Source organism: Chiloscyllium plagiosum, unplaced genomic scaffold, assembly GCF_037043375.1.
Source record: "Chiloscyllium plagiosum isolate Xiang-an unplaced genomic scaffold, Cpla_swu_hap1 HiC_scaffold_7, whole genome shotgun sequence".
Taxonomy (NCBI): domain Eukaryota; kingdom Metazoa; phylum Chordata; class Chondrichthyes; order Orectolobiformes; family Hemiscylliidae; genus Chiloscyllium; species Chiloscyllium plagiosum.
The window spans coordinates 1080968-1657683 of record NW_028270145.1 but is presented as its reverse complement, the minus strand read 5'-3'; the positions used below and the strand labels follow the sequence as shown (position 1 = coordinate 1657683).

The 576716-nt window shown below is 41.2% G+C and overlaps 2 protein-coding genes across 3 annotated transcripts in view; one reads left to right on the top strand and one right to left on the bottom strand.

The window, feature by feature from the left end:
* The first annotated feature begins 112049 nt into the window (after positions 1 to 112049).
* On the top strand, positions 112050 to 372815 carry LOC122551236 (uncharacterized). Of its 2 annotated transcripts, XR_015757572.1 has the most exons (55): positions 112050 to 112248; positions 226153 to 226362; positions 229166 to 229182; positions 230405 to 230437; positions 230672 to 230704; positions 233275 to 233328; positions 239525 to 239626; positions 239864 to 239941; positions 242672 to 242716; positions 254337 to 254390; positions 254565 to 254618; positions 255348 to 255401; positions 261348 to 261401; positions 261617 to 261670; positions 262276 to 262320; positions 264228 to 264281; positions 269167 to 269211; positions 272661 to 272714; positions 279809 to 279907; positions 280001 to 280045; positions 288692 to 288790; positions 291586 to 291639; positions 294265 to 294372; positions 295601 to 295654; positions 295789 to 295887; positions 300413 to 300466; positions 307367 to 307465; positions 307910 to 307963; positions 308080 to 308133; positions 309466 to 309519; positions 310228 to 310281; positions 315517 to 315561; positions 315650 to 315748; positions 316488 to 316595; positions 316692 to 316745; positions 317627 to 317680; positions 317864 to 317917; positions 321532 to 321585; positions 323571 to 323678; positions 323787 to 323840; positions 328615 to 328668; positions 329505 to 329666; positions 332926 to 333033; positions 340098 to 340205; positions 343360 to 343413; positions 346252 to 346359; positions 350780 to 350833; positions 355439 to 355546; positions 355834 to 355887; positions 357294 to 357401; positions 358316 to 358598; positions 360269 to 360459; positions 366526 to 366768; positions 370349 to 372381; positions 372592 to 372815. XR_015757572.1 is itself a non-coding variant. In XM_087988654.1 (54 exons), exons 1-54 carry the CDS (start codon positions 112152 to 112154, stop codon positions 370493 to 370495), a joined length of 4476 nt encoding a protein of 1491 aa, XP_087844780.1. In that variant the 5' UTR covers positions 112050 to 112151; the 3' UTR covers positions 370496 to 372815. The 2 variants fall into 2 exon arrangements, 1 of the variants encoding a protein (XP_087844780.1); XM_087988654.1 differs by having other exon boundaries at positions 370349 to 372815.
* A 184703-nt stretch (positions 372816 to 557518) lies between these two features.
* Positions 557519 to 576716, bottom strand: part of LOC122556849 (uncharacterized) — a 184233-nt gene continuing 165035 nt past the window's right edge. Inside the window, exons 47-51 of the mRNA XM_043704102.2 lie at positions 574700 to 574807; positions 571625 to 571919; positions 566271 to 566461; positions 565301 to 565543; positions 557519 to 558599 (exon numbers count right to left, since the gene is read on the bottom strand). Of these exons, the coding sequence (XP_043560037.2) occupies positions 558453 to 558599; positions 565301 to 565543; positions 566271 to 566461; positions 571625 to 571919; positions 574700 to 574807 (984 nt within the window). The 3' untranslated portion in view covers positions 557519 to 558452. The remainder of the gene's footprint in view (positions 558600 to 565300; positions 565544 to 566270; positions 566462 to 571624; positions 571920 to 574699; positions 574808 to 576716) is intronic.

Sequence of the window (576716 nt, the reverse complement as noted above, 5' to 3'; positions counted from 1 at the left end):
ACTATTGTGAATAATTATAGACAATCTCCAAGGCTGACACAATACTGGCCTTCCAACTGAAGAAATCCATATGGTGGTTTATACTTTTAGGGGAAAGAAGAGAAGTGGAGTGGGAGTGTGGGGCTTGGTGGCAGCAGTGGCAATGGAAATTTGTTGAAATGGTGTATCCATAGAGTTTTGTTTTATTCTTGAGGTAAGGACTTTACCTTAAGGAAAAACAGAAATTGCTGGAAAACATGAGCAAGTCAGGCAGCATCTGTGGAAAGAAAGCAGAGTTAACATTTTGGGTCTAGCAACTCTTCTTCAGAACTGTTGCAAGGGGACAAAATGGTAGATATGCTGACGATGGGTTGGGGGAGGGGGCCAGGAGTAAACGATAGCTGGAGATGAGCCCAGAGAGAGAACAGCAGAAAGAAATGGGTAAAGGTCAGCCTGGGGAAATCAACAGCGACCAATGGTGACCATTAGTAACTGACAATGGGTTGATTGTGGTAGTAGCCCATGAGCTGACAGTTTCTGGTATGTGGGGGTTGGGGTATAGACACGGGAGAAGTGCTCAGGCACTAAAAATATTCAACTTGATCTTGAGACCAGAAGCATGCAGGGTCCCAAGTAGAGGATGGGATGCCATTCTTCCAGCTTGCGCTGAGCTTCACTGGAGCACTGCAGCAAGCCTGAGGCAGAGATGTTGACTGAGGAGCATGGTGATGTGTTGAAATGGCAGGCAACAAGAAGGTCAGGATCATTTATCTGGACAGAGACATTACCTCATTCTGAGGTAAAACATTTGTCTATAATAAATGGCATCCTAATATATTAGAGAGTTAAGACAATATACAAATGTCAGCACAAACATAATGCAACCAACTTAATAAAAATGTTAGGTGGAAAATCAAGCCAAATTTAATGCTCTTAAAACTCAAGTCTTTTTGTTTTTGATCTGTTGAGGAGAAAGTCAAAGAGTCATTGAGTCACAGAGGTGTACAGCATAGATATAGACACTTCAGTCCAACTTGTCCATGCTGACTAGATATCCTAAATTAATCTAATCCCATTTGTCAGCATTTGGTCCATCTCTCTCTAAACCCTCTGTGTTCATACACCCATCCAGATGCCTTTTAAATGTTGTAATTGTACCAGCCTCCACCACTTCTTCTGGCAGCTCACTCAATACATACACCACCCTCTGTGTGAAAAAAGTTGCTCCTTAGGTTCCTTTTAAACCTTTTCCCTCTCACCCTAACTCTATGCCCTCTACCTTTAGACTTTGCTACTCTGGGGAAAAGATCTTGGCTATTCACCCTATGTATGCCTCTCATGATTTTATAGACTTCAATAAGGTCGCCCTCAGTCTCTCATGCTCTATGAAAAATATCCCTAGCCTGTTCAGTCTCTCCCTATAGCTCAAATCCTCCAATGCTGGCATCATCTTTGTAAATCTTCTCTGAACCCTTTCAAGTTTCACAACATCCTTCCTACATCAGGGAGACCAGAATTGCAAGCAGTATTCCAAAGGTGGCCTAACCAAAGTCCTGTACAGCTGCAACATGACCACCAACTCCTATACTTAATACACTGATCAATAAAGACAAGCATACCAAATGCCTTCTTCACTATCTTATCTACCTGCGACTCTACTTTCAAGGAACTATGAATCTGCACTTTAAGGTCTCTTTGTTCAGCAACACTCCCCAGGATCTTTGTATTAAGTATGTAAGTTCTGCCCTGATTTTCCTTTCCAAAATGCAGCACCTCGCATTTATTTAAATTAAACTCCTTCTGCCACTAATCGGCCCTTTGGCCCATCTGATCAAGACCCCTTTGTACTCTGAGGTAACCTTCTTGGCTATCTATTACACCTCCAATATTGGCGTCATCTGCAAACAAACTAACTATACCTCTTATGTTCACATCCAAATCATTTATTTAAATTATGAAAAGCAATAGACCCAGCACTGACCCTTGTGGCACTCCACTGGCCACAGGCCTCCTGTCTGAAAAGCAACCCTCCATCACCACCCTCTGCATTCTGCCTTTGAGCCAGCTCTGTTTCCAATTGCTAGTTCTCCCTGTATTCTATGTGATCTAACCCTGTTACCCAGTTTACCATGCTGAATGTAAATTCTCCCTGGCTTCCTCCCTTTGTCATTCATTATTTCTTTTGCATGGCTCTCCTTGAATCTGGAAATGCCAGATATTCCACATTAATATTTTCCAGGATAATTGGTTTGGGTTCACAACCTCCTCTGCTACTTGTACATATGCTAAAGTAATTTTCAGTAGGAAGCCAGAAGAAATAAATTTTATATAAATCTGAATTTAAACATCTTAGGATCTTGATCCAGTTTAGTCATTGCCAAATAAGAAACATCCTTTAATGCATCACTTCAGAATGGTACACTAGCTGTCAGATAACAAATACACCAAGTTGGCTTTGCTGTCCCCACATCATTTTTAATAATGTATGGAGGTTTTGCAACCTGGAGAATTATATACAAGTTGCTTATGGTCTTATGAAATTACTAAGCATTTAAAAGGTTCTGGTCCAACTGAACTACTAAGAGTATTTAATATTTATTTTCACAGGTTAGTTGAAAATTTTACAATACATACTGTCCTCCATTCAATGGCTCAGTACATTAAAATTAATTTTTCAGATTTTATATCCCTTTACTCGGTCGTGTGAATCTTTGGAATAAAAAGCTAATAATCGTGAGAATCTTTACTTGACCTTTTATAAACAACTTTTCAAATCGACTAAGTGCTGAAACTGTATTGTTACACACACTTTAACCACAATGAAATCTACAAGACCTCCATGCATAATCTCACTTTTTGCATTCAAAATTAATCTTAAAAAGAGGGTAGTCAGATTTTAAAAGCATTTAACTGATTTCTTCATTTCACTTACTAGTTTCAGTTACTTTCAAGAGATTGGGAAGAATAGGGAAAAATTTTAAATGATCGAGATTGCGAGTTGTTGTTTGGAAGGGATATCTTAAATGACAGAAGGTTGGAAAGTATAGATATGCAAAGTGGCCTAGCTGTCAGTGTTAATAGTCATTGCAAGAAGATTTGAGTTCAGGAATAGTGACATCTTGCTTCAATTCTACAGAAGCTTGGTTTGATCTGCAGGGAAAATAAATACTCAAAGGGATAGACAGAGTAGATACAGGTAAGATATTTCCCAGGTTGTGGAGTCTAGAACCAAGAAGCACAATTTAGAAGTAAGCGGATACCATTTTGGATCAAAATGAAAGGGATTGTTTTTACTCAGAGGGTGGTGAATCTTCAGAATTCCCTATTCCAGAGGGTTATGGAAGCTTAGTCTTTGAGTTTACTTAAACTATAGGTCGATGCATTTCCATGATCAAAGGCATAAAGGGTTATGCGGACAGTATGAGTAAAAATATTCGATTAGCCGTGATTCTTTTCAATAGGCTGAATAGCCTACTTCTGTCCCTACATTCCTAGCATACCGATAGTGGAGGAGTTAATGATGGTAGCATAATAGTCACATTGTTGGAGGACATGGCCATAGCTTGACATTCATGTGGCATGAATGCCACTTCTTAGTACAAGAGTGTGGTGTTGGAAAAGCACAGCCTGTCAGGCAGCATCCGAGGAGCAGGAAAATTGACGTTTTGGGCAAAAGCCCTTCATCAGGAATGAGGCTGGGAGCTTTGGGGTGGAGGGATAAATGGGAGGGGGGTGGGACGGGGGGGAAGGTAGCAGAGAGTGCAATAGGTGGACGGAGGTGGTGGTAAAGGTAATAGGTCGGAGGGGAGGGTGGAGCGGATGGGTGGGAAGGAAGATGGACAAATGGGACAGATCATGAGGACAGTGCTGAGCTGGAAGGTTGGAACAGGGGTAAGGTGGGGGGAGGGGAAATGAGCAAACTGGTAAAATCCACATTGATGCCATGGGGTTGGAGGTTCCCAAGGCAGAAGATAAGGCGCTCTTCCTCCAGGCGTCGAATGGTAAGGGATTGGCAATGGAGGAGGTCCAGGACCTGCATGTCCTCAGCAGAATGGGATGGGGAGTTAAAGTGTTCAGCCATGGGTCAGTGGAGTTGATTTGTGTGGGTGTCCCGGAGCGCTCTGAACCTCGTCAGGTCCACACCTCCTAACAACCCACCCTCCCCTCCCGGCACCTTCCCCTGCCACCGCAGGAATTGCAAAACCTGCGCCCACACCTCCCCCCTCACCTCCGTCCAAGGCCCCAAAGAAGCCTTCCACATCCATCAAAGTTTCACCTGCACTTCCACACGTCATTTACTGTATCCATTGCTTCTGATGTGGTCTCCTCTACATTGGGGAGACAGGTTGCCTACTCGCAGAGCGCTTCAGGGAATATCTTCAGGACACCCGCACCAAACAGCCCCACCGGCCCCTGTCCGACACTTTAACTCCCACCCTCACTCCACCGAGGACATGCAGGTCCTGGACCTCCTCCATTGCCACTCCCTTATCACCCGGCGCCTGCAGGAAGAATGCCTCATCTTCTGCCTTGGGACCCTCCAACTGCTTGACATCAATGTGGATTTCACCAGTTTCCTCATTTCCTCATTTCCCCTCCCGCAGTTCCAACCTTCCAGCTCGGCACCCCATCCTCATGACCTGTCCCATTTGTTCATCTTCCTTCCCACCTATCCGCTCCATCCTCCCCTCTGACCTATCACCTTTACCGCCAGCTCCATCCACCTATTGCATTCTCAGCTATCTTGCCCCCAGCGCCACGCCCCCTCCCATTAATCTCTCCACCACCGAGGCTCAAAGCCTCGTTCCTGATGAAGGGATTTTGCCTGAAACATCGATTTTCCTGCTCCTCCATTGCGGCCTGACCTGCTGTGCTTTTCTAGCACCACACTCTTGGCTTTAATCTCCAGCATCTGCAGTACTCACTTTTTCACCTACTTTGTAGTACAAGCCTAGATGTTATTCAGATCTTTCTGCATATTGACGTGGACTGCTTCGGTATCTGAGGAGTTTGAATTGTGCTGAACATTGACAGCGGGAGGGTGGTTGTTGAATCAGGTCAGAATGGTTGGGTCTGGGACACTACCTTGACCGGCTTCTGCAGAAATGCTTTCCCTGGGCGTTGGAGACTGAGGGGTGACCTTATGGAGGTTTTTAAGATCATGAGGGGTATGGATAGGATAAATAGACAAAGTCTTTTCCCTGAGGTGGCGGAGTCCAGAACTGGAGGGCATAGGTTTAGGGCGGGAGGGGAAAGATATAAAAGCGACCTAAGGGGCAATTTTTTCACACAGAGAGTGGTAAGTGTATGGAATGAGCTGCAAGAGGAAGTGGTGGAGACTGGTACAATTGCAACATTTAAAAGGCACCTGGATGGGTATATGAATAGGAAGGGTTTGGAGGGATATGGGCCGAATGCTAGCAGAAGGGATTAGATTGGGTTGGAATATTTGGTCGACATGGATGGGTTGGACCGAAGGGTCTGTTTCCGTGCTGTACATCTCTATGACTCTATGATTGGAATGATTGGCCACCAACAGCCACAATCACCTTGCTTTGTGTCAGATATGACTCCAAACAGCAGTGTTTATTCACCGATTTTCATTGGTGCCAGCTTTGCTCAGGTTCCTTGGTGACACACTGTCAAGTAGTGCCTTGCTGTTAAGGCAGTCACTCTCACCTCACCACTGGAATTCAGCTCTTTTGTCCAGGTTTGAAACAAGATTGTAATGGTGTCAGGATATGAGTGGCCCTGGTGAAAGCCAAATCTAGTGATCAGTGACCAGGCTATTGCTTGCAATTACCACTTGCTAGCACTGTCAACAAACCCCTCTTATCACTTTGCTGATGAAGGAGAGTAGACAGATAGGGCAGTAATAGACTGGGTTGGATTTGTCTTGTTTGTTGTGGCGAGGACTTGGGAAGTTTACTACATTGCGGGTCGATGCCAGTGTTATAACTGAACTTGGACAACTTGGCTAAAGGCATAGCTTGCTCTGGAGGACAAAACTTCAAAGCTATTGCTTGAATGTTGTCAAGACCCAATACCTGAGCAGTATCCAGTGCCTTCAACCATTTTGTGACAACACTTAAAGTAAATCAAATTGGATGAATTCTACCAACTGTGCTCCTGTGAATCTCAGAAAGAAGTGGAGATGGATCACCCATTCAACATTTCTGCCTTAAAATGGATGCAAATGCTTTAGTCTTGTTTTATGCAATGATCTTTTGGGCGTCCTGTTATTAAGAGTGGAATATTTTCAGAGTGTCCTCTTTCTGTTAGTTATTTAATTGTCCATGATCATTCATGATTGGATGTGGCAGCACTGCAATGCTTAGATCTGCTCCGTTGATTTTGGGACTGCTTAGTTTTTTCCATTGCATGCTGCTTCTGGTATTTGGCATGTAAGTACTGCTATGTTTTAGCTTCTACAGGTAGACACTGCGAAGTTTATTAGCAAACCCTAGATTATTACATCATTAGATTTTTATTTACATTTTTCTCATTCATTAGACAAGTTTTGAAAAAGTGCTTTTTTGTAGTCTGTATCCTGAGACATGGCATAATAGTCTAATAAACGTTAGTAGGCACAGTGTGCATCTTCAAAGTGTTTAAGAAAAATAATTGACCTTGCTAAAATTCCCCATCATGTTCCGGGATTTGTAGGTTAGGGGTGTTAGTCAGGACAAATGTAGACTAATTAGGGTATGGGAATGGGTCTGGGTGGGTTACTCTTCGGAGGGTCGGTGTGGACTTGTTGGGCCAAATGGCCTATTTCCACACTGTAGGGATTCTTATGATGATTCTAAGCAATCAAGGGCTAAGGTAAGGTGGAGATTAAGGTTACAATGTCTGTTCTGCTTGTACAGAGATAACTAGACTCCTTAGATGTTCTTAAACTGAGAGCAGAGACCTAACATCCTTAAATACTTTTATCTATAAAAGTGTTTGGAAAGGCTAGCAAGTGGCCCATTGCATCAAGTAAACAAAAAGTGACCTGGCAGCAGGGAGGAAGCATCCATTCTGACACCATGGTTTCCTGTCCTGTATCCATTGGTTTGAAAAGTTTAAGCAACTCATAGCATAATCTACCAGTCCCGAGAAATAAGGTACATTAGTGAATCAGACCCTTCCTTCAAAAGGAGGATGATATATGTTAGGACACAATTGATAGAGAGTCTGACTGAGAAAGCAGGCACCCACAGAGCAAGAAATATTCTCGGAGCTACAGAAGATGAATGGAGATTACAAGGTCAGTTTTGTAAAGAAGTTGATAAAAAAATGAGTATATTGAAAAAATATGGATAAATTGGCCGAGGATACATGTGTATATGGCTTTTACAGCTGAATATAAAGTGAAAGAAGTTAAGGGAACAGATAAATAAGTTGCAAAAGGAGAGTGTGTATTATAAACTTGCTTTACACATAAATAGTTTTGTTGGAATTAGGAGGTGTATGATAGATTGTGTTATATAAAGAAAATCTCTAGACCAAACACTGGGACAAAGTATTTACAGGGGTCAAATGCCAGGCAGAGTTAGATGATGCAAGGTGGGGGCGGGGGAGGTGGGGTGAGTTTCAGAAAGTTAATTTGTCTACAAAATGTTGCCTGCCCTGAAGCAGACCGCATTGCATGTTCAGCTGAAATCGAATAACTTCAGGCACAAATTAGCCACCAGCGAGCGGTGCTGGCTGCTGCCTCTGAAACCAGGAGCATTTTATTTTACCTTTTTGTCTGTGACAAACTTTAAGGAAATCAATTTGTCATAAAAAAACATTACATTTGAAAAAAATAACCTTTTTGGCAGAATGTTTTACCAGGAGGAGTTTCTAAGCGTAATGGGAAAATGTGACATTACTTAAGGGAATAGAGGAATTTTACATATTCCAGTTCGTTGCTGATAGCCTAAATTTTGGTGAATGTTACATCAAGGAGGAAGAATTAATTCCATATGGGATCATTACTTTGGTAATTAAACCCCTCAATGTGCATGAGAAATAAAGTTTAAATTTGAAACTACCTTGAAGTGGCCTGTTTCTGATTCTTTTGGAAATACTCAAGTTTAGCCCAGTTCAGACATGTTACACATGAAATAGTATGTGTATATTAATAATTAAAGATGTAATATGTAAGTGATGATGGTTTCCTATCAGAAACTTTCTGTAAGATAAGCAATATAATTTTTAAAACGTTTCACCTCTGATGTGGGTAAGCATCTGGATTTTCAATGAAAGTAGTTGTTTCAAAATAAGTATTCGACTATCAACAGCTTGCATTTTTAAAATTCATTGTTGTCTGTAGGAAATGAATCTAAGCTTTGATTTTCTGGTAAGTCTGAATCCACTCCTTAGAAGTCTTGAATGCTTCCGAACCTTTAGAATTGAGAGTCAAGCTTTTGAAAAAATTCACCCACCAACATCAATATCTAACCTTGAAACAGTCTCATCTTAAGGTTTCTGGGTGGTCTGAGTGGCGTATCAAAAGGGCAATGGCTGTGGGATATTAGATAGTAACGTTTGATTTTAGCTGACTCTGACAGGGTTCAAATCTAACCCAGACTGGTGTGCCACCTGTTGTTGTCTGGCTGGAAGGTTCCAATTGTGAAACGTGTTTTGGACAACATCAAACCTCCTTTCGATGAATATGGTTTGACAAGATGAAACTGTTCCGAATTAAAGAATATAAAATGCATGATAACTCTCAAAGAATAAATATTGGGGAAAATGGAAAAATACACTCGGGCAAGAGTGATTCTATTGGCGTGGTGGTTATATCAGGGGAGGGGGAGAGGATAGGTATTTAACCTTGTGCTAATCTGTGACGGACAGGCAGGGCTCAGGCCTAATACTTCAAATACTTCCTCTCACTCTCCAAAGCTGCCAAGCTCCCATTCGGCTCTCCACACTTCCAAATACCACCAGCTACTCATCCATGGCAGACACAATATCCAAATTCAATTAATAACCTTTTTTCTTCACTCGTTGCAGGAGAAAATGATCTGTAATAAGAAGGGGTGACAAGAACTAGAGGTAAGGAGACCTGCTGGAGCTGTCTGAAGAGAAGGTAAGTGGTAGTTGATAGGGACCACATTTATTGTTCCCCTTTATACCCCTTCTCATGTGTTGCTCCACACTCATCCTGCTATTTGGCATAAAGGAAGCTGTAGATGGTGCGACCATGCTCCATTTGGTTTCCATTCCACCAGCATGGCGTGGTGGCTCAGTGGTTAGCACTGCTACCTCGCAGTACCATGGACCCCGGCTCGATTCCAGTCTCAGGCGACCTTGTGGAGTTTCCACATTTTCCCTGTGTCTGCGTGGGTTCCTCCCACAATCCAAAGATGTGCTGGTCAGGTGAATTAGCCATGCTAAAATTGCCCACAGTATTCATGGGTGTGTAGGTTAGGTGCAATAGGGAGGGAATGGCTTAATGGTATTATTGCTGAATTGTTAATCCAGAGACCCAGGTAATGTGGTGAGGACCCAGGTTCAAATCTTGCTATAGCAGATGGTGGAATTTGGATTCACTAAAATATCTGAAGTTAAGAGTCTAGTAACTATGAATCAATTTTTAGCAAAAACCTATCTGGTTTAAGCATGTCATTTTTATGGTGGCAGGATCCAAAGATGTACAGGTTAGGTGAATTGGCCATGCTAAATTGCCCATAATGTTGGGTGCATTTGTCAGGGTTAAATATAGGGTAGGGGAGTGTGTCTGGGTTACTCTGTGGAGGGTCGGTGTGAACTTGTTGGGCCAAATGGCCTGTTTCCAAACTGTAGGGAATCTAGTCAGGGGTTAAATGTGGGGGAATGGATCTGGGTGGTCTTGTTGGGCCGAAGGGTCTGTTTCCACACTGTAGGGATTCTATGAGCACTTCCTGCTTTTGGATGCCAAAGACTGGTACTTGGTCAGCCGCTGTAGCCTCTTACGGAGAAGCAAGAGCTATTTCTGAGGAAGGAGCACTGCTAATTGATGTACAGATGCAGCCACCAGTTCAGTGGCTGATATAGTGCATACCAGAGAAAGTAGTCTGGAACCGGAACCTGGATGTGCATAGTCACTGGGCACAAGTGGGCCTCCGGACTGATATACTTAGTGCAGTGGCAGGATTTCCAGACAGCTTCCACTCGCAGTCCAGAAGCATTCAGAAGTTCCTTTCAATATGGCAGAAGGAATCATGCGGAGCCTGGTGTTCATCTTTCCAGCTTTGCACCAGGAGTGACCAACTCCAGAACTGTACTTGTAGACCCAGCCCTGATACAACAACGCTTGGCCCATGTCTCAGTGCCTCCTGCAGCACAGACAGAAGCTGACCAATTTCTCAGTATCTGGTGTCATGAGATGCATATTTGTTACAATGTGGACTCAGACCGCTACCATCATGGATGTGAATCACAGTGCTCAAGGCATCTTGAAGGGGAAGATTGAAGAAGGCCTACAGTCTGTGATCTAGCCGATTCAGTGGGAGTGTTGGGAATGCCTTCAAGAAGAACAAATCTGTTCTCAGGATGACAGGATTCATGCTCCACCACTGCAACATTGCCACTGTCCTTTTTGCTAACTACTTTAGGTGCTGAGATAATGCAGTTTGAATCCATGTCCATAAGATTCAAAACAGCTGAAGGGCATATTGCAAGGTCATCTGCATTCTACCTGAGTGAGAATCAGTAGCCTTCTCCAACTATGCTGCACCCACTGGCATAGTAGGTCACTGGAACATTGGGATGGAAAATGATCTCTGCAAACCAGATGTTAAGGCAATATATGGGGTTGAATGGCCTATTCCTGTTCCTTCTTTGTATGTTCGCATGAATAGTTTGGTACAGTAAGTATTGCTCGATTTAATGATGCTTGGGGCTGTTAAATCAAGTTGTTCAGTTGGTCTCGGCCAAGAGAAAATTATGTTGGGACACAGCAAATAGTTTGAAAAGATGTGATTTGTGGAGTAGTGATGAGGCTAAACTGTGACTTAAAGAAAATGCAATGTCTGTTGCCAATCATGAATGGCCCTTCTGGAGGGAAGGAAACTTGGCTGCCTCCTCCTCACACTTCTCTTCACAAGGTGGCCTTGGGATGCATGACTATACAGCTTAATCCACAGAGAATCATAGAAAGAGGCCATTCAACCCATCGAACCAACACTGACCCTTTGAAGAGCATCCCATCCACACTAAGTCCCCCTATCCTACTCCTGTAACCTGACATGTACTCTGGCCACTCTGTGGAACTCTCTGCCTCAGGGCAGAGTCCTCTATTTTTCCCTATCAGGACACAGAACCTCCCCTCTGAAATCCAACAAGCCACCAATGCTTCCTCAAGAAGATAACACAGTTCTTCCCTGAAAGTTGGATATTTGACACTTGAAATAGTACAAGTGATGTATCACATATTTATTTTATAACCAACATGCTCAGATTTTATTTTATACCTCTGGATCAGGTGTGACTTAAATTCAGGCCTCTTGCCTCAAAGGTAGGGTCACTACCACTGCAGCACAAGAGCCCCAGGAGACCTGTTCTCCTTTATATTTTGTATTTCTTTCGCTGTGGACTAGATATTTTCTGATCATCCTGTTCAGAGATGTCTTTATACAACTCTGGAGGAAAGGGTTACTTGAATCCAGGCCTCTTGGCTCAGAGGTAGGGACACTACCGTTATGCCAAAAGCACACGGCAAGTGCAGGGCGATTTTATTGAACAATATTTCAAATCTTTATCAGGCCATTTTATAATATTATTCGATAATGAGGCAACCTCTGGACAATATTTGAAATGACATCATTTCATGAAAGTCACTTCTAATGCTAATGTTTCCTTATGCTTGCATGTGCTTTTTCAAATAACTTTTTGAGCATTCCAACCCATATGAGACAATTTTCCTAATTTAGTATTTTCACTGTCTGCAGCTGTGTGAGTCCACAACAGAAATGAAATGTAGAAGAACCTTGAAGATACAATTTAATACTTTACCAATTCAATTCCCAGCATCTGGCATGAATGATGCATGTCACAAATCCATTCATTCCACAAATGGTGCTGGCTTGGACCCTTTTTAATCACCAGATAATTCTACTTGTGGGAAATGAATTCTACCCCATATGCATTATTACACCTCCAAATATATTAAAATGAATACATTTACTGTGTTCGTCTCCCAGTTTGTTACATATGCAAAACTGTCTTATAATCTTGGCTTATCTGAGTTGCTGGCAGTGGCTGGCCAGCATATTTTAATCCACAAAGTTTTGTGAAATAGCAATGTAATTCTGCCCTGAGTTTGTATTTGCTGAACAATAATGATATTTTCTGGCCATACAAGATCATAGTTCAAACTCGGTAGAATACCACATCACGATAAATGGTAAGACAATGTATTATCTAACTTATCATGAGTTATGTCACAGTAACTGTGTTCAAAGCCAATGAAAATGTTGTTAGAATACTACTCTGGCTGTATTTGAAGTTTAGTTTGGTTTTGCTTCACAGACTGGAACAAATTCATAACTGCAACTTTTTTAGGGTTTCCAACATCAAAGACATCTAGCAACTTGCAGGCCATGAAATTACAACATCAGATATGGAGCGTGAACAAGAATTTGTTTCTCTGGAATTCCATGCAATTTTAGTTTGAAGTTAATCTCAACTTAATACCTCCCTCTGAAAGAGTAGAAGATGAAGTTTAAAGTGATAGGCTCGCAGAGTAACATCAAGGACAGAAGGGATCAATATTGATGCATTGATATTCTTCAAAATTGAACCTTAGATTACGGTACTAAAATTATTGATTTGCTTTCTGTTGCGATCAAATTTAAACAATGTTCACGGATCTAAATCTGACGTATTGCTAATTAACATAAACAAACTGCATGTGCTTCAACCAGATGCCAGTGTCTGATACTGAAAGTTGACCAGTCATCAATGGAGTGAAGAGGCAGTGCGTTCAGTCAAGGTGGTGCTGCCACACTCAGTCAAAGGGCTCATCTGATTCCAGTCTAAGAGGTTGACCTCAGTCAGTCAGATGCTTAGTCCTACCAGAATCTGGGGAGAACAAAAATCTCTTCATTTCTGTCTTAAAACAGAACCCTCTTATTCTTAAGCTATGCCCCTTAGTTTAATTGTCCTTTCAGCTAGGGGATTGGGTAAGGTCCATCTTGCTGGTCAAGTGCAAGTAGTCTGCAGATTGCAAATGGGTTAGTCATTGAAGTGGGAGATATCAGCCTTGGAGCTGGGCTGTTCTCAGGTAAGAGTGTCCTGCCAAGTTACTCTTTTTGGGCTTTGGTCAGTCCTGCGCATTTGGGCATTAATGGTCAGGAGCCTTAACAGGCAGTAGTCCATGGATTTCTTTGGAAAAGTGGAAAGATCACATCTGGTTTTGGTCACTGAGAGAATGATTACTGTGAAAGAGGATAATTCAAAATAGAAGGTTGGCTGTCATACAAAGAAATGGGAAGCTTTGGTAATATTGAGGATGGGGGGTCATAAGTGAAAACCACTATGGCCTTGACATGAGGAGAAATGTGCAGTAAGTAGCTGAGGAAGTGAAAATGGAAGAGGAGGAATTTGGGGAAGGGAGGCAACCAGCACTTTTGATTTTTTTTAATGAAGATGGCCATGATTGGCTTATTGAACTGTGATATCTATGAATGCAGCCCCGATTCCCCACTCACCAGCAGTCCCATATCTTTTGGTTTCCTTATTTGAAAAGAAATCTAATTTCTTTTGAAAACCTCAACTCACTCCTGGATGAAAAGGTTATCTCATGAAGAAATATTGTGTGGGTCGGTTGTATGTCCTTTGTCGTTTATGAGAGGAAGATGTCAACTTATTGAAACAAAGATGATGTTCAGCAACTAGGCAGGATGGGTGTCTGAAGCATTTTTTCTTCATTTTCCAAAATTAAGATTCACAGTTTAAGAATAAGAACTCTCCCTTTTAACATAGAGACGAAGAGCATTTTTTTTCCCTTAGAAGTCATTATAATGTGGCATTCTTTTCTCCAGTAGGTAGTGGAGACTGGATCTTTAAAGTTATTCAAGGTTGAGCTGCATTGACAAGAGAGTGAAGGGTTATATGTACAGATAGACAAGTGGAGATGAGATCAAAATTGGATTGGGTATTATTTTATTGAATGGTGAAGCAAGTCCAAAGGGCTAAATAGCTTACACTTGCTTTGAAGTCCAATGTTTCTATAGCTGACCAATTAATGACCTGGATATATGGACCCTCCCTGGGATAGGTCACCAATCCCAACATTAATTGATGTGGAGACACTTTCTTGCACCATTTTCAAAGGTCAGCCTTGCCTTGTAGGTTGTGTTTGCCAACCCTTGCCTGCAGAATACATCCCTCTACCTCTGTGCATGAAGTCAGCAGCACAATACTAATTCTAGAGGCTCAACTAAGAAATCAAGAAGCACTAAAAGGCTGCAGCCAATATAACAGAGAGAAGAAAGCAGCTGGCCCCATGGTTTCATGATGCTCCCTCGTAGATTCTCTTTCAGGTTGGCAAGGGAAATATTGGAGCTCCTCTTTCCATTAAAAGGCAGATACTAAAAAGATTCCTGACTACACAAATCCAGCTGGTAGATGAGGTTTCTGAAAATCATCATGGGCATAGATAAGGTGAATAGCAAAGGTAGGAGAGTTCAAAATTAGAGGGCATAGGTTTAGGGTGAGAGGGAAAAGTTTTAGAAGGGATTTGAGGTGCAACTTTTTCACACAGCGAGTGGTGCATGTATGGAACAAGCTGGGATGGAAGTGGTAGAAGCAGGTACAATTACAACATTTAAGACATTTGGACAGGTACACATGAATCGGAAAAATTTAAAGGGATATGGGCCAAAGGCAGGCAAATGGGACTACTTCAGTTTAGGTAACCTGGCCAGCATGGATGAGTTGAATGAAGAATCTCTTTCCATGCTGTATAATTCTATGACTCCATAAGTCAGGCCCAGTATGCTCATTGCCCTGAACCTGGTTGGAGTATTGAAAACCACCAATGACTTTCACTTCACCAGTATAAATTAACCATAAACTCTTTCCTCTCAGGAGCTTGCACATGGCAATAAAACACGTCAGGACCCTGCATCCTGTCAGTGGCAAGAGGTTGAGGCAGCAGCAGATTCTTTTTGGTGCATTGGCAGAATCTTGGATGAGAGTTAGTCATCTGCCTGGGCCCACCCTGACCACATCCCTTGAGAGCAGACTCATTTGAGGAGACATTTAAGAGCCGTGAAATCGGGCAGTAGAAATGGAGAGAATTACTGGGAGCAAACAAAGACTGCTTGACACAAGTCTGATGTTGGAGACAGTGAGGACTGCAGATGCTGGAGAGTCAGAGTGGATAAAGAGTAGAGCTGGAAAAAGCACAGCAGGTCAAGCAGCATCTGAGGAGATAGGGAGTCGAAGTTTCAGGTCAGAACCTTTCATCAGGACTGATGTTGGATAGGAACTTAGGAACATGAGTAGGCCATGTAGTCTCTTGGACCTGCTCTTGTCATTCTTTAAGATCATGGCTGATCTGTGGCCTAACTCCATACACTTGTTTTACGTACATATCCCCTGATAACACCATTTGAGGAAGAGAGTCCCAAACCTCTACGACTCTTTGCTTGTAGCGCTGTTTTCTAACAGATCTTCTGAATAGCCTGGCCTTAACTCTTATACTATACCCCTGGTTCTAAATCTTCAACCAGTGGCAGTAATTTATCTTTATCTATTTTGCCTTTTCCTGTTAATGTCCTGAAGATTTCAATTAAATTCCCTTTAACCCTTTAGATCCCTCTAAATTCTAGAGGATAAAGGCTTAACTTGTCTAATATCTTCTCATAACTTGACTCCTGAAGTCCAGGTATCATCCTTGTACACCTGCATTGAATTTCCTCCAGGGCCAAAACTTCCTTCCTAAGGTATGGTGCCCAGATCTGCTCACCGTACTCTAAATGGGGTCTAACTAGGGTTTTGCATAACTACAGCATAATGTCTAAATCTCTATATGCCAGCCCTTTGGATATAAAGGCCAGCATTCCATTATTGTCTACATTTCTTCTGCACCTGTTCATGGCATTTTAAAGAACTATACACTTGACAACCCAAATCTTGTTGCACTCTACTTGTGCCACTAAAAAAATGCCCTGATCTGTCCTTTCTCGGTCAGAAATAAATTACTTCACACTTGCTTATATTAAATTCAATCTGCCACAACTTTGCCCATTCACATAACCTAACAATAACCTGTTGTAATTTTTGTTGTCACCAAATCTCTGGTACTAGCTGAAGAGGAGGCCCTGGGACTTATTGGCTCAAAGAGTGGCCAAGCAGTTACAGATGGTGAGAAAGGACCGTGTCCCAAGAGAATGAGGTGACAGCAAGTTCATGTACTCACCACACCCAGTTACACTGTCTGTCGTAGGTAGGCCATTTTAGTCTAGCTGTCTGTTTTCACTCCCTTACGAAAACCTCACTGATGTGCTGCTCCTGTTTTTGCTGCTGTGAGGTTGCCAGTACTTGTTCCTCCCTTTCTTTGCATGACTCTTTCTCCTTGAGATGTTCATCAATTCCCTGTTCCTCATTGACGTTCCTGAAGAATGCTGGACAGGCTACATAGACAATGTCCATTACATTCTGTCACAGGGTATCGGTGTAGCCTTCCTGACATTCTTCTTTCACTCTTACAGTGTACAACTATTGTTAGAATAAGAATATTACTATTTTCAGAGGCAGAAGAAGAGCTATATGCTGATCTAGCCGGCAACTCCTAAATCTTTTGAACAAAGATATCATGGGGCTGACGTGGGTGTACCAGTTGCTTGCAACTTGGTCTCGCCCTATCATGCACTACCTATCAACCATATCTGATCCTTCTCCTTGCTACTCCTACCTCAGTCTATGTCAATTCCTCTGTATCTCTTGCAGATCTCACCACCATCCAATGCAGTTCCAATGTTTAGAACTCTCTGTCCACCACCTGGCAGTGGTTCCCCTACTCTTCACATCGACAAGCCCTTTGAAAATAACTGATTTCAAATGACTGGCACTCAGGCATTTTGTCTCTCCTTTCAACCAGTCAGGGATCTGAAGCCCTTTCATACTTATGTGTCTTGCAGTAAATTGAAAAAGACTTGTAAAAAGGACATTCAAAAAAAGGCTCAAGTGCCTCACCAATGATTTTCCCCTCTATCATAATGTCAGAAGTAAGAATGTTCATTGATGATTGCATAATGTTCAGCACCATTCATGACTCCTCAGATACTGAAGCAGTCCATGTCCATATGGACAATATTCAAATTTTTCCAAATAATGACATTTGAAACCACACAAGTGCGAGACAATGATCATCACCAACCAGAGAGAAACTAACGATCAATCCTTGACATTCAATGGCATAACCATTACTGAATCCTCTGATGAAGGGCTCGATTCTCCTGCCCCTCGGATGCTGCCTGGCCTGCTGTGCTTTTCCAGCACCACATTCGCAACTCTGATCTCCAGCATCTGCAGTTCTTTCTCCTAGTTGCACCCTCTAACATCATTGGATCATAGCAACTCAAGGAAGCAGCTTCAGGAGTAGTTATGGGCAGGCAATAAAGGCTGGCCTTGCCAGAGGTATTCACATCCTGTGCAAGAATAAAAAAAACTATGCTTTGTAAGACTTAAAATAACATAATAACTTTTCTTTCAATAAAACTACATAGATTTAGTTTCATATATAGAAGTACCTTTAATGTAGAAAAAACATCCAAGGCCTATTGACAATAAGAGGCTATTTTTATTCACATGGTGCTACCTGAAGTAATGATACTTAGACGTGCACTAATGAGGATGTGGTATGTGCACTAGAAGTATGTGGAGTCGGTAGGCTGTGATGTTCATCAATTCCCTGACAGCAGAGTGTTCCTCATTGATGTTCCTGAAGAATGCTGCACAGGCTACATAGAGACAATGTTAGCAACATTCTGTCACAGGGAATCAATGTGGCTTTACTGACATTCCTCTGTCATTCTTGCAGTGCAGAGCGATTGTTAGAATAAGAATATTAGTATTTTCTGAGGCAGAAGAAGAGCTATATGCTGATCTAGCCAACAACACCTAAATCTTTTGAATAAAGATATCATGGAGCTACCTGCACTAAAACCTGTAGCGTTTGACGTTGTTGAGCACATTCAAAATGAAAGAAAGCAACTGCCTTATGTTCCTGGTCAACTCACAGCCCACATTAAATCTTGATGTGGAGGTGCCAGTGTTAGACTGGGGTCGAAAAGTGTGGTGCTGGTCAGGCAGCATCTGAGGAGTAGGAGAGTCAATGTTTCGAGCATAAGCTCTTCATCAGGAAAGGCGGGGTAGGTAGCTGGGAATACAATAAGTAGATGAAGGTGAGGAGTGATGGTGATAGGTCAGAGAAGAGGGTGGAGTGGATAAATGGGAAAGGAGATAGACAATAGGACAGTTCAAGAGGGCGGTGCCGAGTTAAAGGGTTGGATCTAGGAAAAAGTGGGGACAGGAGAAATGAGGAAGCTGGTGAAATCCACATTAATCCCATGTGGTTGGAGGGTCCCAAGGCAGAAGATGGGGCATTCTTTCTCTAGGTGTCGGGTGGCTGGAGTTTGGTGTGGAAGAGGCCTAGGACTTGCATGTCCTTGGTGGAGTGGGAAGGGGAGTTGAAGTGTTCAGCCACAGGGCAATGGAATTGATTGGTCCACGTGTCCCAGAGATGTTCTCTGAAATGTTCTGCAAGTTGGCATCCTGTCTCCCCAATGGAGAGGAGACCACATCAAGAGCAATAGACACAGTAGATGATGTGTGTGGAAGTACAGGTAAACCTCTGTTGGATGTGGAAGGATCCTTTGGGGCCTTGGATGGAGGTGAGGGGGAACTGTGGATGTAGGTTTACACTTCTTGCGGTGGCAAGGGAAGGTGCCAGGAGTGGAGGCTGGGTTGGTGAGGGTCATAGAACCAGCAAGGGAGTCACAGAGGGAATGCAGAGAAGGGTGGGGAGGGAAATATATCCCTGATGGTGGGCTCTATATGTAGATGGCGGAAATGAAGAAGGATAATGCTTTGTATCCGGAGGTTGGTGGGGTGGAAGGTGAGGACCAGGGAGGTTCTGTCCTTGTTCAGATTGGAGGCATGGAGTTCAAGGGAGGAGGTACGTGAAGTGGAGGAGATGCACTACAGGGCATCGTTGACTGCATGGGATGGGAAATTGCGGTCTTTGAAGAAGGAGGCCATCTGGGATGTTCTGGAGTGGAATTGGCTCTCCTAGGAGCAGAGGTGGAGGAATTAGGAATAACGGAGGCAGTGTGGGAGGAGGTGTAGTCCAGTTATCTGTGGGAGTTGGTGGGTTTGAAGTCCGTGTTGAGTCGCTTGCCAGAAATGGAAATTGAGAGGTCCCGGAAGGGCAGGGAGGTGTCCAAGAAGTCAGACAACACCAGATCCACTTTACCTGATGGGAAGGGGCAACATTACCAAAGTTAGTGATATCAAACAAACCTGTTGGACTATAACTTGCTGTCATCTGATTCTCACCTTAATCTGTTATCTGTGATGATGACCAAGCACCTCTATCTGTGACCTTCTTGATTTCCATCCTTGCCCCACCCCTTTAGACGTTTCTGTTCTCAGACACCCATGAACATGCACCGGTCACCACAGCAAAGAGGAACAGAGAGAAATTGCAAAACACAGCAGTGACATTTGATCTAACACCAGCTCAGATATTGGAATTGCATGTAGCTTAGAAACTAGTACAGAGTTAGGATCTGCATGGGCAATTGAGATTTGTTCAGCTGCTGGAGACATAGAAGATTACTTTGATGATGTGGCACATAGGAGGATGCTGATGTTGAGGTGTACAGAGATATTTTGTGCATTGGCTACTCAGCCAGATGATTTTCTGTCCCTGTCAAACAACCCTCTGTTCTATCATCTTGAAGACCCAGTGGTATTATCAAAGTACTCTCATGCCTATTGTGTAAACAGGTCACCAAATCCTTTCTCATCTGCAGCAAGGTTGCAAACACTCACTTTCACATCCAGGAACTCACCATAACATTTCCACAAAGACTCCACAGCAGTTCTCGAGACTTTTCAATAACAGGGGTTATTCTAAATTTCTTGGCCTTCTTGACCATTTAAACAATTCTAGTACTGAACCCCAGCTGCAGTTGAATGCATGCTTTTTTCATGAGTGGTGTGTGAATACTTTTAATGGACCTGTGTGCTCCAAATCTGCAAATAGATTGTCATATCAACTGAAAAGTGAATTACTTTATGGCATCATCAGGTGGGAAACTTTCAGTATGCACAAAAGATGACCGTATGAGTGTTCTTCCCAGGTTGGACTGCCAAGCAAGCCATGGTAGATGCATCAGGAGGCATTATGTGGCCTTTGAAAGGCCTTTGTTTCCTGTAGGAACCAATACAGGCCATTCTTTCTTGGTTTTATAACACTGCAAAATCACTGGTTTTGTTCGGAATTGAAGAAGTCTAAAATGCCCTTGAGTCAAAATATTTTTATACATCATACTAATTAGCATATATTTCATCCAACTTCCTGTTCAAACTAAAACCTCAAAGGAATCTGGAGTTTAAATCTATGCCAAATGTATATCCATCTATTTATCACTGACTCAAACTGCAGATGGATTTAAGAATTTATCTTGGACAGGAAGTGTGATAATTTCATTCTTTTGGTGCTTTCAATTGGTAGGGAAACAATTGTTGAGTTGAAAATTTTAACTTCAAATTAAAAGGAAATAAAATATATTGTAATTCTTCAAAAGGGAACAATTAATGGAATAAATATGATTGCTAATTTATTTGTAACAAAGACAGCATTTTCCTATTTCTGTATTCAATGATTTCAAATTTTCAAATTTGAACCTAATGCTAAAAACAATGTAATAATTAATCTGAAAATGTATGTGTGTTGTGATTTGGAAAGATTCCAAATGTTTCCTTTCAAGACCTCACCAAAGATGCTCCAAGAGCAAACTCTCACTCTCTGTGAGCCTTATGTATAAAGCATTTGATAATGCAGCACAACTGTTAATAAGAGTTGCCGCTTCAAAGTTCGGTAAAAACAGTTACTTCAGACCCCTCCAGCTGACACACTGTACTGCTAAGTCTACAAATTATGACCCAATTTACTAAAGAAATGAAATTATTTCTTATAAATATAAATTGGAAAGCTATGAAAAAAACAGCTATGACTTACTTCTCTCAAAATATGGCTGAAAATACAAACATTTTCAAACTTCAGTCATCCTTCTAACTTAGAACAAAAGCAAACAATGAATACCCAGTTTCCTGTAATACAGTTGTAATTCTAACACATTAGCTGGCACAATAGTATCAGGAGAAAATCTTATCCAGTAGAACTCAATGATGGGACCGATGATGGTGGTTAATGATGTTGGATCTCTCACTGTGATATATTCAACATTAAACATATTAATCACCAAGATGAACAATCAACACTTGCTCAGAGTTGATTGACTCATCCATCCTTTGAATAGTCATTAATCTAGAGTAAATCAATTACTGAGGAAAACATAACAGTAAAATGATCTCTCAACAGACAGTTATCTTAACAAAATTAAAGCAGTTAAAGCCATTCAGCCCTGGAACTTGCTCCACCATTCAATAGATCATGGCTAATCTGGTTAGATTCTCACTTCCACTATCTATGCCCCACATAACCCCAAATGTAAAGAAACATTCAGAAAATAATTTTCCAGAAATTACAGATTTCTGATCCATTGCGGATGGTTATCAGCAGCACCACTTCTTCAAGGGAGGGACTGGATGTGTTCTTCAAAGATATGGTTCAACAAGGACTGATGAGTCTGTGAAATAATAATGACTGAATGCTTTTGGATAGAACCAGTTTCACAATGTCAAATGGTTTCACTTTTCTCTGAATTATCTGAGAGAATATGAGAAATTATGACATTGATTTCTCCATTTCAGAGCACCCAAAGGAGAAGTCATGTTCCAAAGGAATAGGTCAATCTCAGAGTTATCATGTTGAACTTCTGATTTCATCGTTGACACTCACTAGTGCAGAGTTTCTTATTGGGATCACTCGAGTGCAGGATCCAGACTTCAATAATGTACACTCCGTTTTCTCATAAAAGCAAAATACTGCAGATGCTGGAAATCTGAAATAAAAACAGAAAATGGTGGGAAAGCCCAGCAGGCTCAGCAGGCAGCATCTGTGGAGAGAAAAACAAAATTAACATTTTGAGTCTGATATGACTTTTCAATAATCTCTCCACTTTGACTATCCATTTTTTTTGTGCTGCAGATGGCTATTTGTTTAGGAAAATAACATGTAAAAACACTTCAAAACAAATACTTCCAAGTTCAGCTGCTAGAAGTAAGGATTTTCTGAAAAGACAAACTTTGAATGTGACAAAATATATATCACTGACATTCTGCAAACTATTGATGGGAAACATTTTTTGCTGATTTGCAATAGTTTATGAATAATATCTTTTCCACTACTGATGTAGCTACCAAATGTAACAAATAAAATCAAATTTATTTTTGATTGAAGATATATTTACCCAATCTGATGTACTTGTTATAATCACATACATATTCATTTTTCCCAATTCCAAACGTAGGGAGATGGGAGCTTACCAACTTTCTGAATGAAGGGATATTGATGGATAGATGACTTCACTAGGAAGTAAGACCTTTTTTCAAAGTGTCATCAGCCAATGGCTTGGTTGGTAACATCTCTATTTCTGAGCCTGAAGGTTGTAGTTTCAGTTCCAGACTAGGGATTAAAAATTTTGTGTGGTACCTCAGTGCAGTATTGAGGATGTGAAGTTAAACTGATATTCTTATTTTTCCTTTCAGATAGATGCAAGTATCCCCTGGTGCTGTTTTGAGAAGGCGCAGAGGAGTTGTTCATGCTGTAGTGCCCAGTATTTATCCCTCATATATTGTCACAAATAAAGGGGTGTCACGAATAAAATGTTAGCTGGTCATTATCACACTGTTGTTTATGAGAACTCATGGTAATAATGAACTGCTGCATTTCCTACATTACAAAAGTAACTAACCTTCAAAGGTAGTTCAACAACTATAAAGGCCCTGATGTGATGAAATGAACTACATAAATGCCAGTAAAACAGATATTGCTGGAAAAAACTCAGCAGGTCTGGCAGCATCTGTGGAAAGAAGGCACAGTTAATGTTTCGGGTGGTTTCAGAACCACTGATGAAGAATTGCCAGATTCAAAACATTAACTCTGCTTCTTCCCATAGATGCTGCTGACCTGCTGAGTTTCTCCAGCAATTTCTAGTAGAGTTCTTCATTTTATTTTGTATTACTGCAAGTTTTCCTTTTTAATACGTCATGTTTCCTGTGCATTTACAAACTTGCAGTACCTGGAATATTAGAATCAGAGAATGGTTTCAACACAAAAGAAGGCCATTCGGCCAGTTGTGACTATTCCAGCAATCTACATGGACAACACACCTTGACCCATTCCCTCACCTTGTCCAACAATCCTGCAAATTTGTCCCTGCACACTCCCCAGTGTGGTTTAACCTCCTGATTCTTCCATGTGTATCTTCCAGACCTGAAACATCTCTTATGTCTTGGACATCAAAACTATAAGCAATGTTAAAAGAATGGCCTGGCCAGAAAACTGTAAAATATGATCATTGCATTTGCCAACTCATATTCTACCGTTTTGGTGAAGTAAGTCAACATCTTGGCAGTCATATTGATTGCTGCTGCATTGGTTTGACGTCATTCATATCCAATCTAGTCAGACTGTTAGATATCTATCAGCTTTAACCTTAGATGTTTCAATGCCCAGTACCTTTGTACTACATGTGTACCACTTTCCAGAGTGTGGCATGCTGTACTTTATTGCATTTTATTTATCTGCACTTCTACTGCCCACTTACATACGTGGACCAACTCATTCTTTCATTTTTGGGCTAACTCTCACAAATTTTCCATAATTTGTCATCTCTGTCAGATTTGTAAACCACAGGCTGAATATTACGAGATGTGATGTTATTTCCCTTTCCAACCACCGTCAATTGAAAAGTCATTTGTTAACTTATCCACATTAAAGTTGGCGGTCCCTCAGCTTCTGAACACTGGGAATGGACTTCATGGCTGCACGGTGAAAATTCTGACTCTATCTGAGAGAAGGTCCCACCTTTGAGAGTTGCCAGCCTCTCTGATTGGCTAGCAATCCTGTAGTCCCAGCAGTGCTAAGTTTGGGCAGTGCCCACTGCTGGGACTGCAGACAGCACTGGAGAGGATGATGTGAGACTTCAAGATATGCCTAAGGTTTTGGATTGCCCTGGCTGGCAGTCTCCCTGACTAACTGGAGTCCACCCTCACTAAGTGATCATCTCTTTGACTTTTACACATTGCCAGTTTCTTCAGGCACATTCTGTACATTTGCTAATAAGCTGCTGGCACATGTTGAGGATCTGATGTTAACTTAGCACTATGTCGTACAGCAACATGTCCAGCCCTCTCTGTTTTATAGAGTTACTTCTCAGTGTCCTCTACTAACGCAAGCTGCCCACCACTATTGCTACAATTAAAAAAACATGCTAAACACAGGAGCTGCCTGTTTCCAACTTAGTCTTAATGACCTTGTGTAGTTAAAATGCAGGCTTAGACACAGATGCCTGGTTCCATGTCAGCAAACAAAATTCTGCACAGATATGAAATGTTTGGCTGTCACTCAGTGCCCCACCCCCCATCTTTTCCTCCGCTACATTGATGACTGTATCGGCGCTACCTCGTGCTCCCACGAGGAGGTTGAACAGTTCATCCACTACACTAACACCTTCCACCCCGACCTCAAATTCACCTGGACAGTCTCGGACTCCTCCCTCCCCTTCCTAGACCTTTCTGTTTCTATCTCAGACGACCGAATCAACACGGACATCTACTACAAACTGACCGACTCCCACAGCTACCTGGACTACACCTCCTCCCACCCCGCCCCCTGTAAAAACGCCATCCCATTCTCCCAATTCCATCGTCTCCGCCGCATCTGCTCCCAGGAGGACCAGTTCAAAATACGCATAACACAGACGGCCTCCTTCTTCAAGGACCGCAATTTCCCCCCCCGACGTGATCGACGATGCCCTCCACCGCATCTCCTCCACTTCCCGCTCCTCCGCCCTTGAGCCCCGCCCCTCCAACCGCCACCAGGACAGAACCCCACTGGTCCTCACCTACCACCCCACCAATCTCCATGTACAGCGCATCATCCGCCGTCACTTCCGCCACCTCCAAACGGACCCCACCACCAAGGATATATTTCCCTCCCCTCCTCTATCAGCTTTCCGTAGAGACCACTCCCTCCGCGACTCCCTTGTCAGATCCATACCCCCCACCAACCCAACCTCCACTCCCGGCACCTTCCCTTGCAACCGCAGGTGGTGCAACATTTGCGCCCACACCTCCCCCCTCACTTCTCTCCAAGGCCCCAAAGGAAACTTCCATATCCGCCACAGATTCACCTGCACCTCCACCCACATTATCTACTGCATCCGCTGCAGCCGGTGTGGCCTCCTCTATATTGGGGAGACAGGCCGCCTACTTGCGGAGCGATTCAGAGAGCACCTCTAGGCCACCCGGACGAACCAACCCAATCACCCTGTAGCACAGCATTTCAACTCCCCCTCCCACTCCACCGAGGATATGCAGGTCATTGGACTCATCCACCGCCAAACCACAACAACGCGACAGTCGGAGGAGGAGCGTCTTATCTTCCGACTGGGAACCCTCCAACCGCAGGGGATGAACTTGGACTTCACCAGTTTCTTCATCCCCCCTCCCCCCACCTTGTCTCAGCCGAATCCCTCCAGCCCGGCACCGCCTTCCTGACCTGCAGTCTTCTTCTTGACCTCTCCGCCTCCACCCTACTCCGACCTATCACCCTCACCTTGACCTCTTTCCACCTATCACATTTCCAACGCCCCTCCTCCAAGTCCCTCCTCCCTACCTTTTATCTTCTCCTGCTGAACACTCTCTGCTCATTCCTGAAGAAGGGCATGTGCCCGAAACGTCGAATCTTCTGTTCCCTAGATGCTGCCTGACCTGCTGTGCTGTTCCAGCAATAAAGTTTCAACTCAGTGCAATGTGACCTGCCAGAAGCATGGGATTCTTAGCTATCCATGAGATGCAACCTAGATGATCAAGACCCCGGGTTGGGCTGATAACAAGTGTGGTAATGTTGTGAGATGGTGAGTTCTGTGAACGAAGGGTTCAGGAAGAATATGGTCATTAAACATGGAGGTAACGTGTACAGAAGAAGCAGTTCCAAGTGAAGAGAAGCTAGATAATGATCACAGCCATTCTTCCAGTTGCAATGTCAAGTCACCAGGTATTTGCTTCACTTTATTTGTCAGGTTTTTGCATCTTTAGGACCGCAATTTCCCCCCCGACGTGGTCGACGATGCCCTCCACCGCATCTCTTCCACTTCCCGCTCCTCCGCCCTTGAACCCCGCCCCTCCAACCGCCACCAGGACAGAACCCCACTGGTCCTCACCTACCACCCCACCAATCTCCATGTACAGCGCATCATCCGCCGTCATTTCCGCTACCTCCAAACGGACCCCACCACCAAGGATATATTTCCCTCCCCTCCCCTATCAGCATTCCGTAAAGACCACTCCCTCCGTGACTCCCTCGTCAGATCCACACCCCCCACCAACCCAACCTCCACTCCCGGCACCTTCCCCTGTAACCGCAGGAGGTGCAAGACTTGCGCCCACACCTCCCCCCTCACCTCCCTCCAAGGCCCCAAAGGAAACTTCCATATTCGCCACAGATTCACCTGCACCTCCACACACATCATCTATTGCATCCTCTGCACCCGATGTGGCCTCCTCTATATTGGGGAGACAGGCCGGCTACTTGCGGAGCGTTTCAGAGAACACCTCTGGGACACCCGGACCAACCAACCCAACCACCCTGTAGCTCAACATTTCAATTCCCCCTCCCACTCCACCAAGGATATGCAGGTCTTTGGACTCCTCCATCGTCAGACCACAACAAAACGACGGTTGGAGGAAGAACGCCTCATCTTCCGCCTAGGAACCCTCCAACCACTAGGGATGAACTCGGATTTCACCAGTTTCCTCATTTCCCCTCCCCCCACCCTGTCTCAGTCAAATCCATCAAATTCAGCACCGCCTTCCTAACCTGAGATCTTCTTCCCGACCTCTCCACCCCCACCCCAGTCTGACCTATCACCCTCACCTTGACCTCTTTCCATCTATCACATTTCCGACGCCCCTCCCCCAAGTCCCTCCGCCCTACCTTTTATCTTAGCCTGCTGGACAAACTTTCCCCATTCCTGAAGAAGGGCTTATGCCCGAAACGTCGATTCTCCTGTTCCCTGGATGCTGTCTGACCTGCTGCGCTTTTCCAGCAACACATTTCCAGCTCTGATCTCCAGCATCTGCAGACCTCACTTTCTCCTTTTGCATCTTTAAGTCTCTCAAGTACAGAGAGGAATATTAAACACATAATGCTAATGTGGTGAGTTGGGCTAATATGAGACGTGACTATATGGAAATAAGCTTCTTGCCATCTGATGGTGCAATACTGAACTCATTATCCAAGGCTTCAGAACTTAATTGGACGAGTTTTTTCTAAATGTCGACTGGTTAAGCCATCCCTCACTATTCTTGATACGCTAGGTGGAAATTTCACCCATGAACTTGGTTTAGTTGCACTTAATAAAACCATAATGTAGTGGCAGAAGTAGGCCATTCAGCCCATTGAGCCTGCTCCACCATTCAATGAGATCCTGGCTGATCTGATAATCCTCAAGTTCACTTTGCTGTCTTTTCCCCATAACCCTTGATTCCCTTCCTGATTAAAGATTTGTCTATCTAAACCTTGAAAATACTAAGTAACCCAAACTCAACAGGCCCCTGTGGTAAAGTATTTCCCAGATTCACATCTTCTGAGAGAAGAAATTTCTTTTCATGACTGTCATTAATGTGTAATCTGCCTATTCTGAGATTATGTCACAAGAGAAAACAACGTCTCCTCATCTACTCTGTCAAATTCCCTAAGAATCGTATATGTTTTTAGAATACTATGTAACTTCTGGTCATTATGTTGCAAACTAAAAATACTGGAGACAGTGCGAAAGAAAAACATGGGCTATACCGCAGAGTCACACTGATCAGGATAGGATGATTAAGTTGTACCCTTTTTCTCATGAAAAGACTAGACCTTAATGTGACCTAATAGAGGACTTTAAAACTATGAGCTGAATTTTACTGGAATTTGGCAACAGGTCAATTTTGCTGAGTTTCATGAAGAATTTTTCTGTGTGAGCTCAAGCAAGATTTCTCGCTCTGTCTTCCTGAACTCATACCATTATTAATGCATCATGTGTCTATGGTGCCCTACGCATCGTATCCTTCCTCTCACGAACCGCTGGAAATACTCATTACTGACAGACCCTCCCAAGATTTGTGGAGTCCGTGCAATTTTTAATGCTCAGCCATGCACCAGGTCAGGCACCGTCGGTTCACAGCTGCACTGAAATAGGTATACTGCTTCACAGACAGGAGCCTTGAGGTCCTGGTGGATAGGGTGATACAGAGGATCTTCTCTCAGCAACACCAGAGACTGCCAGCTTTTTCTGAGATTGCTACCTGGATCAGTGCAGTTTCCAGCGTCTATAGAAATTCAAAGATGACCACCCCCCCCCCCCCAATACATCCATTACTCCGAGGGCCACTTCCTTAAGTGCTCTGGATGTAGGTCATATGGCTGTGGGAATTTATCAGCCTTTAATCCCATCAATTTCCACAATAATACTGATTTCCTTTCTCCCACTAGTGCTGCTGTCTCTGTGTCCACCTATATTATTTGTGTCATCCTTTTCTGAAAACAACCAAAATTTGCATTTAATTGGCCTGCCATCTTTTTGTTCCTCATTGTAACTTTCCATGCTTCTGATTGTAAGGAACCTATATTTGTTCTCTTCAACGTTACTGAATTAAATGATATTGCTTTGACTTTCCTCATTGGGCAAGGTCAGGTGTCAAGAATAGGTTCAGATAGTCACACCTATTAAAGTATGCTATTTTATAGATATTGTGGCATCTGTGTTTATTTCAAACTTCACAAATTGAATGTTTGCAGCAGACACAGTAAAATTGAAGAATTGGACCAAATCTGCATCTTGCAGTGATCAAACATGACATTAGATACTTTTCTGGAATGCTGTGAATTTGCTTGACAGGTCTAGCACTATTCTTTCTGTTCAAAATGTATTATATTTTAATTTTGAGCTCTCATAGTCCAGATAGCTTAATAAAATGGATGTATTAGTCTATCATTTTGTTTCAGTCCGTTGTCATATACTATTCAAGCAAAATCCTGCTTTGAGATCAAATAGCTGAGTAAACTCCAATTAATTTCCCATTTTCCTTCAACTTTCTATAATACAGTGAAAACAAAACTGGCAATTATCCATATAGAAAATTTAAATGTAAACTAATATGTCTTTGAACCCAAGTATATTTGTGTGCTGTGTCCAAGTTTCGAAAATTGCAAGACATCGTTTAATGAAGCTATTTAACTTTAACTTTTCTCATATTAGTTTCTAATGTAGTATTTGATTTCAAAAATTGTTGGCAGTTTTTTTATTTAATTAACTTATGTTAGTATGGTTGCTAAATATTACTTCAAATGATGATGACCAATGTCTTTGTGCAGTACGCTCAATTGTGACATTCAAGAAGGCATTCGATGATTATTTAAACAGATACAATGTACAGGGTTGCAGGGCAAAAGCAGGAGATTGGCTGTGATTCAAAATGCTCTGATTTTATGATGCAGCAACGATTGCCAAAAACAGTCCACTTAGGCCAACTAAAAATGTTAAAACATTAAACTAAAATATTGCAATCCTAATGATTAGAATATCAACCCATACAACTGAAAAAAAGGGAAAACAGAATCCAAAATAATAAAATCTACTTTACTCATGGGCATGTATTATTTTATGAATAATTTATCTGAGCAAATTCTATTTTTGCAGTGTCGATAACACTGAAGATTGCAAAACAGTCTCTGATAGCATCACATAATCACCTAAGATAGAAATTGTGAGGTTCAATGTTGTGATCCTTCTGTGTTAAGCAGTTATTGGGAAGTCTTAAAGTGATTCTAACTTCAACTGAAAACTGACCCACAGCAGCAGTGGCTAGCTTCAGTCTCTGTCAGAGACTTTGGGCAGTACTGAACAATAAATCTACAGGGCATGCATATAGAGTGTGGCCACCTGCTCCATAAGTGGAAGTTTAGGGATGATTTAGGGTGCGATTGTGGTCATGAGTCTCAGACCATGGAACTAATCACGCCTCGCGCTAAAAGCTATTGCTGAAGGCACCTCATTTCACTAGTTAACATCTTAGAAGGTAATTGAATGAACAGCCAAATTAAAATTGATTATACATTTTCCTTTCGTACAAAATTATTGACATCCCTCATGTTTTGAGCAGAGGTGATATTTTTAAAATAAAATTTATATTAATACATTGTGCATGTTACAAAATGGAAAATATCACCCACAAATACTTCTTATGAAGACACCAACTTCATAGTAAATACTATGCTCAAGGTGCTATATTTGTGCAGGTGCACAAAAAATCTACAGAACAAGACACAATTTGTATTCAGCTTGCTATTTTTAATCAAAAGTGATTTCTAAATTATTTTATGAAGAAATCTTACCACCCTAACCACTGATGTCCTGAAATGGTCCTTCCATAGTTTTTGGCTTGTTATGTCAATAAATTTTCTCAACTTGGAGTTGTTACAAGTAACTGCAATTTAAGATAATAAAAGCTTTTAAAAATAAATTGTCCTGAATAATTGTTTATGGTGTTACCTGCAGTGTTGTAAATAAAATTGTTCAACTTTCTTTTAATTTCTGTTTTCTCTTCTCTTCAGATTGATGGTTGATATTTTAATATGTGCTGGCACCAAATATCATATTGTAAAGCAAAGGTATTCTTCAAATTTTAAGATTCTGCTTTCAATTTGTAAGTTTAGAGAGGAGAGTGTGGCATTGTATAAATTAGGGCCATATGATCTGTTTGAAGCTGAGTGATCTCCCCACATAATTTGGACAATAAATGATTGATGTATGAGTTTTGGGTGTACTATCACGTGTAACCAGTCTACTATTTTATAAGTGTCTCTATTCTTCATAAATATCTCCAGCTTTAGGCACGGTCACATAATAAATTTACATGCAAGCTAAGGTCAGCCAGCATTACATGTAGCCTTGACTTTTGAATGGACCAGCTCTCTGAAGCAATCTACTGGGACCATTACTAAAGAACAAAATATGTTAAAGCCCTTAAGAGGTAATAACTGCTTGGTTACTTTCGGCAGAATTGAGGGAAAACACCAAAGGCAACTACATCAAAAAGCTTTGAATCTGTTAGTGTGAATGTATGTTAATTTGCCAAATATTATACCAATAGATTAGTTAACCCTTTATTCAGACATAAAAACTACATTGATTTGCCAAACAGAAATCATGCTTGGGATAAACAGAATAAAAAATAATCTCTTTGAGTCAAATTTAGTTTGGTAACATTGGACAGTGCACCTTTTTTTCTGGTCTATAATCTAGTGATTGACTGGTGAACCTGACGTCGGTGGTGGGCAAGTTGTTGGAGGGAATGCTGAGGGACAGGATGTACATGCATTTGGAAAGGCAAGGACTGATTAGGGATAATCAGCATGGCTTTGTGTGGGAAATCATGTCCCCCAAACTTGATTGTGTTTTTTTGAAGAAGTAACAAAGAGGATTGATGAGGGCAGAATGTTAGATATGATCTATATGGACTACAGTAATGCGTTTGACAAAGTTCCCCATGGGAGACTGGTTAGCAAGATTAGATCTCATCACAGGGAGAACTACCCATTTGGATCCGGAACAGGCTCAAAAGTAAAAGACAGAGGTGGTGGAGGGATGTTTTTCAGAATGGAGGCCTGTGACCATTGGAGTGCCACAAGGATCATTGCTAAGTGCACTACTTTTCATCATTTATATAAATGATTTGGACATGAACATAGGAGGTATAGTTAGTAAGTTTCCAGATGACACCAAAATTGGAGGTGAAGTGGACAGCGAAGAAGGTTACCTCAGATTACATTCGGATCTTGATCAAATGGGCCAATGGGCTGAGGAGCGGCAGATGGAGTTTAATTTAGATAAATGAGAGGTGCTGCATTTTGGGAAAGCAAATCAGAGCAGGACTTATACACTTAAGGTCCTAGGGAGTGTTGCTGAACAAAGAGACCTTGGAGTGCAGGATCATAGCTCCTTGAAAGTAGAGTCGCAGGTAGATAGGATAGTGAAGAAGGCATTTGGTATGCTTTCTTTTATTGGTCAGAGTATTGAGTACAGGAGTTGGGAGGTCATGTTGCGGCTGTATAGGATGTTGGTTAGGCCACTGTTGCAATATTGCAAACAATTCTGGTCTCCTTCCTATTGGAAAGTTGTTGTGAAATTTGAAATGGTTCAGAAAAGATTTACAAGGATGTTTCCAGGGTTGGAGGATTTGAACTATAGGGAGAGGTTGAATAGGCTAGTGCTGTTTTCCCTGGAGCATCGAAGGCTAAGGGGTGACCTTATAGAGGTTCGTAAAATCATGAGGGGCATGGATAGGATAAATAGACAAGGTTTTTTCCCTGGGGGAGACCAGAACTAGAGGACATAGGTTTAGGGTGTGAGGGGAAAGGTTTAAAAGAGTCCTAAGGGGCAACCTTTTCACACAGAGGGTGGTACGTGTATGGAATGAGCTGCCAGACGGAGTGGAGGAGACTGGTACAATTGCAACATTTAAAAGGCATCTGGATGGGTATATGAATAGGAAGGGTTTGGAGGGATATGAGCCGGGTGCTGGCAGGTGGGACTAGATTGGGTTGGGATATCTGGTCGGCATGGATGGGTTGGACTGAAGGGTCTATTTTCATGCTGTACATCTCTATGACTCTGTGACTCTAATAATGCGAAAATGGAGAGGAAGGGTTGACTCTAATGTCTATGTCTAAATTGTGTTGATTTGTTCGGAGGGAATTTTGTTGCAAGGCTAAATGGGTTTTTTTGCTGCATCAACCTCATTAACTACTTACTCTACAGCATTTCATCCTTGTGTCCAATTCTGGCCCCAACTTACCACGCAACATTCCTAGAACCAACTTGCCAATCAACAGATATCTCGGCATTCACTGCTATCCCTATCCCGTACCCTTGCTTTAAAAATCATGTGCACCTCAACAAAAATTGTCAATCCAGGGCACACCTTGCACGGTTCTTGCTATTTTGCCTGGACATGGCAGATAGGAAGAAATGAATGCTCTGAGGTTAAGGTAGAGACCTGGAGGCTCTGCTGGATGGGCTGGTAAAGAGTTAGCAGAGGAGACCATGATATCAGATTATGCTAGCCTGCTCTGCGGTTGCCACCTGGATTTAAGCACTCTCTCAGCCATCCTTAAGCACTGTGGAAAGATGTTCAAAGTCGTTCTCAAGTTTGCTAGTGTAACTGTCACTATCTTCTCTCTGATTCCAACACTCACTCTGCCTTTCTGGCTGTACCCACCTCCCACCAAAGCTCGGACTTTACCACTCTTATTGATGCGTGCAAAATCTTCACTCACTCACTGTGACTCACTCCAACCTCAAATATACTGACCCTGCATGCCCTCTGCACTGCTTACTCACTCACTCAGGATGCCTCACAACCTGCACCAAAAGTAATAGCTGTGACACCCACTTCCATCTCCCTTAAAATCTGCCCTTCTCTCTCAATACAGGATGAAAACAATCCTCAGCAGCTCAATAGTTGGGGCTGCCCATTATTAAGCTCCTCATCCCATACATGGAGAGCATTCCAACTCTGATTGCCATGAGTGGCTGACTGAGTCTGTCAAAGGTATACCAGTCTGCCACGGTATTGGAGGCTGCCCTTGAGTTACTATGCTGGGATCCATGAGTGAAGGCAATCCCTCTTGAATTACAAGGGGATTGTTCAGAGCAAATGGCGAGCTTGCTTCACCAGAGATGATTTGGTTTCCATACCACATTTCCTTGATGTCTCACTTGTTTGGTGAGTTTGATTACATTGAAAGCTGAATATCAATGAGGCAGGTTGGGTCATCAACAAGGTGCTTAAAAAGCATTAACTTGCTTTAATTAGCAACTCGCTGATGCCCAGTGATAAAATCACCCTGACACTTGTGAAAAGCTTAAGAGGTAGAGTGCGAGGCTCCTGAAATTGAAATTGGAGTTGTTGGACTTCTGCTGTTAATCTCATCAGAGGTTACATTATTCCGATCCTGTCAAATCCTGCCTGATGAAAAGACTGGGCTGATCAGACAGCATCTGTGGAGAGCACAGATAAATGTAATATTTTTACACTTCAGGTCAACGATCTTTTGGTCAGGACTAAAGACAGACCAATAAACAGTGCTTAAAAGAAAAAAAAAACAACCGGAAGTGGAAGGAAAAGTTCACAAAAATAGCATGACTTGGAATTTTTTTTCCCTTGATTTACTTGGTAAAAGCTATTCATAATTTTGAACACTTCTAACAAATCACATATTAACTCTTTTTTTCCAAAGAAAATTAGTAAGCTGTGCCTTGAAAAATACTATAATTCAAAAGCAACATAACCATAAAGATGCCATTAAAGAGAAAGAATACTTTGCAAACTTCTATTATATGCTGCCAAATTTATGCGTGATTCTGTTTGTGGTGTCGAAATTATAGAATCTGTTTTTAGTTTTTTAAAATTGCATGGAAGTTTGTCAATAACATTGAAGAACATTCTGCATTGAATAACATTGAAGTGCTTTCCCCCTTTGAGAGGAGTTTCTTTATGTTTTGTTTAAAACAGCTACTTTGTTCAGGAGGCAGGTTGTCTTAGCAGAGTTCAAATTGTGAAACCTCCTGATAAGATAATTTAGTAAGCTAAGATTGAATGGTTTGGTGTATTAAAAGGCTGTCTTTTTAACACATGTGGCTTTGATTCAAATCTAACCCAGACCATGCTTTAAAATTCCATTTTTGATGGGTCATAAATAAAATGAGTTGAGATGGTCTCAGCTTACTGCCAAATGGATAAGCGTTTGTAACACCAACCGCCCATAATTCAGCACTATAATTAGCAATAACTTACAAATCTCAGTCAAAGGGGCCCTAAGGATGGGTGGTGAGGGAAGTTGAAATGATTCATGGTATGGAATATGATTTCAGCTTTACCTGTCAAATACACCCACTTATAAAGATCCTATCATGGTAAGGACAATTTTATATAATATTGCTGAAAAGTCATTAGCTTTGTTGCTACATATTAGCAAGTTAACTTTGGGCTAGAATGTTTTGATAAAATAGTGATGGGCAGGATTTTCCCTCTCTGTGAGTGGTGAGACAGGTGGCAAGAAGGGGAAACAATAAGGTGAATTGGAGAGAAACTCACACTTCTTTGTGCTACCACTGGTATTAAGTGCTGGACAAGAAAGTCCATTGAGACCTATCTCAAATTGCCAGCAACTAAAGCCCTTATGTAATCAATTAATGGCCACTTAAGAGCAACAACCTCGCTGATCATTCATCTCCCCACATGGTGAAAAAAGTTTGTTTCCTGACTGGGAAATCAGGGACAGTCACCTGCTTGGTTGTGTGTCAAATTGCTGCAAACTGGGAACGATCAGAGGTAGTGGCAAGGAGGTGAACGCCACCCTTCAGCCCTGGCCTCCAACTATCCCATTCCCTCAAAGAGAACACCTTGACCAATAGACCTTAGGCCCCAGAGCTGTTATCTTTGATTGGCTAGCAGCTTCTGGTGACCTGAGTCTCTGTGTTGAGACCATGGTAGACCTGCCTCACATGCTGTCCTCTACATGTAAAAATTATGAGAAAATTTCACCCATTGTGTTTATTGTTCTGCTTCATATTAGTCTGTAACACACCACTGTTTGATTGCAATGAAGCCAATGAGATGCGTCATAACATAAAGGACTTTCAGGTCTCACACCATCAGGAACAGAATCAAAGTCAACCATCTTCAATTGAGAGACATACCAACCTTCTAAATGCAAACAGAATGCACTCTGGGAAAATAAGGAAAAATAGCAATTGCAACCATAATATTTAAGAAGGGATGATGGATAACCATAGACTTATAGGGAGTATGTTAGATTTTATTTTATAAGTTATAATAATTGGACATTCAGGAAATAGTGCCAAAATTAGGTAAAATTCCATGGATTTGTGTAAGTGATATCGTATTTGACAAACTCATTTTAGATTTGATTCATCTGGTATTGAAAAATACAAATCAATGGATGTAGTGTATTTCGATTTTAAGAAGGCTCTCGGTAGGTTCCATAAAGGAGGTTAGTAAATAAAATTTGAGTGCATGGGATTGGGGAGAATATTCCAGTATGAATTGGAACTGTTTAACAGATAGAAAGCAGAGAGAAGGAATAAACTTATAATTCTCAAGATGCAGGCTATTACTGGTCGGGTGTCACAGGGATTACTGCCACTCTTCAGATGTAAATGTAGGGGCCAATTATAATATTTCCAAGTTTGCTGATGACACCAGCTAACTGGACGGGAATGAACATTTTGAGGAAGATACAATGAGGCTTCAAGAAGATTTGGAAGACTCAGTGAATGGGCTAGAACATGACAGATGGAATATAACCTGAATAAGTGAGAAATGTATTTTGGTGGAAAAAAATACAAAACGACAATATGTGATCTTAAATTGGAGGGGGTTCAGCAATGCTGGTGTCGAATTGGATCTGAATCACTACAAGTTAGTGTGCAAATGACACAAGCAATTGAGAAGACAAATGATATTTTGGTAAGAGTAAAGATGTTTTCCTGAATTTGTATTGCACCTTGGTGAGAATTTATCTGAACTATTTTGCACAGTTTTGGTCTCCTTATCGAGGAAGGAATGCACCTATTATAAAGTGAGTGCACAGGAGATTCATCAGATTAATCTCTGGAATGGCAGGATTGTTTTATGAGGAAAGATTGATAAGAATTTGTCTGTATTTCCTAGAGTTTCAAAAAATGAGGAATGAGCTCATTGAAATATGTAAACTTCTTACAGGGTGGGTAGAGTCATAGAGTCATACAGCATAGAATCACATCCTTTGGTTTAATCAGTCCATGCTGAACATAATCTCAAACTCATGATAATGCTAAACATAATCTCAAACTAGTCCCACCTGCCTGCTCGTGACCTGTGTCCTTCCAACCTTTCCTATCCGTGTGTTTATTCAAATGTCTTTTAAACTTTGCATTTCTCCTCTGGAAGTTAATTCCACGCTGAAACCAAGCTCTCTGTAAAATAATTGCCCCTCATGTCTTTTGTATATCTCTCTCCTCTCATCTTAAAAATGTGCCTCCTAATCTTGAAATCCCCCTTTCAAGTGAAAAGACCTACCATGAACCCTATCTATGCCCCTCATGATTTTATAAACTTCTATAAACTTTTTATAGACTTTTATAAACTTCTCAACCTCCTACACTCCAGTGAGAAAGGTCTCCACCTATTCAATCTTTCTTTATAACTCAAACCTTCCAAACCTGGCAACATCTTGATCAATCTCTTCTGAATTCTCTTCAGCTTAATAATATCCTTTCTATAACTAAAAACCAGATATTTCTCCTCGGTGGTGAGTCTAACACTAGAGATCATAATCTCAGCATAAGGAGTAGGTTATTTGAGATTGAATGTTTTCACTTAGCGAGTGTTGGGTCTTTGGAATTCTCTGCCCCAGAAGGCTGTGGAGGCTCAATCATTCTCCACATTCAAAACAGAATTGATGCATTTCTGGAGACGAATGACATTGGGGATATAGAGATTTGCCAGGAAAGTGGCAATGAGTAGATAATCAGCCATAGTTTAATTGAATGGGCTCAATGGCCTTCTCCTGTTCCTGGGTAGTGAACCCTGTACATTGCCTGAACCTGTGAAGTCAAAGGAAAAAGTGAGGTCTGCAGATGCTGGAGATCAGAGCTGAAAATGTGTTGCTGGAAAAGCGCAGCAGGTCAGGCAGCATCCAGGGAACAGGAGAATCGACGTTTCGGGCATAAGCCCTTCTTCAGGAATGAGGAAAGTTTGTCCAGCAGACTAAGATAAAAGGTAGGGAGGAGGGACTTGGGGGAGGGGCGTCGGAAATGTGATAGGTGGAAAGAGGTCAAGGTGAGGGTGATAGGTCAGACTGGGGTGGGGGCCACCTCCAAACGGACCCCACCACCAAGGATATATTTCCCTCCCCTCCCCTATCAGCATTCCGTAAAGACCACTCCCTCCGTGACTCCCTCGTCAGGTCCACAACCCCCACCAACCCAACCTCCACTCCCGGCACCTTCCCCTGCAACCGCAGGAGGTGCAAGACTTGCGCCCACACCTCCCCCCTCACCTCCCTCCAAGGCCCCAAAGGAATCTTCCATATCCGCCACAGATTCACCTGCACCTCCACACATATCATCTATTGCATCCTCTGCACCCGATGTGGCCTCCTCTATATTGGGGAGACAGGCCGGCTACTTGCGGAGCGTTTCAGAGAACACCTCTGGGACACCCGGACCAACCAACCCAACCACCCTGTGGCTCAACATTTCAATTCCCCCTCCCACTCCACCAAGGATATGCAGGTCTTTGGACTCCTCCATCGTCAGACCACAACAAAACGACCGTTGGAGGAAGAGCACCTCATCTTCCGCCTAAGAACCCTCCAACCACAAGGGATGAACTCGGATTTCACCAGTTTCCTCATTTCCCCTCCCCCCACTTTGTCTCAGTCAAATCCATCAAATTCAGCACCGCCTTCCTAACCTGAGATCTTCTTCCCGACCTCTCCGCCCCCACCCCAGTCTGACCTATCATCCTCACCTTGACCTCTTTCCACCTATCACATTTCTGACGCCCCTCCCCCAAGTCCCTCCTCCCTACCTTTTATCTTAGCCTGCTGGACAAACTTTCCTCATTGCTGAAGAAGGGCTTATGCCCGAAACGTCGATTCTCCTGTTCCCTGGATGCTGCCTGACCTGCTGCGCTTTTCCAGCAACACATTTTCACCTGTGAAGTCAAAGACTTGTAGGGGAAGACAAAGCTGTAGTAAATGTATTTATATGCTTAATGTGAAAGAAAAGTTGAGGAAAATATTTTGTAAGGGTGTAATCATCTGGAAGGGTCATACATAAAACCACCATAAGCACCAAAAGTAGCAATGATGATGTCATATGGACGTGGCGGGAAAACACCTTCGGATTTTGAAGGAGTTAGACCTATCATCCAAACCCTCTGCATAGTCTCTGCAACAGTGTCTATCCTATCAGTGTAACTTATATATTACGGTTTACAGGCACTAACTACATTTCATTAAAGACTAGAGGCTCTTTGCATTTGACCAGCAAGTGGTTTGCCTCTACTACACCAATCCCATCACAATAATGAAGCAGACAACCTCATAAACCATGGTGGCCAGCAGTGAGAATTGCTCATAGAAATGCCACTTCACTGACTACTGCACTACAGCTTGTGAAGCAAGGCACAGTGTAACAGTCTGATGCACATGGCTGGATCTGACTAATGTATTTGATGAAGCTCCAGCATTTGATTTTATAAGTGTGATTGTTTCAAACTTCTGGGAACCGCAAGACTTAACCACTGTCTCGGAAACTATGTTGATTATAGGAACCTAACAAGAAAGAAAGAAATCTTTTCAAGTTCAAGATTTCCATCATCCACAGCATTAAAGTGTTGACTAGTAAATTCTGTAAAAATGGTATTTCAGAAATAATCACAGCATTTTTCTACTGTTTTAAATTCTATTGTGATACTTCTCTTGCCCCAAAAAGGCAATGTTAGGTTTCATTAAATGGTTCATAAGACCACCAATTTGGTCCTGCCTTGGGGCTCATCAGTGTATCTTCCACTGCTGAAAAAATCCTTTATATTTGAATTTGACCTTTGTTTGGCTGTCAACTAGGTGTCAGAATCAATTCTTGAATCCAAAGGTCTCCTGTTTACTGCAACTTAAACCCCCCACACTGCCCACAAAAGCCTGTGGCCTTTGACCAACAGTTTTGCTTCTTGTTAATGCATTTTTCTTTTAACTTAGTTTATGTACAAGCACATGAAGACCAACAGCATAACAGGCACAGTTAGGCTACAAGCTAGGCAGGAATCACCTTCCATTATTGGGAACCTACAACCTCATGACTTTAACATTGAATTCACCAGTTTCTAAATCTACTCACCGCATCACAGATCCGACCCTTTGATTCAGTACCACGCTCTTGACCTGACCTATCTGTCCATCTTCCTTCCCACCTATCCGCTCCGCACTTCCCACTGACCTATCGCAATCATCTCCTAAGTGTACCCATCTATTGCCATCCCACCTAAATTTCTCCTAGTCCCACCCCTACCTCTATTTATTTCTCAGCCCCATACCCCCTCTCCAGTCCTGATGAAGTGATATGCTCGAAATGTCGACTCTCTTGCTCCTCGGATGCTGCCTGACCTGCTGTGCTTTTTCCAGCGCCACATTTTATCGACTCTTACTCTCCAACATCTGCAGTCCTCACTATCTCCTAGGCATCAAATGATGAAAGCAGGTTTCTGCATGGCTGGAATTTGAATGTACCCCAGTGGTGATTGATGACCTTTTGGAACTTCTGAGGACTTAGTGAGTTTATAGTTCCATTTTCTAATGTAAGGAGAAAATAGAGTTACCCAATCATTATCCTTGTCACAATGTCCAACAGCATAATTCCCTAAAATTAACTAGAGTGTAATTCTAGGATATACAGACATTTGCTTTGGTTGCTGCCTAGAGATCAGTTGAAGTAGCTAAATCTGCTTGGTACTTCAACTATATTTTATAGTTTTCAGATATCTATAATTCATGTGGGCTGCATTTTAAAAAAAATAATTGGAATGACAAAAAAGCATGTGATGCAAAACTAAACAAGCATGCGGACACTCCAGTTGGACCTTGAAGCCAGTAAATGATTACATCTTAAACATAACTGAAAGTATTTCAGAATGGAAATGTATAAAGTGTGTGAGAGAGTGACGCCTTACTGGTTAAGAATTCAGAATACTGTCTGACCTTAAAGTTGATTTCAAGGAGAGATCCATTTAGCTGCAAGGAGAGAACATCTCTTATCTTGAATGAGTCAGAAGTATTTGAAAAATGCTTAGACTTAACAGCAGATGCCTAGCAATAGAGAAACACTAGTGCAAAGAGGAAGTATGGATATGAAAGTACAGCACACCACATGAATGTAGGTCACTGATAAGTAGAATACTTTGATGTTGAAAGGGAAACTAGATCCCATCTTTTATTTAATATTAAAGTAGATGTCTAATATCTTCCAGGAGCAATTCATTTGCATTGTAATTTCCAAAGTATTTGAACTTCGTTGTATGAATGGGTTTGTTCAAGCCTGAAATGATATAATGTTCTAATTAGAGAGTTGTGTCAAGTAAACAATACAAACTTATATTGTTTTACTGCAACTATTTACAGATTACATGAACATGACCTACATTACAAACAGACTCTTAGGAGCTAACGAGCCCCAGGTCTGTCTCATGTAAGCTCCTTCTTTACTCTGATCAAATCCCTGTGGCATTATCCCAGGGGGTGATGCTTACCACACTCAAACAAGTATTAATACTTTCAGACCCTTTCAGATGAATATTCAACAAACCCATTTTAGGAAAATGACATTACAGAAACTGTACATAAAAAACTAAATCATACGCAAAATTAGTTTGCACTCAAACTTAAGAGAAACTGGTTTGCCGACATACAAAAATTTTCTATTGCAATTTGCAAAGAAATCTATCTCTTGCGTGTACTATATTGTCCTCCAGATGTGGAGAGCGAGCTGGTGTTGGGCTGGGGTAGACAAAGTTAAAAATCACACAACACCAGGTTATAGTCTAACAGGTTTATTTGGAACTTAAGGTTTTATGAAAAAAAGGTGACATCTCAGTTCAGACAATGCATTAAAGGTGTGAGGTTAGAGTCTGTCTGTATCCCAATCAGACTGGTTCCATTTCCAAAGTAGGAATTTATACAATGTTACATGGATTGACTGCCTGCAGATTATGTGCTTTTCTAACAAAGTAGAATGTATCTGTAAATATAATTCTGCAAATGCAAATTCACCTGATAGACTTGTATGTGTGTGTGCGTGCATGAGTGTGTGAGTGTGCACGTGAGTGTGTGCATGTGAGTGTGAGTGCTTGTGAGAGAGTGTTTTTATGGGGTGAATTTGTATTTGCATTTATGTTTTCAACTTCAGAAATATAACCAGTCTGAGCTGAGATGTCACTTTTTTTTATAAAACTTTAAGTTATCTCAAGAATGTGACTTAAAAGAAGTTCTGGGATTTACATATTAATGAACCAAGAACTGTAACCCATTCTAAAAGATGAAAAACTTAACAGCAATCTAGGTTTGTTCAATATATCATTTCAGTTCATGACACTGTGATCTTTTGCTGTACATTCTGTGTCTTATGATCCTGCTCCACAGCTACCTGATAAATGAGCAGTGCTCCGAATGCTAGTGCTTCCAAATAGACCTGTTGGACTAAAACCTGGTATTGTGTGATTTTTAACTATGTTGTTCCAACTTTCCTTAGGAATTGTATGTTCATGTTTATGTATAAAATATTCTAGTTCAATGCTCATTTTTAAATTGTTGGATTGTAATTAGCTGTCAAATCAGGATAAAGTCAGTATATTAACTAAAGTAGAGATTTCAGAAAGAAACATGCCTTGTTGGAAGCATTTACAAAATTCCTGGGAAAATGTTCATTTCCAGCACCTTTCACTGCAAAATGGAACACACAACAATAGTATAAAAAATGATGGTAGCAGCATTTCGAGAAAAATGGTAAGGGGTGCAAGTGTCAATTTGAAAGAATACAATAACTAAACCTGGTGATAATAGAAACACTTATGACGGACAAGAGAAAGATGAATCATTGAATGCCTGTAGAATGGCCAACAAGTTGGGGAGGTGATGGCATGGTGGTATTATCATGAGTCAAGTAAATTGGGGTTCAGCCAGGTAAAGTTCTAATTCTGACCAGGGTTCAAAACATTAACTCCACTTTTCTCTCTGCCAGACAGACTGAGGTTCTGCAGCACTTCCTGTTAATGCTCTGGGGACCTGGCTTTGAAACCAAGCAGGGCAGATGGTGAATCATAGAATGTCTACAGTGTGGAAGCAGGCCATTCAGCTCAAGAGTCCACACTGACCCTCCAAACAGCATTTCATCCAGACTCAAACCTCCAATCATGTCCCTGTAATTCTGCATTTTCCATGATTAACCCATTTGGCTTGCATATCCCTGAACACTATGGGGCAATTTAGCACAGCCAATCTACTTAACTTGCATTTCTTTGGACTATGGAAGGAACTGAAGCACCAGGAGGAAGCCATGAAGACACGGGGAGAATGTGCAAACTCCACACACACAGTTGCCTGAGGGTGGAATCAAACATGGGTCTTTGGTGCTGTCAGGCAGCAGTGGAATCTGAATTCAATAAATATCTCATCTAATGATGACCAAGAAACACTATTGTTTGTTAAAAATACCCTCCTGACCTCTAATGTCCTTTAAGGAAGGGAACTTGTTTGCATGACTCCAGACTCACAGCAATATGGTTGACTATTAACTTTTCCCTTGAAACTGCAATTCAGTTTTATCAATTTTCAGAAAGTCTCAAAAAAGAATGGAAATGGTCAGACCGACTGGTGTTGACCTAGGCATTGGCAACAAACATACCCATGTTAATCCTGCAAAACCTTCCTTACTAACAGCTGGGGGATGGTGCCAAAATTGGAAGAATAGTCTCACAGACTAGTCAAACAACAGCCTGACACAGTCATACCCATAGAAGTATATCTTACAGACAATATCCCAGACACTGCCATCACTGGTTATTTCTATCCTACCAACAGAGGTGATGGCACAGTGGTATACAGTCAGGATGGAACTTCCTTGGGAATCCTCAACATTGACGCCAGACCCTATGAACTTTAATGGCATCAGGTTAAACATGGGCTAGGAAACCTCCTGCTGATCACCATATACTGTCCACAGTCGGCCGATGAATCAGTACTCTTCCACATTGGACACCACTAGGAGGAAGCACTGAGGGTGACAAAGATACAGAATGTAGTCTGGGTGGGAGGCTTCATTGTCCACTACCTAAGTGCATTGGCAAGACTACTGCTGATTGGGTTGGTCGTGTCCTAAAAGACATTCTGCAAGACTGTATCTGTGGCAAGTGGTGATGAAGCTAACAAGAGGGGAAAAAAGCTTAACCTCATCCTCACAAGTCTCTCTGCACCAGACGTATCTGTCCATGTCTGTATTTGTCAGAGTGAACACTGCATAGTTCTTGTGGGGACAAGATCCTGCCTTCACATTGAAAAAGCCCTCCATTGTGTTGTGTGGCACTGTCTCTGTGCTAAATAGGACAGACTTCAAACAGGACCAGCAACTCAAACCTGGACATCTATGAGGTGTTGTGGGTCATCAACAGCAGCAGAATTATACTCCAGCACAATCTGCAGTCTCAAGGCCTTGCATATCTTCCCTCTCAATCATTACTTCAAACAAGAGGATTAACACTCATTCAATGGCTAGTGCAGGAGGGCATACTAGATGCAACACCAGACATACCAGAAAATCAGGTGTCAACCTAGTGAAGATATACTTGCATGCCAAACAACATGAGCAGCAAACAATAGAGAGAGCTAAGTGATTCCTCAACCAATGGATCAGATCTAAGCTTTGCAGTGCTGCCACATCCAGTCATAAATGGCAGTAGATGATTGAACAACTCAGTTGAGGAGGAGGTTCCACAAATATCCCCATCCTTAATTGTTATGGACCAGACCAGACACTCAATATATTTTAAGACAATAGCCTAGACCCTAACTTGTTCTTATTTTAAAGCTAGATGTGAGGTGTTGTGTTCCAGATGCAATGCAACTGGTCAAATTACTCAATGTAAACCAAAACACAATTTATTTAAACATTACAGTTAAAATTCAAACAAAAGAAAGAGGAATTTAGAATAGCTTAACGATTGGAAAACTTAACCAAATGATAGATACAGTAATATTCCTAGTTAATTGTTCCAGTATAGTAACATTCCATAAACATGATCCTTAGCAAAAGGACATATTCAGACATAGATTCTCACATGTAGTTCTCCAATCCAGGAGGTTAAAAAAATCATCAAAAGAAGATTCAGAGAAAGTTGCAGCTGGGGGCCTTTTTGAGACCTCAAATGCTTCTGCTTAAGGTTAAACCTAGAAACAACAACAAAAAATCAGAAAGCCTCATCTGTGAGAGCTGGCTGCGCCCAGCTGCTACCACTGTTCCAACTTGTAAAAGAAAACCCAATGCCTCACAAAATGTTTACTTTCTTAGAGATAGCTCTTCACCCTTGCCTTACACCATCTCTTCAAAAAAAAGGACAAAATAATCTCTTAAAGTGACAGCATGGTCACACAATGTTGGAAGAGCCTAGCAGGTCAGTGAAGCATTTGCAGCAATCTTCAGCCAGAAGTGCCGAGTGGATGATCCATCTTGGCCTCCTCCTGTGGTCCCCAACATCACAGATACCAGTCTTCAGCCAACTCAATTCACTCTGTGTGATATCAAGAAACAGTTGGAGACACTGGATATTGCAAAGGCTATGGGCCCTGCCAACATTCTGACAAATGTGATGAAAACTTGTGTTCTAGAACTTGCCACTTCCCCTAGCCAAGCTGTTCTGCTACAGCTACAACACTGGTTTCTACCCAATAACCTGGACAGTTGGCCAAGTATGTCCTGTATACAAACAAAAACCTAGCACAGCCAATCACTGCCTTATCAGTCTGTTCTTGATCTTCACTAAAGACATGGAAAATGTAATCAATTGTGTCATCAAGCAGCACTTGCTTAGCAAACATCTGCTCATTGATGCCCAGTATGAGTTCTGCCAGAATTACTCAGCTCCGGACCTTAATACAGCCTTGGATCAATAAGAAGCCTCAGACAAAGAGCTGAATTCCAGAGGTGAGTTGAGAGTGACTGCCCTTGACATCCAAGCCACACTCGACAGGGTTTACCATCAAGGAAACCCAAAAAGTTGGAGTTAAAGTGAGTTAGAGGAAAACACTCCACTGAATGGAACCATGCCTGGCCCAAAAGCACATAATTGTCGTTATTATAGGTCAGGCATCTCATCTCCAAAACATCTGTGTAAATGTTCCTTAGGTTAGTGTGCTTGGCGCAACTATTTTCAGCTGCTTAATCAATGACCTTCCCACCACATTAAAGTCAGGAATGGGCTAAGTTTACCAATGATTACACAATATTGAGCATAATTCAGAAATCATGCAAAACTGAAGAACATGTATATGGAAAGGCGAGGACTGATTAGGGATAGTCAACATGGCTTTATGCATGGGAAATCATGTCTCACAAACTTGATTGAGTTTTTTGAAGTAGTAACAAAGAGGATACATGAGGGCAGAGCGGTTGATGTGAACTAAATGGACCTCAGTAAGGCATTCGGCAAGGTGCCCCATGGGAGACTGATGAGCAAGGTTAGATCTCATGGAATACAGGGAGAACTTGCCATTTGGATACAGAACAGGCTCAAAGGTAGAAGACAGAGGATGGTACTGGAGGGTTGTTTTTCAGACTGGAGGCCCGTGACCAGTGGAGTGCCACAAGGGTTGTTGCTGGGTCCACTACTTTTCATCATTTATATAATGATTTGGATGTGAGCATAAGAAGTACAGTTAGTAAGTTTGCTGATGACACCAAAATTGGAGGTGTAGTGGACAGTGAAGAAGTTTACCTCAGATTAATACAGAATCTAGATCAGGTGGGCCAATGGGCTGAGAAGTTGCAGATGGTGTTTAATTTAGATAAATGCGAGGTGTTGCATTTTGGGAAAGCAAATCTTAGCAGGACTTATACAATTAATGATAAGGTCCTAGTGAGTGTTGCTGAACAAACAGATCTTGGAGTGCAGGTTCATAGCTCCTTGAAAGTGGAGTCGCAGGTAGATAGGATAGTGAAGAAGGTGTTTGGTATGCTTTCCTTTATTGGTCAGGGTATTGAGTACAGGAGTTGGGAGGTCATGTTGCAGCTGTACAGGACATTGGTTAGGCCACTGTCAGAATACTGCATACAATTCTGGTCTCTTTCCTATCAGAAAAATGTTGTGAAACTTGAAATGGTTCAGAAAAGATTTATAAGGATGTTGCCAGGGTTGGAGGATTTGAGCTATAGGGAGAGGTTGAATAGGCTAGGGCTGTTTTCCCTGGACCGTTGAAGGCTGAGGGGTGACCTTAAGAGGTTTGTAAAATCATGAGGGGCATGGATAGGATAAATAGACAAGGTCTTTTCCCTGGAGTTGGGGAGTCCAAAACTAGGGGGCATAAGTTTAGGGTGAGAGGGGAAAGATATAAAAGAGACCTACAGGGCAACTTTTTCACGCGGAGGGTGGTACGTGCTTGGAATGACCTGCCAGAGGAAGTGGTGGAGGCTAGTGCAATTGCAACATTCAAAAGGCATCTAGATGGGTATATGAATAGGAACAGCATGGAGGTACGGGGCTGGTGCTGGCAGGTAGGACTAGATTGGGTTGGGATATCTGGTCGGCATGGACGAGTTGGACCGAAAGGTCTGTTTCCATGCTGTACATCTCTATGACCCTATAAGCCCAAGCCTAAATATGGCAAGACCTGGACAGTGTCCAGACCTGGGCGATAAATGGCAAGTAACAATCGCACAGCAGAAATGCCAGAAAAAAAAATCTCTAACAAGAAAAAAGCCAACCATCATCCCTTGACACTTGCTGGCATTACCATCACTGAATCCCCACTACAAACATTTTTCAAGTTACTATTGACCAGAAACTGAAGTGGACTAACCATAAAAATACAGCAATTACAAAAGCAGGTCAGAGGCTAGGAATCTAGTAGGAATCTAGAGCCTGTCCACTATCTACAAGGCATAAATCAGGACTGTGATGGAATACACCCCACTTGCCTGGATGGGTACAGTTTCAAAAAAACTCAAGAAGCTTGACACCATCTAGGACAAAGCAGCTGCTTTGGCAGCATATCTACAAACATTCTGTCCATCCATCACTGATGTTCAGTAGCAACGGTATGCACCACCTACAAAATGCACTGCAGACATTTAGACTCTTTAGACAGCACCTTTCAAACACACGATCACTTCCATTTTGAAGTGCAAGGGTTGTATACATACAGAAAGACTGCCAGCTGCAAATTCCTCAATAAGCCACTCCACATCCATAGAATCAAAGAGTCATAGAACCCTACAGTGTGGAAACAGGCCATTTGGCTCAACAAGTCCACACCAACCCTCTGAAGAGTAACCCACCCAGATCCATTCCCCTATCCTATTACTCTACATTTACCACTGACTAATGCACCTAACCTACATATCCCTGAACGCTATGGCAATTTAGCATGGCCAATTCACCTAACCTGCACATATTTGGATTATGGAAGGATATCGGAGCACCCAGAGCACCCACGCAGACATGGGAAAATGTGTAATCCTCACACAGACAGTCATCTGAGACTGGAATTGAAGTTGGTTCTGTGATGCTGAGAGGCAGAAATGCTAACAACATTCAAGACCTGCTGCCCTCAGACTTAGAAATATGCTGCCTTTCTTTCAATGTCACTGGAGCAAAATCCTGGAAGTCTCATTGTGTGTGTACCTTCACCACATGGAATGTAGCGTTTCCAGAAGATAGCTCACCACCACCTCCTCAAGGCCCACTATGGTTGAATGCAACTGCAGTCCCAGTCAGAGACACCCACATCTACCCCCGAGTGATAAAGAAAGTATTTTGGATGTGACTATAAAATAGCATTTAGCAATGTGCTGTCCTAAACATAATATCAAGATTTTCCAAATGGTGCACCCCACAGAGGTTTCAGAAGCACAATATGATGATACTGATTATTCTGAAGGAATTGTGCTGGTCACAAATGAATGCTATCGCCACAGATGCCTTCAATTGTACATGTCCAGAGTATGTGCTGTAGATTAGTTAAATGTTATTTAAATTCTCTCACTAATAAGGTCCAAAGTGTTGTTAAGGATTTTAAGTGTTCTCTATGCTTCAGGAGTGCTTTGGAGGTAACAATACACTGGAGAAATAAAATAACTGTTTTATTTCCATGTAAAACAGCCAAGAGTAAACAGACAGATTGTAGCAAATACAGGGCAGATTGAATATGAACATAATGGAAGGTTATTTTTCTTGAAGTCAACTGCCAAAAGTTGGCACAGATACATTGGTGAGTGAAATGCTTTTTTGTCAACAATTAATTTAAATATATGTGTGAAAAATTGTAGTAATGTACATGACAGCAAAAAATCTCTTTAATAATGGAGTTTGTAGAAAAACTAATGCAACAATGGATTTGATGTTTTATAAAATCTAAGTAGACCACCTAAATTGCAAATTAACATCTGCTCATGAATGGGCAGACCATGTGAAGAACTTGTTGCATATGGTGTGGGCCACAGCCTATAAAGAAATGCTTTTTGGGAGAAATCCAAATTCCTTTGATAAAAAGTGAATGCTTCCCAGTTTATGAAGGGATTACAATCAGCTTCACCTTTTCCAAGCACCTGAATCCTGGGCATGTTGGTTAAAGAACATTCATTCAGACTGAGATTTCAGAGAAAATTCAGCAAGCCTTAAGATCATCAGAAATAAATTTTATGCCAGGTGTCACAGTACATTACAAACAAGAAGGGCAGAGTGAATAGAAAAATCTGGATAGGTTGAGGGCAGTGATAAGAAAAAACTACAATTTTACAAAATGATTATCAAATTGTTAGATTGTATTCCTTGACTTTAATTGGCACTGATTTTACAGTTAAGGAATCAGTTAACATAACAGAAACCTCTACGTTATCATACATTTTGCATACACATATGTTCGACAATTATGAAGGACAGATTGTAGCAAATACAGGGCAGATTGAATATGAACATAATGGAAGGTTATTTTTCCTGAAGTCAACTGCCAAAAGTTGGCACAAGAGTCACATATATTCCAAGAGGGACTAGTTAATGAAAGGATGCCACCATTAAGGGACAATGGGGGAAACCACTATCCAACACAAACATTGGCAAAACATGCAAATCATGGAGGGAAGGTAAGATCCATGGATTGTCAAAATTAAGATGTAGAAAACCAGAGAACATAGTATGAGTTCTGAAAGTGGACATAGAAGTAAGCTCGATCCAAAAAAAATCACAGATTGTTTAAAGAAACTTCGATTGTAGGTTAGGGAGATCGTGTAATAGTAGTTCAGAACAAGGTAGGAAGGTGCATTGATACAGACCAGACGAAAACCCCGTCAAAATATTTGGAAGATAGTCTCCACCTTAACTTTTATTTTAAAGGTAAATGTAAAGTGTTACATTTCAAATGCAATCTGGTTTGTCTAGCCACTGGATTTAAAGCAATCACACTCTTAACTCCTTATTCATCCAATAGTTAAAATACAACAAAAAAGAAGGAATTGGAATAATTTAACAGAATAATAGATACAGTAATTATTACTAATTAACTATTCCAATATAGCAACATCCCATAAATGCACCCTTGCAAAAGACAAATTCAGAAAATAGATTTTCTCACATGCAATTCCAATATCAGGTAGAAAATCCACAGCTTTGGCTACAATTGTGAGAGGGGAAAAATAGTTTCCACTTCTTCAAGACCCCAACAGCATTTGCTGAAAACTAAAAACTAAAAATCCAGGTTCTTTGAGAGCTTGATCACACCCATTCAGGCTACTTCTATTGTTCCAACATAAGTCCTCACAAGCTGTTCATTCTACTGGCTCTGGTAGACAGTTCATTACCCTGCTTTAAAACGTCTCTTCAAAGAAAACCAGGTCAAAATGCACCTCTTAAAGCCACAGTATCATTACACAATTTACAGGCACTATCATCTCAGGTGTGCACATTGGTCTTGGGTAAAGCACAGCACATACACACCAGAAAAATTACTCGTGTATGAAGAGTTAACTCACGTGGAAAGATTATACATTTGACTCTTGAGATGAATAGATCAAGAGAGAATCGAATTGACAGGCACAAAATAGTTCACAAAATTCTTATGTTGGGGAGTACATCACATAGATAGGCCATTTGGCAGTGATACCAGGAGTAATCTTTCATGCAAAAGGGCAGGAAAATCTGGAACTCTTTTGTTGGACCAAATGAATTGATCAACACAGAGACTGATTTGGTTAATAGACAATAGACAATAGGTGCAGGAGTAGGCCATTCAGCCCGTCGAGCCTGCACCGCCATTCAATATAATCATGGCTGATCATTCCTAATCAGTATCCTGTTCCTGCCTTATCTCCATAACCCTTGATTCCACTATCTTTGAGAGCTCTATCCTTCTTAAATGAATCCAGAGAGTGGGCCTCCACTGCCCCCTGTGGCAGAGCATTCCACACAGCCACCACTCTCTGGGTGAAGAAGTTTCTCCTGAGCTCTGTCCTAAATGGTCTACCCCGTATTTTTAAGCTGTGTCCTCTGGTTCGGCACTCACCCATCAGTGGAAATATGTTTCCTACTGCCAGAGTGTCCAATCCTTTCATAATCTTATACGTCTCAATCAGATCCCCTCTCAATCTTCGAAACTCAAGGGTATACAAGCCCAGTCGCTTCAGTCTTTCAGTGTAAGGTAATCCTGCCATTCCAGGAATTGACCTCGTGAACCTACGCTGCACTCCCTCAATAGCCAGAATGTCTTTTCTCAAATTTGGAGACCAGAACTGCACACAGTACTCCAGGTGTGGTCTCACCAGGGCCCTGTACAGCTGCAGAAGCACCTCTTTGCTTCTATACTCAATTCCTCTTGTTATGAAGGCCAGCATGCTATTAGCCTTCTTCACTACCTGCTGTACCTGCATGCTTGCCTTCATTGACTGGTGTACAAGAACACCCAGATCTCTCTGTACTGCCCCTTTACATAAATTGATTCCATTGAGGTAGTAGTCTGCCTTCCTGTTCTTGCTACCAAAGTGGATAACCTTACATTTATCCACATTAAACTGCATCTGCCATGCATCTGCCCACTCACCTAACTTGTCCAGGTCAACTTGTAATCTCCTAACATCCTCATCACTTTTCACCCTGCCACCCAGCTTTGTATCATCAGCAAATTTGCTAATGTTATTGCTGATACCATCTTCTATATCATTAACATATATTGTAAAAAGCTGTGGTCCCAGCACGGATCCCTGCGGTACCCCACTGGTCACTGCCTGCCATTCCGAAATGGAGCCATTTATCACTAGCCTTTGTTTCCTATTAGCCAACCAATTTTCAATCCAATCTAGTACTTTACCCCCAATACCATGCACCCTAATTTTACTCACTAACCTCCTGTGTGGGACTTTATCAAAAGCTTTCTGAAAGTCCAGGTTGCTTTTCGCAACAGAGAGCGGCGGGAGCTGGGCGGAAGTTCAGACGGAGTGCAAAACCGGTCGGGAAGGTAAGTGATTACTATTAGAGTGGGTGTGTTCTAAACCCCAGGTCCTACAAAGTAGGGTCTCCCTCCCTCCCTCCTCCTCTAACCTTAATTAAGAGTCCACAGACGTGCCACAAAAAGAGGGTCTAAGGAAGTTTAGATCGAAGAGTGAGGCTTCAGCTCAGGACTCTTTGACAAGGAGGTTGAGTGAAGTGATTATACCACAGTTGAAGAGGGAGAAGACATGACTGCCCAGCTTGTTCAGTGCGCTACGTGCTTGATGTGGGAGGTCAACGACTCTGGTGTGTCTGGCTCGTATTTGTGTGGAAAGTGTGTGCACATTCAGCAATTGACCGAGCATATTGCAGCGCTGATGAAAGAACTCGAAGACCTTAGGCTCATCCGAGAGAACGAGATCTTTCTGGACAAGACCTTCAGCGATGTTATTACACCAATCATGCCAGAAGAGAGCAGACGATGAGGAAGGCGGAGAGGAGACAGGTGCAAGAGACCCTGGGAGAAGTACCTGTTAGGGACAAGTTGAAGCTTTTGGAAGCAGAGACTGATGACACTGCCAGTTCGCAAGGCGGCCAAGTTTGTCAATCAAAAGTTGCCGCAGAGGCAGAGCGGAAGAGTCGGACATCGCACAGAGCCGTGGTAATAGGGGACTCCATCGTGAGAGGAACTGACCGGGGTTTTTGTGGCAGCAGACGGGATTTAAGGATGGTGTGTTGCTTTCCTGGTGCTAGAGTGAAAGACATCGTGGACAGAGTGCAGGAAATCCTCAAGGATGAGGGTGAAGAGCCAGAGGTGGTGGTACATGTCGGCACAAATGATATCGGGAAGAAGAGGAGGAACATACTACAGCGAGACTTCGGCGAACTAGGAAGAAGGCTGAAAAGCAGGACGTCCAAGGTGGTTATCTCCGGTTTGCTTCCAGTTCCTTGGGCTAGTGTGGCCAGAAACAGGGAGATAATGGACTTGAACGTGTGGTTGGGGAACTGGTGCAGGAAGCAAGGATTCAAGTTCTTGGATCACTGGGGTATATTTTGTGGTAAACATAAATTCTACAAGAGAGACGGCTTGCACCTTAATAGGTTAGGGACCAGTATTCTGGCAGGCAGGGTTTCTACTGCAACACCGCTACATTTAAACTAAGTAGTGGGGGGGAGGGGACAAGCTGGATGTTTAAAAAGGAAATTGAAGGGAAAGTTAGAACAAGAGAAGTCAAGAAAGACAACTGTATTAATGAGGCAGAAAACTCGGAAAGGCATCATGCTGTAAGGTTGAGTGAAATAAGGGTTGATGGGAAGGGTGAGAGCAGTAACAAATTAAAAATACTATACATGAATGCACGAAGCATTAGACATAAGATGGATGAGCTTGAGGCTCTTTTGGAAATTGGCAGATACGATATTATTGTATAATGTGTGATACAACATATATTACTATGGTTCAAATTCTTGTAGAGCCATAGTCATAGAATCATAGAGATGTACAGCATGGAAACAGACTCTTTGGTCCAACTTGTCCATGCCGACCAGATATCCTAACCTCATCTAGTCCCATTTGTCAGCACTTGCCTCACATCCTTCTAAATTCTTCCTATTCATATACCCATACGGATGCATTTTAAATGCTGTAATTGTACTAGCCTACACCATTTCCTCTGGCAGCTCATTCCATACACACACCACCCTCTGTGTGAAGAAGTTGCCCCTTAGGTCCCTTTTAAACTTGTCCCCTCTCACCCTAAACCTATACCCTCTAGTTCTGGACTCCCTCACTTCAGGGAAAAACTTTGTCTATTTATCCTATCCATACCCCTGATGATTTTATCAACCTACATAAGGTCACCCCTCAACCTCCGATGCTCCAGGGAAAACAACCCCAGTCTATTCAGCCGCTCTCTATAGCTCAGGTTCTACATCCCTGGAAACATCTTTGTAAATCTTTGCTGAACCCTTTCAAGTTTCACAACATTCTTCTGATAGGAGGGAGACCAGAATTATGCACAATATTCCAAAAGTGGCCTAACCAATTTCCTGTACAGCTGCAACATGACCTCCTAACTTCTATCCCCAATGCTCTGACCAATAAAGGAAAGCATACCAAATGCTTTCTTCACTATGATATCTATGTGTGACTCTATTTTCAGGCAACTATGAACATGCACTCCATGCAACACTCCCCAGGGCCTTCTCATTAAGTGTATACACCCTACTCTGATTTGCCTTTCCAAAATGCAGCACCTTGCATTTATCAAAATTAACATCCATCTGCACTCTTCAGCACATTGGCCTTTTTTGCTGTCCACTACACCTCCAATTTTGGTGTCATCTGCAAACTTACTAGCTATACCTCCTATGGTCACATGCAAATCATTTATATAAATGACAAAAAGCAGTGGACTCAGCACCGATCCTTGTGGCACAGGCCTCCAGTCTGAAAATCAATCCTCCACCACCACCCTCTGTCTTCTACCTTCGAGCCAGTTCTGTTTCAAATGGCTGGTTCTCTATGTATTCCATGAGATCTAACCTTGCTAACCAGTCTACCATGAGGAACCTTGTTGAACGCCTTACTGAAGTCCATATAGATCACATCTACCGCTCTGCTCTCTTCAATCTTCTTCAATGGAAATGAGGTTCAGCATGAACCGTGATTTGCATTCCAGACTTAAAGAGCTGAATAGCCTCGTCCTGTTCCTACGTTCCAAAGAAAATCATGCCAAATAGTAAGCATTGATATGCCAGTCGCAATTCTCCAAATATTGTTTCGTCCATTAAATTGAAGACCTAATGTTTAAAAATAAGCTCTTAATGGATAAAAAATTAATTATATGATTAAAACAATTTTTTATAAGAATCGCTTATTTACAGTTTTAGCAGAACAATGGATTATTTAATGCATTTCAATCCTCAAAGCACTGGTAGAAGTACATGTTAATTATTCAAACTCAGTAAATCACTACTCTTGATTTTATCCCCATATCACTAGTAATATCACTATCATTATAAAAATTGAATTCCAGTCTGCAAGTGGATAAAATTGCACAAGATTTATTAATATTTATCTATGTAACTATAGTATGTGAGCACTGTAATTCTTTACAAGTACATGCTGCCAGTGGGTGGTGAAGACATAATATATTTTCCAGAAACTACTCAAAAAACATTTACTTCACTGTCTTAGCAATTTTCTCGCAAGGGTCTTTCAAATTCCATTTGTGAAGATGGTAGTCTCTCTCTCTCGGACTCTTTGTAACCATGATCCTTCAGTACCATGGTAACTATCTCTAAATCTTGTATCCTGCACACCACAGGAAAGATCTCTGGTCTCTGTTGAGAGTGTGGATGACAGCCAGGGCTGTTGTGAGAGCATTACATTTAGCATCAAATTTCATTTTGAACAGTGGAGGAGGAAAACAGGTAGGGTTTTCACACATTTATTGCTGTTCACACATTTATTGATCCCTGCTACAATGCTACATCACTGGATAGGATTAGGCTTAGTTATGATGACTTCTGTAGGAAAATTGCCTTGTAATGCTGTATGAAGAGCTATTATTTGGACAAAGTCTTTTTAGGTCTGCCTCCATTCCCTCCACTATCCCCACTTATTTATGTGTGAAAGTCTAGTTTTGTTAGAAAGGGAGGATAAAGCCGAAATCAGTTTTGGTTTTGTTTGTAATGACTTGTGAACAGCAAACACCAGCAGATTTCCACCTATCAATTAAAACACAGGAACATCTGCAAATCTGACAAGCAGAATCACGAATACTATGACTTCAGATGAGTTTTTTTTATGCTCTCCGGCTTTGATGATAGAAATTAATGGGAGTGTCTGCACCAGTTCCTACTTGAACAAAACTGATCTTGTTCTATCATGAAAAACTCTTTCATTACATTAACATGCTCTTTGATGGATCTTCACTTATATAGTGAGATTCAGTATAGCACCTATGGTTTGTTAACAACATAAACATGGAGATTAAGCCAGTATTTTCCCCTAATAATCTTCAAGGATAGATAAACATTTCAATTTAGTTCAGCGTTAGTACAGAAAGAGGGTGATTATAATATATACAATGCACAACCTATCAAACCTCTAAGTTTGACGCACAATATATTTCACTTTACCATGGACTAGACACCACTGAAAATCTTAGCAAATCATATTGATTAAACTAAACTGGCTTCTATGTTGAGTAGCTGCGAAACATGGTCGAGTTTCACGAACATTGTAGTTGGCTAAATGATGAAGTTCAGGCTGAAATCAGGGCATAACCTGGAAGATTATGAAGGTCATTAACACAAAAATGAGCATTCTGTTCAGGAGAAACTTTGGAACTTTTTTTTTCCAATTTTCTCATTTGACTTGGAAAATCCACAAATTAAAATAATATCACAGGTTAGATTGCTGCAACAAAATGAACATATTGGAATATAAAGGACATTTAATAAATTTACCTCATAGAACATAGAACATAGAACAGTACAGCACAGAACAGGCCCTTCAGCCCACGATGTTGTGCCGACCACTGATCCTCATGTGTGCACCCTCAAATGTCTGTGACCATATGCATGTCCAGCAGTCTCTTAAATGTCCCCAATGACCTTGCTTCCACAACTGCTGCTGGCAACGCATTCCATGCTCTCACAACTCTCTGTGTAAAGAACCCGCCTCTGGCATCCCCTCTATACTTTCCTCCAACCAGCTTAAAACTATGACCCCTCGTGTTAGCCATTTCTGCCCTGGGAAATACTCTCTGGCTATCGACTCCATCTATGCCTCTCATTATCTTGTATACCTCAATTAGGTCCCCCCTCCTCTTCCTTTTCTCCAATCAACAAAGTCCGAGCTCAGTCAACCTCTCTTCGTAAGATAAGCCCTCCAGTCCAGGCAGCATCCTGGTAAACCTCCTCTGAACCCTCTCCAAAGCATCCACATCTTTCCTATAATAGGGCGACCAGAACTGGATGCAGTATTCCAAGTGCGGTCTAACCAAAGTTTTATAGAACTGCAACAAGATCTCACGACTCTTAAACTCAATCCCCCTATTAATGAAAGCCAAAACACCATATGCTTTCTTAACAACCCTGTCCACTTGGGTGGCCATTTTAAGGGATCTATGTACCTGCACACCAAGATCCCTCTGTTCCTCCACACTGCCAAGAATCCTATCCTTAATCCTGTACTCAGCTTACAAATTCAACCTTCCAAAATGCATCACCTCGCATTTATCCAGGTTGAACTCCATCTGCCACCTCTCAGCCCATCTCTGCATCCTGTCAATGTCCCACTGCAGCCTACAACAGCCCTCTATACTGTCAATGACACCTCCAACCTTTGTGTCATCTGCAAACTTGCTGACCCCTCCTTCAATCCCCTCATCCAAGTCATTAATAAAAATTACAAACAGTAGAGGCCCAAGGACAGAGTCCTGTGGAACACCACTCACCACTGACTTCCAGGCAGAATATTTTCCTTCTACTACCACTCGCTGTCTTCTGTTGGCCAGCCAATTCTGTATCCAGACAGCTAAGTTCCCCTGTATCCCATTCCTCCTGACCTTCTGAATGAGCCTACCATGGAGAACCTTATCAAATGCCTTGCTGAAGTCCATATACACCACATCCACAGCTCGACCCTCATCAACTTTTCTAGTCACATCCTCAAAGAACTCGATAAAGTTTGTGAAGCATGACCTGCCCCTCACAAAGCCCGTGTTTACTGCACTTTATCAAGCCATGCTCTTCCAGATGGTCATAAATCCTATAACTCGTAATTTATTTTCCTCATACTAATTGGCTTCAAATATATTGAACTCCCTCGGTACAGAAAATGTTGCCTTTTTGAGTAATGATACAAGTAGAAGCAAAACCTACAATTATGCACCTTTAGGTATAAAACAAATTGATCTTAAAGTCTTAATTCACAGGTAAAAATATGTTAAAAATCACACAAGACCAGGCTATAGTCGAACAGGTTTATTTGAAAGCATTAGTTTTCGGAGCACTGCTCCTTCATCAAGTCGTCACCACCTGACGAGGGAACGGCATTCCAAAAGCTTGTGCTTCCAAATAAACCTCTTCAACTATAACCTGGTCTTGTGTGATTTTTAATTTCATCCAGCCCGGTCCAACGCTGGCACCTCCAAGTCATAAAAAACTATGAATACTTTGCTTAATTTTAAGATCATCAGATGTTCAAAACTGACTTTTTACCTTATTATTATAAACTATTTTTGTCAGATAAAACATATTTATTTGCCGGGAGTTTCTTCTTCTGATTGACCATTATTCGCTGTAAAAAGTATTGAAGTTCTGGTGGGTGATCGACAGACCCTCTGAGGAATTCCAGTGAATAGCTCTGAAACTACCGAGTTAGAGGGACTGGATGTTGGTCTCTGTGACTGCAATTTGGCTCAGACTCTGCTGTTTGCTAAAAAACGTGCCAAATTACTGATGTCTGGCAACTTTCTGCACAGGGTAAAGAAGCACCATCTCTCTCATTGGCAGATATACATATATTATGGAACTAGGTTTGACATCTGACCTTTGTTGTGTGACAGGCACCTCCTCATATACTAATTTGTTGTATGTCACTAGGCAGCAGGTGCAGTTAGCCTGACCTGCTTTTCAATGTGGCTTAAAGGGAACTGCTCAGGGTGGAATTCTTAGTCTAAATGGTCATAGATTCATAGAGTCAGAGAGATGTACAGCACGGAAACAAACCCTTCAGTCCAACCTGTCCATGCCGACCAGATATCCCAACCCAATCTAGTCCCACCTGCCAGCACCCAGCCCATATCTCTCCAAACCCTTCCTATTCATATACCCATCCAAATGCCTCTTAAATGTTGCAATTGTACCAGCCTCCACCACTTCTGCTGGCAGCTCATTCCATACATGTACCACCCTCTGCGTGAAAAAGTTGCCCCTTAGGTCTCTTTTATATCTTTCCCCTCTCACCCTAAACCTATGCCCTCTAGTTCTGCACTCCCCGATCTCAGGGAAAAGACTTTGCCTATTTACCCTATCCATGCCCCTCATAACTTTGTAGACCTCTATAAGGTCACCCTTCAGCCTCCAACGCTCCAAGGAAAACAGCCCCAGCCTGTTCAACCTCTCCCTATAGCTCAGATCCTCCAATCCTGGCAACATCTTTGTAAATCTTTTCTGAACCCTTTGATGATTTAATGTAAATATTTGTAAAAAGCGTGTCAGAGTCTTAGAACTGCTCTTGTGAGACAGAGATGTGACCATTAGTGGTTTAACCCAAGGGTCATCATGCCTCAGGTGAGGGGGGAGGTTGAGAAGGAGAATCTTTCATGGTAACCTCTGCTGGTACAAGAATTGAGTGTACACTGTTGGCATCACTCTGCGTCGCAAACCAGCTGTTCGGCCAAATGAGCTAACCAACCCTAAAAGTTGTATACTGACAACCATTTGGTTGCATTCTCCATAACCTTTGTAAACACTTGCCCTCCTGAGAAATTAAGAATTAAATATCTGAAGGCTCCAAAGTGGGCTTTCCAAAGAGAATTTTGGTGGAAAAGAAATATATAAAGGGCAGGGCATTTTAAAGGAAGAAATAGCTATTAATTTGCACTAGAGGAGAACCAAACCATTCAGAATACAGATTCTACAGGGAATTTCAACACGGTAACTGTCCAGGATCTTTCTGTGTAGTTGTTTAGCGGGAAGATACACTTATAGAAACATAGAGATTTACAGCACAGAGGGAAGCCATTTGGCTCATTGTTTCTTTGCCGAGTTCATAAAATTATAGAATCATATAGTACAGAAGAGGTCCCTCAGCCCATCAAGTCTGCAATGACAACAAACTACTCTTAATCTACACTACTTCCACAAGTTATCCAGTCTTTTTCAGCTCTTGGTCCATAGTTTTAAAGGCTATGGCAGCTCAAATGCATATTCAGTTGTTGGATTTGTTTTTTTCAAGTGAGATAACAATTTCTTAGTATTTGTTAGTCAGTGAATTTCAGGCTCCAAAATCATTCCTCAACTTCCCTCTTTCACAATTGACTTTTTAAAGCTATGCTTTCATAGAATAAAGTCAATGTTAGCAAAGCCAGCATGTATTGCCCATCCCTAATTGTTCTGGAACTAGGAACTTGCCATCTCAGAGTGCAATTAATAATTCAACACATATGAATCTGGAGTCACATGCAGGCCAAGCCAGTTAAAAATTGTAGACTTCCACTCCCTGAGGACAATTCGTGAACCTGATGAGTTTTTGTAAAAATTGATGTTAGTTTCATGCCACCACAACTCAAACACTGTTCACCATGCACAAGTCCGAGTTGGGAGCATGGAATAAATACAACTCACAGCTCCATATCCCTGACTGGAAAGTGCCCCTGGACTGTGGGAGTTTTGGATAGGGTGTGGGGCACTGTTGCTGCTGGCAGGAGTTGGACCTGGGCCCCTGAAAAGAGTTTGTAGGCCGCAGGAGTAGTTGGCCACTACCATCCAGCTCTTTGACCCAGCTGCAAAAATAAATCAACTTAAACAGCACCTTTGGCTCTCACTTCTCACAATCCTCACATTCTATCAACCTGTATACGTTCCCCCCACCCCCCCACCCTAACCCACTCCATACGAGCACTGATTTTGATTTAATTTGTAGACAGTTCTTTCAAAACATGAAAGATTAAGAGATTATAAAGCCTTGACATCTTAACAGTTCCCTTGACAGTTAAATTGACAGCTTAATGGTTCCAATTTACTTGAAAGTTCCGATGGCTTTATTCACTTTCTATATGCATTTATGTTTACTTTTAACAATCACAGGGGGCACTTGAACTTGCGTACTCCTGCTCCTTGTTTGTATGTATTTGTTAATCTGCTTTATCCCCAGTCACCTTTTTTTGTCTAGCATTACATGTGAGTCATTCAATCTTGGATTCAATCCCACTCCAGGACTTAAGAACAAATGTCAAGACCGGCACTCAAGAACAATACTCGGGAATATTGTTGGAGATGACACTTCCAAAAGAGATATTAACCTGAGCTTTTTGCTCTCGATGGTGGGAAATTCCTCACTGGAGATTATTCACTCACAGAACCTGCAATGTCTATTTACTCATCGCTGAACTCAGATTTGAGTTCACTCCCACAGGTCACTGCCTCTAAATGTTGTCTTTATCTGCTTTGGAATTATTCATTCTTCTTCTCCAGTGAGTTGTCAACTTATCAATCGGTGAGCATCTCTTACCATCTCTGAAATGTTTTATTGTATTCTACAGCATTCTTACTGGCTGAGGTAAGTTGCTTCTATAGGGTTCTTAATATGTCAGGCCTTCTTTGCTGCTGACTGTGCTGTATGAGCAGGCAACTTACAGATAAATGTGAAGACCTCATATCACTGTTCACCATGTGTTCATGAGCATCAGTTCAAATCCACACCACTGCCTGCTATGTTATATGCACATGTATATTTACTATACATGGTAGGCACCATGTTGATCATGTGAGCGCCACCATCCTATTTAAGTACAGGGTCTGTTTGGTCGAGTGTGGTAGAGGAAAACCACTTTCTGGTCGAAATAGAAGAATCATGCGTGATTACGAAGATATATTTTAATGCATATTTGCAGTTAATCATTGGTTATGTTGACATAGTACATATTGTTACAGAGACTTTCAGGAGGTCCAGATGTTATGTGTCACTCCTCTGAGATCCATTCTTATGACAAAATTATAGTGCTTACGGCATTCCTCAGTTATAACCCTTTCAGATCCAAACAGAGCAATAGACACTTTATTGTAACGAGGTTAGCCAGGTAGACCTAATCAAATATGAGTTCCCTAATCGGGGCTGTTAATCTGGTCCAATCAGAGAACCCTAGTTGACAGATAAGAACAGGAATGTTAGAGGTTCTGCTCACTCTGAGGGAGCTGGATCAGTGTCAAGGACTCTCCACATGTAAATAAAGGATGACTTGATGACAGGATCCTTGCCTCCATGGGGTTGTTTCACGTTAGAAAAGCAAGTATTTTCCCCACTGTGATCGAGTCATAGAGTCATAGGAATGTACAGTACAGAAACAGACCCTTCAGTCCAACTTGTCCATACCGACTGGATATCCTAACTTAATCTTGTTCAATTTGCCAGCACTTGGCTCATCTCCCACTAAACTCTTCTTATTTGTATACCCATTCAGATGCCTTTTAAATGTTGTAATGGTACCAGCCTCTACTACTTCCTCTAGCAGCTCATTCGACACACGCACCACCCTCTGTGTGAAAAGGTTGCCCATTAGATCCCTTTTACATCTTTCCTTTCTCACCCTAAACCTATGCCCTCTAGTTCTGGACTCCCCATCCCCAGAGAAAACACCTTGTCCATTTATCCTATCCATGTCCCTCATGATTTATTAAACCTCTATAACGTCACCCCTCAGCCTCCAACACTCCACTGCCCCAGCCTATTCAGCCTCTCCCTATAGCTCAAATTCTACATCCCTGGCAACATCCTTGTAAATCTTTTCTGAACCCTTTCAAGTTTCACAACATTCTTCCAATTGGAAAGAGACCAGAAATGCACACAATATTCCAAAACTGGCTAACCAATGTTCGGTACAGCCATAACATGACCTCCCAAATCCTATACTCAATGCTGTCACCAATAAAGGAAAGCATGCCAAACACCTTTGTCACTATCCTATCCACCTGCAACTCTACTTGCAAGGAACTATGAACCTGCAGTCCAATGTCTTTTTGTTCAACAATACTCCCGAGGATCTTACCATTAAGTGTATAAGTCCTGCCCTGATTTACTTTTCCAAAATACAGCACCTCGCATTTATCTAAATTAAACTCCATCTGCCACTCCTCAGCCCACTGGCCCATCTATCAAGATCCTATTGTACTCTGAGGTAGCCTTCTTCACTGTCCACTACACCTACAATTTTGGCGTCATCTACAAACTTATGAACTATATCTGCTATGTTCAAATCCAAATAATTTAAATAAATAATGAAAAACAGTGGACCTAGAACCGATCCTTGTGGCACTCCACTGGTCACAGGCCTCCAGTCTGAAAAACAACCCTCACCACCATCCTCTGTCTTCTACCTTCGAGCCAGTTCTGTATCCAAATAGCTAGTTCTGCCTGTATTCATGAGATCTAACCTTGCTAACCAACCTCACATGAGGAACTGTGTCGAACGCCTTACTGTAGTCCATATAGCTCACACCTGCCATTCTGCCCTCATCAATCCTTTTTGTTACTTAATGATGTTTTCAAACTTATTCTCATCCCTTTCAAAGGAACAAATCCTTCTGATCATAATGTTTTGTGCTTACTCTGCCCTCTTTGTCAATGTATTTGAGCTACTACTAGTAAGACTTACAGACATGTTGCACCCAATGGTAAGGAAATTTGCTGACTCCTAGGTTTCTGACAGGGTCAACATCCATGAATATCAGTGAATGAAAGTCCTTCCTCACTGTACTTTGTTTAGTGCATCAGGGGCCCAGGAATTTCAGGGCCACTGCATAACTCTCCATTTTATTTCCCTCTTATAAAAATACTGAAGATCTACTGCTGTCAAGCAATCCTTTTATCAAGAGTCCTGTAAATGTAACAGCCTATAATTCCTTTTCCTGTCATGTGATAGCTACAGAAACATTTATATGGCAGCCACAAAGTTTCCACAAATAATGATAAAAGAGATAGCACATTGGTTAACATATGTATAGACATTAATGCCCAAACATGAAAAATGTGTGGCTGGTAATTTTATAGTTATAAAGCAACTTTACTTATGAGTGAAGATCTCTGCTACATTTGCTGAGTCAAATGTATCATGTCACAGAAAGATCCAGTGAAACATATATACCGTGTTAAGGCAAAAGGAAACAGCTGTGTTATTTGCTTTTTCTGAAGCACCAGGTGATTTACTTGCCAGCCCACTCCGTGGAGACACTAATTCAGTGGGTGGAAAAGTATTTATGTTCTTGAAACGGTGCCATTAAAAGTAAATGGCGGGGCATTCAGCCAGTGCAAACATGTCTGTAGTTAACATCACGACTCGCAGTTTCACTTCAGTTCATGGGAAGGAAATAGCAATCTGCTACATCTCTGACTGCATCAAATCTGCCAAGGGTCCTGTTATGTGAGATTGTGACCATCTGTAGGTCCACTGTAGCTGATGCAGATAAAACGGTGAATCATGCTTGACTCACTGATTGTTCTTATTGATTATTTTTGAATTGTTTGAGACCAATTTTGTATTTCATTGTATCGAATATTGTACTTGCCATGAAGAGAGATTGCCCAACTGACAGAAAGTAGGTGAATAGACTTGTGCACCAATGTTGATACCTGGAATGTTTGTTTGCAAAAGAGTAAAACTCATGTATTGTAATTGAAAAAATCCGAACGTATTCATTATCTGACGGTCTGTGGCACTTGGATATTTTAGAAGCAAGACGACATTTTTTTCTACTTCCAGTTGGCTAATTAAATCATTGGTCTTTGCCGTTTAGAATCACATTTTTTTTTCTTTACCTGCTGGGAAATATCAATGTAATTTTATGTAACGTACTCATGGGTGCTATATCATGTCATCTTCACAGTCATCTCACTTTTTCAGAAGATTTGATGAAAAATAAAAGCTGGATTTGGCTTTGTTTTTTACATTTGCATGGGACTATAAACAGTTTGTCAGTATTTTCGCAATAAGTTCCAGTTAACAAATGAGTCAAAAATATTCAGTGCTATCTACCTGTGTGAATAAGCAGAGCTACTGTGTATCAACTTAATCTCTCAGATTAAACAATCCTTAAGGAGCAGATCAGAATCAGAACCAGTAATTGTTAATTAAATGCCAAATCAGTCTGGGCAGTGACATAAAGAGGGGGTACAAAGTTTAGTTTTAGTGAATAAGGATTTACAGTAAGAAGGGGAAGACAGGACCTGATGTGAGTGTGATTACCTTTCGAAATGGATACTAACCTCACCATACCACCAGCAGGGTACAGCTGTCAAACCAAAAAGACATTCTGCCTGTCACACAAAAGAGTAATGTATACAAATTTCAATGCTGGTGTGACACACGCATAGAAGCTATATGTGCCAAAAATTGGTGGATCTTATGAAATTGGGATGACTGTACTCAATCAGCCCATGCTTGTAAAAGCTGCCACACAGAGTTAACATTAGGTGCAAATCTGCAGTTGGAGAACATTTTCTGGATAACCCTTAGTAAATGAAGAATTACACTGTTAACCAATATAGGATTGGCAGTTAGTCTCGCTGAGTCGTGCACTTGCTTATAGTGGAAGCTCCATGTATGGATCTCTGTTGTTGCAGACAGAAAGAACATGTATATGCACTGCAACAGTTTCAACTCACAAAACAGGTGACAGTCAATTGCTAGTTCATTTCTCAGGGCATTGGGCCACAAGAATCCTCCTTTGAGGTTTCTTTAATGGTCTCCAGGTGTGAGATTTTTGCCTTAATTTTATTAGCAATGACCATCACCAATAGGAGTCAATCTAACCATTGGCCCTTGACATTTAATGGTGTTTCCATCACTGAATCTCCCACTGTTAACATCCTGGCGATTACCATTTAACATTTACCAGAAACTCAACTGGAGGTCACAAAAATATAGTGGCTGCAAGAGCAGATTAGAGACTAGAAATATTGTGGCAAGTAACTCACTTCCTGACTCCTCAAAGCCTGATCACTATCTGCAAGGCACAAGTCAAGAGTGTGATGGAATACTTCCCACATACCTGGATGGGTGCAGCTCCAACAATACTCAAGGAGCTTAACACCATCCAAGGCAAAGTAGCCCACTTGATTGGCACCACAAACATCCACTCCCTCCACCACTGTTGCTTAGTAGCAGCAGTGTATACTATCTACAAGATGCACTGCAGAAATTCAACAAAGACAGCACTTTCCAATCTCATGACCACTTCCATCTAGAAGGACAAGGGCAATAGATATCTGGGAACACTATCACCTGCAAGTTTCCCTCCAAGCCACTCACCATTCCGACTTGGAAATATATTACCATTCCTTCACTGTTGCTCTGTCAAAATCCTGGATTGCAGCAGTTCAGGAAGGCAGTTCATCACCACCTTCCCAAGGGCAGCTAAGGATGGGCAATAAATCTGCGCAGCCAGCAATGCCCACATCCCACAAGCGAATGTTTATAAAATGGCTTGAACATTCAGATTCAATCTGCCTGGTTCTGGCAATGAACTATTATTTATGTATTATCGGATGCAACACTTTTACTGATCAGAGTCCAATTGCCAACCAATCAGCATTCTTCTCCCATACAATATAAATTATGGTCTTTGTCTCAAACTGATATTCTTGTGAATTGTCATGGGATCATAAAGAGAAACTGTAATGCATCGCTTCCATTAAACAATAAATGAATAGAAACCTGGATTTATTGCACTGAAGAAGAGGAAGTAGACAGTCAGGAGAAGAGCCCTCACACTGATAGAACATTCCAGAGCTCAGAAAATCAGACCCAGATCAGGCAGACTGGGTAAAGCATCACGAAGGTTAGTCTGTTGAAGTCTGAGATTTCATGGGGAATTGCATAGAATATGAAAATGGTGGGGTTAATGGACTTGGGGGAGATTGTGAGCAATGGGATTAACATCAGAAATAGACATGATGATGGAATAATGATGTCAGAGTCACATGATTAAGTATTGTGAGCTGCAAGGGATCTGATGCTCTAGCCTTGTGTGTCGATAACACATGTGCAGACCCAACTTTAAATAAGGAAGTCCTCCAAAATGCACCATGAATACAAGTAGTTTACCTCTGAGAGGTCTAAACAGTGCTAGACCCTCAAGTTAAACAGTGTAGACTGCTGACCATTCATTGGCTGAAGGTGTGGACTGAGGCAGAGGCTGTATTGTTAGCTGGCAGAAGTGATATGTGAGTGCCATGATCATAGGCTCACCAGTACTGGTATACTGCCTCCAGCTACTTTGTTGCAACCTGAGAGCTTTCAGCCCATCAGCTGTATTTTATATCTGGATCATCAGCCTCCTCATCTTCCTCCTTACCCGAGGAGGCCTTGTGCCCCACCATATTCTCAGCCACGAGGACCTCCTTCCTCTTTGGTGTCATGTTATGCAAATGGAAGCTGCCTGGTACTATCTGGGAGATCTTTGCTGAGGCATATGAAAGTATTCTACCAGAATGATGCAGATGCCTAAATCTCACCTACAGGAGACAAATGGAAAATGTCATCAACAGGAAAAGAATGGTCCACCTGATGATGACTCAAATCACTACCCATGGCTCACCTTCTTCATTAGTTTGCCTCAGTCCAGCATTGTAGGGTTCACAGGGTATCACAGAATCTCAGAACTGTTACAGCACAGAAGCAAACTATTCAGCCCTACATGCCTGCTTTGGTTTGATGATCGAGTACCAATCTGCTGCCTTTTCCCTGTATCTTTGCACACTATTTCAATCCAAATAATCATCCAATCCTCTCTCCAATGCCTCAATTACACCTGCCTCCACTACATTTCCAGGCAATGCATTCCATATCCTAAACCACTGTGAGGAAAAGGTTTTGTTCTTACATCACTCTTGTTTTGTTTGCACATCACTTTAAATCTATGCTCTCAATTTTTGCTTTCTTTTATGAAAGAGAACAGCTTCTCCCTAACTGCTCAGCCCACTCATGGATTTGAACACTGCTAGTGAATTTCCTCTCAGCCTTCTTCTCTCCAAGGAAAGCAGTTCCAAGTTCTTCAATCTATTCTAATAGCTGAAGTTTCTCAGTCCTGGAACCATTCTTGTAAATTGTTTGTGCACTGTCTCCAGTGCATTCCTATCTTTCCTCTGATGAGGCTCTTTTGCCTGCAATGTAATGTGCACAAATGTGCAGGACAGGCTGGTGGCAGGCACAGAGCAGTTGCCATTCTGTTGGAGTGGAACCCCTTCCTGTTAATAAAGGCTGGTCTGTGGGAGCCATCATGGCCATCTGCATGCAGTCAATCAGATATTGCACCTCAGTGAATCCAGTGATGACTCTGAGTCTTCTGATTTTCTTGGTCTGACTGGCAGCATCAGTTCAGTAACGATGCATTGGCTGTTTCTCTGAAGGAAGACGTGTATCACTAGCTTGCTGCAGCAATGGGTGGCTGATTGACAGTTGCTTGTCCATCTCTGGCGAGTCTCTGGAATAATTTGATTTGATTTATTATTGTCACGTATAGCTAGGTACAGTGAAAAGTTTTGTTTTGCATGCAGTACAGGCAGATCATACTATACAAAGTGCATTAGGGTGGTAGATTAGAGCAACGAGTACAATGTTATGGCTGCAGAGAATGTGCACAGAGAGCGAGATCAACGTTGAATTTAAAATTTGAGAGGTCCATTCAGAAATGTAATAACAGCGGGGAAGTAGCTGTTCTTGAATCCATTTATACTTTGATGACTTCTGCTCATTGGAAGAGGGTGGAAGAGAGTGTAACCGGGGTGGAAGCAGTCTTTGATTATGCTAGTTGCTTCTTCTGAGACAGTGGGAAGTATGGATGGAGCTGGATACATAGAAACTTAGGGCATTTAGAGACATGAAAATCTGGGACCTTGGTAGCCACTAACATCATATGACTACCAGTGCAAACAAGGCTCACTCTCACTATCATTATGATGAAAAGATTGAAGATGGCTTTTTCAGATAGACAGAGTCTTGGGTGACACTCTAACATCTGTAAACATCTCATCCTGTTTATATATACCCTAGACACAGGATGCCATCTTCTCCACATTGTTGTCTGCTTGTGTATCCCCAAGCCAAATCTGCCCTTTTAGGTGAGTGTGAGCTTGCCCTTGCCTTGATCTGTGTGCCTGCTGCTACCCCTCTCGGGTTCTCCTCCTTGCTCTACCCTTAATGCACAGTGCCTGCCAATGCTGGCCTGTCAGTTGATCCTGCAACATTGTCCAAACCACGCCTCCCGCTAGGCTCCTCTCAAATGAGCTTTGTTCTGGGAGCCTAATGGCATATTTGGAGCACAATTCCAGATCACTGGCTCTTCAGCTCCCTCTTCCTCTTTGCCAAATGCTGCCCTGATTTTCCTATACATACATTTGGCCTAACCCCATGGATGCTGAATGTAGCTAAGACTTCAGCTGCGTCTCCATTGCCAACTTGACAAGTGTGCTCTGCAAATCCATGGTTCTAAGAATTCCTCAGTACATTTGGAAGAGGCCTATTAAACAACTTTGTATTTAATAGTATATGTACAGATGTGAAGTTTAGTATCCAATTTACAGAAAAATAATAGTGAACATTGTTAATGCCACCATTTTTGTTAAGTAAAATTTGGTCTGACTTATAATAAAAGTACTTTCACCTGTTTTGTGATGATTTCACACCCCCACCCCCCACTCAATGTGATAGTAAGAATACACTCATAATGAGGCAGAACCATTCCTGGGTTTTTTAATTTATTTACTTCCATGACGACAATACCTTTGCCATCTAATCTCAGAATGCTTTGGAATTCAGATTCATCAGAATGCCTGGATTCATCTAATTTCAATCCTCATACCAATTTCAAAAGACATTTATCTTGCTCAGAACACATTAGCAAAGATGCACATGCCATCCAATGAGAGTAAATGTTGAAATATAAATAACATGGTGTTCATGTTGGAGATCTACAATGAAAAAGAAATGTGCTGCAGAAACATAGCAAGTCTGGCAGGATCTGTAGAGAAAGAAACAGTGTTAATGTTTTGAGTTCAGTTTGACTTTTCTTGAGTCCTGGCCTGCTGAAATTTTCCAGTACTTTCTGTCTACATCCAAATGAGAAGAGACTACCTTGTTTTTTTTTGGAAGGTCAGAATCCTTTACCCTAGGTGCTTGTAGCAAGGAAAGCTTGCAAAATGAATTACAATGTGATCTGACATGATTTGGAGATGCCGGTGTTGGACTGGGGTGTACAAAGTTAACAATAACACAGCACCAGGTTATAGTCCAATGTAATGCACCAGTAATGATGTTTAACTGTTTGGCTGTCCTTTTACTTTTTAAATGTCATTGCTGCAACTGAGCACTTTATCAAAGTTCATCAATCAGCAATTTTTTTCCTTCCTTTCTCTCATAATGGAAATTCATGGTATTCTGGAAGTAGTAAAAAATACACATATTTATTTCAATCAAAGGTCATAAAATATAACAAAATGATTGTACAATTAATACCAGATCTTCCTTGAAGAATGTAACTGTGTCCAGGAATATGGCATGTTAACCACAGTGTCTCCGAGCATGGTCTGCTATACTCTTTCCACATCGCATTGGAAATTGGACTTCCCCAATCAATTTAATCTAGGCACTGGATTCATATCCCAGTATTAGTGCAGCAGTTACTTAAGTTGAACATTTCAAAAATGCCATCCACTTAATTTAAATTAATGTTCATGTCAGTTATATTTTTCCATGCAGAATTATTTGATGTTGTAACATCCTCCAGACTGCCAAGTGCATTCATAATAAAAGAATGTTTAGGTTTCCTGTCTATGAAGTAGGATTGTGTGACTCAGTTCTCGGCTGTCTAGTCATGGTCATCATTCACAAAACACTGTTTTCCCTGATGTAAAAACCTCCCATACATGATGGAAAAGACAGTTAAGTAATTGACATTTGTTATTGTAATTGTGGACTATGTACATATGAAAATAATACATTTATACAGTCCTCCAAGTTATATATTTTTTAAGGTGGAGGTGACCCAGCGTGTCAATAGATTAATGCAGCAAAGCACCACAGACTTACAGAATATATATTTAACTGTTTCAGAGGTTGCAATGATTTTTGGGATCATGCCGAATGGAATAAATGGGAGGAAACTTTAGGGCTAAGAGTAAAATGAAAATTAACAAATGTGAAGTGTATACATTTCACTACCTTTTCTAAATTATGTTGTTGATACAGTTCCCTTACACACTGAATGTATCTGGTTTAACAATTCAATAAATAGGCAATTCTGATGAAGGTCTAATGTTTCATGGGAGGGATTCAACAGATTTGTGGATGATGGGTTGGTTAACCTAATGTTTTGGAATAAGTTTAGGAGAATCATTGGGCTTGATTAATTTGGTTTATTGAATTGGATTAACGATATTCATGAGATTGAATATCTTGTTTAAAACCTAACCTAAAACAGACTCATGAGAAATAAAAATGGCATGCTTCTAGATTACTGAAATAAAGTCAAACAAATACCTAGCAGACCAGTCGGCTACTGTTGAAGTAGTTGGACTCATACTGACATTAAAAACAATCAAGGACCTTTATGGGTGGCACGGTGGCACAGTGGTTAGCACTGCTGCCTTACAGCGCCAGGCACCCAGGTTCAATTCCTGCCTCAGGTGACTGACTGTGTGGAGTTTGCACCTTCTGCGTGGGTTTGCTCTGGTTTCCTCCCACAGTCCAAAAATGTGCAGGTTAGGTGAATCGGCTGTGCTAAATTGCCCGTAGTGTTAGGTAAAGGGGGAATGGGTCTGGCTGGCTTGTGCTTTGGCGGGTCGGTGTGGACTTGTTGGGCTGAAGGGCCTGTTTCCACACTGTAAATAATCTAATCTTTATTTGAGCCACTTCCATCAGGTCAATTCTACGTTGTTCTGTCCTGCACATTGAGGCCATTCCATTGTGTTAGACTGGGCCTCCTCTGAATTTGCTGCATCTTTATCTTTATTGTATCTGTCTGATAGGATATCCAATAAAATCCATTGCTTACATTTTAACCTATACTAATTACATCTCCAGCATTGGCACAGGTAGGTCCTGCATGGAGGGGACAGGCCGGTCATGGGTCATTATGGGTTGAAACACATTGTTGAGGAGGAAACAGTACCTTCCGAGTGCTGAAATGGAAGCAAAAATCAGGATGTGTTGCTGCAATCAAGTTGGAACTGGTGGATAGAATGATCTGCTAACTGTGGAGGCTGAGGGTGCAAAAAAGGAGAACTCTTTCAAAGTTTTGCGAAAGGGCTGTCAGCACCAGTGTAGGAAATGGGACAGAGATGGTCAAGACCCCTGTCATCCACTGGAGAGGGGAAGTCTGAACTGAGAAAAAGGCAGAAGTAGCAAGAATATTACTCTCTTCCCCTGACCCAATACGTGCGTAAAATCTATTACACCTCCTACACTTTGCACAGCTGCTGATGGGTATGTTGATCCTCTATCCTCAAAAGCAACCAAATTTGCTGAGTATTTACCATTTCCTGGTTTTATGGTAAAAACCAACCTGTTGCTTTACTAGGGTAGATTCTGGATGACAAGAAGGAAGAACTTGCTGTTATTTGGTCATCCATAGCCTTAGGACATTCCAAAAAGTTTTACATCCAATTAAATACTTCCAAATTTTGGTGCCGGTTGTATCATAAGAACTTGGCACCCATGTTGTGCTCTGCAAGCTGCCACAAACAAATGCAATAACTATTAACTAAACTATTACTTTTATCTCTTTTCATTGATGGATAAATATTGTCCAAAGTTCTGCAGAGAACTCCCCATGCTTCTTTAAATAATGCTACAAAACCTTTTACGAGTTTCTTAGAAATATGCCTGTGATTTAACATTTCACTGAAAGAAAATTCACTCCCGACAGAGTAGCACTCTTTCAGTGCCAAATTCAGAAGTCAGCTAAGTTTATATGTTAGAGTCTTTGAAACTACATTGCAGTTAAAATACTGTAAGCTTGCTTAGATAGCTGGCCATTCTGTATAATTAACACTGGCTGAGAAATTAGACCAAACATAGACCATTGGTAAAAAAACATCAATTTCATGGTGCACCTTGTGTCTCTGAAATACCAACCAAATATGGGGCTAAAGATTATTCAGAGGTATTTAGGAACCAGCAAAGATGGACATTATGCTACTTATATATACAGTAATGAGGGGTCTAACCTCTTTCAGTACCAATTACAAAGATTGGTTAGTAATGGCCTGACATTCCCCATTGAGATTTTAGTACTATTGGGTTCTAAGCAGTTATAGAGACATAAAGATGTACAGCATGGAAACAGACTCTTCAGTCCAGCTCATCCATGCTGACCAGATATCCTGATTTAATCTAGTCCCATTTGCCAGCATTTGGCCCGTATCCATCTAGACCTTTCCTATCCATCCAAATGCCTTTTAAATGTTGTAACTGTACCAGCCTCCACACTTCGTCTGGCTGTTCATTCCATACATGCACCACCCTCTGGGTGAAAAAAGTTGTCCCCATTAAACCTTTTTCCTCTCATCTTAAAACAATGCTATCTAGATTTGGATTCCCCTATCCGGGGAATAAGACCTTGGCTATTCACCCTATCCAAGCTCCTCATGATTTCCTAAACCTCTACAAGTTCACCCTTCAGCCTCTAATGCTCCGAAAATAGCCCCAGCCTATTCAGTCTTTCCCTATACATCAACCTTCCAACCCTTGCAACATCCTTGTAAATCTTTTCTGAAGTTTACCAACACTTTTCCTATAACAGCTGGACCAGAATTGAATACAGTATTTCAAAACTGGCTTAACCAATGTCTTGTTTGGCTGCGACATGAGATCCCAACTCCTATACTCACTGCACTGACCAATAAAGGCAAATATGCCAAATGATTTCTTCACTATCCTGTCTACCTATGGTTCTACTTTCAAGGAACTATGAACCTGTGCCCCAAGGTCTCTTTGTTTGCCAACACTTCCCAGGACCTTACCTTTAAGAGTATAAGTCCTGCCCTAATTTACTTTATCAAAATGCAACACTTCACATTTATCTAAATTAAACTCCAAATGCCACTCCACGGCCCATCTGATCAAGGTCCTATTGTACTCTGAGATAACCTTCTTCACAGTTCACTGCATCTCCAATTTCGGTGTCATCTGAAAACTTATGAATTATACCTCTTATATTCACATCCAAATCATTTATATAAATGATGAAAAGCTGTGAATACAGCACCGATCCTTGTGACACACCACTGGTCACAGGCCTCCAGTCTGAAAAGCAACCCTTCACAACCACCCTCTGTCTCCTACCCTTAAGCCAATTTTGATAACTAGCTCTCTCTGGATTCCATGTGATCTAACCTTATGCACTTAAAGGTAAGGTCCTAGGGAGTACTGCTGAACAAAGAGACCTTGGAGTGCAGGTTCATAGTTCCTTGAAAGTAGAGTCACAGGTTGATAGGATAGTGAAGAAGGTGTTTGGCATGGTTTCCTTTATTGGTCAGAGTATTAAGTACAGGAGCTGGGAGGTCATGTTGCAGTTGTACAGGACCTTGGTTAGGCCACGTTTGGAATATTGTGTGCAATTCTGGTCTCCTTTCTATCAGAAAGATGTTGTGAAACTTGAAATGATTCAGAAAAGATCTACAAGGATGTTGCTAGGGTTGGAGGATTTGAGCTATAGGGAGAGGTTGAATAGGCTAGGGCTGTTTTCCCTGGAGCATCGGAGGCTGAGGGGTGACCGCATAGTGGTTTATAAAATCATGAGGGGCATGGATAGGATAAATGGACAAAGTCTTTTTCCTGGGATTGGGTAGTCCAGAACTAGAGGGCATATGTTTAGGGTGAGAGGGGAAAGATATAAAAGGGACCTAAGGGGCAATTTTTCACATAGAGGATGGTGCGTGTATGGAATGAACTGTCAGAGGAAGTGGTGGAGGCTGGTACAATTGCAGTATTTAAAAGACATCTGGATGGGTGTATCCATAGGAAGGATTTAGAGGGATCTGGGCCAAATGCAGGGAAATGGGACTAGACTAAGTTGGGATATCTGGTTGGCATGGACTCGTTGGACTGAAGGGTCTGTTTCCATGCTGTACATCTCTATGACTCTATGATTCTAAACCAGTCTACCATGTGGAACCTTGTCAAACATCCTGCTGAAGTCCATATACACAATGTCCACTGTTCTGCCTTCATCAGTCTTCTTTGTCACTTCTTCAAAAAAACTCAATCAAGTTAGTGGGACACGATTTCCCACGCACAAAGCCATATTGACCCTCCCTAATCAGTCCTTGCCTTTCCAAATACATGTAAATCCTATTCCTCAGAATCCCCTCCAACAACTTGTTGTCATTGATGTCATGCTCACCCTTCCATAGTTCCCTGGTTTCTCTGTACCACGTTTTATAAATAAAAGCACCACTAAAAATAAAAGCTATTGACTGCCTCAGCAAGAGGTCCAGCCATCAATTCCCTACTTTTCTACATAGTCCTGGGATATGCCTGATCAGGTCCTGGGGATTTCTCCATCTTTATGCATTTTAAAGTATCCAGCACCTCCTCGTTTGTAATATGGACACATTTCAAGATATCATTATTTATTTCTCCACATTCTCTAGCTTTCATATCTTTCTCAGCAGTAAATATAGATGCAGAATACTTGTTTAGTACTCACCCATCTTCTGCAGTTCCACACTTGATCTTTAAGGGGCTCTATTCACTCCCTGGTTACCCTCTTGTCCTTAATGTGTTTACAGAATCTCTTTGGATTCTGTTTAACCCTATTTGACAAAGCTATTCCTGCCCCCTTTATGCCCTCCTGACTTCCCTCTTGAGTATATTACCCTTGTACTCCCCGAGTGATTCAATCACTCCTGGCTGTCTATCCCTGCTGCATGCCTCCTTCTTTTTCTGGACCAGACCTTCAATTTCTATGGTCGTCCAACATTTCCTACACCTACCAGCCTTGCCTTTCACACAAAGAGAAACATGTTGTCTCTGAACTCTCATTATCTCATTTTTGAAGCTTTTCACTTTCCAAATGTCCCTCTACCTGTGAATAACCACCAATAAACTTTTGAAAATTCTTGCCTAATACCTTAATCATTCTTATAGTGACCTGGTCACCAACTGAAAGATGAGAACCTCACTGTTCTACAGCCCGACTATGGTTTGCTGCCGGCTTGCATTTGACTTTTTCTCCACTGCTAACCCTAGTGCCACAAGTAAAGATCACTGCCAGTAAGACAGCTGGCCCAAATTCGAGTACCATAAAATGTTATTTTGGAACAGTTTTGATGAAGTTCAAAGTTCAATTTTGACCAAGCTTTAGATTAACAGCTTCTGGTATTTTCTGGAAATGCATTGACCATTCCATACTCCAAGATAAACCAAATTAATGTTCAGCCGATACTTGTCCTTGAGTTTGTTCCAGGAATGTGAAAAGTGTGATGGAATAACTTGGCAGCACACTCCGCTTATGCGAAAGGTTTGCACTACAATTATAAACCAAACTATCTTTCTAATTCAAAACATAATCATTGCTACTTATCTACTTTCTTTCCATGAACTATCATCAATGGTTGTTTAAGTACTTCGGGTAATATCACTAAATTGCCTGTGTGAATTAATAGCGGAATGTAGTGCAAAAACAAAAGAAGCTTATTCAAACTGTACTATTAACCTGCACAGGAAGAAAATATCATACATATAAAGTAAAATGTGAAAGTAAAATAAACTGTATTTAGAAGTGTCTATATTGCTCCTCTGTCAGGCTTCGCTCTTACATTAAACTAATAGAAGGTCTCCTGTGGAACACTGATACAAATATCCATGAACTTTGTAGACCAGGAGGTCTACAAGTGTTCAAAAGTAGATTAAAAACAATCCAATTTAGTTTGAAACGCCATACTTTGATGCCAGTTGGAGTTTGGCTGTAGACATTAGAGGCTAGGTTTCCTCTATAATGTTTATGAATATGTAGTGTGTGGTCATGGAACAAGCCTCTATCTAGGCTTCTGGAGGCTATTCAAATGGCACAGAGGAAGGTAAACAAGGGTAGTTCTCTCTTCACAGGTGCTGCCCACACTGTTTGATACCATAAGATAGCCCCCATTTAGTATGTTGTGAATGTCTAGTTCAAGGTTCATGAGTATTAGCATATACTTTTTCTCTACTCTTTTAGAAATAAAAACAAAGCAGTAGGAAATAGGACAATTACAACTGAAGCAAATGGAAGTTTAGTGAATTTGAAAGGTTGGGGTCATGCTACTTCAAGAGTTTAATAGACACAAAAGTATGATCAGAAACAGCAGTTGAGCTTGCTGAGCTAGAAATGTGATGTCTACGCTGCATGTAGTAATGATAATCAGAAGAGCTAGTTTGTTTTGGAAATTCATGCTGTATCAGTTCAAAGCATACAATGAACTCTGAAATGTGGTAAAGCCTATTTATTTCAGAATAAAGTGCATACGAGGAGTATTTTATCCATAAGTCTGTTTAGGATAGGTCAGAGCAGTTGAATTATTGTATCGATATTTAGAGCTTAAGAAGGTTGACTGGTTTTAATCGATCTGGTTGCATGTTTGCCAGGAGAAGTTAGTTGCAGTTTAGAGCTACAAAGAGTGCTGAAGCAGAACGAGCAGCTCTAGGCAACACAAATACTGTCCTCAGCAGACCTCGGGTAGTTAAGACTCAGGAGCTCCAAAGCATGCTGGATCTACTTCATGGAAAACAGTTAGTGATAGTTCAGTAAAGCCGAGAGTAGGGCAAAAGAAGATTTCAAGCAATATTTTCTTGATGGAGCTGAGAAAGATTGGTGCTTAGAGAAATTCAGAAGCAGCTTGCTAAGGCTAGACTTTTGTTAAAATTTAAAGTTAGACCAATAATTAGGAGCTTGGGAGCCTATGAAACTGGGAAAAATCTGTCTTGGGAGAAAAGACTGACTTACCAAGACTTGAACAGTTGTTGAGTCAATATGTGTCGAAAATATGTGAAAGCAATCAAAGCCTAGATCTTTGAAAGTGAAGACTTGAAGTCCTTGCAAAGATGACAGTGCATTAATGTAATTTGGTAGCTTACTAGTATCTGAGTGATATCTGCTTAGATCACACCAACTACTTACAATACAGACTGTGGGTGTTTAATCTTTGTTTGTCCATTAATTCATATTAACCTCATATTATTGAACATTATTGAATATCCTTTATTGTCACTTGTAGTCTGGCACAGAAGTAGAGGAGTACAGTGAAAGGGTTTTACAATGGCTGCCTTTTATTGGCGCCATCTTATGTATAAGTACCTAAGGGTACAAATGTTACAGAGTAAAAAATACAGTGTTGTATACAATCCTGAATACATTTATATATTAATCCTAAATGTTAGAGTTTAACTTGAATATGTAACGTATATAATTTTGACTCACTTTGTTCTCAGTTTAGTGTACTTATCGGTCGGTAGTGTTGATGCTTACTTTGTTCAAATTTGCATAAGAAACATTCTATTTTGGATTGTCAATGTAATATTGGAGTCCAGTCACTTATTTTCTCACCCTTTGTGTTTCCACACAGTTTATTTATTGAGACATGAAGTCAGACTGTAATAAGGTTCTGGTTGCACCAGGGCTTCCCACCCAACAGGTTTCAATTTAATAGTCTTCTTCAAAGACTGCATCCACAAAAATGCAGAATTCTCTCAGCATTACACTGAACTGTTAACCTAGGTTATATATTTAAGGCTGGAATGGATTTAAATTCCACAACCTTCCAATTTTGCAAATAAGAATAGAGAGTTTACTTTATAATTCCTGTATGAAAACTGAGAATGGATGCAGTGCAAAATTGCATGACATTTAAATTCATCTGTCCACTGCATTTCATTAGAATATAGCCAAATTTAAATTGACTCTAAATGGGCATAAATCAGCATAAATTATGGTCAACAATTCATGTCCAAGTGACTGCAAAATCTAAACAGATATCCCTTCTTTGATTCTTAAATATTCATGCATAACCAGTGTAGCTTGCTGTCATGACTGGATGAGAACCTCATAGTACTAACAGCATTTGTAACTTGCAATTCAAAATTGTGTTTATTTGAAAGAGAGCTGAAACAGCCAAAAATAGTTGTCAAAATAAATTAGGTGGAGCAGGAGAGACCATGGAATGTCACACCTAAAGGTGGAATGGGCACTTCAAACAACAAGCTTTTGGGGAGGGGGGGGGGTGTTAGGGGGCAAAACCAAGTCTAAGCAAACTGTCAGTTATCTATTGAGTCTACAAAAATAACGAGGAGATGAAAATCTCCTCCCTAACAGCGAGCCATTACCAGTTGATTATGTCTCAAACTGCAGATAATACTTGTGTTTTTCCCTTTGTACAATATTGAAATACACGAACTAATGTAACGATACTGTCACTTTTTGCCCTTGTTTTGAAGAGAGGTTGTACAAGCAGAGCTGACGAGTTGGCTACCAGGGCACTAGTGTAAACAGCTTAGGAGGTCTTGGCTTTTATTTAAATAGCTTGAATGATTGTGGCCAGCTCTCACAGATCAGGATTTCTGAATAGCATAAGAAGATATTGGAGTCTCAAAAGAGCTGGAAGCTTCAGCGAATGGGTCTTGGCTATTATTCTCTCTGAATCTTTTCTTGTTTTTTTTCGTCCTGAATTGGAGAACTGCATGTGAAAATCTGTGTCTGAATTTGCCTTTTTGCCATAACGTGTGTTTATGGGTTGTTACTATATTGGAACAGTTAATTAGCAATATTACTGTGTTTATTTTATTATGTTTTCTTATGTTAATTATTATTTTATTCTAAATTCCTCTTTCTTTTGTTTGTATTTTACTTCTCGCATTTAAATAAATTGACTTTTGCTTAATGTTGAGTAGTTTGACCACTTGTATCGCATCTGGAAAACAGGACTTCACATCTACCTTTAAAATAAAAAAAAGGTTAGGATCTAGGCTATTGTTTTAAAATATTTTGAGAGGGTCTGGTTTGGACCATAACACTAAAAATCAAGTTTCAACTCTATTGTAGTGTGTTAGTGGGACCAAGGATTTTGTGTGTGCCAGTGTGCTGTGTTGCACTTGTGTGTGAGTCTGGGTTTGAGTGTTAGCATGCTGTGAAGGTCACGGTTGAAGAACCATCCCCTAGACACCCTGATGTTCAGATAAAGGGAATCTCCTATCCTGAGTGATGAAAGTCAGTTAGCTAGAAAACCAGACAAAAGCACTCTCTCTTACCCTGAGTGCTGGTTGAAAGGAATCCGAACAACAGAAAATCAACCAACCTGCAAAACCAAGAGCCTTGAAACTGACTATTCAATTACTGATGTGGAAGCTGCTGGTAACCTTTACTGCAATGGCTGTGATGTTCAACAATCTGTTTTTTTTGGGAACAATTCAGATACTGATTTAAATTTTTTTTAAAAAGTGTTGTCTTTTTTGACTCACCTGTTATTTCTAATCTGTGTGGAAGGGTGTTGTGTTACAAATTCTTCTCGCATTTAGTAATTAATAAGCTCACTCTTTCTTAACTCAAGAAAGTCTGGCTACATTGGCTCCTATTAAAATGCTCTTTTGGGTCTGGGAGAAGCTTTCTACATGAAATTGATTCAGTTGACATTAATCTTGTTGCTAAGGAAATGATGAATAAAGAACGGGAACCATTCCCTCACCCTGGAACTTATTCATATAGGATACACCATCTAGACCCATAACAAATTGTAGAACCTTGGCCAGGGTCTGGCTGCAGTAATGCATAGGAACAAGAAAACGCTTTTTGAATTTCTCATGTGAATTATATGTTTAAAAAGGAACATAAAATACAGAGGAAGTCTCAGTGAGATAAGTTTTTTTAAAAACTCGAAAAACTGTTGTAGAAGACTAGATAAATAGTTTTGTTTCCTGTCATGGTAGAAATGACCACACTGTCACAAGATGCCGAAAACAAGAACCACATTTGAGAGCTGGAGGCATAGCTATTGTTTTCGTGGGAGAGTCATTTGAAGAGAGGGTTTGATGGACTGATTTAGATAGTTATTAAGTTTAAATGTATGGCAGCACACTTATTTCTCACCTCTACCCTAAATTCTGCAATCTTGTAAGTCATATATCTGTTTACACCTAGATTAATTGTGTGTCTGAGTATGGATGCAAAATAAATCTATATCTTGTCTTCAACAGTAATTTTAAAAAAAGGTCATATGTACTATTAAGGGATGTGAGGATCGCTGCCTAGATCAGCCTTTATTGCCTATCCCTAACTTCCTTTCAGGAGGTGGGGAGCCACCTTCTCAAATTGCTTTAGTCCATATCATGTAGGTAGACCACAGCAGTGCTGTTAGGGAGGAACTTTCAGCATTTGGACCCAACAGAAGTGAATGAACCGCGATAAACTTTCAAATTAGGCTGGTATGTGGCTTGGAAAGGAACTTGTAGATGAAGATACTCCCAAACAATTGATGCTTTTATTTTTCTAAGTGGTAGAATTTGCGGGTTCGGAAGGTGCTGTATAAGGAGCAATTGGTGGATAGCCATAATGCATCCTTTAAATGGGGTACACTGCTGCCAATGTACATCAGTGTTGAAGAGAATGACTGTTTAGCTGGTGGATGGAGACTCATTCCAATAGGCTGCTTTGTCCTTGATGATGTCAAGTCTCTTGAGTGTTATTGGAGCTGCGCAATCCTCTAACATAAATTACAGTACATTATTGTACTCATTTTGACACATAAATAACACTTTATGATCAAGATAGACAAGTCAAAGTGAATTCCAAACCATCAAAGCTGGATCAAAATGAGAAAATATGAGTAAATCAAGCTGTTAAAAGAAATAAAATGTCACCAGCTAGTAAATTCATCATAAAAAGAGCAACATTCAATGTTTGGTAAATAATATTTATTAAGTGTTCATTTTTGAAGTATCGGTAATAAATAAATACATTTGGAAAAATGAACAGATCTACTTATGACACAACTGAAAATAAAATTTGTAACACTATAAACTCTCCATCAATCTTATCCACGTGAAAACATGTGGTACAAATCACTCAATAACCCAAGACTTATCCAAAGACTGTTGATGGTTGGAAATTGTTAAATCTTGGCCTAAGAGGAGCTGAAGAGAAACACTGTGCTTTTGGCAGATCAGTACCTCTAACAACACATCCACTCAGAGCTAGTAGCTGGCCAAACAAATGGCTCCCCAGACACTAACTCTGTCCCTATTTCATAATACAGCTCAGATTTCAACAATGAACTTCAGCATTCTGAACCAGAGAGTAACGATATTGCTAATCGTGTGAGTGTATATTTTATGCTAGTGGTTATATCATTAACTATACTTCACTTTGATCACTATGGTGAATCCATCCTGACTTTCTGTTAGCTTAAGGTTATGTAATTAATTACAAAGGCAATATTAGGATGTTACAAAGACCCCATGAAGTGTTATTTTACAGTATGGCTTGGAAAATATCATTCTTGAAATAAGCTTCGTTTAAGGCAATGACTTCTTCAATGTTAATTTCCTCAGTAAAATGAAATGTTGACACTGGAATGGGCAGGAGAATTAATTTTTTCATTTATTGATCAACGGTAAAAAGGATGATTTCATTTTAAAAAATGCTTTGGGTGATATTGACTATGAAAATATCAAGGGAATGTCTTTTCAATATGTATGCCATTGGTCTGCTCAATGCATCATTAGATTAACATTATGGGTCTTTGGATGGAATCTTCCTTGAACCATTAAGGCAGGGTTGAAGGTTGGACTCAGAATAAGATCATAGATAAGGCTCAATCCCAATCTTGACCTATACAAGAAATCCGTTACCGACCTTCATAAGGCTGTCAGAGATCAGGTTATAAGTTTGCTCACTGAGCAGGTAGATTTGTTCTCAGACGTTTTGTCACCATGCGAGGTAACATCATCAGTGAGCCTCCAATGAAGCGTTGGTGTTCTGTCTCGGTTGCTATTTATCTATCTTGGTGTGTTGCGGTGGGTGATATCACTTCCGGTTCTTTTTCTGAAAGGTTGGAAAATGGGGTCCAAATCGATTTTTTTGTTGATGGAGTTCCGGTTTGAATGCCAGGCCTCAAGGAATTCCCGTGTCTGTCTTTGTTTAGGCTGTCCTAGGATGAATGTATTGTCCTAGTCGAACTGGTGTCCCTCTTCGTCTGTGCATGTGCATACTAATGATAGTTGGTCATGTCTTTTGGTGGCTAGTTGGTGCTCATGTATACTGGTGACTATTTTCCTACCCATCTGTCCAATGTAACGTTTGTTGCAGTCCTTGCAGGGTATTTTGTATATGACATTCATTCTGTGAGTTGTTGATCCCAAACAAGAAGACACAAAATGCCCAGAAATTCTAGCCACCTTGCCATACATTAAATACATCGCAGAGATGACAACCAGATTACTCTGGCCCCTAGGCATCATGGTAGGCCACAAGCCTACTGAAACAGCTCCTGATGAATTTAAAGGACCCTGTACCAACAACCAGCAGAATGAACGTCATATACAAAATACCCTGCAAGGACTGCAACAAACATTACATTGGACAGACGGGCAGAAAACTAGCCACCAGGATACAAGAGTACCAACCAGTCACCAAAAGACATGACTAACTATCAGTGGTATTCATACACACGGATGAAGAGGGACACCAGTTCAACCGGGACAATACATCCATCCCAGGATAGACTAAACAAAGATATACATGGGAATTCCTAGAGGCCTAGCATTCAAACTGGAACTCCATAACAAACACATCGATTTGAATCCCATTTACCAACCTCTCAGAAAAAGAACCGGAAATGATATCACCCACCAGAACAGACATAGAACAAAGAACAAATAAAATTTAAAGACCAGAAACAGGCCTTTCAGCCTTCCAAGCCTGAGCTGATCCAAACCTACTGTATAAACCTAAGCATCTGTATCCCTCTGCTCCCCACCCATTCATGCATCTGTCCAGATGCATCTTAAATGAATCTACCATGCTTGCCTCTACTACCTCTGCTAGAAGACAGATAAATAACAAGCGAGACAGAACACTTGATCCACAACCTGAACTACAAATCTTCTCCAAAACCGCAGTCATCAGAGATACCAGGAGGCAATACCACACTAAGGTTAAGAGTCAGACCAATCTCACAGACATCTGTCATTTGTGGCAAGGCTTATATGACATAATGCGCTACAAACAGAAGTTGAACAGAATCGCAGGCAACAATACATCCTTCCCCCGATGGACTCAATGCATTCTATGCTTGCATTGGACAGAAGGTCAGTGAAACAATGACACTTATCTCAATAACCTCGCATGGACCTGTGTCCATGGTCACCGCTGCAGACATCAGATTGGCCTACATGAGAGTGAACACATGGAAAGCAACTGGCCTGGATGGAGGCCTTGGCTGTGCACTTAGATCTTGTGCGCAACAGCTGTCAGGAATATTCACAAACATGTTCAACATCTCCTTACTACAATCTGGAGTCCTTACCTGCTTCAAGAAGCCTACCATCATACCAGTGACAAATGCTGCCCAACTCCATATATAAATTTGCTGACACAGCACCATTGTAGGTCGGACTTCAAACAACGATGAGACAGAATACAGGAAAAAGACTGAGTACTTAGCAGCATGGTGTAAGGACAACAATCTCTCCATCAATGTCAGCAAAATCAAAGAGTTGCTCATTGACCTCAGGAAGTGGAATAGAGGGCACACGGCTGTCTGCATCAGTGGTGCTGAGGTGGAGATGGTTGGGAATGTCACGTTCCTGGGAGTGACTATCTGTCCTGGTCCACCAGTTGGTGCAATGGTCAAGAAAGCAAATCAACATTTCTACTTCCTCAGAAAACTAAGGAAATTCAACATGAGCACCAAGACTGTGACTAATTTTTATAGAGGCATCATAGAAAGTATTCTATTTGGATGCATCACAGCATGGCGTGATGGCAAACACTGTTCTCAATTCTGCAAGAAACTACAGCCCAGTCTATCATGAAAACCAGCCTTCTGTCCACTGAGTCTACCTACTGCTGCCTTGTGAAAGCAATCAACATAATCAAAGAGCACTTCTGCCCTGGTTATACTGTGTCCCACCCTCTTCCATCAGGTAGAAGATGCAAAAGTTTGAAAAGACGTATAAACAGTTTTTTCTCCGCTATTATCTGACTTTTGAACAGACCTCTCAAATGTTAACGTTAATCCCTCTCTCTGCACCTTGTCTGTGTCAGTACGTGTGACAACAATAAATCAAATGCAAACTTATCATCCAAACTGCTCCCTTGCCTGACCACCAACATAAGCACATAGAGGTATACAGTCTCATAATAGAAACAGGCCCTTAGATCTACCATGTCTATGCCAACCAACAAACACCAAACTGTATCAAACTCATTTACCTGTACTTGGTCCATAACCAACTGTGCTCTGGTATTTTAAGTGCTCATCTGGATACTTCTTAAATATTATGAGAGCACCTGCCTCCACCACTCTCTCAGGCAGCAGGTTACATATATCTACCACTCTCTGGGTGAAACAAAATTCTTACTGAGCTACTCTAAGCCACTTGCTCTTCACATTAAACTTAAGCCTTCTGGTCTTAGACACAGTTGAAAATCACACAATACCAGGTTATAGTCCAACAGGTTTACTTCAGTCTAGGTAAATTCTTGCGATTCACACTGTTTGTGCATCTCATAATTTGTATACCTCATTCAGATCCCCTCAGCCTCCACTGAGCCAAGGGAATCAATCCCAGTCTATCCAGTCTGTCCTCATAACTGAGACTTTTCCTCCCAGGCAATATCTTGGTGAATCTCCTCTGGAGCCTTTCCACTGGAATCACATTCTTATGATTGTGTGATGACCAGAATTGCATACAGTATTCCATCAGTGGCCTAATCAATGTTTTAGAAAGTTATAAAAGACTTCCTTAATCCTATATGCTATGCCCCGGCTAATGAAGGCAAGCATCCCGTATGCCTTATTCACCACCCTGTCTACATTTTCCTGACACTTCCAAGTCTTGTAAAGCAAGGACTCTTTGTTCCTTAATACTCCCAAGGATCCTACATTTCTTTGTGCATATCCTTTCCTTTACAGATCTCCCAAAACACATCACCTCACATTTATCGGGATTAAATTCCATCTGCCATTGTCCTTCCAAATTCCTAGCTCATCAATATCAGATTGTAGCCTGAGACCATCCTCCTCATGATCAATAACACAACCAATTTTTATGTCATCTGCAAACTTACGAATTATATTCACATCCAAGTCATTAATGTACATAACAAATAGCAAAGTTCCAGCAGTGAATCCTGTGGTACACCACTGGTCAGGCTTCCAGTTGCAGAAACATCTCTCCACCATCACCCTTTGCCTCTGACTTGCTAGCCAATTTTGTGTAACACAACTTCAGTCCCCTCTAGCCTTTAATGACGTGTATTCAGCCCATCCTGTTCAATACTTTGTTTGAAGGTTGCAGCTGGGAATGCAGTGGCACTATTTATGAGATTGCTTTTCCAGAGAGTTGCCTATGTTTTAATTCACTGGATCAATGATAATGATTCTGAGGTCCAATCTTATCTGCACCTTGAGCCGAGGTAAATAAATTCTGGTATTCTGATTGCTACAGGAATTGAGCACACCAAATATCTTCAATAATGTCAACAAATTTCATTTCTAGTGGTAGATAAAAGATTGCCTAATTAATGGAAGACAGAGAATTGGGATGAGGGGCACTTGCAGAATAAGTGTATATCACAGAGTACACAATTATTTACAACATAGATGAATGACTTGGATGAGGAAAGTGAATATACCAGAGCCAAGTTTGCGAATATCACAAAAAATAGGTCAAAAGACAACTGGTGAGGTTGATACAAAGATTCTGCAGAAGGTTAGAGACAAGTTAAATGAGACGCTTGGCAGATGGACTATAATTTGGAAAACTATAAAGTTATACACTTTGGCAAGAAGAACAGAAGGATCTGAGAGTGCTCAATCATTAATAGAATCCCTACAGTATGGAAACAAGCCCTTTAGCCCAACAAGCTCACACTGACCCTCCAAAGAGTAACCCACCCAGACCCATTCCCCTACATTTATCCTAGAATAATGCACCTAACCTACACAACCCCGAACACTATGGGCAATTTAGCATGGCCTACTCACCTAACTGCCACATCTTTGGATTTTCAGAGGAAACCCATGCAGACACAGGGAGGATATGCAAACTCCACACAGACAGTTGCCCAAGGCAGGAATTGAACTCAAGCCACCATGCCGCATTAATCTCAAGAAGCTAATATACAAGTTCATCGGGAAATAGGGAAGACAAATGAAATATTGGCCATCATTTTGAAGGGAATGGAGTATAAAAGTAGTGAGGCTTTTCCGAACCTATACCAGGCACTAGTCTGACCATAGCTGAAATACTGTAAACAGTTTTGGGTCTTTATCTAAGGAAAGATATACTGACATTGGAAGCAGTCCAAAGGAGGTTAACTAGATTGATGCCAGGTATGGAGGGACTATCTTATGAGGAGATATTGAGTAGGTACAGCATGTACTTATTGAAGTTTAGAGGAATAAGAGGCAACCTTATACAAACATACAAAATTCTTAGAAGACTTGATAGGATAGATGTGGAAAGATTGTTCCCTTTCTGTGAGTGTCTAGTACCAGAGAGCATAATCTTAGAATAAGGCAGAGATGAGGAGGAATTTCTTCTCTCAGTAGGTAGTGAATCTAGAGAATTCTTTTCCACAGAGTACTGCTGAGGCTGGGTCTTAATGGAAAGATAAATTTTTAATCAGCATTGGTATCGAGGGTCATAGGGAAAAGGCAGGAAAGTGGAATTGTGATGATCAGATCATCCATGATCTCATTGGGTCAGCAATGGGATCACCGTGAGCTCAAAACATCTTCTGCTACTTCTGCTCCTGGATTTTATGGATTTATGGCCTATATGACTGTTGACAAAGTAAAATATCTCAAAGCGCTTTGCAAAGGTTTTATCAACAAAATTTGAAATGTTGAAGATGCAGACCAGAATATCAGGCCAGATGATCAAAAGCGTGGTCAGAGATGTTAGTTTTAAATGTGCACCTTAAAGGAAAGACATAGTGGTAGAAATCTGGGGAGGTTTATGGATTGACATCCAAAGCTTTGGGCCTTGATAGAATCACTGCTGGATCAGGTGCCAATGTAGTTCACTGAGCAGAGGGGTAATGGGTGAATGAAACTTGATGTAAATAAAGACATGGACAGCAGGCTTTTGGATGGCCTCAGGCATATGGTGTGTTGAGGCTATTGGAATACATTGTAATTGTAATATTGAATGGAAAGAAAGGCTTGGATGAGCATTTCACACCTAAGGCAATATGAAGTCAGAGATATCAATGCAACTGGGATCCTTTTTATGTTTACAGGAAGATTAATTTAGTAATTTCAGTTTATCACCCGTGTAAAGTTTTAAACAAACACAAAAGTTTAAAATATGATATTTCTACCTTGTACCTGTAGAGGCTGGCATATGAGTTACAAACAACCTTTGTAATGTATGAGTTGTAGGTTGAATCACAAGAGTTCACTGCTATGGAAGGTGAAAACATTGAGAATATTACATTGTAGCTACAATGGAAATTGTACAACTATGTTCTTTCATATGTTCTCAACAAGCTAAAGAGCAACTTCACCACTACAAATGTCTAAAAAATCACTTTTGACAGATTATAAAATCTTGAAGAAAAATATTTTGAGTTAGGTTTGACAAATCACCCTTCACGTGCACTGAAAAATTCACTAAGGAACAGGCCAGCAGAATTTTGATGTTGGGCTGTTTGTCAAATGAGATACAAGTACACTAATGTGTCACTGAAGGACAGCAAGAATTTGTACCTCTGCTATAATACATGGTTCAAGACACTTCTCACACAAGAACTAATGGCGGAGTACAGGGAGCTGGATGATGTTCAGAGTTGGGGAAATAAGTCCCAAGCAGTTGTAGGAAATTTTAACAGTGGAACAATTAATAAAGGTCTGCTTGAAATGTTTCGGAAGAGAGTCCAGAGTTAGTATTAAAACATTTGGAAGAACATCAAACACATAGGTGCATTAAATGTTGGAGTGGAAGTGTTCACAAGACACAGGAGGTCCTGAACTCAGTTGTACAAGATGACATTGATGAGATTGAGTGCAGTGAGAAACTTGTGAATGACAATAAGTTTGGAACACAGTTACTTCTGAAATGCCAATGTTTTTCTTGGCAAATATTGTGGAACATCTTGTGTTTATCTAAAAATCTGTTCCGTAGTTTCAGAACTAATGTACAATTTGTTGTCTTCTCGTTGGCTAGATTCATAAGCAACAACATTGAAGCAGTCATATATACTACTAATTGTTATTGTAACTTTGATCAGAATTCTGCTAAATATATTGTGGGTGGCACAGTGGCACAGTGGTTAGCACTGCTACCTCACAGCACCAGGGAGCCAGGTTCAATTCCTGCCTCAGGTGACTGACTATGTGGAGTTTCCTCCAGGTGCTCTGGTTTCCTCCCACAAGTCCAAAAATGTGCAAGTTAGGTGAATTGCCCATAATGTTAGGTGAAGGGGTAAATGTAGGGGGTGGGTGGGTTGCGGGTCAGTGTGGACTTGTTGGGCCAAAGGGCCTGTATCCACACTGTATCTAATCTAACTGGAGAAGACTTTAAGGACCATTTTTTAAAAGTTTTGTTAGAATCTCAGCAAGATCTGGGCCAATATGTGCCCTATTTTTTTGTTTATGACTCTTATTAATCTTTTTCTCTATTTGGTCCTCAACCAAGTGAAACATGTCTGTTCTGTGCATTGATCTGTGGTTTCATTTATAACAGATGGATATAATGGATTTCAAAGTTCTGTAGAATCCTGTAATTTAAATAAAGTTAAAAAGTGTTCATTATTTTCTTCATAAGCAAACATGACATATTTCTGTGAAGCATTCTCGAAGTCAAATGCATGTGCTCAACAAACATTACAAAGAGCCCTGAGGGGGTTCTGTTTTCTTTCAAAAATACAGTGGATCGACAATTTAGCCATGACAAAAGGCAGATGGTGCTTGCTCTTCATTCACCTTTACCTATGCTGTGAAGGTCCACATGACCAGACATTCTTCTGCATTCCCCTTTCACACGTCCTGTTACACAGACAGAATGCCAGAATGTTACAGAATGTGCTCCTCAAAACCTTGGAATCCTGAATCCTTTTTGGAGTGTTCTTTTTTCAATTACTGTAATTGTTTTTAATTTGTCTACATTTTAGTAACAATGAACCAATGATTTGACTAGAACATAAGAAAAGATTGGAATCTTTAAGATTTACAGGGAAACTTAACTAACATCAGTTGCTACAAAAAAGTAGTACTTTAATAAAACATAATGGAATGCTTTCTGTTTTTTGTCATCATGCTGTAGAATTCTTGAATGCAGACATATCTCTATAACACTCTATTAATCTTTCGGAACATGTACACAAGACCAAAAACGTGCAGGTTAGGTGAATTGCTCATAGTGTTAGGTGAAGGGGTAAATGTAGGAGGGTGAGTTGCGGGTCAGTGTGGACTTGTTGGGCCAAAGGGTACTACAGAGGATAGAGGTCTGAAATACAAACAAAGATTCTTAAGAAGAGTCATTTTGGACTTGAAGTGTTAACTCTGTTTCTCTCTTCATAGATGCTATTGAGTTTCCGCAGTATTTTGTGTTTTTACACCAGCAGTGCTTGCTCTATATAAGAGGTTAGCATTGTTAATGGGCTCTGCCATTTTCAATGCTTGATCCTCACTTTCTTTAAAATGGATTCACCCTCACCAATTCGTGCAGCAGTAATTTGGTTTTGCCTTCATAGAATCGTAGAATCACTGCAGCGTGGAAGTGGGCTGTCTGGCTCATTGATTCCACACTGACCCTGGACCATTCCACCCAGACCCACCCCCTACCCTAACCCTCCAAATCTGCATTTGCCATGGCTAATCCACCCAGCTTGTACATCCCTGGACACAATAGGCAATTTAGCACAGCCAATCCACCTAACCTACACATCTTTGTTCTCAGATTTGTGAAAGAAACCTTCCTGAAGTTAGTTCACCAGTTTACGACTAATCTTTAGAGGAATGTAGACCGGTCTTTGATTACTTTTCCATAAAATATTCCCTTGTATGCTTTTCCTTTAATTAGTTTTGGGGATATTTGGGCTTATTTTACAGCTGTTGTAATATGTGTGGTTGAACTTTGTACCGTTAACCCATTCTTTCCATGAGCTGAATATTGACTATAAACCACACAATTATTTTTTCCCATCTGAATCATCATAAATTAAGAATTCCAGGAAAAATAAAATGAGATGGTTTCAGAGATTTGTGAAACCATTGTACTTGAGATTATCAACATGAAACAGCAGTTATATTTTTAGGAAACTAGTTGCTTGTTGAAAATATAGTATGATCCTGGCAGAAGTGAAAATGGCAGAGCCCATTAACAATGCTAACCTCTTATATAGAGCAAGCAATATTGGTGTAAAAACACAAAATACTGCAGAAACTCAATAGCATCTATGAAGAGAGAAACAGAGTTAACACTTCAAGTCCAAAATGACTCTTCTTAAGAATTCTTTGTTTATATTTCTTCCTCTATCCTCTGTAGTACTTTGTTTTTATATTACCCTACACAGTGTATTCGGCATATATTACAATATACTTGCACAGCATATTTCTATGAAGTTAGACGTATGAGACAGGACCTTATACTGGTTGAAACTTTATTGCTGGAACAGCACAGCAGGTCAGGCAGCATCCAGGGAACAGGAGATTCGACGTTTCGGGCACAGGCCCTTCTTCAGGAATCAAAGAACCTTCAGACCATTCCTGAAGAAGGGCCTGTGCCCGAAACGTCGAATCTCCTGTTCCCTGGATGCTGCCTGACCTGCTGTGCTGTTCCAGCAATAAAGTTTCAACTTTGATCTCCAGCATCTGCAGACCTCACTTTCTCCTCGAGGACCTTATACTGGATTGTTTTTGGTTGCATCAAATACAGCAAAGTTGAAAGAGATGTATACAGTAATTGTAAATAAGTAGTTAAAACTAAGATTGACCAAAATGTAAGGCAAGAAATTTGTTGACTTCCATATTCAGGTTGTAGGAGTTATGAATCGTGATTACCCTATCCCTGACCCCGTTGAGGTAGGCAGCATGCAAGTTTCATTCGGTTTCCTCATGTCCATGATTGCAGTCTTCTGCTGAATGTAACCAGGGCTGCTAGCAAGCAATTGTTCTAACTAGTCTGCACCTTTGTAAAAGGAGACAACTTTTCTAAAAGTAAGTGCCAGAGTTTATAAGGAATAAGTGTCACAGCAAGAATTGGCTGGAAAGTGAAACATGAGCAAGACAGATTCATGCTTTACATTGCCAAAGGTAAAAGCCTTATGGGGATAAACATTTTCACTAGATGAGGCTTCAAATTTGCAGAGCCCACTGGAGCACACATTAATGTGATCTATTACAGTGACCATACTCAAAAGTACCCTTCTTATCTGCAGGATTTGGGGAGAGTAGAGTGTGGCGAGAGTCTGAACTCTCCTCATTGTGGGATCAGGAGTCTTACGCTTTTTCTGCCCTATAGTGGGCTGCGTTTGTATGGAATGGGAGAAAATGAGGGATTGAGTGAGAGGAAAGCGAGTGGCATGGCTCTTTGGGCTGGGTGCAGATGGTTGAAAGGGGGTGAGGTGCCCTGGGCGAGTGACCAGGCAGCAGTGGAGAGGATCAGTGGTATTGGAGGTTTTGTGGAGCTGAAGTGTGGGCAAGCGAAGATATAGCAGGCAATAGTAAGAGTGAACATGAACTTTTGTGGGAGGTGGATGCAGTGGCAGAGATAGAATGAGTGTGAGGTAGCAGAGAAAAGAGTGTGGCAATTACACTGGAGGAGCAATGGACCTCACTGACCTTCTTATGACATGGCTGACTGTTCCTCTGAGTCACGAATTGTGCACTGACTTCGGTGGTGAATACCTACTTGGCTGCCCGGTTCTGTTGGCACACCCTTCTCTGCCTGTCCTCCAGGGACAGAATACACCTCCTTTAGACTATACCACCCATCAGGACCTCAAGGTCCCTGTTGGAGAATCACAGTGCAATCCTTCTCCCTGACTAACATCTTCCGGCAGAAAGTCCATCACTGAGCAGGGCAGTTTCGGAATGTCAGTGCTTGCCCAGGAAGCTTTTTAAAAGTAGCATGTGTGACAGGGATGCCAGTCTTTTGGCAGATATCCAGCACGGAATGGCTTGTTCCGAGAACAACATATGCTAAGGTCAGGCTAGAAACAGCAAAGGGTAAGTAGTTAGGTAGGCAAGTTTGTGGGATATGGTCAGAGATCTCACTGGACCTCGTCGTGAGAAACCATCTGAAACACTTGGCATGACTGGCATACCAAAAAAAAATTGGACTCAGTCCTTAGTTTGGGTTTCGTCATACCCACTCAGTTCCTGACCTCATTGCAACCTTGATCCAAACATGGATAAAGGAGCTGAATAAAGGGGAAATGAAAATGTCTGCCCTTGCCATCAAGTCAGCACTTGACTGAGTCTGAATCAAGGTGTATGCTCAACATCCGAGATAATGGGAATCAGGGGAAAACTTACCGCTGATTGGAATCATAATTATCAGACAGCAAGATGATTCTATCTGTTCCCGGCCAATCAGCTCAGCATCTGATCGCTACAGTGTTTCTCAGGGTTGTGCCCTGGGTCCAGCCAATTTACCAATGAACTACCTCGATCCGAAAATCAGAGGTGTGAATGTTTACAAAATGTTCAGCACCATTTCCATCTCCTCAGTCCATATCCTTATGCAGCTAGACCAGGACAATATCCAGGTTTGAACTGATAAGTGGACCTAACGTTTGTGCCACACAAGACTCAGGCAATGACCATCTCCAACAAAAGAGGATTTAACCATAGGCCCTTTATATTCAATGGCATTCCCATTGCTGAGCTACCAACATTATTGATCAGAAACTGAACCAAACCAGCCAGAAAAATATGGTGGCTACCTGAGGCTGGGCTTTCTGTGGTGAGCAACTTATCTCCTGCTTCCCCGAAGCCTGTCACCATCGACAAGGCACAAATCAGGAGTGTGATGGAATACTCTCCACTTGTCTGAATGAGTGCAGCTCCAACAACACTCAAGATGTTCAACGCCATCGAGGAAAAGGCAGCCCAATTGATTGACACCCATTTAACACCTTCAATGAACAATCTCTCCACCACTGATGCACAGTTACAGCAGTGTATGCACCTATAAGTTGCAATGAGTTAACTCGCCAACCATCCTTGGACAGCACCTTCCAAACCAATGGCTCCACTACCTGTAAGGACAAGGGAAGCATAGAAACACCAGACTTGTACGTTCCTCTCAAGACACACCATACTGACTTGGAACTGCATGACCATGACCATTCCTTCAGTGTCTCCATCCTTAATTACACAATAAGGGACCGAAGCACAAGAAGGATACTTCTGCAAGGCAATCAGGGATGATCAATCAACACTGGCTTAACCTATAATGCCACATCCATAAATGAATAAAAAAATTAAAACCCACAATCTCAAATTTGTAGATCTCTGCACTATCATCAGAACCTTATATCTCATAATAGATTCCCATGGAGAGATCAATCAAGTTGACCTCGACAAAATGACTTATTCTGTATGTTTGTTGTTTAAGATGCTTTTGATTTAAGACAATACATTTTTCAATTGTTTGGTGTTTAATGATTTTTGTCTAGTTTCTCTTATCTGTCTGTGATTAATTAAACCTCAGTGTGGTTGTTGTGAAAGAGGATCTAGATTGAGGCAAACAGTTGAAAACATCAGTGCATTAAACCATTGGATACAACTCTGATCAGACATATGATCTGGAATGCATCACCTCTGTATATCTCAGAGGTATAAAACACACCAGCTGGAGCATTTGTTTTGTGTATAGATTTGAAAGGGTTAATACTGAAGGCAGCCATTAGCACACCCTACTGAGATGATGTTTAACTTAGGATCTTGAACAAGTAAAATCAACATCTGGTTTTCTTTAAAGTCTGCGTAACAATGTCCACATAATTTTTAATGGAACTTCTAAGTAGTTGCTCATATGTTGTAATCTATGTTTTGTTAATTACAAGTGACACTTCTAGTTAGACCAGGAGTGGTTTTCCTCTACCACACAGGATAAACCAAGTCCTGTAGTTTCCTACATTTAAAGAGAATGGATAGAACAACGTTCAACAAGAGCAGCGGTCCTAGTGAGTTGGCATAACCAGGCACCATTCTGCTGAGCCCTCCTGCTTCCTCTGTACAGCCCCTTCGTCTCAGCTCCATTTCTGTGATGTGTTGCAGAAACAGGTGAACTGTAATCACCACCCTATAACCGCGAGCTACAGTTGTGTGGGCAGGTTACAAAACTACACACTATCTTCTCTGTTTGGGTTACTACAACGACACCCCTTCCCAAATCCATTAAGTCACCAGAATTCCTCAAAAGCAGACTTCAGAATATCTATAAACTTTGATAGAGCAACAGTAAGGCAAAAGCAACCCATTTGCAAGTTAGCGATTAGCTCTTTAATTAAATGAACGGGGAAATTCCTAAATGGAGCTGGATTAAATAGGAAAAGTTCAGGAGGATATGAGCCAAGTGCAGGCAAATGGAACCAGTTTTGTTTGGGAAACATGGTCAACATGAATGAGCTGGACTGAAGGGTCTGTTTTCATGCTGTACTATGACGATGACTCGATGAGCTGGGAGTGGTTAACAGAGGGCATTCACTCTTGTGCAGTATCCTAGTCTATAGGGTGTGCATCTAATCAACTTCAGAGTCTTAACTTCAAAGTCTGTTTACACAGTGTACACCCAGGCTGATATCTGACCTAGCATGGTGGGCTGTATGAGGTATGCTAAAACCACATAAAATGGTGCATATGTCATTTAGACAGTCTCTGGATTCTGTAGCAATGGATTTTTAAATCAATTGATAGCCCTAAAGATTGGATTACTTACAGTGTGGAAACAGGCCCTTCAGCCCAACAAGTCCATACCAACCCTCTGAAGAGTAACCCACCCAGGCCCATTTCCCTCTGACTAATGCACCTAACACTATGGGACAATTTAACATGGCCAATTCACCTGACCTGCACATCTTTGGACTGTGGGAGGAAACCAGCACACCCAGAGGCAACCAATGCAGACACAGGGAGAATGTACAAACTCCACACAGACAGTCACCCAAGGCTGAGAATCAAACCTGGCACCCTGCTGCTGTAAGGCATCAGTGCTAACCACAGAGCCACAATGCCACAGTCAAATATGCTGTAATCCATTGCAACACTGGTCTGAGCTTCTCGCAATATTTGAAGATTATTTTTTACATGGTTTAACTAATGTCCAGATGGAAGAGTGATATAGGCAGTTTTCTGTTTGTATTGGCCACAGTCCAGAATTACTTTATTCTTGGTGCAAATTTTAGCATGTTTTATTATTCATGAGCCATGTGAGTATAATTTCATTCTGTGATTAAATGATAAGCACGAGACAGTATATGTAGAAATGCATTGACTTGAGTCTCTTGGTACCTTAGAACCAAACAATGGTTGTGTATGCTTCATCATAAGTCTTGTAGTTTTGGTAGAATTAACATTTGATCCACAATGAAAATAGAACAGAACATAGAACATTACAGCGCAGTACAGGCCCTTCAGCCCTTGATATTGCACTGATCTGTCATACCAATCTGAAGCCCATTTCATCTACACTATTCCATGTACGTCCATATGCTTGTCCAATGATGACTTAAATGTACTTAAAGTTGGTGAATCTACTACCATTGCAGGCAAAGCATTCCATACCCTTACTACTCTCTGAGTAAAGAATACATTTGGTTTTGACTTCTTATAGTTGAAGTAGCACAGTTACTGACATAACGCTGCAGATGTACTTTAGGTCAGACATTACATTGAAGCAATGGTAGACAAAAAGTGGGACTGGATGATAATTTTGCATTTTGAAGCACTCTGCACATGCACACTGTCAAGAGGAGAGGCATGACTCATTCATTGTTTCTGTGTGATGTTTATCTAGACAGAAGGCTCACCAACTCAAACTGAAGAATGGACAAGTAAAACTGAAAAGAATAATGTATTCTGGGTCTGAAAGACAGTACAAAAATATGAAATTGACCCTTTGGACTTGGTGGGTGGATGCTGGGGGATGGGGGGAGCACGGGAATGTGGAAAAAAAAATTGTAAGTAAAGAAACAGAGAGCAGCTGAAAATGTCCATATATAGAAACATAAAACATATAAGGGCCTGGGGCACCGCTTCATGTCCAGGCTTTAGAAATGAGCAAGATAAGCACAAGGTCTCGGAGGTTCGTCAGGGGGAAGAGGAGAGTTCATGAATAACTCTCATTGTTTATTTCTGGGATACATTGAAATGTTCCTGTAGTGTTATGTTATGATTCAAGAATTCAGTCACTGTAGAGGAAAACTAAGGTATCCCTCAACAACCACACTTCCAGTTATTTGTTTGGTGACTTGTGTGATGATTGATGTTTCACTGTCTGCTTCCTCAAGAAGACAATGTTTTGTTTCTAACCAACTGATATCCAATGCCTGCATCTCAGGGACATGTACAGTGTCTGCAGTCTTGAAATATGAATAATAATCACATACAGAGGTTTACATTAAACTCTGTATCCTCTCGCTTCCCCAACCATTCATATTATCATGTCAGAGCTGGGGTGGGGCCAGTGGTGGGTACGCCAACAATGGTATGTTACCCTAATTTACAGATTCCTGTACTTATGGATCCCCTGTAATATACAGCCCCAGATGTCTGGAAATATTTTTGAAGACTTGAGCAACTCACAGGCATTTAGTATAGTACTTTGAGAGCAGCAACATGAAAAATATTGTATTTCAATAAGTAGTGCTGCTTTATAGTGTGGACTACTGTTTTTTAAGCTTCAGGTAAATATTTACATCAGTACTGTTTTCCAGTTTGCACACTTGTGGTCAGCCACTCTGACATCAGATTGCAATCCAGAAAAATTTAAAATCCAGAAATGACTCGGATGAAACCATCCAGTTTTATCCAACAAATGTAAGAAATCTATGTTGGCAATAGTCTGCGTGTTCTTTTCAGAAGAGAGATTTCTTGTTGACCAAGGATTCATTTTGTTGTAATGTTAGTGAAGTCGACTTTTCATTTCATATTCTTGTTAATTTTGCAGTTTTATTCTTGAAACTTTCCAGTATCGGAACAATAGGACCACCCAACGATCTATCTGACTATAGTTTTCATGTGCTCAGTATGTTTGTTGCAGATTGCTATGCAGTCAGGCACATGCATACGTTAAGAGGGACATTGGTTGTGTGCAGCTTGCTTGTTACACTGCATGATATGCTGTGTATTGCTAAGTGGTTCTGCAAATTAGGAGGCATGTGACTCAGCAGAAGCACACTCATCAAAAGGGTCAAAAAGCTTTCAGTCTAAATACAAATCCCAGGCTGTTAGCCCCTGAGAAGTTATTGGGAGCAGAGAGAATACATCCAACGATACCAAGCAAAATAAGGCTGTTAATTGTGGAGGTATTGGCTATCACCTTTACATCTTCTTTAAAGTTAGACAGATTTTAAAGGATTGCAAATGCTAAATGCTTATTTGCAAAAAGATAAACCCAGTAAGTGTGGGTCAGAAAATTTTATCTTGGCAGTGGGTACAGTTTTTAGCAATAATAATTCAGGACAAAATTAACAGTCTCATGGACTTGTGAATTAATTAAAGAGATTCCAAATGGTTAAGTTGTGAAAGATGAATTAAATTTGCACAAGCTGGTTGAATTTACTGATAAGGTAACCAGAAAGGGGTAACACGGCATATAGGGACTTCCAAAATTTGATAAAATGCCATGTTATAGGCTTGCCAACTGTATGGAAGTCCACTGGGGGAGAAAAAAAACAAATGATGGCAGAAGTGACAGGAAACAGAGGGTACCAATGGTTGAACTTCCACTTGAGGAAGGTAAGCAGACCTGCTCCCCAGAGGTCAAGACTGGGACCACTTTGGTGTATATTAAGATATATACTTAGATATGGGTACAGAAAGCTCAATTTTGACTTTTTTGGAGGATGCAAAACTTGGAAGTAGTCTGAACTGTGAAGAGGATTCATGAGAAATAATCAGGATGGTGGAATGGGTGAAAACATGGCAGATAAAATTTAATGAAGAGAATTTGAAGTTGTACATTTTAGTGGAAAGAACAAAGAGAGACAATATAAACTAGAAAATATCATTCTATAGTTGGTACAAGAACAAAGATATCTGAAGCACAGGTTATTAAAAGAGACAAGGCAGTTTGAAAAAAGTGATTTAAAAAAAGGCATTTAGAATCTTGCATTTTGAAAATAGAAAACTATGACAGAATTTTCCACTTTTTAGGACCACTGGGTCAGTATATGTCTTTAAAAACAAGAGACCACTTGACCACTTAAGAGACTTCATTAGTATCAGGTTAGAAAAGTCAACTATTGATGATCCCACCTAAAATGTAATTGCTGATTAAGGTAGCAGGGAGAGAGTGCACCTGATTATTTGCCCCTGCTGCCAACTTCCCTGCCTTGATCAACCTTTCTAAAATACTGGATTGAAAGAAAACATTCTCATTGAAGTTGATTTGAGGACCAAAGAATACAGGTTTGATACAGAAAAGAAAAGCAGTGAGGATTTTTTGTTTTAATGCCAAATGATTATGTTCTAAAAGGTACTGACTGAGAAAACAGTCAAGAAAATGAATTCAGCATCTTCAATGTTGAATTTTCCTTTAAGCAACTTTCAAATTTCACATCAATTTTCTGCACCCACCACTGTTGTCATTCGTGCACTACTACATTTGAATTTCTTAATTGGCATTTCATGAGCCAGGTTAACAATGTTATTAACTTATCATCTTTTTTTTATGTATCAAATCTGTATCCTTTTGGTTCTCGAATCAACATCAATGAGAATCTTTTTTTTTTGGAATGAGCACTCGTTACCTACATTTAAATTCGACTAAGGGTCAGCTTAGTTCAACAGTTGTCATCTTGCCTTTATGTTAGGAGATTGTGAGGCCATGGTTTTCATCAGCATTGAATTGTACAATCCAAAATGACATGTTAGGAAGTACTTTATTGAATCTCTATGTTGCTGAGGATATTGTTAATTGTAAAGATGCTAAACAAAGGTCTTATTCAGATGGATATAAATGGATGTGAATTCTGATAGCTGCCTTTGATATTAAGGAGCCTCCAATATGATCCAAGCTGGAACATTGAACTGGAATATGAGTTTAGTCTGTATTGAACACACAATGCTAACTTGATAAAAGAATTGAAGAGTGTTCTAGGATTAGCTGCTCAGATTCTTGTTCAGGCACTGTATGCTTTTTTTTTAATTGGATAGTGCTTGGTCTGAACCTCTTTCCTAACTGTAACCAGCTGTTGGTATGAAATCAGTCATTTCTGAGGACTATACACACTAATTAAAGGCATACTTAAATTTTAATGATGACTTGCTCTAAGAGGTTTGGAGAGGACTTTAGAAATACAAGAGCAACAATAGACCATGACAACATTTGAGCCTGTTCATTGCTTGAACTCCATTCTCTAGCCTGCCAACAACTATGTGATTGGCTTCCAGATGGCTGAACAATTTGAGGTGTGAATATTTGAACAGAAGCAATTGATCCTTCAGAAGAGCTGAAACTGTTTCTGACCTGCGGTAAAATGCATCTCAAGCCTGAATATAGCCAGTTCACTTCCCCTCATCAGTTGCTATTTGCTATGACTTCTAATTATTAAGCCAGAAAGCTTCATTAAGTGTGAAGAAGTGTGAACGCTTTATAAAGTGTGAAGAAGTCAGTGTGTGCCTCCTGGAAACAAATGAAAACACCCAGACTAGGAAGATGGAGAAACAGCATTCTGATCAGCAAAAGGATCATCTTAGCACACCCTGTGGATAGGGACCACTGTACTGCCTTCCCAGCCTTTTCTTCTACCAGAACACTTCTGTGTTGTCTGTATGTGTGTGCAGAGTGGGAGTTTTAAATGCGGGTTAGAGTTTTAAATAAAGAATTAAATATCCACAGATAATAATTGGTTACTTGTAGCTAGAGTCAATATTTTATGACCCTTAGCAATTCTTGTTAAGTACAGAAACTTGATTTGAGTCAACCTAGTCAAAATGACAGGTAAATTGGGGAATTCTATGCACTTTTAAAAATGTTTGGTTTTTGTGTTGACTCCAAGACTAGCAGGGTTTGATTTCTAGTGCAGTACCCAAATGAGGCATAACAATTTGATGTACTTGCAAGAACTTTTACAATTTGCGCTAATGTTTGTGATTTACTCTTATACCTATTTTTTTTTCCTCATGTTTTATCAACTTCATGGTTGTTTATAAAATAAAACATCCAATCTCAGGCTTTCTATTATTTGCAATATTGTAAGTCTATTTTTGATCAATACTATCCTTACCTTCCTTATGAAGGAAGTTAAGGATGGCTATTTCTCACTGAATTATTTTTGTTGAGCATTTTGAGCTTCTTTAAAAGTTACTTGAAATTAATTTACCACCATTAAGTATGTCTATCCAATCAATCTTACCTGTCTTTCAGCTCATATCTATATAATTGGCTTGTAAAGGATTCTTGTTTATGATTGAAATATGTCACTTTCAAACTTAGCACTGAAATCAATTATATTGTGATTACTATTTCTTACTTGATCTTTCATTAATTATGATATTGCTAATTTCTCTTGCATCATTACTAAACCTACCATAACTTTAACCCTTGTTTTTTCTACAACATTTTATTCTGGGAAGCTATCAAAAAAGTATTCACCAAATTCATCTTTTAGATGACATCTGCCAATTTTATTGATCCAGTTCCTCCAAAATTGCAATGTTGTCTTTGTTGTGGACTCTAATCATGTCCTATTTAATGTTCTTTCTAAAGCTGTAACTACTGTTGGGGATCCTATAAATTATTCCTACGGAAGTATTTTGATCCTTTTCTATTCCTAATTTCCACCACAGGCAAGCACCAGACAGGACCAGTTCCAACACCACCCAGATGAGAGATAATATAGAATGAGAAGTCATGCAGGCTGGGCAGCCAGAACGAATGTACCAGAGACAATATTAATTGAATATCTACAAACAACTGTGCCAAATAGAGACTTGTAAGCACTTGAGGACAGAACAATGACTGAAGCATCTGAGGGAGTCAATACCTTACTGGAGAATATCATACTTTTGCATGAACCTCCAATCATTCAGTTGCCTCAGAAAAAGGCAATGACAAATGGTGTTACTCGTACACTGAAACCATCAGAGATTAAAACTCATGGGCGGCACGGTGGCACAGTGGTTAGCACTGTTGCCTCACAGCGCCAGAGACCCGGGTTCAATTCCCGCCTCAGGCAACTGTCTGTGTGGAGTTTGCACGTTCTCCCTGTGTCTGCGTGGGTTTCCTCCGGGTGCTCCGGTTTCCTCCCACAGTCCAAAGATGTGCAGGTAAGGTGAATTGGCCATGCTAAATTGCCCGTAATGTTAGGTAAGGGGTAAATGTATGGGTGGGTGCGCTTCGGCGGGTCGGTGTGGACTTGTTGGGCCGAAGGGCCTGTTTCCACACTGTAATGTAATCTTAAAAAAAAAGAATAAACAGACACCTGAGGTGCACCGATGCAGGAACTGACATCCTGTGGAACATCTTAACTACTGATGTTGTAATTATGATTGCAAATGTTTTCATTGCAGGAGACTCTGATGTAAAGTGAGAGGAATATTGTGCATATTTAAGTATGTCGAACTATCATTTTAAGAATCTGGTTGTGTGATGTCATGGATTTGGAAGGAAACAGCTCAGTCTTGCCTTGCTGTCTTACAAAGTGAAGACCTCCTTAATAAAAGCTCTTCCTGTGTTGATCACCATAGTGCTTGGTTCTTTTTGGAATATTACAGATACAGAGAACCTCATTCACACCTTCGATGTACAAGGCTACAGACCAACAAGTGGAAACGGGTAGAATCACTTTTTCTTTCTGCTGCCATGGAGAATCAGTGGAATGCTATGCTTCTGAGGTTTAAATTTCTATGACTAGGCCCAAAATTGCATGATAAAGCCACAGCTTCAAAGAAGCTTGTTTGATTGCACAGTGACCATTCAGTGCCTGTTTTTACTCTGAAACAAAAATAATGCTATTATGTTTCCATGACCAAAGATATCCTGACAAACAGTAATGGTATTCTGTCAAAGGTAAGGTGGGCCTCATTTATCCATACTTGGTGGACTTCCACTTTCCTCTACAGTCACTTGAAGGGGCCTCACATTTTCAGTTTTATGAGCAATATGACTAAGGTAAAGTATACCTGAGGACTTCTCCCCATTGCCTTCCTCCTCTCTGCTTAAGTGAAGCACAGATCTTGTTTCCACAGGAGCCTCCATTTGGATGCCATAAGACCATACGACATAGGAGTGGAAGTAAGACCATTTGGCCCATCGAGTCCACTCTGCTATTTAATCATGGCAAATGGACATTTCAAGTTCATTTATCCGCATTCTCCCTGTATCCCTTAATTCCTTGAGAGATCAAGAATGTATCAATCTCTAGTCATAGAGTCATAGAGATGTACAGCATGGAAACAGACCCTTCGGTCCAACTTGTCCATGCCAACCAGATATCCCAATCCAATCTAGTCTCACCTGGCAACACCCAGCCCATATCCCTCCAAACTCTTCCTATTCATATACCCATCCAAATGCTTCTTAAATGTTGCAATTGTACCAGCGTCCACCACATGCTCTGGCAGCTCATTCCAAACATGTACCACCCTCTGCATGAAAACGTTGCACCTTAGGTCTCTTTTATATCTTTCCTCTCTCACCCTAGACCTAGAAGTTCTGGACTTCCCGACCCCAGGGAAAAGACTTTGTCTATTTATCCTATCCATGCTCCTCATAATTTTGTAAACCTCTATAAGGTCACCCCTCAGCCTCCGACGCTCCAGAGAAAACAGCCCCAGCCTGTTCAGCCTCTCCCTATAGCTCAAATCCTCCAACTCTGGCAACATCCTAGTAAATCTTTTCTGAACCCTTTCAAGTTTCACAACATCTGTCCGATAGGAAGGAGACCAGAATTGCACGCAATATTTCAACAGTTGCCTAACCAATGTTTACCTTGAAGACATTTAATATCCCGGCCTCCACTGCGCTCTGTGGCAATGAATTCCACATGCTCACCACTCTGTCGCTGAAGAAATGTCTCCTCATTTCCGTTCAAAAGTGAGCCCCTCTAATTCTAAGGCTGTGTCCACGTCCTAATCTCCCCACCTAAAGGAAATAAATTCCCAGTGTCCACCCTTTCTAGGTCACTCATTATTAGATTAGGTTAGATTAGATTACTTACAGTGTGGAAACAGGCCCTTCGGCCCAACAAGTCCACACCGACCCGCCGAAGCGCAATCCACCCATACCCCTACATTTATCCCTTTAACCTAACACTACGGGCAATTTAGCATGGCCAATTCACCTGACCCGCACATCTTTGGACTGTGGGAGGAAACCGGAGCACCCGGAGGAAACCCACGCAGACACGGGGAGAACTCCACACAGTCAGTCGCCTGAGTCGGGAATTGAACCCGGGTCTCTGGCGCTGTGAGGCAGCAGTGCTAACCACTGTGCCACCATCTCTTGTAAGTTTCTATTAGATCTCCCCTCAAACTTCTAAACTTTAATGAATACAATTATTGTTCCCAAGTTTCTATCTCTTCCACCTTATATCATATAACCCAAAACATGGGACCCTTACTTGAGTCTAGACAATTTGTAAACAGGACATGAACAAAGGTCTCAAATAACTCTGCTACCTTGCTCTGACCAATGTTCATTCCTTAGTCATTCTCAATATAGATTATTTATTTATTTATGTATGTATCTCTTTTCTCTATATGATAAAATATTTACATGTGTTCAATTGACTATGAATGATTTCGGATATCCTGAGGTTAGGAAAAGAAATACATAAATGCAATTTGTTTATTTTTTAACTTGCAACATTAGACAAAATTCAGATTCATTATATTAAAAGATCACAATAATATGTCTTACGTGCATAATTAGTTAGCATAGTATGTTAGATCAATTGCAAACTAGAACATAGAACATAGAAAAGTACAACACAGAACAGGCCCTTTGGCCCACGATGTTGTGCTGAAGATTATTCCTAATCTAAAATAAAGTAACCTAACCTACGCACCCCTCAATTCGCTGCTGTACATGTGTATGTCCAGCTGTCACTTAAATGTCCCTAATGATCTGCCTCCACGACCACTGCTGGCAACACATTCCAAGAATTTACAACACTCTGCATAAAAAACCTAGCTCTCACGTCTGCTCCTCCTAATATCTTAAAAGATATCTTATAACATCCATATACCTTCCTCCTAATATCTTAAAAGGATGACCACCCGGTCAATCCTGCCCTTGGGAAAAGTCTCTGGCTATTGACTGTATACAAGCCTCTCATTACCTTGTACACCTCGATCAGGTCACCTCTCTTCCTCCTTCTCTCCAGAGAGAAAAGTCCGAGTCCAAACTAAAACAGATTTTCAAATGTAGAAAGTAATTGAGGAAAATAAACAGACATTTGAGGTGCGCCACACAAAACTTGATGTCCTCTGGAACATCTTACCTCCTAATGTTTGTGCATTTGACTGTAACTATTGCAAAGGTTTGGATTGCAGGAAAATTTAAACTGAGCGGGTCAATCTTTCAAGATGCATTTTGTCCTATAATGTGGACATTGCAAATAAATGTTATATAACTATGAGAAATATTTACAACTTTTATCAGTAATCGCTAAATGTAAGTATTGATGTGAATTAAAAGGTAAGCTGTCATCAAACTTTTCCCACAGCATCATACACTATATTTTGTTAGAAATAATTATAGAGTCATACAGCATGGAAACAGATCCTTTAGTCCAACTCATCCACGCTGACCAGATGTCCCAATCTGACCTACTCCCATTAGCCAGTATTTGACCCACATGCCTCTAAACCCTTCCTATTCATAGACCCCATCCACATGCCTTTTAAATGTTATAGTTGTATTCACCTCCTCCACTTTCTCTGACAGCTCATTCCATGCACACACCACATGCTGTGCGAAAAAGTTACCCTTCAGGTCGTTTTGATATCTTTCCCCTCTCACTTTAAATCAATGCCCTCTAGTTTTGGACTCCCCCACCCTGAGGGAAAGACTTTGACTATTTTTTTGCATTCATGCCTCTCATGACTTTATAAACCTCTATCAGGTCATCCCTCAGCCTCTGATACACCAGAGAAAATAGCCACAGCCTAGTCAACCTCTCCACATGGCTCAAACTCTCAAGCAAATCTGAAGCCAAAAGAGAAAATGCTGGAAAATCTCAGCAGGTCTGGCAGCATCTGTAAGGAGAGAAAAGAGTTGATGTTTCGAGTCTAACTGACCCTTTGCTTTTATCTCAAGTAAATCTTTTTTGCACCCTCTCAAGTTTTACAAACATCCTTCATATAGAAGGGTGACCAGAACTGTGTGCAGTATTCTAAAATGGACAAACCAATGTCCTGCACAGCGCAGCATGACCTCTCAACTTCTATACTCAATGCACTGACCAATCAAAGAAAACATACCAAATGCCCTTTTCATTATCCTATCTACCTGCGACTCTACTTTCAAGAAACTATGAACCTGCACTCCAAGGTCTCTTTTTTTTTCAGCAACACTCCCCAGGATCCTACCATTAAGTGATTAAGGCCTGCCCTGATTTGCCTTTTGAAAATGCAGCACCTCACATTTAGCTAAATTAAACTCCATCTGTTACTCTTTGCCCATTAGCCCATCTGATCAAGAATACTGGTGGGGACGTCGGGAGAGGAAGAAACTGAGGGCTTGGAAACCCTGGTCGTGGCGGGTGGAGGTGTATAGGGACTGGATGTCCATGGTGAAGATGAAGTGTTGGGGGCCGTGGAAACAGAAGTTCCTATATACCTCCATCTGCCATGAACTGGGCCTCCAAATCCTCCGTTTCTTCCTCTCCTGACGTCCCCACCAGTACCCTTCTACTGACACTCCATTCGTTTGGCTGAACTGGTCCTCACCCTTAACAATTTCTCCTTTGAATCCTCCCACTTCCTCCAGACCAAAGGGGTAGCATGGGCCCCAGCTATGCCTGTCTCTTTGTCGGCTACAGGAACAGTCCATCTTCCATAGTTACACCGGCACCACTCCCCACCTTTTCCTCCACTACATTGATAACTGCATTGGCGCCACCTCATCCTCCCACGAGGAGATTGAACAGTTCATCAACTTCACCAACACATTCCATTCCGACCTTAAATTCACCTGATCCATCTCAGACACCTCTCTTCCCTTCCTGGACCTCTCCAGCTCCACCAACAGTGACCAACTCAACACTGACATTTTCTACAAACCCACCGACTCCCACAGCTACCTGGATTACACCTCCTCCCACCCTGCCTCCTGCAAAAATGCCATCCCGTATTTCCAATTCCTCCGCCTCTGCTGCATCTGTTCCCACGATGACCAGTTCCACCACAGATCACACCAGATGGCCTCCTTCTTTAAAGACTGCAATTTCCCCTCCCACATGGTTGATGATGCCCTCGAGTACATCTCATCCACATCCCGCACCTCCGCCCTTGAATCCCACCCCTCCAACTGCAACAATGACAGAACCCCACTGGTCATCCCCTTCTACCCCACTAACCTCTGTATATATCTTGTCATCCTCTGCCATTTCCGCTACCTACAAATGGACCCCACTACCAGAGATATATTTCCCTCCCCACCCCTACTTGCTTTCCGTAAAGACCGTTCCCTCTGTGACCACTTCATCAGGTCCACGCAGGAATTGCAAAACCTGCACCCACACCTCCCCCCTCACCTCCGTCCAAGACCCCAAAGGAGCCTTCCACATCCATCAAAATTTCACCCTCCACTTCCACACGTCATTTACTTTATCCATTGCTCCCGAAGCAGTCTTCTCTATACTGGGGAGGCAGGATGCCTACTCGCAGAGTGCTTCAGAGAACATCTCTGGGACACCTGCACCAACCAACTCCACTGCCCCATGGACAAACATTTTAACTCCCCTCCCCACTCTGCTGAGGACATGCAGATCCTGGACCTCTTCCACCGCCACTCCCTTACCACCCACGCCTGGAGGAAGAACGCCTCACCTTCTGTCTCGGGACCCTCCAACCCCATGGCATCAATATGAATTTCACCAGTTTCCTCATTTCCCCTCCCTCCACCTTACCCCAGTTTAAACCTTCGAGCTCAGCACCACCTTCATGACCTGTCCCATCTGTCCATCTTCCTTCCCACCTATCCACTCCACCTTCCTCTCTGACTTATCATCTTTACCCCCACCTCCATCTACTTATTGCACTCTCAGTTACCTTCCACACAGCCCCACCCACCTCCCATTTATCTCTCCACCCCAGAGGCTCCCAGCCTGATTCCTGATGAGGTGCTTTTGCCCGTAACATAGATTTTCCTGCTCCTCGGATGCTGCCTGACCTGCTGTGTTTTTCCAGGACCACACTCTCCAGCATCTGCAGTACTCACTTTCGCCCATCTGATCAAGATCCCATTTTACTCTGAGGTAACCTTCTTTGCTGTTCACTACACCTCCAATTTTGGCATCATTGGCAAACTTACTAACCATATCTCCTATTTTCACATCCAAATCATGTATATAAATGATGAAAGCAGTGGACCCAGCACCAATCCTTGTGGCTCACCACCAGTCACAGGTGCCCAGTCTGAAAAGCAATCCTCCAGTACCACCCTCTGTCTTCTACCTTTGAGTCAGTTCTGTATCCAAATGGCTAGGTCTCCCTGTATTCCAAGTGATCTAACCTTGCTAACCAGTCTATCATGTGGAACTTTGTCAAACACCTTGTTGAAGTCCATTTAGATCACGCCTACCTCTCTGCCCTTATCCTCTTTGTTGGTTCTTCAAAAAACTCAATCAAGTTAGTGAGACATGATTTCCCATGCACAAAGTCAAGTTGACTGTCCCTAATCAGTCCTTACCTTTCCAAATACATGTAAATCCTATCCCTCAGGATTCCCTTCAACAACTTTCCCACCACTGATGTCAGCCTCACCGGTCTATAGTTCCTTGGCTTTTCTTTCGTAAACAATGGTACCACATTAATGTGGTTTTGTGTTTGGGAAATCATGCCTCACTAACTTGATTGAGTTTTTTGAAGAAGTGACAAAGAAGTTTGATGAAGGCAGAGTTGTGGACATTGTCTATATGGACATTATAAGATGCTCAATAAGGTTGCACATGGTAGACTGTTAGTAAGTTTAAATCACATGGAATCAGGGAGAACTAGCCAACTGGATACAGAACTGGCTCAAAGGTGGAAGACAGAGGGTGCTGGTGGAGGGTTGCTTTTCAGACTGGAGGACTGTGATGCTGCCAGGATCGGTGCTGGATCCACTGCTTTTCATCATGTATATAAATGATTTGGATGTGAACATAGGAGGTATATTTAGTACGTTTGTAGATGATGCCAAAATTGAAGATGTAGTCGACAGCAAAGAAGGTTGCCTCAGAGTACAATGGCATGTTGATCAGTGGCAGATGGAGTTTAATTTAGATAAATGAGAGGTGCTGCATTTTGCAAAGGCAAATCAGGGCAGGACTGATCCACTTAATGGCCCTGGGAGTGTTGCTGAACAAAGAGACCTTGGAATGCAGGTTCATAGCTTCTTGAAAGTGGAGTCACAGGTAGACAGGATGGTGTAGAAGGGATTTGAAATGATTGCCTTTATTGGTCAGTGAATTGAATCGAGGAGTTGGGAGGTCATGTTGCAGCTGTACAAGACATTGGTTAGGCCATTATTGGAATACTGTGTGCAATTCTGGTCATCCTGCTATATGAAAGATGTTGTGAAATTTGAAAGTGTTCAGAAAAGATTTATAAGAATGTTGCAAGGGTTGGAGGGTTTGAGCGAGAGGAAAAGGTTGAATAGGCTGTGGCTATTTTCCCTGGAGTGTCGGAGGATGGTGGGGTGACTTTTTAAAAGATTATAAAATCATGAGGGGTATGGATAGGGTGAATAGTCAATGTATTTTTCCTAGGGTAAGGGAGTCTAAAACTAGAGGGCATAGATTTAAGGTGAGAGGGGAAAAATTTAAAAAGGACATTGGGGCAAATTTTTCACACAGAGGGTGGTGTGTGTATGGAATGAGCTGCCAGAGGTGGTGGTAGTCAATGATACAAATATCTCAGCAAGGGGCTCATCAATTACTTTCTTAGCTTCCCACAAAGTTCTGGAATTCACCTGATCAGGTTCCGAGGATTTATCCACCTTCATATGTTTAAGACCCCCTCCCCCCCCCACCTTTTCTGTAATATGAACTCTTTTCAAGACATCACTATTACTTCCCGAAGTTCCCTGGGTTCCATGTCTTTCTTTACATTAAGTGCTGAAGCAATATAGTTGTTTAGTATCTCACTCATCTCCTGTGGTTCCATATATAGATGGCCACACTGATCTTCAAGGGGCCCTAATCTCTCCCTAGTTACTCCTTTGCCCTTAATGAACCTATAGCATCTCTTTGGATTCTCCTTCACTCTGCTTGCCAAAGTTATCTCGTGTCCCCTTTTTGTGCTTCTGATTTCCCTCTTAAGTATATTCCTACTGTGTTTACACTTTTCGCAGGATTTACTCAATCCCAGCTGTCTACCTCTGTCATATGTCTCCTTCTTTTTCTTCTTCAATAGTTCAGACTGGCAGACACAATTTTCCAGTTAAATTTAAAGTCTGCTGTTATATTTAATACTAAAAAAGTGCTTACTTGATAAGTTACACTCTTGCTTTTTTTAAAAAATACTTCATATTGACCAATTGGTAAACACATTTTTTTTTAAAATGTGATAATCATGTTATTAATGTCACTTTAGTATTGTTGAAGATTTTACAGATTACAATCTGCAGACAGTTCATTCTTGACAGATAGTGTGAGTTGCCCCAATACGTTTTGTAACCTTCCCCCTCACATAAATGATCTTGCCACTATTTGAGATCCTCAGTTTATTTTCTGAGTAAGATTACATTAAACAATTTTAAAATGTTTTCATTTGATTTCTTTCTGTGGATCTTCTTCAAATCTTACTTGAAATCAAAAATTATAAATGATAAATGCACCAGAAAATGCATTCTATTGGCAAATATATTTGTTAGCTTCTCTCAACAGTGCTTTAAACTTGACCAGTGTCTGCTTTACTTTCTAACAATGTGGGTGTGTTGTTCAGTAAACTGGCTTCAATCAAATTCATGCCTGTACATTAGAGAGCCAATCTGAAGCTCTGGTTTCAGGGAAGAGGCAGGAAAAGGAGAGTTGCCAAAAGTTGTCCCATTTAAAACATTCCCAGCAGAAGGAACATTACAGAGTTTCAGCTGGGCCTGGTGCTGGAAAGGAACAGGAACACATTGGCCTGATGTTCGTGTATTAATACTCCATCACTGATCCATACAGACTCTCATGTCTGATATTTAGACATGGGGAACTTGGTGCATATGGGAACATTGCTGCTCTTTGCCATAACACTGGCACAATTAAGACTGGTAAAAAGTCAGGATTTTGAGACAGAAATTGGTAAGTTGTATGTTTCACAACTACTTTTGTAATTACATTCCTTACAACTGTTTTGTCTTTAATCACAGTATTTTCTTCGATGCATGCTGCTCAGTGTCAGGAAATGATTCTCCGAAACTTAGCAGGTTGTGTTCTGTTTTGTTAAAGAACTAGTTAAATGAAGGCTTCACATTATTGGAAATAGATATAGTTAAAATTCATCTTGCCTATGCAAAAGAAATAAGAGGCACTAAAACAGATTGGAATGAACAAAACACTATCAAGCGTAACAGTAAAATTCCTGTTAGATTCATGAGAAGCCTCACTCTGGCAAAACAAAAATTGAAATCATAAAGAACTGTCAATTGTGGAGCAACAGTAGTGGCATTTGGTAAAAATCCAAGAATTTACTTTAAAAGAAAGTTTATCAAATCTCTACGCTGTGTACATCTGACGTTCACCACCCCAAGGCGGAGCCCTTAACAATTCACTGGTATTTTTTTTTCTCTGATGATCTTACAACAGCCTCTGAGTTGCAATGGGGCTGATTAAGGGCCAGATGGCTTGTTTGCCACGTTGTATAAATGATCATATGAATTAACGTTTGCTTTACATTACACTGACAGCATCTGATTCAGTCCAGAGTCTTATGTTAGATTTTGCCAGTTCCAGTGCTATGTCACCCCTTATTAACTGGTGAAGGAAGTCTGGCATTAAAGTACCTTACTCTGTATGTGCTAGATGTTTTCGCCTTAGAGGGAACTGTTGAGAGTGTTATTTGTGGTTATGCATTAGTGAACTAAATTGGTTTATGTTATGTTTATTGATATTTTGTCTTTGGAATTTATATTTGATATATGAACTTCACGTAAACTCTTCTAAATAGCACTTGAAGTGATTTTAATATGTTTGGTGTGCTGTTACTATTGCCATTATTGGTGAATTGAAAATGTTGAATTCTAGCACTTACATTTCTTTGGTATATGAGGCATCAACAGCAAGGATAAACAGAGAGTTTGGTCATTGGAAACACATTCAAATGTTACTTATAACAATGTTATTTGCTGGTCAAGTTCACTTTGTAATATACAACTTTATGAGGTTAATAATACTGTGAATTGGAACTCTGAATGTGAAAGCATCTTTCATGTTTGACAATTTTTTCACAAGGTTTACGACTGTTATGCAGTGTTTTCCATATCTTTAAGGTAGATCATCATAACACAGCTTCAAAGGCTGAATACATGCACAACATGCACACTTATGAGGTTGATTTTGTGAGGAAGGTGCGATCACTTGGTTCACTGAGCACTGATGATGTTAAAAGTAACATGCTCTTTGTACTGCACAAGTGCTTCTTAACAGTACAAGAAGCTGAAACTACATAAAGACCATCTGCATGTTGCTATGTTCCTGGGGGAAAAGCTTATACAATGATCCAAAATCTGTTTTCTATTCTCTTCCACCAACCAAAGCCACTTAAATGAATTGCCTGATTAATTTATCCCACAATGATATATAGCCATGGGGAAATAGATTACTGATCACGTCATTGCAGACAAACTTGCCAAATAAAATCCACATCAAACGTAATGTTTCCCTTATGCTTTTGGTTGGTTCTAAAGAAAGCTTTAATGAGCAAAGATTAAAAGAAGTCAAAAGTCACAGACCTACTAGAAAGTAGATTCCAAATTGCTGAGGGTGGGCAGAGGTGGACTGATAGATATCCAGATTTTGGTTTAACAATTCATTTTTTTTGTATTTGCATCAAATGTATGTACTCAAATAAATAGTTGCAGAAATATATTTTTGTTTATAAATGAGTTTTCAAACTGATGGCTTTCAATCCCCACATCTTTTTTGTTTTAAGTTTGACACCATATGCTTACAGAATTAAATGCAATTACAATAATAAAATTTGCATCTTGTTGGATGTATGATTTTAAAATCAGTTTCCATACACATCTGGTTACTGCATCTTTCGTGTTTGGTTTTAACGAAGTAGAGATTTTGCAGTCTTGATCTGGTAGTGTCAGTCGAACACTTCTCTGTCAAACTGAATAGCCTCATAAAGACCTGTAACCGAATCATTCTTAGTTCTGACATCAAATCCTGAACCAATGGTTGAAACACATTGTGCCTGTTTCGGGCTAAGAAAGTTCATCCTTTGGGTAACTGTCTTCTGCTTTAATTTTCCAAATATTTTCACTGCGATGAAATCATAAAGAAACTAAAGCAAGAAGTCTGTTACTTATTCGTTAGCCTATAGAACACTGAATAACAGTTTTTTTTGGGGGGGCGGTGGTTCAACCTAATTTTAGGGTGTGTTGTGAGATAGGAGCAATTTACAAAGGACACCATAATTGCAGATGTTTATAGAGCTGTATGTAGCCCCCTAGTGGTGTGATGCACAAATTGAGGAATATACTCAGCATATTAATCTCCAAAGTGATCATGGTTTGGGACTAATTCAGAACCTACAACTTATGTCACTAAAACTGCACAGGCACTTTGCACATGTTCTGTTTTAAAAAGCATATTCTCCCTACTTAAACTGGTTGTTATATTTTTCCCTAAGGTTGAAATGAGCTTGTACCAAGAGATGTCCAATTAATAATTTATTATAGCTTGAATTTAGTATGTATTTGTCACTTGTACTACATTCATGCATTCATGTAGTGCCATAACTACCCTGATAAATTAATATTTAATAGGTTTATACAGATAACTTGACTGCAAAGAATCAAAATGTATCTTTCCTTCCAGAGTGTAGATAAGAGTGCTTAGACTTTATTTTATCATAAGCAAAATAATATTTAATAAAACCAGGAAACATGAATGATTTTGGCAATTGTTCGCCACGTATCACTGAATATAAATTAAAAACATGAAATATTGTAAATGGAAACAGGACAGGCTTTGTTTCAGAGTATACTTGGGATGGTTGCATTGTGCATTTGTGTGGGAATAATACAATATAGTGAGGGGATTCAGCGATGGGAATTCTCTGTACAATTGAACACTGATCAATGCAGAACTAATTTGCTGGAAAATATTATGCTTGGATCAGGGTTCTGCTCAGTGCCAGCTTTCACCCTAATGTTAGAAGTTGGGAGTTGGGAGTGGGACAGTTGTGATTGGATTTGTTATTATTTCATCCAGACACCAGCAGAGGTTGGCTGACATCTGAAGAAAGAAAAGTAATTTAAAATCAGTAATTTAATAACTGAAAACATACTGGTGAAGAGAACTTAGCTATATTGGTCTTCAGGAATGACTGGGCATATACCCGTTTTTAAGCATTAGATTCTTCCAGGGCAAGCCTGTGCATGTTTCATCGGACAAGCCTAGTGAAAATGTGAAGGGGATCGGTGGTGATGGGAAGCAATAGAGTGCTGTGGAGAGACAAAAATCTGCTCTTTGGTTTCTATACAGAAGGAAAATTTAGGGAAACATACCAATGAGACATCATGGTCCAACTCAAATACTTCAAAATGGAGATTGAGGATGACCAGTGAATTAATTTCCAAAGTGTTACCTTTCTTTAACTATTTGTTTTCTTCCTCTGGGTAGCTTGAATGAGCACAATCAGAAATGATGAAAAAGGTAATATTATTTTATCACATTTTACTTTGATCTCTCCTGCCAAGAGTATTCGAGGATAGTCCTGGATCTCAGTCCTTCCCTTTCCTTGCCTTGCCTTGTTTGTTCTTGGTTATGAATCCTACTGCTTTTGCCTGAAGTTCCCTCTAACCTGTGTGCTGCACACAGCTGATTAGCATGTGCACACATTGATTTCTGATTCCTGATGTCACTGTTGCACACTGACCTTAGAGGTCCATGCAATAGCTGGTAAAATTACAGGGAACGCAACTCTTCCCTGCTGACTTGGTTCTGTTTATAGTCTGTTTTTCTCAGCACGCCTGCCCTTTTTAAATCAGACCTGAGTGTTGAAGTATTTTGGCCTTTTTGATTTTCGCATTTATTTATTTAAACTGAATTCAACCTTTCAAAATGCTTTGGTGTATTTTGGATTCATCTTATGCTGTCCAATAAATATTTTCCAAGTGCAGTAAGGTAACCACTATGCACCTTAATCACAAACATGGAATAACAATTCTTGATCTATATGTTCCAGGATCCAATAAATGATGGAGAAAGTTTAATTATTTAATCTTGCACCGTGGATATGTTGAAGAGATTCAGAAAACAACTGTGACATTAATATGTAATTCAAATATAAAGGGAAAAATGGCGCAGATGCTGGAAATCTGAAATAAAGACATAAAATGCTGGAAACCCACAATAGGTCTGATAGAATCCGTGAAGAAATAATTAGATTTTAGCTTTTAGTTTGATGGTTTTTCATCACAACACAATGATGGTTAACTTCCAAAACCTAAGATGAGTCCAGATTGCACTGTTGGGTTTAGAGTTTTTCCTTTCTGCTAGGATCTCAATGATACCCTACTTGGGACAGTCGATCTAGTTTCCTAAGCTTGAACTGATTGCAGAAAAATACTTAGATTTTGTCACAAGTTGACAATATTGTGCAATGAGTATAAGAAAGCTGGTGTAGGAATTGGAAAGAAATGACAACATGGCATGAAGGATGCTTTTCTGAGGTTGTAGCGGCACGGTGGCCCAGTGGTTAGCACTGCTGCCTCACAGCGCCTGTAGACCCGGGTTCAATTCCCGACTCAGGCGACTGACTGTGTGGAGTTTGCACATTCTCCCCGTGTCTGCGTGGGTTTCCTCCGGGTGCTCCGGTTTCCTCCCACAGTCCAAAGATGTGCGGATCAGGTGAATTGGCCATGCTAAATTGCCCGTAGTGTTAGGTTAAAGGGGTAAATGTAGGGGTATGGGTGGGTTGCGCTTCGGCGGGTCGGTGTGGACTTGTTGGGCCGAAGGGCCTGTTTCCACACTGTAAGTAATCTAATCTAATCTAATCTTGGATATGAACAACTCCTGATGCCAATGCTGGTGAGGGCTTGACATGTTTTGTACAATATTCCTCCCTGGGCAATTATCGAACCATTACCACATTTTCAATAAATTCTGCTGTAATTTAAACAGAGGACTGCCCATGTGTGCCTTACATGTTCTTTTTTCTGCAATTATTAGCAACGGTAACCTGTGGTTCATTGTTTTTGAATCTGCAAATGGAATTTTGGCAGTAATTGCTTGTATAAAAGTAGAGATGTCTACAAGACATTAGTAAGACCACACCTGGAGTATCGTTTACAGTTTGGTCCCCTTACTTGAGGAGGGATGTAATTGCAATGGAAGCAGTTCAGAGAAAGTTCACTAGATTGATTCCAGAGATGAAGAGTTTGTCTTATGAAGAGAGATTAGACTTAAACTCTCTCTAGTATAACAAAATGAGCGGAGTTATAATTGAGGTACTGTACATAAAATGCTAAAGGGGATTGACAAAATAGATGTAGAAAAGATGTTTCCTCATGTAAAGCAATCTAGAATGAGAGGTCATTGTTTTAGGATAAGAGAGAGCCGACTTAAAACAGAGATGAGGGAGAAACTACTTCTCTTAAAGGGTCACGAATGTGTAGAATTCATTGCTCCAGTGTGTGGTGGATGCTGGGACAGTGACTAAACTTAAGGAGGAGATAGGCAGATTTTTAATTAGTAATGGATTGAAGGTTTATGAGGTGTTGGCTGGAAAGTGGAATTGAGGCTGAGATGTTTCAGCCATTATGGTATTAAATGGTAGAACAGCTCAAGGGGCTGAATTGCCTAGTCCTGATTCTAATTCTAATGTTTTTATGAAGAGGGAAGGTTCTCTATCTTTGTACCTTGTGATGCCTACTGGAGAGTCTAACGCTGACACTGTTCCACAAAATATTTCCATTCAAGGATTTCCAAACTTTAACAGCTAGGTGTAAAAAACAGTCACAAACTGCAAACGATGACACAATTATGTTAGTCCAGGCACTAAAAGTGAGAGACTGCACAACACACAGAAGAATACAATGCAAGGTCTCATCCATCATCTTCTTTGCTCAAAGTGGGATTATTTCCCTTTAATCTTCCCCTTTCTTCACCGTCCAATTACATTATTTCTGGTAACCTCTCCTCTTTTAGATCACTGTAAAGCTGGAGTGGTTCCTTCGTGTTCAGGAATTTAAACTCTCCTTTTCATTGTAAGCATGAGGAAACACCTGGCTGAGGCACTTTGAGAATATGCAATATCTCCTTCGCATCATCAAAGGTGGAGGACTAGAAAGGGATATTTCCCAACTGTGAAGTTTCAATCAATGAGGGAGTAGCCATTCCAAAGTCTGGGAATGTTAAGCAACATGATGGTATTTATAACAGCTTTTGCACATGAAAAGAATAAACTGTAGTTTTATGGGAGAAATTAAAGAGATTCCACGGCTATATTTAGTCTGGGAGCTGCTGCTTAGACTTCTTAGCCCTTGGATTCGCAACCCTGTATTTAAATAATATAAACAGTTTGGAGCAAAGGAAATACATTTGGGCAGCACAGTGGTTCAGTGGTTAGCACTGCTGCCTCACAGCACCAGGGGCCTGGGTTCAGTTCCAGCCTTAGATGGCTATCTGTATGTGCAGAGTTTACATGTTCTCCCCATGTCTGTGTAGGTTTCCTCTGGGTGCTCTGGTTTCCTCCCACAGTCCAACGATATGCAGGTTAGGTGGATTGGCCATGCTAAATTACCCATAACGTCCAGGCTAAGTGGCTTAGTTCTGGGAAATGCAGGGTTAACAGAATAGGGTGTTGTCGTGGGTCTGGGTAGCATGCTCTTCGGAAGGTTGGTGCAGACTCAATGGGTCGAATGGCCTCTTTCTGTGTACCAGGGATTCTAACACTTCTACACAGAATTTGCATCAAATCACATTAGCATTGTGGGGGTGGGAGAGGGAGATTATGACCACAGAAGTCACATGAGTTTGAGTTACAGAGGAAGTTAAAGTATTAAAAAAATCTCAGGGAACCCAGCAACTACAGGGGAAACATGAACTGCTGGATCCAGGAATTCATGCCTGATCACATTGCTAGATTCAGGAGTTAATCATAGAATCCCTACAGGCCTACTCAGTCCTCACTGACCCTCCAAAGAGCATCCCACCCAGACCCCCCTACCCTGTGACCCTGCATTTCCCATGGCCAATCCACCTAGCCTGCACATCCCTATTCACAATGGGCAATTTAACAAGGCCAATCTACCTAACCATTGGACTTTGGGAAGAAACTGGAACACCCAGAGGACACACGCAGAGGCACAGGAAGAATGTGTAAATTCCACACAGACAGTCACCCAAGGCTGGAACCGAACCCAGGTGCTATGAGACAGCAATAATGGCTAACCACTGAGCCACCTTGCCATCCACTGATAAACATGTAATGTTAAAAAACCTGATTTAACGGCAGCATTTAGGGGGAAAAGTGCTGACCACATATTAATGGAACGCAGGGTTATTTTCCTTTTCAAGCATCCACAGCACTGACCTTCAGGCACCTATGGGGCCTGGTAAGCAAGGAATGATTTGGATGCCCCTGTGGTTGTTGATACCTGATCACATTGCTGCTGAATCTAGGAATTGATTGCTGATCACATTCCATCAAACCAGTGTGAATGAATGGCCAGTCTCCCAAGATCTGCAACGACCATCCCTAATACTACTAAATCCCTTCCAAGATTTCTGATTTCTCCATATGCCTATGTCCCCAACCCTGAGGCCTCAAATTTCTGCTTTCCACCAAAGCCTATTTACAGCCTCCCTCGAGGTTTCTCACTTCCTGAATTAGTTCCAGCCCTTTGTGGATTTACAGCCCACCAAACCATCCATCCATCTGCTTGGACCTCAGCCCCCCAAGCCCGAGTAGGCTTGGGCCTATTTGGTCTGGCCTTTTCTTCAGTACTCCTGACTTGACCGGATGCTACATCTGAAGTTAGGCTAATTCCTGACTAGGATACAAATCACACAAAACCAGGTTATGGTCCAACGGGTTTATTTGGAAGCACTAGCTTTTGGAGCGCTGCTCCTTCATCAGGTGGTTGTGGAGTATAAGACTATACTGATGAAGGAGCAGCGCTCCAAAAGCTAGTGCTTTCAAATAAACCTGTTGGACTATAACCTGGTGTTGTGTAATTTTTAACTTTCTACACCCCAGTCCAACGCTGGCATCTCTAAATCCTGACTAGGAGCCTGTCTGCAATGACTACTGTGAGTAATGGAGTTAAAAACTGCACAGCATGCAGAGAAACATTGACTTTGGGAATTCTGGCAGATTGCAAGTCGTTGGGACTCCTTGCTCTTGGTGGATCAAGAAGTGAAATCCACCCTGATTTGACTGGAGAACTTAACTTGCGTTTTGGTACTTTATTTTACAAGTTTACTGGGTAGTGAAACAACTAATAGCGCTGTTGCTGAAAACAAATCAGCAATTTCTCTATATATGTTGATACCATCAAATCAAAGGAGGCATGATGAAAGTGGATGAAATGCAGGCAAGTTGTCGGGCTTGCTGCAGGGATGTAAGAAGCTCGGAATGAGACACAACAATTCAGCCCATTCAGTTCATTCTTTGCACAGACCATTTATGTTCATTATTTATTGGACTCTTCCCAATTCGCTTAATCTCTAAGAAGACAGAGTCAGCAAGTGTCTCCCTGCAGTCTCTTCACACAACGTTCACTCTATTGTCGACATGATCTATGCTTAAATCCACCCTTGACTCTCCCCTGCCACACAAGCAACCTGAGAACTTGTGGAAATGATGGTTTTATACTTGTTTTTGTTTCTTTGTTGGATTCTGCTCAGAGTGAAGGAGGGCATTGTTTTTGTTTGCTCTAAGGCATGGCCATGAAAATGAGTTTAGGTCAGGATGTTATTATCCATCCCAAATTCCATTATTTCCGCTCAAGGGTTTGTTAATCTGATTGCAGCAGAGAAACAAAGTGACAGCTGAGGGAGCCCAATGTTGGAATCTGAAGGATGAAATAATGTGTTTCATCGAGCTGTTCAAAACTCATTACTTTAGGTTTGACTTGTGCCATTTTCCTTGTTCTTTTGTTTGGAGGCTTCCAGCTTCATTTGGGTCAGGTAATTCTTTTCTCTGACTCTGTTGGAATAGATGGAAGGTGAGAGGTCAGGGCTATAAAGTTACCCACAACAACCCCCAATTCCTCTTGTGGTTACTGAGCGATCAGGTAATTGAAGACCATAGCAGGCTAGGTCATTAAAGTTGACAAATGAGCAAGCTGATATCGTCAAACATTTTCATCAGATTTCTGGGTTTCCTAAGTGATTGGAGTAAAGAATTGCAGACTTCTGCACATGATCTGTAGAGGCAATGCAAGCTAAAAGGACTTTGACTCAGGTCTAAATAAGTAGCAATTTATAAACATCAATTTTCAGTTCGCATGGAGATGCCATAATTCCATTGCTTTCCAATTAAATTTTGGCACTGTCATCACACTGAAAATCTTGTACAAAATCATAAATGACATCCATGTAACTGTGACAAAGATGAATTAGCCCTCCTCATTTTTTCTTGACCTGTCTACAGCCTTTGATATGGTTTACCATGACACCCCCCTCCAAGACATGAATTTGACCAGTTTCGTAGGATTGCTCTCCTTGGGTCTTCTCTTATCTATTTCTGGCCACAGTATTACTTGCAAAGGCTTCTCTAGCTGCAGTTGCACCCTTATCTCTGGTGTCCCCCAAGGGTCAAATATGGACTCCATGTATTTTGCTACAACATGATGCTCTCTTGGCAATACCTTGTGAAACCTGAACGAGTAGTATCAATTTCCATGCATTTGCTGATGACACCCAGCTCTAATCACCCCACCCCTTTAGTCTTTTCCACTAACCTGAATTATCAGACTGTTAATCCAACATCCAGTTCTGGGTGAACAGAAATTACCTCCAGTAAATTATTTCTAAGACTGAGCAATTTTTTTTGGTTGTGGCTCTACTCCATTGTCTAGCTACCAACTTCATCCCTCTGTTGCAATAGTTTGGATGAAACCAATCTGGTCTGGGATGGCATGGTGGAGAAATGCGAGGTGCTGCACTTTGGGAAAGCAAATCTTAGCAGGAATTATATACTTAATGGTAAGGTCCTAGGGAGTGTTGCTGAACAAAGGGACCTTGGAGTGCAGGTTCATATCTCCTTGAAAGTGGAGTCACAGGTAGATAGGATAGTGAAGAAGGCATTTGGTATGCTCTCCCTTATTGGTCAGAGTATTGAGTACAGGAGTTGGGAGGTCATGTTGCAGCTCTACAGGACATTGGTTAGGCCACTGTTGGAATATTGCATGCAATTCTGGTCTCCTTCCTATCGGAAAGATGTTGTGAAACTTGAAAGAGTTCAGAAAAGATTTACAATGATGTTGCCAGGGTTGGAGGATTTCAGCTATAGGCAGAGGCTGAACAGGCTGGGGCTGTTTTCCCTGGAGCATCGGAGGCTGAGGGGTGACCTTATAGAGGTTTACAAAATTATGAGGGGCATGGAGAGGATAAATAGACAAAGCCTTTTCCCTGAGGTCGGGGAGTCCACAACTAGAGGGCATAGGTTAGGATGAGAGGGGAAAAATATAATGAGAGGGGCAACTTTTTCATACAGAGGGTGGTACGTCTATGGAATGAGCTGCCAGAGGAAGTGGTGGAGGCTGGTACAATTGCAACATTTAAAAGGCATTTGGATGGGTATATGGATAGGAAGGGTTTGGAGAGATATGGGCTGGGTGCTGGCAGGTGGGACTAGATTGGGTTGGGATATCTGGTTGGCACGGACGGGATGGACCAAAGGTCTGTTTCCATGCTGTACATCTCTATGACTCTATAACTCTATGACAATGGTTAGCTCTGCTGCCTCACAGTGCCAGGGATCTGGGTTCAATTCCAGCCTTGAGTGATTGTGCAAACTCCACATTCTCCCCATGTCGGTGTGGGTTTCCTTTGGGTGCTCCTGTTTCCTCTCACAATCCAAAGATGTGCAGGTTAGGTAGGTTGGCCATGGTAAATGCAGGATTATGGGGAAAAGGTGGGGGGCTGGATCTGAGTGGTAAGCTCTTTGGAGGGTTAGTGTAGACTCAGTGGGCCAAATGGCCTCCCTCTGCATTGTAGGGAGTCTACAATTCTATCATATGAATGTCAAATCTGACCCTGAGATTCTAACCACATGTTTCTGACATCTCGAAGAATTGTTATTTCCACTTCTGTAACATTGCCTAACTTGGCCTCTGCCACAACTCATCAGCTGTTGAGGCCCTCGTTCAAGCCTTTGCAACCTTGAACATATGACAATTCCAACACGCCTTTTGGATGACTTTGTACATTTTACCCTCTACACACTCCAAGCAATGCAAAACTCTGTTGTGTCTTAACATGTTCTGTGTTTTACATCACATCTTAACTTGCAAACCTATATTGGCTTCAGGCCATACATCATTTTGATTCCAAAATGATCAGCCTTGTTTTCATGATTTGTTTTCATCATCACTCTTTTTCCTAAGCTTGTCTCCTTCGCTCCATTTGTTGCTCAGTGTCAAATGTTGCTTCATTATACACTTGTGAAGTGCCTTTAAGATTTCATTACATTGAAAGTACTAGATAAATTCAAGTTCATGCAAATGATGATATTTCTTTTTATGATAAGTATCAGAATAATTAATGCATTTGCTCACAAATTGGTTAATTTGACAACGCAAAGATAATTTGTGTCGCTATGTTCTGGAATTCTGTGGAGAAAATACTTTTTCAAAGGACAACCATGTATTGCAGGATTCACAAATGATAACATACAATTGTGAAGGGTCAGGATTTGGGAACATAAGAAATGGTGCAGGATTTCTTGTGCCCTTTCCATTCTTCCACAAGAATATTATTGAATTTCTACATTAATTATACTTTCCCAGCTGATCCCAACATCACTTAATACCTCAATGACCAAACACAGGATAGACAATTCCAAAGATTCACAATCCTCTGAGTAAATACATATTTCCTCATTTCAGTCCTGAATAAATGATGATTTATCCTTACATTATGAATCCTAGAGCTCCACAGTCAGGGAAACAGCCTCTCTGCATCTACTCAGCTGTACCTTTCAAGAGTCTTATATATCTCAGAGCGGTCACTTCTATTCTTACTATGTCAAAGAATATATTTCCATTTTACTCACTCTCCATTCGTAAATCAATTCTGTCATCCCAGGAATCAATCTGGTGAGCCTATGTTACATCACCCGTAAGGCAAGTATATCCATCTTTGGATAAGGAGATCAAAACCGTGCACAGTTCATTTTGTTTACTCTCTTATACCCATAAGTTTATCACTGCAGCTTTAGGATTACTATCAGCCTGTAAAGTGTAATCCAGAAGGGGAAAACAAAATAAGACTCGTGAATGACACATACTGGTCCAACTCATTTTCTATATTTCTCAATAGGATCCCTATATGACCAGTGCAAGCATTTTCAAGTATTACTTTTTACGTGAATGACAGCTTGCAGCTGACATACTCATCTTTGAAGCCATTACATTTGTTCCTATGTTGGAAGGGTCAAGACAGATTGCTGGGATGGAGGGTTTATCATATGAACATAAATTGCATCAGCCAGACTTGTATTCACTGGCGTTTAGAAGAATGAGAGGGGATCCTATTGAAACATATAAAATTCTAACAGAGCTAGACATACTGGGGGCGGGGATGGAGATTTCTCAGGCCACCGGATCCAGATAAAGGAGTCATGGTCTCAGGTATGTGGGCTTGGGTTTGGCCATTTCAAACAGGGATGAGAAATTTCTTCACTTGGGCTGTGGAGGCCAAGTCACTGTATGCTGTAAGTGCCAAGGGGAATGGGAAGCAAGAAGGAGGATGGCATTAACCGTGATCACATTGAATGTTGGAATGGTTTCAATAAGCCAAATGGCCCACTTCTTATCCTCTTTTCCATGTTTCTATCGTGAAAGGTTGCTACACAATTCACGCCTCATTTGATTTGATCATGACTGTAGTGTTCTCCTCCCTCCCATTTTCACTATTCCATTCTTCTGATACTTAATTTCAGCACAAGAATAATTATGTAACTCAGCAAAACATTTGTTGTGTATCTCAGCAAGTTCCATTTTGGAGGCATGTCTTCAACTGCAGGCAGGTGTCCTTACCTATACTTAAGAGTAGCCTTGTGTTGGATTTCTGAAATGCTTCCTCCTTTCAGGAATTTTCCAGACTTTCCTGCATAGGACAACAATTTCTGCCAGTTTATTCATCTTTTACCCTCACTCCCAGCAATATTAAAATGAGCCAAACAAACATTCATTGGTAGGGCAAGTGCTGAGGCAATTCAAAAGGCTGAAACCTTGTCCTCTGCACTTCTGAGATAGCACCGATATGTTTAGGTCCGTATTTAAACATTTGAGCCAGAAGTTTCATTCATTCTGAACTAATCATTGTGGTAATCTCTGGTTGGTCCTACAAAGGGGAAGGACATCCAATCTATGGTGCTTATTTAAAAATGTCTTGTAAAATTCATTATGCAGTTATATGGTATATTCAGGGCAAAAGGAAAACAGATATGTAACAGAGAGGGTGAGAGGATAATGACAATGAAAAACAATTGCAGATGTATTAAGTTACTGACAAGCAGAAGATTCTCTAAAGTGCTCTGAATCCCTCTTGTGCTTTTTTTCTCATAACTTCCAGTTTTTTGAAATTCTGTTTCTCCTCATGCAATGCATGGTGGGGTGAATGACATAATTTTCTGCAGCTTGAGTTATGTTATAAAACTTTCCAGTCAATTTTGGCTTGGAAACAAAACATTTACTGTGTTTATAGGATCCAAAATTCTCTGGAAAGTTTTAGAATACATCTGCTGAACATAAATTGGTTACAGTGTATTCCCAGAATGCATTACATGTCGGTTAAATATGCCTTGATTAGTTCTGAGGATGAGAGGAAGTGGGGCAATTGTCTTGAGGTCAGAAATTCCTCTTTGCTGCCTAAGTGAAGAACAGAATCTGATTAACTGCTCCTGTCTCCTTTTCCCAGTCACAGGAAGCAGACTGACATGTGATCAGAATAATCCCCTGGTGTAGGATATTTGATGCTTCAAGGATAAGATCAGAAAGTGAAGGGTAGAAATTAGGGGACATCAAGGAGGAGAGGGGGAAATGATTGGATGGGTCAATAGGAGATTTGAGACTGCAACTGGGCAGCGAGCAAGGAGATAATCGGAAATAGCAGCGGGGAGTGTGAGGGGTGATAGAAATTTAGAGGTGAATCATGGGTTATGAGTGCAATGGAGGTGAGGGGGTAGTGCTGTTGGATGGTGGTAAGGTAAGCAGGAAAGATGGATCCAACAGCTAAGTAGAAAGAAACTAATCAGCTTTAGCAAACAGTCTTCCCATCTCTTTAGCTGCTAGTTTAAGAAATACAGACTGTGAGATGTAAACTTAAAATAGACATTAAATATGAGGTGAGAAACCTCATTGTAACATTTAACTGATTAACCTGCCTGTTGTTTTTGCTGGACATGGATGGGTTAGGACAACTGGAATTCTGGTTTAGGAAATGTAACCTTTATATCCCAAGCCACTTGTTCTGGGGATTTGAGTCACTCAAATTATAACTGTCGTGAACCATTCCTCAATGCAACACAATTTATAAAACTTGGCAAGTATAGTCGTTGCCACTATGCTATTAGTAAAATCACTTTGAAGGAAATAAGCAAGGCAACTGGAACTTGATTTAATGGTCTTGTTGGGGGTTTTGTCGGTTTTGATAAACTACTTTGTACATATACAGATAAACATGATATTTTACAGATGGTTCCTAGTTTAGATTGTAAGTTAGCTTATTGTTTTAATCATAAGAAGGACACTCATATATTTGCAAGGAACCATTCTAGAACTCTATGTGTTTTCTTTTAACTACCGGACATGCTAAGGAATAGGAGAGCAATATGTATGCTTTGTTAACAGGTAAGATTCTCAAAACACTAACAATTTACTAAAATTATTTTTTCTTTGATCTCAACATTCCAACAGAACCCCTTTCTTAACTGTTCAATTGTATCAGTTTCCTCTTAAATAACTTGCTAAAACATACATTTTGTTGAAATGTTTTGTCTTGCACGTATCAGGCCAGTTCACAAAATTTCCAGCAACTGTACACATACTGTATGAGAGGAGAATATTAATTGATTGACAAGTGGAGTCTGCTTGGTAGAAGTATCACCATGGAGAATGCACCAGTTAATGATAATTGACAGTTAACTCAACAGAACTTTGTTTAAATGTAAATCTGGCATATTGTCGCTGGTCAAGGCATTGGGCTGAGATGTGGAGCAGAGAATGGCTATCACCAATTCTGTTGAGTTAGAACAGGCGCAATGTGTGCACATATTCTTTCTGTCTGCTTCAAACAGGTCCCTCTGTATTTTCTAATATACTCAAGTGCTCCACACCACATGTCTGACTGACAATCTTGAATTGATTTTCAGTGCAATTCTTTACGAAAATGATTATTTACAAATCTTGTCTAATTGCAGAATCACATATAATGTCAGACAATGTGATGTGGGTTTTGCAAACACAGTCAGGTTGGGTATGGACACTACATTATATGATGTGAAAACCCAAAGAGATAAGCTGTTTTTCCAATCTTTGGGACATATGACATCTCATTTGCAATGAACATTGAAATTCATAGAAAAATTGTGGGAAATGCAGAACTACATCCTCATTGCTATTTTGCCAACTGTGGTGATAAAAAAAGGACATTTTCTCTCTTGCCCACCATACACTTCCCCACCTTTTGTGGCTGTGGAAGCCAGCTGAGGTCTTTCAGTAGTGATTAATTGGCCACTTTAAATGCCTCAAATAGGCCTAAGGGCAACACCCCTGCTTCAAGTCTTCAGAGACTTGAGGTGCAACATAATATCTCTGAACAGATTGATTAGAAAATATCTAGGCTTACGGATGGGGTAGCTAATGGGTACATTGCTCACCCCTTGTATTTTTGGAACAGGGTAGGTGGTGGACAGCCAGGCAGTCATCTACCCAGCTGTTAAATTTTGCACTTCCCCTTGCTGAAACCATTTCTAATGGGACCGTAAAATCCAGACCAATGTTTATACCAGAATGTAAACTGCATTACTCACCAGCTGGTTTGGCTAATGGTATTTTTTAGTGGTAGAGGTAAGTTTTCTATTTATCATACAAGTTATTTGTCAGTGTCATGAAGCTGCCATAAGTGCAGATTTGAGGTTTCACACTCATGTTCAGCCCATTTCGGAAATGCCTGAGTATGATTTGCTTAATTCAACTGTTGGAATGATATGGTGATTTATAAGATATCTGTTGCTCAGTGTTCACAAATAAATGTACAAGGAATCAGGAAAGGTTGATAATACTGGTGTGATCATTATTATTATAACTGCTTGTTCAGAATAACTTACTGAAGAATAAAACTATCTTGTGATCTCAAAAGTTGGTTTTGAAAACTGAATAAGATGCATGATTTTTTGATCAGACCAATGAATGAGTAAGATCTAATTTAACTTTGCTCATGTTCATCAAACTATATTCTTGCATTCTTTTCTATGAGAGGTAAGGTATAGGATGTTGAACATGAAAATAGAAAGGTATTAATGCTACTAATGTAAAAGCTTTTGAAGATATTTCAGAAATTATATTCTTGGTCACTTTTGAATGTAACTGAGAAAGGCCACAGGTGATAGGAAATTGTGCAGCATTTAGCAAAATCCATCTGCACAGTAATTTATGGCTTGTTTACATTGCAGTCTGGGCTGCGCACTATGCAGTTCAGTTTCAAATGTTTGACAAAGTCAGTGCTGATGGGATTTATCTATACATTCTTCTGTTGACCATGTATGGGTGGAATATAGTGTTAGATTAGATTCCCTACAGCGCGGAAACAGGTCCTTCGGCCCAACATGTCCACACCGACCCTCCAAAGAGTAACCCATCCAGACCCATTTCCCTCTGACTAATGCACCTAACGCTATGGGCAATTTATTTTGGCCAATTCACCTGACCTGCACAACTTTGGACTGTGGGAGGAAACCCACATAGACACAGCGAGAATGTGCAAACTCGACACAGGCAGTTGCCCAAGGCTGGAATCAAACCTGGGACCCTGGTGCTGTGAGGCAGCAGTACTAACCACTGAGCCACCATGCCACTGTACTAATTCCACAGATAAATTGCTTGCAAACTGAGAACACACACATTTGGTGAGGAAATCAAGGATAAACAAATATTTATCAAATGGCATCACTATGTGTACAAAAAGCATGCTTGTATGATATAATTCATTAGATATCTCTACATTGTAAAATGAAACCCATGGCATTAATGTTCAATAATCTTGAACAGCAAGAATATACACAACATCCAAGATGTTATTGATGCTGTAGGAATGTTTTGAACTAAGCACATAAAAATGAAGTGCTATTGTGATGACACAATTATTAATATTAAAAATGCATATTCCATCCTTTCTTTAGTTGGTTTGCCACCTTTCATGAAGCCAATGTTGAATTCCTATTCCCAAACTTCTGCCACCTTGTCAGTGGTTATTATAGGTATATCGAATTGGCTAGAATAATTTTCCCTTTGTTTCCTTTGAGAAAGTAATGAGTCTTTGAACAACAGAAAACAAAATTCCTATTTTTAAGATTTAGAAATGTCTTGATCCTTTACTATATTATGAATCCTGTAGATACAATCGACAAATGGTTTATTGCGAACTGTAATTTCAGCTCAAGTTACTTTGTAATATGGATAAGCATTTTACTTTGCTTAATTTAGTCAATTTGATATCCTCAAATGTTCTGTGGCTATACACAATTCTATATATACCGAGCATCATTTTAGTTTAGAATGTGAACACTCTCTGCAACTAGCTCACAAGTTAACATCATTAGGAACTGTTACAGTGGATTTGCTAAGAATTTTGTGAAGAATTTCAAATTTTGCTTACCTTCATTGGTGTTGTTCCATTGTTGTGTTTCACTACATGGTTGACTTTCAGTCATTACTTTTTAATTTTGAACAAATCAGAAGAGGAGTGATTGATTGTTAAAAGTAGCCATTACGAATCACGTGAACTTTGGCATTTTGAGTTCCAGACAGTCTTGTGTTTCAAGCAAATACCTAATTAAGTATGTACTTTACAACCACCTGCAAACTCACACGTATTGCTGAGGAATGATTCATCAATGAAGAGATGTACATTTTTCCAGCTCAACTTGGAGTGTGTGGGTGTTTCACCATGGACAACATATACATTAAAGCTCAACATATGTCAGATGAATGTGAAAGAATCCTAGCAACCGCTCTTTGTATTATGTCTTTTCTCATCTAAGCTAGCCTGGATATATCCCAAGCTCTTCAACAGAATGTGTTATCCACACACAATCTTTCTTTGAAAAGAGGACTTTGAACTTTTGATGTCACATTATAAAGGACATCACTTTGATTCCTGTTTTTAATATAATAGCAGAAGCTATTTTGAGAAGACAGAATTCCATCAGAATGCCATCAATCATCATAGAGCTATACACCTGCCACAGAGGAGAGACTGTTACAGTTGTAACTGTATTGTTTTATCTTCATCTGTACCTAAACATTGTTTCTGTGATGTGTGTGAGACAATAGCTTGGATTTTCCACTGCTTAGACAGGAACCACATGTGGGGAATTTGCAGAATTCCCATCATTGCAAAGAAATTGCCTGAGAAGTTGAATCTTCAGCTAGGCAATTCCTGTTTGCCTGGAATATTCCAATATCTCAATTTAAATCTGAGATGTCAGAGGATCCTGATAAAATAAGTAAAATAATTACTCTAGAAGTGTTAAGCTAACAATGTGTATAGTTAGTCAGGAGTTAGACTGTTAAACTGACCCCATACCTAACTCATGACCACAACATTGCTTCCTCCAGGTCACTCACACACTCCACTATCCTATTCTGACCCTCACAGGAGCTGACTGGAATCAATCTGAACTGACATTCTTCCATCTCGCTAGTCACCACCAATGGACCTCGGATCCAAACCCAACCTGAAACCTACTCTATTGTTTGCTGGAAGAAATGGTGTGGTTTGCCTTCCTAGGACAGTTCTGCACTAAGAGAGAACTGTGAGAATGGGAATACATTTCTGCTTTTCTCAAGAGGACCTAATTGGGATCTCCTCTCAGAAGTGTGGAACTCTCTTCTTTTGTCACTCCACACCCCTCAGAAAATCAGACCCATTGGGTTCTAATAAATAAACATCTTTATTTTAAAACTCACAAAGAAGCTTGCTGCAGGATTATTTAAATTAGGGAAATCAATATGAAACTAAGAGAATACATGTTTCTAGCATTAAAAAAATCAAGCTGATCACCACAGTAACAAAATGAATAGATTCCACATGAATATATGTATAAAATAATTTCCCTTAGTCTGGAATTTTGTTATATTTCTATACAGAATAGCAAACATCCCACATACTCTCTTGTAAGGATTTATTGCTGTTCACACAAGAGTGTAAGAAGTAAATATATGTAAATGTTAAAGGAGAGCAAGAGTAGGCCTTTCACACTCACCTGCCTGCTTGATCAGTCAAGGGTTGATCTAATGTGGGCATCATTTTACTTTCTGACCTGATCCTTTGTAAACTTTATCTTTCTTGTTGGTCAAAAATCTGTCTAACTCAGTCTTGAATAGATACAATGACCTAGCATGCACTACCAACTGTCGAAGGGAATCCTAAAGATTCTGTGGGGAAAAAAAAATTTCCTCACTTTCATCTTAAATGGGAGACCCTTTATATTGAGGCTATGCCCATGGTTATTCCCACACGAAGAAGCACCACCAAAGTTCCCTGAGTCTTAGATCATTGCTTTCCTTTCGCTTTACTCCCCTCTACCTAAGAATACAGGGAGTGCAGCTGAGATTTCATCAGATTATTCCTGGGCTGGAGGGATTGTTTATGAGGAAAGATTGAGGAAATTGGATCTGTATCCCTAAAGAATGAAGGGCAGCCTCATTGAACCTGTAAAATTCCACCAGGACATGGGGTGTACAGAGACCGGTTGTTTACCCTGTTTGGTGTGGAACCTAGAGTCAGGACCATAATCTCAGGAGAAAGGCTAAATCATTCAAGATTGAGATATGGAGAAATTCATTCACTCAGACGGAGGTGAATGTTGAGAATTCTCTAATACAGAAGGCTGGTGATGCTCACTAATTTATTATCAGTGTCGAATGGATATAGATTTAAACTGCGGCCTATGGTAATTTAAATGTAAAGTAATTTAAATGTAAAGAGAGTGTTCATTTGGTAATTGTTAGAAGTAGAAAAAGGCAAGGAAACAACATTGAATATTAATAAACTTTGCTTTCACTTCAGTAGGTATTTATTTTAATATGATTTATTAGCTAAATATAAGATCTGATGTTGACTTGAGGCACAAATCACCCAAGATAGATTCTAATAATGGATGGAGTTCAACTAAAAAACATGCAACACTTAGCTTAAATCATAGACATATGGCACATAGACATTTTTGTTCATCAAAGCCTATTTTTACTGAGCTAATGTCATAATTTAAACAATAGGGCACTTTTCAGAAATTAGAAATGACTATTTTTAAGGGTCATTTGTCTGAAAAATGGAGCCCCATATTTAGAAATGTTTTAATCAAAGTAGATACATGGTAATGTTCTTCAGTCTTCTGTGACTTTGAGAATACAGTCTTGTTTTGTGTTATTTTCTTATCTAAATTACCAATCATTCATTCACTCTAATCTTACTAATTAGTAAATGTTAATAGCACTGCAGAATCACACGTTGCTCGCTGCACCTGCAAGTACAATTTGAGTAACTCATGAACTTTTTTTTTAGATTAGATTACTTACAGTGTGGAAACAGGCCCTTCGGCCCAACAAGTCCACACCGCCCTGCCGAAGCACAACCCACCCCTACATTTATCCCTTAACTAACACTACGGGCAATTTAGCATGGCCAATTCACCTGACCTGCACATCTTTGGACTGTGGGAGGAAACCGGAGCACCCGGAGGAAACCCACGCAGACACGGGGAGAACATGCAAACTCCACACAGTCAATCGCCTGAGTCGGGAATTGAACCCGGGTCTCTGGCGCTGTGAGGCAGCAGTGCTAACCACTGTGCCACCGTGCCGCCCAGATCAAGGATCATCAAGTTCCTTTGGACACATGCATTTCCGAATCCTCTCATCATTTAAGAAGTAATCTGCCTTTCTCTTTCACCTATGAATATGAATATTTCATACTTATGCACATTAAATTCCATCTGCCATGTCTAGCCCATTCACTTAGATCATTCAAGTCTTCTTGAAATGTCCTTACATTGTCCTTGTAACTTGCATTCTCACCCAGTACGGCATCACTTACAAATTTTGAAATGTTATAGTTGTTCCCCAGATCCAAAAATTTATATAAATGTAGACCTAGTACTGATCCTTGATGTACCCTCTGATGTCAGTCTTTTACTCAGATTGTTTCATTTCTTCTGACTCTGGGTTTTCTGCTAGTTAGCCAATCCCTAATCCACACAAGTATATTTCCCCAGCCAATCCCATGCATGCTAAATTTGTTTACCAACCTGTGTGGAACTGGATCAAAAAAGACTTCTGAAAATCCAAATACACTACATCCATTTGTTCTCCTTTATCAATGAGCCAAGTAGCATCCTTAAAGACTCTGCTTCCACTGCTATTTGAGAAAGAAAGTTACAAAGACTCTTGATTCTTTGTGAGAATTTTGTTTTCCTCATCTGCCTTAGCTGATGGACTCCATATTTTTAAACAGGATCTCTAGTTTTATATTCTCCCACAAGAGGAAATATCTTTCCCATGTGTAACCTGTAAAGATCCCTCAAGATAGTGTATATTTCAATCAAGTCGCCTCTTATTATAAACTCGAGCAGATGAGACAACCCACTCATTCAAGCTATTAGTCTAGCAAATCTTTCTTAACTTCTTCCAACACATTTACAAGTTTTGTTAATTAGCAGTACACAGGTATGGTCTAACCAGTGCCTTGTGTAAACCAAGATAGGTATGAAATTGCATTCAATTCAGTTGTTAACAAGCAATAACATTCTATCAGCTTTCCTAATTACTTCCTGTCTGTGCATACTAATCTTTTGTGATTCATGTACTCTGAAATCTAGATCCCTCTGCATTTCTGAGTTCTGCAACCTTATACCATTTGAATGATATACATTTTTATTCTTTATACCAGGGCGGCCTGGTGGCTTGATGGTTAGCACTGCTGTCACAGAGTGCTAGGGATCTGGGTTTGATTCCATCCTCTGGTGACTGTCTGTGTGAAGTTTGCACATTCTCCCAATGTCTGCATGGGTTTCCTCCAGATTGCATCCACAGCCCAAAGATGTGTAGGTTAGGTGGATTGACAATGCTGAATTGTCTATAGTATCCAGGGATGTGCAGGTTAGATGGATTAGCAATGGGATAGGGGAGGAGAGGGTGGGTCCAGGAGGGATGCTGTTTGGAGGATTGGTGTGGACTCGATGGGTCGAAAGGCCTGTTTCCACACTATGTATCTATGAAAATTAACAATTTCAAATTATCTCACATGACACTCCATTTACCAAATCTTTGCATATTCACTTCATCTATCAATATCCCTTTGTAACCTGCTTAATTTGTCTTCATAACTCAATTTCATACCTACCTTGGTGTCATCTGCTGTACCTTCTGCCCTTTATATGAATTGAGAAAAGGTTGTAAATGGTTCATGTGTTAGCTGGCTAAGTTTCTTTGCCTTTCAATTTTTTTGTGCTTCCGTGAAATCACTAAACTGTGGGGCAGGCTGAATGGGCTAAATGGCCTATCCCTCGTCCTTTGTACAAATGTGGCACCTAATGAGATAATGGTCTAGAAATCCAAGTACAGTATATCCATTGGTTACCCTTTATTCACAGCACATTACTTCCTCAAACAACTCCAATAAATAGGTTAAGTGTGGTATTGACACCACATTGAATTTTTCTGAACACCCTGCTTTAAGGTGTTGAACAGTAACTTGTAATATCTTGCCTCCTTTAATTAATGAAAGAGTCACATTCACAACTTTCCATTCTAATAGAACCTTTCTTGAATCTAGTGACTCTTGGAAGTTTAAATCTAATGTATCATTAGCGATTCCTTTCAGGGTGATGTCCATCAGGACCCCAGACTTGTCACCCCAGAGCTACACCAATTTGCTTATATTTGATTTGATTATATTATATTCGATTATAATTTTCTTGAGTGCCTTTTTCCCTTTGACTTCCTGATTTCCACCAATTCTGGGATGTGATTGTATCCTCCGTAATGAGACTGTTGCAAAATATGTATGCAATTGATGTTTCAACTGCTTCTCTTCCATCATTAACTCCCCAGCCTTGCTTCCTGTAGGAACAGCTTTCACGTAAACTGTTTGGAGCTCTCTGTAGTTCTAACTGAGTGTCATGTTTGCTTGTACATGGTGCTATCTCCCAGTTAAATACTGCTTCCTATTTCCCAAAATTATTGAAAGCTTTTCTAAGGTGTCATGTGTTCTTTTGAGTCTGTGGAGGAAAGAAAAGGCAATTCTCACACCTGCCATTTGTGATGGGCTTATCTTAGCATCAGCTGCAGAAGCTTCTGAAACAGGGCAGCACAATGGCTCAGTGGTTAGCACTTCTGCCTTACAGCACCAGAGACCTGGTTCAATTCCAGCTTCGGGTGACTGTGTGTAGTTTGCATGTTCTCCCCCTGTCTTGGTGGGTTTCCTGTGGGTGCTCCACTTCCCTCCCACAATCCAAAGATGTCCAGGTCAGGTGAATTGGCCATGCTAAATTGCCCATAGTGTTAGGTACATTAGTCAGAGGGAAATGGGTTTGGGTGGGTTACTCTTCAGAGGGTCGGTGTGCACTTGTTGGACCAAATGATCTGATTCCACACTGTAGGGAATCTAATCTAATCATTAAATCTTTTCCTGCTCAACAGGAAATCATTCCATCCACTAGATTCTGTACTCAGGTGATGTCATTTCAGTGCACTACAGCCAAATTGGTGGGAGATTCCCATTAGCAAGAACTGCTGCCAGGTTTAACTAGACTCCTTCCACCTGAAGGCATTGTTCCAAAATCAGCATCATGCCGGTAATGGAAAGTAGACTGACAGCCATGGCCTCATAAAAATGATAGTTTCTTTTTTCTTGAACTGACAGATTATCCAAGACTATTGATGTAATGTATTATGTGTTATTGAAATAAAAGATCAAAGGAGTATGTTGTTAAATTAGCATACTGAGACTGAGGGAAAATGGAAAAATCAAGTCTGGTGCATTGAAATCATCTCTGGGGAAATTTCAACATTTCATTTTTTTAACATGCAATTTAAATGCATAAATCCAGAGGGTATTTATGGGAACAAATGTAGTCAGCGAAAGCAAAGGCCTACAATTTCCAGATGGTAAGGCACTGTAGATCTTCAGCCGTAAAAATATATCGTGTTGCATTTTGGCAACATGAAAGGGGGGAAGGAAAGTCTCTATGTATCATGGATGAAATAATAGAAATGGACAGGGAGAGTGGAAGATAAAAGTGAGCCAAACTTTCTGAGTCAAGAATTGCCAACAGATTAGCATTTGCATTTAATATTGGAATACATGTTTTACAGTACTGTATTGCGTAAACTAGATAAAAGGCCAATTCTTTTTTTAACTGCAGCTTTGCATGATGAATGCCTTGTCTGCAATGGCAGTATGTTTGCATTCATTAGCAATACGTATTGGGTGGGATTCGTCCATTGATGTCAGAATTCCACCTCCAACACATAGGCCGAAAGGCCTCTTTCTAAGTGTTAGCCTTTCGATATGGTTTAGGGTTCTAATCCCAATGTCAGGACTACATAGGAGGACCCAGACCTACAACGTTTAGGAGTGCAACTCTTGGCACACTCATCCACGAGCCAGCTACATTTGCCCTCAGGACAAAGGAGCTAATTAAAAGGTCCACAACCTGAAGCCTCAGTAGCTTCATTAGGAGAGATGGATGCTGTTAATGCAGGTCAGAAACCAATTAAAGTTGGTTATTCAGATTTGCAAGTGGTGAGAAGTGATGTTGAATCAATGCTGAAGCTTTCTTATTCACAATTTAAATAACAAAATTGATCTTGGGAATTGGTGGCAATTTCAAAATGTCAGAGACATTAATAAAGTTGCAGCTGGATTGCAGAAAAAGTTTAAATGGTAAATCAAATTTCACATAGATAAATGTGAACATTACCGTTTGAAAGGCAGAATAAACACGACATACCATAAACAGATGAACAGAGGAATTTAAAGTAAAAATACATAAACACTGAAGGAGCTGCAAAATAATAAGACCATAAAAATGTAGACAATGCCCTGGTGTTCATTTCCAGAAGGATAGCATTGAAAAAGAATCACAGAATTATAGCATCCTCTGAAAGAGGCCATTCAACCCATTGAATCTGCAATGACCCTCTGAAGACCATCTCACCCAGAGGGCAACAGTCCTAACCATTGAACCACCCTGCTGCGCCAAGGAAAGATATAATGTAAACCCCATGTTGAACTATGCTTCTAAAGGAATCTTATAGTAATATAGTCTCTTATAGTAATATGGCCTCTGGCGAGATTTGTGACAGAAATGTGTGACAAATGCAGCAAGGCCCATCTTGACATTCCATCTTTAATGCTTTTTACAAGTGACGTGGCAAGGTTGTTGCTAAACAGCAGTGAGATGCCAATCGATGGTGATTAATGCTTGTTAAATGCCTTGTTGACTGCACCATGCACCTCATTAATATTCAGTATCTCATTCTACTAAACTTGCTTAATAAGCTGGATGTTGGGGAAAACTCCACGGGCCAATGATGCCCACAACTTGTAAATGAATAAAACAAGAGATTCGTTATCGTTTAGTCCCTAACATTTAATTGACATCTTGGACCTTTCATTACCAATCAACTAAATGTAAAAATATATAAAATTTATATTATAATTTAACAAGTCCTTTTCATGCACATATTTTTGCTATACTGTTAATTTATACATTCAGCTATAGGTTCAGGCAATTTTTTTCATAAGATCTGTTTTGTTTTATACAGTTCCCTGAAGTGAGTTACGTTTTGAGCACTAATATTTTGTTAACTGGCAGTTTTTCATATGAGTCTAGATTTTCAATAATGGGCCAACACTTTTATAATAAATGAATCAAAAATAACACCAATCTCCCCATGTCACAGCTAAAACCTTCAGTGGCTGGCAGTATGAGGTGCTGCTGATAGATTGCAGGTGTCTGAGGTGCTTTCCATTCTGAACACGGCTTTCTGGATGTTACCCAAACATTGCTCAAAGCTGTGCTATTTCTGCTCCTCATTAAATCATCTGGTTTCAAATGGAAGAACTTGCTCTGCACATTACTGCTTTCTCAATAGAGCACTGGAAAATTGAGGCCCAGATTTTCACATGTTGGAATGACTGTGGCTCCTTGTAAATATGGTGGACAGCCCAAGATTCCAGGGTTCAATGTGCCAAGATTGCCATGGCATTGTCTCCAGAGGAACCATGCCCCATGCCATCCCCAAGCAACATGTGGTGTGTATTCGGGCACTTTTCACTGAGGGGAATCCTGAACTACCTGCCTTGGTTACTGAAATCTGGCCCTTTGGTTCCTTAATGAAGGAAACAAAATAATATCCCTTCTTCTCATACAGTCATACAGCACAGATACCCTTCGGTCCAACCAGTCCATGCCAACCATATTCCTAAACTGAACTAATCCCGCCTGTCTGCACTTGGCCCATATCCCTCCAAATATTTCTTATTTATTCCACACAAAAACCACTCTGTGTAAAAGGTTACCCCCTCATATCCTTTTTAAATCTTTCACCTCTCACCTTAAAAATACAACCTCTAAATTGAAATTCCTCCATCATAGGGAAATGACACCGGCCATTCGTTTTATCTATGCCTCTCATGATTTTAAGAACATCTATAAGGTCACCCCACAACCTCCTCCACTCCAGTGAGAGAAGTCCCAGCCTATCCAGACTCTCCTCATACCTCAAATCCTTCATTCACAGCAACATCCTGGTAAATCCTTTCTGAACCCTCTCCAGCCCGTACTTGGTTGTCACAGTGTTCCTTAGCCTTGTTTTTGATTATTATGGACAGGAATAAATTTCATGTTGCAACTCATAATGGACTAGACTGTGTCAAAATGATTTCTTTGCACCGTTGTAGACATTTGGCCATCCTGTTTTCAAATTTGATTCCATATATAGTTTAATAATGTGTAATTCAATGTTCAGAGATATACATCAAATCTGGCATTAAATAAGTTATTGTTCAATAGTTTTGGTGAAATGTTATGCAGAAAATGAGGCGTGTTTAAAATGTGAATGGAAAAATAATCCATTTTGAGCATGCTCAATATTGGGCAGGCTCGAACAAAAATAGTGAGCTTCAAGATAATTCTCTTCTTCAATTCAACAATTTTCCTTGATCCCAATCTTAGAAATAAGAGCTTGATGGCTTATCTGAGAGTGTTTTTTTTCCTTATCCTGCGCAAAGTGTTGTAAGAACACGGAATTGCACTGATTCCACAAAGCCATTCCAGCAGCTTCAATTACACTGTTCAAAAAGAAGTGATTACTTGGGAGGTAATGGTATTAGGTCAAAAAGAAAAGGCCCAGGAAGCTGGATTAAAAAGGCAGATGGCTGCCATGGCTTCAAATCAATTATTTTTCATTAGTCTTTCTTTTTTTTTATTCGATAGCATGCTTTTTTAAATACTGAAACTTTAACTGCAAATAAAAGTATGTGTATTAGCAAGATTGTCTTTCTTGTGGACATTATTTCAATATAGTAATATGAAATGCAGAAACCCAGTGTAACCCATAGTCTCACCTCAGTTTATACCTGCCACACTGTTGTATAATTTATTGTTCATGAAAAAGTTAATATTTGTATTATATTGGCTCCACTCATTATGCAGGTATCTCTATCACAAGCTCTGTGACAATGTAGCTTTTGGAGGAGACGGATATGTCTGCATCACCTCCCTAAAATCCTAATAATTATGCCTATGGCCAAAAAAAAATGTTTGAAGGAGATTTTATCAAAGGTATTGATTCTGAAAGGGTTAATACTCACATTACATTGAGCTACATTCTCCTAGTATCTGTCACGGCCTTTGGGTGGGGCTGAATTCCACTCTAGCTTTCACAGGAAGCTGGTATATCAGTACCAGTTCCCTTTGTAACTAAACTTTATCAAATGTATCTGAGTTTATTGCTATCATGCAATAAATTTTCTTGTATAGAAAAACAATGCATCTTCTGTAGATAATTGACAATGGTTTCATTACAAAGGCCCAAAACAAAGCGAAGATAAAGGAAGACTACCTTAAACAAGGCTTCCTCAGGACAGATATTTTCTAATCAACTTGCTCAGAGATATTATGAAGCAGGTGGGTCTTGAACCCACCCCAGTTCATCGGTAGGGACACCACCACAGCACTACAAGAGTCCTAATTCCTCAGGGTAGTGTGCAAGCTCCAACCATCTTCAGCTGCTTTATTAATAACCTTCCCTCCATTATAAAGGTCACAAGTGGGAATGTTTGCACTACATTTAACACTATCTTTGACACCTCAGACCTGAAGCACTCCATGTCCAAATATTGCAAGACCTGCACAACGTCCAGATTTGGGCTGACAAGTGACTGATAATATTGTGTCACACAAGTGCCAGAGAAAGACCATTTCCAACAAGAACGAATCTAACATTACCCCATGACATTCAATGGCATTACCATAAGTGAATCCTCCACTATCCACATCCTGCAGGTTACCAAAACCAGAAACTGAACTTCACTAACCATTTAAATACTGTGGCTACCAGAACAGGTCAGAGACTTGAGAATCCTGCAGTGAGTAACTTACCTCCTGACTCCACAAAGCCTAACTACTATCTACAATGTACAAGTCAGGAGTGTGATGGAACACTTTCCACTTGCCCGGAAGATGCACTACAAGAGGCACTACAAAGAATCACACAGGCTCCTTAGATAATAACTTCCAATCATAGAGTCATAGAGATGTACAGCACGGAAACTAACTCTTTGGTCCAACCTGTCCATGCTGACTAGATATCCCAACCCAATCTAGTCCCACCTGACCCATATCCCTTCAAACCCTTCCTATTCATATACTCATCCAGATACCTTTTAAATGTTCCAATTGTACCAGCCTCCACCACTTTCTCTGGCAGCTCATTCCAAACACGTACCACTCTCTGAGTGAAAAATTTGCCTCTTAGGTCTCTTTTATATCTTTCCCCTCTCACTCTAAACCGATGCCCTCTAGTTCTGGACTCCCCCACCCCAGGGAAAAGACTTTGTCTATTTATCTTATCCATGCCCCTCATGATTTTATAAACCTCTGTAAGGTCACCCCTCAGCTTCCGACACTCCAGGGAAAACAGCCCTAGCCTTTTCAATCTCTCCCTATAGCTCAAATCCTCCAACCTTGGCAACATCCTTGTAAATCTTTTCTGAACCCTTCCAAGTTTCACAACATCTTTCCAATAGGAAGAAGACCAGAATTGCATGTAATATTCCAACAGTGGTCTAACTAATATCCTGTACAGCTGCAACATGACCTCCCAACTCCTGTACTCAACACTCTGACCAATAAAGGAAAGCATACCAAACACCTTCTTCACTTTCTTTTCTACAAGGGACTCAATTTTCAAGGAGCAAAGAACCTGCACTCCCTATTACCTTATCATTAAATGTATAAGTCCTGCTAAGATTTGCTTTCCCAAAATGCAGCACCTCACATTTGTCTGAATTAAACTCCATCTGCCTTTCTCATCCTATTGGCCTATCTGGTCAAGATCCTGTTGTAATCTAAGGTAATCTTCTTCGCTGACCACTACACCTCTAATTTTGGTGTCATCTGCAAACTTACTAACTATACCTCTTATTGCTCCCATCCAAATTATTTATATAAATTATGAAAGTAGAGGACCCAGCACTGATCCTTGTGGCACTCCACAGGTCACAGGTCTCCAGTCTGAAAAACAACCCTCCACCACCACCCTCTGTCTTCTACCTTTGAGCCAGTTCTGTATCCAAATGGCTAGTTCTCCCTGTATTCCTGAGATCTAACCTTGCTAACCAGTCTCCCATGGGGAACCTTGTTAAATGCCTTACTGAAGTCCATATAGATCACATCTACCACTCTGCCCTCATCAATCCTCTTTGTTACTTTTTCAAAAAACTCAATTAAGTTTAAAGGACAAGGGTAACAGAGAGATGGGAACAGCACCACCTGCAATTTGCCGACTGAGCCACTCACCCTCCTGACTTCGAGATATATTACTGCTCCTTCAGTGTCACTGGGCCAAGCTCCTCGAACTCCCTTTCTATCAACAGTGTGCATGTACTTACACCAAATGGGTTACAGTGGTTCGAGAAGGCAGCTTCTCAAGTGCAACTAGGAATAAGGAACAAATGTTACCCAGCCAGTGGCACCCACATGTTAAGAGTGAATAACAAAAATAAATCTTTATCCAGGATCACATACTGGCTGAGGTGCCAAACACGAAAAGGACCAGGAGTGGTCACTTGGGAAGATATAACACATACATCCAATTCAGCGCTTGAAATGGCACCCCCTATGCAGCTGCTTTTTGGAACTCTCTCAAAAACATTTCACTTGGTTACTTCTTTACCTTCCTTCAAATTTGCTTTTTTTCAAAACCTATCCATTTGATGCTACTTTAAAATTTTTAAATTATATCTATAGTCTGTTATAAAGGTCTTCGAGATGCTGGTTTTTGTGAAAGTGTATTACATGTAGCAGTTGCTGCTGCAGTTTTAGGAGTTCAAAAAGCTAAGGTCAAACATAATAGGCCCTTGGTTGCTCTGAACGCACCAGACTGCATTGTCGATGAGTTAGACACCAACTATTTTACTATTTCAGAAATCGCTGGCATTGGTAAGGCAATAATTTGCTACAATTACTACTGACTGCTTTCACAAAATCCTGTCATTTGCTGGTGATTGGGAGAAGCTCCTTGTTTCTGTGACTGTTGCCATGGAGCCGAGACATACCAGCGGCAATTAAGTTATTACAGCCTGTAGAGCCCTTTTGCCTGAAATACTTTTTCTCCTGAAACATTTGCGCAATAGTTTGGGACTTCAGAAATAGAAAGGGGCAGTAAATACTTAAAGACGTATTATGGAACAGATTAATTCAAAGTTGTGACATGTCAGAGTCTCTGCTGGGCTGAACTGCTGATGATGGATACATCTCAATTACTTTTAAAGTATTTTTTTCGTGCTAAGAATTCAAGACAAAGGAAGTCAGCTTGAGTCATATGGAAGTCATCTGGTTAAACAGTAATGAAGTTTCAGTAATATTACAATTCCTCAGTTGTTATACCTGATCTTTGAAGACTCTGGGGTCAAAATCTCAACTGACCACAGAATAAAACTCTAACTCTAGGCTAAGGCAGTAGTGTGAAAGCGTCATTAACTTCACCACCCAGTGTAAGTGAGTGAGAGGGGGTTGGAGAAGAAGTGCAAAAGACCAAAAATAGCCACTTGTTTTTCTAATATTCTTTACTATCATCTTTACTAACATATCATATAGGCCATTAGGAAGTGTGTCCTTTTATAAATGCTGCTTTGCCTGCTGTGATATCTTCCCTGACCTTATCAGTCAAATGTCATGTGATTTTCAAACATTTGACAAGTTGGAGATAGGCCTGAGATGTCCAACAGATGACTCCTAGTTGGTAGTTTGAGACTGGGAGAAATGAGGTGATATGGGTGTCCAGTAGTAAAAATAGATCTGCCTCCAAGTTTAGGAATTGAGACCAGAACCCACCTTTGCTGACCATGACCCAATCAACAGGCAGTTGATTGAGTGGGAAGTTGTGTGTCTCAAGATGGATCTGCACTGATTTACATTAGGTTCTTAAGAACGCTCAATGCACTGCCCTATCTGTCATTTTAACAATAACTTTGAAAGCAGTAGATAAAAGCTTCACTTCAAGTCTGCTCTGGGAGCGTCAGTTTTGGGCTGGAGCCTGACATAACTGGATCTGGCCTAGCTTAGGACAGGTCAGGCAGAATTCTGCTATTGTAACAGGATGCCAATAGAATGGCTGCAAATTATTGGGGCCTTTGTTAGAAGTACCACTCTCAGAAGAAGAGATCTTAGCTGTAAGACTATCATCTTTGTCAATATCAGCTTGGCATTTTACTGCAGCAGGAATTAACTGACAACTATTTAGAATAATTTGATTGGACAATGGTTATGCATGTATGAGTTAATAATTATCAAGTCAATAAAATTGGAGGAAATAGTGAAACACTGCTGAAGGAAGCACCATGTAGACGATTTCAGTACTTTGCAATGCATTCAATTCCTAGTTGCCCATTCACTGGTCTCACAGCTGCATTGCATTATGCATACTGTTTTCCCAATTTTCTTTTGCTTGTTTTACCTGCCATTCTGTGCTTCCTGAGAAAATATTCGACTTTGTTTACACATCTCATAAGGTAATTTAACCAAGTTAGCTGGGATGGAAGCTGAGATGGGGGTGGGTTGTCGGGGGGGTGGGGGGGGTGGGGGGGTGTGATAAAACCAGATTTCTATCTGAACTATTCTATCCCCATTGATTTCAAAACCAGGCACAGCTTAAAACCATCATTTCATCCAATCCTGCTGATTTCCAATTAGGCTGTTCAGAGTAAAATTGCTTCCCTTGGTCTTACTTAGCTTTTATTCTTAATGCAAGTGTAAGCTTCCCTATTTTATTTAGCTGAAGTTAAGTTAGAGTTAGAACATAGAACAGTACAGCGCAGTACAGGCCCTTTGGCCCTCGATGTTGTGCAGCTCTGTGAAACTAATCTCAAGCCCATCTAACCTACACTATTCCATTCTCGTCCATATGCCTATCCAACGACCATTTAAATGTCCATAAAGTTGTCAAGTCTACAACTGTTACAGGCAGTGCATTCAATGCTCCTATAACTCTCTGAGTAAAGAAACTACCTTTGACATCGGTCTTATATATATCATCCCTCAATTTGAAGCTATGCCCCCTTGTGCTATCCATCACCATCCTCAGAAAAAGGCTCTCACTGTCCACTCACTGTCCAACCCTCTGATTATCTTATATGTCTCAATTAAGTCATCATTCAACCTTCTCTTGAATGAAAACAGCCTCAAATCTCTCAACCTTTCCTTGTAAGACTTTCTGTCCATACCAGGCAAAATCCTAGTAACTCTCTTCTGAACCCTTTCCAAAGCTTCTACATCATTCGTATAATGCAGTGACCAGAACTGCATGCAATACTCCAAGTGCGGCTGCACCAGAGTTTTGTACAGCTGCAGCATGACCTCATGGCTCCAAAACTCGATCCCTCTATTAATAAAAGCTAACACACTGTATGCCTTCTTAACAGCCCTGTCAACCTGAGTGCCAACTTTGAGGGATCTATGTACATGGACACCGAGATCTCTCTGCTCATCTACACTACCAAGATTCTTACCATTAGTCCAGTACTCTGCATTCCTGTTACTCCTTCCAAAGTGAATCATCTCATACTTTTCTGCATTAAACTCCATTTGCCACCTCTCAGCCCAGCTCTGCAACTTATCTATGTCCCTCTGTAACTTACAAGATCCTTCAGCACTATCCAACTGTCGTCCACAAATTTACTAACCCATCCGTCTATGCCCTCATCCAGGTCATTTATAAAACTTACAAACAACAGTAGACCCAAAACAGATCCTTGTGGTACACCACTAGTAACTGAATTCCAGGATAAACATTTCCCATCAACCACCATCCTCTGTCTTCTTTCAGCTAGCCAATTTCTGATCCAAATCGTTAAATTGCCCTCAATCCCATGCCTTCGTATTTTGTGCAGTAGCCTACCATGGGCAACTTTATCAAATGCCTTACTGAAATCCATATACATCACATCAATGGCTTTACCCTTATCCAACTGTTTGGTCACCTTCTCAAAGAACTCAATAAGGTTTATGAGGCACAACCTACCCTTCACAAAACTATGCTGATGATCCCTAAACAACTTATTCCGACCGAGATGATTATATATCCTATCTCTTATAACCTTTTCCAACACTTTACCCACAACCGAAGTAAGGCTCACTGGTCTATAATTACCAGGGTTGTCTCTATTCCCCTTCTTGAACAAGGGACAACATTTGCTATGCTCATTTGGGATGGCACGGTGGCTCAGTGGTTAGTACTGCTGCCTCACAGCACCAGGGTCCCAGGTTCAATTCCAGCCTCGGGTGACTGTCTGTGTGGAGTTTGCACATTCTCCCCATGTCTGTGTCGGTTTCTGCTGGGTGCTCCAGTTTCCACCCACAGTCCTAGGTGAATTCGCTATGCTAAATTGCCCATAGAATTCGGTGCATTAGTCAGGGGGAATGGGCCTGGGTGGGTTACTCTTCAGAGGGTCGGTGTGGACTAGTTGGGCCGAAGGGCCTGTTTCCACACTGTAGTCTTCTGGTACTATTCCTGTAGACAAGGATGACATAAAGATCAGCCAAAGGCTCAGCAATCTCCCCCCTGGATTCCCAGAGAATCCTCGGATAAATCCCACCCAGCCCAAAGGATTTACCTATTTTCACACTTTCCAGAATTTCTAACAACTTTTCTTTGTGAACCTCAATCCTGTCTAGTCTAATAGCCTGTATCTCAGTATTCACCGCAACAACATTGTCTTTCTTAATGTTTTTCTTAAAGCCACCTGAAATGACCATCACTTTAAGACAAGAAGGCATTGCAGTATTAAGTAAGCTAACTGAGGAATTTTAAAGTGCTCTTTGGAAAGGCACATCCACTCTGGTTTTGGGACCAGTCTAGCAACTAATGAGTTATTTTTTATTTGTACATTTTCCTTGCTTCTGACAAAATCTTCCCAGTTTTACGGGGGAGGGGATGGATAACCCAGCATCAGCACTAATGTTGTGCATATGGGAAACAGTTAGCCAACAGGAAATGAATTGCTTTGTGTAAAATGCAAGTTGAATTGCTCTTTTGATTTTCACTCCCTTCTCTCTCTTCTCAAATCCTCTGGTTCTCAGAGCTGAGATGCGGAAATATACCCAGTGCTGACTTGAATGGCAAGAACGTACATTTATCCTTTAAATCAAAACACATTTTGCTTTATTTTACATCATCTAACCATCAAAGGGGAGCTGAATGGCTGATTTGCAATGCAGAGAGAAGCCAACAGCGTGGGTTCAATTCTTGCACTAGCTGAGGTAACCATGAATTTCTCTCCTTCTCAATCTCTTCCCTTGCCTGAAGCACGGTGACCTCAGGTTAAACTGCCACCAGTCTTCTGTCTGTCTGTCTGTTTGTCTGTCTGTCTGTGTCTCTCTCTCTCTCTCCCCAAAGAGAGAGCAGCTCTATATTCTGATAAGCGACTTTACCTTCAGCCTCTCTAGGTGTAGTCTTTGGATAAGAACACAGCACCACCAACAACAGCATAGGGCAGCTGAAAGCACAGTTGCCTATGAGAGAGTTCTCAAAATCAAGGATGTGCAAAAGGCTAGAATTGGAGGAATTAACCAGAGAGGAGGAGAGTTGATTGTAGATGGTACTGACTATTAAGATTACTGTGGAGTGGGGAGAAGATCTGCTGCTCCTCCTGACTCACCAACATGTTTGGGTGATATATCTGGTGCTTAGCACAGGCCATTGGAGCAGACCTGATGCCTGTTGCATACTTCAGAGGGTCGGTGTTGTAATTTTCCAAAGTGTCACAACAGATGTTGGTCTGCTCTGCTCTGTATCCAATTAATTTCAGGTCACATGACTTTAGGATATCAAATGTTGGTCCCCAAAATTGCACCTCAATATACTAGTTTTAAACCTTAAAAAGAAGTGTAAACAAGGTTCAGTTTTTATCTCATGCACAGTAATTAGGCATTCTCATGAACATAGCTAATCGCAGGATTGCTTACAGCAGCTTGTTTTATCATTGAGTTCAAGGGAGATGAAGATCAGGTCAAATGCAAACTGGGTTACTAAGTCACTATTGTGGATTTTGCTCCACTGCCCAACAGCAGTTATACCCCCAAGGTCTTCCACTGGATCCTAATATCAGTGGCTAGTATAAGTCAATTAGAAATGTTACTCTGGTGAAACGTATGCCATGAGTTAAATGTAAAATACATGTGCAATTTATTGACATGAATGCTGGAGTCTGTTTTATTTTTGGGCTAACTTTCAAGTTTAAAGATGCCAGTGATTATGTCAACCATGACATAATACCAAAGTTATTAACACCTGGGTTTGTGAAAGGTCTTTTATCTTTCATCTCTCAGATTCTAATGCAGACAAGAGGAAAATTAAGTTTCATTTTCACTTGGCTTTTGTTCAGTGAAAAGGCCAGTATTAATGTCAGTGGAACAGAAACCGAAGTAACTAGGTGAGATTCTGATTGGATTCTAATCTAACCCAGCTGCTAGTCATTTGTGCTACAAATTTACTGAGTCCAATCTTTAGACAAAAGGCTAATCTAATGTATACACTGTCTGTCTCTTCCTAAGTTTGCTTTGATTTTCTAGCTAACATTCATCCTTAACCAGCCTAGTTATGAAATCCATAACCTGGTTATGAAATATTTGAACTCACTGATAAAATGTCCCGCTAAAACTATTTGAAATGATTACTTGGCAGAAAAGAATTAAGTGATTCTGATAAAAAGAGACACAATAAACAAGCAACAAGGCCCAATTTCAACGTCAGCGACAATTTCTAATGCATGATTGATTGTTTGGTAAGGCACTTCTGATTGATTGTCCAGTTATCAGGGACAATGTACCAAAAAACTATTGTTCTCATATTATTATTTCAATTGAAAAAGCACAATGCCTGGGTTTGTTCTTTTATTGCCGAGGACAAGTTTCTGCAGCTCCTCTAGCCAAACTGTTCTGATACAGTTACAACGCTGGCATCTACCTGACAATGTAGGAAATTGCCCAAAAATGTCCTGTACATAAAAAGCACGACGAACCCAACCCAGCCAATTACTGCTCTATCAGTCTACTCTCGATCATCAGTAAAGAGATCCATCAATAATGCCATCGAACAGCACCCGCTCAGTAATAACCTGCTCAGTGACACCCAGTTTGGGTTCTGACAGGGCCACTCAGCTTCTGACCTCATTACAGCTTTGGGTTAAACTTGGACAAAGAGCTGAATTTGAGAGGTGAGGTGAAGAGTGACAGCCCTTGATATCAAGGCTGCATTCGACTGAGTGTGACGTTAAGGAGCCCGAGAAAAACTGGAATCATGGATACTGGGGACAAACTCTCCAGTGGTTAGAGTCATACCTGACACATAGGAAGCTGATTGTGGCTGTTGGAGGTCAGTCATCACAGCTCTAGGACATCCCTGTAGAAGTTCCTCAAGGTATTGTCCTTGATCCAACCATCTTTAGCTGCTTCATCAATGACCTTCTCCCCATCATAATGTCAGAAGTGGGGATGTTCACCGATGATTGTACAATGTTCAGTACTATTTGCGACTCCTCAGATACTGAAACAGTCCATGTTCAAATGAAACAAGATCTGGACAATATCCAGGCTTGGGCTGACCAGTGGCAAGTAACAATTATGCTGCACAAATGCTAGGCTATGACCATCACCAAGAACAGAAAATCTAATGACCGCCATTCAATGGTATTACCATTCCTGAGTCCCCCACTATCAACATCCTGGAGGTTATCATTGACCAGAAACTGAAGTGAACTCACCACATAAACACAGTGGCTACAAGAGCAGGTCAGAGGCGAGGAACACCGTAGTAACTCATCTCCTGACTCCCCAGAGCCTGTCCACCATCTACAAGGCACAAGTCAGGAATGTGATGGAAATCACCCCACTTGCTTGGATGAGTGCAGCCCAACAACACTCAAAAAGCTTGACATCATCCAGGACAAGGCAGCCTGCTTGACTGGTATTACATCCATAACTTTCACTCTCTCCACTGCTGATGCTCAGTAACAGCAGTGTCTACCATCTACAAGATGCACTGCATAAGTTCACCAAAGATCCTCAGAAAGCACCTTCCAAACCCACCATCATTTCCATCTAGAACGACAAGGGCAGCAGATACATGGGAGCACTACCACCTGCAACTTTCCCTCCAAACCACTCACCATCCTGACTTGGAAATATATTGTTGTTCCTTCACTGTTGCTGGCTCAAAATCATGGAATTCCCTCCCTAACGGCATTATGGGTCAACCCACAACAGGTGGATTGCAGTAGTTTAAGAAGGCAGCCCCTTCTCAAAGGCAACTAAGGATGGACAATAAATGCTGGCCCAGCCAACAAAACCTGAATCCAATAAATGAATAAATCAAGAAAAATGAATAAATATATTTTTTAACAAATATATGGGAGCCACTCAAATGAAAGCAAAATGAAATGGATTCTGGAGATGACTTTTCTACATCCATCACCTTCCAGGCTGGAGATATTTGCAATATCTTGCAGCTTGTAGTTCACTATTTTAAAGGTGTCATTGAGACTCTCTACTTAAAGACTGTGAACTATATTCCATTTTCTCTTGAAAATTTCACACAGATTGGTAGGGAGTTTAGGGTTCCCCAGGATCCAGGGTGTCTTACACAACAGGCAAATCACCTTGCAGGTATCAGATGTCAGTTCAGCCCTATTGTGAAATGAAAGATATTCGACTCTCTCAATGTCCAGCTGATGTGTAGCCAAAGGCAGTGAATCATGCAGTTTGATGCTAGGGATCCTGACCATAGTTTAAATGCCCCCCCTTCTATGACAATTCTCTCTGTCAACTGAGTTCAGTCAAAAGCAATGGCTATGGGTGACAAGGGTTATCACAATGACATAGCCAATGACTCTGATGTGCAACGGACATGCACACCCACAGCATACATACAGTAAAAGACATTTTACCACATGAAATGTGCTTGAACAAACCACTGACCTTTTGAAACAATGATCTCGCTATAAGTACTGCTGGAGAGAAGGCTTGCAGTATTTGGTAGGGTAGGTGTCGATCCAGAGTAGGATGTTACACAACCTCACAATCAAGAAGGCGCACTACTCTTGAAAGCAGCTAAACAGTGAGAAGCTGAGCTCAAGAGGCTTGGATAGAGAAGTGAAGAGGTAACTTATTGAATCACTTTCTGACCAGACTGACCATGAGCAATACCAATAAGTGCATCCCAAATTTCCCAATCACAGATCCTACACTGTCACTGTCACTGTCACTCACCGCTGCTGATTCCCTTTGACAATGATGCAAATTTAAAAGCCACTGCAAAATAAATGTTTCAAACCAAATTTATGGATGAAAGCATGCCACATTACATAAAAATGCTAACAACCACTCTATGTATTCTCTTTGAACCTGTCTTCCATATGCCTTTGCCTATCCTAGAGCTGCCCCAGTTGGCAAAAGGCGGCTGACTTTCAGGATGAGCTTAAGCAGCTCTGCATCTATGCAACCTTACTGTAGACTGCATAAGGGGTGGCTGCAGTCTGGGCTGGGTTGCTAATAGGCAACAACAACGCTCTGATGGTGTATTAGGGATGGGAGATCATATGCTGTGGGCTTGAGAGAGGTAACAGTGCTCCTTGGAGCTACAGACAACAAGCAGGAAGACATGTTACTTCGCAGTTTTTCTTGATTCTTATGCAATGCAAGTGCAAAGTTTAGTACATTCATGTTTTGCCATTTTTGTGTGAGTATCCAAAGTACTTTAACAAGAATGAGTATTACATCGATCCATACTTCGTTAGTGTTTCAGGTGAATAATTAGCAAATTACCCATATATTTATAGAGCTCTTACAATGGCGTCTTGCTGAGAATTGACAGACTTGTATATTCATATTTATTTTTGCTAAAGATAGTGGTGTAGTGGTAAAGTAGTGCTCTGGGGTGGCTGCAATTTGAATTCAGTTAACATATTTGGCATTGAAAACTAATTTCTGGTGACAATGTGGAATTAACATTGATTTGTATTAAAATTCCTTTTGGGTGGAAAATGTGCCACTCTTACCAGGTCTGGATAAATGTGACTCCACACTTACTACAATGATTACTGTTAAGTGCCACTCGATTCAAGGACAATTCAAGAAGCAACAAATGTTGGCCTTGCAACAAAGTCTACATCCCATAGCAGAGTAAGAGTAAAACATAATGATATATGTGTGTTTTGGGAGTGGTGATTAATTGCGAGGGGACCTTTTTTGGGAGAAGAACCGAATTTTACTGTTGGAAACCTTGAATGAATTTACATCATCAGCTACTGCAATCACCATTGCTTTCAACTGAATAGAGGAGATTCTCTTTTACTTTCTGACACATTAAAGTAAAAAGCAACCATTGTCTACTACATCATGACACATACTTTATCCAGTCAGTTTTTTTTTATTATAGATGTACAATAAGTTCTTGGCAAGTAGACATACATTCATGCATCAATAATGTTGACATAAGACCATAGACCATAAGACATAGGAGTGGAAGCAAGACCATTCGGCCCATCGAGTCCACTCCACCATTTAATCATGGCGGATAGGTGTTTCAATTCCACTTACCCACACTCTCCCATAGCCCTTAATTCCTTGCGAGATCAAGAATTTATCAATCTCTGCCTTGAAGACACCCAACGTCCCGGCCTCCACTGAGCTCCGTGGCAATGAATTCCACAGGCCCACCACTCTCTATCTGAAGAAATGTCTCCTCATTTTCATTCTGAATTGACCTCCTCTAATTTTAAGGCTACTTTCACAGGTCCTAGTCTCCCCACCTAACGAAACAACTTCCCAGCGTCCACCCTTACTAAGCCATGCGTTATCTTGTAGGTTTCTATTAGATCTCCCCTCAACCTTCTAAACTCTAATGAATATAATCCCAGGATCCTCAGTCGATCATCCTATATTAGGCCCACCATTCCAGGGATCATCCGTGTGAATCTCGGCTGGACAAGCTCCAGTGCCAGAATGTCGTTCCTGAGGTGTGAGGCCCAAAACTGGACACAGTATTCTAAATGGGGCCTAACTAGAGCTTTATAAAGTCTCAGAAGCACATCACTGCTATATATTCTAACCCTCTTGAGATAAATGATAACAGTACATTTGCTTTCTTAATCACAGACTCAACCTGCAAATCAACCTTTAAAGAATCCTGTACTAGTACTCCCAGATCCCTTTGTAGTTTGGCTTTATGAATTTTCTCACCATTTAAAAAATAGTCCTTGCCTGTATTCTTTTTTCAAAAGAGGAAGACCTTGCATTTGCTCATGTTGAATTTCATCAGCCATTTCCTGGACCACTCTCCTAAACTGTCTAAATTTTTCTGCAGCCTCCCCACCTCCTCAGTACTACCTGCCTGTCCACCTAACTTCATATCATCGATGGCCTTCGCCAGAATGCCCAGGTCCCTTCATCCAGATCATTAATATATAAACTGAACAGTTGCGGCCCTAACACTGAACTCTGCTGGACACCACTTGTCACCAGCTGCTATTCCGAAAAAGAAACTTTTATCCCACCTCTCTGCCTTCTGTCAGACAGCCGATACACAATCCATTCCAGTAGTTCACATTGAACACCATGGGCCCTCACCTTACTCAGCAGCCTTCCGCCAGGTACTTTATCAAAGGTCTTTTGGAAGTCTAGATAGATGACATCCACTGGGTTTCCCTGGTGTACCTACTTGTTACCTCTTCAAAGAATTCTAACAGGTTTGTCAGGCACGCCCTCCCCTTACTAAGTCCATGCTGACTTGTTCTAATCTGACCCTGCACTTCCAAGTATTTAGAAATTTCATCCTTAAAGGTGGATTCTAGAATTTTATCTACAATTGAGGTTAGGTTAATCGGCTTATAATTTTCCATTTATAGTCTTGATCCTTTCTTGAACAAAGGGGTTATAACAGTGATTTTCCAATCATCTGGGACTTTCCCTGACTCCAGTGATTTTTGAAAGATCACAGTCAGCACCTCCGCTATTTCCTCAGCCACCTCTCTCAGAACTCTAGGATGTAGCCCATCGGACCAGGAGATTTATTGACTTTTAGACCTTTTAGCTTTCCTGTTTTGTAATGGTTACCATACTCAACTCTGCCCCCTGACTCTCCATAATTGTTGGGATATTACTCATATCTTCCACTGTGAAGACTGACACAACGTACTTCTTATGTTCTTCAGCTATTTTCTTATCTCCCAGCACCAGACTTCCAGCATCAATTTGTAGCGGCCCAATTTCTATTTTTGCCTCTCATTTGTTTCTTATCTATTGAAAGAAATCTTTACTATCATTCTTAATATTACTGCTAGCTTACCTTCATATTTGATCCTCTACTTCCTTATTTCTTTCTTTGTTATCCTCTGTTTGGTTTTGTAGTATTCCCAATCTTCTGATTTCCCATGCTCTTGGCCATTTTGTCAGCTCTCTCTTTTTGTTTGATACATTTCCTGATTTCCTTTGTCAGCCATGGCTGTCTCACCCCTCCCCGGATAATCTTTCTTTTCTTTGAGATAGACCTCTGTACTGTGTCATCAATTACACCCAGAAACTCCTGCCATTGTTGCTCTACTATCTTCCAGTCGATTGTCATCAGTTCCCCTCTCATGCCCCTGTAATTACCTTTATTTAACTGTAACACCATTACATCCAATTTTGCCTTCTCTCTTTCAAACTGCAGACTGAACTATACTATATTATGATCGCTGCCTCCTAAGTGCTCCCTTACTTTAAGATCTTTTATAAAATCTGGCTCATTATATAGAACTAAGTCAAGAATAGCCTGCTCCCTTGTGGGCTCCATCACAAGCTGTTCCAAAAAGCCATCCGTAGGCATTCCATGAATTCCCTTTCTTTGGATCCACCAGCAACATTATTCACCCAGTCTACCTACATATTGAAGTCCCCCCTGATCACCGTGATCTTGCCTTTCTGATGTTCCCTATCTGTTTCCTGTTGCATCTTGTGTCCCTAGTCCTGACCACTGCTGGGAGGTCTGAAAATAACCTCCATTGTGGGTTTTTTTGCCTTTGTGGTTCCTCAACTCCCAGACTCCAACCTCCCAGACTCCACATCATCTGACCCTATGTCATTCAGTGCCCATAGATTTAATCTCATTCTGAACGAACAAGGCAACCCTGCCCCCTCTGCCTATCTCCCTGTCTTTTCGATAAGTTGTAAATTCTTGAATGTTTAAATGACATGGTTCCTAACACAACATGATTATGTGATAATTTCAAAAGCATTTGGTATGGGACAGAGTGATTTTTGAGTAGATGATAGAGAAGGCACTGTAGGTTGTTTTAATTCTGTGTAATGCCAATACGTTGGGATTCCTCATCAACTGAGAGGATGATGTCATTGCAAAAATCACACCCACTGTTACTACCTGTGGCTTGAGAAAATCTTAAACCCACATTTGTTGGAGAAATGAAAAATGAGCTCCTGTTCTAGCAATGTAACTTCAAATTCCTCAGCAACCCTTTCTGAAGAAGGAACGTTGTAGAAATGGCATGATATGGGCTATTTTGGGAATTTATCCAAAACAGAACAGAAAAGTTTTTGGAATTTTAAGGAGCTGAAGGACTGCTGAATGTCTGAGGTGTTCATCCTATTTAGCATTTTACCATATATGGCTTCCTTTACTTTCATAAGAACTGGTGATGATTGCTGATTCTATTATATCAACGTGTCTATTCTGGGATACACACATAAGCAGAGATGCACTTCCCTTAACAGCAATTCATGAAATGGAAGATCTGGAGAGCACTAAATGCAATTTATTCCTTATGCTGCTATTAAGTAAATTACATTCTGTTTAGCTTGAAGAAATGTGGGGAAAGCATAAACTCCAGCAGAAAATAACTATAGTTTCCATGCTGTTTCAGGAAGATAATTCGCACAAGCTTTTCTTGCCATATATAAACAATCATTGTTCATGTTATCAACATAATAACTCAGTAACATATGGAAAATATATTGAAAAGTCTTTGAAGTTCTGCATATTTTTTCGCCAAGCCAAACAATTGCATGGTGCATGTTTTGCATAACTTAAGAAGGCTTTGCAAATCCAGATTTATTAACTCTTTATAGTAAAATGCAGATACTTCAACTTCTACTTTTGAAAATAGCCCTGGGTAGACAGACAAGTTTTGCCTGAAAAATGTTTTCATGCACAAATGAAGAGAGAGTCATGAAGGTCACGAATAGCACAGCAGATGGAACTGTACACATACCACTGGCAGAAAACACATTACACACACTAATGTCTTACAGATGTCTTTTGTAAGTGCAAAGCTTTACTCAATAAAGTGAAAAGCAACCATTGCTTGCTACATCATGGCGCATACTTTTTCCAGTCAGTTTTTTTTTGTTATGGATGTACAATAAGTCCTTGGCAAGTAGACATACATTCATGCATCAATAATGTTGACATGGTTTCTAACACAACATGATTATGTGAAAATTATGATAAGTTAAGCATATATTTGAAAATACTTAGGTTATATTTGATCTTCAGAAGTGTCTAACAAACATAGAAATCTACAGTATACTTCCCAACATCTGTAATATATTAAGCATAGAATTGCATCTCAGTTAAACTAATTACTGCAGAGAAAGCAAATCTGATAAGTGGAGTTGAGTTTACTATTTTTGGTAAATTATGAATTCTTGTGTTCTCATGGTTAAGATTACGTGCCCCAGTGTAAATATGCTTACCTGAATGATATCTGCGCAAATGATATTTTCATTCAGTGTTCTATCTAATATGCTGGAAAACATTAATTCTATGTATAAATAATTATCACTGCATATTGATCCTTTCTTTGACTGTGGTTGTGTTTCTCCCTCTTTCTTTTATGATGTGATTTTACAATTCACCTCTCTGACCAAGATTTAGCTCAATACTCATTTTTTGATTCTAACCTCCACAAAGTACGTTAGGAAACTATTCTCTGTTTACAGGTTCAATCTAAATTTAGGTTGTTACAAGGAATGCTGCCAGATAATGTTTGAGCAGAGCTGGACTGAATTTGTTTAAAGTCCTGTCAAATGTAACTAAAGGAGAATGCTAAAGACAGAATTATGTTGAAGCTGAGAAGGGGAAAGGTGAATGGACTGATCCAAGTAGAAGTATTCCATCTGAAGGGAGAGATTATTTGTAAGAGGCTCCATAGGGAGGCATTAGAAGCTGAAAATATCAACAATGATAAGCAAGAGTTGGAAGGACAATTGGTGAAAAATTAACTGAGGAACTTTGGTTGAGTCCTTATCATTTTGTTTTTAAATTCTGGACCTGGCCAAACAGATCAAAATGGTCTGAAACATCTGGATAATTTAAAACTTTTCTTAAAAATTGCTTGCAGAATGGACTGTTTAGCAAAGCATTCATTTGGCTTTTTCATTTTAAGTTAATCTGCTAAAGGCTACATAGCATTGCAATCTCCTGGAAAAAAAGGACCTGCACTTCTTTAGTGTCTTTCACAACTTCAGTATGTCTCAAAACAATTTACAACCAATAAAGTACTTTTGAAGTGTAGTCACATTCGTAATGTAGCGAACACAATAGCCAATATGTCACAGCAAGCTGCCAAAAACAAGAATAAGACAAGTATTCAGTTTTAATGTGGAAGAGCCAGTGTTGGACTGGGGTGGATAAATTTAAAAAACAGACAACACCACCTGATGAAGGAGCAGTGCTCCGGAAGCTAGTGATTCCAAATAAACCTGTTGGACTATAACCTGGCATTCTGTGGTTTTTAGTTTTATTCAGTTTTAGTGATGTTAATTGAAGAAAAGCATTGGGCTGGCGATAACCCCTCTGCATTCCTTAAATGTATTACAAGGGCAGAAGGGATCTTCTTTTAATCTCATCAAAAAAACTGTAGTTTTGTTCTGACATTGCAACACTAGGTCAGTAAAGACCATCGTGCAACCTGCAGCATTATCTCTTTACTGAAATTCAAAATCATAATTTAAACATATGTTTGGATTTATGATTACTTTAGAGCTGATGTGCTGGGCTCCAGTGTAATTGATAGTAGGAATATTTATCGATCCTCCTCTTGTGCCATTTGTTGAATTGTTTACTAGCATTCATGAGTAGACATAGTAGGACTGTAGAGTGTAGATATAATCCAATGGTGGTGAGATGCCTTATCTTTTGTATGCTGCATTCACTGTAATACATGCAACTTGTCCTATGTTGTAGCTTCACTGGACTGACATATTTTTATGTAGACAAGCAGGAGGCTGGAGGAACACAGCAAGCCAGGCAGCATCAAGAGGTGGAGAAGTCGACGATTCGGGTGTAATCTTTCTTCCTGATGGTCGATTTCTCCATATCCTGATGCTGCCTGGCTTGTTGTGTTCTTCCAGCCTCCTGCTTGCCTATCTTGGATTCCAGCATCTGTATTTTTGTTTGTCTTTAACCATATTTTTATGTAGGCCAGGTGCTGTTGTGATAAATTTCAAATGGACCCTAACTAGAAAATTGCTTTGATTGATTTCTATATATTAACATTCAAACACAATAAAATAAAATGTATTGGAATAGGACAGAACTTCAGCACTAAAGTAATCATGCAGCAAAAAACTGCATATGCTGGAAATGTAAAACAAACACAGCAAATGCCAAAAAACATAGAGTCATAGCAGTCTCAAGTCGTTAATTTGTTCTTCCTCCAAAGATGCTGCCAGATTTGCTGTGTTTCTTCAGCATTCTTCTAATCCTATGTTTCTGCCAACAAGAAGGACAAGGCCAACAGGTAAAAGAGAGTGCCACTATTCACAAGTTCCCTTCCAAACCATATACCATCTTGACTTGGAACTGTATACAATGCCTTCATTTCGCAGGGGAGGTGATGGCCTAATGGTATTATTGCTGGACTATTTAATCCGGAGACACAGGTAATGTTCTAGGGACCTGGGTTAGAATCCCTCCCCAGTAGCTGGTAGAATTTGAATTCAATAAAAACCTGGAATTCAGAATCTAATGATGACTGTGAATTGTCAGTTGTTAGGACAAACCCATCTAGTTCACTAATGTGCTTTAGGGAAGGAAACTGCCATTCTTTCCTGGTCTGGCCTGCACCTGAGTCTAGATCAACAGCAATGTGGTTCACTCTTAACTGCCCTCTGGGAAATTAAGGATGGCTAAAAGCCAGAAATGCACTCATTCTGTGAAATGAATTTTTAAAAAATCTTGGAACTCTTTTCCTAAAAGCATTGTGAATGCACTTACCCCAAAAGCAAACAGTTCAAGAAAGCAGCTCATCCACATCTTCTCTAAGCTGATCAGGGTTGGACAATAAATTCTGGCCCAGCCAGCAATGCCCATATCCTGTCAACAAGTTTAAAAGTATAATTGCTTAGTATTGGAAACTTGAATAGTACTGAAAAGAGAAGCATGTTGCTGAATCTTTTCATCTTGTACTCATTAAGACAAATGCGAACATGCCAAATTTAAACAATCACAACAATTTATATTGCAGAAGAAAGCAGGAACTGACTAGTTAGCAAGTCAAATCTCACAGAGGTGTTGCCTTGGAGAAAGCAAAGCAGACTAAAGACTATTCTGGGTAACTCGAAAGCTGCAAGGGTTGAACATATTCCTTTTAAGTGATAAATGTTTGAAGAGTCTCAAGTTAATTTTAAATTAAATTATCTCAAAAATTTAAACTGCAGCTTTAAGAAAGCACTTTCACATTGCTGGTGTTCAATGCCAAAGCAAAAGTCATTTTCCACCAATGGGATGTTGCAGTGAGTCCAAAAAGACCTCCTGTTGGCCATAAAGTTGTGCATAACACGTATGGATTTCAGTGCTGGTGTGATGCCAGGAACGTAGGCCATATGTCCCTATGGGTGGTTGATTAAATCAACCAATCTCTTTCGCCAGCTGTTTATAATCGGGAGAGTGTAGATCATATTTAACCAGGCCATGATTCCAAATCCCAAAACTTAACATGTTTTTAATGATATGATTCTGTGATTGGGCAGTTCTTGTTAAACAACTATGAGTGTGCTACATAATAAAACTCAGAGAATCAGACAAACTTATAATGTGGTTCATTTACACTTGCAAGAAGTGATCTACATTCTTAGATAGGGACCTATTCTCTGCAAACTAAAGGAGTATGGTCAAACCTGGTGTCTTCTATGAATTAACTGGAAGCATGGGAAGCTTATAATTTCCGATTTCTTTCCCTTCGTCCATGCCCCAGTGAATCAGAGTTGACTTGCCAACAATGAGCACCCCTTTTTTCCAGCTGTACAATTTGTTGTGATCATTTGAAAGTTGGCACACTCTTGCACTTTTCCTGCTAAGTGAGAGAGGAAATGTTTTAGCAGCATGTCTTTGTTTTCACCCATATTCAATTTATATTTAATGCAGATAAGAATATATTAAACCTTTGCTCTTAAATGATATTTTTGGACTAAGGCTGTTATAAAATATATTTCAACTTCATTACATTGGCTGAATGGGAGAATTAGGGAAACAGAGTGAGACAGGAAAAATGTTTCTGGTGACAAAAGGAAGTTTTGTTTTGGTAAGACATTCAGCTATACTGAAATCTCCCTGTAATATTTCTCTCACTGTGTGCTTACCAGGCGAACCAATGACCACCTCCTTCCCTGCTAACTACCACAAATGCTGGGATGGAGGAATACAGCCAGTTTCCTAATCCGTTTTCCTTTTGTACAGCCACTTATTGTCTTTCCATTGAGCAGACTCTTTAAAGGTACTGGTAAGCTTAGGGTAGTTGAAATACTGGCCCTGAATGTTGCAGAACTCCTTCCATTTTGACACAATCTGCAAATCTACTGAAAGGCCTTACAATCAGTAACAATTTGCTTGGTACTTTCAGGGCTGATCTGCCCTTTTCACTCTGTTCTCCTCCCTGTTTGGATGCTATACCCAGTGGTTCATATTGATGGCAAGAGTTGCCTTGTGTGAGAATGACAACTCAGACTGAACCTCACAGTGCCCAAACTTAGCTTTCTGCTCTTCCTTTTCTCTGAACTTCGATAAAAAACGACAAATTTATCTCCAAAGATATTTTCTGTTACATTGAAACATTGTAAGTTTATGCTTCGTACTTCAAATGAGGTGTTCAGAAACTTTTTTCTGTCTGTCCTCAAGCCGTCTCTCTGCTACTCCCAAAATGTATTTCTTTCCTTTTGACATATAAACTGTAAGTGAAAGTCTGAGATATTTATCTTTCGCAATGAATTCCATAGCATTCCAAGTTGCAGCTAGATTTCCTTTTTTGAGTTACTTCATAATTGCTTTTATGTCGTTGACTGACAACTTCTTAAGCAAATTCTAGATGGCAATTAGTTAAATATTCACATTCTTTTTCCAATTCGGGACAATATGGCAAAAACTACTTGTATGCAATTTTTTGCTGCATTTACTGAACATTTCTCATCATGTAAAACTAACTCACTTGAGTGTAGATTTAAATTAATCTCGGAAGATGCAGAAACATTTGCACAATGTTAAGGAAAAAGTGGTGTGTCATAATCAAGAATAAATTACATAAGAGTTCTGCAAGTTAACAAAGGGACTGTGGAATAATCAGTGATCCAGTTCAAAATGGGTGGAACACATAAACAAAAGATGTCAAAGATTACATATTTTCCAAGGCCACGCACCATCTTCTAAGCCCAATCTATGTGTTTATCTTAAAACAATCCAGAGGTGAGGTGAGGGAGATGGCATTTGACTGAGTGTGGCATCATGGAGCACTAGCAAAGCTGGAGTCAATGGAACTCGGAGTGGAAAGCAGGCTGGAAGGGAAGGGAATCTCTCCAGTGACTGGAGTCGTATCTTGCATGTGGGAAGATGGTGATGGTTGTTGGACGTCAGTCACCTCAGCTCCAGGACATCTCTGCATGGGCTTCTCAGGGTAATGGCCTCAGTTCAACCATCTTCAGCTGCTTCACCAATGACCTTCCTTCCATCATAAGGTCAGAAGTGGGGTTGTTCGCATAATGTTCAGGACAATTTGTGACTCCTCAAATACTGAATCAGTCCATGCAGCAGGACCTGGATAATATCCAACTTGGGCTGAAATGTGGCAAGTAAATATCTGAGTCACACAAATGCCAGACAATGACCGATATCAATAAAAGACAATTTAACCACATTCCCATGACATTCTCTGGTATTGTCATCTCTGAATCCCCACTATCCTGAGGCTTACCATTGACCAGAAACTGAACTAGACTACTATATAAATACATTCAGTACAAGAGCAGGTCAGAGGCTAAAAATCCTGAAGTGAGTAACTCCACTGCTCCCCCCTCCCACCCCCCATCCAATCACCCAAATCCTGTCTACTATCTACAAGTCATGAGTCCTGAGCCACACATAGCTAACATATTTGATGCTCTCCACCTACCACAGCTGTCTCCTTTTATCTAAAATACTACTTCAAGCTTTGGAGTGTTTTACCCTTTGACCTTAACTTAGTGAATATTTTTGCCACTGTTACTTTGTCGTCTGTAACTCTCAATCTTTCCATTGCATGTTCTCAGACCTGAGTAGAAATGTTCAATAATAATTAGCCATCATCCAGTTGAGTTTTTACAACAACCCAGAAGCTTTCATGATTATTTTTTGGAAATAGTCCAATAATTATTTGATTTTAATTTCTGAAATTGCTGTGGTAGGATTTTAAATCATGAACTTTTGGTTTCTCACTTTACCTCATAACTATTATGCCAGAAATACATGAATGCTCTTACAATAATAACTCTACCTGCAAAGGGTTACATTGCCACCAAATATATTGTTGTGATAACGGATTAGAACTTTGAAGTACTAGGGATGTTTTGTTAATTTTTAATTCCAAATAGTGTTTCTGAGAGAAGACTGCTACAGATGAAAATAAAAAGATTGTAAATGTAAATTTAGTGCTTTCTGGCAAAATTCCTTGTGGAACCCATGGAATATTGCACCTGGAGAATGTCAGAGGTACCTCAGTCAGAGAGAGAGAGTGAGATCTAGCAGGAGGTGATAATGAGGTGACTGATTACCTCCCCTCTCCCCCTTCTCATCAAAAAGCCCTTTGTGTTTTATGTTTTTCCCTTGCAAGAATATGTTTTAAAAATCAGTTGAAAGCCAACTATATCTCTGGTCCTTGTGAGCTAGTGGAAAGAAAGTATGGTACTGAACTGCGGCACGTGTGTACTAGCCTGAGTTCGAGCATTAAGATCAAAATCAATGAACAATGCATTGCAGATAAATTGACTCTCTCATTGTGCAAGCTTAGAAGTTATCTGTAGGAGCAAATTACTGCAGATGCTGGAATATGTAGTGAAAACAACAAATGCTGGAGATCACAATGAGTCAGCTAGCATCCATGGAGTGAAAGCAAACTAAGATTTCAAGTCTAGTTGACCCTTCATCAGAGCTAAAGGCTCTGACAAGCCATTAAGAAAGAAAGAGAATGAGAAGGGCTCTTTTGCTTTGAATATTGCCAGCTAATCACTATCAAAAGGAAACAGGATAAAATTGTTCTAACTAACTGCAAAGCCAAGAATCCCGAAATTGACTGCTCAGTTATCAAAGTTCCTCTATCTATCCTTTATGAGCCACTCAGACTTACGTATCCATATAGCTTCTACATTTTATCATTTTGTTTGCATTCTGTGTGCGTATATGTTGTGTTATTAATTATTTTTGCATTTAGTAACTAGTAACCTAATTATTTTGTCAACTCAAGAAATGTTAGTTAAATTGAATCTTTGTAAAACATAAATTCATTTAGTTAGAGTGGGAGGCGTCCACAGGAGGTGATCCTTTCTAAATTAATTTGGTTACGGTCAACTGAATGGCGGCAGGTGAATAGAAATGGGGAGCCAGCTTATCTCTTCTCAGTCAAAGGCTTGACAGTTTGGGGCATCCTTCTGGATCAGGATTAATTTGGGGCAGATCACCCAGGGTTGATCATAGCAATATAAATAAAAACAATTGAGATTATTAGGATTACAGGGGAAAATGAAGGTAAAAGAATAAGAGGCAGCAACCACCCTCTTCACCGCCATTAAACCACCTAACTACAGCCAATCTCTAGTCATCTGCTGCTGAATTACACATCTGTGCATTTATTGCACCTTTAAACCTAACTAATTATATATTCTCTTGTATAGCCTCTTAACCTTTACCCACTGAAAATTTGAACTCACCCAAAGCTAATCTAAATACTCCTTGTATTCTAACATTCTCTCTCTCAATCCTGTTCACCCATCAGTTCACTGATCATTCAGTTTAGATTAGCTCCCAGTTCACAGCACAGTGGCTCAGTGGTTAGCACTGCTAACCTCACAGTGCCAGAGACCCAGGTTCAATTCCCACCTCAGGCAACTGTCTGTGTGGAATTTGCACATTCTCCCTGTGTCTGTGTGGGTTTCCTCCCACAGTCCAAAAATGTGCAGGCTAGGTGAATTGGCCATGCTAAATTGCCCGTAGTATTAGGTGTAGGGGAACGGGCCTGGGTGGGTTGCTTTTCAGAGGGTCGGTGTGAACTTGTTGGGCCGAAGAGCCTGTTTCCACATTGTAAGTAATCTAATTTAATCAAAACCTTGATCTTAAAAATTCTTCACCTTGTTGTCAAATCTTTCCATAGTCTGAGTCCTCCCTATCCTGCTATCCCTGCAGCTTTCTGGAGCTATATGTCATTTTGAGATCTCTACAGTACTATAGTGAAAGGAAGAGATGGATAAATGATAAAGAAAAATACAAATTTATGGATGTGGCTGAAAATTCATTGTTCCAGTGACATTCTGATACATTCCACCCTGTCAATGCTATTAACCAAAAAGTCCATTTTCTAGATTTATTGTAAGTTTTTGACAATTCTTACAAAGCATTTTACACATGTTTATGAATAATTATCTTGTTCTTAACCATTCATTATGTTTCATAGGCATTCCCAATCGTACCTAAACTTCAGTTAAATTAGAAAAACCTGAAAGATCACTTGATGTGATTTTATAGTTGGAAATAATAATTATATGAACAAATGTGGCCTGAAGCTTCCACTATAATTGTGCCCAGATATATGTGAAATCTAGGCAAAAATCAAGTCTGCAGCTTAAAAGATTGAAAAATCTAGGGAAGTGAATCATGTGCGTGACTACAACATGGCTGGTGGTCTTGATCTTTTATGCCTGCCATCAAATCCCTATCTGAATAAATATTCACAGTTACAATAACCTAATACTGGCAAATTCTTCTATGCTTCATTCTTGGTTTTCATGCCCCTGGTCAGTAAAGTTTTTTCTCCAGTACACAATTCCTTTATTCTGTTTCTTCTGCTGCAAAATAATAGTTGGAACTGGGCTGATCCCAAACTAAGAGGCTCATGACCCTCTGGAAATTAATTCTAGGATTTCAACTCCAACTTTTGGCATATACCTGTGAAAGAAAATAAACTGAGGAGCACCAATAGTGGTGCTCAAGGAAATTCCAAGAGAAGGCTGAGATTGAATTGAATACAACAGGACAAGGGGGGAGGACTAACCTCACTTCCTTTCATGTTGAGGAGGCAATACTTGACCTCTTGGTTAAATGGGACATTTTGTTTTTGGTTTTGTATTGTTATCTTTCACTAGGAGCCATCAAAACGCTCGATTGGTGCTGAAACTCTAAAACATTTTCATTGGTGATCATGTATTAATTTACAAAGAAAGAGTCCCATGAATTTAGCAATAAGCCCAGTCTGTCTCACAGCTAAATAGATATACTTTTTCTGCGCATTTTATGTATCAGCAGATTAGTGCAACTTTACCAATTTCTACCTATGATGCATAAATGAAACTGCCTAGATACCCAGGAACAAGAAACAGCAGCACGATGGCACGGTGGTTAGCACTGCTGCCTCACAGCACCAGGTTTAATTCCAGCCTCGGGTGACTGTCTGTGGGGTTTGCACGTTCTCCCCATGTCTGTGTAGGTTTCCTCTGAGTGCTCTGGTTTCCTCCCACAGTCCAAAGATGTGCAGGGTCAGGTAAATTGGCCATGCTAAATTGTCTATAGTGTTAGGTGCATTAGTCAGAGGGAAATGGGTCTGGGTGGGCTACTCTTTGGAGAGTCAGTGTGGACTGGTTGGACTGAAGGGCCTGTTTCCACACTGTAGGGAATTTAATCTAACATATGACATTGTCAAATTTGAGCATGTCACTAAATGAAATAGCATGTATAAAATTGTCTTTAAATTAAGTTTTGCAAAGTAATATAATATTTACATAGAAAATGTTTGATTTGTTTCAGTCAAGTCAAACTCCTAATAATTTGCCTTAAAAGTTGGCTTAATCACTGTTGAAAGTGGGGACTGAGAACAATGATAATACATGTGTTAAGTTGTCAGGCACACAGCAAGCATTTTACAGCATTATCACAACTCAAATTGTTCCAGATTTTATTTTCACATTTATTTGTAACTTTCTAATAAAGCCATTCCCTGTAGCAGTAAATATAAAACAAGAGGATTGCTTCTTGGTGCGGCAGATGTATATCTGTGAGAGTGGTAGGAAAACTAATGGTTGTATAAAACAAAAACGTATAAAAATTAGTTATTTCCCAATGTGTGGTTGCAAACAAGCCTGTTTTGATATTATGTTTACAGATAGTCATTTTAATATTAAGCATTATTTGTATGAATCTCGTGATGAAGTGTAAATGTCAACATTGTTTCATGGAACAATGATTAATCAAAGTCAGTTATGGTGAAATACCTTGAGATCTCCCTTTTCCTGTTAAATGTTTTGAGATGTCACATGTTTTAAGCATTCAGTAGAAAATTCTAGAACCCTTTCAGTATTAAATTCTTCTTTGAGATTGATTCTTAAGACCGTGGAGTCTGATTGTCTGTCTGAGCAGAGCCCAGTGGATTTAGCTGCCTGCTTTGGCTACAGTCGTGTGGCTTTTTAGAACCATGCTCAAGTGCTTCTATATGTCAAGTTTTAAAAAGGAAATTATAGTTTGTTGCAAAATGTATAATATTTACAGAAAACACAAAAACTGTTGGTGTAGTGAACAGTGAAGAAGGTTATCTCACAGTACAACGGGACCTTGATCAGATGGAGAATAGGCCGAAGAGTGGCAGTTGGAGCTATATTTAGATAAATGTGAGGTGTTGTGCATTTTGGTAAGGCAAGTCAGGGTCGTGGCAAATTTTGCCGAATGCAGTGACCTAAGGATGCAGGTGTATAGTTTCTTGAAGGTGGAGTTGCAGGTAGACAGGATGGTGAAGAGGGTGTTTGGCACACTAGCCTTCATTGGTCAGAACATTGAGTATAGGATTCAGAATGTCATGTTGCTGCTGCACAGAATATTGGTTAGATTACTTTTAGAATTCTGCATTCAATTTCAGTCTCCCAGCCAAAGGAAAGATGTCGTGAAACTTGAAAGGGTTCGGAAAAGATTGACAAGGGTGTTGTCAGGTTTGTTGTGTTTGAGCTATAGGGAGATGCTGAATAGGCTGAGGTTATTTTCCCAGGAATGTTGGAAGCTGAGGTGTGACCTTAGAGCTACATAAAATCATTAGGGGCATAGATAGGGTGAAGAGCCAAGATCATTTTCCCAACATAGGAGAGTCTAAAACTAGAGGTCATTGGTTTAGGGTGAGGAGGGAAAGATTTAAAAGGGACCTATGGCACAACTTTTTCATGCAGAGGGTGATACATGAATGGTATGAGTTACCAGAGGAAGTGGTGAAAACTGGTACAATCACATTTAATAGGTATCTTGATAGGCAAATGAACAGGACAGGTTTGGATGGATATGGGCCAAATGCCAGAAAATGGGACTAGATTTCGATATCTGGTTGGCATGGATGAGTTGGACCAAAGGTTCAGTTCCTGTGTTGCACAACTCTATGACTCTCTTAGAATGATGTTTGGAACAGTTACTTGATTATTAGTTTATATTCAATTCACCACAATATGAAATTTTACTTCATACAATATGATGGTATATATTCACTCAAATGCTGCTGACATTACATAGCTCATGTAAAGTATAATGAAATAAGCAAGAACATTATAAATTAATTGCCTGAGCTATTACAGGATGAATATAAAAAGATTATAAATAACTTCTCAATACCTTTAAATTAGACATCTTTTAATAATATTTAACATGACGTATTATAACTGGAAATGAGAATTTGCAGGTTTTCCGTAAACAAAAGATTTGGATGAATCATGCCCTTCAGGTAATTTGATCTCATTCTTAAAGATTATCAAATCCAATTATAATTGTGTTACAATATTGTTGCTTATTAAATGAGTCCAAACTTTGTCCTCTGTCGCTATTCCCAGCAAAATGTTCTACCTGTAAGTTCTGTAAGCAGAAATGCTTCTATCTGTCATCAGCAAGCTTTCACTTCACAACCATTGGCATGTTTCTTCTAGTCCTTCTGCCACATTCTTTTTTTATTAAAATTGAAAAATGTGATAACCAGGTGATGAGGAGTGATTGGCTCCTGTCCTTTAAACATCCTCTTAGTTGGTCACAACAGTTTTATTTTGCCTTTTTTTCAGCATGTAGGTATCACACTTGAATTAAAATGCAATTGACTAGATCAAAAAGAAGGAGAAAAAATACGGGGTTTCTTGAATGAAAGAAAGGGTACATCAAGAGAAATATTGAAAAATGTGACATTGACTATGCACATGAACATGGGTAAAAGAAAGGGAAAGTAAAGGCAGAAGCTGCAATTTAAAGGTTGTAATTGGAATTCTTGAGGTGTTACATTTTCAAGCCCAGTTGTGACTTTTTGGCTGTTGTCTTCCTTCTTCAGCAGTGGGACACTTATGGATCTTCAGTCCTCAGTGAGTGACCATTCCAAATGGCTTTTTCACCAGGCACTGAGAATTGAGATCAGAAGTGGGTATGTTTGTTGATGATTACACAATGTTTCACACCATTCATGACTCCTCAGATACTGAAACAATGAATCTTGATATGTGACACAACCAGGATAAGATCCAGGCTCTTGTTGATAAGCAGTAGCATTTGTGCTACAGCGGTGCCAGACCATAACCATCTCCAGCAAGACAGATTCTAATCATAAAACTTGACTTTCATTAGCATTACAATCACTCAACCCTCCACTATCAACATTCTGGTGGTTACCATTGACTAGAAACTAAACTAGACTAGCTGTATAAATACTGTGGCTGCGAGAGTAGATCAGTGGCTAAGAATTCTGTGGAAAGTAACCGATCTTCTGTCTCCCAGTGCTGGTCTCTGATTTACAAGTTACAAATCAGATTTGTGATGGAATACTACCCACTCCAACAACGCTCAAGAACCTTGACACCATCTATGCCAAAGCACTTCCATGGATTAGCACCCCAAACACCACCTTCAATATTCACTCCCTTCAGCACTGATGCACAATGGTAGCAGTATGTACTGTCTACTGAAGCAAAGCACCAAAAGTCCTTCAACAGCATCATCCAAATTCTACCACCCAGGAGGATAAAGTCATCAAATGACTGGACTAACACCACTTGCAGAGACTAATTAATGGACTTCAGTCCTGCAGAAGTGCTTCAGCCCAAAATCTTTCATCTGAATGGTGGGTTTACTACCAACACCTCCAAGCTTGAAGTCATCATCTAACAGATCTCCAATAAAGAAACCATGTCACAAATCATTTTGTCACAATTCCACAGCCTCAATAATTTGCTAACACCTGATCCTTAGTTTGAGCTACTGAAAATGAGATTGGCCAAATATAGGACAATGAATACTGGAATCAGCGATCACTAGTTCTTTTATTGAGTAGTTCATTTGAAAGCAGCAATCATGTACAAACATTCAGATAGTGAGCTACCCCAGTGTCCAGAGTTAGTCATAACAATTTAAGGGGGAGATAGACAGATTTTTAAATCAATAACAGAGTCATAGAGTCATAGAGGTATACAGCACAGAAACAGATGCTTCAATTGAACTCATCCATGCTGACCAGATATCCTATATAAATCCAGTCCCATCTTCCAGCATTTGGCCCATATCGCTCTAAAGCCTTCCAATTCATATACCCATCCACATGCCTTTTAAATGTTGTAAATGTATCAACCTCCACCACTTCTTCTCATGCACCACCCTCTGAATGGAAATATAGCCCCTTAGGTCCCTTTTAAATCTTTCCCCTCTCAACTTAAACCTGCTTCCTCTAGTTTTTGACTCCCCCCACCCTGGGAAAAAGCCTTGGTTCTTCATCCTATCCTATGCCCTTCATAATTTTATAAAACTCTATAAGGTCACCCCTCAGTCTCCAAAACTCCAGGGACAATAGCCGCAGTCTACTCAGCCTCTCCCTATAGCTGAAGCCCTCCAACCCAGGGTGAAGAGTTATGAGAAGCAGGCAGGAAATTGGAGTTGAAGCTAAGAAATAACCAACTATGATCATACTGAGTGGTGAGGCAGGATCATGGAGCTGAATTGCCTATTCCGACTCTTTCTTATGTTCAAACCTCTCTCGAAATGATGATCCACCTTTCTGTGATCTGGTGATTATTAAATAACTAGGACTTGATTTGATACTGTGATAGGAATAGTGTAATTTGGATTTCTGAATGGCAAACAGACTTACGATCTGATGTTGGGATTTTATGTGGCATTGGTAACTGTTTTTTTAAATATTCATTTTGTGGGATGTATGCGTTGCTGGCTGAACAGCACTTATTGCCCAACCATAGTGGCCCTTGAGAATGTGATGGTGGGCCACCTTCTTGAACCGCTGCAGTCCCCCTGTTTCCTGTAGGGGAACCTGTTGCTGGAGAGGTTGAGCGATTGAAGGGTTCGCCACGTGTCCTCCCAACCTAACTCGATCTTGTCCTCAGCTGGGTCAACATGCAGCTGTTTGAACCTCAAGTCAACAGTGTTGGGGAGCAAACACTACCTTTGGTGAATCAAGGTGAAAGTTGGCTGTCACGAATTTTAATCAGGCCGATGATTTAATTTTTACTTGATGACGAGGACCTTCTTCAATGGTAAGGTTTACTGGGTCGTACAGCTTGATTTCATTTTCAACATCTTTGCAGCACCAACTTGTGAAGGTCATTAAGCTCTGAGTACTTTCCCACAAAATCGAGATGTTAAACAGATAGCATGTCATTCTTGTTGGCCACAAATGGTGTATTTAGAAAGTGGTTTGAAGTTACAATAAATCATGGAACCATACAGCTCAGAAGATAACCATTTGGCCTATGTGTGTACAGCCCTTTGAAAGATGATCTGGTTATTCTTACTCTCTCATTTTCTTCTCCAAAATCCTCAAATTAAAATCATCAAAGTCCTAATTTTGTTGATTGTAACCTTTAACAAGTTACTTTTACAGTGATATGGATCACTGATATCGAGAGGTCATAGTTTCAGGATAATGGGTAGCAGATTGAAAACAGAGATGAAGAGAAATTATTTCTTTCAAAGAGCTTTGAATCTCTGGAATTCACTGCCCCGGAGTGAAGTGGATGCTGGCACTTTGAATAAATTTAAGGAGGAAATAGATTTATAATGAGTGATGGTTTGAAGGAAAATGGAAAGTGGGCAGGAAAGTGGAGTTGAGGCCAAGATGGGGTCAGCCATGATTGTCTTGAATAGCAGAGCAAGCTCAAGAGGCTGAATTGCCTGCTCATGCTCTTGTTCTTCTGTTCTTATCATGTAAGTAAAAGGATCAGCATTTCAATAGTTGTCTGTACACGAACAAATTAAACTGAAATCAAGTCACTCCTATCATGGGTGGCTGATTGACAATACCAGCTTTTTATTGAATGGTGAGATTCAAACTGTCACAGTTTGTCTGTGTTTTTGAGCAACATTATCTTGAATTTAGCGAGGAGGAGAAAGTGACCCCAAAAAGGAGCATGATCACTTAAACTTAACCTACCCCTCTGGGATCACCTGCAATGTCTTTTTTATGCCCCACCTGTTTTTTTTTGTCGTGTTAAATTTAATGGAAAGTAATAACATGTAAAACAAAAGGTCTACCCAATCCTATAGGTTTCTACCTGTCACATTCATTTTAAATAGCTGTCTAATTTAATTTAGCTTAAACTTCTTCTCTTTGTTGGGACTGGGATTTGAAATGATCACGAAAAAGAATAAACATTGACTGCATGTGGATTACACCTTGGAGGGCCCTTTGATGGACCCAAGAAGCCGGGTAAGGATGGCTCCTGCTCCCCATCAGAGAAATGGCTGCTTGGTGTGGTTCTCCACTACTACCGGTTAAATGCTGACCCTTAAGTGGGCATCAATTGCCCACTTAATGGCCTGAATTTATCTGTTGGTGGATGGGCCACTTGATGCCATTGCCTGTGCTTGTATAATTACAATGGAGGCAGGGGCTGGTGGGCAAGCTAGCTGCTGGATTCAATGTGCCCTTCCACTTCCAGCTTTGAACCTGTTAGCTCATGAGGGTTTAATCTAGCCCCATGTTGCCAGTTTAGGGCCAGTAAATGCATGTGATTATATGTTGGTAGCAGTACCAGAATTTCTACACATGAATTTACATGAAATCTTTTTTTGTTTCTTGATCATATACCTAAATATCCCCTTTGTCAATCAATGTTGTTTTCCAAAGCAATCCTTGCTTCTTCAGTGAAGACACTCTGGCAGTTAAGACTTTCCCTTGTTGCTGTCAGTGATATTTTCATGTTTGAATGGCAGGACAATGTCATTCTACAGACCACATTGCCATCCCTTTGTCCCCAGGCTGACCTTGGTAATTTACACTGCAAGTTAATTAAATGAAAAACTGCCACGTAATTAAAGAGGATGAGAGAAAATGGAGAGCCAAAGGCAGATTTGCCTAACAGTGTAGGCAAAATAACTCAAAACTATTTTCCTTCTCCAGGGATCATCATCAATTGCTCAAGCATTGCAGAATCATGGCTTAGATTGAAATTTTACTATGGGGCAGGATGAGGAGACAGATAATTGGGTTAGGAATAGATATAAAACTGAAACACACTAGCCTCCTAGCAATTGCATTAACTGCTCCCCCCCCCCCCTCCCCATCCCCACTCTCCACCCTGTCTATCATTAGACCATAAAACATAGTAGCAAACATAGGCCATTCAGCCCCTCGAGCCTGCTCTGCTGTTCAACAGGATCATGGCTGATCTAACATCTCTACTGTCCACTTTCCTGCCTTTTACACATAGCCTTTGATTCCCTGACTGATTAAAAATCTGCCTATCAGCTTTGAATATACTTATTGACCCTGCATCAATAGCCCCCGCAATAAGGAATTCAGTTGATTCATAATCCTTTGCCAACACATTTAGAAAATCATAATATAGTTCAGCAGAATAATGTTTTATGAAAGGCTCAAATCTGTGGAGGTTCTTGAGGAGTTTACTGATAAAATGGATAAGGAGGAAATTGTGGTCTATTTGGATTTTCAAAACATACTTGGTATTATACCACATGAAGGATTATTGCAAAATCTTTGAATAATAAATGGGATTGATGATTATACAATTTTTGGGTCTTCAGTCTATAGCTAGTTGGGTACTGCAAGGATTTAGAGTTAGGCTTCAGCCCAACAATTTAGGTGAGGGAACTCAGAGATATGTATTCAAGTTTGCTGATGATACAAAATTGAATGAGAACATCAGTGATGAGGATGATAAAGAGGCTGCAGACAGACGGAGAGTTTGGGTGAGTGGACAAGACTATAGCAGTTGAAACGGTGTGACAAAAGTGTGCAGTTTTCCACAGATAGAGATCAATTTTTATTTTGTAAATATAAAGTATATTTTGACCGGTGAGAAACTGGGGAATGTTTGCATTTGGAGGAACGTGAATCTTGTACATGAATCCTAAGAAGTTAACATGCAGGTAAAACAAATCATTAGGAAGTTCGATGGTTTGTTAGCTTTTGTTGCAAAGGAATTGGAGAATAAAAGTAACCAAATGTTACTATAATTATATAGAGCATTGACCATGCCACACCTGAAATACTGTAAGTTATTCTTACCTTCTTAACTAAAGGACATCCTCACCATACCAATGGGAGTTTAACCAAGTTTCCTTAGATAGGTTCCTGTGATAAGGGGACCTATTGATTTATGAGAAAAATTGAGTAGACTAGTCATGTATCCACTGGACATTAGAAAAATGAGAGGTCGAACCATATAAAATTCCTATTGAGCTTGGACAGGGTAGCTATTGAGAAAATGTTTCCCCTTGCTGGGATATATAGAACATAAAGTCACAGTTTCAGATTGAGGAGTAATAAGATTATTTTAATCACTAAAAGGATTGTGGATCATTCGAATTTCATATCCAAAAGGGTGTAGATGCTCACCTATTGAGTATATTCAAAACAGAGGTTGATGATTGTTTTACGGCTGAACAGACATGAATATCCAAGTAGCTTAATCTTCTTGCTAAGGAAGAAAACTTGAACAAAAAAGAGGATTCCTTTTAAAGTTAACAGTGCACCAGCCGGCAGGTAGAGAGGAAGGACTGAATAACATTTTAGGCATTTTTTTTAAAGGTTATTGCACTTGGCTCAGATACAGTTTTGGACCTTTTGTCTGAACATGTAACATTTGACTTTTAGAATTGACATGTCACAAGTAAGTAGTTAATTATAACAATTAAATGCACTTAAATTGTTGCCTGTGTAAAACCGCCTGTCTTAATTGTATATTTGTTTTGGGTGTTGAATATAGGTGTCAGCCAAAAAAAACCTTTTGGATTGAAGCTGGTCTGATCTAGGGTGGATCTTTGTCCTAAATCATAATTTTATATTACCATATATGATGTTTCTAAAAACATATACATTGCTCAGAATAAGATGTTAGCAGTGCAGAATACTTAGCATTGGGGTTTCTGGAATCCAGGTTGTCTATATTGAAAGATGTTTATGAATGCATCATACTGGCTGAATTACAGTCATTATAACATAAGTATATTTTAACATTGGTCAGGAAAGGAAATGAAATGAGAGACAAGAAAGCAAAATTCAGAATGAGTTAAAGGCTACAAAAGGAAGGGACCAAAGCAGAAGCTATCTGTTACATTTTTTTGTTCATGACAGCAGGGTGTCACAGGGTGACAGCAGCTTTAAACTGGGTTGTTGCTGGAAAAATATCCACCAAAACAGGTGTCAACATATTCAAGCATTTTGGAGATTCATGATGATTGAGCGATTACTTACAATTGAAAGTCAGTGGATTCCTGGTTGGCGTTGGGATAATAATGATGATGACAACTTTGAAAGGGAGGAGGACAGTAGAATGAAACTTTGGGTCCCAATATCACTTTGGAGCCAATGAAGTGTTTTTGATGTGTGGTTGGTATGTTAGATTAGGCAATGTGGCAGTCAATTTATGCACATGATCCCACAAACAGTAGTACTATAATGACCAGATAATTTGAATTAGTGATATTATTTGAAAGATATATATTGTCCAGGAGCTCTTGTTTGAAGTAGTGCCATGTGATCACTTCCATCTACTGGAGGTTTGACATCTTATCTGAAAGACTGCTCCTCTGACACTCAAGATTTAACTCAGTATTCCACTGAAGTATCAGTCTAAAGGTTGTTTCAATGGTTTATGAGTGGGAGTTGAAATCATAACCTTTTAGTAGAGAGATGAGAATGCTACTGACAAAGCTCCAGTTGACACCAGGGGAGAAGAAAGTAGTGGAATTTATTGTGGGAAAGTGTGACATGACATAATGGGTTGTATTGTGTATGGATTAAAACACAAATAGCATAATTATATAAAGCATTGGTCAGACTCCAGTTGGATTACTGTGCTTAGATTGAGAATATTGGAGAATACAATAGAATGACAGGAACTACATGTAATGGAGTTTCAACAGAGGCTTGAGGTACTGGAGAAATCTTCTGAGACTGCAGAGAAAGTTAAAGAAAATTTTGATTTGAGTTTGTTTTAACTTGTGATGAGTGTGTTCACCCAGTCTTTACTTCTCTTGGTTATTCTGCTTTAGAAATGAGGACCTCCACCTCTGCCTGACTTCCTCCAGCCCTCTTGCACTAGCTACATTCTGGTATGATTCATATCTTTGCATACCTCTCAGTGTGTAAATTAAGTTCAACGCTCTACACGTTACAATGGTTATGGCCTGTTTCTTAAATCTGTTATGGGCCTATAATTCTTGCCGCATTTCACCCTTTCCCAACTATGGAGAAACTATGCTTGGAGGATGATTGAAATGTTCCTCAAGAAATGACTCTGAAGTCAACATGCACAAAGCTGACAATGCTGGGCCAACTTTACTGTAAATTGAATTTGGAAGATTGCAAAATCTATCCTGTTGTATTTTAGCCTGAGTATTTCCTCTCTTTCTCTCTCTCTCTCTCTCTCGAACACTCACACAAAATAATATACACTGGGTCTAAGTTTTAAGGTAAATTCACATGACACGAAATGACACGAAATTGTTGTTAATTCACATTTCATAAATTTGATTGGCATTTTAAACATATGCCCTAACACGCACACAGACACACACGCACACAATAATGTTTGAAATCTGGTCTAATACTTCTAATTCTTTTGTAATTCAGATACACAGCAAAACAGTAAAATTGTTCAAAAACAAAATGCGTGGTCTGATTTCTCATTTTATTGGCATAACATGGCAGGAAGTTTAATTTCCTGTGTTGCATAGGAAAAGGAGCTTTTATTGTCTGCCTCATCCAAGCTGTTCCTGCAATTGGTCACAATCATGTACCTTTCAGCCACATTAAAAGTATCTTTTCTAAAGCAATATAGTATCAACTTGAGTGAAATATTTGCTTACAGAACTCTCACCATTGATTCTTTTATTTTTTTCAAAATTAGAATACAATGAGTTTTTGAAGGGAATGATTCTGAAAGAGTTAATGTTGAAGTAGAGCATTAGCTCCACTTAGTCTGATGTTGGATAGTCTTTGGGTGGAGAAGAAACAGTCTCACATGAGGTGCCAATGAAGGTAGATATCTCATCTTCTGGCTCCTGATTGTGTAATTATGCCTGACGAGTTAATGGTATTTGTACCAATTGATGTCATGCAATACATTAATACCTTTAACATCTTCTTGTTAAGGTGCTAAGTGGTTTATCTTTTATGACCAATAATTTAATAAACCTTAGATACAGCAAGGAAAAGCTGGATTATGGGAGGGGAGATTGTTCATGTGGCACAGTGACCCTGTCTCAAAAGACCAGTGTTCACATCTGACCTGCTTCATAGGTGTGTCATAATATGTTTGAACAGGTTGGTTAAAAAATGTCACGGAAGGAGAATTGGGTATTGTTGCGCAGAAGTGGTGTCTTTACATCTGGGGCCTGAACATCTCAGTTTGAGTCCTACCTGTCCCAGAGGAGTGTCTAAACAGGTTGATTAAATAATTGTGCAGTGTGCAGAGCACAATAAGTTACTACCTACATTTGGGCTGTTACATTAAGCTACTACATTAAGGATTCCAAAGGTAAATATTTGAATCTCACTGTGGTTGAAATTTCAGGTAGTTCACCTTTCGAAGACTTCAAAACATACTTATGCAGCCGATGATAATAGTGATAGAGGCAATACTGCAACCCTTCCCTCTGTGCTAGAAGGGCTGGCTTCAAGTTTCACCTCCCTCAGATATGTGGTGTAACATGCCCAAAAAAGGTTTTGTTTCTTGATTGTTTCTTTTCCCTTGTTGTCAGGCAGTTCTGGAATCCTCAATGTGATATCAAAAGCAAATTGTGAGGATACTTGTCACCACTTCAGGTTTCCAGAATGAGTGCAATACAGCCCATGGCACAATTTCTGTGGCTCCTGTAGCACAGTGGTAATGCTCCTATCTCTTGACCAGAAAGCCTGAGTTCCTATGAACCATCTCAGAAGTGGATCACAGCATATCTGAAAAGGTTGATTTGGCAATTGCCTAACAAAGTGGATGGATTTGGTTTAGACCATGATGTTTTCAGAAGATTGCAAGTTCACATCCTGTCCATGTTTCTCCTATTAGGGGCTGTCTGCCTTGCTTCACATTTATTGAACAGAGTGGAAAGGAGAACTTTCCACCAAGGACTGAGTAACCTGTTACTGCTTACTTAAAAGACGAAAAAGGAAGATTAGTTGCAGTAACTGCCCCAACCACCTGCTAGCAGTGATAGGTAGCCAGAGCACAATAGCGTGCAAGGCATCTTACAATTAGTTAATCTCAGACAAGGCAACAGCAAGTTAATTGACTTGAGTCCTTCTGGGCTAGTAGTGGCATGAAGTAATCAACCAAATAGCTTAGTTACTTGGGATGTCTTTGTCAAGCCAGATTTTATGCTCAACAAAACATCATGCATGCAGACTCACAACCAGGGTTGTGCACTCCCCATTCTTGCCTAGCTGGGATCAGCAAATTCAGCATAGCCCACAAATCGACTCTGGGAACGTCCCATCTGAATACTCAACATTATCTAGTGATTTTAAATGTTCAGTTCCCAAAGTTGCATATGATCAGTAAGAAGCATCAACATGCAAGGTAACAGTGAAGAATTTTGGCCCAAAGTTTCCTTCAAACAGTTCTTAGTCAATATTTTCTAAATATTTTGGATTCCATCAAACTGTTTGAATTCCATCCAAAATAGAAAATGACTCCAAATTCCTTCATTATAACACATGTTCAATCATCTCTTCAAATGGTATTAATTCCCACTAAATAATGATTCCACTGATGATCTGGGTAATGCTACTGCCTTTTTTTAAAAAGGAGGATCAATGATTCCTGAGCTACATTCGTTGTTTCTTCCTTACTCTCCATCACAAACTGTAAGGAGAATTGATTTACTGCGAGAACTTTTTTTAATGGTACGTGGTAAATCATCATGATGTGGAACTGACCCTTGGCCAATTTACTCTTTTGTTTTCTGTACTTTCCTTTGAACAGCTATTTTACCTCTATTCAGTCTTTTGTTGGGATTGCAAAATGAGATCAGCTGGAAATGGGGTTTCCGACCTTCGTTTTTCATCACACATCACATGAATGCACGGCCCCCAGTGCTAGTGGCTGGACGATTAACTATACCTTCCACTTGGTAACAGACTCATTTTACACTAAGTTCTTTACACTGCTAAATGCTAAGTCAACATTATTTCCTTCAAATAACAGAAGTTAACTCTAGAATAAAGCATTGTCCAGGATTTTGACCTAGCACAGTGAAGGTGTAGCAATAAAATTCTAAGTTAAGATGGTATCTAACTTGCATGTGGTGGTGTTTCCAGCTATCTGTTGCTCTTGTCTTTTCAGTTGGTAAAGGTCAGAGGTTTAGAAGGTACTGTTGGAAGAACACTAGTGAATTACTGAAGTGCAACTCATAGATGGTACACATTTCCTTATTCTGTACTGCAAGAAACTAAAATACATCAAGTTTTGCAGGTCATCACAACTGAAAATATATTTCCACATGTGTTAAGAACCATATTTGTACTAAGTGTGAATGTTAGTATTTTTAAGCCAAATCATAGTTCACCGTATGGACTCTTGCTATTGAAAACTAATTTTTTGTTGTATATTATGTGATTGGTTGATAAACTGAGCATTCATATCTGTAGATTTGTGAAAAAAATAAATATCATATTGGGTCTTTTTGATCTTATGCTCCCGCATGCCAAGTATTCTTAGTATAGCCTTCTAACTTGTAAGTAGAGCTCAATACAATTCCTATCAGTTAAAAACAAAATACTCCTTTTGAATATTTACCTTTAATCCTTGAATCAGGATGTCAGATATGACACATTTAAAAAATCAAACCCCCTCGTTATGTTCTGATCTGAAAAAAATGAGGAATTTTCCTAGAGCTTTCCAATAATCTCATTATAAAATCCCTCTTGCTTTTGTACTTTAATCAAAGACTGTGATTGTGAACATTAAAAGTAATATACAGCCTTTTCATTGCCACTTTATTACCTCAATTAAAAAAAAAATTCGCTTGTTCTCTTTCAGTAATAAATAAATCTACATTATAATCTAGCAAAGTCTTCAGTATGGTTGTGGAAAAGTTGTTTAAAATGTAACTTATAAATATTTTTACATACAAATAATCTGTAAGTGAATGTTCTCCAAAGTCCTTAAAATGGTCCTTTTAGATATTGTTTTGAAGAACCCAAATCTCTTTAACATAACTCAACTAGATGTTCAAACTACTGCCATCATTGATAATGCAAAAGGATTGCATAAAATCCAGCAATGTGTTCTCCAGTAGATTGTTGGGATTGTTAAGGAGTCACCCTGGGAATCTGGCAGTGCAGTGTGGAGAACAAACCTGCTGTCCTCTCTGAGGGAGACAGCACTCATCCTTCCATTTTTGCCTGTCAACGAGCCCATTCTGAAGCTGCCCATACTGAAATGATACAATCCACAGCTGGGGCGTCTTGGGCAACAGCTGTTCAAAATCATCCTCCAAGATCACACTCCATTGAGAATGAGCAGATTTCCATCAGTTATGCTGCAGGCACTCATGTAGCACTGTGGAGGAACGCTCAACATTCCTTAAGCTTCATGATTTTACATCTTCAACTAAATTAACCCCATAAATGTAGAATACTTTATCATCATCAGCCTGCTATTATAGAGTCATAGAGTCATACAGCACGAAAACAGACCCTTCGATCCAACCAGTCCATGCCGAACATAATCCCAAGCTAAACTAGACCCACCTGCGTACCCCTGGCCCATATCCCCACAAAGCTTTCCTATTCGTGTGTCTATCCAAATGTTTTTTAAATGTTGTAATTGTACTCAGATCTACCACTTTCTCAGGAAGTGCATTTCACATGCGAACCACCCAATGTAAAAACAAAAATTGGCTCTGATGTCTTTTTTAAGTCTCTTTCCTCTGACCTTAAAAATGTAACCCCTAGTCTTGAAATCCCCCATCTGAGGGAAAAGATCAATCTTATTGTTCTGTGAATTTTTGCAAAGTATAAGTGCAATCTTCAATAATTGTAACAAGTAAGAGTTTGATAAGTGTTTTAAAGGATAATCTTTATAAATTGAACTGCTAGCAAATAATATTAGCAAGAAGATTTTGCACTAACATTGACTTCATTTTTCAAATCATATCAAACCTGTATAGAAATCAAATTATCATTAACTTTGATAGATGATGTTATCTTCAAAAGATGGTCCCTCCCCTAGCTACATGGATGCCCACTGTTTCATCCTATGCAAGTATTGACTCTAAACAAATCTGTCAGGTATAAAGAGTGTCAGATTCTGAGCTGGAAACTGTGAGTGAAATAACTTGCTCAGTAAGAGAAGGGAAGTGTGGCAATGAATTCAGAGCAACATGTTTAGTGATGTGTCTCTTATTGTTAGTGGGGTGCAAAGGCTGTGAGAAGTGTTCTGAGACTTGCAGCAGCACTACATTTGTAAAGATTTGAAAAACATTTGGATATTAGTAACAAGTCTGAGTGATACAGATTATTGGTAGCTGAGCGATAGGTGTTTGTGAATTGGACAATGTTGAAGAATTGTGGCACAACTTGTAGGGTGTGACATTTGAAGTTGCATTCACTGACCTTGACTACTCATGTAAGATTATTCAGACCTGTTTGTTCTCAGGACTTGATTCCTGTCATTGATCTCTGGTTCTCAGGGGCTTTTGCACATATGTCCGGGACCCTCATTATCACTGGGGAATACAGGACATCTTGTTTCATTTCTGCCTTTCTACCAAAGTCTCCAGTGCAGCTTCCAAAAACCTTAAAGCCAGCTCCCATGCATAATTGTGCCATATTCCACTATTTCCTACATGAGATTAATTTTCTGCAAGACTGTTAGCAACTCCTCTATCTATAAAAGAAGTTGAGTAGCTTTGTACAGTGTAGGCTAACTTAAGTGATGTTGACAAGTTATAGTATCAGGCATCTAGCTGATGTGTGCAGCCAATGATAATGTGATAACCCCTTGGAAGTCCATGGGAAATCACTAATTAATCTTCTCGTGGAGCTCCTTATTTCTGAACTCCCCTAGTAACAGGCAATGACCTGCCCAGTTGGAACTCATCACCTGAGCCCATTATACAGCAGACGCAGAAGATTCTTGTGCCGCAGTGATAAAATCCTTATCTTTGGGTTCAAGTGCCATCTGTTACAGATGTGGTCAATAACATCTCTGAACAGGTTGAATAGAAAGTAAATTAAGTAAATTAAGGAAAAGAATAAAGCAGACCCTGAGAGAATTCATATGGTGCAGTTGTAGTGACTCTGTCTCTTTAAATGAAATCTTGGATAATTTTCATTTTTGCTGCCTATTCTTAACCCAAGAAGTCTATTAAATAAAATCAAAATGCCCCAGTTACAGGAGATCTAAGATTGAAAATGAAGTGTTGGAGAAACTTAACAGGAGAAAAACAGAATTAACGTTTCAAGTCGAGTATGATTCTTCTGTGGTTCTGAAGAGTCACTGGGCTTGAAAAGTGAACTCGGTTTTTCTCTCTCTGCAGATGCCTGTAGGTTTTTTCACTTTCCTTAGTATTTTCTGATTTTATTTCAGGGAAGTTTGTTATTTGTTTTATAAGCTGTATAACTTCCATTATTTCTTGCGGAAAAAAATTGCTGGAAATAAATGTTCGTCTAGCTGACAATGCCCAAATCCAATGAATAATTTTTTACAAAAGAGTTGCTACATGATAACTCAGACTGTTGAGTGAGCCCACACAGAAGCAACTCTGACAATGTTGTTTGAAGGAGTTTTGTCTAGTTCTGTTGACTTTCCCATCAAGTCTATAGTCTCTGTTAAAGCCCTATAGTTAGGTTCATGTGCTGAGTTCAGATTGGGTGTTTATTAACAGAAAAACATTATCGAGATCTGACTGTAGGAGGAATACTATTCTGTCATGGCCTTTGTGAGAAATATTTTTCTCTGTGTTAATAAACGTAGGGTTTATTAATTGGGAAATAGAATATAAGAGTATGGAGGTCTGGTTGAATTTGTGTAGCAGACTGGTTCAGCGTCACCCGGAATATTGTTTCCAGTTCTCAATGGAATATTTTAAGAAAGATGTGAAGGCATTGAAGAAAGATCAGAAAAGATTAATGAGAATGGTTCCAGGTAAACAGAGCTTTATGATGCTGGTTTAGAGAGGCTGGGACTGGTTTCCTTGAGAAAAGGAGATTTGAATGAGGTTTTCCAAATTAATGAGGAGTCTGGACACAGTAGCTGGAGAAAATCTTTTCTGTTTGATGGAGGGATCAAGAATTAGAGGGCACAGACTTAAGTTATAAAAAGAAGTGATGGAAGCATGAAGACAAATCTTTTCATGCAGTGAGTGGTTGTGATCTGGAACACCATGCCTGAGAGTGTTCTGGAGGCAGGGTCAATCAAGGCATCCAAGAGGGAATTGATTTCCTATCTTAAAAGGAAGAAGGCATAGGGCCTTAAGGAAAAGTCTTGGGCATAGTGCTAGATATCTTATTCCTTTGGAGAACCAGCACATTAGGGGCCCGTATGTCCTCCTTCTGTACAATAACTGTTCTGAGATTCTGCATGCCCATCTCCTTAGTCATGTCAAAATAAAGCTATCTTTATGTATGGGAAGTGGATGAATATTTGAAGCAGAGATATTACAGAAACTGTTTGTGTATGTAGTTGTGGAGGTCAATACAGGTAATCTGATCCTTCACATCCATGGTTCCACATACATGACTATCCACGTGCAATGTAATAAGACCTGCTGTATGCCATTTTGTGTGTAGTATCTTCCCATTCTGTGGGGAAATGCCTGTGGTGCTGACTGTCTTGGGATGTATAGGCGCCAGTTCCCATAGGCTTTGACAAATATATAGATGAGGTGATGGCCATACAGTACAGTCAGCAATTTTCTCATCATGGGACTAAGTATGGGGCACCATAGGAGTCAACCAACTTCCCTCCCCACTGACAAGAAATCGAGCAACTTGTTAAGAATTGACTGATGAGTCAGGCGAGTATCTTGGCCTATCACAGACCTCAATACTGGCATATTGGGTTGCCAGAGGCCATCAGCTTCTGGGTCCAAAAGACCATTGTTTGAGATCTACTCCTCTGAGAAGATTTAAACATTCATATTCTTCTTATTGCAGAGTCGGGGTCATGAAGAGAGGGGGAGAGAGAGAGAGTCAGGTCAGAGGCAAAGGATGACTTCCAATGCCACCCTCTTACATCCCATCATTGCCTTCGATAGCCCCCAGATTAGAGCAATTGGAAGGCTCCTGAATCTGGACAGTAGGTCATTCTGGTTACTCAGTTAGGAAACCATCCACTTTTCTTACCAGCTAAGAAAACAGTTTATTGGCAAGATGGTGAGTTGATGCACTTAAGTGGTTGTTAATTGACCACAAGGGGCCTAATTAGTGATAGGTTGGTAAAGACAGGGCAGGGTGCAAGTACTTTGCTAAGGCCAACTCGCCCAATTATTTCCCCTCTCATCATCTCTCTCATCACTTTCAGTAGTGGAAATAAGGAGTCGGAGCAATGAAGTAGACAATCATTACACATAGGTAAAAACAATGACTGCAGATGCTGGAAACCAGATTCTGGATCAGTGGTGCTGGAAGAGCACAGCAATTCAGGCAGCATCCGAGGACAGGCAAAATCGACGTTTCGGGCAAAAGCCCTTCATCAGGAATAAAGGCAGAGAGCCTGAAGCGTGGAGAGATAAGCTAGAGGAGGGTGGGGGTGGGGAGAGAGTGGCATAGAGTACAATAGGTCAGTGGGGAAGGAGATGAAGGTGATAGGTCAGGGAGGAGAGGGTGGAGTGGATAGGTGGAAAAGGAGCTGGGCAGGTCGGACAAGTCCGGACAGGTCAGGGGATCGAGTTTCTGGAGGTTAGAAGCTAGGATGAGGTGGGGGAAGGGGAAATGAGGAAACTGTTGAAATCCACATTGATGCCCTGGGGTTGAAGTGTTCCGAGGCGGAAGATGAGGCGTTCTTCCTCCAGGCGTCTGGTGGTGAGGGAGCGGCGGTGGAGGAGGCCCAGCACCTCCATATCCTCGGCAGAGTGGGAGGGGGAGTTGAAATGTTGAGCCACGGGGCGGTGTGGTTGATTGGTGCGGGTGTCTCGGAGATGTTCCCTAAAGCGCTCTGCTAGGAGGCGCCCAGTCTCCCCAATGTAGAGGAGACCGCATCGGGAGCAACGGATACAATAGATGATATTAGTGGATGTGCAGGTAAAACTTTGATGGATGTGGAAAGCTCCTTTCGGGCCTTGGATAGAGGTGAGGGAGGAGGTGTGGGCGCAGGTTTTACAGTTCCTGCGGTGGCAGGGGAAAGTGCCAGGATGGGAGGGTGGGTCGTAGGGGGGCGTGGACCTGACCAGGTAGTCACAGAGGGAACGGTCTTTGCGGAATGCGGAGAGGGGTGGGGAGGGAAATATATCCCTGGTGGTGGGGTCTGTTTGGAGGTGGCGGAAATGTCGGCGGATGATTTGGTTTATGCGAAGGTTGGTAGGGTGGAAGGTGAGCACCAGGGGCGTTCTGTCCTTGTTGCGGTTGGAGGGGTTGGGTCTGAGGGCAGAGGTGCGGGATGTGGATGAGATGCGTTGGAGGGCATCTTTAACCACGTGGGAAGGGAAATTGCGGTCTCTAAAGAAGGAGGCCATCTGGTGTGTTCTATGGTGGAACCGCTCCTCCTGGGAGCAGATACGGCGGAGGCGGAGGAATTGGGAATACGGGATGGCATTTTTGCAAGAGGTAGGGTGGGAAGAGGTGTAATCCAGGTAGCTGTGGGAGTCGGTGGGTTTGTAGAAGATGTCAGTGTCAAGTCGGTCGTCACTGATGGAGATGGAGAGGTCCAGGAAGGGGAGGGAGGTGTCAGAGATGGTCCAGGTAAATTTAAGGTCAGGGTGGAATGTGTTGGTGAAGTTGATGAATTGCTCAACCTCCTCGAGGGAGCACGAGGTGGCGCCAATCCCACCCTACCTCTTGCACAGCTACCTGGATTACACCTCTTCCCACCCTACCTCTTGCACAGCTACCTGGATTACACCTCTTCCCACCCTATCTCTTGCAAGACCTCTCCATCTCCATCAGTGACGACCGACTGACACTGACATCTTCTACAAACCCACCGACTTCCACAGCTACCTGGATTACACCTCTTCCCACCCTACCTCTTGCAAAAATGCCATCCCGTATTCCCAATTCCTCCGCCTCCGCCGTATCTGCTCCCAGGAGGAGCGGTTCCACCATAGAACACACCAGATGGCCTCCTTCTTTAGAGACCGCAATTTCCCTTCCCACGTGGTTAAAGATGCCCTCCAACGCATCTCATCCACATCCCGCACCTCCGCCCTCAGACCCAACCCCTCCAACCGCAACAAGGACAGAACGCCCCTGGTGCTCACCTTCCACCCTACCAACCTTCGCATAAACCAAATCATCCACCGATATTTCTGCCACCTCCAAACAGACCCCACCACCAGGGATATATTTCCCTCCCCACCCCTCTCCGCCTTCCGCAAAGACCGTTCCCTCCGTGACTACCTGGTCAGGTCCACGCCCCCCTACGACCCACCCTCCCATCCTGGCACTTTCCCCTGCCACCGCAGGACCTGCGCCCACACCTCCTCCCTCACCTCTATCCAAGGCCCTAAAGGAGCTTTCCACATCCATCAAAGTTTTACCTGCACATCCACTAATATCATCTATTGTATCCGTTGCTCCCGATGCGGTCTCCTCTACATTGGGGAGACTGGGCGCCTCCTAGCAGAGCGCTTTAGGGAACATCTCCGAGACACCCGCACCAATCAACCACACCGCCCCGTGGCTCAACATTTCAACTCCCCCTCCCACTCTGCCGAGGATATGGAGGTGCTGGGCCTCCTCCACCGCCGCTCCCTCACCACCAGACGCCTGGAGGAAGAACGCCTCATCTTCCGCCTCGGAACACTTCAACCCCAGGGCATCAATGTGGATTTCAACAGTTTCCTCATTTCCCCTTCCCCCACCTCATCCTAGCTTCTAACCTCCAGAAACTCGATCCCCTGACCTGTCCGGACTTGTCCGACCTGCCCAGCTCCTTTTCCACCTATCCACTCCACCCTCTCCTCCCTGACCTATCACCTTCATCTCCTTCCCCACTGACCTATTGTACTCTATGCCACTCTCTCCCCACCCCCACCCTCCTCTAGCTTATCTCTCCACGCTTCAGGCTCTCTGCCTTTATTCCTGATGAAGGGCTTTTGCCCGAAACGTCGATTTTGCCTGTCCTCGGATGCTGCCTGAATTGCTGTGCTCTTCCAGCACCACTAATCCAGAATCATTACACATACGCAAGGGGCACGAGTGATATAATTCAAGTCAGGTCATATTTTCTGGAGTGGAGTTCAGTTAGTCATTGTATTTTAATCCAGAAATGTTTCTGCTTCTCAGTACTTTTCTAGCGGTGCGGTGGCTCAGTGGTTAGCACTGCTGCCTCACAGCACCAGGGGCCCAGGTTCAATTCCAGCCTCGGTCAACTGTCTGTGTGGAATTTTTATGTTCTCCCTGTGTATAGAACATAGAACATAGAAGAATACAGCGCAGTACAGGCCCTTCGGCCCTCGATGTTGCGCCGATCCAAGCCCACCTAACCTACACTAGCCCACTATCCTCCATATGCCTATCCAATGCCCGCTTAAATGCCCATAATGAGGGAGAGTCCACCACTACTACTGGCAGGGCATTCCATGAATTCACGACTCGCTGAGTAAAGAACCTACCCCTAACATCTGTCCTATACCTACCCCCCCTTAATTTAAAGCTATGCCCCCTTGTAATAGCTGACTCCATACGTGGAAAAAGATTCTCACTGTCGACCCTATCTAAACCCCTAATCATCTTGTACACCTCTATCAAGTCACCCCTAAACCTTCTTTTCTCCAATGAAAACTACCCCAAGTGCCTCAGCCTTTCCTCATACGATCTTTCTACCATACCAGGCAACATCCTGGTAAACCTCCTCTGCACCCGTTCCAGTGCCTCCACATCCTTCCTATAGTATGGCGACCAAAACTGCACACAATACTCCAGATGCGGCCGCTCCAGAGTCTTATACAACTGCAACATGACTTCAGGGCTCCGGAACTCAATTCCTCTACCAATAAAAGCTGTGTTATTTTTCTTTACTTGGTGTGTAAATTACATGCTACCACCATCAGATGTACAGTCATTCCTCTGGTAATTATAAGACTGACATGGTCTATTTTGCATATTTTAAGTGACCTAATATGTGCAAATTGGCATCCAGGCAGAACATTTCTCTCCATTTCTCCCTCGCAGAGCAACATTCTAAACCCTGCTCCTGTATCTCCAAGCAGCCTTCCCAAATTTGGGCAGATGCTTGTAGTAGCAGTAGAGGCAATGTTATCAAATGTGGTTCATGCAGAAATGGGAGGAGATTGAGTTGTATGGATTCCAGACAATTGCCTGCTGCTGCCCTCCCAGTACTACTGGAGAATTGACAGAAAGAGAAAGGAAAATCTGGCTTTATAGGCCCCATGGTAATACTTGAAGCAAACCAGATGTTCTGATGTTCCAGCCAATATTTATTGGTCACGGAATGAACTAACACAGAAAAATAGATTGCCTGGCCATTCATCTTGGGGCTGTTGCATTTGCCGATACCAGAAAAAGTCACAATCCTTGAAAAAAAAAGTAATTCAGGCTTTGACTTCCCACTTGATTACATCTAGATATGAGATTTATCTGTGCAGAATCAAACCAGATATTATGTGTGATTGAAATCAACCAATCATTTCTTTACATCGAACTACCCCTGACCTTTTAAACTTGTTCAACAGGCTCACTCAACCAAACCAGCTTTCAAGCATGAAACTGCCCCCAAACCAGGTAGAAAAAGGCAAGTTTCAGATGACTGTAGAAATTCTAGGTTGTGGGATCAAGTTTGGAGATGGAGTGTTGGGAGTTTGCTGAGCACTGGGAAGGATCTGCACATTCTGCTTAGATTCTCGGGTACATACCCACCTGATCACATAAATCTGGTGTCACTCAACTAACCAGGAATGACCAAAGCTCTGCCCTTGTAGAAACCTTAATCAATAATCAAATTACTGTGTGAGATTTGTGAAGGTTTGAGTATAGAAAGAAAACTGATGCTTGCCTTGATGGTGAATCTGACATCGGTGGTGGGCAAGTTGTTGGAGGAAATCCTGAGGGATAGGATGTACATGTATTTGGAAAGACAAGGACTGATTAGGGATAGTCAGCATGACTTTGTGCATGAGAAATCATGTCTCATCAACTTGATTGAGTTTTTTGAAAAATTTAAAAAGAGGATTGATGAGGGCAGAGCAGTAGGCGCGATCTATATGGACTTCAGTAATCCATTCGACAAAGTTGCTCATGAGAGGCAGCTTAGCAAGATTTGGTCTCATGGAATACAGGGAGAACTAGCCATTTAGATACAGAACTGGCTCGAAGGTAGAAGACAGGGTCGTGGTGAATGGTTGCTTTTCAGACTGGAGGCCTGAGACCAGTGGTGTGCTTCAAGGATCAGTGCTGGGTCCACGGCTTTCCATCATTTATATAAATGACTTTAATGTGAACATAGGAAGTATAGATCGTAAATTTGCAGATGACACCAATATTGGAAGTGTAGTGGACAGCGAAGCAGGTTACCTCAGAGTACAACGGGATCTGGATCAGATGGGCTGAGAAGTGGCAGGTGAAGGTTAATTTAGATAAATGCAAGGTGCTGCATTTTGGAAAAGCAAATCAGAGCAGGACTTACACACTTAATGGTCTGGTCTTGGGGAGTGTTGCTGAACAAAGAGACCTTGGAGTGCAAGTTCATAGCTCCTTGAAGGCAGAGTTGCAGGTCGATAGGTCGATTACGCTTGGTATGCTTCTCTTTATTGGTCAGAGCTTTTAGTATAGGAGTTAGTAGGTCATGTTGCAGCTGTACAGGACATTTGTTAAGCCACTTTTGGAATATTGTGTGAAATTCTGGTCTCTTTCCTATCAGAAGGATGTTGTGAAACTTGAAAAGGTTCAGAAAAGATTTGCAAGGATGTTGCCAGGGTTGGAGGATTTGAGCTATAGGGAGAAAGTTGAATAGGCTAGGGCTGTTTCCCTGGAGTGACGGAGGCTGAGGAGTGACCTTATAGAGGTTTATAAAATCGTGAGGGGCATGGATAGGATGAATAGACAAGGTCTTTTCTCTGGGTGGGGGAGTCCAGAACTAGAGGGCATAGGTTTAGGGTAAGAGGGGAAAGATATAAAAGGGACCTAACGGGCAACATTTTCATACAGAAGGTTGTGCATGTATGGAATAAGTTGCCAGCGGAAGTGGTGGAGGCTGGTACAATTACAAATTTAAATGGCATCTGGATGGGTATATGAATAGGAAGTGTTTGAAGGGATATGGTCCAAATGCTGGCAAATGGGATTTGATTAGGTTAGGATATGTGGTTGGCATGGACATGTTTGGTCTGTTTCCGTGCTGTACATGATTAGATTAGATTCCCTACAGTGTGGGAACAGTCCACACCAACCCTCCGAAGATCCATTCTCCCTAGCTAATTCACCTAACTCTACGGGCAATTTAGCATGACAAATTTACCTAACCTGTACATCTTTGGACTCTGGGAGGAAACCCACACAGACAGTCACCCGAGGCTGGAATCCAACCAGGTCACTGGTGCTGTGAGGCAGCAGTGCTAACCACTGAGCCACCATGCTGCCCATTTCTATGACTCTACGTTTTCAACATCACTTTGGGTTTTATATTGCCTTGCATTTGATTCCTCAGCACCTTTTCTCCTTCTAGCCCTAAAGACACTCTACCAGTAAATGGTCAATTACATTCAATGGCACTGTTTAATATTTAATTCCACTGAATAATGGAAGAGATTTTAGCTTGTATATATGCTAATTAGATTAGTTACAGTGTGGAAACAGGCCCTTTGGCCCAACAAGTCCACACTGACCCACAGAAGCGCAACCCACCCAGATCCATTCCCCTACATTTACCCCTTCACCTAACACTACGGGCAATTTAGCATGGCCAATTCACCTAACCTGCACATCTTTGGACTGTGGGAGGAAACTGGAGCACCCGAAGGAAACCCACACAGACGCGGGGAGAATGTGCAAACTACACACCGTCAGTCGCTTGAGGCGGGAATTGAAGCCGGGTCTCTGGCGCTGTGAGGCAACAGTGCTAACCACTGTGCCACCGTGTCGCAACAAGATGGAAATTCCTCTTGAAAAAGCATGCAACGTTGGGCACCTTTTGGGCTAAATTTGCTGATTTGGATGCAAGAGGAAATTCGTTTGACGTACAAAGTATTATTACAAGTTAGAGGGAAGTAATATTGTCGGAGCTTGAATTCTTGACATTACCAAATTATACTGAGCTCTGAGAAAGTGGTGAGAGAAAACATGCCATACAAGATTCTCAGTGCATATTATTTTAACTTTAAAGGTCAGTTCTTAAAATTACTTCCATTTCCTTTCATACAATCTGAACAAGTTATCACAAGGTTCATCAGAATGACCAGTTCTTCAACACAACTCAGTTCTCTCGGGATATTTAATTGCATTTTATCTGTGAGGGCTGTGTTGAATAAACAAATGAAAGTGATTAGTTTTCTATTCTCTCACCCTCACCCAGAATACAGTACACCCCTTCCACTCTAAGGCAAGCTAGGATTTCTTTCCCCAAAGGTGACAATCCATAGCACAGCCTTTTCAAAACAGGAAATTCCAAATCCCTATAACGTTCCAGTCAATATTATGGCCTGTCCTTGTGGTAGCCCTTAACAGAGCCTGTCCATACACTGGCAGCCCATTATCTTTCCTTGCCAGAGAAAAGTGAGGATGTGTAGTCATCTCTTCCTTACTAGTCTTATTTACTCATTTCTAACTTCAATTTCAGCTTAGATTCTCAATGGTTCTATCTGTAAAAACAAGATATTAGAGTCTGATTTTGGCTGTCAAGTTGGGAAATTTCCTGACTTGCCAAATCCCCTTCACTGTGAAGTACCATGCGTCACGTGATTTTCTCTACTGTGGACATGGCATATGGAGGTGGTTACAGACGAGGTCAGGCAAATGTGAGCAGGACATGAGAGTGGGTGAGGGCAACAGGTTCGAAGACCCCCTGAGTTCTCTGGAATTTGTCTGAGTTATTTTTGATTATCTTGGGCCCTCTTGCTCTCAATTGCAATACACCCTTGCTCCTCGCCTAATCTCTTATGGCGCCTTATACCTTTCTTCAAGCCAAGACAATACCAACTCACCTGGTTTTCATCATAGACAAAAGTCAGAAATCACATGGAGCTTGAAATAAAGTTAACCTATAAAAAACACACAGCTCTTGCTATACAGAATGGATTGTGAAAAAAATATACACAGAATTGATTGTGAAAAAGTCTTCTATTCATGAAATAATTGAAACTTTTAACCTTGCCCACAGAGAGAATCTCTTAAAACCAAACAAGCAAACTCTAATACTAGCTTTTTAAATCTGTCAATCAAATTGTGAACTAAGAATCCTTTTAAAACTTGGTCAAGTATTTATAGTGAATATCCTTGGGGAAATGTCAACAAATAACATTTTTAAAACTTCACAAACAGATGCCACACTAGCTGATCAAAAACCATCAGAGTTCTTATTAATAATCACTGACAATTACACCCAGTTTTTTAAAATAGTTTATGGAATTGTTGATTTTTTAAAAAACCTTCAGATTGTGACAAGGTACAGATTGGAATTGCCTTTCAAAGGTGTTGATAGCTAATCTAGCACTCATTATGGTTTAAGACCCTTGCAATAGCAAAAATGGCTTTGTTTGAGCACAAATGGCCCTATTGAATTTGGTTTTCCTCCTGCGTGAGTTATGATCCACTTACTTTCTCCTTCCACCTCGAATGATATCTATCAGAAAAGGGAGCAGACCCTGCACATCCACATCTCACCCACCATTTTAAAACTACATTGACTTTTCCCAATTCTGCAGAAATCCAACCCTTAATGTTTTATTATCTGAGAATTTTCCTAAACATCTAAATGAAAATAATATGACCACTTTCCTGTTTTTATTTCAATTTGGAGAGAGTTCCTTGGAGAATAGCAACACTACAAGTGAGGCCCTAACATTAATTAGAAACAATTATTGAAGCTGGAGATCATATTGTACAAAGATTGATCTTTATTTTAGTTCTGAAAACGTATATAGAACATAGAACAGTACAGCACTGTACAGCCCTCGATGTTGTGCCGGCCTTTTATCCTACTGTAAGATCAGACTAACCTATATATCCTTCATTGTACTAACTTCCATATGCCTATCCAAGACCTCCTACAATGTCCCTAATGTATCTGACTCCACTACCACTACTGGCGGTGCATTCCACGCACCCACCACTCTCTGTGTAAAGAATCTACTTCTGACATCTCCCCTAAACCTTCCTCTAATTACCTTAAAATGATGCCCCCTCATGATAGATATTTTGGCAATGGAAAGAGCCTCTGGTTATCCACTCCACCTATGCCTCTCAACATCTTGTACACCTCTATCAAGTCACCTCTCACTCTTCTTTGCTCCAATGAGAAAAGCCTTAGCTCCCTCAATCTTTCTTCATAAGATATGCCCTCCAGTTCAGACAATATCCTGGTAAACCTTCTCTGCACCTGCTCTAAAGCCTCCACACCCTTCCTATATGAGGTGACCAGAACTGAACACAATATTCCAAGTATAGTCTAACCAGGACTCTACAGAGCTGCAGCATAGTCCTGCGGCTGTTAAACTCAACCTCCATGTTAATGAAAGCGAACACATTATACACCTACCTCCACTGATTCCAGGTGCAAGTTCCTGCCACTATCCCTGATCAGCTTTACCCTCACTCTGGCCATCCTTGTTTTTCACATAAGTGTACAATGCCTTAGGGTTTTCCTTAATCCTAAAGCTAAAGCTTTTTCATGTCACCTTCTAGCTCTCCTAAATCCATTCTTCAGTTCTTTCCTGGCTACCTTGTAACTCTCTCGAGCCCTGTCTGATCCTTGCCTCCTCAACCTAAGTCAGCTTACTTTTTCCTATTGACTAGATGTTCCACAAGTTCAACTTCTTTCTAATTCAAGTTTAATATCGAAGTTCAAAGATAATTGAGCAAATCATCCATAAGGTTAAGGCTATGAAAATATAAAAGCTTTCAAAAACTAAATGGAAGAACATTCAACTAATGTGGGAAATATCTAATTTTCTTCATGATTACTTGCTAGAAATGGTCTGACTACCAAGCCTTTGAAAACTTACAACTATTTTTGGTGCAGTGCACACAAGTATGGTTTTCCATCTGTGTAGCCAGATATGCACCTGTAAATTATAATTATTTCCCATTATAAAAATAAAAGTGTTGTTATCTGATTTTCTGTTGTTGACATAGGCATAGAATACATGTTAATAATCCGATTAAAGATTCACAATTCATCAGTGTTATTTTCAAAGCAAACAATTTACATGCATATCCAGAATTTCAGTAGTTATAATCTGACTAAATTAAATATATGCAATAAGATATTGTACAATTTATGATTTGGAGATGCCGGTGTTGGACTGGGGTGTACAAAGTTAAAAATCACGCAACACCAGGTTATAGTCCAACAGGTTTATTTGGAAGCACTAGCTTTCAGAGCGCTGCTCCTTCATCACCTGATTTTTAACTTTGTACTACTTATTTATTCAATAAGTTCATTCACTTGGTACTTTGCAGCAGTTTACTAATCGATTAAAATTGTATCACATTCTTTGAAAAATCAGTAGTAATCAGTTAACTCTAAGTTCTCCTAATTCCACTTTATTCATGCTCAGGTCATTCTGTTTCCCAGCTGTTTAAAAGAGATGGGCTAAATCCGCTGAGGCTAAATTCAAATAACTTTAATCTTAGTGCGCTCTTCACTATAAATTGTAAAATTTTTAAAAATGCTTTTGAGCCTTCGTTTAGAAAGTCTGATTAAGAATCCACAGTGAAATACGATTATGGTAAATGTGCTTGAACCCTTTTGATACATCTTAAAAGATAAGTCCAGTCCTGGAAAGAGCTGTTAATGATGTGTCAGGGCAAAGCTATTTGGTTTTGCTTTAGAGAAGAGTGGATTGGCACTTTGATCATGCAGTGGCAGAAGTTCCAGTCTTTGGGGTGGATTGATCTCTTTGTGCAATTTTAATTCGGTAGTAGGATCCTTATCTGCAAATCAGATGTTTAGAGGTTATTCCAGAGACTTGAGCATGTGAATTTGCCTGACATTCCTCTGCAACATTTCTCTACATTGCAACAGTAATGACATTTCAAATTTATTTCATTCACTGTAAAATGATTGAAACATCCTCACTATCCCAAAAATGAAACATGATTGTATAAATTCACATCATTCTTTCATTTAGCTTTATGTTTAGAATTATTTATTAATATGTGTGGTCAATGACATTACATTTGATAACTCTAATTACATATATGAGAAATTAATTCCTGGAAAAGTTCCATGTGGATTCCATGTAATTCTTGCTGTTCCCCAGTGTCAGGAGAGATCAGAGATGGCTGTGTGTCTACCCTTTTCTAAGAAATATGAAATGGAAAATTGATTCTGTGATATAACACATTGTCTGAACTTGTCTGGAACCACATTCAGATATTTACTACAGCCCTCATTTAAGCGCAGCGTTAGATTGCTTGTTGCTGTAGTATGATAAATATACTGCAATGTGAATACCTGCTCATATTGTGGTAAGGAGCCTTTTGTGGGCATATCATGAAGTATCTACATTATTTTATAGATAGCACCCTCAACAAAAGACTAGACTGTGAGATTAACTGCTTATTTTGCTTGAGTTGTGAGTTTAGGCCCGATTATTATTTGCAGTTCTAATATTGTGGTGAATAGTCCATTGTAAGTGACAGTGATTTTTTAAAAAAAGGCTGATAAACTTTAGGTGTAGGTGTTCTCCAGAAGTTTTGGAGTGTAAATTTCTGGTTGCTTTGTGAGTTTTAAATCATGAAGCTACTGAAGTAGTACAGGAAACCTGATGGCCAGATCCAGGTGCAAGCATCTGGGGCTCAGACAGACAAATCTGGAGAGAACTATGCTGCTTGAGCACTGCTGCTCCTCTTCCTCATCTGAAATTCAAAGCTCCTTTGCTACTGTGAGAGCTGAGAACTAAGAAATGCAGATCAAGTGGAAAAGATTTGCAAGGTAGCAGGAGCTCCAATCTATTGTTTATCTCCAACCAAGTTAAAAAAAATCACACAACACCAGGTTGTAGCTGAACAGGTTTATTTGGAAACATTAGCTTTCGGAGTGTCATTCCTTCACTGGCTAGGGACAACTAACCCGATGTAGGCACAGCACTCCAAAAGCTAGTGCTTCCATAGAAACCTGTTGGATTATAACCTGGTGTTGTGTGATTTTTAACTTTGTCCACCCCAGTCCAACACCGGCACCTCCAGGTCATCTCCAACCAAAGCAGTGGAAGCACCTTCTCGGAAGAACGTAAAAGTCTTTCACATAGTCCAGAAACCAGGTGTGAGATCTCAATTGGTAAAGTTTTTCTAGTCTGTCAGTTACTCAGCTCAGTCAATTTCCACTGCCCTCTTGGCTCATTTTAACTGGTAGGTGTCAGGAAAGCAGGGAAACCATGTTCATGGATTAAATGGTTTCAGTCAAAGTCCGAGGTTAAAACAGCAGTTAATGAGCATTGACCACGTTTTCTGGTTAACACACTTGCCCCCAGGGAAGCCATGTGCACAAGAATTCATATGGATTTAAGGCAGATGTTGGCAGATTCTTATTGGTTTACTGATGTATTTACAGCTTCAGTCTAAATTGAAATCCATGCACTTTCCTGGTTAAAATTCTTCCTCATATCTTTGGCAGCACTTTCTTCCCCAAAGCCTCTTCTCAGTTATTTACATTAACATATTATTGTACCACCCACAGTAGACTTGCTTGTGAATTATTCCTTTCTTCTTTGCCAAAAATATTTTATGTTTCATTTGTGAGAACTATGTAAAGAGCAACAGATTGGTGAGAATTGGTGTAGGTCCCTTACAGTCAGAAATAGGAGAATTTCTAATGGGGAATAAAAATATAGCTGATTAACTAAATTCATAATTCTTTCACAATGGAGGACGCAGATAATGTACAAAAAATAATGAGGAACACAGGGTTTGATGACAGGAAGGAACTGAGATAAAGCTGTATTAGCAGAGAAATAGTTTAGGAAAAATTGATGGGATTGAAGGATGATAAACCCCTAGGGCCTGATAATCGACATCCCAGAATACTTAAAGCAGTGGCTGTAAAACCAATGGTCATCTTCCAAGATTCTTTAGACTCTGGAACATGAACTACAAATTGAAGGATAGCTAATGTAAGCCCACTATATAAAAAGGAAGGTCGAGAGAACTCAGGGAATTATAGACCAGTGAGTCTGATATCAGTAGTGGGGAGATGTTCGAGTCCACTTTCAAGGATTTTATAGCATGGCACTTAAAAAACACTGATAACATCAGCCACCATCATGCTTGAAAATCTACTGGAATTCTTTGAGAATGTAACATATAGAGTTGATCCAGGGAGCCACTAGATGTGGTTTATTTAGGCTTTTGACAAAGTCCCACGGAAGAGATTAATGTAAAAAGGTGAAGTGCATAGTAGTGCATTGAGGTGGATAGAAAATTAGTTAGCAGATAGGAAACGAACAGTAGGAATAAATGAGTCTTTTTCTAAATGTCAGATAGTGACGAGTGGGGTATCACAGGGATCAGTTCTAGAATCTGATTATTCTCAATACCTGTTAATGATTTAGATGAGGAAGCTACATGTAATATCTCAAATTTTGCAGACAATACAAAGCTAGGTGGAAGAGTAAAATGTGAAGAGGACGTGGAAGAAATTGCAGGATGAATTGGATGGGCTGAGTGGCCAAATGCATGGCAGGTGCAGTATATTGTGGATAAATGTGAATTATCCACATTGGTAGCTAAAATAGGAAAGTAGGTTATTATTTAAATGGTGGTAAATCAAGAGATGGGAATGTTCAATGAGACCTGGATGTACACCGCTCGTAGATAGAAAGCCTGTGGTGCAGCATGCATAAAGAATGCAAACTGTATTTAGGCCTTTATAATGAGAGGATTCCATGTACAGGAACAAGGATGTCTTGATGCAATTATACAGGGCATTGGTGAGGCCACACCTATAATATTGTTATAGTTTTGGTCTCCTTATCTGAGGAAGAATGTTCTTGCTACAGAAGAGGTAAACTGAGGTTTACCTAATTGTTTTTGGAGTTGACAGGACTGGCATATAGGAGAGATTGAGTTGGTTAGGATTGTATGCATCAGAATTTAAAAGAATGATGGGAATCTCATGGAAACCTATAAAATTCTAACAGGGTAGACTCAGGAAGGATGGGGAGTCCAGAACCAAGCATTATAGTTTAAGGAAAAGGGGTAAACCTTTTAGGACTGAAATGAGGAGAAATGTTTTCACACAGATAGTGGTGAGCCTGTGGAATTCAGTACCAGAGAAAAGGTTTGAGGTCAAAACATTGTCTGTTTTCAGTTAGGGGGTAGATATAGCACTTCTGGTAAAAGGGATCAAGGGATATTGGAGGAGAGTAGGATTAGCCATTGGATAGTGAGCAGGGAGGAGGTGAAGGGACTAGAATTGCACCTTCTGTCGTTACATGGGAAAGGGTGTTGGTGTTAGTGGTCGATGAATGAACTAGGGAACAAACCCTACAAAATGCAGGTGGGGATTCCAGCATCTGCAGTAATTTGTTCCTCCCTGGTTTACTTGTAGTTCTTGTAGCAATAATTGTTTTGTCTAACACAATCCAGCTAGGATTTCCCACTGCTAAATGTGCGTTGAGCAATTCATAAACAGATTCGTTTTCCCCATAGTCTCAGCCTGACTGATTGACCATGCTTCTCAGTGCAGTGATATAGGACAACACCCGTTCAGGAAAAGCTCAGGGAATTTGCTGCCAGACTGTGCTAGTCCAACTCTGAATAATCCTAAATAACCAGAAATTTACTGAAAATGATTTCTTCACCCAATCACCTGTCTAATATAATCTAAAAGAACAGCAGCAAATCCATCACCCTTGATTGTATCAGCACTCTCTCCCAGAAGGAAATCACATTATCTCCTGAAGGTACCATATTTATTCAGGTTTTTTAAAAAAAAAATAAATGAAGATAGGCAGTTATTTAATTCTTATATGTTTTTCCCCCAATTTGTGTGACACCATCTTTGATCTGACACTTTTAAGTAGATTAATAGTGACAGGTAAATGTCATTTGAATCAAAATTATGATAACAGCAGGTAGATGTAGACCTGAAATATAATAAATTGAGTTTATCCAGAGACTGCTGTTATGCTATTGCTACACTTTGGATAGCACAGTTTGGAGGATTTTAGAAATCAAGAACACAGCAAATCTTGAAATGGCATTATAAATACAGTGTATCAGGAAGTAAATTTTGATGAATTTAATTGTATTATTTTAATTGCTCACTGTCATTGCAACATTATCCAACATCACATTTTTGAAATAATATATAATTTAGAGAAGGAAGAGATTTATTCTTATTGGTGTCTTTTTTTTGCCAACCATAATAACTCTAAATTATATGTGGATATTATAATCTAATCATATAAGATAATGAAGTAGGAATTACCCTGCAATTGGGAAGCCAAATTATAAGGTGCTGAGATCATAATGTGTATTTCAAATTAAATTATTTGATATTGTTTCTTGAAATCTTCAGAGAATCATAGATAGTATAGAAAGACACTGAGAAATAAACATCTCTTTCAACATCTTCTGTCAGGCAGAAGATACAAAAGGCATAAACATACGTACCAACAAGTTCGAGAACAACTTTTTCCCCGCTGTTATTGGACTTCTGAATGGATCTCTAAAATTTCAAATCTAATGTTGATCTTGCTTTTACTGCATCTTCTTTGCAGCCATAATTTTGTATTCCTCACTCTATTCAATCACCCTGTGTTCTTTGTGTGTTATGATCTACATGTACCTGCACACAAAACAAAACTTTTCACTATACTTAGACAAATGTGACAATAATAAATCAAATAAATCAAATCAAACTTGTGTGCTTTCATTTTGGTGCAGCATGGTAATGGACGAACATGCCACACATTCGAATTTCCAAGGACACTTCAGGGAAATGATTTGCCATTACTTTCACGGGAACAGTTTGGCAAAATTCCACTATTTCGACAAAGAATTATACAATATTTTGTGGGTATAAAAGTTAACTAAATAAGTTACAATATATTTGTTACAAAAGTATACAGTCCTAATGACAATCAAAGCTTTTAAGCGAAGAGGGAGACGGCATGGGGCAGGATGACACTAGGCACACGGACAGACAAGATGGCAGCTGAGCCATACGTTGGCCAACTTGACACACACGATGGCCACCAGATCACAATATGGAGAGAAACAGCAGAGCAGATACAGACACTGCCTGGTGCCACCAGAATCTAGTGCAATGCACTCACAACCCAGTTGATGAGTTTAAGACAGGTGGGGAGAGAATACACATGAGTAACGAACACTGCCCCCCCGAAGTGTCCAACCAACACCTTTGATAGGAATCCCATCAGCTTGATACAGACTCAATACAAAATGCTAATTGCCAGGGCTGCAGTAATCATCCTTCTCAGGAAGAGTGATTAGTGCCCATTACTACAGCAATGGATTTCTGCGCAGACACTGAAGCAGACAATGTCTACACCGAAACTGACAATGACCACTCGAAAATTAACAAATGCTGCACTGGAACTGACAAAGACTGTATCAAAACAATCAACGATTCTGGAATGATTGCCATAAACAAACCATGTTACGAAGACAATAATCTCATCACTGACTTATTGTATCACAAGATGTAAAGAAGTTTCTTGGCATGTGCTCTGGGTTGAGAGAAGAATCACCGCTGACCACTGTGCTGTTGGTGTCTTTCTCTCCCCAGAGCTCTGGTATTTCCTTGTTCAATAAACTCTGTCATTGAATCCCGAGTCTGACTCCAAGACTGGTGTTTTTCCCCACAACATAAGCGCAACCTAAAATTGGACTAATGGGTTTTCAATTGGGAATATAAATGACTAAATTAAATGAAAAATAGCAGATGCTTATAATTGTAGATTATGCATTAATTGGACACCTGCCAAATCTGTTTCAAGATTGCACAGATTTTATTGTGCTTTGCACATTCCACTCAGTTACATGGATAAACAGCTGGTTCAGTAACAGCAGTCATCTTACTATGTAGTAATGCACCACATGCTGCCATCTAAGTGTCACTACACTAGTGCTTGTTTTAGCCTGAAGTTTCCTGAACTTTATTTGGTGAAGTTGCTACTTTCTGTAGATGTAATGCACGAAGGATTTATGAAAAGATGATCATGTTTGACAATCTTGTTGGAGTTTTAAGAATATTACTTGTAGCATGTATAATGGGGTAATATACTAGTATGGAGCAAGAATCAGTTAACAAACAGAAAACAAAGAGTAGGAATAAACGGTTCATTCTCAGGATGGTAGAGTGTTACTATGGCACTGCAAGATCAGTGCTGGGGCCACAGCTCCTTACAGTTAACATAAATGATTTGGATTTTGGGAGCAGTTGCAATGTTTCCAAGTTTGCTTACGGGAAAGAACTCGTTTGGAATGCAGTGTGTGAGGAAGATACAAGGAAGATACGAGGACAGGTTAAGTGAATGGGCAAGAACGGGCAGATAGAACATAACGTGAATGTGGGAAATTGTTTACTTTGGGAGAAATGAACAGGCAAAATATTTATTAAATGTGAGTTTGGAAAGTTTTGCCATCCGAAGGGACCCAGGAATCCTTGTCCATGAGTCACTAAAAGGTAGCATTCAAGTGCAAAAAAAAGGCAAATGGTAAATTGGTTTTCTTCTCAAAGGGATTTGAGTACACAATTAAAGATGACTTGCTGTGATTGTACCTGGTGCCTTGATGAAACTATACCTAGAACATTGTGTACAGCTTTGACCTCTATCTATGGAAGGAAATGCTTGCCGTAAAGGGAGTGCAACAATGGTTCACTGGATTAATCTCCGGCATTGTGGGACGGTCTTATAAGGAGAGACTGAGATAACTGAGCCTATATTCTCTAGAGTTTTAAAGAATAAAATTTAATCTCATTGAAACTTACAAAATTTAAGAGGGTATGACAGGATAATGTAGACAGGATGCTTCCCATGTTGTTGAGTCTAGTATCACTAACTATAAAAACCAAAAGAACTGTGGACGCTGTAAATCAGAAACCAAACAGAAGTTGCTGGAAAAACTCAGCAGGTCTGGTGGCAGTTGTGCAGAGAAATCAGAGTTAATGTTTTGAGTCTGGTGACCCTTCCTCAGACCTGGGTTAACTCAGTTAACTCTGATTCCTCTTCACAGATGCTGCCAGACCTGCTGAGCTTTTCCATCAATAGATATAACTCAGAATAAGGGGTAAGTCATTTTGTACTGACATGAGAAAGATTGTCTTCACTCAGAGGGTGGTGAATTAATGGAAATTACTACCCAAAAGGGCTGTGGAAGCTCAATCATCGGATGTGGTTAAGACAAAAATTGATAAATTTCTGGAAACAATGACATCAGAGGATATGGGGACAGTGGGAAAGTACCATTAAAAAATGATCATCCATGATCCATTTCAATGGTGGAGCAAGCTGAATGGCCTCCACCTATTCCCAGATTTCCTAAAATAATGGTGACTGGCAGTCCATTGTTTCTTATTAGAAAACAAATATGCAAATAGACACCCTATATCGGCAATCTGAGACTAGTAAGGAGGCTTACCATACCAGTGGAATCTCCTTACTTGAATTCATTATGTGCTATAAAAAGATACATACTGTACAACTGCTGCAATTGCTACCATTTTGATTCCATGTTCAATGTGGTATGTTATAATTAGAAATGTATAAAAACACAGGGGTAAAACTGGCAGATTAAATGGCTAGATATATGCTGCAAGTTGACCAAATTTCTCCTACAAGAAAAGCTTGCCATTTGTGAATGGCAAAATTATATTCTTTTAGTGCAATTTCCTTTTGTTGCCTGATTTTCTAGACAGCAACAATAAGTAAGCTGTTTAAAAAAAGACAATTGTTTAGATGTTTGTACTAAGTTGGTTTCAACATGATGGCAATTAGTTAAAATGAGGACTAACTCAAATATAAATTATATACATATGATTGTTTTTGATGATATGCAATTGTCAGATCCATTTTACTTCTACGTTGTCAGGTCCTTCTAACTGTTTTGGGAATTTCTATTGAAACTGGTCAGTTTGAAATTTCTGAAGAAGAAAACCCCAGTTTGAAACAAGTTAGTTTGATAAAGACTCCTATATTTATTAGACCATGTAAGAAAGTCAATAAGTGCAGCTTTTAAAAAGTCACAAATAATTTAGCTGATCCTTAGATTTGTAATTGTTTTTATTTTGTCCCATTTACTATAACTGTATAGAATTTTATTATCTGACTTAATTTAATAAATTATTCTTGTTTGTTTAGCAATTGAGTTGTTGTCAATTTTTGCACAGGCCGGTAAATTAAAGAAGTCATTCTAACCTCCAATTAAAAGCTGGTTGGAAGAATCAGCAAGATTTGAGATTTTTGAGACTTTTACTGTCAATCCTCGAAACAGAATATTCCTCCTTTTCTTCTGGCACAACTGAAAGTGTATTTCAGAGAGATAACTTATGCTGTTCTTTAAACTGACATTCAACTCTCTCAGAACAAGTTTAAAAGAATTTACTTCCAACTCATTCCTTTTCCAGTCTGGAAGTTTTTACCTAAAACTGTCTTATACCATTTTCTCTCAAGCTAAAGATAGGCAAATAATCCAGCCTGGTCTAAACTGGCAATGTTTTTTTCCAATCGGAACATGAGGTCTTGCTCATAATAATGGAATAAACAAAGAGACTTTGGCCCTTAGCTGCTTTCACACTCCATCCTAGACTTTGAAAGACTAACCTTGTCTGTGATGTGAGGAATATATTAAACCTTTTCCCTTTCAAAACCAATCTCCATGGCAAGATGAATCACACAGGCCTTATATCTCAGTAAAAATGCTGATCAGGTATCCCTGAGAAGCCAGATCTCTTTTAACTTGGAAGCAACTGGAAAGTTTAAAGGATAACTGTTTACTGTGTGAAATTCACAACACTTTTCTGAGACTTTTAAGTTTCATTGTATATCCGTTTGCTTAGTTCTTCCCACAAACAGCCTTTTTCTCCTTATAGCAGAGCTTGTTTTGTGATGTTACATAAGACCAGGACAGACTGAAGCAGGAGTAGAGCATTTGGCTCACTGAGTCTGCTCCATCATTCTGTAAGATCAGAGCTAACCTGATAATCCATAACCTCACTTCTTTTCCCCCATAGTCATTGATTCCCTTACTGATTAAAAATCTCAGTCTTGAACATACTCAGCGTCCCTGTTTCTACAGGTTTCTGCAGTAAAGAATTCCACAGATTTGCTACCCTCAGAGAGAAATATATGCTTCTAATTTCTGTCTAAATTGGATGATTTCTTACTCTTAGATTACATCATCTGGGCTTAGACCCTCCCACAAGAGGGAACAATCTCTGCATCTACCCTGTCAAGCCCCTAAGAATCTTACACGTTTCAAGAAGGTCTTCACTCCAATGAGTACAGGCCCAAGCAACTTAACCACTCATAAGAAAATCCCTTCATAACTGAAATCAATCTAGGGAGCCTTTTCTAAATTGTCTCCAATGCCACTACAGCTTTCCTCAGACAATGTAAATAAAACTATTCACAGTGTTCCAGCTGTGGTCTGACTACTGCCTTGTAGAGTCTTAGCAACACTTCTCTATTTTTACACACCATTCCCTTTAAAATAAAAGCCAACAGTTCATTTGCCTTCCCCATAACAAACTGGACCCATATGTGAAGACCCCCAAATCTCTCCGTGCTGTAACATTTTGCAGTCTTTCCCCATTTAAATAATATTCTGCTATTCTTCCTGCCAAGTGTCATTCATTTTCCCATATTATATTCTATCTGCCTTCTCAGGTACTAACTATCTTCTTCTTTACCATTCCAATAAGAATGCAATAATAAAATTTTTCAATATAATCAGGCTACAAAATAAAGACATGTTCTCTCATACGTGTGAACACAAACAAAGCTGAGTGAACAGTTTTCACTAAAATCAGCAATGACACAACTATGGTAGTTTGAAACCCCTTGTAGTATTTTAGGTCATTTCGGTATTATTTAAATGAACAGGAAACACAATAATGCTTCACCGTTTACCCAAAATTTTGAACCACCCTTCGAAGAAACAGAGAAAAATAAAGAGAAATAGAAGCCACTTGTTCCATTGTGTTTGTGCCAGCAGAGAGGAAACTAACCAGCCTTAGACCACCTCCAAATATCAATCCATCACTTTCTAGGATGCAGCAACTGAATATCTGAGGTTTTTAAACAGTGACAGTTCCTGTATTTATCTCCTTTTCCCTGGTGTATGAGACCTTTATACCCCGAGAGAAACAAAGGTTTACCTAACTCAATCTAGATTGGAAACTCACTTTACACTACAGAATGGGCTATCAGAAACAGTGAAAATGTAAAATACTTAGTGGAAACGTTTCGGTGGGACGTTACTATAAGTACACTTCTGCCTCAGTTTTGTAATTATCTACTTTTTTTAAGATCAAAACTAGTACCCCTATGCTACAATGCAGTGATGATACCATATTAGAAGTTATATTGACATACTGACAATGAGGAATTACAACAGAAAAAATTAGAGTTCAGGTGTCTCAAATTATTTGGGGTTAAGTTTCTGACCCCAAAATGAATATCGCGTCCCTGAGTCCTTTCCCATACCAGCTCTTCCAATTCCACCAATACTCATGTTCTCCCATCTCTTGCCTGTTTAAATGTATTCCTCATTGGCACACTAAGTGTTGCATTGTTTTTAATGTTATCAGAACTTCTGAGGTAATTGTGACAGCGGGAGGTGCATGCATTCTCTAAGCGGGGGGCATTTAGGGAATTTTCTTTTGTCAGCACTAACCAATAAGTAAGATTGTGGATGAATGCAGAGCAGAACTAGCAGCCAGAGGATCAGCACTCTTGCTGATAGTACACACAGAATGTACTACCTGAGGGATCATTGTCTGTTAAGTGGTTACATGCACATTTCCTGATAAAAACTTTATGAATTCCAGATGTAACAATAACTAATATTTTATAATTGTCTTTCAAGATGATAGTTAGAAGTAACATTTTTACGAAGTATCTGGATAAAAATGTTTCAACTCAGGGTTTACCAGCAAGGCAAGTTATTTCTGATTTGAATTCCTGTTTTAAATTAAACTGAGTTCTGACATTTGGATGCCAAAAGTTCAATCAAGCTTTATCTTGGAGCCAAGATGTTCAAACTGCCAAATAGTGTTTAAAACATGACCAATATTAAGCCAAACTCAGCAAGATTTGATACTTATTAAGAATAATTCTGCTTCTAGTGTTGCAGTATTTGAACATTTCTTTTCGCAGTGACAAAACAAGTATGAGATACGATGATGCATTTTAAGCTGACTCATATTCATTTGTAACTGGGTCTGACCGAAGTTTTCAAAGCAGCCTTTTAATGTCAATTGTATACTTTAATCAGGTTCATAAAACATAAAAAGTGAAAGCTTAACATCAAAATAGGATGCCTATTGAATTTATTGTCGCGTGTACCGAGACACAGTAGAAGCTTTGTCTTGTGAGCAATACAGGCAGATCACAGAGTTAAGTAGCATAGATAAGTAAATAACAGGTAAACAGCAGCAGAAACAAAAACACGGGTACAGGCGAATGTTCAGAGTTTGTGAGACCATTCAGTATTCTAACAACAGTAGGGTAGAAACTGTTGTGAAACTGGCCAGTGCATGTGTTCAGGCTTCTTACCTTCTCCCCGATGGTAGAGGTTGTAGAAAAACATTGCCAGGGTGGGATGGATCTTTGAGAATGCTGGCGGCCTTTCCTTGACAGCGGGGCTGGTAGATGGATTCGATAGATGGGAGGTTGGCCTTTGTGATTGTCCGGGCCAAGTTCACCACTCTTTGTAACCATCTCCGATCTTGAATGGTACAGTTGCCATACCAGGTAGTGATACATCCAGGCAGAATGTTCTCGATGGCGCACCTATAAAAGTTGGCAAAGGGTATTCGCTGTCATGCCAAATTTCGTCGGCTGCCTGAGGAAGAAGAGACGTTGTTGGGCCTTTGTAACCAGTGCATCCAGATGAAGAGTCCAGGAAAGCTTGTTGTGGATGACCACCTCCCAGGAGCTTGACACTCTCCACTCGTTCCACCTCTGTGCTGTTAATGTGTAGGGGGGCATGAGTAATATCCTGCTGAAAGTCAATAATGTGTTCCTTGGTTTTGCCGGCATTGAGAGCTAGATTGTTCTCAGTGCACCATTTTTCCAGGTCTTCTACCTCCTGTCTGTACTGTGTTTCGTCGCCAACTGAGATTCGACTGACTATGGTGGTGTCATCAGCGAACTTGTAAATGGCATTAATCTGGTATTTGGCGACGCAGTCATGGGTATACAGTGAGTACAGTAGTGGGCTGAGGATTCCAGTATCGAGTGTTAGTGATGATGAAATATTGTCCCCAATTTTCACTGATTGTGGCCTGTGGGTCAGGAAACTGAGGATCCAGTTGCAGAGAGTAGGGCTTAGTCTGAGATCACTAAGTTTAGTAAGCAGTCTCGAGGGGATAAGTAGTGTTGAAGGCTGAACTGTAGTCAATGAGTAGGATTCTTCCGTAGCTGTTCTTGGTGTCAAGATGTTCTAGGGAGGAGGGAAGGGCCAGTGTCATGGCATCTGACATGGATCTGTTGATCCGGTAGGCAAATTGGAGTCAAGAGTAGTGGGGAGGCTGGAGTTGATTAATGCCATGGCCAGCCTTTCAAAACACTTCATGACCTCCGAAGTTAGGGCCACTGGGGCGGTAGTCATTGAGACATGCTGCATGCGCCTTCTTAGGCACAGGGATGATTTTGGCCCTCTTGAAACAGGCAGGGACAGTGGCCTGCTACAGGGAGATGTTGAAGATATCGAGAAGACCTCTGCCAGTTTATCTGTGCATGCTCTGTGTGCACGGCCTGGTACTCCATCTGCTCCCATCACTTTCCTTGGATTCACACAAAGGAAAACTGATCTGACCTCTGATGCAGTGACTGTTGGGATAGGTTCGTCAGGAATTGTCAGAATAGATGTTACCTCTCCGCTGAAACTCTGCCCAAAGCAAACAGAGAAGGTGTTGAGACAATGTCGGAGGGATATGTCATTGTCTACTTTCTTGCACTGTCTCTTTTTAGAACCTGTGATATCTTTCAGTCCTTGCCATAATTGCCAGGTGCCTGTCTGGGTCTCTAGTTTGGAGTGGTATTGGTCCTTGGCTGCCTTATTGGCTCTGCAAAGGTCATACTTAGATTCCTTATATTCGAGTGGGTCTCCTGATCTGAAGGCCTCATGCCTGGTTTTTAGCAGGTTCTGTATGTCCTGATTCATCCAGGATTTCCTGTTGGGGAACACCCGGATTGACTTCCTCAGTATGCAGTCCTCCACACACTTGCTGATAAAGTCTGTGACGGTAGTGATGTACTCGTCCAAGGTACCTGCGGACTGTTTGAACATGGCCCAATCAGCTGATTCCAGACAGCACCGGAGTTGATCCTCTGCCTCCACCGACCAGTACTGGACCTGTATCCACGAGGGCGTCTCCTGCTTGAGCTTTTGCCTGTACGCCAGGAGAAGAAACATGGCATTGTGGTCAGAGTTCCCGAAATATGGGTGGGGGATGGAGCAGTAGGCATCTTTCACAGTGGGTGTAACAGTGATCTAAAATGTTCGGGCCCCTAGTGGGGCAGGTAATGTTCTGGTGGTACTTGGGCAACATTTTCCTTAGATTGGCTTGATTGAAGTCACCAGTCACAATAAACAGGGCCTTGGGTGTTCCATCTCCAGGGTGTTAATGGTGGAGAACAGCACATCCAGAGCTTCCTCAACCTTTGCTTGTGGTGTGACACACATAAGAACATCACTTTTCAAATTTGTCTGAATTATAATGATGTTAAATCACACTTGGCACTTTGACTATCTTGTCTTCAATAAGACTGAGGTGATGGGTGTATACTCTTAATTTTTAATACTGTTGACATACTGAAACTAAAACTCCCCTGTACTATATGATGGAACCTGCTAATTCCCAGAATTTGAACAGATGACTGTGAATTTTAGTTAAAGTGATGAAGATATATTTGCTTTACAAATAGACCTCTCAATCATAGATGTAAAATGTTACTTTCTGCACTTCCCCCTTCAGTTTATTTTTGTTTTGAAGTGGGAGCTAACATATTTTTGGGGGATGGAGCACTTACAATATGGTTAGGATTAGAGTTAAAGATATTGTCACTAAGGAACTGAGCACTCTTTATATTGATTATTAAGTATCAGGAGAGGGATGGAGTTGCTAGCAATGGAAAGCTGTTTGGAATGTGGATCAAAAGTAATGGCTTCAAGCTTCCCTAAAATTAGTTGGAAGAAATTAATGTTTATCCAGACGTGGTCCTCAGAGAAGCAGTTTGATCATTTAGGAACAGTGGAAGAGTTGAGAGAAATGATGTTGAGCTCGAACTGGATGTTGTCAGCAGAGATGTGAAAACTAATTCTGTGCTTTGGATGATGCCACTGAAGGTCAGCATGTAGATGAGAAGCAGAAAGGTCAAGGATAAACTCTTTCTAAGACACTAGAGACAACATTGCAAAAACAGAGATAGAAATAGTGATAGTCTAGTTACAGTTAGGTAGATAAAAATCATGCCAGCAGATGAGAAGTAATCGCATCTAGCTGGACTGCAGTGAAGTGGCATTGGAGAAGGATGGTGTGGTCAGTCATGGAATGCTCCTCCTTTGTCACAATCAAATTGGCTGTCTTTTGTGACTTTGATAAAAGTCTTTGTGGTACTGTGGAACAGACAGAATCCTGATAGAAGATATTCAAATATTGAGTTCTGGGAAAGGTGGGCATGGATTTGGGAGGTGAGGATATATGAAGAAAAGTGGAGAGTGAAAATCGGATGGAGATGGAGTAGTACTTGACAAGGATGCTGGGAACAAAGGCTTATTATTTAGGAGAAAGATGATGACAGAAGATTTAAAGGAGAGAGTGACAATAATTGAAGAGAGACAGTTAACAATATCAACTAAACTGGAAACCAGGAGAGGATGTTGTTTTGTGGAAATCAAGGAAGCAGGAGGTAGGTCTCATAGACAAGAAGAACTCAAAATGTACATGAGATGTAATGGAGAACAAGTTATGAGTTTAAGGGAAGGAAGCTGGAAACCTGAGGGAATTTGGTCTGATGAACTAGTTAAAAGGAGTACTGTGACAGATGCAGCCAATCAGATGGTCCAGATGTTTATGAAAAGAAATCCAACTCTCGTTGTTGCAGGTGGCAAAGTCAAGTTGGAAAGGTTTAAGAAAGCAATTTTCCATAGGGAAAGGAAGACAGGGGTTGTGTCTATATTCTAGGTACCTCCAGAAGCAGACAGTGTTTTAATGTATTGAAATAAGACTCAGTAGTACACAACAGTACAGCTGGCGTGGATTATGGATGACCATACCCGTTCAAGTCTACATCCCTTTGACTTAAGGGAGTGGATCAAAGAAAATTACTAGAGCAATGGCCGTTATAAGAAAGAATAATAATCGCAAAGAGGAGTAAAGCATTTGATGTTGACATAATTACAATTGAATAGATCAGTAGCAATGGTAATGTTGGTGCAAAAAGAGGAATTTGAATATGCTATTGTAATTGAATTGGTGAACAGTTTTTTTCAGTGTTGTGAAAGAAGTCTGAAATAATGGTTATTCAATGATTTGAATACACTAAAAAAGTATGCTCCTCTTCCCTTTGTACATTCACATGCACTTGTTCTCAAAATTGATATAAGAAACTGTCTTCTAATGGTTTGCCCAGGATTGTTGGGCAGGAGAAGGTAAATGTAAAATTATGTGTGGGAATTTTGTGGAGATGCAGTATGGACAAAACAAAATAGTTATTCTGCGTTCCATAAACTAACATAATGGACTAGTTTAAGTAATAGTAACAAGTAACTGGAGTTTATGTAATGTTGTAGAAGGTTTACAATGCAGCCATATCTCTTCTATCCTGTAGAGCTGGGTAAGTCTCATCAAATTAACTGTTCTGTTATCTTTCCACTTGACTATTTCACTGTCCTACTAGTCAGCATCTCACTTAAACCTTTGTTGGCTGTATTTTGTTTCAGACATCAATCATTCCCATTCCTGTATGTGTGCTTCCAATTCCTCAAAGGTTACAAAATCTCCCAGTGATCATTTCAAATTTCATTGCAGGGCGCAAAAGGAATGATAGCAAACTTGATCTCCACTGTAGCTTTCTTTGTTACGGTCTGCTATGAAGATTACAATAAGTTGCCATTGAATAGATAGGATTTTAATAAACATGAAACAGTTGAGAATAAAAAGTTCTGAGATTTCTTGAGGACTCTTACTCTTCTTCCAGATTCTTGGTCAAGCTTTAATGCATATTTGTCTCAGCATGGGTCAGATCTGAATGCTTCACCATAATCTACTCCAAACAGAACAATGTCACTTTATGATTAGATGACCTACAGTGTGGAAACAGGCCCTTCAGCCCAACCAGTCCACATCGATCCTCCGAAGAGTAACCCACCCAGACCCATTTCCCTCTGACTAATGCACCCAACACTATGGGCAATTTAGCATGGCCAATTCACCTGGCCTGCACATTTTTGGACTGTGGGAGGAAACCGGAGCACCCGGAGGAAACCCATGCTGACACTGGGGAGAATGTGTAAACTCCACACAGACAGTCATCCGAGGCTGGAATGGACCTGGGACTCTGGAGCTGTGAGGTAGCAGTGCTAACCAGTGAGCCACCGTGCCGCCCACAGAATGACGTTCTACAGAATAAAGGGCTAGAATGAGGCTGATGAAACTTAATTGAAGGCATGTGTAATCAGGTAATATTATGGGCAGAATTTAGACATTGTGATTGTGGAGACTGTCATCTAGACTAGAGTGGTGCTGGAAAAGCACAGCAGTTCAGGCAGCATCTGAGGAGCAGGAAAATCGACGTTTTGGGCAAAAGTCCTTCATCAGGGCTTTTGCCCGAAACGTCGATTTTCCTGCTCCTCGGATGCTGCCTGAACTGCTGTGCTTTTCCAGCATCACTCTAGTCTATACTCTGGTTGGAGGAGAAAGTGAGGACTGCAGATGCTGGAGATCAGAGCTGAAAATGTGTTGCTGGTTTCTCTGGTTTCCAGCATCTGCAGCCCTTGTTTTTACCTACCATTGTGGAGACTGTGTCAAGTTTCAATTATCTCAAGGTTAAAGTTGTATTTTCAAAGAAGCAGGGAGGGCAATGGAATGGGAACTGTGATTGTTGTCAATTGGCAGAACTTTACATTCATTAAGTTACTTGTCAAAGGTCTTATCCATTCAGGCTTGGTACTTCTAACAACCTTTTAGCTGAACTTGAGCAGTCTTGTGATGTTAGTGTACAGTTATACAGCAAATGGACTCAGAACTTGCCTCTTGGCCACTTAGCCAATTAGATTTAAAACAAAACTACACTTTGCAATCATGATGGAGCTTGATAGCAGGGTTAAGACTTAGAATTCATTCTGGTGTCAAGTACTGATTCTCCTTTGAAAATTCAATGTTTAAGTACTTCGCAATGGTCCATTTGATATGGCCATGATTCAATGTCTGCATCCAATGAGAAAGTTGCATATTGAGTCACTGTCTAGTTAAAAATAGGATTGAACATTGTAAAGCAAACAAAAGATACATTCAATTAAATAATGTTAAAGAAAGTGAAAATCCACAGCAATGAAGGCAACCCATAAAGTGAATAATATGGGATGTAAAATTAGATCCATGTTCTGGAGATTTGACTTGATTTGATTATTGTCACATGTACTGTGGTACAGTGAAACGTTTTGTTTTGTGTGCAGTACAGGCAGGTCATAACATACAAAATGCATAGGAGTAATAGAACAAAGCAAGGAATACAATGTTACGGCTGCAGAGAAGGCGCACAAAGAGTGAGATCAATGATTGAAACATGAGGGGACAAAGGTGAAACTGTATTTAAACAATTGGCAGCAATTTGAATGAGACAAGCAAAGTCAATGACAGTGTAAACTATATCTGGTCTGCAGTTTTGTAAGGCTTTGGTGAGACCACGCTTGGAGTAGTGTGTCCAGTATGATCTCCATATCTGAGCAAGGATGTTCTGGCTATGAAGGAAGTGCAACAAAGATTTGCTTGGCTGATTTGCCGGGATGGCAGAACTGATGTCTGAAGAAAGACTGGCTCGATTATGACGATATTAATTAGAGTTTGGAAGAATGAAGGAGATCTCATAGAATCCTGTAACATTCTAACAGGACTGGACAGCCAAATCACGGGAAATATATTCCGAATGATCAGGAAGTCCAGAACCAGGTGTCGCTCTGTAAGGATATGTAATAGGCTGTTTAGGACTGAGAGTGGTGAGCCTGTGGAATTTTCTGTCACAGAAAGTGGTGAAAACCAAAACATTGAACGTTTACAAGAAAGGGTTAGATATAGTTCTTATGGTTCAAGGGATCAAAGGGTATGAGGAGAAAGCAGGAACAGGGAAGTGATTGGGATGATCAACCACTATATCACATTGATTGGTGGAACAGGCTCAAAGGGCTGAATGGCCTACTTCTGCTTTTATTTTCTATATGTCTATTACATTCTTCTTTCTTGTGCAGTTGTAACATAAATCTTATTTTCTCATGCCTCACATCTGATCTGAATTTGTGAAAGTAAGGTTTAAATTACCTCATTAATGAAATCTTAGTATTCTGCTATTGGGATTACTTTCCTCTGAGGCTTTCTGCCTTCTCAGCTGAAGAAGCCTGTTCCTCCCACACCTCACCATCACTGGTTCCAGCTTACTGTCTGGAATAATATATAGAGGTCCCCTGGCTCCAAATAAAACTTGTTTTAGCAGTGAGTCATAGGTCAAGTATGTATTTTTTACACACACAAATGTGTTTGTGTCAGAATCATATTCAAACACAAAGCAAAACTCTCTTACAACAAGATGCCTTCTGACTATTGTGTACTTTAAAATCTTGCTATCTACATTGTAAGTAATCAAACAGAGGTCACTAGACCGTAGAAAGCCTGCAAACATGGATATGAGGGAGCCTATGATGTCATGTCATTTCTACTCATCTGTGATCAATTTTATTTTGTTTGCAATAAAAGTACAATTTTGCGTTTGTTGGAAATCTGAACCAAACATGGGGAAGGCTGGTGAAATGCAACAGTCAGGCAGCATCTGTGGAGAGAGAAATAGGGTTAACATTTCAAGTCCAGGATGACTCTTCTTTAGAACCATAGCTTATTTTGTATTTGTTGACGTGTTAATAGGCAATTTCTGTTGTTCTGCACAATTTTAAAAATTGGAATGACATTATGGTTTTTCAATTACACCAACAGCGATGTTAATATGTTTTCAACTGCTCTTTGAGAGTTTCTGGGAATATTGCATGAAATCCAGTGCACAGAAAAGTTTCAAGGTCAATGGGTTTCTGTTGATCATTTTCATTCCTCATTGGTTAGCTATCAAACTTTGTGCTTTTTTTCCAGTTGGTTCTTGTCTGTGTTTGTTATTGTTACATCAATTACAAACTTGGACTGCATTCTAGCAAAACAGAATTCTATTCAATTGTATTATAACAAAAAAAATCTATGTAATAAAGCCATGAGCTCAGTTACTCCTTCGCTTTGCTCTACACCCCTAAATCTGAAGTTAGCCATTACCTTGGTTCTAATAATCTCTCAACCAACTTCACCACCCCCCATCCTCCAACAACCCTCACCCGACCAATTGTGATGCTGGAAAAGCACAGCCGGTCAGGCAGCATCCAAGGAGTAGGAGAATCGACGTTTCGGGCATATGCTTTTCATCTTTCCATGCATTCTAGACGTATTTCCTTTCCGCTAAAATTATCGCTTCTTATCCAGGGTTCCAACTAGTGCACAAGACTTAATAAGATTCTTTCTCTGATCTTGTGCATGTGTGATGCCTCCCAAAAACTATACATCTTTTCATCCATGCACTTCTTCAGCATTTGCAGCCTCTAATCTACTTTAATAGCTACAACATTAATGTGGCTCGAAAATTACGAGACAAACTCAATAAGCCTGGCAGCCTCCCTTTTTTATCAGTGTTAGAATTGAGGACACACGGTGCAATCATTTCAGAGGGGGATAGGTTCAAATGGGTAAGGAGGAAGAAGAAAAATTAAAGCAACTGATGACAGGTTGACAATTGTCAATGAAAGGGCAAGTGGTGGTAGAAGGCCAGAGGTCGGGGATGGGGTTCGGATGGAGGGAGAGTGTTGGAGTTGGATGAATAGGTCTGTGGGACACGGAAAGGACTGCTGTCCAATGAAATGAAATGAAGGCGATGGAAGAACAGTTCAACATCAGGTCATGCCAGATTTTGCAAGGCCTGCTGAGTTTCTCCAGCAATTTATGTTTTTGTTTCTGATCTTCAGCAAGTCTAGTTCTTTGTTTTATGTTAATATGACTGGTCTTGTCAAGGAAATAGTTAGTGTTGGAAAGAGACATCAGGTTGTATGCAATGATCACCAGAAGTGAAACACGAGGCAAGTTTTTTTTTGATGATTTACTGATATTCTCAAGGCAAATGGAGAAGGAAATCATTTTGTTAAAAAATCTTTTGAGATGAAACATTTTGAGAGCTACTGTCATGACCAATGATGGACCCAGTACATGATCAAATATGAATCTGTTTCATAGTTTATTTTATTATTCAAAAGATGTGTAGCATAGGGTACAGTGAAATAAAATACAGGCAGTTGCTCTGAGGGTCTCAAAGATGACGGAATAATGATCTTTCAGGAATAAGGTAGGGAGGCAATATTATTTAGATTACTTATAGTGTGGAAACAGACCCTTCAGCCCAACAAGTCCACACCGACCCGCTGAAGTGCAACCCACCCAGACCCATTCCCCTACATTTATCCCTTCACCTAACACTACAGGCAATTTAGCATGGCCAATTTACCTAACCTGCACATTTTGGACTGTGGGAGGAAACCGGAGCACCCTGAGGAAACCCACGCAGACACGGGGAGAATGTGCAAACTCCACACAGTCAGTCACCTGAGGTGGGAATTGAACCCGGGTCTCTGGCGCTGTAAGGCAGCAGTGCTAACCGCTGTGTCACCGTGCCACCCACAAAATTGGTGCAGCTGCACGTGCACTTGGCTCTCCAACTGAGAGATTACAATACCCGCAGTGTGGAAACAGGCTCTTCGGCCCAACAAGTCCACACCGACCCTCCGAAAAGTAACCCACCCAGACCCATTCCCCTACCCTGTACTTACCCCTGACTGTTGCACCTAACCTAGGCATCCCCAAGCAAGTTTGGCCAATTAGTATAACCAATTCACCTAATCTGCACAATTTTGGAGTGTGGGAGGAATTCAAAGCACACCCCACAGGGATAATATACAAACTCCACACAGATAGTCACCCAAGGCAGGAATCGAACCCAGGTCCCCGGTGCTGTGAGGCTACAGTGCTAACCACTGAGTCACCAAGTCACCCCATGGGATGGTGACAGAAAACTCTGTTGGGGAGTAGGCAGAGAGGAAGACATAGAGAAATTCATGGAATAGGTTGGAAAATACAAAGGCTGAGAAGAAATTATGAACAGTATCTTCGAGGGAGAGCAAAAAATGCTGGAAATCACAGTTTGTCAAGCAGCAACTATGGAGAGAGAGCAAGCTAACATTTTGAGTCCAGATGACTCTTCATCAGAGTTGACGTGAAGTGTGGGGGGACAGCATTAATGCAATGTCAGGGTGTATGGCGCAGAGGCTGGGGGACAGAGGCTGCCAATAGTGCTGATTAAGTGATCGAAGTATGAGAATGGCAGAAAAATGGTGTGTCTAACTTCCAAACAGGAAAGAACAGACAGTCCCATTGGAAAGGAGGATGGGGAATAGGGATGGAGGATATGATGACAAACAATGCAACAAGTTAAGCTAAAAGAAATGAAAGGCAGGAGAATGGGTTCACAATCTGAAGGTGCTGAATTCAATATTAAGTCGAGAAGTTTGTAAAGTACTGAGTCTGAAGTTAATGTTCTTCCTCCAGGTTGTGCTGTGAATCGCTGGAGTGTTGCTTTGGGTGACTACTTTGCAAATGATCTCTGACTTTCCAGTAACCAGCTATTTTAACACAGATCTTGCTCAAATAGCCACTTGTCTGTCCTTGGCATGCCACAGTGCTCCAGTGATTTTTTTTGTTTTCAGTACAGATTTGAACATCTGCAGTAATTTGCTCCTTCTTCCAAGCAGTGGTTTGAAAGGTAGTGAGGAGTCAATTAAGTTAGGGGAGGTGTAACTCTTGTTAAGATGATTGCAAAAGGTAAGGAGATGGTGGAAACATGGAGAATCACCATTTATGCATCTCCTAAAACAAGCTGGATAGCTTCTGTTGCAGCTTCGCAGACCATATTGTATTAATCCTTTGCTTTGCATCACCATGTTGAATGCCACATGACACCCATTATATTTAGGTCCGGTGTATTTGGCAGTTTTAATAAAGCCAAGTTCATCCTGCCAGATCCATTGTATTGATGTAGGAAAAATATAACAATGGAATGTGCAAGATAAAATATTGGCCAATTATAATAATGGCATGTGCAAGATAAAATATGGGCCAGTTTAAATGTTGGCTGAATGCTCTGCATGTGGTTCTTGATCAGGAAGAATGTGGTGATGATTGGACAGTGACATAGCTCAATGTAAATGCTGAGACTGGGTCCAGAAGTGGCTCTTGCTTCAGTAAACTATAATGTACAAGAGAAATAATGGGATGTGAAGGTGATCTCATGCTGGTTACAGCAGACAGACAAATAGAAGTCCGTAGCTGGAATAATTTAGGTAATACGGTGAAGGTCACATGACATTATTGCGACAGAGCTAGAAATCCTTCTGGTTGTGAAGTTTTAGTGGTTGTCAGTAGATTATCAGCGGAGCTTGATGGATCATTTGTATTATACATTCAGGGTAAACTATAAGCGATAGATATTATGGTGATATTCTCGCCACCCCACCCCACCCATAAAAGGGCAATGTTTTGAGGGCAAGTAAAGAAATACAAACTTAATTTCCCATTCTTAGATAAATTAAAGAACATGAAATCAGTCATTTTTAGAAATCCTTTACAATGTTAATCTTCCTGATAGGTATTCTAGTGCAACTGATTTCATAATTTTGCTAATGGGTGAAATTGGGAAGTCAATAAAATTCAGAGTTGTTGAAAATATTTCGGTTGTTGTTTTGATTAACATTCAATGTCTATCAGCTGACTCTAATATCTGAAATCTTGCTCCATGGCAACTCCTCAGTCAATCATAGTTGTAGTAGTTTGAAATTTGGTGTTCTTGTGATAAAGGTTCACCGTCATCTCGCTTTTCAGCTACATTCAGATTGTGTGCGGCTAAACAACTATCTGTCAATATTTACCTCATTTTCTTCTTCACTGTTGTGGCAAAATTAGAATTGTGCAAAAGTGATGTTACTGATCTCATGACCCTGACATCAGGAAGAGAAAAGACACTGTCTAGAATGAGCAAGTAAAGAGAGGGCTAGTGGATACTATGCTAGAACAATGTGTTTGATAACCTATTGTATACAGATGGTAAATAGAAGCATATTATAGTATATAAGGAGTTACAGAGCCTTACTTACTGTTAAGAAGCAACTAGCTTCAAAGACAGTGTCGATAGAATCACTCACAGCTTAGACCGGCATTTAAATGCACAGGTAACAGTAATACTGCCTTGCAGCATAAAATAAAGCAATTGACTCCATCCAGCATTCTTGACTGTAGTAATAACACTTTTCAAATCTCTCTTAGGTAATTTCCTCCCATTAACAATGTCCTGGTAAAATTATGTTGAACCTTTACTCTTGCTTTTAAGCCTTCTTTGCAATAGCATTCCTAGCACTGCATACAATATTTCAACTGCAGCTTAACAAAGTATTCCACAACTTGAAATTGTGCACTCAGATCCAAAAGGAAGGATACAATATCACAATGCTGGCAGACTTACAAGTAGGAAAGCCTATACATTTCTGAGTGCCTCCTTCATGAGTCCCTCACTCCAACACATCAATCCCAAAAACTCTGCATCTGTGAGCGCTTCCCCCTCCCTGGCCTCTTCATCAGGATCCCCCTGCCTCTACTTTTGTCATGTCCCTGTCTCCAGAATGAGGATTCTGGGGAGTTACTTCCTTGCTCAGTTCAGGTAAGAGTGGGTAAAGGAAGCTCATGAACATTATTTGTTTGATGCAGCTGAGAAGTTGAGGGACTTGGAGGTACCAGCTTTGATTAAAACTCAAATTGTACTGCAATTAGACGCTCGAGAGCCACCTCAAGATTTTTGGAGAACTTGGATTGGGAAAGATAATAAACTAATAAGATGTGAGCAGTCATTGACCCACTGCAATTCAGAGAAACTGAGAATATGTGGAAAGCTTGATCTTTAAAAGAACTGGAACTGCAAAGATGACACATGACAGAATGTTTCTTGTGCCTGAGTGACAGGGCAATTGGAAGAAATGTGGATAAAGTCGGTGCGAACGAAATAAAGTGAGATTCTTGACAATGAGAGAAAAAAAAGATTGATTGTTTGTGGGTGGGAATGGGAAAATTCAGCCCCACGTCTCCAGCTCAGTGAGTCAACCTGCTCCTTTGCATCCGAGCCATTTGGTGCTAAATTCCTAAAGCAATGTCTACCCAATGTCTTGGGGTGTGCTTTAATAGCATTATCTCATTTGCTACAGGTGAGGTTTAATTCATAAGTTACATTATAGCTGGGATACATGATCTAGATATTGATAATGATTACTTTCCATTTCTTTACATTTAATTGTATTTGTACTTAAGCTTCCAAATATTTACAACAGAAAGAAGTGTAAATTTATGGGAAATTAGATAAAGGCCAATAGTCGTATACTGTGATAGTCGTATACTCTGGCCTTTTATAAGCTGATTTTTGGCTTGTTTCATTGTGTGGTAGGTTCCACACTTTGTTTAACTTAATAAAACTAATTGCATGTTAATATGCAAGCCAGAACTGCAGAATATGGAATTGCTTATCCATACCAATACTCCAAATGGGGAGTTTCACCTGCTCAAATATATATCAGAAATTCAATTATACATCTGCCCAAGATCTTCCAACCATTAATTTTGATTATTTAAAGGTCTTGCTGCAGTGTGAATTTAGATTTTGAACTGTAAACATATTATGTTAAGCTTCCCATCAAAAATGCACACTTCTAACTATATCTTCTGACAAGTTTACAAAATTCATGTTAGGGCTTTATAATACATTAGTCTTAATTCTGTGCTCAATATTTGTCATGACATCAGAAAATGAAAGCAAAGGTTCAGAGCATGCACACAGTGTTTCAATGTCTTTCTCATCTTGGTATTAAGCTGTCATCCTACTTTCAATGATCGCATGAGAAAATTGGAAGAATGCGTTGAATTTAGATCATGTTATCTGAGACAATGTCAATTTGACCTTTCTTTCCTTTTCTATCTGTCATGAAAGCACACCTGTTAAAGAACTAGTTTGAAAATAGATAGGAGAACCTATAGCTTTAATTAAACCAGAAACAGGGTGTGGAAAAATCCAGTGGTGGCGTTCCCTCGGGCACAGTGATTTGACTTTAGTGACTGGATGGATTATTTTCTATTTTGTGGCTCTAACAACAGGGTGAAGCTGACATGCAATAGAATGTGGGAGCATTATCATTTACAGTGGAACAAGGGACTTTTGTTTTTAATTCATTTATGGGATGTGGGGATTGCAAGCTAGGCCAGCATTTATTACCCTGAGAGCAGTTAAGAGTTAACCATATTGCTATAGGTCTGGAGCCACATGTAACCAGACTAGGTAAGGATGGCAGTTTCCTCTCTACATGAATGAATCAGATGGGGTTGACATTGGATTCATGGTCATCACTAGACTTATATTGAGTGCAGCATCTGCCATAGCAGGGTTTGAACACAGGTCCCCAGAACATGACCTAGTTCTCTGGATTAACAGTCTAGCAATAATACCACTAGACCATCACCTCCCCCAACAACATGTTATCACTCACTGAGGTATGTTACGACATGGGATAAACCCTTGTGCTAATTTAAACCAGACACACAGAAAAGCTCATCTTGCGCCGTAATCTGTTAAATTTTGAGACGCAACGAACTATCCCAAATATCTCTACTTAAAGAAAAAATTAACAATTGTTTTCTTTAAGTCTAAAAGAGAGCATTAAACAACAACTATTTACAACTCCTTTCTCTTAAACCTCTTTTTACTTCCCACTCTACATTACAGGTCCAATAAACTCCCTCTTAAATTTATGGGAAATCAATTTTCAAAACCAGTTGTCATCTTCGGATATTGAACTTCCTCTGTAGATTCCTCTTGGTTGTCTTCGGTCTTCTGCTGCACAACTTTCTTATGGACAGTTACCTTTCAGGGAGCTACTCTGTTGGCAGTCTGTTGGTGCTTGGCTGCTCTTTGCTGTTCTCCACAACTGTTCAAATACCCAATTTTATATAACCCAAAACATCGGACCGGCTCATTGGTTTGATGCCGTCCAAAACAGTAAAATTCGATTGGATTTTGGTATCTGGGGCATAATTTAAGCTGATTAGCTGAATTTGAATTTGTTGTGTACCATGGCAATGCAGCTCCAACTATTTGTTTCACAACCAAATGTTACATTTTTAAATGCCAGCCAGAAGTTTCAGCTCCCTTAAAGGTACAGTACACGTCCACAACTTCATAACAGGTGTAGGAACACGTTATCATGCAGTGGGAGCATGTTGTCACATGGTGGCAAGATGGGAAACACAGAGTCATAGTGTCATACAGCACAGAAACAGACTTTTCAGTCCAATCAGTCCATGTTTCCATGTTTATCAGTGTTTTCTTGTCATAACTGCAGCTCAACAAAATCAATGCTTTCAAACTAAACAACCCTCAAACCAGCAAATTAATAGCATGATATTTTTTGGAATGTAAAATTAACATTTCATATCCAATCTATTTTTCAATTGTAGCATTTGTGATTCAATGCTTCTTTTAAAATTACATAAAATCTGGTTGAGGAAATTTCATTACCTTTGAACACAGACACTGAAATATAAAATAATGCTAACCCCAAACCAAGGACCCACAATTATGAACCCAGAAAGATAAATGGCCTTTCATATCCCTGAATTCCATCTTCATCTGTGTCTTCTCTTTCCCCAACTCCATTATGTGTCACATTGACTGTCTGTTAGCTCAGTTGACTGGATAGCTGGTTTGTGATGCACAATGATGCCCAACAGTGAGGGTTCATTTCCAACATCAGCACAAAGGACTCTCTTCCTCAACCACATCTCTTGTCTGAGGGTCTTTCTCACCCTCACTCTCTCTAGGTCAGGCAATGGTTTCATGATATTAATGCTGGACTGTTGACCCAGGTAATGTCCAAATCCTGCACCACCAGATTCTGGGTTTTGAATTCAATACAAATCTGTAATTAAGAGTCTAATAATGACCATGAATCCATTATCAATTGTAGGAAAACCCATCAGGTTCACTAATGGCCTTTAGGGAAGGAAACTTCCATCCTTATTTATCTGGACTACATGTGGCCCCACACACAGAGCAATATGGGTGATTCTTAACGGCCCTCTGAGAGAGGCAGTAAATGCCAGCCTAGCCAGTGATGCCCTCTTCTGTGAATGAATAAAAAAAAATGAAAGATGAGCCCTATGGTCCACTGGGACTAAGGCAACTTCACCTTTTACCTATAGACTAGACATAGACTGCAAGACCCTTATAAGCAGTTTAGTTCAATACCACTGGAAAGTACAGATATACGTTCAAACTCTATCAAACCATACTGGACATATGGAACTCTTTGAAGAGGAAATTCCATTGAGATGAATATCATGCTAATGATTAATTGTATCCTTATGTATTTTCAAATGCTATTACTTCAAACATTTCAATCACTCCTAGGATTAATTTGAGATTTTTTTTGTGGCTGTGCGATTAAAGGCCCTCAAGGCTAAAGCATCAGTGAACAATTACTGGATTTAGTTTCTTACATCCTTCACTGCATGTTATCATTCAACGGTCCTGAAAGAATGAGAAAAAAAAATTGTGGATTTGTATTGGTAGTTTAAATGAGGTACAGTTAGAACAGTGGTGGCTCAGTGGTTAGCACTGCTGCCTCACAGCACCAGGGATCTGGGTTCAATTCCAGCCTCAGGCGACTGTCTGTGTGGAGTTTGCACATTTTCCCTATGTCTGTGTGGGTTTCCTCTGGGTGCTTTGGTTTCCTCCCACAATCCAAAGATGTGCAGGTTAGGTGAATTGGCTGTGCTAAATTGCCCATTGTTTTCAGGGATGTATAGGTTAGGTACATTAGTCAGGGGTAAAAGTAGGGGAATAGCTCTGGGTGGAATACTCTTTGGATGGTCGGTGTGGATTTATTGGGCCTAATGGCCTGATTTCACACTGTAGGGATTCTATGATCTCCTCTGTGCATGAAAAGCTTTCCTCTGAACTTTGCAATCTTATTTGTGAAGAAACATGTAGTTGCATGTAGATGGAAATCGGACAATTTCAGATTAAGCTTCATTTATATTCAACTATGGATATTATTTTCCAATGAAGACAAATGAATGGGACATATGGCCATGTCTAGATTGAAGATTAACCACACATAGTAAATCCTCAATCGGAGACCAGACAAAACGATGCACTTCAATAATGACTTCATCACACACAAACTAAGGCATCCTTCAATAAGCTCTTACACTGGGACTCCACAAAAATACTCATTTATACTGCCAACCCTGACCTATTCCCTCCAGGGTTTCAAAAAAACCAAGCCAGCTGTTGCAGGAATTGAACCCACAGAGCTGGCATTACTCTGCATTACAGACTAACCATCCAGTCATTGAGCCAACCAATCCCATCATAGAAAGAGGATAGTACAATGCAGTGTTCTTATATTATAAAAGGTAGAGTCTTTTATAGGTAGCTATTCCAATCCATAAATATAGTGATACCTTATCAACACTGGGAATAATTATATATTTCCAAGTCGGAATAATGCGTGGTTTGGAGAGGAACTTGCTGGTTGTGGTCTTTCCATGCATTGGCTGCCCTTGTCCTTTAAGTGTTAGAGGTCACGTGTTAGAATGCCTATAGGAGACCTGATACATTACAGTCTTGAATCTTGTTGATAGTAGACACTGATGCCACCACTGTGTCATGGAATAGATTTTGAAGGTGGATTGGGTGTCAGTCAAGCAGACTGCTTTGTCCTGGATGGTATCAAGCTTCTTGTGTGTTTTTTGGAGCTGCACCCATCCAGGCAAGTGGAGCGTATTCCATCAGACACCTCACCTGTGCCTTGTGGATGGTTGATAAGTACTGGGGATGTGAGTTACTCACCACAGGACGCCTGTTCTTATAGCCACAATATTTATAGGCTCATCCAGTTCAGTGTCTGGTCAATGTAACCCCTAGAATTTTGGTAGTGGGTCATTTAGCAATTTTAATGCCATGGAATGTCAAGAAATAATGGTTGGCTGCTTCTGCTGGGGATGGTCATTGTTTGGAAGTTTTGTAATGCAAACATTAATTTCCACTTATCAGCGCAATCTGATACCGAAGCAATATGTGTTGTCCAGGTCTTGGTGCTTCTGGACACAGACTGCTTCGGTATGTGATAAGTCATGAATGGTGCTGAACATTGTGCAGTCATCAATAACTATTTCTACTCTGACCTTAGGATGGAGGGAAGGTCATTGATGAAGTAACTGAAGATGTTCGGACTTAGGACACTAACCTGAAGAACTCTTGCGGAAATGTACTGTGGCTGAGAGATCTCTCTCTTTCTCTCTTTTCTTGCCTAAAATGTTTGTGAGACAGAAAATCTGTCCACAGTAAAGTTCAGAAGTTTCAGATATAAATATGTTGCTGGGGGCAGAGCAGGTTTCAATGCGGGCTTGCAGTCTCCCTAATAACCAGCTTGTTGTTAAGCAGAACCCATAAGAGATGATCTAATGAAATGTTATAAAACCTCACATTTGCAGGAGTATTCCATCTGATTACTGTATTCTCAGTCTGAGAATCTGACACGGTTTTCAAAACTAAAACACCATTTACCTGCAGGTCTGGTTTCTTTCTAATAACTGATAGCCAAGTCCAGACAGTAACATCTTTCCTCCTTCTCACATGGTGGCTAATTCTAACAATAAAGCTGACAACATTTCCATTTACATTATCCTTCTGTTTTAGGCAATAATAAGAATATTGCAACTGTGGACTTCCTACAAAATGAAACAGCATATTTAAAAATAATTAACCTCCTTCCTCCAGTGCAGTTTTATGTCATATATGATTTGTGTGAATTTTACAAATAATTTCCCTTTTTCTTTGCTTTCATTAGATCCTTTAAGCTGCACCCAATATGGCAACCACTACCAAAACAAAGATGTCTGGAAACCAGAACCCTGTCAAATCTGTGTGTGTGATGAAGGAATAACACTATGCGATGAAATCACGTGTGACGAACTATTTGACTGTGATAGAAAGATAATTCCAATAGGAGAATGCTGTCCTATATGTCAATCGAGTGAAACAGACCTGTATCCTGACAGTAAGTGACTTGCATTGTTTCAAACTATCAAAATTATGAAACATAATTCATCAATGACTGTTGTATATGCATCTGAAAGGGTTATTATTGAGCACCACCTCCTAAAGTTATATCATTTGGACTAGTGCGGAAACAGCTTATGATCTCAGTGGATTAAAACCTAACATCTAGATCCTCTATCTGGTCTCTGTAACAAAGTCTAACATTTCAATATAATCTGTGACTAGATGCTAACATGGAATAGACTACTTGTTCAATATAAGAACCTCTTCTAGCTACACCAGTAAGTACTACCCCATTAAACCAATCAAACCACGTAGATCATTTAACCTATATCGAAAGAGGATGGTGGGAACATAGTAAAGATCAGACTCAGTTTAGCTGCACATTCAACAATTGCCACTCACTGAAGCTGGGTGGACTCCAGTTTTAATCTGAGTGATGACAAAATCCAACCTGTGAATAGTTTGCATGGTATTCCTCAACTGCAAGCTTGGATGTAGGGATTTTCCTCTTCTTCGATCAAGTTGAATATGCAGATAAGTTATGTAAGCCTTTGTTACAAAACTTTATTGGAACATAAGAATGGTGTGGGCGGTGAGATCTGATCTGCCATTCAGGAAGATCAGGGCTGATCCATCCATCTCTATCCTCTTGATCAGAAATATCATGGTCTTTCACTAGCCTTTAGCATGGCTAGTGCAAACCTGTCCCCCTCAGACATAGAATTCTTAATTGCAATGACATCCAGTGCTTTTTGTGGATGAATGATTCACTGTTCTCCCAGTTCTTGTGTGAAACAGTGTTTCCGAACTTATGTTTTGCATGTGCCTGGCCCTGATTTTACAATGTGTTCCGATGTTTCCGATCATAGCTTGGCAGAAGGCGGTTACTTTATCAATTGCCGTTAATTCTAAAAACCTCAGCCTTCAATGTTCTTTGTCGTTCACCATTTTTAATAAAAATCAAATTTAGATCTGTTAGTTATTGGTCTAGAATAACCCAAAATATGGAAGAGTTGAAAAAAACGAATAATACTTGTAAATGGTCGTGCTGATTCTCCCTGAGAAAGTGAGGACTACAGATGCTGGAGATCAGAGTCGAGAGTGCAGCTCTGGAAAAGCACAGGCAGTCAGGCAGCATCCAAGGAGCAGAAGAACCAACTTTTGAAGTATATAAGATGAGTCAAGACAATATGTCTCATTTGCCAGATACAATATCCTTACTTGGTAGGAAATAACCAATTGTCACTATTTGATTCACTCTCTTAATCTCTCAATGCTAGTTTGTCAATGTTAAGATCCAGTTAATATTACTGATGCCACCAATCTTGTCATCTTTAGCAAACTTGTATATATTGTATGTTTTTCTATGTTATTATTTAAGTCATGAATAAAAAATGTGATTTAGTTGAATTGCCAAAGTAAGTCCTTGTGAAAAGTATTAAGAAGGAAAGATTTAACATGTTGAATTCTTTAGACAATGTTCACAAAATATTAAAATAAAACAGTTTTCAATGAGTTTTGCAATTTCTCAATAGATTTGTCGCAATCTATACGCAAGCCAGAATACATTTGAAAATGCTGTTGATTATATTAATGGATAGATATTTAAAATGGCCATATGACATTACTCATCTGCTAATTTTATGAGATGATTTTGTTCTGATCACTTTTAGATTACATTTGATAAAGACATTCCAATCACTGAGCTTGGTATCTCTGGCTGAGGGGGTAAAGCATAAAAATATGCTGAAATAGACATAATCTATTAGTGTTTTTCATCTTTGAGCTGATTCTATTCACAATGGCTTTAAAATGCTTCCCAAGTGCAATCATTAATGATTGACAATCTGAAGAGAAGGAATATATCCCACAACTGATAACATGTTTTTTTGTTCAGGCTGTAAAACAATTGCAATACTTTTTATGCTGCTTACATAGGCAGTTATGTTTAGGATAGTTTTCCAATATTTTATAGTTATATATTCAGCATTGGACCATTTTTGTTTGCTCAAATTCTTTTTTTATTTTATCATTTGGCATAGTTCTTCAGATCCCTGTATATCTCCCATCATCTGCAATCATTTAAAATAATACCCTTTTCAATATCCTCCATCTGGGGTGACACGATGGCTCAGTGGTTAGCACTGCTGCTTCCCAGTACCAAGGGCCCTGTTTGATTCTGACCTCCAGCAACTGACTTTGTGAAGTTTGCACATTCTCCTGTGCCTGCATGGTTTACTTCTGAGTGCTCAGGTTTCCTGCCAAAGTCCAAAGGTATTTAGGTTAATTGCATTAGTTATGGAAAATGCAGGAGTACAGGGAAGGGGTGGATCTGGGCAGGATGCTCTTTGAGGGTTCTATGTGGACTTGACAGGCTTCCACATGTTAGGGATTCTGTAGTTCTATCTTGTATTCCACACTCTCAAACATTCATCAGCAACATCATACCCATACCCACCACAAACTCGTCAGCACCTTCACTGTCCCACCATCCCTACACGCAGCTCACTCCTTATCCTGCATTACCACCCCCCCCCCACAACCCTTCACTTGCCTTGAATCCCCAGACCCCAGCTAATTCCATATTATTCCTTTATACTGTAATTCCCTGTGAGGTGTCTTTGCTGAGTTTGTTGACTGAGTTCTAAAGCAAGTCTTAGACTCTAAAAGTGTGTTTACTGAATGGTCAACCTGATTTTAAATGGCCACCCTGAGCAGTTTTGGGCATTGTTAAGTGCAAAGGTGGATTGATAATCGCGAACATTATTCTAACACAAACCTTTCTTTTTCTTGTCCAGTTTCAAGAGGAGAAAAGGTAAGGAGCATTTTGTAAACATTTCTGTAGATATAAAAGCAACAATTCATTTTGCAATTGTTTTAAGATAGTGATGTGTAAAGTCTGCTTTAAAATATTGGGAGAGAACTTTGTCTTGGGAGGTAGTCTAGAATGTGCAATTCACATTGCTTATCCTGAAAGTTTGACGAGAAATTAGTATCAAGTGGGTTGTAAAATGAGATTTGCCGATACTAATTTTATGTTATCATTGGAGGCAAATTTCATCCCAACATATTCTGATTTTCAGTTAATAGATTAATAGCCAAGTTTCTACAAAGCAAATCAAATACTTGTTATTTTTTGGTAGAAATTAAAAAAGGAATGAAGAGAAGGTGAAAAAAAAACAGATTTGAGAATTTTTTTCTTCCTGATAATGTTGTTTTCATTCAGATATTGGGATATTCTTAGTGATCATTAAAGGAAGTAGTTTACAGCAGTTACAGGTTCCACTTTAGCAGGGTGTAAGATTGTGTAAAAAAAAATCAGCATTACCACGTTCACTCTTTGGTAAGAAAATATCAGCTTAAAGCTATGCACCATTTTCAATCTTTATTTCACCTTATTCCCTCTGTCTTAAAAAAGTATGAGTGTTAGTGAAAAGGCATACATGGCCCATAAGTAAAAGGGCAAGGTAGTTGAAAACACATGAGCAAAAAGAACTTTCTAAGGTGTTTAAGTCATGTGATTTGAGTTGAGATCTGTTCTGGAGCTACAGAGATCTGTTCTGGAGGACAAAGTGGAGGGCAGCAGCAAGAGGGGTGCACCTGGATATAGTTGTACAGAGGTATCATAGATAAGCTACAATAAAGGATGGCACAAGACAGAGAGCAAAGTAGACAGCAATGGCAAATGCATTGGCAGGGGAGCTACATGCAGCAGCAGCAGCAGCAGCAGCAGCAGCAATAGAGTTTGACTTTTGTTGTTTTCTTAAGCTATTTTAGTTTAAGCTATTAATGTAGAAGTTGAGAGAAAAAAATAATAATGATTACGTAAGACAGCAGACCCACAGCTTTACCTGTTAGTATGGGATTTTAGGGTGACATGAAGTAATCATTTTAAAAAAAAAACATCAGTACCGCAATAGGATAATATGAACAGGTTTTCCAACTATGTACTGTAGGATTACAATTCAAGAATAATGTATTTGTCGAAACAGATCATAAAGTGCTTCCAATCTGAAGCAATTCTGCTCTCTCAATAGGGACAAAAAGGTGAACCAGGAGAAGTCCGCAGAGTAAGTGATTTAAAATTATTTATCTTCATCCCTTGTTTTAGACTGACCATTTGTATTTGCATTGGTTACAGCATATTTTCAAAGCTGTCCATTTGAGTAACTGTTTTCTGTATATTAATACTGAAAGATTGAGTAATGTCAATAAGAGTAAGAATTAAGTGTATAACTAAAGTTGGTGATACCATTTTCTATCACTTTACTATTGCTGATTGACATTTTTCATGTTTATATCAGGTTGTTGGAATAAGAGGACCACCAGGCGCAGCAGTAAGTGACAACTTGTGCTACCAGAAGTAATTACAGAAAATCATGTGTGAAATTAAGTCTGAGCATTTATTTTCAGCAAGGCAGCTGAATTATTGACATGTTGAAAATTTTTGCTGAAACTTTTAGAAAGGCGAGGGGAATGCCATGTTAAGTCTGAGTAATGGAATAAATAGAATTGGGATGTGGAGTAACTCATATATTTTACAGCATATCATCTTTTACATTTAATAGATTTAAATGACTTTAATCTTTTGTTGATGCTTTGTAGTCCAGCAGATTTCCTGTTTAGATTGCTTCATTCCTGCTTGACTCCAGCTGTAACCATGTTGTTTACCAGAGAACTCTGCACATGTTTCGATTCACACATGGACAGAGTAAGGATCTTTGAAAAGCTATGGCACAGAAGGAGGTCATTTGGCCCATTATGTCTGTGCCAACCAAAAACAAACCCAAGCCAACCAGCCTACTTTCACTGCTCAGCATTTGATGCATATCCCTGCACTTAGCAACATCTTTTAAATGAGTTAAGAGTTTCTGCCTCTTCTACCTTTTCAGACCCCTACTATTCTTTGGGTGTCAAGTAACCATTGTACATTTAATCATTAGATAATGGGGTAATATTTAAATAAAAGCTAGGTAGACTTACAAAACACCCAGTTATTTCTGGAGTTTAACACTACACTACATTTACATCCGATGGGTGACAGTAAGATGGCAGTGCATTTCACATCTTTCCTGAATTTTATTTCCATTGATACCAGCCATGCCTACAAATTTCACCAGTTCTCAGAACAAAATAGCCAGCATAGCATCTTTCCAACGTGCCCCATTGGCTAGTGGAAGAGTCTGTATATGTTGATTTGAGTAGAACCCTGACTATAACTTCACTTCTGAAATCCAGTGTCCTTTCAAGTGCCCAGCTTGCTGATTGCAGCAAAAGCAGAAATGCTCTCTCACATTTAATACATGATCTGATTATGGCCAGACCCTAAGTGAAGTTCCCCAATTTGTTATGGTTGCAGACAGGATATCCCAGGATACATGATGAATTCCATGGTGAGGAGCTGGCTCGCTTTTTTCAATCCCTCACATGCTTAATTTATTGCAACAAGATTAACTTTAAAATGATATCTTTATTCTGGACCCAAATAAACTTATGTTTTAAATGATGATAATTTAGCCAATCTTTCTTGAATTAACAAGAGTTTACTAGTTACGAAATGAGAAAAGAATTAATAATCCACTACTAGCTGGTATAGATTAGAAATAAAACATCCTATTTTCCTTTTTCAACTGATTTGCCGTATTCTGAGTGAGAGACAGTTTTTACATGCAACACAAGCGTGCCTTAAGAGGTAGCTCTTCAACTATGACCTTCAGAGCACACACTAATACTGAAATGCAGGCGGGAGCATGCAAGAATGTTCAGTCCCACTAGCATACTCCAGTAGATTTGAAACTGACTTTTTAGTCCTTTCCTTGTGTATTTGACAATGGGAGAAACATGACATGTATTTTCAGTTTGAAATATAATCTACAGGAAGTAACTTGCCATTGAGCAGGGGTCTTCAGCCCTTATTATCTTTGTAGTCACAAGGTATCACAGTCCAGTCAATTCAAAGTTTCTTTAACATTTTAGGTACTAATTTCATTGGTTATTCTCTCCAGATAGCCCCGTAACTTACTCCCACAGCCATATTTGGCAGCAAGAGCCCTCTTTTGACGAACTCAGTTTGTGATTACAAGTTGAAAGCATCACCAGTAATTTGTGGTTCTGACCACGATTGTAATACTCTTTAAAGAGTTATTTTCAATGTATTGAGATCCTAGTACAGTTATCTAAAACAAAAGAAAAGTTTTTGCCTATTTCAAGAGATTTGCCCGATCTTTTCAGAGACACTAAAAATTATTGGAACATTGGGCAGCAGGAATATTCATTAGGAACTTTCTGCAATATCTCAATCCATTAAAATGTAAAGAGATTCATTGGATATTTACACACTGTAGTAATGATAAAACAAACTGTATTAAATATAATGTGCTAAATGAATCTCATTAAACAGTTGATGGAGGTTTACTGTGTATTGTAAATTTTTACCATGAGCTGAAATTTGATTGATCTCATTGGCATGGAGCCTGTAGACCATTGTAATGTTGGTTTTAGATCATTGAATAATAGCTTCTAAAGGACCATTAATTTGCAGCAGTACATCCAAAAATGTATAAACCTGCTACATATGTAATGGAAATTTTAAAAATGCATTAACTTAAACCTATGAGGGAGATAGGTAACAGCTGTCAGAAATTGTAAAAGAAGCAATGATTATGTAAATAGTTCAACTAGATTCCTGGGAAACTAAAAATATGAAGTCTTTCAGAAAGGTTGGTAATGTAATATGTTTATGAGGAAACATCACCTCAATCCTATGGCACTCAAAGTTCTCCTGTATAATGTCATGTCTTGATATATTGTAAGAGGATATTCTTCTTCACCTTATGTGTTTTTTCATACATATTATTCCTAACATTTAATTTATTTTTCATAAAAAATAATTTTGTTTACTTTACAGGGACCACCAGGCTCACAAGGATCAAGAGGTGCAGAAGGGCAGAAGGGACCACCAGTGAGTAATGATATGACACTTTTCAATGACTGAATATATAGAGTATGTTATTTCCATCACCGAAATAGCCTGATGAAGCTATACAATGATCAATAGATTGTTTGGAGGTGCAAAAAGGGTTACTTACATATCTAGTATGATATTGTGAAATTGCACAATGCAATTATCCGTAAGCATGACATTGGAAAAGATCAAAAAGAGATATAAAACAATTGAATATAGAAAGTGGGGAGATAATTACTGAGAACATGTGAAGCAGAAGCAAGAGTATACCATATAGCTTGTCAAGCTTGGTACTTCTTCTAATATGATATTGGCTGATCATTGGCTTCAACTCAATTTTATCACCTACTCCCCAAATTCCTTGATACTGTGAGAGATTAAAAAAACTGTCTGTCTCAACTTTCAATATATTCAATGATGGAGCACTCACAACTTTCTGGGAGTAGAGAATTTCAAAGAAATGCAACCGTTCGAGAAAAGAAACATCCCTCATCTCTCAAAGTTGATTTCATTATTCTAAGACTGTCCCTCCAAGTCCTAGATTCCCAAGTCAGCAAAATTGTAAAGTGGAAGACCATTCTTGAACATTCTTATTAAATTGTTCTGAAGAGGTAACAAGAGAGTAATCAAGGGTAAGGTAATAGATTTGGATTTCTTTGAAAGACCTTTGACAACTAAATTTGGAACACATGGAGTTAGGGTACAAGTAGAAGCAAGTACATCAAGGTGGGTAAAAAAAAAGCAGAGAACATGGAATAGGAGTTAAGGGTACCTGCTCAAACTGGCAAGCATCCTCAAGGACTTATGTCAGAATGGTTGTTTCTCACTATTTATGTGAATTGATTTGACCTGGGCATCCGAAGAACAATTTCAAAATTTGTGCCTTGACTTTTCAAGCCTTCTGGGGACAGGCTGTAAGGCAAAGGAGAGCATAAAGAGGCAATGGGAGCCTGCCAGGCAGTTCTCAGGAGGGGAGGAGCAGCTTCTCCTCTGTCTGGTCTACTCATGGTTCACAGTTTCACTGATTGGTCATCCCCATGGTTGAGGAGAAAGTGAGGTCTGCAGATGCTGTAGATCAGAGCTGATAATGTGTTGCTGGAAAAGCGCAGCAGGTCAGGCAGCATCCAAGGAGCAAGAGAATCGACGTTTCGGGCATGAGCCCTTCTTCAGGAATGGTTGAACTTTCTCAGGTATTTTGGGGATTTTGAAAGTAAATTGCCCCACCTGTCTTGTGCATTTGGCCCTTTGGTATGAATGCATCCCTTGGCTGGGGAACACTGGACATGTTCTGGATTAGTGGTGCTGGAAGAGCACAGCAATTCAGGCAGCATCCGAGGAGCAGTAAAATCGATGTTTTGGGCAAAAGCCCTTCATCAGGAATAGAGGCAGAGAACCTGAACTTCTGTGCTCTTCCAGCACCACTAATCCAGAATCTGGTTTCCAGCATCTGCAGTCATTATTTTTACCAACACTGGACATGTGTGCACCCTCTTAGAATAAGGGACAGATTATTTAAGATGGAGGTGACAAGAAAGCTCTTCACTCATAAATTTATGATTCTTTGGAATTCATCTCTCCACAGAATTATTGATATTCCATATTTGAATATCTTTAAGGCTGAAATAGATACATTTTTGATCTCTCAAGGAATGAAGGCTATGTAGAGTGAACCAGAACACTGAGTTGAGGTTGATGTTCAACCTTAAATGCACTAAATGGCACAGCAGTCTCAATTTTGAATTGTTCCTAACTGGTTCTCATTTTCTAATGTTTTTCAGTATAAGATGATTAAGGTTGATGAAAAAGGGAGGAATATTCTGTTACTGTGACATAGATGTGGATCTGTTGGACTTGTTACTGTGCTGCAAATACTACCTTACTCTGTAATCCACCCACTTAATATCTTTTACACGTTCAAATTGTTGAGTATGTCACAATTCAACATACAAATAAACTGAAAGCTCCTTGGGTCAGGGTCAATTTCTGGAAAAATCCCAAAGAAAAGCATTGACATTTCACTGCAGTATCTGCTCATGTATGTACTTGTTGACAAGGTTTTTCCACAAGAAATAAATAATTGGACATGATGTAAATTGGCCATAAATACATTGCCACCCATTTTCCTGGAATCCCATAGTTCATCATTTGACTCTGAGTAATGGCAGCTATTTTTTGTATTGAGAATAAAGGCCAAAATATTGTTGTGATTGTGTATAGTTGTAGTATCTGGGCTAGAGTGTCACTGAGGAGCAATCAAAGTCTGTCTTGGCATGCACCAGAGCAGTAACTTCCAAGTCGCACTCTGAGACTGCAACATCCTTTTCAACTATTTCTTGTGACCTGAGATCCTTGCCCAAAATCCTAGCCACCCACTTCCCCCACATCATCCAATGCATCCTACCATAGCCTTACAGGCCTATAGTTGTCTTCCTGTCTGAGAGCTACCAGGTCTCCCAGTCTGTTTGGTGGCAGCCAGTAAACCAACACAAAAAATCTAGGTGAGGCCTTACCAATAGTCCTTCATTCCAGTCTAACCTAGCCACTGCCTTTCTGCCTCACAGTTATGAGTCAGGCCATGGTCATTTATGATGCCCTCTGGATGTTGATGCTTTTCAAGGATAGTTGACTGACATGAAAATTGATTTTAAGCTGTAATTGTGAGTATATTTCATCACTAAACTACAGCAGCATAACAGTAACCTTGTCTACTTCATCATAGTGTCATAGTCATAGAGATGTACAGCATGGAAATAGACCCTTCGGTCCAACCCGTCCATGCCGACTAGATATCCCAACCCAATCTAGTCCCACCTGCCAGCACCCGGCCCATATCCCTCCAAACCCTTCCTATGCATATACGCATCCAAATGCCTCTTAAATGTTGCAATTGTACCAGCCTCCACCACTTCCTCTGGCAGCTCATTCCATACATGTACCACCCTCTGTATGAAAAAGTTGTCCCGTAGGTCTCTTTTATGTCTTTCCCCTCCCACCCTAAACCTATGCCCTCTAGTTCTGGACTCCCCGACCCCAGGGAAAAGATTTTGCCTATTTACCCTATCCATGCCCCTCATAATTTTATAAACCTCTATAAGGTCACCCCTCAGCCTCCAACGTTCCAGCCCCAGCCTGTTCAGCCTCTTCCTATAGCTCAAATCCTCCAACCCTGGCAACATCCTTGTAATTTTTTTCTGAACCCTTTCATGTTTCACAACATCTTTCCAATAGGAAGGAGACCAGAACTGCATGCAATATTCCAACAGTGGCCTAACCAATATCCCATACAGCCGCAACATGACCTCCCAACTTCTGTACTCAATACTCTTGACCAATAAAGGAAAGCATGCCAAATGCCTTCTTCACTACCCTATCTACCTACTCCACTTTCAAGGAGATATGAACCTGCACTCCAAGGTCTCTTTGTTCAGCAACACACCCTAGGACCTTACCATTAAGTGTATAAGTCCTGCTAAGATTTTCTTTCCCAAAATGCAGCACCTCGCATTTATCTGAATTAAACTCCATCTGCCACTTCTCAACCCATTGGCCCATCTGGTCAAGATCCTGTTGTAAACTGAGGTAACCCTCTTCACTGTCCACTACACCTCCAATTTTGGTGTCATCTGCTGACTTACTAACTGTACTTCTTATGCTTGCATCCAAATCATTTATGTAGGTGACAAAAAGTAGAGGACCCAACACCGATCCTTGTGGCACTCCACTGGTCAAAGGCCTCCAATCTGAAAAACAACCCTCCACCACCACCCTCTATCTTCTACCTTTGAGCCAGTTCTGTATCCAAATGGCTAGTTCTCCCTGTATTCCATGAGATCTAACCTTGCTAATCAGTCTCCCATGGGGAACCTTGTCGAACACCTTACTGAAGTCCATATAGATCACATCTACTGCTCTGCCCTCATCAATGCTCTTTGTTACTTATTCAAAAACTCAATCAAGTTTGTGAGACATGATTTCCCACGCACAAAGCCATGTTGACTATCCCTAATCAGTCCTTGCCTTTCCAAATACATGTACATCCTGTCCCTCAGGATTCCCTCCAACAACTTGCCCACCACCGAGGTCAGGCTCACCGGTCTATAGTTCCCTGGCTTGTCTTTACAGCTCTTCTTAAACAGTGGCACAACGTTTGCCAACCTCCAGTCATCCGGCACCTCACCTGTGACCATCGATGATACAAATATCTCAGCAAGAGGCCCAGCAATCACTTCTCTAGCTTCCCACAGAGTTCTCGGATACATCTGATCAGGTCCTGGGGATTTATCCACCTTTAACCATTTCAAGACATCCAGCACTTCCTCCTCTGTAATCTGGACGTTTTGCAAGATGTCACCATCTAATACCCTACAGTCTATATCTTCCATATCCTTTTCCACAGTAAATACTGATGCAAAATACTTGTTTAGTATTTCCTCATTTACTGCGGCTCCACACAAAGGCCGCCTTGCTGATCTTTGAGTGGCCCTATTCTCTCCCTAGTTACTTTTGTCTTTAATGTATTTGTAAAACCCTTTGGATTCTCCTTAATTCTATTTACCAAAGCTATCTCATGTCCCCTTTTGCCCTCCTGACTTCCCTCTTAAGTATACTCCTACTTTCTTTATACTCTTCTAAGGATTCACTCGATCTATCCTGTCTATACCTGACATATGTTTCCTTCTTTTTCTTAACCAAACCCTCAATTTCTTTAGTCATCTAGCATTCCCTATACCTACAAGCCTGTCCTTTCACCCTGACAGGAATATACTTTCTCTGGATTCTTGTTATCTCATTTCTGAAGGCTTCCCATTTTCCAGCCGTCCCTTTACCTGCGAACATCTGCTTCCAATCAGCTTTCCAGAGTTCTTGCCTCATGCCGTCAAAATTAGCCTTTCTCCAATTTAGAACTTCAACTTTTAGATCTGGTCTACCCTTTTCCATCCCTCTTTTAAAACTAATAGAATTATGGTCACTGGCTCCAAAGTGCTCCCCCACTGATACCTCAGTCACCTGCCCTGCCTTATTTTCCAAGAGTAGGTCAAGTTTTGCACCTTCTCTAGTAGGTACATCCGCATACTGAATCAGAAAATTGTCTTGTACGCAATTAACAAATTCCTCTCCATCTAAACCTTTAACACTATGTCAGTCCCAGTCGATGTTTGGAAAGTTAAAATCCCCTACCATAACCACCCTATTATTCTTACAGATAGCTGAGATCTCCTTACAAGTTTGTTTCTCAATTTCCCTCTGACTATTAGGGGGTCTATAATACAATCCCAATAAGTTGATCATCCCTTTCTTATTTCTCAATTCCACCCAAATAGCTTCCCTGGATGTATTTCCGGGAATATCCCCCCTCAGCACAGCTGTAATGTTATCCCTTATCAAAAATGCCACTCCCCCTCCTCTCTTGCCTCTCTTTCTATCCTTCCTGTAGCATTTGTATCCTGGAACATTAAGCTGCCAGGCCTGCCCATCACTGAGCCATGTTTCTGTAATTGCTATGATATCCCAGTTCCATGCTCTGAGTTCATCTGCCTTCCCTGTTAGGCCCCTTGCATTGAAATAAATGCAGTTTAATTTATTAGTCCTCCCTTGTCCCTGCCTGCCCTGACTGGTTGACTTGCTTCTGTTCTCAACTGTACCAGTCTCAGATTGATCTCTTTCCTCACCATCTCCCCGGGTCCCACCTGGGTCCCATCAGTTGACAAATATTTACAACTCATTTCTGGCCACTCCTGTTTAGACAATGTAATAACTCAAAGAACTATTTGAAGTAGTCAGACTTTCAGAAAAGCATATGAGACTAACATAAAAATTACTAACCTATAAGGACACTTTTAGATACTGATACATTGGTATACTATGAGGGATGTATAAGAGCCTCCAATTGAAAGCTACAGCAATAGTTATTCTAATCACCAACATGTACTGACTGTTGTTTGTATAGTGATTATGAATTATAAAACTAATGAAAACACTGGAGGGAAATTTCTGCACAAAATGAGTTGTTCAAAGTTTGATCCAACACTTGATTTTGAATCGCAATGGGTGGCATCTCACAATTGCTGTTCTATCGTCCAGAGATAGAGCTAATTCACATGAGATGACGGAAACCAAAGATGGGAATTTGACAAAAGCATTGTCACAATTCCAAAAAAACTTCATTCATATTTGGAAATTATTTCATTTATAGGGTGTGCCAGGTCCACCTGGACCTGATGGCGTGCCTGGAATTCCTGGAGATCCTGGTCCTCCTGGTCCACCGGGACATCCCACTCATCCTGGATTTCCAGGTGTAAGTATTTCAAAGTGTTAAGTGATGTTTAAGTCATCCTCAAATGTTTTCTATTCACTTTTAACAAACCTTTTAACATTCACTCTTAATCTTTACATGTCTATTTGTAGTATAATAAAAAACACAATTGAGAAAAATAATGTGTATTATTTATCATATTTAGTCTCCTGGCTGTAATGTCTGCACATAAATACATGCAGCACATTTAATCTAACTGAACTACTTCCTCTCTTCCAGCAACTTGCATCTCAGATGGCGGGTGGTGATGAGAAATCAGGTTTTCGTGGTCAGCTAGGAATGGTGCCTGGAACGATGGTAAGAGAGTGTTTAACAATCTCTTACTGTGTGTTCAATATATGATAGGATTGCTTTATTTATGTCATTTTAAGAGTACATTATAAAGAATAATTATACCGATCACACTCTGTTCTGTGATAGTAAATAACAGTAATCAGAAATTTGTAATATGTAGAAAAAACCTTAAATAAGCACTTGAGCATTTTACGTTGCCTCTGCAATTATGCATATGTGTGCAGAAGTGTAAAAGTGTCCATTGTGGGATATAATTGAAAATGTGTGTAATAGTTTCAAATTACATTAGAAATCAATGACAAATTGTGAGACTTTTTTATTAAATCATAAAAGTTTTAGTTGCTTTAGTCTAAAGGTAACCCAGTCCGTGCAGATTAGTTCCTACATTAACACATGATTAAGTCAAATCACATATTCCTGTCAGTAGACAGTCACTCAAGCCCTGGTAAATATAGTTAGACTGGAGAATTGAGAAGTTCAATATATCTTGAAAAAATAGTCTGTCACATTAACTTCCTTTTATATATTCATAAATCATGGTGATCAGTATAAGATAATTCAAAAGCTAATACATTTTCTATACATATTATAAGGGGACATCCTGTGTTTAGTAATGTATAGGTTTCAGGACAATGCTATGTCCTAATACTCAAAATCATGGACACGCTTCTGATGGTAATTGGGAATTGTGAAGCACACATAACCTCAGCAAAGGAGTTGGTGTGCATGCCCAAGGATAACTGGCAGCATATAGAGCAGATTACAAAGTCAATCCATATACAATCTGATTTTATGTTAGGGTTGCCATTTTAGAATGTATATCTGGTTTTAACAGAATATTATAAGGTATGAAGTACCTATTCATCAATTTCTTAGTGGGCAATTGCATGAAAATGAAATTAATCTACAGTTGGAGCTGTCTATAATGTCTGCCTATTTTGCATTGAGTGGTCAGTGAGGGTCTTTGCTTGCACACTCACAGTATACTAGGATTTTGATTTATTTATTATTTTGTAGGAAACTTAAGTCGCTGTCTCTTTGACATGTTTTGCCAGGTTTGGGGCATGGTGTCCCTGGCCTCAGAGCAATCTGAATCATTTATGGCCAGAAATACATGGCTTTGGATCAGGGCATTTTCAGCTGATGGGGCTGCTTTCACAGGTTTCCATTCTTATCTGTATAATTGTAGCCAGAGAATCCCTTGTACTGGTTTCTCTATCTGTTTTTGCACCATTACCTCTCATGTCTCTCAAGAATCAATCCCTTGGTTCCACCTATTTCTGATCTATTTGCTACTTCATGATGACATCATCTGAATGCACAGCATTAGCGTTCTCATATAAATTGGTGACACCCAGATCTACCATTCCACCTCTCTCAATTCCTCCACTGATGTTAAATTACCTTGCTGCTTATTTGATAAATAGTACTGGCTGAGTAGAAATTATTTCCAATTCAATATTGGGACAACTGAAGTCCTTGAAATCAGTCCTCTCCCCAAATTCTGCCCCTAATTTCTGATTCCTTCCCATTTCCGGGCAACAGCCTGAAATGCTGATGTCACATTCAATCCCACAATGTGCATCTGACCACATACCAAATCATCCCTAAGACCACCTATTTCCTCCTCCATAACTGTATTCACTTCACCTTCATCATAGCTCATTTACTGCTGAAAACCTCAACCATACCTTCGTTACTCCCAGGCATGACTATTGAATACTGTCTTTGCTGGTCTGCCACATTGTGTCTTCCATACACTTGAAGCTATCCAAAACTCTGCTGTTGTTGTTTTAACTCACAACAAGTTCTGTTACCCTACCATTCCTATTCTGGCTGCTCTACACTACCTCCTGGTCAAGCAACATCTTGATTTTATGATTGGCATTGTTGATTTCAAACCTCTCCATGGTATTTCCATTGGTACCTCCATAATATCCTCCATCACCCTCTGAGATATTTGTGCTCCTTTAATTTGGCCCTATTGTGCATTCCCAATCATAACTGCTCCACAGCTGGCAACTGCAACTTCAGTTACCTCGATCCTAAGTTCTGGAAATCCTGCTCCACACCCTCTTTGCCTCTCTTCCTCACTTTCCTCCTTAAGACACTTTTTCAACTTTAGTTAGGCTTTTGATCATTTGACCTGATATCTTTTTATCTGGCATGGGTTTCTCCAGCACTCTGTTTTATCTGTCAAATAAGTGCATGCCTTCTGAAGTAGTCATGGAAATGATGGTTTTCTAAGTCTCTGATCCCACAGTTCACTTCACTGTCTTATGGGGGGACTTCCTTGGGGAAGTTTTGTTTCATCTACGTAGCCAACAGATTTCCTTGGCCATGAGATTGGCTTGATGAGTTGATTATCATAATAAAACAAAAGTGCAATGAGCAATATAAATATTCCTTATTGTTAGCTTACCAGCTCATTAATGAGTTAAGTCAGTGCCTTGTCATTAATATTCCATGAATTATGGAATCTTGTGTATCAGTCTGATTAAATATCATGCCCCAAACCGTAGCCATGGTTACTTATCTACTACACTCCTATTAAATTCCAACTGGTAGAGAAATTCATCCCCTCTTCTAACTTCAGAGAAATACATCAAGATGAAGAGAGCGACAAAAGCCCCAATGTGTGTGATAGACCTCCACATAGAATTAATATTCAAGCTATAATGTATTTGCTTCTGTGTTATTTATCATTGTTTCTTGTTACTTATCATCGTCCAGGGTGAAGTAGGATCAAGAGGACCTCCAGGAATCATGGGACCAGCAGTAAGCACATTTAATAAATCATTTCAACATTCCAATTGGTGATGGATGGAGCCATATTTTTTGATTCAACTGTCATGGATTTACTAATGCAAACTAAAGTTTCAAAAAAGATCTTTTTGTATATTATAATATTATATATGTACTGACTTTGAATGCTAAGAAAGTTGAAACGTAATATACTCTGATGTGCGTTTAAACCGATCATTTAAGTTCACTCCATTTGCTGTAAAAAGGTCAGTTAAGCCAACTGTGTGCATTATACTTATTATCTGGAGACAATTTGAACTTCTTACATCATTTTTTTGCCCCATCTAATATACTTACACTAACCATTGAAAATTAACTTTAAGTCTGCCTAATTGCTTCAGCATTCCTTTGTATCCATCCGTAATTACTCTCACTCCACCCAGTTTCTAGTGCTGTCCACAAATCCAGTTCTTCTCTGACTGGATCGGATCCTTGATGTTCCATGTTCCATTGCCGTAATGTAGACCAACATTGCACCTTTCCCACTGATTGTACATTCTCAACTTTTTCTTCTTCACTTCAGCTAAAAGCCCTTGAGATGTTGGGACACTGATTTTCTTGTGGGTATATTCATTGGCTGTTCAGAAGTCCAGATGATTCTCAGAACCTTTCATTTTGATGGAGAGCTACATTTCAAAAGGCTGTAATCCTCTTCCTGCCTGATGGTTCAGCTACAAAACTCCATGCAAGGCATTTTGTAAGATGCTTTTTGAAGAGTAGGCTGATGTTGGATGTCCTCCTCATTTCACTCAGCTGGCAATTGCTAGTCTTGACTTGATTTCAGTGCTGCTAGGTTCATTTTTGACATTTTTGATCCCAGAATTATTTACATCTGCAATGATTGTGGATTATAACGCCATACTTTTCTCACCATGAGTTGTCAATCAGCTAACGCTATGGAAGAAATAATTAACCAGATGTGAAGAAACTGAATTTTGCCAGGTGGTTGGCTGATTTCAGATCTGGTGGATTGCCAAGTATTCCTGACTCTAGTGTGGACCAATTAGCCCGATAAGCCAGGACTTGAAAAAATCTCTTAGAAATGATCAGAGAAAGGCTCTTATACTTCACACTTGAAATAGGTAGGAATAGTTTTGTCTCATCACAACAGTAGGGACATCAGATGCCATTTTTGTGGTGTGTAATGTGATTGTATAATGTCACATATTAAAAAGCAGAATGACAAAAAATTGTGTATTCCTCATCCATACTGGCGTAAAAGTTGATGTTATGTAAGAGTCAATCCCCTATTTTTGGTCAAATAATCTGGAATTTTCCATGTATCTCATGTAACAGTCAACCCTCATTCTTCACGGATAACAGTTCAACATTTGTGGGTCAAGGAATTATCCTGTATTGACGAAACAAATAGTTTCTCGTGCTGTTATGTGTTTTGATGTACGGTTCATACCTACGTTAGGCTATAGATTTCTTAGTTCATTATCAAACGTGCACCTATAATAGTGTGATACAGAGTTTATCATGTCATCATTTCCTATATAAGATAGGCCTATATGCATTTACTTTACTATAATCATCGCACAGCTGTTGATGATTTCTCGCAGCTACAATGATCAGTGAAAGTCACATGTCTGATAACTTGTGTTTTTCTTAATCAGAAATAAAAGCTTAAAATGTTAGTTTGAAAAACTAAAACAACAATAGATGAGAGAAAACTGAAGGAAATGGAAAAATTTGGCACAAAGGCTTGAGATGCATCAGATCAGAGTCAGATGAAAACCTCCCTTTGCGTGCAGCTCAGTTGAGCTTGTACAATTACCATAATTTGTTGTTTTTTTTCTTTATTCGTTCAGAGATCAGTTGGGCTAATGATGCGGTATTTTGGACTTAATGATTGCTAAGTTATCCGAGTTTATTTTCCCCTGATTTTTGACTGTACTTTTTCACAAAATGTCTGCTAACATATTATACGGGTTCCCTTCACTAACAATCTGTGTCATACCTCCCACAAATTTCTGTTTAGCATGAATTTCAGCCCCTCCACAAATTTAACCTTAAAAAAGTCTTAAAAATGTGACTTTTACACGAGCATATACAGTGACCTCTACAGTCATTACAAAAGCTTCTGAATTGGTCCATCAAGTTTCTCAGCTAGGGAAAACCATGATGGGTTTACAGTGCTATAACTCTGAATTTGGCAGATTTGTAGACTTTGTGAATCGGTGAAAATTATCGTGACTTATGATCCCAAATGATATTGCTATTGGAAAAATCTGATCCCAGCCTAAAATCTGGCACGATGAGTCTTTTTTTAATATTAAAGTGACAGAATTTCACTGAAATATAAGCACACAATATTGCAGATATGGCTTTTACAATATAACAGAAGTTTATTACACACAGAAAATGAAGATAAAATAGATTAAAACAACTTGTTTATACCAGCATGGTTTGAAAGATTTTAAAACACACAGCAAAATGAAAATCCCATTTTTTTCCCAATGCCATCACCTCACAGTAGGCAAATTTGAGAGTACCCATCTCTATCACAGCTATTGGTTTGATTTCTCATTTCAATTCTCAGTTTTGAATTTCTGACACATTTTTTAACAATTCACACAGCTCAACCTAAACTTGCATAGTTTCAAATAACCCCTTCAGAGTTCTAACCAAATGCTTCTGGTTTGGAATTTTCAAACCAAAGCCCTTGCACTGAGGTAACCTGTTTCATAAACGTTCTGAATTAAGTTCTGAATTTCTTCAGTTGAAGCTGTTGTTACATCTAACCCTAGTCAGGACTTCAGTGAATTGAAACAAAAAGCTTTCCAGCTCTATAAAAAAAACCTTTCCTTCTAAACCAAAGTAAACTAACATCTTTTAATGTTTGCAGTCTCAGGTCATAAACCCTCACAATACAAACAAATACTCAGTATCACTCCAGGAGGGCTGCCCCCTGACATCATGGCTCCAGAAAGACTGAAAAGTTGATAATAAAATCCATTCATAAACACAGACAAAGGCCATATACCCCCCCCCCCCACCTTTCAAAATCCAAATTCTAAAACAAATGATACCAGTGTACTGAAGTGATAGCTGCACATACTTGGGGAACTTGAAATTCTCCTTGAATATTTTAGAACTAATAATGATGGTTACTACAAGTATAAGATAGGGTGATGATGTCAGTCCAATGGCCAGAAACAAACCATTAACTCTCCATGATGGCAGACGAGCTGAGGAGATTGAGGTTGAAGTTTGGGTTGACCATCCACAGCAACACAAATACTCTCAATGATATTCCATGGTGAGAGCTGTGTGATATTTCAGAATTCCCTACACAGAGCACCAACTCTGAGTTCAAAGGAATGATTGCTTAAGTTATCCGAATTCATTTTCCCCTGATTGTTTATTCTACTTTTTCACAAAATGTCTGCTACTATTTTATATCGGTTCCCTTCACTAAGAAACTGTGCCATACCTCCCACAAATTTCTGTTTATCCCTTTAATTCTTTCAGAGTATTTTCACAGCTGCCCAATATGAATATTGGAATCAATGTTTCTTTTCTCCCCGCCATTGCTTTATCTCTCCCCATTTTCTGCACTTTCAAGTGATGAAGCTGCAGCAGGAAGCACAGGGGAAGAATTTCTGCAGATGGTCTCCTCCCCTTTTTTTTTCTGAATCTATTATGGAACAACTGCAGGAATAGTGGAAAACCAGATTCAGTTGCAAACTTGGATTGGAATACTAGGCTAACCCATGAAATCTCCACCCTTTGAGACAGTTGTAATCTTTTGGCATGTTGAAGTAAATTTTCTGAACTTATGGAATGTTGCTGTCTATATATTTCAACATTTTTAATTACCTTTGCAACCATTGCTGTATATTGTGGTGGCATTCTTGATATCCGATGGACAAAGACCTACATCTTTTCTTATTTCACTTTGAAATCTCACTTATTTTTCTTAATAATTTACATTTTCTATATTTATGACATAATTATCAAATATTTGGAGTTGGTTTGGAGCTTTATTCCTTCCCTGAAAATTAATAATATCTTTTGTCTTTGAGGTTTTATATAAATCATATTATCCTACTGTGCTAGACAATGGGGCTGGTATAGACTTAGTTTATTTTTAGCAGGGATGACAGGTCCCTTCTGTCATCAAAAGTAGAATTAGCTTTGAGAATTTTTTTGGCTTAAATAAGTTTTCTTACAAAGGAATAATTCCCAAAGACCAACAAAGTAGGAGTCTAACAAAATAGGAGTTTCACTAAACCATTGTTAATGGTTAATCAGGTGATTGCTTAGAATTTGCATCTGGAGCCTTTTAGGACTTCATTCCTTTCTGTCCCTTTATCTTTACATAAGTAAACCTTTTGGTTAGAGTGGCTTCACCTCAGCTGACGCCAGCTGCATTCAGTTATTCTAAACAGATGGAGAAAATGTTGGGCAGGGCAACCAATAGGGAATTAATCCTTGCTCCAAAACTCTAGGAAAAGTGTTGATAGCAGCATCCATTCCTGGCAATATATTTGGCTTCATGCTTGCTGTTAGATATAACAGCCAAATGACATTCATTCCTGCAGCGCAACACCCCTGTGCTGGAAAATTAAATTAAAAAAACAGAATTGATGTTTTACAAACCTTCCAGACTGAAGGACCAACCCCACTCCCTTTAATACCTGTCACAATAGGTCATCAAGTTCCCAATTAGTTGCCTGATGTAATCCTCATAAAGTTCAATTGTAGCTATAATTTGCATGCTATTGAAATGCTTTTTCCTATTTCAACTGGTAGCTACAAACTTTTGCCAGGTAAATCAGAGGAAATAATGTTTAATGCATCATTGGTCTGCATTCCAGTTTGCCCTCTCTAATATGTCCTGGAAATTGGAGGATGTGAGGAATTAGGCCGAGGAAACTAGGCCAGCAGGACACTTGGTCAGCCATGCAAGATTCAGTCCAATTAATGCATGTCTCCTTCTTGGAAATGTGAAAATGATTTGGGATTGATCTAATGGTTTGAATTCCAGGTTGGTTTTGAAGGCTCTTTGGCCTAGCGATTACCTTGTATTAAATAATTTGGAACATTGTAACAGATGAGCAGACCAATTGCTGCCAAAATTGAAAATTCATCCAAGGCAGCTCAAGAACTTTGGGAATATTCAGAATTTCCAACTGACATAATATTCAAAGTGGGAACTGAGCAAATAAGGATTCAGACTTGACTGAGATATAACAGAATTTTCTGAAATGGAGAATCATGGGTGAAGAGCTGAGGTGCAGACTACAGAATGTCACCAGGTGAGCAGCCATGAAGTTGGAGTGGATAAGGTAAATAGCAAAGATCTTTTCCCGAGGGCAGAGGAGTTCAAAACAAAATGGAATAATTTTAAGGTGAGTGGAGAAAGATTTAGAAGGGACCTGAGGGGCACATTTATCACACAGAGGGGGTTGATATATGGAATGAACTAGCAAAGGAAGTGGTAGATGCAGGTACAGTTACATTTAAAATACATTTGGACAGGTGTGTGAATGGTTTAAAGGGATATGGTCAAATGCAGGCAAGTGGGACTATTTTCAGTTTGGGAAACTTGGGTGGTGTGGACGAGTTGAACTGAAGAGTCTGTTTCTCAGCTGCACAACTGTATGAGTAATTAAGCTTTTGTTTAAATGGGTTAAAGGTTAGTTGACTACAAACAATTGCTAATGGACCTTAAGGATAACATATGCCAAGATTAAAATAAATACAGGTACAGGTCATTCTGTTAAAATGCGTGTTTCATCAGCCTTCATTGTAATGCAATTGACAAATTGGGGACGCTATTTCTACAGCGCAAACTTTTAAGACATGTTGGCTGTAATGGGAGTACACTGCCAACACTTTAAGCATTGTATCTGAAATTGACTTTTTTATAATGTGGTGTTGCACAAGAACACAACCATCGCATTATGGAAGAGCTGACTGTAAGACAAATGAATACTTGCAGGGGAAATGTATGAATAGTTGTTGTATGAATATCAATGGGTCCATTGCTTGAGCTCCTTCTCTCTTAACTCGGATGCTCAACCTTTGAAATCAGATCCTGCAGTCGCAATGGCTTCTGAAGTTGAATAGTTAATATTTTCATTAAATAGTTGATTATTTTTATACAGATACATTCAAAAAATAGAACAGACTTAGAGGCAGAGAGAAGGTTTCTTGTTCCTCATTCTTTCTGCAGTTACATTGTTTGCAGATGGCTTAACGGCAGAATTACAGTCGACTCCTAAAACAAATGCTCTCAAGCTGACAATTCTCTTTTGTGAGGATATTGTCTTAGACTTTCCTGGGAGTCTGATTTCGAAACAGATTGTCACATTTAGGAAATTAGCAATGATAAAGATGTAAGTGGCCGTGATATCAACTTCTGATGAATCATTAGCCCTTAAAGCAAAATTAATTATGCTGGAGTTCCGAGTGGGGGTGGGAGAAGAGGGTAATTGTTTCAGTCTACAAACAAAAGCAGAAACTGCCGGAAAGGCTCAGCAGATCTGGTAACTTCTATGGAGAGAAAGTCATTGTGAACATTTTGGGTCCAATGACCCTTCCTCAGAACTGATGGCAGCTAGGAAAAGGGCGGTTTTTATGCAGAAGATAGGGTCAGCAGGGGCTATAGGACTGGAACAAGGAATGTTCCACGTACCTCACAAAGAGACAGGCATAACTGGAGCACATGCGAATACCCTTGGCCACCCCTCTGACCTGAATAAAGTGAGAGGAGCTCAAAGAGAAGTTGTTCCAAGGTGAGGATGGGTTCAGCCAGGTGGAGGAGGTTGGTGGTGAATGGTGACAGTTCAGGCCTTAGTTCCAGGAAGAAGTGGAGAGCCCTGAGACCATCCTGGTGGGGGATGAATGTGTAAAGGGATTACACTTCTATGGTAAAGTGAAGGTGGCTGGAACCTGCAAACTGGAAATTCAGGAAACTGAAGTAAAGCGTCAGAGGAATCACAGATGTACGTGGGAACAGACCGGACAAGGGACTGCTTCGCAGAACATCTATGTTTGTCCACAGAGAAGACTCTGAGCTTGCCTGCCACTTTAACACACCATCCTATTCCCTGGTCAACATCTCTGCCTCAGGTTTGCTGCAGTGGTCCAGTGAATCTCAGCACAAGTTGGAAGAACAGCACCTTGTTTTCTGCTTAAGAGCTCTCCAGTCTTTTGGTTCAACAATTTTAGGGCTTAAGGCATGTTCACATGTGCCTATCCCAACCTTTACACACCAGTCCTTGTTATCACATAGTCTGCTATTTGGACAACAACATACTAACCTTGACACGGTAGACGCTGCAAGACATGTCAGAAGGTTGACATGGATACCGCCATTACACATGGGGACACCTCCCACCGTGTATGGGGTAGGTACTCATGTGACTCAGCCAATGTTATCTATCTCAAACGCTGCAGGCAAGGAGGTCCTGAGGCATGGTACATTGGTGAGACCGAGCAGAGGCTATGGCAACAGGTGAATGGGCACCGCACAACAATCAACAGACAGGAGTGTTCCCTCCCAGTTAGACAACACTTCAGCGGTCCGGGCCATTCGACCTTCGGACTTCTGGGTGACCATCCTCCAAGGCGGACTTTGGGACAGGCGACAACACAAAGTGGCCAAGCAGAGGCCGATAGCCAAGTTCGGTACCCATGGGTGATGGCCTCAACCAGGATCTTGGATTCATGTCACACTACAGGTGGCCCTACTGCACTATATACACACACACACACACACACAAACACACACACAGAGATACAGACACTCTTACACACAGACACATGCACACACTCCTACAGATTCATACACTCACACAGACCCTCTCTCATACACAAGCTCTCTCTCATTCGCTCACATATACACTCCCACACTCTCACACGCACCCTTTCACAGACTTACACCCCTTTACACTCACACTCACACACTCTCTCACAGACGCTCATAACACACACCCACACAACACACACACCCACATGCATACACACACACACACACACACACACACACACACGTATAAGTTTGTGGGGTGAATTTGTATTTGCAGAATTACATTTTATTTTGCTCAAAAACTGCATGAATCCATGTAAGATTTTGTAAGTCAGTTTTTTAGATTGGAATCAGTGTGAACATTGTGGCACAGACAGTCTCACACAGGGCACCTCACACCTTCAATGCATTATCTGGGTTGACATGACACCAATTGTTAAAGTTTGCTCGAGAACGTAAGTTTAAAAAAGTTCTGCGATTTACATATGAAAGAACTGAAACCGACATGTTTATTTTAAAGGACGAGAGACTTAACAAACAATCCAGGTCTTTTTCAATACATAATTTCTGTTACATCACACTGTAAACTTTTGCTATAAATTCTGTGTCTTATGAGCTTGAAATCCACGACCACTTGATGAAGGAGCAGTGCTCCAAAAGCTAGTGCTTCCACATAAAACCAGTTGGATTGTGTGATTTTTAACTTTGTACACCCCAGTCCAACACCAACATCTCCAAATCATGTCTGTTATTATACACCACCCATCTTTAGTCACTAATTGTCCATTAATAGCTATTCATTCTCCCATGCTGATGGTTATCCAATCCTTTGTCCGTCTGTTCTCCTGTCTGTTTGGGCTCTATCTCCGCTTCCAGGATTTCCACTTCCCCGGTCCCCAACGCCTCATCTTCACCATGGACATCCAGTCCCTGTACACCTCCATCCCCCATCACGAAGGACTCAAAGCACTCCGTTTCTTCCTTTCCCGCCGTACCACCCAGTACCCTTCCACCGACACCCTCCTTCGACTGACCGAACTGGTCCTCACCCTGAACAACTTTTCTTTCCAATCCTCCCACTTTCTCCAAAAAAAAGGAGTAGCCATGGGCACCCGCATGGGCCCCAGCTATGCCTGCCTCTTCGTAGGGTATGTGGAACAATCCATCTTCCGCAACTACACTGGCCCCACCCCCCATCTTTTCCTTCGCTACATTGATGACTGTATCGGCGCTACCTCGTGCTCCCACGAGAAGGTTGAACAGTTCATCCACTACACTAACACCTTCCACCCCGACCTCAAATTCACCTGGACAGTCTCGGACTCCTCCCTCCCCTTCCTAGACCTTTCTGTTTCTATCTCAGGCGACTGAATCAACACGGACATTTACTATAAACCGACCGACTCCCACAGCTACCTGGACTACACCTCCTCCCATCCTGCCCCCTGTAAAAACGCCATCCCATTCTCCCAATTCCTTCGTCTCCGCCGCATCTGCTCCCAGGAGGACCAGTTCCAAAAACGCACATCCCAGATGGCCTCCTTCTTCAAGGACCGCAATTTCCCCCCCGACGTGGTCGACGGTGCCCTCCACCGCATCTCCTCCACTTCCCGCTCCTCCGCCCTTGAGCCCCGCCCCTCCAACCGCCACCAGGACAGAACCCCACTGGTCCTCACTTACCACCCCACCAATCTCCATGTACAGCGCATCATCCACCGTCACTTCCACCACCTCCAAACAGACCCCAGCACCAAGGATATATTTCCCTCCCCTCCCCTATCAGCTTTCCGTAGAGACCACTCCCTCCGCGACTCCCTTGTCAGATCCACACCCCCCACCGACCCAACCACCACTCCCGGCACCTTCCCTTGCAACCGCAGGAGGTGCAACACTTGCGCCCACACCTCCTCCCTCACTTCTCTCCAAGGCCCCAAAGGAAACTTCCATATCCGCCACAGATTCACCTGCACCTCCACCCACATTATCTACTGCATCCGCTGCAGCCGGTGTGGCCTCCTCTATATTGGGGAGACAGGCCGCCTACTTGCGGAGCGATTCAGAGAGCACCTCTGGGCCACCCGGACGAACCAACCCAATCACCCTGTAGCACAGCATTTCAACTCCCCCTCCCACTCCACCGAGGATATGCAGGTCATTGGACTCATCCACCGCCAAACCACAACAACGCGACGGTCGGAGGAGGAGCGTCTTATCTTCCGACTGGGAACCCTCCAACCGCAGGGGATGAACTTGGACTTCACCAGTTTCTTCATCCCCCCTCCCCCCACCTTGTCTCAGCCGAATCCCTCCAGCCCGGCACCGGCTTCCTGACCTGCAGTCTTCTTCTTGACCTCTCCGCCTCCATCCTACTCCGACCTATCACCCTCACCTTGACCTCTTTCCACCTATCACATTTCCAACGCCCCTCCTCCAAGTCCCTCCTCCCTACCTTTTATCTTCTCCTGCTGAACACTCTCTGCTCATTCCTGAAGAAGGGCCTGTGCCCGAAACGTCGAATCTCCTGTTCCCTGGATGCTGCCTGACCTGCTGTGCTGTTCCAGCAATAAAGTTTCAACTCTATCTCCACCTATTTTATTCCACTCTATCTTCTGCATAAATATAAATCTTTTCCAAGCTACCATCAGTTCTGAGGAAGGGTCACTGGAGCCACGGTGTTAACTCTGATTTCTCTTCACAGATGCTTCCAGACCCCTTGACCCTTTTCCAGCAATTTCTGTTGTTTCTGATTTCCAGCATCCCCAGTTGTTTCAATTTCTATTTTGTTCCAATCTTTTGTTTGTCTCAGAGGTATTGAATTTTCAAATCCCATTGTGTTGGCGTAAGGGAAAATCAAATTCCAAATGTTTCCCTTTGAAGTAGCTATTGAGCTACCAGACAGCCTATCTGCCCTTTGTCTGTCTGAAGTCCATTGACAAGAATCAAACATGTGTAACTGCTCACAGAATTGTTTTAATCTGTCATTTTTATTAGTTAAGTTTATACACAGTATTATAATTATCACATCACAAAAGTGCCAGATAATTACCATCTCCAACAAGAGAGAATGTAACCATCTCCCCCTGATGTTCTATGGCCATAACACCACTGAACCGGCCAGTGAAACCTCCTAGGGTTACCATTGACCAGAAGCAGAACTGGTCCAGTTACAAGGGTGGGCAAGAGGCTAGATATTCTGTGATGAATTCTACCTCCCGAACCTCTTTCCACCATCTGCTAGGCACTGGAATACCCTCCACTTGCCTGGATGAGTGCCGCTCCAACAACCCCCAAGAAGCTTGACACCATCCAGGACAAAGCAGCCAACTTGATTGGCAACCCATCATCTTACTCCAAAATTGATTCCATCCACAAATGATGCACAGTGGCAGCAGTATATTCCATTTACAAGATGTACTGCAACAACTCAACAAGGCTCTGAAAAAGGTTCCTTTCAAAACTGTGATCTCTACAATCAAAAATGATAAGGACAGCAGATATGTAAAAACACCACCACCACCAAGTCATACACTTTCCTGACTTGGAAATGCATTACCATTTCTTCACTGTCACTGGGTTAAGAGTCAGGAATTCCCTTCACAGCGGCACTGTGATGTACCACACCCCAAAGACAGATCACCACTACTTCTCCAGAGCAGTTAGGGATGGACAATAGATGTTGGCTCAGCCAGTGAAGCCTATATCCCCAGGACAACTGTAAAATTATATAGCTTTGATTCTAATGCCTTGATGTGAACACAGCCATGCTTGGTAAATTGTGGATAAGAACCTTGTCTTTATATGTACTTTTTCTTTCTCTTGTTCAATTAGGGCCCAAAGGGACAGCCTGGCTCACCTGGAGAGCCTGGTGACTTGGGACCAATGGTAAGCTTTCAAACATCGTCATTAAAATGTGCTTAAACCGTAAGAGATTTTTGAAGCCACTAACATGAAGAGTAACCAACATTATATTATAATGAGTACTTCAGATTCCTTTTTAAGTACATCCAGCTGTCCTCAATGCTGTGGATAATACTTTTCTTTACCATCAAATTGCAGGGCTCAGCTGGTAACCGTGGTCCTGAGGGACCATCTGGAAAACCTGGTGAAGACGTGAGTGTACATTTATAAATTTGTTGAAACAATGTTGATGAACACACCTTACCAATAAATTCTTGCTCACAAAATATAAAAAAGATCCATAAGCCCTTAACTGAGCTAGTGTACATTCCCCATACATAAGAAGCAGTACATGCCTCTTCATATTTAACGATGGATGAACAAGGCTGAAGAAGCTAAAATGAAATAGAAACAGGAATATATTAGACATGAAAAAAAATTGCAAAATAGCAAAGTTAAAGCCTAGAAACTATAAGATTCTGTTAAACAGGAAAGGGCTCAGGGCTCTTCCTAATAGATACGTGATGTGTACCAAAATAAATTTTAATTTTGACTCAGCCTGAATTCAATCACTTTGTTTGCAAACTATCAAATTGAAAACGTAGTTCCATTAAGGTTTGCCAGATTTTCCACACAATATTGTTGGAGGAGCTGCAGATAACTAGGAGAATAGTATAAGTAGTATAAGTAGCATTTTTGTTGTTTTTCTCAGGTGTCCATGTCCACTCAGGTGGTAGTGGATATTTGTGAGGTTACCTATCACATAAAATTCACCTTCAATGCATATACTCAGGCAAGAGAAGATTAGGCTGGAGCATGGATTAGCCCTAAGTCCTGTTTATTAGTGAACAAATAAAATTAGTGAAGGCACTCAGGCAAATTAAATGCTTCTTAATTCAATTTTTTATTGACTAATGGACTAAATTTCTTTTCTTTCCAAAGGGTGATGTTGGAAAACCAGGACGCTCTGGTGAGCAGGGATTCCATGGACAGCAGGTAAAGTGGCTGGTTATTGAACTAGATATAAAAATTGGCAATGCAAGATTGTTTGCAGAAACCTGATAGCTACAAAATAATTTCAACTGAAACACCTAGTGCCACGTTTGGCCGTCTTGAAATGCTACTTCACAAGAGCAAGGTGGCGTGATTAGCTGCCAGGCAGAATGGGTGAAGGTTCTGCCTTGTTTTCTGGCACTCCATTTTCAGAGGCAGAGTGAAGGGCACAGGGCAAAAAGCCTGCCAGTCCCTATCAAAAGATCTAAGGTGTTGCATTGCAGGCTTTGTTCTCCAATACTTTCAATTTTTGCAGCCCTCTGCCACCCCAGCAAGTGAAAGGAAGCCAAACCAATGGCCAAGAAATGTCTTGACAGGACATTTAGGAGTTAATGATGGCACTGGAGGCACGTTCATGCTGAGGGAGGTCAGTAATGGACTAGGAGCATTTGGGGCACTAATCCAGAGAAAGGTCAGATTTGTGTGAGTTTTGATGAGCCCTGTCTTTAAATTTGGCCACTCTGAGCATCTGAATCCCTGCTTCACCTCTCCTAATAGACTCCCCTCATCATGAACATGCTTCCACCAATCTCAGGAGTCTCAGCTATATCTTGTTTCGTGCCAGGATCAGACTATTTTTGATGCATGGAGCATTGTGACTCTTTAAAACAAAAGATGGCAGCTGAGCTGGGCCCTCCAGCCTCAGTTCCTATTTTGGGACTGATGACTGTGACAACAGGCCCGCAACTGGTCTAAAGTTGGACCTTCCACTGGAAAAACCGCAGTTGCTGGCAGACTTAGTAGTGGAGGCTGATTCGCAAAGTGGGATTGCTACTGCTTCCCAATTACTATCTGCAATGTGGAAATCCATCCACTGGTATATGTCAGGCATAACTGGGGAAAAGGATTCATTTCCACTCTTGATAAAAGATAAAATACTAAAGTGGAGAAACAGCTTAAAGGTAGGTGAATTATACATGGAATTTATTCCGATCATAGGTAGTTTGGAAGAGTGGCTTAGAGATAATAGACAAGTGTTGGGGTGTCAGAAGGTGAGTCACTTGTCACAGACTTTCTAGCCTCTGACATCTTGCTGTCATAGTATATGCAGTATATAAATATGTTTGTCCATCCTACTTCAGTTTTCGTATTACTATAAGACACAGGAGTGGAAGGAGGCTATTCGGCCCATCGAGTTTGCTCTGCCAATCAATGAGATCATAGCTGATCTGATAATCCTCAACTTCGCTATTTTGCCTTTATTCTATACCTCTTGATTCCCTTACTGATTAAAACTCTGTTTGTAGATAGCCTTGAATATGTCTAATGACTCAGCCTTGATGGCCCTTTGGTAACCCCCAGGATGTTGTCTGTGGGTGATTCAGTGATAGTAATGCCATTGAATGTCAGGTGGTGATGGTTTGAGTCCCTTTTGGAGATGATCTTTACTAGAAATTGTGTGGTATGAATGTTATTTGTCACTTATCAGCCCAAACCTGAATGTTGTCTAGGTGTTGTTAATTATGATTAAAGTTGTTCAGTAACCAATTTGGTGTGAATTTGAAGTATATTTTAAATGTTTCCCATAGGGCACAGGTTCTGTGGAGTATCAGAGGCTGTCCTGCTGAATGGGACTAGAGCTCATTGGCAGGTGACTGGTGTTTGGTAGTGGGATCAGTGAGTGAAAACAGCCAAATAAAGAGTCATTGAAGCAAGAGGTTGAAATATTGGAGGGATTGCACATTGTAAGCCTATATTGGAAGGCATTTATTGGAAGGCTCTCGCTCAGTAGCCATCATATACAGTAATATCATATATCAGCTTAGTATCCTGAGAACTAACTCTTAATGGCTGCTGTGTATTGGGTTTCATGCCTCTACTGAGCAGAGTGAGAGGGAGTGATAGATATCGCAATGTGGAGCAGAGCCAGAGCAAGCCAGAGAAGTAGCAGCCTCATGAGTAGATGAGGAGAATGCATTGGAGCAGGAATACAGGTGAATGTCCTCCAAAGGGGCTACCCACCTGAAAATGTTCATGGATACTGCCTTAAAGGAGGTGCCAGAGCAGCAGTATGATAGTGCGCATGTATGGAATGCTGGAGGAGCAGTTGAAGCCAATGGTTTGTGATGGCTGTCTTTTAGCTGTGGCAGTGAGGTTGGCTGCGCTGAAATTTCTGCTGGTTGGAGTCATACCTAGCACAAAGAGTTGAAGTAATCACATCTGACTGACCATTGGCCTGCAGTGTGAGATTAATCTGTATTTCACAGAATATTCATTCTTAGTCATATCAACTCCATGCATTGGTTGTCTGGCATTGCATCTTTTGGCACTATTTGCGACCTGCAAGTTTGCTGTTATCAATACCGTTCACCCCTTGCCAGACCAGATCACATTACTAAATGTTTCTAATATTGCATTCATTGTTTTTGCAACCATTCTCCATCTGCTGACATCTTCAGTGACCTCCAGCTAGTCCTCCTTTTTGTATTTTTCTGGTGTCCTCCCTCTGTTTACTGGAATACCACTTGCTTCTGTTACCCCAGTCCTGGCAAAAAAAAATTACTCAATCATGGAGTCTGAGTGAAGACTGTTGGCTGCTCTTCAAATATAGTGCCATCTTCTGACATGCTGAAACTTCCTGCTGTCTGCCCCTAGTTATTGGCCAGATCTCCCATCTATTAGGTGTTAATTGGCCACAGATGGGAAAACTTCTAAAGATCATCTGCCAGTGTGGCTGTGCAACCAAAACTTAACATTGGATTCCTCTTAAATATAAGATCCATTTCTAGTGAGACTTCTATGTGCCTCCATCCCCATAGCAATGCGTTTGGCTGTTAAGTTCCTTTTGAATGGTGTCTGATGACAGCTCTGCACTAACTTCTCAAGGGTATTTTGAGATGGTCACTTAACTACTACCCTTGCCAGAGACACTCGTGACACAAAAAGGGATAAAAGGAAAGCTACATCCAAGCTGAGGCAATTTATAAATAATTTGAACTGATAATTATTTTATTTCATTAACACTGATTACAATATCTATATTATGATATTTTTCCAAAGAGCCACAGATGATCTAAACATTTCTTTGAAAACTAATTAGGTGTACTGATGGATGGCAGGGCAGAAGATACTTGTGTAAATCCATGATAGAAATTTCTACTACATTAATCAAACTGGCTCCAGCCTTGCAACAGTAGAACTGTACATCTACGTCTAAATCTTGTAGGTTCAAGCTCTATTCTTCAGCCTTGAACACATGGTCTGCAATACAGAAGGAGCACTGTGTTGTTGGAGTGCCACTGAATAGATGAGTCATTGAACTATGGTTTTGTCAGCTGACCTAGTGCAGATAAAACATAGAACATAGTCATAGAACATTATAGCTCAGTACAGACCCTTCGGTCCTCGATGTTACGCCAACCTGTGAAACCAATCTGAAGCCCATCTACACTATTCCATTCTCGTCCATATGCCTATCCAATGACCATTTAAATGCCCCTAAATTTGGCAGGTCTACAACTGTTGCAGGCAGCGTGTCTCATGCCCCTAAAACTCTCTGAGTAAAGAACCTACCTCTGACATCTGTCCCTATATCTATTACCCCTCAGTTTTAAGCTATGCCTCCTCATGCTAGCCATCACCATCCTCGGAAAAAGGCTCTCACTGTGCACCCAATCTAATCCTCTGATTATCTTATACGTCTCAATTAAGTCATCTCTCGACCTTCTTCTCTCTAACAAAAATAGCCTCAAGTCCCTTAACCTTTCCTCGTAAAACCTACCCTCCATACCAGGCAACATCCCAGTAAATCTCCCCTGAACCCTTTCCAAAGCTTCCACATCCTCCCTATAATGCGATGACCAGAACTGCATGCAATACTTCAAGTGCAGCCGCACCAGAGTTTTGTACAGCTGCAGCATGACCTCATGGTTCCGAAACTCGATCCTTTTACTAATAAAAGCTAACATACCGTATGTCTTCTTAACAGCCCTATCAACCTGGGTGGCAACTTTGAGGGATCTATGTACATGGACACCGAGATCTCTCTGCTCATCTACACTACCAAGAATCTTACCATTCGCTCACTACTCTGCATTCCTGTTACTCCTTCCAAAGTGAATCACCTTACACTTTTCTGCATTAAGCTCCATTTGCCACGTCTTTGCCCAGCTCTGCAGCTATGTCCCTCTATAACCTACAACATCCTTTGGCACTATCCACAATTGTACCGACCTTAGTGACAACTGCAAATTTACTTACCCATCCTTCTACGCCCTCACCTAGGTCATTTATAAAAATAACAAACAGCAGTGGACCCAAAACAGATCCTTGTGATACACCACTTGTAACTGAACTCCGGGATGAACATTTCCCATCAATCACCACCCTCTGTCTTCTTTCAACTAGCCAATTTCTGATCTAAACTGCTAAACCTTTACCAACAACCGAAGTAAGGCTCACTCATCTATAATTACCAGGGTCGTCTCTACTCTCCTTTTTGAACAAGGAACAGCATTTGCTATCCTCCAGTCTTCTGGTACTATTCCTGTAGACAATGATGACATAAAGGTCAAAACCAAAGGCTCAGCTAGCTCCCTGGCTTCCCAGAGAATCCTAGGATAAATCCCATCTAGTACAGGGGATTTATCTGTTTTCACACTTGCCAGGCTTTCTAACGCCTCCTCCTTGTGAACCTCAATCCTATCTGGTCTAGTAGCCTGTTTCTCAGTATTCTCCTTGACAACATTGTCTTTTTCCAGTGTGAATACTGACGAAAAATATTCATTTAATGCTTCCACTATCTCCTCTGACTCCATGCACAACTTCCCACTACTGTCGTTGATTGGCCCTAATCTTACTCTTGTCATTCTTTTATCCCTTACATACCTATAGAATGCTTTAGGGTTTTCCCTGATTCTATCTGCCAACAACTTCTCATGTCCCCTTCTCACTTATCTTAGCTCTCACTTTAAGTCTTTCCTGGTTACCTTGTAACTGTCAATCGCCATAACTAGCCTTCACATCTCACCCTAATAACATAAGCCTTCTTCTTCCTCTTGGCAAGAGATTCAACATCCTTTTAAATCATGGCTTCCGCGATTGACAACTTTCTCCCTGTCTGACAGTGGTACATACTTATCAAGGACTCACAGTAGCTGTTCCTTGAATAAACCCACATTTCTGTCGTGCCCATTCCCTGCAGTTTCCTTCTTCATCCTAGGCATCCTAAATTTTGTCTAATCGCATCGTAATTGCCTTTCCCCCAGCTGTAGCTCTTACCCTCCAGTGGATACCCATCCCTTTCCATCGCTAAAATAAACATAACTGAATTATGGTCCCTATCACCAAAGTGCTCACCTACCTCCAAATCTAACACCTGACTGGGTTCATTACTCAGTACCAAATCTAATGTGGCCTCACCCCTTGTTGGTCTGTCTACATACTGTCAGAAAACCCTTCTGCACACAATGGATAAAACTGACCCATCTAAAGTACTTGAAATATCATATTTCCAGTCAATATTTGGGAAGTTGAAGTTCCCCACAACAACTACCCTGTCACTCTCACTCATATCGAGAATCATCTTTGCTATATTACCTTGCTATCCTTTGCTATCCTAGATGTAAGTAATCCCAGATTGAGGTTAGTACTTGTATTATCCCACATATATCCTTTGATCGACATCACTGATGCTAATTATTTTGTAATTTATCTCCTTCGGTTGTGCCCAAATATGCCCTCAATCAGAACCTATACTAAAGAAATAATAAATTGACTGTGAAGCATTTTGGTCATGAGAATTGCAAGTTTACTGTTTTCGAGGTGGACAGAAGTCTGAAGTGCATTATCCAGGGTGCCATTTCTTCTCTTGAACATTCAAGATAAATAAACAAACTGAGCGGCACTCTCAGGGTATTCTGGGCTGTTAATATGTTCCTCTGGTTTCAGGGTTCTCGAGGTTTCCCAGGTGCCCCTGGTCTGCCTGGTATCAAGGGCTTGAGGGTAAGTAAGCATAAAACAAACTCAATTTCAAACACATTACATAAGTACATCTGTTGTTGATACACACACATATTGATATGTTACAATATGTTGGCTTAAATATCCAGTAAGGAAGTTTGTTAAGTTTCATGTGCATTTGTTCAAACTATGTTCCTGTTCTAAACATATATTTATGGAGATACTTGAATTTAATCTTTTAAAAATTTCTGTTCCAGGGATACATTGGCTTGAAAGGACCTAAAGGTGAACCTGGAGCTGCTGGCCAGAAGGTGCTACTTGAATTATTGAACATCAGTTAATGTGGTTGCACTGCAGAGTCAAAATTCAAGGACAACAAAGCTTGGCTCACGTTATTTCCCACTGCCTTAAAATAGTTATTAATTAATTTGTGACATTTATGGAGACGAATTTCCAACAAGCACATTAAGTTTTGTACATTAGTGTCGTGCAGTCATTCTGACGGTAATGTCCTTAAAACCACATCTGCAGAACATTGTTTAAAGCTTCTACAGCCATACTTTACATAGAATGTTCTTGTTAATGTTCTTAAAGAAATTATCCCAAACTTTACTAGTAATGGCTCATGTTAATAAATCAGCCCTGCTCCCCAATTCTCCAAAAGAATTGCAGAACATTTGCTTAATGGAAGAAAACCTGATATCCTTTATGTGATGAGTATTTTCAACTCATTAAAACTATCTAAGAGAACTGATTCAGCTTTAGAATATAGAGTCATTGCAAATTGAGAATAGCTGCTTTTTCATTCAATTCTCTCCTTTCATTTGGAGAACTATAGTTTGCTAATTGTAGCCAGCTGCTGGTAATGAAGGAACTGTGGTCTAAATTGCTGTTTTCTCTTTCACACCTACTGTAGGGTGACCAAGGTTCTCTCGGTGCAATGGGTGCTCCAGGTTCGAAGGTAGGTTTGCTGTTATATGAGCTTAGATGGAATCAGGAATGCTAAATGCATCAGCCCCTCTCATCTTTGTAAGAGTAATCAACTTTTTTGATTCCTATCTATCCCTTACCTGGATCTTGTTATGAAGGACATAAATTGCCAAGCTATAGGGAGCTCAGCAGGGGAACGGGATTGATTGGATAGCTTCTCAGAAAACCAGTATGGAGTCAAAGAGCTGAGTGGTATCCTTCTCTGTCAGAGGGGCTTCACAGCTGGAATTTTACCAGCCTTTTCGTGATGGGTTAAGACATGAGTTGGCTGCCACAATGAAACTGGACAGTGTTGGGTGTGTCTTTCATATCAATCCACCACCATTTTGTTAATGGTGAGAAAGTTGCCAGATCAAAGGGTGACTGAACGATGTATGTGGTTAACTAAGAGCTACTTGTTACCTCAGTGGAGGTATTTCACTCTGTTTGGAGGATCCGCCATTTGTTGGGAAGCCAACCAATGAAAGTTAGTGACTGATCCCCGCCTTCTCCCCCCCCCCCCTCACACCCCATCCCCCCCACCCACAGTGGTCTCTTGGGAGGGGTGATTTACTTTGAACGTTTCATTGATTGATTTATTTAATGACATGTAATATTTCCTGAACATGAAAACATGGTAAAATGTTTCAGTTCATTTAAAAATTCTATTGAAAGATATATGTATGAATTTAAGTATCTGAATAGTATTTCCGACATTAGATATGATTCTGCTGTTGGAAATCATTAAATAATTTGCACCGTGCTAATAATTGCGCAAGAAATCAATTTACAATAATAGGTTGGGCTTGCATTGTGGTGCATTTGTGGTTACTGGAAGGTGTTAATACATAGGATCCTGTTTTATTTAGGCAAATGCAATTCATATATTAATTGCACCTTTTTCATGGACTAAAGACTGCTGAACTCTTCAATATTTACAAGGCAATGCCCTGACCAATCAGAATTTACTTGCATACTCTGACAACTAAGATTAACAGTTAACTGTTCTTGCTACACCTCCATGCCAATGATGGTTCACCCTCTTCCCATTCTGTATAGAGTACTGTCCCCTTTGTTAAGGCTGTTTAAGGTGTTTTCATCTCAATGAATGTGAGACAGAAAGCTTTTGAGTTCTTGACTCCTTTTAACAATATTTTAAGTTCAATATACCAAGTAATTATTCATGAAATCAGAAGTACTTCTTATGCATTATTTTGAAGTAGAGTTTTGCTGCCACTTCAGCTTGTGTTGAGCCTAGTTTTGTCTTTCAAAATGAACAAGCTCATTTTAGTGTAATGAATGGAGAAAACTGCTAATGAGCAAAACAAGAAAGTTCCTTGGAAATTCACCTGCCCATCCTCACTAACAGTGGTGGAAACCTAAGAGACAAGGCAGTAAGTTGCCAGTTCTGCCATTCCAGCTGAGATTCATTCTGGAAGATTCCTTCTGTGAAAGTTATGGCAGGAGGTTGAGACAGCCCATGCAGGGATTTTCTCCCCTCATGCTGTCCATGCTATCATCAATGCCTCTGGACTGCTGTGAATCTGATCATCCTGGGAAAAATATTACCTTCATCAATGAAGAGAAATAGAGTATGATCTGCCCATGAGGCAGCATAAGGCATTAGGTTGTTTTTAATTATGCTGTTACTGATTCTGCTCTGATGGATTAGTGAATAGATCACAAAAGATAACTGAAGTTTACAATGGTATACAATTTATAACTTTCCTCGGTCTGATAGCATCAAATACATATGCAACTGTTATCACTGAATTGTCATTTCTGAGGTAAAGAAAAGCACATACAAAGGAAATGAAAATCTTGGTTTTGGTTACTTTTGCTGCTAACTAGTTTTTAAATGATGGATAATGTTAAAGCTGTATTTTGTTTTTTGCCTAGGGTCCACGGGGTCTTCCAGGTGAAAGGGGCCGAACTGGACCTCAAGGTGCTCTGGTGAGTATAATCTTCAAGTCACCTTTTCCTATTTAGACAAAACCTATCATCAATTCTTTAGTTGTTCTAATCACTTAGGGGACTCTGATACTATACTTCCTGCTATATGCTGAAGAGTTCAATTTATTAGAAATTGGAGTTAATGTTAAATCCCACGTCAACACCATTGGGTAGTCTTGGATCCATACATGTCCCCAGTGAAACAGGGACACTATGATTAACACGTGCTTGATAATAATTCATATGAAGGAAAAGAGCCAAAATAGGGTGTGGCAGCGATGAGGACATATGGATAGGAATCTCAGAATTTCATGTTTCCCGCATCACTGGAACTATTTTAACTTTTCTCAACCAATTTTCCACATGGCAATCAATCAGATTCATAGACTGACTGTCTGTCTGTCAGAGTGGAAAGCTGCTGGAGAGTGGATAGTAGGTGAGTGCAACATCACAGACGGATACAGGGGGTTAATGATTCTTCTATCTTTACATCCTGACAAGGTAAATTTATCCAGCTGAGCCTTTTATTAGATTAAAACCACAATTAAGAAAGATTTTAAATCATTGCAGGAATTTAGTACTACTTGAAATGGAATATCCTCCCCCTTAAGAGTTTTCAATCTACCAAATTTATCCCAGGACAGAATACAGAGGAACTTCGATTATCCGGCATTTGATTAACCGAATTTCAGATTAACCAAGCAAGATTGCAAAGTCCTGATGCTTGGCTAACTCTGCTATCCGGCATTTGATTATCCGGCATTCGATTAACCAAATGAAATACTCCCCACTCAAACACTTCGGATAATCGAAGTTCCTCTGTATATTTACTCATGATGTGGAGGAGCTGGTGTTGGACTGGGGTGGACAAAGTTAAAAATTACACAACATCAGGTTATAGTCCAAAAGGTTTACTTGGAAGCACTAGCTTTCAGAGACCTATCTGATGAAGGAGCAGCGTTCCAAAAGCTAATACTTCCAAACAAACCTGTTGGACTATAACCTGGCATTTTATGATTTTCACTATATCTACTCAGGTATATTATAGCAGAAACAATTCACTTGAGATACACAATATTAATACATAGATCTTTAACTTAAGTATTCCGGAATATTTTTATTTGTTTGGTTTTTATGGCTCAGGTCTTCAATGCATTAAATGTGTTTGCAGCTTTTTATTGGTTTCTTAACAGCAAAATTACATTATAGTAATAGTAACAATATTATAAAGCAAGGATAATCAATCTAGTTAAATAATCTAAAGTTAAGTGCAGACTACATAAATCCAAATAATTATGCAATAATCAACCCAATTAAAAATAGCTATATGGTATCAAGCCCATTTAAATTCAGAGATATTCAAGCAAATATTTTACAAGCATTATCATTTCAATCCAATTCTAAGTCATATGTTGGTTGTATCTTCTCTCAATCGAAGAGGATTCCTCTCTGTATTTGTATCAAAGGTAGCTGATCTGCTTCTGACTGATGGAAATGTGTACTTATACTCCAGCTTTAAAGAAAATTCTCCTGTCGTCTGGAACTTAGCAATACAGGCTTCCACTGTTTATTTTGAAGTGTTATGGCAAATTTGAAAATAAGTCATTTTTTCTAAATTTTACGATTTATGTCTTAGCTTTTTTTAAAGAAAAAATTGAGGTTCAACATGTTTATTGTCTGCAATTCTTACAGGTGATTAGCTCTCTGCCAATTGCAAGACTTTAAAGCTTTTACATGAGTTTCTGTGCTTATTATAGAGTACTTATTAGCTTCTTGGCAATGATTCAAATCCATTGGGTATTTTAAATTGTTATCTGAATGCTATATTACTGTAATTAACATATCAATCTCTTCACAATAAATTCTTAACAGGGTGAATTGGAATTTATTTCCAGCAAGTCTGCACCTCCTTATATATACATACTTATGCGTGCATTTTTGTTTTTTGTTCCATTAAGAATGAGAAAGTCTCTGAATACTGTGCACTTCTAAATGTTAGAATGATTTTCAAGTGTCAGGAGTACAATGCTAGACATGCTGTATTGCTATCTCAGGCTTTACTAAGGGTGATGAGTGAAATTGTCATGGAGATTCTAATTGACTGTCTGCTATAAGTCCAATGGGCATTTTCTGGAAGTCCTAGAGATATGGTGATTATGCTGTTTCTCCTAGTTTCTATGCTTCCTCCTCAAAGGTACTGGGGACAGTATGGAAAAGGCAGCAGAGGTTACTGCTGAATGTATAATTATGGCTGTCATATTAAAAAGAACGCATGAACATCACCCAAAGCACCATGTAGATTTCAAGTAGATTTTTTTCATATTTGTGACTGAAACATGCAAACTGCACATGACTGGTATGAGTGATTCATTGAATATTTAAGGCACCTAATATCTTTTAAATTGATTTGGGAGAACCATGCTTTCACAACATTGAACTCTGAATAAATCATCTATTAACTAAGTGAAATTAATTTAAGAAGTGTGAAATAAAAGGGAAGTTGAAATAATTTCCTGGTGCACTGTGACTGCCACTGAAACATGTTTCATTTCTTGAAATTTAATCCCAAAAGTGTAACATTGAAAGATTTTTTTCCCCATTGTTATCATGGTGTGGGTTTCTCGAGTTGTTTTATGACTATAAATTTGGTGGGTATAAGTTCCTATGTTGCTGCTGATTACATCAATGATATTCAGTTTGAATATCTGATCCAGCAGTTGCAGAACAAATCCCTCAAAAAGGTACATAGACCAGGCCAGAAAACTGAATTCAAGCTTTTACTGCCAGCAACTGTCTCCTCAGCATCTGTTCAGTGGTTATTTCCATTGCCAATTTCTCCACTGACTACTTTGGATCATTTCCCTGTTCACCAGAATTGAGTACGCACTGTATATGGCAAGAGGCTGCTGTTCTGTGTTACATGTGTAAGACATGCCTTCTACAGTGTGAAGAGAGATTTTTATAAGGTTCTTTACATTATTTAATCATATCCTCTCTTAAGATAGATCTTGCTTGCTTCCCATTTCAGACTAGACCTTGTGCTAGAGATTTACCAAAACAATAGATGGAAGTGATTGAGCTGTATTTATAGCATATGTATTTTTGTGTTGTCACCCTCAAGACTGAATGACCTGCTTTGAGTGTTCCCTCCTAAAAATGCATTTGAAGCCAGATTGCATAAATACTTAAAGTTGGCAATCTCTTGATAGCACGTTTCCATAAAAAACATCTATGATCAGGAATTATATTTCATATTTTCATCTATATTGTGACCAACATTTCTAGTGTGTACATCTTTATTGCAACACAATATCATGTTGTTGCCGTTAAAATCCCCACATTGTTGCACACAATGGTGTGAAGTTTCACAAGGTTGGGCTGACTCCAGAGATGAAATTGGAGAAGTTGCACCCCTGTTCCAAGGGCAGCAATTTTCATCAATACGGAGGAAGGATACACATTAGCAAGCCCACGTCTGCATTCCCAGATGGCTGGCTGAATTGCCATGTTAGGCATCTCAAGGTCCCCACGGCTTTTGTCGATTGGAGTCACATGGTGCTTGGCCCCTTCGGGGAAGCTATGAACACAGTTTGGATTCAGGCACCATTTGAAAGATGCATTAAAAGGTCTTATTGGTACCCTTCCTGCCATTTCCATGCCTAGTCTCGGCTGCAAGTCCCACAGGACCGTGTGCTTTCTAATCACCCTCCCCTTGTTACTTGCCCTCCCTACAATCTACAACTAGGATTGAAACTGATTTGACCCTGTCTATGTCTCCTTGGTCCAAAGATTGTCTGCAACATAGCCCTTTAAAATGATGTTGGTTGCTGAGTCAGGAAGTGGTCCAACTCCAGTCACCTGCCTTGATGGTGGAAGTCCAATTCTACAAATCAAATTAAGTGAAGCAGAGTTAGACACATAAGAAGTTATTTGGCTAGAATGCACAAGCATAATTCATCTCTCAGTCTAAAGTGACACCTTCTATCCCTGCATTTAAAAAGAAAGAGAAAACTTAGCAGAAACTGCTTGATGCTAACGGCAAAGTATTATTCAGGACAGCTAACTGGTATCTGTGTATTGCAGGAAGCCAGGTAGAGTGCATAATTCAAATTAAACTCCGAATGTCATAGCACTTGACAAAGTCAGTATGAGAGTTTCTGGGGAGTCTGTGGCCTTCAAGTAAAAATTTTAATGGAGCTACTAAAAGCAATTCAATTGATACTTAATAATGTGATGGTGAAATATGTTTTCTTTATAACAGTTGGCCAAACTGTTGTTTTGGACATTACACATTCTGTTAATGAGAAATATGAAATGAAATGTAATATGAGATTTGAACACACAGATGGCCTAAAGATCATGAAGTAAGCAGTCCTTATTCCACTGGCAACAGATCACTCCAAACATGAAGGGAAATTCAGGTTAAATAAGGAAGCATTTGCATGGAATGAAGTCTATGGTTTACATTAGTTTGAGAAAACCTTTTTCTGTCTGTTCCTTCTATCCATGAGCCCACAAGTTGCCCTTTTTTTTCCCAGACAAGGTCAGTTTGACAGGTCCAGCTGCCTTCCTTCACTGTTACAAACTACTGCTGGAGGCTCTATTGCAAAAAGAAAACATCAGAAAGTGTATTGAGAGTTAGTGAAACAAATGTTTCAGATTAGACAAAATTACAAATTTTACATTATATTTGTGAATCTGACTAATTATCAAGGTAAAGGTTTTGACAAACATGCGGAAAAACATGACAACTGGAAATTAATTTGATTAATTTACACAGACAGAAAGAGTACACTCACAGGACAAACATATTGTGGGAACATATGTTATATGAAAGCATTTTAAAACATTTGAAATTCATGAGTATTTTCTTCTGTTTCCAAAGGGTCCTCGTGGTGCTGTTGGGGCACCGGGTCTGCCTGGTGCTACGGTGAGTAACATTTATTTGTTTCCTGGGAGGTTAGATATAATAGCTTTTCTACTATTATGTCCTCTCAAGTTGCATTGATTTCCGAATATTAACTTCAAGACTAGTGGGTCAATGCAGCTTGGGTTTAACTTGTAATGGCATGCTGAAATCAGCTTTGGGCAAGTTTGCACCCACTGCCCTGAGTTCCTGCCTGTTTTAGACATACCTTGATACTTGTACAGTCCTCCATGCCCCACCAGCGTGGAACTGTTGGCGTATGTACTTCCCACCAATCCAATATCCTGAATTTTACTGTCGCAGGATGGTAGGGTCAAAGATGGAGATAAAATAGGGGATAAAATAGTGAAGATGTCCATCATGTTGGGTACATGATGCACTCCCACTAGGCAGGAAGAAACTGAGGCATGGATTGCTATGTGTCTGTTCTATGGAGATGCCCACCCAGTTTTCATAATGAAAGTCCCCATTAAGGACTAATAAGCAGGGCTGACATTATTTTGCCACTAGTGAAGCAGTCTCAAAAAAGAAGCCATCTGCATCTTATGTGGCTCCAGAAATCCCTCTGGAGAGATTCCTCTCTAATCAATGGGGATGTACACCATTGGAAATGTGTTGCTGGAAAAGCTCAGCAGGTCAGGCAGCATCTAGGGAACAGGAGAATCGACGTTTCGGGCATTAGCCCTTCTTCAGGAATCACTTTCTCCTCAAAGATGTACACCATTGACCATCCTAAATGTTGAATAACATTCTCCCCTTTGAGGGCATCTCCCTGCCTCAGCAACATTTGTGTGGTTGCTGAGGCTTCAGAAAACAAGTGGAAAGTTCTGGAGAAACTCAGCAGGGCTGCTAGCATCGGTGGAGAGAGAAACAGAGTTGATGTTTCAAGTTCCATGACCCCTCTTTGGAAATGGACCTTCTGCTGAGATTTCAGAATTGCTTGCCCTCTGATGAAAAACTTACCAGTCATGTTTAATGGGGTGATTGGCTCGAATGTGTCTATTCTGGAGAATATTTGTGGGAAAATTACTCAGCTACTCTAGCTGCCAGAAAGTGTTGACTCACAACACCCATTTGGTCCCAAAACCATCCTACAGTGGAATTCAACTGACTGTGTTTGTTTCTGCTGTGTCATCTTTAGGAACTGCCCAAAAGAAGCAACATGTGTATCTCTCTCTCTTTTGTTATTTTCAATAAATAGTACACAATATAAGTTGGACTAACTTCCCAGATGTTTTAGAATGAAATGTAAAAATCTCTTTCCCTTGACATGCAAAAGATGATTGTGTCAGTATCCCCTGTCCAAATCCTGCAAAGATTTGCTCTCTCTCTCTCTCTCTCTGCTTAGTAAGCTGAAATACAGAATAGAGCTAGAGACTGAGTGAACGCATTCTTCATTGCTACAATTGCTAAAATATGTTTAGCTAAGATTAAGTGAAATTGAGGTTTGCGTGATTCATTTTTGGACACCCAGGATTTAATGATCTCTATTGGCTGACCTTTGCCTTGTCACAACATTGTGTTCACATTTGAAGGTCTCTCTCTGATTTCCATGCCATTCCTTCTTTCTTTCTCTTAATGAAAATACAGCTGTTAAGTTTAGATTATCTTCCATTAGACATTACTTGTGCCGAATATAGACAAATCTACCCTTTGCTCTGAACTGATATTAGATCTAACTTATAAAAAAAATTGAATAGAATGCTGCAATGAACATTTATTTTCTTAGGCTGTGCACCAGAAATAGTTTATGATTTCCCACAGTTTTATATACTGATAAAAGCATGCAGACCGACCATCCAACTGAGGTTCAAACCGTATGTTTGCAATTCTAACAGAAGCAAAATGAGTCAGCTGTTAAAAATAATAGCTCAACCCTTAACACTCTCTGATAGAGTAAGGTAATTGGCTGGTACCTAACTAATGATTCTTTGCAAAGCTCTTCCAGTTTTAACATTGTTTTGGTCTATCTTAACTCATATAATTGAGCTGAAGGAACTGAATCCAAGAATTTATACCTGTCACTCATATGGAAAAGGCTGCTTTTCAAACTAACAGATAAATACAAGTCATAATTAAAAACTGAATCGATTGCATCTGTCACAGAAATTGGTATCATTGAGTAGCTCCCAGTTTGTTTCTCTGTTCTGTGAAGGCATGGATAGTGGTTATTTGTAAATGGCATTGAAAATAAATTGACATGTATGGATTGAAAGGATCAGCCTTGTATTATAAACAGTAAAACTATCACAGATATAATTCAAAACTACAAATCTCCCATGTTTCATTGTTGCTAATGTTACAGCCACTTCAGTGATCTATGTCATTAAGCATAGTCTTTACTAACTCGAAGCCTGTAAGGATAGCTAAGTGCCTAGGTTTGGTTGCTATTTTCTGTGTTTAGGTTTAATTCTCTTCAGTTAAAAGAGTTTGATTACAAATTACTTTCAATATTAAAGCCAGCCTTTACTTTTAGAATATAATCCCTACTGTGTGGAAACAAGCCATTCAGCCCAACAAGTCCACACTAACCGTCCAAAGAATAACTCACCAAGACCCATTCCCCTCCGCTATTACTCTCCATTTACCCCTCACTAATGCACCTAATCTACATATCCTTGAACACAATGTGCAATTTAGCATGGCCAATTGCCTAACCTGCACATCTTTGGATTGTGAGAGGAAAGTTAACAGTTTCCTCTATTCCCCTCCACCCACATTATCCCTGTACCAAGCCTCCAACTTGGCACCGCCCTCCTCCTAACCTGTCCATCACCTTTCCCAACTATCCACTCCACCCTCCTCTTCCACCTTCTCCCTCATCTTTGTACTCAGCCAGCTTCGTCCCAACCCCACCCCCCTCCCATTTATCTCTCAGCCTCCCCAGCCCCGAAGCCTCATTCCTGATGAAGGGTTTATGCCCAAATGTCAATTTTCCAGCTTCTCGGATGCTGCTGTGCTTTTCCAGCAGCACACTCTCGATTGTGGAGACCAGGGCACCTGAAGGAAACCTACGCAGACAAGTGGAGATTGCGCAAACTCCACACAGTCACCTGAGGCTGGAATCAAACCCGGGTCCCTGGTGCTGTGAGGCAGCAGTGCTAACCACTGAGCCACCGTGCTTTAAGTTCCATGTCACAGACCAAAAATAAGTGCTTTTTTTTGAACATCTTCCTGGTATTAAAAATTGAGTGTCATTTTCTATGTAGCCTGATCTAAAATGTGTACCTTTAGGCCACACTTAAACCACCATAGCATTATTCTAGTTAAATTTTGAGGCATTATTAATGTCTGCCTGCAAAGGAGGCAACATAGGAACACACCACCTGGGTCATGCCAGTGTTAGGTCGAACATTTATAACCTATTTTTAGCAAAAAAAGTATTTTTAATGTGGCAATACTTGCTTTTTAAAATTATTGCAATAACATATCATTGTATTTTTATTAAATAGGGTCCTATCGGTTTAATGGGTCCCCCAGGTTTCCCAGGTCAGCCTGGCGCTAAGGTAACTATTTGTGACCTCTTGTTAACTCTTCTTTGGAACTGTAGAAATTTCTCTTTCAAAGCTGATCAATCGCATTTACTTTTTTCTTCACTTTTCTCACCTTCACTCTAAGAAATTTGTCCTAAACTGGAGGCTTTTTCAAATATACCTACTGTGTGATGTGCATAGGGTTGTAGCAAAATTTTAATGCACTGCACTTTTACAAATAGTTATGTGTTGGATGATGAAAGATGTGCAAAGTTTTACATTTTTAACTTCTAAACATGCTGTATCTTGCAAAAGACATTTGATATACTTGAAATTTGAAGCTAAATACATGGATACAAAAAGGGATAGAAAAGACTATTTGAAAATAGTTTATTCTGTCAGGAAAATAAATGGAATGGAAAGTTAATTCAGGAATTACATAGCAGCATTTGTCACAGAAGATGCAATTCTCCTGTCCAACTTGTTTTCCATGCTCGACCATTTCTGTGAATATTTCCTGATATGGATTATTTTTGCTGCAACTTTGTTTTGAAAACAGTCTGTGAACATTTTTTAAATTTGATGTTCAGCTTGGCTTAGTTTGGTATCACTTTAGTATAAATTAAGTTTGTCCGTTTTGGATTCAAACCTTATTTGATCTTAGAACCTAAGGTGATATATGACAGCGTGGCTGAGGGAGCACATGTGTGGCATCCTTCAGATGAGGTATTAGATTGAAGCTCAGCCTATCTGTCTCTGCAGTATTGAAGAAGGCAATAACTACAGACGAATATCACCAAAAACAGATTAAGTTAGTGTGTATCCAGATGGATCTTGTTATGTGCAAATTGGTTGCTGCATTTCTCCCTGTAGGCATAGAAACTGTGCATGATAAATAACTGCTTGTCATCTTTCTGAAATATTTGAAAAATGGTTTTATAAGTGCAAAATGGTTGTTCAGAGGATCATTAATTTATTATTTGAAGCTGACTAATTGATTTTTGCCTCAATTGATTTTGATACTTTATTACATTTGCTTTTCAATTATTTAGCTTGTAATTAGATGAGCTTTGACTGTTCAGAAAGTGATGTATTGGCCACCAACAACACTGCATGATTATTCTTAAGTAGATATCAGTCTCAAACTGGTAACAAGGTATAGGTGCTAGTGATAACAAAAAGACATAGGGGTAGGAGTAGGCCATTCAACCCATTGAGTCTGTTCTGTCTTTCAGTGAGATCGTGGATAATTGATTCTCCTTAACTCCACTTTTCCACTTTATCCCATAACTCTTGATTCCCTTATTGATTAACTGTTTCTCTATCTCTGCCTTGAATGTACTTAATGACCTAGCCTCAACAGCTCTCTTTTGGAAAGAATCCCACAGATTCACAACCGTTTTATCCAGCACTATTGATTTCCTGAGTTAGAGTTCCAGTTAGAGACATCCTGGGTTCTCTGAAAGATAACCTGATTTTAATCCGCACCTCAAAGTGAGAATCATGCGAGCTCAGTGTCAAATGGCCAAGTGAGGTTTTAATTAAAGGTGGAAGTTACAGTCTGGCATTATCAGGTACTCAGTGGAGGCCAAAGGAAGTATTTAAATTGATCTCTTCTGTGGATTCTTTCTGGACTGGGAGGAACAGGAGTACTTTCCTGGACTATGGGAGGAATCCTTGGGTTTCCCAAATGTTAGCGTTGTAGTATTCACTCACCCACTAGTGCTGGTATGGCTGGTGGAAACACCCCACAACTCTAACTTCATGCTGACACTTGTTCCCTTGGGGCCTGAAGTCCACTGGCTTCTTTCCTAGTTTCTGTTGTACTGCCCAGCCTTGAAATCTCTCCAACAGGAGTTGGCATTTTTAAAAAGAGCCAGGGAGTTAAAATAGCCCACTTCCCTGGTTCATTTTTCTGTGGGGTTTTCCCTGGCCTGAAAGTTAACACTTTTCTCCACTACCAAGCTAAAACTTGCATATGTAAGTAATGTTTTGCATGTGCAAGCGATATAATGATGTTTATGCCTTTATATTGTTGGTGGCTTAAATTAAACCTTTAAAAAACATGGTTTTTGATGCATAATTATATCATCTATCGCATAACTATAAACAGCATGTGTTTAGATATTCCAGGAATCTCACATCACACCAGGAGTTGAAGCTCCTGCACGATACTGCTCAATATCAACTATTATCTGACTGAATATTTACCATCAAAGCACAGAGCCATTACAGTTGTAGTGTAACTTGTATTGGCAATGAGTGTTCACATAGCTCAGGATATGATTTAATATGCTGCTTCTACTAAAAATTGCCTGACTCCAGTGAATTTCCTTACATATAAAAAAATTTGAAATCTTTAGAATAAAGAAATTGCCAGTGACAGCAACTTCTCAGGTGTGCTTAAACCAATAATCAGGAGCACAACATAAAAGATTGAGAACATATGAGGGGTAGAAAACATAGGCAGCATTTCCAACATTCCATGCATGTTTACATTTATTCATTGTTGATCTCTTTAAAGTGTTATTTAGATCTTGCTTGAATTATGTGGGTGCAAAGAAAAATTACCACATTCTAAGCTTTCAAAAAATTGATGGATTTGACTGAATATTTTTGCTTTAGTGTAGTTACTGATTCCAAAGTGGTTCTTTTGGAAGAATAAGCTGAGTGGCTGATGGTTGTTGATTAACAGCTTTCTTACTGTTGTGTAATGAATGTGATTCTTTTGATTGTTTTGTATGTGGGCTGGCCAACCTTCAGCAACTAGCCAGCCGCCTCTTTATGGCCATTTTGAGTGGGCAGCTGGCTAAGAAACTATAAAATAATCTGGGCTTCCTACTGATGTTTTCGATGGTACAGTTAGTGATCTTGATTAGGAGTTTAAATTCCTTCTTTATATTCTACATATGCACTTGGCTGAAGTGAACTGTCCTCTCCTTACATTAATTTTTAGTTAGATCGTTTCCTTTTGAATCATTATTGTGTCATTTGGTTCAATTATAATGTGCTTTCTGTGTCAGAGATCCATTTTGCACATTGAAGATGTGAAGGCTAGAGTACAAATGAGGTGTGTGAAATAAGATTTAAAAATATTATATTTTAATTTGGGAAGTGATATTGCACCACTTAAAGGTAAGACCTGACTACTTTTCCCACTTCATTCAAAATGCTGATGTCTCATTGGGACACTGACTTTAATTGGGAGTTGGATGTCTTTGAATGAGTTATGGAAGTCTAGTGATTGCAATTCAATATAACTTGAAAATAATAAAGTCAAATACATTATGGAAAGTTGTGGGCTAGCAATAGAAAGTATCCTGAAAAACTACTGATTGAAACTCAATTATTCCATTAATTAATAGTCCCTTCAGGAAGGATATGTGCCACCATGTTTGACCCTTGTGCAACTCCAGTTTAATAGTATATGGTTAACTGGTAGTTGTCTCTAGGAATCGAGGTTTGGATGATACAATATGCCTCACCGTGGTGCCTGCAATTCAAAACGATCTGGCAATCCTTTATTATCACAACGAGCTGCAGATAACCATAAGGACTTGAGAATCACTCTACAACTTAATGTTGGTGCAAACACAGGTGAAGGTCAAAGCAGCTCTTGAGTTTAGAAGTGCCATTAAATAGGGAAAACAATGCATTCCAATGTGTAGATATTTTCAGTAAATATTTTCTGTTACTCAAAATAACTGCTTCTCAATTGTGTTGTGACAGTATCTGGAAAAATACTGTTTTCTCCTTTTAAAAGATCATGCAGGAAAATAAAATGTTTTGATGAAGAAATAATTATTTGCCATTCTCAACTCTGGTGAAATGTTCATTCCAACTTGGACTAATTGAAGAATCAGACTAAAGAATTAATCATAGTACGCAGTGTGTAGGAAAACATTAGCTGTTTTGGCAGGAATGAGGTGTATGACTCCTTCGAGATTTTACAAACAAGGAAGCCACTAGATATGAAACTTCACATCATTCTTGGGGCTTTTCCTTGGGGTGAACAGCTGTCATGGCAACGCTGCCTCCAGTCTCCTCAATACAGCAGATTTGGGTGCAGATGTTTACTCTGTGAAATCATTCACACAGCCATTCTGGAAAATGTGGGCAAATTTGGCTTATTCAGTGGGAAAGTAAGCCGTATGTTTGACAGCTCGAGAGACAATTTCCAGCTGGTAACTGAACATTAAGACAGTGAAGTAAATTTAGTAAGAGCCATTTGGAAATAAGAAACATTATTTTTCTCTTCTTTACCTTGTTTTCCTCCAATGCTTAACATTCAGCAGTTGATGACTGTTTCTATAACTAACCCCCTTGTTATGTGGACAGGCCATTGACTTGACCCATAATGCCTGCGAATTGCTACTATTTACTTGAACCTAGATCTGGCAAACTGCTACTATGCAAGAAGGTGGGGGTGGGAGGGGCAGGAATGATGGACTGCCAGTCTACCTAACTTGTCAGAAGTCAGTGCCTATTTGGATATCAACCTAGCAATTCAAGGTTAAAGATTTTATCTTAACGTCTTTGACTTTTTGAAGTTGGCTTGCATCCAACATCTTCCTACTCACAAGCAGAAACTGCTGGCCTAAGTTTCACTCCTTAAGTTTAACAGTACCTTTTTTTTTGTTGTCTGCCCAAAGCCAAGTCTGACTCTCAGCATCTTGATTTCCACTGCAGTTCTGAAAAGGAAACGGGTCCTAAATACACCTCAAATGGACTCAATGCTGTTCACACCAAAATGGTCCACATTGGTTGTCCAGTCAAGTAAGCTATCTAGCAACAATAATGCCTTCCCTCCCCCTCACCCTGATTCTCCCAACACCTCAAGAAGTCTGAGTTGCTGTGGCAACATACATTTTTACATGCACATCATCACCCAGAGCTATAGAGAGTGATGGTTGAGGCTCTCATCTCTTTCCATCTCATGGCTGATGAGGAATCTTTCTGACTGATTCTACTGCTATTGGCATATGTTGGAAGAATGTATAAGTGAGTACTCAATCTGTTTGATCATGTTGTAAATGTGACTTCCTTGACTATCAAGTCCTAAAGTGAGACTTGCACCCTGATTTTCTCGCTCAGAGCCAGAAACGTTGCCCACTATGCCACAAGATCTCCTCCTTCACAAGAATGTCAATGTTTTTAAAACATTAGCTCTAGCTAACTTCATTCAATATCTGACTACTTACTTTGAGGCTTCTCATTTGTTTCTTACTGGGAATGATATAAATCTTATTACAGGCTTGCAGTTGATTAAGCAATAATCCCGATTGAACTTCTGGTGTAATTGACAATCAGAAGTTTTGGTGTGGATCTCCAAAATGAAGAATTATATATTCTGTATGTTAGGTAAATGTTGTACCATGCCATTGAACAAAAAAGATCATTTTGGTTAAGGTTTGATCCTTAGTCCATGTTGAGCTAACTGATTTCAATTGGGCAAAACTGGGCAGATTAGCATAGAGTGGGAAAGTTAACCAAATAGCCTGCTTTTGTTACTAATAGTCCCCCGATATATGAGGATCATGGAAAGTCTTTGGCTCTGGAACGATACCCAACCATGAGTCAGTGCCTTCAGAGGGTGAAGGACAGTCAGAAAATACTGGGATAGATATACGTTGGAGAGAGAAAAAAATACATTGTTTGGAAAACCCCGACGTACTTAAAAATACCAAATGTAGGCGGAATAACCTTAATTTCTCTATGGGCTTAATTGTAAAATGTATAAATTCCTTAGCTACTTTGGAAAAAATTCAGTTACAAAAGACAGTTTCATGGCACAATATATAATTGAGTATTGCATTTAATAAATGGTTTAATTTTCATACTGCAATACTCCAGACTTATTCATGTTGTGTTATGGTTTTGATTCGCTTCTGGTCTGACACAGAATTGCAAAACACGAAACATACCCTGGGGCAGTTTATACAATTTTACCAAAATATTACTTTATTCACATATCTTTAATTCTTATTTTCTGTAATATAATATCTGGTTGCTTGAAAATAAAAGATTTGTAGTGGTAAAACATATAGATTCCATGGAATCAGACCTTTTATACACAAATGGGGCATGCAGTGTTGCAATAATTTGTAACATTCATTTGGCATTCAGACAATGGGGAAAAAATACACAAAAGCATTCTGGACATAATCACATTAGTTTGAATTAGTCAGCAAAGTTGTTTGTCTTTCATATTGGACAAGAGTATATAAATTCAAATTCAGTTTGTGGATATTGAGGAATGGCTGTTAACTGTTTGGATTGACTATTTCTATTTCACCTAAATACCAAAAGATAATTAAAGCCAATGAAGATCAATTGCTTTCACTATGAAATCTGAAATTCTTGACGATGATTTCATTACCATCTTTTTACGAACCTCCTTTTTTTAATGAAAACTATCTCTCAATGACATTTCAAGATCACTTCTTCCATTGTCGTTACAGTTGACATATTTTACATAGTATCTAAAATATTTTATGACATACGGTGAAATCAATAATCTTAATATCCGACTCCTAATACAAATATTATAAACAAGTTAAAAATTTGCCTTGTCATATCTCAAATAGAACTTTTCATACAAAACCACTGAACAGAAGCAGAAGGAAGAATTTCAACACCTGCTGATCATTGTGACATGTGCACAACCAGTACCTCCAACAGAAAATTTTAAATATTGAATTTAGTCTCAAGAAATGTACTTGCTTAGTTAAAATCAAAATACGTCACTTCCTCACTATACCAATCTTTCTCATTAACCAGTTTGGCCTTTGACATATCAAAGATTTGAATGAGATCTATAATATCCTCTCCTCAACAAAGGAGGGATAATTTGACGCCAACTGTGACCCATGTTCTATACAATGACTTGAAAGACTTAATTACTAGGTCAGTTCCTTAGTTTAGTCAGTGTTGGTTTGTGAATCTTTAGTAGTAAATTCTAATCCACAATTGTTCTTGGAACTTAAAATTTATGGTGAGCACAATTGTGAAAGAATATTAATTCATCTTTGTACGTTAAATTATTTTGATACTAAATATATAGAACAATTGAACAAACCTGAGGGCTGTACTAACTTTCTATTCCCTTTTTTCTTATTTGTTCTTAGGGTGGACCTGGTCCAACAGGCGTCCGCGGGCCTGAAGGACCCCAGGGTCAACGTGGTACACCAGGTCGCCAGGGTAACCCTGGACCTCTGGGCAACATCGTAAGTCCAAAAATCATGAGTGCTCAAGATTTTGAATTACTGTGAACATCCTGTCATGCAAATATTTCATTGTCCCTTTCGTTTTATCTGTAGGGTCAGCTTGGTATGGATGGAACTTTTGGTGCAAAAGGCCCATTGGTATGTTTCTTACATTTATTTTCACTTGCCACTTTTGCCACATTTGTCTTGATCCATTAAAGATTGAAGAAGATCATTAATAGTTAGATTCAGGAAAAAAGCTGCAACAAGTAACAATTTCTTTCTTCTATTTAATTATTTTCCCGACACTTAACCTCATGTATTTTTATTTGGTGTTACACTTGGAGCGTTGGTTGATTAGTTTAACTTTCTTTGTTTTCTATATTGTTGTTTTCCTTCCATACATGAAAATTACTCATGCTTCACATGTTTCTTCTTCTTTTAACTCTATTGTCCATGTAAACAAAGTTGAAAATGTTGCGACAAACCTCTGAAATTCCACATAGTTAAAACGTGATAGGTAAAGATCTCAAATGTGCCTTGTGCATTGTAAACCTTGTGTTTTTGAGGTGAAGTAGGTAAGTTTGCATTCTACTTTTGACGTAGGACTGCAAATTCTCCTGAGAAGAAAAAAAAAGATCAATGACGATAGGTTGGGAAAGGGAGGTTAATAGAGTTAAAGTCCCATGTTGTTTATCTATATCTTTTTACAAGGCTTGTTAGACTGTTTTCTTTCAATGTAGTTCAAAGGGAACAGGGTATTTTCCAATTCCAATAAACATATGAATTTTATTTCTGTATGTGCATGCTGATTTTATATTTTCAGATCATAGAGAAATTTTGACTGCTGGTTACTTCAGTTAATGGAATCAGCCATCCCCAGTTAGTAACATGCTAATTTGGTTTATATAGGATCATGGGTCGATAAAGTGTGGCACTGGGAAAAGCACAACAGGTCAGGCAGCATCTGAGGAGCAAGAGAGTCTCTTATTCCTCAGATGCTGCCTGAGTTGCTGTCCACACTTCATCCTATATCTCTTGATATAGGATCATGTACACTTATCCATCAATTCAAAATTTGGTCCAATGGGAAAATGAGAAAAACTTTATGCCATCATTGAAGGACACCCCTGAGCCAGCAATACATTTGTCTTTTTATTCGTCAAGCATACCATTGATGATTCATCCAATTATACAAGTTAACTCTTTTTATTTTAATATTCAGAAACACATAATATAAAGGAAGAAAAAGTAAAAAAGGTGGGATAAACAGAGGAACATGGGAACTAAGAGCAAGAATTGGCCATTTGCTCCTTCGAGCTTGCTCTTCCATTTAATTGGATCATGTCAGATCCTCTTTATATTAAATCCAAAACTGAATATCTTCAATGATAAAGATGGTCCAAATATAACTTATTGTATGAATACCATAAAAAATATTTAACTAACTTGTTAATACAAAATATTTAAGTAACTTGTTAATACATTAATGTTGTATATTACCATGAAATAGCAGAATAACTGAACAGTGTGGTGCTGGAAAAGCACAGCAGTTCAGGCAGCATCTGAGGAGTAGGAAAATCCTGATGAAGGGCTTTTGCCCGAAATATGCTTTTCCAGCACCACTCTGATCTAATCTTTGGGTTCCCGCATCTGCAGTCCTCACTTTTGCCTAGAATAATTGAACACACATTTTGGTTCCGTCTTCTCAAAAAAGGACACAAGTAATTTCCCAGAAATGTTGGAGAACCAAGTGTCTAGTGAGGGGGAGAAATTGGACAAATTCAGTATCAATAAAAAAATGGTGCTGGACAATTTAATAAGGTTAAAGGCTGACAAACTTCAGCATCTAATAACCTACATTCCAGACTAGTAAAAGAAGTGACTCTCGAAGTATTAGGTACATTGGTTGTCATCTTCCAAAATTCTAGACTGTGGATCAGTTCCTGCAGATTGGAGAGTGGTAAATGTAACCCTACTATTTTAAAAAACCGTGAGGAAAACAAGTAGAGAATTACAGACCAGTTAGCCTAACATCAGGCGTGGGGTAAATGTTAGATTCTGTGAGAAAGATGTGAGAGCAGGATAATTGAAAAGCATGAACAGGATTAAACAAAGTCAGCATAGGTATATGAAAAGGAAATTATGCCCCACTAGGCTACTGGAACTTTTTTTTCAGGGTGTAACTATTAGAATAGATAAGGGAGAATCAGTGGATGTGTGCATTTGGATTGGGTGAAATTACAGTAGATGGGATTGGGGGTTAATATACTGGCATGGATTGAAAAATTGGTTGACAGACTGGAAAGAGAGATGAGGAATAAATGAGCCTTTTCTTTTGAGATGGAAGCCAGTGCATCAGAGCAGCTCAGTGCTTGAGTCACAGCTATTCATGATATGTATAAACGATTTGGATGAGGGAACTAAATACAACATTTCCAAACTTGCCGATGACACAACGAGGTGGGCTTGTGAATATGAGGAAGATGCAAAAAGAAATCTGGACAAATTGAGTGTGTGGACAAACACACGACTGTTTCAGTATAGCATGGTTAAATATGAAGCTATACACTGTAGTGTGAAAAATGGAAAAGAAAAGTATTATTTAAGTGGTGATCAGCTGGGAAATATGGATGGCCACAGGGATCTGGATTTTCTTCTACACCAATCAATGGCAGTAGATGGGCAGGTTCAGCAAGCAATTTAGAAGGTAGATATATGTAGTCATCATTACAAGACAATTTTATTTCAGAAGTAGAGACATCTTAATGCAGTTATACAGAGCCTTTGTGAGACTGCAACTGGAGTACTGTGGGGTTTGGTCATCTTACCTAAGAAAGAATATGCATATCATAGAAGTAGTGCAGTAGATTAGATTCCCTACAGTGTGGAAACAGATCTTTTGGCCGAGCTAGTCCACACCGACCCTCCAAAGTGTAACCCACCCAGACCCATTTCCCTCTGACTGACTAATGGGCAATTTACTTTGGGAAATTCACCTGACCTGCACATCTTTGGACTGTGGAAGGAAACCGGAGCACCCAAAGGAAACCCATGCAGACACGGGGAGAATGTGCAAACTCCACACAGACAGTCACCCAAGGCTGGAATCAAACCTGGGATCCTAGTGCTGTGAGGCAGCAGTGCTAACCACTGAGCCACCGTGCCACCCAGTTAGGTTCACTTGGCTGATTCCAAGTGTGGCAGACTATCATATGAGGAAACATTTGCTTGATTGAGTTTGTATTCATCAGATTTTTGAAGAATAGAAGGAGATCTAATTAAAACATATAAAATTTGGGGTGAGCTTGGCAGAATAGATTCAGGGCAGATGTTGCCCCAGGTTGTAGAGTCCAGACCCCAGGGATTGCAGTCTCTGGATATGGGACACACTATTTACAACTGAGAAGAGGAAACATTTCTTCGTTTGGCGGGTGGTCAATCTGTGGAATTTGTTATCATAGAAGGCTATGGGTGTTAGGTGCATATTTAAGAAAAAGATTGATAATGTTTAGATACATCAAGACATATGGAGAAAAACCTAGTCCTGCTTCTCGTTTCTATATTCCAATTCCTATGTGTTCCCTTTTGTTTTGTCCTAGTTAACAATCAATAGATCTGTTAGAGTTTGAAATCACCAGCAGAAACAGTTTTGCTTTTCTCGGTCTCCTCTCTCTGGCATTTTTCCCAGTTTTAACTTTACTGGGATATTTGAGCACAAGCAATGTTAAATAACTGAGCATAGGATACTCTTTTATTTTATTGAATCAAATAAATGTCAACTTCCCAATGGAGTTAATTCTGCCCAAACTGAGTTGACCATTATCACACAAATTGTGACCCACTGTCTGCTTCCACACAATTATTGTTCTGGAATAAGTTTGGTTTAAATGTGACATAAATAATGCCCACTGAGTCCCAATAAAACCAAGTCCTGAAACTAGCCAGGAATTGAGCCATCTGAAGTTTGGATGTTTGATTCCAAAATGTGTTTATGGTTATGAAACAGAAATCTAGATAACTGAAAGCAGACCTTCCTGAGAATTCCTCCTCCTTGCAGGCTATTCTACCAATATAAAGGTTCTGTTCAATTCCTCTCTCCTTGTCACCTGCACCTTCATCTCCAAAAACAGTAGGAGGAACTCATTAGTTAATGTGAAGACAAAATCAAGACCATCTGATCAGCTGCCTCTTCCTTCACTAACTAACGGAGCCAATCATCCTCTGAACTCACCCTCTTCTAGACCTGAAACTCTATCTTTCTCTAATTGATCTCTTAACTCACAATGTTTTTCGAATTAGAGTCCCTACAGTGTGGAAACAGGCCATTTGGTCCAACAACTCCACACCAACCCACCGAACAGTATCCCACCCAGACCCATTCCCCTATACCTGTTACTCTATATATTCCCTTACAATGCAATTAGCCTACCTATCCCTGAACATTGGGCAATTTAGCATAGCCAGTTCACTTCAACCTTTCATTGCGGGAGGAAACTGGAGCACCCAGAGGAAACCCACACAGACATGGGGAGAATGTGCGAACTTCACACAGACAGTCCCCCAAGGCTGAATCGAACCCGGGTCCATGGTACTGTGAGGCAACAGTACTACCCCATGCTCACTTTGAGCGTGGCTTATCCATGAGACCCATCTCCTAATCTCTCAAATTCACTCCCTCATCAAGCTATCCTCACCTAGCTTCCATTCCTGCATCTTGTGTTAGCTCTCCATGTTAACATTCCCTGTCCTCAATTGCAGTTCCTCTGTCCTTTGAAATAGCCCCTCACAAACAAAACAAAAATCTTTCGCCCTTCCATTCTTGCAAACTTCTGTCCCAGGTTCAAACTTCCTTTCACCTCCAAAATGCTTAAAAATGTTGATGCCTCTCAAATTCATTCCCACCTTTCCCGGAACTTCATGTTTGAACCTTTACAAATAGGTAAGCTCCCCTCCAGCTCCATCTTCCACCTCCATCCACCCTCCCATATAATGCCAGAACAGCTGATATCAAAACCACAAATGGCATCCTGTGGCTGGGACAAAGGTTCCTACTCATCTTCTAGCCTGTAGATGAATCAGATCACCCTCTATGATGACCAGTTGGGTAGCCTACACTTGCCTTGCCCCATTCATATGTATATAAGTGTAGTCTGAGATCCAGCTGTCATGGCCCCCTCCTAATCTTGCTTAATCACCTCTGATGCATGTTCACACCTTCCCACTCAACCCCACTGCTATCTTTCCATGCCCAATGCTATTCCAGCATGTTGGTTCTCAGTGATATTTTCTGAAAATACAACATCAGTTGAGCCGTCACTGTTTCTAGATTGCTTTCCTAATAAAGAGTATTGGGTGAACAGGAATTTCGTCTAATTAAATACTGAAATATTATAGAATCATAGAATCACTACAGTGCAGAAAGAAGCTATTTAGGCAATTAAATCTGCACTGCCCCTCTGAAGAGCATCCTACCCAGACTCTCACCTGATCCCATCCCTGTAACCCTAAATTTGCTATGCCAAATCCATTGAACCTTCATTTCTTTGAACTGTGGGAGGAAACCAGAAAACCCACCAGAAATCCATACAGGCAAGGGGAGAACTTGCAAACTCTATACATGCATCCAAGGAGTAAATCAAATCTGATTCCCTGGCTGATGCCACCTCCATCACTCTCCCTGAGATTTCTGACACTTGATCTAACTGGACTCTTCAGCCTTGGGACTGCCTATAGTTCTCGCACTGACATCCAATTGGCCAGCAACACTCTTAGGGAGTCTTCCTCCTGAAGAAGAGGTGGAAGTCTTTGCCTTAAAACAGTTAATGGTGATTCCAGTGTTAAGTTGCTGCTTGTAACATTTTAGCCCAAATGCAATAAAGCAAACATCCCATAAAATCTAACCCCTATCTCTGAAAAGCCCTCCATTCTCACAATCCTCTGATATATCTGTGATCTTCTAATTCTGACCTCTTAACCATGATTTCAGTCATTCCATGATTGCAGGTCACTTTGGCTGACTGTGTTTTAACTGCTGGAACTCCTTCATTAAACTTCTCCACCTCTCTACTTCACTTTCCTCAAAATAGTCTTTCGGTCACTCCTTAAAACCCACCACTTAGGCCAACATTTTGACTATCTGCTTAATATCTCCTTACAAAGCTTGTGTAATATTTAATTTTATCATGCTTTTGAGCATTTTATTTCATTAAAGTCTCCATATTAATATGAATGGATCCTTTAATGTATATTCAGATGACAAATGCAGTTTTATAAAACAATAGTCATTGATCCCTCACACTGCGAACACTTTAATACTGACCATCAATAATGCAGGCCCACAAAGTCTTCTTTGTGATTTCCAAATTGGAGCTGTGAGGTTGTCAGTGCAGCACAATGATCCAAAGTGCCATCCAGTCACATTTTGCAAAGCTACCTGCCTCAATTTGTTTCTGAACTTGGGTAGAATTTATGCTGTCGGAATTTTTTATGTTCTGGCCCAACACTAGAAACTTCTCAAGTTCAGACATTCTCCCAAACATCTTGTTTCCTTTTTTAATTCTCCGGGAAAGGGCTCCTTCTATAAATACTGAAAATGTGGATGTATTTGACAAAGCAACTCGTAGGCCTAGTAGCATTGATGTGAATTGTGATGAGAGATCACAGAGCATTGGATTACATGCTAAAAGTGAGGTCTGTGCAGCCCAAAGCACATTTTGGGGACTGGGGCCTCCTCTTTGGGAGGCTTGCCCTCAGTAATGTTTCAGCAGATGGACCTTTAATCGGTTTGAGGTGGGAACTTTCTTGTGTCTGTCTCCAGGAGGAGATTTCCCCCCTCACAGAGCTACTAATCTATCCAAGGTCAGCAGTTTTGTCCCCACAGCAGGATCAATGTCTTCCTCTTGTATTGCAGGAGGGCAGGGAGGAACGGGACATTCCCAAACTTGGACAAATACAGAATCTCACCAGGGTCAGTTTGAGAGCAGTGGGAGCTGTGTTGGAACAGGACAGGGTTAATGTCCTTGGACAGGCAAAGAGAGACCCCAGTCCCCTTTCACTGACCACTGCTTGCAACATTAAAGCTGCCAGGATCGATGTTAGGCCCAGTCCCCTCATAGGAGAAAGTGAGGACTGCAGATGCTAGAGATCTAAGTCAAAAGGTGTGGTGCTGGAAAATCACAGCCGGTCTTTGTCTCCTGCTCCTCGGTGCTTTTCCAATATGACACTTTTTGACCCCAGTCCTCTCATGCTGTTTATAGAATTGAAGTAGTCCTAGAATGAAGCCTCTAATTGCATTAAATGTCCACTTCAGGGGTTCAGTTGGTGTATGGATAGGTGTCCCACCTAAAGTCACCCTGGTCACAGCCATGGCTGTGGCAGGAATGCTATTGGTGGCATGGTGCTCCAACCTTTGGGTCCACCCAGCTGTTGTTTTACCCATGGGTGGTCTGTAGAGTTCAGCTCTGTGATATAGATTTGTGCTTCTTGTTTCTGGTCTAATTCAATTGGTCTGTGAAGGAAACTAGAAGCTTAAACGTTGTTTGAATCCAGTTCTCATTGGCCTCAATTGTCTCCCTTTTCCATCATAGATCACCTTTTAATTTCCTTGTCTGTATATTTAAATTGAATTGAAATACTTCAAAATATAATCGGTTGTCTCATGTAACATTTGCTAACAAAGGCACAAATAAAACTTGAACGTACCTTTATGTATAAAAATAAAATCTACAAAAAGGAAGTAAGTTGTCCTCTTGATAAGCAACCATCCTGCCACAGAGAAGGATTGGGAGGTTTATAAGTGGTTGTCGATCTGGTACAAAATTTCATTTGCCAAGTTAAGCTGTAAATAGTTTGAGTGTATCTATTTAGATCATTGTTCTGTTTGAAAGAAGTGTGCCATGTGACCTCTTAAATGTCAGGCTAACGTTTGGCTGCATCTCCACCTCTCCAGCAGAGAGTTTTTCCTCAATTGATATTTAGTCTCTTCATAAAAGGTGTACAGACTTATGAATTTTATTTCTCTATTTTTCCACTTTTATACTAAGAAAATGGCAGTGCTGAATATTTTAACTTATTTCTTTATTTTTCTATTTCTGTAACTGCACTGTTGTACTCCTTAATAAAGTCTAAAGCTAACTCTAAAAATTGAAAATAACAGGCATGAAAAGAACCAATTTGTTCAACAAAAGTAGTTTCTGGAAAGGCTCAGCAGCATCTCTGGAGAGAAGTCAAAGTTAACATTTCAGGATCATGACCCTTCCTCAAACCTTACTGTCAGAATCTTCGTCAGACCCTTCTGAGGAAGAATCACTGGACCTGAAATGCTTACTCTGATTTCTCTCCAGAGATGCTGCCAGACTGTAAAGGTTTTCCAGCAATTTGTTGTTTTCTGATTTCCAGCATCTGCAGTTCTTCTAGTTTTTAATTTCTTCAACAAGCTTGGTCTATATGTAAAAGTCTTGGAGCATCATTATTGACACCTCCCACACATCCACAGATGTAAATTCATCGAAGAAAGATAAAGTAAGAAGAAGTACAATCAAATTCCCAATAAGGAAAAATAATACACTTGAAATTTCTCCTTGGGTCACGTTCCTAGGCACACCTCAGATGATTTAAAAGAAGCATCTGGTTCATCCAAATTAGTCCAGTTCAAGTGAAATCTGGGTCTCAACACCTTGGCATCTCTTTACTACCAGAACTTGTGGCAGGGCTGTTTTGCTAACATTTGCCCTAAAAGTTAAGTCTCCTCAGATGAGGTGAATCTTTGTTTAAGCACTCAATGCTCTCTTCTCCATTACACAGGGTTCCCCAGGTGCAAGTGGTGCTGCTGGGTTTCCAGGTCCTCCTGGATCTACTGGTCCAACAGGGAACACGGGGCCTCCTGGGATCAAAGGTCAAAGGGTAAGCAATGCCTTTACTCAAACTACATGGTAGTTTTTGCATACTGGTAATCCCCTTCTTCTCTTGGTTGCCATAAATCTATTTTTCAGGAATGCATTTTTGAGCTGTTGAAGTCAGCTCTCAGTGAGCGTTGTTACATTAATGAAATTTGGTCACCCACAGTGCCACTGACATCTGGTAAGGTATTGTTGGGATCTGTTTTGATTGCTTTGGCTGTTTGGTGTGTGCAATCATGTTAAATTGAAGTTAGGATGTTAGAATATATGTCATATCTATCTTTGTGTAGCATTAGCCTTTCATTTTGTCAAAAACCCTTGCATATTTGTTTGAGTAAACTTTATTTGTAATAAGCTAGTTATTATTTCTTACATAAAGAAGCCTGGCTAAATTACTTCCAGTGCTGAACCAGACGCAGTCTAAAACATATTTAAATGGCCATGTCAGCACTCTAATGAAATTTGTTATGACTCATGGAGAAGTGTGATTAAAAAGGAATTAGTCCAAACCTTGGTGGTGACATGGTATTTAAAAGGGTATTGTATAATTGAAATTTGGTATTTTCTCTTTATTTAATACATGTTCGTGCTGTGAAAAGACAAATCCTGTTTCTTAGACAAAAGTTAAAACATAGGACTGCTCCACATCACCAAAATAAAAAGTATGGCATAAACTGATAATAAAGTGTCACATTATGATCACACAGCAGTAAAATAATCATTCAATTCACCTTCAGACTATCTTACTGTGTGTGATCAAGAGAGGGAAGAAGTTAAAGGGCTCAAGCAGAAAGGATCCACTCCACGGAAGGATGGAGATGCTTTGTCAAAGAAGTGGGCATAGAGGTGAAGCTGGCAGAAGAAGAGCTCAGTATCAGGCCAAGCACAAAGTCCAATAAGGTGCAGCAGAATGTCCAGGAGATCTCAATCATTAATGGAACATGACAAATGGAATTTCAGTTGGGATTCACTTTCAGTATATCAGAGCTGGAGCCAGCAGCTGAGGGAAGGGGCTGTATGTGATTTTTCATAAATACCTGGCCAAAAGCAAGAAAGAAAATACAAAGCGATCAAGAGATCCAGATAATGGAGGTGAAAGAGAATTGCAAGATCTGAACTGCCAAAGGTGGGAATTATGAAGTAAATATTTCTTCAAAAACCCAAAAAAAAGCCGATGCAGGAAGCAAAAGAGAAAGAAAATACAAACCAAAAGTGCTGCAAGTCCTCAGCTCAGGCAGCATCTGTAGTAGAAAACATAGTTCACACCTTGGGTTGTTGCCTTTTCGTTGCACTGAGAAGAAGTCAAAGATGTAACAGGTTTTAAGCGAGTATTGAAGATGGAAAATGTGGGGAGATTCCAAGTTAAAAAAGGGAAAGTTTATGATAGGTAAAAGGCAGTGGAAATTAAATGTCAGAAGGGCTGATGGTGATTAGAACTGGTAAAGCTCACATTTATTTACATTGAAGAGACAAAATGCTACTTCTGAGAGGTTATGAACAAACTCAGAATTTGCGTGATTCACCACATGAATTCAAAGACTTGATATTTAGGATAAAAATTAAGATCATTATATGTTGTGCGGATTAAAATGTAAACTTAGAAACTGACAAAAAACACACGCACACAAATTCAACATGTATGTGACACCTTCCAGTAGAAATTATAATATGAAAAAGTGGGGCATCCATTATATCTGAACAAGTACACTGTTTTCTCGGCTGCCTGTGTAAATTTCACAGAGAAGTAAATGTTCTGAGATTTCTGCAAAGGTTTTGTGATTGTTTGCTGTACAAGTCAGCCAAAAATCAGCCAGTCCAATGCAGAAGATTGTAGTCCACATCATGTCCAGTGCACCTTTTGTGCTGGTTTCACATTTGCACCACTGGTTGTGCTACAAAACCTGCCTTGATCCCCAGCCTGAGTTCATCACTGCCATAATCGTCTGCTAATTGCATCCATTTTTAAGTCTTCCAGCAGGTGAATGGATGATTTCCCTTTTACTGTGCATCTCTTGCTTAAGACTTTCAGTCCTGTGTCAGAGAATCTTGAGCCCACCTATGCTCAGTTGCACTACTTCTGTGTTCTTTATAGGCATTCTTCTGTAGCCCTTGCATTTGCCCTTGCAGAAGTGTGGGTTAGTTTTTAGTAGTCCAGCCTAGCTTTAAATTGGGCTCGTTTCTCACAAACTTTGTCCCTATACAATGAGCGCTATGCAGGCCAGCTTTACGTATGCCACATTCCTCATAGTGAGCAACCAATACAATGTCTGCTTGTTGCCTGCATCATAAGGAATAAGCTGGAGCTAATATAGAATCCTCGTGGGAATTTTTGGGACTTTACTAATTTTCCCTTATGGAATCTTAGAACATTGAAGGAGATCTTTTGCCTCAATGTCATTGTGTTGGCTGTCCTGCTCCATCATTTTCAAAATGTGTATTTTTTTTCAAATATGTGATCACTTTTAAAAAGCCATAATGGATTTTGTTTCCAGGACTGTTCATGACCAGGTCTTTCATATCCTTTGATATTAACACAACTTTTTCAATTCTTAAATTTATAGTTTCTATTCACCAACTCGCAAACAATGGAGACAACATTTTCTGTTTACTTTTATCAAAAACTTTCAGAATTTTAAATCTATAACTATACTTTTACAATAACATGTATAATTCATTTGAGTAACTGAGGACATTACAATCATGATTACAAGTCAGTGGATGAAGAAATAATTAAGTTAGTGATGAAATGTTTCTAGTGCTTAATACATGTTATAATAAAATACTATTTTTGTCATTCAGGGAGAACCAGGCCAAATAGGCTACAAGGGAGACCGTGGAGCTAAGGGCGAGCCTGTAAGTTTCATCATCTTCCAAATTAAAACACAGACAAAAATATACTGTCAGAGTTTATTGGCTTTTTGTAGAAGAAGCATCGGCTATCAAAGAAATGACATATAAAAATGAAAATTAATATTTTTCACTTTTGTTTTATTTGTATTCCTTTATTCCCCTTTCCTTCAGCCATCGATAAAACCTATTGGACTGGAACAATTAGGTTGTGATATTATAACTAAGGTCTAAAAAATTTATAAATATTGGAAATCACTTCCTTGATTTGCCCTCTATTGGGAAACTGCACATGGCTCAGAAGAGTGGACTGTGAGGTGATGATGTCTATAGAATTGAAAAGGATGCAAGAGGGCCACACACCTTCCTCTTGTCGTGTGAGTTTTCAACATTGAGAAGGTTGCAGATGGTCTTCAGGCCCAGAGAACAAGCTCTCCTTCCACTTCTACTGCAGTCTACCAGAAGCTGGGACAGGTTGGAGGCTATTGGGGCTGCAGAGGGAGACAGTCCTGTCAGAGCTGGTAACATCCCCTGCAGGCTCAGTGCAGAGAATATGGCCCCCTGACTAGTAAACATACGGCCTACAAAGCCCAAGCTGCCTCACAGATACATCCAGTACCCACCTTCACCTTCCCTCAAGGCAGACAGACTGACCTCACTGACCCTGACCCCATTTACCTCAGTTCCAGAAAGGCCTCTCCAGTGCTATTGCGGGCCAGGTGATATCTCAGAATGATGCCTGCTCCCAGTGGTGTAGCTGGGACCAAAAAGCTGCCAGTCCTCCTTTCAGGTATGTTGTTGCCAAGCGGTTAAATGCCTGATAGCCACAGTGTTAGGTCACAACTCCCAGAAGCAGCCATGATGGTGTTGCTCTTAGCTTTCTGGATTTCTACTTATAATAAATCCAGCTCCATGTCTCTGTGTAGAAAGCCAAGGGTCATGGTAGGTTTATTATAAGTATCGTTCATTTCCAGCTACTTTGGACAGAATGCTCACAACCACTGGATGAAGTGGGTGTTATGACAAAGTTGGCAGAATTACGTGAGGTCAGCAGTAAGGGAGGTTCCCGCATTGTGTGCAAAATTTGGAACAGAATTTTGAACAAAGTGACGAGATTCTTGCAAGTGAGCAGCGGGATCTGTATGAGCATCCATTAACATCCTCCTTATTACATTATATTACCTCAATGACATGCAGTTTCCTGGCCTCCCACCAGGCAGATGGAAAGTAGACCGTGACATCTTAGCATGAACGTCAGTGCAGTTACCTGGTGACCCTAGCTTGCAACTTGCTCCTCCAGCCTTCCATCAGACAGTGACACCCACGTCTCAGGGCACATTCTATGGACAGTGACTGCACGCAAACACCCCCACCACACAACCTTCTCCCCCCACCAACCCCGCCACCGCGTGAAAAGCTTTGTCTTGCGAGCAATACAGGCAGATTACATGTTAAGTAGCATAGATAAGTAAATAATAGGTGAACAGCATCAAAAAGATAAACACAGTACACTGTACAAGAAAATGTTAAGAGTTTGTGAGTCCATTCAGTATTCCAACAGCAGTGGGGTAGAAACTGTTACGAAAACAGCTGGTGTGTGTGTTCAGGCTTCTGTACCTTCTGCCCGATGGTAGCGGTTGTAGAAAAACATTGCCAGGGTGAGATGGATCTTTAAGAATGCTGGCAGCCTTTCCTTGACTGCGGGGCCTGGCAGATGGATTCCATAGATGGGTATGTGGGTAATGTGGCAAGTATTGGAGAATAGTGTCAGAAAACTCACTAGGGCTTGTGAAGAGAAATCCACATGAAACTCACTAAAAAATTAACATTTAGCCAATTGCTAGTAAATTTGACCCTTTCCATTGTATTCCTTTTACAGTTATATGGTTCAATAATACTGTCTGTTATCATTCTTTCTTTCTTCCAAATGTATCACTTCATGATTTTCTAACATCTGCCTAATTATTTTAATTACCTATTTTAATACCACAAGAAATACCACGTCATAGAGTCATAGAGATGTTCAGCATGGAAACAAATCCTTTGGTCCAACCCATGCCGACCAGATATCCCAACCCAATCTAGTCCCACCTGCCAGCACCTGGCCCATATCCCTCCAAACCGTTCCTATTCATATACCCATCCAAATGCCTCTTAAATGTTGCAATTGTACCAGCCTCCACCACATCCTCTGACAGCTCATTCCATACACGTACCACCCTCTGCGTGAAAATGTTTACCTTTAGGTCTCTTTTATATCTTTCCCCTCTCACCCTAAACCTATGCCCTCTAGTTCTGGACTCCCCGGCACCAGGGAAAAGACTTTGTCTATTTACCCTATCCATGCCCCTCATAATTTTGTAAACCTCTAGAAGGTCACCCCTCAGCCTCCGATGCTCCAGGGAAAACAGCCCCAGCCTGTTCAGCCTCTCCCTATAGCTCAGATCCTCCAACCCAGGCAACATCCTTGTAAATCTTTTCTGAACCCTTTCAAGTCTGAGGAGATAATTATGAATACAATTCACAACATATGTTTGGAGATGGCTAAATTAATATTTTGTTTCCAAAGACATGGTGTGCACCGTTTCTGAATCTTATTCCTTGAGAACTTTTTCTTTGATCCAACTATAGGGCCCACCTGGTCCACAGGGAGCCCTTGGTCCAATGGGTGAAGAAGGCAAGAGAGGACCTCGTGGTGACCCTGGTCCAATTGGTGCTCTTGGTGTATCGGGAGAAAGAGTAAGGACATAACAAGAGTTACATGGAATGTTGAAATGTGACTGTGAAACGTAGACAATCTTTGAAAAGTTCCATAAAACATTTTGAAAGAATTTAAACATGAGTTTAGCAATGATTAAACATTGTATTTATTGAAAGGTATGTAATGGAAGTGATGGGGGTGTTCGCTACCAGCTAAGAGGCTGCTGAGAACCTCATGCTATCCGTTTTCTGATAAGCCTGCTACATTTGTGTCACTCAGGCTTTTACAGGCCAGTCTTCATTCCTTAATTCATTTAGGGCCTGAGGCCACCAATGGTCAAAGCCAACTTTTATTGCCTGTTCCTAAATGCCTCGAGGGCAGTTAAGTGTCAAGCATCTTGGAGTGACATTCACGCCAGACTGTGTAAGGATGGCGAATTTTCCTCCCCAAGGGACGTTAACAGAACAGGGCAATGGGATGTTCACCTGGGGGTGGAATCCTACTTGCTAAGATCCAAGGCCAGCATCTATTCTGTGCTTAGCTTTGCCCCAGCAAAGTTGTGGTTGGTGACAGTACTGCATTCACACGAGGCCTGAAAGCAGGGAAACAATCTGGCATAGGTATGCATTGACAGGAAGGGACTACATGAGGGAAGCTGGTCCAACCCAATGGCAGTGATTGACGCACAATGATGTCTTGGGGCAGTTCTTGATCTCACGTCTTTCACCGGGCAATGAGTACTTTTAAATGACTATGACACTCTGCCCCCACCCCCAAAACCATTGTAGCCTGCAAAAAACATGCCAAAGGTTGCTTGTCGTGTTCACTGCACAGTGAGCTCTACCACACTGCATTGAGTTAAATGATGGACAGCACATTGAGTCCCTTCAGCCTGCCAAGGGCCTTTATTGGCAGTAAGTTGGAAAGACCACCATTGGCCTTTCTCTTGTAGACTTAATTGGGGTGGAGCCAGGAATGAATATACTTGTCATGTTCCTGCCTGATTAGTTGTGTCCTTACCACCAAAGTCACTGTCAGAGATGGGCAATATTGTGTCAATGAATAGAATTAGGATTGACTGTGGTACTCAAAGTCATACGTTACTCATACTTACCAAAGAATAGCTGCATGGCGTATTACTAAAAGACAAACATTGCCTGTGGATCTGAGCTCAGACAAAGATAAGGAGGGTAAAACAGAGTTTAAAAGTTACATATTTTTTCTTCCTCTTTTGGTGTTAAATTCAGAAATTCTTTTTGTAATTAGGGTTCTCCAGGTAATCGTGGCTTCCCAGGTCAAGATGGGCTGCCAGGCCCTAAAGTAAGTCAATCCTTGTTATATTTATGGAACAATTACTAGATTTTAAGATAACTAAGTTTATTTTAAGACCAGTTAGAAAAGACTGAGGGTCAACATTAATAAAAAAATTTTAAAAATGCTTTTTCTATCATCAGGGTGCTCAAGGACAACGCGGTGTAATGGGGCCTTCAGGTCCTAAAGGATCTCCAGGTGACCCTGGCCGTCCTGGTGATCGTGGCCTTCCAGGCGCAAGGGTAAGGACAGACCCAGGGTTTCGTCAGTACTGGTGTGACAGTGTTTCAGCATTATGGGAATTTTGAATGCTGCATTATACAAAAGCAAGTACCCGAGATACAATGTTCAATGAAACATTGCCACACGAAATGGAAATTTTACAGTGACTTGAAAACTTCCTGGTAGAATTCCATTATATTTTCCTTTCCCTATTGCAAATTTGCATTAAGACAAGAATTGAAAATGTAAAACTGTCGATTCTGGTTGTATTTAAAATTATTGTTGACCTCTTGATGTTTTAAAATGTCTTTGTCTATCTGGTATCATTTGACATAACATTGAAATAAACATTTCTGGAGATTTTGGAAGGGTTGATATAGGATTTTTAGCAGCTTTTGTCATAAAACTTGTTATATATATATATATGTGTATATATATTATATATATATATATATATATATGGCACAACATTCATATCAGCAACACCCATTGTTTGGGGATGACAGCTACTTTTTGAAGTCCAAATGATATCAGCATGCATATACTTCTGGCAAGACCTGTGTTAGTAATGAAGACCTTTAGTAAGTACATAAAGAAAGTCCTCCAGCAATGCAGAGAGTAGACAGATCTTAAATGTAATCTTCACATAACACTGATCTGACACCACTGCTGTGATTGTGGAGCTTAACAGGCCAGTGAGCACTATCGAGGAGAAAGTGAGGACTGCAGATGCTGGAGATCAGAGCTGAAAATGTGTTGCTGGAAAAGCGCAGCAGGTCAGGCAGCATCCAAGGAACAGGAGAATCGACGTTTCGGGCATAAAGAAGGGCTTATGCCCGAAACGTCGATTCTCCTGTTCCTTGGATGCTGCCTGACCTGCTGCGCTTTTCCAGTGAGCATTATCACCTTGTAAAGAAGGAATAGCCCCTTTCTGACCCAGTATTTGTCTTAGTTGGACTACTTGGACTTAACAAAGTGTGATATCAGTACTACAAAATCCAAATTTTTGTTTTACCTTCTCTGTGTTATTGATGAATGCTGCGTTCACTTGCTCGTAATGCAAAAGGAAAGCCAGTACAAAACAAACTTTTCATGTCATATTTTTAAGAAATATCTTTTCATATTGCATACAAACATCAGCTATTCACTTTGTGTCTGTCTTCAATGTGCCTTTGCCTGTCCTGGTGCTCCTTTTGTAGCGTTACCCCAATGGCTATAACATGGCCGGTGGAAGACTACTGACTTTCAGTGAGGGTGATGGTAAATTATTTGCACAATTCCATCAAGCATCTGGACCCAGAAGATCCATCTTGGAAATGTTCCATGTTGGCATTTGTGACAGCAGACTGTTGCTTGGCTGATAAACAAGAGCAAGATAACTGATGGAGTGGCAGTGCTGGGATCATGAAGATTACCTTTTTGTGAGTCTATAGCAGGTTTATACTCCACAGAGCCACTGGCACTTTCCTGGCTTGAATATCTCCACAATCTTAATAATTGGTTGTCAGTACCTTTTGTACCCTGTAATCCATAGTCATGATTTCTGCAGTCTTACTACCTGCATGGTAGTAAGCTGAACTGACATGACTTCAGTCTGAGCACCAACTGCAACACTCAGACTTCTGCTGGAAACTGTAAGGGCTGAAATGGAAGCTGAGGTATTCTGTATCACACTGAGGTCTGTAAGTGTGCTGATAGAGTTGGTCATCACTTTCATGTTAGAAAGAGAGGGCTCCAAGCTTTGTGCAAAGCTCTCTGTCATGCTGATGTCTGACCATGCTACATAGCATTGACTGCTGGCTGGCCTCTCAATGCTGCCTCATTCATGTCTTCACTGGAATCTTCAGCAGTAGAACTCATTTTAAACTCGCTGGGCATCTGCACGACCATTGAACCCCGCTATAGGCCACTCGTACCTGATATCTCTCCAAGTGCAGACCACTGCTACTCTCCAGTGGCTCTGATTGCCAAATTAAGTTACGGCATACTTTTTCTTCATTATTGTCTCCTTGTTGTTCTGGCTGTACATGTATAACTTGCATCTTGAGTATCTGAAAGGAAAATATCCAAGAATAATGCTTTTGTTTGGGAAAGGGATGAAATTAAGCTTGTGCTATCAGTTATCTCATTCCTGATGAAGGGCTTATGCCCAAAACGTCGATCCTCCTGCTCCTCGGATGTTGCCTGACCTGCTGTGCTTTTCCAGCACTAAACTCTTGACTCTGAGCTCCAGCATCTGCAGCCCTCACTTTCTCCTAGCTAACAGTAACGCGGAAATCAGAATAGAGTGTAAAATGAGTGAGGGTTATGATGTGAGAAACATAGATTATGTACAAGAATGCCATCATTTTCTTTGGTTTCTGCACCTGATTCCCCTAACTTGAACAACAAGTACCTGGTAATGGTGCATGTCATTTCCTTCCTGTAGTTCAAAACAGGCATGTTACCTATTTGGTTAGTTCCTGTTTAGATTAGATTAGAGTGTGGAAACAGGCCCTTCGGCCCAACAAGTCCACACCGACCCGCCGAAGCGAAACCCACCCATACCCCTACATTTACCCCTTACCTAACACTACGGGCAATTTAGTATGGCCAATTCACCTGACCCTGCACATCTTTGGACTGTGCAAGGAAACCGGAGCACCCGGAGGAAACCCACGCAGACACGGGGAGAATGTGCAAACTCCACACAGTCAGTCGCCTGAGGCGGGAATTGAACCCAGGTCTCTGGCGCTGTGAGGCAGCAGTGCTAACCACTGTGCCACTGTGCCGTTTCTTCTGTCTGGTTGTATGTTGTCCAATAAAAGAGTAAGTCAGTTACTTGCTGGCTGTTTGATTGAGGTGATCATCATAGTTTAATAACTGGCAGATGTGAACGTAAGGTTTGTGGTAGGTAATCAATGTCAGCTATGTGTCCTGACAGATTGAGATTGATTTAATTTGATTTTATTATTGTCACATGAACCTAAGTACAGTGAAAAGGTTTATTTTTCATGCAGTACAGGCAGATCATAACACAAAGGACATACAGATCACAGAGTGCTTAGACAGAGTGAGGTATACAAAATTATGGCTGCCATGGAGGTGTGCAAAAGCAAGATCCTTACGGACATGCCGGATTTCCTCAGCCTCCTGAGGAAGAAGAGACACTATTGTGCCTTTTAGACTGTCGCAGTTACGTGGGTGGTCCAGGTCAGATTGTTGGTTATCGTCACTCCTGGGAACTGGAAGCTTTCGACCCTTTCCATCTCAGCTCCATTGATGTAGATGAGGCACGTCCTCCTTTCTTCCTGAAGTTGATTATCAGGTCTTTTGTTTTGCTGACATTGAGGGAGAGATTGTTGGTAGGTGACTGATCAGGCTGTGGCTAATTTTGCAGTTGGGAGGATATGGTATTGGTTCACTTGAGCATTTGTATGGGATCTTCAAGTTCATTCTGATATTACATCCAAGTCTTCAGGACCTGACTTCTATCATTAATCTATATATCTAACTTCTCTGACTGTCTACTCAGACTGTATATGGAAGACATACTGCTCTTCTGGATACAGACTATATTTCCTCATTTTAATATTCTCATCTAAGACCTCCAGAAAATGTCTTACTTTCTCCCATAGTTTGCAGTTCTCTTGTCTTTCCCAATTCAGAATTTGTTGCAGGTGTTCTAGCAGCTATTCCATCCACAGTGAAACTATTTCTTAAAAAGGCACAAGGGGCTTTAGGTATGTAGACTCCATTTAACTCATGATTTTCAACACTAGACTGAGAAAGGCTGTCCACAACAGAAGGATTAATACAGGTTGTCCTCCACAGACATGTTGATCAGCAAGTAGCATAAAATTGGTGTTCTGCTTGTAAACATTGATTTAGTGTTGGTTAATCATTGTGACCATGACCATTGTTTTGGAACGGAGAAGAGACAAGGTGTAATGTGCTGAATCACTGTGAAAATGTAACTTAATATTTCTGCTACACCTGAAATAAGTGAATATTCAGAGATCCAAAGTAACGTATAAATGATAAGCTAGAAGAAAAGTCATGTATACAAAATATGTGGAAATAACAATTATTGGGGGCAGGTCCCTGAATCAGTGTTTTTCGATTTAGTAAGCTATAATAGCGATGGATAGTAGCCAATATATGATTAAAGAAAGGAGTGTGAAACAGCAGCATAGAAAACCATGTAAATGAGTGAAAATGAAAGCATTTACAATATAGCTAGGTATTTATTTACTAAAAACATTTGAGAAATTGCAAATTAAGTTTTACTTGTTCACTTTATCAAGTAATGAGTTTCATTAACTCCTCACCATGATGCAGCCATTGAAATTGGAAAGAACTGAGTGGTTCTGATGAATGTATTTATAATGATGGCATTTAGCATTATTACTTTTGGACTAGAAGTAGTATTGCACGTGACTTCTGTTGGCAAACTAGCCACACATTTATATGTTTCAGCTGCATCTTATTACTTGTTTTGGTGAATATTTTAATGTTAAATGTTAACCAATAAACTGATGTAATAAGTTTTCTTTAAAATTCTAGGGACTGACAGGAAACCCAGGAGTGCCAGGTGCAGAAGGCAAACCTGGAGCGACGGTATGTATTTATACCAGACCATGATTTGGAAAGGAATGATGATCAGTAGAATATCATCAGGTTTATTTTTATTTTACTTTTATTTGTATCATTTCTTATATAGTGATCTCGAATAATTCCTGAGTGAAGACTTACTACTTCTTTGTATCTTGGCCAACATTCTTCACTGAACCAACACCATTAAGAATGGACATTCCCTCATTGTGGGAGTCTTTGTTGCATACAAATTAGCTGCAGCATTTGCCTACATAATAACTATGAGTGATATACAAAAAAAAACCCATCAGTTGTAGAGTCATTGAGCTGTACAGCATGAAAACAGACCCTTCTGTCCAACCTGTCCATGATGACCAGATAGCATAAATGAATCTAGTCCCATTTGCTAGCATTTGGCCCATATCCCTCTAAACCCTTTCTATTCATATACACACTGAGATGGCTTTTAAATGTTGTAATTGAACTAGCCTCCATCACCTCTTCTGGCAGCTCATTCCACACACACAACACTCTCTGCATGAAAAAGCTGTCCCTTAGGTCCCTTTATAAATGTTGTTCCTTCTCACCTTAAACCTATTCCCTCTAGTTTTGGATTCCCCAACCCCAGGGAAAAGATATTCACCCCATCTACGCCCCTCATGATTTTGTAAACCTCCAAGGTCACCCCTCATCCTCTGATGCTCCAGTGAAAATAGTCCCAGCCTATTCAGCCTTTCTCTGTAACTCAAACACTCCAACCCTGGCAACATCTTAGTAAATCTTTCCTGAACTTTGTCAAGTTTCACAACATCCTTCCTACAGCAGGAAGACTGGAACTACATGCAGTATTCCAACAGTGGCCTAACCAATGTCCTGTATAGCTGCAACATGACCTCCCAATTCCTGTACTCGATGCGTTGAGCAATAAAGGCAAGCAACTTCTTAGAATTCTGAAATTGTGAACTAAATTGACCAAGAACAATACTTCAACATTGTTGGGTAAATTATATCACAAACACAGAACAGTTTAAAAATTCAAGCTACTGATTAATCCATGGCATTTTGGAGTTCCGGTTTGTTTAGACTTACTGCCCGGACAGGACATTTCTATTGAGTAGTAAATACTGAAAAAAGAGCATGTTAAAATTTGTAGAATAATAATGGTTTCTACTACACTGAACATCTGTTCTGTAGCTTTCTCCAAGAATTAGATTCAGAATGCATTCTGGCAGCACAATCTGTTCGCTATTATATGGTTGATTTATTTATTCTGAAAACATTACCCGGTATTCTGGTTGGCTCTTTTGACACAGTTAAGTTCTTCAAGTAGGTATCTCAAGGAAACAGAAAACACACACCCTCTGTGTATCTCCTGCTTTGACAAACAATTTTTTCAATGTGTTTTTTTTAAATTTAGAACTAGAACATAATAAACAACTTCTGATTCAATCAAAGTAACTTTTGTAATGTAGGAAACCTTTTTAACTTTTACATGTTCAATATTGGGTGTTAGACTGGGTTTCATGGTCTTCCACCATATTAACAAAAATGCATTGGTACACTGCTCCAAGAGAGATTATCTTTATTGAACTACTGTACATGGGTTAAACAAGTCTTCAAATGCTTTGTTGACCAAACTGATGATCGCTTCATGTCCGTTGAATCCTTAAATATCTTCTTTCCACTAGGCTAGTGTCTATCAGCCTGAGATAATTCAATTGAAAAGTTAGCGATTCTATTTGTTTTTATATTCTTTATGTTGACATTTCCTTTGTGATTCTCCCAAAGTTGGTTCCATGGGCCTGCTGATACCTTTCTTTGTTCGTGATTACTTCAGTTTTTAGTGGGGTTATTTTATTAGGTGTGCCAGTTACTGCATTTTAACCGCTTCTAATCTCAAGACTCTGTAATTCTTTGCTGGTCTTAGAATCATAGAACCCTACAGTGTGGAAGCAGGCCATTCGGCTCATCAAGTCCACACTGACCATCCACAGAGCATCCCACGTAGACCTATCCCTCCTACCCTATCCCTATAACCCTGCATTTCCCATGAGTAATCAACTGAGCCTACACATCCCTGGACACTATGGACAATTTAGCATAGCCAATGCACCTAACTTGCATATCTGTTGTCATCCCATAATAACCAAATAATTGTCCTATCCCATCGGCTGCTTTGGCAATTCAGCCAGATAGAGCTGAATTATTGTGACGGGGTGGGGGGGGTGGCTCAAATGGGGAAACCCAGGTATAAAATGTCCGTCATGCGCAACGTCTTCTCCAGGGAGGAAGTGGTAGGATCAAGTCAGGCCCACTGATCCAGGAAGCAGATTGGAAATGGTCTCAGGAGTGGGAAAATACAAAGGTAGGTAGGTTAGAAGGCTCACTTCACATCGGTGGAATTTGGCCCTGGTTGGTTTAAGTGCTAGTAGACACTCCAGGCTTCTCAACCCCTTGTCCCCGACCCATTCCCATGCTCTCCATGCCAACTCATAATTCCATGTCACTGCACATCACCCTTTGCTACATTTACAATGGACTGACCTCATTACATGGAGTCATAGAGTCCGAGAGATGTACAGCATGGAAACAGACCCTTTGGTCCAATCCGTCCATGCCGACCAGATATCCCAACCCAATCTAGTCCCATCTGCCAGCATCTGGCCCATATCCCTCCAAACCCTTCCTATTCATATACCCATCCATATGCCTTTTAAATGTTGCAATTGTACCAGCCTCCACACTTCCTCTGACAGCTCATTCCATACACGTACCACCTCTTGCGTGAAAAAGTTGTCCCTTAGGTCCCTTTTATATCTTTCCCCTCTCACCCTAAACCTATGCTCTCTACTTCTGGACTTCCACCACACCTGGGAAAAGACTTTGTCTATTTATCCTATCCAGGCCCTCATAATTTTGTAAACCTCTATAAGGTCACCCCTCAGCCTCCGACGGTCCAGGGAAAACAGCCCTGTTCAGCCTCTCCCTGTAGTTCAAATCCTCCAATCCTGGCAACATCCTTGTAAATCTTTTCTGAACCCTTTCAAGTTTCACAACATCTTTCTGATAGGAAGGAGACCAGAATTGCACGCAATATTCCAACAGTGGCCTAACCAATGTCCTGTACAGCCTCAGCATGACCTCCCAACTTCTGTACTCAATACGCTGACCAATAAAAGAAAGCATACCAAATGCCTTCTTCACTATCCTATCCACCTGCGAATCCACTTTCAAGAAGATATGAACCTGCACACCAAGGTCTATTTGTTCAGCAACACTCTCTAGGACCTTACCATTAAGTGTATAAGTTCGGCTAAGATTTGCTTTCCCAAAATGTAGCACCTTGCATTTATCTGAATTAAACTCCATCTGCCACTTCTCAGCCCATTGGCCCATCTCATCAAGATCCTGTTGTAATCTGAGGTAACCCTCTTCGCTGTCCACTACACCTCTAATTTGGTGTCATCTGTAAACTTACTAACTGTACCTCCTATGCTCGCATCAAAATCATTTACGTAAATGACAAAATGTGAAGATTTTAAAATCACTTCTTACAAAATAGAGCTCATACTCACTTGATACACTACAAAAACTTGCAGTTCATGAAATGCATTCAAATATTTCTAATTCCATTGTGATCAGTCTGTTAGAAAAGCAAACAACCTTTTATTACCTAACCAAATCCAAGATAATAAACTCTCCCTCAGCTCCAGGTAGATGTTCTTGGTGCTTTTGCAAGTCAGCTAAGCAGTAATAACAGGAAATGACATCACCAACCCAAAAAACCCAAACATATAAATAGAAAGCAGGAATTTTCAGCATTGCTTCACCTGAGGCCCACTGAAGATGTTACCTAGTATGGTGTCGAAACATCTGGAAATGAACCTTGCAGCTCAGTGAGCAAACCTACATCCAAAACCTCAACCTGAGCTACAAATCTTCTCAAAACTCGCTAAGTAATAACAGAACTTGGGAAATGTCAACAATGAAGTCTAAAAATATTACAGGAACTGATGGAGTTTGTTTTCTCGGAATAAATTGTAACAGATGGTGGAAATTACACTGAAAACAACAAATGCTGGAGATCACAGCGGGTCAGACAGCACCCATGAAGAGAGAGCAAGTTAACGTTTCGTGTCTAGATGATTTCTTCAGAGCTGAAGTAAAGCTTTATTTCAGCTCTTATCATTAGTATGTTTTTTTAAGTTACCAAGTGCTCTATTAAGCAAAGCATTTCTGTAAAAATTCCAAATGATAACTTGAATATGTTTATTTTTCCATATTTTGGATGTTCCCAATAGTTGGAAGAACCCAGAGCCAGGGGTCACAGTCTAAGGACACAGGCTAAACTATTTAGTATTGAGATGAGGAGAAATCTCTTCACCCAGACAGTAGTCAGCATCTGGACTTTGCTACTGCAGAAAGCCATTGAGATCAAAATATTAAAAAACCATGAACTGCAGATGCTGGAAATCTGAAACAAAAACAGAAATTGTTGGAAAAGTCTCAACAGATATGGCAGCACCTGTGGAGAGAGAAACAGATTAAACGTTTGTGGTCCAGAGGTGGTTCTTCAGAATGTGTTCTAGAATTTAAAATATTATTGTATATTCAAAATATTACATGGTTTCAAGAAGGAGTAGGATATGGCACTTGGAGCTAAAGGATACAAAAGGCATGAAGGCAAAATTAGATCATGCTGTTGAGTTAGATGGTAGCTATGGTCCCGATACATGGCAGAACTGGCTTGAAGTACAGGTGAAAGATAATGCTCCTATTTTCTATGTCTCTTTGTCCCTTTTATTCCATGACCAATAACATTTTTAAAGTCTCATGTGTGACACTAAATCAAACACTTTCTGAAAATACACATCAGTTGCATTATGCTTATTGAATCTTTGTTACCTCAAAAGTTCAAGCAGTTTAGTCAAGTGTGATCCATCTCTTCTAACCTCTTCCCAATCAACCTAGACTCAGCGCAAGCTGGAAGAAGAGCATTTCATTTATGCTTGGGCACGCTGCAGCCTTCAGGACTCAATATGGACTTCAATAATTTTAGAGCCTGAGCATCTTCTTCCATGTCTTTTACCCATCACTGCACCCCAGGCCCTACTTGCAGCTCAGCCAACCCGTTTTCATCTACAGCTCATTCTGCTATAACATGACAGTTATGTTCCTCTGCAACCCCGCACCATAGAAAATCACTACAGAAAATCACTCTATACAAGATCGCTATAGAAAATTGCTATACCAATTCAGTAGAAAGTTTATGTTATCCAAAGAGTGTCCACAATTCATTAATCACATTATAGCCAATTCATGTTAATGAAACTGGCATTATACCAGAGCGACCTGTATTAATGGTCCCCATTACCAGCTTTTCTTTCTCCCCAGCATACTATCATCCATTCCTTTGTCTGATTAGATTAGATTAGATTACTTACAGTGTGGAAACAGGCCCTTCAGCCCAACAAGTCCACATCGACTCGCCGAAGTGCAACCCACCCAGACCCCTACGTTTGCCCCTTCACCTAACACTACGGGCAATTTAGCATGGCCGATTTATTTAACCTGCACATTTTTTGGATTGTGGGAGGAAACCGGAGCACCCGGAGTAAACCCACGCAGACACTGGGAGAATGTGCAAACTCCACACAGACTCGCATGAGGCGGGAATTGAACCCAGGTCTCTGGCGCTGTGAGGCAGCAGTGCTAACCACTGTGCCACGTTGCCGCCCACAAAATTGGTGCAGCTGCTTTACTGTTTTTCCCTCTCTCTCTTTCCGGACTGCATCTCGATCTATCCTCCTCCACATTCCCTGCACATGTCCTGTCTTCAGCATATACACCACCATTTCCTAGCTATGATCAATTCTGAAAAAGAACCACTGGACTCAAAACATTAACTCTGCTTTCTCTCCACAGATACTGCCAGATCTGCTGAACTTCTCCGGCAATTTCAATTTTTGTTTGTATCTGGAGTATTCCTTGCTAAGCTGTGATAAAGCCAAGTTGTAGTAAATATATACTTGAAATTTGAGGTAGTGATGATAGTCAACTTATCACCATTTGCTGCTATTATTCCTCTGAAACTAATATCAAATTCTGAAGTTCATAAATGTGTAGTAAGTGCAGAAATTAGGTGATGATTCTATGCTTTCCCATAAACATGCTGCTGAAGTCCCCATGGACTGCAATCAAATAGAAATAACTAGTTTTGGCCTTTCACATGATTGGTGTCACTATAAAATCCCTTAAATCTTACATATGATGAATGTGGTGTAGCTTTTATTTATGGCATTGAAAGTATGTCTAGATCATAAAAACAAATTTTGGGAATACCAAACTCCTTCCTTTGTCCTTCTTAATTTGAGATATTTGACTGCTTCCAAGTTCCATTTTCACCTTTTTAGCAGTGTAGAATCACATTGTCTTCACAAGATTATTGTACTAACAAGCTTCCCATTTTCAAAAGGAAATAAAAAATAATAATTTTTGGGTTTGGTCATTGTTTCATCAGTCATTTTTCCTACGCTCATTTGATATCCTTCCTGTTCAATGGGTGATTTTGCAGAATATTAAAAGCTTTGCCTGGATTTTAGCATCTTTAAAGGCAGAATCCTGAGGCGTGAAGGGAAAGAGCATTAAAGTATGAACAACCAGACAGCTTTTCCAAAGATCTGGCAAAGGCATGATTGAGAAAATGGTAACCTTTTGGGTTGTAAAATTCTAGGAAAAAGGATTTTAATGAAATGTTGGGACCCATAGTATCGAGAAGACATTGTCACTAAATTAAAAATATTTAATCCAGCACACTTTTTTTTATGATGATAATATATCCTGTGTCTGGAACACATCATTTATAAGATAAGATCCCAACCAAAGAGATACATTTTTAATTTCTTTCACTGTTTGAATTACCAGGGCTCTCCAGGAGAGGAAGGACGCACAGGCCCTATTGGACCAACAGGGCTAAGAGGTTCACCTGGTTCCATGGGTACAGTAGGACCAAGGGGTAATAGCGTAAGTGAGAAATGTTTTGTTCTTTGCAGAAATATCAGGATATTTCCTGATTGAACTTTACACCTATCAATCATTAACATGATTTAGATCAAATCCCAACATCTTGTGAGGGCAACTTTTATTTCTTGGCACTGGATAGCTTGCACTGTCTTGTCAGGACATATTTAAACCATTTTCGGATAATTGGTTTGCAGCTTGCTTATAAGTAAACTCACTATTAATATCAACAGTGTCAACTAACTTGATAATAATGCAAAAAACGTGGAAACTTTATAGTGTACTTCAAATTTTGATTTGTAATTACATTGAAAAAGAAGCCTAAAACTTGAAACAGAACTATCCATGTACCTGTACATTGTTATGCAGACAGCCACATTCTGCCAGCACAGATGGGCTTCACCTACTTTTCTGACTACTATTAATACCCTTGTATTTTTACTGTAGGGCGATCCTGGTAAGACAGGTGAGAAGGGTCCTGCTGGTGCTCCCGGTCAGCGAGTAAGTAACATGTTCTTAACAATTTACAGAATATTTTTACAAAGTACTCTCATGAAGTTTTAAAAGTAAGGACATTTCATTCTTAGATTGTGCTTCTTCTTCCATGATTGTGTTAGGGTACACCTGGCAAAGATGGCGAAGCTGGACCTCAAGGTCACATTGGTCCAATGGTAAGTATCAGGCATTGTTTGGACACATATCTTTAAGGCAGAATCTGGTTAGATTCTATGCCCACTTCTTAGCAGGAATCTGTTCATTAATATTCACAAAATCAAAGCTATTGTCATCTTCTTAATGCAATAGGGCAATAAAAACTGGAAAGTGATCTAATTTTCGTTATGCAAAGACATTCTTCGAAACATTGCTTTAATTGAGGATAGATGTCATCGTTTTCTTCAGGCTTAAGTATGCCAGTACCATTTGTGCATGATGGTTTTAGAGTTCCATTTATGTCTTTACAAGTAACTAACATCCACACCATACAAATATCAGGCAATGATTATCTCCAATAAGAGAAAAACTAACCATTGCCTTTAACAGTCAATGGGTGTTACCATCACTGAATCTCCTACTATCAACATCTCGGGGTCACCATTGACCAGAAGTCAAACTGAACTGGCCATATGAATATAATGGTTAAAGGTCAGAGTCTGGGAATCCAGCAGCACATAACTCATCTCTTGACACCCCATAGCCTGTCCATATCTACAAGGCATACATCAGGACTAGGATGCAATATTTCCCACTTGTCTGGATGATTACAGCTCCAACAACACTCAAGAAGCTTGACTCCATTCAGGACAAAGCAGCCCACATGATTGGCATCACAGCCTCAGTTGTTGTAGTGTGTGCTACCTACAAAGTACACTGCAGAAATTCACCAAGGCTTCTTCGACATTACCTTCCAAACTGATAACCACTACAATCTAGAAGGACAAAGGCAGCAGATACATTGGAACGACACCATCTCCAAGTTCCCTTCCAAGCCATTCACCATCCTGAAATATGTCACAATTCCTTTATTGACATTGGGTCAAAAATCCTGGAATTGTGCCTCTCATGGCACGGTAGATCTGCCTTCATGCAGTTCAAAAATGGTAGCTCACCATTATAGTGTAAAGGGCAACTATGGACAAGCAATAAACGCTGGCTAAACCAGTGATGCCACATCTCATGACTGAATTTTAAAAAATTCTAATGTACATTTATTTATAATAAATATAACCATTGCCTCAGAAATGACAATATTAAATAGGATTTATTTTTGTCAGAAGCTGTTAATTCATGCTTTTTAAAATAATATTTGAAATCTTAATATTTCCAAGAATATCACATTGAGCAATAAACAGCTATACAATTTTTTTTTAAATTGTTTTAGTGAAACTATCTGAACTATGTGGTGTTGATAGTGAAATATTTATAAAGGAAGAAATTATGACTTTGCTGTCAACAGCACAAAAGTAAATCATTCCTTGTGTTATATATGTTGTTGTTTTGCTCAGGGCCAAGCTGGAGATAGAGGAGAACAAGGCCCCCCTGGTCCTCCTGGATTCCAGGTATGTTCAAGGAATATATTTTATTGCATTCTGTGGTATAACTATACATCCTTGCAGTACATAATTTTTTAAAAAAATAAAAAATTGGTACCTTAGATCACATAAACCTACTAATGTAAATTTTGACCAGGTCTGACATAAGGTTTTGTGGATCTGGTTAGCAATGCCTCAGAATTTTCATCTCTGAGTTACTGTGGGAGTGTTACACTGTCAGAGATGCTATCCATCAGATGCAAAGTTAAATTGTGCACTGTCAAGTGAATGTAAAATATCCCACAGTATCATTTAAAATAAAAATAGGACTGTTATCCTGAAGGACCCTCACTCAAAATCACTAAAACAAACTATTGAGCCATTATTACGTTGCTGTTTGTGAAATCTTATTGCATGCAAATTAGCTGCTAGTACTCCACGTGACAATAGTGGCTAAACTTCAAAGGAGACCTTTGTTAGCTGTAAAGTGCATAGGAACAGTTAATGTGAATTGTGCTATATAAATGAAAGTTTTTATTTCCATCTTGAAAATATCAAATAATGTGTTTGAGATATCATGTTCATTTTCTCATTGTAAAAACCTATAACCAAACATATATTTCTTCACAGGGCCAAAGAAAGTTTGGTTATTAAATATGATAAATGAAATCCATAGGCAGTGATAATTAAGTTGCAATATATGTGACTTTAATTTGTATGTATTAATTGCTTTAGGGTTTGCCTGGACCTCCCGGTCCTCCTGGTGAATCTGGCAAGCCTGGCAATGAGGTAAGATAAGATCTGATTTCAAATGTCAGAAAGACATCATCCAAATGATATCTTCTCTTTCTTTGATATGGTATTAACACAACTATATTGGGATTGCATTTGATTGCATGTGCTGCATTACCATTTGTATCAGGACAGTACCCCTGGCATGCCCTCTTGAGAAGTTGGTTGCATAGAGGGCAGTATATGTGACAAGAGGAATGACACATGCCTGATGCTGAGATCTCACAGCCTTATCAGCTAAAGTGACATTGGGCCTCCTATTTGGACCATACAGGTCCATTGAACAAATCCAAATATCACTTTGCAAAAAAAAAACTGTTTTGATTGGATCCTGAATCAATGCTTGGGCGCCAAACGCACAGATCAGGTGATTTTGAAGAACGTCTCACTACTCCAAAAATGCTATTGGAAGGACTCTGGAGTGTGTCTGAAGAAGTTTGGAGATTTAAAAATATTTTTCAGATAGTGCTGCGGACTTCCTGAAAGGAAGGCGAGAGGATTAAGTGCCCTGTCTAAACAAGGGGCTGGATATTATACTCCAGTGCCAGCGAGTTTGAAGATGGGAAGTCGAGGGGTGTACGTAAAATCCAGTGGGTGGCCTTCCTGCTGACTAAACCCCTAGCTTTCCCCGACCTGTCTGAAATGTCATCAGGTATGGAGGGTGGTTTGGTGGCCCAGTTACCAACGTTCCTTTCAAAGTCCTAAAGTGTTAAATGAATAGTTGTTCAAGGGACTCAACACTTCCTCTCCACTTACCTCCATAACAGGGAGGCACACACCTTGCAGGAAGTCTATTTGCATAGACTGGTGTCCGGCTACGGATAAGGGTTGTTGGGCTTCTTCTTTGTGGCCCCTCGGGATAATTGGAGGTATTTTCCCCAAAGACTACTCCCCATTTTTAACCCTCCTCTCCAATCCAGTCTTCACTGCCTTTGTGCCCCTTGAATACCCTTGCTGAGATGGCGTGGCCCTGGACATATCTGGTCTTCTCCCTGTAGTCTCAGCAATGGCCATTACTCTTGGGTGGTGCTCCTGGAGCGACAGCGTCACAGGCCATCAATTGGCCAGTGGCTCTTGAAGACAGGTTTCCTTCCAAGAAAAGGACCTTAGCTGAAAGCAATGAATGCTGCTTCCAGACACTGTTTCTCCTGGCCAGAGGCTTTGTGCTGTGGCAGATTAGTGGGGCAATAGCTGTAGTGCCCTTGGATCTGCAGGATAACAGAGAAGATGGGCAAGAGGGTGTGGAGATGGTGGCTTCTGTACATAGTCCTCTGCTAAGTTGGAGCAAGAATGTTCCATGCTCCTTGTCAGTGATAGCAGGCTTGAAACTTTATTGCTGGAACAGCACAGCAGGTCAGGCAGCATCCAGGGAACAGGAGATTCGACGTTTCGGGCACAGGCCCTTCTTCAGTGATAGCAGGCTGGCAAGCCAGTGTTTATGTCCATCTTTTGAATGCTGCCCTATCGAAGCTCACACCTGAATCCTTGGCAGCACAGCCCAGCTGTGATTTTGCCACCCTGTGATCTGGGAGATGAACCATCTTTAACTCCTGGTCTGACTGCTTGTACACTTGTACACAGTGACTTACCACCTGCTGGTCCAGACTGTGGGCCAGATTCATCTTGTAAGAGAAGAGTAGCTGAACTAGAGGCTGTGAGTGGCAAACCAAGTGCTAGTACTGCTTCACCCCACCCTATATACTGCCTTTTCCTTGAGCTACGCCGGCTGAGTATGTGGCACTTGTTGGGCACCTTAAAGGAATAAATCAGAGCAGGAAGCTTGGTGAGTCAGAATGAGGTTGAGAAACAAAAGGTTCACGGTCACATCACCTGCAGCTTGCAGGATGATGATGAGAGTGAGCTGGATGTTGAGAAAGTGCCAGAAAACCGAAATGTGCTGTCTCCTCAATTGTCTAAGTGATGCCAAATGACATGGGCTGTTGTACATGTGGGCTCAAGATGCAAAGTACCTTCTGCACTATCGAGCTCAGGAAGGACAGGCATTCTTGTTCCCAGTCAGTTTGGCTATGACCCCCTTCTCTTGCATATCATTTTGCCTTGTAAGAGAGAAGGGAAACGTGTCAGTGATTGTGCAATGCTGTGTTGGAATGACATGCCTGGCCGAACTGAAAGGTTAGGGATCCGTAGAAACAGTAAGAGGTAACTGTGAGCCTGGCGGCATTGGTAGGGATGGAAGGGCAATGTGGAATATCTGGACTCTTGATTGCCGGGGGGGGTGGGGGGGGGGGAGGCGTGCTGATGGGTGAGTAACCAGGATGAGTGCACTGAGGAGTGGGAACAGTTGGTGGTGTGTTGGGTAGAGTTGTCGTTAAACTCGTTGACCTCAACCAGCCACATGAGGAAATCATACATCGTGTTGTACTGCTGCTGTCAGATCCAGATTCTAGGAGTTAGCCTCTCTGTTCACTTGTTCTTATTCCCATCTCAGGATAGTCTTTCTGACCATTTCTGGCACCATAGTATCTCTCCTCTTGCCCACTTGCTGCACTACTACTTAGTGATCTATTTCTTTTGGAAACCTCTCTCTGCCTTGATGCAACATTTTTCATGTTCTAAAATACAGCAATATTATTCAGTGCAGCCTCCATTTAAAGGGATAAACTGCCTTTCAGATTAGAAAGCTGGTTGCACCATGTATTATGAGTACACTGCTATTCAATCCCCTGCAGAGCACAGTCACCCAGCATCTTGTCAAATGTTCAGTACAAGGTGATAGCCACAGTGATAATGGACCAACTTTACTTGCTGCTTTTCTCCAACAGATTCAGTACAGGCAGGTTACAATTCCTGCATCAGGCAAACTGGGTAAGCTCATGTTCGACCCACTGAGTTCAATAAAATTCTTACAAAAATACACTCAGTTAATGCTTATTCCTACAATCAAACTTAAAAATTTCATATTGAAGTCTACTGTAAATAAATTACATCAGGTAGGTTAAAATTTAATGATTTGCTCTGTGCCACAGTGGCTGAATTCAATTCTGATAAAATTCAGAGAAATATTGAAAAGCAACATTTCCACTTAAGACCCATCAGTTTTAATTACATTACCCTGCAAGAAATGGGAAGGTCCCAGCTGAATGGAGCTAAAACACAGAGTGTTGATGCTACTCTTTGGCCATTTGTAATTGCATGTTTTCAGCTCATTTTATGAATGGTACAGGTATAGAACTCCTTATCCATTTAGTGATCGCTGTAGGTTCTTGGGTTCAGGTCTGGCCAGGAAATGTGGAGGTTCACATCTAGGTTTTATAGATTATTTTTTATATTTCAATTACATGACCTGATGGAAGGAGCACATACTTAGGTTTCTTGCTAGCTTAGTTCTCAACAGTGGGGTAGCCAATTATTTGTTCTTAATGCCTGGTTTTAGTTGTAATGGCCAAACAAGTGTGTAAAAGTTTGCTTAGCATAGCAATAACACAAATATGTTGAGTTTACTCATAGATTTCTTCTAAAAACAAGCAAACAGAAAAAATGCCTATACTCAGAAACATACTTTATGGACAAAGTCAAAACCTTGTGGTGATGAAGTAAACAGTCAATATCTTTTCTGTTTCAGTCCAGAAAGAGAAAACCTCTGGTTTATTTATGGAGATATTTTTAAACACACAGGAAATAATTTTAAAATAGTTCAGAAATGTATTGAATACTGACCAATGAAATGAACAAATAACAAAGAATTTAACTTTAACAAACCAATTTAATCAGTATAACTCAAATGTACCTACTAAGGTGAATAGCAAAGATATTTCCCTAGAGTTGGTGAGATCAAAACTGGAGGGCATATTTTTAAGATGAGAGGAGAAATATTTAAAATGGATCCAATGGGCAACTTTTTCACACCAAGGGTGGTTCATACACGGAATGAACTGCCAGAGGAAGTGGTAGATGCAGGTACAGTTACAACATTTAGCAGATGTTTAGATAGTTACAAAAATAGGAAAGGTTTAGAGGGATATGGCCCAAATGCAGGCAAATGAGACTAGTTTGATTTGAGAAACTTGGTCAGCATGGACAAGTTGGACCAAAGGGTTTGTTTCTGTGCTCTATCACTCTATGACTCCATGATTCTGTGTATAGAATCATTTTGACTAATTATTAAGGAATAATATAATGGAATAAGTAAATATCCTACGGGCAATTAAAATGTTCCCTGTACTACATTACAAATTGCAAAGCATTTTTCTGGGAAATCAGAGTCAAGTGATTGGAGCGAAACTAAAATCTGAATAGCCTTTTCTTAGAACCCCCTCAAAATGTGACAGTACCAATGCAAAAGGTTGTTCTTGCAGCAGTAATTTCTCTTTTAGCCTATCCTTGGATAATTTCTGTTCTCCTACATGTTGTATGTTATTTATCATCACTTTTCTTTTAAAAAAATAATTACGTTCTCTCTGCCTTTACACACAGGATTTATTTTAGATTTTTTTTATTTTAGATTTGTTTCATTTCATATGTTTTCAACCCAGTCACTGTTTGATTGTTAGATAAACAGAAACTGAAGAAGGATCACTGGACCCAAAGCATTAATTCTGCTTTCTCTCCACAGATGTTGTCAGACCTGCTGAGTTTTCCAGGCAATTTCTGGTTTTATTTCTGACTTCCAGCATCTATTTTATTTTAATTTACTGTTTCATCATGTTTCCTGTTCACTATTTTTGACTTCAGAATTTTTTCCTTGTATTTCTATGTACTTCATCTTATTATCCTTGCCTTTTCAATCCAACTAAATCTGTTAATATAGGCTTAAATGTGTGTGACTTAGTCTAATAAGAAACTTTAATTATTTACCTTATTTGTTCTTGGGTTGAGGTGATGCTGGCAACATCTTGTTTATTACCTCTACGAAATTGTCACGAGATGGCAGAAGATGTTTGCATCATTGTAGTTTGGTAATGGATTCATGTAATCCTATCATTGTGGAAATTGTAAGAAGTTGGCTCACACTATTGAGGAAATGGCAAAATAGTTAGAACGGAATGACATGTAACTATAGCTAGTCTTAAATGAAATGAGAACTAACATTTTTACCTCAGCCCTGAAAGTAAGAAGTATTTTGTTTCATTTTACAGAGAAGAATAGGAATAGGAACTGTTATATTGATGCCATGATTGTGGGCGTGCTTGCTGAGTTGGGAAGATGTTCTATTGTGTATATTGTGTAAACAATTTTGTTAACCCCCTCTTGCCTGCATTTGTATCTTCACAGGGCATCCCAGGTGACCTTGGTCCAATAGGCCAGTTAGGTCCAAGAGTAAGTACTCTTGCAACATTTTGTGAAACATATGGGATGAATTTAAGATAACAGCCTGTTGCTGATATTATTTGATAAACTCTTGTAGGGGGAACGTGGCATTCCAGGTGAGCGTGGTTTACCTGGCCCTCCAGGTCTTCAAGGTCCAAGAGGTATTCCAGGTGCTCCTGGCAAGGATGGAGCTAAGGTATTGTTATATTCTGATTACATCAGTCAATTTCCACTCATTGAATTACTCTTTGCTTGTACAAAATAGTGACTGCACTTTGAAAAACATTAATTGAATAAGAAGCATTTTGGGATACTCAGGGAAGTAGGATAGTGCAATATAAATGCAAGTTAATTTTTATTTCCCTCCATTCCTCTCATAAACATTGTATCACTTGCTATGATTCCATTGATGTTATTGGCCCTTTTGTGTCTTACCCAAATGGTCAATATTCATGTACGATTCCAGTAAATAATGACACGAGCCATCAACAGCTCAGTCCAGACCTGTTCCCACTTGATATCTATTTAGTCAACTCTTACTACTGTAGTTTTTGCGATGTAGAATCATCCTGACATATATTTCCTTAACATCAGCATGTTAAGGTCACTTGTCAAATGGTTACTTTGTCTCAGATGAGGTTAAATGATTCAGAACAGACCAAGGATTGAATTTTGTCCTATGTAGTCACGATAACCTGTGTGTTTACTTACCATGGATTTGGAATCACCATTTCACTTATAATAAACTAATTTCAACTTTAATGGTGTTATAATACTGGCTTCAGGATGATATGATAAAAAGTTAGCAAATCTTTAATGGAAACCACAATTTACTTAAGTTATACTGAGCTAAAATTACACCAAGCGTACTTGAATACTCTATTAATCACCGCATCAGAGATACTTCATGTTGGTGATTATTTCTTTCATTTTAGGGTTTACCTGGACCTGCTGGTAGCCTTGGAGATCCAGGTCCTCCAGGTCTTCAGGGAATGCCAGGGGAACGAGGAGCTTCCGGGCCCGCAGGTCCTAAAGGAGAAAGAGTGAGTAACCGCTTGCATTGCACGTGTGTGAGCATATTTAATTCAAATGATTTAGTGCCTAGTTCCTGTCTAATAGTATTTATTCTCCTATGACAGGGCATAGGAGGTGAAAAAGGATCTGAAGGCAGTCTGGGTAATGAAGGCCCGAGAGTAAGCAATCTCTTCATTTTACTCTCTTTTTGTTTGCAGATATCTATTCATTAGCACAACTTAAGAACATCTATGCAAATAGTGCTACAAATAAAATTATTAACATGACAGATCCATTTGAGGTAGGTGATTGTGTTGGTGGGATGATTGATAATGAGACAGCATCATGCAAAAAGCCACCTCCGTGCTGCAAATGTGCATCTTTCCCCTACACCTGCTGGGACTATTTCTGCTTGGTCTTTCTTAACCTCTGCAACAATTGGGGGCAGGATGTAAGTGCTAGATCCTCAGTCCATTTTTCTTCCCAGACCCCTTGGTACTATTGCATCTTGGGGCCACTGTATGAAAGATACCTAAGTACAAGATCGAGAAAGTGTTTGAGAGACCTATTGATAGACTGAGATGAACTAAATTGATGGAGATTCATGTGCAGCATCAATTCCAACAAAGACCTTTTGGGCTGAATGACCTATGTGCATGCTGTAAATTTCTATAAAATTCTGTGCCATGTTGGTATTGGCCCTGAGGTCCCTCCCATGGAGGGAGAAACATTTTCTCTGGTGCACGTTCTAACAGTCAGTTGCTGACTGTTTAATCAGACTGGCAGACCAGAAGTATGTTGACAGAATGAAAAAGATACCCTAACATTAAATTCGACAGAACAAATGGAGAACCTTTATTTCTGGGTTTTTCACTTGAAAACCCTCCCCATTCCTCTTCCCTGCCATCCTTCACACTTGTCCCAGCTTTGAGTAAACAGTAGGACCTACGTTTCTCTCAACTCTGCCCAAGGAGTAAAATGTCCCACCTTTTGTTATTTATTGTGGTCAATTATGTCAAGAATTGTGGTATGATTATTTTTTACTATGTATTTGCAACAGGGTTTGCCTGGTCCTCCTGGTCCACCGGGTATTTCTGGTCCTGCAGGGGATAAGGTAATAAATGATCATGGTAACCTTAAGTAAAACAGTACATCAATTGCACCATCTTATTAACATTTATAAGTGCCAAGGAACTTTGTGGCACAAAGCAAATAGACTAGAATTTAATGTAAATCTTGATTTTTGCTCTGTTTTTATCTTATTAATGGTACCTTTTTTGTAAACAATGAATTGTAGGGTGAACCTGGTTCGATTGGACCTTCTGGGCCTGTGGGATCTCGTGGGTCTCCAGTAAGTAAACGTTATAAATACAGAATGTAACTAGCTTTCAGTTCATCTTCAGCCAGGGCGAAATGGACTAGTCCAGCCATCTGGAGGTGACCTCCTGGCAGCAGATCAGACTTCGAGCTCCTCCCTATTTCAACAGCTGCTATAGCTACACAGCAGAGGTGTACACAACCATCAGACGCCACCGTCCAACACAAACGCACACACATAAATATATACGCACACACTTTTTACTGTAATGACCAAATTCGAAGATCTAAAATGGCTTCTCTCTTTGTCCACTCCTGAGTTGAATGCAATGTAGTTTGAATTTTAAATATTGCCAATTTGAAAAATATACTTTTGCTCTGAGAAATAAGTCAGCCAAGTTCTTTAAGTTAACAGGTAAAGAGAGTTCTTTTTCGCTAAAACTCACTGATGTAAAGATGCAGAAATTATGAACAAATGGTTTAGAATATGTCTAACTACCCAATGATACCAAACAACACATACAACATTCTACAAGCATGCAGGAATAGATGATAAAACCCTGCAAAGTATTAGAGTTTAAGACTTAACCAAGGAACAAGTAAAGTTAGAAAATAAAATTATTCACAGATTGTCCAAGACTTTAAGGAGCACTTTCCAATGTAGCTGCTGTTATTGGGTTATTTCTCACTGGAACAGTCACTCTGTAGTCGTAGCTAGGGTTATTCTCTCAGTCTCTTGGAGACTGTAGAATTGATTGGAGTTCTTCCCTAAAAACTCTGTGAGCAATGAAGTTTTCTAGTGGGGCTTCTAATCATAAACACTTGGCTTTATGGAAAAAATGAGTGTAAAGATTTTTTTGCTTTGTAGCTTCTGTAGTCTCTCAATCTCTTAGTAAAATTTGGCATCTTTTTGTGCACCCAATTTCTGGGTTGTGTGCCCTCACTGAGTTATCTGTAGACTCTATGTCTCCATAAAGCAGTTTGTGTCCTTCAGAAATGCCACTTTGTAGCTAATGCAGACATTGCCCTTTGCTATGAAATGTGTTGTTTTAAAAAAAATTTCAAGATATATCTATGTCTCACTCATAGTGTGTATATTTCCAGCAAATAATATTAGAAATAAATATTTTAGGTAATGCATCTTCCTAATTGCACTAGAAAAGTTTGGAAAAAGGGTTGCCTCTGTTTAGAAGCACCTTCTCCTTCACTTTCCTTGATTTATTTTCGTCCCTGCTATTACTGGAAACTCCTCAATCTGTAATGCACTGCAAGCTACACTTATTTGGATTAATGGGCCACTTCAGGAAAAATCTCAATAAATGATTGCTATCCACACAGTACAAACCTCTGACACAAACTTGTGCTTGCAAGCAAGGTTCAAGTGGCTGCAGGAAACCAGCCTCTGCATCAAATTTGAGTCCATACCCACAATTCCGGACATAACTAGTTTATTTTGAGCTTTTGGGTAACTTTTCAAAGTATGTATGTTTTACAAACCTTGGCTGGTGATGGCTGACACCTGAATGTCAGTTTGTTCAGTTCCTGCAAACTCCGTTGCTGCATTGAATGATTGTAAATTTGATGTGGAGGAGCTGATGTTGGATGAGAGTGAACAAAGTTAAAACTCACACAACACCAGGTTATAGTCCACCAGGTTTATTTGGAAGCACTAGCTTTTGGAGCACTGCTGCTTCATCAGGTAGCTGTGGAGCAAGATCATAAGATTCAGAATTTATAGCAAAAGATTACAGTGTCTTGCAACTGAAATGATATATTGAACAAACCTAGATTGCTGTTTAGTCTTTCATCTTTTAGAATGGGTAGCAGGTTTCAGTTCATTAATATATAAATCCTAGAACTTCTTTTAAGGCACATTCTCGAGATAACTTAATGTTTTATAATAAAAAGTGACACCTCAGCACAGACAATGCATTAGAGGTGTGAGGTTAGAGTCTGTCTGTATCCCAATCTTAAGTCAGATTGGTTCTATTTCCAAAGTGGAATTTAAAACATATTACATGGATTGACTGCCTACAGGTTGTGTCTCATTTGAGCAAAATAGAATATGATTCTGCAAATACAAGTTCACCCCATAGACTTATGTGTGTGCACGTGCGTGCAGAGAGACAGAGTGAGTTTTTTGCATGTGCGTGTGTGCATGTGAGTGTGAGTGCATGTGGGAGAGTGTGTATTTGCATGTGTGCATGCTTGTAAATTGTGTGTGCGTGTGATGGAGTATAGGCGTGTGTGTGTGTACATGCACATGCACATGCACACGCATAATGTAATGGGGCCACCTGTGGTGTGACATAAACCCAAGGTCCTGATTGAGGCCATCCCCATGGGTACTGAGCTTGGCTATCAGCCTCTGCTCAGCCACTTTGCGATGTTGCCTGTCCCAAAGCCCTCCTTGGAGGATGGTCCTGCTCCACAACCATCTGATGAAGGAGTAGTGCTCCGAAAGCTAGAGCTTCCAAATAAACCTGTAGGACTATAACCTGGTGTTGTGTGATTTTTAATTCTAAATTTACAAAAGCAGGTTTATTTTGTCACATCTCAGTGTTTTTTCTGCCCTAGATAGCGTGGTACCCAAACGTAATTTGTACATGTAATAGCAATTATATTTTTAAAATTTTAATGAGTGATCCTTGGCAAGTTATCTGTAATCTTTTGAGGTTAAAATCTTGGTGCATTCAGACATTACCAACATTCCTTAACCTCTTCCTGTTTTGACTGTAAATTTATCAAGTACCTCCTCTAAATGTATTACACTTTGTCCTCTTCAAATTAAATATGGATCTATGATTGAATGTGCAATACTACAGCCTGATTACACAGGGCTTTTTTATTGTGTTTGAGGAGGAATCTTCTCAGAAAGGAGCATGTTGCATTTTGATGTTGAGGCACATCTACAATTTAAGGAGTATGAATGGAATTGAAAACACTGAACCAGCTTCAATTATCAGTGGATGAGAGACCAAATAGGAAATTGTAAACAGGAATTCAAATATTTAATTTGTGAAATGTGTTCGCTTTAAAGGCTATGGCAAGCATGAATGTGTTCAAAGGGTAACTAGACATACTTCTAAAGAAACAGAGGAATAGGTTAGATGTTGTGTAAAAGCTTTTGGTCCCTGGAATAGATTTTCTATGATATAGCTGAGCTGCTCTCACAGGGCATAAAGGGCACAGTGTGGGAGGAATTAACTTGATTTGAGGAGTGAAACATATGTAGATAACAGTCTTTCCACGATGTGGTAAGATCACGTAAGAGCAGAACCTGAAATATGATTATTATGTACAATTGATTATAGTGTCAACATACAATAACCAGAGTTGTGAAGATGCCTAAACCTGAAGACAGTTATTGCCCTGGTCATCTTCACCACCAATCTTTCTATAACCTAAACTCTCACGTATGGCCCTAAAACCATTTGATTAAAGAGAAGCGACAAGTAGGTCTGAAATTTAAAATTTATAAATGGTTGTAAAGATATTTCCCTATTCCTCCAATTCATTTAAAATGTATTAATATGATGGAAACTTTCAGATCAGGAGTGGGTTGTGTAAACTTAAAAGTAATACCCTTACAAATCTCTGATTGTTCTGAGAAGTTTCAAAATTGTGCTTTTCATTTTCCTTTCTCAGGGCTCGCGTGGTGAAACGGGTCCCACCGGTGCTGTTGGATTTTCTGGACCACCTGTGAGTTTTCTGTGTCTATAAATTTATTTTAAATGACACCTTTACTTTAAGACAATGTTACATTAACAGTTGTTGTTTGTTAAGCAATATCGCATCAATCATTTCACTTTATTGAATACATTTGTTTTATGGGTGTTCAGTTGATAAAGACAAATGAAAAATGTGGGTATTACTATTAATGACAGTAACAGCACAAGGTCATTAATGCCACACACTATTTGCAAGGCACAGAACTGTGTAATAGCCAAACTGCATTTATCAATCAAGACCTCCTAATGTGTGAAAGTTGACTGGTTAGTAAGGTTAGGTCACATGGGATCTACGGGGAGCTAGCAAATTGGATACATGATTGCTTGAAGGTAGGAGATAGAGGATGGTGGTAGAGGATTGCTCTTCAGTCTGGAGGCCTGTGACCAGGGGTTGGCACAGGGCTTGGTGCTGGGTCCACTGTTTTTCATTTTTTTATATAAATTATTTGGATGTGAATATAGGAGGTATAGTTAGTAAGTTCACAAATGACACCAAAATAGATCTGGTATAAACGGTGAAGAAGATTATTTCAGGGCACAATGTGACTTTGATCAGATGGCCCAATGGGCTGAGGAGTGGCAGGTGGAGTTTAATTTAGATAAATACGAGGTGCTGCATTTTGTAAGGAAAATCAGGGCAGGACTTACACACTTAATAGCAGGGTCTGGGGGAATGTTGTGGAACAAAGAGGCTTAGGAATGCAGGTGCGTAGTACCTTGAAAGTGCAGTTGCAAGTAAACAGTGCGGTGAAGAAGGCAGGCATGCTTTAATTAGTCAGAATATTGAGTACAGGAGTTGTGACATCATCTTATGGCTGCACAGGACATTGGTGAGGCCACCTTTGGAGAAATATGTACAAATTTGGTCACCTTTCTGTAAGAAGGGTGTTGTTAAACTTGAAAGGGTGCAGAAAAGATTTACAAGGATATTGCCAGGGTTGGAGGGTTTGAGCTGGAGGGAGAGGCTGAGTAGGCTGTGGCCTTTTCCCCTGGAGTGTCAGAGGCTGAGGGTTGATCTTACAGTGGTTTATAAAATCACGAGGGGCATAGTAGGGTGAATAAACCAAGGTATTTTTCCTAGAGTGATGGAATCCACAGCTAGAGAACATAGGTTTAAGGTGAGAGAGGAAAGACTTAAAAAGGATGTGAGGGTGGTGCATGTATGGAATGAGATGCCCGAGGAAATGGTAGAGGTGGGTACAATTACAACATTTAAAAGGCATCTAGATGGGTATATAAACAGGAAGAATTCAGAGAGATATGGGCCAAATGCTGGCAAATGAGAGCAGGTCAGTTTGGGATGTCTGGTTGGCGTGGATAAGTTGGATTAAAGGGTCTGTTTCTGTGCTGTATGAATCTATGACTCTAAGTAATGAGATGTTGAGCCAAATAGTGGGATGGTCTCAATCTTGACTTTTCCCAGTTAGTCATTCAGTTTGTACCATGAAGAAATGAACAACACACATCAAGAAATTGTTAATGATATAATTTAGATAGGAAGAAATCTAATGAGGAAACTCTTCTCTATTGGAGAAGCTATTGCAGATTAATAAAAGAAATATCATCCTATTCTACTGCTTTGAAAATCCTAAATCTGGGGGATTTCAAGGTGAGGGGGCACATTTTTAAGATCAGACGGGAGAGATTTTAAAAAGACACAAGAGGGTGGCTCGCATGTGAGATGGTGGATGTGGGTACAATTATAATGTTTAAAAGACATTGGGATAGATAGATAGATGAATAGGAAAGGTTTGGAGAGATATGGGCCAGGAGGAGGCAGGTGGGAATTATGTTCTGCATGGATTGGTTGGACCAAAGGGTCTGTTTTCATGCTGAATGATTCTATGACTCCATAAGTATAATTATGTTTTGAAAAATGTATCAGCCATAAGGTACTTTTTCTCTCTCTTTTGTACTGCATCTATCCACTAAAGTACCCAATTTTATTTGAAACAGGGCAATGATGGACAGCCTGGAGGTAAAGGTGAAACGGGTGAGCCAGGTCAGAAAGGTGATGCTGGTTCCCCAGGACCTCAAGGACTAGCAGGATCCCCTGGTCCACCAGTAAGGACATGCTGAAGCTCTTACTCGTATGACAGAAATAATTAATAGTTTTTTCATGATTCTAAATAATGTATTGTTCAACTTATCTCTCACTAATTTATTTCTTAGGGACCTATTGGTGTCCCAGGTCTAAAGGGTGGACGTGGCACACAGGGACCACCTGTAAGTAGAATTTGCAAGTATTATTTTCTCAGCCTTTCACTTGCTGTCAATATTTCAATCCTTGACTTCTTTCATACTAAGTGTTTTAAATGCGTTTTGTTGGAGAACAGAAGAGAAGGTTTGTCATTTTCTAATGTGTTCTCTCAAATAGCACAGCATGCTCCACACACTAATTCTAACTCTGCAGTAGAGTTACTGTGATTCTGTGGTTGTGTATAATTCTGGGATTTACATTATGACCTGATCATGAATAATATTTTAGAAGTTTAACTGGTGCACTCATCCAAACATCAGTTAAAACCAGGCCTTATTGGCTATATTTTTTCTATTGGGTAATGGATGACACTGGAAACATTGTATTTGTTATGCATCCATTTGGCTCTGACACAGATGATGGCTTCTTCTTGCACTGCTGAATACTGCATAATGTTAAAAATGAGCAGCATATATTCGAGTTGGGATGTGGTGGAAGTTAGTGAAGAACATTGCAGGCTTTGTGACTGTAACAAAGTAAAACTGCCAACCCGTTTCTCCATTGCTCTTCAGCTGTCTGTGGGCTTTAGTATGGTTCACAACACTGTCCTTCTCTAATAGCTCTCCACTGTTATCCAGTTGAGGAGGGCTCATCTCAACTGATTCTATCAGTTGTTCTTGCTTTTGCACCGTTATTCCTCAAGGATCTATCTATTGGCTTCTTCCTATTTCTTGAGTATATTTCTTTATAACAACATCTAAATGAGTAGCTTAATTTTTGTGTAATAGTAAGCTTTGAGAAGATTTATAGCTCAGGTTGAGGTTCTGAATGTAGGCTTGCTCGCTGAGCTGGAAGGTTAATTTTCAGACATTTCATCATCATACTAGGTCACATCTTCAGTAAGCCTCTGGACGAAGCACTGCTGATAATGCCTGTTTTCTATTTATATGTTTGGGCTTCTTTGGGTTGTCATTTCCTGTGGTGATGTCATTTTCTGTTCTTTTTCTCAGTGGGTGGAAGATGGGGTCTAACTCAATGTGTTTGTTGATAGAGTTCCGGTTGGAATGCTATGCTTCTAGGAATTCTCGTGCGTGTCTCTGTTTGGCTTGTCCTAGGATGGGATGTGTTGTCCCAGTCAAAGTGGTGTCCTTCCTCATTTGGATGTAAGGATACTAGTGAGAGAAGGTCATATCATTTTGTGGCTAGTTGATATTCATGTATCCTGGTGGCTAGTTTTCTGCCTGTTTGTCCAATGTAGTGTTTGTTACAGTCCTTGCATGGTATTTTGTAAATGACATTAGTTTTGATTGTTGTCTGTATAGGGTCTTTCAAGTTAATTTGCTGCTGTTTTAGTGTATTGGTGGGTTTGTGGACTACCATGATGCCAAGGGGTCTGAGTAGTCTAGCAGTCATTTCCGAGATGTCTTTGATGTAGGGGAGAATGGCTAGCGTTTCTGGACATGTTCTGTCTGCTTGTTTGGGTTTGATGCTGAGAAATCTGCAGACTGTGTTCACTGGGCACCCGTTCTTTTGTGTATATATATTGATGACACCTAACTCTACCTCACCATCACCATTCTCAGCTCTCCTACTTTTGTTAACTTATCTGATTACTTATCCAACATCCCGTACTGGATATGCAGACATTTTACCGCAGTTAGATATTAGAAAAACTGAAACCATTTATTTTCAGTCTTTGCTTCAAACTCTGTTCCCTAGCTACTGACTTCAATCATTAGCCTAGAAATAGTCTATGACTGAACAAATTGTTTCCCGAAGCTCTGCCTTAGTAAGATCACATCCAGAGTACTGTGTACCATTTTGGTCTTCATATATAAAAAATGATATAATGCATTAGAAGCAATTCAGAGAAGGTTCATGTGCTGATTCCTGGAATCAAGATGGCATTTGTTGGGAAATGTTGAGTAATTTGGGTCTACAGCCATTGGAGTTTCAAAAATGAGATGTAATCTTCGTGAAATATACATGATCCTGAGGGGGCTTGACAGGGTGGATTCTTGTGGGTGAGTCAAACAGACACAGTTTAAAAATTGTGTGTCTCATTTATAATGGAAATACAAAGACATATTTTACTCTGAGAGTCATTAGTCATTGAATTCAATACCTCAGAGAGCAAACAAAACTGAGTCATTGATTATGTTCAAGGCTGACTCAAATAGATCTTTGATTGACAAGGGACTCCAGGGTTATGACGGGCAGACAGAAATCTGTAGAAGCCACCATTAGATCAGCTACAATTTTAATGAAAGGCAGAGCAAGTTTGAGGGGTCAATAGATGTGTTCCTGCTCCTAATTCACATGTGTTATATTTGGCAATAAGCTGAGCCACTGATCATATATTTATGCTACCACCCAAGACTGCCTCTTTCCATCTCTGTAACATTTCCTGGTCACCCTGACTCTGATCCTCTGCTTCTAAAACCCTCATTCATGCCTTTAGATAATTTTGACAAACTCCAGGCTGCTGTCCCATGCTCTACTCTTTGTAGAAGGTCATCCAAAACTCTGTTGCCTGATACTTCACTTGCATCAAGTTCTGATCCCCTGTCACCTCTGTCTTTGCTGACTTACATTGGCACACATTCAATCAGCATCTTGATTTTAAAATTCTTGTAGTTACCATTAAATCTCTCCATATCCTTGTTTCTCACTCTCTGTAATCTCCTCTAATCCCCATAACTGCCCAAGGTATTTGCATTCATTAATTCTGCTGTCTTGAGCATCTACAATTTTATCACATTTTAGTGGCCTCACCTTCAGTTGCCTTAGCCCCAAGCTCTAGAATTCTTTCTCAATACCGCTACATCTCTCTTCTGTTAAGACACTGCTATTTGACCAAGCATTTATCATTTGACCTATATTATCTTAATTTTATCCCTTCTATAACAACTTTGATTCACTATAATAACAATAATGGACAATCATATAGCATCTTTAATACAATAAGGTATCCTGTGACAATTTATAGGAGTGTTATAAGACAAACTGTCCCACCAAATCACACAAGATAATATAGGTCAAATGATAAATGCTTGGTCAAATAGCAGTGTCTTAACAGAAGAGAGATGTAGCGGTATTGAGAAAGAATTCTAGAGCTTGGGGCTAAGGCAACTGAAGGTGAGGCCACTAATGTGATAAAATTGTAGATGCTCAAGACAGTGGTCAAAGTCAATGGACTGGGAAATGTTGTTAAAGTAATATTTGTGAGTTATTGCAGTGCAACATGCTGCAGCCACAGTGCACCAATGGGTTTAACCATGACACCTCATAGAATTCAGAGATGTTCTCGCAAACTACCAGGTCATTTCTAGGCAATTGTGGACCAATATTCCCTCACTTCTGGTGGAACCTGCTGGTGACTAAATAATGTATACCCAGGTCACCTGTGCAGTTGTTAGCGGAGTCTTAGCCTGATCCAAAGCTTAATCCAGTATTGATCAGCCCACCTGGAAATATTCTTATCTTCTGTGGAATGTTTCAAATGCTAAACTAATTTAGATGGTTTTAACACTGAGCTGTATTCTATGGGACTAGAGTCACATATGGGTGAAACAACCATTCACTTATAACTAAAGAAAACACTAAATTAAGGTAAAAATGTTCAAGCTGTTCTTTCTCAGCAGTTTGTTTCCCATCACATTCTCTGTATTGGTAAATTTATGTCTCAGTTTTACTTTGAACTGTTTCTATTTAACACAATTTGTTTATAAATGCATTTTTGTTTTGTTCCAGTATCTTCTATAGCATATTCTCTCTTGGTTCTCATAATTTTATTGATAGGTTCCAGACAGATAAATGGCCTCCAATTGACTGAACACTCCTTCAAAATGTTTTTATTCAAACAGTTTAGTGCTGGAGGTTCAGGGATAGACACAGTAAAGTTTTGGTGATTTGGAGATGCTGGTGTTGGACTGGGGTGGACAAAGTTCAAATCACACAACACCAGGCTATAGTCCAACAGGTTTATTGGGAAGCACTAGCTTTCGGAGCACCACTGCTTCATCAGGTGGTTGTAGAGTATACGATCATAAGACACAGCAGTTATAGCAAAAGCACATCAAACTGAGATCAGTCCATTTTTATTAATCATCCTGATAATGTGGTCCTGCTCAAATATTCTAACCCCTGTGTACCAGAGTAAGCATTAAAAAGAATTATGACTATATCAGGGCCAAATATTTGTTCTGTGTGAGAATTTATCTTGTTTTATATTGTTAATTCAAAAACATAAGTCTTTACTTATTTGTTACTAACAGAAACATCCTTTTTCCTGAACTTTTCAGCTTTTAGTTAAGCTTTTATACATCCAAAAATTAGGATTTTATGAATGGTAGGATTTGGTCACTGCTGACAATAGGCACTGCTGACAATAGGCAGTCCCCAGGTTCTAAGTGCGAGGAGCTTTTGCTGTTCTCTACACCATCTTGTACTTGTTGATCAATATTAAAACTAAGCTTGAGACATAATCGAACCATAGCCCCTGTACAGTTTAATCTATTTTTCTGATCTGCTGCTCTGTCCTTCCTATATGTTGTTAGGTGCTTAGTTTCTACAATCACCATATTTAATGTCTTTCAGACTTGATAATATTGTTCCTTTTATTACTAATCTTATACTTTAAATTGTATTAAATCTCTTACTATTCAGCTAATTTATAGTAGATCTTCAGGTTAATTGTATAAAATTTTGGTTCATTTGAGAATTACAAGACCTTCAAAAAGATTATCAAACTACATTCAGTCTTGGCGATAACTACAAACATTTCCTCTGTAATCCTAGGGTGCCACTGGTTTTCCTGGACCTGCAGGTCGAGTTGGGCCACCAGGACCAACTGTAAGTAGTGAATGCTGAGGAAGGAATTCTTCACTGGTCATAAAATGTGAGAGTTTCCGCTGGAGGCTATGCCAATAAATCGTTCTACCATAACCTGCTTTTGTCAACACAAATTCACCGGAATACGATTGATGAATTAGGGACGCTATTTCTAAAACATGACCTTTTAAAACGCGTGTTGGCTGTAACGTGTTTACATTGCCAAATTTTTAAGTGCTGTTTCTAAAGCGTGATTTTTCTATAATGCAGGGTTGCACAACAATGCAACCATTGCATTATAGAACTGACTGTACATACCCATCATTGAATCAGTCTTGACATTCATTTGTGCTTCATTTTTAAATAATCTTGTCAACAGCAAAATGAGTGGCATTAACTTCAATAGTGAAATAATAAAAAGGAATTTTCCCTAGATCGCATTTAGCTTGTGTTCAGGCTACTGCTGGAGATAATCTCTGCTGAAACACATATTCCCTCAGAATTAAGTGTCCATGGGCTTAACACTGAGATCTACAAGTGGGCGTTTAAGTCACGTGAAATGATAAGAGTATCATAGCATAAAATTGATGAGAATCAATGGATGAAAGATGGAGATTTTGGTACTAATCTGGTATTTTTCAGTATCACTGAGGAGCAAGCAATGCTGCTAAAGAAAATGTTCTTGCTAAATAGAATTCAGCCAACAGTGTGCCAGAGCTGGACCTCCCACTGTTCTATTAAAATCAACAATCCACCCCACCACCCCTCCGCCAGTATCTAATAAAACAAAAATTGACACATAAGAAAACATTGGTGCATATTAGAAATGATCTGTTACTTCTGTCTTTGTTTCTCAGGGTGATCCAGGTCCGATCGGTCCCTTAGGGTCTCCTGGTAAAGAAGGACCCCCAGGTCTTCGGGGTGACACTGGCCCACCTGGAAAGACTGGTGATCCTGGCCCTCCTGGAACACCTGGTACCCCAGGTGATAAAGGCGAATCTGGAGATGATGGTCCAACTGTAAGTACAATTAAATATTAAAATTATAATCTAAAATTAACAAGTACAGAGTGTTACTTGTGCCATTACACAGAGGCACGGTATTAATATTTTAATCATTAAAAATAAAATTCTGTCTTGTTCTTCAGCTTTGGAGATTATCTCATTCTGCAAATAGGCACGCTAAGTGCAATCTATATTTCTTTAATGCGTGCACGCAGGTGGAATTTAACTTCAAAAATAATCAGGTGCATTTGGGTCAAGTTTAAGTTTAAAATGTGAAACATCTGTTTCCAGAGTCATACTTATTTGTGGTTTTAACAATGCACCTTAAGAAGACAAGTGTAAATTCCAGGCTGAGAGTCGAACATTTTCAACATTAGCTCAGTTTCCTGAGGCTGAGGAATTTGGCAGTTTTATCAAGGCAAGGACTTGATGGATTCAGAAGGTTGTTGTCTTCACATTTACCTCCTGGATCCAGCTGGAAAAGCCTTGACACTTTACAGATCCACCCCCCGTTCCTACACTCCCACTGATACAAGGCCTCAAATCTCCCCTCCATAGCCCCCAAACCTCTGAAACTCAATTTTCCCACCTCCTGACCTGTCCAATTTTCATCCCTCTCGAGGCCTTTTAACCTTCCTGTAGCATCAACAACCTTGAAACTCTTCTGTCCGTGGCTTAATCTGCTTTCCTCTCAAATGATTGAGAACTCTCCCAATTCTCCTACTGGTCAACCATTTATTTTCACCCCAGATAAACCCTTCTTCTCTCCCTCAACCAGTTGACTTCTTGCCTTTCCTCTGCACTTACTAATTGATTGACCCCATTCCTCTCTCTTGCATTGACTTCCCTGATACTGTGGGGGCTGTCAAAATTGACTACTTTATTGCCAGATACGGTGGAGTTAAAGCTCCCGATTATGTTCCCCACTCTTTCTAACCAACCCATTACCTTCTTCTTCTTCTTCCTCCTCCTCCTCCTCAAGACTATTGGTATATGAGGTGGATGAAGGTATGCATAATGTGCTTCCATAACAAGAGATTTTCCTGAAACAGGTCACTAGCCTGTTATCAAAGTCGGTAACTCGAGATGTGCCAATTCACATTAAGCATGATGGAGCAGGAAACTCTCCCACTCTTACTGCTTGCTCTATCAGAAGGATTTACAGGTTGATCATTCGGCTGTTTGGTTTGATTATGAATGTGCCATGGCCATCAAACGGCGAGCGGCGCTTGAACCCAGAGCTTCACACTGTGCCATATCTGTGGCACAGGGTCTCCCTTAATTAACTCTCACTGAGGAAAAAAAAATCCATTATCTACAAAATGTTTTATCAATTGCTGTTTCTTGTTATCAAGCTGTTATACACTATAATAAATACTATACTAGCTCATGACAAAGACAGTGACTGCTGTGAAAATGTTTAGGTCCCTTTGTTACTTCTGCGGGTTCATTAATCATCCAAATCCCGGGCATTGAGCTGCTGACATACTACTACAGGTACCAATCAGCCTCTTACAATGGAACAACGTGTAAACAAGTATTATTACTCTTTAGGAGTATTATTTAAGGAATACAGAAGTACATCTTTTTACATGGAATGATCATTCCTCGAAGTGTTAGGAATTTAGTACGAAAGGAAAATAAAAGTGCGTTAAGTTTAATTAAGGAACCAAAACTGTCTATTTTTCAGGAAGAGAGTTTTGACATGTCCTGCTCATGGGCCATGCAGAAGAATAACAGAAATTTCATACTCAAAGACATCTAGATCAGATCTTGAAAGGTTTGCGTGGAAGGTTGACTGGTGATTTAGAAAATATCACCAAAGAAGACATGACAGGTTTGCTTAGCTCACGACCCTCACAGAAGGGATAAAATCAAGCTCAGGAAACTTGCATTTCAACAAGACAGAGACAAGAACATGAGAATGAAAAGCCAGTGCGTAAGGAATAGGATATCAGTCTAGAACGGGATGGCAAATCAGAATTGCGTGGAGTTATTATTCCTTGATTTGATAACTTGACACATTTACTTCAAACTGAGCCCATAGACTTTTCAAAAAGAATTAGTTCAAAGAACTTCAATCTAGTTATATTGAATTTTTGAAGGATGGTGATGAATTTAGTAGAACAATTATAGTAAGGTGAGTAATCATATTGAAGCAGTTAACTATGCACTTGGCCATGCAGCCTGAGAATAGCATTACCTCCCATATAAGTTCAGCAATTAGATGTTCATATTGGGTGGATTGTTTTTGAGGTGGAGCCAGGAGTCTTGAAAATGTCTTATTTTACTTTGAATAATTTATTGACATGAACAAATAGAGGTAAAATCATGCCCACAATCATAAAATAACATTGGTAGAGATTCAGATTTGGTTTCACCTAAGTTGTGAAAATCAAGAGATTTCATTTTGGTCGCAACATCCAAACAAATCTATAACCGAAAAGTTCTTTTCACAAAATATTGACAAACTAAACTGTCAGTTACAATCAATGTGATGATCCCTTAATCTTATTGATACTGAAAAGATTGGGAATCACAGGCAAACTTCTGCAGATTTCCCTGCGTTGAAATGTAGAAATTGATGATGAACAAAAGACAAATTCAGCAGCAGCGATGGTAGTAGTCCTGAGTGTGTTGCTGGCTTCAGCCTTGGTGCCTCACTCTCAGCTGCTTGGTATTGCTGCTCTTCTTCGGTGGCCATTACTGTGCATATTTTGTAGATCTGGGGCATACTCATTGGGTCAACCGGCAGGAGTTGAAAATTCTGCTGTTTTATTTAAATGTTCTTGAGGGTTCCGAAAACTTCTGGAAACAAAATAAAACTAAGTTGCTATTGAACTCCAGAAATCCCTGATATGCCTAAATCAAGTGGCTTGGCATCTTGCAGTCTCTAGCTTCTATTGTTGTGTATTAGCTGGTGGGAATGCAGGGAATCCATCTGAACTGGTCAGTTATTTGTAACGTGGTGTAAAGTAAATGAGTAGCAAAGAATTGGGGGAGAAACAATGCCAAGCTTCAAGGAAGCCTGCACTTTGAAATATTATGATCAACTTTGTGTGCATTTACTCACATAAGGATTTCACCACACTTAAGTCATTATTGTGTTGAAAATTTCATGCTTAGTAGAAGCTGCCAGCTACAGCTGTTTTGGACTATGTTCTATGGGATAGAGCTGCAACTGAATCTTACATGACCTTGTTTTTCAACTATGGCTGTTTCCTCCATGGTTCCCTAATTGGAGTCCTTCTGATCTGTCTCTTTACAATTACAGGGTCCGAATGGTCCTCCAGGTCCACAAGGTACAACTGGACAAAGAGGACCTGCAGGCCTGCCAGGTCATCGTGGGGAAAGAGGAATGCCTGGCTTGCCAGGGCCTGCCGTGAGTATTATTTCACTAACATTATCATTCTTTTTTGTTTGGTTTATTGTGCAGCATTTTTGAAGCTATAAATATTTGGACAGATTGGAACGTGAAAATAAATTGTAATTTATAACAACTGCAATTAGGTATTCAGATATTTAATTCCCAAAATGTTATTTTCTGTTCTCCTTTATGAAAAGGTTTCTTTAGCTAGAAAATTACAAATACTTTGGCACTTTTTAATCTCTTGCTTAGCAGGAACCATGATAAAACATTTCTCAACCACAGAATATTGGCATGTAAAGTAATTATGGGAATATGTTATGATATTGTTAAACTTACTCAAGTTTTGCCCAGTTGAAATCCATATCAAGGCATTTTTGCTTACTAATTAAATTACAATAGAACAATCTGTATTGTCGATTATAATGCATGTAAATATAAGGACCAGTAGTTTAGAGTTTGAGATATAAATATAGAGTGGAAAGACTGGGATTTTTTTTTACTGGAGTGTAGGAGGTTGAGAGTCGAGAGTCAGGTGCTAGAAAAGCACAGCAGGTCAGGGAACATCTGAAGAGCAGGAGAATTGATGTTTCAGGCAAAAGCCCTTCATCAGGAAGGGACTTTGCCCCTCAGATGCTGCCTAACCGGCTGTGCTTTTGCAGCATCACACTCTCAACTCTAATCTCCAGCATCTGCAGTCCTCACTTTTGCCTGTAGGAGGTTGAGAGTTGACCTTATTGAGGTTTATAAAATCATGAGAGGCATGGCTAAGGTAAATAGTAAATGCCTGTTCCCTCGGGTAGGGGAGTTCAAAACTATGGAGCATATTTTTAAGGTGAGAGGAGAAAGTTTTAAAAAGGACATGAAGAACAACTTTTTTTTACTCAGTCGTTCATTTGTGGAATGAACTTCCAGAGAAAGTGGTGAATGCAGGCACAGTTAGAATGTTTAAAAGACATTTGGATAAGTTCATGAATAGGAGAAGTTTGGAGGGATATTGGCCAAGTGCAGGCAGGTGGGACTAATTTAGTTTGGGAACATGACTGCCATGGACTTGTTGGACTGAAGGGTCGTCTTCCATGCTGTATAACACCACAACTCTATCAGAGTCCATCTAAAACAAAAGCATAAGGTCTATTTATTTCAGCTTCTACTGTTGTGATCATTGCATGATGCATTGATCATGGCTTTGTTGACTAATCATGGCAATCAATCTCTATCAATTAGTTTAAAGCAAACCCAAGCATGAAGCAATTTAACCCCAATGGTGAGAATCATAGGCTCAAAGCAACTTGTTCCTCCTAGATATTTTCTTTTACTGCATGTCATGTCTCAAGTTACAAATGTGGTACTGTACTTTCTATACTTAGTATGGAAGTAATTATGTTATTTATCAAGTCATAACTTTTAACCACAGCCCATTTAAGTTTTGACCGAATGCTTGAAAGATTACAGCATTTTAATGGCTAATAATTGGCATTGGAATATTTATTTTGGCAATGTTATGTTCTCTTGCTACATGGATTCATAATGTAGATGTTAACCTTTATATGCATTTAGTTCAGTTGATTTTTGCATGCAGCGTATGGTTCAAGACTGTGCTTTTCCAATTCTGGCCTCTTGTGTATCTTCAATTCTGTTACCTTCACCGCTGTTCAGGCATGTCTTAAGTAATCTGAAGTTATTTTAGATTATCTATCCAATAGTTTGCAACAGTCTCCATATTGGTAACAGCTAATTTTTAACAATCTTTGTCTAATGTAAATAAATGAGAAATAGATTCAATATGATTGAGGCCAGCAAGCTGCATTGTTTACAGGGCTAGTAAGTAGTGTCACATTGTGCCCCAATACAGGGCTCATTCGCTGTTCTGGCTGAAGTGAACTTTGATATTCCTCTCCCCACCTTGGACTGTCATAAAATCATAGCATGAGCTGTGACTTGGCAGGTCTTAAATAATCAAGGCTGTTACCTTGCGAAGAATAAGGTTAGGTGTCTAGACGTGCAAACCACAAGATTGAACTACAATCTAACAATGTGAAATACTGAAAACTCATAAAAAGGAATTATATTAGTTTGTTTTATGCATTCCCACAGATCTAAAAAGAGAATAAAATGAAAGGTTCTGTAGACATACCTAAGTCTTGTCAGTACACCTTTCTTTTAATAATGCCTCTTGTAATACTGCACCTGGCAGAAGACAGCAGGGAGATCAAAGCAGCTTATCTTTATGCAAACCAGAAGCACTAGAGAAGAAGTTTTAGGCTTCTTTAATGTTGCCATCAACATAGGCGTCGATTCCAATATAGCTACTGAGGCGCGGAGTGGTCGTAATCCCCTCCTAAACTTTTCTAACTCTCTACCTCTTATCCATTAAAGTAACCTCTCTGTTCAGGATTTTTGTTATCCACCCCAAAGTATACCCATCTCTAGGTGTTAAATTTTGTTTGGCAAAGGTTCTGTGAAATTTATTGGGTTGCTTTACAATTTTAAAGACAGTATGCAGATGAAAGTTGCTGCTGCTCTTTGAGATCTACTTCCACAATTAATTTGAGAAGCAATATTCGAATATGCCTATACATCAGTTATATTTTCTATTTTACCTTCATTCAAATATGGAAGTGATATTCTCCCATTTCCATCATGTTGCGCCAGTCCATGTATTGGAGAGCGTGATCCGCCCAAACCTCACCACTGGCAGCTGCCAGCCTGGCCCTGGCAAAGCCTCAAATGTACCCCTGAGTTCAACCACATGTCTCCTTGATATTGAAACTTGACTGCAGTCCCAACGTTAGCCATCACTCCCAGTGATGCTGCTGAGGCCAGAGAGTGATGGTCACCTGTTTGCTATTGGAGACTGGCCCTTTTCCCAGATGGGGGAAGAGGTCTGATCTCAAGCATTTAATGGATCTGCCGGTTGTAAAATCAACGATGGCCATTGCAGCCAAATAGGAGAGGGCTTGGTTCAGACATTTAACCCAAGGGATATCATCTCCATCTCTGAATAAAACTGTCTCCCATGACTGAAAGGATTGTTGATTTAAATAGGTGGTTTAAACATAAAACTCACATGGCATCAAAGCTCTGCTATGATGTTCTTCATGACTGCATGTTCAGATGCCAAACCTTCATCCTCATCTACAAGTGGAAGGGGGAGAGGGAGGAACTCAACAATTGGAGACCAATCTCACTGTTGAATGCGGATTACAAAATTCTGTCAAAGGTTATCGCCAACCGTGTCAGGTCTGCTCTGGGGTCGGTGATTTACCCTGACCAAACCTATGCTGTACCAGGCAGGAAGATCGCTGAGAGTCTCGCGCTCCTCAGGAATACGATCGCCTACGTGCAGGACAGAGTGTTGTACACCCGCCTGATCAGTCTGGACCAGGAGAAAGCCTTTGACAGGATATCACACACGTATATGAGAGAGGTTCTCTCCAAAATGGGCTTTGGGGAGGGTATCTGCAATTGGATCAGACTGCTTTACACCAACATTGATTGAGACTGCACTGACAATGGGTGGGAATCAGATAGCTTCCCAGTCAGATCTGGAGTCAGGCAGGGCTGCGCTCTCTCTCCTGCCTTGTTTGTGTGCTGCATAGAGCCATTTGCCGAGTCCATCAGGAAGGATGCGAGCCTGAGAGGGGTGACTATTCCTGGCAGCGGGGGCTTGCAGGTTAAGGCCTCCCTGTACATGGATGACGTCACCGTTTTCTGCTCGGATCCGCTGTCCGTGCACAGACTCGTGCATATGTGACCAGTTCGAACGGGACTCGGGGGTCAAGGTAAACAGAGGCAAGAGCGAGGCTATGCTCTTCAGGAACTGGGCCGACCAATCCTCGATCCCCTTCGCCGTCAGGACTGACTACCTGAAGGTGCTGGGTATTTGGTTCGGTGGGGCTGGGGCAGGCACCCAGTCTTGGGAGAAGCATATCAGGAAAGTGGGGCAGAAACTGGGCAGATGGAAGCAACAGTTGCTCTCCATCACGGGTAAAAACCTGGTCATCAGGTGTGAGGCACTGTCATTGCTATTATACGTGGCACAGTCTGGCCTATTCCCAGAACCTGTGCCGCTGCGGTCACAGGGGCCATCTTCCAATCTATATGGAGATCAAAGATGGACCCGGTCCAAAGGGACTCGATGTATAAAGATCTGGGCAACGGGGGAAAAAAAATACACCCAATGCCACCCTCACCCTGATGGCCACCTTTGTGTGTGGCTGCATCAAGCTGTGCGTGGATCCCCGGTACGCAAACACCAAGTGTCACTACGTACTGAGGTTCTACCTGACCCCGGTGTTGCGAAGGATGGGCCTGGCCTCGCTGCCGCGGAACGCTCCAAGTAGTTAGACCGTTCCGTATCACCTGTCCTTCGTGGAGAAGTTTATGATGAAAAACACCTTTGACCACAAGTCCATCAGGAAGTGGTCAGCACGTAGTGTCCTTGAGACCCTTCGGGAAAAGGAGAGGGCGGATCCTACTGAGCGGTTTCCTGAGCAGACTGTCAAAGCCATTTGGCAGAATGCCTCATCGCCAGAACTTTCCAACAGGCACCAAAACATGGCTTGGCTGGTGTGAGAAGGGCGCTGCCTGTGAGATCCTTTATGCACACCTGGATTCTCAGCTGCACCGCACGCTGCCCTCGAAGCGGCTGTGGGTGGGGCAAGACTGTCACTCACCTCCTTCTGGAATGTGCCTACGGAGAAGAAGTCTGGAGAGAAATGCAGTGGTGTTTGTCGAGGTTCGTCCCGAGCAGCACCGTGACGCGGGACTCCGTGCTCTACGGCCTGTTCCCCGGGATGCACACCGAGATGAACATCAACTGTGCCTGGAGGATTATCAACTCGGTGAAGGACGCTCTCTGGGCGGTCCGAAACCTGTTGATCTTCCAGCTGAAGGAGTTGACCCCGACTGAGTGTTGCGGACTGGCACATTCCAAGGTCCAGGACTACGTGTTGAGGGACGCGCTGAAGCTTGGGGCAGCTGCCCCCAAGGTGCGGTGGGGAAAGACTATCGTGTAACATCTGCCTGCCTAATGAAGAACAGGGGGCCCACGCAGTCATTTGGGCTCTGCTGACGCCTCAGCTAAATATATGGACATATGATTGATAAATGTACAGACCTGTATATACAAATGATAAATTCTGACCTCTATATGCAAATGTTTACATATGTATGGCGTGACCAACTGTACAGACCATCAAATTATTTTATGAATTAAGTATATTTTTGAAATAAATAAAAGGTTCAGATGCCAAACCTTTACCTTGGGTATTTAATGGAATTTAGGGATGAAAGGTTTAAAGTAGATGACTGACTGTTTCTAAAGTAAAATCTAACTAAATATAATTATTTATCAAGGATGACTGGAGTGCTGTTCAGAACTTCCGATATGTTTCCTGTTGACTGACCCTGATACAGTGCCAGATGTCTTCCTCATCTTGCTGAAAATGAGAAAAGTTGGTTAAAACCAGTTAATTGATTATCCTGCTGTGCCATTTTATACTTTTGTCCCCCATTTTTTGGCCGAGTTTAGATGAGGCAGTAAAATGCAGAGCGTCAGTGAACCATCATGGTCTGTCCAGTTTCACACTGTCCTTAAACGCTTGTTGTTTGCTAAGATATGAGCACACATCACTCAAATGAAGCTTTCTTTCATCCAACATTGCCCTGAAGCTGACTGAACTGGCTTTTGTCATTCAGTCACACATGAACCCTACTAGATTTGTTTCTATGTGTGGAATTGTGACTTTCATTTGCATCTAAGAACCAGAAAGTCTATTATCCATCATAAAAAATGGTGATATTCTGACTCCATGGACATTGCATTTTCTTTTCAAATGCATGGTTACCTAACACTATTGTCATTCCTTATTTTAATAGCAACACTGCCTTGGTAAAGAACCAAGTAGATTCAGACACATCAGTTATCTCGTAAATGTGGATTATGACAAGAGTAGCGGGCAAACAAATTCTATTTTCTTAATATTGAGGGAGCTTCCATTATGCCTCACTGGAGAAAACCGTAGGTTGGGAATCAGTTGTTTTGTTTTTGACTTGAGCTTCCACTGCCCATTTTAATTTTAAAAATCAGCTACCTAAAGTGGTTGCAAAAAACAGGTAATGGAGATGATCTAACAGTTGCAGCCTAGGATAATAATACTTTACCTAATCATCCATTGTGGCAGATGCATCAAGCAACTGCTGCACTGTTCAAGATAAAAGTTGTGGATGAGCCACACTTCTGGGTGAGGGATGCAATGAGACTCAGATATGCAGTGCTTCAGTTGGTTATTTAAAGGGAGGCACAATTCCTAAATTGGACACGCTGTTCAAACTAAGCAGTTTGCATATGACCAGCAAATGCTCCTTCAGGAATGGCAGTTTGTTGACGAGAATCCATCAAGAATTAGAACTGGTCATGTGATGTAATCCTCCACCCTGATAAATGTGCTGTCTGGTGCACATTGATCTTGATAGAAGGGGATGACGAACACATAATTAACATAACTTCTAATAAATCTTGTGAGAAAGAGAAGTCTAAACTGTTTAGAGTATGAGTCTCCTTGCATTTAGTTTTACAACTTAACCTACTCAGAAATAGAATAGTTCTTTTTGTTATTACAATGTTTTGTGTTGTCCGCTCTATGCTGGTGCAGGAAGATATTAAGGCCAATAGATGTTGAGTACAAGAGTGCTGAAGTTTTTTTCAATTGTATAGGAGCTTTGTTAGATTGCACTTAGTGTAATTGTGTATGGTTTTGGTCTCCTTATCTTCAGAAAGATATCATTACCACAAAGGGAGCACAATGAAAGTTCACCAGACTTAGCTCACCAAACAGAGGGATGTGGAAGTTCAGGCTTAAAGTATGTTTAAGGTAGCGATTGGTAGATCTCTGTTTACCTTTGACAGACAGGATCATGGGGATGGGTGGGGTAAAAGCCATGGAACTGTTCGTTCAGCTGTGATCATAGGGCAGGCCCAAGGGGCTGAATAGCTTACTCCTATTCCTATGTTCCTACTGTAGTTTAGTAAAACCGAGAACATTGTGATAGTGTTTTTTGTGTTGCATTTTCAGGGTCAACCTGGAAAAATAGGACCAACAGGAACTCCTGGTGAAAGAGGCCCTTCAGGCCCAATTGGTCCACAGGGAGCACGTGGCCCACCCGGTGAATTGGGTCAGGATGTAAGTAAATCTTCACAGGAATTGACTGTTTAAGCAGGTTTATGTTGTAAAAGTTCCAACTGTTACCATCACTCTTTCATTTGAAAGCAAAGGAAGAGTTGAATTTATATATCACCACTCATCACCTCAGGACATCCCATTGTACTAGACAGCTATTGGAATACTTTTGAAGTTTAGTCACTGTTACCAGGTCACAACATTAACAGCTCATATCTGCATAGCAAGATTCCATAAGCAACATGATACTGATCAGATAATTTATGTAAATGAACTTGACTGGGAATAACGATTGGCTAAAACATCAGTAGGTTCTTCTCTGCACTTCCTCGAAATAGTGCTATGCAATCTTTTAAAAACACCTGACAGGGCAAAAGTGGGCCAGAATGTTGTCATGGAGGTGGGAATCCTGTGTTGTCAAATCTCCAAACTTGGCAGACTCACCCTCCATGGAACTGATACATTGAAAGGCAGGCTCTACTGTAAGGGTTGTGGGAGGGTGGGAGCTAGGTGCCAGAGCATGGCTGAGCCAAGCCTGCCTTTTCTGGTGGAGACATAGTGCCATGAAGATGGTGACAAGGCCCATCTCACTTCTTGAAGAATCTAGCCCAGTTCCTATAATTCTTTATCTTCCCCATTCCAGCTCCTTGATCACTCATATCCTCATGTTGCCTTCATGTCACCTTCTATCTCATTCTGTTTCAGAGTCCTCTGATAACCTAACCAGTTGACACTTAACCACTATGCCACTTCATATCCTCATGCCACCTACATAATTGCTCAGACACCCATGTCATATGTTATAACCACAACCCCATGCCAAACCATACTCCTCTTGCCATCTCCATGGCTACTCATATCCAATGCCAGCTGGATTGCCACAACGTAGTGGCAATATCCACTAAAGAGAGATCTTGTGAGACATGTGGAGGTGAAAAAGGAATTGCACTTGTAACCATCTATGGGATCTCTCACTCACACACACTCGAAGCAAGAAAACTCTCAGTCTTGAAATCCATTCAAAGATTTTAAGTCCTCTCAAGTGGTCAATAGATTAGATTTCCTACAGTGTGGAAACAGGCCATTTGGCCCAACCAACTCTTGGAAGAGTAACCCACCTCGACCCATTTCCCTCTGACTAATATGCCTAACAACACCATGGGCAATTTAACATGGCCAATTCACCAGGCCTGCGGGAGGGATCCAGAGCACCCAGAGGAAACCCACACAGACATGGGGAGAATGTACAAACTCCACATAGACAGGCAGTCGCCCAAGGCTGGAATCGAACCTGGGACCCTGGCGTTATGAGGCAGCAGTACTAACCACTGTGCCACCATATGTTAATGCACTATGTTAATACAAAAATCAAACTTCTGTTTGGTAACCATATTAATGCTAGCTAACTCTTCAATACCCTCTTAAAACTGACAATGAAAATGTGAACACAACCTCTCCTACACCACACAGTTTAGAACTTTTGACTGTCAACCAAGCATTCACAATGGGCTGTGCTTTAATAACCTCATGTGGAAAATAGAACAAACTCTGTTGAAACTAGTCATTTAGTAGCACAATTCTTGAGAATTGCTGTAAAAAGACAGTCTATATCGAAGTTTTTCATCTTGCACTAATCAGAACAATTTGCAAAATATTTGATCGGCATTTCCTGGTTCATTTCTTGGGGCAGAGCTCTGAAGGGCTTATGCCTGAAACGTCGATTCTCCTGTTCCCTGGATGCTGCCTGACCTGCTGCGCTTTTCCAGCAACACATTTTCAGCTCTGACCAGCCTACCTGGTTTAAAACATGAACATTTTAATTATTGATTGCATTCTCTATGGAAACACCTCTACAATCAGATTCCACTTACCAAACAATCAGCACTTCCCTCTCATACAGTTTAAATATTGTGTTCCCCTTAAATTGGTATTCTTGCCAATTATGTTAATGAAAGTAAGGTTTGACAAAATGTGTCTTTTTTTGGCAAAACTGAAGTTCTGTATGAAAGAAAACATGAACAGATGTTTCCTCTAAACAGCTCCAGATACCCTGTCTATCAATGCACTCCATCTGTGTGAGTGTCTTTTTTAAACTTAAAATGACTGCTGTCACTTGATTCCATGCTTATAGCATTGGTAGGCATGCTCTTGTGGTGCAGTGGTAGTGTCATTACCACTGGGTGGCCTGGGTTCAAATCCCATCTGCTTCACTGTTCACTGGTGTGTGATGATATCTCTTAACCGGTTGATTGGAAAAATTGGATAAATCAAAAGCATTACATTTCTTTTAAATTAAAGGATTGATGAGGACTTCTGTGGTGCATTGGTTGTGGTCATATCCCCACTCCAGGTTCAATTCCTACTTGCACCAGAGTTGATGAGAAAATATCTAAAGGTTTAATAAAGGGGAGGTGATGATCAAGTGGCATTATCATTAAATAATTAATCCAGTGACCCAGGTAGCGTTCTAGGGATCTGGGTTTAAATCCTGCTACAGCAGATGATGGAATTTCAATTCAATAAAACAAAAATCTGGGATTAAGAGTCTAATGTTGATCATAAAACTATTGTGAATGTCAAGAAAATAAAACATCTACATTACTTTTTTCCTTTAGGGAAGAAAACTGCTGTCCTTACCCGGACTAGCCTAAAAGTGACTCCAGACCCAGAGAAAATGTGATTGGCTGTTAACAATTAAGGATGGGTATTCAATGTTGGCCTAGCCAGTGATACCCACATCTCATGAATGAACTAAGGCAAAGGATTGGCAATTAAAATAGATGATGACACTTGACAGATTTTATCTATCCTTCAAGAGTGTTTGTATTTCCTTTATGACTCTAATAATGCTACTCAAAACATTTGGAACATCAAGAACGGAGCCTGTTTGACTAGTGAGAATAATTTCCAATGGCCTTGAGGAGTTCAGGTTTCCTCTGTTACTATGCATGCCTCTCCTCCTTTCTACTGATGGGAATTGGGAGGAGACACTAGCGTCTAGGTTTTGTCTGCCATTGGCCTCAAGAATTGGACCAACTTCACAAATATCTGGTCCAGGGTCTCGATTAAAGTTTCATCTGACTGCGATCCTAACAGCACTCAAGACTGCATTAGAAATGAGTGCTTTTAGTAATGACTTTTTCTGTTTTTCTCTTAGGGTATGCCAGGAATTGATGGCACTCCTGGGCGTGATGGTCGTCCAGGAGAACCGGTAAAATATTTGAAAAATCCACAAATTAACCATATATTCCAGATAATTTTGATTATTATTTTAACACAGTGTACATAAAGGTCATATGGAAGAATTGCAGATATATTTTTGAACTATACATTGTCATTTTCATCTGTTGGCCATAGTTGGATTTTCAAAAGGTACTTAATAAGATGCCTCATACACAATTTGTCACAGGTTCAGAGCTCATAAGGGTGGGGATAATATATCAACATAGATAAAGGCTTGGTTAAATGACAAAAAAACAGAGTAGGAATCAATGGCTTATTTTCCAGTTAGTGGCCACTCAAAACAGGGCAATACAAAGATGAATGTCGTGCCTTTAGCTATTTGTAGTATCTATCAATGATTTGGACAAAGGGGCCAAGTGTAATGCTGGAAATGCAGAGCTAGGTAGAAAAAATAGACACTGAAGATGACACAAGATTTTCAAACGTTGACATGGTCAGGTTCTTTTGCAGGCGTAATTTGGAAATTGAAACCTGGAGGTTGTGCTTGGATCCTAACACCTCCAGGTCAGTTTTGAATTTTGCAAGGGCTAATCTGGTTGGTGAGGATGCAGGAACCTTGGTTTCTGCCATTTACTAGCTATTTGTGTTCAATGAAGAGCTTGTTAAGTGACCTGTCCATTTGTATTTGGGAATATCAAATTTGATTCCAGTAAGCTGAAACAATTTTATGAATGCAATTATGCAGCTTTTAGATTTATAGCAAGATCTAAGTTATGTTTGCGGCAGCTTTTTATTTCCAGTATGAGATTTGAATTGTCATGAGTACTGAAGTTAACCTTGCAATCCATGGATGTTTTCCAGCTTATTGTATCTCCTGCCGTTATAAGGAGCTACTTGTTCTATTCTTTGCCACTGGGACCAGGCAGATAGCCTCCATCTCCTGGAGGTCTCAGAATCTCTAAATTAGTACCAGGCTCACCTTCTGGCAATTTGCCTATTTCCTTTAAAACCTAGCAGAGTGATAGTAACTCAGTCAGGACACTAACTTTATCTGAAAGCTAGGTTCTGCTCTCAGTCTGTAAATTTGATACAAAGGATCTGTAAAGGGTTAGAGGTATGGTAATTGATTGGGAAATAGTAAATACGTTAAGATATGATAGAGTATAATGTGGAGAAATGTGTGTTTATTCATTTCTTAGGAAGAATAGATACAGAAAATATTTTTTAAATGGTGTGAAGGTAGTTTAGAAGTATTTGGGTGATCTTGCATACAAACACAAAGTTAACATTGCAGGTATAGCAAGCAGTTTGGTTGGCAAACAGCATGTTAACCTTTATTTTAACTAGAATGGGAAGGAAGTCCTGCTGCAATTGTACACGGTTTGGTGAGATCACACAAGGAATGTTGTATAACAATTCAATCTCCATATCCAAAAAGAGATATACTTATAGAGTCATATAGTCATAGAGATGTTCAGCATGGAAACAGACCCTTCCGTCCAACCCGCCCATGCTGATCAGATATCCCAACCCAATCTAGTCCCATCTGCCAGCACCCAGCCCATATCCCTCCAAACCCTTCCTATTCATATACCCATCCAAATGCCTCTTAAATGTTGCAATTGTACCAGCCTCCACCACATCTTCTGGCAGCTCATTCCATACTCGTACCACCCTCTGCATGAAAAAGTTGTCCCTTAGGTCTCTTTTATATCTTTCCCCTCTCACCCTAAACCTATGCCGTCTAGTTCTGGACTCCCCGACCCCAGGGAAAAGACTTTGCCTATTTATCCTATCCATGCCCCTCATAATTTTGTAAACCTCTATAAGGTCACCCCTCAGCCTCCGACGCTCCAGGGAAAACAGCCCCAGCCTGTTCAGCCTCTCCTTGTAGCTCAGATCCTCCAATCCTGGCAACATCCTTGTAAATCTTTTCTGAACCCTTTCATGTTTCACAACATCTTTCCGATAGGAAGGAGACCAGAATTGCATGCAATATTCCAACAGTGGCCTAACCAATGTCTTGTACAGCCGCAACATGACCTCCCAACCCCTGTACTCAATACCCTGACCAATAAAGGAAAGCATACCAAATGCCTTCTTCACTATCCTATCTACCTGCGACTCCACTTTCAAGGAGATATGAACCTGCACTCCAAGGTCTCTTTGTTCAGCAACACCCCCTAGGACCATACCATTAAGTGTATAAGTCCTGCTAAGATTTGCTTTCCCAAAATGCAGCACCTTGCATTTATCTGAATTAAACTCCATCTGCCACTTCTCAGCCCATTGGCCCATCTGGTCAAGATCCTGTTGTAATCTGAGGTAACCCTCTTCACTGTCCACTACACCTCCAATTTTGGTGTCATCTGCAAACTTACCCCTTATGCTCGCATCCAAATCATTTATGTAAGTAATCTTAGAGAAGTGTCAATTAATGTTCATTAGATTCATTCCTGGGCGAGGAGTTTGTGGTATGAAAAGAGTTTGAATAATGCTATTTTCTAGAATATAGAAGAATGCGAATTGTGCATATTGAAACATATATCATTCTGAGAACACTTAACGTGTTAAATGCTGAGAGCATTTTTGGAGAGATTGGAAAGCTGGCCATTTAGATCTAAGATGAGAAGAAATATTTTCATTCAGAGGATGGTTAATTTTTAGAATTCTCTATCCAAGAGAGTTGTAGATGCTCGGTCATTATTGATTGCTGCATTTTTGGATTCAAGCGGAACTGAGCGATACTGCAGGAAAGTGAAGTTGAGATCAAAGATTAGCCATGAATTAAGAGCAGAGCAAGGACAAAGGCCTTAGTGACAAATTCCTCCTTCTGCTTTCTTATTTTCTTTTTTTTTGTGCACAGGGTGATCGTGGTGATCCAGGGCCTGCAGGTGTTCCAGGTGTACAAGGTGGTCCTGGGGCTCCAGGTCCTATTGGTCCAACTGGAGAACCCGGTGCTAGAGGTGAAACAGTAAGTCTCTCATTCATTCATTATTTAATTGCAGTGCTTTCCTCCGGATGCTTTTCCTTAGCAGTAATTCCAAAACAAAAAATATGCAAATGTGCTAACGAGGAACAGAAGTAGCCATTCATCTGCTTGGGTCTGCTGTGCCACACAATAAGATCGTAGCTGATCTGATTTTCACCTCTAATCCACATTCTCACCAGCCCCTGAGAAGTTTCCAACTCCTTGCAGAACAAGATTCTCCCTACCTGCCATAAAAATCTTCAGAGACTTCTGCCAGGATTCCGGGAAAGAGTTCCAAAGGCTCATAACTTCCTGAGAGAAAAAAATACCTAATCTCTGTTTTAAGTGAGCAACCTCAATTATTAAATGGTGATCTCACGTTTTATATTCTCCCATAAAAGAAAACATCCTCTCTACATTATTCTGTCAAGTCCATTAAGATTTTATGTTTTAGTCAAGTCATCTGTTGCTGTTCTGAACTCCAGCAGATACAATCCTAACCTGTTTAATGTTCGCTCATTCATTGCCAATGGATTTACTTCCTTCATTCAATACGTGCACAGTACTCCAGCTGAGGTCTAAAGAGTGCCCTACGTAACTGAAACATAATCTCCATTTCTGTATATTCACACTCCTTGCAATAAATGATAACATTCTTTCCCAACGTTCCTAATCACTTGCTGTACCTGCATGTAAATCTTTGAAATGCGTGCACATGGACATCCAGATGCCTCCTAATCTCAAAGCTCTGCAATTTCTCATGATTTTGATAGTATGCTTTGGTTTTGTTCTTCTTTTGAAAATGGGCATTTACATTTTCTCATGTTATAATCCATTTGCCACATCTTTCCGACCTGGATAACCTATTTATATCTGTTTGCAATCTTTTTCTGTTCCCTTCACAACTTAATTTCCTACCTAACTTCAGCAAATTTGATGACTAAACATTCCATCTCTTCATCTAAGACATTTCTACAAATTAGAAATGATTGAGGTCAAACACTGATTCCAGTGGCAAACCACTCATTACATCTTGCCAATCTAGATAAAATGCATTTATTTCTACTCTCTGTTTTAATTTAGCTAGCCAATCTTGTATCTATGCCAATATGCTACCCCTACACCACAAGCTTTTATTTCAAAATGGTCTTTGATGAGGCACCTTATCAAATGCCTTCTGAAACTGAGTACAGAATTTGTTCCCCTTCATCCATACACAGCTATGTCCTCAAATAACTCCATTAGATTGGTCAAACATAACTTCCCTTGGCAAGATTACTTTCAACTTACATAAACGCACTGTTACAATTTCCTTAATAAAAGCTTTCAACATTTCACCAGATATTAAGCTAACTGGCCTGTAGTTTCCTACTTCCTGTCTCCCTTTCAGCATAAACAATTTACAATAACTTTGTTGCGAACTAATGTAACCATGCCTAAATCAAGGCTGGTTGGAAATCATGCCCTCAATACTTGTCAGCCTGTAGCTCTGAGAATTAACTCATGCCACTTCTCTGGTGATTGTGATTTTCATGAGTTCCTCCCTTCCATTTTCTGATTTATAGCTGTTTCTGGGATGTTACTTATTTCCTCTATAGTGAAAACAGATGGAAACTATCTATTCAATTCATCTACCTTTTTTAAATTTTTCATTATTAATTCTTCTGTCTGACTTTTGCTAGGACCTATGCTCACTAAAAGGTCTTTCCATTTTTAAAAATATTTCTGGCTAGCTTTCTCTTATACTTTTGTCCCTCTTTTTTTTTTGGTCACTCTTTGCTGTTTTCAAAGTTTCGATGTCCAATCTTCCGACCTGCTACTTGTTGTAGAGCCATATAGCATGGAAACAGACTCTTCAATCCAACCGTTATCTATGACAACCAGACATCCCGATCTCAACTCATCCCATTTAGCAGCATGTGGCCCATTATCTCTCTAAACCCTTCCTTTTCATATCCTTGCAGATGTATGTTAAATGCTATAATTGTACCTGCCTCCATCATTTCCTCTGGCAGCTTATTCCACACATGCACCACCCTTTGTCTGAAAACGTTACCTCTCAGGTCCTTTTTATGTCTTTACTCTCTCACCTTAAATCTATGCCCTCTAGTTTTGGACTCCCCCATGCTAGAAAAAATACCTTTCTATTTACCCTATCCACACCCCTCATAACTTTATGAACCTCTATAAGGTCACCCCTCAGCCTTCGATGCTACATGGGAAAAACACCTAGCCTAATCAGCCTCTCTCTATAACTCGAACATTCCAGACCTGGAACATCCTTGCAAATACTTTCTACACCCTTTCAAGTTTAACAACATCCTTCCTGTAGTAGAGAAACCAGAATTGTATGCAGTATTCTAAAAGTGGCATCACTAATGTCCTGTATAGCAACAACATGACATCCCAATTCCAAAACTCAATGTTCTAACCAATGAAGGCAAACATGCCAAGTATCATCTTCACCACCCTGTCTACCTGTGACTCCACTTTCAAGGAACTATCTTTGCAAAAATATCTGCTTTAGCTTTTAGCTTGATAATATTTTAAATATTTTTTGTTAAAATGGATGGTGGGTCCATCCCTTGGAATTTTTCTCATTTGTTTGAATGAATCTATTTCGCAAATTCTGAAATATCCCCTTAAGTATCTGACTCAGCATTTCTATTGACTAATCCTTTAATCTAATTTCACTTTTGCAATCACAGTTGTTGTCATAAATTGCCTTTATTTAAAGTAATAATCTTAGACACACTTCTCTCTTCCTCTACCCGAATGTAAGATTTAATCATATTATGGACATTGCTACCCAAGTGTGTTTGCATTATAAGATCATTAATTAGTCCTATCTCTTTGCTCAATACCATGTCTTAAATAGCCTGCTCCCTGGTCAGCTCTAGAAAAACTACTCCAAGAAACTAGCCTGAAAAAGTTCTAAAACAGTCAATATTCAGATTAAAATTTTCTGTGATTATCGCTGTATCGTTCTTTTTTCTTTCTTTGTACTTCAGCATAACATATGGGTACAATTAGGGGATCTGTAAATCAGCCCCACAAGTGACTTCTTGCCTTTACCACTTCTCACCTCTACTCAAATTATTTCCATATCTTGGGTAGCTCCTCTCTAGTGTGTTCATAACACCATTACTTTTCTGAGTCACCCTTGCACATTTTCCAACATTTCTAACATTCCCAAGTGTCCTGTACATTTCAAAGTTCAGCTCTCAATCTGAATCATCTTGCAGCCATGTCTCTGTACTGGCTACCAGATTATACTTGTTAATTTGTATTTGCATTATCAGCTCTTCTGTTCTGTTTCAAATACTATGTGCCTTCAGATTCAGAGCCCATAGATTTATCTTTTTCCTCTCTTTGTAAATTCTTATTTATTAGTTGGCTCTTAGATTCAAATGCTCTGTTCCTTCTTGTCACTGCAGGTTTGCCATTTCCCATTTTAATTCACTGTGTCATTCCAAATTTGATTCCTTGCCCCCACTGTTCTGTTTAAAATCCCTTCTTATTTTCCCAGTTATTGGCAAGAGCACCAGCCCCAGCAAGGTTCAGGAGGAGTCTGTCCTATCGTGATTGAATGCCTTATTTTCGTTCTAAATGGAAGAAAATATCAATAGCATCGTAACCCCACGTTATAATTGCGTTATTTTAATAACACAAACAATAGGAAGAAAAATACTCATGTCTGACAGAGGTGTATCAAAATGCAAATAATTTTATGAACAATGTGGAACTGGAATTGGAAATAACTGTCAATGAAAATCTTGGCCCGGCCACAGAATGGTTCTGGTATATGTAAACCGCTGAGCCATCGGTTTAAGAATAAAGATTATTTATTATATATGTGTTCCATCTTTCTTTGTTGAATGGTTATGCCACTAAACTGAAAATGTGACAATTCCAGACTTTATTTGAGTATTAATATTTTTGGTTGGGTCAGATAAGAGCCTAAATACATCATCTGCTTCTGGACTCAAAATTTGCCTTAATTGCTGCCATTACATAGGTTTAGTTAATTTATATATTATGAACAGTTTTGAAATTGTAACACAGTTTGAAATGCATGTAAAAAGAAAATGATACTGAGAAACCACTAAGAGTACAATAGTTAGGTGAGAGCCAAAACTGTATGGAGTAGAGTGTAATTGGGGTAGGTGGGGACCAGGGATATTGGCAACCCATCTGTTTTACAAAAACTATTCACTCTGTCTTTTCTAGTGACCTACATAGAATAGAGAATTGGATGGACTATCACCACCACTGGTGGTGGCACCCAGTATCTAAAGTAAAAACTACCTCATTGTGTTGTTGAAATCTCCCTGCCATTAAATGTATTCCTCCATGAAGCAATGCCAATCTTCTTGAATATGAAATGTTAGCATTGTAACAATAACTCTTCCTTTCCTCACAGGGTTCTCATGGCCCAATTGGCACCTCTGGACGAGCTGGAGGGCGTGGGCTACCAGTAAGTTGTTGAATTTGTTATTCAGTATTTGTACAATGAATGCCTGGATTCGCTGCAGCTGACATCTAGATTCATCCAGATTCATGAAATGTCATTGTATCCCAATAACCTCTCCAACCACTGCATGCAGTTAAGTTGAGTGCGATCTTCAATAACAATCAGAATATATTTGTTTATCACGGATTCGACCACAAGCTTATCACACTTGAGATTTTTAGAAGAATGTGTGTCTTACTCTTAATAAAAACAATGGGCTGAATTTACCAGTGGTGGTGGTACACCTTTCTCCACACCCATCCATCCGCTGGAAGAATGCAGGGCAAACCCTGCTGTGGCTATTTCTGGAAGCTCTGACAGGATTCAGTGGTAATCAGATATTTGGCAGCCTGTCAGCTGGATTACTATATCTTAAAAGACAAAGAATCTTCCTCCAGGCGCTGCCAGTCAAGCTGCATCACAGAGAACAGTGAGTAGACCTGGGTCTGTAACTGGTCCAGGAGCAGTAGTCAGGAAGGAGATTCCAGAAGAGAAGTTAGTCATTTGGGATCACTGGGCCCAGCCATGCAAGCTTGGTCCATTTAGCTCTTAGCTCCAGGGAGGCCCTCTGTGAAATACAGAGTACTTAAACAAGAGACCCACCACTTCCCTCAAACCACCACTTCCCTCAAACCACCACCCACACCTGAGGCTGCCAACGCATATCCATGTGGCAGGCGCACTGGTACTGCTTGGAGAATGCTTCTGAAATGAGACCATTAACTAGCCACTTAAAGACCTCAATGGCCAGATGGGAAGGCCAATCTTGACTCTCTGCTGACATAGTCAGAGTGAGTTAGGGAAGTAATGTATCGATGCTCATCTGGTCAAAGACATGCCCCCATCCAAGATCCCAGACCATTGCCTGAAGTGAGATACAGGAATTATTAAAATAAAACCCAATTCATCTGAGAATTGCAAGACTAAAAATTATTTCACATTTGAGACTTTGGTTTGAGGTTGAGCATAAGGTGGTAGAGTTGTGTGCTGATGTCATTTATCTGTTTGTGTTTTATTAGTTTTAGAATGGTAGGCTGAAAGTCTCTTTTTTTGCTGAGGGATTTCACAACTTTACATTATAAACTCTTTGACAATGCTAATGCAAGTCCAATCCAAAACTGAGATTTATAAAACACACATAATGCATTGAAAGTATTGATTGATAGTACATAATGGAAATGTTATGTGACTTGCCAAAGCAGTGCAAGGACCAATGTCTAAGCATGAAGATTATGTATGTTTGGCTGCAAATGCAGAAGCTGAACTCCAGTATATTATAAGACATTGTCTTCCCCAAAGTCATAAAAGAAATCAACACTAGTCCTAAACCTAAAGTTTTCCTACCAACAATTTCTCTACATATGTTCTGTACATAAATAGATGAAAACTGAAGACTCATTCTATCCTTCCAAAATGAAAATATGTTTAGACATACAAGAATATGAATCTGGAATTCACAGATTATAGGCCAAAGAGCTTTTTCTTTCTAAGTTCATAAACCTTGTGTGAAGATTTCACCATAAAGCCATTGTTGTACATATATATCAGTACCGTTAAATATCTGTATGGTTAGATTAAACCCATCAACATGCACACTGTTACAATTCTGGAACAGCAGTATTGTGTAACGGTTTAGAACAGAAAATGTCTGGTAGCACCTTTTCAGAAAGAAACACACTGGATTTTACAGCTGTCCCTTTCAGTGTATTTTTGGCAGGGAGGCGGGCCCATGTAAAGTATGTCAGAAGGATAGACCATTGTGTTCCTGCCCACCACTCCTTGACATGGTGCCATAATACAGAGGGTGGGAAAGGTACCCGCTAATCTGTGTGCCCTTAGACCAATTGTGGTCAGTTATTGCCCGCTTAGGTCCCTCAATCCACTCCATTGTCATAATCTGGGCAGTATAGGGACTTTGTGGCACAGTGGCAGTGTCCTAATCTTTAAGCCAAAGGTCTTGGCTTAAGTCCCGCCTGTCTGAACAGGTTGGTTAAAATGTCTGCATTGAGCAGTGGCAGCTGGGTCAGAGAGAGAAGGCTGCTTTTTTTAGTTAAAAAGGTGCAAGATGAACAGAACGCATCATTTGGGATGGAGAATGTATACATGCACCCATGCATCCCAGAAGATAAAAACGGTTATACTTGGTGGTGAAGGTACTGGTCACACTGGAGCTCCATTTTGCGGTGAACAAGATGAGTCAGAACAGTCTGTGTCTTTCATACATTTTTCTTTGTGGCATATCAGGGGCACCACCCTCCAAAATATTACCCCACTTTGTGTCTACCTGCCTACACTGTAAAACATATCCCACCTCAGGATCCTGCTCCAAACATATGCTAGGACTTAACTCCCTCTGGTGGCCATGCCTAGGATCTCTTAGCAGCCCTGGCCATGCCCATTACTGATTTCTCACACGACCACAGCTGCCACTAGGTAGTCAGCTTGCTCAGCAGGTCTGGAGAGCAGGACTTTCTGTCACTGAGGATGGAAATGCAACTCCCTGCTTGGTTAGACTGCTCACAACAAGTCGAGAGTGTGGTGCTGGAAAAGCACAGCAGGTCAGGCAGCATCCGAGGAGCATGAAAATCAACATTTTGGGCAAACGTCCTTCATCATTAATGAGGCTGGGAGCCTAGGGGATGGAGAGATAAATGGGAAGGGGGAGGGGCTGGGGGGAAGAGCTTTAGGGCAGAGGAGATGACCTGAGGGTTGCAGTGAGAGAGACTCAGAGATCTTTGTAGAGAGAGGAGGAGAACTTTGTAGAGAGTTCTCGCTACAAAACTCTCTTTGTAGAGAGATAGAGGTAGGCATCCTTGGAAGAGGATTCACAGTGAGGTTAAAATCAACTAGGAGAAAGTGAGGACTGCAGATGCTGGAGATTAGAGTCGAGAGTATGGTGCTGCTGCAAAGTGGCCTTTGTTAAATATGGTCCATTTTATACTCTCCCTGTAAAATCCAGTTCAATATTTGGGGTTGAGGATCTTCCATCAAACTTGACCATTAACTCTTTTTTTTCTTTTTGTCCACATTTCTAACCAGCTCTGGCGATGGTTTTAATGACTTCTGTTTTTTTATTATTTCTGCAGTATTTTGCTCTTGTATTGATGGATATTGATTCGTCACTACAAATTAGACATCATCAAATTGACCGTCCAGCACTTTCCAAAGAGACTGACGAATCTGGTCTTTGCCATTAGATTGTGAAATAAGTTGATTATAAATCAATACCAGTTCTACTGGGCTCACCTTTCTTCTCAACCAACTTAAATAGAATTGAAAATCAGGCAGAATATAAACTGCATTGCCAATCTACGCTCAGCTCATTGGGTGTAACTTGCGAAGATTAGTACTGTCCCTTACAGCATAACAAAGACTGATTACTGAAATAATAGAAAATTTTCAGTCTAATAAAATTTACATATTACAGCAAAAATGGAGTTGGGACTATTAGCTCAAATAAATGGAGCAGAAGAACATTTTGCAAAAACTGCACGGAATTTCCTTTGGTAAAATGTACTCAGGCATAATGATCAGTTTACTGGTAATTTTAAACAAAATAGGTGAAAACATTGAAAAATGCCTCTTAACAGGGCCTGGGACAGGGGGAACATGAGGATCCAATAACTGAGGCCTGAAGTGAGGACTGCAGATGCTGAAAAGTCATTCAATAAAGTGTGAAGCTGGAAAAAGTACAGCAGGTCAGGCAGCATCAGAGGAGCAAGAGAGTCCACATTTTGGGTTGGGAACCTTCATGAGGAATCAGGTCTCAACACGAAACGTCAACTCTCCAATTCCTAATCCTGCTTGATCTGCTGTCTGTTTTTCCAGCTCCACACTTTATCGACTCTGGACCTTTTAGAAGTCTGTTGTGCTCAGTTCATGGGTAGATCTGCTATGCTCAGGTTGGAAGTCCAGGGCAAGGCCTACTTACTGTGCTGGAATTGGGCCGGAGTTCACTGTGGTCATTGTGGGGTCAGCTGTGCTAAAGTTGGGTGGGTGGCCAGTGTGCCCTGGTTGGAGGCGACATGTTTGAGTGAAGCCATTCTGCTTGGTTCAGCGGCAGGGCTAGGAACAGGCCTGCAGGCCAGGAATGGCATGTAGGCCTGATTTCCCTGGCCTTGCCTATTAGTGTGTTTGCATCTAAAAAAAGAGAGCTGAATTTAAATGTCTTGAAGCCCACAAGCAGGTATAGTGAACAGAAACCCACCATGGTGGTTACCAATCTGGGCGAGACATTTCTGTAAGGGGGAGGGAGGCTTGCAGAGCAATGTTTCTACTGATTGCTGAAAAAAATGCTTGTAATTTGAACAATTATTAACATTAATTCGATCAATTTTGGGAGCAAATTGCTTTGAAAAGAAAGAAGCCGCTGTGTTCTATCAGAAATTTCTTCACTTAGTTTGCATATTTTTATTTTTAAACAATGAAGAGTCATTAGACTCAAAATGCCAACATTGCTTGTTCTCTCTACAGAGATTGTCAGACTTGCTAGGTTTCTCCAACAATTTCTGTTTGGATCAAAATATGCTTTTCTGAGGAAATTTTCTAATTTTGAATTGAATTCCATAGGGTCCTCAAGGTCCCCGTGGTGATAAAGGAGAAAACGGAATTCAGGGTGAACGAGGTCAGAAAGGTCATCGTGGGTTTACTGGTTTACAGGGTCTTCCAGGTCCTCCTGTAAGTAACTAAACACCTAATAATTGTTATTTCCAGACCATTTCAAAGCAGGTTTTATCATATTTATGACTAAGTTTAATTTGCTCCAATATTATTTGACTTGCTTTGTAGATGTGTTCTTGATAAAAGCATATCTTCATACTTTCTTTCTATCTGCATCTAACCAGCATGTTCCATCCATTAAATTAATAAGGACAGAATAACAGAGCATTAAGTACAGAAACAGAAAACACTGATCAGTTTGCCACAAGTAATTAAGTGAACCCAATTCTATTTTCTCTTATTAGGGTCCACCTGGTGAGCAGGGTGGTCCTGGAATTCCGGGGCCATTTGGTCCACGAGTAAGTATTGATTCAACATGTACAAGTTTAATTGAAAATACAGAATTCATAAATATTCCACCTGTGACTCTCTTTAAACCATGACTTGGAATTTCCTTCGTTCTTGTGCAGTAGTAGTCATTCGAGCAGTATAGCACCATTTTCTTCTGTGAAGATTCATGTGGATGTGACTTTCACTGTGAAGTGTCAGCTCCTTTGCACAAAACTGTGGCTGCTGAAACTCTACCCAGCTCAATAACATAGATTTACTCTTGTGCACATGTCACCTTCCTGCATTTATCCCATTTCAGAAGTGTGTATGGAAGGATGGAGATGCAGTTCAGAGAATGTTTATGATACTGGTACAATGTCAGGCAAAGGTGGATTTTCTTATGAGGAATGGTGGACAGACTAGGCTTGTATTCTCAGGAGGATAGAAGAGTAAAAGGTGCCCTGATTGAAGCAGATATGATGTTGAAGGATCTAAGTAGGGTGTATATGGAAAGGATGTTTCTCTTGTGGGAGAATCTAGAACTGGGGTTCAAGGTTTTAAAAATAAGAGGTTGTCAATATAGGTATTTCTTTCTCACAGAGTGCTGAGAGTCTTCAGAACACTCTTTCTCAAAAGATGGTGGAAAACAATATGTTCATTTGTACAAACTTATATACTATTAAACCTCTTTCTTTAAATGTTGTCAAAAGCTAGTATGAATGATGACAAGCATGTGTATGAAGTAATCAAAGTAAGTGGTAAAATCAAGATATATAACCGGAAACCAGTAGTGTTTTTATGTCATATACATTTTCAAATTGCAATCCCTGTTTCTTAGTGTAAGCTGTTGAGTTTCTTTTCATGGATCAATAAGTAGTTCTTTAAATATTTGTTGAGTCATGCAGAGGGTGATGCATGTATGGAATGAGCTACCAGAGAAGATGGTGAAGCTGGTACAATTACAACTTTTAAAAGGCATCTGCATGGGCTCATGGATAGGAAGAGTTTAGAGAGAAATTGGCCAAATGCTGTCAAATGGAATAGATCAGTTTAGAATATTTGTTCAACATGAAAGAGTTGCCATGCTGTTCAACTCTGACTCTACCTAATTTTTTTCTATTGCCTAATGAGACTGGTTTCCGTAAATTATCATATTGTTTTCCATTCGTTTGATGAAACTGTCTTTTGAGAGCTCGGGCTGAAGTCTTACAGGATTTGATCAGAGTTATCCCCATTCAGAAACATTGACAAACCATTGTTGCCTGAGTAAGGAGTGATTTTCCTGTGTTTAGAATACAGGACACAGATTTAAAATGAATGTCACCAAAACCTGTGATAACTAGGATAGTTATGTCTCAGTTTGTTGATTTTGAAATATGGATCATATATGCTCCTGGATGCACATATAACGTTACAGCATGTTGTATTGTTTTAGGGACCTCCTGGCCCAGTTGGTCCTCCTGGAAAAGAGGGTCACGTTGGTTTCCCCGGGCCTATTGGACCCCCTGGTACACGTGGCAGTGTTGGCGAAACTGGCCCTGAGGTAAACCAATATAATCTTAATGATTCAGGAATGCATCTCTTCAATCCATTTTAACTGGGTGCTAGTTTATCTATTTCTATGTTAAACTATAGCGTAGAAACTAAGTGAGGGAGAAACAAAGCAACTATCAAAGACCAGAACTTGCAATGAGCGTTAAATTCTCTGTAATTGTAGTTAGTATAAATCACGTTTGACTGCAAGCAGCATTAGCCAGGATTTTACATTTGTTAAATGAAAATGGATGATTAGAATGATGCTGACTTTTTGCCTGATATGTTTCTGAATACTTTGACTGTCTCACTAATTTAACACTTTCTGACAGACCAACATCAAATTAAGTAAGATTCAAACTGCTTATAGCTCTGATTGCATTGGGTATGTGAATGGGGCAGTAACTTTGAATCATCCAGTAGTAAATGTTGATTAGAACTTGGCTTAAGTATCGGGTTGACTCAAATATAGTATTCTCTTCTTGAATCAGAAGGACAGGAGCTCATGTTGCCCTCCAGGATCTGAGCATATGCCTTAGGCTCTATTTAAGTACAGTATTGTGAAAGTTACAGGTACTATTATTTGGATGAGATATTAAATTGTTGAATGTACCTGTTCAGATGAATAAATAAGGGCCCACTGTTCTCCTTAAAGAACAGTCTGATGAGCTGACTGAATTTATCCCTTTTTCCTGTCTGTTTGAACTTTTTGTAATTTGGCGACTGCATTAAGTATGATTAGTGAATGCAGTTCCATTGCCATCCGCCAGCTGCGTAATATTGTAAGATGTTTTGAAGTTGTGAAAATTGCTAAACAAACTTGTAGTATTTGTACTAATAAATTTGAAGTTAATAGCGTTCTGTGTAAACCAACTACACATTAATTAATAGCGCATAAATGCTCCTTTGATTTCCCATTTACAGGGTCCTCCTGGTGATGAGGGCCCATCTGGTCCTCCAGGTCCTCCAGGTCCTCCCACTGCCACCTATGAGGATATTTTGGGCCATTATGAGATAGAACCAGATACCTTGGATATACTCAATGCTGACGAGACTTCCGATAGCATGCCAAAGGATTCGGGAGTGGATGCTACCTTGAAATCTCTCAGTAGCCAGTTAGAAACCATGCGCAGTCCAGATGGTTCTAGAAAGAACCCAGCTCGAACATGCCAGGATCTTTTGTTCTGTCACCCAGAAAAAAAAAGTGGTATGTATTCGGATAAGAACCATTTTTTCCTGTAGCAATTCAGATATTTCTTTCTGAAGCACTGAACCTGTCTTGTTTAAAGAATAGCAAAACAATGCAATGCTCACTTCCGTGCAATTGAGGTGACTTTTAATCTCAAGTGTTTTAGAAGAGATGGGAGGACTGGGCAAGAAAAAATGCCCTCACTGATCTGAGATGCACGTCTGGGGTGTTCTAACCCCTGGAATTGGCATAAGTCCACTTCCTGCTGGGGAAGGCTGCGGAAAAGAGACAAAGAGGAAAGAACTGTTAGCCACTCACCAGATTGCAACGGGAGGAGTAGAGGAGGCTCTTTGGGCCATCTGGAAGGAGAGAAGGAGAAGTACAAGGAAGTTTTTTGTGAAGGACTCAAATATAGAGTCCTCCTTTTCCTGCCTCCAAAAAGAAGAGACTGGCACTCAGCTCTAAGATGACTTCTTTCTAAAGACCCTCCTCGACTTGGTGGGAAAGGCAACTCAAATCAGGCCTACATTCTGAAAATAACAATAGGTAGGTAATGAAATATGAACTCCAAAAGTTTCAGACCTGCTGGGACAATGGAACCATCCAATCAAAATTGTTTGTTTTTAAAAACCGATTAATGAGATGTGAAAGTGACTAGGAAAACCAGCACTTATTGTCCAGCCCTAGTTTCATGAAGAAGATTGTGTTGAACCACTCCCTGGAACTATTATGGTTCATGTGGTGGTGCGGTAGACCCACAGTGCTATTTCAGAAAGTCGCAGGATTTTGACCGAGTGATATTGAAGGAACGGTGATATACTTCCAAGTCAAGATGGTGTGTGACTTGGAAGGGAACTTATAGGTGGTACTTCCATGTCCTTTGGTATTGAGGATGTCATGTTTTGGAAAGTGGACTGTTGAAGCAGGCTTCACAAGTTGCTTCATTGCTTCTTGCAGCACTGTAACTGTGCAGATGGTAGAACAAGTAAATGTTTAACGTGATAGTCTTCAGCATGTTGGAGCTACACTCATTCAGGTAAGTTGTGAGTATTCTATCACATTCCTGAGTGGTGTCTTGTAGGTGGTGAACAGACATTGAACAGTAAGGGGTGAATTTCTTGTTATAGGATAGGATAGCTTAAACTGAAATCCTCTTACTCCACATAATGCTCTTCTCAGATTAGCTTTCAAATTTTCTTGGGAATTTTATCTGTCAAGCATTAGAGAATTAAATAAGATTTGTTAAGGCTGTGGTCAGGCAATTAAACATAGTCTTCTCAGATGAGGAAATATTTTTTAGACAACGGACCTTTCCTTTTCCAAGTTTTGTAATGTGATATATGAACACATTTAATAACAGGGAAGTGTTAACAGGCATGTTAAAATAATGGTACAACCTCGATTATCCAAACATCAATTATCTGAATTTCGGATTATCCGAACAAGATCTCAAGGTCCCGTAAAAATGGCATTAGGCAACTCAGCATTCAGTTATTATTTAAACTGCATTATGGCATGCATTACCGAATAACTGAAATGTTTAGATAACTGACACTCATAAATTTCCACTTGTTTACAATCAGATCAGTTATCCAAACGATCAGTTTTACGAACAAAATATTCCCATCCATTTCATTTGGATAATCAAATTTGTTCTGTAAATACTTGAATGTGAATGTATTTTACAGGGGAGTATTGGATTGATCCGAACCAGGGTTGTGTTGAGGATGCTATTAAAATATACTGCAATATGGACACTGGTGAGACCTGTATTCTTGCGGATCCACCTGAAATACCACGCAAAACCTGGTGGAGCAAAAAGAATGACGATAAGAATGGACACTTATGGTTTGGTGAGTCCATTAATGGTGGATTACAGGTGAGTAAATGACACTGCTCAACGTTTGCAAATTTGAGAAAATAGGTTTTTTTCATTGAGCAACAAACATAGTTTCCAGCTCCTTTCATTTGTAGCTGGGGTCAGGTATGGTTTTCAAAGCAAAAACATACTGGTTCTAATTGGAAGGATCCTGGGTCCTCATTGAAAGATACTGGTACATTGATGAAGGTAGATGCACATTTATATTCCGAATAACAACAATAATAAAAAAATCACATTATTAATACACAAGAAAAAGCAGCAGTTATGTAGTAATTTAAGAATTCTGGATTAGTGGTGCTGGAAGAGCACAGCAGTGCAGGCAGCGTCCGAGGAGCAGTAAAATCAACGTTTCGGGCAAAAGCCCTTCATCAGGAATAAAGGCAGAGAGCCTGAAGCGTGGAGAGATAAGCTAGAGGAGGGTGGGGGTGGCGAGAAAGTAGCATAGTGTACAATGGGTGAGTGGGGGAGTGGATGAAGGTGATAGGTCAGGGAGGAGGGTGGAGTGGATAGGTGGAAAGGAAGATAGGCAGGTAGGACAAGTCATGGGGACAGTGCTGTGCTGGAAGTTTGGAACTAGGGTGAGGTGGGGGAAGGGGAAATGAGGAAACTGTTGATGTCCACATTGATGCCCTGGGGTTGAAGTGTTCCGAGGCGGAAGATGAGGCGTTCTTCCTCCAGGCGTCTGGTGGTGAGGGAGTGGCGGTGAAGGAGGCCCAGGACCTCCATGTCCTCGTCGAACATTTCTTCCGTCGCCTCCGCCTCCGAGCTTACTTTCACAATCAGGATTCCTGCCCACCTTCCGAGGACCCCTTCGCCCACCTCCAACACACTGCATCCACCTGGACACCCCGCGCTGGCCTATTACCTGCCCTCGACCTCTTCATTTCCAACTGCTGCCGGGACGTTAACCGCCTCAACCTGTCTACTCCCCTCCCCTACTCCAACCTCTCACCCTCACAACACGCAGCCCTCCAATACCTCTGCTCCAATTCCAATCTCACCATCAAGCCAGCAGATAAAGGGGGCGCAGTGGTAGTCTGGCGCACTGACCTCTACACCGCTGAAGCCAAACGCCAACTCGAGGACACCTCTTTCTACCGCCCCCTCGACCATGACCCCACCCCCTATCACTCCCCTATCATCTCCCAAACCATACAGAACCTCATCACCTTAGGCGATCTCCCACTCACAGCTTCCAACCTCATAGTCCAGGAACCCCGCACTGCCCGGTTCTACCTCCTTCCCAAGATCCACAAGCCTGACCACCCTGGCCGACACACTGTCTCAGCATGCCCCTGCCTCACTGAACTCATCTTTACCTACCTCGACACTGTCCTATCCCCCCTAGTCCAGGAACTCCCCACATACGTTCGAGACACCACCCACGCCCTCCACCTCCTCCAAGACCTCTGTTTCCCTGGCCCCCAATGCCTCATCTTCACCATAGATATCCAATCCCTCTACACCTCCATCCACCATGACCAGGGCCTCCAAGCCCTCCGTCTTTTCCTCTCCAGACGTCCCCAACAGTACCCTTCCACCGACACTCTCATTCGTTTGGCCGAACTGGTCCTCACCCTTAACAATTTCTCTTTTGAATCCTCCCACTTCCTCCAGACCAAAGGGGTAGCTATGGGCACACGTATGGGCCCCAGCTATGCCTGTCTCTTTGTTGGCTACGTAGAACAGTCAATCTTCCGTAATTACACCGGCACCACTCCCCACATCTTCCTCCGCGACATTGATGACTGCATTGGCGCCACCTCGTGCTTCCGCGAGGAGGTTGAGCAATTCACCAACTTCACCAACACATTCCACCCTGACCTTAAATTTACCTGGACCATCTCTGACACCTCCCTCCCCTTCCTGGACCTCTCCATCTCCATTAATGACGACCGACTTGACACTGACATTTTTTACAAACTCACTGACTCCCACAGCTACCTGGATTACACCTCTTCCCACCCTACCTCTTGCAAAAATGCCATCCCGTATTCCCAATTCCTCCGCCTCCGCTGTATCTGCTCCCAGGAGGACCAGTTCCACCACAGAACACACCAGATGGCCTCCTTCTTTCGAGACCGCAATTTCCCTTTCCACGTGGTTAAAGATGCCCTCCAACGCATCTCGTCCACATCCTGCACCTCCGCCCTCAGACCCCACCCCTCCAACTGTAACAAGGACAGAACGCCCCTGGTGCTCACCTTCCTCCCTACCAACCTTCGCATAAACCACATCATCCGCCGACATTTCCTCCACCTCCAAACGGACCCCACCACCCGGGATATATTTCCCTCCCCACCCCTTTCTGCCTTCCGCAAAGACCGTTCCCTCCGTGACTACCTGGTCAGGTCCACGCCCCCCAACAATCCACCCTTCCATCCTGTCACCTTCCCCTGCCACTGCAGGAACTGCAAAATCTGCGCCCACACCTCCTCCCTCACCTCCATCCAAGGCCCTAAAGGAGCCTTCCACATCCATCAAAGTTTTACCTGCACATCCACCAATATCATTTATTGTATTCATTGCTCCCGATGCAGTCTCCTCCACATTGGGGAGACTGGACGCCTCCTAACAGAGCGCTTTAGGGAACATCTCTGGGACACCCGCGACAATCAACCATGCCGCCATGTGGCCCAACATTTCAACTTCCCCTCCCACTCTGCCAAGGACATGGAGGTCCTGGGCCTCCTTCACCGCCGCTCCCTCACCACCAGATGCCTGGAGGAAGAACGCCTCATCTTCCGCCTCGGAACACTTCAACCCCAGGGCATCAATGTGGACTTCAACAGTTTCCTCATTTCCCCTTCCCCCACCTCACCCTAGTTCCAAACTTCCAGCTCAGCACTGTCCCCATGACTTGTCCGGACTTGTCCTACCTGCCTATCTTCTTTTCCATCTATCCACTCCACCCTCCCCCCGCCTCCGACCTATCACCTTCATCCCCTCCCCCACTCACCTATTGTACTCTATGCTACTTTCTCCCCACCCCCACCCTCCTCTAGCTTATCTCTCCACGCTTCAGGCTCTCTGCCTTTATTCCTGATGAAGGGCTTTTGCCTGAAACATCGATTTCGAAGCTCCTCGGATGCTGCCTGAACTGCTGTGCTCTTCCAGCACCACTGATCCAGACTCTGGTTTCCAGCATCTGCAGTCATTGTTTTTACCTAGTAATTTAAGAATACCTAACAGCAGGTGAATGGAACAAGTGAAGCTAAAATTTGCAGAATTTATGATTTGCAACTTTTCAAAGGCCATTGAGAGGTCAGGTTAATGCAAATGTCATGATCCACTTTATAAAGTGTACTTGAATCTCAAGTCCCACTTCTAGGGTCATCACACAAGTTAAAGATCTCCAATTTTCCTGTCTGATGAACTCAGGTTAACTGGTAATACTGACCAGGTTCCTGCACTTAACAAGAAATTACTGTTTCTTATAAACACATCTAATCTGACCACAGGAGACAATCGATTAATCATCCTCTAACCTAAACTCTATCCCTCCTAAACCAGTGCAGACAGATACAGGCAAACAAAAATCTTAAATGTTATGCATGTCGGGAAAACATTATGGCACTCAGTTAATAGCATTAATCCATATGATCCAATGAAGTGTCATTGCTTCTTCCAAGCACTTCTGATCTTTTATGGTTCCAAGTCCTTTCAGGTCTTTGCTGAGGACACAGGGTGGTTGATACACTAACTGTTTAGTCTCTCAGTCACTGGTTAGCGGCAGCATCTTCAGGCAGTGGAGAGTGCGAGCAACTTGCTACCCTCTAACTTTTGGTTACTTCTCTCCTAAAAGAGACAGTATGCTGTCTTTTGAAAATTAAAAGACTTCATGCCCTTGTATTGTTCACACACTGGTTGGCCAACTGCCCAGGAGCCAATCAGAGAACTGTTATCATGCTGAACACGCTTGACACAAGCAACCAACAGACTGTGTCTCTATCTCTGGGTAAAGCTGAGCTGAACACACACCTATAGTGATATTGAGCAATGAAGCCACAACCATCAACCCGCGCTCTCTCCCTCTGAATTTGAATGAGGCAATGGTATAAATACAGCTCACAATGAGTTCAAGTAACTTATTTAAAACTGCAACATTCTGTTTCAGTTTTCTTGGCACAATCCAAAAATAAAGAAATTTAAAGTTAAAAAATTCCATTTACCCAAACTATGATTGACCAATTAAGAGTAAGTTTCAGAATAGAATAAAAATAATAATTGAGTTGAATCTTCTTCATTCATAAAGGACTACTTTCATTGGTGAGACTTCTGATGTTCTATGGGCTTTATTTTTTTCAGAAATATATTTCAAGAATTTTACTTGGTTTGTCAGTATTTTTGGTTAATTTTACATTATTCCATGCAACTGAGTTGTAGAATCTGAAACTGCATTGATTGAGGAAGACAATGGTGTTGTCTTGTGAAAGTCTACAGAAGCTCAGTGAAGTCTAACTTTGATCAGCAAGCAAGCTTAATTTAAATGCATCAAAATTTAACAAATATATCAGTTTATTCAGTAATTATTATGAAGGAGGAGGTTTTAGTTTTAACCTATTGTTTTCTGAAATACCTGCAAGTGGTGGTGACTGGTACAATTACAACATGTAAAAGGCATCTGGATGGGTACATGAATAGGAAGGGTTTAGAGGGGTATGGGCCAAATGCTGGCAAGTGGGACTGGATTACTTTAGGATATCTGGTTGGCATCATTGTAAGTCCATGTCCAATGCTGTTTTCTCTTGAGAAGATTCTGTAAAAGCATCTTTGTTTAATACAGTTTGCATTTCGTAATAAGCCAACCATACTTCTGGGGTAACCTAGAGTCATAGAGATCCTCAGAACAGAAAATAGCTCTTTGGGCCATCATGTCCACAGCAGTCAAACACGAGATTCTAATCTAATTTTCCACCACTTGACACGTAACCTTTTATGACTTGGCATTGCAAGTGCATATCTAAAGGTATCTGTGCCAAATTATGTAGCCAGACTGTGCAAGGAGATAGGATTTACTTTCCTGTAGGATATTTATGAATGAGCTTATTAAAATAGTGAGTCAGAGAAATTGCAGATAAACTTGAAGTTTTTTCCTCGTGGAATTTTTTTTTAGATTAGATTACTTACAGTGTGAAAACAGGTTCTTCGGCCCAACAAGTCCACACCGACCTGCCACCCACCCAGACCTATTCCCCTATATTTACCCCTTCACCTAATACTACTGGTAATTTAGCTTGGCCAATTCACCTAGCCTGCACATTTTTGGACTGTGGGAGGAAACTGGAACACACAGAGGAAACCCACACAGACACGGGGAGAATGTGCAAACTCCACACAGTCAGTCGCCTGAGGCGGGAATTGAATCTGGGTCTCTGGTGCTGTGAGGTAGTAGTGCTAACCACTGTGCCACCGTGCCACCGTGCTGCCCACAAATTGCAATGTATGATTTCAGTCATTGCTGAAACTAAATAGAAAATATTTTATATTGATGCACTGAAAATAATATTTTAGTTTTTAAAAAAATGGCTCTTTGTGAATATTCAGAGTGAATCCTGGGTTGTATAAAATAATTTTTCAAAAAACACTAGTCAGCAGTGACATCTTACAGGCAGCAGAGGGTGATGTTGAACTATGAAAGATTTATAACATCTCTCCGTGGTGCAATGGCAGCCTCTATCGATAGAAAAGCAGTACTACAAGATGAGTTAAAATCGTATGAGCATTTTTCCCTTTATTATAATATACCTTAAGATTTTATTAAATTTGAAGGATTGCTACCTAATTAAAGTCATGATCTAATCAAGCCAATTCTAATTAATATGTAGTTATTCACTGTCCAAATACAGTGAATTTGACTAACACACAGCTAGATTTACCTAAATGCTATTTCTCAAATTGACTGACCGTATTCAATAGAAACTAAGTTTTCTACTCTCAATTATATCAGCTTTGGTTCACATTGCCTGCACCTTCTTGAATGAAAGTGTTTGCTTCTCATGTCTAAGTTTTTGTTGCAAAACGTCATTGATTCAATATTTGAAAATATTTTTTTCCTTACAGTTCAGTTATGGTGACAAGCAACAGTCCCCGAATACTGTCATGATCCAGACAACATTTCTCCGTCTTCTGTCAAAGGAAGCTTCCCAAAATATTACCTATCATTGTAAGAACAGCATTGCTTACATGGATGACCAGACTGGCAACCTTAAGAAAGCCTTGATTCTTAAGAGTGCCAATGACATTGAGATCAAAGCTGAAGGAAGTAACCGATTTAAATATAGTGTGCTGGAAGATGGCTGCACTGTAAGTATTAAGAATTGAAGTATTTCAGTTACAAGAAGTGTATTTCTACCTAACTCTCTCAAACTCTTTGTGTTACCCTGCCAAAATAACAGTAATAATAAGTAATTGCTTCTTTGGATAGGAATTTTGGCTCCCAAATTGGTGGATTTTGACCAGGTGGGAGGTTAAAGTGTTAAAAACTTGATCTCCCCACTCCAACTGCACTAACCTCCATTCAGCCATGTCTTCTCCCACAGCTCCCCCTTCTGACCTTTCATGAGGCTTCAGCATTCACCCCTGAGGCCTTTCGTCTCATTCTATCACATGCACCTGGCCTTTGAACTGACCACCCTTACACCTTGCCTAGCCTCCACATTTCCATACTGCAACCTCCATCCCAGCCTTTGAACCCTGCCTCAGCTTTGGATCAACTTAGTTTCTAATCTCTCTCGCAACTTGGATTCTGATTTCCCAATCCCCAGACTCCAGTCCCCCTCTATCCTGATCAGTATGCACACTGCTGACACCATTCCCCACTATCGAGATGGGATTTCCTTTCTGCTCTGTGGATATTGCCTGGTGCCATAGGCCTAGCAGCAAGGCAGCCAGTCAGTCTCCTACTCTGGCTGGCTGTGGCCTCAGAACAGAGGGAAAATAAAATATTAATCAGGTCCTGCTGTTAAACTTGGCAGAGCATGTTTGTTCTGGCTTTCCTGACTTCATTCCAGCTCCCCTCTGCATCTTATATTTGCATGTGCTGTCGTAACCTTCTTCTCATTGTTTTCTCAGCTTTCGGTTTTATCTATTCATTATTCCATCATGCAATCCCACTCCAGACAAAACTTTTCTTTCTTTGGTATAGCCATACCTTCGCCCTTTGTACCATGAAATCTTTAATCACTTAAGCTCTCCTGTCTTCTATCTGTCATTACCAACCCCTCCCTCTTGTTCCACCTCTCTGCTTACCTTTTTTTTTCATTTACTCAAAACACCTGAAACATTAAATCCATTTCTGTTTCCACAAAATGCTGCCAAGTTCTTGCCACGGTCTCTTTTTTCACGACCTTTTCATGGGGACATTTCTAACTGAGATACAAGAGGGGAAATAGTGAATCTAATTTGCCAGATCAGTTGACTTCACTGGTTGCTGGCTCAGTGGTAGGGATCCATGGGTCTGGTGGAGCTGTGGGTGAAAAACTGAGCTTCATGATCTCTGCATAAATGTGCCCTTGTGCAAAATTCTGAAATTGTGGCCAGAATGTAGAGGGTAATGGTTGAATGTGCACCCGCAAAAACCCCACAGTTCCCGGCCATCGTATCACAGTCTGCTACAAAATACTTGAGAGAAGTGGTGTTGCTGTGGTTGGGGGTATGTTCGCTGAGCTGGGAAGTTGATTTGCAGACATTCCATCCCTGTCTAGGTGACGTCTTCAGCGCTTTTGAGTCTCCTGGGAAGCTCTGCTGTACTGTGTCTTGTGAAATTTATTTGGTTCCATTCCTGCTGCTTCCAGTTGTTGGTTCTAGTAGCCGGTACATTGGGTCTCAGTCAATGAGCTTGTTGATAGAGTCCGTGGATGAGTGCCATGTTTCTAGAAATTCTCTGGCTATCCTCTGTTTAGCTTGTCCTATGATCGTTGTGCTGACACAGTCGAACTTGTGGTCCTTGTCATCTGTGTATATGGCTATTAGGGACAGCTGGTCATGGTGTTTAGTGGCGAGTTGGTGTTCATGGGTGTGATTGCTAGTTGTCTGTTTGTTTGTCCTATATAGTATTTCACGCAGTCTTTGTATGGAATCTTGTAAGTTACATTTGTCTTGTACATGATGGGGATAGGGTCTATTGTTCTGGTGAGTTATTGTCTGAGCGTGGCTGTTGGTTTATGGGATGTCATGAATCCCAGTAGTCGGAGAAGTCTGGCTGTCAGTTCCAAGACACTTTTTAATGTAAGGTAGCGTGGCTAGTGAGTTAGGTTGTGGTATGTCCTTGTCGTGATATTTGTCTGTTAGGCATCTATGGATGAAGTTTCAGGGATATCCGTTCTTGATGAAGACTCTATAGAAGTGTTCTTCTCTTCGCAAGTCGGGAGTGCTGCAGTGTGTCGTTGCCCAGAAATATTGTTGCTGAGGCTGTGATTGTTCTATCCAATAATACTGAGAATGTTCTTTAGGCAGTAAGGGCATCAAGGATTTTGGAGAAAAAAACACAGAAAAATGGAGTTGAGGATTATGAGATCAGCTATGGTCTCATTGAATGGCAGAGCAGACTCTATGGGCCGAATGGGCTACATCTGCTCCTACATTTTATGGTCTCACTGAGGAAAATGTTCTTGTTTGCTGACTCTGATTGAAGTTCGTGGAATCACTAATGGAGTTAAATTGTTAAACTGTTAAAAGTTAAACTGAATGATAATCTAGACTAGCTAAACATAGGCTAAAGCAGCATGCTTGAGATATACAATTGTATATGTCTTGCTTGTACATACTTCCAGCTGGAGAATTTATTTTTTTACTGGCTTTTGTCCTTTCCGTTATCCACTATTAAAAACATTGGCTCTGTACTTTCACAGACCTCCATCAGCATTTGATATTGAAGTAAAGTGGTCATTCTTCATGTGTGACCTTAAACAGCGAGTGTCTGCTGACTGTTTGACAACAGGGAGAATCTTAACCACACATGAACTTCCAGAAGTCCCCCTGGGTTAACAATTAGTTGTAGGAACCTCATCCACATTTCCCCTCCACTGATGATGAGGCTAGTTGTATGATGTATACTGCATTTGAGATCAACTCATTCATAACATAGAGGCATTGAGTGAAGACCTTGTTCCTTATAACTTGACTATGTATTGTTCCAACCGCTGAAGAGGTGGGAGAGCTTGCAAAGAAGCTTACTAATATAAAGTAGATCTAATTAGACAAGAAAATATACATAACTTTTATTAGCCAATATTTTATTGGCTTTAAATTTTACCTTTTCTAAATTGTAGATCCACTTGTATAAAAGGTTTTCAGTTGATTTAATGGTAGCAGTCTTCATCTGTATGTCAGAAGGTCATGAGTTTGAGTTTCATTAAGGATTTCAGGAGATAGAAATATAGAGAGCAGCAGCAGGCCATTCAGTCCTTCAAGTCTGCATGTCCATTCACTATGATCATGGAAGATCATCCAACTCAATACCCTGTTATCGCTTTCTCCCCACACCCTTTGATCCCTTTAGCACGAAGCACTGTATCCAGCACCTCCATGAAAACATTCTGAGGCAGAAAATTCCTCACCCTCTGGGTGAAGTCATTTCTCATTGACGTGAAACATTAACTCTTGTTTATCATTGCTATCTTTATTTTGCATAAACACGATTACTTATATTTATGTGATGATTAGTTTTTTTTATTATTGGGATGCAGTTGAAATCTCAATGAAGTAATACTTGACAGCTGTGAAAACTCTTTCAAATCTCCAAATAACGTGAGTGAGAATGTGTGCCATGTAACAGTGTAACCTCTGCTGGAAACGAACATTGCTGTAATTTAATATTGCAATTGCCATGGCTTGTTTCAATAGATTTTCAGTACATTCATTCTTTTCTGTGTTTCCTCTGCAGAGACATTCTGGTAGTTGGGGCAAGACAGTTTTTGAGTATCGAACGCAGAACACGGCACGTCTGCCAATTGTGGATATTGCACCTGTGGATATTGGTGATTCCAATCAGGAATTTGGCATTGAAATTGGCCCAGTTTGTTTCTTGTAAAATAAAAGGACTTGGAGACTTTGAAAACATTCCTGAACTCTTGAATTAATGGCTGATCTAATCAGCACTGTATATACAAGTACTTAGAATTTCCAGCCCTTCATGACAATTATTTATTGTTCATATGAACCCAGCTAGTAAAAAGAAAAGATGTGATTTAAAAACTGTGGAAAACTCTGAGCAGTTTTTAGTGTAGTAACAATTATTGGCTCTTATGAGACAAGTTTGGAAATGGAAAGATTTTCACTCTAAAACCTAAAAGAAGATACAAAATATAGTTTTGGAAATGTTCACTTCTGAGGAAGCTCCATCTGATAGTTGTTGGGGCTGATTAGTGCACTGACAGGAAGCCAAGACTAGAGAATGGGCGACATTTTGTACCCCAAGCTCTTTGACCCACAATTCCTGCCAGGAAAGCTCCTTTCTGAGAGTGTGGAATCTGTCTCTATATCTATTAATTAGAATATGCTTCGATAACAAGCTTACCTACCGCACATATAAAAGATTTAGTTTTTTAAAAATCCCCATGTTTAAGCTACCTCATCTCTGTCAGAAGCTAGGATTCATTGATGCTTGTCTGATTCATTTGTTCTCCAGGTGCTATATTTCCAGGCTTCCTTCTGTGTTTGTTTACAGAACCAGGAGACAGAGGAAAGATATCATGGTGCTAGTTATAAGGATCCCATTTCCTATAAGCTTTTGATGAAGTAGCAGCAGACCCACACATTGATATTTTCATATTACTGTCATGTCAACTTTGAGTATGAATGATGTTCCTTATCTCTCAATTCAATTAGTAATAGTGAGTTCTGCATGTCTTAGAAACGAAAGCATGTAGGCGAAACCATTTTGCAATGCTTCTTTGTCTATCTCTTCAACAATGTTCTTTAATTCTCCAATAAAGAGGACCATTTTACAAGGAAACCAGAAATATTTACTGGCTGAATTAATTGATTCTCCCACTCCACCTCTCCGCTATCACTTCCCCTCCACCACCCCCCCTTGCCCCACCCACCATGACCCCAAGCCTTCAAATAATTGTAAATTCATAAAGTAGGTATATGTTTGAAAAATGACATTCACAAAATGTCTTTAACTCTGACCTGCTTCACTCTTTTTGAGTTGTAATGATACAGTCAATATTATACAAAGAGTCCCATCTGATGAGACATCTTTATGAAAAGGTGTAGAGGTCTCAAATTTATTTAAAAATGCAGTGGGAACAGTCAACATCCAACAAAGAGAAAATAAAATATTTATAATAAAAAGTTTATATTTACATCAATAATATTAAACTCTTACAGATTATATTCAACAACTAAATTTATTTTCTTCATTATAACTGATATGGTGAACACAGTTATGTTATTTACATAATTATTTCTTTGAGGTTTCAGTAGTTCAGGCCCTTTATCTTGTATCCTGCCTTTCAAATTGCTACTCAAAGTGGCAACAGCACCTGTATTTTGTTGCTCGATGAATTGGTTGAATACAGGTCCCAAAACACTTCTGCTGATCAGCTATTGTATAAGGTTGCACCTCCTCATTAATTCAGTTTTCATTTCTCAACACCTTTCTAGTACTATTTGTTTTTAATTGTGGTAATGTTTGCCTTCTTTTTGGCATGCTTTTAAATAGCCTTAAATCAAATCAATGCTATCTGAAGATATATTGTAACACAAATGCTTATGCAACATGTTATTTGAAAAGGTTTTTGTGCTAGATTAACAAGCTGAAATGGGAATTTATATTTCCAGATGGCTCAGAATTATTATATCCATGTGTTTCTCTTTATTCTTAGCGACAGAAATGACTCCTCTTGGAGACTTGTATAGCACTTTGCCTGCCATGCTTTGGGGACAGAGCCTCTATGTTTTTAACTTGCTGTAAGACCTATTTAATTATCTGAGTTTTAATGAAACTGCTCTTATGTAACAGTAAAAAAAATGAATAGGAAAATTAAATGTTTAAGCAATTTTTTAGTGTTTAAGCTTTTATTGTGAAGAAAACACTCTATAGAAAATGGGTTAGCTGTAATATGATTTGACTAAGGAAACCTGCATTACATAGGTTAATTGTTCTAATTTTAATTTCAGTTTAACTGGACCAACATTTCAGCACTTGAAACACCCTACAAAACTGAATGCCAATCCATAAAGAAGGAAGCTTTACTGTTATGTAATGTCTTATCACAACTCTCAGATTTTTTTTCACATACAAAGAGTGCCTTTGAAATGCAGTGATTGATGTTTTGTAAACAATAGTGACTACTGTTTCTGTTCCCTGTTTATAGTGCTGTACATAAATAACATGAAACGAGGAGCCAGTTGCCTGCTATTTTATTCTTTTACTACCAGCTGACAGTTAGAGATTAGACAGGTAGCAGAGGGTTGACAAGAAGATGGGCTCAGCACGCTGCCCACATTGGGGTTGGTTTAAATTTTTACAGACACATATCAGTCCAGCGATGGGGATCGCACAATAAAGCAGAATGCTTAAAATGTTAACAGATCACAGCCTGATGAAATATTTGGTGCTGCTGCTTTAAATTAACTGTAGGTCTGGGAAGATTTTGTGCACTTCTCTGTTAGGCAGTGGATCCATGGCTTGAAGCACCAACTGCCAAAGACCATGGCTCAGTGGTTAGCACTGCTGCCTCTCAGGGACCTGGATTCAATTCCCGCCTCAGGCAACTGACTGTGTGGAGTTTGCACGTTCTCCCCGTGTCTGCGTTTCCTCCCACAGTCCAAAGATGTGCAGGTCAGGTTAACTGGCCATGATAAATTGCCCGTACTGTTAGGTGAAGGGGTAAATGTAGTGGAATGCGTGGGTTGCTCTTCAGAGGGTTGGTGTGGATCTGTTGGGCTGAAGGGCCAACTCATTTTATGAGTTTTGGATAAAATGGTTTAAATTAATTACCAAGAATAAGTTTGCATTTCAATAATAACCTAGTGAAACAGTTAACACAGATTCAAAAGGAAAAGATTTTGTTTAACTAATCCTCTTGTCTTTTTGAGGAAGTAATAGCAGATGAGGCTATGTGACTGCTGTTTTCAGTTAAAGTAATGGGGTAGAAATCATTGGGCAGAAACACACTTTTTGTTTCCTCTGCCCAAGTTGCATGAACTTTTTCGAGAAGGTTTCACAGCAAGGCCTAATGAGTTCGCTCAGTATGTTTTACCAAGCTCACTTCATTAACAGCTTATCCCACACCTATGGCATCCCCCATGGTCAATTCCAACCTCATTTTACAATGTGCCAGTCCCAGAACAACTTGCTACTCTGCAGACATCTGCTCAAAGACTGGAATCCCTTGTGTCCAAATCACCTTTGAAAGGTGTGAGAGAGAGAGGGTGAGAGAAAGGGTGAGAGAGAGGGGTGAGAGCGAGATGGTGAGAGAGAGGGGTGAGAGAGAGGGTGTGAGAGAAAGAGGGTGAGAGAAAGGGTGAGAGAGAGTGGGGTGAGAGAGAGGGTGACAGAGAGAGTGTGAGAGAGAGAGGGGTGAGAGAGAGGAGCATTTCTCAATTAGAATCATTAAGCTCGCTGCCCTCTGGTGACCTATTTCCTTGTCTCCTTCCCTTTTTAAATAAGGTATTGCATTGACAGTTTTCCAATTCTCTGGGCCAGTTCCAGAATCGAAGGATTGCTGAAAGATTGCTATCAGTGGATCCACTGTCTGTAACTGGTTCCTTTGATATCCTAGGGATATATCCCAGGAGACTTATTAGGCTTTAGGCCCATTAGTTCTCATAATACATTCTCTCTGGTGATAGTTACTATATTTATTTCCCCTCCTCCTGCCTAACTCCGCCCCCCATCCCCTTGACTATTTCGGAATTTTGGAATAGTATTAGTGTTTTCATTTATAAAGATTGATGCAAAAGATGTATTCAACTCCTCTGCCATTTCCTGGCTCCCCATTATTTATTTCTCATCCTCTTTCTCTTGGCTACCTGTTTGAATCCAGCCTCTCTTTTCCTTCCCAAATACTTGAAGTAGCATGTTTTGTTGGTCTTGATATTAATTATGAGTTTACTCTCAAAGTTAATCTTCTCCCACTTTTTTGTTTGCTGTCTTTTTATTGATCTTTGAAATTTTCCTAATTATCTGTCTTACAACTAAACATTGCACGTTGTATACTATTTTCTTTCAAATTGATGCTATCCTTAACTTCCTTGGTTGACCATGGTTTGTTTAGTTGAAACTTTATTGCTGGAACAGCACAGCAGGTCAGGCAGCATCCAGGGAACAGGAGATTCGACGTTTCGGGCACAGGCCCTTCTTCAGGAATGAGCAGAGAGTGTTCAGCAGGAGAAGATAAAAGGTAGGGAGGAGGGACTTGGAGGAGGGGAGTTGGAAATGTGATAGGTGGAAAGAGGTCAAGGTGAGGGTGATAGGTCGGAGTAGGGTGGAGGCGGAGAGGTCAAGAAGAAGACTGCAGGTCAGGAAGGCGGTGCCGGGCTGGAAGGATCCGGCTGAGACAAGGTGGGGGGAGGGGGGATGAAGAAACTGGTGAAGTCCAAGTTCATCCCCTGCGGTTGGAGGGTTCCCAGTCGGAAGATAAGACGCTCCTCCTCCGACCGTCGGGTTGTTGTGGTTTGGCGGTGGATGAGTCCAATGACCTGCATATCCTCGGTGGAGTGGGAGGGGGAGTTGAAATGCTGTGCCACAGGTTGGTTGGGTTGGTTCGTCCGGGTGGCCCAGAGGTGCTCCCTGAATCGCTCCGCAAGTAGGCGGCCTGTCTCCCCAATATAGAGGAGGCCACACCGGCTGCAGCGGATGCAGTAGATGATGTTGTTTTATCCCCATTCCTAGAGTCTTCTTTGACTCACTGGTGTACATATTTGCTCCAACTCACTCTGTACTCATTGCTTTGTATTTACCCTTGTTTAAGCTTACCACAGTTGTTTCTGACCCATGTTCCTTCTTCTCAAACTGATTGCTAAGTTCTAGCACATTGTGGTCACTGTTTCCTCGGGAATCTTTCAATCTGACATAATTTGTTAAGTGTGCCTCATTATACATCACCAAATTCAAAATAGCCTGATGCCTGATTGGAACCACAACCTATTGTTCTTGGAAACTCTCCTGAGCACACATGATGAAATCTTTCTCATGACATCCTCTGCCCACCTGACTATTTCAATGTTAATGAAGATTAAACTCCCCCATGACTAATGTACTGCCTGTTTTTTATGTCCTCATTATTTCCTGATCTATTCTCAATTCTACTGAATATTGTTAGGATGCCTATAGAATAAGAATTGAGAGCATGGTGCTGGAAAAGTACAGCAGGCCAGGTAGCATCCAAGGAGCAAGAAAATTGAGGTATGGGCAAAAGCCCTTCATTCTGCTCCTTGGATACTTCCTGGCCTGCTGTGTTTTTCCAGCACTACACTCTCAACACTGGTCTCCAGCATCTGCAAACCTCACTCTGGCCTATAGAATAATCCTACCACTGTTTTTTCCCCGTTTTATTTCTTACCTCCATCCGCATCGACTCAAAATGTTAACTCTGCTTTCTCCCTAAATATGCTGCCTGACTGACTGAGTTCCTCCAGAAATGTTGGTGTTTGTTTTACATTGATGGAGTCTATTTGAGTTTAGAAGGTGAGATAATACAATTAGTATTAAGAAACCTTAAAGATGGCGTAGCTAGTTGATCATTAGTTTGGCAGACAAAGAAAGTTTGTCACTAAAGAAGTTAAGAAACAAGATTTTTATTACCTCATTGAAAAACATGGGTATAGATCAGCAAAGCCTCTTAACTCACGAAAACTGAACCATTCAGCTTAAACCTAAAGCTGCTATTAATTAATCCCATGGTGGATATGGGAAGCAAAGTTTGTGGAGAGTACAGGTCACAGAATTGGAACTATAATGTTGTAGCCCTATTTCTGGCTAAATTTTACAAATGGATATTGAAATTGTGTAATTGCTCCTTCTTTGCACAGTTCAGTATTTCTCCTCAGTGTCTTCCTGACGTCCATGACCAGAACACAACATCATATTATGCTTTGCAAAAGTTAATTGGCCTAGGATAGAAACAGAAAATTTCACAGCCAGATAATATGATAAATTCAACTGATTCACGTTCATGATGTTCTGTATATGGAACAAATGACATCCTTCTCACCAAGATGTTTGTGTAATTGAAATGATCTTAGCTACTGTTAGCTCATATGGTTTATAATTAACACTGAAATGTTGGATAGCAATTACTGGCAACTACATGGAACATCAGCTATGAAACCTCATCTTTTCAGACTAAACTATGAGCACAAAACTTATTTACAGGTAAGAAATTTTGTCAAACTAAAAATATTGTCAAGCAATACCCAAACTTACAAAAAAATGGTAATCTGGTTTAACAGCTGAACAAAAAAGAAATTTCTTTAAAAAAAAATTAAAATGAGTCACATTTGCAGTGGAAATTGTTCAGTGAAATCCAAATTGAATTACATAGTTGCCAGGATTATAAAATAATTCATGAATTATTGAAGAAGTCTCACATTTTCTATTACCTTAATCAATAGTTAAATTAGGTGACAAAACAGCAATACAGCTTTATTCTATGACAATGTTTCAGGATGGATTACATCTTAGTAACATAACAACACTGTTGGAATATTGAGTGCAATTCTGGTCTCCTTCCTATCAGAAAGATGTTAAAAGGGTTCAGAAAAGATTTGTAAGGATGTTGCCAGGGTTAGAGGATTTGAGCTACAGGGAGAGGTTGAATAGGCTGGGGTTGTTTTCTCTGGAGCGTCGGAGGCTGAGTGGTGACCTTATAGAGGTTTATAAAATCATGAGGGGCATAGATAGGATAAATAGGCAAAGTCTTTTCCCTGTGGTTGGGGAGTCCAAAACTAGAGAGCATAGGTTTAGGGTGAGAGGGGAAAGATATAAAAGAGACCTAAGGGACAACGTTTTCACGCAGAGGGTGGTACGTGTATGGAATCAGCTGCCAGAGGAAGTGGTGGAGGCTGGTACAATTGCAACATTTAAAAGGCATTTGGATGGGTATATGAATAGGGAGGGTTTGGAAGGATATGGGCCGGGTGCTGGGGCAGGTGGGACTAGATTGGTTTGGGATACCTGCTCAGCATGGACAGGTTGGACCGAAGAGTCTGTTTCCATGCTGTACATCACTATGACTCTGTGACTCTATGAACATGCTTGACAGTGATTAGAAATTACAGTATTGGCTACCTTATCATATTATGATCAATAATAGTAACATATCCCATCAGTAAGCAAATGCTCTCAAGCTGAGAGTCAGGTAAACTACCTCAGTATATCAGAAAATTTTAACATTGCATGGCATAAATATCAAAATAAATTTCTGACTTTGCATCCGTGCTGTGATATGATAACAGCAGAGTTTCTGAGGTGGGCAGAGGCAAGAAATAAAAAAGATAAAAAGACAGTGGTAGGATTTCACTGTAGGCCCCTTAACAATAGGTCTTTGGTAAGATTGAGAATAAATCAGGAAATAATGAGGGCCTGTAAAAGAGTGAGTACATTAGTCATGGATGCATTTAATCTTCATTTAGATTGGGATAGTCAGATAGGCAGAGGAAGTCGTGAGGAAGATTTTATCGTGTGTGCTCAGGACAGTTTCCTAGATCCAGCCAGGATTCAGGCTATTTTGGATTTTGTGATGTATATTGAGGCACACTTAATAAGTTATGTCACATTAAAAGATCGCCTAGGAAACAGTGACCATAATGTGGCAGAACTTAGCATTCAGTTTGAGGGGGAAGAACCTGGGTCAGAAATAACTGTGGCAAGCTTAAATAAAGATAACTACAAAGGAATGAGTGTAGAGCTGGCTGGAAAGGAGCTGGCTGAATTGGGAAAGGAGTTTAGTAGCAAAGATGGTTAAGAAAACATTGCAGATGCTTAAGAGAATAATTCATGGTTTACAGCAAATATATATCACAGTGAGACAAAACAACGATTCTAGGAAGGGGATCAGCCAATCATGGTCAAGCAGGGAAGTTAAGGATAGCATTAAATTGAAAAAAAAGGTACACATTAGTGATAAATCAGAGGATTAGGAAAGCTTTCAACCCTAATACAAAATGGGAGAAGATTAATTTTGAAGCTAAATTTCTTATTAATATCAAGACCAACAAAAAGAGCTCCTTTAAATATATTGAAAGGAAGAGCAAGGCCAAAATTAATGTAGGCAGCTTAGAGAAAGAGGCTGTGAAATAATAATGGGGACTAGGAAATGTCAGAGGAGTTGAATAATTACTTTGCAACAATTTTTATCATCGAAGAGACTAATAATATTCCAAAATTACTTAATAGTCAAGGGGAGTAAAGGAGGAGAGGAAATAAATGCAACAACTACCAACAGAGAAAAAGTAACTTTGAAAACTATTGGGGCTAATGTCTAATAATTCTCCTGGACCTGATGCAATGCATCCTAAAACATTAAAGGAACTAGTTACAGAGGTAGTGGATGCACTGGTAGTAATCCTTTAGCAATCTTTCAATTCTGAAAAAGTCCCAGAGGATTGGAAAGCTGCCAATGTGGCACCTTATCTTAAAAGAGAATGAGACAAGTAAACAGGTCACTGGACTTCAAATGTGAACTTTGCTTTCTCTCCACAGATGCTGCCAAACCTGCTGAGTTCCTCCAGCAACTTTTTTTTTCAGATTTCCAGCATTTGCAGCACTTTATTTTATTTTCCATTTCGATGAAGTAGGATAAGGGGCACTGACACCTCTATGTGAACTGTTTAGAAGGTTTTGGACTAGTCTAGGCAGGAACAGAAACTCCAAGCCAACTATGATCAAGATCTATCAATATTAATCCATTGCAAAATTGTATATAGAATGAAATTCTTTTGACTTTGAATATTATATCTTCTCTGACTTCAAAAATGTAAAGAATATTATCAAATGGAAACAGAAAATGTTGTCTGCTTCATTGTGCATAGAGTTATGGACTTGCAACTGCTCATATTGGCACCATTGGTGATGTTGCATCTTCTGCCTTTGCCTGGGATGGTGCTGTGAGAAAAGGAAAGGTGGTGGTGGGGGGAGTGCCACTAAGGAATAGACGAGGCTATTCAAGGTGCAGTTTTTATGTGATAATAATAGGTGGAATTAACATTAACTAGTTGGACATAATTACAACTACAGGAGCCAGAGGTGATATGTCTTTCCTCATTGAGACCTCATGCAAGGGAACATTTCATTCTCTACCCAAGTCTGCTATATCAGGCTGGGTGGAGCTAATGCAGTTACAACATTAGAACTTTATAGGACCATTATCGTATCCAACATGAAACTCCTTGTTCTACATGAACTGGGGGAAAAATAAACACTTTTCTTGGCTGTGTTCCTGCTTCAATGGATAAATCCTTTGTTAGATCCATAATTGGGCCCATTCCTCATTCTTCCACCTTTTACTATTTACGGATCAATAGAAAACATTTGATCTTTCTTTATATTATTTACCAGACTCTTCTTATACAATTGCATGACTTCTCTTATTTCCTTTGTCAACAGTTCTTTGAATCTCTTTGTCGAGCCTGATTCATAACTGCATTTGTTAGGAAGTTGCTGCAAGCATTAACTCATGCCTTGAGATAAGTGTTGCTCATTAACCCCGGGAATTACAGGCCAGTTAGTCTTACTTCGGTGGTAGGCAAAGTAATGGAAAGGGTACTGAGGGATAGGATTTATGAGTATCTGGAAAGACACTGCTTGATTAGGGATAGCCAGCACGGATTTGTGAGGGGTAGGTCTTGCCTTACAAGTCTTACTGAATTCTTTGAGGAGGTGACCAAGCACGTGGATGAGGGTAGAGCAGTGGATGTAGTGTACATGGATTTTAGTAAGGCATTTGATAAGGTTCCCCATGGCAGGCTTATGCGGAAAATCAGGATGCATGGGATAGTGGGAAATTTGGCCAGTTGGGTAGAGAACTGGCTAACCGGTCGAAGTCAGAGAGTGGTGGTAGATGGTAAATATTCAGCCTGGAGCCCAGTTACAAGTGGAGTTCCGCAGGGATCAGTTCTGGGTCCTCTGCTGTTTGTAATTTTTATTAATGACTTGGAAGAGGGAGTCGAAGGGTGGGTCAGTAAATTTGCAGACGATACGAAGATTGGTGGAGTTGTGGATAGTGAGGAGGGCTGTTGTCGGCTGCAAAGGGACTTAGATATGATGCAGAGCTGGGCTGAGGAGTGGCAGATGGAGTTCAACCCTGTCAAGTGTGAGGTTGTCCATTTTGGAAGGACAAATAAGAATGCGGAATACAGAGTTAACGGTAGGGTTCTCAGTAAGGTGGAGGAGCAGAGGGATCTTGGGGTCTATGTTCATAGCTCTTTGAAAGTTGCCACTCAGGTGGATAGAGCTTGTAAGAAGGCCTATGGTGTATTAGCGTTCATAAGCAGAGGGATTGAATTCAAGAGTCGTGAGGTGATATTGCAGCTGTACAGGACCTTGGTAAGGCCACATTTGGAGTACTGTGTGCAGTTCTGGTCGCCTCATTTTAGGAAAGATGTGGAAGCTTTGGAGAGGGTGCAGAGGAGATTTACCAGGATGTTGCCTGGAATGGAGAATAGGTTGTACGAAGATAGGTTGAAAGTGCTAGGCCTTTTCTCATTAGAACGGCGAAGGATGAGGGGTGACTTGATCGAGGTTTATAAGATGATCAGGGGAATAGATAGAGTAGACAGTCAGAGACTTTTTCCCCGGGTACAACAGAGTGGGCCGAAGGGCCTGTTCTGTGCTGTATTGTTCTATGTTCTATGTTCTATTAGGAAAGGACTATTCTGAGAGTAGAGAATCTGTGGCAGAGTGTTGTTAGGGTGGATCATTAAAAAAAAATCAAAGCTGATATTGACAGATTTTTAATCAGAAATGGAATAATGGGTTATAGGGAAAAGGCAGGAAAGTGGAGTTGAAGATTTTCAGACCATCCATAATTTTACTGAAACGCAGAGCAAACTCGATGAACTGAATGGCCGCCTTCAGCTGCGATGTTTTATCGTCTTATAGTTGCAGTAATGTGCACTTACTCTTAAATTGACTCTGATGTCTCAAAGAGACAACCATGTATCTTGACTGTGATGCTACTTAACGGCTACTTACATATAATGAATCAATGATGTTTATCAAGACTGGGCTTACATTCTGCCAAAGATTTCTGTCCTCCAAGTAATTGCAGACCCATTCCCTAACACAAAGTCACATTGGTCAACATCTCTCAAAAAAATCCAACAACAAACAACTTTATCCAGTAGTACACGAAAGATAAAAACATCCAGATCTAATCGTCATGTGATTCCCATTAGTGCCTGATCTATGGGAGGTCCTTTGCTGATGTAGTGCCCCAATGCAGTGTTACTTCAGTTGCTGCAGTGTAGATGGTGAATGATTGCTGAAATTCAGTGAGGGAGATAAGCCTTTGGAGCATGACCTCTAGCAATAGTGGGTCTGCGAGCCAGTTTCAGCCTCCACCATTCTGGAATGGGCAGCGACAGGCTAGCTGAGAGACAACAATCTGAGCACCAGCAATCATGACATTAATGCTGCCATTCTAAGTGGGAACAGCATGGCTGGGCTCTGCAGTATGACTGCAATGCAGTAGTACCTTGAAGTAATCTGTTGATGCACAAATTAATGAGCATATTGTTTAAGTTAATGACTCTTACAAATTTACTGTTAAAGATTCTATTAGGTTTTATGTAATCTGATGATGTTGCAGTTTTTGAGTGGCCAGAAAACAGTCCAGCATGATGTCCCAATAGAGGCACATGTGTTATTTCTGGCTCAATATTTGCAATTATGTTTAATTAGTCAATGCAACTTGAACCAATTATTATCATGCAACAAACTACAGCTTGTTGTTAATACAAGTGTTTCTTCTCATTCAGATTTTATAGTGGTTTACCATCTGCCACTGTTAATTAAGTGTCCCTTAAGTCTCAGTACAGGAGGTCAAAAATCACACAACACCAGGTTATAGTCCAATGGGTTTATTTGAAAATACTAGCTTTCAGAGCACTGCTCCTTTATCAGGTGCTTGATGAAGGAATGGGGGCTCCAAAAGCTTATGTTTTTAAATAAACCCATTGGACTATAACCTGGTGTCATGTGATTTCTGACCTTGTCCAACTCAGTCCAACACCGGCACCTCCCCCCAGTAGAGAAGGAGACAGCTGTCCACTGTTGTGGAGAAAATCACCAATCTCGGTGTCAGAATGGGGATTCAATGACAGAGTTTATTGTACAAAGAAACTGGAACTCCAGGGAGAGAGCAAGAGAGAGATGTCTGCCAGCATGGCTGTCAACTGCGAGCCTCCTCTCACTCTCAGAGCATATGTCACAATATTTTATACATTTCATGGTTTCATGGTCCAATATCAAATCTTTGTTTGTACAGCATGGTTTGTTTACAGAAAACATGACAGAGTCATTGTCAGTTTCAGAGGAATGTTACAGAGTCCCTTGCTGCAGTAATTGGTCGTGATTGTTCTTCCTGAGAAGAAAGATCATTTTCGATTACTGCAAATCTAAGGTATTAACACTTGTATACAAGCAGTCTCAGGTAGTTAACATTTCTATTGAAGGTGGTGGCGAGACGCAGACACTTTGGCGGGCAGTAGATGTTACTCATGTGTATTCTCTGCCCCACCCACCTTAAACTAATTTTCTATGTTCTGTGTCTATTGTGTCTATTCTGTTGGCCTCAGGCAGTATCTGTGTATGCTTCACTGTACTTTTCCATGGAATGACTCAGCGGCCATCTTGTGTGCTAAGTGACCAACTTATAGTGCAGCGGCCATCTTGTGTCTGTGTGCCCTGTGTCAGCATGTCCCATGTCAACTCTCACTTCACCACCCAAATCAGAAACTACACCGTTAGTACCACAACATACCATCTGGTGATCAGTGGTGAGATTGTTGCATAAATACGTCGAGGTAACTGTGGTGAAAAAATCCATTTGACCAAGAGGGAAAGCTTTTCAGAAGAGAAATAAGTTTGCCACTTTCAGAACATTACTGAGCTGAGCAAAATATGTAGAGGATTGTGAAACTTTGCAAAGGGGCATAGATAGTTTAAATGAATGAACAAAGGTCTGGCAGATGGAGTACAATGTAAATAAATGTGAAGTCATCCATTTTGGTAGAAATAACAGTGAAAAGGAATATTACTTGAATGGTTAAGAAATTGCAGCATGCTGCTGTGCAGAGGGACCTGTTTGTCTTTGTGCATGAATCACAGAAGGTTTGTTCTGCAGGTACAACAGGTAATTAAGAAGGCAAATGGAATTTTGTCCTTCATTACTAAAGGGATTGAGTTTAAAAGCAGGGAAGTTATGTTGCAGCTGTACAGGGTGTTGGTGAGGCCACACCTGGAGTACTGTACACAGTTTTGGTCTCCTTACTTGAGAAAGGATGTACTGGCCCTGGAGGGGGTGCAGAAGAGGTTCACTAGGTTGATTCCAAAGTTGAGGGGTTAGCTTTTGAGGAGAGACTGAGTAGATTGGGATAATATTCATTGGAATTTAGAAGTGTGGGATATAGGTAAAGTAGTGTTACTTCTGCAATCATAATTACTTACGCAAGGTAAATGAACTCACACCAGTGTATAATTGTTTCAGTCAAGAATTGAGTCAACAAGAATGAAAACTATGTGAAGGAAGTACATAATTGTTTTTGCATTAGCTAAAATGTGCCTGCAAGAATGAAATGTGCCTGTAAACAATAGTAGATGTTACAGACAAATAGATAAGGTGCTGTGAGGGGGGGGGGGTTAAGCGAGGTATGCCTGTACAAACAGTAGTTAAAAGCATCTGTTTCCCGCTTCTGCAAAAACAAGAACAAATCACAATCAAGAAGTCATGAGGTCATAAGGTCATAACAAGTAAGGGAAACAGATGGTAGTGAAGGAGGATATACCTAACAATGGACCGCAGCAGGATGTGGTCAAACGGCCTTGTGAGGCCAGAAATAAGCATTTTGTCATAGACAAGGCCGGATAAGGCAAGAGATGAACAAGAGTAATGGACGCTGGTCTTAGAGAGGTGGGAGATGTAAACAGGGGAGGAGCAATGGGAGGAGAAAATAGGAACAAATTACATAAATATTGTGTACTAGTTGAATTCAGTGTGCGTGTGTGTACCTGCCTTGTGGACAGTGGACACCACACCCTCTTGCAAGAGTGAAATAAATGACACTACTGATTCAGATCTTGTCTCGGACTGAAATTATTGAAGTGAGTGAGCTTCGTTTCTCACAGAAGAATGAGGAGGGATCTTACAAAAAAGAATATAAAATTAAGAAAGGAATAGATAGGCTGGAAGTAGAGAGGATGTTTCCATTGGTGGATGAAACTAGGGCAAAAGGGCATATTCTCAAAATTAGAGGGAACAGATTTAGGACTGAACTGAGAAGGAACTTCTTCACTCAGAGGGTTGTGCATCTGTGGAATTCCCTGCCCAGAGAAGTGGTTGAGGTTTCCTCAGTAAATGTTAAAGCAAAGATAGATCATTTTTTGAACTGTAAAAAAAATTAAGGGTCATGGTGAGAGGGAAGGTAAGTGGAGCTGAGCCCATGAAAAGATCAGCCATGATCTTATTGAATGGCAGAGCAGGCTCGAAGGGCTGGGTGGCCTCCTCTTGCTCCTAGTTCTTATGTATTGCTTGAAGAAGAAACAAGCAGTCAGTCAGCAGCACTCACGGAATCAGCAACAGGGCAAGAGCAGCTCTCCAGAAGGAAACCTTCACCTCAGAACCTGTAGGAGGCCCAGGCTGAACAATATGACTAAAAGATGACAGAGCCTTTACATAAGATCGGAACATGATGAGTAAAGTTAGAAATCCCTATGGCCAACAGGGTATCCTTTTAAAATAATGGCAGAAAAGACCAGGCTTGGAAGATAGAAATTGAAAATAGCATTTTATCCTTCAAAACAAGTATGTCTGCCATTGCAAGAAGGTCCATGCGATACAGCCACAATAGACAGAGCAGGAGCCAGCGAGTTATTTTATTCCAGACCTTGCGGAATACATATAATGTGAAAAAAGGCAATTGAAAAAATTTTGAAGACAGAGTCTAATGGCAGAAGAATTTAAAGATTATGATAAGACTGAGATATTAATAATTTAAACTGTGATTTCAACAGAAAGATCTATTGAGGCCATAGCCACAAAATCTATTTAAAAATTGTGTAAGAGGGCAAGCATTGTATTACTGCCCGTGAAAGATGAGAAATTGTCCTCTTTGCCATAAAGAAATCGGAGACCAAATGTTGGTTTCAGAAGCTATGAAACTCCAAGAAGGCAAGAAACCACCATTTTGATTAGATGGCTCGAAACCACCCTTTTGTATTGATTTGTATAAGGTTGAAATATCGCAAGCAAGTCATGCAGAGATACTTTATTGCAATAATACATAATGTAAAACTTTTTTGGAAGAATATCATATGGTGTCACTATAACACAAGTTTCTAAAGAATTACAGGCAAATAAAATACTATAATGTTTTCATACAAAATGCAAATGTTTGAAGATACTTGATATGAAAGAAATGCATCAACATCAATTTAATGTATTTTAACAAGCTTTTAAATAATCAGCTTTTAAGCCTTGAGGAATCGTCAAATTTTTGAGCTAAATGGAACAAAGCCGTTATTAGATACTGCAGAGATGAGAACAGCTTTAAAGTAGGAAGAATAAGTAATCTAATTAACAAATGATAGGAGAAATAGTAATGCCATCAAGATTTAATGAATAATGTTATAAATTGACAAGTATAGAAGAAGGCCCAGTTAACTTTGAATAGGTTCTAGCAACTTTTGATAATTACTTTAATCTGAGATCTAATAGCATTATTGAAATGTACAACTTAACATACGATTTTAGCATCCAGGAGAATCCATCTCTAATTTAATGACATCTAGATTGGTGAAGAACTATGACTATGGAACTTTGGAAATTCAAAAGGGACATAAATTATGTTGGATTTATTGATGGCACTTTGTCAGATTCACTGCTGCCCAAGAGAGATTTGATGTTGAAGAAAGCTATGCAAATTGTACTGGAAGTATAAACTTGGAAGACTCTCAACTAATTCATGAAAAGAGAAGGGCAATTTTCCAGAAAAGAACAAAAGAATTCATCGATTCTAAAAAGGTACAGACCTTCTATGGACACGTGTGACAATCCAAAGCAAAGAGTATGTCAGAGAGCAGGTACTATTGATTAGTATCAGTGCTGTGGAACACAAAGCTTTACTGACAAAGCATTGCCCAGCTGTGACAAAAGAATGCTACATCTGTAAGACTGTAGGCCAGTTTCAAAAGACATGCAGAGATAGGTCATAGTATCGAAGCAACAAAAACAAGCAAATTAGTACTCATATAAAGAGGTTAATGTGGTTGAGCTCCCTCCTTTAGTGAAGATAAAAACAATACACCTTTAATAGAAAAGGTGTGACCAGAATATTCATGTGTTTATCAACAGGCATTGCGTTAAATTCTAAGCCAGTGACTTGAAGTTGCCTGAAAGGTATGTCAATGCAGAAAAATGTAAATCATTATTAATGTTTTCCCATAATCTGCCTACATGTGATCCTCATCTATGCCCCATGCAACAAAACTGATGTAAAACCTTGTACATAAGCTGATCTATCCTTTTGTTCTGGCTGCAGATTACTTGTGCACCATGACTTACGTTCTGATCCCAGCATTCTTTTTGTCTGTGCATATTGTGGTTGCAAGAGCTACAACAAAGGGTTTTTTTTCTCACAGATGTGCTATTGTCTTCAACTTTATTCATTTATAGTGTTATGACTGTACAACAAGGTGTAATCCAGCTTGATAAGGAAAGACAAGTGTGTGAACTTATGATATTTGCACGCTGCATCTTTTGCCAAGTTTCTAAAGTGGAATAATTACATTCAGAATTGGGTAATTGCTCTTCCATGTCACAAAATGCTGATCATGCCAATATTCAAAAGTCACCTAATTTCAGCAACTCCTGTATGTTCACAATGCATGGCACATAATATGCTGGGGGTATGTTTATTACAAAGGCTTACATTATGGGAGAATCTGGTAGACCAAAAAGCAGTGCTGGCAAAAATTAAATCAATACAATTAGTTAAAAGTCAAAGAAAAAAAATTCTTCGTGACTGCTTACCTTTACAAAAATGCATTCAAAAAAGAACAGGGTATCAATAGTAACAAAGACAAATCAAAAGCATTGTCAAAGCACTGAGCAATTCCTGTACTGCTGCTTGTTCATTTATGTGTAGGTTAGGTGTGAGAAATTGTCCCAGCAATTCACCACCCCTGGTTAATCAGAAAAGCTAAGGAAAGCATCAAATGTAAGGAAACAGAATATAATTGTGCAAAGGTGACTGGCAGATCAGATGACTGGTCAGAAATTGCATTCCAGTAAACTCCCTCAAAAAAGAAGCATGTGACAGAAGCAGAAGTCAGGCCAAACATCATGCACATAGTATTCAATCTATGAGAACAAAAGCTGACATATTTTGAGAAAACTCTCAGAATTTTGTTATAATGTTGACGGTACAAGTTTGCTGCCTTGCCAACATTTCATTTACTGCTCACACATATCAAATCCTCAAAGCTTTATAACAGTTCATAACATCTCCTGCGTCTGCAGACTTCTGTAATTGAGAGTACGAAACGCTGAAACCTCCATATCAAACTATCCAAGGGAGGTCACTTAATAGCTCTCAGCATGTATTTCAGACTGATCACTCATCAGCCATTATTGAAACTTGTTGAAGTCTCGTGTATAAGCCATCAGCAGCAATCATTGATGGTAGTGATGTAATAGTCAGATTATTGTCATTCCGGAAATCAGGATATAGAACCATTTGGGTGGAGATGAGGAAATAGAGGAAAGAAGTCACTTGTGGCAGTGATCTACAGGCCCTCAAACAGAATCATACTATTGGAAGATGGATACAATAAGAAATATTGGGTGCTTGTGATAAAGAAATGGCAATATTTATTATGATTTGGAGATGTCGGTGTTGGACTGGGGTGACAAAGTTAAAAATCACACAACTATTCCTGATGAAGGGCTTTTGCCTGAAACGTCAATTTCACTGCTCCTTGGATGCTGCCTGAACTGCAGTGCTCTTCCAGCACCACTAATCCTGAACACCAGGTTATAGTCCAACAGGTTTAATTGGAAGCACTAGCTTTCGGAGCGACGCTCCTTCATCAGGTGATTGTGGAGGACACAACTGTAAGACACAGAATTTATAGCAAATGTTTACAGTGTGATGTAACTGAAATTATACATTGAAAAATGCCTTGATTGTCTGTTGAGTCTTTCATAGTTTCACTTCTTTCATGTGTAAATCACAAAACGTTTTTAAAAAGTTGCATTCCCAGGTTAAACTGTAACAATTGGTGTCAGCCAGACAATATGTTGAAGATGTTAGCCCCCTGTGTTCTCTGTAAGTGTCATAATGTTTAGACTGATTCTAATCTAAAAAGTGAGATAACGGAGTGTTACATGAATTCATGCAGTTTTTGAGCAAAGTACAATGTAACTTTGTGAGTACAAATTCATCCCACAAATGTATATGTATATGTGTGCATGTGGGTCTTTGTGTGTGTGTGTGTGTGTCTGGGTTGGGGGGTTGTGAGTGTGAGAGAGAGTGTATATGTGTGTGTATGTGAGTGTAGAGTGTCTTAAGTCTGTGAGAGGATGCATGTGTGAGTGTGGGAGTGTGTGCGTCTGTAAGGGTGTGTGTGAGTGTCTGTGTGCATGTCTGTGTATACGTGTGTGTGTATGTGTGTGTGTATAGTGCAATAGTGGTCACCTGTAATGTGACATGAACCCAAGGTCCCGGTTGAGGCCCTCCCTATGGGTACTGAACGTAGTTATCAGCCTCTGCTCGGCCACTTTTCGCTGCTGCCAAAGTCCGCCTTGGAGGATGGTCACCCGAAGGTCCAAGGCCGAATGTCCTGGACCACTGAAGTTTTCCCCAGCTGGGAGGGACACTCCTGTCTGTTGATTGTTGTATGGTGCCCATTCATTAATTATTCACTAATTATTAGTATTTTTAATGCATTTGTAAGCTTGAAAAATCAGACTGGAAATTGTAGCTTCAATGAAGAGTTCACAAAATGCTTTCAAGATAGTTTCTTAGAGCAGCATGTTCTGGACCCAATGAAAAAATAGTCTCTGCTATATTTGTGCATTGTCACGACATTAATTGATTAATGACCTCCGAGCAAAAGGACCTTTCGGGATCAGTCATCACAAAGTTTTCAATGAATTTTAGCTTTGTTTTGAGACAGAGTAGAATGGATGTAAGCTTCGATCTTAAATCTGAAAACGGGCAACAATGTGGACATGAAAGCTGAGTTAGCTGAAGTGAACAGATAGATTCGTAGAGACGTTGTGGTGAACTTTAAAGGGGTATTTCAGAATACTCAGAAAAATTACATTCCTACTTCAAACAGAAAAAAAAACAAGGAGAGGCTTTTCATTCACCATTCACAGTTAACAAAAAATCCTAAGGAGTCAAACTTGAGGCAAAAGAACATATAATTTTGCAAAGGTGACTGGCAGGTCAGATAGCTGGTCAGAATACACAGAACAGCAGAGAATGAATACAAGTTAAATCAGGGCAAATAAATTAGGTCTTGAGAGGAGGATAGCTAGAAATATAAAATTGGGCAGCAAGAATTTTTATAGATATAAAAAAGGCAAAAAATACTGTCGGTCCTCTTGAGGGTAAGAATGGGGTGGGAGTAAATGTAGATAAGAATGGTAAGTACAGTTAATAAACATTTTGCTTCTGTCTTCATGATCAAAGATACATTATCCCAGTAATATCAATAAATCTGGAGGTTAAAGAGAGAGAGGAATGTTCTAAAATTATAATGGAGGAGAAAGTGAGGTCTGCAGACGCTGGAGATCAAAGCTGAAACTTTATTGCTGGAACAGCACAGCAGGTCAGGCAGCATCTAGGGAACAGAAGATTCGACGTTTCGGGCACATGCCCTTCTTCAGGATTCCTGAAGAAGGGCATGTGCCCGAAACGTCGAATCTTCTGTTCCCTAGATGCTGCCTGACCTGCTGTGCTGTTCCAGCAATAAAGTTTCAGCTCTAAAATTATAATCACTATGCAAAGAGTTTTTATGAGAGGTGAGGAATAAACTAGTAAATACCTTGGTTAATTTTCCAGCATGCATTAGATTTTAGTGAAAACTAGTAAACATAACTGTTCTATTTAAGAAGGGGAGATGCAGAGAGCAGTAAACTATGTGCTTTATGTCAGTTATAGGGGAAATGTTGGATTTGATCATTAAGGAGGTTAAGCTAGGCACTTGGTAAATCTTAAATCAATCAAGAAGAATCTGTATGGTTTTCTGAAAAGAAAATTACATTTAACCATTTTCGTGAGAGTCTTTGTGAGAGTAACGTGTGCTGCGATTAAAGGGACAGACCCTTGAAGTTCCATTTATTTCTGGTATTTGATTTCCATAAGGTATTTGAGAATCAAAGAACCCCTACAGTGTGGAATCAGACCCAACAAGTCCATACCGACCCTCCGAAGAGTGTCCCACCCAGACCCATTTCCCCAACCATATTACTCTACATTTCCTCTCACTAATGCCCCTTACCTACACATCCCTGAACACTATGGGCAATTTAGCATGGCCAATTCACCTGACCTGTACAATTTTGGACTGTGGGAGGAAACCGGAGCACCCAAAAGAAACACACGCAGTCATGGGGAAAATACAGACAGTTGCCTGAGGCTGGAATTTTATCCGCATCACTGGTGCTGTGAGGTAGCAGTGCTAACCACCGAGCCACCGTGCTGCCCAGATTCCATATAAAAGATTATTGTGCAAAGTAGGAGATCATGATATAGGGGTTAATATACCAGCATACAGAGACGGTTGACTGGCAGAAAACAGAACGTATGTATAAATAGATCCTTTTCAAATTGGTAGGAACAGACAAGTGGAGTCCTGCTAGGGTCTGTGCTGGGATTTCAATTGTTTACATTTAATATCAATGACTTGGATGAGGGGATCAAATGCACGGTGGTTAAATTTTCAGATAACAGACATTTTGCTCATGTCTGCGTGGGTTTCCTCCGGGTGCTCCGGTTTCCTTCCACAGTCCAAAGTTGTGCAGGTCAGGTGAATTGGCTATGCTAAATTGCCCATAGTGTTCAGGGATATGTGGGTAAGGGGCATTAGTGAGAGGAAATGTAGAGTAATATGGTAGGGGAAATGGGTCTGGCTGGGATACTCTTCAGAGGGTCGGTGTGGACTTGTTGAGTCTGTTTCCACACTGTAGGGGTTCTATGATTCTCAAACACCTTATGGAAATCCAAATACCAGACATAAATGGAACTTCAAGGGTCTGTCCCTTTAATCCACAGCACGCGTTACTCTCACAAAGACTCCCACAAAATTGGTTAAATGCAATTTGAAGATGACATAACAAGAATGGAAAATGAAATGGCTAGATTAAGTGAGTGGGCAAAAATCTGGCACATGGAGTATAATTTAGGAAAATGTCAAGTTCTTCACTTTGGCAGAAAGAATAAAAATGGAGGTATTATTTAGACAACTGCAGAATTCTGACGTGCAGACAGATGGAGGTGTTCCAGTGCTTGTGATTAAGAAGGTTAATGGAGTGCTATCATTTATTATGGGAGGCATTTAACATGAAAAATAAAAATATTATGCTACAAGTGTACAGGGTTTTGGAGGATGTAAATGCATTGGAGGTGGTACAGAGAAGGTTTGCAAGATTAATTGCCCAAATAAGCCGTTTGCCTAATGATACTGGCCTTGATTTCACTCGAGGTTCTTGAACTTAAGGTTTTATGGAGAAGGACATTGCACAGACACAGGGTTGGCTCAACCAAAATTTTGCTTCTTAAAACAAGCCTCCTGATGCCTTGATATATCTCTAATCCTAACCCTAACCCTAATCGTAACCCTAACCCTAACCTGGGCTGAGTCACAAAATACTTTGATCAGTTTCCCCAAATTAAGTCCTTCCATGGTTTAACATTGGGTCCCATCCAAAACGCACAGTGACCAAATCTTATTAAAGCAAAAATACCCTTTACAAGAAACCACAGACAAAGCCTTGCATTCCTGCCTAAAACCAGACAAATATGATCAGTAAAACAATGCAGACCTTTTTCACGGAAAAACCAGTGCAGGCAACACACACCATTGACAACGGTTCTAAGTTTCACTCCTTCTGTTTGGAGATGACATGGCAACAGCACTGGGCCCCAGAAAGACAAAGGTTTGAATTATCCATTTCCTTCCTCAATGACAATTCATCGCAGTAACAATGGTCAGACTCCAATAATATTGTACTGAGTGATCAATCTTTTGGTTGCAGCAGACATTGGTAGGAACTGGCATTTCTCTGTACCCTTGTCCCATGATAGAAATCAGACAATGTTAATTTCCCATGCTGATCCACTGTCTGTTAGTTAATGCCTGAACTTAACTGATTATTTAGATTAGATTAGATTACATTACATTACATTACAGCGTGGAATCAGGCCCTTCGGCCCAAGTCCACACCGACCCGCCAAAGCACAACCCACCCATGCCCCTACATTTACCCCTTACCTAACACTATGGGCAGTTTAGCATGGCCAATTCACCTAACCTGCACATCTTTGGACTGTGGGAGGAAACCGGAGCACCCGGAGGAAACCCACGCAGACACGGGGAGAATGTGCAAACTCCACACAGTCAGTCGCCTGAGGCGGGAACTGCTTACTGTGTAGCTTGCCTTACTGTGTTTGTGTTGAAGGTTGGCTTTTGTTTGTACCACTTATGCTTGTGCTTTTTTTCACATTCCATGAAGCTTTGTTGGAGTTGATTCTGGTCTTACAATGGATTATTTTGAGGCAGGTGAATGAATGAATGGCTATCAGAGAAAGAAAGGAATGTGGGTGTCAAAGCACAATCAAGAGCAGATTGAATAACTTACAATCCTATACACACTTAGTGTTTCTGTTTGGAACTGTGGAGGATGGCCATATGGCCTATCCCTACTCCTATCCATAGGATCTTATGAAAAGATTATTCCATGCTCCTTGACTATCTAGTAGGTCAGACAATGCACCTCAATATGCATTAGTGTTCAGTGTATGATACCCCTATGAGGTTCTCGCCTAAGTCCGCTACAGCAGATATCATCTGTGTCCTCACCACCCATCCCCAAGCTGGTAGGAAGAGGGTGCAAGGTAAGAATATGCTTTTGTCCTCAATCTTTTTGGTGATACTGGATGCCACAGGGTCTAGTAATTAGAACATAGAACATAGAACATAGAAGAATACAGCGCAGTACAGGCCCTTGGGCCCTCGATGTTGCGCCGATCCAAGCCCACCTAAACTACACTAACCCACTATCCTCCATATACCTATCCAATGCCCTCTTAAATGCCCATAAAGAGGGAGAGTCCACCACTGTTACTGGCAGGGCATTCCATGAACTAACAACTCGCTGAGTGAAGAACCTACCCCTAACATCAGTCCTATATCTACCCCCCCTTAATTTAAAGCTATGCCCCCTTGTAATACCCGACTCAATACGCGGGAAAAGGTTCATACTGTCGACCCTATCTAACCCCCTAATCATCTTGTACACCTCAATCAAGTCACCCCTAAACCTTCTTTTCTCTAGTGAAAACAGCCCCAAGTGCCTCAGTCTTTCCTCATACGATTTTCCTTCCATACCAGGCAACATCCTGGTAAACCTCCTCTGCACCCGTTCCAATGCCTCCACATCCTTCCTATAGTATGGCGACCAAAACTGCACACAATATTCCAGATGCGGCCGTACCAGAGTCTTATACAACTGCATCATGACCTCAGGACTCCGGAACTCAATTCCTCTACCAATAAAAGCCAGTACGCCATATGCCTTCCTCACCGCACTATTTACCTGGGTGGCAACTTTCAGAGATCTGTGTACATGGACACCAAGATCCCTCTGCTCATCCACACTACCAAGTATCCGACCATTAGCCCAGTACCCCATCTTTTTGTTATTCTTCCCAAAGTGAATCACCTCGCACTTAGCTACATTGAATTCCATCTGCCACCTTTCTGCCCAGCTCTGCAGCTTCTCTATATCCTGCTGTAACCTGCCACATGCTTCCTCACTGTCAACAACTCCTCCGACTTTCGTATCATCTGCAAACTTGCTCACCCAACCTTCTAACCCCTCTTCCAGGTCATTTATAAAAATGACAAACAGCAATGGTCCCAAAACAGATCCTTGCGGAACACCGCTAGTGACGGCACTCCATGAAGAAACTTTGCCATCAACTACTACCCTCTGTCTTCTTCCATCCAGCCAATTTCTAATCCAAACCTCCAACTCACCCTCAATGCCATATCTCCGTATTTTCTGCAGTAGCCTACCATGGGGAACCTTATCAAACGCCTTACTAAAATCCATATATACCACATCTACCGCTTTCCCCTCATCAACCTCCTTCGTCACCTTTTCAAAGAATTCAATAAGGTTTGTGAGGCACGACTTGCCCTTCACAAAACCATGCTGACTATCCTTGATCACATTATTCCTATCCAGATGTGCATAAATCCTATCCCTTACAATTCTCTCTAAGACTTTGCCCACAACAGAAGTGAGACTCACCGGCCTATAGTTACTAGGGCTATCCCTACTCCCCTTTTTGAACAAGGGAACCACATTTGCTATCCTCCAGTCTTCTGGGACTACTCCTGTAGACAAAGAGGACATAAAAATCAAGGCCAATGGCTTTGCAATCTCCTCCCTTGCTTCCCAGAGAATCCTAGGATAAATGCCATCAGGCCCAGGGGACTTATCTATTTTCACCTTTTCCAGGATTTCCAACACCTCTTCTCTACATACCTCAAAGCCATCCATTCTACTTATTTGTGCCTCAGTATTCTCATCGACAACAATGCCCTGTTCCTGAGTGAATACTGAAGAAAAGTATTCATTCAGTGTCTCCCCAATCTCTTCCGCCTCCACACGCAACTTCCCCCTACTATCCTTGACTGGACCTATTCCTACCCTAGTCATTCTTTTATTCCTAACATACCTATAGAAAGCCTTAGGGTTTTCCCTAATCCTATCTACTAAGGACCTTTCATGTCCCCTCCTTGCTGCTTTTAGCTCTCTCTTCAGGTCCTTCCTGGCTACCCTATAACTCTCAAAATTATAGAGAATGATCTCATCCACAGGGCTCAGGACATGTATGCAATCCTGCCTCTGCCAATCCTGTCTTGTCCTACAAGAGAGTAAAATATCCAGTTTTATGTAACACTGTTCTGGTGATATGCATGTCATAACTGAATAGCGAGCTATAACTGGAAGCATTAGAGATTGGATGTGAGTTTAATAGCATTGGAATGCATGTGAAAGTGACCATATCCAACCTCAAGAGTGTGCTACCAAGATACCACCAACACATCTCCTGTTCCCACTAGAGCCCAAGCACCCTGGACTATTGATACACAACTATCAAAGATGCCTAGCACTCCATCCTCTGCCCACATTATGGTAAATCAGACCATAAGGCTGTGCTCCATCTCCCGGTTTACAAGCAGAAATTGAAATGTAAGGATCTGGTACGGAAAGTCATACAATGCAGGTGTGAAGTCACAGATCAGCTCCTCTGTGACTGCTGGGAGTCATTGGACTGGCTCATATTCAAGAACTCGATGGCCAACGTAAATGAGTATGTCATGATTATCACAGACTTCATCAGTTAGTGTGAAGAGGACTGCATGCCAAAGAAGTTAATCTAAGTGCTCCCCAACTGGAAACCATGGATTAGCTGGAAGATCCATTCCCAGCTGAAGGCTGGATCAGAGGCATTCAATTCAGATGACCCTGACCTATACAGGAAACCTAGGTACGATCGTTGCAAAGCCATCAGGGTTGCCAAGAGACAATACCAGACTAAACAAGAGTCACAGACAAGGTCACGCTGACTGAGGCAAGGCTAACGTGATATAAGGGGCTATGAAGTGAAGTCAAATACAATCGTTGACGACAATACATCCCTCCCCAATCAGTTCAATGTACTCTTTGCTCAATTTGAACAGAAAGTCAGTGAAATGATGTACCCTACTCCTATAGCCTTGGATGCCCCTGTACCCACAGTCTCAGCTGCAGACGTCAGATTAAGCCTTCTTGGGGGTGAACCAATAGAAAGCGATTTGTCAGGATGGAGTCCCAGGCTGTGCACTCAGATCCTGTGCAGACCAGCTGGTAGTAGTATTTTGCATGGCAGCTCAGTGGTTAGCTGCCTCACAGCACCAGGGACCAGGGTTCGATTCTAGCCTCGCGTGACTGTGTGGAGTTTGCACATTCTTCTTGTGTCTGCATGGTGTTCCTTTGAGTGCTCTGGTTTCCTCCCACAGTCACAAAGGTGTGCAGGTTAGGTCAGTTGGCCTAGCTAAATTGCTCATAGTGTTCAGGGATGTGCAGGCTAGGTGCACTAGTCAGGGGTAAATATAGGGTAGGAGGAATGCGTCTGGGTTGGATACTGTTCGTAGGGTTGATGTGGACCTGTTGGGCTGAGGGGTCTGTTTTCACACTGTAGGGATTCTATGATTGTATGATTCCATTTAACTCCCTTTACAATGATGTGAGGTTCCCACCTGCTTCAAGAAGACCACTATTATCCTGGCGCCAATGAAAAATCAGGCAATGAGCCTGAATGATTACCGCCCAGTGTCTCTGACATCCATCATTATGAAGTGCTTCGAGAGGTTAGTCATGGCACACATCAACTCCAGCCTCCCAGATTGCCTTCATCCCTACAACTTGCCTATGTCATAATCATCTCCCTGGCTTTACACTCAGCCCAGGAACATCTGGAAAACTAAGACACCTGCATCAGAATTCTATTTATTGACTTTAGCTCCACCTTCAACACCATAATTCCAATAAAACCCATCTCCAAACTTTGAGACTTAGGACTCTGCTCCCCCTCTGCAACTGGGTCCCTGACTTGCCGTCCCACAAGCCACAATCAATAAGGGTAGGTGACAACACCTCCTCCATGTTAATCCTCAACATCGGTACCCCACAAGGCTGCATACTCAGCCCCTTACTATACTCCTTATGCACTGTACGTGAAACAGATAGACAGCTTAGTGGCATGGTGCAAAGACAACAATCTCTCCCTCAATATCCGCAAATTAAAGGAGCTGATCGTCAACTTCAGGAAGTGGAGTAGAGAACATGCCCCTGTCTCCACCAATTTAAACAATTGATCATAATTACTCCTACAAAGCATTACTCAAGATATTAATAGCTTTCTTTTGATTTTACGCATTGAGACTTGAAATTTTCTATGAATTTTTATTCATGTGAAGGATCCCATTTGATGTTAATAGGTGCTCCAAAATGGATTAGTTAATCATTTCTTTCAGTATAGCATTTTTCTAGGTTGATAGCTAACTCTATAACTCTGACACAAATTTGAAATGTCAATATTTTCATTCAGACACACCCTGTTATTGGTTTTAATGGGCAAGTTAAGAACCTTTTGATATGGAGGCAACTCACCTTGCCGTTATTTTGGTCAGCATTATTGCAATGCCTTTAAAAATGCCAAATTAGGATATTCATTACAAAAATTCCCAAATTATAAACAGATGGTGTTGTGACATTAGGGGTAGGGGTTGCAGTGATGGGAGGTGTGGGATATAGGTGAATTAATGTTATTTCTGCAATTATAAGTTCTGATACAGAGTAAATGAATTCACATTAGTTTGGGATTGTTTCGGACGAGAGCTGACTTAGCAAAAATGAGGAAACATATAATCCGTTAAAGAAAATGGTATGTTAGCATGAGACGTGATTACAGAACAATGGTGGATGTATGGGCAAACAGGAAAAACATCTGTTTCCCCACTTGTACAGAGACACAGGAACAAACCCTAATTAAAGAGGTCAAAGTGACCTCTGGATAGAAATAGATGCTGATAGAAGAAAAGATATGCCTAATCAATGACCTACAGTAGACTGACGTCAAACAACCTTATAGGAGGCAGAGATAGACATTTGTCACTGACAAGGCCGGATAAACAGAAGTTGTGGGATCAGTCTTAAGGAAATGAGTGACGTAAGCGAAGCAGGGAACAGACAATGGAACAAGGAAAACATATGGGAAAAAACTGATAAATTGCGAGAGTTTGTTGGGGTTTACTGTGCATTTGTCATTGCCTTACCTGGCAATTAGACATGGCACCCACTTGCAAGTGTACAAATAAACGACTCTGATTCAGATATTTGGTCTCGGACTGAAATTATTAAAGTGAGTGAGCTTTTGTTTCTCACAGAGGGAATCTTTCAAACATGGAAGCTTTAACATTTTCAGGTTTTTTGAAAGGAAATACATAGTAAATAGTAAATTAACTGTACTGATCTTCATTTTACTCTCATTTAGCTATGCCCTGCAAAGGATGAATAGCTGGTTTTAAATAGAGTTAAATAGCTGGTATTTAAGTAAAGAAATATTTATATATGAGCAATTTCAAGGATGTTAGTGCATGCTGAATTTATCAGCCTTTCCCGGGGAAAGAAGAGGGCAACTCTTAAGTATAGGTGATTTTGAAGGCATGCACTGGGCTTTACCACTCTATTTACCTTTGTGAACCATTTGGACTTTTTATTCACCATCTGGCAGGCTTGGTCAGCTTTTCCCTCTGCTAGCCCACAAATTAGGTTCATTGAAATCAATTTCATAATTAAATTTAAATTCCGAACCGTTGGATTACAAGTCTACTAATAGAGTTGGCAGCAGAAGATGATAATCCTGAAATGAACTTGGCAAGTTACTGTGGTGCATCACACAGATATTATGTATTACAGGGGGGCCCCAATTTGCAAATGTCTGACTTGCGAACTCAAACCCATATAGGGATTAAGTTTTAACAAACTGACATACGAACATTTCCAGTACTTACAAACTGTTGCTTTACATTGTCCTGCATTGTGTTTTGACTTGCATACAGTTTGGCTTTTGCAGACTCCAGATTAGAATCCGTTTGCACCCTGAGGACTGCCCATATTGCATTAGTGGTAGACAGTGTTGTATAGTGAGTTAAAGATAGTGTGTTAATTAAGCAGCTTTCCTCAGCCTGGATTGTATCGGGTTCTGGTATTACAGTTGTACCCATTTAGACAATGAGATTCCCATCACATCTTAGTTTCGCTGGGGCTCTTTCTTGGCAAAATGTTTCTTTAACGAGTTTCTTCAATATTATTTCCATTATAACTTTCAAAAAAGTAAAAATAAAGTTAGCGAAATAATATTTTTCACAGGCTTTTAATATCAGTGTTTCATTTCATCATTTTGCAAATTAAGTACTTTCAGTATCTATGGATTCATTGCAATATTGTCAGTTGATCTTGCACAATGACTTAATAAGAAGACAGATTGGACTGAATGTTTCTTTTCGGCTAAATGTGATTGGTATTGATTTTTTTGGAGGGATTCTCATTGTAAGACCCAGGTTTTTTTTGCTGTCTCTGACCTAATTTGCCTCATTTTTCTACCTAGTCTGTCCAAATGGCTCATCTCATGTCTGATTCTAACTTAGCAAGTGCAGTTCCTGAACAACATGCCTCTCACTGGCTATTTGCTGAAACACCAGCAACCCTGGTGCCAGTGCCATTTTTAAAGGTGTCTGTGCTTCTGGAGGAGAACTGGCATTCTATAGCTGCCCTGCTCAGGTAAGGACTGAGTCTGGATGTGTCTGAGGTGGAGAAGATAATGCCCCAATTCTCCCATGGGGTTGACCCCCCGTTCAATACCCTGAGGAGGTCAATGGTCTTCTCCATTCCATTGAGGTAATTCCCTGCCACTGCACCCACTTCCCACGATCTGACGCTCTCACTACTGCTTGCAACATCTTCCCTCACTTGACCTTCACCCCATACACCATTAATTCTGCATGGTCTCTGCACTGCCCACTCACTTGCCCATGGTACCTGCACCAGCACGAACAACTGAGCCATCCACTTTCCCCTCATTCAAAGTCTCCTTTTACCTCATGGAAGGCAGCCTATAAGGTGTGAAGTTTGGAATTTTTCCTGCAGATTGCAAAGACATCCGTATGTTGTCGTCTGACTAAGGCACGTTTTTCTTTCTCCTGCAACTCTCACAGTAATCCTGCTGTCAGTCTCACCCATTTTGAACCGCTGGCCATGATGCCTTCTCTTTTCTTTGCCTTGCAAGTACCACTAGCATTTCCACCACCTCCGTGAAGAAACAACTCCCCCAGAAGCTATCACTTCAACCTCTGAGCACAAGTGTACTGAGGCTTCAGAAGTAGCACTACCGAGACGCACTCCTTCCCCACTTCCTCCCACCTTCCACCACCACCCGCTCAGATGCTAATACGTTGAGTAGAACATTGTACTTAGAAGGTTTGTGAGCATGATTGAGTGCACACCTAATTGCGAAAGCTCCGTGGCTGGCTGAGGGAGAAATGTCCCAGTCCCCTGGTGGTCATTGGCCACAAATGAAAGGTTCGCTTAGAAATATCGATCAGATTGTGTATTAAAAAGACTGTATAGCTGGCTGAGTTCAAACATAATGAACTATCAGCAAGCTATCAGCAATTAGATTGGGGCCTGAACAAAGGACAAGGATGAGATTTGTGGCAAAATTGTGCGAAAGGTTGTTGGTAGCAGATCGATGGGTGTTGAGGCAAGTTTCTCACTAGGCTGCGGTCACTTGCCTATTAGAGGGGATGTTTGCTTGTTAACACCATCATTAATAGGAATCTCACCCATTAATTTTCAGCTTCCTACCTCAACAAAGGTGGCAAACAAACTAGTAGCCACATTTCTCTATGGAAGTCAAAGCAGGTACCTGGCAACTTTGACTCTGCTTTCACCAGAGGAGTTCCATGTTGCACACTGCACACCAGCATCTGAAGTCAAACTCAGATACAACCCAGGTCCATGGATATTCACGTCCATCATGTGCTATTCTCTAAGCACCCCCATGGTACACCAACAGCCTATTCACAGAGTTGGACTGTCCTGTACAGCCGCAACAAGATACCCCGACTCCTTTCCTCAATGCACTGACCAATAAAAGCGAGCATACCAAATGCCTTCTTCACTCTCCTATCTACGTGCGACTCTACTTTCAAAGAACAATGTACCTGCACTCCAAGGGCTCTTTATTCAGCAATACCAGAACACAGAACATAGAACAATACAGCGCAGAACAGGCTGTCCGGCCCTCAATGTTGCGCCAACCTGTGAACGAACCTATGCCCATTCCACTACACTATCCCATCATCATCCATATGCTTATCCAAGGATTGTTTAAATCTCCCTACTGTGGCTGTTAATTACATTGGCAGGCAGGGTATTTCATGCCCTTACCACCCTCTGAGTAAAGAACCTGACTCTGACATCTGTTTTAAATCTATCACCCCTCAATTTGTAGTTATGCCCCCTCGTACAAGCTGACATCATCATGCTAGGAAAAAGACTTTCACTGTCTACCCTATCTAATCCTCTGATCATTTTGTATGTCTCTATCAAATTCCCTCTTAGTCTTCTTCTTTCCAATGAGAACAGACCCAAGTCTATCAGCCTTTCCTCATAAGACCTTCCCTCCAGACCAGGCAACATCCTGGTAAATGTCCTCTGCACTTTTTCCAATGCTTCCACATCCTTCCCGAAATATGGCGAACAGAACTGTACACAAAATTCCAAGTGCGGACGCACTAGCATTTTGTATAGTTGCAGCATGATATTGCGGCTCTGGAACTCAATCCCTCTACCAATGAAACCTAACACACTGTATACCTTCTTAACAGCACTATCAACCTGGGTGGCAACTTTCAGGGATCTATGTACATGGATTCCAAGATCCCTCTGCACATCCACACTACCAAGAATCTTTCCATTGACTGCCTTCCTGTTATTCTTCCCAAAGTGAATCACCTCACATTTAGCTGCATTGAACTCCATTTGCCACACCTCAGCCCAATTCTGCAGTTTATCCAAGTCTCCCTGAAACCTGTAACGTTCTTCCACACTGACCACCACTCCATCAACTTAATTGTCATCTGCAAACTTACTAACCCATCCACCTATGCCTGCTTCTAAGTCATTTATAAAAATGACAAACAGCAGTGGTCCCAAAACAGATCCTTATGGCACACCACTAGTAACTGGACTCCAGGCTGAATATTTTCCACCAATCGCTGCCTTCTTACAGAAAGCCAGTTTTTAATCCAAACTGCTAAATCGCCCTCAATCCCATGCCTCTGCATTTTCTCCAACAGTCTACCATGTGGAACATTATCAAAGGCCTTACTGAAGTCCATGTACACCATGTCAACTGCCCTACCCTCATCCACATGCTTGGTCACCTTCTCAAAAAACTCAATGAGATTTGTGAGACATGACCTGCCGTTGAAAAAACAATGTTGACTATCTGCAGTTTGTTGCTTGCTAGATGATTATAAATCCTATCTCTTATAATCCTTTCCAAAACGTTTCCTATAAGGCTCACTATTCTATAATTACCTGGGTCATCTCTACTGTTGAACAAGGACACAACATTTGCAATCCTCTAGCCCTCTGGTACCAAACCTGTAGACAATGATGACTCAAAGATCAAAGCCAAAGACTCCTATACCTCCTCCCTAACTTCTGGAGAATCCTCGGATAAATCCCATCTGGCCCAGGGAACTTGTCTCCTTTCACTCCTTTGAGAATTGATAACCCTGATCCTTTCTAGTCTAATATCTGGTATCACATTTTCTCCTCTACAATATTCTCCTTTTCCTTAGTGAAAACCGATGAGAAATGTTCGTTTAGCACCTCTCCGATCTCCATAGGGTCCACACACAACTTCCCACTTCTGTCTTTGACTAGCCCTGGTCCTACCTTAGTCATCCTTTTATTCCTCACATACTGAGAGAAAGCTTTAGGGTTCTCCTTTATTCTACTTGCTAAAGACTGCTTATGTCCTCTCTTTGCTGTTCTTAACTCTCTCTTTAAATCCTTCCTAGCTAATCTGTATCTCTCCATCACCTCATCTAAATCATCCTGTCTCATCATCACATAAACCTCCTTCTTCTGCTTAACAAAAGACGTTAACCACAGTTCCCCTATCACTTCCTCCCTGCCTGACAGGGACATACTATCAAGGACATGCAAGGACACTCTCAGGACTTTACCATAAAGTGTAAATTTCCAGCCCTGATTGGCCTTTCCCACATGCAGCATGTCCCCTTTATCTAAATTAAACTCCATCTGCAGCTCCTCCCCGCCTTGGCCCATCTGATCAAGGTCCCACTGTACGTCTGCCCTTCAATGCCACACCTCAGGCTATATGACACTGTCTGCTCTGGAACACGTGCCCAGCTCATTGACTGGACCAGACTGCATCTCTGGCTGTTCATTTGCTCTCATGGTGTTGCCTCACCCTGAATCTTCCGAGCTGCTCACAGCATCCCTGCCTCACCTTCCCTTTTCGCATTTTGCTCCCTTAGCCAAAGATACCATGCTCACTGCTGTACTGTGTGGCACTTTGTGCAGACACAAAACCAGGAAGATAATCGGGTTGTCAGCAGTTCTCAGTCAAGTCATGTGAGATAGCCTTTGCTCAGGTAACCCCGGCACAACATGTCTCTGATATCAGTACAGGGGCTTTGAGCTGGTCACTCAGCTGCTGGGGCAGTTAAAGTCCAGGTGCTGCCTGCATAGGGGTGAGGAGATCAATGTTAGGCAGGATACGTCCATCTTGACTCTTTCCTCCCTACTGGGGGCTGTTTTCTTTCTGCAATGAGTGAGAAGCATGTATTAAAGGAAATGAAAGTGGGTGGAATGGCTGTTACTTATGGTGCAAGAGGGGTGGTGTCTGGCCTGAGGGAGTAGGCAGCGCAGAGCGATGCAAAGTTAGTTATGATTAGAGTGGTGCTGGAAAAGCACAGTAGGTCAGGCAGCATCAGATTTTCCTGCTCCTCGGATGCTGCCTGACCTGCTGTGTTTTTCCAGCACCACTCTAATCTCAAAGTTTGTGCGAAGATTTGTAGCTCGGGTGCTCGTTGTTGTGGTTCTGTTCGCCGCGCTGGAAGTTTTTGTTGCAAACGTTTCATCCCTGGCTAGGCGACATCATCAGTGCTTGGGAGCCTCCTGTGAAGCACTTCTTTGATGTTTCCTCCGGTGTTTATAGTGGTCTGTCCCTGCCGCTTCCGGTTGTCAGTTTCAGCTGTCCGCTGTAGTGGTTGGTATATTGGGTCCAAGTCGATGTGTTTGTTGATGGAGTTTGTGGATGAATGCCATGCCTCTAGGAATTCCCTGGCTGTTCTCTGTCTGGCTTGGCCTATGATAGTAGTGTTGTCCCAGTCGAATTCATGTTGCTTGTTATCTGCGTGTGTGGCTACTAAGGATAGCTGGTCGTGTCGTTTCGTGGCTAGTTGATGTTCATGTATGCGGATTGTTAGCTGTCTTCCTGTTTGTCCTATATAGTGTTTTGTGCAGTCCTTGCATGGTATTTTGTACACTACATTCGTCTTGCTCATGTTGGGTATCGGGTCCTTCGTTCTGGTGAGTTGTTGTCTGAGCGTGGCTGTTGGTTTGTGTGCCGTTATGAGTCCTAGGGGTCGCAGTAGTCTGGCAGTCAGTTCCGAGATGCTCCTGATGTATGGTAGTGTGGCTAGTCCTTTTGGTTGTGGTATGTCCTCGTTCCGTGGTCTTTCTCTTAGGCATCTGCTGATGAAGTTGCGCGGGTATCCACTTTTGAGTGTACAAAATACCATGCAAGGACTGCACTAAACACTACATAGGACAAACAGGAAGACAGCTAACAATCCGTATACATGAACATCAACTCGCCACGAAACGACACGACCAGCTATCTTTAGTAGCCACACACGCAGACAACAAGCAACATGAATTCGACTGGGACAACACTACTATCATAGGGCAAGCCAGACAGAGAACAGCCAGGGAATTCCTAAAGGCATGGCATTCATCCACAAACTCCATCAACAAACACATCGACCTGGACCCAATATACCAACCACTACAGCGGACAGCTGAAACTGACAACCGGAAGTGGCAGGGACAGACCACTATAAACACCGGAGGAAACATCAAAGAAGCGCTTCGCAGGAGGTTCCCAAGCACTGATGATGTCGCCTAGCCAGGGGACGAAACGTTTGCAACAAAAACTTGCAGCTCGGCGAACAGAACCACAACAACCACTCTAATCTAAATTCTGGTTTCTAGCATCTGCAGTCCTCACTTTTGCAAAGTTAATTATGTTGGGAGTTGAGCGGGTAAGAACGAGAGAGGGAAGATATTGCAGGCAATAATGAGAGTGGTAGATTGTGAGCCTTGGTGTGACATTAGTACAGTAGCAGAAAGTAAGTGAAGAGAGAAGGTGGTGGCACTTAGACTGGCAGAGCGGAGAAGGACATTCACCTCCCTTGAGTGCTGTACATTCATCCAGACAGCCGAGACTGCTCAGTGGCAATCTCAGACCAGGCTGGTATAGTCTGGTATTGAGGTCTCCTCTGCTCGTCCTGGGGAAGAGGACACTCTGCTTCTGTACTACCTTGTTCAGCAGGACCTGCAGGTCCTGACCCAGAAAGCAGGGTTTCAAGCTTTCCTTGCCCGTTACGTCCGAGGCAATTATCAGGAACTGTGCAGGCCAGATTCAGACTGATAGTCTGGGTGCAACACAGCCTTTAACGGATAGTGCCAGATGTGGGCTTCAATTAATTGAGCTGAGCTGTTGCTATGGAGACAGCAATTTTGGGTGGTGGTGGGGGGGGGAGGGGAACTAGAGGTTCCTCAAGCTCTCAGGTAATTCAAAAAAGGGACAAGACTTGAAAATTAGCTTTGTGTTTGACGAGAATAAGTCCCTGCAGGGATTCTTGCATTTGGCCAGATGCAGGATGGAAAGCTTTGGTAATATGACTGTCCTTTCATCAATATTCGAGCTGGAATTGGTTAGGGTCAAGTGACTATCTATTTTCAGGAAATCATGGAGACATGATTCATGGACAGATGCAGTGAAGTCCAAAAGTATACATGAAGCTAAATGGACCTTGTAACTAAGAACTCCAAGAAAATTAAACATTTCTCAGGATTTGTATCAAAAAGGACACTTCCAAAGAAATGAAGGGTCCACTCCAACACAGATGTTAAAGAACTGTGAGTGTTGCAATGAAGTCAATGTCTGCTTTGCTTTCATGTCTCATGATATTTTAAACATGTTTTTACAATTAGTGCGTTTGCACAGCTGTATGCATGGAACAATCCTGCTTTCCCATCACCCACATTCTGCCTGCTCTGACATTTTTGCAATGTCTTTTTTTTAATCCTCCCTTTATCTGCTGACACAGATTCAGACTAAAACGTTGCTCACCTAATGTAAGCCTTTGCATAACTTTGATACCTGGAGCCCAATGAACTGCTGGCATCCTCATTGTGTTCACTCGATATCAGCCTGAAGAGCTCCAGCAATTATTTCAAATTCTGCAGATTTGTTCTATTTAATGCAACAGATCCAAAAGCGAAAGCTGTGTTAAGGTATGGGCTTGCTGCTGACCCTAGATGAATATAGTTACTGAGTTGATGCACCACAGTAACTCAGGAATTGTACCAAAGAATGCAGTTTCCAAAAAGAGTACATAACATATGAATTTTACTGCTATACTTTGCTTAGATATGATCAATGACATAGAATAAATAAACCGCTGTGTATAATCTTTTAATTCTGTTTAAAAACTTGAAAAATATTTGACATTCTTTTAAAATAACATACTAGTAATACACATTTGAGAGCTACTGTAATGACACATTTGATATTATGCATTAAATATTCATACACAGAGTCATGGAGTCATTCAGCACAGAAACACTCAGTCCCACTCGTCCATACTGACCAGGTTTTCTAAACTAAACGAGTCTCATTGCATGCATTTCGTCCATCCCTCTAAATCTTTCCAAATTCATGTACCTATCCAAATGCGTTTTAAATGTTGTAACTGTACCTTCATTTACCACTTCCTCTGGCAGTTCATTCAATCTACGCATCATGCTTTGTGTTAAAACATTGCCCCTGAGGTTTCTTTTAAATCTTTCCCCTCCCACGTTAAACCTATGTCCTCTGGTTTTGAATTCTCTTCCCCTAGGGAAAAAACTTTGCTATTTAACTTATCTATGCCTCTCAAGATTTTATAAACCTCTATAAGGTCACCCCTCAGCCTCCTATGCTCCAGGAAATATGTCCCAGTCTATATAGCCTCTCCTTATAACTCAAATTCTCCAGTCCTGGTAACATCCTTGTAAATCTTTCCTGCACCCTTACGTCCTTGTAAATCTTCTCTCAACCTAATGCAGAACTAGAGTCCTGAATTCATTTGAATGTGTGTAATAATTTCACCGAATCCTTTTCTGAAGCGTCACTCATTGCTCACAAAAAATACTTCAAAAGATTAATTTCTTCTTGGTTATTGCATACAAAATCATGTGATATATTATTGCCATTGTATCTTAGATCCATCAGCACCATCTGTATCACATTGAGGGCTAAAACCAGTCCTGTAAAGGCAATGACTGCGTAAACAAAGGAATTTTCTACGACCTTCATAAGGTGCAGGGAGTGAACTATAAAACCAATTAGAGATTACAAATAAACATGAAGAATGTATTCAATTGCACTTTTACCCTTAGGACCTAGAAACCTACTGCGTTTCTCTGTTATCTCATTCATTGGGAGGTCTGCTGATTATCAAATAGAATCAAAAGGAAAACAATAGGGCATATTATATAAAATAAACATTGCCATCTTTTATTTCATGAGGTAGAATTTGAATAAATAACATTATGAACTAAACAAACAATATTAAATTCAGTGGTTGCAGCAATTCTGCTGGGATAGAAAGGAGAAAGTTTTATTTTATCATAAATGATAATAATTGTTTTGCTTTTCTCTACTGATTCCCTTTGTGGGGACAATATGCAACCGCATATAAAAAGTACCAATAAAACCTAAAGCTCTGAATCACAAAAGCTTAACAATAATAGCATTTCCATTAATGCAGGTTAACATTTCACATAAAAGAATTCCAATAAATACTCTTTAAATGCTGTTAATGACAGTTGATGTAGCAGTACATTCATTAATGTCAATATAATTTGAACAGTAATTTATTTTATTATTACCCATGGGTGGCTTCAGCATCTATTTCTAAAAACAAACGACTGTAATGTAAGTGCATGCATTATTATACTTGAATGAGACTTTGAATAAGACCTTTTCAAAAAAAATAATTCTAGCATACTGAAAATTAAATATGTTCATTTTGATAGATGGCTTATTATTAATAATTGCAGTATTTCAACAAAAATTGAGAGACAAAAGTCAATTGCAACATATTGCCATGCTGTAAATAGTAAGGAAGACTGATGTATCATCATCTCCTAGATCAATGTACAAAACCTGGATTTCAAAGCTCTGTGAATTAATAAGAATTGAAAAATGGCAGTTTTGTTTTTGATATCAGTCTGAACAATGAATCTGATTCACAACTGCTAATTTTGTGTCTTGGTTTAGGACGTTTGATCCGCATTTGTGAGACCTTTCAGCTCACTTATACTCAAACTGGCAATAAGAAGTCACAGTACCCAACTACAGGTCAATTGTTGCATTGCTGTTTGTAAAAAAACGTTCAAGGATAATGTCACTTGTGAATGAAATTACAATTTTATAGCATGTTTTGTTTTAGATTACACAGAACAAGAACATAAAGTCTCAACAATTATTCTTGAAACACTAAATCCAAAGAGGAAAATATGGATTAGATTTCTGGCTACTAATCGCTACCTGATCACTTTCCCTGAAACATACTGCATTCAGAAGTTGATTGCAAACAGCTTTTGATATCACAAAGCCCAATAACCTGGCAGCATTGTAGCCAGCTCAGTGATGAGAAGTGACCATCTGGATAAACTAACAAAGATTGACAGCAATCATGATGAGGCACACCCTCAGAAACAGTTTTTTTTAGTTTTTCAGTAGCCTCGTTGGGAATTTAGAATGGTGGGAATGGAGTTTAGGGCAGTTAAATGTTCCTCCTGTAGAATGTGGGAGGTAAGGGTTACCATTAGTGCCCCTGCTGACTGCATCTGCGGGACATGCACCTAACTCCAGCTCCTTGAAAACTAACGTTAGGAAACTGGAGATGGAGCTGGATGAACTTCGGATCATTCGGGAGGCGGAGGGGGTTATTAAGAAGAGTTTCAGGGAGGTTGTCACACCTCAGGTAAAAGAAGCAGGGAGATGGTTTACGGTCAGGAGACAGAAAGGGAACTGGCAGGTTGTGCAGGGATCCCCTGTGGCCATTCCCCTCAACAACAAGAATATTATTTTGGATACTGTTGTGGGGGGTGAAGGGGGGGTGTGGGGTTGGTGGGGGTGGGGGGGGGTTACTTACTAGGGGTAAGCAATGGGGCACAGGTCTTTGGCACAGAGTCTGTCCCTAGTGCTCAGAAGGGAAGGGGGAAGAGGAGCAGAGCATTAGTCATTAGGGATTCCATAGTTAGGAGGGCAGACAGGAGTTCTGTGGGAACAAGAGAGACTCATGGTTGGTGTGTTGTCTCCCAGATTCCAGGGTTTGTGATGTCTCTGATTGTGTTTATTAGATTCTTGTGGGAGAGGGGGAGCAGCCCCAAGTCATGGTCCACATAGACAACAACATAGGTAAGAAGAGAGATGGGAATTTAAGGCAGAAATTCAGGGAGCTAGGATGGAAGCTCAGAGGCAGAACAAACAGAGTTGTTGTCTCTGGCTTGTTGCCCATGTCATGTGCTAGCGAGGCAAGAAATAGGGAGAGAGAAGAGTTGAGCACGTGCTACAGGGATGGTGCAGAAGGGAGGGTCTTGAATTCCTGGATAATTTGGTCTCTTTCTGGAGTAGGTGGGACCTCTACAAACAGGATGGTCTTCACCTGAACCGGAGGAGTACCAATATCCTGGCGGGGAAATTTGCTAATGCTCTTCAGGAGCGTTTAACTTAATTCAGCTGGGGATGGGAACCGAAATTGTAGTTCGAGTAAATGGGAGGTTGAGAATAGTGAAGGCAGGACTAAGATTTCAAGGTTGCAAGAAGTCACCGGCAAGCAAGAAGTTAGTTTGAAGTGTGTCTGCTTCAACACTAGGAGGATCCGGAATAAGGTGGGTGAACTTGCAGCATGGGTTTGTACCTGAGATTTTGATGTTGTGGCCATTTCAGAGACATGGGTAGAGCAGGACAGGAATGGTTATTGCAGGTTCTGGGATTTCAATGTTTCAGTAAGAGCAGAGAAAATGGTAAAAGAGGGGGTGGTCAAGGACAGTATTACAGTTGCAGAAAAGACATTGAGGACTCAACCACTGATGTAGTATGGGCTGAGATTAGAAACAGGAAAGAAGAGGTTACCTTGTTGGGAATTTTCTATAGGCCTCTGAATAGTTCCAGAGATGTAGAGGATAGGATAGCAAAGATGATTCTCGATAGGAGTGAGAGTGACAGGGTACTTGTTATGGGGGACTTTAACTTTTCAAATATTGACAGAGCATATGATAGTTCAAGTATTTTAGATGGGTCAGTTTTTGTCCAATGTGTGCAGGAGGGTTTCCTGACACAGTATGTAGACAGGCCAACAAGGGGCGAGGCCACATTAGATTTGGTACTGGGTAATGAACTCGGCCAGGTGTTAGATTTGGAGGTAGTGAGCACTTTGGTGATAGTGACTACAGTTCGGTTATGTTTACTTTAGTGATGGAAAGGCATAGGTACATACCACAGGGCAGGAGTTATAGCTGAGGGAAAGGTAATTATGATGCGATTAGACAAGATTTAGAATGCATAGGATGTGGAAGCAAACTGCAGGCAATGGGCACAGTTGAAATGTGGAGCTTTTTCAAGGAACAGCTACTGCGGTTTACTCAGGAAGTTGAATCGCTTGTCAAGAGGAAGAAGAAGGTTTATGCTACGATGAGATATGATGACTCAGTTAGGGTGCTTAAGAGTGTCAGGTTAGTCAGGAAATATCAAAAAAGAGAGCTAAGAAGAGCCAGGAGGGGACATGAGAAGTCGGCAGATAGGATCAAGGAAAACCCTAAAGCTTTCTACAGGTATATAAGGAATAAAAGAATAATGAGAGGAAGATTAGGGCCAATCAAGCATAGTTGTGCGAAGTTGTGTGTGGAGTCAGAGGAGATAGGGAAGCGCTAAATGAATACTTTTTTGTCAGTATTCACACCAGAAAAAGACAATGTGGTCAAGGAGCACACTGAGATACAGGCTACTAGGCCATATGGGATTGACATTCACAAGGACGAGGTGTTAGCAATTCTGGGAAGTGTAAAAATAGATAAGTCTCCTGAGCCGATGGGATTTATCCTAAGATTCTCTGGGAAGCCAGGGAGGAGATTGCTGAGCCTTTGGCATTGATCTTTATGTCATTACTGTCGACAGGAATAGTACCAGAAGACTGGAGGACATCAAATGTTGTATCCTTGTTCAAGTAGGGGAGTAGTGACAACCTTGGAAACTATAGACCAGTGAACCTTACTTTGGTTATGAGTAAAGTGTTGGAAAAGATTATTAAAGATAGGATTTATAATCATCTAGAAAGGTATAAGTTGATTAGGGATAGTCAACTTGGTTTTGTGAACGTTAGGTTGTACCTCTCAAACCTAATTGAGTTCTTTGAAAAGGTGACCAAACAGGTGGATGAGGGTAAAGTGGTTGATGTGGTGTATATGGATTTCAGTAAGGCATTTGATAAGGTTCCCCATGGTAGGCTATTGCATAAAATATGGAAGCATGGGATTGAGGGTGATTTAGTGGTTTGGATCAGAAATTGGTTAGCTGAAAGAAGACAGAGGGTGGTGGTTGATGGAAATATTCAGCCTGGAGTTCAGTTACTAGTGGGTTACTGCAAGGATCTGTTTTGGGTCTACTGTTGTTTGTCATTTTTATAAATGACCTGGATGAGAATAGAAGGATGGGTTAGTAAATTTGCGGATGACACTAAGGTCAGTTCAGGATAGAGATGAAGGAAGTTGTAGGTTACAGAGGGACATAGATAAGCTGCAGAGCTGGGCTGGGAGGTGGAAAATGGAAAAGTGTGAGGTGATTCATTTTGGAAGGAGTAACAGGAATGCAGAGTACTGGGCTAATGGTAAGACTCTTGTTAGTGTAGATGAGCAGAGAAATCTCGGTGTCCATGTGCATAGATCCTTGAAAGTTGCCACTCAGGTTGATAGGGTTGTTAAGAAGGTATGTGGTGTATTAGCTTTTATTGGTAGAGGAATCGAGTTTCAGAACCATGAGGTCATGCTTCAACTGTACAAAACTCTGGTGCTGCCACACTTGGAGTATTGTGTACAGTTCTGTTCACCGCATTATAGGAAGGATGTGGAAGCTTTGGAAAGGGTTCAGAGGAGAGTTACTAGGATGTTGGCTGGTATGGAGGGAAGGCCTTATGACGAACAGCTGATGGACTTGAGGCTGTTTTCATTAGAGAGAAGAAGGTTGAGAGTGACTTAATTGTGACATAGAAGATAATCAGAGGGCTAGATAGATTGGACAGTGAGAGCCTTTTTCCTTGGATGGTGATGGCTAACAAGAGGGGACATAACTTTAAATTGAGGGGTGATAGATATAGGACAGATGTCAGAGATAGTTTCTTTACTCAAAGAGTAGTAGGGGTGTGGAATTCACTGCCTGCAACAGTAGTAGATTTGCCAAGTTTAAGGGCAATTTAATAGTCATTGGATAGGCATATGGATGAGAATGGAATAATGTAGGTTAGTTAGGCTTCAGATAGGTTTCACAGGTCATTGCAACATTGAGGGCCGAAGGGCCCGTACTGCGCTGTAATGTTTTATGATCTATGTAGTTATATGTCAAAGAATGTCAATAGATTGTGTAGTATCTCCCTCCATTTCATAATCTATTTTCATGGAAGGAATTCAACACATTCAGGAGCAATGAGTGAGTTTTGGTCATAGGTATATAGACTAAGGTAGGACTAACGTAAAAACAATTAGGTAAAAACAATGACTACAGATGCTGGAAACCAGATTCTGGATCAGTGGTGCTGGAAGAGCACAGCAATTCAGGCAGCATCCGACGAGCAGCAAAATCGACGTTTCAGGCAAAAGCCCTTCATCAGGAATAAAGGCAGAGAGCCTGAAGCGTGGAGAGATAAGCTAGAGGAGGGTGGGGGTGGGGAGAAAGTAGCATAGAGTACAATGGGTGAGTGGGGGAGGAGATGAAGGTGATGGGTCAGGGAGGAGAGGGTGGAGTGGATAGGTGGAAAAGGAGCTAGGCAGGTAGGACAAGTCCGGACAAGTCAAGGGGACAGTGCAGAGCTAGAAGTTTGAAACTAGGATGAGGTGGGGGAAGGGGAAATGAGGAAGCTGTTGAAGTCCACATTGATGCCCTGGGGTTGAAGTGTTCTGAGGCGGAAGATGAGGCGTTCTTCCTCCAGGCGTCTGGTGGTGAGGGAGCGGCGGTGAAGGAGACCCAGGACCTCCATGTCCTCGGCAGAGTGGGAGGGGGAGTTGAAATGTTGGGCCACGGGACGGTTTGGTTGATTGGTGCGGGTGTCTCGGAGATGTTCCCTAAAGTGCTCTGCTAGGAGGCTCCCAGTCTCCCCAATGTAGAGGAGACCGCATCGGGAGTAACGGATATAATAAATGATATTAGTGGATGTGCAGGTAAAACTTTGATGGATGTGGAAGGTTCCTTTAGGGCCTTGGATGGAGGTGAGGGAGGAGGTGTGGACACAGGTTTTACAGTTCCTGCGGTGGCAGGGGAAAGTGTCAGGATGGGAGGGTGGGTCGTAGGGGGGGCATGGACCTGACCAGGTAGTCACGGAGGGAACGGTCTTTGCGGAATGCGGAAAGGGGTGGGGAGGGAAATATATCCCTGGTGGTGGAGTCTTTTTGGAGGTGGCGGAAATGTCGGCGGATGATTTGGTTTATGCGAAGGTTGGTAGGGTGGAAGATGAGCACCAGTGGCGTTCTGTCCTTGTTTCGGTTGGAGGGGTGGGGTCTGAGGGCGGAGGTGTGGGATGTGGACGAGATGCATTGGAGGGCATCTTTAACCACGTGGGAAGGGAAATTGCGGTCTCTAAAGAAGGAGGCCATCTGGTGTGTTCTATGGTGGAACTGGTCCTCCTGGAAGCAGATACGGTGGAGGCGGAGGAATTGGGAATACGGGATGGCATTTTTGCAAGAGGTAGGGTGGGAAGAGGTGTAATCCAGGTAGCTGTGGGAGTCGGTGGGTTTATAAAAAATGTCAGTGTCAAGTCGGTCATCACTAATGGAGATGGAGAGGTCCAGGAAGGGGAGGGAGGTGTCAGAGATGGTCCAGGTAAATTTAAGGTCAGGGTGGAATGTATTGGTGTAGTTGATGAATTAGTCATAGAGCCCTACAGCATGGAGACAGACCCTTTGGCCCAAACTGGTCCATGCCAACCAAAAGGTCCATCCACACTAACCCCATTTCCCTGCTCTTGGCCCATATCCTTTTCAACCTTTCCTATCCAGGTATTTACCCAAATACCATTTAAATGTTGTCACTGTACCCACCTGAACCACTTCTGCTGGCAGCTCATTCCATATGTGTAACACCCTCTGTGTAAAAAAGTTGCGACTCATGTTCCCTTTTATTCTTTCCCCTTTAACCTTAAACTGATGCTGTCTAGTCCTCGATTCCCCAACCCTGGGAAAAAGACTGAGTGCATTCGCCCTATTCATGCCTCTCATGATCTTATACATTTCTATAAAATCCTCCCTCAGTCTCCTATGCTTGAAAGAAAAAAGTCCTGGCTTGGCCAACCTCTCACTATAACTCACACCGTTCAGTCCTGGCAACATCTTTGTAAATTGCTTCTGTACTCTTTCCAGTTTAATAATATCCTTCGTATAGCAAAGTGACCAAAACTGAATAAAATACTTCAAGTGCGACCTCACCAATGTCCTGTACAATTGCAACATAACTTCCCAACATCTATACTCAGTGCCCCAACTGATGAAGGCTAGTGTGTCAAAAGCCTCCTTCACTGACCTGTCTACCTGTAACTCCACTTTCAGAGGACAGTACACCTGAACTCCAAGGTCCCTCTGTTCCACTACAATCCTTATGGCCCTACCATTCACCATGAAACTCTTACCTTGATTTGACTTTCCAAAATCTAAGACCTCAGGTGGGAATGAAATGCATTCTATTAAAAGTTACCTTTCAATTTTTGTTCAGAAGCTAAACAATTTTCTTGTGGCTTTTCCAAAGCAGACACTAACAAATATAACATAAGTATAATGAGGAACTGGAATAGAATATGGGTGGCACGGTGGCTCAGTGGTTAGTACTCCTGTCTCACAGCGCCAGGGACCTGGGTTAAATCCCGCTTTGGGCAACTGTCTGTGTGGAGTTTACACATTCTCCCCGTGCCTGTATGGGTTCTCTCTGGGTGCTTTGGTTTCCTCCCACAATCCAAAGATGTGCAGGTTAGATGATTTGGCCATGCTAAATTGCCCATAGTGTTCAGGAATGTGTAGGTTAGGTGCACTAGTCTGGGGTAAAATATAGGGGAATGGGTCTGGGTGGGTTACTCTTTGGAGGGGCAGGAGGGTGGGTATGGGTCAAAAGACCTGTTTCCACACTGTAAGGATTCAATGAATATAGGCTGATTAATGCTGATTGTAATGTTGTGGGTGAAAGAAAATTGGCAAAAATATCAAATTAGAATATTAAAGTTGATTCTGACTTTGGAAAAAATACATTTATGCGCTTGGAATGTTATTTGTATAAAGTTTAAAGTAGTATTTTTGATAAATTGTCATTGACAGGACTAAACTACTTAATTATCCCATATTATATATTGTTAGATTATGGCCAGGCAATTTAACAAATAAAAATTGGTTCCTTAGAAAGGTCTGTAAGTAATTTATATTCTCAATGCAATTCAAGCTAATCACAGTTCAGCAATTAAACCTTAGACTGCTAGTTCCAGTTTTGATTTTTCCACTCATGTAGTTTGATTGCACCAAAATGGCTTTCTAATATACTATAATATTAACTCTAAACAACTAACATACAAACTGAATACAAAAGCAAAATGCTTGAGCTTTCTTCACCCTGATCACCCTTCACAACTGATTCTATTATGAATATTTTGCTTCTCCGTATTTGCACACTCTTTTCCTTAAAATGAATATATGTAATCATTGCACTCAAATAAAAAAAATGAGACATAAATTTAGTTTTCCTTGGAAAGGGTTCTCAAAGGAGGATTGGGTCAAGGATTGGGCCCACTTGTGACAAGAAGTGTGTAAAAAAAGGATTCATGCATATACATTTGATGACTGCCAGAAAGCATGAAGGGCAACAATGAGATTAAATTTTGTTAAGTTTCAATTTCAGGGACTTTCTATTGAATGTTTCTCTCTGTGTGCGTTAGTGAGTTATCTCATGCAATTCTCGGCTGCTCACCTTGTGCATGCGCTAAGGTGTCCTTCTCAAACTATAGTGCCCTCACCTATGATGGTGGCATTCATGGGACCTCGACACTAACATTGTGTTTAAACTGTAGCTATGCATCAGGTCAAACACTGTCAGTCAGAAGTTGTTCATAGTCAGTCTTCACAGTTGCGGTTTTGGAGGTTGCTGACAGAGGCAATTTGCATTCCACTTCATTGATGGAGACCTGGTGGTCTTGTTTGATGGGGTAGTAGAGAGATGGACTGTCAGAGGCCATCATGGCACTAGAGTCTAGATTAGAGTGGTGCTGGAAAAACACAGCAGGTCAGGCTGCATCTGAGGAGCAGGAAAATCGACGTTTCGGGCAAAAGCCCTTCATCAGGAATAGAGGCCGGGTGCCTGCAGAGTGGAGAGATAAATGAAAAGGCAGTGGGGGTGGGGAGAAAGTAGTATAAAGTACAATAGGTGAATGGGGGTGGGGATGGAGGTGATAGGTCAGAGAGGAGGGTGGGGGAAGGTAGCAAAGAGTACAATGGGTCATGGGGGTGTGGGTGGAGGTGATAGGTCAGAGAGGAGGGTGGAGTGGATAGGTGGAAAGGAAGATAGGCAGGTAGGACAGGTCATGAGGATGCTGAGCTGGAAGGTTGGAGCTGGGGTGAGGTGGGGGAAGGGGAAATGAGGAAACTGGTGAAATCCACATTGATGCCCTGGGGTTGAAGTGTTCTGAGGCGGAAGATGAGGCGTTCTTCCTCCAGGCTTCGGGTGGTGATGGAGTGGTGGTGGAGGAGGCCCAGGATCTGCATATCCTTGGCAGAGTGGGAGGGGGAGTTGAAATGTTGGGCACAGGGTGGTGGGGTTGATTGGTGCAGGTCTCCCAGAGATGTTCCCTAAAGTGCTCTGCTGGGAGGCATCCAATGTCCCCAATGTAGAGGAGACTGCATCGGGAGCAACGAATACATTAAATGATATTGGTGGATGTGCAGGTAAAACCTTGATGGATATGGAAGGCTCCTTTGGAGCCTTGGATGGAGGTGAGGGAGGAGGTGGAAGCCCACGCCCCCCCAACAACCCACCCTTCCTTCCTGGCACCCTCCCCTGCCACCGCAGGAATGGCAAAGCCTGCGCCCACACCTCCTCCCTCACCTCCATCCAAGGCCCTAAAGGAGCCTTCCACATCCATCAAAGTTTGACCTGCACATCCACCAATATCATTTATTGTATCCGTTGCTCCAGATGCGGTCTCCTCTACACTGGAGAGACTGGACGCCTCCTAGCAGAGCGCTTTAGGGAACATCTCCGGGACACCCGCACCAATCAACCCCACTGCCCCGTGGCCCAACATTTCAACTCCCCCGCCCACTCTGCCAAGGATATGCAGGTCCTGGGCCTCCTTCACCGTCGCTCCCTCACCACCCGATGCCTAGAGGAAAACCGCCTCATCTTCCGCCTCGGAACACTTCAACCCCAGGGCATCAATGTGGATTTCACCAGTTTCCTCATTTCCCCTCCCCCCACCTCACCCCAGTTCCAAACTTCCAGCTCTGCACTGTCCCATGACTTGTCCTACCTGCCTATGTGCAGGTTAGGTGAATTGGCCATGCTAAATTGCCCGTAGTGATAGGTGAAGGAGTCCATGTAGGGGAATGGGTCTGGGTGGGTTGCTCTTGTTGACCTGTTGGGCCAAAGGGCCTGTTTCCACGCTGTAAGTCATCTAATCCAATGAGAGAGGAAATTCAGAACAAGGGTCATAAAGGAGCAATTGCCTGGAGTGAAAATCCAGGACACTGTGAAGAAAAGAATGCTTATTCCAAAAGAACAGCTATCTTTCATGATAGACATTTAAAAGGTAAAAGATCCGATGGATGATATTATGGCTTAACTACTTCAGTTAGCAAGCAGAGTTCCTCTGTAAAGTTTTCAGGTTACAAAGAGTCCTCTAAACTGGTTAGTAAACCAACAACTGGGTTTAGCAATAAAAAAATCCTTCACAAAGGACATCCCAGAGATAAAAGATGTTCCAGCAGAGAAATGGTTTATGAATTATTAGACTCAAGATTAACTGTCCACAAGCCAAAAACCTATCAACCTATCAAACACAAAGGGACTGTATTCTAAACCAATCGCAAAACAGCTCCAGACAGTTGAATTTGAAACATTAGAGACATTTGGGGAAGATGGGGTAGCAGTAAATGTGAAAGTGGTTAATGTTATCTACTAGGGGAATAGCTTTGGGGCATTGTGTGGGAGATGGGAAGAGTTGTTGTGTTAAGTAATGATTGTGAAAGCATTAATGTCAGAAAATGCAAACAATGCAATAATGTCATATGATCTTGGTGCAGTATTAAGTCATCTAGCACAGGGTCCCAAACGAGACAGAAATGTTGATTGGTTTTTGGTTGTCTTTGTAATTATGCATAACATGTTAAAGTAGTTTGTAACTATTGTTATCATGCAATAAACTAGATTTTGTAAGTCAAATACCTCTGTTCATTAAAAATCAATGGCGTTTTATCTTTGACACTGTTAATTAGATCGAGCCTTAGTTTCTGCATAGAATTGTTTGATTCAACTAATTTAAGGGCATTGTGGTGTAATTAGTTTCTCTATCTCTGGGGTAGAAAATCCAGATTCAAATCACATTTGCCCCAGTGGTATATCATAAAATGGCTGAACATGTTGAAAGAAAATGTTTCCTGTTAGAATGGAGGATTGGTAGCAGTACTCTACCCCAACCACCAGTGTTTGGTTTACAGCATTAAATGCTGCTAGCAGTTTCAGCCATAACTGCAACTTCAAAGCTGGACAGGACCAGTCTTGCCCCCTTGTTGTTCATGTGACTCTTCATTTTCATGTATCTGGTTTCTTCCAAGCTACTTGTGGGGATGTAAGTAGAATCTTACACCATGCAGTGTACGAATGTACAAGGGACCTTACTGAGGCTTTCTGTAAACAGGAAAACACTTCAATCTCAATCCCTCTAGGATAAAACAAACTGACAGAGAGGACATTAGGTTTCAATAGATTGGAAGATTCCCCTTGGCACAGATGCCATTGATTTCACATTCACTATCAGCTTGGCCATTTTCAGGAACTGATATGGATTTAATGTGCAGCTGCAGTACAACCACTCATCTTGCATTATGTAGCCAAATGTCTAGCAGCAGTGAAAATTCCTTTGAGCTGAGGTGGTTTCAAAGTGTTACTGTTACCTTGCCCTTGCCTACCCTGATGACTCTCATAAGATCATATGACCATAACCAATTGGAGAAGCAGGGTCCATTCATGCACCATCATTACGATAAATAACAGCTCTGATTCTGGCTTTAACTGCACTGTTGTGCCTGTACTGCATGTACCCCCACCTCCCTCAACTCCATGCTAGCTCTAAACTCTGTCTAACTCAGCCTTGAACATACTCATTGATATAGTCTCTACTAAAGAAACTCTGAGGAAAGAAATTCCTCCTCATCGCTATCTTTAATGAGAGATTCCTTATTTTTAATATGAGCGCCCTAGTTAATATTCCCTCATGGAAACTTACTTCCTTTAAAAGGGGACACTTCTTCTCAGTAACGAGTCTATGAAGTCCCTCAGAATTATATATCATTTAATAAGATCATCATTAGCAGTTTCATTCTGCTAAACATCATTGAGTGTATGCTTGAATTTTCCATATAAGACAAGCCCTTCATCCCAGGAGTCAGTCTAGGGAACCCCCGAATTGCTTCTAAAACAAGAAAATCTCACCTTGAACAAGGAAACCGGAACTGCACACCCTCATCTAGGTGTGGTCTCACAAATACTGCATACAGGGGTGACAAGACTTCCTTACTTCAAACCCTATGCAATAAAGCTAACTTTATAATTGTCTTCCAACTTGCTTGCTGTATCTCTAATGTTTTGCAATTCTTGTAGAAGGACACCCTAACCTCTCTGTACCCCAGCATTCTGCAATCCCTCTCCATTTGACAATATTCTACTTTTATATTCTACCTACTAAATTAGATAACCTCACATTTTCCCATATACTCTACCTAATGCATTCCCATTCATTTAACCTACCTGAAACTTTACAGATTTCTTTATCCTTATCCAAATTGCTTTCTTATCTATCCTTGTATCAGTTACAAATTTGGCTGCAATACAGTTGGCCCCTTCAACCAAGTCATTAATGGAATTTGTAAATATTTGAGGTCCCAGTACTGATCCTTGCAGCACTCTAGTAGTTAAGGTTTGCCATCTTGAAAATGACGGGACATTTCTTGGGATGCTTGTTTCCTGTTAATTATCTAATTCCCTATCCATACTGATTTGCTATCCCCAATGAGCTATTGTTTTGTGCACTAACTGTTCATGTTGTATTGTATCATTACCACTTAGAAATCCAAATACAGTTGGTCTACTGGTGCTCCTTTACTCATCCTGTTTATTCCATCTTTAAAAACATAATCAAATTTGTTAAATGCTATTTCTCTTCCATGAAATCCGATTGACAGTGCCTGATTGTATTATGATTATCTGAATGTATTATTAAAAGCTCCATGAAAATACATTCCGCCATTTTTCCAATGATCTGTATTGGGCTGACTGGCATTTGGTTTTTTGAAGTGATGAGAGGATTGATGAAAGCTGAGTGGTGGACCTGGTCTGGACTTCAATAAGGTGCTCCGATGTCCAGCGATACATGAATTCAACAGCAAAGGCAGAAACTGCTAACTCTGTCAGTTAGCAATGTGGGTTTCTTTCTGTCTCTCTCTCCTGCACTGACCTCACCATGTGCTTCCTTTTGTCTGTTCCTCTCCTTTTTAAAAGTGCTGTCGTTTTAACTTTATTTTTCTCCAAAGTTCCAAAACAATGCAACAGCATATCAAACAGTAATTGTTGCTTCTGGAATTCAAGGAAATCACCTCCAGCACCTAAAATACCTCAAAAAGGAGCAGCTGTTACAATCAGAATTCTTTTCCCATCCTCCATCCTGGATTACCCAGAATCCACCTTGAACAAAGAGACCTTGGAGCACAGGTTTATAGCTCCTTGAAAGTGGAGTCACAGGTAGACAGGATATAAAGAAGGCATTTGGTAAGCTTTCCTTTATTGATCAGCATATTGAGTACAGGAGTTGGGAGGTCATGTTGTGGCAATGCAGGATATTGGTTAGTCGACTGTTGGAATATTACATGCAATTCTGGTCTCCTTCCTATTGGAAAGATGTTGTGAAACTTGAAAGGGTTCAGAAAAGATTTACAAGGAAGTTGCCAGGGTTGGAGGATTTGAGCTATAGGGAGAGGTTGAATAGGCTGGGGCTGTTTTCCCTGGAGTGTTAGAGGCTGAGAGGTGACCTTATAGAGGTTTATAAAATTATGAGGGGCATGGATAGGACAAATAGACAAAGTATTTTCTCTGGGGTGTGGGTGTCCAGAACTAGAGGGCATAGGTTTAGGGTGAGAGAGGAAAGATATAAAAGAGACCTAAGTGGCAACTTTTTCACACAGAGGGTGGTACATGTATGGAATGAGCTGCCAGAGGAAATGGTGGAGGTAAAAACAATGACTGCAGATGCTGGAAACCAGATTCTGGATCAGTGGTGCTGGAAGAGCACAGCAATTCAGACAGCATCCGAAGACAGGCCAAATCAGATGGTGGAGGCTAGTACAATTGCAACATTTAAAAAGCATCTGGATGAGTATATGAATAGGAAGGGTTTGAAAGGATATGGGCCAGGTGCTGGCAGGTGGGACTAGATTGGGTTGGGATGTCTGGTCAGCATGGCCGAGTTGTACTGAACGATATGTTTCCGTGCTGTACATCTCTATGACTCTATGACTCTAAGGTGTTTGGCAAGGTTCCCCATAGAAAACTGGTTTAAAAGGTTGGATAACATGGAATACAGGGAGATCTGGCCATTTGGATACATAACTGGCTTGAAGTAGGAGACAGAGTGTTGTGGTGGAGGGTTGCTTTTTGGACTGGAGGCCTGTGACCAGTGGTGAACCACAAGGTTTGGTCTGGGTCCACTGTGTTTTGTTATTTATATAAATGATTTGGATGTGAACATAAGAGATATAGTTAATAAGTTAACAGATGACACCAAAATTGGTGGTGTATAGACAGCAAACAAGGTTATCTCGGAATACAAGCGGGCACTCAGATAAATGTGAGGTGCTGCATTTTCATTGGGTAAATCAGGTACGACATATACACTTTATGTTAAGATCCTGGGAGTGCTGCAGAACAAAGAGATTGGAGTGCAGGTTCATATTTCCTTGCAGGTGGAGTCGCAGGTAGATAGGATAGTGAAGAAGGTGTTTGGTATGCTTTCCTTTATTGGTCAGAGTATTGAGTACAGGAGTTGGGAGGTCATGTTGCAGCTGTACAGGACATTGGTTAGGCCACCGTTGGGATATTGTGTGCAATTCTACTCTCCATGCTTTTGGAAGGTTTTTGTGAAACTTGAAAGGGTTCAAAAAAGATTTACAAGGAGGTTGCCAGGGTTGGAGGATTTGAGCTATAGGGAGAAGGTTGAATAGGCTAGAGCTGTTTTCCCTGGAGCATCAGAGGCTGAGGGGCGACCTTACAAGAGGTTTATAAAATTGAAGTGGGAGATATCACAGAGCAGGGTGACACTAGGCACACAAACACACAAGGTGGCCACTGAGCCATAAGTTGTCCACTTGACACACAAGGTGGCCACCGGAATACAATATAGAGAGAGACAGCAGAGCAAACACAGATACTGACTGGACATCCAGAGTGCAAGCACAATGTATTTGATTAGTTTAAGAGGTGTGGGGGAGAGAATACACATGAGTAGTGTATACTGCCCACCAAAGTGTCTGGGTCCAGCCACCACCTTTGATAGAAATGCTAACAGTTTGATATGGACTCAATACAAAGTGCTAATAGCCAGGGCTGCAGTCATCGTCCTTCTCAGAAAGAGTGATTAGTGCCTATTACTACAGCAATGGACTTCTGCACAGACATGAAACTGACAATGTCTGCACTGAAACTGACAATGTCTGCACTGAAACTGACAATGTCTGCACTGGAACTGACAATGACTGCGCTGAAACTGACAATGACTGCGCTGAAATTAACAAAGGATACGCTGGAACTGACAATGACTGCATAGAAATGATCAACAATTCTGCAATGTTTACAACAAACGAACTATGTTACAAAGACAATAACCTCAACACTGACCTAATGTATCACAAAATGTAAAGAAGTATCTTGACATGTGCTCTGGGTTGAGAGAAGAATCACAACTGACCACTGTGCTGTTGGTGTATCCCTCTTCCCAGAGCTCCGGCATTTCCTTGTACAATAAACTCTGTCATTGAACCCTGACTCTGACTCTGAGGCTGGTGATTTTCCCCACAATAATTGGCGCTGCAAGCAGGGTTCTTATTACTGGTGGCTGGTCGAAGGCCATGACCGGGGGACTGAGTAAGAACCAATTTGTACCTGCAAATTGGGAAGAGTCAGACCGGGCCAGTTTGAAAGGTATACTGATTGTAATATTTAACTTGCTACAGTACTGAGTAAAAAACAAAATTAAGTGCATGTCTGTGGAGAGTAAGTGTTTAACTGTATCAACTGTTGTAAGAGCCTGCTGCTTGTGCTGAACCAGCCAGAGGACAAGATAGTGCCTTGTTTCAGAAACCCTGGCCTAAACCAGTTGTTAAAAAGGGTAGCTCCACCCCATGCGAAGGTTGGAATTTGAAGGGGGAACTGAGGTGCCAAGGGCACTAGGTGTTGTGGAGCACAAATGTTAAAATCAGGTAACATTGGACTCTGTAAGGATGAACAACGCAGAGTCCAGTTAGAGTTTAAGTTACAAGTTGGGTGCTGTTTGCATTTGTAATTTCCACTGTTGCGAGGAAGACGAGCTGATCAATCTGACCAAGAGCCAAACCTCAGTGGAGTGCACCTTACCAAGGTGAGGAGCGTGGACACTGTGAGTAACCGTGATACCCTCTCAGTCTGTACTAGTACAACTGAGCTTGAATAGTGGCGGTGACCTGGAGGGTAAAGAGTCCCACCGGTAGAGAGCACACCGGGTGAGAGGTAGGTTTCTGGGCCTTTCGGTAGGTGTTGGAAGAGTAGAGGTGGCCGAGAGTGTAGAGGAGTCCCGGTAGAGAGCACACCCAATGACCCAGCATTTCCAGCTGACTGGTAGGTACTGACCAGTAGTGGTGGCCAGGAGGGTAGAGAAGTCCCACCGGTACACAGCCCACCTTTCCTGGAGGCTGCTATGGCCGTACGGACAGTGCTGGGACAGTATTATTGGCCGGGTAGAGAAATCCCCACTAGTTAGGAACACTTTACTGTTGGTGGTATCCAGGGAAACACAATCTGCTAAATGGCAGATCAAAGGTTCCCTTATTGAGAAATACAAGGCAGACAGACAAGGGTTAACAGAGCAAATGAAGAAAAGTGGTTGGGATCCATCTCAGACATTAACACAACAGAGAGTGTGGATAGATAAACAAAAACAAAATAAAACTAAAAAGTTAGGGGTAATGTTAGTGTACCAATTAGCATGCTTAACTGAACAAGTGAGTGCCTCCACTGGCAGGTGGAGAAAAGGCCAAGATTGAATTGAGGAGCCGTTGGACAGGATAAAGGAGCTAGAACAAAGATTACATAAAGTACAGGAGGAAAGGGCGATTGACTCTCTCCTCTCCTATGAAAGTGTCCAGCAGGGACCAACTGCCCCCTCTGTTGAATGAACTGTGCAAGAGTATAACTTAGCGTCTGTTACCAGAGAAGGAATAGACTCACAGCCTAAAGTAAATTATAAACCTTTCACCCCAGGGGAGAGGCAGCAAATTATGGCCTCCCTGGGCCAATCACAGCCCCGGAGCGCAAACACCAGCTTCTGGGAAGAGCTGGATAGTGTATGGGTAGGACACCAACTACACCTGAGAGGCATATACCAGCTAGTTCGGGCAGCTTGCCCAGTGGACAAGTGGAGAAGGTAGCAGGTGGACCCAATGCCACAGACTTTAGGGGAGGATGGTGGACACATGCCGTTGCCCTTACAGCTGAGATAGATGCCCATCATGCCCCCTTCGACGATTTTAAAGTTGAAATCCAGAGGGTGTGAGGAAATGTTCCAACGAACTGGAGCAAGATCATGACCATTAAAAGCAACTTCAAGGGGAAGGAGGCTCTGAGTATGGGGAACGATTATTTAGTGTCTATCAGGAATGTTCAGGGAAAGCAAACCCAGATCGGGGGGACGGGGCATTCATCAAGCTTTTAAAGATGGGCTCTCTAGTGCCCATCAAGCCATCCTGAAAATGGGAGTAAAAATGTCCCAGGATTATGATGACCTAGTTGAGTGGGCTAGCAGGGTGTAGGAGGCAGAAGCTCCTGCGACAAAGGCAAGACCTGACAAAGCAGCCGACCGGAATGGAGGAGAGAGTAGAATAAAGCTATTCTGTGGCCGACAGGGACACTTTGCTAGAGAGTGTAGGGTCCTATGAGCAGGGAATAGAGCAGAGAACAATGTAAAATACTGCAGCCACTGCAACAGCATAGGACACATAGAAGCAGTGTGCTGGGAGCACCCCCAAACACCACCCGGAAAACCACAGAACCGCAGGAATCCCAAGGTCAGCAGAGCTGACAACCAGCTGCCCCATTCATGACGGTGAGGGAGAGGGGAGAATTTATGTGCCCATTGCAATAGGAGGGAGGAAATGTGAAATGATAGTAGACACAGGAGCGGCTGTATCCATCACAAACATACCCTTATCCCACACAAATAAAATGATTCACTTAACCAGGGTAGGAGGGGATAAAACACCAGCTTTCCTAAGTGAAATTACCCTCATAAAAATAAACAATATATATATCCCCATGAAATTCTATGTATGCCAAAATAACGAGGGCACCATAATGGGCAATGATCTCATGAGAGAATATAATGTTCTAATCGATTGTGCAAAAGGGAAGTTGATTTGGCCCAGACAGGATGGTCGAAAGACTGAGATTGGGAAACTTACAAGTCACCTTGAAACTATTAAAGTGGCTACAGTCACCAGTAGGGGCTGGAACCTCGAAAAGAGCGGATTCTGAGGCATCTGCACCTCCGTCCCCGGAGCCTGGGCAGAAACAAAGTTAGATACAGGTCTAGTTAACATAGACCCAGACTGGAGCATAAGCCCTACCGGCAATACCCAATCAAACCCAAAGCAGAAAAAGCAGTTGTGGAGATAGTGAAAGGACTAGTGAGACAGGATTCCTGAAAGCAACCACAAGTACAACTAATTCCCCAACATGGCCAGTAATAAAGCCTGATGGGAGCTACAGGCTCACCATTAATTATACAGGTCACCCCAAATTGCACCCCATTGTAGCAGACCTCTCCACCATTTTAAATGGCTTGGCCCCTGAACACAAGATTTTCACTGTTTGAGATATAGCCAATGGATTCTGGTCTATCCTGTTACACTCTGAGTCTCAGAATAAATTCGCTTTTACAGTAAGGGACAGGCAGTACACATGGACTCGCCTGCCACAAGGGTTCCACAACAGCCCCACTATTTTTCACAGGTTGATGAGCAACATTCTGAAAAGAGTAGATTTAGCAGAGGGTAGCACTGCCCTCCAATATGTGGATGATATCCTAATTGCCTCAGAGTCCGAGTCAGGACACCAGGATGCTTTATGTCTCGTATTACAGGAATTGGCAAACACAGCATTAAAAGTTAGCCTCACAAAGGCACAAATTGGCAAAACACAGGTCTTATCCCTGAGCCCCCTTATATCCCAGGGACTCAAAGAAATGCCCAACGACCACAAGAAGGCAATCTAACAGATGCCACTGTCAGGGGAGTCGGAAAGGTCTTGGGGCTATACAACTACAGTCAGAGCTTTATACCCAAGTTCGTAAAATTGGCTGAACCAATCCAGAGATTAATTAAAGGAGGCAAGCCTGCCTTGGAACCTGTAACCTGGGGGCCAGAACAGGAGAAGGCATACAGTCAGCTTAAAACTCGACTCATATTGGCCCCCGGGCTAAGGCTGCCAGATCCAGGCAAGGGTTTTCACATCCACTCTAATAATGAGGGGGGATTTTACTCTGCATCGGTCACCCAAGACCACGGTAGCAGGAGAAGGCCTGTAGGGTACGACTCAACTACAGAATGGCCAGTAGTCACCAGGTTGCCCAGGTGCATAGCAACCTTAGACTGTGCTGCTTGGGCCATTAGCATTAGCGAGCTATAGTAATGACAGGGAATGTTATCCCAGCAGAGAAGAAGGGAAAACTGAGGGCCGTCTCCAATATGAGAAAGGCAAAGTGGGAGGCAGTTCTTTTCCCCCCATGTCAGTCTGTGGTAATAATTAGGGATATGGGAGAAAACCCAGCTGAGGGAATTCTAGACACAGGGGAACCGCATAAGTGTGGGGATATAGATGGGGATGAAGATAGGGGGAGAGTAAAGGATACCCCACTAGTCACAGCCAAAGAGACCCTCTTCATGGACAGGTCACAAAAATACGTAGCCGGGTCACCCTGAACAGGATGGGCTGTGATAAATGATAAATTAGAAACAGTTATGTCCGGGAGGATTGATGGAACTAGTAGCATTCACCAAAGCACTGGAACTAGCAAAAGGAAAAATTGTGAATATATATACAGACAGTCAATATGCCTGTGGTGTAGTCCATGACTACTTGGTGGCATGGGGGAGAAGAGGGTTCACCACTGCGGGGGGGGGGCTATCAGACACCAATTAAGAATTCAGGCACTACTGCGTGCCAGCGAACAGCCGAAAGAAGCTGCAGTAATAAAAATAAAAGCCCATCAAAAGGAACCAGCAAAAGAGAGTCCAAGTTGGCTAAAATACAAAGGAAACCAGGCAGCAGACCAAGCAGCTCAGTAAGCCCTAGAACAAGAAGCCATTGACAAGGCTGCAATAACCACTATTGAATTAGCAAAAGACGCTATCCAAATTCAGCAGCTACAGGAGGACACCCCTAGGAAGAGAGAAAGCGATGGAAATTGCAGGGGGACATTCAAAGGGGAGGAGCAGACAAGGTGACACTAGCACGTATACAGAACACATTGGTGGAACTGCACCACGAGTTCTCCCATACAAGTAGAGAGGCCATGATAGCAAGCCTTGGGAGAGAGTGGGGTTAGAAGTGAAAGGAGAGAGACGTGGCCAAGTACTGCTGCAGATGCATGGTTTGCGCACAACATAACCCAGGAAAACCCATAAAAGATAGGATGGGACATCAGCCCAGACCTAGGGGATCATGGGAACACCTTCAAACAGATTTTACAGGGTCACTACCAACTTCCTGTGTGAAAACGTACTGCCTGGTCATCATAGACCAATTCACCCAGTGGGTAGAGGCATTCCCAATCAAAAGCTGCACTACGACCACTGTAGCCAGAATATTACTGGAGGAGGAAATCCCGAGGTGGGGGCTACCCCTCCAGATTGACTCCAACCATTTTATAGGCAAGGTCATGAAGACTGTTTGCCAATTACTCGGCATTAGGCAAAGGTTTCACATGCCCTATCACCCCCAGAGCTCAGGGATCATAGAGAGGATGAGTAGAACGCTCAAAAATGCTTTAGCTAAGACAATGCAAACCTCAGGCAGAACAGGGGCTGAAGTGCTGCCAACCATACTAATGAGGTTAAGAGCCATCACGAATCAGACACCATATGAATTAATGACTGGGCGAGCAATGCAATTGCCAGACACAATAATCACAGATGGCACTGATGCGGGTCCACTAAAAGACAAAATCTGGCGGTATGTGATAGAATTAAGCGATGAAAGGGATGTGGAAGTCTGTAATTGATAAACAGGATAAAAGGGACAAGGCAGGGGAACCTGGAATCTTCCCTGAGGTCCCAGCAGCAGGAAGATGTAATCTGGTGTGAGCACTGCCCGACAAACCAGGCTTTGCCCCAAAATGGAATGGGCCATACGACATGGTAATAAGTGAGGACACTGTGCTTGTCAGGATAGTAACAGAAAAGGCACATGGAAGCACTGGACCCAACTAAAGCCATTTAAAGACTCCTGTGTCCAAACTAATGTCATTGAGCATTCCCCAAGTGTAGACAGGAAAGGCGGACAAGACGGTGATCCCTGGGGGAGTACTGAAAACACAACAGCACAAACCACAGAGAAGCACCTCCTGATGAAACTGCCCCCAGTCCCAGGTCCACACCCACACTGGGTCCCAGCTCCCAGCCCTGCCGAGTTTTCACCATCCCTCCAGACCTCCCCCTCACTGAGGACAAACAATCAGTCCTCAGAAAAGGCCTCACCTTTATCGCCCTTCGTCCACGCATCAATGAAGTTAATTCACGCCGTGATGTCGAACACTTCTTCCGCCGCCTCCGCCTCCGAGCTTACTTTCACGATCAGGATTCCTGCCCACTTTCCGAGGACCCCTTCGCCCACCTCCAACACACTCCATCCACCTGGACACCCTGCGCTGGCCTATTACCTGCCCTCGACCTCTACATTTCCAACTGCCGCCGGGACATTAACCGCCTCAACCTGTCTACCCCCCTCCCCCGCTTCAACCTCTCACCCTCACAATGTGCAGCCCTCCAATCCCTCTGCTCCAATCCCGACCTCACCATCAAGCCAGCGGATAAAGGGGGCGCAGTGGTAGTCTGGCGCACTGACCTCTACATCGCTGAAGCCAAACGCCAACTCGAAGACACTTCCTCCTATCGCCCCGTCAACCTGACCCCACCCCCCATCACAAAACCATCATCTCCTAGACCATACAGAACCTCATCACCTCAGGAGATCTCCCACCCACAGCTTCCAACCTCATAGTCCGGGAACCCCACACTGCCCAGTTCTACCTCCTTCCCAAGATCCACAAACCTGAACCCCCTGGCCGACCCATTGTCTCAGCATGCTCCTGCCCCACTGACTTGTCTCTACCTACCTTAACACTGTCCTATCCCCCCTAGTCCAGGAACTCCCCACATACGTTCGAGATACCACCCACGCCCTCCGCATCCTCCAAGACTTCCGTTTCCCCGGCCCCCAATGCCTCATTTTCACCATGGATATCCAATCCCTCTACACCTCCATCCGCCATGACCAGGTCCTCCAAGCCCTCCATTTTTTCCTCTCCCGACGTCCACAATAGTACCCTTCCACCGACACTCTCATTCGTTTGGCTGAACTGGTCCTCACCCTCAACAATTTCTCCTTTGAATCCTCCCACTTCCTCCAGACCAAAGGGGTAACCATGGGCACCCATATGGGCCCCAGCTATGCCTATCTCTTTGTTGGCTACATAGTTACACCGGCACCACTCCCCACCTCTTCCTCCGCTACATTGCTGACTGCATTGGCGCCACCTTGTGCTCCTGTGAGGAGGTTGAGCAATTCATCAACTTCACCAATACATTCCACCCTGACCTTAAATTTACCTGGACCATCTCTGACACCTCCGCCCCCTTCCTGGACCTCTCCATCTCCATTAATGATGACCGACTTGACACTGACATTTTTTACAAACCCACTGACTCCCACAGCTACCTGGATTACACCTCTTCCCACCCTACCTCCTGCAAAAATACCATCCCGTATTCCCAATTCCTCTGCCTCCGCCATATCTGCTCCCAGGAGGACCAGTTCCACCACAGAACACACCAGATGGCCTCCTTCTTTAGAGACCACAATTTCCCTTCCCACGTGGTTAAAGATGCCCTACAATGCATCTCGTCCACATCCCGCCCCTCCGCCCTCAAACCCCACCCCTCCAACTGTAACAAGGACAGAACCCCCCTGGTGCTCACCTTCCACCCTACCAACCTTCGCATAAACCACATCATCCAACACATTTCCGCCACCGCCAAACGGACCCCACCACCAGGGATATATTTCTCTCCCCACCCCTTTCCGCCTTCCGCAAAGACCATTCCCTCCGTGACTACCTGGTCAGGTTCACGCCCTCCAACAACCCACCCTCCTGTCCTGGCACCCTCCCCTGCCACCACAGGAATTGCAAAATCTGCGCCCACATCTCCTCCCTCACCTCCATCCAAGGGCCCAAAGGAGCCTTCCACATCCATCAAAGTTTTACCTGCACATCCACCAATATCATTTATTGTATCCATTGCTCCCGATGCGGTCTCCTCTACATTGGGGAGACTGGACGCCTCCTAGCAGAACGCTTTAGGGAACATCTCCGGGACACCCGCACCAATCAACCACACCGCCCCGTGGCCCAACATTTCAACTCCCTCTTCCACTCTGCCGAGGACATGGAGGTCCTGGGCCTCCTTCAACACCGCTCCCTCACCACCCGACGCCTGGAGGAAGAACGCCTCATCTTCCACCTCGGAATCCTTCAACCCCAGAGCATCAATGTGGACTTCACCAGTTTCCTCATTTCACCTCCCCCCACCTTACCCCAGCTCAGCACTGTCCCCTTGACTTGTCCTACCTGCCTATCTTCCTTTCCACCTATCCACTCCAACCTCCTCTCTGACCTCCATCCCCACCCCCATTCACCTATTGTACTCTATGCTACTTTCTCCCCACCCCCACCCTCCTTTCATTTATCTCTCCACCCTCCAGGCACTCTGCCTCTATTCTTGATGCAGGGCTTTTGCCCGAAACATTGATTTCCCTGCATCCTCAGATACTGCCTGAACTGCTGTGCTTTTCCAGCACCACTCTAATCCAGAATCTGGTTTCCAGCATCTGCAGTCATTGTTTTTACCTCCTGATGAAAACAAAGCCTTTGACTGATAACTTTATTTAACGGCAAAATGTATGTACCTAGATGTATTTCACTGTGTTTAAGTGTCGTAACTGTCAGGAGCATGTCAGGATTTGAAGATAACCTTATTTTTGTATTTAAAGGGACTTATGCGATAGACATCCCAGACCTCCCAAACCTGTTCGTGGTAGGGACAATTGCACCCTTTATTGTACCATGCCCCAGTGGGGTCATGTTCGGAGAAGGATAGTGACCTGCTCCATCAGTCAGGAGTTCTGTGCTGACTGGCAGATCCCCACCACTTTGGGGTCATCAACGGGATATGGATTCTTGGGATCTCTATCTTTGGGGAGTGCAGCAGGAGTCGTTAGCGCTAAAAACTGAAATTAACTTGTATGTGGCCTGACTATCTTAGGCAATAATACCTCGAAAGTTCTGGAAGCAATTAACACAGAGCTGTTGTGGTTCTGTTCGCTGAGCTGGAAGTTTTTGTTGCAAACGTTTCGTCCCCTGGCTAGGCGACATCATCAGTGCTTGGGAGCCTCCTGCGAAGCGCTTCTTTGATGTTTCCTCCGGTGTTTATAGTGGTCTGTCCCTGCCGCCTCCGGTTGTCAGTTTCAGCTGTCCGCTGTAGTGGTTGGTATATTGGGTCCAGGTCGATGTGTTTGTTGATGGAGTTTGTGGATGAATGCCATGCCTCTAGGAGTTCCCTGGCTGTTCTCTGTCTGCCTTGCCCTATAATGGTAGTGTTGTCCCAGTCGAATTCATGTTGCTTGTTGTCTGTGTGTGTGGTCTGTGGGAGATCTCTGAAGTCGCCTCCTTGACCACAAAGTGGGGGGTGAAGTGGGAGATGGCATGGGGCAGGGTGACACTAGGCACACAGACACACAAGGTGGCCGCTGAGCTATACGTTGGCCACTTGACACACAAGATGGCCACCGGACTACAATACAGACAGCAAATACAGACACTGCCTAGGGCTACCAGAATGCCAGCATAATGCACTAACAACCTAGTTGATTAGTTTAAGGTGGGTGGGGGAGAGAATACACATGAGTAAGGTATACTGCCCACCAAAGTGCCTGGGTCCAATCAGACACTTTGATAGAAATGCTAACAGTTTGATACAGACTCAATACAAAGTGCTAATAACCAGGGCTGCAGTCATCGTCCTTCTCAGGAACAACGGTTAGCGCACATTACTACAGCAATGGACTTCCACGCAGACATTGAAACTGACAATGTCTGCGCTGAAACTGATGATGTCTGCGCTGAAACTGGCAACAACCACACTGAAATTAACAAAAGCTGTGCTAGAACGGACAATGACTGCATCGAAATGATCAACAATTCTGCAATGTTTACAACAAACAAACTATGTTATAGAGACAATTACCTCATCACTGACCTATTATATCACAAAATGTGTAAATGTATCTTGCCATGTGCTCTGGGTTGAGAGAAGAATCGCAGCTGACCACTGTGCTGTTGGTGTCTCTCTCTCCCCAGAGCTCCAGTGTTTCCTTGTACTCTGTCATTGAACCCCGACTCTGACTCTGAGGCTGGTGATTTTCCCCACAACAAAGGGGCATGGATGGAGTGAATAGCCAAGGCCTTTTCCCAGGGTGGGGGAAATCCAAAACTAGAGGGCATGGCTTTAAGGCGAGAGGGAAAATATTTAAACGGGTCCTAAGGAGCAACCTTTTCACGTCGGGGGTGTTGTATGTGTGGAATGAAAGGCCAGAAGTCATAGAGCCATAGAAATGCACAGCATGGAAACAGACCCTCAGTCCAACCCGTCCATGCCGACCAATTATCCCAACCCAATCTAGTCCCACCTGTCAGCACCCGGCCCATATCCCTCCAAACCCTTCCTATTCATATACCCATCCAGATGCCTCTTAAATGTTGCAATTGTACCAGCCTCCACCACTTCCTCTGGCAGCTCATTCCATACACGTACCACCCTCTGTGTGAAAAAGTTGCCCCGTAGGTCTTTTTTATATCTTTCCCCTCTCACCCTAAACCTATTCCCTCTAGTTCTAGACTCCCTGACCCCAGGGAAAAGACTTTGCCTATTTACCCTATCCATGCCCCTCATAATTTCGTAAACCTCTATAAGGTCACCCCTCAGCCTCTGACGCTCCGGGGAAAACAGCCCCAGCCTATTCAGCCTCTCCCTATAGCTCAAATCCCCCAACTCTAGCAACATCCTTGTAAGGGTTCTTTTCTGAACCCTTTCAAGTTTCACAACATCTTTCCGATGGGAAGGAGACCAGAATTGCACGCAATATTCCAATAGTGGCCTAACCAATGTGTTGGGGGCTGGTAAAATTACAACAGTTAAAAGCATCTGGGTGGGTATAAGAATATGAAGGGTTTAGAGGGATTTCGGCCAAAGCCTGGCCAATGGGACTCAATTAAGTTAGGATATCAGGTCGGCATGGACAAGTTGGACCAAAGGGTCTGTTTCTGTGTTGAACATGTTTACAACTCGATGACTGTATATACTTTCCTGCTTTCTGTCACCTTAATTTCTTAATCGAGGTATTACATTTGCAGTTTCCCAATCTGCTAGAACCTGGCCATAATTTAGGGAGTTTTAGGGAAGATTCCAAACAATGCATCCATTACTTTGCGGTCACTTTTTTAAGATCTTGAGTTTCAGGTCAATAGGTCCAGGGGACTTGTCAGCTCTTACTCCCTTAGTTTTCGCAGCATGGTCATCTCAACTATCACAAAGAGGCTGTTTTCCAATGTGGCATCTCAGCGTTATGCCATTTAATGGGTTCTTTAATTATGCAACTGGTGGATTTTGCCTTGCAGCCTACCTCCAGACGTCTGGCAGGAAATGTGCCCAGTAACAGGAATACCTCAAGAAGCCATTCTTTTGCAGCTCCTCACAGTTTTAACAATCCGTGTCATCAAATCCCACCACGCAGGGTTGGGGGCCAGTGTACATTTTCCCTGATTTCCTCAGGTCTTCACCAGTTCGCTCTGTAGTTAAGTTCAGCTGCACGCACATAACTATTGAACAAAACAAATTGAAGGAAAAGTGTTGGACCTGGAATAACCTTTCCTCATGAGATGTCAACTTCTGTTTATCAGCTCATTTCGATTGATTTAATAATAATAAGCACCATGATCAATGTGGTTAAGCTGTAAAGCATTTTTAGCATTTTCAACAATGCAAGATAGTTATATCTCAGACACACTCACACTAACCTACAGAATGTTTTCAGAACTCATGGAAAGAATTTCCTAGCACACGGTTCATGTATAATAAGGAATTATTATTTACTCATCTGTGGATTGACAAAGATTGCAGAGCAAGCTTGATAAATTGAAACATTAGGAAGTAGCCACGTTAAGTTTACATGATCAGGTGAATTTTGGGCAGAATGCAAACACCTTAATTTGACAGATTACTGCTCGGAGAACTGCATCATTAGTAGTTTTACTGCCAACAGCACAAGATGATAATTCTTAACTGACACAGTGGAGTGAGTTCCACTCAGATGCTCACAGGGCATAGTTTTCATTCCTCTGAGTTCTGACATTAAAGAGGCTTGTTGGACACAAAATGAGTGACCAAAAATCTTGAAAATATCACATTTGCTGCTTGGAAGGTGGACACTGGGATTCAGAATTGAACTTTGGATGAGCCTTTGTCTTGTCCAATAAATACGAAATGCTGGCTGTCAGCCTGGACAAGGGTACACACTGCAGGCAGGGTGATCATAGTGCCATGATGCAGAGCACCATTCAAATGGGTGGAGAAAAGACAAATCCAATACATTAATACAATACAACACACTACAGCACAGGAGTAGGCCCTTCGGCCCACTAAGTCTGCACTAATTTCTATTTCTATTTACATCCGCTACTTGTTACCCATATGTATCCTTTTGTTTGCCTCCTGTTCACCTGTCTATCAAGATACACCTTAAACATTGCTAATGTGCCTGCTTTCACACCTCCACTGGCAAGCACCCACTGAACTCTGTTAGATAGATTTTCCCCATGCTTCTCCTCTAAACTTTCCCCCCTCACCTTGAATCTGTACCCTCCTGCAGTTGATCTTTCCACCCTATCAATGCCTCTCATAATTTTGTAGACCTCTTATCAGGTCACCCCTCAGCCTCCATCTTTCTAGTGAAAGCAATCTGGGTTTATCCAACATCTCTTCATAAATAAAACCCTCCAGACCATCTGTAGCATTTCGGAGAATAACAGTTTAGGGACTAGATACTGTTCTCTGTAGCAAAGACAGAGTCCTGAAGGATGTGTTGTCCACTTGGTGTTAATATTTGAGACCTCTCTCTAGGGTGAAGAAGAACCTGGGAGGGAGAGGGGAAGAACTGAGTTGCTGTGATCTACGTGGTTACCAATGACAGAGGCAAGAAATATCTCCTGCTAAATGATTACAAGCAGCTCGGAGCTAAATTTAAAAGCATAACTACAAAGGAAATAATCTCCAAATTACTAACTGAGCCACATACAAATTGACAGAGTACATAAGATAAATGTGTGGCTGAAATATTAATTTGGAAGGAATAGTTTTGGGAAATAGAGCTGTTCCATTTAAGAGGACCAGATTAGATTAGATTCCCTACAGTGTGGAAACAGGCCCTTCGGCCCAACAAGGACACACTGACCCTCCGAAGAGCAACCCACCCAGACTCATTCTCCTACATTTACCCCTTCACCTAACACTACAGGCAATTTAGCATGGCCAATTCTCCTAACCTGAACATTTTTGGACTGTGGGAGGAAACTGGAGGAAACCCACGCAGACACGGGGAGGATGTGCAAACTCCACACAGACAGTTATCTGAGATGGGAATTGAACCCATGTCTCTGGTACTATGAGACAGCAGTGCTAACCACAGTGCCACCATGCCTCCCAGAGTTCTGATGAATCATAAAACTCAGGCAGTAGATAGAACTTTAAGACAATTAATTCCAGATAGGGATCAATTGAAGTAAAGTTTAAAAAAAAACTAAAAAGCGGCGAAGAGTTGACCAATGATCAAAAAGAAACAGGAAGGGGTGAAAAAAGGTTCATAGAGTGCAGCAGAAATTAGAACTTGAGCAAGTAATAATGGTAAAATGTCGAAAGTTAAGGTTCTTTAATAAGAGATTTTGTGGTTAAGGATCTTCTAGGGGATAACAATCATAACATGGTAGAATTTTAAAGTCAAGTTGAGGAAGAACAACTTGCATTTCAAACCTTGCCCCTAGCTTTGAACGGGCAATTATAGAGGTAAGGGAAAAAAGACTTGACTGAAACAAAAAAAATGACTAAGGGGAGAGTCAGTTGATGAGCAATGGCTGGTAATTAAGAAGATAATTCATATCATTCAGCAAGAATCTTTTCAGGTCAAAAAAAAGGGTCTTCATAGGAAGGATGAACCACTTGTAGTTAGCAGAGGTGATCAAAGAAAGTATCCATTCAAAAACTAAGCCACACAAAATGGTGAAAACTAGTGGTAGGCCAGAAAAATAGGATTTTTTTTTCAACCGCCAGCAGCAGATGATTAAAAAGCTAATAAAGAGAGAGAAAATTAATTATGCAAGTAAATTAATGTAAAATATAATATCATACAGCAAGACCTTCTACGGACATATCAAAAGAAAATGAGGTGCTAAATGTCAGCATGGAATATTTGGGGCATGCAACTGGGGAATTAATAATGGGGAACAGGGAAATGGCAGATAATTTGAACTAATATTTTGCAACTTTGAACCAGTATTTTGTTTTCACAATGGAGGTTATAAACATCCCAAAGATAACAGATAAGTAAAGACCTAATGGGAGGAAATGTCTTTCAACAGTACCTATCTCGAGGGACAAGGTATTTGACAAACTAATGGGACTAAAAGCAGACAGGTCACCATGATCCAGGGCAGCTATCCAAGGGTTTTAAATGAAGTGGCTACAGAGATATTAAATAAAGACAAAAAAATTGCAGATGCTGGAATCCAAGTAGACAATCAGGATGCTGGAATAACACAGCAAGCCAGGCATATCAGGAGGTGAAGAAGTCAACGTTTTGGGTATAACCCTATTTCAGGACTGGGGGTGGGGGTGAGGGGAGTTGCAGATAAAGGTGGGGGGGAGAGGGGCAAAGTGGGGAAGTAATGATAGGAACACAGGTAGAGGATACGACCTATTTGGTCGATGGGAGGAATGAATCCAATTGGTGGCTGGAAGGAAGGGTCAGTAAGAGGAATGGAAGGGAGGGGAAAGTGCTGGGAAGGGAGTTGAGGAATGAGAAGGGAAGTTATTTGAAATTAGAAACCTCATTGCTGAGTCCTACGGGCTGTTGGCTGCCCAGGCGGAAGATAATGTGTTGTTCCTCCAATTTGAGGTCTGATTCGCTGTGGCATTGGAAAAAGCCGAGGATGGTCATGTTGGAAAGGGAATGGGTAGAGGATTTACAATGGGCAGTGATTGGAGGTTAGGTCAGGCCTTGCAGGCCTGGCTGAGGTGTTTGGTGAAATGTGCCCTTAGTTTATGTTTGGTCTGATTGATGTAGAGAAAACCACATTGGAAGCAGCAGATACAGTAAACTAGGTTGGAGGAGAGGCAAGTGAATCTCTGCCCCACCTGGAAGGACCGTTTGGGGCCCTGGATGAAGATGAGGGGGATGGTGTGCTGGCAGGTTTTGCATCTTTTACGGTTGCAGAGGAAGGTACCGGAGTGTTGGAGGGGTTTGGTGAGGAGAGTGGTGCGAAGAAAGGATTGGTGAAGGGAATGGTCCTTGTGGAAGGCAGAGAGGAGTGGGGAGGGGAAAATATTCTTGATGTTGGGGTCTAGTTGGAGTTGACAGAAATGCTTAAGAATGATATGTTGGATGCAGAGACTGGTGGGGTGGTAGGTGAGGACAAGGGGAACTCTTTACTGTATTTGGAAGGGGAGGGGGTTTAGGCCAGTGAAGTGGGGAATGGAGTCTGTGCGGTGGAGGGCTGTCGGGATGACAGAGCGGGGAAAATACATATTGTTCAGAATAGGTGGACATCCAGGATGTTTGGGAATGGAATGTCTCATCCAAGCAGATGCAATGAAGAATAAGGAATTAGAGAAACAGGATGGAATATTTGCAGGATGCGGGGTGGAAGGAGGTGATGTCCAGGTAGTTATAGTAAATGTCCGTTTGTAGACTGTGGGTTTATAGTAAATGTTCATTTGTAGACTGTCACCAGAGATGGAAATGACGAGATCAAGAAAGGGGATGGAGGTGTCCGAGATAGACCATGCAAATTTAAGGGCGGGGTGGGAGTTGTTGGCGAGATCGATGAACTGCTTCAGTTCAGCCTGGGTGCAGGATGCAGCATCGATGCTGTTATCAATGTCAGAGGCATTGATCAAAATATTCCTGAACTCACTAGATTCCGTGATTGTTCCATTAGATTAGAGAAACCATCAATATGACACGAAACAGAAATTGCTGGTGAAACTCAGGTCCACCAGTGTCTGTGGGGAGCAAGCTGATTTAGTGTTTTGAATCTGGTGATTCTTCATTAGAACAGATGCTGCTAGATCTGCTGAGTTTCGCCAGCAATTTCTGTTTTTGTTTCAGATCTCTAGCTTCTGATGTTCCATGTTTGACATTAATATCCTTTTGACATCCTTGATAATTGACATCCTTGATCAAGCAGGGAGGGAGAAAAATGCAGGAAACGAGAAGCCAGTTAGCGTAACATCTGTCATTGGGAAAATACTAGTCTCCAATATTAAGGAAGAAACAGTAAGACATTTAGAAAAGGTTTAATGTACTCAAACAGAGTCAACATGGTTTTGTGAAATGAAAGCTGAAAATGTGTTGCTGGAAAAGCGCAGCAGGTCAGGCAGCATCCAGGGAACAGGAGAATCGACGTTTCGGGCATAAGCCCTTCTTCAGGAATGAGGAAAGTTTGTCCAGCAGGCTAAGATAAAAGGTAGGGAGGAGGGACTTGGGGGAGGGGCGTCGGAAATGTGATAGGTGGAAAGAGGTCAAGGTGAGGGTGATAGGTCAGACTGGGGTGGGGGCGGAGAGGTCGGGAAGAAGATTGCAGGTTAGGAAGGCGGTGCTGAATTCGATGGATTAGACTGAGACAAGGTGGGGGGAGGGGAAATGAGGAAACTGGTGAAATCCGAGTTCATCCCTTGTGGTTGGAGGGTTCCTAGGCGGAAGATGAGGCGCTCTTCCTCCAACCGTCGTTTTGTTGTGGTCTGGCGATGGAGGAGTCCAAAGACCTGCACATTCCTTGGTGGAGTGGGAGGGGGAATTGAAATGTTGAGCCACAGGGTGGTTGGGTTGGTTGGTCCGGATGTCCCAGAGGTGTTCCCTGAAACGCTCCGCAAGTAGCCGGCCTGTCTCCCCAATATAGAGGAGGCCACATCGGGTGCAGAGGATGCAATAGATGATGTGTGTGGAGGTGCAGGTGAATCTGTGGCGGATATGGAAGTTTCCTTTGGGGCCTTGGAGGGAGGTGAGGGGGGAGGTGTGGGCGCAAGTCATCATCTACTACAAACCGACCGACTCCCACAGCTACCTGGACTACACCTCCTCCCATCCTGCCCCCTGTAAAAACGCCATCCCATTCTCCCAATTCCTTCGACTCCGCCGCATCTGCTCCCAGGAGGACCAGTTCCAAAAACGCACAACCCAGATGGCCTCCTTCTTCAAGGACTGCAATTTCCCCCCCGACGTGGTCGACGATGCCCTCCACCACATCTCTTCCACTTCCCGCTCCTCCGCCCTTGAGCCCCGCCCCTCCAACCGCCACCAGGACAGAACCCCACTGGTCCTCACCTACCACCCCACCAATCTCCATGTTCAGCGCATCATCCGCCGTCATTTCCGCCACCTCCAAACGGACCCCACCACCAAGGATATATTTCCCTCCCCTCCCCTATCAGCATTCCGTAAAGACCACTCCCTCCGTGACTCCCTCGTCAGGTCCACACACCCCACCAACCCAACCTCCACTCCCGGCACCTTCCCCTGCAACCGCAGGAGGTGCAAGACTTGCGCCCACACCTCCCCCCTCACCTCCCTCCAAGGCCCCAAAGGAAACTTCCATATCCGCCACAGATTCACCTGCACCTCCACACACATCATCTATTGCATCCTCTGCACCCGATGTGGCCTCCTCTATATTGGGGAGACAGGCCGGCTACTTGCGGAGCGTTTCAGGGAACACCTCTGGGACACCCGGACCAACCAACCCAACCACCCTGTGGCTCAACATTTCAATTCCCCCTCCCACTCCACCAAGGAATGTGCAGGTCTTTGGACTCCTACATCGCCAGACCACAACAAAACGACGGTTGGAGGAAGAGCGCCTCATCTTCCGCCTAGGAACCCTCCAACCACAAGGGATGAACTCGGATTTCACCAGTTTCCTCATTTCCCCTCCCCCCACCTTGTCTCAGTCTAATCCATCGAATTCAGCACCGCCTTCCTAACCTGCAATCTTCTTCCCGACCTCTCCGCCCCCACCCCAGTCTGACCTATCACCCTCACCTTGACCTCTTTCCACCTATCACATTTCCGATGCCCCTCCTCCAAGTCCCTCCTCCCTACCTTTTATCTTAGCCTGCTGGACAAACCTTCCTCATTCCTGAAGAAGGGCTTATGCCCGAAACGTCGATTCTCCTGTTCCCTGGATGCTGCCTGACCTGCTGCGCTTTTCCAGCAACACATTTTCAGCTCTGATCTCCAGCATCTGCAGTCCTCACTTTCTCCTTTGTGAAATGAAAACCATGTTTGAGAAATTTTCTAGAGTTCTTAGTAGAATTCATTAAATGAAGCCAGTAGATGATGTGTCTTTGGATTTCCAGAAGACATTCAATCAGGTACCAGATAAAGGGTTACCGCATAAGGTAGGAGCTCATGGACTGAAGATCGGTCAACACAAAGAAAACAGAGTTGGCAACAATGGATCATTTGTAGTTTAGAAATACATAACCAATGGAGTGCCACAAGGATCAGTCCCAGCCCTTCCATTACGGATATACTATGGATATTAATACCTTGGAGGAAGGGGCAGAGTTGCATGAATCCAAATTTGCTGACAATACAAAAATTGGTAGGATGACTTGTTTCCTTGTGAAATAAGGAAATTGCAAGGAAATATAGATAGGTTGAGTAAATGGGTAAAAGTTTGGCAGATGATATTTAATGTAGGAAAATGTGAGATCATGCACGTCAGTTGGAAGTTGTGATGTACTGAAATTGGAGGCAGGTTAAACGAGACTCACCAGGCTAACCAGGTGCTTTATTAGATTTTAGAAGAATGGGAGTTGATCTTATTGAAACATGTAAGATTCTGAGCGAGCTTGAGAGTAGATATTGAGAAAATATTTCTACAGTGGAGGAATCTCAAACTAGGAAGCATAATTACGGAATAAAGAGATAGTGATTTACAATAGAGCTGCAAAGGAATGTTTTCTCTCAGAGGGTAGTGAATGTCCGGAATTCTCTACCTCAGAGAGTTGTGGAGGCTAGATCATGGAAAATATTTGAAAAGGGAATAAATCAATTCTTGAAATATCAGTAAGTTGATGCTAATGTTGAGTTAGAATAAAAGAGGAAAGTTAAAAATCACACAACACCAGGTTATAGTCCAACAGGTTTATTTGGAAGCACTAGCTTTCGGAGCACAGCTCCTTCATCAGGTGGTTGTGGAGTATAAGACTATAAGGCACAGAACTTGTAGCAAAGTGTGATGTAACTGAAATTATATATTGAAAAAGACCTGGATTGTTTTTAAGTCTCTCATTTTTTAGAATGAACATGTTGGTTTCAATTCTTCCAAATGTAAATCGCAGAACCTTTTAAAAGTTATATTCTCAAGTGAACTTTAACTATTGGTGTCATGTCGGCCCAGATGATACATTGAAGGTGTGAGGTGCCCTGTGTGAGACTGTCTGTGCCACAATGGTCAGACTGATTCTAATCTAAAAAATGAATTTACGGAATCTTACATGGATTCATGCAGTTTTTGAGCAAAATAAAATGTAAATCATGAAAGAGGAAATGAAGCCTAAGGCAGATCAGACATGTTATTGAATGGTCGGGTGGTCTCTGGAGTGGACTGAATGGTCTTCTCTTGCTCTTATGTCTTATGTTTTTATGTTATGGCTTCCTTTCAGAAGCATAGTTTCCACTCACCTCCGCTCCTACAATGGAACCTCAAATGTTATCTGTTTCCTATGCACTCGCTTTTGGGTCACACTGAAAAGATCAATCCAGTCTATTACTATAGTATAGCATTTCATACAATGTGTTTTCTCCCTCTTTGTCTGCTTCAGGACATCTATAAGTACAACAACTTGTGTTTATGTAGCACCTTTAACATGCTAAAACGTCTCAAAGTGCTTGACAGAAACAAAATATGACACTGAGCTGTGTGAGGAAATATTAGTAAATGGCCAAAAAGAGCTGGCCAAAGAGGTATATTTTAACAATGTCATACAGGAAAGAAATGAAGAGGAGTGGCAGAGAGGTTGAGAGAGAGAATTTCAGAATTCAGGGCCTCGGACCCAGAAGGCATGGCCAATAATGATGGAGTGAATGAAAACAGAAGTACAGCTATCTCAGAGGGTTGCATATCTGGAGGAATTATAGACATGGAGGAGCCAGACAATGAAGCAGTCTGAAAACAAGGATGAGAATTTTAGTTTAACTTTAAAAATGTGATCTAGTGGCAATGTCACTGGACTAGTAACTCTATGATATCATATCTAAGGTTCAAATCCCATCATGGTAGCTGATTGAACTTAAATTCAATTACTAAATCTGGGATTGAAAACTCAGTGGGGCTACAAAACATTTGCAATTGTTGTCAAAGATTTTCTAGTTCACTAATGGTCCTTCAGGGAAAGAATCTGCCATCCTCACCTAGTCTGGTCTATATGTGATTCCAGCCTCACAGTGACATGGTTGATGCTTTAATAATCTTTGAAAGACCGAACAAATCATTTCAATTCAGTTAGAACTCATTACTTATTTATCTCATGTTTTAATTTTGTGAAAAATTCATCGTGTTTCTACCTCTAACTAACTATTTTAACTTTATCTTTAGATTTAATTATGTAATGGAACACTAATTGGAATCATATGATTAAATGGCCAAGTTTGGCTCTTGTCTCATGCTTATGAATTGACTTAGATTCCTTCAGAGTTAATGACTTTAATTAAAATACAATATAATTTGAAAGCCTTTTAATGTTCATGGGCAATTATGGATGGATAATGAATGCCCACATCCCAAGAAAGAGTACATCAAATTAAATTTCAAAGGATACATGGGCATGTTTGGTCAGTTGGCTGATAATTCAAAATACTATGCAGTCTGATTACCCATTAGGATTCAGTTAGGTTTGGGCCTCCCCTCAACATTCACTTGCCCTGGACTAAAATAATAGCTGAGGTCATGGTTTAGTAATACTTGAGTAATCAAGGATACTAAGGGAGGTAGAGAAGAATATCAAGTCGCCGCTAAAGGTGTCCTTTTTTTTCCAATTTATTTGCATGTAGATCTGGGTTAGAATTTAAATAGTAAAACTGAGAAGAATACACTTACAAAGGAAAGATTTCGGAAAAGGTTCCAGCACACTGGAGTGAATGTCTCAGTTACAACTGAGTTATTCATTCCCCCACTGCCAAAGTAGGTAAATGATCATATGAATGCAAGCTCTGTAATCTCAATCTTTGTCAGTTTACAAGGGTGAAACACAAATAATAGCAAAAGGAAATACAGCACATTAGCAACCAACATTGTTTGATCAGTAATTGGTTTCGTTGAGAAACATCAATAGAAAAGACAATAAATGAAAGGACAATACTACCTTCCATTAACATGGGCAATTCAAAATCCTTTATACACAATTAATTATGTTTTTGCCAACAATATCAGCAAATTTGTGCGAAGATTTGTAGCTCGGGTGCTCGTTGTTGTGGTTCTGCGTGTGTGGCTACTAAGGATAGCTGGTCGTGTCGTTTCGTGGCTAGTTGATGTTCATGTATGCGGATTGTTAGCTGTCTTCCTGTTTGTCCTATATAGTGTTTTGTGCAGTCCTTGCATGGTATTTTGTACACTACATTAGTTTTGCTCATCAACAAAGACGGCATACTTAAACTACTGGACTTGTGCCTCACAACACACATCACATTCAACAACCAGATATACAAACAAATCAACGGAACACCCATGGGGTCACCAATCTCGGGACTCATAGCAGAGGCAGTTATGCAAAGGTTAGAACAAACAGTCCTACCACAAATTCAACCCAAACTCTGGGTCAGATATGTCGATGACACGTTTGTAATCATTAAAAACACGGAAATAGAAAAAACACACCGGATCATCAACGCCACACTCACAGGAATCCGATTCACGAGAGAAGAAGAAAAGGATAGCCAACTCTCATTCCTAGACGTGATGGTACAGAGAACACCGAACGGAGAATTCACTACAAGAGTATACAGGAAAGCCACACACACAGACCAAGTCCTAAACTATGAAAGTAACCACCCCAACACACACAAACGAAGCTGCATCAGGACACTATTCAAAAGGGCCACAACACACTGCAGTACACCAGAACTGCAAAAAGAAGAAGAGGAACACCTATACAAGGTATTCGCCAAAAGCGGATACCCGCGCAACTTCATCAACAGATGCCTAAGAGAAAGACCATGGAACGAGGACATACCACAACCAAAAGGACTAGCCACACTACCATATATCAGGAGCATCTCAGAACTGACAGCCAGACTACTGCGACCCCTAGGACTCATAACGGCACACAAACCAACAGCCACGCTCAGACAACAACTCACCAGAACGAAGGACCCGATACCCAACATGAGCAAAACTTATGTAGTGTACAAAATACCATGCAAGGACTGCACAAAACACTATATAGGACAAACAGGAAGACAGCTAACAATCCACATACATGAACATCAACTAGTCACGAAACGACATGACCAGCTATCCTTAGTAGCCACACACGCAGACAACAAGCAACATGAATTCGACTGGGACAACACTACTATCATAGGGCAAGCCAGACAGAGAACAGCCAGGGAATTCCTAGAGGCATGGCATTCATCCACAAACTCCATCAACAAACACATCGACCTGGACCCAATATACCAACCACTACAGCGGACAGCTGAAACTGACAACCGGAAGCGGCAGGGACAGACCACTATAAACACCGGAGGAAACATCAAAGAAGCGCTTCGGAAGAGGCTCCCAAGCACTGAGGATGTCGCCTAGCCAGGGGACGAAACGTTTGCAACAAAAACTTCCAGCTCGGCGAACAGAACCACAACAACGAGCACCCGAGCTACAAATCTTCGCACAAACTTTGAACACTTATGGGCGAGAGACGCTGAGACAAGCCAGGAAATGGGAATCCTGCGCTAACCGCCTAAGCGCCACATACGAACAACTCCGGTTCCTACACGAATGCCGAAAGAATCGAATCCTTCCACAATGTGTCAGATACAGACCGCCAGTCAACAACTCACAAGCCAGGGAAACAGCCAAGCAGAACAGATTCAGGATGATCCAGGTTATGATCACAGACGCACACAACCGACGCCACAAGTACAAACAAGAAATTGCGCGCCAAACGTCGTTAATTTCAAAAACCACTAATCGTGAATGGACCCGGACCATAGAACAGGCTGTCACCATAGGACAGAACAGGACAACACACCGCAAAAAAACGGCACTAAAAGAAAAAATGGCCAAATTAACGCACAACAAAGAGGACACCACAACACACACCTGGGTTAAAAACCTCTCCCGCAGACAGCTCACAGACACGGATAGAACAATACTGGCCAAGGGACTCAACTACAACCACAGGGACGTCAAGACAGCAGACGTCCTAGCAGCACTAGAATGCACACTCAGGAACAATGGACTGACAGAAGAGACACAACAAACAGTGAGACAAACTGTCGTACCTATGATAATAAGGAAAAGACAAACACATAACCTCAACACCAAGGAGAGGGAAGCACTGAAATCACTAAGAAACGATAAGAACATAATCATACTACCAGCAGATAAAGGCAGAATGACGGTCATTCTAGATAAATCAGATTACATCCAAAAAGCACAACAACTACTTGCAGATATCAACACCTACCAAATGAAGGAATTTGACCCCACACCGCAACTCACCAATAGGATAAATAACACACTAAGGAATCTACAAAAAAACGGACAGATAACCAGAGCTGACCTACAGAGAATGAAACCGGAAAGCAACAACACCCCCAGATTCTATGGATTACCTAAAGTACACAAACCAGACATCCCACTCAGACCCATAGTATCACTACCAGGGACACCATCATACAAACTGGCCAAAGAACTACAACAGAAACTGAAACACCTGGTCAGCGGATCCAAACACTCTATACAATCAACACAGGAATTCTTGGACATCATCAGAAATATACACATAGACAAAGAAGAAACCATGATATCATTCGACGTGATGGCACTGTTCACTTCAATTGACAAAACCCTAGCCAGAGAAACAATAGCCAACCTACTGGACATACAGAACAGACAACAGGACGCTGAACCTATCAACAAAGACGGCATACTTAAACTACTGGACTTGTGCCTCACAACACACTTCACATTCAACAACCAGATATACAAACTAATCAACGGAACACCCATGGGATCACCAATCTCGGGACTCATAGCAGAGGCAGTTATGCAAAGGTTAGAACAAACAGTCCTACCACAAATTCAACCCAAACTCTGGGTCAGATATGTCGATGACACGTTTGTAATCATTAAAAACACGGAAATAGAAAAAACACACCGGATCATCAACACCACACTCACAGGAATCCGATTCACGAGAGAAGAAGAAAAGGATAGCCAACTCCCATTCCTAGACGTGATGGTACAGAGAACACCGAACGGAGAATTCACTACAAGAGTATACAGGAAAGCCACACACACAGACCAAGTCCTAAACTATGAAAGTAACCACCCCAACACACACAAACGAAGCTGCATCAGGACACTATTCAAAAGGGCCACAACACACTGCAGTACACCAGAACTGCAAAAAGAAGAAGAGGAACACCTATACAAGGTATTCGCCAAAAGCGGATACCCGCGCAACTTCATCAACAGATGCCTAAGAGAAAGACCATGGAACGAGGACATACCACAACCAAAAGGACTAGCCACACTACCATACATCAGGAGCATCTCAGAACTGACAGCCAGACTACTGCGACCCCTAGGACTCATAACGGCACACAAACCAACAGCCACGCTCAGACAACAACTCACCAGAACGAAGGACCCGATACCCAACATGAGCAAAACTTATGTAGTGTACAAAATACCATGCAAGGACTGCACAAAACACTATATAGGACAAACAGGAAGACAGCTAACAATCCACATACATGAACATCAACTAGCCACGAAACGACACGACCAGCTATCCTTAGTAGCCACACACGCAGACAACAAGCAACATGAATTCGACTGGGACAACACTACTATCATAGGGCAAGCCAGACAGAGAACAGCCAGGGAATTCCTAGAGGCATGGCATTCATCCACAAACTCCATCAACGACCTGGACCCAATATACCAACCACTACAGCGGACAGCTGAAACTGACAACCGGAAGCGGCAGGGACAGACCACTATAAACACCGGAGGAAACATCAAAGAAGCGCTTCGGAAGAGGCTCCCAAGCACTGAGGATGTCGCCTAGCCAGGGGACGAAACGTTTGCAACAAAAACTTCCAGCTCGGCGAACAGAACCACAACAACGAGCACCCGAGCTACAAATCTTCGCACAAACTTTGAACACTTATGGGCGAGAGACGCTGAGACAAGCCAGGAAATGGGAATCCTGCGCTAACCGCCTAAGCGCCACATACGAACAACTCCGGTTCCTACACGAATGCCGAAAGAATCGAATCCTTCCACAATGTGTCAGATACAGACCGCCAGTCAACAACTCACAAGCCAGGGAAACAGCCAAGCAGAACGGATTCAGGATGATCCAGGTTATGATCACAGACGCACACAACCGACTCCACAAGTACAAACAAGAAATTGCGCGCCAAACGTCGTTAATTTCAAAAACCACTAATCGTGAATGGACCCGGACCATAGAACAGGCTGTCACCATAGGACAGAACAGGACAACACACCGCAAAAAAACGGCACTAAAAGAAAAAATGGCCAAATTAACACACAACAGAGAGGACACCACAACACACACCTGGGTTAGAAACCTCTCCCACAGACAGCTCACAGACACGGAAAGAACAATACTGGCCAAGGGACTCAACTACAACCACAGGGACGTCAAGACAGCAGACGTCCTAGCAGCACTAGAATGCACACTCAGGAACAATGGACTGACAGAAGAGACACAACAAACAGTGAGACAAACTGTCGTACCTATGATAATAAGGAAAAGACAAACACATAACCTCAACACCAAGGAGAGGGAAGCACTGAAATCACTAAGAAACGATAAGAACATAATCATACTACCAGCAGATAAAGGCAGAATGACGGTCATTCTAGATAAATCAGATTACATCCAAAAAGCACAACAACTACTTGCAGATATCAACACCTACCAAAAGAGGGAGTTTGACCCCACCCCACAGCTCACCAATAGGATAAATAACACACTAAGGAATCTACAAAAAAACGGACAGATAACCAGAGCTGACCTACAAAGAATGAAACCGGAAAGCAACAACACCCCCAGATTCTATGGATTACCTAAAGTACACAAACCAGACATCCCACTCAGACCCATAGTATCACTACCAGGGACACCATCATACAAACTGGCCAAAGAACTACAACAGAAACTGAAACACCTGGTCAGCGGATCCAAACACTCTATACAATCAACACAGGAATTCTTGGACATCATCAGAAATATACACATAGACAAAGAAGAAACCATGATATCATTCGACGTGACGGCACTGTTCACCTCTATTGACAAAACCCTAGCCAGAGAAACAATAGCCAACCTACTGGACATACAGAACAGAAAACAGGACGCTGAACCTATCAACAAAGACGGCATACTTAAACTACTGGACTTGTGCCTCACAACACACTTCACATTCAACAACCAGATATACGAACTAATCAACGGAACACCCATGGGATCACCAATCTCGGGACTCATAGCAGAGGCAGTTATGCAAAGGTTAGAACAAACAGTCCTACCACAAATTCAACCCAAACTCTGGGTCAGATATGTCGATGACACGTTTGTAATCATTAAAAACACGGAAATAGAAAAAACACACCGGATCATCAACGCCACACTCACAGGAATCCGATTCACGAGAGAAGAAGAAAAGGATAGCCAACTCCCATTCCTAGACGTGATGGTACAGAGAACACCGAACGGAGTATTCACTACAAGAGTATATAGGAAAGCCACACAAACAGACCAAGTCCTAAACTATGAAAGTAACCACCCCAACACACACAAACGAAGCTGCATCAGGACACTATTCAAAAGGGCCACAACACACTGCAGTACACCAGAACTGCAAAAAGAAGAAGAGGAACACCTATACAAGGTATTCGCCAAAAACGGATACCCGCGCAACTTCATCAACAGATGCCTAAGAGAAAGACCATGGAACGAGGACATACCACAACCAAAAGGACTAGCCACACTACCATACATCAGGAGCATCTCAGAACTGACAGCCAGACTACTGCGACCCCTAGGACTCATAACGGCACACAAACCAACAGCCACGCTCAGACAACAACTCACCAGAACGAAGGACCCGATACCCAACATGAGCAAAACTAATGTAGTGTACAAAATACCATGCAAGGACTGCACAAAACACTATATTGGACAAACAGGAAGACAGCTAACAATCCACATACATGAACATCAACTAGCCACGGAACGACGCGACCAGCTATCCTTAGTAGCCACACACGCAGACAACAAGCAACATGAATTCGACTGGGACAACACTACTATCATAGGGCAAGCCAGACAGAGAACAGCCAGGGAATTCCTCGAGGCATGGCATTCATCCACAAACTCCATCAACAAACACATCGACCTGGACCCAATATACCAACCACTACAGCGGACAGCTGAAACTGACAACCGGAAGCGGCAGGGACAGACCACTATAAACACCGGAGGAAACATCAAAGAAGCGCTTCGCAGGAGGCTCCCAAGCACTGATGATGTTGCCTAGCCAGGTGACGAAACGTTTGCAACAAAAACTTCCAGCTCGGCGAACAGAACCACAGCATATCAGCAAATGTTGCAGAGAATCTATGAGAAGCACATGAATTTGCAAGGATTGGAGAGATATGGACCAAAACCAGGCAGAAGGAATTCATTTAATTTGACTTCACATTTGACACATCGCAGGCCAAAGGGCTTGTTCCTGTGCTGAACTGTTCTATGTTCTGAAAATCACACACAAGACGAGTTTATAACATCCATTTCCTTTCAAGAACATGTCGAAAGTTTTCATAATACGTAAAGAGGGTAACTGCTGATCATAACTGGACCAGCCTGCATTAAATTCTAGAAAACCTATTCTAATCTAAGTGTAACCAAGTGGAAAGAACATTATTACAGTTTTGTAAATATCAACAAAATATCAAACGTAAGTAATGAACTTAAGCTGACAAATATTGAAGCAGCATTGAAAACAATGTAACTGTTTCCAATAAATATTACCAATCATTATCAAAAACAATTGCTGGTAATTAGATGGCATTTTTGTTGCATAATTGTAATATTTATATATTCGCCGGAGGGCACTGTAGTCCACTTAGAAGAAAATGTTAGATTAGAATGGTCCAATAAATATGACCTTGCAAATGGTCTGTAAAGAACATTCTGTTTGAAATAATTAAATGAAATGTTTTAAGATTTATGTGACCTAAACCATTCTAACAGTTATTAACAGATTATAAATAAGCAGTTAGGCATGTTAACAATATTTAATCTTGTATGCATGATAAATTCTGACTGTTGAATTGTAGTGAATTATTGAAAGTCACAATGTGTGGCACTGTTTTGTCTTGGTCAATCACAAATAATGGCATGTTTTTGTCACTTAGCAAATTCACTGTGAACTGCATTTCAAGATTTCTATATCTATGTCAAATTCTTGTATTATGCTACTATTCTGTAAAGAATTTTTGTTTAGAAACATGAATGTCATGGGTATTGAGTGGATGGTGTCGATGCTGCATTTTGTTGGTGAATATAGTGTTAGGTGCATTAGTCAGAGGGAAATGGATCTAGGTGGGTTACTCTTCGGAGGGTCGGTGTGGACTTGCTGGGCCGAAGGGCCCGTTTCCACATTGGAGGGAATCTAATCTAGTGTAATCTGAGTATTATATTAATGTTAAGTCATTATGACACATCCAACATAATTTGTCTATAACTACTAAAGTACCCCAACCGCTCTTTGTAAACAGTTGTTGAAGTAAACCAAAATGGCAGCAGGAATATCCCACCAATGCAAATTTACATAAAGTTTATTATAACGTAAAAGGTGATTATACTTATACTTGTTCACATGAGCAAAGTCATAGGTGAAGAAGATGGGGCAGGGCTGGGAGTGGCAAAGGGAGAATTGTCCTTTTTAACTCATAGCCAAACAATGTTCTCCAATGTCATGCTGTTATTTGTGCTGGACTTCTAAACGATGTGAGTTAACATCATTTTTTACCTAGTGCTGCTGACAAACCTTGAAGTGATTAAATATATGAACTCCAATTTCTAACTGCTTCTGTGATGGCTGAATTTATTTGTGATACCTGTATGGTTCATGTTTATTGTTAAGTACTGTAACACTGACTATGTCAGATCAGCAAAACACTGGGGGAAGGGAGGAGGGACAGGCAAGAACAAATCATGAAATGAAGTTATATTACAAGATGTCACATGAGTGCATACTTGAAGAACCTTTCAAATGTTGTAATTTAATCAAAGTAATAAACTGTAATCTAGACAATGAGTAAACATAAAACAAAAGCTAACTTAACCATTTCATTCTAGAGCTAAAATCAGAGTTCAATTAGCTAATCTAGAGATAAAGTTAACATTAGTTAGACAGAGCTAGAAATACAAAAGGACTCAATTTTTTGATAAATTGAAATTAAATGTAGATAAATGCAATGTGACATGGAACATTAAGTTAACTCACTGCAAAATAAACCGATGCCAATACAAGGAATACAGCTCACCGGTTAGTGGACGAATAAATAGAGGTCTGACAGGGCACCTCAGTCCCTTGGATGCTCATCCTGTTCCATAAGGGAACTTCAGAATGTGCCTTGTGACCCCCAGTGGCCAATCACAAGTGCAGGTTGTAGTGTTGTCAGCTCAAGAAGCATGAGGTCTGGGTTTCAGAACATGCTGAGACCAAAACACTGCAGATTCTGGAATCCAAGTTAGACAAACAGGAGGCTGGAAGAACACAACAAGAAGAAGTGTTACACCTGAAAGTTTGACTTCTCCATCTCCTGATGCTGTGTTCTTCCAGCCTCCTGCTTGTCTACTTCAGTACATGATGAGCATGCCATCAAAAATCTAGTTATGCTTCATCTCACAAAATGTAACTTTTTCAAGGATTTTACAACATATGTGGCATCGGAAAAAGGGCAGCTTCTCATCAGTTCAGTCAGTCCAGGGGATCCCCAAAAGTCCATCTTCTGGTGGAAGTACAAGATTGTTGACTGGACCTTCTACATCTCCAAGGTTATTAGTACACAAAACATTATGATCAATTCCTCTTCCCACTGCAGCAGCAATGGGGCCACACCAGCAGACCATGCCAGCCTGCTCCGAGGTTGCCTGCTCTGCTGAAGCAGTCTCAGGTATCAGCGAGAAGGCCGAGCACTGGAGAATCCTCTCAGCCTGCACCAGCAGGGTTAGCTGTGCCACCCGCTTTCATTTTCCATAATTCCTGCCTCTCTCTTCCCAGGAGAATAATAGCTCATGACAATGCTGAAGGAATCAGATGGGTGGTGTGCTTGCCATCATTCAGCAACTCACCCCTTTATGAGTAGACGATTCTGACAGCCCCAGGCAGGGCCTAGACAGTCTCCTTATAATCAACTGTGTTAGAAAGCTGTGAGTGAAGGCTATTCCCCGTGTCTTAACTGAGGCCTGCTGACAACCATGACAAACTCGCTGGCGTTGTGTCTGCACTAAACAGCAAGGCAAGACAACTTTAATATGAACCCGGTATTTCTGGCTTAGGGGTCAAAGGGCAAAAACTCAAGACAAAGCAATGCAAGTTATAGATGCTGTGATCATCCAGGTGCGCTCAAATTGTGTGAGAGCTAGGACAGCTAGTAAAGAGCTCAGAGGAACAGCCTGGGCCAGTCCCTGAGCTGGGTTCCTGAGTGTTCTTGAAGCAGCATTGCAACAATAGTTGCTGGTGCAGCCTGGGTGCAGCAATAAAGTGGAGAAGCATTCAGGAAGAGGATCGGAGATGAGCCAAGAAGGTTCGTAGAGGCTGGCACACATTTCCTTGGTCATGGGCTGCAGGTGGCCAGTGCTCATGGAGCATTTTTGTGATGCCCGTACCCAGTGTCCAAGGTGTTTGCCTTTTGAAGCCAGCTGCTAGCTGAAGCTGCCAAAAGCCTACGCTGGCTTCCATATCAAATTTTCCCAATGGCCAGTTTGTGTGGTGAATGGGGTTAGAGCGCAGACCACGGAGAGTGAACTGTTAACATGCTGTTTTAACAAGTCATAAAGGGCAACAGCTGGGAACTTGCTGCTGCCTGGTGAGAATCACACATGGATGCTTCAGCAAAGGATGAAAGTTGTGGTGGGATAATCTTGAAGGAGATGTGATCATCTTGATCGATTCCACTGCTCATCTCACCATAGTCCGTGCCGCTCACAGTGTGGTAAGTTTCATCCAAAGGTAGAGAATGGGAGAAACTAGGCTGACTGCAAACACTTATGTAAGCATCATTTAAAATCAACAATCCTAGATTTAATTCTTTCTGAAATTGGAATTGATTAAATAATTTCACACACATTGCTATTTCATGCACTTAATGGAAAATAGATATAAAGTTTAGGAGGACAAACAAATTTAAAAACAAAATGTTAATTTAAAATGAAAGTCTAGGAAACAGCCTAATTAGTTTCAAAAGATGGGAAAGATTGTCTTGGAAGAAAATAGTTGACCACAAACTAAACCTGGAGAAAGTGAGGACTGCAGATGTTGGAGATCAGAGGATCAGAGGCGAGAGTGTGGTGCTCGAAAAGCAAGGCAGTTCAGGCAGCATCCGAGGAGCAGGAGAATCAATGTTTTGGGTATCAGCCCTTCATCAAGAATGAGGCTTGTGAACCACAAGCCTCATTCTTGATGAAGGGCTTATGCCTGATTCTCCTGCTCCTCGGATGCTGCCTGACCTGCTGTGCGTTTCCAGCACCACACTCTCGACATCAAGTAAACCTGCCAATGCAAGGACATTTCTGAGCCTGTACAAAAAAATGTTGCTAGGAATGTTGTCATATTTAAATTTAGGGTAAATTTAAAAGAAATAAATGTTGAGAATCATCAAACAAGTTACTTTTGAGAATGACTTTTAAAGAAAATTCAATGAAGTAGAGTTTTACTAACACCTGAAAGCTCACAGTGATGTTTGATTTCTGTACAAAGATATTTCAAAAACATTCCTTAAAATCTGGATGAAAAGCTCCTGTAACAAATGGAATTGTACTTAATGGAACACTCCACTTAAGGAAAGGAAAGCTAAAGTCCTTACATTTGCTGCCGTCCTGAGATTTGTAAGTGGAAAGGAGGGAACCTGCTCTACAGTGGGGCCTGTTGGTTTTAGAGGTTTTAGTCCCTGGATGCATTTGTCTCTAGAGGGTCCAGGCAGCTGCCCCCTCCTGAATTCTCACATGACTGAGTGTGGCAGGCAACAGTAACATGAATGTGGTATCTCTGGCTATGCGGTGCAAAATGGCAAGACAAGGCAATGCAAGATAGAGATGCTGTGAGCATCCAGGTGGGCTCAGAGTGTGTGAACACTATGGTAGCAGCAAAGAGCCCAGAGGAGCAGCCTGGTCCAGTCCATGAGCTGGGTATGTGTTCCTGAGTGTTCTTGAAGTAGCATTGCAGCGATATTTGCTGATGCAGCAACAAAGTGGAGAAGCATTCTGTAAGAGGATTGGAGGTGTGCCAAGAGGATTCTTAGAGGCTGGCACATGTCAGATGCCAATGTCCTTGGTCAGGGAGTGCATGTGGCTGGTGCCCATAGAAATGGAAGGTCTAGCCACCACCTGAGTGTCATCAGAGGAGACTTCTGGGACTTCCTCCTACTGGTACCAGCTGTCTTCTTGGGAGGTCAAATTTCCTCATATCCCAACCCCCCAATCCATTGCCTTGCTATTGGTGCCGAGCATCAGTGGCTAGAACAGTGGGGTGCAGATCCATGCACATATCCAGCAGGCTCAGAGACTGCTCAGGTTGACTCTTCATCACAGTTGCAAATCTGCACATGAAGGCAGCCAGATGTTTACATGCCAGAGGCAGCAGGGTCCCAGTGGTGATGGTGCACTCCTACAGCTTTGTGTCAAGTTGTCCAGTGCCCCTGGAAAACCTGGCTGCTGCTTCTGTGTCTGCTTGTGCATCGTAGTTGGAGTTGCTAATGGCCGGACATCATGGAGTTGTCTCCAGCGTGCGCTCCCAACTCTAAACTATCTAAAATACCCACAAGGTGTCAGTGGAAGAGCTGGTGAAGTGAGTAGGAGGCAGCCTTACCTTGGCATTCTCTCAGGAATCCATGCTGTCTGCCTTAGAGGCGCTGGAGGACATGGGTGGTGGTGACTGAGACTGTGTTGATGCCACCCATACCTGAAGAGAATGGACATTATGGCATGTTAAGAATAGGTAGAGGTGGTAGTGAAGAGGTATTGTCACTGGAATAGTAATCCAGAGTCTTAGATTAACGATCTGGGGACCTGGGCTCAAATGGCAGCTGAAAAAGTTTGAATCCTATGCCCCAAGTTAATGTCAGACTGGATTTTAAGCATTTCTGCTGGCAGGTTTGAACGCAGTGGAGCAAATAAAATCATTTGATTGTCCTCCTGCCACCTACTTCCTCACTCCCTGCTGGAATTCAGCAGTGGGGTGACAGAGGTTTAGGACCCTCTTCTGCTCTCAGCCTATTGAGTGCTGAATTAGTAAGGAGGAGATCCAGGCAATTTGGAAAGTTTTGGAAATGTGATTTCATCGGATATTGTTTAGCAAAGGTTGGGTAGGGGGTGGGTACCATCTTTGCTGTCCCCCAGGATCTGGAGGAGAGAACCTGTCCAACCCCTGCTCCCGCAACCTTTAACCTACCCCTTTGTTAAGGCCATGAAACAGACAAATGTGGACTCCTCAACAGCGGGAACTGTCTGTAGTCCCAGTAGGGGTTACCGCACCCAGTTCTGCTGTTAGGATCACACACTGTTTGGCAGCGATTCAACAGTCAAAAGGTATGGTGCTGGAAAAGCACAGCTGGTCAGGCAGCATCCAAGGAGCAGGAGAATCGACATTTCGAGCATAAGCTCTTCATCAGGAATGTTATATCTGATGAAGAGCTTATGCTCGAAATGTCAACTCTCCTGCTCCTTGGATACTGCCTGATTGGCTGTGCCTTTCCAGCACCACACATTTTGACTCTGATCTCCAGCATCTGCAGTCCTCATGTCCTCCCATTAATTCAACAGGACTGATAGAACCACCTACTGACAAAGGGGTGGCAGTCTCACTTTACAGCAAATTGTACTCCTCCCAGCCGTAGTCTTTGGGATCGTAGCTAAGACCCCCACAAACCTCTTAGCTTAGGGGATGAGGATATAGTCCCCCATTAAATCCAGAATTTAAGGTTCCTCACCACTGAGTATTTATAGTTTTCCATTCATCAAGAACAGGGCAGGAATATGGTATTGACCTGGATAAGCAGCCATGATTTAGAATGGCTCAGTAGGTTTGAGGGGCTGAATAGACTATTCCTGATTCTATGTTCCTATATCCAATGAGGGCTTGAACACTCCAGCTAGTTCCCCTGCAATTTTAGACTTTCATTTCTTTCGTGATCTGGGATGCAGCCCATTCAAGTTAAGTAATGTTTCAACTGTGAACAATGCTAACTTTTTAAATCCCTCCTTTATTTTTATTCCATCTAAACATTACAAACTCCTTCTCTGTCCAACTGGCAGCATACATCTCTCTAGTGAAGACACATGCGAATTATAGATTTAATATCTTAACCATGTCTTCCACTACTGCAGAAGATTCTCTTTATTTTAAAATCCCTTGTTAGTTGCACGCTCCCTTTCAATGTTCGACACAGGACAATTAAAACTACCCATTTACTTGACTTCCACCCGTCCCCAGAGGTTCAGATTAAAATCAGCCCACTCCTACTAATTAGCCTTAATTAGGTGCAGTGAAAATTTGGTATAGAGGGCTTTCATCACTTGTCTATTAAGACTGTAAAACACAGACAATGCTAGCAAGAAGCTTGTGCTATAAAATATGTTTCAATTCCAGCATGAAATAGCATTCAAATTATATCAGCATAAGGTAAATATGATGACTCATCACAATTATTTTGAAAACAGATTTAAGTTTATGAATGAATCGGGAGATAGTCAGGACCAATTAGGAGTAAGGCAGAAGACTTTTAAAACTTAATTTTGAATTGTCTCTTTATCAGTGAATATTCAGTCACATAAGAGGGTGCTATATTCAAAACAACAAAGCCAAAGTTACATGTACGAGGGCGGCTGTTTCTGGGAAGTGTTTTACCAGATGTGGTCAGGTCATCTGAACAAGAAGATTTCAATTTCATTACTCAGCCAGCCAGCTTCCATGGAAACATTTGTGGGTTTGATTGATGGGTATGTCAAAGTTACATGGGAAATTGGCAGAAAGAAAACAAAAATGTAACAAATATATAGATTCATGACCAGTTCAAAGTCTTGAATAATTATTAACATCCAAATGTTTGGATGAATAACTTGTTATATTGTTTCTCACCATTGAGCCTTAGATTTTACTGTTTACTATTGCTTTGCACAACAGAAAGAAAATAACCAATGTGGGAAAATCCAATCCTCCTTGAAGCTGAGCAAATACATAGTTTTAGAGAATATATCTCCATTAGTTGCAGAGTATTGGACTCGGGGGGACATACAAAAAAAGTATGGAGTCAGACTATTTGGGACTGAAATGAAGATACACTTCTTCACATAAAGGATTGTCGAAGTTTGAGACTCCTTTCAGCAAATGGCAATTGCTTTTATATTAGTTACTAATTTTAAAACAGAGATTGATAGATATTGCCCACAAAGGTGTCAAGGGATGTAGGAGAACAATAATTTGCAGATCAGTCATGATCTCAATGAATGGCGTAACACTTCCTAAGTCTGTGATAATTAGACGAAAATGTAAGGTTGGAGGACTGAACTTTGCATTACAACTTCTTGCACCTCATCTCTGCTGCACAACTAGAATGGCTAGCAATGCCCAAGCATGCAGAGGCACAGCTGAAGTAGATACTCTCTTCCTTGACTTTGCAATTTGGCGTCCAAATATCAATTTTAGGAGCCCTGATGCAAAATTGCTGAAGAAATGAATGGGCTATAAGTCTGGCACATGCTACTCATTGTTTTGGGTCTAACATGACCTAACCAATGGTCCTTAGCAAAGACAGAGAGAGTTTGCAAGGAAACAAGGGGCTGCTGGAGGCAGCTGGTCAGAGCAGGAGAAAATTTTTCATAGTTTCTTCTTCTTGGATTGCTCTACCAAGCCCTGGAAAATGAACAGAGGCTGTTGCCAGGCTAATCAAGCACCACCACCACATCACCCAGCCCCTCCACCCCTCCGCACCCTCCATCCCACCCACCCAGGGACCTGCGAACAGACTTGCTTTTAATGAGAGTCAGCTGAAAATCCTGCAGACCTGTCTGCATGGTGTATGACAGCAATATAACACCTGCAATATCTGCAGCTTTTTAAACCAGATGATGACCAACATCCATCTTCAAGATGTTGGTGTACAAAGTTAAAAATCACACAACACCAGGTTATAATCCAACAGGTTTAATTGGAAGCACTAGCTTTCGGAGCACTGCTCCTTCATCAGGTGATTGTGGAGAACACAGTTGTAAGGCACAGAATTTATAGCAAAAATTTACAGTGTGATGTAACTGAAATTATACATTGCAAAATACCTTGATTGTCTGTTGAGTCTTTCATCTGTTCAAATACCATGATAGTTTCACTTCTTTCATGTGTAAATCACAAAACCCTTTTTTTAAAAGTTGCATTCTCAGGTTAGCTGTAACAATTGGTGTTAGCTAGACAATATGTTGAAGGTAAAAACAATGACTGCAGATGCTGGAAACCAGATTCTGGATCAGTGGTGCTGGAAGAGCACAGCAATTCAGGCAGCATCTGAGGACAGGCAAAATCGACGTTTCGGGCAAAAGCCCTTCATCAGGAATAAAGGCAGAGAGCCTGAAGCGTGGAGAGATAAGCTAGAGGAGGGTGGGGGTGGGGAGAGAGTGGCATAGAGTACAATAGGTCAGTGGGGAAGGAGATGAAGGTGATAGGTCAGGGAGGAGAGGGTGGAGTGGATAGGTGGAAAAGGAGCTGGGCAGGTCGGACAAGTCCGGACAGGTCAGGGGATCAAGTTGCTGGAGGTTAGAAGCTAGGATGAGGTGGGGGAAGGGGAAATGAGGAAACTGTTGAAATCCACATTGATGCCCTGGGGTTGAAGTGTTCCGAGGCGGAAGATGAGGCGTTCTTCCTCCAGGCGTCTGGTGGTGAGGGAGCGGCGGTGGAGGAGGCCCAGCACCTCGGCAGAGTGGGAGGGGGAGTTGAAATGTTGAGCCACTGGGCGATTTGGTTGATTGGTGCGGGTGTCTCGGAGATGTTCCCTAAAGCGCTCTGCTAGGAGGCGCCCAGTCTCCCCAATGTAGAGGAGACCGCATCGGGAGCAACGGATACACTTGTCCGACCTGCCCAGCTCCTTTTCCACCTATCCACTCCACCCTCTCCTCCCTGACCTATCACCTTCATCTCCTTCCCCACTGACCTATTGTACTCTATGCCACTCTCTCCCCACCCCCACCCTCCTCTAGCTTATCTCTCCACGCTTCAGGCTCTCTGCCTTTATTCCTGATGAAGGGCTTTTGCCCGAAACGTCGATTTTGCCTGTCCTCGGATGCTGCCTGAATTGCTGTGCTCTTCCAGCACCACTGATCCAGAATATGTTGAAGGTGTTAGCCCCCTGTATTCGCTGTCTATGCCATGATGTTTAGATTGATTCTAATCTAAAAAGTGAGATAACAGAGTTTTACATGAATTCATTCAATTTTTGAACCAAGTACAATGTAACTCTGCAAGTACAAATTCACAGCACAAAATATATATGTGTTTGTGGGTCTTTGTGCCTGTTTGTATGTGTGTCTGTCTGGGTTGGGGATTGTGAGTGTGAGAAAGGGTGTATATGTGTGTGTAGTGAGTGTAGAGTGTCTTAAGTCTGTGAGGGGGTGCATGTGGGAGTGTGTGTGTGTGTGTCTGGGGTGGGGGGTTGTGAGTGTCTGTGAGAGAGTGTATATGTGTGTGCATCAGTGTAGAGTGGTCCAAGTCTCTGAAAGGATGCCTGTGTGAGTGTGGGAATGTGTGTGTCTGTAAGGGTGTGTGTGAGTGTCTGTATGCATGTCTGTGTATATGTGTGTCCGTGTGTATGTGTGTGATTAGGAGTGCCTGTGTGTAGGAGTGCCTGTGTGTGTGTGTGTGTATAGTGCAATGGTGGTCACCTGTAGTGTGACATGAATCCAAGATCCCGGTTGAGGCCCTCCCTATGGATATGGAACTTAGCTATCAGCCTCTGTTTGACCACTTTTTGCTGATGCCTGTCCCGAAGTCCGCCTCGGAGGATGGTCACCCGAAGTTCCAAGGTCGAATGTTGTGGACCACTGAACTGTTCCCCAACTGGGAGGGAACCCTCCTGTCTGTTGATTGTTGTGCGGTGCCCAATCATCCTTTGCCGTAGCCATTGCTCGGTTTCCCCAATGTACCATGCCTCCAGGCATCCCTGCCTGCAACATATAAGATAGACAATGTTGGCTGAGTTACATGAGTACCTGCCACGTACATGGTGGGAGGTGTCCCCACGTGTAATGGTGGTATCCATGTCCACACTCTGACACGTTTTGCAGCACCTACCGTGATAGGGTTGTATGGAGTTGTCCTGAGAGCCGGGCAGCTTGCTACGAACAATAATTTGTTTAATGTTTGGTGGTTGTTTAAAGGCAAGCAGTGGAGGTGTGGGGAAGGTCTTGGCGAGGCGCTCATCCTCATTGATAATGTGTTGCAGGTCACGAAGAACATGGCGCAGTTTTTCAGTTCCTGGGAAGTACTGAACAACGAAGGGTACCCTGTCAGTTGCAGCACGTGTCTGTCTCCTGAGGACGTCATTACAGTTCCTTGCTGTGGCATGTCGGAACTGGCGGTCGATGAGTTGAGCATTGTACCCTATTCTTGTGAGGGCATCCCTGAGTACTTCCAGGTGCCCATCACGTTCCTCCTTATCTGAGCAGATCCGGTGGACGCGTAGGGTTTGTCCATAGGGGATGGCTGTTTTAATATGTTTTGGGTGGAAGCTGGAGAAGTGTAGCATTGTGAGGTTGTCTGTGGGTTTGCGGTAGAGTGTGGTGCCCATCCTTGATGGAGATGCAAGTGTCCAAGAATGAGACAGATAGTCGAGAGTAGTCCATGGTGAGTTTGATGGTGGGATGAAACTTGTTGATATCACTGTGTATTTTTATCAGTGACTCCTCGCCATGGTCCAGAGGAAGAAAATGTCATCAATGTACCTGGTGTATAGTGTTGGTTGGAGGTCCTGTGTAGAGAAGAAGTCTTGTTTGAACCTGTACATAAAAATGTTGGCATATTGGGGTGCAAATTTGGTCCCCATGGCTGTTCCATGTGCCTGGATGAAGAACTGGTTGTCAAAGGTGAAGACGTTGTGATCGAGGATAAAGCGGATGAGTTGCAGGATGGTGTTTAGAGATTGGCAGTTGTTGGTGTTGAGTTCTGAGGCTGTTGCCGCGATGCCGTCATTGTGGGGGATGCTGGTGTAGAGTGCTGAAACGTCCATTGTGACGAGGAATGTTCCCGGTTCGACTGGTCTGTGGGTGCTGAGTTTCTGTAAGAAATCCGCAATGTCACGACAGAAGCTTGGGATCCCCTGTACAATAGGTTTCAAGGTGCCTTCAACATATCTGGAGAGATTCCCACACAGAGTCCCATTGCCCGATACGATGGAAAGCCCTGGTGTGTTGACTTTGTGTACCTTTGGAAGACAATAGAAGTCGCCTACATGAGAAGTACGTGGGATGAGGGTGCGTAGGGAACTCTGAATGACTAGATCCAAAGTCATAATCAATGGGTTTAATTCACAGATGTGTTCTTTGGTTGGATCAGCCAAAGTTAGTTGCCTGTAGTGTTCCTGGTTGTTCAGTTGTCGGTACACTTCCTTGCAGTAATCTGTTTAATTCTGAATGACAATGGCTCCTCCTTTATCTGCTGGTTTGATGACAATGTTGTGATTGGTTTTGAGAGCATGGTTGGCATTGCGCTGGGAACGGGTGATGTTTTGCTCGACATTGTGGGTACGGCTGATAAATCTGGCATTCATCACTACACACACATATACACTCTCTCTCCCTCTCACAACCCCCAACCCAGACAGACACACACAGACAGACACAAAGACTCACATGCACACATATATTTTGTGGGGTGAATTTGTACTTGCAGAGTTACATTGTACTCTGTTCAAAAACTGCATGAATTCATGTAAAACTCTGTTATCTCACTTTTTAGATTAAAATCAATCTCAACATCATGGCATAGACAGAGAACACAGGGGGCTAACACCTTCAACATATTGTCTAGCTAACACCAATTGTTAAAGTTTAACCTGAGAATGCAACTTTTAAAAAAAGGTTTTGTGATTTACACATGAAAGAAGTGAAACTATCGTGGTATTCGAACAGATGAAAGACTCACCAGATAATCAAGGTATTTTGCAATGTATAATTTCAGTTACATCACACTGTAAATTTTTGCTATAAATTCTGTGCTGAAAATGTGTTGCTGGAAAAGCGCAGCAGGTCAGGCAGCATCCAAGGAACAGGAGAATCGACGTTTCAGGTATAAGCCCTTCTTCAGGAATGAGGAATCAGGAATCATTCCTGAAGAAGGGCTTATGCCCGAAACGTCGATTCTCCTGTTCCTTGGATGCTGCCTGACCTGCTGCGCTTTTCCAGCAACACATTTTCAGCTCTGATCTCCAGCATCTGCAGTCCTCACTTTCTCCTATAAATTCTGTGCCTTACAATTGTGTCCTCCACGATCACCTGATGAAGGAGTGTCGCTGCAAAAGCTACTGTGCTTCCAATTAAACCTATTGGACTATAACCTGGTATTGTGTGATTTTTAACTTTATCCATCTTCAAGTTCACTTTATGCCGTGTTGCCCATTTGGAATCCAGCGCAGGTCAACGGCTGCAGGTCACCCCATCCACCTGACCGGCTGTCCACTCCGATGAAACTCCTGTGGTCAGTCTTGATTAAAAAATGATTTATGGCGAGTATTTCTATGTAAGCTAAGAAGATCACCGCTGTGGGAGTGATTGCCAGGATTGGTGTTGATGATGTTGGAGAGTAGGGGAATGCTGCAGGAGTTATTTGACTGCAGTATCTTACAGCCACCAGCAACCTTAGGAAAAGAGGACAAAAGAATATGGAAACTGGATGGGAGCATGAAAGGAAGACCCCAGGCTGTGTGGAGGATAAACACCAATATGGATTAGTTGGACATAATGGCCTGTTGCCCTGTTGTCATTGCTCTGTTGTTTTGAACAGTGATGATTGGCATACATATTGGAGTACCATCATCAATCATATGTCTTGCCTACAAGGAAATAGCTCTTAAAATCTTTCTTCAGCTTTTGATAAATGAACTGGAACAAACACAACTCATTGTAAATGCTGGAATTCTGAAACATCAACAGCTAAAAATGGAAACAACCATCAGTTTTTCGCCACCTGTGGAGAGAGTAGGTACCGAGAAAGGGGAATATTTCAGATCAATATCTTTTTGTCAGGTGCTGACTGACTTGCTGAATTGATCCAGCATTTCTAATCAATAAAGTGGATTTTTAAAATGAACAGAGGGAGACAAACAACCCTTATTGCTGGATTAGGTTTTCAGAATACTTGTCAAACGCAGCTCTAGTTTCGGATTCCTGCTCAGAATCTACCTGAAACTAATCTTTAGTTCACACCCAGGGTTGAAGTTGAGGGGGTTGGGGGGGGGGGGGGGGGGGGGTGCGGTGGCGTTGGGGTGGTAGTGGGGAGTAGGTGCTGTTCTTTGGACTAAAATTCTGCTGATAATAATTTTGCTTTGAATCAAACTTCCGGCCAAGTTCAACTGTGCCAATGCATCCGAATAAGACATTTTGTCAAGGCCCCATTCTCAGTTAATGTAAAGGTTCTGATGATACTATTTCAAAGAAGAGCAGGGAAGTTGTTCACAGTGTCCTCAATCAACAACAATAAAACCGATTATCTGGTGTTTATGACATTATTGTTTATTAGCAAACTCATTGCTACAGTGATTACATTTCAACAGCATTTAATTGACTGTGAGGCACTTTGCGACATCAGAGAACATGAAAGACACTACATAAAAGTTCTTCATTTTAATCACTAATTCTAATATCCAACTCACAATGAAGTCTATTTGGTCAGCTGATTTGTGATCAACTGGTTTTGTACTTCTAACAAGTAATTCCTAACTTGGACAAAGCTAAGTGATTCCTATTAAGAAAAAGAACAAAGCTGCAGTTTCACATTTTAATTCACAGAGGTGTCCAATATTGGTCAATTAAGAGCATTTATGTATCAATTCTGTTGCAGCAATGCATCTTCCATGTCTCAATTTCCTTTTTATATTGGCAATCTCTGAAGCATTACTGGATACTCCAGAAACTGTGAGACCATTCATTATCGATGCTGGATAGAGAGGTAGGCAATGGATTTGTAGATGCAACTGAGCAGCCAAGGGCAGTTTGGAGGGAGAGACATTGTGGTTGGGGCTTTTGAGATTGGTGAAGTAAGCAAGGTGACAGTACAATGATAGAAGGAGCTTGTTGAAAGGTGTTTCAGGTAAAAACAAGGACTGCAGATGCTGGAAACCAGATCCTAGATTAGAGTGGTGCTGGAAAAGTGCAGCAGTTCAGGCAGCATCCGAGGAACAGGAAAATCAACGTATCGGGCAAAAGCCCTTCATCAGGAATAGAGGCAGAGTGCCAGCAGAGTGGAGGGTTAACTGAGAGGAGGGTGGAGTTGGGGAGAAAGTAGTCCTGAAACAGCCTCGCTTCCACAGCCACATTTGCTTCCTCAGTGCCTGCCTCCGTAATCAACTCATTCCACACGGACTTCGGACCACCTTCAAACCAGCAGAGTTCGAACCCGAACAGGACAAGCAGTACAGACTACAGATTCAAAAACACCAGCAATGGTTCTCCTTCAAGATCCTCCGCGCCAAGCTCGCAGCAATGTGACTCTTTGCTATCTTCCCCCACCCTCCTCCCTGACATACCACCTCCATCCCCATCCCCATTCACCTATTGTACTCTATGCTACTTTCTTCCCCCCACCCCCACCCTCCTCTCATTTATCTCTCCACCCTGCAGGCGCTCTGCCTCTATTCCTGGTGAGGGGCTTTTGCCCAAAACGTCAATTTTCCTGCTCCTCGGATGCTGCCTGAATTGCTGTGCTTTTCCAGCACCACTCTAATCTAGAGTTTCAGGGTCTGTGGAAAGATAGCGATCAGACAGACAAAATGTGGGGAGGGAGGAGAGCGTAAAGTTGGTGGATGACCATTGGAAAACACTATATCTAGGTCAGAGGAGTCTAGATCATAGTCAGAGATATATCTCTGTTAGAGGATCATGGGGAAAATATGCAGTGTGACATTGATGTGAGATTGTAGAGAATCAGTGACCTTGAAACTGAAAAAAAGTAGTTTTGTTGGACTAAGATTAGATTAGATTAGATTCTCTGCAGTGTGGAAACAGGCCCTTCGGCCTAACCAGTCCACACCGACCCTCCGAAGAATAACCCACCCAAACCCATTTCCCTCGTGGAAACAATGCTTCCTCCTGGTCCATACGCTGTGCTGCAAATTAACTAAGTTTTACTTATCAAAGCTCTGCCAAAATAAATTCAAAATAAAATATCTGGAAGAATCGAAGTGTACAATCTCCTTGCAAGTTTTCATCCTTAAAATATTGAAGTGCAGGTTGGTCACCCACAGCCCCACGTCTCCTCTGTTAAAAACCAAAATTGAGCAGGTTCAAGGAGATTGTGATTCTGTTTGAAATGATTTGCATTTCTACATTCTGTGGAAAATACATACCCATTTTTGAGCATTAACATTTTTCCCAGTGCTTACAAATTTGTCCACAGGAGAGAGACAACATGCACTTCACAACCTAATAAAATAGTAGAGCTGATTTGTATTTATGGGGAAGCTAATTAAGCACACGAGGGAGAAAGAAATGGATACAAGATTAGGGCTGGATGAAATAGATAATTGGAGGCTCTGGCGGAACATAATCACTGGAACAGATCAGTTGGGCCACAAGGCCTGTTACTATACTGAAAATTGCATGAAATTTATGTAAAGTTGCTCAGATAGACAATCTGGTGCAACTATTAAAAATGATGTTGTTCAGAAGTAGTAATACACTGTGCCCAAGGCCAGCTTTAACAAGATAAAAATGTTTTATTCAATGAAGTAAGTCAGTTGTGTTCAAAGCAAAATGTCAATTAGCATTGATATGAAGCAGAGCCTTCATTGAAGAACAGAAAGAATAATGTTAAATTTTCTTTCGATCATGAAGCACTTTAGCAGACAGAAATTCGTGACAGTGCTTAAATGCCATCCATAAGATCAAAAGGTAAAGGAGCAGAATTAGGCCATTTGGCCATTAAGTCTGCTCCATCATTCACTCGTGCTAATATGTTTCCCAACCCCATCCTTCTGCCTTGTCTCCATAGCCCTTGATCCAAGAATCTATCTATCTCTGTCTTAATAACAATGAATTGGCCTCCACAGCCTTCTTGGGCAATAAGTTCTATAGATTCACCACTTTCTAGCAAAAGAATTTCCTTCTTATCTCGGATCTAGGGGATTGTCCCTTCATGCTGAGGCTGTGCCCTCAGATTCTAGTCTCGCTTTCTAGTGAAAAGCATCATCTCCAAGTGTACTCTATCCAGGTCTCTCAGTATTCTGTAAGTTTCCATGAGATTCCCCCCTTATCCTTCTAAACTCAATAGAGTACAGATCTGGAGTCCTCAACTACTCCTCAAGTAAGTCACTGAGTCTGCATTGCAAGTAGATATGGACTAGCAGCTATTGCTTCTTGAGATCAAGCCCCTTCCTTTTACTCACATCTAGACTTAGCTTGGATGTAGAAGTGCAACGACGAATCATCCCTGGAATGCATGTAGATCATTATGCAAGTGCTAATAATCAGACCGAATTGAAAATGAATCCCTGAGAGAGAACATATTCAAGGGGATTGGTGATGTTTCGCCACAGCAGATTCGCTGCCGATGATTAGCCACTGCCGGTTCGCCACCAGCGTTTCTCCACTGGGGTTGTTTGACCTCTGGAGACTATTTGTCACCGGAAATATATATATGTACTGATTGTTTTCCCTCCGCATGTCCTTTCATACTTCTTTATTTATACAACTACATACTACATATTGATAAAAAAAAGAGGTAAAATAAATATCATTTTATTGGTTTATATATAAAAATGAGTTACAAACTTTAGCCAGGAAAAAGGAAATATATTTAAAAATCTTTATAATGGCAGTAAAATCTCACATTTATATTAAACAATGAATTTTTAAATTTCATTTGATAGTTATGCGCTATTCCTCTAAGATATTCCAAACAATCTCTTTCACCATATTCAAGAACAATTTTTTAAATTCTATCATCTGCGTCTCGATTTTAGCTTTATTTGTGGTGGGTAACCCGCTATCAGCTGTTCCATATATAAATCTCGCCTCTTTTGCACTTTCATTAACGTTCCAATAAATTTCCAAATGATTGGGTGGTGAGCTCCGAGTTCAAAAACCATTCTCCAATGAGCGGCTTCAATGTGATTATTTGTGCAATCTTCATCGTTTTTTGTTGTCTCATAGACCGACCACATGTCATGGGGAAACAACGGTGCCCTTCGGCTACTCCCACGTCTATTGTAGTGTCCAATATAATGAGCAGCTTCATCCACAAACCACGCCAAAACTTAATACTTGAATCACTCTTGGATAGTTTATCAAAACATATATAAAACCATTGTGGTAAAACTTCTTATTTCCACATTTACTAATAATTTCTGTTTCTATTTTGAAGACTTGAGGATAAATGGAAAACAAAATACAAGCTTAAAAAAAACTCTCCTGTAATGAAAATAAGTTGTTACTGAAACAAAGCAAACACTACCTTAACCAATATAATGACAATTTTATATAGTTTAGATATGCTTGGTGGTCAAAGGGCAGTGGCTAATCATTGGCAGCAAATCTGCTGTGGTGAATGGTCCCATCAAAGAGAGTCTATTCAATGTGTATGACCAGAGATGTTCAAGGGAAATGGATGATCAAAGCACAAAACAAACTATCACAAATGACTTCTCCTTTTCTTGGAAAGTTATATTCTTTTTTTCTTTTCGATTATTTCTACAAATGCATCACTAGTCAGTATTCTCAATTTATTCTTGGAATTGTAGCAGACAGACCCAAGAAAGACCTAATTCTGAATTTAATGAATTTTTACCCAAGAAGAGTAGAAGTACGATGCTATTCATTGAACATTATCCTTCTGTGAAATGAGATCCTCATGGCTATTCTTATAACCTTACAGCTAACTTACATTGTTTGATGTTAGAGTCATAAATCCAGAAGCAGCTCTTATTAGGGTCTGAATGACCTGAGTTATTTTGAGATTTGTGGTAGAATTGGACAAGAAATCTCAACACCAAAATCATCTCGCTCTGTCTTTTATGTTTTTCACAAATGGCGTGGTGATAGACAACAGTAAGATGCCAGCTGCCAGGAATGAACACTCGTTTCATGCCTTGTCAATGACACAACTTTCCTCCTTCATATTCTGCCTCCCATCTTACGAAACTTACCGAACAAGCTAGACATCAGAAGAATGCAACATGGAAACCAGAGCATGTACTGGTGGTTTCAGCTTGCTGCTTGTTCCAAATGACCTCCATGATGCATATAACACAATTGCAGTCCGAGGCATGATCAAAAAACAGCAGGCTCACAAGTCCCTCCTCCACAGACATTGGCATCCGGCATCTGCCAACTATTCATGACTACTCTGTCTCTTTTCCTGTGCTCTTGTATTGCAGGGCACAGTAACAAATAACATTGAAAGCTGCAGCGGGGACACTGAGCACACAGGAACCGATACCCAGCTCATAGACTAGACCAGGCTGCATCCAAGGGCAGCTCATTTGCTTCCTACAGCGCACTCACTTTGTGTCCCCTGCGTGTTAAGCATTCAAGCCTTGCCTCCCATTTAGAACAGTCAACAAAACAGGCAGCTCAATTGTGCACACACATTTCCAATGCCTAAGGATTCCTTGAGAAGCCAGTTTCTAGGATGGGAGGAGTGCAGAAGGCAGCCTGGCCAACACTTCCCCTGAAGCCTTGGTACTCCTGTCATAGACTCGTAGAATCCCTACAGTGTGGAAGCAGGCCATTTAGCCAAAGCTGGCTACACAAAGCCTCTGAGGAGTTACCCACCCACACACACTCCCCTACCCTATTACTCTACATTTACCCTTGACCAATGCACCTAACCTACACATCCCTGAACACTATGGGCAATTTTAGCATGGCCAATTCACCTAACCTGCACATCTTTGCATTGTGGGAGGAAACCAGATCACTCGGCGGAAACCCAAGCAGACACGGGGAGAATGTGCAAACTCCACACAGATAGTCACCCGAGGCTGGAATCGAACCTGGGTCCCTGCAGCAATGCTAACCACTGATGCACTGTGCCACCCTCCTTAAAGTTTGAGGTTGGCACTGCTTGGGAAGCTGGTATTTCTCCACAGAGCTCATGAGGGCTAGCAGAACCTGCAAATCAAAAGAAAGAGAAGACATTGCAGTGGTTAGAAGTGATATGCAATGATTGAGGCTGACAGCAGGGTTACTGTGAGAGTTAAGTGGAATAAAGAGTTTTGCTCACTTGTTTTGATAGGATGTTCAACAGAAGTGGTCCCTGTCTGCTGCAAGAGCTAGAATTGTCTCTTCACAATGGGTGAGGACATATGTGGTCTCTTTGCCCTGTTATGGGCTGTCATCTTTTGAAAAGATAAAAAGGGGGCCATTGAGTGAGATCATAGCAAGTGGCATTATTGCTCATGCTGGTGCACATGGAAGAAAAATGAAATGGTACACTGAAGGACTGAGGTGGCAGCACAGAGGGCATGCTGGAATAGTGGTCTGGGAGGATAAGGGGCAGTAGTGGGGTAGTAAGCGTGGGAAGGTATTGCACGCAGTTGTGAGACTGGCAGAGCATGAGCCTTGTTGGGAGATAGGTGCAATAGCAGAAATGGAGTGAGTGTGAGTTGGCAGATGTGAGGTTGCACTTACCTTGGTGCAGCTGAGAAGGTCACTAACCTCAGACCAAGCAGGGTCTGGTAGTGCAGCTTCTTCTGCCAGTCCTCAGTGTAAAGGATGCCTCTCCAATGGACAATCCTTTACATTGAGGTCTCGGTCGGAGAATTGTGGTGCCAGCATCCTGTTTTCCAACTTGTTCAGACCTCCATCCTTGAGTGAGTTGGCAGTTTCAGAATGCCAGTGTTCATCTGGATGCACAGTGTATTTTTAAAGGTGGCATGGGTGTAAGGGGTGCTGATGTTTTGTCAGATATTTGCAAAGTGGCAAGTTGTTCCAAGAACGACACATGGGAAGAGGGGCAGAACTCAGACCTCAGAGGCACCATGAGGATATGGAAAGTAATCAATGAGGTGAGATGGTAACATAGGGCAAGAAATCTCATTAGGGCTCACAGTGCAAAAGCCTGCCAAAACCTCAGTGAACTTGAACTTAGCTAAAAATACAGTTTCCAACCCAGTGCATATTACAACACAGAAATCTGTCCTTCAGCCTATTGTGCCTGTGCTAATAATCAAGTAATCTCATTTCCCACCACTTGGCTAATGGCTTTGTATGCTATTGCTTTCCAAATATCCTTCTCAATACCCTCTCAAATTCCTGCCTTTACCACTTTCTCTTCTTATAAAATCCCCTCCCAGTTTTGCTTAATGATTCTATACTCCAAAATATTCAGCTGCCTCTCCTTCCCCTCTCTTAACCAGGTCTCTAATTAGTTGATATTAATTGATAACAATTATATCATCTCCCCATTTGTTAATCAGGGTACTCAGCTCATTACTCACAAGCCTTATTGCAGTAAAGTAAATGCCATCCAGTCTTGCCTTGCTACCTTGCTTCATGACCTGACTATGTACAATTTGACTTTCACACTGACATCATTTTTCTTCTATATTTGTCTATCAACCACCCCTAATCTGCCTCCACTCTCTATCTCAAACCCAAATTAGTTTAAACCTCTACTAACAGTATTAGAAGCTCCCTACCCTGCAACAATGTAGTTTCACTTCGGTTCTTCACTGCTCTCAACCTACCAACTTTGCTGTTGCCAGAAGAACATGCAAGCTCTCCAAGGAACAGCATCAATTTTCTGTTTATGTTGGATTTATAACTGCAACCTACATCTGGAAGATCTCCATAAATAATGACTTAGGTTTTGTAACAAGGTTCTTCTGTTTTCTAACTGAGTGCACATAAAATCAAACAGTTATAATGTGTCTTTGCACAATGAAAAGCAGACATTGTGTAATTTCTAAGTAGTTCCATGATATCATCAAAGAAATTTTCACCCTATTTTCTCCTGTTATCCTGACTAAAGTCCGATAGCTTTTGTCCATGTCTGCTATAATGATCATATCAAATTCACTCAGACTGAAACAAAATTCATAATTGGCAAGATATCAGAATATTTAAACCCCTCAAATGTAAAGTTGCTGCTTTATCAACTTCCAGAATAAAACAGACAGTGCAAAAAATTCAAATAAGTTCTGTAAACTTTGTGCAATTCATTTTGCTCCCTCTTCAATTCTGCCTTCAAAAGTGACTTATGTACTTTGGAAGGGGATTTTCAACAGAACTATAAAAAAAATACCTGGAAGTAAAATTATAAGGAAAATGACAAAACCAAATACACACTCATTGGAGGATAGGTTGTGCTTGGATATTTTCTGGGACGTCTGAGAAATGAGAAAAGATCACACACACAGGCATCTAAAAGAAATAAAGAAAATGAAACCATACCAATATGTTTAATCCAATTTTTAAAAAACACAAAATATACTTTCACTCCAATTAATGAAGATGCCCTTTAAGAAAAGACCTAAAAAATTGCATTAAAAAATGTTACTTTTTTTTAACTGAGAAGTGGACATCACTGGCAAGCCCGCTATTTGTCGCACATCCCTAAATGCCCTTGAACTGAGTGGTTTGTTGAGTCAATTCAGAAGAAGGTTAAAAGTCAATCCCATGCTGTAGGTTTCGAGTTACACATAGGCTAGACTAGGTAAAGATGGTAGATTCCCTTCCCTTATTGCATATTTGTGAACCAAATGACCTTAAAACAATCACTGATAGTTTCATAGTCAACATTACTGAAACTACCTTCCAATTCCAAATTGTATTAATTGAATTTTCACCAACCTCCATGACAGGATTTGCTCCTGTGAAAATATGTCTGCATCTCTGGATTACTAGTCCAGTAGCAGTAAAACAATGCCACCATTTCAATTTTTCACATTTTCCTTTCCATAATAAATTGTGTTTTTTTTATCTTGATGCTCTTAACCTGGGTCCTCATTATCTATAAACATATGGAAATTGGTTGAAAAATCTCATAATGCAATGCGTCAGAATTTCAGTCGAGGATCTTTGCTGAGTCACAACATTAGAAAATGGAAAATCATCCCTTTAAATTCATACCAAAATTCAGATGTGATATAACTGATACATTTTTAAGTAATTGTTTTAACTTCAGATTTAACATTTCTGCTTGATCCTTTGACTTTGTCAGCACTTTAAGTGTTTATTGAACTGACGATGTTTCTATGTCAATTTGCTGGAAATATGTGATATTTTCATTGCTCAGTTTTGATTTTGAAATCTTTTCTGCTTCCTTTTGTTAAATTTTCAACAAAGTGAATACCTTTGATACAACATCTCCCAGTTTCCAAATATGATTTACTGGACTTCTTGACACATAAACTGAAACATCAACCTCTTGACTACTGGATACACAAATGGTCATTATTGAGTAATTAATATAAATAATGGATACTGATGTCATGAACATGTTAGTCAAAAGTATACTGATATACTGACCATGAGATGTGGCATGCTGGGACATGACAGTTAATGTCAGATTTGTGACTTACGTCCTCTGATCTTTTTGTATTCCTGATGGATATAACTTAATATACGGCTTTTAGCAGGCATGGAAATAGCTTGACCTCCTCACCCATGGGAAGTGGAAAAAAAAGCTTTGTAAATCTTACCATTGGTTGGTCATTTGCTTAGAAAATTACATAAATCAAAGCAAAGGACAAACATGTCCTGGAGCACCCAACCTTGATCATGAGTTTAATTCTCTGGAATGAGGCCAGAACATAAAACCTTCTGACTCAGGCAAAATCAAAACAAATTTAGCTCATTTGATCTTTCTGGGCACTATATTTCACCCGCAGAATTATTTAAAATTAAGATACCTATCACAGAACAGAGCTGAAACCATAGAGGAATGTAAGCCCTCACCCCTCTAGGGTGGGAAGCAGATTGGCAGGAGATGGGGGACAAAATAAGTTGGCAAATTTGCAGAGTCTGACACTGCCCTCTGCTTCTGTGTTAACAGCAGGTCACCTGAATGGTCCACTCTGTGGCTGCAACATCTTCACAATCCCAGAAAGGCCCTGGCAGCAGGGAATGTTGAATTTTATTTGGTAGGTTAATGTAATTTTATGGCATGCCTTGTTTAAGGTTAATTTTAATAGAGGTAATTCATCTAACATGTTTTTATCAGGATTAAAATTTTTAAATTTTTTTAGTGTGTGTCGACTCTTTGTGTCATTATTTATTAGACTTCTTTGATGTTTCAATCTAAAATGTTAAAATACTAAAATCTGACTTACTTGAAAAAATATATTTGAACTTTTAAAATTCTGATTACATCTGATTTTATGCCCTGATCTATAACTAGCTAAGACAATGGACAGAATTTTACAGGCACCCGGGATGGGTTGCTGATGGGGAAGCCCATTACACACTCTGCTTGGCCTTCCTGCTGTTTACCCACCCACCTTTGCCTCAACAGAGGCTCTTAAGTAGCCAAGCATTAGAGTCTGAGAGAGTCAATTTCAAAGGGATGGTGATGCAAAAGAAGTTCACTCTGGAAGACCACACTGTCTGATGCCTCCTGTCTATCTCCCTTACCTGTGATCAGATACTTCTTGCGTTAAAGAGATACCTTGCAGAAGATAATACATTGCTGCGTTTCTGCTGCCCAGAAGGTACCATTAGAGGTAAAGCCTCCCATACAGAACCATGAAAAGTGAATCTATTATTGCCACACTGCATTTCATGTTTGGAAACTGTTGTCACACACTAAAAGCAATTTCACAGCTTCACTCTGTCAGCTGCAGATAAGCAATCTCTACAACCACTCAGTGAGCCCTGTCTCCAGAGGAAACTGAATTTCGCGACTACTTGACTTCATACCTCTTAAACAGCTCACCCGATCGCTCATAAAAATGATCTTCACTTTGTAACACTTTAAATCTTAAACAAAGATTAAAATGAAAAAAAAGTGAGTTAATTCCCTCTTCACAACTTCAAAATGAGTTTCACACATGCACTGGAACTGTTTCCATCCTTTTAGTTGAGTGCCTGAGAAATATTTTCCCACTGATCACTATGATGTTTATATCTTACATTTGTCAAATTGGCCTGTCCTCAAAAATAAGATTAGTAATCTTTTGACCTTAACTTTGAATGTTTGACTATGATTAATGACTCCTCAAACAATAAAAACAGTGAAGTAAATATATGTATCATCACAGATACTAACAATGTGTGAGTGACTGAAAAATATATTGAATCTGCTATTTTATCAACAAGGTTATACTGCAGCCTGACCTTACAAAATCATAAAAACCTCATCTGTTAACTCACACTCAGATGTTCACAATACCCATTCCTGAAAGCAATCAACAGAAGAGATTGGGATCATGCTCCAGCAAATTACATTAACCAGTAGAGTCAAATTTCTAATCGACCTCTGTCACTGTCTTGACATATGAAATGAGACAGTAAGGAGGTCAGCTGTATCTTTTAACCATACCAAATAAAAACATTAAAATCTATTCACGGCCATCTAAAATACTTGCTCCTCTGAAGCACACATATGTGTCAGTTATCCTTGAATGCAGTCAGACTATTCAACTTATTTTAGACAAATTGTTTTATTAGACTATTGCTACCTAAACAATGATAGCTCTATGATGTGCAATAGCACTGAATGATGTCTGCAAGCTGCATGGATGAAGAAATAAATACACATAAAGGAAGAAATATAGGTGAATATTCATTGCTTTTGAATGTCTGTAGTAAATGTGTTTTATTAATGTAGTTATTCAGTTTTCTGATTTTATTCCAAACATGTTCCAGCATTGGGTGCAGGGGTTGTAGAGGCTGTGAGGTGGGAGCAATAACTATTTCAGATGGCTGGAGTAAATGGAAAAAGCAAAAACACCAGCTGTTATTATGGCTGCTCTTTTCACAGGAAAAAATCAATAACAAAAATAGCAAATATCAAAAATCAAGCCTTGTATTTGAGATTTTTCAACAAAGATAGTGTTCCAAATACAGGGGGCCATCTTAGAGTTTAGACTTCTCAACAACTCCTTGTTATTAAGTGCTGTTGTGTTCAATTCTATCTGTTTAATTATATATAATCGTATGTTCAGAAGAAATTTGCAAAGACAAAAGAGGAATAAAAATAAAGTAAAATAAAAATTAACAAGCTAATCATCAGAAATAGGAACATTTTCAAGACACAAATGATTTTAGGATGTAGGAATAAATAGCTGAGACATTCCGATGGCCAGCAAGTTGTTGGAAAGCAGAGACTGGAGTTGTGCATTGTAACCATGCGGAATCCTCAGCACAGCTGACTCTAAAGGAATCATGCAGGAAATTGATTTTTCCCAGTAAGAATTCCCATGCATCTAGAACCCTCCAAAAGAATTCATTAAAGTTGAAGAGTTCAGAGGATGCAAGCACAATTAAGGTTACTAGTTATTCAGGAAATGTTATATGATTAAAAAGCTACTTCAGCTCCTGGGTAACTAGCAAACTGATGTCCCCCAATTCATTATTGATCTGACTCCCCCAACTCACTGCTACCTCTGAACCAAAATGCCGCAGATCTGACCAATATCAATCGCACCTCTGTCCAATCAGACCATACCTGACATTATCTGATCCTTCACTTGATGCTATACCAACCCCCTCACCCCACCCCAGAACATTAACACACTGTCCCTCCCATCATACCTGAGACTCTTACGCCCAACCAGATCCTAAGCTGACACAATATTCCATTCCCCATCCAACCCGACCATCCCCCTGACTCAAAATAGCTTAATCCTCTGTCCTGCCAACATGACCACATCCATGGCAGCTTCCAAATTGTGATTGTTTCCCTCCCCACCAGCCTGATCACTCTGGACTCTCATCAGTTGGATCTGAGGTCTTCACCCACCCACTGCTAGACACAGCACCCCCTGGTCTGAACCTACATTCACATGCACTGGGCTATCCCTTCCCAGCCTAATGTACTCTATTCACCTGGCACACTAGACCCTTCACTCACCTGGCTCTCTAAAATCTCAACCAACTGCCACCTTAACCCTGACACTTATCCTACCTTACCTGTTCACAGGAGCTGTCAAAGTGGGTGACTATGTCACTGGACATTAAAGGCACAGAATATAACAAAACAGGACAATGCTTCCACAATGATCACCTTCGCTGCTGCAGTCCTAGTTTTTTGCACAGGCTCATTCCAGCGCACCTCTCACAGAGCACTCCAGCACAGATAACATTTATAGGTAAGGAGTAAGTTTCTAATCCAATCCAGTTCAGAAATAAGGTGATGATTGGAATATCTGAGCTGATGATGATTTTATTGGTTGGCTGTTCGTAGTTCATGACACAAATTCCATTCCAACAATTTCAGTACATTTTCTGATCAATGCAATCAATAAATCATTTTTTTCTGAAAGCTTATCTTTCTTTCTGCATTTGGAAGGTCACATTGCTCAGAATTAATAAGAAGTCACCCATGAGAAGGATAACCAGTTAGTAATATAAGATGCAGAGTGATTCAAATATCTCAGTGCATGAACCAGACTTAAAGGACATTTCAAAAGATACATGACTAGGAAAGATTTAGAGGAATATGGACCAAATGCAGGCAAGTGGGAAATTTGGTTGACATGGATGAGTTGGACCAAAGGATCTGTTTCCATTCTGTATGACTCTACAACTCTATAATTACAAAAGGTTAGTCTGTAGTTACAGTAGATAATTAGGAAAGCTTTTATGATCATTACTATTCTAACAACTGGGCAAGTCAGGTTGCAGGATGAAGCCGAGCTTGTTAGATTATATTGTTTTGTTTTGGTTTGAATACAGTGCTCTCTCACTGAAACATAAACATGTAATGCTGCAAGTTCTGTGATAACAATCAAACAGAAGTTTATTAACAAAATAAATTAAAATGAAATACATTAAATAAATGATCTACTTACATAAAATGCAAATATTTTTAATAACAAAGTAAAAGCACAAACCCATTAATCCCAAAATACTCATTTATGAGTTAAAAAGAAAATCAACTGCTTTTGTATGGTACTCAAAACATACTTTCGATACAGTCCCCAAAACATTCTTTGTATAATACTCCAAAACACCATTGTGTAGTACTCATACCAGAATCCCTGGCTCGAAAGACTGTAGCTGCAGATATCTTCTTCCTGAAACTATTATACATCTGAGTTGAAATGTATTCATTTTTAAATAACTTCTTTAGGGTTTTATCCAACACTTCTCGTATGGGACAATTACTAACTCTTTGCCCTAAGATAATGTAATTTCACGATATTGTTCCCTTCTCAGAAGCACTGGTCTATACAAACACCTTAACCAAACGACTTCATAGGACTGCTCAAAATTCAAGTCAAATGAAAAAGAAATGCTCTTTCCCTATGCTATGGATGTTTCCCTTCACCTTAAAAAAATGCTCTTGACCTTCTAAACTGGAGCTTGATAATCTCGTTCGGTCATAAACCCTAACATATGTACACAAAAAAACCCAATTAACTCTAAACTTAGACCTCAAAATGGGTTTAAAATAAATCACTATGGTTACAGTAATTCTTACAAATTAACTATTAGCTTCAGACAATGAAAACCCATGGGTTACTACGCAGAAACCAAAAACCCAAACTTAGCCTAAACAAGATTAAAAAGAAATGTTTATAAATCTCACAGCTAATAGAATGTTATCATTAATTGTGGGGGTCCAGGCTAATTTTACACCTAGCTTGTATAACCTTTCCTCATAAGACAACCAGTCAATTCTTAGTATTTGTCTGGGAAGCTTCTCTGAACTGATTGCAGTACATTTATATGCTTCCTTAAATTAGGAGATCAATACTGAGCAAATTACAACAGATGTGCTCTCACCAAAATCCTGCATAGCTGCAGTATAACCTGTCTACTTTTGAATTCAATTCCCCTTGCAACAAATTCTATTTTCTGCCCTAATTACTTGCTGTATCAGCATAATAACCTTTTGCAATTTGTTCACAAGCACACACAGATCCCTCTGCATCTTGGAGTTCTCCAATCTTTCATCATTTGGACAAAATGCTATATGCAAAAATGGTCAATTTCACATTTTCCTGTATTATATTCCATTTCCCAATCACTTTACTTACCTTTATCCTTTTGTGGCCTTTTTATGTTTTCTTCACAATTTACTTATGAAGCTTGATGTCAGTGTAGGGAAGCTGCTGAAGAAGATACTGAGGGTTAGGATTTATTTCCATTAGAAAGAAAATGAGCTTATCAGTGATAGGCAACATAGTTTTGTGCAGGGAAGGTCATGTCTTACCAATTTAATATAATTCTTTCAGGAAGTGACAAAGTTGATTGATAAGGGAAGGGCTATAGATGTCATATACATGGACTTCAGTAAGGTGTTTGATAAGGTTTCCCAGGAGAAAGTGAAGTCGTATGCGATCCAGGGTGTATTAGCTAGATGGCTATAGAACTGGCTGGGCAACAGGAGGCAGAGAGTAGTAGTGGAAGGGATTTTCTCAAAATGGAGATCTGTGACCAGTGGTGTTCCACAGGGATCCTTGATGGAACCACTTTGTTTGTGATATACATAAATGATCTGGAGGAAGGTATATGTGGTTTGATTAACAAGTTTGCAGATGACACTAAGGTTGGTGGAGTAGTAGATAGTGAAGGGGACTGTTAGAGAATACAGCAGAATATAGATAGATTGGAGAGATGGGCGGAGAAATGGCAGATGGCACTCGATCCTGGCAAATGAAAGATGATGCATTTTGGAAGATCCAATTGTAGAATGAGCTATACGATAAATGGAAAAGCCCTGGGGAAAATTGATGTACAGAGAGAGCTGAGTGTTCAGATCCATTGATCCTGAAGGTTCTTTGTCCTTTCCTACCTATCTTAGCAACCATACTTTCTGTCCTTTCAGCCAAGGCATTGACATAAATTGTACAAAGTAGACCCTCATCAGTGCTCCCTGTGGCATTCCACTTATTCCATCTTGCCAGTCTCATATGGCATTGATTTATGCCTACTCTTTCTTCCTGTGAGTCAGGCAACACAGGTCGAAGAACGCATATGGTATGCTTTCCTTTATCGGACAGGGTATTGAGTACATGAGTTGGCGGGTCATGTTGCATTTGTATAGGATTTTGGTTTGGCCACATCTGCAATACTGCATGCAGTTCTGGTCCCCACATTACCAAAAGAATGTGGATGATTTGGAGAGGGTGCAGAGGAGGTTCACCAGGATGTTGCTTGGCATGGAAGGCACTAGCTATGAAGAGAGGTTAGATTAGGATTATTTTCATGAGGGGGGGCCTGATTGGGGTCTACAAAATCATGAAAGGTATAAACAGGATCGACAGCAATTACTAGGGATCACAATTTCGAGAAACATCGAAGGGAAATATGCGGGGAAGATACTTTACACAGAGGGTGATGAGTGCCTGGAATGGGTTGCCAGTGGAGGTGGTAGAGGTGGACACGATAACGTCATTTAAGATGTATCTAGACAGATACATGAATGGGCAGGGAGGAGGGGCATACAGATCCTTAGAAAATAGGTGACAGGTTTAGATAGAGGATCTGGATCGGCGCAGGCTTGGAGGGCAGAAGGACTGGTTCCGTGCTTTATTCTTTGTTCTTTGTACTTTCCTACATTTCTTAGCAACCATACTTTCTGCCCCTTCAGCCAAGATATTGATATAAATTGTACAAAATGGACCCCCATCAGTGCTCCCTGTGGCATTCCACTTGTTCCATCTTGCCAGTCACATATGGCACTGATTTATGCCATTCTTTCTTCCTGTGAGCCAGGCAATTTTCTATTCATGCCAATATTTTATCTCCTAGACTAAGAGCCCTTGTTTTCTGTGATTATCTTTGATGTGCCAACTTGACAAATGCATTTTGAAAACTTAAGTACAGTACATCCTTCAGTTCACCCTTATCTATAGCACATTACATTTTCAACGAACTCCAATAAGTTAGAAACAAAGTGTCAATTTCAGGTAACCCTATAGAGGGTTTCTTCCAATGAGTTCTAGGAAGTTTTCTCAAGGTATTCTCTGCAGCTAATTTCATTATCTATGCTCTAAAGTGTCGTATCGGTGCTACCTTTCACTCATCAGTGGCCAACATACTCACCACTGCCAGGATTCCTGGCACCACATGGAAAGTGTGTTTGTGTATCAAGCACTGTCAGTAAGGAGTTGCCATTCACTATTCCTTTGGTTTGAAGAATTGCCCCAGAGATGGGTAAGGAAGAAAGTTACTCCCTGATTTGCAAGGAGGACCTGGAGATCTTGGTGGCTGAGATATTATGAAAAGGGCATATTTTTTCTTCAATACATCCAGAGGAGACTGTCCCACCATACCCTGTTAGCCTGGCCTGAAATAGCCATTAGGGAGAGATCAGTTTACATGGTCTAACACACAGGAAAACAACAAGAAGGTTACCCTTCTGCATGTCATTAGGGCTCATGCCACCATCTTCTCTCTGCTACCTACACTCACTTTATCTTTGCTACTGCACTCACCTCCCACCAAGGCTCAGTTTCTCCCACGCTCTCTATTCCATGTTCTCTATTCTTCTCTTATTATCTTGTTATGGACCAGGCCAGACCCCCTCAAAACATTTCAAGACAAAAGTCCGTACCCTAAATTTGCTGGTTGTTTTAAGCAGGTGTATAGTGGATATTCCAGGAATGATGCAGTTGGCCCAACCACTTAGTTTTAAACAAAACCAAATTTATTTGCACAATTACTGAATGAAAGACAAGCAAAATAGAACAGAATGTGGAATAACATAACCTATCCAAAAACCCAACAGACTATTCAAACTTAATGATGCTGTTCCAAATTCCTGTAACAATCCTCATAAACATCACTTGGCAAAAAAGGTAAAATCAAACACAGGTATCACAAGAGAGAGATGGCAAAGAGATTCAGCATGGAACACCTTCCATGGAACTGTTTATTTGACCAGCAGCCTCAAAAACTAACTGCTTGCTAAAACCAAAATCAAACCAGAGAAAAGCTGAGCTGGGAGAACTGGCCACTCCCCTTTCATTGTACAAGTGTATGTTTAAAAACTGAAAAGCTTCTTCAAGCAGACAAAATGGAACCTCTGTCCTTACGATCCCCCTGGAAAAAAAAACAAAGGACAACCTAACCTTGTTAAAGGAGCAGCATTGTCACATAATGCTCTCTCGTGTAATTAATCTCCCAGATTACTAAAGCTGCATGGCTTCTCAGAAACCTACTCTCTCACTCCCCTTTTTTCCCATTTGCACTGGCACTAAAAACTGTGCCGTCCACTTTTTTATCTCACTCAGCCTATTCCTTTCTTTCATTCCAAATGAAAATAGCCCACAATAGAGCAGAGAGAGTCAGGATGTGTGGTGGGGCACATACTATCCATTGGTTCACTTTCCACTCTTCTTTTGCAACTCATCCTCTTTTTTGTCTCTTACACTTAACAATGGTATCTGTACAGTCTCCTGAGTTAAGATGGCAGCCCTGTTTGGTATGTCCTCATCCACTTCTGAGGAAGAAGCTACAAATCCCTTGCAGAACACACAAACAAGGTTTCCACTCACAATCTCCACCAGCTCAAACACTGAAAGCTTGGTGCGTATTTAGCTGGATTAGAATCGGGAGCAAATTCTGGTGAGCACCTCACTGCCATGTTTCTGCTGTTGGTCAAGACAGAAATCCCAAGCTCTTGGCCTCTGGAGACCAGGCACCTGGTCAGCATCAGGCAGGAGATGACTGCTTGGTGTCAGCCATTAAGAACTTCAAGCAAATGTACATGTAGTGGTAATTAGAGTTCCATAATATTAACTGATATGAAACATCTTTATTGAAATTTTCTACCTTACAATCTTTGCCATGAGAGTTTTGATTTGATTATCCCTTAATGTCCATGCAGGCAAGAATTCTTTGATTCTGAGCTCTAATAACATGTCTTTATACTCACTCTGTGGTATATTATACATGATGGATAACTCACAGAGAATTAGTGACAGCAGCCAGTAGCTTGCCTTCACCCTGGCTGCTTACTGGACGATTCTCTACCGTTTGATGTGAGATGGATTGATTGATTTATGGAACATTGAATGAAAGAATTTTCAATGCTTTCCAAATGATGACTTGTAGCAGATTCTGGATCTAGACGGTGCATCAAGGAAATGGAACTTGCAATGTTCACCTGAAAATCATGTGTTTTTATTCTCATTTTTAAAATATTGGTAATTAATCCTGGATTAGTTGTTGTTTTTCTCCTTCATGTTGAGAATTAAAATAACATGGAGTGTCAGAAACCATATCATATTAATCAAAATATCAAACATTGAAGAAGCTGTAATTGAATTACAAAGAGATTCAACCTTAGCTCTTCAGCGCTTGCTTGATTTTTCAAAGTTTTGTTGCCCTTTCGTAAACTCTAGTTTTTCCTGCATATTAAAAATGTTTGCGTGCCACATATGTCAGAGGCTCACAAGCTTTGGAGACAATTTTATCCATCAGTCTTTGGCTATCCCTTGATTCTAAGAAGGTTATGGATTTCTGCCATCAATTTTCATCTGACTGAACAGGTCGATTCTTCACCCACCAATGTTATTATCTTTTGCAGGACTGTTGTATGACAAGACTTTGGTGGAACTGGGACTGTATTCACCAGAGTTTAGAAGAATGAGAAGGAATTTATTTGAAACATATTAAATTCTAACAGGTTGGACAGATTCCATACACGAAGGATGTTTTGCTATTTGGGAAGTTGGGGATGCAGCCTTAGGATATGGGGTTTAGGACTGAGATGAGGAAACAAGAATAATGAACCTGTGGAGCTTGCTACCATAGAAGGCTGTGGAAACCAGATCAATCAGTGTATTCAAGAAAGAGACTGATAGATGTTTTAGATATTAAAGACATCAAGGGGTATGGGGAGAAAGAGGGAACATGACATTGAAATAAATGATCAGCCAACGATCATATTCAAGGGTGGAACGGGCTCAAAAGCTTGAATGGCCTATTCCTGCTTTTGATGTCTAGGTTTCTATATTTGATGTGCAAATAATATTGGAAAAGTGAAAATATTTGATATTTTTAGTTAGTTTTTATTCTGATATTGTAGTTTGATCTCAACAGAATTGCTGAGTTGAGTGAAGAAAAGCATTTACGCCTATCTGCAAGCCTGGCTGAGGTGGTCTTTGACGTTCACCTCAACTTAGTTACATAATCATTTTCTGGAAGCTAGCTGCTTTCCTTTAAACCAACAACAAATAGGTAAAGAAATTTCATTTTTAAGGAGGTCATTAACCCACATAAATTTCCCCGAAACATGTGGGTTTCCACACCATTAATGTGGGATATCTTGAGAGAGAGTCTTAACTAAGTGGTAGATCTTCATCAGCAAGTGGCCAATCTCTAGTTCAAAGTACTGTTCAATATAATAGAATTTCTGACTGCTGTAGGATAAAAGCATAGTTCTTAATGTCAATAGAGCAGGTATTCACAATTATAATCTTCCGGTCCCGACTGCTGTGAGGAACGAAGTGAGCACCAGACAAGTCAGATTCCCAACAAATTCAAATTCCCTGATTGAGTGGATCATAATTCAATTTTTTTTTAAACTGGGGTGATCTTTTACTGAAAAATAAGCATACAATCTTGCAGTCTTTTAATGATAAAACAGAAGTTTATTAACAACAGAAATTAAGATAAAAAAGGGAACAAAACATTATCCTCTTATGATAATGGTGGAAAGATTTGTAAGCGTGAATTAGAAATGATCTAACTGCTCTTTAGAAATGTAACTGAGACAACAGCTAGCTGCATGTCTGAATCAGGACACCCTGACACAGCTTTCTCACATTGTCATCTTTCTAAGACTGCCTAGAGCTTCAGTTCTAGCAAGATTGTGCCCAGTTGGGGAGAAAGGGCAAGACTCTTTTTAATACTTTAATGAGCTTAAAATGATTAAACTTCCAACTCATCTGCACCAAATGTATCTCTTTCTTAATGATTATGTTCCTGATTTAATTTCCTTCCAGAACCACACTCTTACTGCCACTGCTTAAATTCCTCTGCTTGTTTTCTTTGAAAACTTCAAAAAATTCAACTTCACTTCTTTCTACAAACTATATGCCAAAATTCCAGTCTAGGACTAACAATAGCATTTTATTCTAAGATAATTTCATTGCTTTAAACTCCTTTTCCGAGGAATAATACTTAGTACGTGCTACTTCTCGATATTTCAGAGCTTAAACGTGTTTCTCTCTCAAACAGCGTCTCAACCAAAGCTCAATCAATCTGGAAAGTTCTCCTCATTCCTCTGGGCAATTCCCAGGAACTCTGGATAGCTTCCTCCTCCTTAGAATTATGGATACTTTTTTTTAAAGAATTGATCATTTTTATCTTAAACACAGAGAAACCCATATATTTAAATTAAAATTGCAAGAATATAACTAAAAATAAACAATATTAAGACATATGTACATAAATCTCATATCATGTGATATTCTGGTTATAAGCACACAATGCCTGTACAATTAGGAAGGAGTATCACTTATGGTTCCATTCCATCTCTGTGTGAAGGTATGATGCTCATAGTGTCATGTTTACACAATCAATGATTCCATGTACCACCAAGAAGCCTGTTACAACAACAGTGGTACTACCCCTCCTTCTCTCTGAGTAGGGAGGACACTGAAATCCCCTGTCTTGCAAAGGATGTATGATGCTTCTTAATATACCATCCATGGCCTATTAGATACTCCAATACCACCAAACCTAGCCTGGAAGGAATGATTGACATAAAAAATTGAGACTGATGGTAATCTTCCCTGCTAATAACAATGTCATTCTTGCCCTTACTCAGTTTTGTGTAGAGGAGGTGCCCAACTGATTGACTAATGCCTTAGTGAATCTTAACTGCCCTCAGACACTGCTCCTTTATGATCTGGAGTTGTTAGAAGTGTTCTGTAGAGAGCTTTGATGCATTGAATTGTTAGTGAGAGATTTTCAACTCTTCCCTTTGCACAAAGCTTCCCTACTTTGCTGGTGTAGCTCCATGGTCCCTGTTGGTGTCCCTTGGCCAAGAGTGACTGCATGATAATCCCTATGAGCTATAGAAGAGGGCTGGCAGAGCTTGAAATTTCACTAAATCACACCCTTCTGACTCCGGCAATATGAAAGAATTTAATACTGCCCCGAGAAGACAATTTAAAGGTGGGAGTTACTTTAAGGTGGGAGGGTGAATGGTGGAGAGCAACCACTGAACCACTTCTGATCCAAGTAAGTCTGAGAAGAACTGATTCAAAATTGGTTCCTTGCCCCACAGACAATTGAGTATTCAACCAACAGTAGTCAGAGCTATTACTATTCTGAAAAAAAAACAAATCCTGGTGTGTTTGCAGGTTTGTAATTGTGAGTTGGCTTTGTTGTCAGACATCAGTGCCTGATTGAAGGACCTTCCATCATGAGGAGGGGAAAAGTTGCCCAGAGAAACACTGCTCTGCTCTCACTATCAACTATCAATCTCACCCTTTCTCTCTCCCCCCCCCCATCATGATACTTAACCATTGAAACCCAACCTGTCCATCACTGACCTGTGTCCTGGATGCCTTATTGACTGTGATCATCTGCTATCTGTACCTCAGCACATGTACCACTCCCTTGGTGACATTCTCCACAATCTGACTGCCTCTGATTGGCCAATAGGGCAGTCATAGATGTCATTGATCCCAGGTCTGCTTCATCATTGGCCATTTAAAAAACCTGTTAGGCACTTAATATGGTTAGGCTTCCAAATAAAAGGTGATGTGAGCCTCTAGTCGGCTCTCCAGCAGGGTTCTGAGATCACCATTGCTGAAATTAAATTCCACCCAGTGGTTGGATTTCCTTCAATGATAGATTATGCATGATATTTCCACTGACACCACTACAGCAAAAGAAATCAAAAACATCTTACCCAAAGGTAAGCTGTTCGCTTTATTTTGTGTTGGTGAGTAATGTATCCTGTAAAATGTAGTTGTGACCTGTGGCATTTTTTCCAGTATGTAGTCTCTTTTTCTGTGTGTGACCGTGCATACATATTTATCAAAACATAGTGGAGTATTGCATATGGAGATCTTTGTACAGATGAGAGAGCTTAAGACATGAACAAGAAATTCCAAGGTCAGAATGTCAAGTTGGTCACCAAAACATGATTATGCATTGAGCGACATGACAGATTACCTACTGTTCATATTTCAGCCATGTGCATAGCATTCTTATTTCTGGCATCCTGAGACTAGGGGCGGCACGGTGGCACAGTGGTTAGCACTGCTGCCTCACAGTGCCAGAGACCCGGGTTCAATTCCTGCCTCAGGCGACTGACTGTGTGGAGTTTGCACGTTCTCCCCGTGTCTGCGTGGGTTTCCTCCGGGTGCTCCGGTTTCCTCCCACAGTCCAAAGATGTGCAGGTCAGGTGAATTGGCCATGCTAAATTACCCGTAGTGTTAGGTAACGGGTAAATGTAGGGGTATGGGTGGGTTGCGCTTCGGCGGGTCAGTGTGGACTTGTTGGGCCGAAGGGCCTGTTTCCACACTGTAACGTAATCTAATCTAATCTAGGGGTCACAATGATGAAAGTAGCTGGAAATGTAATGGCTACTACTTTCAACAGTTCAGAATCTTGCAGATGGTTCTACAGAGGCAAATTTTATGGCCTAGTTCCTTTCCCTGAGAATGTTATGCCGGATAGACTGTTTTCACAGTTCATAAAGTCATATAGTCACTGAGATGTATGTCACGGAAACAGACCCGTTAGCCCAACTCACCCATGCTGACCAGATATCCTAAGTTAATCTAGTCCCATTTGCCAGCACTTGGCCCACATCCTTCTAAATCCTTCCTATTTGTATACCCATCCAGCTGCCTTTTAAATGTTGTAATATAATCTTGGTTTAATTCCTGTACATGTATCTAAAGGCTTATATTCATTTTTGGATGTTCAACTTCAAATTGTTTTGATAGGTGGGAATTGACATTTGCTGTTCGCCAAGTTTAGCATAGATCTACAGTATTAATCTGTTTAAGCAGCACTGATAGAATGCATCCAGTTGCTTATACAACCCTTGCCTCAGAGCCAGACAGAAGTCAGGTGAGCAGAAAGGCCCAGTCAGCCTTGAGCTCTGTTTTGACCCCAACTCTATGCTTTTTCTGTAGCATGTGGGTGAGTCTGCCAAATCCTGAGCTTGCTTTTGAGAGGCAGTAGCTGATGTTATCGTCAGTATGTTATTGTTGGAGAGGACATTTTGAAAACAGCAGAACTTCTGGATTGAGTTGAGCGGTGTATTCTTGATTTTGAATGTGGAGTCATGGTGTTTGTGGCCAGTAGCTAGTCTGTACAAAATCTTTTTGAGTGGAATTTAATCCAGCCCATCTCAACTGGAAGGCACAATGACAGAGCCATTTCAGCACAATAGAGGCCCTGCGCTAATCTGCCTGCAAAAGATTTCCAGTTAAGTTGCTGATATGGTTTTCAGGTCATCTGCATATGGACACAGATTACTTCAGTATCTGAGCAGTCGTGAATTATTTTTGGATTGATTTGATTTATTATTGTCACATGTACTGAGATACAGTGAAAAGTATTGTTTTGTGTGCCAACCAGACAAATCATGCCGTCGACAAACATCCTAGCTTCTGACCTCATGATGGAGAGAAGGCCATTGTTGAAGCAGCTGAAGATGGATGGGGGTAGGATATTACCTACTGCAGAAACATCCTGGAGCTGAGATGACTGCCCTCCAACAACCACATCAACAATCATCTACCTTTATGTGAGATATGACTCAAACCAGCAGAGTTTTCACATTGGCTCGAGTTTTTCTCAGGCTCCTTGATGCCATACTATGTTGAATGCAACCTTGATGTCAAGAGCAGTTACTGTTAATGACCTCTGGGGTTCAGCTGCTTTGTCCATGTCTGGAACAAGACTGCAATGACAGGGAGCAGGGTGACCCTGGCAGAACTTGAACTGCAAGCCAGTGAGTAGGTTAACTCTTTGCAAGTGCCTCGTTACAGCACTGTTGGTAACCCTTTCCATCACTTTGCAAATGATGAAGAATAGACTGATGAACTGGTAGGACAGTAATTTGTCGGGTAGAATATGTCCTTTTTTGTGGACAGGATGTACTTGGCAACTATTATACACTGTCATATGGATGCGAGGGTTGTAACAATGGAACAGTTTGGCTACGGAGTGGTTAGTTCTGGAACACTGAACATTAGTCTTTTAAACTATGCGTTTACTTGCTTGTATAATTGTTTAATTTGCATCAAATGTCTATGTTCAACAATATATATCTGTTTTGGATAAGTGTTTATCTTTGGAAAAGGGGGAGGTTGTGTTACTTTTCAGTCAGTGTGTCAGTATATCAGTATGAGTCATGCTCATGGCAAAATCACTGTTTGTGACCTGAGGTATAATGGTCTCATACTCCATCTTACATTGGATCATTTGAAATATGTTTCTTTTTGAAAACTAATATTAGCTCAGACACAAATGTGCCTAATGAAAGTAATGTTTGTACATAATAGTTACTTTTAATAAATATCTATTGGATTCTTCAATGCCACACTATGGCAGATAATATAAGCATGAATGCATCAAGGAAAACTTTCTAGAGTCATAGAGATGTCCGAGGAGAAAGTGAGGTCTGCAGATGCTGGAGATCAAAGTTGAAACTTTATTGCTGGAACAGCACAGCAGGTCAGGCAGCATCCAGGGAACAGGAGATTCGACGTTTCGGGCACAGGCCCTTCTTCATAGAGATGTCCAGCACAGAAACAGACCCTTCGGTTCAACTTGTCCATGCCGACCAGATATCCCAACCCAATCTAGTCCCACCTGCCAGCACCCGGCCCATATCCCTCCAAACCCTTCTTATTCATATACCCATCCAAATGCCTTTTAAATATTGCAAGTGTACCAGCCTCCACCACATCCTTTGGCAGCCCATTCTACTCATGCACCAACCTCTGCATGGAAACATTGCCCCTTAGGTCTCTTTTATATCTTTCCCCTCTCGCCCTAGTGCACAACCCTCTAGTTCTGGACTCCCTGACCCCAGGGAAAAGACCTTGTCTAATTGTCCTATCCATGCCCCTCATGATTTTATAAACCTCTATAAAGTCACCCCTCAGCCTCCGGTACTCCAGGGAAAACAACCCCAGCCTGTTCAGCCTCTCTCTATAGCTCAAATCCTCCAACCCTGGCAACATCCTTGTAAATCTTTTCTGAACCTTTTCAAGTTTCACAACATCCTTCCAATAGGAAGGAGACCAGAATTACACACAATATTCCAAAAGTGACCTAACCAATGTCCTGTACAGCCGCAACATGGCCTCACAATTCCTGTACTCAATACTCTGACCAGTAAATTAAAGCATACAAAATGCCTTTCTTCACTATCTTATCTACCTGCAACTCCACTTTCAAGGAACTATGAACTATACCTGCACTATACCTCTTATGCTCAAATCCAAATCATTTATATAAATGACAAGAAGTAGTGGACCCAGTATTGATCCTTGTGGCACTCCACTGGTCACAGGCCTCCAGTCTGAAAAACAACCCTCCACCACCACCCTCTGTCTTCTATCTTTCAGCCAGTTCTGTATCTACCTCTGCAAAGCAAACTGTAATATGACCTCACCCTCTATCAAGCTGGCTTTCATGACCACTGCCCTGGATGCAGCCCACTTGCACACGATGACTCATCACACATAAGATGCCCTTTAAATTATAGGAGGTAAAACCTTCCGCCCCTCACATCATCGCAGATGTCACACACTCAGTGACTTCCGCCTCCCCCCCCCCCCACTGCCGTGTTTGCCACCACTTACGCCCCCACCAACGCCACTCACCTGCATTCTGCTGACACGCCCCCCCACAGATCCCATTGTCACCATCCCCGCCCCCCAGAACCCTGAGGGGAACAGCACACCTGCCCATGACCCCACCCCCACCACCACCACACCAACTCCAGTTACCAGCCCCGCCCCCAGTCCCAGGTCCACACCCACACAAGCCCTACCTCCCAGCCCTGCTGAGTTTTCACCATCCCTCCAGACCTCCCACTCACTGAGGACGAAAGATCAGTCCTCAGCAAAGGACTCACCTTCATCCCCCTCCGTCCACGCATCAATGAATTTAATACACGCCGTGACATCGAACACTTCTTCCGCCGCCTCCACCTCCAAGCTTACTTTCACAATCAGGACTCCCGCCCACCTTCCGAGGACCCCTTTGCCCACCTCCAACACACTGCATCCACCTGGACACCCCGCGCTGGCCTATTACCTGCCCACGACCTCTTCATTTCCAACTGCTGCCGGGACATTGACCACCTCAACTTGTCTACCCCACTCCCCCACTCCAGCCTCTCACCTTCACAACGCGCAGCCCTCAAATCCCTCTGCTCCAATTCCGACCTCACCATCAAGCCAGCAGATAAAGGGGCGCAGTGGTAGTCTGGCGCACTGACCTCTACACCGCTGAAGCCATACGCCAACTCGAGGACACCTCTTTCTACCTCCCCCTCGACCATGACCCCACCCCCCATCACCAAACCATCATCTCCCAGACCATACAGAACCTCATCACCTCAGGAGATCTCCCACCCACAGCTTCCAACCTCATAGTCTGGGAAACCCGCACTGCCCAGTCCTACCTCCTTCCCAAGATCCACAAGCCTGACCACCCTGGCCGACCCATTGTCTCAGCATGCTCCTGCCCCACTGAACCCGTTTCTACCGACCTGAACACTGTCCTATTCCCCCTAGTCCAGGAACTCCCCACATACATTCAGGACACCACCCACGCCCTCCACCTCCTCCAAGACTTCCATTTCCCCGGCCCCCAATGCCTCATCTTCACCATGGATATCCAATCCCTCTGCACCTCCATCCGCCATGACCAGAGCCTCCAAGCCCTCCGTTTTTGCCTCTCCTGACGTCCCCCACAGTACCCTTTCACCGACACTCTCATTCGTTTGGCCGAACTGGTCCTCACCCTGAACAATTTCTCCTTCGAATCCTCCCACTTCCTCCAGACCAAAGGGGTAGCCATGGGCACACGTATGGGCCCCAGCTATGCCTGTCTCTTTGTTGGCTATGTAGAACAGTCGATCTTCCGTAGTTACACCGGCACCACTCCCCACCTCTTCCTCCGCTACATTGATGACTGCATTGGCGCCACCTCATGCTCCCGGGAGGAGGTTGAGCAATTCATCAACTTCACCAACACATTTCACCCTGACCTTAAATTTACCTGGACCATCTCTGACACCTCCTTCCCCTTCCTGGACCTCTCCATCTCCATTAATGACGACCGACTTGACACTGACATTTTTTACAAACCCACCAACTACCACAGCTACCTGGATTACACCTCTTCCCACCCTACCTCCTGCAAAAATGCCATTCCATATTCCCAATTCCTCCGCCTCCGCCATATCTGCTCCCAGGAGGACCAGTTCCACCACAGAACACACCAGACGGCCTCCTTCTTTAGAGACCGCAATTTCCCTTCCCACGTGGCTAAAGATGCCCTCCAACGCCTGCACCTCCGCCCTCAGACCCCACCCCTCCAACCGTAACAAGGACAGAACGCCCCTGGTGCTCACCTTCCACATGACCAACCTTCGCATAAACCACATCATCCGCTGACATTTCCGCCACCTCCAAACAGACCCCACCACCAGGGATATATTTCCCTCCCCACCCCTTTCTGCTTTCCACAAAGACCATTCCCTCCGTGACTACCTGGTCAGGTCCACACCCCCCAACAACCCACCGTCCCATCCTGGCACCCTCCCCTGCCACCGCAGGAATTGCAAAACCTGCGCCCACATCTCCTCCCTCACCTCTATCCAAGGCCCTAAAGGAGCCTTCCACATCCATCAAGGTTTTACCTGCACACCCACCAATATCATTGGTGGGCGGCACGGTGGCACAGTGGTTAGCACTGCTGCCTCATAGCGCCAGAGACCCGGGTTCAATTCCCGACTCAGGCAACTGACTCTGTGGAGTTTGTACATTCTCCCCGTGTCTGCGTAGGTTTCCTCCGGGTGCTCCGGTTTCCTCCCACAGTCCAAAGATGTGCGGGTCAGGTGAATTGGCCATGCTAAATTGGCCGTAGTGTTAGATGAAGGGGTAAATGTAGGGGTATGGGTGGGTTGCGCTTCGGCGGGTCGGTGTGGACTTGTTGGGCCGAAGGGCCTGTTTCCACACTGTAAGTAATCTAATCTAATCTAATCTAATCATTTATTGTATCCGTTGCTTCTGATGCAGTCTCCTCTACATTGGGGAGACTGGACGCCTCCTAGCAGAGCGCTTTAGGGAACATCTCCGGGACACCCGCACCAATCAACCACACCGCCCTGTGGCCCAACATTTAAACTCCCCCTCCCACTCAGCCGAGGACATGGAGGTCCTGGGACTCCTTCACCGCCGCTCCCTCACCACCAGACGCCTGGAGGAAGAATGCCTCATCTTCCGCCTTGGAACACTTCAACCGCAGGGCATCAATGTGGACTTCACCAGTTTCCTCATTTCCCCTTCCCGCACCTCACCCTAGTTCCAAACCTCCAGCTCAGCACTGTCCCCATGACTTGTCCTACCTGCCTATCTCCTTTTCCACCTATCCACTCTACCCTCCCCCCCGATCTATCACCTTCATCCCCTCCCCCACTCACCTATTGTACTCTTTGCTACTTTCTCCCCACCCCCACCCTCCTCTAACTTATCTCTCCATGCTTCAGACTCTCTGCCTGTATTCCTGATGAAGGGCTTTTGCCCGAAACATCGATTTTACTGCTCCTCGGATGCTGCCTGAACTGCTGTGCTCTTCCAGCACCACTCTAATCTAGACTTTAAATTATAGTGTCAATATCTGAGATGGTAGTTTTGAGTGTTGGAAAGAGTGATGGTTTTTCTTCTTCTTCCCTGTCTTTCTGCTTTTTCATCTCTTGTTCTTTTACCAGTCCCTAGTCTAGATGAAGGCAAATGTACCAAGTGTTAGCTAATGATCATAAGCAGTAAACCTGGTAGATACTTGTTCTCTTTAGCTTAGGAACATTGAACCCAACAGGATATTACTGTATTGCAAGGTACTCTTGGGATTTTATCAGAGACTTCCCTAGCAATTGATGTAATTCTATTTTTCTTTGCCTTTCCTGCTACGACGTTTTCATTATTGTTATGGAAAATGATAAGACTGATTTTCGAATGAAAGTGCTAAACTGGGGGATGGTTAATTACAACAGCATCAGGAAGGAACTGGAAAAATTGGATTGGGAACAGTTGTTTGAAGCTAAATGCACATCTGACATTAGGGAGTCTTTTAAAAGCCAGTTGACCAGAGTACAGGACCAGCATATTCCTGTAGAGCAAATGATAAGGATGGTAAGATCCGGGAACCTTGGATGACGAGGGATGTTGTAAGTTTAGTTAAAAAGAGAACAGAAGTATATATAAGGATTAGGGAACTAAATCAAACAAGGCCCTTGAAGAGTATAATGGAGAATCCCAAGGAATTTTATATATATATTAGAAGCAAACATTAATCACTCAAGGACAAAGGAGAAAATGTTTACGTGGAGACACAGGAAGTGGGTGAGGTTCTTGATGAATATTTCACATTGCTATTCACCAAGGAGAAAGATATGGATGATGGTAAACTTAGATAGGGATTTGTTGATACTTAAATGCATGTCATTCTGTCAACATTAAGAAGGAGGAGGTGTTGGGTCTCTTGAAAAACATTAAGGGCCTGATAGGATCTGTTCCAGGATACTGACGGAGGTAAGAGAGGAGAGTGCTGAGGCCTTAACGGAAACTTTTGTATCCCCTTTAGCCACAGGCAAGGTCCCAAAATACTGAAGAATAGCCAGTGTTGTTCCTTTGTTCAAAACATGCAGCAGAGACAATCCAGGAAATTATAGGCTGTTGAGTCTTACATCAGTGATAGGGAGATTATTGGAGAAGGTTTTTAGGACAGGATTTAGTTGCATTTGGATAAGAATGGACTTATCAGGGATAGTCAGCAAAGCTGTGCACAAGGAAGGTCTTATCTCACAAACGTGATTGAGTTTTTTGAGAAAGTGACAAAGATGATTGATGAGAGTAGGGTAGTGAATGTTTCTACATGGACTTTACTAAAGCATTTGACAAGGTCCCTCATTGTGGGCTGTTTCAGAAGATCAAATAGCATGGAATCCATGGTGAGATAGCAAGTTGGATACAAAATTGGCTTGACCATAGAAGACAGAGGGTAATTGTAGAGGGGTGTTTTCTGACTGAAGGCCTGTGACAAGTGGTGTTCTGAAAGGATCAGTGCTGGGAACTCTGTTGTTTGTTATTGATATACAAATGATTTTGATGTCGGTGGGCTGATTAGTAAGTTTACAGATGACACAGGAATTGGTATCATTGTAGATAGTGACAAAGGATATTGAAAAATGCAACAGGATATAGATCAGCTGGAAAGTTGGGTGAAGAAATGGCAGATGGAGTTTAATCTGGACAGGTCTGAGCTGATGCATTTTGGGAGATCAAATGCAAGAGGGAAGTATAAAGTAAATGGCTGGACTCTTAGGAGCATTGATATACAAAAGGGATCTTGGAATTCAAGTCCATAGCTTCCTGAAAGTGGTACACAACTGGATAAGGTAGTAAAGAAGGCATACAGCATGGTTGCATTCATCAGTTGGGCATTATGTATAAAAGTTGGCAAGCCATGTTTCAACTGTATAGGACTTTGGTCAGGCCACATTTGGAATTCAGTCTGCGGTTCTGAATGCCGAACAAAAGGAAGGATGTGGAGGCTTTGGAGAGGGGGGCAAAAGAGGTTTACCAGGAAGTTGTCTGGATTGGAGTGTATTGGGCAGAAGGAGAAGTTGGACAAATTTGGATTATTTTAGCGAGAGTGTCAGAGGCTGAGGGGCGATCAGATAGAATTACATAATATTATGAGCGGCATGGATAGGATGGATAGTCAGGGTCTTTTTGCCAGGGTGGAAATGTCAGTACAATGGAGGTTTAAGTTTAAAGTGGAAGGGGGCAAGTTTAAAGGAGATATCAGAGGAAAATGTTTTACACTGAGGATAGTAGCTACCTGGAACAAGCTGCCAGTGAGGTGGTAGAAGAAGATACAAATGACAGACACTTGATCAGGCAGTGAATAAAGGGATACTGACCATTTGTAGGCAGATGTGATTAGTTTAGAATAGCATCACATCAGCACACACATGGTGGGCCGAAGGGCCTGTTGCTGGACTGTAACATATTGGAAATTGACTTTTTGTCATTATTATTTGTGCTTTTGTTACATGCTGTATGCAATTTGTGTAAATTTGATGCTAAATGTATCATTTCATAAGTTGATTTGCTTATATTCTCTCTTCAAATACTACCTGCTGTGGCTATTTCCCAATTCCTACCTTATTGGACACTGAGCCTTAACTTGTGGTCAGTGGTTTACAATACCTAATTGTAATTCTGTTCACATATCTCTGAGTGTGGCATGTTATCTGCCAATTACTAATCTCCAATGAACAGTCTTAACTCAGGTCATTCAGGCAGTTTTGAAAAATGATTTTTAACCACAGAGTCAATACATTTCAACAACTAATCCTCATTCTAAAGACATTGCTAAAGCCAGTTTAATCTGCTGATGTAATCATGCTTGATAAATTATTTCACTTCAAGCATTATGTGGCACTTTATAAATAGAGTGCTGAAGTAAGAAGTAGTACAGAATCTTTCTCCTTATAGCAGTACTGATAGTCCAGAGCTATTTTTTAATCTCATACCTTGAATTGATCACTATTGCAATTTAAGATGCCTTGCCCCTCTGCTAGCAGCTGTTAAAGGTCTGAAATTTACAATTAGTTGCTAAAATTGCATTACCATCGCATTTTTGTAGATTTATTTTTTAATTCAGAGCTAAAGCAGTGTGATAAATTCTGAAGATCTCTGCTATTAACACTCAAAATAAGATGGATATCATTGTGTAGGATCAGAGCAATGATTAGTGGGTGAGCAGCCATGATAATTAGCTTTCCAATCAGAACATTGACTTCCATTTTCACCCTATAGTATTCTGAAAGCTACATTTTGAATTAACTTAGTTTTGATCCACACATATGATGTACTGTGCAAAAGTCAAATGAATATTTTAGAGATAATGATGATGCAGTTAAATTTAGCATCATCCTGAAGGACAAAGATAGAAAAGGACTAAAAGTTTTATACTGGGGGAAGACAAACCTTACAAAGCTGACAGTAATAGTGTGAAGGTGCATTGGATACAGCTATTTGAGCAAAACTAAGTATTTTGAAAGTCAGTTTCTATGAACTTAGTGTTGTGATGTCCCCACAAAGAGAATGGATGGGATTGCTCACTCCTGAGCCTCCATGCTATCCAAAAGCATACAGAGTACGATAAACAGAAAAAGACAGCTAAGCCAGTTACAAAACACTGTAGAATGCCTGGAGTACAAATGAAAAAATGAGGGAATTAGGGTGAAGCAGAGAGAGGATATGAAATGATATTGGAAAGTAAATTTAAGGGGACATCTCAACACTAAGTTCATAGAAACTGGCTTTTAAATGCCTGTTCAAGTAACTGCATCCAATGCAGCTTCACATGATTACTGTCAGCTTTGTAAGGTTTGTCTTCCCCCAGTTTAGAACTTTTAGTCCTTTCCTATCTTTGTCCTTCAGGATGATGCTAAATTTAATTGCATCATCATTATCTCTAAAATATTCATTAGACTTCTGCACAGAAGTACATGGTGTGTGTCGATCAAAACTAAGTTATTTCAAACTGTAGCTTTAAGAATTGAGATACTATAGGATGAAAATGGAAGGCAATATCCTGATTGGAAATCTAATTATCATGGCTGCTCTGATAACTTACAGCTCTGATCTTACACATTGCTATCTACCTCATTTTGAGTGTTAGTGGCAGAGATCTTCAGAATTTATCACCTGCTTTAGCTCTGAATTAAAAAATAAATCTACAAAAATGCAATGTCTTATCAGGACAGCAAGCCAATAACAAGGAAAGTGCAGAGCCTAACAAAGATGGACAAGATAACTTATGCATGGATGCAAAAGACTTGACAGAATTCCTAATGAATACTTTGTCTTCACAAAGGAGAGGAAACATGCATACATTCCAGCCAAAGAGGAGGAATTTGAAATATTTGATACAATAAGCATTGTGGCAGAAAGTACTGGGCATGCTAACATCCTCGAAGTTGGATTAATCACCACAGTTGGCTGGATTGTATTAAAGGTTCTGGATTAGTGGTGCTGGAAGAGCACAGCAGTTCAGGCAGCACCCAAAGAGCTTCGAAATCGATGTTTCGGGCAAAAGCCCTTTATCAGGAATAAAGGCAGTGAGCCTGAAGCATGGAGAGATAAGCTAGAGGAGGGTGGGGGTGGGGAGAAAGTAGCATAGAGTACAATGGGTGAGTGGGGGAGGGGATGAAGGTGATAGGTCAGGGAGGAGAGGGTGGAGTGGATAGGTGGAAAAGGAGATAGGCAGGTAGGACAAGTCTGGACAAGTCATGGGGACAGTGCTGAGCTGGAAGTTTAGAACTAGGGTGAGGTGGGGGAAGGGGAAATGAGGAAACTGTTGAAGTCCACATTGACATCCTGAGATTGAAGTGTTCCGAGGCGGAAGATGAGGCGTTCTTCCTCCAGGCGTCTGGTGGTGAGGGAGCGGTGGTGAAGGAGGCCCAGGACCTCCATGTCCTCGGCAGGGTGGGAGGGGGAGTTGAAATGTTGAGCCACGGGGCGGTGTGGTTGATTGGTGCGGGTGTCCCGGAGATGTTCCCTAAAGCGCTCTGCTAGGAGGCGCCCAGTCTCCCCAAAGTAGAGGAGGCCGCATCGGGAGCAACGGATACAATAAATGATATTAGTGATTGTGCAAGTAAAACTTTGATGGATGTGGAAGGCTCCTTTAGGGCCTTGGATAGAGGTGAGGGAGGAGGTGTGGGCACAGGTTTTACAGTTCCTGCGGTGGCAGGGGAAAGTGCCAGGATGGGAGGATGGGTTGTAGGGGGGCGTGGACCTGACCAGGTAGTCACAGAGGGAACGGTCTTTCCGAAAACCGGAAAGGGGTGGGGAGGGAAATATATTCCTGGTGGTGGAGTCTGTTTGGAGGTGGTGGAAATGTCAGCGGATGATTTGGTTTATGCAAAGGTTGGTAGGGTGGAAGGTGAGCACCAGGGGCGTTCTGTCCTTGTTGCGGTTGGAGGGGTTGGGTCTGAGGGCGGAGGTGCAGGATGTAGACGAGGTGCGTTGGAGGGCATCTTTAACCACGTGGAAAGGGAAATTGCGGTCTCTAAAGAAGGAGGCCATCTGGTGTGTTCTGTGGTGGAACTAGTCCTCCTGGGAGCAGATACGGCGGAGGCGGAGGAATTGGGAATACGGGATGGCATTTTTGCAGGAGGTGGGGTGGGAAGAGGTGTAATCCAGGTAGCTGTGGGAGTCGGTGGGTTTGTAAAAAATGTCAGTGTCAAGTCGGTCGTCATTAATGGAGATGGAGAGGTCCAGGAAGTGAGGGAGGAGTCAGAGATGGTCCAGGTAAATTTAAGGTCAGGGTGGAATGTGTTGGTGAAGTTGATGAATTGCTCAACCTCCTCGCGGAAGCACGAGGTGGTGCCAATGCAGTCACCAATGTAGCGGAGGAAGAGGTGGGGAGTGGTGCTGGTGTAATTACGGAAGATCGACTGTTCTACGTAGCCAACAAAGAGACAGGCATAGCTGGGGCCCATACGTGTGCCCATGGCTACCCCTTTGGTCTGGAGGAAGTGGGAGGATTCGAAGGAGAAATTGTTCAGGGTGAGGACCAGTTCGGCCAAACGAATGAGAGTGTCGGTGGAAGGGTACTGTTAGGGACGGCTGGAGAGGAAAAAACGGAGGGCTTGGAGGCCCTGGTCATGGCGGATGGAGATGTAGAGGGATTGGATATCTATGGTGAAGATGAGGCGTTGGGGGCCGGGGAAACGGACGTCTTGGAGGAGGTGGAGGGCATGGGTGGTATCTCGAACATATGTGGGGAGTTCCTGGACTAGGGGGGATAGGACAGTGTCGAGGTAGGTAGAGATGAGTTCAGTGGGGCAGGAGCATGCTGAGACAATGGGTCGGCCAGAGTGGTCAGGCTTGTGGATCTTGGGAAGGAGGTAGAACTGGGCAGTGCGGGGTTCCTGGACTATGAGGTTGGAAGCTGTGGGTGGGAGATCTCCTGAGGTGATGAGGTTCTGTATGGTCTGGGAGATGATGGTTTGGTGATGGGGGGTGGGGTCATGGTCGAGGGGCAGTAGGAGGAGGTGTCCTCGAGTTGGCATTTGGCTTCAGCGGTGTAGAGGTCAGTGCGCCAGACTACCACTGCGCCCCCTTTATCTGCTGGCTTGATGGTGAGTTTGGGATTGGAGCAGAGGGATTGGAGGGCTGCGCGTTGTGAAGGTGAGAGGTTGGAGGGGGGGAGGGGAGTAGACAGGTTGAGTTTACCTGGATTGTATTAAAGACCATTAAAGGAATGCAGGAAGGAAATAGTGTTTGCTCTGAGGATTAGTGCAGTCTCAATCAATGGGTGGGAATCAGATAGCTTCCCAGTTGGATCTGGAGTCAGGCAGGGCTGCCGTCTTTCTCCTGCCTTGTTTGTGTGCTGCATAGAGCCATTTGCTGAGTCCATCAGGAAGGATGTGAGCCTGAGAGGGGTGGCTATTCCTGGCAGCTTGGGTCTACAAGTTAAGGCCTCCCTGTACATGGATGACGTCGCCGTTTTCTGCTCGGATCCGCTGTCCATGCACAGACTCATGTGCATATGTGACCAGTTTGAACGGGCCTCGGGGGCCAAGGTAAACCTAGGCAAGAGCGAGGCCATGCTCTTCGGGAACTGGGCCGACCAATCCTCGATCCCCTTCGCCGTCAGGACTGACCACCTGAAGGTGCTGGGTATTTGGTTCGGTGGGGCTGGGGCAGGCACCCAGTCCTGGGAGAAGCATATCAGGAAAGTGAGGCAGAAACTGGGCAGATGGAAGCAACAGTTGCTCTCCATCACGGGTAAAAACCTGGTCATCAGGTGTGAGGCACTGTCATTGCTATTATACGTGGCACAGTCTGGCCTATTCCCAGAACCTGTGCTGCTGCGGTCACAGGGGCCATCTTCCAATCTATATGGAGATCAAAGATGGACCTGGTCCAAAGGGACTCAATGTAAAAAGATCTGGGCAACGGGGAAAAAATGCACCCAATGCCACCCTCACCCTGATGGCCACCTTTGTGTGTGGCTGCATTAAGCTGTGCGTGGATCCCCGGTACGCAAATACCAAGTGTCACTACGTACTGAGGTTCTACCTGTCCCCGGTGTTGCGAAGGATGGTCTTGGCCTCGCTGCCGCAGAACGCTCAAGTAGTTGGACTGTTCCGTATCACCTGTCCTTCGTGGAGAAGTTTATGAAGAAAAACACCTTTGACCACAAGCCCATCAGGAAGTGGTCAGCACGTAGTGTCCTTGAGACCCTTCGGGAAAAGGAGAGGGTGGATCCTATCGAGCGGTTCCCTGAGCAGACTGTCAAAGTCATTTGGCAGAATGCCTCATCGCCAGAACTTTCCAACAAGCACCAAGACATAGCTTGGCTGGTGGTGAGAAGGGCTCTGCCTGTGAGATCCTTTATGCACGCCCGGATTCTCAGCTGCACCGCACGCTGCCCTCGAAGCGGCTGCGGGGGGGACGAGACTGTCACACACCTCCTTCTGGAATGTGCCTACGCAGAAGAGGTCTGGAGAGGAATGCAGTGGTGTTTGTCGAGGTTCGTCCCGAGCAGCACCGTGACGTGGGACTCCGTGTTCTATGGCCTGTTCCCCGGGACGCACACCGAGATGAACATCAACTGTGCCTGGAGGATCATCAACTCAGTCAAAGACGCTCTTTGGTCTGTCCGAAACCTGTTGATCTTCCAGCTGAAGGAATTGACTCCAACTGAGTGTTGCAGACTGGCACATTCCAAGGTCGAAGACTACGTGTTGAGGGACGTGCTGAAGCTTGGGGCAGCTGCCCCCAAGGTGCGGTGGGGAAAGACTACGTGTAAGGTCTACCTGCCTAAGAAGAACAGGGGGCCCACTCAGTAATCCGGCCCCGCTGATGCCTCAGCAGAATACCTGGATGGTCAATGTACAGACTTGTACATACGAATGATTAATTCCGATCTCTGTATGTAAAGAAATGGAATGTATACGTATGTATGGCATGACTAATTGTATAGATATCAAAATAATTTTGTGAATAAAGTATATTTTTGAAATAAAAATAATCATTTTCCAATCCACACATGATGCAAACAAGGTATCAGAGAATTGGAGGTCTGCAAATATTCTATCATTATTTTAGGAAGTTGTGATGGATAGATTAATTAATTATAAACCAGTCTGTCTGATTTGGTGGTAAGGAAATTATTAAAATCAGTTTGGGAAACAGGATACTTAAGCAGGGAGTAATTAGTTAGAGGCAGAGTAGTTCCATTAAAGGAAGGTCATATCTTACTAATGTAATTGCATTTTCTAAGGAAGTAGCAAGGACAATTGATGAGGGAATGGATATTTTCTATGTGGATTTTAGCAAGGCATTTGACAAGGTCCCACATGGCAGACTGTTCAGAAAAGTAAAAACTCATAGGATATATGACAATGTGATGAGCTGGATCTAAAATTGGCTCAATGAAAGGAAACAAAATGTAATGACTGACAGATATTTTTGTGAATTGGCAAGTGTTTTCCAATGGGATTCCCACAGGGTTCTTTGTTGTATCCCTTGCTGTTCTTCCTATATATTCATGATTGAGATTTAAATGTGAGAGGCATGACTGGTAATCTTGTGGGTGACACAAAAGTCATCCCTGCAGATGATAGTGAGGAGGATACCTGTCAATTCCAGAATTCTATCAATGATTTGTTTCAGTGGGCAGAAAAATGGTAAATGGAAGTCAAACTGATAAGTGTGAGGTAATGCATTTAGTAAAGGAAAACAAACTGGGAATACCCAATAAATGAGAGGATATTGAGAGGGGGAAAGAGCGAGAGATACCTTGCCTCCACGTCAGGTTTTTAGGGCTGCTAGATAAGCTCAAAAGGAAGCAGATGGAATGTTTTCCTTTCGTGGATGAAGTTTAAAATTAAAAAAAGCAGGGATGTATTGTTGAAACTCTAAAAAAAATTGGTTAAGCTACATCTGGAATTATATGAACTCTCTGGTCACTGCATCACAGGAAGGATATAATTTGCTCAAGTGAAGGTGGAGAAGAGATTTATAAAAATGTTGCCAGGACTTAACATTTACAGTGTTGAAGAAAGATGAGATACATTCAGATTGTTTTCTTTAAAACAGAGATGTTGGCAGATGATTTAATTGCGATGTACAATATTAGGATGGGCATAGAATGAGTAGACAGGAAAGACCTGTTTCTCCCAGGGGAGAGGGAAGACATGTCTGGCCTGCACTGTTTTGGTTAGTGGTGGAGGCAGACGCCCTCAGCCTGAATGTGCACCAGAAGGGCTTTAACCTGCAAGGTTATGGTCCAAGCGCGAGAAGATGGGACTGGAATGGGAAGCTGGCTTTTAACAATTCCCTCTTGGTGGGTGCAGACACAACTGGTGGAAAAGTGGAGTTGAAGCCAAAGGCCAGCCATGACCATATTGAATGGTGGAGCACGCTCAGTGGGTGTTACTGAATACTCCTGCTCCTATTTCTTACGTTTTTCATATTCATAAATTCTATTGGTTCTGTCTAAGTTGGCAGGAACGGTTAGTGCTTTGTAGAGTTGTCCAAAATTTGTGAACCACTTGGAAAATTCCTTGATCCTGACATGAGATGTCCTGGTCCAATTCCACTCATTGGACGATAGTTTCTCACACCCTGGAGTGGAATCCAGGTGCTGCAGAGAAAAACATCAAGAATTGTTGGTGTTGTGAGACACTGCCTTTGCCCAATGTTCTATTAAGACAGTGATTTTTCTGGGTAGGAGTGTAACCCACATTCCCCCCACCCACTCCCCCCACGCCCTGATGGGAGATGGAGACTCGGGAGGCAGGCAGGATTCAGGCAAGTGGCAGACTTTATTCTTATTCAAGCAGCAACCAGTTAATGCCGGGGGAGGGCTAAAAATCTTCCCCGAATCTGGCCTCGACGTGAGAACCCAGTCATTCTCTTAATCCTTGTCTCAGTTCAGAAGAGATCAATGACATGCTTTGATTTTTACAGTTAATTACAGCATTTTTATATATTTTGTGTTACAATAATCACTTACAACATAGTCATTGTGTCCTTCCCCTTATTCTTTATATCCAATCCTGTGATACACCTATTCAATGATGGGCATTCCTATGGATAGTCCCAGGTTCCCATGATCTCATGATGTTTAATTTACATTATAATTGCCAGGTCTTGGGATCTTTCTATGCATCCTAATAATTCACACTCCAAAGTTACTAGTCATACGCCTTCAGACCTGTCCCAGACTTGCTTATCTCGAAGGACTGCTTGAATTCTGTTATTCATTGTATTCCATACACTGTCTCTAACAAATTCTGTTATATCTCATATTTTCCACTGTCCCAATATATGTATATATAATACAAAAGACAGTTGGTTTTAACTAACTGCTATAAGATTTGTAGTATTAATTCCTATTATAATGTTAATTGTATGTAAAGTTATATAGCTACTTCTACTGTTAGCACTTAGAGTCATAGAGTCATAGAGATGTACAACATGGAAACAGACCCTTCAGTCCAACCTGTCCATGCCGACCATATATCCCAACCCAATCTAGTCCCACCTGCCAGCACCCAGCCCATATCCCTCCAAACTCTTCCTATTTATATACCCATCCAAATGACTCTTAAATGTTGCAATTGTACCGGCCTCCACCACTTCCTCTGGCAGCTCATTCCATACACATGCCACCCTCTGCGTGAAAAAGTTGCCCCGTAGGACTCTTTTATATCTTTCCCCTCTCACCCTAACCTATGCTCTCTAGTTCTGGTCTCGCCCACCCCAGGGAAAAGACCTTATCTATTTACCCCATCCATGTCCCTAATGATTTTATAAACTTCTATAAGGTCACCCCTCAGCCTCCAACGCTCCAGGGAAAACAGCCCCAGCCTGTTCAGCCTCTCGCCATAGCTCAAATCCTCCAACCCTGGCAACATCCTTGGTCGCATCCAAATTATTTATGTAAATGACAAAAAGTAGAGGACCCAGCACCGATCCTTGTGGCACTCCACTGGTCACAGGCCTCCAGTCTGAAAAACAACCCTCCACCACCACCCTCTGTCTTCTACCTTTGAGCCAGTTCTGTATCCGAATAACTAGTTCTCCCTGTATTTGGTGAGATCTAACCTTGCTAATCAGTCTCCCATGGGGAACCGTGTCGAATGCCTTACTGAAGTCCATATAGATCACATCTACCACTCTGCCCTCATCAATCCTCTTTACTTCTTCAAAAAACTCAGTCAAATTTGTGAGACATGATTTCCCACGCACAAAACCATGTTGACTATCCCTAATCAGTCCTTGCCTTTCCAACTTCTTAACTAATGAGTTGCAAACAACCTATTTCACACCAGGCACCTTTTTAGACATAAGGAAAGTGTTTCCTGAGACTCATTAACTTTCACATCTATGTTTGAATGCTTTTTCCCTCATAATCCTATCATATTTTGTTCATATGTGTGTATCTATAATTACATTGAAATTTATTTCTGTGATTATCTGAAGAATCTTTAACTGGAACCTATTTCATAATGTTGTGAATAATTTCAAAGAAACAATTGGTTACTCCAAAACAATTTCAGCTGCTGTTTTCACAGCTGTATGATGAGTTAGTCTGACTGTCTCATGGACTGAGATTTACATCCCCTGTTCCAACTGGTGCTGTTCACCTAATGGGACAACATCCTTTCATTGCTGAGGCTGGAATCAATCACTTGTCATGGTTTAATAAACTTGTGTCTATCCTTAGGCATCTTCTTATCATCTTCTTGGATGGCTGTTTGCGTAGGGTCTCCCATTCGCCTTCAAGTAGCCCTGTTCATAGGTACCATTAAGTTTCACTTAATGCTGGAGCAGGCGTTTAATTCTGTTTTAAATACTTGTCCGCCACTTTGTCTCTTAAATGCTGGAGTTGGCGGTTTAATTCTGTTTATCCCTTGTCGACTATTTTGTGTCTTTCAAACATGGGCAGCCCTCACATTCTGCAACTGGGAGTACAGGTCATTCTGCTATAACTCGATATTCTGTTCTTCTGCAATCTCATGCTATAGAAAATCACACTGTGGAAAACATCTATAGAAGATCGCACTGTAGAAGATTGCTAATAGAAAATTGCCATACCCATTCAGTAGAAAGTTTGCATTGTCCAAACAATGTACACAATTCGTCAATCACATTATAATCAATTCATCTGACGAAACAAGTGTTAAAGTGGAACAATCTGTAGTTGTTTGAATGATTTTCACTAAATGGCTACAAATATCCAATCTACTTCACCACACATGCTATGCTTCTCTCAGTTTCCTCAACTTTGGCAACCTGCTCCTTAAATATTGTGAACATCCTGATTTCAGGTAGGTCCCCCCTCTGTGCATGCCTCCTTTTGTTAACTGTGCATTTCTTCTCCTATAGAAGAATAGACACAATAAGAGACATCAGCATGGATACCCAAACAATTTGTCTGCTTTGATAGAAACAGATAGAGATGAGAATCCCTAGAGTTGTGATTGACCGTGTGTGACATCAGCATGAAGAATGTGATATGGGGAAAGTTATGAGTGTGAGGAATCAGAATGAAAGGTGGTTGTATGTGGAGAAAGAGTTGGAAAAGCTGGAAGTCAATAAAACTTTCTTTGATATGTGTGTGACTGATTTTCATGTGAGCTGTAGATCCTAAAGCCACATTGTCGTGGTTTTCATGACCACAGCAAGACTTTGGTTAGAGGTTATGTGATGTGCAGGTTCCCCTTGTTGTCAGAAAAGGTCAGTGAGTTAGTGATGCATGAGCTGATGGAAGATATAGCTCCTTTATTGTTTTAAGAGCCACCCTAGCAGATAGGGAGAGGCAAGTGCACCTCAGAAGCAGTTCAGCCAAATCGTGCAATGAAGTGACAGACATTGACTATCTAAGGGGCATCTGAAGGAGATGCCTTGCAACTAATCTTGTGTATGAAATTATCATGCAGTGACAAGTATGCAATTCCAACCCACGCTCAAAGAAACATGAAGCGTTGAGTAGACATGGCATTTATAACTGATGGACTGCAAGAAATCATTCATTCTTTTGCAACACTGCAACCAATCAAGCCTTTAGGTTCCATGGACATAAACCACTGCAGGCACCTCCATAAGAGTGCTCCTTTATTGTGGATTGCTGTTGCTATCCCTTATAAAAAGCATTTCTCTTCATTCACAAGCTTACTTCAGCAGCAATCCTGGGCCATCTCGCTGAACCGTAGCATTGCTCTTTGTCAGCATTTTGACATGTCAAGATGGTGATGAATCGAGTTTGGTTGATGCTTCTGGATTGCAAAATACTGTCCAGGGGTGCTTTCCAAATATGTTGCCTGTCAATTATGGAATTGAGAATGCTCCAGTGAGATGAGAATTTCCTTCCCACCTCATACTGGCATTTTTCTGACATATGCCTGGCATCATAGGAAGAAGCTGGAAATGTGTTGCTGGAAAAGCGCAGCAGGTCAGACAGCATCCAGGGAACAGGAGAATCGACGTTTCGGGCCTGTTCCCTGGATGCTGTCTGACCTGCTGCACTTTTCCAGCAACACATTTCCAGCTCTGATCTCCAGCATCTGCAGACCTCACTTTCTCATCATAGGAAGAAGATCAATGTAATTCTGCACTCCACCAATGTAAGTTCCACCAACATTTCTCCAATACCTCATACTCACGCTATACCTACTGCTGTAGTCACCTTTCACCAAAGCTGGTCCTCTGCCACTCTTACTGTTTTCTGCTACATCTTCCCCATTTGCTCTCACCAACTTCAAACCCAACATTGTTCATTCTGCATGCCCTCTGCTCTCTTACTCGGGATATCTCCACATCCGCAACAAGTGCCCCCCCCCCCCAACGTTCATCTCCTGTAATACCGACATATTTCTCATTCCAGGAGGAAACCGGCAGCCAGTGGAGCATAAAGATTCAAGATGGGTGGTGTGTTGCCCTTTTTTCAGCACCTCCTCCCTTCAGCCTGAACTTGACCAGCCAAAGAACGGTCTATACTGATACCAGAGGCTGCCTGTGACTTTGCGAAGACCACTGACTAAAGGCTATTCCCATTGACTTGATTGAGATCTACTAACAAATAAACATACTCCCTGGTTTTGCATCTGTTCTTAAAGGCACAGCAGGACAGCAGTAATATGAACCCGGTATCTCTGGCTGAGGGGGAGATGTGCATAAGGTGAAGGCAAGCTAACAGAAGAGCAGTGATACTATGAGGATCCCAGGGCACTCAGAGTGAGTAAGTGCTATGAGAGCAGGCAGAGAGACCAGAGGTGCAGCCTGGTTGAGTCCACGAGTTGGGTGTACATACCTGAACACCCAGTGCCCATGCAAAGTGCTACCATGAGACATGTTGGTGCAGTTTGAGGTGCAGCATTGAAATGCAGAAGTGTCCTGTAAGTGGACTGGGAAGTGCCAAGAGGGTTTTCAGAGGCTGGCACATATTGGATGCCAGTGTCTGTGGAAATGGGCTGCATGTGGCTGGTGTTCATGGAGTGTGCCCCGGATATATTGATGCCCTGGCTCCAGTATGGAGGTTGTTTGGAGCAAGCAGCGAGCAGAATCCGTCAGGATCTTGCTCTGATTTCCATGCCGAATATTCCCAACATGATTTGTTCAGAACCTGAATATTAATGAGGAGCTTGCCAAACTGGACATTGCCAATAAGCAACTTGCCAGTGTTCGGTCTGAATCCTACCTCGCTGCATATGAAAGGTGTAGAAGATGTGGCATGATGACCCCATCATTGAGATTGACCTCACCACACTTGTCTCCTGTCTAATGAATGAAACCAGTTTTGATTGTTTCATAGGTAAACCACAAGGATGTTTGCACAATATTTCAAGATATTAACCTTAGAAATTACTGTACTGTTATTTGATTTTTCCCTTGTTTCTCTCAGTAATGTATTTGAATTTCACACTTTTGAGAGCTGAGGCAGAATGGATCTGTGGATCTTTGACCATTATATCTCACAATGCCCAAGATATTTAGTATCCTCTGTCAATTATTTTTTATTCCTGGGTTATTATCGAGCCTGCCATAATATAAACTCATGTTTCAGACAAATTAACAAGAAATGAATTTTTTGGAGTGGTTTCCAAGTTTAATGCGATCATCTTCCAAGGAAGAAAACTTTCAGACTCAGTTGCGAGATGTAAATAATAACAAGTATTTATCTTGATCAGTCTGTGGTTGGCTGATGATGAGCTGTTAATCTCTTGTGGATAAAACAAGACTGTGGGAATGAATATTAAAAATACAGCTGCTCAATTAAATAAAAAAACAAGGCCATTAAAAATCACTCAAAATATTTGCATTCCAATGTACCCCTCCACTAATCATCTTGAGAGAGGTGATTCACACTATGACCAAATTTTGAGATGCTGAGTAATCTGGGAGTAATTGAAAGGAGCTCCAATGTTCACAAGAAATGAACTTAAACAAGAACCATGCTTGGAATAAAAAGGTTTGAAATTCATCTTGGGCACCAGCCAAAATTGCTGGTGTATTAGCAACCCATTATGCACTTGAGCCAATTTCCATTTCCATTGACGTCAATGGTCCCAACTGGCATTGTTTTAAGATTATGCGATATTTACCTACATCTGCATTTGATTCACTTTTCATTCTTGATTTCCTGTCATATCTTTAAATCCTCATAAAAGGTACCCCTGTGCTATTTGACTTTTACAAAACAAAATGAACTGCTGCATTTTTAATTTGCTGGAAAATAATTATTCCTCAGGGTCTATTTTATTTTGTCATGTAAACTTATAGCCAGTCAACTTAATTCAGTTGAATGACATTTCCTTATCATCTGTCTGGTAGCACTGTCAGGGAATGTAATAGTTGAGGTTTTGGTGCTCAAAAATTATGCTTAACATTATCCTTTAAGTTTGTTTTGTGTAGATTACATTTCACTGTTCTAAGAATTAAACTTTGTATAAGAGTTTAGCTTTAGAAAATGTCGTCAATGTTAACTTATTTTTAAAAAACGATTAATTAGAATGCACTAAATGTAATGCAATACAGGTGAGCATGTTACAGTCCCTGACCAAACAATAGCTGAACTGTGGCAAGTTAAAATAGCAAAGATTTCAAAGATGACCACATGCCAACTCAGCCTGCTCATTTCCTGATTTAACGGAGGCACATTTGGTTGCATTTCAGTAACCTGCTAACCGGAGAAAGGCAAATATCATCAATCTAAAATCAGATGAGGGTGACAATTGCAAGACAAAACAGGCTGCAATGTTTTTCATAGGTGGGGTTCCTGGGACTAGAGAGAGGCTGTTAAATTTTATTTTTTATCAGAGCTCATACTAACCTATGTGCTCTTGTGTTTGACTTGCTTCATGATGAATATCAATCCATGACCATCTCATTGTGCTTGTCATTCTTCTTCTCCTTTTCTTCCCATTCTTCAATATTCCATCAGTGAATTACCATTCCTTTAAATTAGAATCTTCATCACTACCATGTTATGTATCCTGTGCAGCTTCAGCAGAGGTAGACGTAGGTCATTCCCTGACTGCTGACATACCATTTGGAACACATCTTCTGAAATATGGAACACCTGGGAGTGCCATCAAAAAAATGTGCGATCGTTAGCTATCCAGGGGAAAAACTTGACCATCAGGAGACAAACTTGAACTCCAGGGGGTTCACCACCACTGACTACCACAAGCATATCTTCACTTGTTAATATATGGTTTGGGATTCCAATAGTTCAATGAGGAATAAGATTGGTCTTATTGTTAATCTTGTACATGGGACCGAGGCGATTTGTTTTTCATGCAAACTGGCTACAGAAAAAGGATGTATCAAAGCAATCTTGCAGGATAATGGTGGCTCTGATCAGATCATTTCTTGCTGTATATCATGCAAACTCATGAATGGTCCTTAAAGGCTATCATTTTTAATTCTGAAAGGTGTCCAGTCTATCTCACATTACCTTGGAGGATAAAGTAGCTCAAACGAATAGCAATGTCCAGCAGTAACAAGATGAGGGTGTAAGGAAGATGCTGCAATCAAGCCAAAAATATATTCTGCCTGTCATACAGATGAATAATGTTGTATAAGGTGTGATGTTGGATATGTAGGCTGTTCTTCCCAAAGACTGGTAGACTGCTATGAAATTGCATAATCATTAAGTTGTTTGTAATAAGCAAAGTAAGGGTGGTATCTAATGAGCCCATGCTTGCAAAACTTAAAACATTGTCCAACATTTAGATGGAGAGGAATATCTTAAGTGCATACAAGACAGTTTTCTGATTCAGTATATGGATGTACCTACTAGAGAAGGTGCAAAACTTGATCTACCCTTAGGAAATAAGGCAGGGCAGGTGACTGAGGTGTCAGTGGGGGAGCACTTTGGGGCCAGCGACCATAATTCTATTCGGTTTAAAATAGTGATGGAAAAGGATAGACCAGATCTAAAAGTCGAAGTTCTAAATTGGAGAAAGGCCAATTTTGACAGTATTAGGCAAGAACTTTCAAAAGCTGATTGGAGGCAGATGTTCGCAGGTAAAGGGACGGCTGGAAAATGGGAAGCCTTCAGAAATGAGATAACAAGAATCCAGAGAAAGTATATTCCTGTCAGGGTGAAAGGGAAGGCTGTTAGGTATAGGGAATGCTGATGACTAAAGAAATTGAGGGTTTGGTTAAGAAAAAGAAGGAAGCATATGTCAGGTATAGACAGGATAGATCGGGTGAATCCTTAGAAGAGTATAAAGGAAATAGAAGTATACTTAAGAGGGAAATCAGGAGGGCAAAACGGGGACATGAGATAGCTTTGGCAAATAGAATTAAGGCGAATCCAAAGGGTTTTTACAAACATATTAAGGACAAAAGGGTAACAAGGGAGAGATTAGGGCCCCTCAAGATCAGCAAGGCGGCCTTTGTGTGAAGCCACAGAAAATGGGGGAGATACTAAATGAATATTTTGCATCAGTATTTACTGTGGAAAAGGATATGGAAGATATAGAGTATAGGGAAATAGATGGTGACATCTTGCAAAATGTCCAGATTACAGAGGAGGAAGTGCTGGATATCTTGAAACGGCTAAAGGTGGATAAATCCCCAGGACCTGATCAGGTGTACCCGAGAACTCTGTGGGAAGCTAGAGAAGTGATTGCTGGGCCTCTTGCTGAGATATTTGTATCATCAATAGTCACAGGTGAGGTGCAGGAAGACTGGAGGTTGGCAAACGTGGTGCCACTGTTTAAGAAGGGTGGTAAAGACAAGCCAGGGAACTATAGACCGGTGAGCCTGACCTCAGTGGTGGGCAAGTTGTTGGAGAGAATCCTGAGGGACAAGATGTACATGTATTTGGAAAGGCAAGGACTGATATGGGGTAGAAAGTGAGGACTGCAGATGCTGGAGATCAAAGTTGAAACTTTATTGCTGGAACAGCACAGCAGGTCAGGCAGCATCCAGGGAACAGGAGATTCGACGTTTCGGGCACAGGCTCTTCTTCAGGAATGGGGTAGTCAACATGGCTTTGTGCGTGGGAAATCATGTCTCACAAACTTGATTGAGTTTTTTGAAGAATTAACAAAGAGGATTGATGAGGGCAGAGTGGTAGATGTTATATCTATGGACTTCAGTAAGGCATTCAACAAGGTTTCCCATGGGAGACTGATTAACAAGGTTAGGTCTCATGGAATACAGGGAGAACTAGTCATTTGGATACAGAACTGGCTCAAAGGTAGAAGACAGAGGATGGTTGTTTTTCAGACTGGAGACCTGTGACCAGTGGAGTGCCACAAGGATCGGTGCTGGGCCCTCTACTTTTTATCATTTACATAAATGATTTGGATGCGAGCATAAGCAGTACAGTTAGTAAGTTTGCAGATGACACCAAAATTGGAGGTGTAGTGGACAGCGAAGAGGGTTACCTCAGATTACAACAGGATCTGGACCAGATGGGCCAATGGGCTGAGAAGTGGCAGATGCAGTTTAATTCAGATAAATGCGAGGTGCTGCATTTTTGTTGGGTAAATCGGGCAGGACTTGTGCACTTTATGTTGAGATCCTGGGGAGTGTTGCAGAACAAAGAGACTGAAGTGCAGGTTTATATTTCCTTGAAAGTGAAGTCATAGGTAGATAGGATAGTGAAGAAGGCATTTCGTATGCTTTCGTTTATTGGTCAGAGTATTGAGTACAGGAGTTGGGAGGTCATGTTGCGGCTGTACAGAACATTGGTTAGGCCACTGTTGGAATATTGCGTGCAATTCTGGTCTCCTTCCTATCGGAAAGATGTTTTGAAACTTGAAAGGATTCAGAAAAGATTTACAAGGATGTGGCCAGGATTAGAGGATTTGAGCTATAGAGAGAGGCTGAACAGGCTGGGGCTGTTTTCCCTGGAGAGTTTGAGGCTGAGGGGTGATCTTATAGAGGTTTACAAAATTATGAGGGGCATGGATAGGATAAATAGGCAAAGTCTTTTCCCTAGGGTCGGGGAGTCCAGAACTAGAGGGCATAAGTTTAGGGTGAGAAAGGAAAGATATAAAAGAGACCGCAGGGGCAACTTTTTCACGCAGAGGGTGGTACGTGTATGGAATGAGCTGCCAAAGGAAGTGGTGGAGGCTGGTACAATTGCAATATTTAAAAGGCATTTGGATGGGTGTATGAATAGGAAGAGTTTGGAGGGATATGGGCCGGGTACTGGGGCACGTGGGACTAGATCGGGTTGGGATATCTGGTCGGCATGGACAGGTTGGACCGAAGGGTCTGCTTCCATGCTGTACATCTCTATGACTCTATTAGATGTGATTCCATGACTGGACATCATTTGCTAACAATCCTAATTGTGCTATGAGTTATGCTGACAACCAATGTAAGATTATCATTGGGGTTCACAATGTGGCATACATGGAAGCAATATACATATAGTAATCCACAGACACTTGAACATTACAAACAGAAAGAACATGTACATACATTGTGCCTGTCTCAACTCAATAAAATAACAGACAGCCATGCTCTCGTTAATTTCTCAGAGAAATGCCTTGCCCACTTAGAGTCAGTGGGCCTGATTTAAATTCATGCAAAATTTGACAGTTAAATGCCTGCTACCATCTAACTGGTGTATTCTCCACTGTAACACCTCTGCTGACTAGAGTCCACTTGCCAATCAATTAGCAATCTCTTCTCCTAGGGCATAAAAAGATGGATTTCCCTTTACATTCATATTTCTTGAAAACTGTTCTGATGAGTATTAGACAAAAAGCCTCAGCAAAATAAAATCAAAAAGAACTGTGGATGCTGTAAATCAGAAACAAAGACAACAAAAAAAAACCTCAGCAGGTCTGGCTACATTTGTGAAGTAAAATCAAAGTTAATGTTTTGAGTCTGGCAACCCTTCCTCAGAACACTGGACCCAAAATGTTAACTCTGATCTTTCTTCATAGATGCTGCCAAACCTGTTGAACTTTTCTGTTTTTGTTTCCAAACAAAATAAATCTATGTTCAGTATTATTCAAGTTCTGTACTACCAAACGAGTAAATGGTTGTGTCTGGGGTAATGGTGGGGAAGGGTGGTGACTGCTGAGAAGATTACTTTGCAGAGGTTCATTCATTTCCATGGCCCCTTTCACTCTCATCCCTCTCTTGAGACAGCACCACGCAACCCCTCACCTCTTAGCTTAAGCCAAAACACGTAACTGTTCTGTTGCAGAATACGTTAGTAAAGGTCAGTGGTGCTCATAGTGTTTTAAGGTAGTGGATAAAGTATCTTCAACATCAACCCCAAGTATGGCTTGATTCTTGGACGCATTTGTGTAAAGTACTTGAAGCCTTGCAGCAGTCACTTTCTGATCACCTGATGAAGGAGCGTCGCTCCGAAAGCTAGTGTGCTTCCAATTAAACCTGTTGGTCTATAACCTGGTGTTGTGTGATTTTTAACTTTCTCTATAATAGGCAGCCTTGTGATCACCAGTGACAGTAACCTACTATTGCTGGAGGTAAACATGTTTATCCTCTTTGCTCTTATGCAGAGGGTGCAGGGCATGTCAATCAATTGTCATTGTTTTGAATTTGTTTGCACGCAGTGGACATTAACTGGACATTCACCTGAGCATGTACCTCCACCCTCCCCGTAAATAGAAACAAACTACATCGGTGGTTGTTTGATTAGTAGGCATAATTGCAATGTGCAACACTGTAAATAACTGCTTATGAAAATGTGTTATAAAAACTGACACCAGTTCTATACATTACTAACTAGCTTTTTGGAACAGAAAGTGGATTTCACAACATTCTGGCCATACCTTTATTATTCTCCTTCCCAATGAAGGTCTGCATCGATATTCCACTAAGCAGAATGTGGACTTGCTACCACTGTCCCTGCCACCAATGATGATTCAGACTGACTTAAATAGCATAAATCACCAGGTGAAAACCCAACCAATTCTCTAACTAGACCGACCAGAGTCATAGAGTCATACAGCATGGAAACAGACCCTTTCATCCAACCATAATCCCAAACTAAGCTAGTCCCACCTGCCTGTGCTAGTCCATATTCTTCCAAATACATCTTATTCATGTACTTATCTAAAAGGTCTTTTAAACATTGTAACTGTACCATATCCACCACTTTCTCTGGAATTTCATTCCATACGTAAACAACTCTGTGTAACAAAATTGCCCTCGTGTCTTTTTCATGTCTTTCTCCTCTCATCTTAAAAATTTGTCCCCAGTCTTGAAATTTCCCCACTCCAGTGAAAAGACACCTCCTATTCACCTTATCTTTTAAGGCAACATGGTGGCTCAGTGGTTTGCACTGCTGCCTCACAGTGCCAGGGACCTGGGTCTGACTCTAGCCTCGGGTGACTGTCTATTGGAGTTTGCACATTCTCCCCGTGTCTGCGTGGGTTTCCTCCAGGTGCTCTGGTTTCCACCCACAATCCAAAGATATGCAGGTTAGGTGAATCAGGGGTGTCTAGGTTAGGGGCAAATGTAGAGTAATGGGGAATGGGTTTTGGTGGGATACTCTTTAGAGGGTCATTGTGGACTTGTAGGGCTGAAGGGCCTGTTACCACGCTGTAGGGATTCTATGAAATTTCAAGGAAGTTTCCTGCATGATGATATAAACCTCTTTAAGATCATCTCTCAACCTCCTATGCTCCAGTGAAAAAGTCCCAGCCTATCCAGCCTTTCCTTATATGGCAAATCCTCCATTTCTGGCAAAGTCCTGGTAAATCTCTTCTGAACCCTCTCCAACTTAATAATACCTTTCCCATAAGAGTGAGACCAGAACTAGTGTATGGCTGAACATCCGGTGACAGTGCATCCTCTGCAAAAATAAGGTCCCCTGAGTAATTGTCAACATGTATACTTACAAACCTACTCTGAGCCTGAAGGTCCCAAATCAGAAATGGAAATGATCTGAATTATTCCTGGCTGTGTAGGCATTTTAAACCATCATGAAGTTTCACATAACTCAGCGATACTCCTGGTACAAAGTTTATCAAAGTTTGGCCAGCAGACCTCTCTACCCCTCATGGAGAAGATTACAGACTAAACTCCATTGCCTCCTTCTCTGGTTCGATGAGTTGCATCTCCAGTCCTCTCCTTTCATTTCATGTTTTGCATTCGTATACGTGAAGTAAAAGAACAGACTTATAAGTGTGACCATAATTTATAAGTTGCAGTATGAATGGACAAAGAGATGGATAACTGGGAAGGTAGGAGAACAGATTGAAAGTTAATGATGCTGAAACTTGTGATGTGAAGTGATGGAGTAAACTTAGTAGTGAGATTTACAGGATATAGGTGAATCTTACCTTTCCTGGCTTGGTTGCACGATTAGACATCTTCCTGCACTGCATCAAACTGAAGGGGACAATGTTCCTGCTGTGTCCACACCTTCTTAGGCATCACCTGAAGTTCCTTTGTCTCATTGTTGGTGAAAATTATAAACCCGATACTTCTGATTATACACAGCAAGAATTCAAGAGAATTTGTTCTTACTCTTATGTGAGTTGTGCTAACTCATATCCAGCTCCACCAGATTCAATTTTTGTATTGGTCTTTAAAATGGTCAGCTTGCCATTTAATCACACCCCTGCTGTGCAGCAAGAAGGAAAAACATAAATTAACTTAGTGAATCTCAAATCAGAGAATCCAGCTTGCCATATTTTCTTTAGAATTTGACATTCACAAATCTCCCACCCTCCAGCTCAGGACTCATGCGTCTCTAAACCTTAGATTCAAAATCTAATCCTTAGATTTTGTATATCTCAGAATCTTTCTTTTACCTTCATAGGGATCTGCTACAATTTGCAAGAAAAGAAAGGCAATGAATAATTAACATGGATCAAATTTACGGTGTGACTTTAAAAGAACCACTTCCTCCTGAACACTTTTATATAAATTGTCTTCAACATTTATCATTTAGAAGTCAGCAAATTTTGCAAAACATTAATCATGGTATCAGAATTTACACAAAGGGTCAACCTATCCTTTCATTCTAATCGCAAAAAACACAATACAGCAGGCAGTCTGCAAATGACATTAAATGAATGTTTATTTCATTGCCACAAAATTCCTCATATACAGTGACTACTGCAGTCATTAGGCAAATGCTACATTCGCTTAGAACATAACAAGATTAAAAAATGGCATTGAGAAGAATATAGTTCTAGTAGTAGACAAAGGAACATTTTGGTCAGAATGCCAAAAGAACTCCATGCTGCATCATAAAATAGAATTTTAAACATCTACATGACCTCTAGGGTCAAACAGAGGGTCCTCATTTAAGGCTTTAAGACCATAAGACATAGGATCAGAAATTAGGCCATTCAGCCCATCAAGTCTGCTCCACCATTCAATCATTACTTTTAGGTTCTCAACCCCATTTTCCCACTTTCTACCTGCAACCTTTGATCCCTTTTGCGATCAAGAACATATCTATCTCTGTTATTAAATATACTCAATGACCTGGACTCCACAGCCTTCTGTGGCAATGAATTCCACAAATTCACCACTCTCTGGCAAAAGACATCCCTCCTTATCTCCATTCTAAAAGATCTTCCCTTTTCACAAATGCACTGGAAATCAAACATCAGAATCACATTATTAATGCTTCAAAGGGTCTTCTTAAAATATAGTCAGCATTAATACAATACAGAGTCAACAACATGCAAGGTAACAATTGCTCCCTCCAAAATTAAACCTCTAATAAATAATGATTTGTAGGTACAGGTATTGGACTGAAGTGTATAAAATTAAAAATCACACAACTCCAGGTTACAGTCCAACAGGTTTATTTGGAAGTGCTAGCTTTTGGAGCACTGCTTCTTCATCAGGTGGTTGTGGAGTATAAGATTGTAGGACTCAAAATTTATAGCAAACATTTACAGTGTAATGTAACTGAAATTATATATTGAAAAAAGACCTGGATTGTTTGTTAAGTCTCTCATCTTTTAGAATGTGCATATTGGTTTCAGTTCTTTCATATGTAAATTCCAGAACTCTCTTGTAAAGTTATATTCTCAAGTGAACTTTAACAATAGGTGCCATGTTGGCCCAGATAATGCATTGAAGGTGTGAGGTGCCCTGTGTGAGGCTGTCTGTACCCGAATATTCAGACTGATTGTAATCTAAAAAAAAGGGATTTACAGAATCGTACATGGATCCATGCAGTTTTTGAGCAAAATAAACTGTAATTCTGCATATGAAAGAACTGAAACCAAAATGACCATTCTAAAAGATCAGAGACTTAACAAACAATCCAGGTCTTTTTTAATATATAACTTCAGTTACATTACACTGTAGACTTTTGCTATAAAATCTGTGTCCTACAATCTTGTACTCTACAACCTCCTGATGAAGGAGCAGTGCTCCGAAAGCTAGTGCTTCCAAATAAACCTGTTGAACTATAGGAGAAAGTGAGGTCTGCAGATGCTGGAGATCAGAGCTGAAAATGTGTTGCTGGAAAAGCGCAGCAGGTCAGGCAGCATCCAGGGAACAGGAGAATCGACGTTTCGGGCATAAGAAGGGCTTATGCCCGAAACGTCGATTCTCCTGTTCCCTGGATGCTGCCTGGCCTGCTGCGCCTGTTGAACTATAACCTGGTGTTGTGCAATTTTTAACTTCCTAATAAATAAAGCATTCAGGAATAGAACTTTGACCTTCCAGGTTAATGTTAATGATGGAGCCCTACAAATTTCTGATGACTTACCAGAAAATCAATTGTGGATGTTTTGCATCCATCACCAGCTGCATGCAAACTCATTTTCTAATACTCAATATCAATGTTAGACTCCAGCAAAACATATGGGGTACTTGAATCATATTTCTCCAACATCTGCAAGAACAACAACTGACATTTTATGTGGTACCATTAAAATGGATGTGTGAACACACAGAGATATTAGAAACACTTTGAGGTCCACCTCTAATCCCTCCATCTCTAAGCTTTTGATGACCATCTTTCTCATATCTCTGTGTTTAGAAAGCTTAGAAATGGACAGATTCAAGATGGACTTTAAACAGTAATTCAGAAGGGATGGGCAAAAGGGCTTGGTGGGAAATTTCAGAGGTTGTGTAAAGGTGACTGCTGGTGAAATTAGTCATTGAATCATTATGGTAACAGAGTAGACAATTTGGCCCACTGAGTCTATACTGGCTCTTTGCAGCACAATCTGATAAATTCCATTCTTCCACACTAGCCATTAAGTCACAAGTATCTCTTGCTCAAAATCTTAAGCATGTGCCTCCTAGTCATTGTTCCATCAGCTAATGAATATAGTTTTTCTTTGTCTCCCATCTTTAAAACATCATAATTTTATCAAATGTCTCATTGGTATTCTTCACTTGAAGGAGAGCAACCCAGATTCTCCAACCTGATGATGGAGCCCTTCTGATAAAGCACCTCTGCATTCTCTCAAAGACCCTCACAAGGTATGATCCTTCCATTAGTGGAGTGACTAGAATAGGACACTAAAACCTAACTGTAGCCTAACTAGAGCATCATATGGGGTCAGAATGACTTCTCCAGTTTTAGTATTTGATGCAGATAGGGGAAGCCCTAAATGAGTTTTTTGCTTCAGTTTTCTCTAAGGAAAGGGACCTTGTTGTGAATGAGAACTTTGAGGAGCTGGGATACAGGCTTGAACAGATCAAGACTGATGAAGTTGATGTGCTGGAAATTTTGGAAAACATTAAGATTGATAAGTCCCCAGGGCCAGACCAGATTTATCCCAGGCTGCTCCGGGAAGTGAGAAAGGAGGTTGCTAAGCCGCTGGCGAAGATCTTTGCCTTCTCACTCTCCACGGGAGTTGTACTGGAGGATTGGAAGGAGGTGAATGTTGTTCCTCTTTTCAAGAAGGGTAATAGGGAAATCGCTGGCAATTACAGACCAGTCAGTCTTACGTCTGTAGTCAGCAAAGTTTTGGAAAGAATTCTGAGGGATAGGATCAATGACTATTTGGCCAAACATAGCATGATTAAAGGCAGTCAGCATAACTTTGTGAGGGGCCGGTCATGCCTCACAAATCTTATTGAGTTCTTTGAGGAAGTGACAAGACAGGTCGACGGAGGTCGAGCAGTAGATGTGGTGTATATGGACTTGAGCAAGGCATCTGATAAGGTTCCCCATGGTAGGCTCATTCATAAAGTCAGGAAGTATGGGATATAGGGAGATTTGGCTATCTGCATTCAGCATTGGTTGGCTGAGAGAAGGCAGAGAGTGGTTGTCGAGTGTTGAGTGGGGTCCCGCAGGGCTCTGTTCTTGGGCCTCTCCTCTTTGTAGTTTTTACAAATGACTTGTACGAGAAGGTTGAAGGGTGGGTTAGTAAATTTGCAGATGACACAAAGGTTGAAAGTGTTGTCAATAGTATCGAGGGCTACTGCAGGCTGCAGCGTGACATTGACAGGATGCAGAGCTGGGCTGAGAAATGGCAGATGGAGTTCAACCTGGATAAATACGAAGTGATGCATTTTGGAAGGTCAAATCCGAATGCTGAATATAGGATTAAAGACAGGATTCTTGGCAGTGTGGAGGAACAGAGGGATCTGGGTGTGCAAGTACATAGATCCCTCAAAGTTGCCACCCAAGTGGATAGGGTTGTTAAGAAAGCATATGGTGTTTTGGCTTTCATTAACAGGGGGATCGAATTTAAGAGCCACGAGGTTTGGCTGCAAGTCCCTAGTGAGACCACACTTGGAATATTGTGTCCAGTTCTGGTCGCCCTACTATAGGAAAGATACAGAGACTTTGGAAAGGATGCAAAGAAGGTTTACCAGGAAGCTGCCTGGACTGGAGGGCTTGTCTTATGAAGAAAGGTTGAATAAGCTTGAACTTTTCTCTCTCGAGGTATACAAGATAATGAGTGGAATAGATAGAGTCAATAACCAGAGACTTTTCCCCAGGGCAGGATTGACAGGTACGAGGGGTCATAGTTTGAAGATATTAGGAGAAAGGTATAGAGGAGACGTCAGAGGTAGGTTCTTTACGCAGACAGTTGTGAATACATGGAATGCGTTGCCAGCTGTGGTGGTGGAAGCAGAGTCATTAGGGACATTTAAGCGACTGCTGGACATGCACATGGATAGCAGTGAGTTGAGGGGTGTGTAGGTTAAGTTATTATTTTTTACATTAGGATTTAACCTTAGCACAACATCGTGGGCCAAAGGGCCTGTTCTGTGCTGTACTTTTCTATGTTCTATGCCTCATTAATGAAAACCAAATACGTATATGCTTTCATTAATAAATCCTGCCACTTTCAGAAATCTATACACACGCATCCCAGATCCTTCTATTACCTTACACACTTCAGAAATATGCCAGGCTTTTCCATTTTGAAATTAAAGTAGGCAGGGAGCATTTTCGATGAGATTGTGTTACCGTGAGCAGTGGCAAGTATTCTTGTGTGATCTTTCACTTTTAGGTTCATTTTGTACGAAGAGGGTTTGTTGGCCATCAAAATATGGAATGGTGTGTGGCTAATAGCAGAACATCTTGCCCCTACTGGTCTTAATGACCAGCTGGATGCTCCTTCACCCGCAACAATCAATCTCTCACTAACTCTCTGTCCTGTCAAGCTGTCTGCAAAGCATAAGAAGATCACTCCCTGCTTCACTGAATCCTGGATGGACACTCTGCTGCTGACCATTTGATTCAGGAAGGAGCTTTTCTTGCCCAATGATGGGTGAAAGGAGCCCTCCAATCATGCCTAGATATCCCAGCCCCAGATCGGTTCTATGATGAGTGCCATAGGTCCTCAGAAAGGAACCTGGACACTGTGTAGTAAACAGATGTACAATCTCTTACGCTTCATTAAAGATCTTCTCACCTCACATTCATAGGGTCATCACCCAGTCTAACTCTGCCACCATGCAGTCAGGTCACACAGGCTTGTCCACTTAACCATCACATACATGATGTGCTTTGAAGGGCTCACACCCAATTTATAATTATTAACGCTTTCCGAGCATTGCGTTTCATATTCACTTACCATATGATGAGGGCTCAATATCTGGCAGGGTTCAATGAGTGCTCGTTCACCCCATTCCCACTTTCAGTCCTCAAGGAACATTGCAGTCTGTTCTTCTCAGATATACAGCTACTCTCAGACATTCCTCGAGATAAGGTTTTATAATTCTTCACCATCTAAGTCTTTGGCACTCAGAGCAAAGCTGGAGACCAGGAACCTTCTCAACCCCATGCAGAAAAATGCTTCAGGATCTGGTCATAATGGCATTGATATCTTAGAGACAGGCAGGAGGGGCTCACATGGAGGGGTCCATCGATCTTCACTCTATTATGGTGCCTCTGACATGTGAGCACTTAGCAGCTTCCATGGAAAAGATGGCTGGCTTGGAAACCTGGAGCAGTCAGTAGTTGTTGGAGATGTGTTCAGCCTTGCGCTTCATCACGTTAGCCAAGAGCTCAGTATCAGTGACCGTCTGCCAGTGACCCCATTTCCTGCAGCAGGTCAGACTGAGGAGGCTGCATCTACAAATATGCACAAAACTTCTCATAAACCTGGTGTCATTTTTGCTCTAAGACCACATGAGACACTTTTAAAGTCATCACAGACTGGGGTATACCAGTCAGCAGATCTCTAAATCTTAGCTGTAGATGTCGGATCTGCGCCGGATGTGATGAAGGGCTGTGAAAGAAGATGAAGAATCAACATTTTGGAGATAAGCCTTGCACCATAATAGAGTGAATATGGATGGACTTCTCCATGTTCTTTGAAGGGTCAGTGTGGATTTGATGGGCCAAATGCCCTACTTCCGCACAGTAGGGATTCTTTAATTCTATGATTTAAGTCCTTCCCACTCTGTTACTTGGAAGCATGTTGGTCACAGTGACTGCCTTCCTAACAAGCTGAAGGCAGATGTAAGGGGACCAGGACTGATGGCAAGCCCAGCAGTAGCAGCAGCAGCAGCTCCCTGCAGAGGATGAAGAGTAATGAGCTAACGAAAAGGTTGTAGGCACAGGGTTCCTCAAGATTCACAAGGGCCGCAGGAGACTCCAAACGTTCCAACTCTGACTCCATTTCCTGAGGATGAATGAGGCTCAGTGCCAACGTAGCCTCTATATGTCTTGGCATATGGTGACAGAATGCTCCTGGAAGCTGGAGCAGGAGCTGAGGGCTGCAGGTGTGGGAAGCCACGCTTGCCCGGTAGATGTGAGAATCACTGCTGCTCTGACCTCTGTGTGACTGGCTCCTTCCAAGAAGAGTGCCTTCGACTGTACACGTGCATTGAGAGTGCTATGCCACAACACTGCAGAGATCATCAATGGGAAAGGGATTCATAGAGTCATAGAGATGTACAGCATGGAAGCAGACCCTTCGGTCCAACCCGTCCATGCCGACCAGATATCCCAACCCAATCTAGTCCCACTTGCCAGCGCCCGGCCCATATCCCTCCAAACCCTTCCTATTCATATACCCATCCAAATGCCTCTTAAATGTTGCCATTGTACCAGACTCCATCACATCCTCTGGCAGCTCATTCCATACACGTACCACCCTCTGTGTGAAAAAGTTGCCCCGTAGGTCTCTTTATATCTTTTCCCTCTCATCCTAAACCTATGCCCTCTAGTTCTGGACTCCCCGACCCCAGGGAAAAGACTTTGTCTATTTATCCTATCCATGCCCCTCATAATTTTGTAAACCTCTATAAGGTCACCCCTCAGCCTCCGACATTCCAGAGAAAACTGCCCCAGCCTGTTCAGCCTCTCCCTATGGCTCAAATCCTTCAACCCTGGCAACATCCTTGTAAATTTTTTCTGAACCCTTTCAAGTTTCACAACATCTTTCCAATAGGAAGGAAACCAGAATTGCACGCAATATTCCAACAGTGGCCTAACCAATGTCCTGTACAGCTGCAACATGACCTCCCAATTCCTGTTCTCAATACTCTGACCAATAAAGGAAAGCATACCAAATGCCTTCTTCACTATCCTATCTACCTGCGACTCCACTTTCAAGGAGCTATGAACCTGCACTCCAAGGTCTCTTTGTTCAGCAACACTCCCTAGGACCTTACCATTAAGTGTATAAGTCCTGCTAAGATTTGCTTTCCCAAAATGCAGCACCTCGCATTTATCTGAATTAAACTCCATCTGCCACTTCTCAGCCCATTGGCCCATCTGGTCCAGATCCTGTTGTAATCTGAGGTAACCCTCTTCGCTGTCCACTACACCTCCAATTTTGGTGTCATCTGCAAACTTACTAACTGTACCTCTTATGCTTGCATTCAAATCATTTATGTAAATGACAAAAGGTAGAGGACCTAGCACCGATCCTTGTGGCACTCCACTGGTCACAGGCCTCCAGTCTGAAAAACAACCCTCCACCACCACCCTCTGTTTTCTACCTTTGAGCCAGTTCTGTATCCAAATGGTTAGTTCTCCCTACATTCCATGAGATCTAACCTTGCTAATCAGTCTCCCATGGGGAACCTTGTCGAACGTCTTACTGAAGTCCATATAGATCATATCTACTGCTCTGCCCTCATCAATCCTCTTTGTTACTTCTTCAAAAAACTCAATCAAGTTTGTGAGACATGATTTCCCACGCACAAAGCCATGTTGACTATCCCTAATCTGTCCTTACCATTCCAAATACATGTACATCCTGTCCCTCAGGAGTCCCTCTAACAACTTGCCCACCACTGAGGTCAGGCTCACTGGTCTATAGTTCCCTGGCTTGTCTTTACTGCCCTTCTTGAACAGTGGCACCATGTTAGCCAAACTCCAGTTTTCTGGCACCTCACCTGTAACTATTAATGATACAAATATCTCAGCAAGAGGCCCAGCAATCACCTCTCTAGCTTCCCACAGAGTTTTAGAGTACACCTGACCAGGTCCTGGGGATTTATCCATCTTGACCCGTTTCAAGATATCCAGCACTTCCTCCTCTGTAATATGGACATTTTGCAAGATATTACCAACTATTTCCCTACACTCTATATCTTCCATATCCTTTTCCACAGTAAATACTGATGCAAAATATTCATTTAGTATCTCCCCCATTTTCTGTGGCTCCACACAAAGGCCGCCTTGCTGATCTTTGAGGGGCCCTATTCTCTCCCTAGTTACCCTCTTGTCCTTAATGTATTTGTAAAAACTCTTTGGATTCTCCTTAATTCTATTTGCCAAAGCTATCTCATGTCCCCTTTTTGCCCTCCTGATTTCCCTCTTAAGTATACTCCTACTTTCTTTATACTCTTCTAAGGATTCACTCGATCTATCCTGTCTATACCTTATATATGCTTCCTTCTTTTTCTTAACCAAACCCTCAATTTCTTTAGTCATCCAGCATTCTCTATACCTACTAGCGTTTCCTTTCACCCTGACAGGAATATACTTTCTCTGGATTCTTGTTATCTCATTTCTGAAGGCTTCCCATTTTCCAGCTGTCCCTTTACCTGCGAACATCTGCCCCCAATCAGCTTTCAAAATTTCTTGCCTAATACCATCAAAGTTGGCCTTTACTCCAATTTAGAACTTCAACTTTTAGATCTGGTCTATCCTTTTTCATCATTATTTTAAATCAAATAGAATTATGGTTGCTGGCCCCAAAGTGCTCCCCCACTGACACCTCAGTCACCTGCCCTGCCTTATTTCCCAAGGTCAAGTTTTGCACCTTTTCTCGTAGGTACATCCACAGACTGAATCAGAAAATTGTCTTGTACACACTTAACAAATTCCTCTCCATCTAAACCCTTTACACTATGGCAGTCCCAGTCTATGTTTACCGTAACTACCCTATTATTCTTACAGATAGCAGAGATCTCCTTACAAGTTTGTTTCTCAATTTCCCTCTGACTATTAGGGGGTCTATAATACAATCCCAATAAGGTTATCATCCCTTTCTTATTTCTCAGTTTCACCCAAATAACTTCCCTGGATGTATTTCTGGGAATATCTTCCCTCAGCACAGCTATAATGCTATCCCTTATCAAAAATGCCACTCCCCCTCCTCTCTTTCCTCCCTTTCTATCCTTCCTGTAGCATTTGTATCCTGGAACTTTAAGCTGCCAGTCCTGCCCATCCCTGAGCCATGTTTCTGTAATTGCTATGATATCCCAGTCCCATGTTCCTAACCATGCCCTGAGTTCATCTGCCATCCTTGTTAGGCCCCTTTCATTGAAATAAATGCAGTTTAATTTGTTAATCCTACCTTGTCCCTGCCTGCCCTGACTGTTTGATTCGCTTCTCTTCTCAACCGTATCAGTCTCAGATCGACCTCTTTCCTCACAATGTCCCTGGGTCCCACCCCCCCCCCCACCTTACTAGTTTAAATCCTCCCGAGAAGCTCCAGCAAATTTCCCTGCCAGTATGTTAGTTCCCTTCCAATTTAGGTGCAATCCGTTCTTCTTATACAGGTCACTTCTACCCCAAAAGAGATTCCAATGATCCAAAAATGTGAATCCTTCTCCCATACACCAGCTCCTCAGCCATGCATTCATCTGCTCTATCCTCCTATTCCTGCCCTCACTAGCTCATAGCACCGGGTGTAATCCAGATATTACTACTCTCAAGGACTTCCTTTTTAAATTTCTGCCTAACTCTCTGTAATCTCCCTTCAGAATCTCAACCCTCAGTTGACCTGTGATCACCATTATCACTTCCTGGAGGTGTACACCCATTACACTGGCAGTTGCCATGACTCCTACATCCTGGAGTACTCTCATGGACTTGGTGCATTTGAAAAGTGCAGCTGCTTTATAAAGCAGGTTACTGGATGACCCACTGTGACTGTGGACTTGACACCATTGTACAGTTCCCAGACTGATGCAGAGTATAGGTTTCATGTCACCCACATCTCAACCAGGGCCATGATGGAGCAGCTGATGGGGCTGCTGAAGATGAAGTTACATTACATGGGGGGGAGGGGGAGGGAGGCGCGGGGGGCTGTGTGATTGGTGGAGGTGTACTCCATTATAATCTGGACAGAGTGTGCTGCATCATCCTGGTGTACTGTGTCCTTCATAATTGAACAAGTAATGAAGTGATGAGCTGGATGCTGAGAGGGACCGATAGAAGTCTCGAGATGAGGAAGACAAGGACATTGGGGACGGGGAAGCTGACAATGTCCATGACAGAGTTCAGCTGCAACGGGTACTATAATTCAGACGGATCCTCACCAGAACACCTACTTCCAATCAACGAGAACAGGGTGCAGTAGGAAATCGTTGTCTCGAAACTAGTTTGGTCAGGTTGCTGAAATATGGTTGGCATTGTGGGGCATGAGGTTAGCTTCTCTTTTTGTTCCCATTTCCATCTGAAAATAAAAGTCTATGTTTGTCTTGTATCTTTCCAATTGCTTGCCTGCATGTGATATTCTCCTACTGGATAATGACAGGAATTGGTTGCACAGTGGGCATTAGGGAAGGATTGTGCAGGTTTAGAGAAATTATTTAGATGAGATGTAGCCATGGACCGGTCAAATGTAAGACCTGATGTTAAACAGCAACAAAGATGAGGAAATGGTTTTGTATGTGCAAGGGAGTGTCAGCAATGCTGTCTATGCACTGTGGCTTCATGGCTGATGTGCCATTGTGTTGCCAGTGAGGGGCAAGACCACATTGCCAATAGTTATCTGGGTGCACAGCGGCCTTTCAAAATTGGCACAAGTTCAAGGGATGCTGGTGTTTCAACAGATTGAATGATGAGTTGTTGTGAAAATTGCATGTAGTAAAATGGGATGGAAATCAAATGTTAGAGATATAATAGGGTCAGGATAGGTAATTAATGAAGTAAATTGGGAGATGGGTGAGAAATTTCACTACTCCTCATGGCAAAAATCCCTCCAAAGTCTTGCTGCAACTTGGGTTTAGTCAAAAACAAGACAAGTTTCAACCCTAAGTGTCTGTCATTATGATTCTGCCTTTCTGGTACTGCGACTGCATCATACTCCCACACTTATTTTTGCGCTTGCAGCTCAACAACTGCATTCAACACACTCTTGGTGTTTATATCTGTGCATTGTAAATGAAGCTTTGTAGTCTTTGTACTCCTTCATTATTTGATCCTATTAATAATGGAATATTCACTTTTTCATTCATGTGTTGTTTTAAATTGATTGTACAATTCAAATATATATAAATATATATCCCCTTGTGCAAAAGGGGAAAATTAGATCAGTTTTTGACTCGTCAGTAATGATAACTGATCCACTTTCTTTTTGGTCTGAAAAGCAAGTTAAAATTCAAATCTGTTTTCAAATTGATGCCATTTTCAATTTAAACAGGCTGAAGGTCTTTCCCTTCCTGTTACATTTCAGGAACATTCCATTCCTATGTCATGGTCTCTACAACTTCCAACCCAAACAGTAACTGAAGGGTCTCAAAAGGGAAATCTGAGGCATCTAGAACATATTCTAATTTAGATCTATGAAACTTGCTCAGTAATATTCAAACGTGCTCACAGAATAGAAATACATTGCAGACTTTGCAAAACAGTGAAAATAATTTTGATGAATTAAAATAATTCTCATCTTATATTAGAAAACCAAACTATCCATATTGTGACAAACAATTTCCACATCAACAGTCACACAGTGACCTTTTTGAACTCAATATTTATGATTATCTATGAGTGAATCAGCATGTGAGTCTTCCCACCTTTGAAAGGGACTTGTCACAACGTCCTCTTGTAGTGTATTCAAAATGTGATTTAAAATGGAGACATTTGGATAGAAATTAGTCTGATTCAGTTAGTCCGCACACACCAGAAACAAGAGGCCTGACACCTTTGACATGGTGGATGAGGTTAGCAATATGGAAAGTTCGGTCATCTTCTGAAATTTTCCTTGTTCTTAGTTGACTCTTAGTTTCACTGATGTGGTTGCATTTGTGCATGTTCTTAATACCTTCCTTGCTGCCAATGGTATGATGTTGTACTGTGTTACTAATCACCTTTTTGGTCTCGGCTCTAGCTTGGCCTTTGGAACTAGATTTCTTGCATTTGTCTAGTCAATGTCCCTTTGTATCACATGTTTTACAGGTAGCCAGAAAGGTTGAACAACCATTTGAGTAGGTATGCAATCCATATCTGTTACCCATTTTGATAGTTTGGTGCACTTTGCTGACCATAATAATAGTACTGGCTGTACCTAAAGTATGCAATAGTTGTTGATCTGCCACTTCATTCTTACATCCACCCTCAAGGACCTGTATCAATGGTATGGCCCTGTTTGTTGTCCCAAACATCTTCCCCAACAAGTTTAATTGGTATAGAATTAATCACCAAATTCACACTCATGACCTTTAGTGCAGCAGTTTTTGACCAACTAGTCAATAAACTCTTTGGGTTGCTTTGTGTATGAATCTATTCAATTCTGCCCAGTCTATAATTGCAGTCTATAAATGCACTTTCCTTTTCTCTTTGGAACTCCTAGCTTCTTTTCAGTAGGAGAGAGCAGTGCAGAGTTAGAACATAGAACAGTACAGCACAGAACAGGCCGTTCAGCCCACGATGTTGTGCCGACCATTGATCCTCATGTATGCACCCTCAAATTTCTGTGACCATATGCATGTCCAGTAGTCTCTTAAATGTCCCCAATGACCTTGCTTCCACAACTGCTGCTGGCAACGCATTCCATGCTCTCACAACTCTCTGTGTAACGACCCCGCCTCTGACATCCCCTCTATACTTTCCTCCAATCAGCTTAAAACTATGACCCCTCGTGTTAGTCATTTCTGCCCTGGGAAATAGTCTCTGGCTATCGACTCCATCTATGCCTCTCATTATCTTGTATACCTCAATTAGGTCCCCTCTCCTCCTCCTTTTCTCCAACGAAAAGAAGTCCGAGCTCAGTCAACCTTTCTTCATAAGATAAGCCCTCCAGTCCAGGCAGCATTCTGGTAAACCTCCTCTTAACCCTCTCCAAAGCATCCACATCTTTCCTATAATAGGGCGACCAGAACTGGACACAGTATTCCAAGTTTGTCTACATATTTTACAGGTTTTGCTTCTCTTTCCTTTGAGTTTTCACTTTTGACATTTCTTAAAAGTCCTGCATCTAAGACAATCACCTGATGAAGGAGCAACACGCTGAAAGCTCGTGCTCCCAATTAAACCTGTTGGACTATAACCTGGTGTTGTGTGATTTTTAACTCTGCCTCTAGGTGGCATTCCCACCAAGGAAAGAGTAATGATGTAATGTGGGCCTCTTTATTTCATTTTGATGCAAATTTGAAGCAAGAAAATGGAAGTAGCATGGAAAATGGAGGACTTGAGTCTGGACAGTAGTAAGCCTTAGTTTAGAAAATTGCTGTTCCAGTGTTTTTGTTCAGGCAAGCTTTGTATTTGTGCTGAGAGGTCCATTGAATATTTTTAAAATCAGAACAACAGGATGTTGATTCATTTCTTTTGACAGGGTACTTACTGACAGATGTCTGTTGTTTTTGGTTCTGATTCTGTTTGTAACTTCACTCTTTTCATTTTTTTTCTAACTTGAAATTTTTTTCTAACTTGAAAGAATTGATTTTAATCGGAAAGTAACTAATTTTGTTGGTGGTTAGTTGGTGCTCTATCCAGAGATTGACACAGCTGTTTGTACTCAGATGACGTTGAGTGTTCATATTTACAAATCTCCAGGGCTATTGTCTTCTTTGTCTTTGTTGACGTTTCCAAAATCTACTACCAAGATCTTGGAGTTTGTTCTTCCTATTTATGTACCTACCACTGCTAACTGTGCTGTGTATTTTGCCTTCTTAAGGGTAGGTTTACTTTTATATGAGGAGAAAGTGAGGTCTGCAGATGCTGGAGATCAGAGATGGAAATGTGTTGCTGGAAAAGCGCAGCAGGTCAGGCAGCATCCAGGGAACAGGAGGATCGACGTTTCGGGCATTAGCCCTTCTTCAGGAATGAGGAAAGTTGGTCCAGCAGGCTAAGATAAAAGATAGGGAGGAGGGAATTGGGGGAGGGGCGTCGGAAATGTGATAGGTGGAAAGAGGTCAAGGTGAGGGTGATAGGTCAGACTGGGGTGGGGGCGGAGAGGTCGGGAAGAAGATTGCAGGTTAGGAAGGCGGTGCTGAATTTGATGGATTTGACTGAGACAGGCTGGGGGGAGGGGAAATGAGGAAAGTGGTGAAATCCGAGTTCATCCCTTGTGGTTGGAGGGTTCCTAGCCGGAAGATGAGGCGTTCTTCCTCCAACCGTCGTTTCGCTGTGGTCTGACGATGGAGGAGTCCAAAGACCTGCATATCCTTGGTGGAGTGGGAGGGGGAATTGAAATGTTGAGCTACAGGGTGGTTGGGTTTGTTGGTCCGGGTGTCCCAGAGGTGTTCCCTGAAACGCTCCGCAAGTAGGCGGCCCGTCTCCCCAATATAGAGGAGGCCACATCGGGTGCAAAGGATGCAATAGATGATATGTGTGGAGGTACAGATGAATCTGTGGCGGATATGGAAGTTTCCTTTGGGGCCTTGGAGGGAGGTGAGGGGGGAGGTGTGGGCACAAGTCTTGCACCTCCTGCGGTTGCAGGGGAAGGTGCCGGGAGTGGAGGTTGGGTTGGTGGGGGGTGTGGATCTGACGAGGGAGTCATGAAGGGAGTGGTCTTTATGGAATGCTGATAGGGGAGGGGAGGGAAATATATCCTTGGTGGTGGGGTCCGTTTGGAGGTGGTGGAAATGGCGGCGGATGATGCGTTGTACATGGAGGTTAGTGGGGTGGTAGGTGAGGACCAGTGGGGTTCTGTCCTGGTGGCGGTTGGAGGGGCGGGGTTCAAGGGCGGAGGATCGGGAAGTGGAAGAGATGCGGTGGAGGGCATCGTCGACCACGTCGGGAGGGAAATTGCGGTCCTTGAAGAAGGAGGCCATCTGGGATGTGCGTTTTTGGAACTGGTCCTCCTGGGAGCAGATGCGGCGGAGTCGAAGGAATTGGGAGAATGGGATGGCGTTTTTACAGGGGGCAGGATGGGAGGAGGTGTAGTCCAGGTAGCTGTGGGAGTCGGTTGGTTTGTAGTAGATGTCCGTGTTGATTCGGTCGCCTGAGATAGAAATAGAAAGGTCGAGGAAGGGGAGGGAGGAATCTGAGACTGTCCAGGTGAATTTGAGGTTGGGGTGGAAGGTGTTGGTGAAGTGGATGAACTGTTCAACCTCCTCGTGGGAGCACGAGGCGGCGCCGATACAGTCATCGATGTAGCGGAGGAAGAGGTAGGGGGTGGGGCCAGTGTAGTTGCGGAAGATGGATTGTTCCACATATCCTACGAAGAGGCAGGCATAGCTGGGGCCCATGCGGGTGCCCATGGCTACTCCTTTCGTTTGGAGGAAGTGGGAGGATTGGAAAGAGAAGTTGTTCAGGGTGAGGACCAGTTCAGTCAGTCGAAGGAGGGTGTCAGTGGAAGGGTACTGGTCGGTACGGTGGGAAAGAAAGAAGCGGAGGGCTTTGAGTCCTTCGTGATGGGGGATGGAGGTGTACAGGGACTGGATGTCCATGGTGAAAATAAGGCGTTGGGGACCGGGGAAGCGAAAATCATGGAGCAGGTGAAGGGCATGGGTGGTGTCCCGAACGTAGGTGGGGAGTTCATCCCACAAGGGATGAACTCGGATTTCACCAGTTTCCTCATTTCCTCTCCCCCCAGCCTGTCTCAGTCAAATCCATCAAATTCAGCACCGCCTTCCTAACCTGCAATCTTCTTCCCGACCTCTCCACCCCCACCCCAGTCTGACCTATCACCCTCACCTTGACCTCTTTCCACCTATCACATTTCCGACGCCCCTCCCCCAAGTCCCTCCTCCCTATCTTTTATCTTAGCCTGCTGGACCAACTTTCCTCATTCCTGAAGAAGGGCTAATGCCCGAAACGTCGATCCTCCTGTTCCCTAGATGCTGCCTGACCTGCTGCGCTTTTCCAGCAACACATTACCTTTATATGACAATGTTTATAACAAACTTTATAACATAAAAAAGTTAGAAATGGGTAATATGATATTGAAGGGTTGAGCAGACATTTATTACAGATGGCCATTGTATATAATTATTACATTTACAGATACACAAATGTCTGGGCTAGTACTGGAAGAGCTTCCAGAAGATGTAATACTCCAAGTAAGATACCATGCTACTTTCTCCCCAACCCACCCTCCTCTAGCTTATCTCTCCACGCTCCAGGCTCACTGCCTTTATTCCTAATGAAGGGCTTTTGCTCGAAACGTCGATTTCGAAGCTCCTTGGATGCTTCCTGAACTTCTAGCACCACTAATCCAGAAGATAACATTGAGACCTATATACCCTTGGGCCACATGCTATGGTACAATGATGGTATGAGCATTTTTCTTAAAGGTGTATTGACTGCAAAGCATAAAATATCAGTAGGGAAGTTACTCTAACCATGTCTTAAACTTTAAGAATGGACAATAAATGCTGGCCCAGTCAGTGAAACATACTTCATGTGAATGAACGAAATGAAACTTGGTAAGATTATACTTAGTGCATGTTGCTATATTCTAGAATAATAATAGAATCCCTTGGGGAGGGAAGATTTACAAGAATGGAAAATGTGAAGAAGTATATTTCAGCCTGGTTTTCTTTTCTCTTGAAAACGATGGCTGCAGTCTGGTATACCTTATAGAGATTCTTAAAGTTATGAAAAGATTTCATAGAGTGAATACGGAACATTTTCTCTTGTGGAGACCTTCAACATGAAATAGTTATCAAGAAACCCACAAGAAATTCAAATGAAACTTTATTATCTAAAGTGTAGTGCTGGGCATGTGTAATTACTGTTACAAGCAGAGGTTTAAATAAATAGTAAAGATGCATTAAAGCACATGACGGAAAAGGGAATGGGGTTACAATGGTTCATTTAGATGTGGAAGGATGGGAGGAATTTTGAGTGAAGCACAAACTTCAGCAAAAATTGTCTCGGCCACACGGCCTGGAAAGTGTTTCTAATCTTGTCAGGGTCATGCAGCCCCGCTGATCACACACGGACTCACTGTGTTATGGTCAAAGGTCTGGGCTTACCTTTATGAACCACACTGAGAGATGAAGAATAAGGTAGTCAACACAGGTTTCAGATTTTGAATAAAATGAGTATTTTTAATACTTAGAGTGAATCACAATATGGCATAACTGACACCGGATGTTATTATATGACACCAACAAAGCAGGTTACCTCTCCTTAGACTTTATTGAAATAAGCCCCTTCACATTCCCTTCCTCTCAGTTGTTGAACTCCCAAAGTTATGTAAAGGTTGTTGGGCGATACAGGCTCTGCACAGAGCATTGGGTTGATGGATTTGTGGGCTACGGATAAAGCATTCACTCTGTTGTGTCTTCTCTGGTCAAAGTCCTTGGGGCTGTACCCACTCCATGAGTTATGTGAGTTCCTTCCATCCTAGTTGTAGAGAGAGGTGTGATTTTGATGTATCAACCTTGTACAGCTGGCTGCCTCGTGTTTCTTCTTTCCTTTCTCCTGCTGTTCAAACTCCTTCTTTGATATTGTCTTCTGACTGCTCTCCTCAGACTGTGAAAGCAAACAAAGATTGCCCCAACTGGTCCTCTAGCGGAAAGGTTTGTTTGAGTGCTTTCTCTCCACAGACGCTCTCCAGGTCCACTGACTTTCTCCAGCTATTTCTGTTTTTGTTTCAGATCTCCAGCATCCACGGTTTCTTTTTGGCTTGAATGCATATTGTGGTATTGAGGAACGATGGGAATCTCTAGCTTTGAAGTTTGTACGATGTGTGAACTGCCTTTTAATGGGCTCTGCCATCTTGATGATATAAAACTGATGGCTGTCACTGTCTCTCCAGCTAATTTGGAGCCAGTGATGAGGTGATCAATGTCTCTTTTGGGTAGGAACAAATAAGTAAACAGATTATGGAAAGATGTAGGGGCAACAGGATGGTGGTGATGGGAGATTTTAATTTTCCCAACATTAACTGGGATAAACTTAGTGTCAGAGGTCTGGATGGAGCAGAATTTGTAAGGAGCATCCAGGAAAGTTTTCTAGAGGAGTATGTCAATAGTCTGACGAAGGAAGGGGCTATATTGGACCCTGTTGTTGGGGAATGAGTCAGCCGGGTGGTAGAAGTTGCAGTAGGAGAAGTTTTGGGAAAAGTGATCACAATTCTGTAAGTTTTAGAATACTCATAGACAAAGATGAGAATGGTCCTAAGGGAATAGTACTAAACTTGGCCAAGGTAATTATATCAAAATTCAGCAGGGGTTGGGAATTATGGATTGGGAGCAACTAATTAAAGGGAAGTCCACATTTGATATGTGGAAGGCTTTCAAAGATAGGTGAAGATCGTGCAGGATAGGCATGTCCCCCTACGCTCCCAGATTAATGAGTTCAACACGCGGCTAGACATTGAACAATTCTTCTACCGCCTTCGCCTCCGCGCCTACATCTTCAACCAGGATTCTCGCCCACCCTCTGACGACCCCTTCTCCCGCCTCCAACACACCTCATCCACCTGGACACCCCGTGCTGACCTCTTACCTGCCCTCGATCTCTTCATAACCAACTGCCACCGCGACATTGACCACCTCAACCCACTCCAACCTCTCACCCTCGCAACACGCAGCCCTCCACTCCCTCCACTCCAAACCTCACTATCAAACCGGCAGACAAGGGAGGCGCGGTGGTAGTTTGGCGCACTGATCTTTACATTGCTGAGGCTAAACGCCAGCTCGCGGACACCTCCTCCTACTGCCCCCTTGACCATGATCCCACCCCCCACCACCAAACCATCATCTCCCAGACCGTCCATAACCTCATCACCTCGGGGGATCTCCCATCCATCGCCTCCAACCTCATAGTCCCACAACCCCGCACCGCCCGCTTCTACCTCCTGCCCAAAATCCACAAACCTGACTGCCCCGGCCGACCCATTGTCTCAGCCTGCTCCTGCCCCACCGAACACATCTCTGTATACCTCGACACTGTCCTGTCCCCCTTAGTCTAAGAACTCCCCACCTACGTTCGGGACACCACCCATGCCTTCCACTTCCCTGGCCCCCAACACCTTATCTTCACCATGGACATCCAGTCCCATTACACCTCCATCCCCCATCACGAAGGCCTCAAAAGCCCTCCGCTTCTTCCTTTGCCGCCGTACCAACCAGTACCCTTCCACTGACACCCTCCTTCGACTGACTGAACTGGTCCTCACTCTGAACAACTTCTCTTTCCAATCCTCCCACTTCCTCCAAACCAAAGAAGTATGCCATGGGCACCCGCATGGGCCCCAGCTATGCCTGCCTCTTCATAGGATACGTGGAACAGTCCATCTTCCACAGCTACACTGGCACCACCCCCCACCTTTTCCTCCGCTACATCGATGACTGTATCGGCACTACCTCGTGCTGCTACGAGGAGGTTGAAAAGTTCATCCACTTTACTAACACCTTCCACCCCAACCTCATTCACCTGGACCGTCTCAGACTCCTCCCTCCCCTTCCTAGACCTCTCCATTTCTAGGAGGAGAAAGTGAGGTCTGCAGATGCTGGAGATCAAAGTTGAAACTTTATTGCTGGAACAGCACAGCAGGTCAGGCAGCATCCAGGGAACAGGAGATTCGACGTTTCGGGCACATGCCCTTCTTCAGGAATGAGCAGAGAGTGTTCAGCAGGAGAAGATAAAAGGTAGGGAGGAGGGACTTGGAGGAGGGGCGTTGGAAATGTGATAGGTGGAAAGAGGTCAAGGTGAGGGTGATAGGTCGGAGTAGGATGGAGGCGGAGAGGTCAAGAAGAAGACTGCAGGTCAGGAAGGCGGTGCCGGGCTGGAGGGATCCGGCTGAGACAAGGTGGGGGGAGGGGGGATGAAGAAACTGGTGAAGTCCAAGTTCATCCCCTGCGGTTGGAGGGTTCCCAGTCGGAAGATAAGACGCTCCTCCTCCGACCGTCGGGTTGTTGTGGTTTGGCGGTGGATGAGTCCAATGACCTGCATATCCTCGGTGGAGTGGGAGGGGGAGTTGAAATGCTGTGCTACAGGTTGGTTGGGTTGGTTCGTCCGGGTGGCCCAGAGGTGCTCTCTGAATCGCTCCGCAAGTAGGCGGCCTGTTTCCCCAATATAGAGGAGGCCACACCGGCTGCAGCGGATGCAGTAGATAATGTGGGTGGAGGTGCAGGTGAATCTGTGGCGGATATGGAAGTTTCCTTTGGGGCCTTGGAGAGAAGTGAGGGGGGAGGTGTGGGCGCAAGTGTTGCACCTCCTGCGGTTGCAAGGGAAGGTGCCGGGAGTGGAGGTTGGGTCGGTGGGGGGTGTGGATCTGACAAGGGAGTCGCAGAGGGAGTGGTCTCTACGGAAAGCTGATAGAGGAGGGGAGGGAAATATATCCTTGGTGCTGGGGTCTGTTTGGAGGTGGCGGAAGTGACGGCGGATGATGCGCTGTACATGGAGATTGGTGGGGTGGTAGGTGAGGACACCTACCACCTACCACCCCACCAATCTCCATGTACAGCGCATCATCCGCCGTCACTTCCGCCACCTCCAAACAGACCCCAGCACCAAGGATATATTTCCCTCCCCTCCCCTATCAGCATTCCGGATAGACCACTCCCTCCGCGACTCCCTTGTCAGGTCCACACCCCCCACCGACCCAACCTCCACTCCCGGCACCTTCCCCTGCAACCGCAAGAAATGCAAAACTTACGCCCACACCTCCCCCCTCACTTCCCTCCAAGGCCCCAGGGGATCCTTCCATATCCATCACAAATTCACCTGCACCTCCACACACATCATTTACTGCATCCGCTGCACCCGTTGTGGCCTCCTCTATATTGGGGAGACAGGCCGGCTACTTGTGGAACGTTTCAGAAAACACCTCTGGGACACCCGGACCAACCAACCCAACCGCCCCGTGGCTCAACACTTCAACTCCCCCTCCCACTCCGCCAAGGACATGCAGGTCCTTGGCCTCCTCCATCGCCAGACCATGGCAACACGATGCCTGGAGGAAGAGCGCCTCATCTTCCACCTAGGAACCCTCCAACCACAAGGGATGAATGCAGATTTCTCCAGCTTCCTCATTTCCCCTCCCCCCACCTTATCTCAGTCCCAACCCTTGGACTCAGCACCGCCTTCTTGACCTGCAATCTTCTTCCCGACCTCTCTGCCCCCGCCCCCTCTCCGGCCTATCACCCTCACCTTAACCTCCTTTCACCTATCGCATTTCCAACGCCCCTTCCCCAAGTCCCTCCTCCCTACCTTTTATCTTAGCCTGCTTGGCACAACCTCCTCATTCCTGAAGAAGGGCTTATGCCCGAAACATCAATTCTCCTGCTCCTTGGATGCTGCCTGACCTGCTGCGCTTTTCCAGCAACACATTTTTCAGTTCATGTCCCTTGAAAACAAGGCATAGAAAAGGCAAGATTCATGAACCATGGATGACAGGAGAAATCGTGCAACTAGCCAAGAGGAAAAGGGAAGTGTACGTAAGGTCCAGGCAGCTAAAAACAGAATGGGCCTTGGATGAATATCAGGAGAGTAGGACCAATCTTAAATGAGGAATCCAGCGGGCTAAAAGGGTCATGAAATAACTTTAGTGAGCAGAATTAAGGAGAATCCAAAGGCCTTTTATGCATATGTAAGAAGCAAGAGGGTAACAAGATAAAGGATTGATCCACTAAAGGATAAGGAAGGAAGGTTGTGTGTCAAACCTGTGAAAATGAGTGAGATTCTTGATGATTACTTTGCATCAGTTTTCACTGAGGAGAGGGACATGATGAATGTTGAGATTAGAGATAGAAGTTTGTTTACTCTGGATCACATTGACATAAGGGGGGAAGATGTGGTGGGTAGGTTAAAGGATATTAATTTGGACAAATTCCCAGGACTGGATGGGATCTATCCCAGGTTGCTGACGGAGGTGAGAGAGGAAATAGCTGGGGCTCTGACAGATCTATTTGTAGCATCCCTAAACACAGGACTGGAGAGTTGCTAATGTTGTCCCCTTATACAAGAAGGGTAGTAGGGATATTCCAGGTAACTACAGGCCAGTGACCCTGATGTCAGTGGTGGCAAAGTTACTGGAGAAGGTACTGAGGGATAAAATCTATTTATATTTGGAAAAGAATGGGTTTATCAGTGATAGGCAACTTGATTTTGTGCGGGGGAGATCATGCCTTACCAACTTAGTAGAGTTCTTTCAGGAAGTGACCAAGTTATTAGATGAAGGAAGGGCTGTTGATATCACATACATGGACTTTAGTAAGGCGTTTGATAAAATTCCCCATGATAACCTAATGGAGAAAGTGAAGTCACATGGTGTGCAGGGTGTTCTAGCTAGGTGAATAAAGCACTGGTTTAGCAACAGGAGACAGAGTAGTGGTTAAAGGGAGTTTCTTGAAATGGAGAAAGGTGGTGTTTTACAGGGATCAGTGCTGGAGGACACTTGTTTGTAATATACATAAATGATCTGGAAGAGGGCATTGTTGGTCTGATCAGTAAGTTTGCAGATGACACGAAGATTGGTGGAGTAGCAGAAAGCATAATATAGATAGACTGTCAGAGAATGCAGGAAAATATAGATAGACTGGAGAGTTGGGCGGCAAAGTGGCAGATGGAGTTCAATTCAGACAAATGTGAGGAGATGCATTTTGGGAAGACTAATTCTAGAGTGAACTGTACTGTAAAAGGATGAGCCTTTGGAAAAGTTGATGATCAGAAAGATCTGGGAGTTCAGGTCCATTGTGCCCTGGAGATGGCTGCACTGGTGGATAGAGTGGTCAAGAAGGCAAATGGTATGCTTGCCTTCATCGGACAGGGTATTGAGTATAAGAGCTGGCAGATCATGTTAAAATTGTACAAGACTTTGGTTCGGCTGCATTTAGAATACTGTGTACAGTTCTGGTCGCCACATTACAAAAAAGATGTGGCCACTTTGGAGAGGGTGTAGAGAAGGTTTGCAAGGATGTTGCCTGGTATGGGAGGTGCTAGCTATGGAGAGAGGTTGAGTAGGTTAGGATTGTTTTCATTAGAAAAAAGGAGATTGAGGGGGCGACCTGATTGAGGTCGACAAAATCATGAAGGGTATAGACAAGGTGGATAGAGACAAGCTTTTTCCCAGGGTGAGGGATTTAATAATGAGAGGTCACACGTTCAAGGTGAGAGGTGAAAAGTATAAGGGGGTACACATGGAAAGTACTTTATACAGAGGGTGGTAGGTGTCTGGAACGCATTGCCAGCAGAAGTAGTAGAGGCAGGCACAGTAGATTCTTTTAAGATGCATCTGGTGGGGAGCAGTGGGATGCAGATGCTTAGGAATTGGGCGATAGGTTTAGGATAGCATTTGGATCGGCTCAGGCTTGGAGGGCCGAAGGGCCTATTCCTAAGCTGTAAACTTTCTTTGTTCTTTGTTCTTTATACTGCAGATACTGGAATCTGAACTGAAAACAAAAATTGCTGGAGATCACAGCAGGTCAGGTAGCATCCATGCAGAGAGAGAGAGAGAGCAAGCTAATGTTTCGAGCCTAAATGACTCTTCATCAGAGCTGAAGTGAAATGTGGAGGGGACAGCGTTTATGCTATAGCAGAGGGGGTTGTGGAGTGCTGGCAGAGAAAGGACGTTGATAGTTCAGATTACGTGATCAGAATGTGAGGATGCAGAACAATGATGCATCTAACTGCCAGACTGGAACGGACAGACAGTCGCCCTTGGGTGGGGGGAGGGGAGAGAGGACATGGTGACTGAGCATGTAACAAGCAATGGTAAAAGAAAGGGAAGGAATGGGTTCACGATTTGAATGGGTTCAATATTGAGCCCAGAAGATTGTAAAGTGCCTGGTTTGAAGATTAGATTAGATTACTTTACAGTGTGGAAACAGGCCCTTCGGCCCAACAAGTCCACACCGACCCGCCGAAGCGCAAACCACCCATACCCCTACATTTACCCCTTACCTAACATTACGGACAATTTCACATGGCCAATTCACCTAACCTGCACATCTTTGTGACTGTGGGAGGAAACCGGAGCTCCCGGAGGAAACCCACGCAGACACGGGGAGAATGTGCAAACTCCACACAGTCAGTCGCCTGAGGCGGGAATTGAACCCGGGTCTCTGGCGCTGCGAGGCAGCAATGCTAACCACTGTGCCACAAGATGAGATGTTGCTCCTCCAGTTTGTGTCGTGATGCACTGGAACACTGCAGCATGCTGAGGACAGGCAGCTGGATGCCTTGTTAAAATGATTAGCTGCAATGTTCCAGCAAATCACAGTGAAAACTGGAGGAGCAACATCTCATCTTCAAACCAGGCATGTTACAACCTTCTGGGTTTAATAATTAGATTACATTCTCTACAGCATGGAAACAGGCCCTTTGACCCAACAAGTCCACGCCAACCCACTCAGACCCATTCCCCTATATTTACTCCTTATTAATGCACCTAACACTACAGGCAATTTACCTTGGCCAATTCACCTAACCTGCACATCTTTAGACTGCAGGAGGAAACTGGAGAACCCAGAGGAAACCTACACAGACACAGGGAGAATGTGCAAACTCCACACAGACAATTGCCTGAGGTAGGAATTAAACTCAGGTCCCTGGCACTGTGAGGCAACAGTGCTAACTACTGAGCCATTGTGCCACCCCAAAATTGTGAACCAATTCCTTCCCTTTCTTTTAGCTTTACTTGTTACACTCTCTGTCACCATGTCCTCTCTCCCCACTCCAGGGGGACCGTTTGGCAGTTAGACACACCTTTGTTCTGCCATTTTCACATTCCGATCACTTAATCTGAACTATCAATATCCTTTCTCCCCCAGCACTCCAATGACTCCCCCTCTGCTATAGTATAAATGCAGACCCTTCCACACTTCACTTCAGCTCTGATGAAGAGTCATCTAGACTCCAACACTAGCATACTATTTTAACAATGCATGCTGCCAGACCCTGCTGTGATCTCCAGCGTTTGTTGTTTTCAGTCTCTGTTAGATGGGGTTGGTTTTACTCTATTATTTGAAAAACTTAATCCTTTCTCTCTTGGGACCAACAGTTTGTGTTTTAAACAAGGTCTCTTTTCCCTAGTGAAAGCCTGGAATTAAAAATGATAATCCTTTACCTGTTTCTATGCCACACATTTCCCTATAACCTCTAACAGCTTCAAACAGCAGAACATCGGAGTCTGCCCCTGAAAATTCGAGGGCTGTCCTTCACAGTTCAGACCTCTGACTCCCCAGATGTATTGGGGCAATAAAGCAGTTTCTGATCGTACATGCTAACGGTTGCTGTGGTGACGTGAAATCAGACCCACCTCTGTTCTCGCCCCATCAGCCATTAATGGGGTGGCAAACCCATCTCCAAATCATTCAAACGGCTGGTCTCATGAGTCTTGGGGATCTCTTTCTCCTTGAATTCACATTTGCAACTTTATAATAGTTCTGAATTTCAGGTTCCAGCTTTCAATCAACAATCCTGTTCTTTGTTTCATCATTTTTCTCTGAACAGGAGCTGATATATTTCAGTGAAAGCAATGTACTTTCCATCTATTTTTCAAAACAACCTGTTCAGAGATGTTATTACACACCTCTGGAGCAGGTGGGGCTTGAACCTGGGTGTCTAGGTCCAGGAGTAGGGAGACTACCACTGTGCCACAAGAGGGCCCCAGCCATGTGCATCCATTTGTTTTCTTTTTTAAATGATTGAATCATAATTTCTGGACTCCCTTCTTTCAATCTGTGAAGAAACAGCTTGCTGTTAATGTCAAGTCAATCTGCTAAGATCTAACTGGTCACACTATAGTTGGACTCCAAGCTTAGCTAAATCTGCTTTTTCCTCTAAATCGACTCTGAAGCCTGGTTTCCAGAAGGAATCTTATATTCACCTGGAATGAGTAATGTACTTTCAATCCTATAAACTTTAACTAGTACACTTTATGTTACCTTTTGTTGTGGTATTGAGTCAGGAATTTGAAAAGGGAGAATAAGAGAGAGAGCAGAAAAGCAAAGCCAAGAAAATATGGATGAAAGCAAGAAACCAGAAGAAAGAACAGAACAAGCTGGAAAACCCCATACACACGATTAGAAATGACAGGAAACTGAGAAGCCAGGAAGAGAATAGACCAAACCACTAGAGTTCCATTCTCATAATAAGGATATGACAAAATTAAAACAATGATCAAATTAAAAAGGTTGTAATATTACTTATGGAACTTACGGAAAACATGGTGCTTCTGTTTATCCAAGAATTGAACAAGACAATTACAAATTAGAGATGGGTGTGGCTTGTGTATGTCGTTTTACAAACACAGAGCATCAGATTGTTGTTACAGATTGACTGTGAAATGATTGAGTGGTACAATCAAGATGCCTTCTACTTCACCACAATGTCATTAAAATGTCTATAACTTGAAGTAACAAAGCTCCTCCTGTTCTTCTAATACGGCTGTCATTTTCAGCAATCAGCTTCTGGATCTGTATTTGCATGCTGTTGGCCCACACAGTTTGTCTCGATGTCAGAACAAAATGTGGGAGATTATACAAGACTCATTCCAATGTTTATTTAATGTAATTGGAGTCTAGACCAACAAGTCTTCCCAAACAGATCATACATTTCTGCAACTTTTGATGTTGAAGAAAGTAATTAAGGATGACAGCTTGGGGTTTTATAAAACACAATTTTGTTTCAAGCTGTGGTCTTTTTTTTCCAAGAATTTTCATTGGTAACTTTTTAGTTTCTGGTTTCTCATCAGTTTCTCACTGTTCCATCTCTCTCACATCTGGATAATTGCTGTCTTCTGCCAATTATATAATCTCATCTTCAATTCTTGAATCTGTTCTTATTAAAGTTGTTTGCATGCTGCTTATCACACTCTATGCCAGTAAGAAATGTTTTTCTCATCGTTAAGTGAATTCTATATTTTTTTGTACTTCTTAAACAGTCCCTCAGGATCAAGGATGTCTTGCTTGCTTTCCATTTGATCAATGCTGACAAAATCTAATATGCAATTTACAGGCTCTGACACACAGTAGAGAAAGTGATTCTTGGGCGGTTTGAATTTGTAAAGAGGTTTTTGTGCTTTCCCGGATGCTTTAACATTGCTTCTGTATGTTTCTGACAAAGTCACTCTGAGTTCGTTACCTTCCTTAAAGAGCTTTCTCCATTTCCCCTCAGTCATAATTCATTGTCTCGCACTAGTTGATAGGAATGTTTGACTTTTTCAATCTGTTTGAGAACATCCATAAAGCAGTTCTGTTGTCCACCTGAGAATCTCCCCATTACTGAGTTTGAACTTCAGCAGTTGCTTTGGCAAAAGATAGTCACAAATTTCAAAAAGGGCAATCACAGTTAAGGAGTATTCTCACTTCTGAAGTCAAAAAGGTCATGTCCAGAGTTGGTGCGATTCTTGCATTTTCTTGGATGTGTCACAAAGCCAAGGTTATGTCTGTGTTTTCTCTTGAGGCACAGCAATCACATTCCATCTCTAGAAGGAACTGTTCAAGTGCTAGGCTTTGGCAAATTAGGAGAATCCTTACAATGGTCTTCCTTGTGAGAGATAATAGGGAAACTTTCCTGTCGTGCAGGGACTTGTCTCCGTTTATGAATTCAGACATGAACACAATGTCCCTGAGATTCCATGGCATCCACTTCTCTTACTAGATGAGTGATATAAGATGGTGCTAGGAATACATTTCTGTTACATTTAGAATTTCAGCAGGGATTCAGTCTGCTCCAGAGACTTAATTGCCTTTTTTTAGCAATTCACGGAATTTTCCAATGTCAGTCTGCACCGAGATGGCACTAAGACTATTCCAGATGTGGTATTGACTGGAGGTGAGGGTGTGTGGTCAAACAGAGAATCTCAGCTGAATTCTCCAAAATGTTTTTTCTAGTCATTATAGATTCCCTCCCTGCCCTTGTAAGCTCCCTAAGCGCTGGATGTGTAGTGGGTGGGCCCTTGGGATATAAATTGTCTTGGAACAACACGCGGTGGTGGTGTTTAATGTTCTTGATACCCTGTGCTCTTTTTACCTAGTATTTGTTATTTTACTTTCCTTTGCCATTACTTCTATTTTTCAGGATGGGGTGTGGATGTAAGGGGAGCTGCAGATAAAGGGTGGGGAGGTGAGGTAGGGAATAGTACAAAGAGCTAGAGGTTCCTGAAGAGGTCACAACGCTGTGGCAGTGAGAAAGGGACTCAATCAGTGCATGTCTGAGGGAGGCAGAGAACGTCTTCAAAGTGACCATCCTTTGAAGAGACTTTGCAGTGGTACAAACTTAGAGACAAGCAAAAAGCAGATGCTGGAATCCAAAGCAGACAAGCAGGAGGCTGCAGCACTGTGATCTCTTCAGTCCTCCAGCTCTTTGCACCTATCCTTACTTCACCACCCCACCCCACCCCAAACCTCCCCACCCCCCCCTCCACTTTATCTGCAGCTCCCCTTACACCCAGTCCTGAACAAGGGGTACAACCAAAACATTGCCTTCTCCACCTTCTGATGCTGCCGAGCATACTGTATTTTCATAGAATCCCTAGAGTGTGGAAATAGGCCATTTGGCACAACAAGTCCACACCGACCCTCCGGAGAGTATCCCATTCAGACCCATTTCCCTACATGTGCCTCTGACCTACACATCCCTGAATGCTATGGGCAATTTAGCATGCCCAATTCACCTAACCTGCACATTTTTGAACTGTGGGAGGAAACCAGAGCACCTGGAAAAAACCCAAACAGACACAGGGAGAATGTGCAAACTCCACACGGACAGTCGCTTAAAGCTGGTATTGGACCCGGGTCCTGGGCGCTGTGAGGTAGCAGTACTAACCATTGAGCTACCGTGCCAACCACGTCCTTCCAGCCTCCTGCTTGTCTACCTTAGATTCCAGCAACTGCAGTTTGTTTTTGTCATTACCTTCCTTTAGCTGCAGGACTGCTGCTTTGCTCTCGAGGTGTGTTGAAGTTTCCCATCTGTGAAAGCTTTGTGCTTCTGTTTGGATAAATCACGTATCTCTCAGTCGTTTTTGACAGACTAGTCATACTGTTTCTTGGTAGTGAAACAAAGAACCTCTCCACGAATACTTGTTATGTTGTACGTTAGAGTTGATCAGGTACCATGAACAAGCACAATGTAACTCCTCGAGCCATAAGGTTGAGAGGTGACCCCCTAAAAGTGAAGGGCCACTTTGTGGAAACATTGAGGCTTTCAGTGCTACTTTTCTCATGCTATTGCTTCTGTTGTTGGTTTTCATCGTTTCCTCGCCATTCTGGCTGCCTCACAGCCTAGATAATTAATGTCCTGTGCCAAATTATAATCTCATCCTCAATCCTCACATCTGTTGTTGCTAAAGTTTCCTGCATGCTGTTCAGCTTTGTTCCGTGCCAAATATTTTTTTTTTCTCGTCAGTAGTTTAATTCTCTATACAGCTCCTTGGGAGCAGACTTCAAATTGTTTGTAAAGCATGCACGGTTTTAGAAACATAGAAAAATAGCGACAGGAGTAGGCCATTCAGCTTTGTGATCCTGCTCCACCCTTTAGTATGATCATGGTTAATCAACTCACTACTCTATTCCCACTTTCTCTAATCCCTTTAGCCCAAAGAATTATATCTAATTCCTCTTGAAAATATTCAATATTTTGACCTCAAGCACTTTGTGTATCAGGGAGTTCCACACTCTCACCGATCTTTGGGTGAAGCAATTTCTCCCTCCTCTTAGTCCTAAATGACCTATGCCATGTCAGTAGATTGTGACTCCTTGTTCTGGATTCCCCAGTCATCAGGAACATCCTTTCTGCAATAATCCTGTGTAGTCCTGTTAGAATTTTATAAGTTTCTATGAGATCCTCCTTCTTACTTCAAAACTCCAGTGACTTTATTTCTAATTGATATGTCAATCCGGCCATCACAGGACTCAGTCTGACGATCTTCATTGCATTCCCTCCATAGACACCTTTCCTGAGATAAGGAGGCCAAAACTGCATTCAAATCCTTTGTCCATTGTCTCACCTAGGCCCTATCCAATTGCAGAAAGACATCCTTGCTCCTGTATTCAAATCATCTCACAGTAAAGGTCAAAGTACTATTTGCCTTCTTCACTGCCTGCTAAACCTACAAATATACATTCAGTGGCTGGTACACACAGATAGACAAGCCTTGTTGCTCTACCCTCCCTTTCCCAATCTGTCACCTTTAAATTAAATGCCCTCCTGTTTTTGCAGTCAAAGTCAAAATGGACTCTCCCCACTACTGATGTCAGGCTAAATGGTCTATAATTCTCTGTTTTTCGAATAGTGGGATTACATTAGCAACCTACGAATCCATTGGAATTGTTTTGGAAATTATCTTGAAAGGTGACCACCAATGCATGTACTATTTCTAGAACCATTTTCTTATTACACTGGGATGTAGGTTATCGGGCCCTAGAGATTTATCATGCTTTAATACTATCAAGTTCCCCAACACCATTTTCGTACTAAATTGATTTCCTCCAGTTCCTCTTTTTCACTAGACCTCATGTTCCCTGACATTTTTGGTATGTTGTTCATGTTCTCATTTGTAAAGACAGAATTAAAGTACATATTCAATTAGTCTGCTATCTCTCTGTTCCGCATAATAACTTTCTCGCTTCCTCATGCCTTTCTGGCACATGTTCAGTTCATTAAACATTTTGTTCATTAATTAATATAAATTTATCATGGCCTGAGTCATCCGTAAAATTCAGTTTGAATGTGAAAATTATTTCATGCTGTATATTAAACTGAGTACTAATAGATTGAAGACACCATTTTTAAAAATATATATTTTCTGTTTGTGTTTTATGTACATAATATAGCCTTGGTTCAGTGATAGCACCTTTAATTCTAAGTCAATAGTTCCATTTCCATTTCAGGATGTGTGCACATTAGCTATGCTGAAATACTCTATAAATGCCATTGAGATTCCATATAGGTAAAATACTAAACCAAAACCCTGCCTGTTTATTTAAGGGAACATTGAAAATCCCATGACAGCATTGGAAGAACAAAGTTGCTTTGCTGACATTTTTGTCTGAACCATAACCAAAAAGTATTTAATTGCTTTAATGAACAGACATGTCCTTAAAGCTTAACAGTGCAGTGGCAAGAATACCAAACTTCAAAGGGAATAATAATTGATACTGTGCTAGCAAAAGGGGGCTGATTAATTGCAAGTGGTGTCAAAGTATAGCCACGGAGAATGTACCAGGACGTCATTAATCTCTCAAGCTTTTAAGTTCTAAAGTAAATTGATAATGATTAGTTAATGGGAAAATACCAGTGAATAGTTGTCCTCTAAAAGTTTTAATTTAATTAATAAAAGTACAATATTCATTCTGTTTGCAGAGGTCAGGTACCTGTGTATGAGTGTGTGTAGCTTCGAACATGCACAAATAAGCCACATTGCAAGCACAACTAAGGATCTTAAATTGACTGGTAATTCCTAGTTCACTCGTGGTTTATTAAGCACTGTCCCATCTCAGAATCATGTCAAATGTAAAAATCTATATCCTAAGATTTGCAATGTAGGTTTGTTAGTCTAGTACTCTACCAGTTTCAAACAGTCAGAGGGATATGCCATTTATTCTAGTCCACTCGTAGTTGAGATTTTGGCCTACATTCCTGGTATCACTGAAATTCATATACCACACAGAGTAGACATTGAGGAAATGAGGCGAACATGAGGGAATTGTAGAAACTGGAAGCAAGGTTGATGTCCTGTTCAAGTTTAGGAGTAAATGGGACCAACACAGTTATTGATGTAACAGCTAAAATAATAAGGAAGGGACCCAACTAAGACTGAAACAGTGAATATTCAACATGTTCCATAAATGTGCAGTCATAGGTTGAAACCCAAGGTATTCCTAATGCTGCACTTGCTCAATGTCTTTCTCTCTGTTCCTGGAATTAACCTCTGACCCAATATCTTTGACTCCGTCAGCACATCGACAAGAGTCCCACACACCGACCTTCTGTACACTTTTCCATCTCTGTTACATTTGTTCGATCACTTCCTTTCCTTTCCTGTGTCCTTCCTTTTACCTCAATTGAGAAGTCACCTTCACCGTAGTAGATAAAGCCCTCAGTTATGCTCATTTAGTTTATCACACTGCCACTTTTATCTGCTTCTTCCCCTTCCAAAATCATGATATTATTCCCCTTTCCCTCACCTTCCATCCTTCACATTCAATAATCTACCCCCTGACAGTTCCATTACTTCCAGAAGGATAGCAACACCAAATACATCTTCTCCCCTTTCAGTATCTTGAGAGGGCTGTACCTTCCGTAAGGAACTGCTCCAATTCAGTCTCACACATCTTTGTTTGAAATGGCATTTTCACAATAGAGTCATAGAGTCATAGAGATGTACAGCATGGAAACAGACCCTTCAGTCCAACCCGTCCATGCCGACCAGATATCCCAACCCAATCTAGTCCCACCTGCCACCACCCGGCCCATATCCCTCCAAACCCTTCCTATTCATATACCCATCCAAATGACTCTTAAATGTTGCAATTGTACCAGCCTCCACCACTTCCTCTGGCAGCTCATTCCATACACGTACCACCCTCTGTGTGAAAAAGTTGCCCTGTAGGTCTCTTTTATATCTTTCCCCTCTCATCCTAAACCTATGCCCTCTAGTTCTGGACTCTCTGACCCCAGGGAAAAGACTTTGCCTATTTACCTTATCCATGCCCCTCATAATTTTGAAAACCTCTATAAGGTCACCCCTCAGCCTCCGATGCTCCAGGGAAAACAGCCCTAGCCTGTTCAGCCTCTCGCCATAGCTCAAATCCTCCAACCCTGGCAACATCCTTGTAAATCTTTTCTGAAAGCATAAAGAATACTTCTCATTTGTGCTAATTATTTATGCTTTGCAAGAACTTAATAATATATAGGCTAGTTCTTAAGCATCTAATCAAAACATTCAAAACAAACCCTGACAATACCTGACTTGAAAGTTTGTGCGAAGATTTGTAGCTCGGGTGCTCGTTGTTGTGGTTCTGTTCGCCAAGCTGGAAGTTTTTGTTGCAAACGTTTCGTCCCCTGGCTAGGCGACATCATCAGTGCTTGGGAGCCTCCTGCGAAGCGCTTCTTTGATGTTTCCTCCGGTGTTTATAGTGGTCTGTCCCTGCCGCTTCCGGTTGTCAGTTTCAGCTGTCCGCTGTAGTGGTTGGTATATTGGGTCCAGGTCGATGTGTTTGTTGATGGAGTTTGTGGATGAATGCCATGCCTCTAGGAATTCCCTGGCTGTTCTCTGTCTGGCTTGCCCTATGATAGTAGTGTTGTCCCAGTCGAATTCATGTTGCTTGTTGTCTGTGTGTGTAGCTACTAAGGATAGCTGGTCGTGTCGTTTCGTGGCTAGTTGATGTTCATGGATGCGGATTGTTAGCTGTCTTCCTGTTTGTCCTATGTAGTGTTTAGTGTAGTCCTTGCATGGTATTTTGTACACTACATTTGTCTTGCTCATGTTGGGTATCGGGTCCTTCGTTCTGGTGAGTTGTTGTCTGAGCGTGGCTGTTGGTTTGTGTGCCGTTATGAGTCCTAGGGGTCGCAGTAGTCTGGCTGTAAGTTCTGAGATGCTGCTGATGTATGGTAGTGTGGCTAGTCCTTTTGGTTGTGGTATGTCCTCGTTCCGTGGTCTTTCTCTTAGGCATCTGTTGATGAAGTTGCGCGGGTATCCGCTTTTGGCGAATACCTTGTATAGGTGTTCCTCTTCTTCTTTTTGCAGTTCTGGTGTACTGCAGTGTGTTGTGGCCCTTTTGAATAGTGTCCTGATGCAGCTTCGTTTGTGTGTGTTGGGGTGGTTACTTTCATAGTTTAGGACTTAGTCTGTGTGTGTGGCTTTCCCTTATACCCTTGTAGTGAATTCTCCGTTCGGTGTTCTCTGTACCATCACGTCTAGGAATGGGAGTTGGTTATCCTTTTCTTCTTCTCTCGTGAATCGGATTCCTGTGAGTGTGGCGTTGATGATCTGGTGTGTTTTTTCTATTTCCGTGTTTTTAATGATTACAAAGGTGTCATCGACATATCTGACCCAGAGTTTGGGTTGAATTTGCGGTAAGACTGTTTGTTCTTCGACGTGATGGCACTGTTCACTTCGATTGACAAAACCCTAGCCAGAGAAACAATAGCCAACCTACTGGACATACAGAACAGAAAACAGGACACTGAACCTATCAACAAAGACGGCATACTTAAATTACTGGACTTGTGCCTCACAACACACTTCACATTCAACAACCAGATTTACGAACAAATCAACAGAACACCCATGGGATCACTGATCTCGGGACTCATAGCAGAGGCAGTAATGCAAAGGTTAGAACAAACAGTCCTACTACAAATTCAACCCAAACTCTGGGTCAGATATGTCGATGACACCTTTGTAATCATTAAAAACACGGAAATAGAAAAAACACACCTGATCATCAACGCCTCACTCACAGGAATCCGATTCACGAGAGAAGAAGAAAAGGATAGCCAACTCCCATTCCTAGACGTGATGGTACAGAGAACACCGAACGGACAATTCACTACAAGGGTATAAGGGAAAGCCACACTCACAGACCAAGTCCTAAACTATGAAAGTAACCACCCCAACACACACAAACGAAGCTGCATCAGGACACTATTCAGAAGGACCCGATACCCAACATGAGCAAGACAAATGTAGTGTACAAAATACCATGCAAGGACTGCACAAAACACTATATAGGACAAACAGGAAGACAGCTAACAATCCACATACATGAACATCAACTAGCCACGAAACACGACCAGCTATCCTTAGTAGCCACACACGTAGACAACAAGCAACATGAATTCGACTGGGACAACACTACTATCATAGGGCAAGCCAGACAGAGAACAGCCAGGGAATTCCTAGAGGCATGGCATTCATCCACAAACTCCATCAACAAACACATCGACCTGGACCCAATATACCAACCACTACAACGGACAGCTGAAACTGACAACCGGAAGCGGCAGGGACAGACCACTATAAACACCGGAGGAAACATCAAAGAAGCGCTTCGCAGGAGGCTCCCAAGCACTGATGATGTCGCCTAGCCAGGGGAAGAAATGTTTGCAACAAAAACTTCCAGCTCGGCGAACAGAACCACAACACCTGACTTGAATATTGAAGAGGGAGTTTGTTTTGCTGACTTAATAAACTGTGATAGTAGAATAGGAAAATGAATTTTTGTTGTGTAAATGAATTGAATTAAGAGAGAAATATTATGGAAGTGTGGTAAATTTGGAATTAGCAGGAATGACATGGAAATTGCTCAATTTTTGCTCAATTTCAGTCAATGTAAAGGATCAGAATCAACAAAGGCTTCCTTTAGAAATGTGGGCAATCAAGTTTGCTCTTACTGTTCAATCTTCTGTGCAAAGATCCTTTTAAATTGAACAATATCACTGGACTGTGTCTGGACTGTCTGCATGTTTTATTTGGCAACAATGGTGGGAAATAATGAGTACTTGTTCATATTGGCAATTCATGGGATTAATGGTCCAATTACGGCAAAGTTACTGCACGTGGTTATTTAGTTAATGGATTATGCATAACCACAACACACCATTCATCTGCATTTAAAAGTTGTACATTGTTTGGTGTGGCCTGTACAATTTACCAACTTCTCACACTGGCTAAGATCACCATGGAGGTTACTTCCTCCTCACCTCTCCCCTCGCCTGAAGTGTGTTGACCCTCAGGTTTTAGCTCAAGTTAAACCACCATCAGTTGTCTCTGAGAGAGCAGCTCTCTGGTCCAGTTGGACTGTGATGACATTACCATTTACAATTCGCAGAATATTTGCTGCCTAAAGCAGAATCTGTTACAATCATCTGCAATGGTAAGCATGTGATTTGATTTAGGTCAATTTGATCCACTTGAAACTAAAATGTTCTAAACTTGTTATGTTAATTCTAACCTAATATTTTACTTTCAATATTATTTCCCAGGATCTTCACATTTTGTTGTTTAAGTTGGTCATTCATATGTTTGATGTTTTAGCATGTTTTACACATCAGTATGATTCACTTTTCCTTTAACACTGTTAATGTCTACATACAAGTTCTTGATCTACACTCTTTGTATGCTGTAGGAATGAAATGATTTCTGCTGACAATAATTTCTTGGCTTGCAGTTTGGCAACTATCCCTTGAATCCGAAGGGGCAAGCTCTGCACCCTTTGATATACTATTCCTTTTGCTACCAAAAGTGGCATTATATTTTAATTTGAAAGACAATACTGGTTATGTTTGCATTCAGGAAACTCTCCAATACTTTTCCAAAGGATCAGGAAAATGTTGTAGGGAAACAATGGTGCCTCCAAAACAAGCTCCATCAGGACTATATTTTTCTGGGATTAACAGTTCTGTAGTTCTAAAGTTAAGCTCAAGCAGGTATCACTTTACTAAATGCCAACCTCTGCAACATAGCATTCCAAGAGCTCCGTTTGATTTGCTTTCTAACTCCAATTGTACAAGAAATGATAAAACAAATTTGCTTCTACGTGTAGCTATTTTGGAACCAAGTTTTTGCAATAACAGTGCTGAACTTTCTTATAAGTACAAAGTAAATAAAATGCCACAAGGGAACAAATTTAAGCACAATGTACCTCCTAATTGGTAGATTTTGGGGGAGTTGTAACACGTATGAGCAGGTAAGATCTATTTTGTGAATGGTCGCATGTCTGGAAGCTGAATCTGGCCTGCGAAAATCCATGTTTGACTTCAACCGGGACAAACGCAGGTAATTCACTCCCAGGAGCCAGATTTGCATTTTAATAATGATGGTGCATGTGGAAGTCTCGGATATAAACTGCTTTGTAGGTTTAACTGCAGTCTCCAGGAGTCAAGGACAGCTTGCAGAGAAGTGTCAGAAATGCAAACTGTCAACAATGAAAGATGCACATTTTGGTATTAAAATGTCATGTGTGGAATCCCAGCTTTTCTGTTTTTTTTGTTTGCTTTCAGACTTTCTCTGCTTCTCGAACATTAGATTATTATAATTTTCCCCTTTGCTTTAAATAGTACAAATTCTACATCGTAAATATGATTCAGAAGAGAAAGATAATGTTATTAAAACCAGTGTGGTTTGGCATAGTTAAATGGGAACTCTACCATAAAATTGATATTTTCCTTCACAGCTGGCAAAGACATAAGTTTCCTTTTGCCAGATTTATACTGAATCAATCAGAAGGAAAGAGCTTATGACACTACAACATGATAAATATACATACTGACCTAGAATGGCTTTCATCACTAGTCCCTAACTCTGTAATCTCCCCCAGTGCTCACCCTCCAAGAATTGAAGTGTTCTTCTATTTCTGGTCTCTTGTGTATGTTGATGTCCTTGGGTGCACCAAAATTCTGGTATTTCCTCTTCAAATCACTATGTTTTTTGTCCTTTAAGCCTCTCTTTTAAACTTACCAGATTGAACAAGCTTTTAGTCATCGCTCATTCTATCTTTTGCTGGCTTGATATATGATTGCACGTCTGTGAAGCATTTTGGAACATTTTGCTGCATAAATTGAATTTATGGAGAGAAGATAATGTGACTCAAGGATGTGGCTTCAAATCCTTCCTAATATGATTTAGTTATGTACACTGCCAAAAACTATTTTTACCTTTTGTTATTTTTCCGAATTCCCAACCTGGCTCCACTGACAATATAGTATATTGTTGTCATGTCATCCTGGTGTTACCCAGTTTAAAATAGTGAAATGAAAACAAGTAATTTTTCAGTATATTTTATTTAATTTTTTTATGACAAATATGCACTCAAATACCATTACAGAAAAAACCTGACCGCACCTCACAACAAACTGATAGTTCTGTAAGTAAGTCAATGGAATCTTTGATATCCTTTATCCACTTGCTGACTTTTAGAACTATGAATGGCCAACATTAATCTTCAAGCTGATAAAGTGATGATGACTTAGCACTGAACAATAAATGAATATATGTGAAAGGAATGCATTGTTGAGCAGTCATTGCAGCAAAAGTTAGAAATTATGAAGGAGTGAGAAAACTTTAGAAAGTCTGTACTTAAAATAGCACCAATTTAAAGCCAAAGTCAGGCTCAAGAACACAAGCACCAATGAATAATTGGCTGAACACATATAGTAAATGCAGAGCACTTAGTACATTTAGCTCACTTTGGTCTACCAGCAGTATCAATAATATCTTTATTGTTCATACAAAGCACCTGTCCTTGAATTATCCTCAAATTTATTGCTTCTGGAAAACTTTAAAAGACTAGTGCAACATTTCTGTGGGAGTATCAAACCTACCCCAGTCTCTGTCAATGATGAGGTAGTTGAAACTGGGCAAGTTCTGCACATATTGATTCTCATCTTGGTAAGAAAGGTTTGTCAAATTTTATGTTGAAAATGTTCAACACATGAATTATGTTTCTTGATTTCACCCCAGTGTTAGGCACCACAGATAAGTTATTGTTTGAACACTTACGTGAAAATATTCTCTTGTTATGCATATTCCATCTTGATATTTTCTATAATTTCTGTCAAAATGATGAGCAGTGATTTGGACATTATTTCCTCCTGGGAGGTCCAAAACAAAAGCATGTGGATAAGTGCAGTATGGAAATTAGTTAGGCTGTGTCTGGTTTTAGTTAAGCACTGATAAAAAATTTTCTCAAGTGAACTTTACAAGAAGCAGACAGGCCCAATATCAACACCAAATTCCTGGTGCTCAGCACCAATATCCAAAGGTGCAATATCCACAATAGGCAAGCGAAGAGTCTTCCGTGTTCTGTATTCAATGATAGTCTTGCTCCAATTTCCTGTATGCCTCTATAAGCAAACAGAAATAAAGTTTTAGTTTCATCTCATAAACTATATTGTTGACATAAATCATATCAGTTGGAATGAACGTCAAGATTCTAAATTAATTGGTTTAAATGGGCCTGCTCCTGCTCATAAGTTCTATATTCCTGCATATATAAAAGAAAATGGTGATGGCCACATTCAAATGGGTGGAGTAAAAAGGAACAATATAGTTGTGGTCAACTTTTTTCCTACTGCCTGGACCTCCAAGGTTGGTTTAATAGCAATCAGTGTAGTTAGGGGAATGGACATGATTCTTTGAAGCAGACATGAGGCTGTGCTGCCTGTGTGATACCAAGGTCAAGAACATGTTGGAGAGGAACTTGCAATGTTGATGGGGAAGAAATCAATTGTAATGTTCCATGTTTATACTATCAACATTGGCAGAACTAAGAAATGATTTGGAAGCGCCGGTGTTGGACTGGGGTGTACAAAGTTAAAAATCACTCAACACCAGGTTATTTGGAAACACTAGCTTTCAGAGCGCTGCTCCTTCATCAGGTGGTTGTGGAGCATAAGATCATAAGACACAGAATTAATAGCAAAAGTTTACAGTGTGATGTAAATTATATATTGAAAAAAGACCTGGATTGTTTATTAAGTCTTTCATATTTTAAAATAACCATGTTGAGACTGTCTGTGCCCCAATGTTCAGACTGATTCTAATCTAAAAAAAGGGATTTACAGACTCTTACATGGATTTGTGCAGTTTTTGAGCAAAATAAAATGTAATTCTGCAAGTACAAATTCACCCCACAAACTTATATATATGTGTGTGTGTGTGTGTATGGTTTATGAGTGTCTGTGAGAGAGTATGTATGAATGTGAGTGTAAGTCCATGAGAGGGTGTGTTTAGATTAGATTAGATTCACTAAAGTATGGAAACAGGCCCTTCGACCCAACAAGTCCACACTGACCGTCCAAACAGCAACCCACCCAATCCCACTCCCCTGCCCTATATATACCACTGGCTAATGCGCCCAACAGTATGGACAGTTTAGCCTGGCCAATTCACCTGACCTGCACATCTTTGGACTGTGGGAGGAAACCGGAGTACCCGGAGGAAATCCACACAGACACAGGGAGAACATGCAAACTTCACACAGACAGTTGCCTGAGGCGGGAATCGAATCCAGGTCCCTGGTGCTGTGAGGCAGCAGTGCTAACCATTAAGCCACCGTGCCACCCCACGTTTGGGGGCGAGGGTGTGAGACTGTATGTGTGAGTGTATGAGAGAGAGCTTGTGTATGAGAGAGGGTCTGTGTGAGTGTATAGGTCTGTAGGGGTGTGTGTTTGTGTGTGTGTGTGCAGTGCAGTAGGGTCACTGCACTACACACACATTTTTTTAAATTTAGAATGTCTCAGAAAGACATTCTGCTCAGGGAGTGCAAGCAGCTAAGGGCTTATATTAATTATAAAACCACAAAGTTACTGACCAAATTGGCATTAAGAAATAGGAATAAAGAATTAAATATATTGCTCATTGACTGGTGTAGGAGAAATGGGTTTTGATTCAGAGGACATTGGTATCAGTACAAGGAGAAGATGGAGGTATATTGTTGGGATGGCTTTCAGCTGAACAATTCTGACTGAAGTGTCCTGATGAATTGTGTAACTTTGACTGTAGCCAGAGCTTTAAATTAAACAGTGGGAGTTGACAGGGCTTACATACGAGGGAAGTTTGCAAGTCGAATAAGCAGATTAAGGCAGTAGTACAGCATGGCGTAGTATGACAAGGAGATACAGAGTGTGCAAAGATCATAATGCACCAGTGACAAAGTTTGGAGCACAGAAAAATGGTAAAATGTCAAAATTAAAGGCCCTTTTCTGAAACACGCAGAATAGTCATGACAAGATTGATGAATCGATAATATAAATCGAAATAACCGAGTTTTCCATAGCAATTACAGAGTCATGATTTCAAAATTACCTTGGTTGGTATGAATAATCAAAGTGATTTGACATTTTGGAGCATCATTAAAGAAAGGAGCAGGCGGTTGGCTAGTTATAGAATTATACAGCACGGAATAGACCCTTCCATCCAACTCATCTGCATTGCCTGGATATCATAGAATTCCTATGGTGTGGAAATAGGCCATTTGGTCCATCACGTCCACATGGCACTCTGAAACGCTTCCATCACAGATACACCTCCCCATCCTATAATCCTGTGTTTGCCATGGATAACTCAACTAGCCTGCACATCTCTGGACAATTTAGCCTGGCCAATCCACCTAACCTACGAAGCTTTGAACTGTAGGAGGAAACTGGAGCCCCGAGAAGAAACCCACGCAGACACGGGGAGAACGTGCAAGTTCCAGACAGACAGTCACCTGAGGCTGGAATCGAACCTGAGTCCCTGGTGCTGTGAAGCAGTGTTGCTAACCACTGAGCCACTGCACCGCCTACTAAACAATATCCGATAGTGATCTGATCCCACTGGCGCATGTGCCTCTAAATCTTTGCTATTCATATACCCATCCAGATGACTTTTAAACATTGTAATTGTAAAACCAGCCTCTACTATTTCCTCTGGCAGCTCATTCACACATGCACCACCTTCTGCGTGAAAAAGTTGCCCCTTAGGTCTCTTTTAAATTTTCCCTTTCACCTTAAACTTAAGCTCTCTAATTTTGGATTTCCTTACCCTGAAAAAAAAAGATCTTGACTATTCACCCCATCCATGCCGCTCATGATCTTATAAATATCACCCTCTGGTGCTCCAGGGAAAATGGTCTCAGTCTATTCAGCCTCTAAAATCAGTACAGATGGCTGAATTTGCAATGCAAAGTGAACACAACAGTTCAGGCTCATTTCGCATACCAGCTAAGATTTCCATGAAGGCCCCACTTCTCAAACTTGTCCATTATCTGATGCATGATGAATATTATATTAAACTCATTGTCTATCTCTCATCAGAGAGAAGCCTATATCCATTGGGAACTAAGACACTTTTACTCTCAGTGAAAAATAATCTTAGGTGAGAGATCAAGATGGAGAATTAGGTTTTGTGGAGATTCAAATTATTAAAAGGGAATAAATCACTGGGATTAATTTATAGCACCTAACAGGATCTATATTGAAGGGCAGAGTATAAATCAATAAATAATAAGAGCTTTTAAGAAATGTATTGCAATGGGAGATTTAATCTTTGGACAGACTCATAGAATAGAATCACTGAATTCCTACTGTGCAGAAACAAGCCATTCAGCCCATCAAGACTACACTAACTTTCCGAAGAGCATCCCACCCAGACCCACTCCATCACCACACTTACCATGGCTAATTCACTTCCCTGGACATTACAGGGCAATTTAGCATAGTCAATCCACCTCACCTGCACATTAAACTAGCAAATATACCCTGGAGAAGAGTTTATATAGTGAAGGTTGGACAATTTTGGAGAATGCATTCTGCAATTAAATATGAATGTCTGTTTTAGACAGAGCAATCTGTATTTAGACAATATTCATTGACAACTTCTTAACTAAGAATCCGCTTAATAAGAAATTATAACATGTCTGTTCTAAAAATATCACACTTGGTTTGACAGTGAGAAATGTAGATCTGAAATTAGAATTTTATACTTAAATAAAGACATTAAAAATATTTGAAAACAGAATTGGAAAAACTGCAACAAAAACATAAATATTTGGCTAAACCCAGCAGACCTGGCAGCATCTGTGGAGAGAAGACAAGATTTGGGTCGAGTGAATCTTCATCAGAACTAGATTTGAAATATTAAGTTGGCTTTCTCCTCATAGGTGCTGCTAGACCTGTTGAATTTTCCCAGCAATTTCTGTTCTTGTTTCAGATCTCTGGCAGCTATTGTTCGTTGTTTTATTTTAGTGTTGGAAAATCTGGTATGGGAAAAATAGGGTAAGATGGGAAACAAAAACAGGGGCAAATATTTGGGGAAATACTTTATAACTTTCAACTCATGGAAATTCCTTTGGGAAAGAAAGACATGATGAGAAGGATACATCATTTGTGGCTAACTAAGGAAGTTACAGATAATATCAAATAGGAAGAAACAGTCTACACTGCTGCAAAGATTAATACTAAGCCTAATAATGGTTGGGCACATTTTGAAAACTTAAAAGATCATTTAAAAATTAAAAAGAGAAAAATAGAAGAATAGTAGAAAACTAACAAAAGCTCAATTAATATATCGAAGTGGACGGAATTATGAAAATGAGCATTTGTTCATTAGGGAGTGAGTCTCAGGAAACAATGAAATGGCAAAGACTTAGAACAATTATTTTGTATCTATCTCCTCTGTGGAATACAGACACAAAAAGCATCCTAAGAATAGTAGAAAAAAAGTGTGTGCGCTGTTGGGGTTAGAAGGGGGTGTCAGAGATGCAAAAGGAAGGGAGAATTAAAATAATCATGAGTTGGAGGTGCCAGTGTTGGACTGGGGTGTACAAAGTTAAAAATCACACAACACCAGGTTATAGTCCAATGGGTTTAATTGGAAGCACGAACTTTTGGAGCACTGCTCCTTCATCACAAACACCTGATGAAGGGACAGCTCTCCGAAAGCTAGTGCTTCCAATTAAACCTGTTAAACTATAACCTGGTGTTGTGTGGTTTTTAAAATAATCATGTTCACTAGGGAAAATATACTATAAGGCTGATGGGCAACTAAATGCTCTAATGGAAATAGAAGGTTGACCATTCTTTGGGCATAATGGCCTTCACACTAAAATCAAATTTGTGTAAGAAGTTGTCTAGTAAAGGTGGATGCAGTTGTTGTAATCCTTCCAAAATTTCCCAGATAGTGAAAAGATCTCAGTCGATAGGACATCTTTAATAATGACAATTTGATGCAAGAAATCAGGAAGAAATAAAGCTGAAGCTTCATTCTAGTTAGCCAAAAACCTATTATGGAGAAATGCTAAACTTCTTTATTATACGTAGTAACAGGAAAATTATAATAAAATCAAGAAGATGAAAAGGAAATTGTTTTTGACAAATTTATTAGATTTCATTGACAAAGTAAGAAGATGGACAAGGGCATAGATGCAGTCTATTTGGATTATTGAGAGGTATTGATAAGGCACCACATAAAAGGGTACTGCAGATTATAAGATTATTATGGTGGTTAGGATGATTCTTTAGCATGTGTATGATTGGCTGACTAACAGGAAATAGGGAGTTGTGATAAACAGGTTCAATTCTAACGTGTGCAGTGTCACAGGGACTTGTGCTGGGGCTTCAATAATTTACTATTTTTAATGACTTGGAATAAAGGGGCTGACTATATTATAATAGCTTTGCTGAATATATACAGTGAAATAGGTAAGCAAGTTGTAAGGAGGTTACAATGAATCTTCAAAAGGACATATGCTGGTGAAGTGAATGGGTGAATATTTGGAAGCTATGAAAGTAAGGAAAAGGTTGCCCACTTTGGCAGGAAGAACAGAAAAATAGAATGATATTTAAATGGAGAGAGGTTGGAGAATGCTACAACATAAAAGAAGCATTCTCTCCCCCTTCTGGTCTCCCTGCTACAGGAAGGATGTTGTGAAACTTGAAAGTGTTTGGAAAAGATTAATGAGGATGTTGCTAGGGTTGGAGGATTTCAGCTATACAGAGAGGCTGAATCAGCTGGGGCTGTTTTCTCTGATGGTCAAGTCTCTGAGGCATGACTTTATAGAGGTTTATAATATCATGAGGGGCAGGGATAGGGTAAATAGGCAAGGTCTTTTCCCTGGGGTGGGGAAGTCAAAAACTAGAGGACATATGTTTAAGGTGAGAGGGGAAAGATTTAGAAGAGACCTAAGGGGCAACCTTTTCACACAGAGGGTGATACGTGCATGCAATGAGCTGCCAGAGGATGTGGTGGAGGCTGATACACTTGCAACATTGAAGAGGCATTTGGATGGGTATATGAATAGGAAGGGTTTGGAGGGATATGGCCAAAATGCTGGCAAACAGGACTAGACTTATATAGGATATCTGGTTGGCATTGACGGGTTGGACCCAAAGGTCTGTTTCCATATTGTATATCTCTATGACTCTATGGATCAAATAGAGTTAGCATGCAGGTACAGCAAGTAATTAGATCCACAAATGCAATGTTGATTTTTTTCAAAGGGGGCTGAGCTATAAAAATAGGAAAATCTTGCTCCAAATGTACAGCACATAGGTTTTACCAATCTGGAATACTCTGTAGTTTTAGTTCCCATACTTATTGAAGGATATATTTACATTGGAAGCAGCTTATGAAGAATGGGATTTATATAAGATATCTGGTCGGCTGATCTTTGGGGTGAATGAATTAATGTTTGAGAATTAGTCAGACCTATTCTCATTGGAGTTTACAAGAATGAGAGTCGATCCTAATTAATTATATAAGAACCTGAGGGGGTTCAACAGGGTAAATGCAAAAAGGATAGGTTTCCTATTTAAAACAAATATGAAGAGGAATTTATTTTCTTAAAAGGTCATAACTTTAGAATTTTTGTCCATACAAAGTAGTGGAGACTGGATCATGGAATATTTTTAGAGCTGTGACAGACAGCTTTTTGATGATTGCAATTTAAGTGCTTTCGGGACTGACCACTAGGTGGAATTAACACCACAATCAAGCCAGTCAGGACCAATGGGCTGAATGGCCTACTCTTACATATATTTTGCATAAGCATCTTTTTGATACATACGGTACAACCATCTTCAAGGACATTGTATGTGAATCTGCTGCGTCCTTCAGCTTTGAGCTCCACATCGACCCAACTCATCAGCCTTAAAGCTTTTTCCACACTTCCAGTCTCAGCATCCAGGTAGGCAATACTGTTCTTACAGTGATAGGTGATATTCTGGGATGCTTGAGTGGCAAGAAGGCGAAGGAATCCAATTTGGATTTCAACAGTATCTTCTGATAACGCATCGACACCATAGCTAAACTGCAGAAATAAAATTATTCACTGAATTCATTCAATTATACTCAAGGGATATTTCTGTTATTTACTCATTTTCATAGCACAGGTGTCATTGGCAGGGTATCATTTATTAGCCACTCCTGGTGTTAATGGACCTTTGTTTAGAACCTTTGCTTTAATTGTAAAGAACATTACAGAGAATACAACTACGGACTGTCATATCAACAATGCATATTCTAAGTATCTCAGAACAAAAAATGGTTTATATCAGTATTGTAAAACAGGAGGAGTCAGCATTGTGCCTGAATTTCTTTCCTGTTATGCAAAACAAGCTGCTGTATCAATCTGATCATATTTTCTGATACTGGAAAAAGTCTAATTTCACCGGTCCCCCCACCTTCATCACTATGGTGACTGCTCCATTGGATACAGGAACTTATGTATTAATTCTCATTTTAAATTGTGTACCACCAGGCCACCCAAAGAAATAGTATCTTTTAGTAGAAAAGCTAGGGTAGTTTGGTCTGCACTGATATAAAAATAATGATCATATTTTTTAAAAGTTTCAAAAACGTACAGGGGCTGAGTATAAAATCTAATCTCGAGTTACAAAGAGAGTGAACTTCATTTTGTTTAACATTGTTACAGTTGTCCAATGGTGGATAATTAAACACATTTTACCTATTTGTTTCAGTTTTCTCGCCTCATGCTTTTGTTTTACATTATTTCATTATAGTCGAAAAGTACCTACATGGAATCCACCATCCATGGACTCTCCAAACCACACATGCTTCTTTCTCTCTGTGTTTTTGTTTGTCCACCAGTTCTTGCGTGGAATCCTGCTGGGGTTGGAAGGCACACAGGTCTCTCCAGTCTCCATGTTGCAATGTACTTTGATAGCATCCAATTTGCAGCCTTGCTTGGGATCAATCCAGTATTCTCCTGTAATAGTAATAACAAAGCAAAATCCACAAACTGATCTACCAATTAGGTTTAAAATTCAGTACTTTCATTATATTGGAGAAACAAGTTGTCACTTTTTTGATGGATTGTTTGCATCTATTCAACTTAATAGTTATGGCATTGTAGCTGAGCAAGAAATGTAAATTTTCATGTTGCTCAATGCACCAGGCCCCATTAGCCATCTATCAGTAATCTAGTCTCATATGTAACATTCAATTGTTCCACCTTACTCTTCTATACTTATCAATATTGTATGACTCACATGTATATCTCATAGGTATTTGGCTATAGCAGGCACATGTGAATATTTAGTTGCATGTCTTTAATTCAGGCTTAGCATTAAAAAATGGGACCAAAAGGTTGGTGCCATACTGCTTTAAGAAATTAACAACCGCAAAATAAGATAATTAAATTGCTGGACTTGATGGTTGCTAGAATACCTAAAACAAATGGCAGTTCAGAAGGTTACTCATGTTGTTTAGAAGCACGCAGAAAAGAAGAACTGAAGCTATGAAACAAGCTTATATTGGTGGATGTACGGTGTTTGAAAAGCCTGCAGAAATAGCAGGCCTGGTAAGTTAATCTGTTGACCCGCAATGATCTGGTCTATATTTATCTCTCAATCAACATTAAAAAAAAGATGACCTGCTTAATACCATTTTGCTGTTTGTAGGAGCTTGCAACATGAAAATTGGCTGCTGAGTTTCCAACATAGAAACAGTGGCTACTCTTCAAAAAGTAATCCCTTAAGCAGACATGAAAAATATTAGAGAAATAAACACCATTGTTTTACATGTGGAAGATTCCTACAGGTTATATTCCCACAGGTTTTCTGTCTGGTGAGGTAGCTAGTTGCAGGCTAGTAGGATGCCCAAAGCTCTTCTTGAAGGATGTACCATGATGGTCCTAAACGTCAATCTTACATGTGGGAGAGATTAGTCAATAACAGAGAGAAATGGCAACATGATCTATAGACTTGCATACTGACGGTAGATACTGCAGACTGATATAATGATCAGCAATTTGACAACAAACGATGCAGAGGACAGCAGCCACAACTTCCAAATCTACAGCACTTGTAGAAGAACCTGCCTTTCACTGATTTGATTTTAAACCATCAAGCCCATTGTTTGAACCGATCCCAATGAAAATGGATTTGCTTCATTTCTGTTATATTAGGTAGATGGAAGAATGAAGAGCATCCAAGGAGCAGGAGAATCGACATTTCGGGCATAAGCCCTTCTCACCCTCCTCATTCCTGAAGAAGGGCTTATGCCCGAAACGTCGATTCTCCTGTTCCTTGGATGCTGCCTGACCTGCTGCGCTTTTCCAGCAACACATTTTTCAGCTCTGATCTCCAGCATCTGCAGTCCTCACTTTCTCCTAGTGGATGGAAGGATGTCAACTCTGGGCATAGATTACTGGAATTGATTACTTGATACGTGATCCCATGGTCTTCCCAGTATTTAATTACAGTGCCACCCATTTGCTGAAGGAAGAGAACTATTCCCTTGTTGCACCAAGACCTCTAAATGCTTCTGAGAAACTTGGGGACACTCTTTAGCTTGGCGAATCAGTTTTGTACTTCCGTTCTGATCATCCACCTTAAAGTCCATATCCTGCAGTAGAATCAACCTGCCCTTAAAAGATGAAGTCTTGTTTTAGGTGATGCTGGATAGTTATTAATGGGTAACCTCACACAAGCAGCAGCACATGTATCATTGCCTTCATCCGTTTTGGGTGCACATGCAGTAATTACAAACTGTGACCATCATACCTGACTTCTGGTTTATCTAATGTAACTTCCAAGTCTCTGCTCATCCCATCCTTTGAGCAACTTTCCATTGTGTTTGCTCTCACTATTTGTTGTTCATCCTCAAACACCTTATTCTGTATTATATTGTATTTCCTTACGTCTCCAAATCACACGCTTTCCTGAAGTCTATTCTAGTTCTTGCATTATCTAGTAAATCCCTGAAAATTTACGCCTTTAGCAATTCTGTTATCATCTTCCGTGTGCCCAAATTAAAATAATTTCTGGCTACTTGTCCTTTAATTAAACCAGATATGGAAGACCTCAACATTATTAGCAGGGATTTTTAAAATGCCAATAGTGAAAATTCTAACCTAATACAAAAATATATTTTCAAATGTGTTTTCAAAGGTAGCAATGCCTTTAATTTTGTTCTTTTCTCCTATTTAATGTGACACATGGAGGCAGCACAGTGGCATAGTTAGCACTGCTGCCTCACAGCACCAGAGACCCAGGTTCAGTATCCGCCTCGGGCAACTGTCTGTGCGGAGTTTGCACGTTCTCCCCATGTCTGCATCGGTTTCGTCCGGGTGCTCCGGTTTCCACCCACAGTCCAAGTTAGGTGAATTAGCCTGCAGTGTTAGGTGAAGGGTTAATGTAGGGGAATGGGTCTGGGTGGGTTGCTCTTTGGAGGGTCGGTGTGGACTTGTTGGGCCGAAGGGCCTGTTTTCACACTGTAAGTAATCCAAAAGGTGCAAACAAAGTAATTCACAAGACAGTACTCATTCTACTATGCTGCTTTTGTATTAGTGGACAACAGTTGTAAGGCAGAGAATCAAACATTTAATGTTGGGAGCATAATGTTGACTTTGAAGGCAAATTGGAAATTATTTTTGAGTAATTGAAAATAATTGAATCAATTTGGATGGCTTGCTTTTACTATGGTTGATGAGAGCCTTTCAAAAATCCACTACAACAATACAATATTTTCCCGATATATATTATCTAATGGCAGTTCAATTTTAGATTATAACAAAGCTGATAATATGTACTATAACGTGCCATCTTTGGAATTTATTTTTCTTATTTAACTTAGTCACCACATTCCCAATGATGAACAATAACAGTGTGTTCCACCAAATATCTGTTGAGAATTCTTCAACAGCATTTAATAATTTCTGAAAATCATAGCTTCATACTGTTCATTTCCACCTACCACACTGGGTGTACAGATTAAGAAATGGCACACTGACAAACCATTTTCTGTTTATTAACTTGATTGATGGAAAATCAAAAGGCTGCGATGTATAATTTCCTGAAATGGAATAATTACTCTGACATCCTGGTACGTGCCTATACTTTTAATCTTCTTGTAACCAATACAACAAAAACATCATAAGTATCTAATTCCTTTGAATCCCATGGTTTGCTGTGGTTATTCAGAAATACTCCTGAAATAGTAATTTTGTGGAAAGATGCATACAATCCTTTGCCTTATGAAGTAAAATATGTTCACAAGTAGGTGTCTTTTCTAAGTCTGTTCTATCCCTCTTCTTACTTAATAAGAATTGGTGTTGCCAATGGTCCCCTCACTGCCAGAGGCACATATCCAGTCAATCAGCTTTGTTGGATATGAAGTTTGTCTTTTGGCAGCTGTGAAAGGCATAAGTGGAAATTTTTCTGACTACTGAGCCAAGGGAAGCATGATGGCTCTGTGGCTAGCACTGCTGCCTCAGTGCCAGGGACCCAGGTTCAATTCCAGCCTCCGGTGTCTGTCTGTGTGGAGTTTGCATTTTCTTCTCATGTCTGCGTGGGTTTCCTCTCACAGTCCAAGGATATGCAGGTTCGGTGGATTTGCTATGCTGATTTTAACGCTACTGCAAATCCTCTTGCAACGATGCCTGCCTTGAAGATGTTTTCCTCCTCTCTCTACAAGAATCTCAGGGAGTCCCTTTCCCACTGCAACTCCCAGGTCATTTCTACTTTCTCCCCACCCCCACTCTCCTCTAGCTTATCTCTCCACGCTTCAGGCTCTCTGCCTTTATTCCTGATGAAGAGCTTTTGCCCGAAACGTCGATTTAACTGCTCCTTGGATGCTGCCTGACCTGCTGTGCTCTTCCAGCACCATTAATCCAGAATCTGGTTTCCAGCATCTGCAGTCATTGTTTTTACCTAGCCATGCTATATAGCCCACCGTTCTAAGGAAGTGCAGGCTAGGTGGATTAGTCATGGCAAATATAGGATTATGGGTAGAGATGTAGGTCTGGGTGGGATGTCTTCAGAGGGTCGATGTGGTCTGCTTCCAACTTGTAGGGATTCTATGATTTTACGGGAATTGTAAAATTATTCAGCAGTCTAATTCTGAAATGCCTCTGAACAAAGTAAAAATTAAGATTTAGCGACAAGTAATTTTTATTAATTTATTCATTAACATATTTCTATCTTTGATTTTTAAGGGAGATATTAACTCAACTATTTCATTTTGAACACCTATATTAAAATAGAAGGAGAACATGATACCAGCTTCTAACCTTTTGTGTGATAACATCTCGAATAATATTAACCTAAAAAAATTAAGATACCTCAGCTTTTAAACTGTGTCAATTTAATTTTAGAATTACCAATTACATGAAAATGGGAAGTAATCTTTATTAGGAGAAAATGGGCAAATTAAACTGAATGATAAAGATTGAATAATAAGTACACGGTCTGTGCAATCCTTGGTCTGATTTTGATCAAGTGAGGAGCTGGAGAGGAATTTTCCAAAGCTCTTCCTTCTTATTGGCAGTGAATTTCCTCTCCATGTTTTTTTCTTGTGAGCTTGCATGATGTAAGGGGAAAGAGGCAGGAAGTACCTAAGCAATCATGTGTGTGGAGAAGGTTTGATGATCCAGTCTTTTCCTGCCGGGTAATCTTGTATGTTCATGTCAAACATCAGGTAGTATTGAAAAATGATTCCTATCGCTGAAACATTCTTTTTCTTCAGGACAAATGCAAGAATGTCAGTTTTCACATGACAGGAACAATTTTACTACAGGGGAATGATCTGTACTCCATTTATTATGAACAGTCAAAGAGACATGCTGTTTGGTTCAATTTATGTCTGTTACTTTCTTCAGTGTATTGCCTCGGTCAACCTTTTGACTTGTTAGCCAATCAACACCCTTCTGTATTGAAGAATAAATTGTTGTGCTGGCTTATATTTTGGTACTCTTGCATTTGCCTTGATAAGATCAAGACGAAAAGCTTCAGCAACATATCTCTGATTTCAACAATACTCAAGTTCTAAGTGATTGTTCGTATATTGTCCCTAAATTTATACTTCTAAGTTACAATGAATTTAATCTAAAGGACAAAAGAAATGTAATTATCTTAAATAACTTCCTTACCGCTCTTGAATTCAGGATGGCAAAATTTTAGATCTCGGCAACTTCGGGCAGGACTCTTCTGTGATCCATTTGGGATCAGGATTGTATCTACTCGGCTGTTGAGGGATTTCAGAGCAGCTATTATTTCGTCCCTTTGTTCGTTCACAGATTCACGAGGTTGATCACTAAAGTAGTAGCTTCCTGGATACACTACACCCTTAGCACCACTGTCTGCTGTTCCACAACAAGGGCCAGGAGGACCCGGGGGACCAGGGACACCAGGAGTACCAGGAGGGCCATGGTTACCAGAAGGACCCTACAGAGTTCAAAATATAGAAACACAAACATAGCACATAGGAAATGATGAAGGGCTGAATGACCTTTGACCCTGCTCCACCATTCAATGTTAATCATCCAACTCAGTGTCTTCTCTCTGCTCTCTCCCCATATCCTTTGATCCCTTTACTCCTAAGAACTATATCTAAACCTTTTCTGAAAGTATTCAATATTTTAGCCTCCTGTCTCCTATGGCAAGGAATTCCACAAGAGCATGCTGTGGGTGAAGAAATTTCTCCTCCTCTCTGTCCTGAGAGGCCTACAGCTTATCCTTAGACTGTGATCCTCATCCTTGCCCCTGGAGTTGAACTGTGGTGCTGGAAAAGTACAGCTGGTCAGGCAGCATCCAAGGAGCAGGAGAATCGATGTTTCGAACATAAGGCCTTCATCAGGAATTCCTGATGAAGAGCTTATGCCCGAAATGTCAATTTTCCTGCTCCTCGGATGCTGCCTGACCTGCTGTGCTTTTCCAGCACCACATTCTTTGACTCTGATCTGCAGTCCTCACTCTCCCCTTGTTCTGAACTCTCTGGTTATTGAGAACATCCTTCCTCCATCTGTCCTGTTAGAATTTTATAAATTTCTACAAGATCCTTTCTCATTCTTTGATAGTCCTAACTGATCCAGTCTCCCACATGCGTCAACCCTGCCATCCCAGGAATCAGTCTGTGCATGTAAGCAGTGACACCATGATCAACATTCGCCATCACTTTATTAAACAACCAAGTAAAGTTACTTGAACATTATTTGCCTTAAAGAATTGCACGCCAGCTTTCATCTATTCATTCTCCTTTATCTAAATGTCAATCAATTTTCTCCCAGATTAGTGTTTTTAAAGGCTTTCTTTGTCTATAATTGCCAGGATTACCCCTCTCCCCTTCTTTACAAAAGGATGAAACATTTGTAATCCTTCAGTCTCCTCGCACCAACATTTTGAAGTATATTTGGAAAATCGTGGGCATACCATCTAAAGTTTCCACCCCGATGTCCCTCAGTAACCTAGCATGCAACCCATCCAGATCATATTAATTTTAGACTTTGAAGACTGCCAGTTTTTTAAAGTAGAGATCTTCCTTTGTATGACCATCCTATACTGCCTTCTGCTTTACTGGTCCATTGGCAGAATCCTCTTCTCTAAGGAAGAAAAATATAAAATACAAATTTAGTTACTAAGCCTACCCTTGTTGTTCCAAAAACAACCCACAATTTTAGTCTCAAATTATCCACAACCCCATCCTTTCACTACTACTACTTAATATTTAAGACAACATGTAAGTCTGTTGTAATGTCAATCATAGGAAGGTGATGGAATCCTTATTCAAAGTTGTGAAAGAAAAACATCTAGAGACTGATGATAAAGAGCTTTGAGAAAGGGCTCCAAAATTGAATTTTGTAAGGATGTGTGAAAAAGTGTAAGTAACCATAATGATAGAGAGGTGACATACTTTTTTTTTGAAAAAACATATTTGACAAGGAGCTACATAGTTGACTAGTGGACATGAGGAGTCATGGGTCAAGTGACAAATGGATAGCAAGCTAGCTACAAAACAGAAACAGAGAGTGGGAGTTAAACGTAGGGAGGATTTTAGTGGAGACTGTTGAAAAGGGCATGATGGCAGGCTGGTCTGGAAATTGGCTCAGAAGATCATGCGGTAGGAAGCTCTCCTGTATTCAGGGAAGGGATGGGGCCCTGTTGCAGGAAATTCACCCGCTAGCAGTGAGATATCAGGTTGTTTTACTGGTGAACGACTCACATCCAATATCCCAGAGCCCACCAGGATTTTATAGAGATTAAATAAGACTTCAACTGGTCTCCTTGCCACTATAGGGTACCAACCAAACCCCATGAGATTTGCCAGCTCTCTGGAGCGAGATTTCCACCATTCTGGGAACTGGATAGAGTGGGAAGTCTGACCTAATCTAGGTATGTGCCTACTTAGACGTTGATACATATAAAGTTGTGTGGATGCTAAGTTTTTAAATAATAGAGAAATCTGAGGGTACAAATTGAATGGGTTAATATGATAATTAAAAACAAAAAAAGACAAAGCACTGGGACTCATTATTGAAAGGGACAGAGTTACAAAGCAAAAAGGTTATGTTAAACTTGTGAAGAACATTGTCAGACTATACCTGGAGTACTCTCTGGTCTCCATTACTATGTGAAGATGGAAAAATCCAATCCATGTGTCAGATCCCTTCTTGATTCACTGAAGTTAGTTTTCCTCTAGCTAAGTATTTTATAGTTGATTGCACTTTTTCTTTACCATAACTCATACTAAATCAGCAAAAAAATGTGATCACTGTTCCCACTGAAACATGATCCATTTGCTACACTTAATTCTCCAGAACTACATCCTATGCTATCCCTGCCTCGTGTGCTGGAAAAAGTTACTGATGAAGATAGTGTACACATTCCAAGAATTCCTTACCCACTTTGCCCTTTTTACTGTTGCTACGACATCTCTAATTATTTCTGTAAATTGCCTGCAGATTCCTTCTTCCAAGTCCTTCTCATTAATTCTGATAATTTATACCCAGCTGTGCAATAGCTCCCCTGTATGTTTTTCTTTCACTTCAAACAAATAGACTTTGTCTTTGTATCCTGCATTATGCCTTTCAGAGCTGCAATAGTTTATTTGATCATTACATTGCCTGTCACCTCCCTTTCTACTGTATCTTTCCTGATGAATGAGCGGCCAGGAATGTTAAGTTTCCAATTTTCTGCTTCATTAAGTCAGGTCTCTGCTGTTTACTTACACTGGGGCCAGATTCTCCTCGTAATCCACGTGGACCAGGAGGACCAATAGGGCCTGGATAACCATTGGTACCCTCTTTGCCAGGGGGACCAGTTGAACCTGGAGGACCCTTTAAAACATTTAAAATGGAATTGAATAAGTTAATGTGCAAAACTGTATTGTCTATAAATGACAAAAACATTGACTTCACAGAAAAGCATTCTTACTTATTGTTGGTTGCTGTACATGCACTCATTTCTTGATCCTGGGTGATCGATTTTGAAAATAAATCCTTCTCCAGGTATTAGGCCACTCAACAACATATTTAAATACTTGTCTTGGGTGTCCTATCAAGGCACCTATACTGTTAGGTAATGGGGCTGTTGCTTATTTTTGTGTGAATTGGGCATAGACTGTCAGTCCGATACCTTCTGAAAAATGGGTGCAATGTAGAACAATTTCTATCCATCTCATTCTCAGGATAGCCAAGCAATCCTGGGCGGCACAGTGGCACATTGGTTAGCACTGCTGCATCACAGCGCCAGAGACACGGGTTCAATTCCTGCCTCAGGCAAATGTCTATGTGGAGTTTGTATATTCTCCCAGTGTCTGCGTGGGTTTCCTCCAGGTGCTCCGGTTTCTTTCCAGAGTCCAATAATGTGCAGGTTAGGTGGCCATGCTAGGTTAGGTTGGCCATGCCAAATTGCCCTTAGTGTTAGGTGAAGGGGTAAATGTAGGGGAATGGGTCTGGGTGGGTTGCTTTTCAGAGGGTCGGTGTGGACTTGTTGGGCCGAAGAGCCTGTTTCTGCACTGTAAGTAATCTAACCTAATCTAATTTAATCAATATAGGGGAATCCTGAAGAAATACAATGGACTCTGCTGGAGAATATATTCTGCCAAGAATGCTTACAACCTGTTTGCAGGAGAGAGTGTGGATAAGGGGGTAAAGCATTCCATTGTCCCCTGTGCAGAGGGGGATTGGTCAGACACCTGGAGGCATTGGAGAGGGACAATTGTCCGAGAGAGTGATGGAGATTTCTGGAAGCATGAATGATTTAGGGTTAGTGAGTGTGTTGAAGGATCAGTAGGATGGTTACCCAGAACTCGGAGCAAGTTTTAATCATCTAATGTTTCTTGGCTAATTATCGAGGTTTCAAAACTTGTTTTGATGGTTCCAGACAGAGGGTGATTGTGCAGTAATTAGCCAAGAAGTTTGAACTTCTAATGGACAGTCAGTGGGCTGGCACTTCCAAGTTATGGTTAGTAAATTTTCAGATGGCACCAAAATAGGAAGTGCAGTGGACAGGGAAGAAGGTTACTTCAAAGTGCAATGGGACTTTGATCAGCTGGGACAGTAGGCCAAGGAGTGGCAGATGGAGTTTAATTGAGATAAATAGTTAACATTTCGATAAGGCAAACCAGGGCAGGACACGGGAACGCTGAGTTCCTTGAAAGTGGAGTTGCAGGTAGACAGGGTAGGGAAGAAGGCATTTGGCACACTTGCCTTCTTAGGTCAGAACACTGAGTACAGGAGTTAGGATGTCATGTTGTGGTTATACAGAATATTGGTGAGGCCAATTTCAGAATGTTGTGTACAATTCTAGTCGCCCTTCTATAGGAAAGATTTACAAGGATGTTGCCAGGACTGGAGGGTTTGAGTTATAGGGAGAGGCCGAATAGGTTGCACCTTTTTTCTCTGGAGCATCGGAGGCTGAGGGATGACCTTCCAGAGGTTTATAAAATCATGAGGAGCATGGAGAGGGTGAATAAACAAGGTCTTTTCCCCATGGTTGGGGAATCAAAATCTAGAGGACATAGGTTTAGGGTGAGAGGGTGGTGTGTGTATGGAACGAGCTGCCACAGAAAGTGGTGCATGCAGGTACAATGACAACATTTGAAAGGCACCTGGATGGATATATGAATGTAAAGGGTTTATATGAATATGGACCAAATACTGATGATTGGGATATCCAGACCAATTGGACCAAAGTGTCCATTTCTGTGCTGTATGATTCGGTGTCCCAATGCACAGTCTCCAA

Bases quoted from the DNA above. Each gene is read 5' to 3' on its own strand.
- LOC122551236 (XM_087988654.1), top strand. From the start codon at position 112,152: ATGGGGAACTTGGTGCATATGGGAACATTGCTGCTCTTTGCCATAACA. The intron at 254,391-254,564 runs GTAAGCTTTCAA...ATCAAATTGCAG, and splicing joins CTGGTGACTTGGGACCAATG to GGCTCAGCTGGTAACCGTGG. The intron at 272,715-279,808 runs GTAACTATTTGT...ATTTGTTCTTAG, and splicing joins CAGGTCAGCCTGGCGCTAAG to GGTGGACCTGGTCCAACAGG.